Source organism: Heterodontus francisci, chromosome 38, assembly GCF_036365525.1.
Source record: "Heterodontus francisci isolate sHetFra1 chromosome 38, sHetFra1.hap1, whole genome shotgun sequence".
NCBI classification, from domain to species: Eukaryota; Metazoa; Chordata; class Chondrichthyes; order Heterodontiformes; family Heterodontidae; genus Heterodontus; species Heterodontus francisci.
Genome location: NC_090408.1, coordinates 23,727,814 through 24,243,037, shown reverse-complemented (window position 1 = coordinate 24,243,037; position 515,224 = coordinate 23,727,814). Strand labels below are relative to the sequence as shown.

At 42.5% G+C, this 515,224-nt stretch overlaps 6 protein-coding genes and 1 pseudogene across 16 annotated transcripts; 5 read left to right on the top strand and 2 right to left on the bottom strand.

Annotated features, from left to right (window-relative positions):
• The first annotated feature begins 44,453 nt into the window (after positions 1-44,453).
• On the top strand, positions 44,454-183,526 carry LOC137352331 (protogenin-like). The gene is made up of 21 exons (XM_068017618.1): positions 44,454-44,520; positions 47,603-47,905; positions 109,767-109,911; positions 110,895-111,028; positions 111,891-111,893; positions 114,273-114,410; positions 114,728-114,886; positions 117,312-117,474; positions 118,636-118,883; positions 120,037-120,201; positions 121,129-121,434; positions 127,425-127,613; positions 164,444-164,539; positions 165,567-165,753; positions 168,421-168,548; positions 169,713-169,883; positions 174,320-174,511; positions 176,991-177,114; positions 177,454-177,616; positions 182,198-182,308; positions 183,092-183,526. The coding sequence occupies exons 1-21, from the start codon at positions 44,454-44,456 to the stop codon at positions 183,524-183,526; spliced, it is 3,627 nt and encodes a 1,208-aa protein (XP_067873719.1).
• A 41,589-nt stretch (positions 183,527-225,115) lies between these two features.
• Positions 225,116-225,224, bottom strand: LOC137352640 (U2 spliceosomal RNA; annotated as a pseudogene).
• Positions 225,225-236,948: 11,724 nt separating this feature from the next.
• On the top strand, positions 236,949-271,462 carry dnaaf4 (dynein axonemal assembly factor 4). 4 transcript variants are annotated; one of them, XM_068017615.1, is made up of 10 exons: positions 236,949-237,088; positions 240,279-240,426; positions 240,587-240,720; positions 252,033-252,273; positions 253,956-254,098; positions 256,054-256,163; positions 259,555-259,708; positions 260,912-261,017; positions 261,856-261,972; positions 271,218-271,300. In XM_068017615.1, exons 1-9 carry the CDS (start codon positions 236,966-236,968, stop codon positions 261,963-261,965), a joined length of 1,269 nt encoding a protein of 422 aa, XP_067873716.1. In that variant the 5' UTR covers positions 236,949-236,965; the 3' UTR covers positions 261,966-261,972; positions 271,218-271,300. The 4 variants fall into 4 exon arrangements, with proteins under 4 accessions (XP_067873716.1, XP_067873717.1, XP_067873715.1 ...); XM_068017616.1 differs by lacking the exon at positions 261,856-261,972 and having other exon boundaries at positions 271,218-271,462; XM_068017614.1 differs by lacking the exon at positions 271,218-271,300 and having other exon boundaries at positions 261,856-262,556.
• A 4,272-nt stretch (positions 271,463-275,734) lies between these two features.
• pierce2 (piercer of microtubule wall 2) lies at positions 275,735-417,391 on the bottom strand. The gene is made up of 2 exons (XM_068017833.1): positions 416,756-417,391; positions 275,735-280,386 (listed from the first exon to the last, which is right to left on the bottom strand). Exon 2 carries the CDS (start codon positions 279,175-279,177, stop codon positions 278,290-278,292), a length of 888 nt encoding a protein of 295 aa, XP_067873934.1. The 5' UTR covers positions 279,178-280,386; positions 416,756-417,391; the 3' UTR covers positions 275,735-278,289.
• ccpg1 (cell cycle progression 1) lies at positions 279,704-346,268 on the top strand. Of its 4 annotated transcripts, none has more exons than XM_068017830.1 (11): positions 279,704-279,834; positions 285,382-285,457; positions 290,049-290,148; positions 297,143-297,222; positions 301,663-301,873; positions 315,926-316,174; positions 319,969-320,007; positions 324,542-324,642; positions 328,367-328,492; positions 336,070-337,517; positions 342,143-346,268. In XM_068017830.1, exons 2-11 carry the CDS (start codon positions 285,398-285,400, stop codon positions 342,351-342,353), a joined length of 2,625 nt encoding a protein of 874 aa, XP_067873931.1. In that variant the 5' UTR covers positions 279,704-279,834; positions 285,382-285,397; the 3' UTR covers positions 342,354-346,268. The 4 variants fall into 4 exon arrangements, with proteins under 4 accessions (XP_067873931.1, XP_067873930.1, XP_067873933.1 ...); XM_068017829.1 differs by having other exon boundaries at positions 297,140-297,222; XM_068017832.1 differs by lacking the exon at positions 328,367-328,492 and having other exon boundaries at positions 297,140-297,222.
• Positions 348,640-353,513, top strand: LOC137352425 (protein PIGBOS1). The gene has a single exon (XM_068017828.1). It carries the CDS (start codon positions 348,754-348,756, stop codon positions 348,961-348,963), a length of 210 nt encoding a protein of 69 aa, XP_067873929.1. The 5' UTR covers positions 348,640-348,753; the 3' UTR covers positions 348,964-353,513.
• On the top strand, positions 386,255-510,240 carry rab27a (RAB27A, member RAS oncogene family). Of its 5 annotated transcripts, none has more exons than XM_068017835.1 (8): positions 386,255-386,360; positions 401,011-401,061; positions 427,258-427,372; positions 450,541-450,713; positions 483,264-483,349; positions 486,287-486,390; positions 488,986-489,109; positions 508,129-510,240. In XM_068017835.1, the coding sequence occupies exons 4-8, from the start codon at positions 450,561-450,563 to the stop codon at positions 508,328-508,330; spliced, it is 669 nt and encodes a 222-aa protein (XP_067873936.1). In that variant the 5' UTR covers positions 386,255-386,360; positions 401,011-401,061; positions 427,258-427,372; positions 450,541-450,560; the 3' UTR covers positions 508,331-510,240. The 5 variants fall into 5 exon arrangements, with proteins under 5 accessions (XP_067873936.1, XP_067873938.1, XP_067873937.1 ...); XM_068017836.1 differs by having other exon boundaries at positions 386,297-386,349; XM_068017837.1 differs by lacking the exon at positions 427,258-427,372.
• The last annotated feature ends 4,984 nt before the right edge of the window (positions 510,241-515,224 follow it).

The window sequence follows — 515,224 nt, the reverse complement described above, 5'->3', positions numbered from 1 at the left end:
CATTTGGTAAACGCATCTACTATTACTAGAATGTATTTAAACCCTCCTGGAGTGGGGGGGGTAAGGGTCCTACATAGTCTATCTGTAAATTAGTCCAAGGCCCTTCTACTGGTCTAGTATGTCGGAGGGCCCCTTTCTTGACATTCCTATTGGGGTTTTGTTGTGCACAGATCAAACAATTCTTGACGTAGTGTTCTACGTCACCTTTCATTCCAGGCCACCAGCACACCTCCTTTATCCTTTCCAGGGTACTCTCTGTCCCTTTATGTCCCCATAAGTCATGGTACCAGTGGATTATTTGGTTTCGTCCCCCCTCTGGCACTACGAATTTTCCTTCACATAAAACCACTCCATCCTGAATATATATCCCCTTGTACTCTTTGTATGTATCTGACTCTACTCCTTCTATCAGTTTTTTCAATTCTCCATCTTTCTTCTGCTCCTCTTAAATCCATGATCTTAACCTGTTTTCCTTTCTGTTCCCCAATGTCCTCAATCGGTGGCTGCCATTCCTGCCCACTAACAGCACCTTGTTTGGCTAGCTCATCCGCTTTCCTGTTCCCTTCCGGAGTACGGCTTGAATGAGCTTTTACCTTCGTGATCCCATATCCTTTCCCCTGTGCTCCTACAAAGATGTATCTTAATAATGGGGCCGATGGAAGGGGCTTCAATTCCGCTGAGACAAAACCCCTCGCCTCCCACAAGGGCAAATGTTCCGTGAGGCTATTACAGATATACATGCTATCAGAATATATAACCGATCCAGGCGGGAAGTATTCTGGGTGACCAACCACATATGCGACAGCTGCTAATTCTGCCGCCTGCGCACTCATGGTTTTAGGCAATTTTAAGGCTGCGCTAAACTTTTCCTGACCATGTTCGTCTTCTACATATATCCCGCACCCAGTCCTCCTCTCGCCATCCTGTACTGATAAACCATCCACAAAAATTTTTAAGTGGGGTTCTTCTTTTTCCTTTGCATCTTTACTTTCTGTCCCCATTGCTTTCTCCAATCCACTCCTACCCTCTCCTTTTTGTTTTGAGACAAATGGTCCCTTGGGATCATTTGCTATCATGACTTGACACTCATGTTTCTCTCCTTGATACACGAGGTTGTCTGCCAACATAGTGGTAGTTTTTACTCCTTTCATGCTTATGTTTCTTCCCTGCAACAATAGTGTCCACCTAGCAATTCGGTTCTGACTTACTGACCCATCTTTGATCCTACCGTCTAATAGTAACTGTACGGGGGTATGTTCTGTCAATATTGTAAGTGGGTTCAGTCCCACTATGTAAGTAAAATACTGTACTGCCCAAAAAACTGCTAACAAATGTTTCTCGCACGTCGTATATCCCTGCTCTACCGGCGAAAGCATACGCGAGGCATACGCTGCTGGTCTCAATTTCCCATGTGTCTCCTATAACAGAACTGCTGAGAGGGTGGTGTCTGTGGTAGCTACCTCCAATGAAAACGGCTCAGTTGGATTTGGGGTTTTCAGAGCAGGCGCAGCAGCTAGTGCCTGCTTTAAATCTGAAATGGCCTGTGTGTGTTCAGTTTTCCACTCCCACGCTATATTCTTTTTCAATAGTTCCATTAATGGGGCCGCTTTCGTAGCGAATCCATCAATGTGGTCCCTGCAATATCCCACCAAACCCAGGAAAGATCGCAACCCTTTTACATCCCTCGGGACAGGGAGTCTGCCAACTGCTACTACCCTTTGTTGGTCAATTTCTCTCCTTCCCGGTGTTAAGATCATTCCCAAGTAAGTAACCTTCTGTTTCATAACTTGTGCTTTTTTAGGGTTTAATTTTAGTCCCAATTCGTGTAACAATTGTAGTAATTCACTTAGTAACTGATAATGTTCCTGTTCCGTTTCAGTTTGTAGCTGTAAGTCATTTACATACTGCACCAGACATTCAGGCTTTGAGAACCTTTTTAACCCTTCCCTTAAACATTGGTGAAATATAGACGGGGAATTATGAAATCCCTGTGGCAGGGATATTGTTGTCCTTGAAAGGTAAACACAAATTTATACTGGCATTCTTTCTCCAGTGGAATAGACCAAAAACCGTTACTTATGTCTAAAACCGTGAACCACTGTGCGTCCTCATTTTGTTTAACTACCGTCTCTGGGCTAGTTGCTACGGTGGGGGCCGTTAACGGGGTTACCTTATTTAATTCTCGATAGTCTATCGTTAGTCGCCAGCTACCGTCCGGTTTCCTCACCGGCCAAATAGGCGAGTTGTTAGTGGAGGCTACCGGTCTTAATATCCCTTGTAGCAACAAACTCTCTATCACCTTTCCTACCTCCTCTTCTGCCTGTTTCGGAAAACCATACTGCTTCTGTGGTTTGGGGTCTGGGCCCTGTATACACACACTCCCGGTCATTTTCCCACAATCATGTTTATGTCGAGCAAATACTACTGAATTCCGTGTGATAATTTGTTGTACTTCACTATCGCTACTCATTTCTTCTGGTCTTGTCCACAGTTCCCCGAACGTGCATATCCTGTCCTGGTATTCCCCCACCGGGACGGATGTGTGATCTATACTACCCCTGCCCAAGGGCATTTGCCAAATCGCGCAATTAACAGGGTCAAAACAGAGTCCTGCTTTAGTCATGTAATCACACCCTAATATATGTTCTTGTTCTCTGAGTAACTCAATGAGAACCACTGAGTGCTCTATTGCTACGTCCCCCACACTGACTTCCAACGGTACGCTCACATATCCCACTTGTGAATGTCCTGTAAATCCACGTAAAACAAGTTTACTTTGAATTTTCCAATCTACTTGACTAACATTGGTGGTGTTTACGGTGGTTTGGGATCCTCCAGTGTCCCAAAGGAACGTGACAGGGCGGCCTCCAACCCTACCATTCACTAGGGGTCTCCCTGTGTTATCCCGCGTGTCACACACTCATAACGGAGAGGCCTGCAACCGTCATTGTAGTTCAGGGTACAACCCCGAAGACGGTGCTATCTCCAGTATATCACATTGAGGATTTGACCTATTCGGTCCTTCCACGGGTAGGCTCTGGTGTTTGTTCTGGCCTCCTCCCCGACCTACATTTTCTCCTCTCAGATTTGGGCATTCTCTTTCGAAATGTCCCTCCTGTCCACAATTATAGCAGTGGGTCGGCCCACCCGGAATTCTCCCTGTTCCTGAGATGGTTCCTCTCCCGATTCCTCTACCCCTTCCTCCTGTCTGAAAGGCTGGGTGGGGTGCCCCCTGTGTAGTTCCCCTCCCTTCATTTCTCCAGGTTATTGTCTGATCTTTTACAGGCATCGCCTTTCCCCCAGGGGCCTTGGAGAATTTTGTTGTTTCCTTCTCCCATGCTCTAACCATCCTCCTGAGTACCCAAGCCTCTGTGTGCGTGTCATCAGAGGGATAAAATTGATCTAGTGCCCTTCTTGACTCCTCAGTGCCATGTGACACCAGCGTTCTCAGCCATCGATTTCTAATCTCTGCCGTTGGATTGGCTCTATCTAGATTCGCGCCATATACCCCTTGAAACACTGCCCAGATGCGGGCCGCAAACACGACAGGGTGTTCACCTTTTCTTTGATAGCATTTCATTAGCGCCTCCACTGGGTCCCCTCTGTTAGCGCCCATGACATTTCATACTTGTTCTTTTAAATCCTCGTTTGTGCCTCTACCGAGTTTTTGCTCCTCCGGTAGGGCAGAGTGTATGTGTGGGTGTAGGCACATTATAATTAATTTTCTTTCTTCAGCATCATCTAAGCCGTGTATTCCTCTCTGTTGACTGACCGCTTGGAACAGCTCCCTCGGATCATCCCCGGGTGCGCACGTCCCAATATCTTTCGCAATATCCCTCAATTGCTGTCCCCCCATTGGAGTGGAATATGTCATACGCGGGCCAGCTGCCACCTGGCCATCTGCCCCTATCGCTGCCCTAGTGGTCACAAGGGGGGCCATGGGGGCCGATGACTCCTTTGGCTCTGGCTCATATGCTGGCGGAGGATCCTCGGGTAGAGGGTCTCCATCATCATGGCCGTATCTAGCCGCTTCGTCTGCTAACTCATTCCAATCTATGCCCCCTTCACCGTTCTCCTCACTTCCTTCGGGTGCAAAAGCACAGATTATACCTCTCTGCGTGGCTAGCTGCTCTTGCAGTCTCGCTATGTATTTTTGACACTTTGTGTGATCACCTGAATTACTTCTCTTTTTCTGAGCTGCTCTCTGAATCACATTCATGGCAGTTTTTAAATCACTACATTGCTGCTTCCATCCTTCCACCTCAGCTTTAGCTGCTTGGGCTTCTCCCTCTCCCCTACTTTTTTCCATAACTAGTTTTTCACACTGTAACTGATATTGAATCATATGCATCAAATCCGCACTTCTCTGTCCCTGCAAATCAGTTACTTTTTCACTAAGGCGGGCTGCCTCCTCACGGAGTTTTTTATTCTCTTCCTCTAGTCTTTTCCGCTCATTTTTAGCCTGCTGTTGGCATTCTATCCATTCCTCAAGTAAGCAGCCGATAGCTACTGACATCTGTATCTTTTTAAATTTCCTAGCTGACATCTTTGCTTGAGCAATCTTCCAAAGGACTTCCCCTACGGGTTTTCCCTTATCGCTAGTGTGACCGGCATATTCTCCGTATTGTGGCCACTTCGCTATTATGTATTTTTGGAGGAATCCCTTCCAATCAAAACAATCCGAGTCTGCAAGGTTTTGAGATTCCCTTTGTTTCGTCATCTTATGTTAGTAGCTACAAATTAACCCCTAAGTTCCTGTTCTCTCTGTACTTTGCCAATTTATCCTCGAGCCCACCCAGGGACGCCAATTATGTAAACCATGGCGTGGAGTCAACTCCCCCTTGTCCCCTTTATTCCCTGCACCCACTTGATCCTGGCCGTCACGTGGGACTGAAGTCCTCTTAATTCAGGCTCAGGCTGGGTGTTTGGGATATCGGATTTCAAGAGAGCCACCCTTCAGCTTAATCCACAGCAACAGTTAATGGCTTAGTACAAAGAGGAGGAACTCAGTCCTTTCTTTAACTATCAATTTACTTTATTCACGTTGTTGTACAATGTAAGAATAAGGCTTATACACTTAGTTAGACAAAAGCATACAACACCAACTGAGTTATACAGTTAATAACAAAACTAGCTAGAATTCATAAGCACACCCACTAGGTTCCTCTGACCTTTCCCTGACCTAGTCACAGAATACAAAGGATATTACCCGAAAAAGGGAGAGTTAACGCTGGCCAGGCGTTCCGTTCTCTCTCTCTCTTCTACGTCATCGCCGCGTCGCTCACGCAGGGTCTTCTGCTTCCACGATGGTTGATCTCTGGAGTTTTCGCTGGCTCTATGCCCAAAAAGCTCTATTCTTATCCTCACTCTTATCTCTCCAAATCTGAGCTGTGTCTTTCCGGTTGGCTTAAGCTTGATCACCTCGTTCACATCTTCTCTTAATTGGCCCAAGCCCAAAGACCCCGGTATCACACTGTGTCCAAATAAGGCCCTTTTCCTGTGATCGATCCTTTGTCTTGTCTCATAAAGTAATTAGTTCAAACAGGTTTTTACCAGCACAGGCCAGTGTCCGAGCTCCAGGTTACTACAGGTCAAACAATCCCAGCAGTTTGTAACTGATTCTGTATTTCCTACCGCCCCTGGCCTACATACCCATTACAGCAGAAGAGACCAAGGGTACCTGCCTTGAGTCAGTCCAGGAATTATAACAAATGCACCCGGACAGGTTCGATGCCATGGGAGATATCAAAGGCGATGCCGTACTGCACCTCAGAGAGGATGCACTCCATGTGTCCATGTCTGAGATTGAGTCACATTTCTTCCAGGATCTCAGTAGTTCTGGTTTGGAGATTATCAGCCCCTTCTCAGAGATGCCACACCAAGAGAATGAAGATCCAAATTCAGATGGTGAAAGTTCTTTGTCAATAGGCAGTGTTTCTTCATGCTCCAGTGACTTAGAAGAAGAAATTGACTTTGTAACCATTGAGAATCAAAGGCTGGCAGTGGGGAGCATTACCAAGGGGGAAATCTTCAAGGACCAGAACCCGTTCGCAGACTCTGGCCAACATCATATGGTGCTGTCTGGAAACCCAGCAGCAGCACAACTAGGCCGCGCTCTCACCTCTGCTCTCTAGAGAACCGCCAGCACCAAAATGAGCCAGAATGGACAGGTACCTCCACAAGGCCGAGCACCCCTCCCCCAATAAGTCCTCGTCCTTGAGCCCCAGGCTTTCAGACGCAGAGGATGAGGAGAGGCAAAGGACACACATTGTTCTGAAGAGGCAAAGAAGGGATGAGTTGAAGAACTGTCTGTTGGCTCTTCGAGATGAGGTGCCAGAACTCTCCAAGAATGACACAGCCTCAGAAGTAGTCATCCTGAGAAAAGCAACAGAGTATGTTAGCAGGCTGAAGGCAGAGCAACAGAAACTGAATGCAGAGAGAGAGAAAAACCTCAGAAAAAATAACAACAGCTTAGATGCAAATTCTCCGAGATGCAGGAGACACTGCTTGAAAAACGAGGGAGAATGAAGATGGTGCATGACCGACATGCAATGACGGAAAAACAGGACAACAACCAACACATTGACAACATGTCTGCAAACCAAAAATAGCCAAGGGTGAAATCCACATCCCTGAAGGTTATAACATAACGATACCTGGAAGAGTTGTCAAACCACCGAAACGATATATGGACTCTTAAGCTTCTGCACTCGTAAATGTCACAATCCCTATCTTTATACTTGTAAATTTTATAATCTCTATCCCGTATAACTAATTTTAATATTATCAAATTTATGTGTTTTTAGTCGTAGCATACGAGACTTATCTAAAGGGGATATTGTATGATTGCCTTAAGAGTGATGTCCCTTTAAGAACTCAGTATGCTAATGAGCTAAGTACCAGGATGTTGTCATGTGACTAGAAGCCATAGTCACTGCAACTGTAACACCCAAGACAAAGGTTCTGTATATAGTTTGCTCTTTATTGTATATACTAGTTTAACTGTTGATAAACCTTTGAGATCTTCAAGGAACTGGAATCCATGTACCTCATTGTGTTGCTTAAGATAACCCAAAGAACAGATGCCATATATAACAATAATTTAGTGTGTATCAAAACCAGATATACCAATACAAAAAGTGAGTTATTAGATGCTAATATTCAAACTATGGACATGCCCGACTCTGGTTGGCTATATGCCTGGAGCTTTCATCATGTGTGCACCTGACTCCAGCCCAGTCAAACAACTCTTTCCCCCCACCACTCCAATATTTTTGTAATTAATAACTAAAAGTGCTCAAAGAAAAAGGGGAAAAATCACCTTTATTTTAATGTCTCAATGATTTTTTCACAGGTTGCTCACAACAGTGCAGCATCCAGGAGATTAATCTTTAATTCCTGGAGGTTTGGTCTGACTCTGATATACTGCAGCACTGAATGATAAAACTTGGGTTAATGTTCGCCATTCTTTGCAGTGCAGTCTTCTCCAGGCTACTTCGAAGGAGCTAATTCTGTCTTCTCCTCCTCCCCTGGAACTTTGACTGATTTGTGCATAGATTTCAGAATCATCTCCCCATTGTGACATTCCACCCTGCAAATGGGGTCAGAGGTTCTGAGTACTTAACTCCCCATTTGTAATGTGACAGAAGGGAGAGAAGTTCTGCACAAAGTGCTGCATTTTGCAGACTGCTTCTGACCAGTGGCTTAAAGCACAAAATGGGAAACAATTCGAAGAGGTTAAGTACAGCTATGTCTCCATTTATTGTATTTAGAATTATAAGGTATTTCAATAGAATCTACCTCCCTTTTAAATGTTATCTCCTCCTGCCTGGTTGGGCTCTCAAATGTTTCATTCACACGTTGTCCCATTTCAGGTAATTCGACACTCCTTTCGAACCTGTTTGTCTTTTCACAAATAGCCTGATTTATGTGACCGGGGAAGCTTTTCTCTGTGAGAATGTGTGTGTATAGCAGTAAAAAGGCTCCAGGTCAAAAATATTCACTGCATTTTTGTCAGTAACAGAATTTATGTCCCATTAGTTTATAAAAGGGTGATTTTTCTTGTGGTGGGGGTTTGGGGGGAAGGTAGGCGTTAAGTGCGACGATTAATAGCTCTCATAGCACTATGGACTCTAACCCAGAGCACACTGGATGAAAGAGAATCTTCTCTGGGCTGGATTCCTCCTGACAGTTTACAACATTTGGCAGGAAATAAACCCATTAAGTCTTCGGGTTCAGTTCAGTTCTCTCCTGTTTATATTTCCAGTGTTGTCTGTTTACATTTGATGTCCAGCATCTGCAGTATTTTTCTTTTATAAAGTGAAAAAATACATTTTTATATCAATAGAAGTACAGAACTTGAAATTTATTAGCCCTCTGAGTAGAGTGACCAAATGCAGTCCTGCTATAGTTAATATTACAGAGTACAATTGCATAAAATAGCACAATAAAATATACTTTCTGAATGTTATGTGATGAATGAAAGCACAAACATTATGGTACAAGGATTCTTTTTACATCAAAACCAGATTAAATGGGATGTACAGAGTTGAAGTGTCCACCAGATGGCAGTCACTATCTCATTTTTACTTTGGGAAACTTAAGGATCCAAATGGGACTTTTCATCCTTGTTAGAGAGAGCAGCAGAAAATCTTGGATTGACATGAGTACACTTACTTGCATGCAATACGAGAGTTTCAAGCTCAAGAGATCGAACAGGGGAAAAGGAGATTTGTAGGGGGAAGATTATCTACTTTCAATGAATAGGGTGGGGTAGAATCAATGAATGATGTTTGATATGCCTATAATTTTACATCTTGTGTCTTTACACAACGTCTATTAACTTTTTGCACTATAAATTCCTGTGCCCACATTTATAATGAAAACTATGTAAACTTGGCACACTGTAATTGTACAGTCTCTCTTGTGTTCTTTGACACCCTTCAATGTCATACCATTGAGTTTTGTGGAGATTTTCATATTGGAATAGTCACTCTTACTGGAAACATTTCCCTGTCATGGCTGTAGGTGGTGCTCTAATGCTCCTGGTCATGTTGACATGCAGGTCATATTCATAGAATGGCTACAGCACATTAGGAGGCCATTCGGCCTGTCGTGTCCATGCCAGCTCTCTGCAAAAGCAGCTCACCTAGTCCCACTCCCCCCCATTGAGTCAGTTGCAAGCCTTCCATCATTTGTGGCAATATAGCATGTTATCAATTCCCTCTTTTCAAAAGAAAAATTTTTAAGTTTCCTCTTCTTTAAATTTGATTTTTAATATTATGTATGTTTTTTAAAAACATTCTCCAGCCCCGTTGCCCTCCTACTTGGAATTGCCCCACTCCAGATACATCTGCCCGATTGCTTGATGACCACCCACCCCTGTCCCTGCTACCTTCTGTTCTCTGCTCCCCTGGCCCGGCTCCTCCTGTTTCCACAGTGCCTCAACCCTTCCAATGGTTCTCATCGCTGCTCAGGCCACATTTCAAAAGCCAGTTCCCGTCCTTCACCAGAAACTGGCTTTTGAAGTAGGAAAGGATAGTGTTCCCTAAGGGGCCACCCCCACAACACTGGGGAATGGCCCGTTATTTAATATGTTGCTCAAATTTTAAATGAATGATTCTTTATTGTCTACCTTCTACCACCTCCCGCTCTGAGTACCCACTCCGTTGCTCTTTCAATCTTCCTCCGGCCCCTGCCTACATCCCTGCCTGAATGTCGTCCTAACATTCAACTCTACAAAACACAACATATGGGCTGGGTGCCTCCCCCCTCCATGAGCTATGGCTCAAAAAACAACCTACTGGTCCATACCATGCATCAGGCTCCCAGCACAAAATACTGTCTTGCCCACCATCCAACCAAACAGCTACCAGCTAAAAAAATGGCCACACACAACAGCTAAAAAGAGAAAGAGAGAAACTAGGAAATGAGGAGAGCGATCCAGAAAAGAACGAGAGCCAGAAGAGATGAGCATACAATCAGAAGAGAGAGAGAGAGAAAAGCTGTAATAGAGAGATGGCTAATGGTGAGCATTGCCACGGGACGTGCATTGGCCTTATTAGATTTTAAACATTTTCATTGAAAGCTCTCAGAACTTTTAATTATTCTTAATTAGTTTTATTAATTTTCCTTCAGATTATCAGATTTGCCCAATATGGGCAAGGTTTGAAATCCCCCAATCCTGTGCATCTCATGTCATTTGACTCTTTTAACTGCATAGGAAGATGTTACTTAGTATATGTGTGTCTAACTGTAACTTGACCATAACATCATAAAACCATTTAATTAGCAAGAGATTAACTGAAGGGGTGCAGAAAAGCTTTTACTAAGAGTCTTTTTGTAATAATGTTCCCAAGCTATCTGCAAGGTGCAATATCTTCCTGCCACTAAGTTTTCATCTGCATTTTTTTAAAGTAGAAACTTTGCTTTTTTTTTCAAAGTTGAAAACAATGAAACCTAAATACAGTTTTGCTAACTTCTGTTTCGAGTATCCCTATTAATCAGCAGCTTCTGCACCTTGATTAGATGCTGTGGCTTCTGGAGTGAAGTGTTTAATCAGCGTGGGAGCCCCTTTGTACATGGGACAAACAGATGCTAGTTTGGGTAATTGCCAAAACCTGAGCGTTATTTTGAGTAAGTGCGTGCTTCAAATTTGCATATTATGTTAGCTATTGTTTCTCATGTCAACATGTTAAATGCCTTTACTCAGTTATTCTTGTGTTGTGTTAGTGAAAAGCCCTAGAGATATGCATCTGCAGCTGGAGGAAAAATGGATCTGTCACAAATAAATGGACGTTTATTAAGAATGAATAGACTTTTAGTTTAAGTCCAAAAATAGAAGTGGCCAGCAGGAGCCACTCAAAACCAGAAGAAGCCAAGTGAAGTGGTGATCTATAAATAGAAACAAAGGCACTTCTATACTCTGTGAAAACCAGGAATCCATTCAGGTCAGTGGAGAAAAAGCTTTACTTCTACATGGTGAAGGCAGGAATGGGTTATTATAAATGAACAATAAAATTACACTTGAAGCACTGGTTGGCTTATGCGGTCTCGCAGATGGGTTTCTACATTAAAATTAAATAGAAATAGTTGATTTTACCATCACATGTTGACACCTCATCAATCAATGCAAAAGTATATAGGTTAAAAATGAATCTATTTCAGTTAAAGTATGGAAGCAGGGGACAAATTTTCCTTGAAACTGTTTCTTGTAGGAATTCCAGTTTGTACAGAAGACGCAGTTGTTAAATCTAATCAAAATTAGTAGGTAGAGCACGGGACTGAATGAATTGCACAAAAGATTTTAAATCAGTCTGTTGCTTATTTTGAATACATTTAGACTGGCTAAAGTGTACAAGAAGCCTTAACATTATTCAAAAATTCCTTTAACTCACATAACTGGGAATGAGAAAGAATCCCATTAAAAAGTGTTTAATTATCGAGCTTCCCCCATGACTTAGTGGGCAAATACATCACTTAGTGTGACATCAACTTATCCATACCAGGAGGTCCCAGGCTGTGCTGAGTTAGTTGATCTTACCTGGGCAGCGATGGCTACAATGGGCTCCTTGAGTAGGGAAAAGAAAAAGCAACTGGGGTCCCCAGTTCTGCTAGCTATACTGTTACCCCTGTATTTGGGTGTTGTCTGAGGATAGGGGTAGGCTCAGCTTTTATACCCTCCAAAAGTCAAAAAAGCTGGATTGACAACTTGCATTTATATAGCACCTTTTAATGTAATGTCCCAAGGCACTTCACAGGAGAGTTATAAAGCAAAATTTGACACTGAGCCATATAAGGAGATATTACAGCAGGTGGCTGATATCTTCATCAAAAAGGTAACTTTTAAGGAGCGTCTTAAAGGAAGAAAGCAAGGTGGAGAGATTTAGGGAAGAAATACTGAAGCTTAGAGCCTTGGTGGCGGAAGGTACGGCCTCCATATAAAAATGACCTGTTTGAAGAAGTGTCTGCACTTACAGCACCTGGGCAGTTGTATCCTATTAAAAGGGGAACATTTTAAAAGGCAAAAGGTTCATCCAGCAAAAGTAACCTATTGATTGTCGGCATGAAATATTATTTATCTATCAATCTGAAAAAATGTCTTTTGCTTTGAAATAGTTATCATTATGAATCTGTAATACAGTTGCTGCGGAGACACTTAACAATAATGACCACGTTGATTTGACATCTCCATCCCAAACCTTATGAACATCACATGTCCATGGGATCACTTAATTTTCAAGTAGAAAAGTATTACCCATTAATTGATAGAAAACTCTTGCAGGAATGGCCATTGAAGCTACATTAGAAACATCAATGAAAGAAATTTAAAAAACTAATCTGCAATTTTGGTGTGATGTGCAGTTTTGCCCTAGCCACAAAGCCCAAACTTTCAAGGCACAATGGAGTAGCTTGCCAAACACTGCCACTTACGTAACTAGGAAATAAAACTCGCATTCTAGAAAGGGCCAGTCAGTTTGGATAACTGCCTCCTTGAGTGTGAAAGATTTTAAGGTCTTCTCATTTTGTTTCCCATATTTCAAGTAAAAGTTAGCTCATTCATTGGTATTTTGGACTGCAAGAACGGACTATAAGCAAAGCCAGTGCAATGTAATTCCCTAGTCCTTGTTTTGTACTTCTCTAATTGATTTGATCAAAGATTGTGTTGATCAGCTCATGTTCTCTAATACTGTAACCATTCTGTGCACAATTATTCGATCAATGATGGTAAAATCTACCCTACTCACCCTCATGAGTTGGGGTGTAAAGTCTATTAGAAGCCAATTAGAACAATTCAGTAGTCTTGATAATGTTAGGACCATTGTGATTTAATGCCATTCTCAAACCGCCTCCCCGGGAGGTCCACAAAGGCAGGCGAGTCCCGTTGATCTCGGTAAATGCAGAGCAGAATAGACACATGGATGAAGGAGATCATCACAAAGGTTCATCCAATTGTTTCAAGGCTTTGTTCTCAAAGCTCAGAGACATTGTGCCACTGATTATACTGTGAGGTTCCACCAAAGCTAGATCTCAAGCATTAGATGTTTTATTATGTTCAGACTTGGGCATTAAAAAAATGGATTAATTGGTTAAAAACAAGGGATTTTAGACCAATTAGGTATCTCAGAATCTGGCACAAAAACTACAGCCCAATTTTCCAGGTTTAGCAAAAATGGACATAAGCTGAGCACAGGCTTACCTGTACCAGCTGCTCAATGGCAAGACATGGTGAATTTTGGGGTGGGAACCTCTCCTATTAATTTTAATAGATTACTGGCATATGCTAAGTTTGCCCAGGCAACTGGTCTGTTACAACCAGGTAAGGAAGGGGTCTCAGGCTGCCCTCTCACCCCTTCTCTGGTTTGGCCGTAACAGGGTTTATCTTTGAAAACGCAATGATTTTAGCTTACCACCTCAGTGAGCCCGTGCTCACTGCACTCTAATTATAATTGCAAATGAACCAATCAGACAGGTTTTCAAGAAAGATGTAAGTTTATTAACCTTATCACTTCTAAACCGGTTAAAATCACTAAAATACCTGATGCATCCACGCTCATATGCACACAAGAGGCACACACACATACAAATGGATACAGAAAGGAAGAAAGAATTGGGAGGTTGAAGTAGAGTTGGCAATAAATGGAATACGGATACTGTCCTTAATGTCCTTGATGTAACGTCCTTGATTGAAGTTACAGTCTGGGAGTCTTCGCTGGGGCCACGTGCACAATTTCAGGCTTGCTTATCTGGTACCAGAAGGCTAAAGGCAGGTTTCAGCTGTCTTTCCTAGTGGTCGTCTGCAAAGTTCTGCAGTCTTGAAGTTTAAAAACTGCCACCGTGGTTTTCCTGAGACTTTGCTGGAGAGGGAAACAGAGAGAGAGAGAAAGAGAGACGTTTCTTCTGTCAGTCCAGTTGCAATCTTTTGTGCACACTGAGGCACAATTCAAAAAAACCTCAGCCTTACAGCAACAGGTAGGTCATGTGACCAGCTCTTTGTCTGAAACCACAGTTCCTGGGGGGGGTGTTGGAATTTAGAGTCTTTCAGACATACTCGGGGGTGGGGGGGGGGGGGTCGGTCAGGGGGGTAGAGTTTGGGTCTTATAAAGTCAAAGGGGTGTTGATGTCTTTTGATTACCCCTATTGGCAAAAACAATCTTGATAATTGGATCAGGGAGTACTCCCATTGTTTCAGCTAGACTGGTTAATTTCCTTCTGTCTCTCAGCCAGCCCTTGACTTCTCAGAATGCAAATGTACGGCCCTTTTTTTAACTGTTCAGTCTGCTTTTTAAAGTTATTTGCAATGTCCAGTAGAAGTTTTAAGTAATTAATATGTTTCCATTTGGCAGGTGTGGTTTCTGTCACTGGTCCCTCAGCATAGTTGGCTGGGCTGCAGAAAATCTGGTGCAGTACCCGCCCTTAAAGGGCTTATCATTAAAGGGCAGGTATGGTGGTGTTTGAAAAGTTGACTTGTGAAATCATTTGGTAGCAGTGATACTTCTTATGCTGAGTGGTTGAAAGTTCTGATGTAGAAGGCCCACCAAACATGAGTGGCCTTAAGTGGGGCCGAAGGACATTCTGCACTGAAAGCATAGGATGTAGTAGCTGAATGGAGGGAGGTAACTGAGTTAATACAGTCACTCAGGTGCTGTTTGTGGGACCTTGCTCTGTGCAAATTGGCTGCTACATTTCCCACATTGCAACAGTAACTCCACTTCAAGAGTGCTTCATTGATTGTGACGCATTTCGATCGTGAAAGGAGCTATATAAATACACGACTTTCTTTACTCTAAATAAGGAAGAAGCATGCTGCTTTCAGGAAGGTGATGATTATCATAACTCTGTAATTTTGCTCACATTTCTTGCAGGGCCCATAAACTTAATCAGAGGTGTCGGCTTTGGCACTGTTGCTCAGAAAGGAGTCAGAAGGTTGCGGGTTCAAGGCCTATTCCAGACATTTGAGCACAGAATCTAGCCTGACATTTTGGTGCCGTACTCAGGGAACACTACTGTTGGAGGTGCCGTTGTTCGGGTGAATTGTTAAACTGAAACCACGTCTACCCTCTCAAGTGGAAATAAAAGATCCTACTGCACTATTTAAAGAACAGAAACTGGGAGTTCTTCCTGGTGTCCTGACCAATAACTATCCCTCAACTAATATCACTAAAAACAGATTATTTGGTCATTATCTTGCAATGGGTGCTTGCTGTGCACAAATTGGCTGCTATGTTTCCCTATATTACAACAGTCACATTCCATAAGGACTTCAGTGACTGTAAAGCACTTTGGGACGTCCTGAGGTCCCAAAAGGTGCTATATAAATGCAAGTTCTTTCTTAGCTTTCAGTATATTTAAGAAATGTCAATCAGCCTGACTACATATTAACACATACAAAAATGAAAACAATTTACTCAGAAAGGAGGCGAGAAGGCTAATCCACAAACAGTCTTAGTATTTAGCCTGCTTGGCTAAATGTGATCTTAAAGAAGTCACATCCGTACATTTCCTTGAAAGTATTCATAGTAATTCTGATCTTTCTGCTAGTGAAACAATTTCCAGAAACAAGTTATCATTTTTCAACATACAGTGTGAATGGTTGTGATGCAATGGATTGTTAACCTCAACATCGAACTATATCTGCAAATGAAACCCGACCTGAGCCCGACCCGGCCTTTCATTTTTTCCCACGCCCAACACGACCATCAGTTAACCTAGCTTCCGTTTTTCACTTTGTTGCTTATCTGCGCAAGCTTAAAAAAAACTGTAACTAAACAACCTTTCAAGTCCAAAATGTACATTAACATTGGAGCCACTTACTGGAGGTGGTGATAGAGTGTGTCCGCCATGGCCCAACCCGACCCGAGCCCGAATGCTGGACCCAGAAGAGCGACCTGACCCTACCCGAACCCGACACATGTTGGGTCCTGTCAGGTTCAGGTCGGGTCGCTATGCTCTACTTCCCAGTCATACAAATATATATGGAATATTGTGTACAGTTTTGGTCTCCAAAGATATAATTGCATTAGAAGCAGTTCAGAGAAGGTTCACTTGACTGATTCCTGGGAAGAGGGGGTTATCTTATGAGGACAGGTTGGACAGGTTGGGTCTGTATCCATTGGAGTTTAGAAGAATGAGGTGATCTTATTGAAACATATAGGATTCTGAGGGGACTTGACAGGGTGGATGCTGAGAGGATGACTCCCCTTATGAGCGAATTTTAAACTAGGGGACACAGTTTAAAAATAAGGGGACTCATTTAAGACAGAGATGAGGAGAAATTTTTTCTCTCAGAGGGTTGTTAGTCTGTGGAATTCCCTTCCTCAGAAAGCAGTGAAGGCAGGGTCATTGAATATTTTTAAGGCTGAGCTAGATAGATTCTTGATTAACAAGGGAATCAAAGGGTATAGAAGGTAGACAGGAAAATAGAGTTGAGACCACAATCAGATCAGCCATGATCTTATCAAATGGCAGAGCAGGCTCGAGGGGCCGAATGGCCTACTCCTGCTCCTAATTCATATGTTCGTATATATATATATTTCATGATTGCCAAATCCACCTCAGCAGCCTGATCTGAATGAAAAGTTTTTCAGCAACCCCTTACAAGTAAATGTGTTGGCATGGTGCTCATCTGAATGCATCTCAAATAGATGGAGTTGGCAGGAGTCCCAATGTATGAGTCATTAGCTTCATTAACACTTACAACTGATGGCTTCCACAATAACAACTTGCATTTATGTAAAGCCTTTAACACAGAAAAACTTTCCAAAGCACATCACAGTGTCATAATCAGAAATGAACAGTGAGCCATGGAGGATATATTAGGATGGGTGATTAAAAGTTTGGTCAAAGAAGTGGACTTTAAGGAGCTTCTTAAAAGAGGAAAGGTAGGTGGAGGGGCACAGTGGTTTCGAGAGGTAATTCCAGATTGTTGGACCAAGGTGGCTGAAGGCACAGCTGCCAATTCAGGGTGAAGGGGGGAAATGTACAAGAGGTCAGAATTAGAGGAAAGGAGCTTTTGATAGGGGTGGTACAGTTGGAGGACGTTACAGAGACGGGGAGGGATGAGGCCATGAAGCAAAATTAATATGAGGATGACAATTTAAATTTGAGAGGTTAGGAGAGCGGAAGCCAATATAGGTCCATGAGGCCAGGGCTGATGTGTGAGTGGGACTTGGTGTAGGATAGAATACGGCCGGCAGAGTTTTGGATAAACTAAACTTTATGGAGGGTGGAGGATTTGCTGGTCAGGAGAGCATTGGAATAGTCAAGTCCAGAGGGAAAAAAGGCATTGATGGGGTTTTCACCAGCAAATGGGCTGAGTAAGTGCATTGGCGGGAAATGCCATGGAGATGGAAGCAGGAATTCTGGAGAGAACATGGGCTTGGAAGTTCAATTCAGGATTAACTGGGACACTAACTGTTAAGTTCAGTCTGAGACAGTGGCTAGAAAGAGGGATGGAATGAAGGGCAAGGATTTAGAGGTTGTGAAGGTACCAAAGACAATGGCTTTGATCTTCTCAATTTTTATTGGGAAGAAATTGAGGGTAATTGAAGACTAGATCTCTGACAACAGCAAAGCAGTGGAGGGATCAAGAGCAATGGTGGTGAGGTAGAGCTGAGTATTATCAGCATATGTGTGAAAGTTAACCCCATGTATGAAAATGATTCCACCATAAGGAAGCAGGTGGAAGAGAAACTGGGAAGGGGGACCAAGAACAGATCCTTGGGGAACTCTTGGGGTAATGCTGTGCAAGATATATACAAAGGTGTGATGCCTGATGAGCAAAAATGCCAGGCGCAATTCCATTATCCATGGTGCTGCCCATGAAAGTCAGAGGATGACATATTTTACATGGACGTTTAGCATGAAATTTAATTGTAATTAGTAGCATGTTTTAAAGTGCAAGCGTTCTTCCTCTTTCAGGCTGCCTGAGTGAAGGAGTTTCCAGGTGATTACTGTAACAGTCACTCATAAAGTTGTCATATGCTTTGCTTATTAGCAACTAAATCCAAACTTGAAGTTTAAGCAATACCAGTGAGCTGGGCACTTGTTTAGTTGCTATGTATCCAACTATTTCACTGTTAAGCAGGCTAAGAAAGATAAAGTGACAAGTATTTTAAAAACATTGCTGTTTAAAATTGAGTTTCTCTCTCACTATCATTCCTTTTATTCTATTTGTTCACTTCTATATCCCTCTCATACAGTTTCAATCTTTTTCTTTCTATATGTCTTCCATTCATTCATTATGCCTGTATGTCTTATACACTTTCTCTTTGCATCCCTGTTGACTTCCCACCACCATCACCATGCCATCTTACCAGCATCGGGGAAAGTGGAGGACGGCCCTCCCGCCAGAGGCCAATTGAACCCTTAAGTGGTCAATTAAGGGCCTCTTTCCACCTCCACTGGCATTTTACTGGTGGCGGGTCAGCCCTACGTGGGGAAACTGCCAGGTGAATGTTGGCGGCTTCCCAGTGAGCTCAGGCGGGTGGGATTACCCTCCTATTCGAGCACTCTTTGGCCCACAGAGGGGCCCCCTGGCAGCAATGGCCACCACTGTGGCAACCCCCCCTGCCCTCACCAACCCCCATTGCTGAGGCCCACTTGACTGGCCCCAGTGCCCCCAGACCCTACTTACCTGTTTGGGAGGGCAGCGTCCTTCCATGTCATCCTCTTCTTTCAGGCATAGTTCTAGCAGTGGTCACCGCTCCTGGTGGCGCTGCTGAGCTGCTGGCCCTCCGATTGGCCGGCAGCGTCTGGGGGCGGGCAACCGTCCTTTAAAGGGACGGCAGCCCCACCACGAGCATAAAATTCAGCTCGGTTTCTCCCTTTCTTCTTCACTTAAACATTGTGTATCTCTTTTCCTGTCTGTCTTTCCATCTCTGACCTTTCTGTTTGTCTGTCTCTCTTCCTGGCTCTCTATTTCGCTTGCTTCCTCTCCCTGAAAATGTATTTTCTGTCAAAACTTACCTAATAGGTGAGCCGATGTTCATACCTTATCTTGTTTTGAAGTATATATTAAGAATAAACTCATCATTATAGCCTGTCTTTCCTTTGATTTCAGCCTGTACTCCAAAGATTATCTGCAAAGAATCATACAGATATATAATGGGAACATTCTCCACATTGCCCATCTAGACCCAGATTGCAGCACACTGGAAATTGCAGTCACAGGTGCTTGTTTTGAGATATACGTGTTGTCTCTGCATCTGATAGTTTTTTTTTCTCAAAATATACTTTATTCATAAAATCTGTAAGAAAATACATTACAAAACAGTTCAAAGCAGCTCCAAGTTGACATTCCAGAAAGTGCAAAGGAAATCAGTTTTCTTCAATCCAGGAGTGAGTTGCCTCACAACCCTTCCATTCCATTTTACAGTAAAACCATATTTTGGTGCGTACAGCCCGAGGGATTTTACACAAGTTCCAGCCCTCAGTTCACTATGACGGGAAGACCTTACACAGTGGTCTTTCCCCACTGAGCCTTTGCAGTGGCTGCCTCAAGCTTTAGTGTGTCCCTCAGCACGTAGTCCTGGACCTTGGAATGTGCCAGTTTGCAACACTCGGTCGTGGACAACTCTTTGCATTGGAAGACCAGCAAGTTTCGGGAAAGAGCGCCTTTCAACGAATTGATAGTCCTCCAGCAGCAGTTGATGTTTGTCTCGGTGTGCGTCCCTGGGAACAGCCCGTAGAGCACAGACTCCTGTGTTACAGAGCTGTTTGGGATGAACCTCAACAAAAACCACTGCATCTCTTCCCACACCTGCTTTGCAAAGGCACATTCCAGAAGGAGGTGGGCAACAGTCTCATCCCCACCACAGCCACCTCGGGGGCAGCGTGCTGAGACGGTGAGATTCCGGGCATGCAGGAAGGATCTGACAGGGAATGCCCTGCTCACCACCAGCTAAGCTACATCTTGATGCTTGTTTGAAAGTTCTGGTGATGAGGCATTCCGCCAAATGACTTTGGCAGTCTGCTCGGGGAACCATCCGACAGGATCCACCACCTCCTTTTCCCGTAGGGCCTTGAGGACATTCCGTGCAGACCACTGCCCGATGGATTGGTGGTTAAAGTTGTTTTTCCACACAAACTTTTCCACAAAGTACAGGTGGTATGGCACAGTCCAACTGGATGGAGCCTTCCACGGCAATGTGACCAGACCCATCCTTCTCAACATCAGGGACAGATAGAACCTCAGCACGTCGTGACACTTGGTGTTTGTGTACTGGGGCTCTATGGACAGCTTGATACAGCCGCACACGAAGATGGTCATCAGGATGAGGACAACGTGGGGTACGTTTTTTCCGCCTTTATCTAAAAGTTTGAACATCGTGTACCTCCGGACACTATCCATTTTGCATCTCCAGATAAAGCAGAAAATGGCTCGGGTGACCGCCACAGCACAGGAGTGGGGTATGGGCCAGACCTGCGCCACGTACTGCAACAACGTGAGTGCCTCGCATTTGATGACCAGGTTCTTACCCACAATGGAGACAGAACACTGTTCCCACATGCTTAGTTTATGATGTACCATGGCTACTTGCTCCTTCCAGGTTTTGGCGCACACCCCCGCCCTTCTGAACCACATCCCCAGCACCTTCGGGTAGTTTAACCTGATGGTGAAGGGGACAAAGAACATGGCCTCGCTCTTGCCGTGATTTACTTTGGCTCCCGAGGCCGGTTCGAACTGGTCGCAGATGCTCATCAGATCACCGTCCATGTACAGGGAGGCTTTGACCTGAGTGCCTCCGCTGCCTGGGATTGCCACCCCTCTTATGCCTGCATCCTTCCTAATGGACTCAGAAAAAGGTTCGATACAGCAAACAAACAAGACAGGGGAGAGAGGACAGCCCTGTCTGACTCCAGATATGATTGGGAAACTTTCTGATTCCCCTCCCATTGATTGAGACTGCGCTACTGATGTTTGTGTAGAGCAGTTTGATCCCATTGCAGATTCCCTCCCCAAACCCCATTTTGGTGAGCACGTCCATCATGTAGGTGTGCGATATCCTGTCAAAAGCCTTCTCCTGGTCCAAGCTGATGAAGCAGGTGTCGACCCCCCTGTCCCGTACATCGGGGATTATATGCCTGAGTAGCGCGAGGCTATTGGAGATCTTCCTGCCGGGTACAGTACAGGTCTGATCGGGGTGAATCACCAACTCCAGAGCAGACTCGACCCGATTAGTGATGACCTTTGACAGAATCTTGTAGTCTACATTAAGCAGTGAGATGGGCCGCCAATTTCTAAATTCTGCCCTCTCCCCGTTCTGCTAATAAGGTGATAGCTCTCAGAAACCCATACTCAAGCTTTAGGCTTTGCAAAGAGGCACTTATAAAGCTTGAGTTTGCGCATCTTGGAAATATTTAAAACTCATGTTATCATTTAGGTAAGTTCAATCATTTTCTTCTTAAAAATCTAAAATATTTGCTTCACTGACTTTGGGCAGATTCTAACATGAGGTGTGGGAGCAGGAGAAAGGTATACAGCTCCAGTGTATGAATTTAGAAAGAGGTTTGTAAGAGATCTGCCCAACCAGAATGAAGCAAATACTTTTGATTGGTTCCTGGGAAATAAATAAATACCAAAGTAACACAAATAAATTGTTATATATACGAACAATCATTATTGTTGAATGCTCAGCATTAACAAAGGATAGTCAACTTCTTTAATTGTTTAGAATGCATCAAAGAATATAAGTTACTGCAGTTCTACCTAGCACGAAGGAAAAGCTAGACAAACTTGTCTTCATAGTCAAGGGGAGTTATTTTTCAGTTTGGGCTGGTGGCAGAGAATCTCACCCATTGGTAGTGCGCACCAGAAGTTTGTGGTATTTGCTTATGGTTTCCTGGGATGAGTTAATGTTCCGCTTCTGTTGACGGGGCAAAAAATTGAGGTTTTTTTTCTTTCATTCTTTTCCTAATTTTAAAATGATTTTCTGTCCTCTTGTGCAACACACAATTAACTGGTCAGGCAAAGAGACTGACATTTTGCTCTCTCAGTCCATCTTTTTAGGGTTGCTTAGTAGGAGAGAAGTCTTCTGATTTTCCTTCTTCCCCCTGGTAAAATACCTGCTCTTACCACCCTCTCATGAAAGCAGAAGCATCTCCTCTAGGGAAATGAAGGCACCAATCTCTATCCAATTCAATTACCCAGTCAGGCAGCAATAGCATGTACTACTGCACTACTTTATAAAACCGATCAAATGATTTTGTATATGGAAAAGATTTATTTTACACATGATTTGATCTTAAGTAGCATCTACCATAACTATTTCAAATGGATAGCCTGGTGGTTGTACCATATTTATTCCTTGATTCGAAATCAGAAGATTGTGAATTCTGGGTCTGAGCTTTTATTCAAATGGGATACGCCTTATCCCATCCAATTACAATCACACCTAAAGCTGCTAGACTGAACATTTCAAAATACCAGTATCCTCTATTTGGCCGGGGGGAGGGGGGGGGGTGGTGGTGTGGTGGGGGTGGTGCTTGGAAGGAGAGGGGAAAAGGAAAAAATCAAAGGTCAGTCTCACCCTTTAGCTTTCAAATCTATAATCAGTTTTTCAAACCACAATGGGACAAATTTACAAGTAAGGATGAGTAGCTGTTTTGGGGACACAAACTGTAACTTTTCACGATCAGTGAGCTCCATGAAGCCTGGATATCACAATGTTATTGTAATATTAGGTCATTTGTCTTTTGGAAGTTCTCAGACTCACCATTGTAGCCAAAAAGCTAATAAAAAGTAGTTGATATGATCACTTCAGTCATATGGGGTTAGGTTATGATGTATGGCCCCATGAGTGCATGAGAATTTGTCATTTTGAACTGACCCTCCCCAGCTTGTTGCTCTCTGTATTTAGAATAGCAACATGAACAATCCCATCCAGTACACTAAAAATGTTGCAATTCTGTGTCTGTCTGAAGTGAGGGAGAATTTGTGACTTTTAATGTAGGAGTCTGAGAAGAATGGTATGGATGCAGATAGCTAATTGGAAAGAGGCAATTAGAAAAACTGAATGCCAAATAGAAATGCTCCGTGTACAACCTCTCAAAACTAGACAGTTCCTTTAGAAATAGAATCATCACTCTAAACCCAAGCATATCACAGGAGAAATACTTCACTTCATAATCCGATGCTTGGTATGTTTTATAGACTGAATTTATATCGCAAAGTATCCATTCCACAATCGCTTCAATTGTAAGTAATGTTAAAATGTCTTAACCTATTACTAGTGGACAAAGCATTTTAATTACTCCTGTTAAATCTTTCCTGGGGCTCCTCGTCCAACTGCAGCTTCTCTTGCTACCACTGATAACACTGCACATTCTGCAAACGTCCAAGCTACTCAATCATGTGTTAATGTTAAAATTACTTTTGAACCAAGCTTATCTCCTCTCTTTAGGACATGCAAAACTGATGGTGTGGTGTTAACTTAAAGCTATCATTGTCAAATGATGTGAAATAATTAACATTTACTTTCCAGCCCAGCATTAAAAAATCAACACCAAATTTAGCAAGAGCTCTCCACAATGTACCTTACTGTCACTTTGTTTAGATTTGTGTGAAGAAATAAGGTCACCTCAGTTTTAAAAAAAAAATGTATATCACGGGCATAACTGTAAAAGTATTATATTAAATTACACAAATAGGACATAACTGGTTTGGAGTTTAAGTTTGAAAAAAACATTTAGGTTGTTTTTAAAAAAGTTTAAATTGTAAAAATGGCCTGTGTACAAAAATACCATGGGATATTTAATAGACTCTTTTTCAGGAAACACACTCAAAATTGTTTCCATAAAATAAAGATATTACTTGAGATAAGTAATTGAAAATATTCAAATGCTAAGATTTCAGTTCACCTAATTCAGCATCACTGCTGAGGACAGCTGGTTCCACTAACTTTCTCTCTTTCTCTGTTTTAATTCAGTAGTAAACTACATTCTACTCCACTTGAGTGCAGTCAATAAATGTACAATTCTCAAGTGGTGGGGGTGCTAGAACTTATCTAAGATAGAATAACATTTATTCCCCTTCAACCACCTGCCTCTTGAAGGAGCCAGGAAACAGTGGTTGCTTAAGGGGATATGTAAGGTTTCAAAGCTTAGATGGGTTCTCTTAAATCTCGGGAGGTTGTCATCCAGTTGCCGTATGTTTTCATTGTTAGTTGTTATCAAATGTTAATTAAAAATCCTGAAACTTGAGCAAAGTGGTTTCCTATGTTTCCAGTTTAATTGCCTAGTCAACTTTGAAGCAGCTATGCTTGGTTGATTAACTAGTGTGGCAGGCAGAGTGATTATAACCTGCGTCTGTGGAAACATTTGCAATGGAATTTTCCTGTGGGCGGGCGTGAGGGTTTACTGATGAGGAAATTAGTTCTGGTCACCAGGACACTACTTTACTCGTCCAGTAACAAAAGCTTGATTTAAAGAGTTTAATTTTGCTCTGGCAATTCTTTAACTGTTGTTATCTGTAATGCCACCAGGGTTTGTGCCAAAATGGATATCCAATCCAGCAGCAAAGTGATGGCTTGATTTTAAAAGTAGCAATGAATTAATGATGAGTGATACAGTGGGTTAAAACACTGGCCTTTCACCTCTACGATCTCGGTTCAAATCCAGCTCAGACTGATAGTCTGAAAGTCCCCTTCCTCTGCCAACTGTATTTTTTTTTAAAGTTTGTTTATTTTTATTATAGCTTCTGTCTTTCTCCAATGGCAATTATTTATTTGGCTTTCTGAAGTTTTAAATTTAAAGTCAAGGGATCAAGTGCTTTTAACTACCTAGTTTGCTGTGTGTGTATATACTTCAATGTGATTGGCTGCTTACCTGCTTGCTGACATCACTGCTGCTGCGCACCTAAAGACCCCCTTGACTTGGCGCCAGATTTAAACTGCCATTGGGAAAGGGAACGTCTGTGCCACAGCGATCACCGGGTCTTTGTGGGCAGTTTTCTTCAAGTTCAGTCGTGAGCGCTATTACTTCACCGCTAAATGTGAAATCCAGACCATTCTGTCCTTTGGTATGCTACTATGAATTGTCATCATTCTCACAGCAGCGATCCATATGGCCTTTCTGAGTGAGGTTACCAATTTGGTGCTGATTTAAACTTGTTTCAAGGATAACAACAACAATGAAAACACAAAGACCTGATGATCGCTGGTGTAACCTTTTCAAGGATTTTTGCAGAAAGGCTACCACAGTAAGAGTGAAAGTTCTCGCCAGTTCAAAGATTTCCCATTGATTGCAGTCTGGGGGACCTCATCAGTGCACCCGCTGGAGAAGTGTAGAATCACTGACAGCAACTTCTGGATTTCCGCAGTATTCTGTGCATGTGTGGACTCCCGAAGTTGCTATCAGTTTCAGTGGGGTAATAACAGCAAATGATGACAATGTTGCCATCATCACTACTGTAAAATCCGGGCCAATGTTTTCTGATGATAGTCGTGCCACGCCGTGTAACGTGCAATGTAACATCAGGGCCACTGATTTACAGTGACTGAATAAATTGAATTTGAGTTTCAAATGGCAGTGAAAGCACAGGGTGCATCTGAAAAAATATAAAGGCAGTTCCTAGATCATGATAGGGAACTTTATATTCTCTAACCTTTGTCCATTCTTTTGTGAAAACTGTAAATGAGTGGCCTTGGATTCAAATATTATTCTATACTTCTTTAAGCATGCTTCTTTGGACAGGAGTGCTTAGTTCTAAGCATCCACTGGCCAATTCACAATGGCAACTTCACACTCAATACTTAATGAAAAACTGGAATTAAAAGCTAGTCTAATGATGGCCATGAAACCATTGTCGATTGTTGTAAAAACCCATCTGGTTCACTAATGTCCTTTAGGGAAGGAAATCTGCTGTCCTTACCTGGTCTGGCCTACATGTGACTCCAGACCCATAGCAATGTGGTTAACTCTTACATGCCCTCTGAAATGGCCTAGCAAGCCACTCAGTTGTACCTAACCGCTACAAAGTCAATAAAAAGGAATGAAACCGGACGAGCCGCCCGGCATCGACCGAGGCACCGGAAACGACAACAGCAAACCCAGCCCTGTCGACCCTGCAAAGTCCCCCTGACTAACATCTGGGGGCTTGTGCCAAAGTTGGGAGAGCTGTCCCACAGACTAGTCAAGCAACAGCCTGACATAGTCATACTCACGGAATCATACCTTACGGACAATGTCTCAGACGCTGCCATCACCATCCCCGGGTATGTCCTGTCCCACCGGCAGGACAGACCCAGCAGAGGTGGTGGCACAGTGGTATACAGTAGGGAGGGAGTTGCCCTGGGAGTCCTCAACATCGACTCTGGACCCCATGAAGTCTCATGGCATCAGGTCAAACATGGGCAAAGTAACCTCCTACTGATTACCACCTACCGCCCTCCCTCAGCTGATGACTCAGTACTCCTCCATGTTGAACACCACTTGGAGGAAGCACTGAGGGTGGCAAGGGCACAAAATGTACTCTGGGTGGGGGACTTCAATGTCCATCACCAAGAGTGGCTCGGTAGCACCACTACTGACCGAGCTGGCCGAGTTCTAAAGGACATAGCTGCTAGACTGGGTCTGCGGCAGGTGGTGGGGGAATCAACACGAGGGAAGAACTTACTTGACCTCGTCCTCACCAATCTGCCTGCCGCAAATGCATCTGTCCATGACAGTATTGGTATGAGTGACCACCGCACAGTCCTTGTGGAGACGAAGTCCCGCCTTCACATTGAGGATACCCTCCATCGTGTTGTGTGGCACTATCACTGTGCTAAATGGGATAGATTTCGAACAGATCTAGCAATACAAAACTGGGCATCCATGAGGTGCTGTGGGCCATCAGCAGCAGAATTGTACTCAACCACAATCTGTAACCTCATGGCCCGGCATATCCCCCACTCTACCATTACCATCAAGCCAGGAGACCAACCCTGGTTCAATGAAGAGTGCAGGAGGGCATGCCAGGAGCAGCAGCAGGCATACCTCAAAATGAGGTGTCAACCTGCTGAAGCTACAACCCAGGACTACTTGTATGCCAAACTGCATAAGCAGCATGTGATAGACAGCTAAGCGATCCCATAACCAACGGATCAGATCTAAGCTCTGCAGTCCTGCCACATCCAGCCGTGAATGGTGGTGGACAATTAAACAACTAACTGGAGGAGGTGGCTCCGCAAATATCCCCATCCTCAATGATGGGGCAGCCCAGCCCATCAGTGCGAAAGATAAGGCTGAAGCATTCGCAACAATCTTCAGCCAGAACTGTCGAGTTGAAGATCCATCTCGGCCTCCTCCTGAAGTCCCCAGCATCACAGATGCCAGACCTCAGCCAATTCGATTCACTCCGTGTGATATCAAGAAACAACTGAAGGCACTGGATACTGCAAAAGCTATGGGCCCTGACACTATTCCGGCAATAGTACTGAAGACCTATACTCCAGAACTTGCTGCGCCCCTAGCCAAGCTGTTCCAGTACAGCTACAACACTGGCATCTACCCTGCAATGTGGAAAATTGCCCAGGTATGTCCTGTACACAAAAAGCAGGACAAGCCCAACCCGGCCAACTACCGCCCCATCAGCATCCTCTCAATCATCAGTAAAGTGATGGAAGGTGTCATCAACAGTGCCATCAAGCAGCACTTGCTTAGCAATAACCTGCTCAGTGACGCTCAGTTTGGATTCTGCCAGGGCCATTCAGCTCCTGACCTCATTACAGCCTTGGTTCAAACATGGACAAAAGAGCTGAACTCAAGAGGTGAGGTGAGAGTGACTGCCCTTGACATCAAGGCAGCATTTGACTGAGTATAGCATCAAGGTGCCCTAGCAAAACCGAAGTCAATGGGAATCAGGGGGAAAACCCTCCGCTGGCTGGAGTCATACCTAGCACAAAGGAAGATGGTTGTGGTTGTTGGAGGTCAATCATCTGAGCTCCAGGACATCACTGCAGGAGTTCCTCAGGATAGTGTCCTAGGCCCAATCATCTTCAGCTGCTTCATCAATGACCTTCCTTCAATCATAAGGTCAGAAGTGGGGATGTTCGCTGATGATTGCACAATGTTCAGCACCATTCGTGACTCCTCAGATACTGAAGCAGTCCGTGTAGAAATGCAGCAAGACCTGGACAATATCCAGGCTTGGGCTGATAAGTGGCAAGCAATATTTGCGCCACACAAGTGCCAGGCAATGACCGTCTCCAACAAGAGAGAATCTAACCATCTCCCCTTGACATTCAACGGCATTACCATCGCTGAATCCCCCACTATCAACATCCTGGGGCTACCATTGACCAGAAACTGAACTGGAGTAGCCATATAAATACCGTGGCTACAAGAGCAGGTCAGAGGCTAGGAATCCTGAGGTGAGTAACTCACCTCCTGACTCCCCAAAGCCTGTCCACCATCTAAAAGGCACAAGTCAGGAGTGTGATGGAATACTCTCCACTTGCCTGGATGGGTGCAGCTCCAACAACACTCAAGAAGCTCGACACCATCCAGGACAAAGCAGCCCGCTTGATTGGCACCCCATCTACAAACATTTACTCCCTCCACCACCGACGCACAGTGGCAGCAGTGTGTACCATCTACAAGATGCACTGCAGCAATGCACCAAGGCTCCTTCGACAGCACCTTCCAAACCCGCGACCTCTACCAACTAGAAGGACAAGGGCAGCACATACATGGGAACACCACCACCTGCAAGTTCCTCTCCAAGTCACACACCATCCTGACTTGGAACTATATCGCCGTTCCTTCACTGTCGCTGGGTCAAAATCCTGGAACTCCCTTCCTAACAGCACTGTGGGTATACCTACCTCACATGGACTGCAGCGGTTCAAGAAGGCAGCTCACCACTACCTTCTCAAGGGCAATTAGGGATGGGCAATAAATGCTGGCCTGGCCAGCGATGCCCACATCCCATGAATGAATTTAAAAAAACTCAGGTGGCAACTTGGAAATCTATCCCTTCTTTTCATGCTCATCACAGAACTTGTTTTTCAAAAGATAGATGGAAATAAGCTTCATACCACTGGCTGCCCTCTTTTTCATAAATCCAGTCTCATGGATGATAACACCATTACTGCCTATTTAGGTATCCAATGGAAAACTGGCACACTGGCTGGAAGAATAAGCTGGCAATTGGGTGATGCCAAAACTGCCACTGGAAAATTCTACCTCTGATTCTTTACACTGTTGGTCAAGAATTGAGAATTTGGTTTGTATAAAGAGGTTGCTGTCATCAAGAATTTCTGGCATGTAAGTCAGAAATTCCTCAATACAATCAACAATCTGAATGGTGTCAGAGATGGCGACAGATATGTCAGTCCACAATAATTTCAACAATGACATTGATTTTGTTAATTTTCAAAATCTTTTATCCTCACAGGAAAGCAATAAAATGACCATACCTTACAAACTAAAGGGAAGGATAATTATTATATAGACTATTCCAAATGTGGCATCACCAGTGATGAGGAAACTTGCATATCTAGCATCAGTATTGGCTATAAAATCCTATTGTGTACCAATGCTTTTATCTAATGGTTTCAATATTCCTGGTGGTGATGACCCCTTTAATTTTTTTTAGTATTATCTGTGAGGAAATAGTATTAAAATGGTGATTCAGACCAACAGAATTACATTATGGATGGCCTTCGAAATCAAAAATGTAACTTGAAGAAAAATATTAACTCTTGGGGTAGGTACTATGATTGATGAATACATACTCAGAGACAAATGTCATTAATTTATTTTTGTTTCAATGTAATTTTGAACAGAAGTATTAAAAGGCTCAATGCTTAGTATGTCCATTTATTGCAGAGCAGTAATCAACAAATCAAATAGAATAGTGAATCACACAGCCAAGACACTAGAACACAAGTTGGGAGATCATTCTGCCCGACTGCCTGACTCTTTTCTGTGGCTATGATCGTGCCCGACGAAGAAGCATGTGACGTCTGCCAGTATGCTTGAGGCCTTCCGTGACTGGTGAGCATTGGACGGATTGGAGTGCATCATCACCCCCAGGAATGCCATTTAATCAGAACTGATGAAGGGTCACTGACCTGAAATGATAACTCTGCTTCTCACTCCACAGATGCTGCCAGATCTGCTGAGTATTTCCAGCATTTCTTGTTTTTATTAAATCCAGAGGCCTTGTCTGATGCTCCGGAGACACAAGTTCAAATCCCATCATGGCAATTAATTAATAAATCTGGAATAAAATGCTAGTCTCAGTAATGATGGCCATGAAACTATTTGATTGTTGTAAAAACCCATCTGGTTCACTAATGCCCTTTAGGGAAGGATATTTGCTGTCCTTACCCGGTCTGTAATCCAGACACAAAACAATGCGGTTGACTCTTAACAGCCCTCTGAAATGGCCTAGCAAGCCACTCAGTTGTATCAAATCTCTAAAGAAATGTCAAAAGATATAAAACTGGATAGACCATCCGGTATCAACCACGGCACTGGAAATGACAAAGGCACACCTGGCAAAGTCCTCTTCGCTAACATCTGGGGACTTGTGCCAAATTGGGAAAGCTGTCCCACAGACTAGTCAAGCAACAGCCTGACAGTCATATTCACTGTATCATACCTTGCAGCCAGACTCCTCATCACCATCCTTGGGTATGTCCTGTCCCACCAGAGGTGGCAGCACAGTGGTACACAATCGGGAGGAAGTGGTCTTGGGAGCCCTCAATATCGACTCCAGACCCCATGAAGTCTCATGGCATCAGGCCAAAAATGGATGAGGAAACCTCCTGCTGATTAATACCTTCCGCCATCCAACAGCTGATGAATCAGTACTCCTCCATGAACACCACTTGGAATAAGTGAGGGCACAAAATGTACTCTGTGTGGGGGACTTCAATGTCCACCACCAAGACTGGCTTGGTAGCCATTGGAGGACATACCTGCCAGAAAGGGCCTGGGGCAGGTGGTTAGAGAACCAATAAAAGAGAAAAACCTACTTGACATCACCTTCACCAATCTACCCTTTGCAGATGCATCTATCCATGACAGCATTGGTAGGAGTGACCACCACACAGTCCTTGTGGAGACGAAGTTCCAGCTTCACTCTGAGGATAACCTCCACTGTGTTGTGTGGCACCTTCTTCTTTGGCCTCCTTGTCTCGAGAGACAATGGGTAAGTTCCTGGAGGTGGTCAGTGGTTTGTGAAGCAGCGCCTGGAGTGGCTATAAAGGCCAATTCTAGAGTGACAGGCTCTTCCACAGGTGCTACAGATAAAATTGGTTGTCGGGGCTGTTACACAGTTGGCTCTCCCCTTGCGCTTCTGTCTTTTTTCTTGCCAACTGCTAAGTCTCTTCGACTCGCCACTCTTTAGCCCGCCTTTAAGGCTGTCCGCCAGCTCTGGCGATCGCTGGCAACTGACTCCCACGACTTGTGATCAATATAACAGGACTTCATGTCACGTTTGCAGACATCTTTAAAGCGGAGACATGGATGGCCAGTGGGTCTGATACCAGTGACGAGCTCGCTGTACAATGTGTCCTTGGGGATACTGCTCACATGGCCAAGCCATCTCAAGCGCCGCTGGCTCAGTCGGGTGTAGCAGTGGAAGCCTTTCCCATGCGCTTGTTGATTTCTGCAACGAGAGACAGGTTATTGGTGATAGTTGAGCCTAGGTAGGTGAACTCTTGAACCACTTCTAGAGCGTGGTCGCCGATATTGATGGATGGAGCATTTCTGACGTCCTGCCCCATGATGTTCATTTTCTTGAGGCTGATGGTTAGGTCAAATTCGTTGCAGGCAGCCGCAATCCTGTCGATGAGTCTCTGCAGACACTCTTCTGTGCGGGATGTTAAAGCAGCATCGTCAGCACCACCACTGTGCTAAATGGAATAGATTCAGAACAGATCTAGCAGCTCAAAACTGGGCATCCATGAGGCACTGTAGGCCATCAGCAGCAGCAGAACCATATTCAACCACCTCATGGCTCAGCATATCTCCCACTCTACCATTACCATCAAGCGAGGGGATCAATGAGCAGCACAGGTAAGCATGCAGCACCAGTCATACCTAAAAATGAGGTGCTAACCTGGTAAAGCTACAAAACATGATTTCAAGACATGACAACAGAAGCAGCAGGCGATCGAGAGAGTTAAGTGATCCCACAAGTAATGGATCAGATCAAAGCTCTGGAGTTCTCCCACATCTAGTTAAGAATGGTGGTGGAGAATTAAACAATCAACCAGAGAAGGAGTAGGATCAACAAACAATCCCATCCTCAATAATGGGGGAGATCAGCACATCAGTGCAAAAAACAAGGCTGAGGCATTTGCAATCATCTTCAGCCAGAAATGCTGAGTGGATGATCCATCTCAGCCTCCTCTTGAGGTTCGCAGAATCACAGCTATCAGTCTTCAGCCAATTTGATTCACTCCACGCGATTGCAAGTGAAAGGCTGAAGGCACTGGATACATGAAAGGCTATGGGCTCAAAACACTCCGGCTGTAGTTCTGAAGACATGTACTCCAGAATAAGCTACATCCCTAGCCAAGCTGTTCCAGTACAGCTACAACCCTGGCATCTACCTGATAATGTCAAAAAGCAGGACAAATCCAATCTGGCCAATTACTGTCCCATATCAGGCTACTCTCAATCATCAGCAAAGTGATGGAAGGTGTCACTGACAGTGTTATCAGACAGCACTTACCGAGCAATAACCTGCTCACCGATGCTCAGTTTGGGTTCCGCCAAGGGCACTTGGCCCCAGACCTCATTGCTGCCAAACATGGATAAAAGAGCTAAATTCCATCGGTGAGAGTGATTGCCCTTGACATCAAGGCAGTATTTGACCAAGTGTGGCATCAAAGAGCCCTAACAAGATTGATGTAAATGGGAATGAGGGGGAAAACTCTCCACTGGTTGGAGTCATGCCTGGCACAAAGGAAGATGGTTGTGGTTGTTGGAGGCCAAGGATATCAGCCCAGGATATCAGGTTCCTCAGGCTTGTGTCCTAGGCCCAACAATCTTCAGCTACTTCATCAATGCCCTTCCGGATGTTGGCCGATGATTGCACAATATTCAGCACCATTCATGACTCCTCAGATACCAAAGCAGCCTGTGTCCAGATGCAGCAAGACCTGGACAACATCCAGCCTTAAACTGATAAGTGGCAAGTAACATTTGCGCCACTGAAGTGCCAGGCAAAATATACCATCTCCAACAGGAGAGAATCTAACCATCTCCCCTTGACATTTAACAGCATTACCATCGCTGAATCACCCAACATCAACATCCTGCAGGTTATCATTGACCAGAAACTTAACTGGACCAGCTATATAAATATTGAGACTGCAAGAACAAATCAGAGACTGGGAATTCTGTGGAGAATAACTCGCCTCCTGACTCCCCAAAGCCTGTCCACCATCTACAAGGCACAAGCTAGGAGGGTGACAGAATAGTCTCCACTCGCCTGGATGAGTGCGGCTCCAAAAACACTCAGCAAACTCGACACAATCCAGGACAAAGCAGCCCATTTGATTGGCACCCCATCCAACACCTTACACATTCACTCCCTCTGCCACAGGCACACAGTGGCAGCAGAGTGTACCATTTACAAGATGCAGTGCTGCAACTCACCAAGTCTACTTCAAAAGCACCTTCCACACTCACGACCTCTGCCACCTAGAAGGACAAGGGCAGCAGACGCATGGGAACACCACCACCTGCAAGTTCCCCTCCAAGCCACACACCATCCTGACTTGGAACCATATTGCTGTTGCTTCACTGTTGGTGGGTCAAAAACCTGGAACTCTCTCCTTAACACCATTGTGGGTGTATCTATGACCACACGGACCGCAGCAGTTCAAGAAGGCGGCTCACCACCATCTTTTCAAGGGTAATTCAGGATGGGCAACAAATGCTGGCCTTGTTAGTGATGCTCGCATCTCTTGAAAGAATAAAAAGGTTATTCTTCCTTGAAAGGAAGGAACTGAGAGGATATATAAGTTAGTAAATGGTATGTCCAGGTATATAAGATATTAACCGAAATGGAAAATGTCTTCTTATGAAATGGCTTACTATATGTTTAGTTTCATCTAAACATATGTATGTTGCATTAAGAAAAAACTTGCAAAAATAATACAACAATTTGAAGGGTACAACAAAAAATAGAAAACAGATCATATTCAGGAAGATCTCATGTTTATTCTTGGTCTGTGTTGATCTCTGCCTAGGCAGTAGAGGAGGTGACTGAGGAGGAGAAAAATCAGCCAGGATTCCTGATTTTTATCCAGCGACATAGCCTGGAAAATATACATCTCTAAATACTGGGTGCAGACAGCATCAGGTTCACCTGTAATGTCTCCTATGATCAGATAGGGTGCTGATAATTATTATCTAGGTCATAGGTGAAGAATTGTAATTTGGACATGGTATCCTATGCCCTTTAAACTGTACCTCAGTATGAGTCACTATTTTAGGAGTAACGGGAAGAACAGGAGAGAAACTGGGGAAAAAGGAAAAAGCAAATCACACTATAATTGGTTTGTGTGAATAATAAATACCTTCATCTTTGATCAACAAACATTGCTCTCCTGTGATAGCCTTTATTGAGAGTGGAAGGCTCCAAGTAGCTGAGTCAGAAACTGGTGGATTGGCGATTAATCAGGTTCCATCATAGGTTGATTAAAAGCAAAAAACTGGACATGTTGGAAATCCGAAACAAAAACAAAAAACACACGGCAAGTCAATCAGCATCTGTGGAGAAAACAGATAAGAGCAGATGAAGGGATGTATGTCTGAAGCATTAATTTATTTTTTCTCGCCACTGATGTTGGCTGATTTGTGTGTTTCCAGCATTTTGTGTTTTTGTTCCATTATAATCTGTCAACTTTACTTTGTGCTTAGAGACATTACATGAGAGGGGACTGGCACAAATTTATTACAGGTAAGTGTGGTAAAATTGAGAATTATATCTACTTTACTTATCTCAGGAACGTCAGAAGAAATTAGTTTGACTTTACAAGCTGGTAAAACCTGTCTAGCAAAATCTCTTTAATCTTAAAGATTGGATTGTTACTTTGGTTAAAAAAAGTTTGTTTCCTTGATTTGATTAGCAACATTTTTCCTTCGATGGAAAATAACTTTATTTTCACTGCAGTGTTCTGTTCTGTATGCTCAACCCAAATGTGTCAATTGTTCTTATCTCGTGCAAGAAAATTTGGACCGTTATCATTTGTATCCCTGACATCTGGTTTCCTAACTGTTAATTGGATATATATGTATGAGATTTGTCTGGGAGCCTCTACATGAGGGAGCTGGTTTAAACACCTAAGAAGTTGAGGGTTTGAAACAGCAATAGAGTTCAATTGTTAAGAGAGTTTCAATACCTCCCTGTTCGAGGATCGAGCTTGTCCAGGAATTTGAGAGGACTCATCAGGCTGATTTTGCAGTGCTGTAACCTGAACCCTGTTCATTGAATTGACAGAATGCCCACAACTCAAGCAGAATGCATTCTTCCACGGGGCTTTTGACCCATTACAGACTATCTAATTGATGTATGAAGCACCACCGGCAGCTTACAATCTTGCTAGTGATAAGGAAAGGTTACAAAGTTGGGTATACCGGCATTAACACCCAGTGGGCTGCCCACTGCATTCAGCACAAAACTCACTGGTGATCTGCACAAAACTCAGTCGTTTCTTAGTAGGTCCCACTGCAGCCCTGTTGCTCCTCACTCATATAAAATGGGTATGGTACAATTTGGCTAGTTTCCTCTGTAGACTGTATCCAGTTTTTAAAGCCATGCTATAGTTTTGAATGTTGATCAGAAAGTTTAACTTTTTCACTAAAAGCTTAGTTTCGTCTGAATTTTCCTTATAATAGTAATTATTGTTGCTGAGGAGGGGAGATTGTATGCATTGCAAGACTTCTAGTTTAATTCTTTTACCGACAGTACTCTTGCTTGCAGCTGCAAGTTGTGTGTACCAATGTGCAGTGTGTACCATTTACAAGATACACGGCAGCAACTCGCCAAGGCTCATTTGACAGCACCTTCCAAACCTGTGCCCTCTACCACCTAGAAGAACAAGGGCATGGGAACACCACCACCTCCAAGTTCCCCTCCAGGTCACACAGCATCCTGACTTGGAACTATATCACCATTCCCTCACTGTTGCTGGGTCAAACTCCTGGAATTCCCTCCCTAACAGTACTGTGGGAGTACCTTCACTACACAGACTGCAGTAGTTCAAGAAGGCGGCTCACCACCAGCTTCTCAAGGGCAATTAGGCTTGGGCAATAAATGCTGGCCCTGCTAGCAACGCCCATATCCTATGAAAGAATAAGAAAAAAGTTACTTGCAGCAAAGTTCTCAGAATGGAAATTCCTTTGGGAATACACTACTCAGGAAATTAACTTCATGTGGACATACACCAATTCTTTGCCCCAGATAGTCCGACTGGTGCATTTCAGGGACAACCTGTTCTGCTAAAAAGAAAGGGGAAGAATGAACTTGCATTTATATCATGCTTTTCATGACCTCAGGATGTCCCAAAGCGCTTTACAGCCAATGAAGTTTCTTTGAAGTGTAGTTACTGTTGTATTGTAGGAAATGCTACCTCTGCTGTCAGTGATATGCTAACTTTTCCTCAAAACCTGCTTTGGCAACAGGGACAGCTCTTCCTATCGTTGTGAAGGTCACTGCTGCAATAAGGTTTGACGCAATTGAACCTTCCATTTCCAAAACTGTCAATCTGCTGTCCATTGATCAAGCAAGTGACAGATGCCATATTTGCATGGGACTACACCTTCAATAGCTTTCCTGAGGGAAAAAAAAACACATCAATTCAACAGTACCCATAATACCCATATGATCTTCACATTAACCCCATCGTCTGCTTAGGAACATTAGGAATAGCGGAGGGCATTCAGCCCCTTTGAATCTGCTCCCCCATTCAATTAGATCATGGCCGACCTGCATTTCAACTCCACTTCAACTTTGATCAATATTCCATGGTACCCTTAACGAACAAAAAAATCGATCCACGATTCTGATGAAAGGTCACTGACCTGAAACGTTAACTCTGTTTCTCTCTCCACAGATGCTGCCAGACCTGCTGAGTATTTCCAGCATTTTTTGTTTTTATTTCAGATTTCCAGCATCTGCAATATTTTGCTTTTAAAAAACCTATCCATCTGTCTTGAAAGCTTCTATTGTCTTAGCACCCACAGCAATTTGCAGGAGAGAGTTCCAGATTAGTTGGTGTGAAAAATGGAGAGCTTTCATTTCTATGATAGAACAAAGAACAAAGAACAAAGATAATTACAGCACAGGAACAGGCCCTTCGGCCCTCCAAGCCTGCGCCGATCCAGATCCTCTCTCTAAACATGTCGCCTATTTTCTAAGGTTCTGTATCTCTTTTCTTCCTGCCCATTCATGTATCTGTCTAGATACATCTTGAAAGACTCCATCGTGCCCGCATCTACCACCTCCGCTGGCAATGCGTTCCAGGTGCCCACCACCCTCTGCGTAAAGAACTTTCCACGCATATCCCCCCTAAACTTTTCCCCTTTCACTTTGAACTCGTGTCCTCTAGTAATTGAAACCCCCACTCTGGGAAAAAGCCTCTTGCTATCCACCCTGTCTATACCTCTCATGATTTTGTACACCTCAATCAGGTCCCCCCTCAACCTCCGTCTTTCTAATGAAAATAATCCTAATCTGCTCAACCTCTCTTCATAGCTAGCGCCCTCCATACCAGGCAACATCCTGGTGAACCTCCTCTGCACCCTCTCCAAAGCATCCACATCCTTTTGATAATGTGGCGACCAGAACCGTACGCAGTATTCCAAATGTGGCCGAACCAAAGTCCTATACAACTGTAACATGACCTGCCAACTCTTGTACTCAATGCCCCGTCCGATGAAGGAAAGCATGCCGTATGCCTTCTTGACCACTCTATTTACCTGCGTTGCCACCTTCAGGGAACAGTGGACCTGAACACCCAAATCTCTCTGGACATCAATTTTCCCCAGGACTTTTCCATTTACTGTATAGTTCACTCTTGAATTGGATCTTCCAAAATGCATCACCTCGCATTTGCCCTGATTGAACTCCATCTGCCATTTCTCTGCCCAACTCTCCAATCTATCTATATTCTGCTGTATTCTCTGACAGTCCCCTTCACTATCTGCTACTCCACCAATCTTAGTGTCGTCTGCAAATTTGCTAATCAGTCCACCTATACTTTCCTCCAAATCATTAATGTATATCACAAACAACAGTGGTCCCAGCACGGATCCCTGTGGAACACCACTGGTCACACGTCTCCATTTTGAGAAACTCCCTTCTACTGCTACTCTCTGTCTCCTGTTGCCCAGCCAGTTCTTTATCCATCTAGCTAGTACACCTTGGACCCCAAGCGCCTTCACTTTCTCCATCAGCCTGCCATGGGGAACCTTATCAAACGCCTTACTGAAGTCCATGTATATGACATCGACAGCCCTTCCCTCATCAATCAACTTTGTCACTTCCTCAAAGAATTCTATTAAGTTGGTAAGACATGACCTTCCCTGCACAAAACCATGTTGCCTATCACTGATGAGCCCATTTTCTTCCAAATGGGAATAGATCCTATCCCTCAGTATCTTCTCCAGCAGCTTCCCTACCACTGACGTCAGGCTCACCGGTCTATAATTACCTGGATTATCCCTGCTACCCTTCTTAAACAAGGGGACAACATTAGCAATTCTCCAGTCCTCCGGGACCTCACCCGTGTTTAAGGATGCTGCAAAGATATCTGTTAAGGCCCCAGCTATTTCCTCTCTCGCTTCCCTCAGTAACCTGGGATAGATCCCATCCGGACCTGGGGACTTGTCCACCTTAATGCCCTTTAGAATACCCAACACTTCCTCCCTCCTTATGCCGACTTGACCTAGAGTAATCAAACATCTGTTCCTAACCTCAACATCCGTCATGTCCCTCTCCTCGGTGAATACCGATGCAAAGTACTCGTTTAGAATCTCACCCATTTTCTCTGAGTCCAAGCATAACATTCCTCCTTTGTCCTTTAGTGGGCCAATCCTTTCTCTAGTTACCCTCTTTCTCCTTATATATGAATAAAAGGCTTTGGGATTTTCCTTAACCCTGTTTGCTAAAGATATTTCATGACCCCTTTTAGCCCTCTTAATTCCTCGTTTCAGATTGGTCCTACATTCCCGATATTCTTTCAAAGCTTCGTCTTTCATCAGCCGCCTAGACCTTATGTATGCTTCCTTTTTCCTCTTAGCTAGTCTCACAATTTCACCTGTCATCCATGGTTCCCTAATCTTGCCATTTCTATCCCTCATTTTCACAGGAACATGTCTCTCCTGCACGCTAATCAACCTCTCTTTAAAAGCCTCCCACATATCACATGTGGATTTACCTTCAAACAGCTGCTCCCAATCTACATTTCCCAGCTCCTGCCGAATTTTGGTGTAGTTGGCCTTCCCCCAATTTAGCACTCTCCCTTTTGGACCACTCTCGTCTTTGTCCATGAGTATTTTAAAGCTTACGGAATTGTGATCACTATTCCCAAAGTAGTCCCCTACTGAAACTTCAACAACCTGGCCGGGCTCATTCCCCAACACCAGGTCCAGTATGGCCCCTTCCCGAGTTGGACTACTTACATACTGCTCTAGAAAACCCTCCTGGATGCTCCTTACAAATTCTGCTCCATCTGGACCTCTAACACTAAGCGAATCCCAGTCAATGTTGGGAAAATTAAAATCTCCTATCACCACCACCCTGTTGCTCCTACATCTTTCCATAATCTGTTTACATATTTGTACCTCTATCTCACGTTCGCTGTTGGGAGGCCTGTAGTACAGCCCCAACATTGTTACCGCACCCTTCCTATTTCTGAGTTCTGTCCATATTGCCTCACTGCTCGAGTCCTCCATAGTGCCCTCCTTCAGCACAGCTGTGATATCCTCTTTGACCAGTAATGCAACTCCTCCACCCCTTTTACCTCCCTCTCTATCCCGCCTGAAGCATCGATATCCTGGGATATTTAGTTGCCAATCATGCCCTTCCCTCAACCATATCCTGGAGATGTTGGCCCACAGGAATGTCTCTATACAAAACCATGTCTGATATTCTGGAAATTTAAGCCAGCCCGTCCTCCTGGCTTCCTCCCTGATTAGCCTCATCGCACTACCCCAGGAGGCATTCTCCCAGTTTGGGAACCTTTGGCCAAGATAGTGAATGTCAAGACTATTTGGCTGCAGAAGGCATCACAAGAAATCTGATGCTGTCCTCACCTGACATTCACACACATGCACTTTCCAGCAGGAGTCATTGCATAATAATCAAGATTAAGAATCCTGTCCAAGGGCTACCAATGCCAACTGTCGCATGCCCATTGTCATTCTGGCTGGGAAGTTAACTCCATACAGGCTAGGGACCTGGAGCCCTCTTGATTTGAATAGCTCAGTGCTACACTGGGCAGAACATTTATTGCAGGGAAGCAAAATTATTCCTTTGCAATTTTTTTGTTGTTTAGTCTACATTAGTCTACAAAAATCTCCTCGTAGATTGATACAGCACAGAAAGAACCCATCGTGCCTGTGCTGGCTCTTTGGTTGAGCTACCCAATTGATCCTAGTCCCGTGTTCTTTCCCTGTAGCCTTGTAAATTATTCCTCCTTTCTGGAATTTGGCAAGTCATGCTAGGGGACTATTATGCGAGAACTGGCACCTTACCAAGTAACTTATCAAGTGATCACCTTCCATGTGACTGTTGGTGGGCTATTGGAACACTGGGAGCATTACTGAGCCTAATCCTGTCCTCAACATGGGTCATTGGCTAGCGAACAGAAGCCAAAATTCTAGTTGATTTCCCTCCCCAACCCCATCCACCTAGCCCAGGGATGCCGAGTCCATCCAAAATGTCTCATGCCATTCTGCCTTCTTCGTTCACTATGCACAGACTGGGGTCCTTTATGGTCTTCATGGCTCAGTTCTATTTTTAGGTGACCAGTATGTTCCTGGGAAACAAATTGCATCATTTTCTGCAGATGTTTTTAATTTAAATCCATTTAAAGTGTGTCACAATCGGTTAGAATGCTGTCCTTTCACCGCTCAGGTCTGGGTTTAAATCTCGCCTAGATTGATTGATGAAACTTTCCATGTGAACTAAGTCTGGACAGACTCAACCTAGTTCCTACTGGGTGCAGTCCCACAGTACAAAATTGCCTGCAATTTGGCACAAATTGTCACACTCGCTTAGAGAAGCCACAAGGATGGCTGGTGTAGAAAGTGGAAAATGTCACACGTCTGGAGCAAGGAGTGCTTTACTGGAGTTACACCATGCTGTTGAGACAAGGGATGACTGTGCTTGGTATACCCCAGCTGAGAATGCCTTGCTGACACTGGGTATCCCAAAAATGGAATCATTCTCCAACAATGACACCCTTCATCTTGATGATCTCAAAAGTTCACAAAAACTAAATAAAATAGTGCAATTATTTTCACGTTTTTCATGGTGTTTTTACTTTTTATTAAAAAAAAATAATGTTAATGCTACTGCCCTACTATTCCACATTAGTTCTCTGCTAGTTCTCTGTGCTCTAACACCACTCCACCCTTTATACTCTACTTGCTGCAGCCTACTGGTTTCCTGATGTATCAAATTGTGTTTACTGCTTCTCCACTGATTTCATATTTGTGGTCTGTTGCCCCTTTTCCTGCACTATTTTTCCAAACTGGAAAATATCCAGGTAGAGAACAGGATATGGAAGGTGACAGTAATGGGAACAGTGATGCATGAATGACAGTGAGAAAGACTTGAAGAACTTTAGCACGAGGGTAGTAGTGAGTGGTGACAGGCTCTTCAACAGTCAGGGGCATCACAGCTGAGCCCAATCCTGTCCTCACCTGATATCCCCTTATGCACATTTTCTTACAGTAATCACCGGATGTCAATAAGTGGGAACACTGTCTATTTCCTCCCCTCCTTAGAAAGGGCATCAAGATCAATTACACAGTGCCCCACTGCTGGCTGAGAGCAGCTACAGCAGCTAGGAGTTGAATCTGCACCTATTTTATTTGGACCACTAAAGGTAATACTGGGTTTCCTTATTATCACCAACAAGAATCAGCACCATAACTACCCCTTTTAGGGAGCTGCTAATATAAGTAGCCCAATTAAACTAATATGCTTCAAAAAAGTAACCTTACCAATTAAATTAGAATGCTGTGACTGGGATCTATGAGACACTTTCTGCCCTGCGCTGCCCACTGGTCACATAAGAAGGAATTGAACCTGTACCTTCCTGGTCTGTCCCGTTGTCCCAGTACCACACCAAATGTTAAGCACTGAGCATCAGAGTCCAATCTGTTGTACTCCATGTCTTGTGGCTTCCAGGTGAACAGACCTGTTCACTGCTAACCTGATTGGTGTCCTGGTGCCCTCTTACTTTTTTCCATGTGGCTCCTATGCTTCAGCTGCTGTTTTGATTACCTCATGACTTACTCACTTCTTGCACTAGAAATTGCTACCCCTATCCTCCATGCGCTGCTACTTCCATGCTGAAGCCCTCCATGCCCTATCACTGATACCTTAGTGTCCCAATGGTAATGGTCTCCAAGTCTTGCTCAGTCATGTCAATGCATTGTTGGCCAGATTGCTGCTGCCCTCCAATCCCTGTTATTCACTCATGTCCAAGCATTGCTGTCCTCCAGCCCCTGTTATTCACTCAGGTCCATGCATTTCTGCCCTCCAATTCCTGTTAGTCACTCAGGCCCATGCATTGCTGCCCTCCAATTCCTGTTAGTCACTCATGCCCATGCATTTCTGCCCTCCAATTCCTGTTATTCACTCATGCCCATCCATTGCTGCCCTCCAATCCCGGTTATTAACTCATGCCCATACATTTCTGCCCTCCGATCCATTATCACTCATGCCCATGCATTGCTGCCCTCCAATCCCTTTTATTCACTCATGCTCATGCATTTCTGCCCTCCAATCCCTGTTATTCACTCATGCCCATGCATTTCTGTCCTCCAATCCCTTTTATTCACTCATGACCATGCATTGATGCCCTCCAATCCCTGTTACTCACTCATGCCCATGCATTTCTGTCCTCCAATCCGTTATCACTCATGCCCATGCATTGCTGTCCTCCAATCCCTGTTATTCACTCATGCCCATGCATTTCTGCCCTCCAATCCCTGTTATTCACTCATGCCCATACATTTCTGCCCTCCAATCCCTGTTTTTCACTCATGCCCATGCATTTCTGCCCTCCAATCCCTGTTATTCACTCATGCCCATGCATTTCTGCCCTCCAATCCCTGTTATTCACTCATGCCCATGCATTTCTGCCCTCCAATCCCAGTTATTCACTCATGCCCATGCATTTCTGCCCTCCAATCCCTGTTAGTCACTCATGCCCATACATTTCTGCCCTCCAATCCCTGTTATTCACTCATGCCCATACATTTCTGCCCTCCAATCCCTGTTATTTACTCATGCCCATGCATTTCTGCCCTCCAATCCCTGTTATTTACTCATGCCCATGCGTTTCTGCCCTCCAATCCCTGTTATTCACTCATGCCCATGCATTTCTGCCCTCCAATCCCTGTTATTTACTCATGCCCATGCATTTCTGCCCTCCAATCCCTGTTATTTACTCATGCCCATGCATTTCTGCCCTCCAATCCCTGTTATTCACTCATGCCCATACATTTCTGCCCTCCAATCCCTGTTTTTCACTCATGCCTATGCATTTCTGCCCTCCAATCCCTGTTTTGCACTCATGCCCATGCATTTTCTACCCTCTAATCCCTGTTATTCACTCATGCCCATACATTTCTGCCCTCCAATCCCTGTTATTCACTCATGCCCATACATTTTCTGCCCTCCAATCCCTGTTATTCACTCATGCCCATACATTTCTGCCCTCCAATCCCTGTTTTTCACTCATTCCCATGCATTTTCTGCCCTCCAATCCCTGTTATTCACTCATGCCCATACATTTCTGCCCTCCAATCCCTGTTATTCACTCATGCCCATACATTTCTGCCCTCCAATCCCTGTTATTCACTCATGCACATGCATTTTCTGCCCTCCAATCCCTGTTATTCACTCATGCCCATACATTTCTGCCCTCCAATCCCTGTTTTTCACTCATGCCCATGCATCTTCTGCCCTCCAATCCCTGTTATTCACTTATGCCCATGCATTTCCTGCCCTTTAACCCCTGTTTACCTACCTGGACCTTCGGCTTGTGGCAAAAGAAAGTAGAGCGCGCGCCCGGCACTGCTGCGGATGAAGCGGCCGAGTCCAGTGCTGCGGCTGGCCGGAGCACCGCCGCGCATGTGTGTGGGTGTGTACGTGCGCGGCCTGCAAGCAGTCCCGCAGTGAGTGGAGGCAGAGGAGCTGGAGCGGCGGGGGGAAGAGTTTCAGGGTGAGAGGGTCTAGCATGAGAAAGGATACTGTGGATTAAATGGCGACTTTGCAAGGGAGAACTTGTGGGGGGACTGCGCTGGTAGCTTTGCTGCTTCCTATTTCAGGTGAGTGGGGGTTGCGGATTTGTTTTCTTTCTTGGATGAAGAGTTTTGATGTCCGAAGTGACCAGTGTCCTTCCCCCTGTCTCCGGCCCCTCGCTCTCCGGCCCATTGTACCCGGGCTGAGCCTCAGAGCCTCTCCAAGACACCCCGCATACCGAGTGTGGGTTCCTAAGGGAGAAAAGTGGTTGTTGGTGTAAAATGTTGGCGGTTTATGGTGGGGGTGGGGGTTTACTCATCTCTGCAGCCACTTGATGGCCGGCAGTGTCCACACACACCGGCTTTTGTGTTGTCCACCTTCAGGGAGCTTCGTCGTTCTGCTCACATTGTTGCAAAAAAAAAAGTTGCCCAGTCTCGCTACAAAATCTTTCTCGCTGCAACATTGTATCGGCGCCTCTCCTGTCCCCACGTGCATTTATTTATTTCGCTTCCCTTCTTCCCATTCACTTTGATCAGAGTGAATCTCTCTCTTCCCCCCCCCCCCCCCCCCCCGGTGTGGGGCCTCTTGGCCACGCTAAGACTTCTCTTCCTTAGGGCTGTTGTGTTTATTTTTTTGTGGTCCAGTTAAAAGATTTTTTTTTCCAATATCTCCTCAACTGCGAGATGGCTTGATGTACAGCACTGGGCATTTGTAAACATTGGCTTTAAATTGATGCCAAACGTCAGTGAGATGAATCTGTTGCTCACTAAAAGATGGGAAATTTTGTTTTTCAAAAAAAAAAGGATTCGGGCGTCTTAGCGGGTTTTCTTTTGAAATCACGAGGGATTGCGAATAAAAAGCAGGCGAAGTCCCCCCCCCCCCCCCTTTTCAATAGTGTTGGTGCGATCTCCTGTCGTGTTATATTGTCCCGAACGGAAGGATTCATTTGCATCCCAGAACCTGAACTGATTAATTGAAGTCGAGGAGGGGGAGGGAGAGAGAATCTGCTCAGATTTGTATTGATGGAGAGAATTGATCAATTGATGAGAGTACTTCTCGATCACGCAGTGCAAATTCACTCGGGACCTCTAACTGATCCCTACTGCTGTCACCATAATACTGACAAATATCCGACAAATTAAAAATACGTTAATTCTCTGGATTTTTTTTCTCTCCCTGGGACCCCCCCCCCCCCCCCCCATTTGCACATCGATCTCTCTACATAAAGTTACATTGACTATAGACTACAGTTGGAGCCTTGCACTGTCAGCTTCCTCCAAACGGTGTTAACAACTGAACGATCTCGAGTCTCAATACCAAAACCGTTTGAAATAGCCTAAACCCGGTGGACTGTTCAGTGAAAATGAATTGTTTTGCCCGTTCGCAGGCACATTACTCAAATCAGCCAGCACACTTGAGTTGATTGTCAGGCTCAAGAAATATTTGAAAGCCTTTTAAGGCGCATCATCAGCTGGAGAGGCGCACTTTTGTGACTCCTTTTGGCTGTTCTTGGTGAAGCGAGATACCAAGGTCCAACCTAAAAACAGTCTGTTCTCTACACGTGGTTCGTCGAGTTTAGACAAGGAGAAAGAGTTCAAAACTTTAATAAAAAAAAGGAAAGGCGGCGAGAGCTTATTGATACACAAGGACAGCCTGTTGCTAATGATTTCTCGTAAAATCAGACTTTTACGACTTCGCCTGTTCAGGCTCCTTTTTTGACAAGCTTGTAAAATTAGCAAACATCTTGTGAGAAGTCCGCCCTGTATAGCAACCAGTTGCAACTTCAGATTGGAGCAAGTCTTTCTATCGACTTGGTGTTTAGAATCAAAATAATAACTCGCTTTTACAAGAGTGCTCTCCTTTTAATTCGGATCTTAATTGAGTTTTCTGCTCCATATAAAAGCTCAATAAAAGGTTACCACCATTGTAATGCGCCCCTGCAGTGATTTTAACACCGATACTTCGGTGTAGCGGCTACTCGATTTGTCTGAATTAATTAGTACTCTTGGGTTAGTTTTTTTTTCTTGTAGCGGTTGTAGATTTAGAGATTCAGCACATGGTGCTATCCAGCCATGTAATTTTTCCCCCCGCACAGAAGGCGCTGTAAAGTAGTTTTGATTGCTTTCTTATACGTTTACACGTATTGGATGAGAATTGTTCGTTCACTGCTCCTCCCAAATTAAAATAAATTTTACAGAACTTTGATTCCCAAATTTGAAGTTTTAATAAAAAAAAATCCGTTTTTATCTTTTGGTCCTGGTGGCTCTCTGGATCCTGTAAGTTGTCTTAAGAACTGAAGAGTTGTATCGTTGATGGTAGTGAACGATGTTGCAGCATTATAAACAAGTGTCTAAGTTTATAAAACTTATATAGCGACTGTAGGTCAGTTTATTCATAGGACGAAAACAAAAAGGATCCATGTTTCGGTGAGGCAAACATACCTATAAAGTATTCAAATTAATCACAGAAATTACCTTCATTTGTGGATGGGAGAGAAGCTCTGAATACATGTGCCACTTGTATAATGGTTGTAATATAGGCAGCCTTCAAAACTTTTGGGTCTAAATATAGTGAATCCTTGAAATGTTTTGCCAGTATTGTAGTCAATAGGCACATCATTTAGCAACTGAATTTTGGTTGTATGGAGTACAAGGTGCCATTAGGGTAAAGATGGGGATATACGTTTTTCCTTGAGATGAGACTGCAGATTGCAATGAGCTAATGGCCTTTGCTTGCCATTATAGTGGATAAGGCTAAAATCCTGGGCAACATGTTTCGGAACTGGAGGAACTCAGAGATTGAATGCAAGGACAGACCGTAATAGATTATCATCAGGTTTGGAGTGAGGATCCATTGAATAGAAGCTTTCACTCTTGACATTTTAACATCAGAATCCAATTGATGTGAAGCATCATCTAAAGATTCATCTTTAGGCTGACACAAAAGCAAAATTCTAATAATTGTCTTTAGTAATTATACATAATTTAGCACAACACTCCCCAACAATTTGCATTGCTTTTCTTGCTTCTTGCAGTCTTCATGCACCTGTATGATCAATTTGTTACCGGGTATGGAGAATTTGTTTTTTAATCCAAGACTTTGATATTTTTAAAATAAGAATATTCAAGGTTTTGTTAACTTTGAATTGATTTGTGTTGTGTTGTCCAGGTATTTGGTGCTTCACTGAACTTTTTTTCACGAGGGAGCCCCAGGATGTCATTGTTCTGCGGAAAGACCCTGTGGTTCTTGATTGCCAGGCTCGGGGAGAACTTCCAATTACAATTGTGTGGCTGAGAAATGGACTGAAATTGGTGGATAGTGAGCGGACATATGTCTTATCAAATGGATCTCTTTACATCACTGAGGTTGAACATCGTAGAGGAGAACGATCAGACGAAGGCTACTATGAATGTTTGGCTCAAAACAAGTATGGGGCCATTCTGAGTCAGAAATCCCATCTCTCTGTAGCCAGTAAGTACTTCTTTGTTTTGGTATATTTAACCTGGCCACTTTTCCCAAAATAAATGTTGTATTTAACAAACCATAGTTCATCATAGTAGGATTCTAGACTCTCCATTCAGGTAAAACCAAAGGATGTTTTTGGATCTTGGTAATTAAGAACATCCCGATTGAGCTATTGTGAAATCTATTGCATACATTACACTGCACATATCGGTATTTTTAATTTGTAAGTATAGAGGAGTAAATTGTAGAACTTCCACAAACATGGCAGCTTTAATAGGGTTGAGTCTTGTGCATCAGCATTTACAGGCAGTTCCCATTTCATGTTGAAGCAAAAGGTACTGAAAGACTTATAAAGGTGAGAGAGAAATGGTCGCTTGTCAAATGCCCATCACATTTTTATTTCTAATGGAAAATGAATTTAAATTATATTCATACATTTTGAAACATGTATTTTGATGAAAATAAAACTGTAGGGAAAGATTTCTGAGATCTGATGTTTGCCATCACATAGGCAACAGGCACCCTTGGGGGCTGGGTTTCTGCTATCCTGATTTCTGCTAGTCACTATCTCTGGTGAAGTTATAATGTGTGTGTTCAGGATGCATTTACAATTTTGCTATTAATAGTGACCAGTGATATTTTCTTCCCCCTTCCTCAGGTAACCACAAATTTAAAAGTATTGAATCTTAATCCTGTCCAAAATTTTGTTATACATATTGCTTTCTTTCATGTAGATGGCATTCAAGTTTGCCTGCCAATTTTCAAAGCAGTTTCCTATCCTGTCCATATAGCTGCTTCATCTCAAAGTCAAACATTGAATGTCCTTTACTGAAAGATGTATATTTAATTCTAGGAAATAAACCCAAAATGGTAATTTGTAAGCATGCCTCACAACCATTGTTTAGGGTTGTGATGAAGTACTTTGATCTATTGTAAGCAGATTACATTCATTGTTTCCAGTGATGTGGTGTTAAAGCCAACTCCAGTATTCAGTGATACTTGTGTGGTACTCCTGAGAAAATCAAAAGTCTAAAGGCAGAAATTGCTTGGACACAAGTAGAGCAATGTGAACAAGGCCATACAAAGACTTTTGAAGTTGTGTATCTGCCCTGTTCAGTAGAAGTTCATTACAGTGAACATTTTAGTCATGTGATCTTATATCTGTTCATTAGACATGGGTAAAATCATCATTAAAATAACAATTTAATTCCTTTTGAAACTTCAAAAGCATGAAATTCATCTCTAGTACTTGTCAGTTATTTGGGATTTGAGGGTAATTCCTCTGTTGCTGATATAATTAGGTAATTATATTTCTTCATTTAATATACTTATTACAAGATGTGATTACCTGAGTCTAAAGGTAATGATGTCGTTTTGTTTTGGCATTTTTATGATCATACTCCTAAAAGTCCATCAAATTTCAATATCTGTGGTAAAATCACATAGAACAGGAAAACCGCAGGCTTGATCCCTGGTCTAGCTAGGTTAGCTGATCTCAGTGAGGGTACCAACTAGGATGCCCAGAAATCCTGGTCGAGAGGTGAGCACATGATCCCTGTAATAGGTGAATATCCGACTAACTTTGTTAGGCTCTCACTTGAAGTTTGACCACTTCAGGGAGATGCTGCAGGGTTGCTTGCACTTTGAAACCCTATCCCAGCATCATCAACTTCAGGTGAGTATTGGGAGGGGAAAAATAAACTAACAATATGCATTGATCATAATACTACAGGATGCTATTTATATTTCAAATATAACATACTTTCATTGGTTTAGGTATTAGAGTTTAAAAAGACTTTATCATGTTTTTGAAATTTATATATGCTAATTAATCAAGTTTTGATACTATTGTGTTTTATGATTAGTTTGTTAGATGATGAAAAATCAGTACTGTTACAAGATAGTGATGCACCAATATGTAATATCTTTACTTAGACCTGTAATTCCAGGCTTGCTCCTTATTGGTTTAATTAAGGTACTATCTTCAAGTCTGCCAGTTATACACAAAACATTTAGAACAAACAGTGAAATGGTATTTTTAGTTTGAAGAAGAAAATGCATTCTGAGCCAAAGTTGGCAGTGGGGTGCAGGAGTTTTCTTTTAAGTATACTGTTTTTTTTAGGCATTTGTCAGTGAGGTTTGTCCTTTATCACAGATGTGTAACGTCTGGTATAACATTTAAAACTCTGATTTAATCCATTCAAGAAATGTTAGACTTGAGCACACTGGGAGGTGTCACTGATTCCAAAGTTAGAAACTAGAAGCTGATACTTGCACCATGGTCGAGAAATTGATTATTCATGTGCAAATTAAGAATTCTTTGGGTTAAAAGGTTAGACGCTATGCAGGATGAGGTTTAGCCCTGTGATAAAGAGCAGATGACCCTTATTCATTGTCCATAGCTTTCATGTTGTTCCTCCACAAAGTTCGTGATTGCCAGGAATTGTTCTTAAGGAATGCAGGGAATCGTATGCCTTGCCTTTAGTGTTACTGTGGAGCCTTATCACATAAGGACATCACAGCAGGTCTTTAGGGACAGTTTCTAGCTCTGAAACCCTTAAGGCTCTGTCTTCATCCATGCATAAAGGAATTTGGCTAATTTTGCTTTCTTGAATTCCCTGAAAGTAACTTTGAGCGTTGGTGTTTAAGGAAATTATTAGAGATGCAAAGAAAGGGCTGTACATTTAATAGATTTTTTTCTTCTTCTTGAAACTAGGAGACAATAGGAAGTTCTTTTCACTGCTGTTGTGTTCTTTGTGAGGCACCCTGCTGGGGAAAATGCCAACTAAACAATTGAAGCTCCATATGGGTTGCTTCAGGTCTGAGTAAGCTCACAAGTGAAAAGTCCTATGTTACTGATAAGGAATATGCTCAGAGTGAAGAAGGGTTTAATTTTTCCTTTAAATAATTTTGGCCGTGATTTGAGAGGATATGTCTTTGTAGAATAAAAACTTAACACCTTGAAATTGTGGACTTTAAGTTGTCTCAACACTCCATTCTTCAGAATTGTAGCTTTCAAAGAAGGAAAATATTTGGATATAATGTCAAGTGAAGTTTTGATTTGTATAATCAGAAACCTAGTTATCTTTTGTATTTAGCAATCCTCTTAAGAGGTCTTCATTCTCTTTTTAACCAGTCTCTGTTTAATTCAGTTTTCCCTTGTGATCAGATCACTTTGACATGTTCCTATTGAGATAATCTTTTTCATTGATTAAATAAAATTGGTGTCAGGATTAATTAATTACTCTACTTTGGAGATAAACTGTTAGAATACTCTCCAAAGTTTTTCACTGAAAGGTTCAACACATTTTACAATTCACAAAGCAGAAACTACTAACACAAGTGCATTAGTTTGATGATACAGCTTTGTGCATTTTTGCTTTGCTTGCACCAGTTTTGATAACAGTTGCCTGTGTGCTGCATGAGCACTGTTGCAAACTGTGGGTATGGATATTGCCCTATACATCTGTAAATTGACCTCCTTTGCATTAAATGCATGATAAAACTGCCCTAATGAGAATGGTCTTGCCTGCAAAACTGTTTTCTCGGTTTCCTCTACCTCTGGATCTCACGTTGGTTCGTATCAAACTCATTGAGGCATTTAGTTACTCTTCATTCCATTGTAGTCATCACTGAATTCTTCAACATCTACTGTTATATGTTGCTATTATCAGCAGTTATGATATGGTTTTGGCAATCTTTTATGTTCAAACTGTAGGTGATAAAGCTGTTTGTGGCTTTTTATTTTAAGACGCTTGCTTTCCTACTGAAAGCTCTATCCAGAAGCCCATGAAATTTGCACATACCTGAGAAATGGAGAGTGGGCCAAGCAGGTGATGGGGATTGAGCTGTGTCTGCTGACCACATTTTCCTTGTTGTTTAGTATCCTGCCAAAAGTTCCCTGTGTGACTAAGTGTCTAAATTGTAGTGTTTTATTGCAAGGCAACTCGCTGAAGCGCAGGATAGTTCTGGTCCTGCAATTGTTTTACACTCTAATACTCCAAGGGGCCGGTGAAAAGAATTCATTCTCTTCCCTTTGTCTGTTCTGATTATCCTAAATAAAAGGGATCTTTTTTCTTTGGTTCTGTTTGTGCAGGGATTCTAAGGTCTCCATAATTTAACAGCTGGACCTATTGATTATGTGCAGGACAATCAAGGTGATGATTAAAGAGGAACTAGAAAAAAAACCTAGTAGTAGGAATTGGGACACAAATTACCTTTCTAAAGATTTAGGAGAGACAATGTTTGAAGTAACACTCAGTTACTTTACATTTCACATTTTTTTTCTCTTGTAAAAGTTGATTTAAATGACACTGGCATTTACATTGATTCCCCCTGCCTGCACTCACCCCCACCCCCCCCCCACCACCAGCTTAAGTCTGTTTCCCAAATTGCTCAGCCCCTTGAGTGTATAAGAAGGGAATTTTTGACACATCCATGCTATTGTAACATAGGATAAAGAAAGCAGTTACCTAGTTCCCAGTGTGTAGAGGGGATTTTTTAACAGTTTTAGCACAGAAGCATTCAACTCTGGGTAATCCAGGATTCTCCCTGAAGGAGCTGCTTATGCAGTGCATCCTAATGGTCTTTTTGTTTTATCTGCATTCTTGCTGCAGCCCATAACTTCCTGCATTCATTGGTGTAATCAAATTACCTTTTACCATGTTGTGAAAGATGGCCTTTCTAAATTCAATTTGGAGGGGTTAAGAACGATGTAGCAAGCATATGCTCATCATAAAACTTTCTTTTGATTGTTTGTCAGGGTGTTAGAAGGTAAAATAGAATGTAAAGTTCATTTTAAAAAGAGAAATACTTACATTAATGTAGCGCCTTTCGCTACCTCAGAATGTCCCAAAGCGCTTTACAGCCAATGAGGTACTGTTGAAGTGTAATGTAGGAAACACAGCAGCTAATTTGTGCACAGCAAGCTCCCACAAACAGCAATGTGATAATGACCAGATAATCAGTCTTTGTGACAAAAACATAAATATTGACCGGAGCACCAGGGATAACTCCCCTTCTCTTTGAAATAGTGCCATGGGATCTTTTACGCCCACCTGAGAGCACCTCGGTTTAATGGCTCATCCGAAAGACGACACATCCGATAGTGCATCGCTCCTTCAGTACTGCACTGGAGTGCCAGCCAAGATTTTTGTGCTCAGGTCATGGAATGGGAGTTGAACCCACAACCTTCTGACTCAGAGGAAGAGGGTGTTAATAACTGAACCACGGCTGACATGAAAAGAAAATAAATATGATCAAATTTGGGCATATAATTGGATTCCTTGTTGAATTGATATACTAAAGCGTTGCCTTCTATTGCAAAAGCTATGTTTCTATATTTTTCCTCCTCAGCTGATGGTGAGTTCTTGCACTGGGGCACTATTTCATATTTATTTTATTTATTTAGAGATACAGCACTGAAACAGGTTCTTCGGCCCACCGAGTCTGTGCCGACCATCAACCACCCATTTATACTAATCCTGCATTAATCCCATATTCCTACCCCATCCCCACCTTCCCTCAATTTCCCTACCACCTACCTATACTAGGGGCAATTTATAATGGCCAATTTACCTATCAACCTGCAAGTCTTTGGCTGTGGGAGGAAACTGGAGCACCTGGAGGAAACCCACGCAGACACAGGGAGAACTTGCAAACTCCGCACAGGCAGTGCCCAGAACCGAACCCGGGTCGCTGGAGCTGTGAGGCTGCGGTGCTAACCACTGCGCCACTGTGCCGTTGCTGTGCATTACCTCACCCAAGTGGTCATTTTTGTCTGCTGTACTTAAGCAATGAATGCTTGTAGGCTATTTGACTATGGGGCATAAAAGCCTAGCTTGATTCAATCATTGGATTGTGGTCAAGCGCAGGAACCGTGAGCTGATCCTTTTTATTCTTTCCCAACCCATTCTCGAATTCAAGATCCCTGAGGAAGTTATGTCTCTACTGCTGCCGTGCCTGAAATCCACAAACTCAACACAGACCAGGAATGGGATATTTTACATTTACCTAATTAAGCCATTGAGGGAGCGTGTGCTTGGGGTATGAACTGTTCCCTGGATAATATCTTGAACTGAATAAGTAAACGTTAACCAGATGCTGAGGATGAATGTATTCTATTTGGAATATGAGGAGATCCAACTCCCTCAGTGTTTCAGCTGGTTAAGAGAGTGTCCCATATGGACTGAGCAGGACTCTCATTTGACACTCCTTCTGCGCTCAGTGGAGCTCAGTCAGGAGGCAGTAGTCACTGCTATAATTGACTTATCTAGGTTAGGGAAGGAAAAAAAAACAGTCAGGGTTTCCATTCCTGATCAATTTCTAGCAACTCTTGCTGGAATTGTATGTGTGAGTGGCACTGCTTTTAATGTCCCCTGAATCAAATAGCCTGGCATTGTCTAGGGTCACGCATGAAAAATGGCCATGAGGGTGAGATATTAGCAGGCGGCGCAGTGGTTAGCACCGCAGCCTCACAGCTCCAGCGACCCGGGTTCAATTCTGGGTACTGCCTGTGCGGAGTTTGCAAGTTCTCCCTGTGACTGCGTGGGTTTCCTCCAGGTGCTCCAGTTTCCTCCCACAGCCAAAAGACTTGCAGGTTGATAGGTAAATTGGCCATTATAAATTGCCCCTAGTATAGGTAGGTGGTAGGGGAATTGAGGGAAGATGGGGATGTGGTCGGAATATGGGATTAATGTAGGATTAATATAAATGGGTGGTTGATGGTCAGCACAGACTCGGTGGGCCGAAGGGCCTGTTTCAGTGCTGTATCTCTAAAGTGTCCAACAGCTGTGACGCTGTACCCCAGAAAAGATGGACTTCAGAGGAAAATTGGTGGAATGAAGAGGAAGGAGGGAATGTAAGGAAATAAAAAAATGTTATATTCATAATTTTAAATCGAATGTAATATTTTAAAGATTCATTGCTTGCCATAAAGTAGGGATTTACTTTTAAATGCGCTGCTGTACGATGGGTGGCATGGTGTGTTATGGGAAGTGGTTTGGAATAAAACACAGCTTGTTGAGATTAAAGCATGCTATCTGTCAAGCTGTAAGAGTGCATGTGAAATGAGTTTGGGGCAGTTGCAGCCCAGTTCATAGGAACATAGGAGCAGGAGTAGGCCATTCAGCCCATCAAACCTGCCCCACCATTCAATAAGATCATGGCTCATCATCCATTTCAATGCCTTTTTCCCACACTATCCTCATAGCCCTTTATGTCATTGGTATTTAGAAATCTGTTAATCTCTGCTTTAAACATACTCAATGACTGAGCTTCCACAGCCCTCTGGGGAAAAGAATTCACAGATTCACAACCCTCTGAGTAAAGAGATTTCTCCTCATCTCTGTCCTAAGTGGCTTCCCCCTTATTTTGAAATTGTGTCCCCTGGTTCTAGACTCCTCAACCAGGGGAACCATCTTAGCTGCACCTATCCTGTCTATCCCTTTAAGTATTTTGTAGGTTTCAATGAGATCACCTCTCATTCTTCGAAACTCTAGAGAATACAGTTCATCGTGGAGGCTAGCACGCAATACAAAACTCTCCAAATTTTGATGTAACCTGGCAGAAAAATTGATATTTTAATTTAGGGAGACCCTATGGATGGAGGAAATTGAAAAACATTCCGTGGTACATGAGGGTCCAATCTGCCAGCGTTGGTTAAAGTGTACCAATTGAGGCAGAGTAGCTAGAACTATAATCTCGTCGCCATCGGCAATCCCTCGTGTCAATTCTCTGCTCAATATTACTCAGTTGCGAGGTTTGGACTTGTGGGAGGAACAAGTGGCAGAGCACAGAGTCTCTTCAGAGGATTCTGAGGAGGAGGAAGGTGATGAGGGCAATGCTCCAGCAGCGATTCGCATTGCTGCCCGGGGTGCTGGGATTATTGCCAGATTCACTTACGTTCCACCAGTGTGACCATCACGTGCAAAAACTATTTTTGCACCCCCCAGTCCACTCCAGCCACCCAACGGCACTAACCATCATCATCGGCACTCTCCTGTGTCGAGGATGATTCTGCCTTGCGGATGGCTGGGTGGAAATGAGATGCCAGTGTTGGCTGTGGGTTCGCAAATGGCCTATGAGCCGTATCGTAGCCACGCAGACTGCCCTACAGTGAGGACTTGGTTGTCGACCGGTATTGGTGGCGGCAGAGTTTTGGCTGAAGCAGCTGCCCTCTTGTTCCAATTCTCTTGCTGTTCTCTCTGTGGCTGCTGTTGTTGATCGGACGGTCCTGACACCATTTTTGATGATGGATTGCCATTTTGATCACCATTGGGCACCTGCTTCCCATGTGTTGATGTTAATAAAGCAGACCTTCGTGGAGGCTGAGATTGTCTTTGAAGCGTTTTCTTTGGCCGCCATGTGAACAAGCTCCCTGGTGGAGTTCTGAGTTAGAGCACCTGTTTGGACAGTCTTGAGTTGGGCATTCTGATGACATGTTGTGTTCAGCTACACTGATATGAGATTATCATGGCCTCTATACTTAACATGTCCATGTCTTGGAGGACACTCGTGTTTGTTCTTTTGTCCTCCCACTTGATTCACAAGATCCTTCTATGGCAGTGTTGATGTTCTTGATGTGATGTGATGTCCTTGATGTGGCATCTATACGTTGTCTACGCTTCACTGTAGAGAAGCCTGGGGAGAACCACTGCCTGATAGACTTTGAGTTTAGTGTCTGGTCTGATATCATGATTCTTAAACTCGAGTATGCAATTTACCATAGGCTGGATTCGGTGGTGTACCTCTTCATCAGTGTCAGCTTTTTGAGATAGATAGCTTCCAAGATATGGTGATCTCAACTGAAGGCATTGGATTTCATACATTTGGTATGAGTTGGTAGAGGACTTTGAACTTCCTGGTGCTCAGGGCAAGTCCCATGCTCTTGTAGACTTTGGTGAATAAGCCAACTGTCTGTTGTAGCTCTTCTTCAGAGTGGGCCCTAAGTTGTGCGTCAACATACTGTTGATCTATTACAGAAGTGGTTGTTGTCTTGTTTTGGCCTTCAGCTAGTTGAGATCCAAGAGTTTACCATCAGTGTGATAAGTTATTACTGCAACTGGGGAGCCTGTCAGTAATAAGCTGTAGCATTATTGCAAGAAAGAAACATACTGTGCTCTATTCGTATAGCCCTGCAGGTTTATTTCCTTCTGAAATCATTATCTCTGCTTGCACAACTCTCGCAGACATCAAGTTCTAAGACACTACCACTCGCTGTGTAAAAAAAGTTCTTCCTCACATTCGCCCTGCATCTTTTGCCCAAAACCTTAAATTTGCCTCCCCTAGTCCTTGTACCAACTGCTAATGGGAACTGCTTTTCTTTGTCTTTATCTAAATGATTGCACCAACACTATTCACAATGAGGCAGAGTTGCCAGAACTACAGTCTGCACTTGGTTTATAAGTGGAACTACTTTGTATTGACGTTGCTTATCTTGATGGGCACAAAATTCACTTTTTGTTTTTTGCAATGGATTAGATTTCTACCTATTCGTTGTCAAAGGGACTAGAAGTTGGTTGTTATTTCCTATTAAAAGAAAGTAGTATCTTGTTCTTTTGGTAGATTGCAAAAAATGCCTTGTTCAGACGCACTTCTTGAAGTCACTCCACATTCAAGTTGTTTGGGGTTTAGGAACAAAGGAGCAGGAGTAGGCCATTCAGCCCATCAAACCTGCCCCACCATTCAATAAGATCATGGCTTCCCCCTTATTTTGAAATTGTGTCCCCTGGTTCTAGACTCCTCAACCAGGGAAAGCATCTTAGCTGCATCTACCCTGTCTATCCCTTTAAGTATTTTGTAGGTTTCAATGAGATCAACTCTCATTCTTCGAAACTCTAGAGAATACAGGCTCAGTTTCCCCAATCTCTCTTCATAGGACAGTCCCGCCATCCTGGGAACAAGTCTGGTGAACCTTCGTTGCACTCCTTCTATGGCAATAATATCCTTGCTAAGGTAAGGGGACCAAAACTGCACACGGTACTCCAAGTGCGGTCCAACCAAGGTTCTGTACAGTTGAAGCAAGACTTCAGTATTCCTGTACTCACATCATCTTGCGGTAAAGGCTAACAAACCATTAGTCTTCCGAATTGTTTGCTGCACCTGCATGTTAGTTTTCAGTGACTTATGACAAGGACATCCAGGTCCCTTTGTACAGCTACACTTTCCAATCTCTTCTACCATTTAAGAAATATCCTGCACATCTGTTCCTCCTACCAAAATGGATAACCTCACATTTTTCCACATTCTTGCCCACTCGCATTCCCTTGAAGCAACTTTGCATCTTCCTCACAACACACATTCCCACCTAGTTTTGTGTTATCTGCGAACTTGGAAATACTATATTTGGTCCCCACATCCAAATAATTGTTATATATTGTGAACAGTTGGGGCACAAGCACTGCTCCCTGTGGTACCCCACTAGTCATAGCCTGCCAACACGAGAATGACCCATTTATTCCTGCTCTCTTTGGCAACTGTTCAGATGGAAAGAATGCCTAGTAGAAGTGATCTGAAATTGCTTAATGTTGGAGAACCTAGATTGTTGTGGTTTCAAGTGGTGCTAGGTTGGGAACTTGTCTCATTATGATGTCACAACACAAATTGAGGTCTCCTATCTGGTAGCTACTCACAGCTTCCGAGTAAAACTTCCAAATGCTTCCAGTCCTGCTATTGCCCAATTTCCGTCTGAATGGGGAATCCTCAGTTTCAATCATGTTGCATCAGAAACAACCCATATCAGTTCTGACAAAAGGTCATCAACCTGAAACGTTAACTCTGTTTCTCTCCACAGATGCTGCTAGACCTGCTGAGTATTTCCAGCATTTTCTGTTTATTGCAGTTTGACATATGGTTTTGGGAGGGCGGAGAAGAAATTACAAAAAGGCACTTTCTGGCTATGTTTAGTTAAGTACTTTGTTTCATTAAATGATTCTAATTTGTGATCTTTTGTGTGGAATTGAATTTAACTTGTTTGCTCTATCGTGTGACTTGCTCCAGTTGGTGCTGAAGAAGATGCAGTGGCAGAGGGCAGTAAAATGTTGGTTGTTTTGAATCAAATAGTTGACACAAGTTAAATAATTTTAACTCTGAATTGGTTGAAACTGGCAGCACCAAGGTGCTGATTGATTTTTGGACTGTTTTACAAAGCAGAGTAAACAAATTGCCACTGTGTATGTGATGTGTTTTAATTCAAAGCAGCTGTGTGTGTATGTGCTGCAAACCAAATTAGCAGCTGCTGTGTAAATGGGATATTAGATTAAATGTGAAGATGAGCTAGCAGCACCTGCTTGTTGTAATAACAAATCTGATTGATTTCCTTTAGGACAGTCGGGTGCTTATTGTAAGATACAAAACTTTTCCCCCTCCTGTTGGGGAGGAGAGGGGACAGAGCAAAACATGAAAACCCACATTTTCCTGTCAAATTTATTCAGTGATTTGTTGCATTATGTCACCTTGCATGATTAAAATGTTAGGCATAAACACATGAAACCTGTTCAGAGAAAAAGTTGATACTGGTCCCTTTTATAGAATCAACAAAGAACAAAGAAAATTACGGCACAGGAACAGGCCCTTCGGCCCTCCAAGCCTGCGCCGATCCAGATCCTCTATCTAAACCTGTCGCCTATTTTCTAAGGGTCTGTATCTCTTTGCTTCCTGCCCATTCATGTATCTGTCTAGATACATCTTAAAAGACGCTATCGTGCCCGCGTCTACCACCTCTGCTGGCAACGTGTTCCAGGCACCCACCACCCTCTGCGTAAAGAACTTTCCACGCATATCCCCCCTAAACTTTTCCCCTCTCACTTTGAACTCGTGACCCCTAGTAATTGAATCCCCCACTCTGGGGGAAAAAGCTTCTTGCTATCCACCCTGTCTATACTCCTCATGATTTTGTACACCTCAATCAGGTCCCCCCTCAACCTCCGTCTTTCTAATAAAATAATCCTAATCTACTCAATCTCTCTTCATAGCTAGCGCCCTCCATACCAGGCAACATCCTGGTGAACCTCCTCTGCACCCTCTCCAAAGCATCTACATCCCTTTGGTAATGTGGCGACCAGAACTGCACGCAGTATTCCAAATGTGGCCGAACCAAAGTCTTATACAACTGTAACATGACCTGCCAACTCTTGTACTCAATACCCCGTCCGATGAAGGAAAGCATGCCGTATGCCTTCTTGACCACTCTATTGACCTGCGTTGCCACCTTCAGGGAACAATGGACCTGAACACCCAAATCTCTCTGTACATCAATTTTCCCCAGGACTTTTCCATTTATTGTACAGTTCACTCTTGAATTGGATCTTCCAAAATGCATCACCTCGCATTTGCCCGGATTGAACTCCATCTGCCATTTCTCTGCCCAACTCTCCAATCTATCTATATTCTGCTGTATTCTCTGACAGTCCCCTTCACTATCTGCTACTCCACCAATCTTAGTGTCGTCTGCAAACTTGCTAATCAGACCACCTATACTTTCCTCCAAATCATTTATGTATATCACAAACAACAGTGGTCCCAGCACGGATCCCTGTGGAACACCACTGGTCACACGTCTCCATTTTGAGAAACTCCCTTCCACTGCTACCCTCTGTCTCCTGTTGCCCAGCCAGTTCTTTATCCATCTAGCTAGTACACCCTGGACCCCATGCAACTTCACTTTCTCCATCAACCTACCATGGGGAACCTTATCAAACGCCTTACTGAAGTCCATGTATATGACATCTACAGCCCTTCCCTCATCAATCAACTTTGTCACTTCCTCAAAGAATTCTATTAAGTTGGTAAGACATGACCTTCCCTGCACAAAACCATGTTGCCTATCACTGATAAGCCCATTTTCTTCCAAATGGGAATAGATCCTATCCCTCAGTATCTTCTCCAGCAGCTTCCCTACCACTGATATCAGGCTCACCGGTCTATAATTACCTGGATTATCCCTGCTACCCTTCTTAAACAAGGGGACAACATTAGCAATTCTACAGTCCTCCGGGATCTCACCTGTGTTTAAGGATGCTGCAAAGATATCTGTTAAGGCCCCAGCTATTTCCTCTCTCGCTTCCCTCAGTAACCTGGGATAGATCCCATCCGGACCTGGGGACTTGTCCACCTTAACGCCTTTTAGATTACCCAACACCTCCTCCCTCCTTATGCCGACTTGACCTAGAGTAATCAAACATCTATCCCTAACCTCAACATCTGTCATGTCCCTCTCCTCGGTGAATACCGATGCAAAGTACTCGTTTAGAATCTCACCCATTTTCTCTGGCTCCACGCATAATTTTCCTCCTTTGTCCTTGAGTGGCCAATCCTTTCTCTAGTTACCCTCTTGCTCCTTATATATGAATAAAAGGCTTTGGGATTTTCCTTAACCCTGCTTGCTAAAGATATTTCATGACCCCTTTTAGCCCTCTTAATTCCTTGTTTCAGATTGGTCCTACATTCCTGATATTCTTCCAAAGCTTCGTCTTTGTTCAGCCGCCTAGACCTTATGTATGCTTCCTTTTTCCTCTTAGCTAGTTTCACAATTTCACCTGTCATCCATGGTTCCCTAATCTTGCCATTTCTATCCCTCATTTTCACAGGAACATGTCTCCTGCACACTAATCAACCTCTCCTTAAAAGCCTCCCACATATCAAATGTGGATTTATCTTCAAACAGCTGCTCCCAATCTACATTCCCCAGCTCCTGCCGAATTTTGGTATAGTTGGCCTTCCCCCAATTTAGCACTCTTCCTTTAGGACCACTCTCGTCTTTGTCCATGAGTATTCTAAAACTTACAGAATTGTGATCACTATTCCCAAAGTAGTCCCCTACTGAAACTTCAACCACCTGGCCGGGCTCATTCCCCAACACCAGGTCCAGTATGGCCCCTTCCCGAGTTGGACTATTTACATACTGCTCTAGAAAACCCTCCTGGATGCTCCTTACAAATTCTGCTCCATCTAGACCTCTAACACTAAGTGAATCCCAGTCAATGTTGGGAAAATTAAAATCTCCTATCATCACCACCCTGTTGCTCCTACAGCTTTCCATAATCTGTTTACATATTTGTACCTCTATCTCACGCTCGCTGTTGGGAGGCCTGTAGTACAGCCCCAACATTGTTACCGCACCCTTCCTATTTCTGAGTTCTGCCCATATTGCCTCACTGCTCGAGTCCTCCATAGTGCCCTCCTTCAGCACAGCTGTGATATCCTCTTTGACCAGTAATGCAACTCCTCCACCCCTTTTACCTCCCTCTCTATCCCGCCTGAAGCATCGATATCCTGGGATATTTAGTTGCCAATCGTGCCCTTCCCTCAACCAAGTCTCAGTAATAGCAATAACATCATACTCCCAGGTACTAATCCAAGCCCTAAGTTCATCTGCCTTACCTACTACACTTCTTGCATTAAAACAAATGCACCTCAGACCACCAGTCCCTTTGCTTTCTTCATCTGCTCCCTGCCTACTCTTCCCCTTAGTCACGCTGACTTCATTATCTAGTTCCTTACAGGCTTTAGTTACTACCTCCTTACTGTCCACTGACCTCCTCATTTGGTTCCCATCCCCCTGCCACATTAGTTTAAACCCTCCCCAACAGCGTTAGCAAAAGCACCCCCAAGGACATTGGTTCCAGTCTGGCCCAGGTGTAGACCGTCCAATTTGTAATAGTCCCACCTCCCCGAGAACCGGTGCCAATGTCCCAAAAATCTGAACCCCTCCCTCCTGCACCATCTCTCAAGCCACGCATTCATCCTGACTATTCTTTCATTTCTACTCTGACTAGCACGTGGCACTGGTAGCAATCCTGAGATTACTACCTCTGAGGTCCTACTTTTTAACTTGGCTCCTAACTCCCTAAATTCTGCTTGCAGGACCTCATCCCGTTTTTTACCTATATCATTGGTGCCTATGTGCACAACGACAACTGGCTGTTCACCCTCCCCCTTCAGAATGTTCTGCAGCCGATCTGAGACATCCCTGACCCGTGCACCTGGGAGGCAACATACCATTCGGGAGTCTCGTTTTCGATCACAGAACCGCCTATCTACTCCCCTTACAATCGAATCCCCTATGACTATAGCCCTTCCACTCTTTTTCCCGCCCTTCTGAACAGCAGAGCCAGCCACGGTGCCATGAACCTGGCTACTGCTGCCTTCCCCTGGTGAGCCATCTCCCCCTGCAGTATCCAAAACGGTTTACCTGTTTTGGAGGGAGATGACCGCAGGGGACAACTGCTCTGCCTTCCTGCTCTTTCTCTGCCTTTTGGTCATCCATTTCCTTTCTCCCTCAGCAATCCTAATCTGCGGTGTGACCAATTCTCTAAACGTGCTATCCACGACCTCCTCAGCATCGTGGATGCTCCAAAGTGAGTCCATCCGCAGCTCCAGAGCCGTCATGCAGTCTAACAAGAGCTGCAGCTGGACACACTTCCAGCACGTGAAGGAGTCAGGGACATCAGCTGTGTCCCTGAGCTCCCACATTGAGCAAGAGGAGCATAACATGGGTCTGAGATCTCCTGCCATTTTTAATCTTAAGCTTAACTTAGTCTTAACTTAGATAAATGAAAAAGGAACAAAAAGTTTTTACCAATCACACGAGAAAAAAAAAATAGAAAAAGCCTTACCTTATCTACACATCACCGAGTCCTTTTTTTCTGGTTAGAGGAGGAGGGCGGCTGGGAGACACTACAGGTGTAGTGTCTCGGGTTCAGCCGCTGCCCAAATATATAGGATTCACTTACCCAGCTGCCACCTCGCTTTCCCTGTCGCCGTTGCAAAGTACTATGGTTGGGTTAGATTTGCTTATGGCAGTTCTGTGGTTGTACGCTTCTTCTAGCTACGTATGACCTGCTTCCCTCTCGTTCTTTAAATTGCATTTGCAGCTTTCAGGATTTGCAGATATTATGGGGTTTGTAAAGGTGAGCACCTGGACAGGCTTTGCACTGCAACAGGGGGGCACACCTCAGTTTCAGCATTACCTTTCTATTCTGCCTCAATTTTTAAAAAAAGTAGCCTTTACCTGCTATTGTTACATTTTTCATTTTGCTGAGTAGAAATTGGATTGAATATGGGAACATAGGCGCAGGAGTAGGCCATTCAGCCCATCAAACCACCTCCGCCATTCAGCTAGATCATGGCTGATCATCTACCTCAACGCCACTTTCCTGCGTTATCCCCATATCACGATGTCATTAGTATCCAGATATCTATCGATTTCTGTCTTGAACATGCTCAATGATTGAGCTTCCACGAAATTGCTCAATCATTTCTGATTGGACCACCACCCCACAATGTACATAAGTGAGTGGCTCAGCTAATATCTGCTATGGATCCTCGCTAAATGGTACTGAAGTTTCTTGGCTTTCCACCTCTATTTTAGCATTGAGACTCAGAAAAATATTATTTCAGCAGAGCTGTACATTGTCTAGTCCTGTAGTTGCACCGTCATGTTAAAATGGGTGAGGGAGAGGGGTTCAGCTGGGGTGAGTAAGTGGATAAGTTGGCCTTTTTTTTTTATCCTAACCTGGAAGATGGGTTACCGTTTTATATAAAAGATACAACTCCCACCTCCAGAAAGTTTTTGTTTTAAAAAAAAAATTACATTCTTTATAATCACTTGGAGTGCTTAATGTCAAAAGCTTAACATTAAACCTTTTAAACTGGACTTGTTCAGCATAATGACTACTTTTCAGACTAGTTTTGAATCTGAATATTTTGATACCCCCTCCAGAAAAGTTCTCACTTCGCCATCAGGCGCATGGTAAAACAATGCTTGAAGGGAGATTAATATTGACCACTCAAAGCAGTGTCATGTACACATGGGTTTTCACAAATTTTTAAGAAATGTTTAAAAAGAAACCAGGCTTGCACAATATATCTAAAAAGAAAATTAATTCTGGAAAGCCTGAAATATCCAGTTTTAGAAAACAGTTTTAGCCTTGCTGTGTATTTATGGGTAGTCTTAACCTTTTGAGGAAGAAGGATTGTTTATAGAATTTCCTTGTATGTGATATGTGTGTAATGTGGTTAAAATGGTACATTATTCTAGCTTAATTGGGTTTTGTATATAATAGAATCATGCTAAATCAATTATATGAACAGGGACTTGTGCATCACTGAAGCTGTGCTCAGACCAGCTGGTATGAGTTCAACTCCGAAAGTTGTATTCAGCGTGAATAATGCACGTAGAAAACTTCATGAGTGGATGAATGCTGTGCCTGATCACTATAGTCTGTAGTTGTACTAAATTAGATGCTCTTTACTCAGCTGACCATTGCAGTACTGTAGTGGCACTCAACGTCTAGATCTAGGCAGAGGAAAAGTTACATCATGTATCCCCACCGTCACCACCTTCCTCCTCCAACCAAAGAGCAAAATTTGGATGGGTGACAGGAATTGGATGTGTATCTCAAGCCTCCTGATTTTTTTTTTTCCAAAAATATACTTTATTCATAACATTTTTGAAAGTGCATTACATAAGTTCAAATTTAACATCACATAAAGTGCAATACAAATCAGTTTCTTTCAATACAGTGCATGCGGTGCCTCACTACACTTGCCATTACAGGTTATATTTACAATATAATTTACATTCCATGTCAAACCACCTCATGCATATAGCCCGAGGGGCTTTACACAGGTTCCAGCCCCTCTATTTTATGACGGAAGAGCTTTACACAGTGGCCTTTCCCCATTGAGCCTTTGCAGTGGCTGTCCCCAGCTTTAGTGCATCCCTCAGCACGTAGTCCTGGACCTTGGAATGTGCCAGTCTGCAACACTCCGTTGTCGACAGCTCTTTGCACTGGAAGACCAAGTTTCTAGCAGAGCAGAGTGCATCTCTAAAGCCTCCTGATAAATAACGCGTTGACACTTGCTGTATAGGCTGTTACATGAAGGATGACTACTTGGCCAAGGTACCAGAGGGTTGCTGGTACCTGTACAACTATGCTGCTCCACAATTCAATGCTTAAAAGACAGAAGAAGTGAAGATGGAAAAGTCATATTGAGGAGTTGGTTGGCTTTATTTTGGAATCCAGTCTGTACTAAATAGTGAGACAACATATGGGACTTTTCACCTCCTGGGACTTTGATTTGCATCTAACCTAGACTAATGGGATGAAAGTCTCCTGTCTCTGATGACCAGAAATGGTCAGTCAAATACGTTTGGGCAGGGTGAACTCAGCTTATATAGGTGCAGGTCTGTAGCATGTAACTGCCCAGTTTATGCTTGAGTGCGACTGAAGATTTACTGCTGAATTTGCCTCAAAGGCCAAGAAGATGGATAGAATAAGAAATGAAAATTTCAGTGCCTGCAGTAAATATAGTCTAGTTAAGTTGTGTTAGGAAGTTTACCCTGCATCTAAGCCTGCTATATCTGACCTGGGAGTCTTTGATATTAAACCTGCGTTTACAAAAGTGAAAAATACTAATTTTCACCAGTAATGACAACATTCACAAAAAGAATTCAGTTGGTGTTGAACCTGTGGCCATCCCACTAATCTTTGAGGACTGGCAGTAAAATTGATAATCAAGTGATATCTGATACCACCATGTCACTCCCTTTTTCCATCAGTCTGCAGATTTTAACTAAACATTATCAGTGCCCTGCAATGAATTATATAGATAAATTATTCAGACTTTCTCCCCTTGTTGATTTGCTAAAAGGGTAAAAAAAAATCTGATGCATTTTAGTGTGGAGTTTGTCGTATGGCAATCTGTTTCCTGTAGCAGTTTTCATATGAATAGAAAAGGTAGCCAGCAGGATACCCAAGAAGTAAAATTTAGTAGCCTGGCTATCAGGTTACTGTGAATTTCAAACACTGATAGGGTTATTGACATTTAATCAGTGTAACCTTTTGCCCTCACCAGGAAAAATGGCTTCCGTTTAGAATGCTGACATTTTGGCAAAAACATGAGACATTTGAAGATGGGTGAAAGAAGAGTATTAATTATGACAATAACTATATATTTCCTAAACTAGCGTTTATGGTTACATCGCCAACACTTTCGAGAGCTGCATAACATTGACTTAAGAGACAAATAATTTAATGAGTTACTGTACCCATTTTTAAATTGTGGTTTTCGCACAGAAAACCCTCTCCATTGTTGGCCTAATAAGTGTAACATAGCCCCGAGGCTAAAACTTGTGTTATCACTGCCTCACTTCAATAGCAGTCATTCAGTTTATCTACACAATGACAGGCATTCATCATTTTATGTATAAAGCTTGTGTATGTCATTCAGCCATGGGCAAAAACTGGAAACGTCAAGCTTTGTTAAATCATTCATCGGACTATCGAGCTGCTTTTTAGTCAGCTGCTTCCTGCATATTGGAATCTGGCTACTAATGAATTCATAGAAAATATATTAATTAAGTGGTAACTTCTTTGTTTGGTTCTAAACATATACAAAGCATTAAATTACTTCAAAGCACTGATTAAATGCAAAGGCTGTGGTCAGAATGTTTGATGAATGAGAGCAGGAGGACACTGCTAATGAAAGTTACTTACCTCTATTCTGTTTCATAGTGAGTAACAATGAAGCTGGAGTTCCGCCATTATTTAAAGTGACACTCTGTTCCTGATATGGTGGCTACTGTTATTGTGGTCGTTCTATATTAAGGTGCAAGTGGTACAAAAATGTATCTTAAAATTGTTTTGACTGCAATTAGAAACAAATTGTTGGAAATACTCAGCAGGTCGGGCAGCTTCTGTGGAGAGAGAAAGAGTAAATGTTTCAGGTCACACTTAACCACAATTAATGTCAATTGGAATAGAAATGTGGATCTCATGATGTGAATTATTTTGATCAAATACTATAATTGGCTTCCACTTTGGAAATGTAAAAATCCTGTTTCCAGTTTTCTACTCCTTGCTCTTGAAGGCTTGGAACCAGTCCCATGGGCTCTGTCTGTCCTCTGGTGTCTCTCCCAATGGGCATTTTTTATGGTGGTAGCCTATTCAAATGTGACATCTCGTGTGATCCTGATCCCATTCACGTGCAGAGTCCACATATCTGTATTTGCTGCCCAGTGACAAAATCAGGAGAGGTAGATTCTGTTTCTTGTCCCTCTTTTCCCTCACCCAAGGCTATCAGAGACAGGCTGAATTTATGATTCACAAACCTCAGTTCCACATCTGGGGAAGCTGTTTGGGAAAAATACTTTTAAGACTAACTAATGCATGTATTGTTTGCATTTCCCCCTATATATGTGAATAGTAATATAATTTATTTCATTTATACATTTTTTGAAAAAAAGGGGCATCTTCATTTAGTTTTGATATTTTTGTTGAGATTTGCTATTTGTATGTTTGTACAAGAGATGGCACAGGATGATGTGTAAGCTGGAAAATATTGCTGAGAGCAGGATTTCTATTTTGCTAAAGACAATAGTTCTTTCTGTAATTGATCTGGCTATTAAAGATAATTGTAGTCTAAACCTTATAAATCAATCCTTATTGCACCTCTGCAATACTGTAATATTAACTGTATTCCTTTGGTCTGTAAACAACTGCTTCTATACCATAAGAGATGTGAGCGAATAAGTAGGCAAAATCTAAAAGTGCACACTGATAAATGCCTCAACGATCAAAATGAGCTAATTTTAACATTGTGTTTTTGATAAAATAAAAAGTACTTTGTTTGAATGGTACCAGGTTTTTAAAAAAAAAAATGTTTTTTTTTCTGGACAAAAGAGCTGTAGGAAAGTCAGTCCCTTCCCCCTGTGGCAAAGCATTGACATCTTAAAATGATGGTATGGCCAGCACAATAACCTGAAAATTTCAGAACTTCTATAAAGCCTTTGCAGGGGCTACCCAATGACCCCTGGGTTCTGGGACCAGGCTATTCATAGGAGAATTGGCTTTGTTATCTTTTGGCAGTGGTCAGTGAACTCTAGCAGGCTTTGCTAACCACCCTAGCAACAAACGATCGTCTGCATCTATCTCTGATTAATTTAGCTCATTCTCCTAGCACATTCATTCCTTTTAGAACTTTTTTTTTTGAAGGAAACCATTTTTGAAAAACTTTCATTTAAAGTAAGGAAAGGGGATTCTGCTTGATTGGCTTTTTTTTGGCATGCAAATTAAAAAGTTTTTAAATTATCAGCTTATCCTATTATTAACTCACGCCTAACCATAAAGGCATAGATGTTTTGGCAGAATCTGTGTTGGTAGTTAAGGTCAGACAGGGTTTGGACAGAGACGATTAACTAGCGAAAGAAAAGTTCACAAGTTCTGCCTGATCATACATGAGGAGTATGTGCGTTCTCTTCTGCCTGTTTGCCACTCTCCATTTCCCTTGATCACAGCATGCAGTAGGTTTATGGCTATTTGCATATGAAGTGACAAAATGACCCTTTTGAGTCGGCTCTGATTTGTGGAGGATCAGGCTGCGTTCCACTGCAAAATGAACTCAGTTGGAGTCAGAAAAAGGCAGTATCTTGAACTTTTGCAGTGGATGTGCTGGGCTTCAGATTGTGGTGTTCATAAAGAAAGCAGGGTGCCAAGAGTCAGCATTCAGGTCTCTGTCCACTGTGGAATTTGGTCAAATCTGTTTGTAGTGTGAATATGAAAGGGGTGAGTCAAAATAAAATGTTGGACTGCCTCTCTGATAGAAACTATTAGGTTTATCATTTAACCTATTGGAATAAAGGTGTTGGGAGAATGACCATTTAGATGCACTAAAATATACAGGCAAGCATTTGACCATATTATATGAATATTAAAAGGACAGATCTGTATTACCTAACTTTTTGGCAGGGGTTAAGCGCTAAAATCAGAGTCAGTAAATCATTTCTGATGTCCAGCTCTTGTTTAAAGTAATTTGTTGATTTTTTAAAAAAAACTTGCAGTGAAATGTGTATTTCATGGTCCTTGCATTACTTCAACAACAATTTTTCTAATTAGGACTCCAAGTAGCAAAGATGCTCCTTGTGTTTTTACAGCAACCTATGTTTTTAAAATTTTTTAAAAACTAATTTGCCAACTCCTCAATGACATTATGACTGAATATACTATGTGGTATGTTACTGAGTTGTACAAAAAGGTGTTACATTAAACTGTTGGTCTATGTTGACTTCATTGATCTCAGCACAGCTATTTGTGAGGCATTGCAATTGGCCTCAGTCTTGAAGGGGGGATATCTACCAAGTTTTCTGTCCCGATTCAGCAACTTATACTGTTAGAAAGTACAAATTATCTGGTGATTTTTCCAGTTGTTTCTTTTAAAAAAGATTATCATTATAGCCTGTAGTTGATTCTAATCTTTTATGTGGATGTTTTGATCTTTTATGTGGGTGATGCCAGCACTAGGCTCAGTTGTAAGGGCTCCCATAATGAAATTGCCCACTGACACTTGCTGTCTAGGATCACATAAAGAATGGGCACATGGACAAAGTACTGAAGGACTATCTCTGCACATAGAACCATATCCAGATGGAGTTGCCATCTTTAGGGGAGGAGGAACATTATCAAAGCCACATTTTTTTGCAGGGAAAATTGGTAAGATTTCAGAATGAAATGATCAGAGCACCAGTAAAAATTCAGAATGGAAGCAGAATTTGACTTAATCATTATAAACTTATAGACCCTAATTATTAAGGTACATAATCACAGATTGCAGTACTTAACATGGGTAAGAATCTGATCTAATAAAAAAATGGGTTATTTAGTCAACATAAGCCAAATGCACTGAATATATAATTTATAAATTGCTTAAATAAATCTTGTTAGAAAATACTGTAGGTAAACTGTAATTATTCTTTCAGTTAGAAAATCTTTGATTCATGATTATAGCCAGATAATGAAACATTCTTATCTTCTGTGTGGATGTTGGCCAAGTATACACATATATACATGGTCATTACATCGCACTTCACAGTTTTTCTTTAGAAGCTCATGTTGAATGATCACAGATGTGGTTTTGTGTAGCATTGATGAAGTTGATGTTTTGCTTAGTGTCCAAACTAATGCTGATGTATTTTATTGATCTTCACAGATGGTAGATAAGCAAGTATCTTTTTTTTTCCCCTCTTTGTTAAGCCTGAATAAACCTCAATGGCACTAGGCTACTTGTTCACTGGTTTAGAAATGGACAGTTGTCAATGATTAATTTTTCATTTTGCTATAAAGAACTTTCAATTGAATAACACTTGCTGGATGTAACTTGTCTGAGTATTTTTTTAAAAAGTTATTGGGTATTTGCATTGCATGAATCTCATTTTTAAATGCACGCATTCACTGTTGAAGTAAACTACTTATTTTGAGGATCCCATTTCCTGCCACTTGCTTATCCAATTGGTTTCCATTTTCCAGAGGGGCTGACATGTTACTGCTGAGAGCACTGGTTTTGGATTTAAGGAACAATCTATCAGCAGTGTCATTTGTCAGCTCTGAAGTGCTGTGGCAGCAGATAGTTTCTTTCTCTGTGATGTAGGTTTCACTCGAGCAAAACTTATGAGCTGCTGAAGAAAGAGATGCTAGCTTTTTCTTCTAGTGGACCTAATGAGCATTAAAAGGCAGATCCAACCAGTTAACCTTCTGCCTTTGTTTGAGTGAGCACGACAAGCAGCTCGAGATGAAATATGATCTGCAATAAGTTCTTTTCCTGCAACATTTTTCAACAGTGTATTGTTTTATTTGACTTATTTAAGGTGTTCAACAATAATGACTAGAGCTAATTTACAGTGTGGTTCAGAAATTTTTTAAGTTCTGGTCACAGAACAACAGTAAAAGGTCCTATTAGAATATCTTCTGACTTAATTTTGTTAAGTTCTTCTGCCAGTATTTTTCCTTATCCATTTTTCTGGGATATGACTACAGTGATCCTTATTGCTGATTGTTGGCAGGCGTTTGATGCAGGGGGCACAACAGCCATGTCTTCACCCAATATATAAATGCACTTCCCGCAGTAGTTGCTGGATAATGATGTGGAGGGGAACACACAGTTCAGTTTTTCTATCTCTAACCTCCGTAGTCCTTGCCCTACTACTAGCGCTGACTGGGGATTAGATTTTTTTTTTAAACTGCTTTCCAACAAATTGGTTGATGAATAACTATAGATAGTGGAAGTTTTGTTTGTACGTGAGTTAGAGAAAAAGTGAACACAAAGGCTGGGGCTGTGTTCGTCATTGTCACCTAACATTGTACAATAATGAGACAGTGAGCAGTGTGATGCATTTCCTATTTTTGCTTCACTGAGATGTAAGCTACTAGATGAAAGTGATAATTATTAACTACTAAATGGTCTTGAATAAAAAATGCTTTTAAAATAAGCTAGGTTCATTGTGCTGTTCTCATTCAGAGCAAAACTTCAGTTACTGTGTGACATCACTGTTTTTCAATATGCACACACTCAGGATTCAGCAGGCTTACCTCCTGCTGAATGTGCCATGTTCTTTGAAGATTTGATTGAGGTTGCTGACTGGGGCGGTTTGCGTACGAATGATGCAAATCTCCACTTTGTTGGCTACTTAAGTGGTTTTGCCGTTGATAAGGACAATGTTGTGTAATTTAATCTGGCAGTTGATGCATAAAAGTCTGGTCTAATTTATCCAATCTGAACAATTTGAACCTCAAAGTTCTTTCCCATCAGCTCAGAAGTTAACATGAGGAAAAGTTTATGACAGAATCTTAGAGCACAGAATAAAGCCATTCAGCCCATCATGCATATGCTAGTTTAGGATAGCATGATTTGCAAACAAATTATATTGACCAGTATCTATCTTTTTCTTGGATTTGAAGAGCAAATTGTGGATTACGTTTGGCACACAATTAATTTCATCCGAATTTTGGAAAATAACTATCAAAAGAGAATTAGATAAATACTTGTAGGGGAGGCATTTGTAGAGTTATGGGAAAAGGGGAGGGGATTTGGACACATTCGATAGCTCTTTCAAAGAGCCTGCACAGACATGATTGGCCAAATGGTTCAATGAAACTTAAGTTCAAAATTCAGTGACCTCCAGTTCTATGTGTTAATTTATATGCTACCTATTTTTAGTTTGGGCCCACAATTATTTTATAAAGATTTTAACAGTAACCTATTCTGTCCTCCTCAAAAAAAAAGTGGTATAAAAGCATTAATTGTAAATAAAATGATATTTGTTCCCTTCCTCTTTCCTCCCTCCTCTGCTTCTGAAGGCACCGGTTGCATGCTGGTGTGCCATTTCATGAATGCCAAGTACCCTCTCCATTCTGCCCAGTGTCAATAGACTATCTGAATCCAGATAGCATGATGACTAAGGCAAATGTTACCATCACTCATTGTCCAAACATGGATTTCTAACTGGGGTTGCTGGACAGGAGTTTGATGCTGTTGTTGAATTTTCCTACCCAGCTCTGAGGCACTGAATGCAATTGCAGGGTCCTATTTCTGCCATGTGAGCTGCATGGAAGATGGAAGGATCCCCAAGGACGCATTGTACAGCGAGCTCGTCACTGGTATCAGACCCACTGGCCGTCCATGTCTCCGCTTTAAAGACATCTGCAAACGCGACATGAAGTCCTGTGTCATTGACCACAAGTCGTGGGAGTCATTTTCCAGTGATCGCTAGAGCTGGCAGACAGCTATAAAGGCGGGGCTAAAGAGTGGCGAGTCGAAGAAACTTAGCAGTTGGCAGGAAAAAAGACAGCAGTGCAAGGAGAGAGCCAACTGTGTAACAGCCCCGACAACCAATTTAATCTGCAGCCTCTGTGGAAGAGTCTGTCACTCTAGAATTGGCCTTCATAGCCACTTCAGGCGCTGCTCCACAAACCACTGACCACCTCTAGGCGCTTACCCATTGTCTCTCCAGACAAGGAGGCCGAAGAAGAAAGAAGATTTCTGCTTGAGTTGAGATTGTACGAGTGATAAGAAAATTGATGCTGTAACAGAAAGTGGAATGGTCGATGTGGTGACAGTACTTCTTTTGAGCAACTGAAGTTTTTTTCAAATAGTAAAAGAAAAGTTCTTTAAATTTTCTTTTTCCTCACTTTTTAATGACAAGAACTTGTGCTCAAGTGTGATTGCTCAAGTATTGTAAACCTCCAGTACCTTACCCAAGTGACTACTCTTAGTGAGCTGAGACAGTATCAGCAAACTATTTCAACCCTGGAGCCATCATAGCTGAGTCTCACCCAACATCCATACACATTTGCTCTCCAGCAAAGATCACTGGGTAGTGACCAGGTGCAGGGCATCTGATTTACCACTTTTGCCTCCACCCTGCCCCTCCCCAAAGCTCAGGGCACTCTAGTTGAAGTGCTCCTCCTGGCATAAGTTTTCTCAGTGAAGGCTAGGGATCAAACCTGGGACCTTCCTGATCTGAATAGCCTTGTGTTCTGTCACATTTCACCACTTAGCTGTACAGTGAATTGCGTGTTTTACGTTCTCTATTTCATATTTTCAGCTGTGCAAGTCACAATTTATTGTTATACAGATGGAAAAGGGACACTGTATGTTATCATGGACAGAACTGCCTGCTCTAAACTTCACGTAAAATTCATTCATGATTATGAAATTATTTACCCTTTTAAGAATTTTGCATATTGTTTTTACGAATTTTACGTAGGCGCTTTGGGGCGATTTAAGTTGTTATAAACTTTTGACATGTTATTGTTTAGGATGAGATATCCTTTTCTGTCTACTCATAACCTCCATCCAAACAAAGAATCTCACCAATTGTACTTTCTGCATGGTGAGGTTATTCTTGGGCAGTGGAATTCAAGAAATGTGTAGAATCCTAAGAATATTAATTTAAAATGCATCTTAAAATCAACTAGTCAGTTAAAAAATACATTTTGGACGTCATATGGCTAAGCAGGTTAAAAGAAACATTGTTAAAACTGGAAAATAAATTTCAAAATGGGTTGGGTTTCTTGTTTTTTTTGAGATTCTTGTGAATGTTGGATATAAACACCTTAAAATCAAAGGCATTGCTCATGTACTGTATGAACTTTTCCAATAAGGGTCCCGGTAAATAGACCAGGCAGAGTAAAAGCATGTGCATTCTCTTGAATGAATGAACAGCAGCCACACAAGTTGAATTGCTTTGATGCAACCTAATGTGGCTTATTGGGTGTCAGCGTGGCCATTTCCTGCTTTACATGGCATAGGAAAGAGTCAAGAGAATTCTTGATTAATGCATTTGTTTTATTGCCCTCTTCTGTAGCAAGATATTAATGCTTAGTTAATAGATGGGGAAAAGGGGAAAAAACTAAAGAATGAGTCTAAATTTTCATTGTAGGAATTTGTCAAACTGCAAAAACACTGATCTCTCATTCATTGAGAATACTAATTTGCATGAAAAACTGTCTTTACATGGCAAGAGTGATATGAGATCTACCTTATCCAACTACAACTTAAGTTGACTGAGTTTATCCAGTTGCAATGGTAATTTCTAAATTATATTGCCCATTTTTCTTAACACAATTCTGTTAATTTTTACTTTGTCACTAGAAGAGATAAGTGTTTCTTGTGGATGTAGTTAGTTGGCTTTTTTGGGTTCAGGAGACAGTATTTTTCTTCAGGCTATTCCTTTGAGAGCTGCTGAAGCAAGAACCTCCAAGAAATGGGCAGGATGGCATACCACTATTGCAAGAAGAATAATGAGATTGCCTTTGACATCTCTGAGGAAACCTTTGTTCTGGGCTGACCTGGCAACTGACCTCTTGTTTACTCTGTTGCTTTGCTTAGTGTTTCAGCTTCTCGGGTTACAGAACAATTGAGCAAATTAGCAGTACAGTTTCAATGGAGGGAAAAAAACTGCTGTTTTCTGTGTGAAAGTCTTAAGAGATACCTCTTGCTGTTTTCAAAGTGTGCAAGCATGAAAACAATCAAAAAATTTTGTTCATTATAGCATTTAAGGCTTACATAAGTGATTGGATAATTTAGGCAGTAAAGGGCTTTCAGATGATTTTCTGTGAAGAAAAGGAAGGAAAAGCTGTGATATGCACAATGTGTCTTAAGAATCCCAGTGGAGTTGGGCCCCTGCTTGTGATTGATTGGCAGTTAGTTGGGAACGAGGAAGCCTCATGTAATAAGGCCTGCAAAGCAACTCTGCCTTTGGTTTACTAAGCATTGCTTCAGCAAGGATTTGTGGAGGGCAGAGGTGATGGAGCAGGGGCAGCGGAAGGGGCAGATGGTTAAATCCTCTTTCAGTGCACATGGAATTCTCCAAGCGATTACCTCTGAAAGGTTTCTGAAAAACACTTCTGAAAACATTGCACATTTTAGGCTGCTAACTAGCTCTGAAATTAAACAAAGTAAAATGTGAGAGCTAGTCATTACCAATCAAGTCTGCAGTTTAAAGTTATTGCAGTGAGGTCACATAACCCTAATAACCCAAATAGTTTCCTCATCCCCACCCACAGCCCCCTTTCTGTGTTAAAATTTCTAAGTGATGGAAAACACTAGGTTAGAAGGAAACTAAGTGGTGAAATAGATGAGTAATAGTTAACCACAGCACAAGAATGTTTATTGAGGATGGTAATAAGTCTTAACATTTTAAATGCACTTTAGAACTTTAAAAATATATATGTTTGATATTGTAGCAAACAAATGTATAAGCTTACAATGAAATAGAATTTTAAAAACAAAGACAATGTCATAATGAAGTAACTAATTGAATTCACTAAAGAAGAAATTGTATTGTTGCTATTATTAGTTACAAATGGCTGACTTCTGTACAGGAACTTGCCCAAAATAAAATAATTAAGTTGTCCCAGCTTTTAAACAATACAGTCATTACTACAAATGTTGGGTTCTGTGTTTTGCTGTGATATTTGGTGATCATTAAGAGCCCCTCTATCTTTCATTAGTGTGAATTTTCATCCTGTCTTGTATCTGTGAAGTCCTTCTGTAATAACATCCCTGTCTTGCCTCGGGGCCTGTGCTGATTTGATACCTGACTGGTGAGAATCTCTTGTGCAGCAGCAAGGAATTTCCTTTGAAGTTGATTAAAGGTCTCTACCCTGTTCTTTACATGAGGCGGGGGTGGTGAATGGGGAGGGTACTGGACAGGCCTCTGTGTTCTCCCCACAGTTACGATTTCAGGGTGCTGAGAGAAATGTAGGCTTCAAAGATCATGGGACAATTAGATGACGGATGACGTTCAGAAAATCCAAAATGGCAGAAAAGTGACTTAATGCTTGACTGGCAGAAAACAGGCCAAATGTCATCAACCCTGCAGATAGAGTACCTGTCTAATTAAAGAATATCCATGAACTGGAACCATAGCTTTCACCGAGAAGTCATGTCTTTATATTTATCTTTATAACAGAATGACTATTGGTAGCACATTTTTTTAAAAAGTGTAAATGCAAATGTGGATTATATCATCTCACGAGAACCCCTGTGCAGAGGCTTTGTATAACAGCACGTATTGGAGTCAACTGTGTGGCTGACCTCAGTGGTTGGTGGGGGGGGGGAGGGGGGTGGTGCGGCAAGAGAATCACAGAATCACTAATAAAACATTTTAGGATCACTATAACTTCTTGTAGGACAACAGTCTAAACTGCCATAGATCAGTAAGTAGTCTTGGATCCAAGACACAGAGAAACGTTACTTGGTGTGTTGTTAGCAGTTGTACTATTTGTGACTTGTACCGTTGTTGTAGTTCTCTGATGTACATCAGTGGACATGAAGTTTAAAGTAAAAGCTACTTACTCAAAAAACTTCACCCCTAAAAGTTCCATAAACTGACAGCTACCAACATGTTGGAAAATATTTTATCAAAGGTTGTTCATTTTATCAAGCCAGATGATATAACATCGATTGTGCAGCTCATGTCTGCGATCATTTTTGTTTTTTCTCTCCTCCCTCCCCTCCTGAAGGAGTGGCTCCTCACTGTGTAATGGCTCCATAGGTGCTGGTTATCCTCCAGTACTTGACCCATGGTACAAATACATCACAAGAAGTTCTATTCAGCATAGAAAAGGTTAATTAATTGGCACAAAATCATCATAGCTAATAAAATTAGTCATTGCCTCCCACTAGGATTTAATTGGCTCTTAGTGTAGAACTGTCTTCAATCATTTTTGAGATAAATCGAAAGTTAATTCACAGTGAAAGATCAGATAACAATGTATGCACTTAGTACGGAAATCAGTAGGTTATTGAATGATACATTACCTGTAGATGCTATCTGCAATATAACACTCTACCCACTGATATAAACTACTGTTTCTTCCAAGAGACTTCAGCATCAACACTTAAATGTCAATGTCATCCTAAAATCCCATTAAAATTCTCCATCACAAAGGGGAACTATACTTTGCATTCACGGTGCTCGGATATTTGCTGTTAGTACTGTGGCAGAATGGAGCATTTTCCTTCAGCTCTATCCCAACTCTAGACTTGTGGAAACTCTTTGCTTTGATATCAGGTTAGGCCCTGATTGCAGATTCAAGTTGCATTTGCAAGACAACTGCAGCCATCGGTGCAAAGCGGAAAAAAAACTTCTCACTGATGCTACAATTGTGATTTAAATGCACCCTTGAATTACATGTTCTCTAAGCCACAAATTGGCCACGGAGGAGGCAATCCCTCCTCCACCCCCACAAGCTCACAGGGCGGGTGCCTCATTTTACAAGGCGTCCTCCCTGCGTGGCAGAGGCCCCTCCCCCCCCCTGCTGCTGGTAAGATCCTAATGGTGGCAGGAAGAGGCCATTTGATGGGTCATTTAAGAGCCTCAATTTGCCTCTGGGTGGAAACGCTGCTGTCAGCCTATTCACCCCCAGGAAGATTGCTGGGCAATGGGGAGGCAAAGGACTCTCCGCCCTTCCGCCACCAGTCGTGATTCTCAATGCCCCCCCTGCCTCCAGTCCCGCCTTGGGGACCTGTAAAATCCAGCCCTGTATATATGCACTTTGACGGGAGGAAAAGACTTACATTTATATAGCATCTTACACATTCTGTCTCCAAGGCTTCAGTGCCATTGAGCTACTTTTGAAGTTATGTAGGCAAGTGGCCAATTAAAATGTTTTTGATGGTGTCAATTTTGCATCTATCTGCACAGTGGACAGGGGATTGGTTTAACTTCTCAGCAAATGCTGGCACATGCAGCAATGACATACTCCCTCAGTGCTGCACTGAAATGTTGTCTAGATTGTGTTCAAGTCCTAGAGTGGATCTTGAGCTATGAGAGTGTTCCAGCTGAGCCAAGCAAATGTTTAATTTCCAGGTTCTGCTTAGAAAGTTTGCAAAGGAAGAACCAGATGTACACTGTAGGATTTGATAATTTATTGCATAAATGCATGAATTGTGTCTCGAATCTTTCTTGTCTTCCTGGGTTAATGTAGTTGGGGTAAATATTTTCCAATTTTGGTTGACTAGAGAGAGCTAGAATTTTTTTGTGCAGTTTATCATAAGTCCAGAGTATGACCCATCTGTAACTGTAACATAATCAGTCTTTAAAGCAGTAATTAATATTTGTCTTTTTGGAGTAAACATATGCTGAATACTTAAAATATTACACAGATTTCACTTGAAAACATATTTTTGACAACCTGGATTTCATGAGCACTATTTTGTTAGGTTATGGGGGAGAACAGGATCGTTCGCTGCTCAGGTGTGCTTCTGGGGAGGTTAACTGAATAGTGGTATTGGTGGAATTTTTTTAAGTGTTCTTTTCTAGTGTATCCTTCCCTAAGGAAAATAGTGGAGTGTGGGAAGGGCAAGGCGAAGAATGGGACACAAATGAAAAGGTAAAGTAAGCAAACTGTACAGGACTGAAGTTGGTCATTGCTTTGGAGTGTGAAATGGGCTGATAAGGAATTGGCAGCCCCTTTTTACATCATGCCCAACTTTCTTTTCCATTTGAAGTCAAACAGACTGCCAGTTCAGTGTTGGCTTGTCTTGTGCTACTGGCATTGACCAGTTTCACCCCCTACTTTCCTACTTCAATTCTGTAATTAACAGCAGTAAGATACTAACATTTAGGACTTACACATTAGCAAAAGGATGCACAGTTAAATTTTCTTACTGTGGAGAATAAAACTCTTCTGGAGCTTCTGTGCATCCTTGTATTCACTACAAATGTGAAGAAAGCAAGGCTATTATTCTCCGATTTCATTAATGCTGGTCAGCTTTGAGTTAAGCGCAACTTGCCTGGTTGAGAGATTTTTTTAAGATTACAGAATACAGTCTTGCTGCCTTCCTGTTTTTCTGAGCCAAGTGTTGAAAAGGAGGAAAAGCGGAAAAGAAATTTTAAAAGACCAATAGAGAATTAAAGCTATGGGGCAGAAGTTAGAAAGAAGGAAATAGAGAGATGAAATAGGAAAAAATTAAATGGAGGGTACAATTATAAAAAGGCAACAGAAATGGAAGAGAACAGTGTACAATCAATTATATAAAACAGTACAGCATTTAGAAAACAAAAAGTGGCATGTTTAGGGAAAAAAATGAGGTAGAAAAATATAGAAATATCAAGTGTAATAGGTTTTGTGAAAGTTTCAAATACATGCCCCCCCCCCCCCCCAAAAAAAAATTTAGGAATCCTTGTGTAATTATTCTGTTGACAGGAAGTAAGCTCCTGCATTCCTGAGTGCTCTTTAGTCAGGACAGTTACAAAATGTTTTCAGATGCAGAGGGATTTTTTGTCATTTGAATTGAATTGCCACAGCTGAACAATCAGACTAGATAAAATAGAATTAGTGCAAGTTTAATGCATGTGAAATTCAGAAGCTCCTTAATCCCCTTTCTTGCTTGGGTTCTCTTCCTCTCCCTTCCTTCTCCCATTTCACAATATATATCCCATTAGCAGATAAACTTTGGTGGATGGCTTTAAAAGCAAACACTGTTGAATACTTTACATTTTTCACTTAACCTGAGTTAGCACAGATACTGATCGGCTCAGCTGTTGGAACACAGGGTAGAGGATATTTCTGATCTGTTGTGTAGATAATTTCTATGGACCTCTTGACACTGTTGTGTTGGCTTTTTCAATCACCATTTTAAGGCTGCTGAGCCTAGTGCTTGCTAATCCTGACTGGTGCCATTGGATCTTGGGAGCGCCCAGTAGAAAAACTCAAAGCCATTGCTCCTGTTTGAGGATAAAACTTCTTAAAAATGATCAGATGGGCTGAGTAGATGAACAATGTAAGAAGCACAATCTGATCTGTGGGCAGTTCTTTGTGCCCCTGCCATTCATGATGAAGGGTGCACATTTACTTGCTAATATCCACGGTAAGAATTATTAATCTGCTATCTTGTTTTTCAGAAGTGGTTAGATTGCCTGTAGCAACAAGCCTGTATTTGCAATCATATATGAGGGGTAGATTTTGCTCATTGCTATTGAACAGATGCAGGCTACCCTCTGCCCTCTCAATAAACTCCATGGTGTAACATTAGATGAGATTTAGTGATTGAGCCTGTTTTCTAGTTATCCAAACTATATGAGGCAATACAGCTGACTGCCCCCAGCAAAGACACGTGATTTTTAAAAATGCTGTTTTCCATTGGAGTATTTGTGGAAGCGATGTGTCAGTGAAACTACCCATTGAATTGTTGTTTTTGTCAATGTAATTTATTCTGTCTTACATTTGCCGTCTGCCTTAGACGATTATTATGCAGAACTGAAAATTACAGATCAAACTACCTGTGAGAAAGCCCATCTATAATAAAAAAACAAATTTATGTTCAAAGCAGTGAGGGAAGAAATGCACTGTGCGTTAGGGATAGCAAAATTGTGGATGTGTTCTTTATAAATACACTTATGATATTGCTTTGCCAAGTGCGTGAAAGAATTCTCCCACACTAGTACTTTTAAATTATTTGTTTAGTAGTATGGTTTTATAACCATCAATTAATAATAGTGCTTTTAATAAAAGTTCTGTGTGTAATTTTATTGCATGTCAAGGAAAACTCTACAGAGACTCTGGACCTCAAGTAAAACATAAGTTTGGCTGATCCAAATTAATGTTTGACATGAGTAATTATTTTACTTTCTGGGAGGAAATGCCAGTTCAATACTGACTCTGAACTACTTAAACATTGGCTTGCCCACCTGTAGCACAAAACTCATAGAAATTCACACACACTTTTCTTTGTGTGAGGAGGAAGTTTAAGAAAAAGTACAAGAAATTGGATGGCAATTGTGCACTGGATTTGAGCAGGCCAACCTAATGGGATCAAAGCAGTGCAGAAAGCAAAATATTAGAGAGTGGATAATTCTTAATGTTCCTACTTTGGAACAGTTGGTCCTTGCTGCTGTTAATAGGGAGAGAGTACTGTTTGGATGATCACATACTGTAGAGGCTTCCTTCATGAGCATTTGCAATAATATGTTTTATTATAGTTAATGCATCTGTAGTGCACAGCATATCAAAATTGATTCAGTTTGAAATGGGTAAATGTATTACCCAAATGTATGAAATAACGAGGAGTACCAAACAGGGAAATCGTTTTATAGTATTGGAATGACTATTAACAATTCGGCCTTAAAACTACTTTGAGTCCCATCTTAATTTTCTATAGACTGATTTCCTGTTTTTCCATTGTGAAAAAGCTTTCTAGGAGTCACAGTAAGAAATTTAAAACTGGATTGAAACATTTGCCATTGGAAGATGAAAGGTTTAAGAGTTGTATAGAAAACTGCAGTTGTTCAGCTTGGAACACATTAAGAGCACGCAAGTCAAGGTTTTAATCTTTTGCTTTATCAAAAATGTTTTAGTTAAAAAATGGAGATAATTTTTCAAAGCAAAATAATGTGTCATCGCAGTTGATGCTTCTGAGGGCAATTAAGAAATTACCAATTTTTAATTATAGAATCACAAGTATCGGATGCAGGTGAATTATTTGAGATTTTGAGATCTACTTTCTTTTGTTAATGGTTTTCTGGAAACTGATGTCTATTTGTATAAAAGTAGGAGAGCGAAACTGGATCCCCTTTACAGCTACAGGTTTGTCCCCTCTTTTGTACATTATGCAAGACGGTAACTGGGAGAGAATACTGAAAAGAACTAAATAGTATAGTAATAGATTTTGACAGCTGTAGGAAGTAACGACTGTGTTTTAACTGTTTTGATTTGTAAACCACAAAGTGGATTACTGTGTTGATTGAAGGGTTATGTCTTGGAAATGAAATCCATTATAGAGGTTATTACCAGGGGTTTGGGTCATTGAATTTTTTGGCAGCATTCCAAACTGTCACTTGAAGGATTGTGGCTTTGCCAATAGGTTGAACCTTGCTTCGTTTGGTTATTCAAGCTCCTACTTACTTAAAAATAGTATTCTGCCCTAGGGCCTGAATTGCCAAGGAGTCAAAGCAATGCTTTGCTGCAGTTGGAAATTAAATGATGCACTTCAGAGGGCATTGATAGTTATTGATCAACTGAGATATGTATATTTGACGAGTTACCTTATGAAATAAAAACAGAAAGTGCTGGAAATACTGAGCAGGTCAGGCAGCATCTATGGAGAGAGAAGCAGAGTTAACGTTTCAGGTCTGTGACCTTTCATCAGAACTGGAAAAGGTTAGAAAAGAATTAGTTTTTAAGCAAATTCAGTGGGGGTGGAGGGGAAAGAGAACAAAAAGTGTGTGATAGGGCAGAGGACAGGAGGGATTAAATAACAATGCTGTCATGGGACAAAGGCAAAGAGTTTGTCAATGTTTATGGTGAAAGACCTGGCATCAGTTCAGAGAGAGTGTTAATGGCAGAATAATGAGCAGCTCTGTCTACATGAAAAACAGGCACATGGTAAAAAATAAAATAATATAAAAATGCAAAAGGCCAATCATGCTCTGAAATTATTGAACTCAATATTCAGTCTGTAAGGCTGTAGAGTGCCTAATCAAAAGATCAGGTGCTGCTGCTCGAGCTTGCATTGATGTTCACTGGAGCAGGCCAAGGACAAACATGTGGACATGAGAGCAGGGGGGTGTGTGTTGAAATAGAGGCTGGGGGACATGCTTTCTGACTGAGCGGAGGTGTTCCACAAAGCGGTCAACCAATCTGCGTTTGGTCTCTCCATTGTGAGCAGCAAATACAGTATACTAAATTGAAGGAAGTACTAGTAAATCGCTGCTTCACCTGGAAGGCGTGTTTAGGGCCTTGGATGGTGAGGGGAGGTAAAAGGGCAGGTATTACACCTCCTGCGATTGCATGGGAATGTGTTGTGGGAAGGGGACGAGGTATCGAGGGTGATGGAGGTGTGGACCAGGGTGTCACGGAGGGAATGTGCCTTTGGAATGCTGACGGGAGGGGAAGGGAAGGGAAGATGTGTTTGGTGGTGGCATCACGCTGGAGGTGGTGGAAGTGGCAAAGGATGATCCTTTGGATGTGGAGGCTGGTGGGTGGAAAGTGAGGACAAGGAGAACCTTGTCGTGGTTCTGGGAGGGAGGGGAAAGGATGAGAGTAGTTCTGCGGGAAATAGGAAGGGCACCGTTGAGGGCCTTGTCAACCACAGTGGGGGGGAATCCTCGGTTGAGGAAAAAGGAAGATATGTCAGAAGCGCCGTTGTGGAAGGTTGCATCATCAGAACAGATGCATCAGAGACGGAGAAACTGGGAGAATGAGATGGGAGTCCTTACAGGAAGCCGGGTGTGAGGAAGTGTAGTCAAGGTAGCCGTGAGAGTCGGTGGGCTTATAATGAATATTAGTAGACAGCCTATCCCCGGAGATGGAGAAGTCGAGGAAGGAAAGGGGTGTCGGAGATGGACCATGTAAAGATGAGGGAAGGGTGGAAATTGTATTGCCTTTATTTTAGAGTTACCTTATGAATTGATTTCATGATCAAAAGCATTAGAGATACTGCAATATTGACTTTGCACTGCCCAAGCCTCCTGGAAAAGAGAGGTTGATGCATAGTACTATCCAATTGCACAATACTGTTTTAAAATCCTCTGTGTATGTATATGTTATTGCTTTGTATTCTGTGATGTGCCTTCATAGTGTCTAGAATTTGATAAAAGTGTTAAAAAAAAACGCCCACACCTAAAGGAACTTTTGTGTTGTGGCTTCACTTTTTATTCTTATCTTCTGGTTTCTCGTAGTTGTTCTTTGGATGATATGTTAAACTAGGGTGCAATTTACCTGTTCTAGTAGATGTCAAAAGGTTCCATGGTACTATTTGAAGAAATGAAGGAAATACGTCTTGGCCAACATACCTCCCTTAACCAATGCTGACCAATAAAAGGAACATTAATTAGTCCTTGTGGAATATTGATACAGATTGGCTACTATTATTTGCCTACACATAATCGCTCCACTTCAGAAATGTGTCATTGTGATTTTTGGTTGGAGATGAGATATTATCTAAATACGTTTGTTGCATTCCTTGGCAAAATATGCTCCTGTGGGGGGGGGGGGGGGGGGTGAGTGGGTGTGCAGGGTGAAGTATGTGAAAATACTATAGTTTCATTTCCGTCCTAATTTGGAAAAATAAATGCCTCCTGTTTGCCTCATTTTATCTGAATGAATAACCATCCTAGAATTTGAAACTGATCTGGGAAACATGCCTTTAACCTGTGAGGCATATTTGTCCATACCTTCATTTTGGTTAATTGAAAAAAGCTGCTACTTACAAAGGAGAATAATCATCATTAGAGTGGAATGGGAAGGTGTTCAGCAGAAGCACACCAGTCACAGCTCGTATGTATGGCTAATGTGACAATGGACAGCGATGGGTTGAATTTTCTTGGGGATTCTCCTGATTATCTGCCGTAATGCCAGCATTTAAGTCGGTTCACTGAGGCTTCCATCCAAGTTGTGGTGCAGAATTTCAACACTCTACTCCCAGCAGGCAGAATCAACCAATTGTCTTTTCCCCACCTGATTAATTTTTGACTTGACTCTTAAGAGACTGACTGGAAAGACAGACAAGATGGCCCTAAAGACGGCCTTTTAACTGGTGATTGGGCTATCCATGTGCTTTTGAGGAAAAAGTACTGCATCTTGCGAAGATGCTGTACAGTATTGTTACCAATGGTGCTTGGAGGCGATTACATTGACTCTGTGAGCTTATTGTACAAATAAAGTTAACTGCATCGGGTGGGGATATGAATGGGGTAATTTGGTGAAGTTGATTTGGGTTTAGCTGAGTTGGAGATTTCGGGGAGACTTGTCTGCAGAAGGAGGTTGGTTTGTTTCCCCATGTGGGGCTTTTACAGATGGAAAGGAACCCTTGATGGCCTGTGACCACATTTCATGGTGACCCATTCTTATCTTGCTGTAGGGTAGGCTGAGTCTGAGTGAGGAACGGTTGGATAGAGTAGGTTTTCAGGAGCGGACTTCAGGCAGAGTTTGCACATTACACGTATTCAGTCCGATAAAATCAGCCTTCAGAGCTATGTCGTGCATGTTTTTAATTTGTCTCTTTGTTTTCTTTTTTTCCAGATATTACTTAGTGTTTTCAAGTCATACCACAGAACTAAGTTTTAGCAATAATGTGAAATTGATATTTTTGAGGAGGAAGGAATGGATACAGGGGTGCTAACCCATACAAAGAGTTCAGTAAACATTGGGGCATTATCCCAAGATTTGAAGAAGGGGCATAATCCATGCCAAAAAGAATTGTGCTGCAGAGGGGGGAGTATGTGCGATTTATTTTTCTCCCCATCCACTGGTTCAGCTAATGAGAGGTTCACCTTTATATGATGCTTGGAGAAAACCTGTTTGCTGCAATACATACTTTGAATTTGTGGCCAGATGGATTGCAAAAGATTTTCAGAGGGTGAAAGAAAGGTGCAGAAGCTATAGCTGCTTCCACCTCTGCCTGACCTTAGAATGCTCAACTAGCCTGTTACGTGGAATGTCCCAAGAAAAGAATCGCCTCTTCACATGGAAATAAATTCTGATCATTATCAATCTGCAGAAAGATTCTTGTTGCAGTCTGTGTGGAGTGGAGTGTCCTGAAGTGAGAGAAGCAAAATAAATGGAAATTGAAATGATTTGTATAAATACTACCTTGAGTTATTTGTAAAATCTTACAAGCTTTCGCCATGCATTTTATAAGTTTAGTTGACATACTTATAAACCATTCCTTTCATAACTGTTCTTTGCTGTCCTGGATGATTCTAATTTGCCTTGTCAGAGTGAACGAGGTAATGTGTGAACCTTCCTTATTGATGGCTGTAAAGTTCAGTTTATGTAGGCCACTGGGAAGTGCTCCCATAAATAGCAACTTTCTTCGGGAATTTTCTTTACCTTTTGACAAATGAAAGTCCAAAGTGCTCTGTATGTCATGTGACCTACATTTGAGTTTGACTGTGGTGTTTGTCTTGCATGGATAGCTTTGGAGACACTTATTATACTCTTATCGACATCCTGCTTAAAACTACTTGGTTCTATACACATTTAACTATGGATAGCATCCATCATATGGTGTGCACTAAAACTGTCCTCATGGTGGGTTAATAACTCAGCTACAATGCTGCACACAATATGGAGATTTTAAAATTTGAAATGTGGCATTTTACACATTGTGCTTCAAATCCAATGGGTTGCAGAGATTTATTTGCCTTTGTAATGAAGATTGAACTCTACAGTTTTGCTGTTTAATGTTTATCACAAGCTGTGATCCCTGCTTTTTGCCAGTTGTAGAGCCAGAAGTTAAAGTAGAGGAGTGGCAATCACACCGCTAATAAACAGCATTTGTACAATAGTTTTAAACTGTGAAAATTAGAGTGATCGATCATTGTTTGTGCTACAGGACATTTAGGGACATGCTGCTCAGAATGAGCCAGCAGCAATACTGTATTGCCAGAGTGTCAAGCTTATAACATTGATTCTTACTCACAGAATCACAGAATTGTTACAGCGCAGAAGGAGGCCATTCAGCCCATCGTGCCTGTACCGGCTCTCCCAATGAGCATTTCGCCTAGTGCCACTCCCCCTCCTTCTTCCCGTAACACTGCAGATTCTTCCTTTTCATATAACAGTCTAATTCCTTTTGAATGCTTCAATTGAACCTGCCTCCACCACACTCTCAGACAATGCATTCCAGACTTGAACCACTCACTGCGCGAAAATGTTTTTCCTCTTGTCGCTTTTGCTTCTTTTACCATTTACTTTAAATCTGTGCCTTCTCGTTCTCGATCCTTTCATGAGTGGGAACAGTTTCTCCCTATCTACTCTGTCCAGGCCCCTCATGATTTTGAATACCGATATCAAATCTCCCCTTGCCTTCTCTTCAAGAAAAACAATCCCAACTTCTCCAATCTATCTTCATAGCTGAAGTTCCTCATCCCTGGAACCATTCTCATGAATCTTTTCTGCACTCTCTCTAATGCCTTCACATCCTTTCTAAAGTCCAGAACTGGACGTAATACTCCAGCTGAGGCCAAACTAGTGTCCTATACAAGTTCAACATAGCCTCCTTGCTCTTGTACTCTATGCCCCTATTAATAAAGCCCAGGATACTGTATGCTTTATTAGCTGCTCTCTCCACCTGTCCTGTCACCTTCAATGACTTATGCACATATACACCCAGGTCCCTCTGCTCCTGCACCCCCTTTAGAATTGTACCCTTGTCTCTCCATGTTCTTCCAACCAAAATGTAGCACTTCACATTTTTCCATACTGAACTTAATCCGGCACCCCCTTTAGAATTGTACCCTTTATTTTATATTGTCTCTCCACGTTCTTCCTACCAAAATGAGTCACTTCACACTTCTCCATACTGAACTTCATCTGCCACCTGTCCGCCCATTCCACCAACTTGCCTGTGTCCTTTTGAAGTTCTACACTATCCTCTTCACAGTTCACAATGCTTTCAAGTTGCGTATCATCCGCAAACTTTGAAATTGTGCCCTGTACACCAAGGTCTAGGTCATTAATATATATCAGGAAAAGCAAGGATCCCAACACTGGCCCCTGGGTAACTCCACTACAAACCTTCCTCCAGTCTGAAAAGCATCCATTAACCACTACTCTTTGTTTCCTGTCACTCAGCCAATTTCATATCCATGTTGCCACAGTCCCTTTTATTCCATGAGCTGTAACTTTGCTCACAAGTCTGTTATGCGGCACTGTATCAAACACCTTTTGGAAGTCCATGTACACAGCATTGCCCTCATCAACCCTCTCTGTTACCTCTTCAAAAAACTCCAACAAGTTAGTTAAACATGATTTTCCCTTAAGAAAGCCATGCTGGCTTAAGGGAAAATCATGTTTAACTAACTTGCTGGCTTTCTTTAATTAACCTACATTTGTCCATGCGACTATTAATTTTGTTCCGAATTATTCTTTCTAGGAGTTACCCCACCACTGAAGTTAAATTGATTGGCCTGTAGTTGCTGGGTTTATCTTTACAACCTGTTTTGAATAAGGGTGTAATGTTTGCAATTCTCCAGTCCTCTGGCACCACCCCCGAGTCTAAGGAAGACTGAAACATTACAGCCAGTGTCTCCACAATTTCCACTCTCACTTCGCTCAGTATCCTTGGGTGCATCTCATCCGGTCCTGGTGTATTATCTACTTTAAGTACAGATGGCCTATCCCACCACCTTATCAATTTTAAACCCTTCTAGTGTCTGAATTACCTCCTCTTTCACCATTGTGTGGGTTGTTGCATCTTCCTTGGTAAAGACAGATGCAAAGTTTTCATTTAATACCTCAGCTAAGCCTTTTGCCTCCCTTTTATGTTAACTGCCAGTCTCTCTTTCATACTCTCTTTGCTTCTCTTATTTGCTTTTTCACTTCCCCTCTGAAACTTCTATATGCAGCCTGGTTCTCAATAATAATTTCTAACTGGCATCTGTCATAAGCACACTTTTTCTTAACTTAATCTCTATCCCTTTTGACATACAGGGAGCTCTGGATTTGTTTACCCTACCTTTCTGCTTCAAGGGAACATACCTTGACTGTGCCGAAATGATCTCCTCCTTGATGGTAGCCCATTGTTCAGCTATTGTACTTCCTGCCAGCCTTTGACTTCAATTTATTCATCCCAGATCCATTCTTACACCATTGAAGTTGGCTTTCCCCCAGTTAATTACTTTTACTCTGAATTGTTCTTTGTCCCTTTTCAGCCTAATAATCAGCCTAAACTTTATGATACAATGATCACTGTCCCCTAAATCTTCGCCTACTGACATTTGATCCACTTGCCCCACCTCATTCCCAAGAACCAGGTCTAGCAGAGCCTCTGTTCTCATTGGACAGACAACATACTGCTGTAGAAAATTTTCCTGGATATACTCAAACTCTTGCCCCTCACTCCCCTTTACACTACTACTATCCGAGTCTATGTTCGGATATTTCAAGTCCCACATTATAACTGCCCTCTGTGTATTGAGGAACAAATTTGTTCCTCTACATCCTCCCCACTAGCTGGTGGCCTATAGATAACACCGAGCAATGTAACTGCACCTTTTTCGTTCCTTAGCTCTAGCCAAATAGATTCTGTCCTCGACCCCTCTGGGGCATCCTTTTTCTCCAGCACTGCAATGCTTTCCTTAATCAATACCGCCATCCCTCCCCCTTTTTTTCTTTCCTATCTTTCCTGAACACCTTGTATCCAGGAATATTTAACACCCAGTCCTGCGCTTTGAGCCAGGTCTCTGTTATAGCCACAACATCATATTTCCACAGTCAATTTGTGCCTGTAACTCACCAATCTTATTAGCAACACTCCGTGCATTCACATACATGCACATTAACCCTAATTTAGACTTTATTACTTTCTCCCTTACTGTGACCCCACTTAACGTCTGAATATTTTTGTATCTTTCCAGTGTTTTGTCAGTGTGCATGTTGGAGCCGGTACAGGTGGGATGGGGGAATGGGAGAAGAAAGAAAAAAATCCTAATTTGGAGCACAATTTTGAAAGTGCTTCTTTTCATTAAAATGACATGTGGACATTTAGCAATCTTTACAGAATGTTTCTGGAATGATGCGAGCAGCATGTTTATTCTATGACTGCACCAATCATTGTTTATCTCAAATAATTTTCTGGATCAATTGTGATCGAATATTCCCTTAAAGAGTTTGCACACAAGATACCACCACGACAACGCCCACAACCACAATAAAAACTGCAACAACAATAAGCACCTTTACTGTTGCACAACATCCTAAGGAACAAGGAAGCATAATGAGACATAAGTGGATGTCCAGCCAAAGTAGGAGATATTAGGAGGGATGGCCAAAAGCTTGGTCAAAGAAGTGTATTTTAAAGCCGACCGTAAAGGAGGTTAGGGAAGTGGAGATGGGGTAGATTTTAGGGAGGGAGTAGTAGAATGTAGAACCTATACAGCTGAAGCCACTAATGGTGGGGATGAGGCCATGCCTGAGGAGCAAGAGTTCTGGGGGTTATGGTGGTTTCGGAAGGGAGGATGAACAGTACCTGAAGAGAGGAAACCATTTACAATGTTAGCTGGAATGGAGATCAGGTGGGAAATTGGCTGGCCAGCAGTTTAGTGGGAATTGGGTCAAGCAAGCAGCTGGTGAGTCTCATGGACAAGAGGAGTTCAAAGAGGTTGTAAGAGGAGATGGGAGCGAAACTAGAGAAAGATGTGAGTTCCGTGCTAGAGGAGAGGATGCTTTGACTAGGTGGGGAAGTGGAATTGTCGCTGAGGCAGATGAATGGATGGCCTCAAAGTAATGACAAAAATGTCCAAATACCTCGTATTTGTTGAAGGGGCTTAAGGAGCTTGTAGGTAGTGGAGAAAAGAAGTGAGGGTTATCTTTGCTTCTCAGATGACCTTGGTGTGGTGAGCAGTTTTGGCAGAAAAAAATGTAGCCCAGTAGTGCTTGATGTGGTGTAATCAAATTTGGCAATAGATGGCTAGAATAGCTGTGGGCCAGATATGCTCAAGTCTGCATCCCTTAGACTTGATGGGGCGAGGATGGGGGCCATACCAGAGGGAATGGCCAGGGAGGGAGTAAGGATTTTATTGGGGACAAGGATATCAAATTTGCAGGAGAGGGAGCGTTAAGCAGATTGACAGCTGATGAATGGCAGAGCAGGCTCGAGGGGCTGAATTGCCTACTTCTGCTCCTAGTTCTTATGTAACAGTTAAACAGTTGAAAGTTGCGGCTGTAATTGAATTGGGAGAGCATTTATTCCGGGCAGAGGCAGAAGGAAATAAGATTGGAACGGTGTAAGGGGATGTGGTGTGAAATATTTGGAAGTGGTTAGAGATGAGAGAAGGAGGGAGAACATTTTGGTGAGATGGGTGGGGCTTGAGGAGCAGTAGATAAAGGAGGGGATAAAACAAGGTGAGGTGCTTAACGGAGATGCTTAAAAGAGTTCGGCAGAGATATCTGGGCATGATTCAGTCATGAGGATACACCACCACTACCACAGAGATTTACCAGGGCAGGTGGTAGAAAGCATAGTGAGGTGGGAGGCTTCAGCAAAAGACAAGATGTTGCTGTCCATGAGTCAAATTTTCATCAAAGCAAGGATATCATCCACAGTAGGATCGTAGATGGCGAGGGCTTTGCTTTTGAGTGAACGAACATTCTTGGGGAAATGTGGAAACAGGTGGTGGTTGTTGATGCACTGACCAAGGTCTAGCGAATGGTGCTTAGAGTGAGTAGGATGGGAAGGAGTTGGCGTTTATAATACCCATTAATGCGCTGGGTGGGAAGCTTTCTGAGAGAGGTGGATGGGGACAGTTGTAGTTAGCGATGCTTGCTGTGATGGTCTCATTGGAGAGTGCCAAGAGAAGGACTGAGGGTCAGCTGTGGGCTTACCCACTGTGTTGTCATCAAGTTAGAGGTCTAAATGAACCCATGACCAAAACATTGTTTTCTAATTTATTTGTAATAAATTAAAAATAAGCATTAAAATAATCCAGCCCGCTTAAGAATGCCTGGATACTGCAAGGTTCTGTTTAATAAATGAAACATTGATTTGTTATATCATTTTAAATCACTGTGCAAAGTATCAAAATGGAGATAGATAGGAATAGATTGGACCCAATTCTGCAAGTGTTGAAATTTGGCACGCTATTAGGCCATTTATCGGCATGACTACATTTTATAAAATTGGGGAGGGAGCGCTGAAGGTGAATCTGAATTTAGTGTTTTACACTGAATTGGAGAGGTTTTTAATTTTTATCATTGCAGTGCTAGTTAAGCACTCTGGGGCATCCTTTCTTTTGAGACACTCTTGACACTTTTTTCCCAGCAAAAGTGTTCCCCATTCTGTTACATTTGGTGATGTATGCTGGGTTCTGCTGTGTAATACAGAGACTCGAGTGCAGACATGGGGAGCTGGCCATCTAAATTAATTTGATGGAACAGGTAGCCTTATGCTGTTGTGGATTCCTTGCAGGTCTTATTTATGTGTCTACAACTGCAGCCGACAGCAGGAGATCTGTACATCTGCAGGATTGTAACATGAAAGGGCTTTATTTGATTTGTGTAATCCAGATTGGGTGAATTAAAATGGCCATTTGTCATGGTCTTTATTTTCTATCATATAGCATGAATAAGCAAACTTGCTTTAGTTTCTAGATGCCATTGCATGGCCTCATCAGAATTTTGGTATTTCCTTTAGTTTGCTGATAAATATAGATGGTACTGCACTTGTACTCTTGTTATGGATCATTGACAAAAAGATTCATGCTGTAGAGAAACAACCCCACATTGTATAACCACTTTTTAAAGAGAGCCCTTCTCCAAGGCTTTGTTTCTCATTGGAATGCACTAGCTTTTTTTATTAGAATGGTTTATTGAGTTCTTGTGTGGATGAGGATAAGCACTTTACAAAAGTAAAGATGGTTCCAGTGTGAAGGTTTTTATATTGAATTAATTGTACTTGTAAAATCATGATTGCTGACATCAAATAAAAAGGTAAATCCAAAGGGTTAAAAAGTTAAATCAGTTTTGTCTGCAGAGCTTGTTGAAGAACCACTCTGGTGGCATTTCTGTTTTAGGCACACTCCCTCTCAAATAGCATTGATCACAGCATTACTTTACTTTTCTCTAAATGTTCCTTGCAAGTGTTAATGAGGTGTTATGGTCAAGTGAGGAGGGGTTGAAGGGCTTCCCTCTTTTCCCTGTCCTTGTTTCACCACAACAGGTTTAATTCTTTCTTAAAATGGATGTATTGGCCAGTTCAGTAGGTGTTTAATTGTTTCTTATGATCAGAGCAAGTAAGTAATCTGATAGGTTTTCCTGAGTTAACAAAGAAAGAGGTTAACTTTATTGTACCTAAACTGAACTAAAAATAAACAACATGCCAACTTTCACACTCTCACACGCACTCTCGAGGTTTGCACACACACAAATAGGTTACAGAGTGAGGAAAGGTAGATTAGTTGAGTTAGAATCTATAGAAAAAAGTATACTGTCTGTGGAGATTGGTGATTTGGCTGGCTTCCAGCTGAATTCAGTGGTCCTGAGGCTTTTAGTTTGAAGAGGTTAATGACTGGTTTGGTGATTCTCTTGGAGATAGCGATGCGGATGATTTCTGAGTGTAGCCGGATTATGCAAAGGTGATAAGTCAACAAGCAGGATTTGAAAGCTTTCAAACTGGAATGGAGAAAGAGAGAGGGACTCCCACTTAGGGTCTGCTCATGTCAGAGTCAAAAAGCTTCGCCTTTGCTGCAGGGAAGAAAACCAGCTTAAAACCACAGATGGGGCGGGGCTTGTCACATGACGAGCATAGCAGTTAGCAGTATTTCACTGCTTGCTGAGAGAACAGGTTCTTGCTGGGAAATGTAGACATTTCATCTGTCTCTCCTCACAAGCATTGCAGTGTAGGATACGGTGTTGCAAGTTAGGTGATCATCTTAAGCTGATAGCATGACTTTGCAGGAGGAAGCTTGGCTTTTTAAAAATGTTCTTTTAAAATTTCTTCAAAAAAAAATAAAGGCAGGTCTCCAGTTAGTGGACCAAAGAAAATTATCATTCAACAAAAGACATTGGCATATCAGAGGACAAACATTTAAAATGTTGAGAAAACCATATTTAGAGTCATTGATTATTACAGTGCAATACATTCTCCATGAAGGAAGTTTATTAAGAAAATTTAAGATGTTTTCTCACCAAGTGTTGTGAATAAGAACCCTGAGTTTATCTGTACCAATCAAGGTAAAAATTGATTTTGGTATTGGAAAATTATAATTTACGTGGCTTTCCTGTGAATGGTCAATTTAGCCAGCCTGTATTAAAAGGGAGTGTACACTGTTCAGAGCAGGAATGCACTAGTAAATAAAGATGTCTGAGCTGAAATTCTATTTTATTCACTAATTTAAGTTTCTTGTGATGGTAATTACATAATTTTCCTCTTTTCCAACCGACTGTGTTTTTCAGAGATTGTTTAATACATATTGTTTTGGCTGTCCTTTTAAACAATGTTATTATTGGTTTTACTTCTGCCTGTCTTGTTCTAAAAGTGACCATGTGAATTAGTGAAGTGGCTGTACACTGAGAAAGAACGCCCACGGGTGAACAGTACTTTGTTTCTTGTGGAATTCGGAATTGTTAGCATGTTTTGGAAGCTAACTTCATATGGTACATTTCTCTCTAATATAGGCTCCCGTTATGACAAAAAAAAATGTTTACCTACACAATCTAATCATCCAGTGATACATAAACTGAAGCCAGAGAAAGTTAACTTTGTGTGGAATTTGGAGTGAAAACTTCAACCTTGTGTCTTCAGATCATCTGGCATTGTAAAGCAGGCGTCACTCGATACTTAGTGCAATATTCCCAGTGCCGTAAGCTGGTAATTGAAAGCCTACCCACGTATTGGGTAAGTAAATTTGTTCAGCGACTTGTGTCAGAGCTCCATATAAGTAAGGATGCCTTGAATTAAACTCTATTTCCCTGAAACTAAATATAAATAGGGCGCAAGACATTTAGCTGTCATTGACGAGCTTGAGCAATGCAAGGCTTCACTGGCCAATAAAGCAGTGTGTCCTAACTCTGAGCTTCAAGGGTGTGAGGATGCCAGGGTGGATGGGGTGCAACAGAATAGACAGTACATTCTTGTCCTAAGAAACGTAACTTCTGTTCTCCAAATGTGAATCAACCTTGGTTAGAATTCTACACCCAAATGATCTTGCCGTTGGAGACGGAAGCATGGCTGTGGGGAAACTGCATTTTTGCTGTGGAATTGGGGAAAGAGTAGGAGTCATTTTAAAATAACCTTTTCCAACAAATGTGTTGAGGTTGTTCAGGTCTAGTTCTAACAGTATTGCTGGAGGGGAGATCTTTTGATCAGGGTTTATTTGTGTTTGATTATAATTCTGCTAACATTGCAAAACACATATAGACCATCCAGATATTTGAAGTTTAGGGTGCTTTAACATTGAGCTCTTCCTGCCGCAGGCCTATCCTGTAGAAGGAACAGTTAAGTCAGTGTTTGGAAAGGGAACTTCTGTCCCACAGGATCTACTTTCACTGATGAAGCCTAAAAGCATCAACACACCCGAAGAAGAAAATAATTTGATTGCACTCAAAATCTCCAGATATTAGTGCTACAACAATGCAATCTGTTAAAATTATGACTGCTGTTTTTAAAAAAAAAAAATTAAAAATTAATTGAAGGATGTTGTATATAACTGATTCAATTAGCTATGTTTGAAGACTCTGCTCAGAGTTACACAGACAATTGACCTGGGTCAAAAACTTGACTTGCACAACTTTTCCTTGAACTTTTAAAGGCTTTAATACATATGATATGTGCAAATTTTTGATATGACTTTGCACATTTTGCAAACTATACATTGTCTTCACTAGGAATTACAAGAAATGGTTGTGAAATATGCATTTTGAGCACTGCATTGAAAGAGCTCAAAGGATGCAATGATCAATGTGCATGTAAACCTTAGACTGGTGTCTCATTTACCCTTTCTAACCTTAGTAGACTGGAATTGGAGAATTGGACAATGCAGCACATAATGTTCTACAACTGTATTTTTTTTAAATTTGAGAAACTTGGTTTCATAATGAAGAAATTTCCCATTGTCAGTTTTTAAATGTCAAAATGAAGCTTTGCAGCTGGTTATACCAGTCTGATCAAAACCAAGAAGTAAAATGTTCGAACTGAAATGGTTGTGTTGCAGTTTTACGCTTGGAAAGGAAACTAGCTGTTCTCACTATGAACTTAAAAGCTGAATGCTGTTATAGAAAAGTAAATCTCTTACTAAATTTCAAGTTCAAATAGCCAGTTCTAAATGCAGTTAGCTCTTTAATCATTGGCATGTAATGTTAGCCACACTTTTTTGGTGAAGTAAAAATGTCCTAATTGTAGACCATTGGCGTTGGGAGGGATTTTTTCTTGACTAGTGGGAAGCATGGAACTCATTTTTTCATGGTTTTGCCTTTAGAGAATGAAGAAAGTTTTGTGACAATAAAAAGAATTTTCTGGGTCCAGACAGCAATGTCAGCAATATGCCATTGTTATTGAAAGAGGGAACAAATTTAAGGTAATTGTCAAAAGAACCAGAGGCAGCATGAGGAAGAAACACTTACACAGTCAGTTGTTGGGGGGAATCTTATGCTCTTCCCCCGGTGGCGGGTTTGGAGGCAGGGAGAACATATAATTGGGTGGGATCGTGGTGGGGAGGAGAGACACCCCATCATCATCCTGCCACTGTCGAAATTAAGTCCAGGGCGGGAAAGCCTGTCAACAGCCTTCCTGCCCCGTCGCCAATTGAGGCCCTTAACTGGGCAATTAAAGGCCTCGTCCTGGGCACCACCGCAATTAGCCGAGCAGCGGGCTGCCTTGTTGCTGCATGGGAAGCACGGCAGGAAAACTCTGTGGGCTGCTTGCCAACTCGGGGGGGGGGGGGGGGGGGGGGGTGGGGGCAGGGGTGGGGGCGGGGGCGGGTGTGGTCCGCCCGTTAAAAGGCATTTAGTGCCTGAACGAGGGATCTGGCATCAGGAAGGTGGGGGGGGGGGGGGCCGCTGAGAGTCGGCCCCCCCACTACACCCCCCCTCTCCCGCAACCCCACTCTGCGAGACCCCTCCTGCCCTGACCTACCTGTGGCCTAGGTCCAGGGGCGCTCCTGGGCCTCAGGTGGCCTGTTCAGTTAGAGAGCTGCCTGCCAGTTAAGTGCCTAATTGGCACTTGATTTGGCAGGCCTCCTACATAAGATGTTTTTGCGAGACCCCCGCTGCCCAGATAAAATCCCTGCCGTTATCTGGAATGCAATGCCTGAAAGGGTGGAGGAAGCCTATTCAATAATAACTTTCAAAAGGGAATTGGATAAATACATGAAAGGGGAAGATTTGCAAGACTATGGGGAAAGAGTAGGGGAGCAGGACTAATTGGCCAGTTCTTTCAAAGAGCCAGCACAGGCATGATGGGCCAAATGGCCTCCTTCTGTACTGTAGCATTCTATGATTCAATGACATGTGTTGTGTCTAGATGCCATAAATTGCTAAATATGTCTACCTTTATCTTGGTTTATTTTATTGGTAACTAAATTTCAAGTAAGTTTGAAACCAGTTTTTAAATAGGAAGGCTATTTTTTGAGTTAATCTAAGATGACTTATTTTTTAACTCATTCCAGCAGGTCATTCCACCCCCCACCCCAGGTCCTGTCATACCCTCACATGGTACTCTAGCTTTTCTGTGATATCAACTATCGCCGCCTCTTTTGGAGCTCTTTATAGACTTTGCTGCAAAAGAGTCTAATTATCTGACAAAGCCCGACGATGTGGAGATGTATTCCAAGTTCCTCCTCATCCACCAAATATCACTTTGTCCTTTTAGTTTTAGTTTTAGAGATACAGCACTGAAACAGGCCCTTCGGCCCACCGAGTCTGTGCCGACCATCAACCACCCATTTATACTAATCCTACACGAATCCCATATTCCTACCACATCCCCACCTGTCCCTATATTTCCCTACCACCTACCTATACTAGGGGCAATTTATAATGGCCAATTAACCTATCAACCTGCAAGTCTTTGGCATGTGGGAGGAAACCTTTGAATCCTTTGAGGCAGCATTTTCAATTGCACCTTTCTTGCTCTGATGCAGAAAGATATTGAACAGGCTGCAGTTTTTCTTACTATTTAACTTTCTTTCTTTCTCTCTATTTATCAATACACCAACAAATGGCCATTGGGTGTAATGACTATGAGAGTGTGTGCAGAAGTAAAGCAGTCCACTACCAGCAATGTATTTCTAATTTGGTTCTTAGTTTGTACAGTTTCTTTTTCTATTGCTGGGTGTTCTATTTAAGAGACTATTTAATTCCTTTTATTCTGCAGCATTTTCTCCACTGCAGTGAGTGCTATTCGGAATCCATTAATTCACTTTTCCTGTAAACTTGAGTTCGAACACTTTCATACTGCTGTGCCAAACCCGGCCATCTTAAAGGTTGTTTACTTTTCAAATTCAAAAACTGTTTGAGGTGTATCTTCAGAAAGACTTATTTGTGTGAAAAAAGACTTGCATTTATAGAACGCCTTTCATGACCTCGGGACATTCCAAAGCGCTTTACAGCCAATGAAATCGTTTTGAATTGTAGTTACTATTGTAATGCAGGAAACATGGTACTGAGCAGCAAAATCTACACCCTGTGTTCATGGTTAAATGCTCAGTATTGTTTGTCCATTGCTTTTCTTGCATTTCCCCCAGCTATTTAAAAGTCAGGAAACACAGTGTAGTGCTAAGCCAAACAAATTGGGTAGATCTTGGTCTGATCTGAGTTGCTGGTCTTGCAATTTAATTCCATGTTCCTGGGTTAAGGAGAGGGAAAGAAATCAGCCAGAGGTTCCTCTCCTGATTACTGTTTATTGTCTCCTGCAGCAAGTATACATTGATCATGTTAATCTCCAGAAGTGCAGAGCCGATGGGCTATCATTACAGGCACACACATACTTCAGACCTACTTGAGGAACCTTTTAAGGTCTGCCAGTGTCTGTGAAGCCACTTTCAGGAGAACAAGAGAAAGTTGAAGGAGAAATCAATAAAACTGGGGAAGAAGTGAAAGTAGAATAAGCTTGATAGCAAAGAAGGCTACTGTCCGATCTTCTCTCTTCCAGGGAAGCACGGCAAGACATTTTCCCTCCTGGAGGGAGGTGAAAATCCTCCATTCTGCACAGATTGAGCTGGTGCTGATGTGCAAGAGAGATCGCTGAAAATATTATGCACATGTTCATTGCATTCATTGTCTAGAAATGTAAGGGGACTGTATCTAGGATAAGGAAGTTATGACTGCTTTTTGTAGCATTTCTTAAATGATCTGGTACCTTCAGAAGACCAACCTCCAGCTGAACTCCTGACAGGTGCATCAAACAATGTTTTGTCTCCCTACTTTCTTTTAAGAGTGTATTTTGAAAACCCCTGTGCTTGCCCCAGCTGAAAATAGAATCTCCATAACCCCATGGACCTTCCATCTGAGTAAATGTCTTGGGGAATTAAACTACTTTGTCTGACAAGTGGTGTGTGCTGAGTGGCAAACATCTGAATTACATACTTTCAAGACTTGGGCCTCATACATAACCTTACCATTGGATTGATACCTGTGAAAATGGCCCATACCCCACTCCTGCGCCGTGGCGCTCACCCGAACCATTTTCTGCTTTAACTGGTGATGCAAAAGGGACCGGGCCCGGAGAGACACGATGTTCAAACCTCTGGATAAGGGCGGAAACAATGTACCCAATGTCGCCCTCATCCTGATGACTACCTTCGTGTGTGGTTGCATCAAGCTGTGCGTGGAGCCCCAGTATGCAAACACCAGGTGTCACCATGTACTGAGGTTCTATCTATCCCCGGTGTTGAGAAGGTTGGGTCTGGTGACAGTGCCGCGGAATGCTCTATCCATTTGGACCGTGCCGTACCACCTATCCTTTGTGGAAAAGCTTGTGCGGAAAAACACCTTTGACCACCAATCCATCAGACAGTGGTCTGCACGGAATGTCCTCAAGGCCCTATGGGATAAGGAGATGGTGGATCCTGTCGGATGGTTCCCTGAGCAGATTGCCAAAGTCATTTGGCAGAACACCTCAAGACCAGAACTTTCAAACCATCACCAAGACGTAGCTTGGCTGGTGGTGAGAAGGGCCGTCCCCGTCAGATCCTTCCTGCATGCCTGGATTCTCACCACCTCCGCACAATGCCCTTGAGGTGGCTGTGGTGGGGATGAGACTGTTGCCCACCTCCTTCTGGAATGTGCCTTTGCAAAGCAGGTGTGAAAAAAGATGCATTGTTTTTTTGTCGAGTTTCATCCCAAGCAGCTCTGTAACACAGGAGTCTGTGCTCTACGGGCTGTTCCCAGGGACGCACACCGAGATAAACATCAACTGCTGCTGGAGGACCATTAATTCGGTGAAAGACTCTCTTTGGTCTGCCTGAAACTTGGTCTGCCCCAGTGTGCGGAAGCAGTGAGATTCCGGGCGTGCAGGAAGGATCTGACTGGGAGGGCCCTTCTCATCACCAGCCAAGCTAAGTCTTGGTGCTTGTTTGAAAGTTCTGGTGATGAGACATTCTGCCAAATGACTTTGGCAGTCTGCTCGTGGAACCATCTGACAGGATCCACCATCTCCCTTTCCTGTAGGGCCTTGAGGACATTCCGATGGATTGGTGGTCAAAGGTGTTTTTCGGCACAAACTTTTCCACGAAGGATAGGTGGTATGGCACGGTCGAACTGGATGGGGCATTCCGCAGCACTGTGACCAGACCCATCCTTCGCAACACTGGGGACAGATAGAACCTCAGCACGTAATGACACTTGGTGTTTGTGTACTTGGGCTCTACACACAGCTTGATGCAGCCACACACAAAGGTGGCTATCAGGATGAGGGCGACATTGAGTAAGTTTTTTTCCTCCTTTATCTAGAGGTTTGAACATCGTGTCCCTCCGGACCCACTCCGTTTTGCATCTCCAGATAAAGCAGAAAATGGCTTGGGTGACCGCCACGACATAGGAGTGGAGTATTGGCCAGACCTGCGCCACATACTGCAACAACGTGAGCGCCTCGCACTTGATGACCAGGTTCTTACCCACAATGGAGAGAGAACACTGCTCCCACATGCTCAGTTTATGGTGTACCCTGGCTACTAGCTCCTTGCAGGTTTTGGCGCACACCCCAGCCTTCCGAACCATATCCCCAGCACCTTCAGATATGCTGACCAGATGAAGGAGACAAAGGATCGGTCATCCCCGTTCCCAAAGAACATGGCCTCGCTCTTGCCACGATTTCATTTGGCTCCCGAGGCCACTTCGAAATGGTCGCAGATGCTCATCAGTCTGCGAACGGACAGTGGATCCGAGCAGAAGACGGCCACATCATCCATGTACCTCCTGGCTTTGACCTGAGTACCTCCGCTGCCTGGGATTGTCGCCGCTCTTATGCCCACATCCTTCCTAATGCACTCAGCGAAAGGTTCGATACAGCAAACAAACAAGACGGGTGAGCGGACAGCCTTGTCTGACTCCAGATTGGATCGCGAAACTTTCTGATTCCCACCCATTGATTGAGACTGCACTACTGATGTTTGTGTAGAGCAGTTTGGTCCAATTGCGGATTCCCTCCCCAACTCCTTTTTGGAGAGCACATCCATCATGTAGGCGTGCGATCTTCTGTCAAAAGCCTTCTCCTGGTGCAAGCTGATGAGGCAGGTGTCCACCCTCCTGTCCCGTACATAGGCGTTCGTATCCCTGAGTAACGCGAGGCTATCAGAGATCTTCCTGCCGGGTACAGTGCAGGTCTGGTCAGGGTGAATCATCAACTCCAGAGCAGACTTGACCCGACTGGCGACGATTTTGGACAGAATCCTGTAGTCTACATTAAGCAGTGAGATGGGCCGCCAACTTCTGATTTCTGCCCTCGCCCCCTTCCGCTTGTAGATGTGGGTGGCGATACTTTCCTCATGGATTCTGACATGCTGCCGGCCATAAGCATACTCTTGTATACTTCCAGCAGGTCTGGGCCGATCCAGTCGCACAGAGCCGAAGACAACTCACCCGGTAAGCCGTCGCTTCCAGGAGTTTTACTCATTTCGAGGGACCTGACGGCATTTGTCAGCTCATCCAGAGTTAGCGGTTTGCCCAGTCTGTCCCGCATGCTGTCATCTAAGACCTCCGTGATAGATGATAGGAAGGACTGGGAGGCCGTGCTGTCCATGGGCTTCATGTCGTACAGCCCAGCATAAAAGGATTTGCTGATCCTTAGTATGTTGGACTGCGAAGAAGTTACCAAGCCGTCCTCTTCCTTCAGGCTGCTGATCACAGAGCTCTCTGTGTGTACCTTTTGGAAGAAGAAACGCGAGCATGTCTCATCCTGCTCAATGGAGCGGACTCTGGACCAGAAGATGATCTTGGAAGCCTCCGTCGCAAAGAGCGAGGCCTGCTGGCTCCTCACCTCTTGGAGATCTTCCTTGACCTCGACCTCCATCGACTGCAGCTGGAGCAGATTTTTCATTCTTTTCTGGAGTCGAGACATTTCCCTCTCTCTCTCTCTCTCTCTCTCTCTCTCTCTCTCTCTCTCTCTCTCTCTCTCTCTCTCGCCCTCTGAACACCTTTGGAGATGAAGAACCTCTTGATGATCTCCTAGATCACTTCCCACCAGTGAACTGGAGACTCAAAAGAGGGGTTTCACGGTTCTCCAATCTTTGTAATCCCCTTTTGAGTTCCTCAACATTCTCTGGAGTTAGCTGTGTAACATTGAGCTTCCATGTCCCCCTGCCAACCTGCTGGTCATCCTGTAATTGACAGTCAGCCAGTAAGAGGCAGTGGTCAGAGAAGAACATTGGCTTGGCGTCAGTGGATCTCACCATGACAGCACGGGACACAAACAGGAAGTCAATCCTAGAACGGACAGACCTGTCCGATCTTGACCAGGTGTATCTACACTGCACTCTGTTTGCAGGTTTGCCAAAGACATTGTGCAGCTTGGTATCTTTTACTGTTTCCATTAGGAATCTAGACATAGCGTGCAGTTTGCTGTCGTCACTGCCGGATCGTCCAGCTGCATCAATGATGCAGTTGAAGTTACCAGCCTGGATGTCGCCAATTGCAGTGGGAGCTGCTGGAAGACGGTCAGCCGCTCGCTGCATTGAACCGGGGCGTACACGTTGATCAACCCGAGCGGAGCATTGTTATACATTATATCTGCTACGAGGAGGCGACCACCCACCACCACCTTAACTTCGGAGATGGTGAAGTTGCCTCCCCGCAGCAGCATACCCAGGCCGGAGGAACGGGAATCATTTCGCCCTGACCAGATGAATGACCTGTGGAACCACAATCACAACCATTGCCTGTAGGTGCTGAGGTGCGATATTCCACAATCCTGCAGATCTTTGCAAGGTAGTCCAAGGTCGAAACACATCACATAGTGGATTTAACGCTATGCATGTTAATCAAAGCAACCTTTATACCCATTTTAAAGTTGGGTGTTGCTTCCCACACCAGGTGCCCTTGCTAGTCTCACTCCTTGGGTATGTTCCTGCATACCCATAGCTTGTGTACACTATTTCACATTCGTTGGGCGTAGAATCCCCTCCTGGTTACTCATTGTGGGGGGGGGGGGGTTGTTCCACTGGGATGACATCAGGGGGGTCTTGTAGGCAGCAAGGCTTGGGCTGTCCTCTGCTGTTGGTGTCTTTCCCCTCTGTTCCTCCTCTAAGACATCCGGCTTCCCGGAGCTGGAGTGCGCCAGACGCTTCGTTGCTCTCGGTGTCCCGGAGCTGGGGTGGGCTGGGTTCTGCACTTTGGGTTTGGGGCGCACTGGGCCCATCACAGCTTCCAGTGCCCTGGAGCTGGGGGGCTTTATCTTCCAGCTCCTTTGAGTTCTGCTGCTTCTTTTGCAGGTGCCGTTGTTCCGGCCCTTCCTTGTCCAATGAGGAGGAGCTGCCGTAGTCTGTCTCAGACAGTAGACTCCTCTTGCCACTGGTTTGGGTAGTGGCCTGTAACTTTTTTAAAGGTTTCTTCTTTGTGGTTTTCCTTTGTACCACTTGCCACTTACCAGTTTGTCCATCTGCTGCCTCCTCCTCCATTGATTCTGTCTGTAGAGGAGGGGTTTCCGGGCACGGGGTAGAGTCATAGAGAGTTACAGCACTGAAACAGGCCCTTCGGCCCACCGAGTCTGTGCTGACCATCAACCACCCATTTATACTAATCCTACACTAATCCCATATTCCCTACCACATCCCCATCTTCCCATAATTCTCCTACCACCTACCTACACTATGGGCAATTTACCTATCAACCTGCAAGTCTTTGGCTGTGGGAGGAAACCGGAGCACCTGGCGGAAACCCACGCAGTCACAGGGAGAACTTGCAAACTCCACACAGGCAGTACCCAGAACCGAACCCGGGTCGTTAGGGCTGTGAGGCTGCGGTGCTAGCCACTGTGCCGCCCTAGGTGCTGAGGGGTAGGTGCTGAGTCGCTGGTTGCAGCTGTCTCCCCTTCTCCTTCTCAGGTAGACTTTCCTCGCTGCGGAGAGGGTTGTTTGTCTCCTTCCCAACACCAGACACATTCACCGTTCCTTCTCCTGGCCTTTCCTTGGACCTTGCCGCCTGAGCATAACTGAGGCAGCATTTGGGGCAGGTTTTGTAGAGGTGGCTTGCTCCACCACACAGGTTGCAGCACTGTTTACAGTCCTTGGTCTGATGGCTTTCCTTCTTGCAGACGACTGTGCTGCAGTTAGCTGCCACGTGACCAGATTTGCCACACGTGCGACAAACTCTGGGCTGCCCTGCATAGACCAAGAAGCCTCGACTTCCCCCGATAGCGAAGCTGGAGGGAGGGTGGATGATGGCACCGTTGGCATAGACCTTCAAGGTCACCTTGACCTGCCGCTTGCTGGTCCAAATCCCAAATGGGTCCTTAACATCAGTGCTGCTGCCGGCCACCTCGACGTACGTGGCAAGGAAGGTGAGTACATCGACGACAGGAACATGGGGGTTATAGAGGTGGATTGTCACCACCCGGTCGCGTTGCAATGGCAGCGTGAAGAGTGGCTGCACTGTGAGGATCGACAGCGGCGCCTGGTTTCCCTTCTCCTTGAACACTTTCAGGAACTTGATGCCTCCCACCACATTCTTGAACGTCACGTCGAAATATCCACTGCTGGGGAAGTCCTGCAGGCAGAAGATGTCTGCAGCTTGGAATACACAACAGTCGATAAGGATTTTCTTAAGAAGGTACAGTCAACCGGTTTACCTCATTCATTATCCTTCACCACCACCCGAATGGTGTTACGCGCTCCCTGGCCTGACGCTGTAGAATTGGTTACAACCATTTTACTCAAAAACCTCCCCAGAACAGGATCAGAGGCCACTGATCATGGTCTCTCCCCTGCCAGGTTTCTATTTTTTTTAATTTCCAAAATATACTTTATTCATAAAAATCTGTAAAAATTACATTCCCAAACAGTTTAAAACAGCATCAAGTCAAAAAATACAAACAGTGCAAAGATGATCAGTTTCCTTCCATACAATCATGAGTTGCCTCACAACCCTTCCATTTCATTGTCATGCCATATACATTTTTACATTTACAGCACACAAAATTTTCCCGATACAGTTCGAGGGGTTTTCCATGGGTCCAGCCCCTCAGTTCATCTTGGTGGGGGGACCTTACACTGTGGTCTTTCCCCATTGAGCCTTTGCTGCGGCTGCCCCAAGCTTTAGTGCGTCCCTCAGCACGTAGTCCTGGACCTTGGAATGTGCCAGTCTGCAACATTCGGTGGTGGACAACTCTTTGCGCTGGAAGACCAGCAAGTTTCGGGCAGACCAAAGGGCGTCTTTCACCGAATTGATAGTCCTCCAGCAGCAGTTGATGTTTGTCTCGGTGTGCTTCCCTGGGAACAGCCCGTAGAGCACAGACTCCTGTGTTACAGAGCTGCTTGGGATGAACCTCGACAAAAACCACTGCAGCTCTTTCCACATCTGCTTTGCGAAGACGCGTTCCAGGAGGAGGTGGGTAACCGTCTCTGCTCCACCACAGCCACCGCGGGGGCATTGTGCGGAGGGGGCGAGACTTCGGGCGTGCATGAAGGATCTGACTGGGAGGGCCCTCCTCGCCACCAGCCAAGCTACGGTTTCTATGCTGTACATCTCATCCAACATCTGCTCTTCTGGAACATGTGAGTAAGCCCTGTAATGTGTAGAGTCGTTTGAGCAAGCGCCTTTCACGGTGATGGTGTAAAATGCTTTTACATATGGACGACCTTAACTGATTGTAAATTAGATTAGTATTGGCTAGTTCTTGGCTTTCATCTCACAGCAAGCTAATTGTGTTATAGTAAGAGAATCTGACAAGGCACCTTTGTTAGTTAAGCAAGAGTGCATCAGTGTTATTGTACTAAGACAAAGCTGATTGAATTTTACATTCACAGTAAAATCAGGTGCATTCGAAGCTCTTAAAGTGTGAAAAGCTGTTAGGTTCTCAACATATATTGTTAGTTAAAAACTGAAATGAATGTGATTTAAAATCATTTAAAAAAAAAATTGAAGGCGATTTGGTTTTCAACTTTGATTCTGATTTGCTTATGTTACCCTTGAAATTGGGTAGTATGTTCCAGATGTGTGTGAAAGATTTAGATTACACTTCAGACATTGAGAATGGCTCACTAAATCCTCTTTTAGACTTTAATTGTCATTTTGTTGGATTCACCAAGAAACTCTTAAGTGGTATATTGAAATAAGTGGTACTTCTGGAAGTTTTCAAGTTGTGAAGTTTTTTGCCAGTTCTCGTCCCTCTGTGTGCCGTTATAGCTCGCACTAGAGCATGGCTACCTGACCCGAACCCGACTGGACCCGACGACGTGTGTCGGGCTTGGGTCGGTTTGGGCCGGGTTGGACATCGTTACGGCCAGGACGTCAAGGCAGTAAACACTCTGCACTAGTCTGCAGTGAGCGATTCCATCCAAGGTAGAGCACAACCTCTTCAATAAAGTTGATTATGTTCCGGGGGTCGGGTTGGGCACAGGAAAAAATGAAAGGACTCGGGCCGGTTCGGGCTCGGGTTGGATGTGGTTCTGTCGGGCTCGGGTCGGGTTTTATTTGCAGACCCGAGCAGGCCTTTAGCTCGCACTCCATGTTTGGTGTGCAGTTTTGCAGATGTCAGTCAGTCACTTTCAATGACCAAGTGGCCATTGTTCATGAGTTTTCATAGTGAATGACAGTCAGCTGTTCAACCACTGAGGCATCACAGAAGTTGTATCTTTATTGTTTAGAAATACATTTCCAGCAGGGACACTGCATGGTGATTGGGAATGGGAACACTGGTGACTTTTTTTTCTGTCCCAATCCAGGAGAGCTTTGTGCTAATTTTTTGCTAATTTACTAATTGTAGGGCACTTAATTGCTCCTCTCACCAACTCAACACAATCCTTTTGGTCTGTATGGTGTGGCTTCTCACTGAGTAAACTCCTTGAGCTATGGAGGAAACAGTCTCTCAAACTGCTGTAATTATATTTTTGTTGAAGTTGAATTTTATGCAGTGCAGATGGTCTCTTGATGACGCTGAGTGTGAGGTGGGATAGGCTTTTCCATTTCCATTGGTAAATTGTGTGCCTCTTTCACAAAGAAGCATGATTGATCATTTGACATTTATTGGACCCCCTATGGGCTGGTTGATTATTAATTGATTGCAATCTGTATTTTGACCCATTGATTAGTTTTTAGGTTTCTTTAATCTTTAAAGATTTCTATTGATCTACAAACATGTTTTTGTTTATGACGTGAGAATTTAGATTTAATCCCTTTTTACATATTGATGAGTTACAAATTTCCTGAGGTGTGAAATATTTATGAGGAGTAATATTTTTCTAATCGTTATCGACACTTGTGTAGGTTGCACAGTGAGGCTCAGAATGATCACTTATCCTGAGGGAAGCTTAGACATCTGCAAATGTGCAATCCTGAAAGAGTTTGGATTCCTTTCAGATCCTGGAGTGTGAGAAAATACTCTCCTCACCAGGTTCCTTTCAATTACTGCTGGCAAAAACATCTGTGAGATGGGAACCACTTGTATTGAAAAAGGCAATTTCATGTTGATATAGTCCATTATGTTAACTAAATGTTGACGACAGAATTTATTAGGAATTCACAGAAAACATTAGTAAGGATTTTTAGTTGCATAATTACTTGCATGCATTTAATTGCATTAGAAGACTCCATTGCTGAACTGTATCTGGCAGTGCTTTGTAGGAGTAACGTTTTACAAAATGACCACGTTTATACAGAGCAAAAAAAGTGGTAGAAATTTGGTTATCTTTCCATGCCTGACAGTAGCTTCAGGGTCTGTTTTTCCATGTTCTCAAAGGAAATTCACAGGCTGGAAACTCAGTCTGATTCTGATACATTTGCCTGTATATAAATGCATAATCTGAACAAAAATTAGTCAACAAAAATTTAAGCTACTATTTTGATAATGGGAGTGAACTCAATTAGTATGTGCAGGACATGGTTTTGGAATTTCAACTTAATGAGCATTAATGTAAGTAGAAATGACAGAATGCTTCCACTTAAAGTTTAATATTTTATGTAGTATTTTAATGGGACAGCCAAGCCTTAGGCACCATCAATTTTACTAAATATTTCAGGAAAGAATCTCCCTGCTCCCTAAACTGTGTGAAACGTATTCCACAGATCCACATTATCTTTTTATTCTTTCCTGTTGAGAGCCATTCACTAAAATACCTGTTGTGATATAAACAGTTTTGTAGACTGTCCAATCTTCTGACCAACTATACAGCGAGCTTAAAAGGGGCAGGGAAGACGTCAAATAAACAGTTCCTTCAATTTGAAAAGTAATTTGTGGGATCTGTCTATATAACTAAGAAAAGGTTGTATGAATGCTGTTAGCTCAAATAATTCCGAAGGTAAGCCTTTGGTTGTCATTACATTCTGAAGGTTATTGCTGTTCTGCTCTCTGGTACTATTGAATATTCACTTTTTTCAGTTTGAGTTCTATGTATTCATTATTTTGGAGCTTTACCTCAATGAAGGAGTTTACTTTCTGGTTGTGTCGAAGCTATGAGTCTCTGAGTGTCTAACCATAGCATTGTCCCTTCAATTCTCAGGTATGTCTCCATTTGACGTTCAGCCAGCCCATACAATGGTCAATGAAGGCGAAGTAGCAAGGTTTATCTGCAAGATACATGCAAATCCTCCACCAATCATAACCTGGGAATTCAACCGAACAGCATTGCCGCTAGCTACTGATAGGTATATCTGAGAGGAAAATGTGTAGCTTTACACTAGTATGCAAGAGTAGTTTGAATATAATACTGTCTTAATAATACAGACATTGCATTTTATTTCTTTGCACAAAATTGTTGCTAATGTTACTGTGGTATGTTGGCCCGGAATTTGCAGTTGTAATGACAGCAAAACTGTCAGCGCTCGCCGTCATTACCGCGTAAAACTGACAGCAGTTTCTGATCACACATGTGCAGTGAAACTTGGAAATCTGGAAATTAATGTCAGTGACACCTTGCTTCTCCACCAGATGTAATGGTACAGTCTTCGCAGATGCAATCAACAGAATTGGTGAATTGACATGAGCTTCAACTTTTTAGCGCACTATTCTTACTGTAAATACTATTGAAAATGTCAAGCTTTATTGAATGAGGTGTAACTGCATTTTTAATGACTCACTAAGTCATAATTACTGCTGAACAACCTCTGTGGCTCTGAAAGCTAATTTTAAAGATTTAAAAGTTCCATTTTTAAAATAAAAATTGCATGCTATTTCAGTTTCTGCCTTAATCCCAATGTCTGTCCTAATCTTTATTTTGCTTTCTGTACACTGCCCTAAAATATGAATTAAAATCCCTGCTTTTTACTTCCTGCTTTGCTGAATGTGAGAATTCTTCAATTCATTGGCTGATCAGCCTGCCTGCTGCCTGCACTGTTGCTATACATCACAGATGGCACCAGATTCAGAGTCATGTTGGAATAGAGGAAGTTGACACTCTAGAGCCCACTAAATCTTTTGTGGGCAGCTTTTCTCGGTTAGCAATGAGCACCATCCCCTGGTGCTGGCTGCGAGATCCAGGCCAATAATTTATCGCTAGTGTTACTGTGCGCACTGAATTGTCACTGTTGTCCCTGCAGTATACTACATTTTTGCTGAAAATCCACACAATTCAAGCTTTTTTTTTGAAGAAAACAAAATTCTTAAAAGTATTATATTTTTCTCTTCTCAGGATAACTTCTCTGCCAACAGGCGTTCTTCAAATCTATGGTGTTGAAGGACGGCATGCTGGACAGTACCGTTGTGTTGCAACCAATGTTGCAAATAGGCGCAGGAGTGCGGAAGCCATTTTAACAGTTATTCCAGGTACACAATTGAGATGTTTCTCCTCCTGAACAATGTCCAGTTATTGATTCAAAGAGGCTTTGCATTCAATTTCCTAGCTGAAGATACGCATGATTACTACAGCTGATCTTTAAAAAAAGTGCGTGCGCATGCATTCTGTGCCAGGGAAATGACATAACAGATGAAAATGTAAGTTGTGTTTTGTCATGGAAATGCTAAAAATGCAGAGTCGTTGAACTGATCAGACCATCACCTGTTGCAATAAACATGCAGGTATGTTATTGCTGTTCAGTCATATTTTCAAAATATTTAGACAGATGATGTCTATGAAGAAATTGTCTGAATTATGCATTTCCTGCGAGGAACAGATAGCACAAGGAATAGCTGTCTTCACAAGAGCGTCCTTTGGATTTGACTGGATGGTTGGGATCAAGTCAGCAACTAATGTGGCAAATTTTCTGTAGCCATGATCAAGTTGCTGTCAAGGCTGTCCTAATTATGTTTAGGATAAAGTTAATGCTTGAAGTGCCGCTGTATACTGCATGCATTTAACTGTACATTGCTGCTAGTTTTTAAACATATGGGTCTCTCGCCCAATTTAGCCAATGGCTCTGGTTATCCTGGTTTATTTTGAAGGCTGCATTTGCTGACAATGCAACCACTAGGTGGCACTGTACTGGCACATGCACAAATGTAGCCTGTTCCAGTAAAACGTCACATTCTGAGACGTTCAGGGAGCTGCCAGGAATAAAGATGGCACAGCTCAAATAATCACAGCAAGGCAATGTAAACTCATGACAGCACACAATGACCGGAGAGAGCGGGCAGGGTGGGGAGAAGCGGGGAGAGAGTGGCTGGAGGAAGCGGGTGGGATGAGGGGGAGTGGGTGGGGTGCGGGGGTGGGGGGGGGAGAGCGGACGGGGCGGGGGGAAGCAAGCGGCCAGAGAGAGTCGGCGGGGTGGGGGGAAGCTAGTGGCCGGAGAGAAGGTGGGGGGAGCAGGGAGCAAGCGGCCGGAGAGAGGGTGGGCAGGAGCGGGGAGCGAGCAGGCGGGGTGGGGGGGATGAGTGGGCGGGGTGGGAGGAAGCAAGCGGCCGGAGAGAGCAGGTGGGGTGGGGGGGGGAGCAAGGGAGGAGCGAGCGGCCTGCAGTCACTGGGTGGGGGAGGGGGGTGCTGCTCTCTTCCGGCGTCCCCCCACCCCGCGCTCTCCCCGCTTTGTCTCTGCTTCCCTGCGTTACGTGATGACGGCATCTGCGCATGCACCAACTAGGCCTGGCAATGTGGAACGCTGCGCACGCGCAGAGAGCAGCAGCCCATTTCCGTACATGTGCAGCTTGGTGCAGTCTGATGACGTCCACGGCCGGTTGCGTTGTCAGGAATCACTTTGTATTTTGAATTAACGTTCCATGTTTTACTTTATGCACATGAGGCTATTTTGTAAATTCTCCGCACTGAAGTTAAATTCATTCATTCTTTTAGAGGAATTTCTGCATATATTTTCTATTTAATTGCACTAGAGGCTGCTACGCTTGTAACAGTAGCTTTCCCCAAGACTCTGTATGTAAATGTGGCATATTGTTGATATTAAAGGGAAAATGGAAGCACCCATGACATCATTTGTTTTTTTTTATTCATTCATGGGATGTGGGTTTCGCTGGCCAGGCCAGCATTTATTGCCCATCCCTAATTGCCCTTGAGAAGGTGGTGGTGAGCTGCCTTCTTGAACCGCTACAGTCCATTTGGGGTAGGTATACCCACAGTGCTGTTAGGAAGGGAGTTCCAGGATTTTGACCCAGCGAAAGTGAAGGAACGGTGATATAGTTCCAAGTCAGGGTGGTGTGTGACTTGGAGGGGAACTTGCAGGTGGTGATGTTCCCATGCATTTGCTGCTCTTGTCCTTCTAGTTGGTAGAGGTCGCGGGTTTGGAAGCTGCTGTCTAAGGAGCCTTGGTGCATTGCTGCAGCGCATCTTGTAGATGGTACACACTGCTGTCACTGTGCGTCGGTGGTGGAAGGAGTGAATGTTTGTAGATGGGGTGCCAATCAAGCGGGCTGCTTTGTCCTGGATGGTGTTGAGCTTCTTGAGTGTTGTTGGAGCTGCACCCATCCAGGCAAGTGGACAGTATTCCATCACACTCCTGACTTGTGCCTTGTAGATGGTGGACAGGCTTTGGGGAGTCAGGAGGTGAGTTACTCGCCTCTGGATTCCTAGTCTCTGACCTGCTGTTGTAGCCACGGTATTTATATGGCTACTCCAGTTCAGTTTCTGGTCAATGGTAGCCCCTAGGATGTTAATAGTGGGGGATTCAGTGATGGTAATGCCGTTGAATGTCAAGGGGAGATGGTTAGATTCTCTCTTGTTGGAGATGGTCATTGCCTGGCACTTGTGTGGCGCAAATGTTACTTGCCACTTATCAGCCCAAGCCTGGATATTGTCCAGGTCTTGCTGCATTTCTACACTGACTGCTTCAGTATCTGAGGAGTCACGAATGGTGCTGAACATTGTGCAATCATCAGCGAACATCCCCACTTCTGACCTTATGATTGAAGGAAGGTCATTGATGAAGCAGCTGAAGATGGTTGGGCCTAGGACACTACCCTGAGGAACTCCTGCAGTGATGTCCTGGAGCTCAGATGATTGACCTCCAACAACCACAACCATCTTCCTTTGTGCTAGGTATGACTCCAGCTAGCGGAGGGTTTTCCCCCTGATTCCCATTGACTTCAGTTTTGCTAGGGCTCCTTGATGCCATTCTCGGTCAAATGCTGCCTTGATATCAAGGACAGTCACTCTCACCTCACCTCTTGAGTTCAGCTCTTTTGTCCATGTTTGAACCAAGGCTGTAATGAGGTCAGAGCTGAGTGGCCTTGGCGGAACCCAAACTGAATTTGAATTTCTCCTTTCACCAATTGTCGGGGATCTTACTGCTTCTTTCTGATTTTCATGGGTCTGGTAATGGTGCTACTTAAAACAAAGTACATTTATTAGCGTTCATAATTAATAGTTATAGCTGCAATTATGTTTAAGTAACATTTTCTTTTACCCCAAAATGGATACGTGCATCTCTTTATGACCAGTTGAAAACCTAACTGATCTACTTCTGTATTACTTTATTTTGTTAAGATTATTCCTGTACAACAGGCACCATTTTATTTTTATTCATTGGTTTTGCTAGTCAGTTACACTTCATGGGGTACTTGTTTAGGGTTCTACAGTAAATAGTAATGATTTCCATTGACTGTTTTTTCATTAATTTGCTTCTGATAGCTTGGGAGCCAAAAACTTTGCAGAAACCAGTGATTGTAGCTGGTCCCCAAAATCTCACTGTGCCTGTGCATCAAACTGCTATGCTGGAATGTGTCGCCATTGGTTCCCCAAAGCCTCTTGTTTCTTGGAGTCGTTTAGGTAAGTAATCCATTTTTCCTTTTATCCTTTTGCCATTCCTTGCACTATTGATAGAAACCACAAAGCAGCAGTTAAACCAGGAATAGCAGAAAACTTTCAAATACTGTGACTTTTTTCAAATAACAAATATAACTTTGAACCAATGTTTTCAACATATTAAATGATTTGTAAATTTTACTTAGATACTTCATTTTTCCTGTGTTTTAATGTCAATATTTTATGAATGATTGTGTTTAGCGTTTAGTCCATTTAAACGGCTTGAGTTAGTCTCTCTCAATAATGGCTGGTTGATACAAATATCTGCTTTTTCCAAACAGATCACCGATCTATTGATGTTTTCAATACACGGGTTCTGGGGAATGGAAATTTGATGATATCCGATGTGAAGGTGGAGCATGCTGGAATATATGTGTGTCGGGCCACCACACCAGGCACACGCAACTACACTGTAGCCACAGCTATGCTTACTGTGTTGGGTAAGATAAAAAAAAACACGTTTAAGCTAAGGACTCTAGAATTAATCTGCGATCCCAGTAGCTAGTACAATTTTGAAGGTGCATATTGCTGCCCTGGGGAGCCAACAAAACAAGTTAGAACCAGGGACACAGTCTAACTAAGCTTTAGTATTCATGCTGTCCTTACTTGAAATTTTCGGTTGCAAGTAATTTGAAGAAGCAATATTTCATTGTTTTGGTAAATTATTCACGCATGTGGATGTTCTTTTCTTAAAAAAGCTCATTGCATATTATTTAAGTAAAATCAAATTATAACGAACTTGTATTTACATGGCATTGAATATGTCTTTCAGAAATATCTCAAAGTTCTTGACATGCAATGAAATTGTTTGAAATGGAGTCACCATTGTTATTTAGACCCTATCACCCATCACCCCCATGCTTGCGTTGGCTCCCAGTTAAGCAATTTTACAATTCTTATCCTACTTTTGAAATCTCTCCATGGTCTTGCCCCTCTGTATCTCTGTAATCTCCTTCTGCACTCCTCCAATTCTGGCCTTCAGAGCATCCCTGATTTTTAATTGCTCTGCCATTGGTGGCCCTGTTTTCAGCTGCCAAGGCCCTAAGCTCTGGAATTCTCTCCCTAAACCTCTCCGCAGCTCTACCTTTGTTTCCTCTTTAAGAGGCTTCTTAAAACCTACCACTTTGACCAAGCTTTTGGTTGTCTGCCCTAAAATCTCCTGATGTGGCCGAGTGTCAAATTTTGTTAGCGGTCCTGTGAAGCATCTTAGGGCATTTAATTACATTAAAGGTGCTATATAAATAAAAATTGTTGTAGTAGCGTTTGATGATGATGATGAGCACTGCCATATTCTGGTACTGGGTGGCCAGTTAATCTCTGTTTTTTTGGTGCTATTGATTGAGGGAGCAACACTGGCCAGACAAAACTCCCTGCGTCTCTTCGAATGGTGCCATGGACTTTTTAACATCCATTTTTTTAAAAATCTGAAAGATGGTACCTTTGACAATGCAGCACTCTTTTCATAATGCACCGATGTGGCCTAGTTTATGTGCTCAGACCGGCAATTGAAGGCACTGCCAACTCAGCCAAGCCGTCGTAAACAAATGGTATTTTGTTCACAGTTATTTACAGAAAGGGTAAAGCTTTTAAAAGATAATGAGCTAGAACTGTTATCCCTAGAAGAATGTGGATGAACACAGTGAACATTCCATAAGGTACAGGTGAACAGTGAGATGAAGGCTGACAGGAGCACTGATTTATCTTGGTTTATGTAAAAAGCTTAGTGGATAATCAATATAGAAGACAAACATTTTTTTTTCAAAATAAGTACAGAAATGCATAGTTTAAAAAGAGTTTCTCCTGTTTTGAGCACAGTTCTGGTCAGTCGCGGATTCCTTTTCGTCTCCTGTTGTTCCACTAGTGTACCTGGTTTAGATGTGAAATACAAGGTGTAGATAGACAAGTTTAAACATTTTTCAATTTTACTTTCCTAATGAATATTATCAAGGTAAGGAATGATGGTGCTGTAAGAAGAAACATTTACCTAATTTGGGTAAACAGCAGCAGCACTAAGCACTTCCAGGTCTGGTACAACATAGTTAGATGTACAATAAAGTTATCTGCACTTTGCTGCAAAAATGTACATCAGACTCAACTTAAGAGCTCATCTACTGCATTCATGTGAGATTTCCATTTTCTCCACCAGCCTTCCAGTGGCTGGAGTTGAATTGCAAACTATTTCCCCAACCCCCCCAACAATTAAAACCAGTTCTTTGCTGGGGGAAACACGCAACTGGACTGAGACAACCCCCAAACACATTTGACATAGCAGTATTGCAGAGACTGATAGAGTCTCTATTGCTCTGGGCTGGACTTGTTTTCATATCCCAGAGGCAAAAGACAAGTTTTTATATTGTTAGTCCTTTGCTGAATTTATAGAACAAATAATTTTGTTGCCTTTTTTAATTAAAATACTCAGTTTACAGTCACTTGAGAAGTTGTAGTGTTTCCCTGTGTGTGTGTGTGTGTATATAGTGTTCTGAAAACTGCAGGGTATAGCAGCAGCTCATCCATCACGGTACACAAAATCTCTCATGTACTGTGGAGTAAACATTGGTTGCTGACCTCTCACTAAAAGTAGGCATCATATCTGCTTTTAATGAATTGAAAATGTAAATGATCTTACTTTTAGAATTGGTTCAGATATCATTTTTCACCATTATCTATGATTGGGAGATTCTTTCACTAAAGGATGTTGTACTCCCTCAGTTGGGACTTCAACCAATGCCACTAATTGGCTGAAGATGTGCTTAGTTTTGCTGCTGAGTTTTTTATTGTTTAAATTTGACTTGTTGATTTATCAGGCAAGGTGCACTGCCTGATAAGAATATAGCTTTACTAGTGTTTTCCAATGTTGCTTTGTAGCCCCACCTTCTTTTGTTGAGTGGCCTGAGAGTTTGACAAGGCCTCGTGCTGGCACGGCCAGGTTTATGTGTCAGGCAGAAGGTATTCCTACACCTAAAATTAGCTGGCTGAAGAATGGACAAAGGATTCACTCCAATGGACGTATCAAAGTCCAGTATAGCAGGTACACATCAATTTATTTTTAGTTCTGTTTTAAAGCCCTGAATCCTATTTGCAGAACTGAAATATGAAAGGAATTGAGTATGATTAAGTTGTATATGTTTTTCTAAAATACTCTTGATTTTGGTTGTACTGTTAAGTGTAGTTTTTTGTCCAGGAATATTTCTGTCTGAACTTAAGTGAACAATAGTAGTTCACAATGGTTTAGAAGGTCAACAGAGTAACTTTGTTGCATTTATAAATGAATTGATCTTCAAGACCTTAGTGCCTCGTTGGTTCGCACAGGATTGTTAATTCCAAGTTGGGATCATTCAGCATACTTTTCAGTGACTTCTCTTTTCATGCAGTTAAAGATGCATTTTCAAATGTATTTAGTTTAATTGCAAGTCTATGAAAAATAACTAACGTTCAGATTAGAACATCAAGGAGACTCGGTATAGCTGTGTCCAGGGCATAGAGTTTCGACTGAATTCGCAGATGCCTCATTTGGTAAATAAGCTGCATAGTGCAGTGCTAAGCCATGGATATCAGGAAGGGTCCAGGTTCAGTCTTTCAAGTCTGCTGGAGTGGCAGTAGGAGTGGTGCTCCGTGATCTGGGGTAGGAGGGGAGAATCGTCCAGGCTTCCTGCTTTTGTTTTTGGAAGTGTTGTGCTGATGGGCAAGGACAGGATCATGCAGGGAGCTGGGGTTACACTACAGACTTGCATTATTGTGAAGTGGGGGAGAGCAAAGAATGCATGGAGTACTGCTTATTGACCCTGAATCAGACTTTTTTCTTCCAGCAATGAAATTGTCATTGACCAGTCAATTATTTTTTTATTGAGATGTGGTCCCCTGTATTGCCAAAAAAACTTCAAAAAGTTAACTTTTAAAAAGAGGGATTGAATTGAACCAAATTAACTTTGGAATTAATTTAATCATGTAAAATGAAGTTTATATAGTAAGCAGACTTGGAGCAGTTCCTAGTAAATTGGTCACGTTATAACTTCCCTACAGGCATTTTAATTTATTAATACATGAAGTATGGCCCCTTTTTAAGTTTTGCATTTGCCAAATGTAAAATTGTTCCATTAGAGAGCTACACTTATTTATTAATAATAAAGATTAGTACATATGTGCTTGAAAATTCAGATAATCAACCAAATTATTCTTTTTTTTTTAAAAGCAAATTGGTGATAAACCAGATCATTCCCGAAGATGATGCCATTTACCAGTGTGTGGCTGAAAATCAACAAGGATCCGTTCTTTCGGTGGCTAGGCTAATTGTTATTATGTCTGAGGACAGGCCTAGTGCACCTAGAAATATCCAGGCAGAAACTGTGTCGAGTTCAGGGATTCTTCTATCTTGGGAAAGGCCAATGTACAATTCTGATAAAGTAATTGCATACTCTGTCCATTACATGAAAGCAGAAGGTGAGCCATGAATCTTATTCATAACTTCAAGGTTGTGCAGCTGAAACACATTTTCTCATTCAGCCAGTAGATAACTTCCAAGTAAACAATTCTAGCTGTCTGCCAGGTAGTAAAAACATGTTTAATGCAATAAACCTACAAGGTGTATCTTGACTAGAACTTCAGAAGAAGCATCTGTTCAAATGTAAATAAAGTAGCTTGTTTTAAAACTAATCTGCAAGTATCATCCTCTTCACTTTTTTTGTTGTTTGGGCTTGGACATTCTCCATTCCCAATGTCTAATTGGAATGTGAGAAGTTGACCATCTGTTGTTAATATTCTGTTGCTGGACAGAGGTCACAAAGAGAGAATAGCCTCTCTAATGAAATGGGAATAGCAGCCTTCTCTGCACAAACAATGTGATCTGTTGAGATGATTAAAATTGGGTAGAAGGTTTACCTTCTCAAGGGAAAGGTGTTTATTATGAGTTCATAGAACAGAGAGTATAGAAATGCGTGAAGGTATAATTAAAGTGTGTGGTGAAGTGTGTTCAGGCAGCACCACCAGTTTTCTGAAGGCATTAAAGTGTTGGCTATGGAGTGCAGATTGCAGTCGAATGGTTGCTTTGTATTCCATTATAGTTATTTCATTAAGCCCCAGCATGAGTTCTGTTCGAGTATTCAGCAGGGTAACAAGACTCTTTAATTTTCCTTCAAGGATTTTGTTTTCTAGGTCAGAAATCAGGACTTTTGAAATACATTATTAGCTGGTAATTACTGCTTGTGTATGGGCCTCTTAGATTTGCAAATTAAGTGGCTATCAAGCTTATTCATGAATGTGGGAAAATGTAATTGGGAATAATTTTGCTTTTGGCTGTATTTAAAATGCAGTGTTTTGCTGTCAGAAGCAAAGTCCTGGTGAAGTTGATTATGGGAATATCAACTCTTAGCATGAATTATGTGACACCATTATCATAGCGGAGATGGGAGAAAAAGTTTATTTGCTCCAAAATTATATTAAAATTCTTAGAAGTTTGTAATTTTGAGGGATATTTAGATGTCTTGTGTGTTATTTTTCCATCACATGCCATCGTCTAAAGAAATGGTGCTGTAACAGGCTGCCTGAGTTAATTATCCCAGGCTCACATATTGAGAGGAAATTTTTCTTTCCCCAGGTTTAAATAATGAGGAATATCAAGTGGTTATTGGGAATGACACAACTCGTTACATTATTGATGATTTAGAACCAGCCAGCAATTACACATTTTATATTGTAGCGTACATGCCCATGGGAGCCAGTCGAATGTCGGAGCATGTTGTTCAGCACACATTGGAAGACGGTATGAAAAGCTATTCTGTGATAGTGCTTTCAGACATTGGCTTCTGTGTAATACAGAAAATGCATAATGTTAATAAATGGCCCATGGGAGTTCCTACTTGCACAGGGTTTGTTCAAGTTATGCCCATGGTTTATTTCTCCACTGAGCTACTGGCAGAGTTTATTTTTTAAAAATCAGGATTGGTTTATTTTTATCACACTGGAATGTGCCAAAACATCTTAATTATAATTTTATCCCATTCCTACTTTTTAGGGTAATTACAGCTTAATTTATACAACATAAATCACCTCATACCTGTCGTGCTCGAGAGTTGTGTAGGCGGTGTTTATTTTATCTAAGTCGTCAGCTTTTCACACGCATCTACAATTTACCTCCTCCCCAAACTCCACTTGTTAATACTGTTGCATAATATTCATTATTTATTTCCGCCTACTGCCAGAAAAAAACGTAAATTATTTTCCTAATTCTAAATCCGTTTTTGTCAGTTTTTCTGAAACTTGCTGTTAAATATATACACCAGCTGTCTAGTACTTACACAGTGTTTCTAGTCCCAACTTAGTAAATCTCTTCGTCTATCCACTATAATAGAACTGTAAGCTTTTAAAACTCTTCCCATCAGTTGCATTGTATATTATAACTTGAGTTCTGGAGATTGACTTCTTTGTAAAAGATAAATACGTAGACAAAATGGAGAAACAACTTGGAAGCCACACGTTAAACTGAGTGCTATCCTCAGCATTAATTTGTTAAAATAATTTTTTAACCTGCTACTCGGCAGTATTTATGTTTCAGTTCTATGGTATTAGATACACTGTTTCCGCTAAGAAACAATTCTACCCTCTTGTCATTAAATTTGGTGATGCTGAAAAATATCAATTTTACATGGATTAGTTTTAAACACTGTTTCTTAATTCCATCCTTACACAGTCCCTCTGAGAGTGCCAGAAATCAGCTTGACCAGCCGTAGCCCAACCAACATCCTGATTTCATGGCTCCCCATTCCAACCAAGTTCAGGAGAGGGCGTATTATTGCGTACCGCATTTACTACCGTAAAAGCTCAGAGAGTGCTGTCCACCTTGTGGAGCTTCCAGGGACCAAATCCGAACATCTGCTTGAAGATGTAGAGCCTGACAGCACTTACCTTGTACGGATCTCTGCAGCAACCAGAGTGGGGTGGGGAGAATCTTCAATATGGACATCCCACCGAACCCCAAAAGCTACGAGTGTAAAAGGTAATATATTGTCTTGTTAAATAATGATGTTTATACAGTGGAATAATAGATTCAGATCTGAAAAGATTGGTCATTGCCAGGGCTCTCTGATGCCACCATTTATGACCTGTTTTGAGATTGACCGCAGGGTCTCAGATGTGAAGCAGTTATGTAAGTATAGAACTTGGATGCCTACATTCAATGCAGTAAGCATATATTCAGACTTGATAACCAGATTAGTTACCTGGTTAAATTATGACTGTGGAACATTATGCGTGTATCAGTCACCGAGTGTGTCAGATTTAATAGTGCAACAATAAGCAATGTGTCTATCCTATGAATCTTTATTTTTGCATTTGGGAGGTTTAGTTTTATTTTTTATTTTTTTATTTTATTTAGAGATACAGCACTGAAACAGGCCCTTCGGCCCACTGAGTCTGTGCCGACCAAGAACCACCCATTTATACTAACCCTACAGTAATCCCATATTCCCTACCACCTACCTACACTAGGGGCAATTTACATCGGCCAATTTACCTATCACCTGCATGTTTTTGGCGGTGGGAGGAAACCGGAGCACCCGGCGAAAACCCACACGATCACAGGGAGAACTTGCAAACTCCGCACAGGCAGTACCCAGAATTGAACACGGGTCCCTGGAGCTGTGAGGCTGCGGTGCTAACCACTGCGCCACTGTGCCGCCCCTTAGTGGAGAAAGGTTGTGTACTTATTTGCAATCTCAGAATTCACAAAACATTGATACATTTTATTTTTATTATTGTGCCAAACACCAATATTAATTGTATATATATCATCTATTTGTTTAAAAAAAAATGCAACTTTTAAACATAGTAAAATGTCCAAAGCCACTTCACAGAAATATTATCAATGAAAAATTTGCACAGAGCCACGTAGAGGTATTAGGGCAGATGACCAAAAGCTTGCTCAAAGAGGTAGGTTTTAAGGCGCATCTTAAAGGAGAAAAGAGAGACAGGGAGGTTTAGGGAGGGAATTCTGGAGCTTAGGGCCTTGGTAACTAAAGGCACATTCGCCTATGGTGGAGTGATTAAAATCGGGAATGCTCGAGGCCAGAATCGGAAGGGTGCAGATATCTGAGGGTTGTGGGGCTGGAAGAGGTTACAGAGATAGGGATTTGAACACCAGGATTAGAATTTTAAAATCAAGACCATGCTTAATCGAGAGACATTGTAGTCAACGAGCACGAGTGATGGGTGAATGAGACTTGGTGTGAATTAGGACACGGGCAGCAGAGTTTTAGATGACCTCACGTTTTACTGAGGGTTGAATTTGGGAAGCTGGTGAGGTGTGCATTGGAATAGTTAAGTCTAGAGGTAAGAAAGACACGGATGAAGGTTTCAGCAGCAGATGAGCTGAGGCAGGAGTGGAGTTGGGCAATGTTATGGAGGTGGAAATAGGCAGTCTTAATGGTGCAGATATGTGGTTGAGGTCCGATATGACTTCAAATATGCTAACAGTCTGCTTCAGCCTCAGACCATTGCCAGGGCGAGGGATGGAGTCAGTGGGAATGGAAAGACAATGGGTTTGGTCGACTCAATATTTAGTTGGAGAAAATTTCTGCTTATTCATTACTGAATGTCAGACAAGCAGTCTGACGATACAAAGGCGATGGAGGTGTTGGGAGTGGTGATCATAAGATAGAATTGGATGTCATCAGAATACATGTGAAAACTGATGCCGTGTTTTCGGATTTAGGCATTGAGGGACAGTATGTCGATGAGAAATACAGTAAAAGGTTGCCAAGGATAGATCCTTGGGGAACACCAGAGGCAATGCTGCAGGAGTGGAAAGAGTCATTGCAGGTGATTCTTTGGCTGTGACTGGATCGGCAAAAATTGAATGTGGTGAGTGCAGTCCCACCCAGCTGGACCACAGTGAAGAGGCGTTGGAGGAAAATGGTGTGGTCAACCGTGCCAAAGGCTGCAGCTGGGTTAAGAAGGCGGCGCAGTGGTTATCACTGCAGCCTCACAGCTGCAGCGATCCGGGTTCATTTCTGGGTACTGCCTGTGCGGAGTTTGCAAGTTCTCCCTGTGACCGTGTGGGTTTCCGCCGGGTGCTCCGGTTTCCTCCCACAGCTAAAGACTTGCAGGTTGATAGGTAAATTGGCCATTGTAAATTGCCCCTAGTGTAGGTCGGTGGTAGGAGAATGGTGGGGATGTGGTAGGGAATATGGGATTAATGTAGGATTAGTATAAATGGGTGGTTGCTGGTCGGCCCAGACTCGGTGGGCTGAAGGGCTGTATCTCTAAATAAATAAAAATAAAAAAAATAAACAAGGCCAAGGGAGGATGGTTTACTTTTGTTACCATTATGTAGGATGTTATTTGTGACTTTTTGATAGTTCTTTCAGTACTGTGACAGGGCCGGAAACCTGATTGGATGGATTCAAACAGAGTTCTGGAAAAGATGACTGAGAGTTGAGAGGCACCAGCATATTCAAGGACTTTGGAGAGGAAAAGGTTGGAAACGGGGCAGTAGTTTGCAAGGTGGAGGAGTCGAGAGTTTTTTTTTTAAGGGCAGATTTGAGGGAGATGGGGACAGTACCTGAGGAGGGAAAACCATTAACAATATCAGGGAACGTGGGAACTAGGATGGGAAGCTGAGTGGTCAGTTTATTGGGAATACGGTCGAGGGAGCAGGAGGTGGGTCTCATGGATCAGATGACCTCGGAGAGGGCAAAAGGAGAGACAGAAGAGAAGAGTTCAAGGCTAGGCTGATGGGGGAGATGCGTGGGATTGGCAGCTTGAGGAAGCTCGGCCTGGTGCACTGGTGAAGAGGGGGAAGCAGCAGAGGCAGTCGATCAAAGTCGATTCACTCGGGTGGAGGAGACAGGGAGATGTGATTTCCAGTAGAGAAAAGAACACAGTGGTTATCTTTATATTCCAGGATCATCCTGGGATAGTGAGCAGTTTTGATAGACAAGAGCAGGACCCAATAGTGCTTTATGTGGTCCAGCCTGACCTATGCCTCTTTTTATTAGCAATGTGGAGAACAACATAACTATGAATACTCTACAATCCATTCAGTTTTGATTGGTATATGAAGACTTTGTCTGATGGCTCAGTCAGTGATGGTAACATGTAGTTAAGCGATGCACAACAGAAGGCTGCAGGTTCCATTCATGATGTGTGTTGAGTGAACTGATCTCAGCCAAGGTTCCAACAAGGATGCTAAAATTGTCATTCGTAGTCCTGGGCTAAGATGGGGAAAGGTGAGAATTCCTGCTGCTGATTTGTAGCTGATGACACCAGCTGGATTGTGTGCATGCACCTTCTGCAAGGCAATGATCAAGCTGCAGACCTGGACACATGGCTTTACAAAACCACCAAGTGGCAAGTTGCTAGGCAGCACAGTCCAGTTTTTTTCCCCTCTTCACACTACACGTCATTTGTGTTCAGGTAAACTTGCAATTCCAAGTCCCAGTAAAATGTTAACAGCTCATTGCATCCAGTTTGTATCAGCCAGGAGGTGGGTGGCAGGATCATACTTTTCTCCACAATCCATCAGCGTCCATTATGCGATCATTGGACAAAAGCAACTTCGCTTACCTTTATGCAAATGAGTGCTCAGCAACACTGAAGTACTCCTGCATGGCTTTGCTGAGAACTTCCAACTGGATGAAGCAAGTTTAAATGACCTGTACTAAGTCATTCAAACAGGAGTTGGAAGTCAGCTGTGGGAGGCCTGAATTTCATTTTTCCATAACTGCTAAATTAATTCGTTGGGCTGTATGTCTATAATTATTAATACTCCTCTTGAAATTAATATAGTAAAGAAGAATCAGCCCCAAAAATGTCTTATCCTCAAGCACTTATAAGTAAAATGAAGCTCCATATGTAATTGTAAAAAGTTACATTTTGTTACTAAGGCTGCCCTTCCCCCTCCGCCGATTTCCTCCAGACCTATTCTCACCACTTAACTTATTGCCGGGGACTGTTCCCTTGGGTCCCTGGTGGTGGCCTCCTATCTAGTGAAGTAAGCCAGCCATTCTTGCCAGGTCCCAGGCTGGAGTGTTACCTCTTATGTGGTAATGTGGCCTGGGAGTTGTAATAGCCGGAGCCTCACACCAACAACTCATGGGCTTCCTGCCCAAACACGTCCCCGAGTTAAAATCGGAGCATTAAAATTGAAATTGGCTTTTGACAGTTCGATCTAAAGGCATAACTGGCACTGCAGATGCATGTTAACGCTTTTATAATTGCTTTTCCCATAGCCGTAGCTTGGCATACGAATTATCAATGCATTTTTAGATGGAGTGTTGTGACCCGCTGAACATTTTTTAATATATCATTGATTAATGTCTTGCTTTTCATGACAATGTGCTGCATAAAAGTCTTGTAGATTTACAAGATGAGTCATGTGATCATTGATGACGGAACCATTTATGTCTCTTGAAGGGCAATTCTATCAGAGTAATACAGCTAATGGACCCACTAGTACAATCTTTCATTTAAAAATGACACACATTGCGCACTGTGGATTCTGCGATTTCAGCAAAGGATAGGTCTGCAGTGTGCTTCTTCCTTACTAAATTGTGAAATGTAAGAGATTGGAAGTAAATTGATAAGAGCAAGTATTTGAGGCTGTCAGTTCAGGATTAGTTTTGTGCAGTACCTTTTTATAACTGAGATGCAAAATGATGCTCTGTTGTGATTTTGAGGAGGAAAATTAAAACCTCCATCCCGAGGTAGAGCATATGGTGATCTGCCTGTTGTTCATAAGAGATTGTTGCAATAATCATGTTAAGATGTTGCTGCCATTACCCTAGTAACCTTTGCCCTTGTGCCAGTAACATCATGAAGGTTTGCAATAGTCTGCTAGCCCTGGTAGTAAAGATGAACCTGTGTTTAATAGGAATTGATTCTCCAACTGTGGGCGGAGAAAATATTTTGTGTTTACCTTTGATTTTGGTAAATGGTGTCCATCCAAGAATAATTCAGTTTGGGCACAGACAAAGAAATGGTGTGTTTATATTTGCTGATACATCCAAATAAACAGTCAAAGCACCAGTATTTCATTCTGGTGCCTGCTATCTTAAACCATCAATCGTAGAGCTGTCAGGCTTAGAGCAGGACACATCCCTGTGGGGCTCCAAGCCTGTTGTTTTCATCAGATTAGGGGAGTAAGCAGCAGGGTGGACAGCATTCCTTCCCTTAAAAGAAGAAAAGCAAGACTTGAAAAAGCTCATCCCGAGTTCTGCTTACACTTGTGTTTTTTGTCTTCCCTTCTTACCGCCTGCTGTCTGTCATCCCTGCATTTCTTTTTCTGTAGCACCTTTTCTAAAGCTCCTGTGTTTTGAGATTTTCTCAATGCAAATTATGACCTGCTCAGGAACTAAGACCTAAAGCAGTGTTTAACAAAAACTCAAAGATGCAAATATGCATGTATAAAAATACCTTGAAAGTTTGATTGCCAGTTTAGAAAGTCTGCGCAAGGGGCCAGGTTTGGCTCTTGGGAATCCCCAACTGGAAACAATAAGGTACCCCTTGAATTCTTTGCAGAAGTAGCTTTATTGACTTGAGATTTTAAGGCCCAAATTAAGTCTGAACTGAACTTCAATTTTCCAAAGTAGAGGCAATGGAAATGCTTCCTGAATGTGACAGCAATTTGTTTTCAGGCTTCCCTTTAGTTTTGAACCCTGTGAAATGTGCTTTTTGTGTATGGAAATAAACTTTCGATAGTGACAAAAGGTATTGTCAAAAACTTTTAGATCTGCATGTAATGTTCTGAGAACAAATGCAAATGCCATGACGCACTTTGAGGACGAAATTAATCAGGTATTTTTAAACCAAGCGAGGTTATGTTGAGTGTAGGCTGTTGGCTTACTCCAGATAAACAGAGATAACTGAGTATGGTTTCATATATTAAAAAGAGTTAACGAATCACATTTGAACATGCATTCAAGAAACTTGTATTCTAACAGGAACAACTGAAAGGACTTTAATAACGTTTTCCATTTCCTATTTCTATAGTCCCCTTGGCCCCAGAGCTGCGTTTAGAGCCATTGAACTGCACAACTATTACAGTAAGTTGGAAGCAAGCAGAGGAGAACAGTGTACACATCCAGGGATATAGACTCTTTTACAGGGAAGAAAGTCAGCAGGAAACTGGGCCAATTGGACTCGGCATGCACGATTCTCATTACACCATCAGTGGACTAGGTACGTAATGTCCAAACATTTCACTTGGTCTTAACTTGCACTCTCTACTTGTAGCAATTTTAGTGACAGTACTTTTGACTCCTCACATTTAGGTTTCTCCTTTCCTTTTGTCCTTTGCTTGGGGGAAAGCGTGGATTTGTTTAAACATTTTTAATAATAACGAAATCTGTTTGGAGCTCTTTGCTGTGCTTGTGTTTTTTATACTTACTAATGAAGGTTTTTCAACCTTTTTCTCATCGCACACCCCATTACCCTGTTAATAGTACATTTTCCTTCATTGTGTACTTATTCTCGGCTTCAGTTGTGCTGGAAATCCCCGAGGGTGGGGGAGGGGTGAAATTTAATTTTCCCTCTGGATCAGCTCCACAGTAAAGTTTATTAACACCAAACAAGTTGCTTGACACAGGAAACTAAAAGATCTGAGAAAATATCCTAATGTTTTGTTCAGGGGAAACATATCCAGTGTTTCTAATTGGAAAACTTAAAATTACTTTCAACCTGTGGTCAGAAAAATGGCTATTTTTTTCCTAGGCTTCTAAGGAGTTGAAACGCAACGTGCAAGTCACATCTGTGTTCTGAAGGTATAAATGAGCTTTAAAGTGTTTACTCATGTAGTACGGTGACTGCAGCTACAGTATAATTGTAATGAGTAAAAGTTCAAACTTTTGTATGCTAAACCTGCTTTTCACAATAAGTGTAATTGGATTTGCCAATGAGTTTAATTCCTGTCCTCCCTTGGCTCCACTAAAAGTGGGAGATTTGTGTCAGAACATTATCTGTTCGTTCTTCAATCTGGGACAAGAACTTTATAATTTCAGTAACTGAACAAGTGTTCTCCATTCATCTACAAATACCACTGTTGAACACTTCTACCTTCCTGTTAATGCTCCTTCACGTCTCCTTTTCAGTGTTGCTGCAGAAATAAGTTAAAAATATTTTTCTTAATTTAGCACTACAAAAATAGTGTGACTTAGGAAAAAGGTCTTTGTATTGCATAGTATCATTTACATGTCAGCCCTTCCTGAAGAGATTTTTTTTGTATGTTGTGAATTATTTACACAACCTTCTCTGTCAACACAATCCTTCAGCACAGTTGTTCCGCATTTTTGCTTCCAGACCACCTGAAATGGTCTGAAATTTGGTTCCTGCAGTGCCACATAACCATTACAAGCTCTTATCAAATTATGCTAAATCCAGATCTAAGGTTTGTGCCCAATTTGTGCAGAGCCAAATTGCAGTATAGGTGCAAGTCGGTTTCTGTGCATATGCAGTAAAACTTTTCACAGATCACTGTAAAATCCGTATCCTAGACTTGATGTGATAGAGATAAACAGTAGACCTCTTCTAGTTTTACTTTCATGCACACTTACCATTGGATGTTAGGATACAATTCAGGTTGTGTTGAATTCAGATCTTAGTCTATTTATAAGCTTTAGAAAGACTTGAAGTTTCGTTCAGTGCATTCAAATGTAAGAGCTCTAAATATTTTTATCATATTATTGGAACTGCTATTTTTATGGCTTAAGCAATGTAGTTAGGTAGTACAAGTGTGATCCTTCAGCAAAGAAAAGGAACAATAATACTTGAATGTTATTACATTTGAAATCCTTGGTCTGAATGATCTATAAGTGTAAGTCATTGTGGAATTATTAAGTCTGACCTCAGTCACTGTTTGGCTGTGGCCCTTGACTGTTGCTTGGTGATGAGCTTAGATTCACAGATCCCTGTCAAGGGCCTCAATCCCCGTGTGATGTGGGAACAACAGCACATTCTTAACTGCTAACTGGACAACTGACCATCTGTGGCCATTCCAGCCATAGCAGGTGGCTGGCAGCTGACCATTTAACCAGGCAAAAAACTGTTCAGGACAATGAAGGAAGCGAGCAGAACAAAACCTGATCATTGATTGGATTCTGTTCCTTTTCCAGTGTTTTTTATGTTATTTATTCTTCCTGAAGTAGCTGCTATGGCTCTGTTAAAGAGGCAAATTAGACTGATCATAATGTTACAAGTCAAAATAAATGTAACTTTTTGGCGACACTCATTTTGCACATCACACTTCCTCTGCCTTTCCTCTTGGTCCAAATCTTCCTGTGGTTAATGATTAGGCATGTACGATTCAACATTAAATGGATTTTAAAAAAACTTTCTGATAGTTTCCATCTAAGCTTAAACAATATTCCTTTACACCATAACATTAGAAATTCCTTAACTCGGGAAAAAAAGGACAATTAAGAGTTGCACTTCAACTGGACTGGGCTCTCTGCTCATGCTTTGTAAAACATGTTTGTAAAGTTATTAAATGTAAGCTTTTCTGTCAGAGTAAAACATTAATATAAAAACAAAAACTAGGTGGAGATGTGAAGCTTAACTCAGTTATTTACTGTTTCTTTATTAATTGTTTTTGACCTTTGGCATTTTACTGCTCCAAAAATTAATTGGGTTATTTGGCTTTCTCAGGATAAATGATGAGGTTTTATTGAGCACACACCTCTGTTTTCAGTTTGTAAGCTGGTTATGCACCAAGTCAGTTTATTTCTTCAGTCTTGTCACGAAATTCCAACTGGAGGTTAGATGGGAATGGTTTGCTTAAGGCACTTGTCCCAGTCACTGCCTTCTGACCTCCTGGAACCTCAGGATTTTATCTCTTCCCTGTGAACTGAGATAAATTTCTGCCTCTGCTCTGGCAGACAATGCCGATTTATAAATGTGACCTTTTTTGCAGCCCTGGCCCACTTAATGAATGAAGTTTAATCATCAAGATTTGAAGTAGTAATAAGAAAATGAAGTGTTATACTTGAGTTTAATTGCAGGCTTGTCTCGCATTAAGGCCATATCACTAGTGTGTTATAGATCACCAGAGAATGTACACAGTGGATTACAACTAAATCAGAATGCATCAAGTATTATTTAATGGGACCACAGAAAAAAGTGAAACTATTTAAAATACTCCAAAAGATAAATCAGATCTGAAAATAGCTGCAAAGAGAAAATGAAAGCAAAAGACTTTTTATTGGGCAGTTTTTGAACTATAATATTAGCATTATCTTTTTTTTTTAAAATTCAGTAATTTTAAATTGTTTCAAAAAATTTCCTATGGCAACACCTGCTGATAAGAATAGGTAACTACAGGATGAAAACTATAAAAAGTGGAAAAATAAGTCCATTTTTAGTTTTTTAAATACTGTCTTAGTGTTTTCTTTAACATTTCATCACTGTATTATACACTGGGAAAGTGGAACACTTTATCACGGCATCTTAGATGTTTAGATACTTTGATTTGTGGATCAAAGTTTCCTGTGGATTGTTAGATTACCCACCCTGAACTGGAGAGGACAAATTCAGCTCAGTAATGAGTAATGATCTATGAATAATCAATGTTCCCTACTAAACTCTGCTCTTTAAGCACACACATAAGTTAGTGTGCTCATACTTGAAGAGTGGTGAAATTGCTTCATATTGATGAACTGAATTTCAAAATAAATCCCAATTCAAAGGGATGTATTAAGGCTTAAGGTAAACATTCTTCAATACAGATAGTGGTCAATACTAATCATTAAGAAGCTTTACAAAAATCCACTGTTGTTGTAAAGTGATTTTTGATTTCCTTTTTGTAGTGGCTGTGGTTTAATTTTTTCTTCTGCCAAAATTCTTACCGAATTACATTGGTTTTGGTCCTAACTTAACATGTATGTGAAATATTTTTAAAAAGAGAAATTAGGCTCTCCCAAAAGCTCTAAGTATATTGCAAAAGGAGCCTTGCATCAATCAGGGAAAATATTAGCTTGTGCTGAACTAGCTGTTCCTACCGCGCAGTTGGCCTCAGTTGACCCCAAGTTAGGGAAGAGGAAAATCGTTTGTGATTCCCATTCCCTTGTGCTATCTTGTGACCTCTACCTCATGTGTGTGAACGATGTCTGACAACGGCGTAGACTCCGTTGTGTTTCCCCTTGAAGTTGAATATCATGCTGACATTCACTGTCAAAGCTCACAAATAATGGATACCAGGATGATAAAGTAGAAGGTGCCTGTGGAACACTGTCCAAGCAATGTGTTAATGCTGCTGCTGGCAGCACCATGTGTAACATCTGCAACTGAGCAAAATGGCCCACAGTACTTTTTACTTGTTGGTAGGAGAAGGACTCAGACCTTGAATAGCAACTGGAAGAAAATTTAAGACTAAAAATTAGATCAAAAAGGTAAGTTTCAAAGAGGTTGTTGAATGTGGACATAGATATAGCTAGATTGGAGGGTGATGGAAGATAATCTACGGTGTAGGTTTGTGATGGCTCAAGCCTTTGATGGGTGGAGGGATGGAAGGGGCCCACAACAGATTAGAATCAAAGAAACAGAAATTATGAGCTGGGATGTTGGGTTGGAGAAGGTAGCTAAGGTAACAGTGCGATTTGTAAATGAGAATGAGGATATTGAAATCAAAACATGGGAAAATTGAAATACCAGTGCAGATTGGTGAGGATGGGATGGTAGATATGTGTGCCTTTTGTATTGAATAACCTGCGGACAGTAGAGTTCTGGATGCATTGGAAATTTCTGTAGGTTACAGCTTGGAAGACCATTCAGGAGAGCATTGGACAAAAACAGTAGAAAAGGCATAAGGGTATTGCTGGTGATTAATGAGGTAGTGATCACACTAAATAACACCGCACTGGAAGTGGTTAGCAAATTCTGCTACCCTAGATTGTCTGTCACCGTGGACCTGTCATTTGATGCAGAGCTCGATACACACATTGGGAAAGCAGCTACCACCTTTGCCCAACTTGCGAAAGGCACATGGGATAACACCAAGCTGACCCTTAAGACCAAGTTGATAGTTTATAAGGCATGTGTTCCCAGCTACTTGCTGTATGGCAGTGAGACATGGGTGAGTTAAAGCTACCAGGAAAAGCAGCTCAATAATTTCCATCTTTACTGTCTGCAGCACATTATGGGTATATCCTGGCAGGACAAAATCACAAATGCAGCAGTCCTCTTAAAAGCAGAGCTACAAAGTGTGTTGGCACTAATTTAACAGCCGGCTTGTGGATCGGGCACATCCACAGGATGGAAGACGGTCACAAGGACCTCCTGTATGGCGAGGTAAGCAGGTGCCCAGCGGGGCACCCAAAGCTCCACTTCAAGGATGCTTGCAAGCGTGACATGACAGCCCCAAATGTCGACTATGGCACCTGGTAGTCACTAGCTGGCGAAAGAGGGAAATGGCGACACATCCTGTGGACTAGCGTGCACTACCACGATAACCAGTTGCCACAGCAGCTTGGCAACAGGTGCCAACGTCAAAAACAACAGCTCATAGCATCATTTGGCAGCTTCATGTGCAGCACATGTGGCAAAACCTGCCTGTCAAGGATTGGCTTTCACAGCCATCAGCAAAGGTACACCAAGAGAAGACGCCCCATCTAAATGCAATAGAAGAAAAAAGAAAAGCACCAATTGAGATTGAGATCTGTGGCAGTGTGAGTACATTGTCTTCAAACCTAATTATAGATTTTCCCTTTTGGAAATGTTAAGGTGGATTCTTACAGTGGGTTTCAGCATAGTAGGTTCTGTTCATTTTATATTTACATGTTGTTTCACTCTATATTTAAAAATACAAAGATCCCCATTGTGTTAATGTTGATTTTACAATTACAGTTCTTAGGGAAGCAGCAATTTATCTTGTGCATTAACTTGGTGTCTGTTTATGCACTCAGATTATGTTGTGATTTTTTTTTTGGACAAAGATATAACATCAATACACATGAATTTGTTCTGTCTGGTATTATTTTACAAAAAGAGACAGAGAGAAAAATACATAGTTAAGTGTGCTGGGATTTATGGCAGCCTCATTACTTATAGGGAGCACAGCAGCTAAAAGGCACATTCTTTTGAAATGCACATCTCCGAATCCTATTTCATTCTTCAATATGATGTGACTGATATTTTGCATAAGTAAAAATAAATGAACTTGAAAACTGAGAAACAGTTTGTACTAAATCATTTGGAGTAGAGGTGACCACTCTTTTTTGTCTCTATGGCTTGCATAGGTAAGTACCTTAGACCCTGGTGGGAGACGATATTTTAAAAATTAACCTGTTATATTTTTGCTATGTTCTGAGATGGGATTAATTCACCAATTGGGCAACAACGTTAATAACATTTCTAAACCATGATGCTCACAGGCCAAACCATTGAATAAAATATATAGTACAAAAAGGAATGAGGCAACTGCACTTCAAGTAGTGGGTTTCCAGGATTTGAGGGCCCTATCTTGTCCTTAGGATCGCATGCTACATGCCTATTTCTTAAACTAACAACATGGAAAGGGCACTGTAGTTGCTCAGCCTGTGAATGCCCTGCATGGTGAACCATACAGATGAGAAAGTCCCAGGTTTTGATCCCCAGTTGGGCTGTCAGTGGTAGTTTAATTATGTGATGGAATTGGCTGTGGGGCCACAACACTAGGAAGAGGAAAAAGCATCCAGGATTGCCACTCCTGATTGCCTTCCAGCTGAGGTTATTAGATAGCACATATATTTGCAGACTTCAGGTGACGATGGGATTGGGTTCTGCTTTGATGCCCCATGGTTGAATGGCAAAATAAAACCCAGTTTCTAGACTTGTACATGAAGAATGGTCACTTTGAAATAATACATAAGGGCTCCCAGCAATCGTGAAACTACCCCTGTTTGAGCCACTGCTTTTGTGGAGAACTGGAAGGGTACGGAGAGACATTTTTAGAAAAGTGCAATACAGTATTGAGAGTTATATTTTAGTAATTAGCCATTAGTTAAAGGACACTAGATTTGGGTTCAGTTTTGTTTGGTGTAGAGTGATATTTTAGTTTTTGATTTGTTTTGAGTGGGATATGGTAACAGGAATTGAGTACAAGCTGGGGTGGAGCTTATGTTCTTTTTGGTAATTTCAGCCTATGCACTGGGGGCCTGCTTTAATGATGGTCTCCTAGGGTGTAATAAAATTATACAGGCCAGGGTGGGCCTGAAAGACAACACAAATTGGGCTAAGTACTATGAAAAGGGGAGGCAAATTGGTAGGAAATGGAGTCTTTTACTAGCTGTTTGTGTTTAAATAGTTGCTGCGAGTTAACAAGGTGTGAAAATGTAATAAAGTTAAGAACACCTGTATGGAAGCGTGCCATTTTACAATGAGACACAACCCTTTATGGTGACCTTTAGAAGGCTCAATAAGTAGCTCTGTTTTGAGGAGAGTGTTCCCTTCAAGATATGTACTAGATTTTTGAATAGTTTCAACAGAAAGCTAAATAATTTAGTCAAATATAAACTGTATTTTTTTTTATGTAGCTTATTATCACACATGCTTTTAAGTTTTGTAAAAATGTCAAGGAATCCCATTGAAGTGACTGAACAAATGAACTATCTTAAATAAAAATGCAATGCTTTTATTAAGCTGAACTGTTCCATTGCATAAACAATATTAATTAATGCCTTATAGTCCATCAAGTGTCCTATTTGCAAACTTATACAATAAGTGCAATATCATGAGTATGTATTGAGAATATTCTGAGGGAATGCCGCCTATATATACAGGTCAAAATATCAGTTTCTTTAAATTTTAATACACAGCATGACGAGAGGAAGTTGTGATTCATTATCTATTTATTAACATGTTGTTATGGTCAACTGCATGTGTTTTACTTAAACATAACAGCTTGTAAACAAAAGTCTTAAATGTTCCCCCACCTCAAATAAAATCCACTACTTTGTTATATTGTACTTCCTGATGCCTTCTGTCTTTTTGAAATTTATGCTGTACTGTCACCTTATATTTCTCAGTTCAAGTTCTGGAAACTTTCCAAGAACATGGTTACATATTGTATTTGGTAGGGGATGGTGAGAGAGAGGTGGGATTGAGAAAGTTACACACTTAGGACTGGTAACACACTCAAATATAAAACCTCATTGTTACCTAAAATCGCACAGACCATTAGTGAGGAGATGTTTTGACAAACACACATATTGGAGCCCATAAATATTTAACACAAAAGCTAACTACTTTTGAGCCAACAAACCCTCACAACAAAGTCTCTGAACTGTTGGTAGCTGAGTACCATTTGTTGGATTTCCAGCCATGTGGTCCTGAGAGTCCTAAAGTTGCCTGGCACTTCATTTCCCCAGAGCATTTTGTGCAAGTAAAATGCCTACCTCAATGTGAGAAAGAAAACGAACAGATTGACTGCAGATTAACGCTGCTGGACCACGCATGTCGAAGTGAGAAGTCTGAAAAAATAAAAGGTTATAAACTGATGCATGGTGTATCTATTCATGATTTTGTTTGACAGTACCAATGAGCAGGAAAGTCAGTTGTCAATCATTAAAAATTTGGCATTAGAAGGCATGGGACTGTACTAATAATAGGCTTCAAAATTCAAATGGGCCTGTTTACAGAGTGAAGAGCTTTTGTTTTGCATAATTGCTGACTAGGCAGGTACTATTCTGCTTATAGACAAAGAGTGCTATGTTACAGCTGACGAGAAAGCCATTGAGGAATCTTATCTCAGGGGAACACTAAATTTATAATGGAATGACAAGTCTTAAATGCAATGGGTTATCATAGAACCATGAGCTAGAAGGTTAAGGCTAAAGAGGAACAGATAATGACAAACGTATTCTTTTACTGTGAGCTTAATGATATCAGGGTTGGAATGTTTGTAGCTTTTTAAATTTGGATGTAATTCTCCTGTCATTTTGCCTATTACTGATAATTCTCTAAATGATTTATTGCAGTTTAATCTTATTCAAGATGTCTATCCAAAGCTTTAGTTAATTTTACTATGCAATTGGTTACGAAGGTCAAGTATGAATGAAGTAACTGAATCACTGAAGCCATTGTGCTGAGATCTGCCTATGTACTTTATCTTCAAGAGAGTTGGTCACTGTCTGTAAACCTTTGTTGACACTAGATGACACTGTTTAGTTTGTTCTACTTTCAGCTGCTAATGATTTTTCAGCTTGAGCATACTTTAAAGGTAGGGAATGGTCTTTTGAAAAGAAGGCGAAAGCTCTTCTATTTCTATAAGTTTGAGAAGGCATTTAAAAAAAGGATGCAAGGATAAACCCAGCAACTGCAGACCAGTCAGTTTAACCTTGGTGGTGAGAAAGCTTTGAGAAACAATAATTTGGGACAAAATTAACGGTCATTTGGAAAAATGTGGATCAATTAAAGAAAGCCAGCATGGACTTGTTAAAGGCAAATTGTGTTTAACTAAATTGATTGAGTTTTCCTATGAGGCAATAGAGAGAATTGATAAGTGTAATGAGGTCAGATGTAATGTACAAGGACTACCAAATGGCATTTGATAAAGTGCCACATAGCAGGCTTGTCAGCAAAGTTAAAGCCCATGGAATAAAAGGAACAGTGGCAGCTTGGATACGAAGCAGGCTGAGTAACAGGAAACAGAAAGTAATGGTGAACAGTTTTTCAGACTGGAGGAGGGTATGTAGTGGGGTTCCCCATGGATTGGTATTAGGACCACTGCTTTTCTTGATCTGTATTAATGTTGCAGGGCACAATTTTAAAATATGTAAAAGAAACAAACTTCAAGAGGACATAGACGGGCTGGTGGAATGGGTGGACACGTGGTAGATGAAATTTAATGCAAAGAAGTGTGAAGTGATGCATTTTGATGGGAAGAACAAGGAGCGACAATATAAAGTAAAGGGTACAATTCTAAAGATGGTGCAGGAGCAGAAGGACCTGGAGGTATATGTGCACAAGTCATTGAGGATGGCAGGGCAGCTTGAGAAAGTGGTTAAAAAGGCATGCGGGGTCCTAAGCTTTATAAATAGAGGCATGGAATACTTTTTCCCAAATACATACTTTATTCATAAAAATATGTAAAAAAAAAAAAATACATTACAAAACAGTTCCAAGTTGACATTCCAGAAAGTGCAAAAGAAATCCGTTTTCTTCAGTACAGAATGTGAGTTGCCTCACAACTCTTCCATTCCATTTTACATGCAATGTACATTTGCATTGCACAGCAAAACCATATTTTGGTGCACACAGCCCGAGGGGTTTTACACAAGTTCCAACCCCTCGGTTCACTATGGCAGGAAGACTTTACACAGTGGCCTTTCCCCATTGAACCTTTGCGGCGGCTGGCCAAGCTTTAGTGCGTCCCTCAGCACGTAGTCCTGGACCTTGGAATGTACCAGTTTGCAACACTCGGTCATGGACAACTCTTTGCACTAGAAGACCAACAGGCTTTGGGCAGACTGAAGAGCGTCTTTCACCCCATTGATGGTCCTCCAGCAGCAGTTGATGTTTATCTCAGTATATGTCCCTAGGAACAGACTGCAGAGCACGGACTCTTGTGTTACAGAGCTGCATGGGATGAACCTCAACAAAAACCACAGCATCTCTTTCCATACTTGCTTTGCAAAGGCACATTCCCAAGGAGGTGGGCAACAGTCTTTTCCCCACCACAGTCACCTCGAGGGCAGCATGCGGAGGTGGTGAGATTCCGGGCATGCAGGAAGGATCTCACGGGGAGGGCCCTTCTCACCACCAGCCAAGCTATGTCTTGGTGCTTATTTGAAAGTTCTGGTGATGAGGCATTCTGCCAAATGACATTGGCAGTCTGCTCAGGGAACCATCTGACAGGATCCACCTTCTCCTTTTCCCCGTAGGGCCTTGAGGACATTCCGTGCAGACCACTGTCTGATGGATTGGTGGCCAAAGGTGTTTTTCTGCACAGTCTTTTCCATGAAAGATCAGTGGTACGGCACGGTCCAACTGGATGGAGCGTTCTGCGGCAATGTGGCTAGACCCATCCTTCACAACACCAGATAGAACCTCAGCATGTAGTGACACTTGCTGTTTGTGTACTGGGGTTCTACACACAGCTTGATGCAGCCACACACAAAGGTGGCCATCAGGATGAGGGCGACGTTGGGTATGTTTTCTCCCCCTATATCTAGAGGTTTGTACATCATGTCCCTCCGGACACAGTGCATTTTGGATCTCGAGATAAAGCGGAAGTGGCTCAGGTGACTGCCACGGCACAGGAGTGGGGTATGTGCCAGACCTGTACCACGTACAGCAACAACGTGAGCGCCTCGCATCTGATGACCAGGTTCTTGCCCACAATGGAGAGAGGACGTTGCTCCCACATGCTCAGTTTATGGCGTACCCTGGCTACTCGCTCCTCCCAGGTTTTGGCGCACGCTCTGGTCCTTCCGAACCATATCCCCAGCACCTTCAGGAAGTCAGACCTGATGGTGAAGGGGACAAAGGATTGGTCAGTCCAGTTCCCAAAAAACATCGCCTCGCTGTTGCCGCGATTTCATTTGGCTCGAGACCAGTTCGAACTGGTCGCAGATGCTCATCAGCCTGCGAACAGGTGGCGGATCCGAGCAGAAGATAGAGACGTTATCCATGTACCTCCTGGCTTTGACCTGAGTACCTCCGCTGCCTGGGATTGTCACCCCTCTTATGCCCGCATCCTTCCTAATGGACTCAGCAAAGGGTTCGATACAGCAAACAAGACAGGGGAGAAAGGACAGCCCTGTCTGACTCCCAATTTGATCGGGAAACTTTCTGATTCCCTCACATTGATTGAGACTGTGCTACTGATGTTTGTGTAGAGCAGTTTGATCCAATTGCGGATTTCCTCCCCAAACTCCATTTTGGAGAGCACGTCCATCATGTATGTGTGCGATATCCTGTCAAAAGCCTTCTGGTCCAGGCTGATGAGGCAGGTGTCCCATACATAGGCGATCGTGGTCCTGAGTAGCGCGAGGCTATTGGAGATCGTCCTGCCGGGTACCATCTGGGTCTGATCGGGGTGAATCACCAACTCCAGAGCAGACTTGACCCAACTGATGATGACTTTGGACAGAATCTTGTAGTCTACATTAAACAATGAGATGGGCCACCAATTTCTGATTTCCTCCCTCTCCCCCTTCCACTTGTAGATGAGGGTGATGATGCTTTTCCTCATGGATTCTGACATGCTGCCGGCCAGAAGCATACTCTCATACACTTCCAGCAGGTCTGTGCCGATCCAGTCCCAGACAGTCGAATACAACTCAACTAGTAAGCCGTCGCTTCCGGGAGTTTTACTCGTCTCGAAGGACGTAATGGCCTTTGTCAGCTTGTCCAGAGTTAGCGGGTTGTCCTGAATCTCCCGCGTGCTGCCATCTAAGACTCCTGTGATGGATGACAGGAAGGACTGGGCAACTGTGCTGTCCATGGGCTTCATGTCATACAGCCTGGCATAAAAGGATTTGCTGATCCTTAGTATGTCAGACTGTGATGATGTTACCGAGCCGTCCTCTTCCTTCAAGCTGCTGATCACAGAGCTCTGTGTACCTTTTGGAAGAAGAAACGCGAGCATGTCTCATCCTCCTCAACGGAGCAGACTCTGGACCGGAAGATGATCTTGGAAGCCTCCATGGCAAAGAGCGAGGCATGCTGGCTCTTCACCTCTTGGAGATCCTCCTTAATGTTGACCTCCATCGACTGCAGCCAGAACACCTGAGTATTTCCAGCATTTCTTGTTTTTATTTCAGAATTCCAGCATCTGCAGTATTTTGCTTTTATTTTAATGCTCTTAGAGAACTGGCATGGCCACGATGGGCAGAATAGCCTCCTTAGCTGTAACTATTCAATGATTCTATGATTATTGAATAAAAGCACTATTATTACTAATTGGAATGCTTTATTAAGGCACTTTATGATTCATCCTGTGTGTTATTGATCTGATTATAATAAATAAACTGTAGCTTCATTCCTTTGTTTTAATTATATTCAATCTTTTTTTTTTACATGAGTTTAAATTTTAAACTTTTAATGCATAAGATTGTCGATTTTGTCCCACTCTAGAGACTTGAGCACATATTCTAGACCAGGGTTGTCCAATGTTTTCGCGTGGGGGCCACATTACAATTTTTGTTCCACATGGGGGCCCGATGAGACAATTTCTGAAAAATAAAGGCATTAAAATTTATCTTGCTATTAATCAAAACAACAACAAAGGTGCATTTTTGTGAAGAAGCTTTAAATGAGAAGACTAATTTATTGACTTACTTTCTGGTCACTAGGTTGGACACTGATTTAGTGAGATTCATAGCATTTTTTTTTGCTTGCACAAGCAGTCAATGTTTGCCTGCATGCTTGTTGCGATGCAGACTATTCTAGATAGATGTCATTCTGTGAGGAGTGAGCTTGATATCTGTCTCTCTCCCTCTATGCCCCCCTCTCTCTCCCCCATCTCTTTCTCTCTGCCCCCCCTCTCCATCTCGTTGCCCCCCTCTCTCCATCTCTCTCTGTCCCCCTCTTCTCTCTCTCTCTGTCTCTCTCTGACAGTTGCAGAGAGTGGGAATGCTCAGCAGATGATTTTTTAAAAATCTCGTCAGTTTCACAGCTGACAGATCCTTACATCGGGAATAGCAGTTTCTGAACTTCGGATAGATTCAGGGTTTCCAGCGGGCTTTTAAAAAATCCCGAATCTGTCCAAATTTCGGAACGTGCTGTTCCCGATTGTCAGGATCTGTCAGCTGTGAAACTCAACGTGATTTTCTCAAAAGCCGGTCTGCAAGAAGAAGACAAAGGAAAATTTCTCATCTCCAGTCACGGGCCCCTGGGGAGGATGAGGAATGACCCAGGTACAGTTTACATCCATGGGCCGGATGGAAACCTTTGGTGGGCCGTATGTTGGACAACCTTGTTCTAGACTGACACTTCAGTGCAGTACGGAGGGAGTGCTGCACTGTTGGAGGTGCCATTTTTTTCTGATGATTGTTAAACTGAGGCCCCTTCTGCCCCCTCGGGTGCGCGTACAAGATTCAATGCCACTACACGAAGAAGAGCGGGGGAGTTCTTCCTGCTGTCCTGGCTAATACTTATCCCTCAAGCAACATTACTGAATATTTGGTCATTATCTCATTGCTGTTTGTGGGACCTTGCTGTGTGCAAATTGACTGCCACATTTCCTATATTATAGCAAAAGTACAATATTTCATTGGATGCAAAGTGCTTTGGGATATGCTGAGGTCAGGAAAGGTGCTGTATAAATCTAACTTTTTTCTTCTGTCACCTAGAAGGGTAGCTGTGTGTTCAAATTGTAGTAGCTGTTCTAAGAAAATGCGGCCAAGCTGTAGCAAATCCCCTCTATACTGGTTTTGCAAGATCTGGTATCATTGTAGACTGTAGGGTACTTTGTAGCAGAAAATAAATGCAGCATCAAAGCAGCTGCTGTTGCCTTGCTTCGGAAATGAGGTCATATGTTTGTTAGAAATCCAAAGGTCACAATTAGTTGATGAAGGGACATGTTCTAAACATTACATTTAATTTATGGCATTAGGCTTTCACAGAGCATTGAGATCAAAAAGAGGCCTAATTTTATCTGATTAATTATCAGCAAGACTGTAAGATTCTGTTTGAATAAATGAAAGATAAGACCTGTGGATGAGCAAGTAATGATATAAGTAAATATTAGAATGACTTGTAAACACTGTTAATAGCTTGCTGTATTTATCTTTTGTAAATCATTAACGTAATACACTTTTCTTTGGAGTGACCTAAATACCTAATGTATGGTAATGCCCAGCAGTAAGTTCTTTGCCTATCATTAAACCTTTAGTAATGGCCTGCTGCCATATTAATTTTACATGTTACTTTATTGATGAAATCTATACAATGAGTAGATGTATGCATAACCAGAAAGCTGGCAGCAGTAATTCTGGATAGGAAACCAATCCTCTTATCAGCTTTAAAGCACATCCGTGCAAATCCCCATCTGATTCTAGTTGAGCACGGTTTATAGCAAATTCATGCCAGATAATCATAAGAAAAAAAATGTTTACTGCCAAGACAATGAAGTAAATACCTGTAATAAAGACTTACATCTTAAGACCCCATTCTGCTCTTGCATAAACAACACATTACAAGAAAAACGGATTTCTGCTTTGGACATCTTTTGCTTTATTAGACATTGAGTGTTGGATTGTCTAGCCTTATCTGTAATCTGTTGACTTTCTACATTCAAAGTGGAAAGAAAGCTACCTATTGTAGAATTTCTCAAATTAGAAACTTTATTAATATTACAGGAAAATTGCATATCGTTTTTTTAAAGAAATTGTAAGCAACGTTAAAACAAAATGATTTGTTTTCAACCGTTTAAAAAAAAAACAAGAGGTTATCTAAATGTGAAGCTTGAACTGAACTAATTTCTCTTCATTTAATCAAATTGTAAGGCAAGATGTATCTCTTCGTTGATTATTGTCAGAATAATGAGAAGCCCTCATGTGTGAGGTCCTTTAGAGTGTAACTAAGTCAAAGGTGCATAGCTTTGAAAAGATGCTTCAACATACCACATGAAAAGGTTGTGAAGGTTGTTGAGAAATAGAAACTGTTCAACTGGAATGCTAAATTTGAATGCTTTCACAGTCAGGTCAGAATGTTTCCTGTTATGAAATCTGGTATTTAAAAATTAAACCACCATTAACTTGTTTTCATCCTTAAATGCAATACATGTATTGCATAGTGTTATAAAAGTGATTCTATTTTTTAAAAAACATATTTTTTGAGGAATTCATAGCCAAACTGTAGAAATGTTGGACCAGTTTTTATTCCCAAGAAGTGTCAGGGAGGAAGAGACCAGATTCTTGCTGAATGTTTAAAGAGTCAAGCCTGCAGAAGGAGAGAATTCCCAAGGAAAGAGAGAAGACCACAACCCAGCTCAGTTTTCCAGCACCTCTCTAAAATACTGTGAGAAGTCCACTGTGTCAACTCATCTCGACTCCTGTCTTTGAAGAAAAGCCTGCTAAGTTTTGGAACACAACATATCTCATCTGTTTTTTCTTCAAGAATGAGCAAGTATTCAGCCTTTTTTTGTCTTTTTTTTGATAACAGAGCTCTGAACAAAAATCCCTTTAATTTTTTTTTTAGGTTAACCGGTGTATGTGTGTGAGAGTGAGGGGCTAAGGTAAAAAGGGAGCTTAATCTGTGTGTTTATGCTTTACTTAATTATTGGTTAAGACTTGTTTTATAATGAACTGATAATTTGTTGTTTATTAAAGAAACCTGGTTAATGTGTTTTATTCTGGGATAAAAATAGAGTATATGATTGACAGTATCGGTAAGTGGGAAAATGTAAATATATGTTGTGAACTGTGGAGAAGTGGAACTAGAATAATCAGTCCACTCCTCCCGCCTCAGTCGTAACAATAGAAGATTCTTTTAAGCAGTGTTGTCCAATAGGATTTTGATGCTCGCCAAACTTGTGATGATCAGGTCACCATATTTGTCACATGATACAAAATATATGCAATATTCTTAGGACTGAGGTGGGAGGAGTGCTCTGTTAATTCAGTCCCACTTCTCCACAAGTCACAGCACATCAATAAATTTTCCCACTTAGCGAAACAGCCTATTAGATACTCTATTTGTTCCCAGAATAAAGCACACCAAACAGGTTTCTTTAATCACAACAAAATTAACCGTTTATTAGAAACCAAGTCTTAACCAATAATGAAGTAAATCTATATACGAATTGAGATATTAACGCTCCTTATTTTTTCCTCGCCCTCATGCACAAGCACATACATCCAACAACCCATTAACCAGGGAAAAAAAGGAACTTTTGGTTTACGGCTCTTTCATAGGGGAAAAAAAGGAATAATGAAAAAAAACTTAGACTGTAACGATCTGGAAGGAAGTTCTTCGGTTTGGCGAGGTATCCCAAAGTTGAATAGTTGGATGCCACGCAAAGTCTTTCCAGACAAAGTTAATGAATAGTCTATGATGGGTAGGCATTCAAAGAACTTCAACGGTATAGGCTTCACATAGGTGTTCCATCAGGGGTGTAGCAACAGGTGTCAGTTCTCATTCGATGCAAAAGTCCTTTTTTAAAGATGCAAGATTTCTGCAAATTCAGGATTTCTTCGAAAATGCAGGAGGCAACAGTACCACTTCATACAAGCTTTTGCTTTTAAAGAGCAAGGATTCTTTACAGAGAGGTAATACTTTTCTGGTGGTTCTTCTGATCCCCAGGCAGGTCAAAATCAAATTCCAATTGCCTGCTTTAGTCCAAAGCCACTGGTTTTTAAACAATTCAAAATGAAACCAAAACCTTCCAGAAACAAGTCACATGCCAAGTCATAAATTCTCCCTTGTCACACAAAGGGTAGCTCTGAGGTCAAACCCCCCTGCTGGTTTCTTGAAATTACCTGGTTTCCAGTATTTATTTACTGGTCAAAACCAGGAACCTCTCATTAACCCTGCTTTCCTTCCAAAAGCATTTATAAAGTTCAGCTATCTCCAGATGTCTCAATGTCCACTAAAAATCCTCTTCAGTTTTAAAAATGATAGAATCCCAAGTTTTAATACAGAAAAATGGAAATCCTTGTAACAATATTAGTAAAACAAATACGCAATCTTTTGAAAATAGGATTGAGGTTTTAAACTGTCAGCATTCAAGACCAATATACTCACTGCCAGATCCAGGATAAAAGCTTCAAAAGGGTTTTGCAATCCAACTGTTCCGCAAAGCAAGCCTGCTGTATATGCTGTCAAAGGGTGGTGCCAATCTCTTAACTGAAGAGTTCTGTTTCTGATGGTGTGCTCCAGTTTATTTTAAAAAAAACAAATTTCTTCAAGAGTACGCTGTCTCTCTTTTATCAGAATTGATATATTAGGAGACTCGGGGAGGGAAAAGAATCAACAAATCCCTACGTATTGGCTTCTGTGCTCTGACTCTCGCCTGCTATTTCTGAACACAGCATCCAGATACTTAATAGACCTTTGGCACAGGGCCAACCTCCTATCTCTCCTTTTTCACCAGTAGTGCCCTATTCGTTGCAATCACTTGTTTGAACAAATCTATTAAGATGAAAGCTAAACAAGTTTGGATGTTGCTCTACTGCCCCAGCTTGCCAAAATTGCACATTTCAACCATGCACCGTTGTCCGTTGCTCACGCACCTCAACTGTTTGCAAAAGCCACAAGTACCAGCTGAACAAAACCGAGTTCTTCAGTTAGCGTTCTTTGCATCTCTAGATATCCCCAAGAAAATTTCAAGAGCAATCAGACCACTGCCCTTTGAAGGTCAGCCCTGCTTTCACAGCACTTGTCTATCGAGTAGTCCCACAGATCTAAATGTTTGGAGGCACCCAGAGAGAACAGGAAGAGTGGACTGTTTTTCTTGTTTCATTGAGCAAGTGGCCCTTTAGCTTCCAGGTCACTAGAAACCCAACAACATGAATGTTAAACATAGTCATGGTCTGACCGATATGTGACTCCTGTCTAACAGCAACTTAGTTGATTCTTGCTTGATCAATTAGGGACGGACGACAAGGCAGTGACACTTACCCACTGTTGCGACTATAAAACAACTCAGTATTATATGGCTATAAAAATGAAGAGCATCAAGTTGCCACGTCTGTGGCCAATTCGCCACATGCAGCGAGGACTACACTGGTTTAAAACCATTTAATTCACGCTTACACATTGACCAACAGAAGTGTAAAATCATGTACTTTTCAAAAAATGCTGTGTTCAGAAATTGCCTCTAAAAGATATTTCAAGAATTGCATGAATCAATGAAAGAGTTTATTAAACATGGGGGAGAAATTGGGGCTAGCACAACTGTGGGCCACTACCTGCATGATGCACTCCTTCAATGATATCAGTGAAGAAGACTGCGTAGGTAGTGACCCATGGCACCGCCTGCCCCCAGGGAATCGACGCTGCTCCTCAACCTGTACAGCAGAGAAACTCCTTTGCTGCAACTAACTTTACTTCTTTGCTTTCCAAATTGTTCTAAGTTTTTTCAAACTGTTAACTACATAGAATGACAGAATGTATAACTTTAAAAAGGAGATTCTGGTCTAAGTATCCCTCCGCCTCTGACAAATTTTACCCAAAGATCACATTGGACTTCCATTCTCTTTTAACTTTTCAGGATGCATATTGGACACAGCACAGATTTTTATTTGGAAAAAGCTGGGAGTTGCAAGAGGGTGCAATTGTGATGCAAGAAGTTTATATAGGTTTCTTTTGGCAGAGATGTTGAACAAATCTCTGTTCAGGTGAATACAGGGAAAACAAGCTCCATGGCGCTGTTTGAGGAAGAGTAGGGAGTTCTCCTGGTATCCTGGTTAATGTTTATCGCTTAACCAAGAAAGAAAAAAATAATATATACAAAAGCCAAATACTGAGGTGGATGATTGTTTTTATTTCAGGTTTCAAAGTGCTGGTAATACTCAGCAGGTCAGACTGCATGCTGCCTGACCTCCTGAGTATCTCCAGCATTTTCTGTTTAGAAGTTAGTCATTTATCTTATTTGTGGGACCTTGCTGTTCACATATTGGCTGCTATGCTTGCCTCCCTAACACTAGTGACTACATTCCAAAAGTACTTCATTGTCTGTGAAGTGTTTTGGGTTATTTCAAGGACATAAAAGACATTAAAGGTTTTTCTTTTCTAATTAAGGTGTATAACCAATTTTTTTTTAAACCCCTAATGTAACAACAGAGAATGTGGTACTGATGGCAAACCTAGGAAGTATAGGTCTTCAAATTCAGTGGTCCTTTTGGGTTTAGGTAGCATTCGGCGCAGATCATACCCAGGATTCCAAACCAAGGGCAGTTTCGTCAACTGTAATTCCCACGTTCACATCAACCCTGGATCATTAGAAGTGCCTGCTTTGGGCTGTGGTATGAACACGGATATTAGTTTTTGCAGTGACTTTGTTTATTTTTAGTGGAGAGATATGAAGTTCCTTGTTTGCTGTTTGAAGACTTCACATTCAGTAATTATTAGTGCTTGCTATAGAATCTTACACATGTGTGTTGAGACCTTTTGCCCCAAGTTCAAAATACTTCTGAGGAAAATGTCATAAGAGGGAAATGTCATAAGATTTCATGGTCATTTATGGCCCATTGAGTCCATGCCGGCATATTGATAATTCCAACTTCTATTTTTAAATTACAGTTTTAGGAAGCATCGAACCCATATCAGAGAGGTTGGAAGTGCGTGTCACTTTTTTCATGGTCTTCACTTTATCTGACGGATCCCTCCTAAAAGCCTTGAGTGCTAAATGAAAATTGACCATTATCTTGCAGTAAAGCAGCTTTGCTGTGTTAGTTTGACTTGCTCTAATTGGAATCTGAAAAAGTCTTTCTGGACCAATTGTATGAATATTTCCTGCTGCTTTTATCTAAAAGAACTTTAGCAACTCTATAACATAAACAACCGATTTAGTAGGATGTCGTAGGTGGAATTGTGGTTAGATTATATTGATAGGAACTTCTCCCACGTCGTTTCCTTTCCATTGTATTAAAAAGATAGAAAAGTGCCCTCAGTTGTCTTCTCAAAGACTTCAAGACTGGGACATCTTTGAGCAACAGACCAATAGCTATCCCACTGTGCCAAAGTCTTCAAGGGTTAATCTTTCCTCCTTCATGATCTGTGCAAATTCTATAGACCCATACGTTTATACAGTAGAAGAATGTTAGGATATGGTGTTTTTTAAAAAAAAAAGTAGCCGTCGTTTCCAAGTTATATGGATACAAAACAACTGAAGGATTTGAGAATTCTTAATCAGCTGCTTTGTTGTTCTTTGGAAAGTATTTATATCTTTATTTTGAAATCCATAATCTGAACAGTTACCAGTGATCCAAAATACACAAATATATAAAGATGCTCTGCTCCAATTTTATTTTTTGGAAAATCTTTTTAAAAATCAATGAGATGCTGAAAAATGCCACCCTCTTCCCACAAAGTCCCCTCTTAATCCAAATACTTGCAAAGTCAAATCCAAACACAGACTGGCATGTGAATGTCCATAGACCTCAGGAAATATGGATGGCACTTTCCACCCCATAGGCTGCTAGGAAAACAGATGCAGACTAATCACCTCTGACCACTAGAGATTGGAGATACCATGTCACCAGTGCATCAGGGAAACTGATGTGCTTTTACCAATGCCAGTAGTGGCAGTTGGCTCATTTGAACCGACTTCTTCAGCAGACGGAATTAGGCCCAACTGTAACACCAAAGGTAAAAAGACTATTTTACTCATGTTGCTGTTCGAGTACCATGGAGAGGACACTGATGACAACTATTTAAGTCTAAATTAACTTTAATTGAAAGGAAACATTAAAAGTCAATACTAAAAAAAAATTCTTGAGTTTGAATGTTTGAAATCTGTTCAGTTGTGATATAACTTTAATAATTCCTTCTCAGTGAGTTGATTTTATATAAACTACGTTGAATGAAAAACTCATTTCCATTTAACAGATTCTTATTCTGATCCCCAACTAAGTACTGTTAAATCATGCAGTATTGCACTACTGAATGGCTCACAGCTGTGGAGAAATAAAAGTATTGTTGAGAAGAAGGTTATTGCAGCCAGCAAAGTTGTGTAGTTAAGTTTGAATGCTTGTGTCCAGTAGTTCTGTTCTTTGTATCAAGCACAAGGTTGTTGTCTTAATTTAACCAGTTTGATAAATGTAAGTTTTCATTCTATTACAAGGTCACAATGGTAGTTAACCCATGAAAAGCTAATAGAGCCATGTTGATTCTAGAAGAAAATGTATTTCTAGGCCTGAGGGCACATTTTGGACAAAACTGATATCTCCCTTTCTTAACACTATTTACAATGGTATATGTTACTTACTGAAATATCAGCTGGACCTCCATTAATCTGCTTATAATGCAAATTATTCTGTCATTTTGAGACCACCCTTAATGACTTTTTTTCTCTTTTGGTGTTATCTTGCTTAAGATTTTTCACCTCCAAATAACACTGCCCAGTAGAAAAGGAACCACTTATTTTGGAAGATGGGGGTGGGGTGGAGGAGTGAAGGGAGTGTTTGACCCGAAGGCCTTCAAAGGGGGCAGAACAAAGGCTTAAGATAGGCAGGATTGCACAAATAAATCATAAACATCAGGTGACCATGAAGAAGTGGAAGGATTTACAATGGGAGCAGCAATTAAATCTCTCCAACCTGGTTTACACTACAATTGCAGATTTGACTTTGTTGATCCACGGTAAATGTTTTGATGTAGATGGGGAGGAATTATTTATTCCAAGTTTGATTTGGATTATAAACACCCACCTTTGGCTACTGCTGCCAGATTGACATTTGCTGCCATCAGAGAATTATATCTGGCTCACTATGCACATCTCTATCGCCTTTGTATGGCAAATGTAAATTCAGTACTTGTCAAACTGATCATTTTATATTAAATCAAGGCAGCAGTAAAAGTTGGATGAATGGCCCACTTAGTTTGAATCACCTGAATGTGAATGGAATGTGGCTTACTATGGGTGTAAATTTATCCCAGTGTTTATTGTGCTGCAAAATGGGAGAAATGTTTTTATAGCTTTTTGAGTAGATTGGTTGTTACTTGAACTGATAGTCAATACCTAGATATATTTGCACTGATTGCATAAATTAAATGCAGCAAAAACTGTATTCTAGCTGTTTTGAGTAGAGAAACTAACCTTTCAGGAGGTTTCTGTAACATCATACAGCTTACTTTTGGCTTTGTTGTGTCACTACTCCCTTTGCAGTCCCCCAGACTTCAGTCTCTCTTTGCTTCAAAAGCAGGCTTTAGTCAAGGCAGATTCTAAGCGTGTCAAAGGGCATGGCCCAGATGTCACCATCTAACATGGTTGGATTCTTTCCTGCATAATTGCTGCAGCTTTATTGTATTCTGAGAATGGGCTTGGGGCACTGTATTCACCCCAGCAGGCTAGCCCACTGGACGGTTGCAGGACAATATACTGTGAGCTCACTAGGATCTGGACAGCATAGAAGGCAGCAACATTTTGCTTGCAATCAAAACTTTATCCTGGATCACAGGCTAGAATTTTGCATGCCTTACTCTGATAAACCCCATCTTGTATTAAGTACTCAGAGCTGTAAATTTTCTTTGCAGGCATTGTTTTTGTCTTGTCTAGCCAGCCCTTATCTGTTGCTTGGTCCCAGAGGGGACCTTTTTAGAGCTGTGAGGTCTGGTTTTTCAGGGCTCTGCCTTTGTCTTTATCACCACTAAATGAAGGTTTGTGTGGGTGGAATGACCCTTTAGAAAAGCATTTCTCCATGGTTTTGACCCCAGATTCATCTTATTTTTTTTCCTTACTGGTGACCTGCTAGCCTTTTTTTGAAGGACTTTTGAGATTTGCAAATATTTCTAACAGAAGGAGGAATTGCCTTTTTGAAGCAAAGCTATTTACAGCTTGTCATTGGTAATGAATGATTAGCAAACATTTGCCAGCAATGATGCATTTGGCAAGTAGTCCAAAATGATTTACTGACATGTTGGTGCAACTTTTTAAATGAACAATTAAGGTTACCAATCTCTAAGACTCACCAGTGCGATGCTTTGCTGATACCAAAAGTGAAAAGTTGAAGAATGCTGTTTTCATTTACATGGCAACTTAGTACTACTGTTGACACCATTCTCGTTCTTTCATGATTGAGGTGACTGAATAGAAGATTGCTACTAGAAAACAAAAGGAAATTTTTACATATCCAATTGAGACATTGAGAATCGCAGCTGCGTGACATTTCTTCGCATGATGTCAACAGACTAACTGACTTCAGTGTCTCTGGGCTAGGGAAAGGCAAAGTCAGCCAGAGTTCCTGCTCCTGATCACTGCTGTAAAATATATGTGGACATCGGATGTTGGGGCTTTACTGTGATCGGATCCCAACAGTATTCACTGTTGAGGGATGCATTGAATTATAAGCCCTCGGATAAGGTACTGGAGAACTGCTGCTGCCCGTTGTACTGCATCCACACAAGAGCCAACAGCTTCTGGGGAAACTATGGGCATAAAAGGGGAAGACCAAAAAAAAAACCTCAATTGATGATTCGGGCACATCATGGTACAACTGCAAATGTGTTTAATCACATGGGTCACTGGGTGTGAAAACATTTGTGCTCACCGCTATTGCACCATCTTTTCCCTGGCCCTCACCCCCACCCCAGTTTCTGTCCCATCTCTCAACGCCACTGACTCTTGCTGAGATCCAGTTCTATGGGTGCCAGAAAGCCTTTGGTGCTATGTCAAATTAGCCATTCTTCATTTGGCAGCATGGATAGTAAGGTTTGACAGGCCATGGAGGTCAATCTTCTTCTTATCTGACACCAACACATCTGAACTATTGGGCACAAGTAACTAGATGGCTATCAGTAGTGGGCCCTCTGACTAATTTGTGCTTCCTGCGCCCCTAGCTGAGGGGTGCTTGGTCACTTGCAGCATTCCAGCTTCTACCCTGGCTGCTATCAGCAGCTCAGCACCATCAAATGTAGGGCTTTCAGGTCTGTATTGCTTGGGATAAGATAGGGTGGTATCTTACCCACTGGGCCTATGGTGGAACCAAAACTGATTTTTTCCAAATAACCTTTTTTTGCACAGTTGTGGCTATAAGCCTTCTACTCCAGCGGACTGGTGCCAGAACCCATGCACTGTGTCACTGCAGGGCATTGAAGACAGGTAGTAAAATGATGCCATGGGACAGTGCAGAGATCATATGTGACCACACCAGAAATGTATCATGTTTTAACACCAGCAAACATTGCATAAAAGACTTTCTAATAGTGCAGTTTAAGAAAAACTACACCATGTGAAAACTTAAATTTTTTTCAAAAATCCACATATTCTGAGTAAGTTTATTAAGTAAAAGTTGCAATAATGCAGCAAATCCAGTGATTCAGACTTGGATTATTACTAACGGCTCTATACAAATTTTTTCTTTTACCCTATGGAAACAAATACATTGCAGCATTTCCTCCTTATCCAGCTGAGATAAATCAACTCCACACAGGTGAGATTCCTGCATGACCCACTAACATAGCAGTTTTATCCATTGACTTATTGGGGGGGCAATGCAAGCTTCTAATTTAAACATGGGAAGGTGCTAAGAGCAAGCAAGGCACTCCCCAAAAAGGAGGGAATATTGGAGGTATTGCACTCCGTGTTGCATGTCTTGGGTTGTGGGCTAGTTTAGATATGAAAGGTTGGGGAGGAGTAACTCAAAAGTGGACATGGGGCAATGAACTTGCGTGTCTTTGTGTGCTTCTTTAATTCCCAATTTGATGTAGGATAACATCTGGCAATCCCAAAAATAAGCATGGGGAAATCTTAAAATAAAAGTAAAATACTGCAAATGTTGGAAATCTGGAACAGAAAGGTCACAGACCTTAAATGTTAACTTTGCTTCTCTCTCCACAGATGCTGCCAGACCTGCTGAGTATTTCCAGCACTTTTTGTTTTTGCATGGGGAAATCTTATCCTGATTGAGCAAGTTTCATTGATGGATGTTGAGTATGCTCCGGCATGCTGCAGTACCATGTCAGAAGCTATCGAGTAAATGCATTGTGCCACAATATAGAGTCCTGTACCCAGGTGGGAATTGAAGAATCACACAGACTTGCAAATTCAATTTCCATCCTCTAATGACTTGGTTATTTTCAATAAATTCCAACTTTTTCCATTTGACAACAGACAGATAATCAGTTATTTTTATTGAAATTTCATTTCTTTTAAAGCAATATGATATATTTATCTCTCTCGTACAAAATTATTCCTCTCCCATTCAAGAGTGGGCAGCTATGTGGCTAATGTGAAATGGTATATTTTGTGAAAAAGGACAGTATAAATCTTCATAAAGCAGAGGGTTGCGAGATGTAGGGGTACAGATACACTATTTTTAAAAGCAGGAACGCCAAGTAGAAAAGGCTATAAAAAGGATAAATGGGCTTCTCAGCATTAGGTTTTATTATTCATTAATGGGATGTGGGCGTCACTGGCCAGGCCAGCATTTATTGCCCATCCCTAATTGCCCTTGAGAAGGTGGTGGTGAGCTGCCTTCTTGAACCGCTGCAGTCCATTTGGGGTAGGTACACCCACAGTGCTGTTAGGAAGGGAATTCCAGGATTTTGACCCAGCGACAGTGAAGGAACGGCGATATAGTTCCAAGTCAGGATCGTGTGTGGCTTGGAGGGGAACTTGCAGGTGGTGTTGTTCCCATGTATTTGCTGCCCTTGTCCTTCTGGGTGGTAGAGGTCATGGGTTTGGAAGGTACTGTCTAAGGTTTAAAGGCAGTAAATAGAAAAGCAAGGAGAGGATGATGAATTTGTGCAAGAACATTATTTAAACATCAGTTGAGTACAGTGTGCAGTTTGGGGTACCCCATTATGGAAAGGATGTTGGTGCCATGGGAAAGGTGAAGTGTGAAAGAGTGTCGTGATTACTTCCAGGTTCCGACCTGCACTGCACGGCAACGCACTTGTGTTGCAATTTCCAAATGGAAAGTAGCTAATTGGCGTACAGTCAACATTCGCTGCCCAATTAGTGGTGGCACACATTGAGGAGGTGCGACATAGGCAGCAGCAGGCTTGATTTAATGCAGATGGCAGCGATTGCTGAGGTTGCTGTTCGTCCAAAGGATGGCAGAAGGAGCAGAGGGAGTGAGAAGGGAGGCCCCCTGTGCCAGGGCAGCCCCCCCATTTCTCTGACCCCTCACTGTAGGTGCTACTGGAGGTGGCGATTAAGCGCAGAAGCATCCTGTTTCCTCCCAGTGGCAGCAGAAAGCCTGCAAGGCTCACTAAGAGGGCCTGGCTGGAGGTGGCTCAAGAGGTCAGCAGCAGTGAAGTGGTGAGGTGGAACTGGATGCAGTGCTGGAAACTTCTCGGGTCTGGAAAGGTGAGTCCAAATATAGACCCAGATGGCATGTCTCCTGGTCACTGTTCACCAGAGTGCAAAAGCAACAGGTATCCTGAGGGTTGATGTTGGACAGGAGGCTGAATGCACACTGCAACTGTGCAACTGAAAAGCTGAGAGAGATGAGCGAGAGGGGCATTGTCCTAACTTCATCTTTCTTCATCTTGCAGGCCAAGCAGGAGTTGAATGCCAGGGAGCACGAGGGGGCATGCCTGGGCAGTGGCGTGTTATAGCTTAGGTCGTTGGTGTAGTTCGGCCACAGAGTATCAAGTAGGGTGGCCACTGGCGGAGGCCAGGAATACTGGGCACAGGTCCCCCCATCCCCCAAGCCCGCCAACTCCTGCATATTTGCACACGCAAAAATGGTTATATGATTGAGGCCCGCTGATACAATTAATTAAAATGAGCACGAAGACAGATGCGCTGAAATCCCGACTGCCTGGTACAAAACCAGATGAATGGCCACCTTAGCTTCAAGCCACAGGGATGCTGGAGATGAAGAAATGAGGGTCTGCCGTGGATAGGATGGAAACATCGCAACCTCTCCAGGTTCAGGGGATGCTTGGCAATGCTCCCCATGCAACAAGCTGTCAAAGCACAAGCTGTCATCTCATTATTTTAAGCAGCGTAAGCATCTGTTGACTGTCCCAATCTCTCATCACCATCTTACGTCTCCCACAAGGTCAGCTGCAGTGGGGCAGGAGCCCACCCAGCACCAAGATCCCGAGGAGGAAGACACCTGCCTCAGAGCCTGCACTGTCTCATCTTTCTTGCGCACCCTCCACCAGCGCAGGTACGCCTCGGTGGATCTTAGCACGTTGTTAGAGAGGGTGGCACAGGGTAAAGTGCTCATGATATGAGAGCAGGAGGATACAGGGGAGGCAGAGTCGGCTATGGTCAGTCCCCCCCCATAGGATGGAGGTCAGGCGCAGCCCTGCACAGCAGGGAAGAGATGCACAGACTCAGGAGTCATGAAGTAGGCGGTTCTACCTGGACCAACAGCGTGAGTTGTGTGCCCACATGTTGGAGTTAGCTGAGGTACTGTGGAGTTATGGGATGAGAATGGAGGAGTCCATTCATCTCATGTGCTGCACAATGTCTCGGGGCTTTAAGCGCATGAGCTCCTATATTGAAAGAGTGGCCAACCTCATGGAGAGCCATATGCAGAATCACTCAGAGTGGATGCGAGAACAGCATACTGACATGCAGGAAATGTATGCTACAGTCTGTAGCATTGACCGGTCGGTGGCACAAATGGCACAACAAATATTGGAGTGGATGCCAGCTGTGCCCAAGGTGGTTCCCTCCAGTGATCAAGGGTGCCATGAAAGGGCTGAGGTGGCGATAGATGGTGATGAGGGGACCACCCCTCATGGGGCTCTGCCGCCATCATCAACTACCTTGGCCCTTCTGACGGATGAAGCATCTGTAGAGTCATGGCCTGTGACAGAAGTGGCCCCTGCAATGATGCCAATGCAGCAGCCTTTGGAGGTGACCTTCTCCACCCCCCCACCCTGGCACCTCCACGAGTTGGCCGAACGCCAGGGGCATCTCAGGACCAGAGAGACATTAGCAAGCAGTCTGCCTCCACCTCATCCTTAATCACCGGAGGAGCACCTTGTAGGAGTCGCTCTGAGCGCAAGCCACCCCATTGGTAATGTCACTTTGTAAGTCACTTGGCTGTGTCTGTTGTAAATAATATCACACTGTACTTTGATGAAGCATTGGCCATGCTGTTGCACGAAGGCAGACTTGAGCCTTCATTTCACCATGGCGACGACTGCCAAGAACCCTCATGACCCTCAATGAGGGCACACAGGTCAGCATCTATCTGCCTGCACAGGCACACTGACATTCCAACATGTCCAGCTATCTTCTTTGTTGGTGGTAGACCCTCTGCTGAGGATATCACCTTTGTTGCCTTCCTGCCCCTGTTGCTCATGGGTCTAATTCTGCTCCTGGTGAGGCTGCACCTCGTCGCTAGTCAAACCTGTCTCCAAGTAACTTAATTCTATTTCCTTTTATGTCCTTCCTTCCCTTCAATTGGAATCTGCCGTCTTCCTGAGCCCACCTCTCAGGAACCCGTGAGCTGCCCCTGCCAAAGAAAATGCCCTGGTCAACAGTAAGGAAATTTTTTTTATTCATTCATGGTTTGTGGGCATCGCTGGCTAGGACAGCATTTATTGCCCATCCCTAATTGTCCTTGAGAAGGTGGTGGTGAGCCGCCGCCTTGAACCGCTGAAGTCCATGTGGAGTAGGTGCTGTTAGGAAGGGAGTTCCAGGATTTTGACTCAGCAACAGTGAAGGAACAGTGATATAGTTCCAAGTCAGGATGGTGTGTGGTCTTGGAGGGGAACTTGCAGGTGGTGGAGATCCCAAGAATCTGCTCCCCTTGTCCTTCTAGGTGGTAGAAGTTGGTGCTGTCTAAGGAGCCTTGGTGCATTGCTGCAGTGCATCTTGTAGATGGTACACACTGCTGCCACTGTGCATCGGTGGTGAAGGGAGTGAATGTTTGTGGATGGGGTGCCAATCAAGTGGGCTGCTTGGTCCTGGATGGTGTGAAGCTGCTTGAGTGTTGCTGGAGCTGCACCCATCCAGGCAAGTGGAGAGTATTCCATCACACTCCTGACTTGTGCCTTCTAGATGGTGGACAGGCTGTGTGGAGTCAGGAGGTGAGTGACTAGCTGGGATTCCTAGCCTCTGAACTGCTCTTGTAGCTATGGTATTTATATAGCCACTCCAGTTCAGGTAACCCCCAGGATGTTGATAGTGGGGGATTCAGCAATTGTAATGCCATTGAATGTCATGGGGAGATGGTTAGATTCTCTCTTGTTTGAGATAGTCATTGCCTGGCACTTGAGTGGCGTGAATGTTACTTGCCACTTATCGGCCCAAGCCTGGATATTGTCCAGGTCTTGCTGCATTTCTACACGGACTGCTTCAGTATTTGAGGAGTCGCGAATGGTGCTGAACATTGTGCAATCATCAGCAAACATCCCCAATTCTGACCTTATGATTGAAGGAAGGTTATTGATGAAGCAGCTGAAGATGGTTGGGCCTAGGATACTACCCTGAGGAACTCCTGCAGTGATGTCCTGGAGCTGAGATGATTGACCTCCAACAACCACAACCATCTTCCTTTGCGCTAGGTATGACTCCAACCAGCGGAAAGTTTCCCCCCGATTCCCATTGACCTCAGTTTTGCTAGGGCTCCTAATGCCATACTTGGTCAAATGCTGCCTTGATGTATAGGGCAATCACTCTCACCTCACCTCTTGAGTTCAGCTCTTTTGTCCATGTTTGGACCCAGGCTGTAATGAGGTCAGGAGTTGAGTGTCCCTGGCGGAACCCAAACTGAGCATCACAGAATGACACACAATTCTCCTCACTCTGTGGGATTGGCTGCATGTGGATTGAAGGCCTTTTCTCAGCTTTCCCTCTTTGCAGCCTCTTGCTCTTATCCCGCTGTTCTTAATGGCTTCCCATTTTGTTTGTGTCTCCTGCTCCCGGATGTGGTTCAGACCTTGCGTGGATTCTGTGCTTCCGAACGAAAATTCAAAACTGGCCCTTAATGAGCTGACAACAAGCTCGTTAAGTGGCTTAATTGGCCAATTAGCGATATCGGGCAGGCTGTCTCTTCTGGCTCTCAGCAGTGCCTTTTAAACTTGGAGCGTGCTGGTTTCACATCAGGAAATTGGCACGCCGACCTGAGGGTGGGTTTAAGTGACTGCCCGCCCTGATCCCATCCTCTCAATAAAATAATTCCACCCAATATTTCAAATTTTTGGGTGTAGATTTTATTCTAAAAAGGAATTAAAATGGAATAGTTAATGTGATCTGAAGATCTTGTGTGAATCTGTTTAGGTTGTCTTGAAATGTTAGCGGTCCTTAGGGCTTCTCTGACAGAATGGGCAAGCAGTTAATTTTTACCTCTGCTGCATTGATGCTGTAGATTGCATCTGAGTGACTCAATTCATGCAGAAGATTGCGCCTAATGAACTGTGACATGCTTTAAAATATTAAAGACTCTTTTAAAAAAAAAAAAAAAATCCTTTGAAACTCTGTCTCGTTAGTTTGAGAGATTCAGCAGACTCTGTTGAAGTCTCAGAGGAGTGAGGATGCAAGCAACTTTATTCTGCAATTCTAGAACATATCTCCAATGCCAGTTCATTCTGTGTAGACTTGATATTTGCTCTCAGTTCTCAGCATCCATATATCTAGTTGATTTTAAGTTCCAATATTTCTTTTCAAAATGGGTTGTCTGTCCATTTAACCAAGTCTAATATCTAAATGAGTAGGAAGAAACTTTGAACTTTATTTGGAATTCAGTAAGTAGTATTACAGAAGTATAAGTTTAATTATAAACCAAGATCCTCAATTGTCTACTGGATTTAATAGTAAATACTTTGTTTTCATTATATACATAAAATACTCAACTGGTGAGATCTTCTGTGGTATGGTTTGTGCACTATGCACTTAGTGAATATGCAGTTTTATGTTTGTGACTGTTTTGCTCTGATCTAGGATTAAAATGTTTGTACTGGTTGGTAGAAAAGTTCTGTAACTTCTGCAGCTGTTGGAAAGATCAATAGGATCTTCACTGATGGCTTTATCCTGGGTTTTAATGTGCTAATAGCGGGATGCTGAGCCATGCAGAGATTTGTTGCAGCAGACCAGCTGGCTCTGGAATTGACTTGTTTTTTTTAAATCAATGACTTGGGTGTAAACTGTATGATATTCCCTTATCGCAGTGAAGGACAATTTGTGGTTCTCCAGTCTTTTTAACCAGTCTCCTTTATCTATCTGAGGAAATAACAAAGTTATCATTAGTTGAGATGAGCAAGTTACTTTGTTTCTTTGTTAGTTTTCTTGCTGGAATATGCTTTTACTTTCCGAATGACTCAATAGGATGGTGCCGAACAAAATAGGTCAAGTTGATATCGGGATTGATACTGCTCCGTGTTGAGGTGACTGATTTCATCAGTAACTGCAGTGGAGTGCGATAATTAGTTCGTGACAAAATTGAGGAGAAAAATAGTTGTTCCTGAGTTTATGCAGTGACTGCTGCTGGAAGTGTGCCTGGCTATCAAGTGAGGACGGGAGTGGGTTCAATTAGGATGCCCTTGCCGTTGAACAGCATTACAATACTCCATGTTTAGACTCATGTGGAAGAATGACTGTTTGTGTGAGGAATCAAAGGGCTTCCAGCACTTCCAAAACTGTGTCCTAGTATGTATTGCTGCCTTCAGGAACCGAAGGGCAAGGGAAGACTTACAATGGCACAGAATTGTATAATAATTTAAGACTAGTACTTCACTGGATCTTTCACTTGAAGGCATTGCCGCCAACCATCCACCATATCTCCACTCTTAAGGGCTTTCCTTCTCCTTTATAGCTGCACTGATTTGAAGTGGGTCCTACCTCATAACTTTGCCATTCTGTCACCTCCAAAATTCCTGTATCTTATTTTTACTAGACTCTTATCTTAGCATGCCTTTTTTCCCGACCTCCTGTTCCGTTCATATTTGAGCTCTGTTTTCACAGACAACTGCCTGTTTCTTTCCCCTGCAGCTCAGTATTCTTTACACAAGATACTTGGGTCCAGAGAAACACATTCACTGTTGCACCAAGTACTGATTTCGCAACAGAAATTACATCAATATCGCAATGTTGCCACTGCACAAGTTATTTCAATAGACACGACTTCAGTTTAAACTGAAAGTACCAGATAGCATATTGTTAAAAATGCTCTGTGACTTTGTTATGTCCTCTGAAAAATAAATGATATCTGGACTGATTTCACTTGGTTTATTTCTAATGTGCCTTTTGTATAGAAACACAATACAAATTCCACTGGCCTCTTCCAGTGTTTCTTATTTATGTAAATATGTGATGGACCATTTGGAAGTGTTGCAAGAAATTTTCATTCCTTTAAATGTATATTCTGCAGTTTTGAAGTAAAAATAACAAGGGGATAGAGGATCATCTCCAGCAAGAGTTAACAGAAAGATCATCTCAGTAATGCTGGAGACAATAATAGTGCAGCATTAACTCTATAGTCCTTCACTTAAGATGGTGTGTTATCTTAAGGTAAAGATTTCCACTGTTACCACTGTTTGAACTTTTAACAAAGATGTTGTATAATAAATAATGGTCTGCAGTAGATCTCCTGATAAGTGGTGGCTCTCAGGTTTTATGGGGATTATTTGAATGCACTACAAGTGTTCTGCATCTAAGCCCTCCTGTAGGTTATCTGGTTACCAGAAACCATTAAAACAGCAAAAGCTGTGCTTTTGTTTTAGATGATCCATTAACAGCAGCAGAAGTAATGCTGTGTAATGGGAGCTCCGCGTATCCAAGTTAGAGGGGATAATCTATGACTCTGATTATTTATTCACACATTTGTTTACTTTAGCTGATTTATATTGGGTGTTTCACTGTTGCTTTTTTTTGTCGTGCTCAGAAGTCCTTAAAGTAGAAACTTTATTGATGACTAGAATCAAAAACTACTGTGAAAACACTTCTGCTATTCTATTAGGCCCTTTCTAACTGTTACATGTGCACACTGATATATTGCTGGTTTGGTAATTTTATGTTTGTTGATATTTTTCAATGACAATTTAAGTTTGCTATAGTGTGCTTCTCATTCACTTCACATGCCAATAACTATCTTTAAGTAATACAAAAGCTAAGTACAGATACTTTGCATTGTAGAGCCTGTAATTTGTCAATATAATTATTTAATCCTTTCAGTGGAGAGAATTTACACAGGCATGCACCCTCAGGTTTTCCTAACATTTGCCCCCTTAAGACCTTTTGAGTCCCTATGTCAAAAGTGACGGGAGGACTGTCTGCTTCCAGTCTATGGGACCCACAGTCTGTTCATTTATAAGAGCCTTGCAGAGTAAGGAAGTTATGATCTGAAAAGTTTTGCATTTACTTTGGCTGGATTAATTGGTTATTATTACATTAATTAATCCTGCCATTCATTATGATCATGATAATTCAGTATAATTATTAATGGGTACATAACAGACATCAAAACACAGGTTTCTCCTCCAGTAGCTCATGATGTGCAACTGACCCACAGCGGCTGTACTTTTGTTAGCTTATCTTACTAAGAGTGATACAGTTACCTTCATTGCCGCTGGCTAAGGAGGGGAAAAATCAGCCAGGTTCATGCTCCTGATTGCTATCTAGTGACCTCTGCTGGAAGGTGCTCCTGCATGGATATTCTCATGATCAAGTACCCTGTTGACATTTCTTCTCGAGTCTCACTTTGCTGACACTGATGGAACTGTGCTCCAGCATGAGTCACTGACTTCAGAAGGAAAGGGAAAAAATTGGGGTGGGGAAGAAAGAGCGGAATCTTTATCTGTTGTCAGGTCAATTGAGATTTACAAACCATTTTTGGGTTAAAGTTTTAGAGGACAGCTGTATTTAAAATTATCGGTAATCATTATCCATAACACTCGCTAATTAAATGAATTTGAATTCATTTAACAGACTTGAAGCATCTTTAGAAGAACATACGTTGTTTTTTTGTATTAGGTAGCAGTACTTCATAAATGATAGTTGTATTTCAGTTACAGCCTGTTAATAGACTGATGCCGTACCCATTTTGAATTTTCTAAAGAAAGTTGTATTCAAATTGGACATTGTGTAGGCTTCAGTTTGTATAAATTCCACCACGTATAGTGTGTAAAGGTCATCAAAATGATGAATACTGGTGCTTTGCAATCTTGGATAAGAACATCTTAAACTTTATAGAGCTGTGGAGTGATGGATTGGTTGCATTTACAAAGAGAGGCCTCGTGTTAAGATGCATTGTGTAAACCATTGCTGTGAGCAGTATCTCTTTCTGAGGAAGGGCAATTCTGTGTTGACATTAGACCTCCACTTGTCTCCATTTAATGGAACAGTGACCGGGTTCTGGATGACCACTCGGGAGGCCAGCAGACATTTTTAAGCCTTTTGACAGTATGATAAATGGTTAGTGGGGCCATCCTCTGGCATTAAAGAAGTCAGCAGGGGTCCCTTGTAGATAAGTTGTTTTGTATGATTATAGTTACCCTATGATTTTATTTTGTAGTATTTCATATTCTTCAGAACAATGTTTTTATTTCGATACTGAGAATTATGGACAAATATGCAGATGCTAAATACAATTTCTTAGTTTGTTTAGTGTGGTTGTTTGCTGCTGATAGAGTTTGGCTTTCTGGTTTTTTGGCATGAATATTTAAATTAAACTCTCTTGAAAGTTTATGTTTGAAAAAGAGTTATTTGCAGAAATGCTGAATAAAATTTGCTAGGGGTAAACAGACTGGGACCCAAAATTATACCTTTGTTTGTTGCTATAAATCCTTGGGTTTTAAATCAGCAGTGATAAAGGGGACACTGGTGCTGATTTGAACACTCGTTGACGTATGCCAGCTTAAAATGACAATATGGCTTGTGATTAGAATGCCTACTATGTACACATAACTGTGCTGCATGCACACTGTACTTATACATGAACATCTTTTTAAAAAGTTGGGGGAGTTTTTTTTTAAGAGGGATTGCTCACCAGAATAGGTAGTGCAATTCCACTAAATTCGCACATTTGCTGACCCAGGATGTGCTACTGGGTCTCAATATTATATCTATTGAAAACAAACTAAAGCTATTGTGCATAATAAATAGTGGGGTGAATACAAAAGAATTTCAGCAAAATAGGAAGTTGGACTGGTATAATGTAGATAAAAGCACAGTGATGAGACAGAGTAAGGGAATAAGCTGTGGAACTATAAACTAAATGGAATTAGTCGACAGAATTAAGCATAGGAAAGTGACTTCTAATTTGCTCACTGAATCCATTAAAACAATATGTGGCAAACATTTAAAAAAAAAGACAGGATGTTAAGGCATTTAACCAGCAAGATAGAGTATAAAGTTTGATCATGATCTTCTACAAAGCACTGGTTCCAGCATCATACTGTACAGAATTCTAACCTTTGCACTATAAATTTGCTGAGTGCATATAGCAAAGGATGACTAGGGTTGGGCACCCAAAACTAGGAATGTTTTCCCTTGGAAAAAAGAAGGCTCAGGTGTGATCTTACTGAATTGTTCAAAGTTCTGTTGGATCGAGATAAATTCAACAGTTTTATGTTTGACATAATCACAGCCTCTACACTCCAACATAGAGGGAGATTTATACCTAGAGATTGCCTGGAGAGGCAGATAGTGTTGGAAAACCACTGAACAGATATGCTTAGGTTGAGAAAATGATTGATGATTATCAGAGCTTGTGTATGGTTTTTTTTTTAAACTTTGGGACTGGCCAGATGGATTGTAATGGCCTCTACAATGGTTTTATACATCCTGTGTTCCTGTTGAAATGTTCAAAAAGGGTGGTTGTACTCTGGATACAAGAATGCAGGATTTGTGAAGGAGACCTGTTCTACATATAGTGAAAAAATGTCAGAAAATACAAAAGGCAGAAGAAATGGACAAATTGCATTCTAACTGTGTCAACATTAGTAGGGAGTACCTAAAGTTTGAATGGACAAGGGATATTGTACACAACTATTATGGATTCAGTATGAGATATAGTCAAGAGCACAAGCAAACTAAAAAGATGAGGGCAGAAGAGAGTTGAGCTCTCAAAAAGCATAAAGTAGCACATTCTAGATGTGGGAGGACACTATTGAACGTTAGGATCATTGAGTTTTTTTTATAATTTTGCTTATGTTTTTGATTTTTTCCCTAGTCATAGTCCATGTTTAGATATGATTAAAATATAATAAATCCCATGGTATTTGGAATCATTTTTTTTGCAGAAATTATGTTTTCTTAATATTTTAACACTTTTATACTTCCCAAATTAAACATGTATGTAAATTACCAAAAATTGTTCTCCATGATAAATGGTGCTGAGCAGTAGTCATTTTTTTTAAAAATCTGTGACAGCAGGACAAAGCTTTTATGCAAGGAGACTCTTCACAATGCAGATATATAGAGAGCAGACCAAAAAGGGGGAAATACACAACTCTTTTAATAAAGTAATTATGAAATGATACTTTGCGTTTCAAGCATTTTTTGATCACATTTTCTTGGCTGTTTTCAGATCCTAGAAGAAAGTATCATATGCGTTTGCTGGCGTACAATTATATGGGTGAAGGCTACCAGGCAGACCAGACTGTAAGCACCCCAGGATGTGTGTGTAAGTGATTTGCTTTTAATTCTCCATTTAGAATTATGCAGACTATCAGACATTGAATTAGTGATCTTCAGAAAAATCCAGTAACTTTTAGACCTGGAAAGCTTTATATTTTAAGTGAACCGTGCTATAATCTTACCCTCACCTCCAAATCATTAATCCAGATACCTATACGTTAAATGAGAATGCTATCATAAATGTCATTTGCAAACAACGACCTCCTGTCGGTCATGACTAAAGCAGCCAGTTAGTTACTTTAAGAATCACCAGCTCCCATCAATCATTTCTGATGTATAGGAAACTGGGTCCTGTTTTTGTTTTATAGAGAGTGAAGATCTTAATTTTGGCTAAACAAAATTAATTGCAGAAAGTAACATCATTTGTGTGTGGAGAAAAAATAGGTTTGAATTGCGCTTCTTAAGCTGTTGAGAAGTGCAATTTCTTATCACAAAACTCCAAATCCAAATCATCAGCAGTCGAGTACAGAGCAGTACACCGAGGACCCAGTAGTTCAGTAAATTGGAGGCTGTTTCTTTCAGAGTTTAAACCATTCCTGTCTCTGTATGTCTTTCAGTTAAAAGAATGTTTTTACTGTTCAGTAGGTAGGAAAATCTTTAGAATTTTCCTAAATTTGTTCTTTCTAATCACCCTAAAGCATCCTTTTAAATGTGTTGGCTTTGCTGTAGAGCTTGATAATACACCCTTATTGTTCAACATCTTCACTTCATTATCTTTGGGAAGCTGTGATGGATATGTTGACCAAGGTGCATATATTATTCCAATTAAGATGACCAATATGCATACTTTGAAGACCTTTCATGAATTTATTTTGACCATTGCCGAGGGTTTTGATAGCAACTTGTCCCTTGATTTGCTTGCAGCCATTCTCCATAGAAACAGTTTACCCTTTATTCAAATCACACTTGGGATTTAATGAAATACTACAGGTATTTAAAGATGTTTTTAAAGCCCAAAACAGATTAAGAAGCTGTGTGTTCTTACTTGATAGCTGTGTGCTCTTACTTGATAGCTGTTCGGGATCGCATGGTGCCTCCTCCACCCCCACCTCATCACTTGTATGCAAAAGCCAATAGTTCATCTTCCATCTCCTTACAATGGGGGAAGCCAGCCTTTACCGCTGCAGCAGTGATCAACTATACTGTCCGCTGCAATCCTGTGGGGCTGCAGAATGCTTCCCTCGTCATGTACCTTCAGACGTAAGTTGCTAACTTTATTTGCAAATCTATATTGCAAGGTGATGCAATTCTTTTTATAACAGTTTTTGATTCGAGGTTATTAATTGCACAATAGAACTGCATAATTTTTCCAAGTGTTATAGTGTGTTATAAAAACAGAAAATGCTGGAAATACTCAGCAGGTCTGGCAGCATCTGTGGAGAGAGAAACAGAATTAATGTTTCAGGATGATGATTCGATGATTTTTCTTCAGAATTCAGTTCTGATGAAAGGTCATTGACCTGAAATGTTAACTCTGTTTCTCTGTCCACAGATGCTGCCTGACCTGTTGAGTATTTACAGCACTTTTTGTTTTTATTTCAGATTTCCAGCATCTGCAGTATTTTGCTTTTGTAGCAGTATGTTACTGTGAGTTCTTATGTAGGTACAACTGTACTCTTCTGATGTGACTGACAAGCAATAGAACTTCCATAAGAGTTTGTCTTCAATATACTCTTTCTTGTTGCATCAAAACAGTATTTAATTCAGATCTCTTTTTTGGCCTTCTCCCAAATTGTGAAGTTTGCAATTCTGCAGAATACTAATAAAAAGGAGCTCGTTTTCTGCTCATAAAAAATCTGATTCTTTTGGGAGAATACATGCTCCAAATATTATCAGAGGGTAAAGGACCCATTTTTGCTTAACACCCTATATATTAACCATCAACCAGCTAAATTAAGCTACATGCCTGGAGTTGAGACAAAACTCTATCAGAAAGCCATTTAAGATTTACACTGATGTATCTCAGTGCAGCACAACATATGTTATTTCTTTTCAGTGGATGCCTTCAGGCTTTGCAGGCATATTCATTTGTTATGCCTTGCATTTGTCCATGTCTGCCCAGGGTGATTCTAGATAGTTGCTGTTCAGTGTCAATCTCCAATTTTCCAATCTAATCACACAGCAAACAAGAATGCCAGATAGGAAACTTTCTAGGCCCCATACTGGTGTCCCTTGTTGTCTAGCAATTTGAAAGAGATGATTGGGTCCCTCTGGCATGACACCAGCTAGTTGTTTACACTATAAAAGTATGAAAGCTGCAGCCAGGGTGAAGCTTTTAACTAAATTGAGCTTTTATAGACAAGCACCATAAAATTTCACTTGATTTTTTCTAAAGATATGGTGCTAACCATCTTTTGTTTAATAATTCAGAACTTATTTTTATTACAAGGGGCAAGTCACGTTGTAAGCAAGTTTGTTTTTACTGTGTGAACCTTTCCCCTGGCGGGACTTTCCACAGACTTTCCTTTTCTCTTTTTTTTCCTCTCCCCCCTCTCGCATCCTTTTTACTACTATTATTGAAATGGTGGAGTTAGATGACTTTTTTCATGTTGCTATGGTATTGTTAGAGTATTGCCAATGCAACAAGTACAAAATTCTTGAGAATTTTGCCTTATTAATTCTTCAGATCCTGAAAGTTTATATAGTTTTTGTCAAACATTGTTAAAACTGACAAGGATACATGAAAACAAAAATTAATTTATTTGCTGCTTAAACTCATCAAACTGACATCTCCAGCCATTTATAAAGGGTGTCTATGATGTGGGGAAACTTTATTCTTCCTTTTGAAGCATTATATTTTAGTCTGATATACATGGGAAAACAAAAATTGTACTGTCAAGTTCTAGGTACTTTAAAGGAGACTATTGTTAAAATATATATTTTTAGCACAAGCCACAATATATTTCAGACTACGTCACTGAGGGTTTGGGTTGGCATAGTGGAACTTGGGAAATTCAGCAACAACCACAGGTGGACTGACCATATCTCTCCTTTAATATGAATTTTCAGTTGCAAGTGTATTAAGAAATATCGCCACAATCAGTATTCATGAATGGGCTCCTTTGCTTTTATGGGGCATCATGCTGCCAAGGTTATGCACCTGACATACTGACACACAGGCTGCCTGAATGGGAAGAATTCTCATCCCCTGTATCTGTGTTACTCTCCCAGTGTTTTTAATTTTACTCATGCCAGCCATTTAAGATAAATAGAATTACAATACACCAAGCTGCTTCATATTTACTTCCTTTTGATAGAATTCAACTTCTAAGCTTAACACTTAAATAGAAAACCATGCCGTATGTACATTTTGGTTATCCTGTTGTCAATATGCAGCAACACTGAGCTATCAAATTTCACCTGCACACAACAACAAATTGTGAAAGTCACGAGTAAATTATGCCTTACTTTGGCCTAGATTGAATTGTTGAATGAATGATAAAGATATTTATCTGCAGTTTCTGTTGGGTATCTCCATAAAACTTCAATTTTACACTAAGTTCAAAGATACTTATGGGCTGCTTTTATGAATGTGTGCTGTTGGCAAGTAACTTCACTCTCAGTATGGGAATTTGTAAAATTGGCATTTTAGCCTTTAACAGTCCTTGCATATAGGATGAAGGGTCACTGACCTGAAAAGTTAACTCTGCTTCTCTCTCCACAGATGTTGCCAGACCTGCTGAGTATTTCCAGCATTTCTTGTTTTTATTTCAGATTTCCAGCATCTGCAGTTTATCTTGCATATAAGAAGCTTGATTATATTACACATTACTTGGCATTTATACATATGCTCAGAAAAGCACTTCAATAATGGGCTTTTCTGGATTCCTGTATATTAATAGTTCCATTTTATTTTCATTTAAATAGATCTGAAACGCACATGCTTGTTCATGGCCTACAACCATTCACCAAGTATGAGTTTGCTGTGCGTCTTCATGCTGACCAGCTCTCCAGCCCCTGGAGCCCAGTGGTTTATCAGCTTACGTTGTCAGAAGGTAAGGACAGTGTCAAACTACCTGGTCCTCCAGAACCTGAAATAATACAAATGGTGTATTACTTAAAAGCAAATGGTTACCTTGCTTTAAGTTCATTTTCTGTGCAATGGGGAATGTTTTGAGCAATGAATAAAGCAGTAGATCTCCAGTAGCAATGATAAATTATCAGGAAATTTACTGAAAAATAAAATTGTCAAGTTACCAGTGAATTTACCTGATTAACAGAATATATCCTCATCCAAAGAAAGTATTTAACAAGCCTAATCTTCACAGCTCATGAAACCTGTGGATGTTTGAAAATCTGTTAAGTTACGCCAAGCTGGTCATCTGCTTATCTGTCTGTACTCCATGTTTCGTCATTAACATTCCAACCGAATTCATTGTAATGCGAAATGTCATCAATCCTCTGTAGGAACTACCGTTTAATAAATATATTTCTTGCTGCATTTGACAACAGAATGGAAATCAAATAAGATCTGTCAGTTTTGTGACATATTAGTGTATTACAGTGCTGAATGCTCAGTGATGTGGATGGTGATTTTATCATTGCTATGTTTTATTATAATGTCTGTATTTTATGCATCTTCTCAAGAATAGCCACTCCTTGAGCTGGGTGGCATAGTGGGTTAGATACTTGCTTTTCACCTTCAAGAGGCGGGGTCGAATCCAGCCTAAACTAGGATGAAAGTATCCTGGCTGTAAGTATCCTACAGAAAAATAGATTGGCCAGTAAAGTTCCTAAATGACATGGACTGACTGCACAAAACCCAATTCCCAAAGTTATTGCTCATTGCCACCCTTAATTGTGAGCACAGGATGGCTAGTTTTGGAATTGGTAAAAATATCCCGCTGATGTAGTAGGAGATTTAGGGACTGGGGCACATTGTTAGAGAAGAGTAGAGGGAGCTTTACTCTGCACCTGACACACTGGGAGCCTGAATACCAACTTCCCTCATCTTAATAAACACGAAAATTAAGTTAGCAACCTGCCCAACTCTCTTCCCAAAAGTCCTCTAATTATTGCATAAAATCCTAATCTGTACTGTCATTTTTGTTAGAGGATTCCATGGGGATTTTCTCAAAAGTTAAAACAATTCTTTAGAAATATTGACCTGTATTCTGAGTGTTTTTGTATCTCCCTTCATTAACTATTTTCTACCATAGCTCCTGTCAGTCCACCTTCAGGTGTAAAAGCCACTTTAATAGAAGATGGAACTGCTCTAATTTCTTGGAAACCCCCAGAAGATACCAACACTGCCATCACTCGTTATACCATCCTTTACGCTTCCAGAAAGGCCTGGATCGCAGGCGAGTGGCAAGTGCTTCACAGGGAAGGTGAGCTTTACTCGGAACATATGAAATCCTTTGATCTTAAGCAAATCTAAGTCTGGAAACTATAGAATCATCAACTACCTGTGTGAAAAGTACATAGTAAATAACAGCCAGGGTGGCTTTAAGAGGGGAAGATCTTGCTTGCCTACACATTTTTGGGAATTACCATCTCAAGCAGACAGTGGAAAACCATATCACAAGATAATGATGGATGAGGAAGGCAGTCAGACCCAATTTGGTTCTTCCCTCAATACGGCCCTACAATTCCCCCATTGTTGAGATTATAGGACCTTCTAGATGAATGTTTTATTTGAGTTTCTGTCTCAAATCCATTTGCTGATTACCATTTGTGTGAAGAACTTTCTGATATTAGTCCTCAATTTTCGTTTTACTAATTTGAACCTGTATCCCCTAAACTAAAATCTGGATGTTGATATCAAACTGGCTGAGTGAAAGAAAATATTGGGTACTTGTTAGGACAGTGACATCAGACAGGACAGGGTATGTGCTGAGCGGAACAAGGCTCAGTGCCGGAGTCCATACTGTTCTCAATCTATGTTATGGACTTAGATGCAGGAACACATACCATGTGGTATGCACCCATGTCTGTCCCAAGTCAGGTAACCTAGCTTTGGATTTTGCCAACAGTGCTGTTGAGTTGGTTAGTAGGAGGTGAATGATGTTGTCCAGGACTCTCTCTTTCTATGGGCTGCATTTTATGAGCCCTGGCCTGGAAAATTCTTGTGGAATCGGCCTGCCACAACTCACTATGCCAGGAAGGCCTCACTGCATTTTACCAGTGGCGAGGCCTCGGTGTGGCCCGCTTGGCGGCGGGGCCTTAATTTTAATATACAAATTAGATAAAGATGAAAGAATAATTACTAACCTGGTAGCGATGGCCGTCCCACGCCAGTATTTCGGGCACCGGCCAGAATTCCCATGCCATCGGAACTCCGTTCGGAGGGGGGAGTGGAAATTTCAGGGTGGGGCTAGCAGGGGGAACTATTGTAATTGGTTGTGGGGATGGTGGGAAGGGGTTGAGGGTCAACGGGTGTGAAGTTTGGGGGGAAAGTTCATGAAATGAAAAAGTGCTTTTTTGAGGGATATGTCACTGTAATACATGAGGACTCAGTGGGGGGGCTGTGGGAGAGGAGAATCTAAGTTAAAATAAAAGCGTTTGGTGGGTTCTGGTGAAGTGGCACCTTTAATTATTGAAATGAGATTGAAGGGCCTGATGCCCTTTAAAAATGGCACCTGTGTGGTGGCGCTAGACACCATTGCTGGGGATGGAGCGGCCATCCCCTATGATGTAGAGGGGTGGCCTTCACCTCCATTTAAATGAGCCCCCGCATGAAATATCACGGGGGCTCAGTGAAGGCGCATCCGCGTGGGAAGACCGGCGAGATCGGAGCGCGCTGCCACAATTTGTGGTGCACTTATAAATTTCAGCCCTATATGTTTACTTTGTCTGGATGGTCCAGCACATTTTGTATGCCACTGTAATATCTCGTTAACAAACATTACATGGATTACTGCAAAGGTAGATCCATGTAGAATTTCATTGGTGGCTTCTTCTCCCTTCACCTTTTGGAGCCTGGATTTGAATCCAGTCCAGGATGGTGGAGTGAAAGTATTCCATCTCTACCAGCAGGAAAGATTCCAAATAAAGCACATTTGTGAAATCTCAACCCAGGTGCTGGCGATCCTCTGCATAGTGCAGATCTGCCAAAGATTAGGCACAAGTTGTTCAGGGATACCAAAGGATAGATGATTAGCATGAGGAATTACAAAGAATTGGAAGCTGTGTTTATTTGCATATATGTAGATTTATGGCTAGTGATAATTGCAAGAATTTTGTTCTCTTTAGTCACTATTGATAAACCCTGTTGAATTGCTTTTCTAGATTGGTTGTTGATTTATATAATTATTGCTTATAGAAGTAAAGCCTAATTGATTACACAACGTGCAAGGTGAAGCATGTTTAGTTTATATTCTGAGCCACTATTGAGAGAGTCAGATGTTAGGAGAATCACAAGCTCAGTGTGCTCACATCTCCAGCAACAAGCCAAGTATAATTGCTTTTTAGTGCTGCCAGACATATGAAGGCAAGCTAAAGATGTTTGGTACTAAAACTTTACCTTCTGCCTCTTACTGGTGATTAATGCTGTGTTTCATTTAGTCACATTTGGAAATACTACTACTATTGAAACTAAAAATAGTGGCCCTGATTTTGTGGTGGTAATGACAGTATTAGCCATCATTACTTCTACAACTGGTATCAGCTTCTAGGGTCTGCACGTGCTCAGTTAAACGCAGACATCCAGAAATTGCTGTCAGTGATTCTGAGCTTCCCCACAGGGATGTGTGTTGAAGTCCACACAGACTGCAATTGGTTTAGAAATCACTGAACTGGCAAGAACCTCCAATTGTACGCTACTAGTCTCACTGTAAAACTCCTTGAAAAAAATTACACCTTGTTAAATGAGGTGTAATTGGATTTTTAATGGTGTATTAAGTTCATAATTACTGCTGAACAATCTCTCTGGCTCTGAAAAACTAATTTTATATTTGTGGAATGTCAAATTTCTCAATTAAAAAAATTTACATTTTTAGAATTTTTAAAAAATTATATTTTAGCTTCTTTAATCCCATGTGTCTGTCCAAATCTTTATTTAGTTCTCTGTAAAATGATAGTTAAAAAGTGAAGGATAATCAATCCTTTTAATTTCCTTTTAATTCTTCATTGTGATTAGCTGCTTACCCTGCTTGATAACATCATTGTTGCTGGGCACCTTGAGATCCCCTTGACTTGGCACCCATTTCACATTAACACTGGAAAGGTGAAATCCACGCCACAGAGATCACCAAAAACATAAATTCTTGACTACCAAGAGTCAAAGGGTATTGGGGATAGGGGGGAAAGTGGAGTTGAGGGCACAATCAGAGCAGCCATGATCATCTTAAATGGTGGAGCAGGCTTGAAGAGGCTGAATGGCCTACTCCTGCTCTTAATGCAGAATTCATATGTTTCTGGGCAGTTTTCTTCAAGGTCAGTGGTGAGCGCCATCACTTTGCTGCTAACGACAAAATCCAGGCCATTAAGCATGTATGTTGCTGTTCTGTAGGAATGGATCACAACCTGATTGTTTACAGTGTTTCCAAAGTATTATCAGAATCTTGTGGTTAGTCTGTGACACATTCTCTCACATTTGATTTGTGTCATATATGTAAAAGTTATCTTTCAAAAAAACTATTTTGTTTCACCACGTATATCTTTGTGATTGGCGTGTGTTAATGTCATTTCATGTTAATACTATATACACACGTTTATGATCAGTATCAGACAGGGCCATGTTTACTACGATGATAGTATTATTGATATTACTGTTGTGTGATGAAAGGATTTTACCATAGCTCTAATAAATATTGTCCCTTGGTCGAAGAGCTTGAACTGATTTTAAAGTGTGAGGTCTAACAGAATCAACTATTCGTCAGTTATTCTAGCAAAATAAACTTGCTGGAATCTTCATTACTACTATTACTGGGTACATGGTGACCTATTTATTGAGTTGTAGAGTTCAGCTCATTCGAGGAATCCAACCTATCTCCCTTAGATTATTCGATGCTACAGTCTGTCCATTAATAGAAAATAATAGGCTTTATCCATCTTTTCTATGTTATAAATTTCCATATATGTCTCCTAAGGATACATGATATTTAGACGATATAGTTCAGTAAAGTGTACATATAATCAATGGTTCAGATAAAGTATCCTTTTTAATCATGTATAATGTACTCTAGAGTGTAGTAATTTACAAGGAATCAATTATATATTCCATAATAACATTTATTTCGAAATGTACAATACCCAGATCCACACAGTTTTCACTGAAGTTGAGATGCATAGGCTTTCAATTTGTTTAGCAATTCTGCACATATTTCAATTAATCATTATCTTAATTATAAAATAATTGATTTTATGTACTTGAAATGTTTAGTGTAATCTAATTTTGAACTAACCTGTTAGGGAATAGTTTGTTTTCTACTTGGGGAAACAAGACAAATGCAATAACATTTTGCTATGATCCATTTCAATAGGACAGCCACACGCATGGAAATAGTAATCTGCTGTTTGACAATTTAACAAAACACTTGACTTTATTTTTATTTTAAAAAAAGAAGCATTTCATTTTTTCCTATCTGTTTTATTTACGAACAACTTAAATCTGATGATGCTTCACATTATCCTGGTGACCTTGCATACCAGGTACAGAACTGTGCAAATTGATATTTTAATTCCAGTTTGGAAAAGTGGAAGAGTGATGTATGGAGTGCAGAACTAATAGATCATTTGTTGTGTAATAATGCTTAAACTGAGTGATTCTGCCTTCACTGCATTTTTATCATTGATCCATTAATGTCATTTTTGTTATTTTTAGGAACAATTACGATGGCTTTGCTGGAGCACCTCCTTCCAGGAAACGTCTATCTCGTTCAGATATCTGCATCTAACGAAGTAGGAGAAGGGCCCTTTTCAAATGCTGTAGAACTAGCAATCCCTGCTAAGGAAACTGTATACTTTAGCCAGGGGCCTAAGTGGTCTGACTCTCACAGCAGTGGAGATGCCAAAGGTCAGTAAACAGTCAGCTGCTATTAGGCAAGTGTGTAACTAATGTAATCTTTTAGGCCTTTCTGACAAGATCTGTCTAAAAGTAGACTCAGTGGGCATACTTGTCGGTCAAATGCTGTTAATACGAGCTACAAAGAATCTAAACTGGGCAATTCAAAAACAGTAGCTGAAGATGCTTTTAATATCCCACTGGAAATTAACAATTACGCCTAATTATAGTGGCTCAGATAGAACTTTTAGATGTGTAATAGTTTCAGTTGTAATATTTTGTGCTGACTGCATTGAAGTCTTTATCAGAGTAACTGATTTTGAAGGTGCTGTTGTATCACATGATTGCACAGTGGTGGGGTAGGGAAATAAAGCAACATATAGGAATTGTTTGAATGGAACCTGGGACAATGTTGGTAAAATCTAAAGAAAAACCTGGTTCCATTACTTGAAAATGTATGAATCCTGTGTTCTTTACTTCTACAATCATCCTACTGTGTATTCCCTATGGTTTTTATCTCTATCCAAGGTTTTAAATATAAAATTATGTATTGCTGAAAATAAAGACATGTCGAAGCTTTTCGTCTTGCACTCATCAGGATCATCCACAAGAATACCAATGTAAGGGAAACAACAACTTTATACTGTATGAGAAGATAGGGCTGATTGATTGGCAAGTGAACTCTGGTCGAAGTGTTTGGATGGAGAATGCACCAGTTTATGGTGACTGACAGTTAACTGCCAAGCTTTGTTTGAAATTTAAATCAGGCTGCTTAACTCCGATTGGACAAGGCATTGCCCTGAGGAATGAACCAGCGAATGGCTGTCACTTATTGTGTTTAGCTGTAACAGGTGCAATGTTTGTACATGATCTTTCTGTCTGCAAAGAACAGGGCCCCGTGTATTAATATATGTGGCTTCCAGTATGCGCAAATGTGCCACACTGTGCTGTGCGCCCGACTGACCTACTTAGATTGGTTGTCAACATAATTCTTAGCACGCTGAGGATTATTTAAGTGAATGTTGCCCAATCACGGAATCACATCTAATTTGGACACTGTGTTTTGAGTTTTGCAAGCATGGGCTGGTTGGGTACGGCCTGTACCTTGCCCGTTGCGAACAGCAGAAGGGGCATGTTGTTTGATACAATCCACCAGTCTTTGGAACGTATGGCCTATATACCTAGTATCACACTGGCATTTAAATTCATATATCACATTACTCATTTGTGAGATAGGCAGGACATCTTTTTGGCTTGACGGCAGCATCTTGTTAGTGGCAAACACCATAAATGTTGCTATTGCATAGTAGCAGCATGAAATTGCTCAAATTTTTGGAATACGTTACCTTTCCAGGGTAATTTGATGTAGATTGGGCACTTTTCAGGACACAAATGAGTAATATGATATATGAATTTCAATGCCAGTGTGATAGCCGTACATCCCAAAGACTGGCAGATCATATCAAAAACAGGTCCCTTCTGCTGTTCACAATAGGGCAAGGTACAGGCTGTACAACAAGCCCCTACTTGCAAAACTCAAAACATAGTGTCCAACCTTAGATGTGATTCTGTGATTGGACAACGTTTGCTTAAATAATTCTCTGTGCTAAGAGTTACGCTGACAACCAATTTAAGATTGTCAGTCGGACTCGCAGTGTAGTGCATTTGTACGTACTGGAAGCTACATATATTAATACACAGGGCCCTGTTCTTTGCAGACAGAAAGAACATGTACAAACATTGCGCCTGTCTCAGCTAAATAAAATAAGTGACAGCCATTCACTGGTTCATTCCTCAGGGCAATACCTTGTCCAATCACAGTCAAGCTGCCTGGTTTGAATTTCAAACAAAGCTTGGCAGTTAACTGTCAGTCACCGTAAGCTGATGCATTCTCCATGGCACTGCCTCTACAAATCAGAGTTCGCTTGCCAACCACCAGCACTCTCTTTTCATGCACTATAAAGTTGTTGTTTTCCCTTACATTGGTATTCTTGAGGATTGTCCTGATGAGTGCAAGACGAAAAGCTTCAACAACATGTCTCTATTTTCAGAAATACTCAAGTTCTATACTACCAAACGACTATAAAATGATGTATGTTTGTCCACGTACCCTACATGGATTAGTGCTGCTGACAGAAGCTTTTTATGAAAATTATCCATTTCTACTAAATTGTATGATAAGGCATTATTTTTCTAAATATTTAAAATTTTATTTATTTGCTTTGTTTTTATTTATTTGCTTTGTATTTATGAATAACAATATTGGTGTTCCCAGTGACACTTCAGGATCTCTTCTAATATTGCTGATCAAATTCTCAATAATGCCTGGTGGTTACAGTGAGTTATACTGTCACATCTGTATAGTCCCATTTTATTTCCACCACTGAAATCGGTGGTAGAAATGTGCGATAAAGAGACAAATGTGACTGAACATATTTGACCTACTTATTTAATTGTTCTAATGTCTGTTATTGCTCTATTTATACTGTAGCTAACTCGGATATATTTTACCATCTGGACCAGAAATCTATGACTGGAATTATTGTTGGAGTTTGCATAGCCCTAACTTGTATCATCATCTGCATCCTTATCCTTCTTTATAGAAGCAAAGCAAGGTATTGTTTGAAAGTACAACTGGGCAGTGTGCAATGTATAATGATAAAAGGGCAGAGATTATATTAGAATTTATTGCAAATGTATTTAATCTAATTGTGAAGGAAAAAGTTCTGCTAATCAAAATGTTAGCCTTCTACTGCAAATCCTCAGCCCCTTCAGTTTTCAACCGCTATTTTGTTTTAGAAATTGTTCTCTTCTGCAATAGGCTGCATTCACCTATTTTCAGTTGAATCAGTGAATAAACAGTCACCATATCCAGCATTGAATACTTATCAGATATTATTAGATTCATAATTCTTGGCGAGTTACATTTTCATGATGAACTTCTGTTTGTCCAGAAAATCTTCTGCTATCAAGGCTGAACAACAGGGAAATGTACAGTTGGCACATGTGACAAGGCCACTGGTCAATGGGAACCATATTGCAAAGAGTCAGAATGAACAGGAAACTGTGGGTACCTTAATGCCAATGATGCCTGAAAATGGTTTCTTGGATACCAAGGTAATACATTTTACCTTCACTTTTATTCTGACTTTGCCAACCTCCTTTTTGAAAAAAATACTCTTCCTTTTTGTAATAATGAACTATGTTGTTGTGAGCTAAATTAGGAAGTCCTTCAAAAGTTTCAACACCAGTGCCTCTCCCATAGTATTGAAATTGTGGGAATTCCTTTGTCCTGGAATTTCTTCATCTAAATATGAATACATGAAGGAGAATAGGAGGGGAAAATAGAAATGGTGGAATTCCAGTTTGATATACTTTCTTGCCCTTCTCTGGTCTAATATATCCATTGGCTTCTTTTCTTTTAACAAGTTCTCTTGCCATATTTCTCCCCTTCCCATCCTCACTGCAGTGCAGATCCACCTCTGCTTCCTCACACAGGTGACCATATTCATGTGTGAACCTCGACAATACTGGGTTATACAATCACAGGAAGCATTGTGGCCATGCTCATTTTTGTCCTCCTCCAAAAATATGCATACATGCACATTTCCAGCAGGAATTACAGAATAATTATCAGGAGAGAAACCCTGGCTGGGTTTTTCTTTTTGACTTTAAATAATGATTTCCATTTATATTGCTCCATTTACTTTCTCTGGACATCTGAGCAGTTTACATTCAATGAAGTACTTTGGGAGTGTAGTCACCATCGTAGTAGAGTCATAGAAGAAGGCCATTCGGCCCATCGAGTCCATGCTGGCTCTTTGTAGAGGAATCCAATCAGTTCCATTCCCCTACTGTATCCCTGTAGCCCTGCAGGTTTATTTCCCTCAAGTGTCCATCCAGTTTTCTTTTGAAATTATTGATTGTCTCCACCCACTACCCTCGTGTGCAGCGAGTTCCAGGTTATTATTACTCAGTGCAAAAAAAAAGTTCTTCCTCATGTCTCCCCTGTGTCTCTTGCCCAAAGCCTTAAATCTCTGTCCCCTAGCCCTTGTATGATTAGTTAATGGGATCCGTTTTTCTTTGTTCACCTTATCTAAACCTGTCATAATCTTGTACACCTCTATCAGATCTCACCTTAATCTCCTTGCTCCAAGGAGAACAATCCTAGCTTTACCAACTTAACCTTGTCACTAAAATCCCTCATCTTTGGAACCATTCTGGTAAATCTCCTCTGCACCCTCTCAAAGACCTTCACATCCTTCCCAAAGTGTTCTAACCAGAACTGGATGCAATATTCTAGTTGTGGCCTAACCAGAGCTCTAGAAATGTTTAGCATTACATCCCTGCTTTTGTACTAATACCTTTAGAATGAAGCCCAAGATCACATATACTTTGCTAACGAATCTGTCAATCTGTCCTGCCACTTTCAAAAACCAATGCACATGAATCCCCAGGCCCCTCTGTCTCTGTACACGCTTTAGAACTGTGCCATTAAGTCTGTGTTGCCTGTCCCCAACCCTTCTGCCAAAATGCATCACCTCACACTTCTCTATTAAATTCCATCTGCCACTTGTCAGCTCATTCTGCTAGCCTATGTTCTTTTGCAGTCAATTAGTATCATGCTTGCTGTTTGCCACACTTCCAAGTTTGGTATCATAGACAGTGGTGTTCCCCAAAATTTGTCAACCATCCTCCAGTCTAAAAAAGTAACCATTTATCACAACTTGCTGTTTTCTGTCCTTAAGCCAATTTTTATCCAAGCTGACACTGACCCTCCTATTCCATTTGCCTCAATTTTGTTAACCAACCCTCTATGTGGTACTTTATCAAACACTTTCTTAAAATCCACATAAACAACATCCACTGCATTCCCTTCATTAACCTTCTCTGTTACTTCATCAAAAAATTCAATTAGATTAGTCAAGCACAATCTGCCTTTTACAAATCCATGCTGGCTCTCCTTAATTAACTCAAACCTCTCTAAGTGGCTGTTGAACCTTTATTCCCACTGATTATTGTTACTAAAACCTTACCCACCACTGATGTTAAACTGACTGGCTTGTAGTTACTAGGAATGTCCTTACGCCCTCTCTTGATCAAGGATGTCACTTTCCAATCCTCTGGCCTCTCACTCATATCTAAGGAAGATTGGAAGATTATGGCATGCCCTTCCACCACCTCCACTAACACTTCCCATAGCAACCTGGGATGCAAGCCACCTGGACCAGGGGACTTTTCCACTGTCGCATAGCCAGCCTTTCCCGTACATACTGCCTATCAATTTGCACCCCATCCATTACCTCTGCCATCTCCGCTTCTACTGAAATTTTGTCAGCATCATCTTCCTTAGTAAACATCAATACAAAGTACTCATTAAATATTTTGGCCTTGTTCTACGCCTCTAAGTATATATCACCTTCTTTGTCCCCAATACGTGTCACCCTGCCTCTTACTACTCTCTATTTATATGCCAGTAGAAGATTTTTTGGGTTCCCTTTTATTTTGACTGCCATTCTGTTCTCATATTCTCTCTTTGCCAGTCTTATTTTCCTCTTCACTTCCCCTCTCAGCTTATTGTATTTGGCCTGGTTCTCGCTTGAAGAATTCACCTGACATGCATCTTGCACCCTTTTTTTTGTTTCATCATATTCTCTTTCTCCCCCGTCATCCACAGAGTCCTGGCTTTGGTTCTCCTGCCTTTCCTCCTTGTTGGAATGTACCTAGCCTGTACCTAAAAGATCACCCATTGTTTGTGCGCATCCAGGTCAACTAATTCAGCACATACCGGAGATTGAACCTGGAACTTTCTTGGTTTGCAGTTATACCAGTTTCGGGTCAGAGGAGGCTAGAATTGCCTGTAATGTAAACCTCTCAGAACAGGAGCAGGGCAGATCAGATGACTGGTAGGCATATTGCACATAAACAGTGGAGGTGACGAGCAAAATATGGCAAAGGGGAAGAAAAAAGTTGCATTAGAAACTGGGAGGCGGGAAACAACTTGAGAGTAAATAGATTAATTGCAATTCTTAAATTCTAACCTTAGAAGAAAATGTTTTTATGCACAAGAGAAGAACATAAGGGATGGTATGGAATTTGTTAAATTATTCGTTTGGTGCATCTGCACTTTTTATTTGTTCCTGGGATATGGGCGTCTCTGACAAGGCCAGCATTTATTGCCCATTCCTAATTGCCCTTGAGAAAGTGGTGGTGAGCTGCTGCCTTGAACCACTGCAGTCCATGTGGGTTGGTAAACCCACAGTGCTGTTAGGAAGGGAGTTCCAGGATATTGTCCCAGCTACAGTGAAGGGACAGCGATATAGTTCCAAGTCAGGATGGTGTGCGGCTTGGAGGGGAACTTATAGGTGGTGGTGTTCCAATGCAACTGCTGCCCTTGTCCTTCTAGGTGGTAGAGTTTGCGGGTTTGGAAGGTGCTGTCAAAAGAGCCTTGGTGCGTTGCTGCAGTGCAACTTGTAAATGGTACACGCTGCTGCTGCTGTGTGTCAGTGGTGAAGAGAGTGAATGTTTGTGGATGGGGTGCCAATCATGCAGGCTGCTTTGTCCTGGATAGTGTCGAGCTTCTTGAGTGTTGTTGGAGCTGCACCCATCCAGGCAAGTGGAGAGTATTCCATCACACTCCTGACTTGTGCCTTGTAGATAGTGGACAGGCTTTGGGGAGTCAGGAGGTGAGTTATACGTCGGAGGATTCCTAGCCTCTGACCTGCTGTTGTAGCCGCAGTATTTATATGGCTACTCCAGTTCAGTTTTGGTCAATGGTAGCCTCTAGGATGTTGATAGTGCGGGATTCAGTGATGGTAATGCCATTGAATGTCAAGGGGAGATGGTTAGATTCTCTCTTGTTGGAGATGGTCATTGCCTGGCATTTGTGTGGCGTGAATGTTACTTGCCACTTATCAGCTCAAGCCTGGATATTGTCCAGGTCTTGCTGCATTTCTACACTGACTGCTTCAGTATCTGAGGAGTCGCGAATGGTGCTGAACATTGTGCAATCATCAGCGACCATCCCCACTTCTGACCTTATGACTGAAGGAAGGTTGTTGATGAAGCAGCTGAAGAAGGTTGGGCCTAGGACACTACCCTGAGGAACTCCTGCAGTGATGTCCTGGAGCTGAGATGATTGACCTCCAACAACCACAACTATCTTCCTTTGCGCTAGGTATGACTCCAACCAGCGGAGAGTTTTCCCCCTGATTCCCATTGACTCCAGTTTTGCTAGGGCTCCGTGATGCCATACTCGGTCTAATGTTGCCTTGATGTTAGGGCAGTCACTGTCACCTCACCTCTTGAGTTCAGCTCTTGTCCGTCTCTAAACCAAGGCTGTAATGAGGTCAGGAGCTGAGTGGCCCTGGCGGAACCCAAGCTGAGCGTCCCTGAGCAGGTCTTGTGTGTACACAAGAGAAAATGAATGAAAATATCAGGACAGGGCAGAAATGATATACAGAGAAGCTTTGATCAGGATATGGGAGCACTGTTCAGTCAACTCACTGCATGTTCTACTGACATGCTGAAACTGAATGAAATGGGTTGTCTTTGTAGTAGGCAGGTTGAAGGGGCTATCTTTACTGGGACTTGAACCTTCAGTCCAAAGTGTAACTCAAACACCCTGTTGCACTGCAGCAGTAGGCTGTGATAGAGCAAGAAATAAACCATCTGAATGTATTCTATTGTACCCAACAGGGTGGATCTGATATGATTGTTAGCAGCTCAACTCGTACGAACGAAAAGACAAAAAAATGGTCATTTTTTCCCGCAACAAAGAAATCAGTGAAGGCACACAAAGAGAAACAGGTAAGATTTGGAACCAAACACAACATAATTGATGCTTTTAAAGGGAAGTTAGATAATGCACGAGGGAGAAAGGAATAGAAGGATATGTTCATAGTGAGGGATGCAGCAGGGTGGGTGGAGGCTCATGTCGAGCATAAACACTAGTTGGCCTGAATGGCCTGTTTCCCTGTTGTACATTCTGTGTAATCCTATGATTGTCGTGTAGAATTATAGACAAATTTGACAAAACAAATTCTTTAAAAGAAAATAGCTCTACCTTAAATTTCAGCTGATGCTTCATAGAGTTCCTGTGACTGGAGCTGCTGCTGCTGTCTGAATTAGTCTTGGAATTTGCTGGGCTTGACAGTTTACTATCACATTAGAATCAATGTGTTCAGTGAATTTTAGTGAGTATCAGATGCTTGACCTGATTTACTCACCAAGTTTAGCAAATAGCCTGTATTTGTGCTGTTTAAGGGGCAATTACACTCAATCATCTAATGAAGTATTAATTCTTTTAATTGTCATCTAATTGCTTGAAGTTTGTCTCTTGGCATCCCTCTCATCAAAATTCACCTTTGGCCACCAGCATTGCTGTCATCTTGATAACGCCCAGTAAGATGCACCTAGTTTTCTGTTGCAATTATTTAGATTTACAGTACAGTAGTTTGTACAGATTACCCAAACATGCCAATGTTTAGATCAACAATCCTCTAAAAACAGTTTACAGTGTCTACTGTACAAAAGGTGTTGGCTGGAATTTGAAGTGTTTGCTAAATTTAACTGGTATAATTCTTTTGCTAGCAGCCAGTGAGAAGAAATGGTCGAGGCATGAGCTCTTACCAGCTGACGGGGCTGACCTGTGAAGAATCGGGTGGCTCAATACTCATTCCACCTCCATCTCTGCAGGCTGTGTTCAGCACTGCAGGGGACACAGAATACTCTCATAACAGTGATGGAAGCCATGAAACTGGAGATTCAGGCAGATACTCACATGATTCTAGGGAGGAAATGGAAATGGCTCACCTTTCCTCTGTCACATGTACTACACCTGCCTTCTCAGGGCCATTTGTCCAGGCAGAAATGGCCAGCATTCCTGTCACGTCTACCTCAGAGGAAGCTCAACTCCTGTTGATTGGTTCTCCTACTACCTCAAACCTGCTGACACCACCTGAAGTGTGTCAAATGCCTTCTCCAAAAACTGCTCGTGAAAACACCAACAATGAATTTCCAATTTAGGTTACCCGATCCAGTTTGACCATAATTTATCTGTACAATGGACAATGTGCAGTAAGCCAAAGAACATTCTGGAACGAAAACCTGGGTTTTTTTTTAATCACTCCAGGTTCTTACATGCTTTTCTTTTATGAATGTTACATTTTTTTATTTTACCCACCATGAATGTCTGTATGTCAAAAAATGTGAAAAGGACCGTTACATTTCTTTTGATTTTATTTTGAAAGGTATATCACTGGAGCAGAAATAATATTTCAGGCTTTCTGCTGAAAAATCTACCTCAATGTTACCTAATGGTAAACTCCAGTATTTAACAGGTATTTGACTCCATTGCCTAATAGCTGATACTTCCTTACAGAAATATGTCGTTTTGCTAAAAGAAATGTTTGTTGATATTCTGCTGTGATGTGGGGGTTGTAAGGACATTGCCATGAGAGTGTTTAACTAAAGCTCTGTTTACACAAGCAAGTATCATTCTAAAGTGGAGCTGAATGTAGTACCATTGAGCTGAAGTTGTCTTGATTCACTTGTGCTTTAATTTTTCTTCTATAAGGCAAAGGATTCAGTCATATGTTTGAATGAGAGTATTAAAGTCTCAATCCCAATCCCAATGAAACTTAATATCACTTTTCACAGCTGTTATATTTGTGTACAATGCAGGATTACATACGCTGTGTAAAATGTAAACCATATTTGATCAGAGGGAAGAGGAAATGCTTTTGTTTGAATGATTTTTGAAGAGATACTTGTTTGTGCAGTGCAACATCCATGTACTGAGTAAACACATCTATGCTGCTAATTTGAAAGACATCTAAACTGTAACAGTATTGCTGTACAAGCAGGATGACCATCCAATCTGAACCTAAATAATTTTGGGTACATTTCAGTTTCATTGAGTATCAGTTAGGAGGCACAACAGATGAATAGAAGCAGGCCAGGGTTAACTAGAATGATTACCTCAATGTTTCCGGTTCTAGAAACTGGAAAATACAATGCAGGTGCAGAAATTATGAAAAACATGCCTCCTGCAGTGACCCATATTCATAGCCTTATGCTGTCCTAATTGGGTTCTGATTTCATGCATTCTAACAGATATTGCTACAACTGCATGGTTGGTCCATTTCAGCACATGTATGACATCCATTGGGCTGGTTCACATAAATACTCATGCCGACTTTCTGTTCACTTTACCGTTACAGTGGGTTTTTTATGTAAATGTAGGATTTCCTCCTCTTATGATGATTCATTCCTAAACTCGAGAAGGAAACCTAAACTGGATAAAGCATTTCATTGAAGATTAGATGACTTGTAGCAAAAGTTTATTACTCCAAGGGAATTTTCACTGATCTCTTAGTGACATGTTTAAATTAGCTTGTGGGTTTCTGTTTCATTTTTCTGCAACTTTGAAATGGTTGTTTCCCCAAGCTAATGTCCTAAAATTTGTGTATAATCACGACCGGCTTCAGAACTAGAAAAAACCTAAGCTAGAAATATACATCTACCCTAGTAGACTTAATGGAAGGTGAAGCATAAACATTTCCTTTCAATAAATACTTCATTGCCACCAGTTCTACTTATTAACTGAATACTTTATTTTTAACTCCATTTAACCTCAAGCACTCCCTTTCTCTTCCCCCAAATACCAGCCAAATACCTTTTCATATTTATAGCAGAGAACACTTAACCTCTGTTCCCCATGGTGCATGGATTCCCTTATTTCAACAGCCTGCCAAATGCAAAGTAATAACCTTATGAGTCTATTTGTCATTAGGAAAACTTCTATTATACTTAAGTATGCAAGATAAATACACAACCGAATTGATTTAATTAATTAAGATTCCTGATGCATAAAATAAGTTGAATTCTGCAATTTTTTTAGATTTGATTAAATTATTTTAACATTTCTGCTACTGAGTCATATGAATATAAATCCAAAATTAATTTTATTATCCAATTGAATGGGTTACTGAGTTACTTCTGCAAACATGTTAAAATAAGAGTTTTTCAGTTGGATTTGCTGTGGATTAATACTCTGTGTGTGTGTGTGTGTGTGTGTGTGTGTGTGTGGGGCAATATCACCTCTTGAGTGCTCAATGACTGTATCCCTTTTTATTAGCACAACTCTACTACGATTCAGACAAGTAACTTTTCTTCCAATACAAAGCAACTTCAGCTTATGGGTATGAAATTAAATAACTCATTGAGAGTTGCAGTCCAAAGAGTATCATTTGTTGCCTCACTGTATTTGTGTGTTTAGAATTGCTTGCATAAAACAGAGCTTTAAGATACCAAAAATGTTCACAGGGAATAGAAGCTGCTACTCTCATGTGCTCTAGCCTTGCACCTCCTGTTTGATACTACCTCTTTTAAAAACCTATTTTAGTGTTATTCTTTATCTAACCTCAGGGATCAAATAATTGTTACATTTGAACTGCCACACTGAAATGTGTGGTGTACTGACAGGGTATCTTGTTTGAATTTTTGATTTTAAAATAGTTACTGTGTAGCTTTTAAGAGTTAGAACAGATCACTAGAAATATGTGCCAGTAAATGTTTATGCCTACGTGATGCCGATATATCAAAACTATTTTAAAACAAGCTTACCAAAGAAATGTACATAAACTTTTCTTTCTGTAAAATTTTTTGGGCCATTTAATTTTTAACAATTAAATCTCTTAATTTTATGATAGCTACTAATCAATCAGAAGTAGTGACTTATATGTGTTTGAATAGAAATTGATTTTCAAATACAATATTACACTAATGTAATTGGAAAACTGATTTGGGAAACAAACTATATTGATGGGAAAACATCCAAGGGCTATTATAGTTCATCCTTTACTAGAAAAAGCAAATTATATTAAGCAGATAGCCAGTGTTCTGATGTCCAAAATTAGTTACAAGCCAGTTTTTTTTTTGCTCTGTCAAAATCCATAAGGTTTTAATGTTTGATTTCTGTCCTTGTATCGGCTCATTGAAAGATACTTAGTACTATCTACTGAGTACTACTTCTGGTTAGCTGCACTCTGCTCTTTATAGTGTAGATCAAAATTATAGCAATAGTCAGTTTAGCACTTGTCTTTCAGATTAGTGTCGTCCCATAGTATTAGTAGTCAAGGCAGTATACAAAGGTAAATGACGTGTGTCTATATCCAAAGATTTACTTTCCTTGTTGGATTTTTTTTTATATATTGACAGGGCACTGTGTCTGTGCAGTATCTGAATTTCAGACCTAAGAACTGTGTCACTTTTCATGTAACCTACAATAGAGTTGATGAATGGGGAAAAAAAGAGAATTCTCTTTTAGTTCCAAATGTAATTTTGTAAATGTGCATTGCTACTCAATATTGCAATAAGTAATTGTTTAATATCAGTGAGTACAGGAGGATTCTCTTTCTCTGTCTAACTGTGAAGCTTTATTCGATGCTTTAGGCATCAATGATTATTTGGCATTTTAAAGAGACAAATTTTTTTTTCCTGTTGAGCATATATTCTAAATCAAAACTTTTTTTTAAAAAACATTCTTCTGCGCAAACCAAAGTGAAATACTCCAGCTGTCTAACACTCACTTTAGTTTCTTTAAAAATTTAGTTGAATTGCTACCATGTGATTGACTGTGGCCTTCTCCAAAGATGACTGCACATGACTGCAGTCACATTGTGTGTAGTAGTTACTTACAGTTACATACAACACTGACAGTTTGGGAGTATGTGAAAGAAAAGTGTCTTGTAATAGCTTTAAAAAAATGTAACCAGTATTGAGCAATAAGAGGGTTCTGTCTCTTGACTTAGGCAAGTTTCACAGAGTGAAGGAGAGTAAACAAATTTCTTCCTTCTTAATAATCAATAAATTCAGTATTAATATTTTCAAATACAGCTAGATCAGCTGCCCATAAAAACCAAAGATTTATTATCTTTCACCTTTGTGTATCAAAAGTAGGAGTTTAGTTCTTCACTCCTGGAAGAGTAGATTGTTGTCTTCTCTTAAATGATGTTTAAGTGTTTGCTTTTTATATTAATGCAACAACAAATGTCCATGTTTAACATTCTGAATCAAACCTGGCATATTTTCATTATATACAGCAGTCATTTTGAAGTATTTATACACTAAAATCATTGTAGTCCACAGAATAATAATTATGGCCATTGTTAAAATATTTTTTAAACCCTGTTTGTTTCCCTATCCTCTCATTCCCATGAGATATGAGAGCTATGTATGGTTCAACCCATGGATGGTGTCAGTGTCACTCTGCTCAATACTGTAGGCTAGCCGTGTATCGTTTTGGTATTGCTCTGGTTTTAGATTGTGCTGTTGGAAATTTTGAAAATGTAAATTTTTATATCTCATGTGGAGGCATCATTAATCATTTAGAATATCCAATTAATTTTTATCATAGCAAACCTATTGTCCTACTCCTAATGCGCCCTCGTCGTATCTCTATTCAGCTTTGGGCGCAGTAAAAGATGGTAGTCCTATTTCAGGAGGATGCCATCAGGGTGTACCATCCACCCCCCCCCCCCCTACCCACACACCATCCATGGCATGATCCAGGCTAGTAGAGTAGGTCTTCTGGAAAATACCATGCAAATCTTGATCATTATTAGGACTTGCTGTCATGTTTCCAAGTTGAAAGTCTATTTGATTTCATTGAAGCTTCTGTACTACACATGGTCTTTTCAATATAGGTCTAGAAATACCCAGTCAGCAGAAATATACTGCAGAGGTAATACATTCTGAGATGTGATAGAGTACTTCAAAACAGAGAACTGCTGTTAAAAGCTGCCAGCATATTTTCCCACTTTTCAATTGTGTTTGATATTTTGTAGATAGATACTGGATATTGACTGTATGTAATTAAAGGCTATAGGGGCTCTATCAGACAAAACCCTTATAAAATGCATCTCGCCCCAGAAATTCTGTTGTGGGGAAGTTGTGATGCATCAGGCTGCATCTACAGCCATGTTAAATTTTACAAAGTGCTTTAGACTAATTGTATTAATTTGTGCAACTACCGTTTAAATTTATTAGGGGTACCTGCCATTACTGCCCAATAAATCTCATGCTACTGACAACATCAACGCATTAGGAAACGTTAGCACAGTCTTAGGAGATAATCGTGTCCAATTAATTCAGTAAGGCAGAGTCCGTGGAAAATATGCTGGCTCACTGATGAGATTTTGCTGATACTTTGAGGTTCGAGATGTTGATGAAATATAAGTAGAAACTACTGCCTCATTTTGAATTTAAGTATTTGTTGATGCACATTAATCTGGAATTTTGTGTTAAACTGTCTGAAATTGTATTTTCATTTTGATATGTGTTAAACTTGTGTGGCTGGTGTAATGGGTGTCTGTGTGACAATTACTACATCCACTTGAGTTAACCAATGTAATGGTACTGAAGTGTGTCATGTGACCACACATTGCAACAGTCTGGCAGGGCGGGGAAAAAATTGTATTCTGCATTTTTGTTGCTGTTTTTTTTTCCTTTGTGATGAGAACAATAATGATGTGTTAGTTTTTTTATTTCGAGCATACTGTTAAGATGTGAACTAAAGGGAAGAAGTGGAAGGTCCAGTCTAATGATGTATCTCAGGTGTTCTGAACCTTCTATCTTCAATTTGCCAATTGTCTTGTAAAGGCAGTGTTTGTGATCCTGCTACTGGATGGTGGACCTGGATTATATCAAATTTTATTTGCCTCAGGGGATCAGCTTCACTTCATGTCCATTGCTGCAGGAGAATGAACGTTTGCCTTGATTTGTGAATGTACCTCATTTATGTCTTTAACTACTTTTACTGAAAAACTGTGTTTTCCTATTTTATAATAGCATTACGGTGAATGCCGCCTCGAATTCAGGTGCCTGATCTGTAATTTTGCTAAGTCATGCCAAAAATATAACTAGTCTAAAAGCCAAAATGTTTTAAAACTGTTGTAACATAGTCTGAATTTTGAACGATTGCACAGTTTAAATAAAGTTTTTCCATAAAAAAATATATTTTTCTACACATTTAATGGAAAAAATAATCTACAAAATAATTCTTCAAGGTATTTGAACTCATCCACATTTCTTGAGTGTGATTGACTTTTTCCAGGTCTAAATTCCCTGATTTCTAGTTAATAGCAATTCAATTATTTTAAAATATAATGTTCCCTTTCTCTGTAATTTTTCTCCTAGCCTTCCCTCATCTGAAGGACACACTGACACCATGCAAAGTTACTGTTCCACAGGTGCCCTCTGGTATTCCGGTTGAGTGCCTGTTCATGTGTGAGTACACTGCATCAGACTTCGGGCAGCGCTGGCAGCAATCCCATTCACACCTGATATTAGCTTGACCGGTCCAACAAAAGTCACTGGATGGCTTCTTCAATAATCTCGTCGTTAACTAAGAAGCACTGAAGTTAATTATTGCATCACTCCTGCTGAGATCAGCTCAGCTAAATAAGCACAAATCAGGGATCAACCCTTTCTGGTCTGTATGACATAACTAACTCACTCCTTAATCCAGTTGAGCTCTGAGCAGCTTATTGAAACCATTTTTCAAACAGACTAAGTTGTAGAACATTTGATTTGGTTTAATATGCTTTTAATTAGAACCACCCAAAACAATTTTTGCTGTCCAACTTATATTGATAAAACTGAGTCACGGGGACAGTTTGGCTGCAACTGAATGTTGACTTGGTCCCAAGTGAGCATCATCCATGGAATGTGCCTATTCTTGGGAGTCTGATTGAAATGGTGTAGATACCCTAAATTTATGCACAATTGGAAGAATTGCTTAAGTTCATATATAAAAAATTTCAACAGTTTCGACTATCGTCAGTAGATGTTTTTCTTTCCCATCTTAATGCATCCTAATTTTTTTTTTTAGAAATCAGGTTTCTGAATATCTCCACCTCACTCAAAAAAAAAGCTACGTTGATCTAGTCTTAATAGTGCCATATAATTAAATTAATAGCCTGGATTTTGTGCGCGCCGTTTGTTAAACTTACATTTGCTCTCAAACTTTCTGTGGGCTTTTGCACTAGAATTTGCAGTGATTAGAAATCCAAAACACTGTCATGTCATCTACAGGGGATCTGTGACTTGTGTGAACAGGGAAATCAATCGTGTGACTCCTTAACCAGTCAGAATGAAGGATCTTTACTGAGTCATGCAAAGTCTGAACCAGGAAGTGTAAGTTAGAATTTTTAATTCAATGCCACTTCATGTACAGAAAGCAAAATAGGGAGAGAGGGAGATAAGAATTTTAAAAATTAATTACATTTTTTAATTTTTAAAAGCTCCAACAATTATTAAAATCTAAAGGAATGAGACTCCACACTTGTAAAAGTAATTTTTTGTGCCAGAGGTTGTTTGGCAATACAAAACTTATCACGCTGTTCAAAATTCAGACAAGCCCTAACCTATTCTGGTGTGTTTAGTGGGTTTCTATCATGAAAGTACCCCAACGTCACATTCTTCAAATATTTCAATGCCAAGTTGCTCAGCAAATAACGGGAATAGCAAAGCTTCTTGCAAAGCAAAACATGGACAAAAGCTTCCTGATTTCTGTGCTTAATTTTACATGCATGTTAGCTGAAAGTTTCTGTTTGATTTGCTCTTTAAACACTAATAGCCTCACTGTTATTTTTACTGCAAAATCCAGGGCAATAATGTGTTAGAATCTTGAAACAAAAACAAGTCAAATCTGCTTTGAGTTGAAAATTTACATAACTACCTAAACTAGGTTAGCTCACGTATTCGTCATGTCCTTCACTTTTTGTATACCAGTAATTAATCGATTGCCTAAAGGTGAACCTTCCCATAATGTGTGATTCTCTCCAAACCCCCCTCCACTTTGTTTCTATATAGTGATCATAAGTTGCCCTGGATACTGATTATTTAGCTTGGATACTGTTGAAGCAGCTGAAAATATCCCTTAAATGAAGTTCTGTAATACAGATTAAGAAATCTGTTGCTTCCAATACAAAGCCTAGAATCCAGTAGATACCATTCCAGGAAAGGGGAGTCTATGATTTCCTGACTGCAGTTAACATGATGTAATTCACAAAGGACTGAACAACCTTCCAGGACAGGATATACTTCCATTCCTGGATGCACTTAACCTAGGCAACCTCTCACTTCACTTCAACGCTTCAGCAGATCCTTCTAAAAAAGGGTATGGCTGAGTATGTATACTTCAGTGCTCATTCAAGGACTGGATCCATAAATATGACCTGTACCGATACTTGAAATGAACAATAGCCATAGCTTTACAATTTACTGCAGCTGTTCACAATGTTTCATTTTGCCTCCTAGACTTTTGCACAAATTATAAAGAAATGAAAAAATTAGGTGACCCTCTGCAATTTTTGGAATTACATTGTAATCCCATATATGCATTAAAAAACTTGCATGTTACAGGTTTCCATTGCTTATATGCTCATTCATTCACAAATGCTGAACCAATCTCTTTGGGATAATTGTTTCATTCAGTTTTTATCGCCTCCATTCGGATTTACCATATTGGTCAGCAGTAGAAAAAGCAACAGGACACTTCTAAGCCAATCTGCTGTGCAGTTCCCATTTGGAATCATTAACCTTGGTGACTTCATGCCACCAAATTTTATTCAGCACTTCTTGATTCACTATTAACCTGCTGTGTCATCACCACATGTCCCTGCATGAAGTGGCAGGGCAACCCAAAAATCAATGACACATGTTTGCCTTCTACAGAGATGCTATATCATCCCAATTCCTTCACTCTTCACAACTGTTCCTGTGATAGAGTCCTAGTTATACAGCACAGAAACAGGCCCTTGGGACCATCATGTCCATGTCGGCCAGCAAGCACCTATCTATTCTAATCCCATTTTCCAGCACTTGGCCTGTAGCCTTGTATGCTATGGCATTTCAAGTGCTCATCTAAATACTTAAATGTTGTGAGGGTTCCTGCCTCTACCACCTCTTCAGGCAGTGCCAGATTCCAACCACCCTCTGGGTGAAATTTTTTTTCCTCAAATCCCCTCTAAACCTCCCACCCTTTACCTTAAATCTATGCCCCCTGGTTATTGACACCTCTGCTAAGGGAAAAAGTTTCTTCCTATCTATCCTATCAATGCCCCTCATAATTTTGCATACCTCTGTCATATCTCCTCTCAGCCTTCTCTGCTCTAAAGAAAACAACCCTAGCCTTTTCAGTCTCTCTTCATAACTCAAATGCTCCAGCCCAGGTAACATCCTGGTGAATCTCCTCTGCACCCCATCCAGTGCAATCACATCCTTCCTCATGTGTGGTGCCCAGAACTGTACACAGTACTCCAGCTGTGGCCTAACTAGCGTTTTATATAGCTCCATCATAACCTCCCTGCTCTTATATTATGCCTCGGCTAATAAAGGCAAGTATCCCATATGCCTTCCTAACCACCTTATCTACCTGTGCTGCTGCCATCAGTGATCTATGGACAAGTACACCAAGGCCCCTCTGTACTTCCTAGGGTCCTACCATCCATTGTATATTCCCTTGCCTTGTTAGTCCTCCCAAAATGCCTCAGTTATCAGGATTAAATTCCATTTGCCACTGCTCCGCCAATCTTACCAGCCCATCTATATCGTCGTGTAATCTAAGGCTTTTCTCCTCACGACGACACCACCAATTTTCATGTCCTCTGCGAACTTACCATACCTCCTATATTCACGTCTAAATCATTAATGTACACTACAAACAGCAAGGGTCCCAGCACCGATTCCTGTGGTACACCACTGGTCACAGGCTTCCACTCGCAAAAACAACCCTCGACCATTACCCTCTGCCTCCTGCCACTAAGCCAATTTTGGATCCAATTTACCAAATTGCCCTGGATCCCATGGTTTCTTACCACTTTATCCAATCTCCCATGCGGGACCTTATCAAAAGCCTTACAGAAGTCCATTGTAGACTACATCAACTGCTTTACCCTCATCTACACATCTAGTCACTGCCTCGAAAAATTTAATCAAGTTAGTTAGACGCAATCTCCCCCTGACAAAGCCATGCTGACTATCCCTGATTAATCCCTGCCTCTCAAAGTGGAGATTATTTCCTGTCCCTCAGAATTTTTTCCACTTGTTTCCCAACCACTGATGTTCGACTCACCGACCTGTAATTACCTGGTTTATCCCTGCCACCCTTCTTGAATAATGGCACCACATTCACTGTCCTCCAGTCCTCTGGTACCTGTCCTGTGGCCAGAGAGGATTTGAAAATTTGTGTCAGAACCCCTGCTATCTCCTCTCTTGCCTCACATAACAGCCTGGGATACATCTCATCTGGGCCTGGGGATTTATCCACTTTTAAGCCCGCTAAAACAGCTAATACTTCTTCCCTTTCAATGCTAATATGTTCAAGTATATCACAATCCCCCTCCCTGATCTCTACACCTACATCGTCCTTCTCCATAGTGAACATAGATGAAAAGTAATCATTTAAAACCTCACCTATGTCCTCTGGCTCCACACACATTACCACTTTGGTCCTTAATGGGCCCCACTCTTTCCCTGGTTATCCTCTTGCCCTTAATATACTTATAAAATGCCTTAGGATTTTCCTTTATCTTGCTCGCCAGTGTTTTTTCATATCCCCTCTTCACTCTCCTAATTACTTTTTTTAGTACCCCTCTACACTTTCTATACTCCTCTAGTGCCTCCACTGTTTTCAGCACTCCGAATCTGCCATAAGCCTCCTTTTTTTTTTCCAGACCCAATCCTCTATATCCCTTGATATCCAGGGTTTCCTGGACTTGTTGGTCCTACCCTTAACGGGTGCATGTTGGCTTTGAACCCTCACTATTTCCTCTTTGAATGACTCCCACTGATGTGATGTAGACTTTCCTACAAGTAGCTGCTCCCAGTCCACTTTGGCCAGATCCTGTTTTATATTGAAATCAGCCTTCCCCCAATTCAGTACCTTTATTTCCGGCCCATCTTTGTCCTTTTCCATAACTACCTTAAATCTTACAGCGTTATGGTCACTATTCCTGAAGTGCTCCCCCACTGACACTTCTACCACTTGTCCAGCTTCATTCCTTTGGATTAGGTCCAGTACTGCCCCTTCTCTTGTAGGACTTTCACAACCACTTTGACCACTGATAGGACTTTTAAAGCACTACATAGTCCAAAGTTGGTTGTTTATTCTTTGATGCTGACATGAGAAGCATGGTCAATTAAATTATCGCCCATAAGAGAGCTGACATATACTAATTATTTACTTTATTAGCATTATCAGGAACAACAAAGTAATTGGCTTGGGTAAGATCAGGATTGGGCTTAGTTGTGATCTTCTCCAAGGTTAAATTGGCCTCTTAATATTCCCCTGTAAGCCCCTAGTGCAAATTCCAAATTTATGGCACATCCCTACTGATTCATTGATCAAGAAAATTATCTTTCATCATTTATCCTCTCAAATTCTATATCAAACATTAATAATATAGTAGGAGTACTGTGTGCAATTTTGGATTCCACACTCTTGGAAATATGGTGAGACAATAGAAGAGGTTAGAGTGTAAATTTGCGAGGATACTGCTAGGTATGACATAACAATATAAGAAATAGGAGCAGGAGAAGTCCAAGAAGGCCAATGAGCCTGCTCTGCCGTTCAATAAAATCATGGCTGTTCCACATTCCTGCCCTATTCCCATATCCCTTGATTCCCTGAGTGCCCAAAAATCTTATCTATCTCAGTCTTGAATATACTCTGACTGAGTAATCATAGACCTTTGCGGTAGAGAATTCAAAAGATGGTTGCAACCATCTGCGTGAAGAAATTTTTCCTCCCCTCAGCCTCAGGATAAGGAGTCAACCATTTAAGACTATGACCCCTAGTTCTAGATTCTCCAGCTAGCGGTAACATCCTCCCAGCTACTACCCTGTCAAGCCCTGTCAGAATTTTATATTTCAATGAGATCTCTCATTCTTCTAAACTCTGGAGAATATAGGCCCATTCTATTCAATCTCTCATCATAGGACAGCTATCATCCCAGGAGCCAATCCACTGAACTTTCGTTGCACCTCCTCTAAAACAAGTATATACTTCCTTAATGAGACTAAAACTGTACACAGTACTCCAGGTGTTATCTGAGCAAAGCCCTATTTAATTGCAGCAAGACTTCCTTACTCTTATACTCCAACCCATTTGCAATAAAGGCTAACATAGCATTTCTCTCTCTCATTGCTTGCTGTATCTGAATGTTAACTTTCTGCAATTTGTGTACAAAGACCCAAATCCCTTTCAACACCAACATTTACTGGTGTCTCACCTTTTTAAAAATATTCTGCGTTTCCATTCTTCCTACCAAAGTGATATCACAAAATACAAATTAGAAAAACCTGGAAAAATTGGAACTGTTTTTGTAATAATGTGATTTGATAGATGTGTTTAAAATAATGAAGGGTTAGGTCAGAATAACTAGAAACAGAATAGTTCCAATGGTTGAAAGAAAACCCTTCAAAAATCCCACACACAACCCCTCTGTCCTTGCAAACTATTGCCCAATCTCCAACCACCTTCACCCTTCCATGTCCAAAGCACTTGAACGTGTTGTCGCCTCCAAAATCTGTGCCCACCTTTCCTGCAATTTAATGTTTGAACCTTTCCAATCGGGTTTACATTGCTGCCACAGCACTGAAACAGCCTTTATCAATGTCACAAATGACATACTATGTGACTGTGATGGTGATGAACTATCCCTCCTTGTCCTTCTTGACCTGTCTGCAGCCTTTGTCTCAGTTGAGTACATTAGCTTCCTCCAACACCTCCATTTTCCAGCTGGGTGGGACTGCCTCGCCAGGTTCAATTTCTATCTATCCAGTCATAGCCAGAGAATCTCCTGCAATGGCTTCTCCTCCTGCACCCAGTCCCACACCATTACTTCTGGAATCCCAAGGATCTATTCTGACCCCTTCCTATTTCTCATCTATATGCTACCCCTTGGCCACTTCATCAGAAGACACGTAAGATTCCATACGTGCACTGATGTCACCCAGCTCTACCTCACCACCCCCTCTCTCAGCCACTCGACTGCCTCTGATTTGCCGTGGTTATCTGCCATCCAGTATTGGTTGAGGAAAAATTTCCTCCAATTAAATATTTAGAAGACCGAAGGCTTTGGTCCCCACCACAAACTCTGTTCCCTGGCCACTGACTCCACACCTCTCTCTGGCCACTATCTGAGGCTGAATTGAACTGTTTGCAACCATGACATTTTATTTGACCCTGAGCTGAGCTTTCAACTTCATATCCTCTCAATCACCAAGACCAGCTACTTCCACCTCAGCTCATCTCTTGCTGAAATGCTCATCCACGATTCTTTTTCCCCCCGTCCCTGGACACAACTATTCCAATGCTCCCCTGACCATCTTCTACCCTCCATAAGCTTAAGCTCATTCAAAACTCTTGCTCACGTCCCATTGCACCAAGTCCAGTTTACCCATTACCACTGCTTACTGACCTACATTGGCTCCTGGTACTGGACCACCTTGAATTTAAAATTCTCATCTCCTTTTCTATTAGCTCCATGGCCTTGCCTGTCCATTTTTATGTAACATTCTCAGCCCAACAACTCTGGCTGCTTGTCCGTCCTCCACATCCCTCATCCCACAAATAGTGAACGTGCCTTCAGCAGCCTAGGCCTGAAACACTGGGACTTTCTTCCCAAACTTCGCTTCTCCAACTCACTTTCTTCCTTTTAAAACCCTCCTTAAAATGTATCGCTGTGACCACTTGCCCCAATATAATCTATTTTAGCTTGGTGTTAAATTTTGTTTAATTGCACTCCTGTGAAGCACCTTCGGATATTTTACTACATTAAAGTTCCTATATAAAGTTGTTTCCACTTTGAATGTTACCAGTTAAAGTATATTTGCACTCTTAACAAAAAGCAACAATCTGCAGATGCTGGAAACTCTTAGCAGGTCAGTCAGCATCTTTGGAGAGAACAGATAGGTTGATATTTTAGGAATTCCTTTGTCAGAAATGGAAGATGTTACCGTTGAACAGCATTTTTTAAAAAAGGAACAGAATAAAGCAAACGCACGCACACATATAAAGTGCTGAAGTGGAAAACATGATTAAATGGTAGAAATTGTATGAGCATGAGACAATAGAGAAATACTGTGAGATCAAGGAAATTAAAGAGGTATGGGACACAGAACATATAAATAATTGAGGTGTGGGATGAAGCTGGTAACACTAGAATTACATAGGACTAATTTTCCCAAAATCTACTACACTTATCTACCACAGATCTGTCCACCCACCTGACTTGGCTATACAATCTCCCACTGTCTTCCTCATAGCATTTGGTACCAACAGCAAAATTTAGAGTAAGTCCTTCTCTGCTAAATCTCAGTCATTCGTGTACATGGAGAACAAGAAGTCTTTAGATAACACTAGTGACATATCCCAATCAACTCGAGAAGCATCCATTTGCTCTGAATCTCTACTTTCTATCCATCACCATCATCACTTCACCTTTAAGACTGTAGGTCATAAGCTCCTTGTGTGTTACTTCACCACTGCTTTTTGAAAGCACAGGGTGGCGCAGTGGTTAGCACCGCAGCCTCACAGCTCCAGCGACCCGGGTTCAATTCTGGGTACTGCCTGTGTGGAGTTTGCAAGTTCTCCCTGTGTCTGCGTGGGTTTCCTCCAGGTGCTCCGGTTTCCTCCCACATGCCAAAGACTTGTAGGTTGATAGGTTAATTGGCCATTATAAATTGCCCCTAGTATAGGTAGGTGGAGGGAAATATAGGGACAGGTGGGGATGTGGTAAGGATATGGGATTAGTGTAGGATTAGTATAAATGGGTGGTTGATGGTCGGCACAGACTCGGTGGGCCGAAAGGCCTGTTTCAGTGCTGTATCTCTAAACTAAACAAAACATCCACTTCCTACAAAAACTTGATAAAGTTGTCCTCTGTAAATACCTGCTGGCTGTCACTGATTAGCTGATACATTTTAAATATTCACTAATATTCTTCATTGAGGTCTCCAGTAGTTTTGCTACTAATGCAAGGCTAATTCATTCATTCTTTCCTCTTTTTATACAGAGGATCATATTCATCAACCATTGATTCTTTGGTCCAATTTCCATGGGTGCAACCAGTGACAAAGTGATGGTAGTGATTCTGCTGGCCTGTCTGCGCACATACCCACTCACACTAGTTCAATCAAGCTTCTTCAAGCCAATTGACATTCTTGACAAAAAAATGACAAAACCAACCAATTCAGTGATGTTCAAACATTTTTGGCTGGATCCCATCAAAAAATTCAGCCTTGCGCATCCCTCCAGATAAATATACTGGTCATGATGAGTCTGTCTCTCCAGGTTCACCAGGATGTTGCCTGGTATGGAGGGCGCTAGCTATGAAGAGAGGTTGAGTAGATTAGGATTATTTTCATTAGAAAGACGGAGGTTGAGGGGGGACCTGATTGAGGTGTACAAAATCATGAGAGGTATGGACAGGTTGGATAGCAAGAGGCTTTTTCCCAGAGTGGAGGATTCAATTACTAGGGGTCACAAGTTCAAAGTGAGAGGGGAAAAGTTTAGGGGGGATATGCGTGGAAAGATCTTTACGCAGAGGGTGGTAGGTGCCTGGAACGCGTTGCCAGCGGAGGTGGTAGACGCGGGCACGATAGCGTCTTTTAAGATGGATCTAGACAGATACATGTATGGGCAGGAAGCAAAGAGATACAGACCCTTAGAAAATAGGCGAAAAATAGGCTTTCACTTCTGATTTTCACTGTTCTTTCTTTCTTTCTGATTTCACTGTCCTCATCTATTTCCTCTGTCCTCCTCCACATCCACTTCATTCTCCTCCTTCACCTCTGTTTCTCCATCTCTCCTTCACTGTTTTGCTTTCCACTTTTTTTTGCTCTCTTCCTTCACTTTGTGTTTTGCGCTGTCTCACTTTTCTCACCTCCCTCATTTTCATTTCTTGCTCTTTTTTGTCTCTCCTCACTCATTTTCATCTCTCCTCCCTTTTTCCACTTTCCCTTTGTTCTCCTTTCTTACCTCATTCTCCTTACCACTTCAGTTTTTTTTTCTTTTCACCCTACTCCCTACAGCATTGGAACTGCTGTATGGGGATCAGCATGAGGTTGGTGAGGGAGCGGGAGCCACACAGGCCTCAGTCAGGGAAAGGGATTTAAAATAATATGGCAGGCAGGAAATGGACAAGTCTTGCTCCTGCTAACTGTGTATCTTAGGCAGTGAATTTGCCAGTACTTGTTTTGAAAGAATTCTGTAAGGTTATTAGGGCTCTGATGTTTCACCACTAACCTTTCATCGTATTCTGAAGTTGTAGACCATCCATGTCTAGTAGCTCATCAACTTTATGTCCCATTCAGCCTTTCAGTAATATTTCCTTTTAAAAGTTCATTCTATTAATTGTTCCTTCATGCCCTCCTCTGGTACTCCTTTAGTCATTCCTTCAGCCTCTTCTGCTAAATACTGAGGTGAAATATTTGTTAAGCGTCTCTACTGTTCTTTCATTCTCGTCCTTCATCCTTTAGTGGTCCCACCCTTTTTTGATGTGCTTATAAAAGCCTTTTCTATTCCTCTCTGTTGGCTGAAAATCTTTTTTTGATACCCTCTCTTAGCCATTCTAATCTCCCTATTTTGCTTCTCCCCTTTGATTGTGGTATTTCTCCTGACTTTCTTCCGCTAGCCTTAATTTTTTTTTGTATACCTCCTTCTTAGACTTTATTTTTGGGACTAATCTCCTTATTCACCACTGGAACTCTGGTTTTTGCCTACTTAGGATATTTTAGTCCGTACCATTATCATCTCATGCTTTGTCTGTCAACTTTTCCATTAATCTGAGCTAGGTCCCCTTCCCGCACCCCCCATCCCTACCTCACTTCTAAAACCTGCTCTTTTCCAGTTCAGTAGCTTTGGTTTTGACTGAGTTTTTTCTTTATCTATTCTGACAGTAAGACTAATTATGTTATGATTGTTCGTTCTCTGACCGAACAGGCTGGAGCTCTTATTTCTAGAAAAGAGTAGGCTGAGGGGTGACCTATTAGAGGTCTTTAAAATTATGAACATTTGATAAAGTAGACATACAGATGTTTCCACTTGAGGAGGAGACTAAAACTGCAGTTGTAGTTGCAGTTGACATCCTTCCATCTACAAAAGATGATGGACACACAGCAAACAATCCATTTCGGTGGGGTGTCTTTTCTTGGTGCACCTTTGTTGATGGCTGTGAAGGCCAATCCTTGAGAGGCAGGTTCTGCCATAAGTGCTCCACGTGAAGCTGCCAAGTGACACTGTGAGTTGTTGTTTTTGGCATTGGCACCTGTTGCCAAGCCGCTGTAGCACCTGGTCATCATGGTAATGCACACCAGTCCACAGGATGTGTCACCATTTCCCTCTTTCGCCAACTAGTGGCTCCTAGGTGCAATAGTCGGTATTTAGGGCCTTCATGTCACACTTCAAAGCATCCTTGAAGCAAAGTCTGGCCCCGACTACCTCATCATACAGAAGGTCCTTGGGTATTTGACCGTCTTGCATCCTGCGGACATGTCCGATCCACCAAAGCTGCCTCTGTTTGATTAATGCCAACACACTTGGGAGCTCTGCCTTTGCGAGGACTGCCACATTTGTGAGTTTGTCCTGCCAGGATATATCCACAATGCACCGCAGACAGCGAAGATGGAAATTATTGAGCTTCTTTTCCTGGTAACTGTAAGTTGCTCAAAACTAGGGGCTATAAATATAAGATAGTCACTAGTAAATCCAATAAAAAATTCAGGAGAAACTTCATTTGAGGGGAAACTATACAAGGAGAGAGGCATAGAAGGATATTCCAATAGGGTGAGACGAAAAGGGGTAGGAGGAGGATCGTGTGGAGCAAAAATGGTGGCACAGACCAGTTGGGCTGAATGGCCTATTTCTTTGTTGTAGACCCTATGTAAGAGAGTGGTTAGAATGTGGAATTTGCTACCACATGGAGAGATTGCGGTGAATAGCATACACCTTAAGGGATAGCTAGATAAGTAAATGAGGAAATAAAGAGTAGAAGGATATGCAGCTAGGAAGAGATGAAGTAGGGTGGGAGGAGGCTCGTGAGGGGCATTGGCCAGTTGGGCCATTAAACCTGTTTCTACGCTAAAATAATGTGATTTTATGTAATACTGCTTCACGCATTCACGCACAGCCATTTTCCCGTGGCAAAACCAGTCCCAGTTCCCACACACAAAGCTCTCCTTCTTACACCTTGACCTCGATTTTAACTCCACCTGCCTGGCGGAAGTGGGGGGGTGGGGTACGATTGACAGTTACAATAATGTGAGACATTTACTCCTCTGATCTCACTTCCTTCCCACTGTTAACCTGGATTAACCTGCTCTTTGAGCAGGACATTCGAAGGAAGGGAGTCCTTTAAATATGCAGATTGGGTCCAATCATATCGTCAGGACCTGATCAATTTCAAGCTGCTTGAGCGGGGGAGGCAGTGGTGGAGGGGGAGGGGTTCCCCTGTCCCTCCACCCCTCTATATTTTGGGTAGACCCTTGTCTTGGGGGTTAAAATTCCTCCAAGTCTTGATCACGGACGAACCAGTTTATCTCCTAATCACTGTTACCGCCTGCATCTCTCTGCGGCCACTGACCTTCCAGATTGTACCATAGTCCATTGTGCCATTTCAAACATCATTTTTACCAACCTTTTACTCTCATAAATATCCTCTGGAGAAAGTACAAGTTTATTCTTTGAATATCTGTCCCAGGAGTTAAAACCTGCCAATTTTACAGTAAAAGCTGCTAGTGAATGCTGCTTTGGAATTTGACAAAACTGAGTTAAATCTAGGAGGCCATAAATAAATTCTCAACCAACCTAGGAACAGGAATAGGCCATTTAGTCTCTCAGATATGTTCTGCCATGGCTGATCTGTGATCTAATTCCATATACTATCCTTTGACTCATAACCCTTAATATCTTTGGTTAACAATCTATTAATCTCAAATTTAACTGACATAGCATCAATTGCTGCTTGCGGAAGAGAGTTTCAAAATTCTACCTTTGCATGTAGATGTGTTTCCAAAGGCCTGGCTCTGACTTTTGGGCTATGTCCCTGGATTCCCCAACCAGCAGAAATAATTTCTCTCTATCTACCCTATCGATTCCCCTTAATATCTTGAAAACCATGATCAAATCATCCCTTAACCATCTAAATTCCAGGGAATACAACTTTTGTTTGTATGATCTCTCCTTGTAATTTAACTCTTGGAGTCCAGGTATAATTCTGGTAAACCAACACCAAGGCCAATATATCCTTCATAAGGTGTGGTGCCCAGAACTGAATAATACTTCAGGTGTGGTTTAACTAGGGCTTTGTATAGCTATTGCATGACTTCTACGCTCTTGTATTCTAGTCCATTAGAGATACAGGTCAGCATTCCATTAGCCTTTTTGATTAGTTTTTGTACCTGTCCATGATATTTTAATGATCTATCTACATGGACCCCTAAATCTCTTTGGATTTCTATCTTCTATCTTTTCACTATTTAAAAAGTACCTTGTTCTATCCCTTTTTGGTCCAAAAGCGGATGAAATCCATTTGTCACAATCTATTAATATCTCTTTGTAATTTTATTCTTCCATGCTTACAATGCTGCCTATCTTTGCGCCTTCGGCAAACTTGGATATGTGGCTTTCTATCCTGTCATCTAAGTTCTTTAAAAATACAGTGAATAATTGAGGCCTCAGCACAGATTCCTATGGGAGACCAGTAGTCACATCCTGCCAATTTGAGCACCTGCCTATTATCCCGACTCTGTCTCTTGCTGCTAAACATCACTAAGAAAAAAGAGATTATCTGGTCACCGCTTCATTACTGCTTGTGGGAGCTTGCTGTGCGCAAATTGGCTGCTGCGTTTCCTACATTACAATAGAGTCTAACCTTCAGAAGAGATCCTGAAGGGCACTAAATAACATGCAAGTCTTTTTTTTCTTAACCTAATGCTGTGAAATGGCTCCTACAGAATGTTGGAAGTAGGTACAGGGAAATCCTCATGCATTTAAAGTAGAGGCTAATTCTAGAAAGTAAGAAATTAATAAAAGTGAGGAGAAAGAGGGTCATCAGAGTTAAATGAGGGGGATAAAAGGCAAAATGAACTAAGTGGATGGTGCATGTTGTGTGGGATCAAGCATGGAGTCAGCTATTCAATTTTGCACTGCGGAATCCTTCAAGCAATACATGGACAAGACCAGAAGAGGGGCTATACAATTCGGAATACAACAATAAAATAGTAATTTATACAGGATGAGTAACAGAAGTTGAATGTAGACAGAGCAATGGCTTCCTGCACACTAAGCTCTGGAAATTCACAGCATGTGAAGGCTAAATAGCTGTGTCTCTTTAACAGGATGAACATGTAATTTTGTCTAAGCTGATGCCCATTGTCATTATTATTTTTTCAACATCTGGGTTAGAAGTTCATGTCAGTCCTTCACTTGCAGCGATAAATCTTTTGGACAATTAGTATTGCACCTAAATGCAATGTTTTCCGTCACAGAAACCCAACCCCTACCAACTTTTATATGTTTCTGTTTGCTGATGAGTCTAGCAATAATTTTGAACCCACCGTTTACTTTACTCTGTGTGCATTGTGTGTGAGAATAGTGGGAACGTGGCAATTCATTAAAGCTGGGTAATGTTAATTTTCTGATTGGCTAATAGTGATTTCCATAACAACAACCAGAGGTCCTGCTGTGATAGGTTATTTCCATGGAAGCCAATCTGAAAACGCATGAATGCATGCACACGTCTGGTCATCAGCATCTTATTCAGGTCTTTTTCACAGGAGTTTATATTCAATGTAAATGAGTTTGTAATTGTATTTTTGTTTTCTTTTAAATGATTCCTAGATGAAGTGGAATGATTTTTAATTTCCCACAATTTTAAGATTTGCAAGGATTGTTACAACAGTGGCAATATAGAGTGAATCCTGGCTGAATTGTGTTTCAAAAGTGCAACACATTAAGAACCCTGGCTCATTTTTGTCTTCCATTCATTTAACATCAAGCCTTCACCCAAAAGAAAGAAGACTCACATTTCTATAGCGCCTTTCATGACCATAGGATGTTCCAAACCCCTTTACAGCCAATTAAGTACTTTTGAAGTGTAGTCACTTCAGAGTCACAGGCTAGAATTTTATCCGGGCCATGCCGGTCTCGACCTCCAGCAAAAGTGTTGGCAAGAATCCCGCGTCGTCCCTTCTGTGGGAGGCCCGCTGAATCAAGTGTCAATTAGGCACTTAACTGGACAGCAGCGGGCCTTCCATGGATCAAGAACCCCAGTGAAGGAAGTCCCGCCTACTGAGACCTGCCAGCCAATCAGAGGCCGCGTTGGAATAGCTCTCCGATGAATTCCCGTCTCTGGATTGATTTCCCATGGGAGACAGGGAACCGTGTTGGCTGCCTGCTACACACAGGTGGGCAGCCAATTTGTTCAATTAAGGCCCCACGTAGAGGCCATTTTGCACTGGCATTTTACCAACGTCAGAGCAGCCCCCATTGTGTGCAGAAGCCGCCAGCTCAATCGAGGTGGCCTCTCAGCAACAGGTCAAGAAGCCATCAGAGCCATGAGCATGGTTAAGAAATGACTAAAAGCTATAAATAGGAATCCTGGCTGATGATGACTGAATCAAGGTAAATTCTGTCTTTTGTGGATGAAAGCCAAAAGCCATTGCTTTTGGTTATATGGATGAGTAGAGACACAAATGATGGAATATTCCACAGGAAAATATGATTCTAGACTTGCTGAGACCATGGAAACACCATGTGTGAATTCTAACTGGACAGTATAGAATAATGTTGATTTTATTGGATGAACAAGTTTTAGTTTCGGTTTGATTATCTTTAAGGGTAATAGAACAGTTCCACCAAACTTCACCTGCTTGGAAGTTTGACTTGTTTTCAGCCCACTCAGGAGCTTGAATAAATTGGGCAGAGTCTACAATACTGGGTTGAAGGGCAGAATGGCCTTTTCTCATTCCATTCTTGATAAATGTGGGGCAAGAGGTCATATCAATTTTAGATTTTACTTGTTAATCCTAATCCAGGTCATTGCATTGTGCTGTGCCTGCCTTGGTGTGGTAGGACATGGTTCCAGATCAAGGGAAGGCGAGTGATCATGTACTCCTATGCCCTTGTGCTACTTGAAAACCAGCAAAGAAGCTGATCACATAGGCGAGCTCCCTGAATCAAATCCCTGTGTCTCGTCTCTGCTGGACACATCAGGACATGTGTCAGACATTGATTTTGTCACCCGCTGACTTTTGGGGAATCAGAAGGCCGATCACAAACTGGATAGTACGGATTCAGTTCGGATCTCGATAAGATGTAATTCTCCCTCTTAACTGCTAGATTCAGGAATTGAAACTGAAGCTAAAAAAGGCTTTGGTGCAGCAGCTGAGACACTGAATTTTTTCCTCCTCTGACCTACACTCAATTGCATGCCAGCTAAATAGATGAAAGTTTCTTCTACCTGCACCTCTCTGGTTCCCTGTTTCAAACAACAAAATTGCTCCAAAACTGGCAACCTTACAGAACTGTTTATGTAGGAAATGGTAAAAAATATTGTCACACTAGTGTAGCTGTAGGAGAATCTCTTCTGAGGTTGGAGCAGAGCAGAGGAAGCCTCACTGCCTCTAACTATCCCAGTGTTACCCAATTCATTAGGCACTAGCCAGATGTGGCTCATTGAGAATCCAGATGTGGACAATTGTATTTCTGATTAGTAAATGAAAATCTGAGCAATAGACACCAAGGTTGGGAATGTGATTTCAATATATTGAGATATGTGCTGCGGATGCATGTGCACTTTAAATCTTTTGTGTGTTTATTGGTAAAATGGAAAGGTTAAAAGCAGAGTGTTTAATTCCTTGGTTACTGAATGCTGGTGGATGTTAATTGAGTAAATGTACAGGTGAAGTACATTGACCCTATTATGTGCGTCATGACAGCCACACCTGTGAGCAGTCAGCACTTTGTGGGGGACAACACTGAACTGGACTGTATCTGATAGAGGAGGGCAAGATGCTGATTCTGGATTCCTGAAATGGGAAATTCTCCAGAATAAATATTCCTCACTTTAATCAGCAGAGAAACAACTCAATGCCAATGGGTTTGAATTATCTGGAATGTATTGTTGCCTTTAAGAGTGAGGTCCCTTTAAGATCTTAGGATGCTAATGAGCTGAGTACTGGAATGCAGTCATGTGACTACATGCCCATCTCACTCTGTAACTGTAACACACTAGAGGCAAGTCCTTTAAATAGATGGCTCTGCAGTGTATATACTTGTTAGCTGTTAATAAACCTGTTTGAGATTTTCAATCAACTGAACTCCACACATCTCATTTATGTTGCATCAGACAATATATAAAGCTTCTCATTGCATGTACCTGTCAGAATGAGGAAGATCTGTTAATAAAGTAGTGATAATACAGACAAGTTTCAGACATTATTAAGCAGTCACATTAGTCCTGGATCATCCATTGTCCTGGATCATTAGACCAGCAATATACCTGTTTGTATGAAATGCAGACTTTCCATTTCAAAAGCGATTCAACATCCCCATCGAGTGAGAAAACCAACTCCATCGGCAAAGAAAACTCCAGCCAATTTGTGAACAGCAAGATCCCACAAACAGCAACGTGATAATGACCAGATAATCTGTTTTTGTGATGTTCATTGAGGGATTACTATTGGCCAGGACACTGGGGAGAACACTGTTCCTCTTCTTCAAGACTGGCCTCAAAGTCGACAACTTGCTATGTTGGAAAAGCTAAAATATAAATATTATTGAGACCACAGTGCGTTCAACACAATGGAGTTGGTTATCCACAAGCATGATTAAAATAACTGCATAATCACAGCACTGAGAGCAGTACAGTCACGCCCAGGCTCCCCCTAGAGGTCAGGTTTCACCAGTTTGGTTGGAGGAAGTGGAGGAGGGGAGGGGAGTGTCCCTTCTTCCAGTATTTAAATCTGTCCCCGAATAGCTCTACTAAACTGCACCAATGGTATCCATGCAGATTTTACACACTTAGCCATTCTCAAATGAGGAGGAAAATGTGGTCTTGAGCAGCATATAAATTATTCATAAAATCACCTATTACTTCGAAAAATGCTGCTGGTCTAGGACCATAATTTACAGACCCTGTGCACCTTCCGTGCTGCCTCTGTATTCCAGATAGAGAGTAGAATAACAGGCAACTTTCTTATGTGGATAATGTCCTTAAAATTATTATTATGTGTATTTGTGCCCTTAAAACCTAAAGATGCTATATAAATACAAGTTGTTGTATGTCTTATCCTCCAGATTTTGTTGGTGACCAAGACAGTGTACAGTCTCAGTTCACCCACTTGGACATACAGGTCATAGATATCAGTACCAACTAAAACAAAAATGCAGATTAGTATCTGGAATGACCCCAGTGTGATTTGCTTAAGGCTGTCTATTCTGCTCTGCATTACATCTACTCACAGAAGCAGCTCGACTGATAACTAAAGATAGCAGCATCCGCACACCCATTTCAATGTGCAATGAGAAAGTTGCATTTTGGATGTCCAGTGACACTAACTCATTGCACGTTCGCACTCGAGTCAGTCTGCAATATAACATGAAAGGTCCCACCCTCTCTATTGAAGCACCCTATTCAATTGCTATCCATTGACTCTTTTTTTCTAGAATGTTCCAGGCTGGGGCACGGGATACAATACGGCTGTTTTCTTCAGTTGACCAGAAAACCACCAAATCAAATAATTCAAAGTAACTTTATGGTACAAGCCACTAAAAGATCTGAAAATCTGCCTGTGTATTAAATGTTTTGTAGTAAAAATCCAGACGTGGATCAGTAACTGTCTGCCTGCTTCAGGTTAGTGGGTTAGAGATAGCTTTAGTGAATCATTTCAGTCCTGGTTACTCAGAGGAATGGCTCTGGAGCTGATTGCTGCTACAAAACGTGTGTTGAGCATTTTTCAAAGATCTGGAAACGTTTGTAAACTTGACTGGAATGTAGCATAAGACAGAACTGTGTCCTAAGCAACACATGTTCCTTCCCTGTGCTTTTACAGCAGCTGCTTTTCCTTTTATTTTTACCCCATCATAGACCCTTGCCACCTCACAACTCGAAGGCCTGAGCCTATACAAAGGAGCCACTGACTTTGCCCACTGACTGTGGATCAGGTGCCATATTAATGGAGTCAGAGTCAGGTACTGTTTACTCAGCTCTCCCTCGTCCTCTAGACATCCAGCAGACAGTATCACATTACTGCAGTGATACAACACCCACTACTGGCTACAACTTACAGAGTAAAGGGAGAGCGGTGATTTGAATCCATTCTCTCTGGAGCTGTTTAAAAGCCACTGACAGGAGGTGGAAAGTTTTACTCGAAGCTCACATCAGAAGTTAATTTCTCTAATTTACAAGTGGGCATTTTGATTGTAAACAGCTGTGAATTTGGAGCAAATCTGATTTTACAGCTGTGGCTTCAACAAAGCTTTTGACCCTGCTGGTCAGGTTGACCCCTGCGCTCAGCCAGACTGAGCCTGCTTGCTGTGTGATGATAGTGTGGGACTAGACACACAATAGACGGTGGAAATTTCTCCTATTGATTGTGAGTTGTGGGAGCTGGGGGAGGGGTGGGGGAATGTCCAGTCGCAGTTATTTCCTCTTGGGATGGTATGTGTTGCACTCCAGCCATGCCACCCAAGTAGGAGAATCCTTTCAGTGTGTCAGGGACAACCAGTAACTGCAGGCAATTTAAATGTTCATCTCTTCACCAACCCAAACCCGGTGGTGGCTTTTGTTCTTTGCAATTTGTAAAAGCAGGTCCTGATTTACTCTGACACAAAATTTGATGATTGTATATTGTATATTGTAATGTCTGCAATTCCGCATGCTCAGAGCACGAGACAGCAAGCATTGTGTAAATGATCAAATCTGTGTGTTGTGATCTAAGTGAGAAAAGTTCACTTTCCTGGGCAACAAAGTCTCAGGGAACTGTACACAAAGTAATTCACCTCCAGAGGACACAGTTAGCATAGCTGCATGAATCAGGATGTGTTAGTTATTGGGCCGCAAAGTGCCATTGCATTAAAATTGAACTTTATTGGGAAAAGCACTTTCAATATGACTGACAATCCTTTCAGGTGTATGCACCAGAGAGTGTTTGACATGAAATGTAAATGAACATTGTAAATATAACCTGTAATGGCAAGTGTAGTGAGGCACCTCATGTACTGTATTGAAAGAAACTAATCTGTATTGCATTTTATGTAAAGTCAAATTTGAATTGTTATGTAATGTATTTTTACAAATTTAAGTATATTTTTTGGGGGAAAATCTTTCATGTACTTGCACTGAAGTTAAACATGACTCAGGATTCAACTTGATGTCATAGCAGCACAAACAGTCTTTCTCTTTTTGTGAGTTTTAAACCAGGATGAAACTGGTGCAGGTGAAGTGTAAACACAGGTTTGTTCGGACCCTGGCAGCTGCCTTTGCTGTGTACTGCCTCTTTAGATAACCAGGGACGCCAGTGCGGTTATCAGCTATCAGACCACAACCAACCTTTTTAAGTTGCTACATGTCTGTGATACACCCCACAATCTTTAGGAATGAAGGTGATGCTGATCTGGGAACAGTGAGCTGTTCTGGGGTAGTTCTGAGTCCAGCTGTAGATTCAGTTTCTGTGTAAAATATAACTTCCCATCTGTGTACTTTCACTTCACTTCAATTATGACCTCTGAGAAAGATCTTAGAAGACAATCAGACAGTTAATCTCTTAAAAGGAATGTTTCCTTTCTGTGCATCAATAACTTTGTATATCCCTGTTATCTGTTTACTAGAGTGAGCTTTGTATCAACTCAATAATCCTGATAACTAGTATTGAAGCTGTAATCTCTGGAATGCTTGACAATGGAACAAAGTTCCTTTTCATCTACAAAACAGTTAACCGGCTAGACAATCCACACTTCAATATTAATTTATGTTCAAAGCTTTATTAAACTTATTTATTTTATGTAAAAAGGTTTTCCTACGCAGTATTTCAAAGCAGTTCATCACATGCAAAGTGCATTGAGATGTAGAGAAGTGATAAGATGCTGTATAAACCAAAAGCTCTTTTATTCTTTCAAATTAGAACATATAATGGTAACTAAGGGTACAGTTTTTTGCCAATAGTCCATGCATTGAGGTGCCATTCTTAGCTTTGGTATAACAGGGAAGCATTTAATGCCAGGGCAGGAAAGGCAGCCAAAGACTTGCAGGTTGATAGGTAAATTGGCCATTGTAAATTGCCCCTAGTGTAGATAGGTGGTAGGAGAATGGTGGGGATGTGGTAGAGAATATGGGGTTAATGTAGGATTAGTATAAATGGGTGGTTGATGGTCGGCATAGACTTGGTGGGCCGAAGGGCCTGTTTCAGTGCTGTATCTCTAAATAAAAAAAAAGGTATCAGCCTGTTTTATGGCAATGCTGCGAAGGGCTGATAACTGGTTGCTTGCCCTCCTTTTGGACTTAGGGTGGAGTCTGACATAGGGAGACCGAAGCAGGGAAAATTGAAGAAAATGTTTGTCAGACAACAGCAGCTTGTATTTATACAGCACCTTTAATGTAATAAAAATGTTCTGAGGCACTTCACACGAAAAACATAAAGCAAAACTGACACCAAGCTACGTAAGACAATATTAGGGCAAATGACCAAAGGCTTAGTCTAAAAGGTAGGTTTAAAGGAGAGTAGAGAAGTTTAGGGAGGGAATTCCAGTGCTTGGAGCCAAGGCACTAGAAGGCCCAACCACCCATGGTGCTGATTGTGCAGCTAACACAGTACATAAAGTGTCTTGTCTTCTGTTACCTGAAGGGTACAGTGTAAAGCTGTGTTGCACCAGAAAACAATAGACTGGGGTTTGTGTATACAACCCCACACCTGGTGAGGACACAATATCGTAGACAGTACAGAATACTGTATTTGCTGCTCACAATGCGGTCTCCTGTACATTGGGGAGACCAAACGTAGATTGGGTGACCGCTTTGGGGAACATCTCCGCTCTGTCTGAAAGCACGACCCCGAGCTTCCAGTTGTTTGTCATTTCAACACTCCCCCCTGCTCTCATGTCAACATTTCTGTCTTTGGCCTACTCCAGTGTTCAGTGAACATCAATGCAAGCTCGAAGAGCAGCGCCTGATCTTTTGATTAGGCACTCTGCAGCCTTGTATTAGCTATGAGGAGAGGTTGTTTTCACTGGAACGACGGAGGTGGAGGGGCGACATGATAGAGGTTTACAAAGTTATGAGCGGCATGGACAGAGTGGATAGTCAGAAGCTTTTTCCCAGGGTGGAAAAGTCAGTTACTGGGGGACATAGATTTAAGGTGAGAGGGGCAAAGTTTAGAGGGGATGTGCAAGGCAAGTTTTTTACACAGAGGGTGGTGAGTGCCTGGAACTTGCTGCCGGGGGAGGTGGTGGAAGCAGGTAGGATAGCGACGTTTAAGAGGCATCTTGACAAATACATGAATAGGAAGGGAATAGAGGGATAGGGTCCCCGGAAGTGCAGAAGGTTTTAGTTTAGGCAGGCATCAAGATCGGCGCAGGCTTGGAGGGCCGAATGGCCTGTTCCTGTGCTGTCCTGTTCTTTGTTCTTTGTGGACTGAACATTGAGTTTAATAACTTCAGAGCATGACTGGCCCATTTTTAAAATATTTTATTTTTTAACCATGTGCCTGTTTTTCATGTAGTCAGAGCTGCTCATTATTCTGCTATTAACACTCTCTGGACTAATGCTTTGTCTTTCACCATAAACATTAACACACGCTTTGCCTTTGTCCCAGGACAGCTTTGTTATTTAATTTCTCCTGTCCTATCAAACACCTTCCCCTTTGTTCTCTCCCTCACCCCCCTCCCCTTCACTTGCTTAAACGTAATTATGTTCTAACCTTTGCCAGTTCTGATGAAAGATCACAGACCTGAAACGTTAACTTTACTTCTCTCTCCACAGATGCTGCCAGACCTGCTGAGTAAATCCAGCACTTTTTGATTTTATTTCAGACACAATATCAGCTGGGCCATCAAGGATAGGCATCAAATGAAGATGAGCTTTTTTCCACAGGAAGTGAGGGAGGCCCAATCAATGACTTTCAGAATGAAGAATACTGGCTCAGCGAGGAGCACGGTGGTTGGAGAGATGGATGTCCCTACGGTGGGAAAGATGTTCCATCGATGTGCTGGCTGAGAGCTGAGGAAACATCTCACATATGGATAGCAGATTTCCATTCCTGCAACTGCTGGAGTTCAAACTGTGATCACAACAACGACATGCATTCTGTAGCATCATTCACCTGAGAGGACATCTCTGAATGACTTGCAAAGTGAAGCTAGACATTGAACAGGAAAAGCAGGAACTGTTGAAAAGGAAGTCACAGGGGAATGTTCAAAGTACTTTTATACAGGCGGGGGGAAGGGGCGGGGGTTGAATGCAGAGAAGGAGGTAGAAGTGGTTTGGGGATTGATACCCCAAACAGCATTGTGACTCAGTGAACACCCTACACCCCTGAGTGGTAACACAGAAAGGGAGGAAAGCAAGCAGTGAGAAGACCACCCAGGTAAGGCATAGTGAGGCTAGGGAAGGTTTTGAAGAATTTGGAATCAATGTCCCGAGACAATGAGCTACTGGAGTTCCTCAGTATTGGGAACAATGGATGTGCAGGACCAGATTTGAGAGAGGACATGGGCCATAGATTAATTGAAGTTTGTGAAAGTTGAAATTAGGAAGGCTGGCAAAGAGAATGGAGCATCCCAACAGTTTAGAAAGCAGAAGAGTGGGACAGCAAGTGAGAGCCAGACACTTAGAATGCAATTAGTAACTTTGATCAGGGCAGTCTCAACCCTGCTGGTGGATCAGAAACAAGAGTGCAGGGAATCGAACAGGAAGGGTTGACTGCCTGACTGGGTTATAACTATGTGTTCAAAGACACTGGAGAGAAATGGTGGGTTGGAGATAGGGGAGTAGTTAGGCAAAATAGAGGGACTAAGAATGGGAATTTTAGGAAGGGGAATAAGGTTAGTGGCTTTGACAGGAATGGAGAATAGAGAAATTTGTGTTTTTGGCAATTATAAGCAAGTAATCAATTCAACACAAAAGAACGTCATGAGAGGAAGACATTGATTCGATTCCAGATGTTTCGCCACAGGTTCAACAAGAAAATCAGTTTGCTTTACCTGGGTTATTGGCCAACACAAGCAGCAGGTCATCAGCCATCTACCACGGGCAGGGAATGCTATAGGAGAGACATAAAACAGGCATGTATTTTGTTAAAACAAAGGGAACACATAAATATTTTGCCTCCACTTCTGTTACGACATCTGTCATTGTGAATAAACTGAGCACCAAAAAGTGGTGGGAGCAGTGGAAGGGATTCAAAGCGTTAAATTTATAATGACAGAGTAAGGAACTGAGAAGGTCAAATATATTGCTACAGTCATGTTAGTTGTCTAATGACCAATGAACTTCCTTCAAAGGGGGAGGGGACAGGGTTGGGGGGGGGGGTGGTGTGAGGGGTTGAGCTAGCTCCAATGACAATGTCAAATTATAGGACCATAGGAATAGGAGGAGGCCATTCAGCCCCTTGAGTCTGTTCTGCCGTTCAATGTGATCATGGCTGATCTGCGACCTAACTCCATATACTCGCCTTTGTCCCATAATCCCTCAATAACTATGGACAACAAAAATCTATCAATCTCAGATTTAAAATTAACAATTGATCAATTGCTGCTTGCTGGAAAGAGTTCCAAACATCGACCACCCTTTGTGTGTAGAAGTGTTTCCTAACTTCACTCCTGGAGGAACTGGCTCTAACTTTTTAGTCTATGCCCCCAGTCCTAGATTTCCCAGTGAAAATAGTTTTTCTCTAGCTATCCTATCTGTTCCCCTTGATATCTTGAAAACTTTGATCAAATCACCCTTTAACCTTCAAAATTCCAGGGAATACAAACCTAGTCTGTGTAATCTCTCCTCGTAATTTAACTCTTGAAGTCCAGGCATCATTGAAACTGAACTGACTGCCTGTAGCTGACCAGTCAATCAAACTGAGGTCTGCAAGGATTCCTGACATTATCAGCTCTCTGTTCATTACTCTGTCTGTACTCTCCTGTATTCGTGAAATCACTAGCACATTATTTCTCTTGCTGTGTACTAATAAAGATACATTTCCAGCAGTGATTGCCTTTTAGCGTTTAGCAGACTGGTTCCTCAGGATTTCTCTGTATTTGTAGCAAGTCTCCCACAGAGAAGCAGACAGACTTCTTGTACCCCAAACCATGACTGATAATCAACCCACCAATGAGGGCGGCACAGTGGCGCAGTGGTTAGCACCGCAGCCTCCCAGCTTCAGCGGCCCGGGTTCAATTCTGGGTACTGCCTGTGTGGAGTTTGCAAGTTCTCCCTGTGTCTGCGTGGGTTTTCTCCGGGTGCTCCGGTTTCCTCCCACAACCAAAAGACTTGCAGGTTGGTAGGTAAATTGGCCATTATAAATTGCCCCTAGTATAGGTAGGTGGTAGGGAAATATAGGGACAGGTGGAGATGTGGTAGGAATATGGGATTAGTGTAGGATTAGTATAAATGGGTGGTTGATGGTCGGCACAGACTCGGTGGGCTGAAGGGCTTGTTTCAGTGCTGTATCTCTAAATGTATCTCACTGAATGTACCAGGTGAAGGAGACCATGTTGGGAATGGGATTCTTTCTGCTCAGTTCTGGGTATCCATATAAGCAATTGCCTTAAAGAATGATGTTGTTCTAGCAGTGGGAAACTTACCAGTGCACTGTGCTGAGATGTATGGTTTTAGCTGGTTAAACTTCAGTGGTAGCAATACTCACTTGTGAATGCTAAGTCCTATCTCTTGCAATCTGTGCTTAAATTCTCTGGATAGGGGCAAAGGGGAAGCATCCCCATACGGAATGAGTGCGCATGAAGAGCTGGTAAATGGAAACTTTAATTTTTCTGCATTTCTCAAAGAGTTTGGTCTGGGCCATTCCACAAGGGCCAGATACACAGGTTACAGACTAAAAGGACAATACTGACCTCTACTGGCTATCAGTGGAACCACAACAGTCGAGCTTCTAAAAGTGACTGGATGCCATCAGATTCTGAGTGTTCTGTGGGAAAGTGTACTACCGCCTTTTAATGCAACATCGGATTCATATCAGATTCTTCTGCAAATTCCAATAATCTGTGTTTGGGAAGGTAATTAATGTGGGTTTGAACACCCACATCTTTGGAGCCTGAAAAGTGGCCTTTGCCCTGACTGCTCTGGTGTCCTGCAGCTAGCCAACTCAACAATCTTCAGTTTAAATTTAACTGCTACACATAGCTGGTGGGGAATATGGGGGACAGTCTGACCAGGGAGGTATTGAAGTCAAGGGAAGCGATCGAAGGGTATGAGATGGAGCACAGGGTAGTATTCTTTTAACTTTAGGACCTCTACATTCCTATTAACACTTCTATACTGTTAGACTCCGACATGGTTACATTCCTATAGAATAATGCTCCTATAATATTACATTCCCCTACTGTTACCCTCCTATACTGTGTTACATAAGTGCTGCTGTTTTTGTTAAAAATATTTTTTGGAGGATTCCTAGTCAAACTGAAGAAATGTTGGACCAGTTTTTTTTCCAAGAGGGTCATCAAGAGGACGCTGAAAGAACTTGTTTGACTACAACATTTACTGGTTGTCACATGACTCAAGTTAAAAATAGAACAGAAACCTGGTAACTGGGGAAGATGTGTGCAGAGAAGTGACAGATTAGAAGGTGGACTTTCTGTTTCTGGTTTCACTTTTGATTTGTTTGGAGTTGGGAATGAACTGTTTAAAACAGGTTGGTGTTTTAAAGAAGTAAAACCGAAGGACAGAACCCCAGCTCAGCCCAGCCTGTTCCATCTCTTTAAAAAAACCTGCAGAAAAAGAAGAGAAATTTCAAGGAGAGAAGAGAATTCTCAAGGAAGGAGTGAAGACCACAACCCAGCTCAGTTTTCCAGCACCTCTCTAAAAGAGCCTGAGAAGTCCACTGTGTCAACTCATCTCATTTCCTGTCTTTGAAGAAAAGCCTGCTAAATTAATTCTCAACACCGCCTGAAAAGAACTGGTCTAAAGATCCTAGTGACCTGGTGACGTGTACTCTGAGGACAGACTGTATGCCAGTTTTGGAACACAACATATCTCATCTGCTGTTTCTTCAAGAATGAGCAAGTATTCAGCCAAAGTGGGGTTTTTTTTGTCTGTGACTAAGCTCTAAACAAAAATCCCTTTTACTTTTCCAGTTAACTGGTGTATGTGTGTGAGTGTGAGGGGCTAAGGTAAAAAGGGAACTTTAATATTTCAATCTGTGTGTGGATGCTTTACTTCATTACAGGTTAAGACTTGTTTTATAATAAACTGATAATTTTGTTGTTTATTAAAGAAACCTGATTGGTGTGTTTTATTCTGGGAAAAATAGACTATATGATCGACCGTATCAGTAAGTAGGAAAATATAAATATATGTTGTTAACTGTGGACAAGTGGGACTAGAATAAACATTGCACTCCTCCTGCCTCAGCTGTAACAACTGTGACACTGTTACACTGTGATACTGTTACACTGTGACACTGTTACACTGTGACACTGTGATACTGTTACTCTTTTCTGTTACATTACTAGAAGAAATTAATAAAAATGTTATCAATTTTAGACTGAGGATGTTGGCCCCTTGGTCCAAATTGTCAGATTGCTCGTCCTTTATATTCTGTTTCTATAGAAGTGATTTATTTAGACCTGTTGTTTATAGAAATGTTTCATAGTTTTTGATCATTCGGTACAGGAATAGGAAGAGGTAATTGGAGTGGGAGGAGGTTTGCGTGGAATATAAGTACCAGCGCAGACCAGTTGGGTTGAAGGGCTGTAGATTCTGTGTAGAGCACTTAGCAACAAGGTGGGTAGATGTGATTTGATCGTGGTACCCTCTGGTGGTCTAATCTGGTGTAACATTGCCTTGGTGGTTTCAGTCTGATGGGTTGTCCTGGTAAACCAACACTACACAAGACATTGTGACTTTGAGAATATGTTGTGTACTAAACTGCAAAACAGATTAAAGGTAATTCTTGAACTCACCAGGAGTGTTTTACAGGGCTCGTAGTGTGGCACATTTGCGCGTACTGGAAGCTACATATATTAATACACAGGGCCCTGTTCTTTGCAGACAGAAAGAATATGTAAAAACATTGCGCCTGTTTCAGCTGAACAAAATAAGTGACAGCCATTTGCTGTTTCATTCCTCAGGGCAATGCCTTGACCAATCAGAGTCAAGCTACCCGGTTTAAATTTTAAACAAGGCTTGTCAGTCACCGTAAACTGGTGCATTCGCCATGGCAATGCCTCTACCTATCAGAGTTCACTTGCCAATCAATCAGCACTCTCTTCCCATGCAGTATAAGTTGGTTGTTTTCCCTTACATTGGTTATTCTTGCAGATTGTCCTGATGAGCGCAAGACGAAAAGCTTCAACAACATGTCTCTATTTTCAGCAATACTCAAGTTCTGTACTACTAAACGACTAAATGACTAGGTGTTTGGCAAAGGGTTTGCAAATTTGCAAAAAACCCTATTGAAATATATACAATGCTGTATTATCACAAACACTGTGCGCTTTATTGGATTGGAGAAGGAAACACTCTCATGCACAAAAACCTTAACCTGCAACTTAACAGTGTCCCTGATTTTAACCTAGTAATAACCACTGGAGGGGTTTCTTTTTGACGTCATATGACCTCAGTTTTGCTCCAGCTCCTTGCTCCAATAGTCAAATGCTGCCTTGGTTACAAGGGCAGTTACTTTTGCCTCTCCTTTGACAGACTAGGAGAGGCAGGATGGTTTAAAGCAGTTCCTCAACATATAATTATGGCAAAGGAGCAATTTTCTCCGAATTTAGAAATTCAAGTTGCACAGATCATTACAATCACCCCGCTCCTTTCCGGTTGCTGCATAAGAACTTTTGAGAATAGGAATTAGGAAATGCCATTTAGCTCCCCCTGTTGTTAAGGTTCTCTTTTAGGATCCAAGCAAACCACTTATAATTTTCCTCTTCTGTTTCCAGATGCCCTCCCTCCTCATTCTAACTAAGAATATTCACCAAATTATTCTGTAACTTCTGAACTTGATCTAAAATCAGATTTTGTTTCCTGCAAAGAATTTTCCCCAAAGATTTATTGCCAAAAATGGTAAGAGTATGTCAGAATTATGATGAACCTAATAGACAGGAGAATCAAAACAGAAAGTGCTGGAAATAGGCAGCAGGTCTGGCAGCATCTGTGGAGAGAGAAGCAGAGTTAACATTTCAGGTCTGTGACCTTTCATCAGAAATGACAAAGGTTAGAAATGTAATAGGTTTTAAGCAAGTAAAAAGAGGAGGGAGGGAAGAGGAACAAAGGGGAAGGTCTGTTATAGGACGGACGGCAGGAGAGATTAAATGACAAAGATGTCATGGAATAAATGGCAAAGGGAGTGGTAATAACTGTAGCAAAAGACAAAGCATTTGTCCACAGAGAGTGTTAATGGCAGGCAAATTCTTTGTCTTTCTCCTCCTTTAAGACGCTCCTTAAATCTTACCTCTTTGACTAAGTTTTTGCTCACCTGTCCTAATATAGCCTTATGTTGCTCAGTGTGAAAGTTTGTTGGATAATTGCTCCTGTGAAGAGCCTTGGGATGTTTTACAATGTTAAAAGTGCTATATAAATGTGAGTTGTTGTTGTTGTAATTATGTTTTCTTCTTTCCCACCAACTGGGAATTTCTAATAATTTCTTGCTGGGGTTCAGTCCTAAGGATGCTGATAACTATTCAGTTCTTCAAATGGACATGTGAGGCTATTCAGCTGAGGTGAGCATCACGGCAAACCTGCTGTTGTTTCCGCCCGACATCCACAAACACACTCTTTAGGAGGGATTGATGGGAAGTGTTCAGGAGTAGAAATCTTGGCTAATTTTTCTCCTCTCCAGCCCAAGGGCACTGAGGCTAAGTTTTTTTAATTTTTTTTATTTCCAAAATATACTTTATTCATAAAAATTACATTCCCAAACAGTTTCAAACAGCATCAAGTCAAAAAATACAAACAGTGCAAAGGTGATCAGTTTCCTTCTATACAGTTATGAGTTGCCTCACAACCCTTCCATTTCATTGTCATGCCATATACATTTTTACATTTACAGCACACAGAATTTTCCCGATACAGTTCGAGGGGTTTCCCATGAATCCAGCCCCTCAGTTCAGCTTGGTTGGGGGACCTTACACAGTGGTCTTTCCCCATTGAGCCTTTGCTGTGGCTGCCCCAAGCTTTAGTGCGTCCCTCAGCACGTAGTCCTGGACCTTGGAATGTGCCAGTCTGCAACATTCGGTCGTGGACAAGTCTTTGCGCTGGAACACCAGCAAGTTTCGGGCAGACCAAAGGGCGTCCTTCACCGAATTGATAGTCCTCCAGCAGCAGTTGATGTTTGTCTCGGTGTGCGTCCCTGGGAACAGCCCGTAGAGCACACACTCCTGTGTTACAGAGCTGCTTGGGATGAACCTCGACAAAAACCACTGCATCTCTTTCCACACCTGCTTTGCAAAGACACATTCCAGGAGGAGGTGGGCAACCGTCTCTTCCCCACCACAGCCACCTCGGGGGCAGAGGGGGCGAGACTTCGGGCGTGCATGAAGGATCTGACGGGGAGGGCCCTCCTCACCACCAGCCAAGCTACATCTTGGTGCTTGTTTGAAAGTTCTGATGATGAGGCATTCCACCAAATGACTTTGACGGTCTGCTCAGGGAACCATCCGACAGGATCCACTGTCTCCTTTTCCCGTAGGGCCTTGAGGACATTCTGTGCAGACCACTGCCTGATGGACCGGTGGTCAAAGGTGTTTTCCCGCAGAAACTGCTCCACGAAAGATAGGTGGTACGGCACGGTCCAACTGCATGGAGTGTTCCGCAGCAATGTGACCAGGCCCATTCTTCGCAACACCGGGGACAGATAGAACCTCAGCATGGAGTGACACTTGGAGTTTGCGTACTGGAGATCTACACACAGCTTGATGCAGCCGCACACGAAGGTGGTCATCTGGATGAGGGCCACGTTGGGTACATTTTTCCCGCCCTTGTCCAGAGATTTGAAACTCGTGTCCCTCCGGACCCGGTCCATTTTAGATTTAGATATACAGCACTGAAACAGGCCCTTCGGCCCACCGAGTCTGTGCCGACCATCAACCACCCATTTATACTAATCCTACACTAATTCCATATTCCTACCACATCCTCACCTGTCCCTATATTCCCCTACCTATACTAGGGGCAATTTATAATGGCCAATTTACCTATCAACCTGCAAGTCTTTTGGCTGTGGGAGGAAACCGGAGCACCCGGAGGAAACCCACGCAGTCACAGGGAGAACTTGCAAACTCCACACAGGCAGTACCCAGAATTGAACCTGGGTCGCTGGAGCTATGAGGCTGCGGTGCTAACCACTGCGCCATAGTGCTTCATCCCCAGATGAAGCGGAAAATGGCTCGGATGACCGCCACAGCGCAGGAGTGGGGTATGGGCCAGACCTGCGCCACGTACAGCAACAACGTGAGCGCCTCGCACCGGATGACCAGGTTCTTACCCACAATGGAGAGAGATCGCTGCTCCCACATGCTCAACCTTGGCTACTTGCTCCTCCCAGGTTTTAGTGCACGCCCCGGCCCTTCCGAACCATATCCCCAGCACCTTCAGGTAGTCTGACCTGACGGTGAAGGGGACAAAGGATCGGTCAGCCCAGTTCCCAAAGAACATGGCCTCGCTCTTGCCGTGGTTAACTTTGGTTCCCGAGGCCAGTTCGAACTGGTTGCAGATGCTCATCAGTCTGCGCACAGACAGCGGATCCGAGCAGAAGACGGCGACGTCATCCATGTACAGGGAGGTTTTAACCTGAGTGCCTCCACTGCCTGGGATTGTCACCCCTCTTATGCTCGCATCCTTCCTAATAGACTCAGCAAAGGGTTCAATACAGCAAACAAACAAGACTGGGGAGAGAGGACAGCCCTGTCTGACTCCAGATTTGATCAGGAAACTTTCCGATTCCCACCCATTGATTGAGACTGCGCTACTGATGTTTGTGTAGAGCAGTTGGATCCAATTGCAGATTCCCTCCCCAAACCCCATTTTGGAAAGCACGTCCATCATGTAGGTGTGCGATATCCTGTCAAAAGCCTTCTCCTGGTCCAGGCTGATGAGGCAGGTGTCCACCCTCCTGTCCCGTACATAGGCGATCGTATCCCTGAGTAGCGTGAGTCTATCAGAGATCTTCCTGCCGGGTACAGTGCAGGTCTGATCGTAGTGAATCACCAACTCCAGAGCAGATTTGACTCGACTGGCTATGACTTTGGACAGAATCTTGTAGTCAACATTAAGCAGTGAGATGGCTGCCAATTTCTGATTTCTGCCCTCTCCCCCTTCCGCTTGTAGATGAGGGTGATGATGCCTTTCCTCATGGATTCTGACATGCTGCCGGCCAGGAGCATACTCTCGTATACTTCCAGCAGGTCCAGGCCGACCCAGTCCCACAGGGCCGAGTACAACTCGACCGGTAAGCCGTCGCTTCCGGGAGTTTTACTCGTCTCGAAGGACTCGACGGACTTTGTCAGCTCGTCCAGAGTTAGCGGCTTGTCCAGTCTCTGCCTCCTGCTGTCATCTAAGACCTCTGTGATAGATGACAGGAGGAACTGGGAGGCTCTGCTGTCTGTGGGCTTCGCGTTATACAGCCCAGCATAAAAGGATTTGCTGATCCTTAGTATGTCGGACTGCGAAGACGTTGCCGAGCCATCTTCTTCCTTCAGGCTGCTGATAACAGAGTTCTCTCTGTGTACCTTTTGGAAGAAGTAACGCGAGCACGTCTCATCCTGCTCGATGGAGCGGACTCTGGACCGGAAGATGATCTTGGAGGCCTCCTTGGCAAAGAGCGAGGCCTGCTGGCTCTTCACCTCTTGGAGGTCCTCCTTGACCTCGACACCCATTGACTGCAACCGGAGCAGATTTTGCATACTTTTCTGGAGTCGGGACATTTCCCTCTGTCTCTCTCTCGCCCTCTGAACACCTTTGTGGATGAAGAACCTCTTGATGTTCTCCTTAATCGCTTCCCACCAGTGAACTGGAGACTCAAAGAGGGGTTTCATGGTCCTCCAACCTTTGTAATCCCTTTTGAGTTCCTCAACGTTCTCTGGGGTCAGCAGTGAAGCATTGAGCTTCCACGTCCCTCTGCCAACCCGCTGGTCGTCCTGTAAGTGACAGTCGGCCAGTAAGAGGTAGTGGTCAGAGAAGAACACCAGCTTGACGTCGGTGGATCCGACCGTGACAGCACGGGACACAAACAGGAAGTCATTCCTGGAACGGGCAGACCAGTCCGATCTTGACCATGTGTATCTGCGCTGCACTCCGTCTGCAGGTTTGCCAAAGACATCGTGCAGCTTGGTATCTTTTACTGTTTCCATTAGGAATCTGGACGTAGCGTCCAGTTTGCTGTCGTCACTGCCGGATCGTCCAGCCGCATCGATGATGCAGTTGAAGTCACCACCTAGGATGACCGGCCTGGACGTCACCAGCAGCAGTGGGACCAGTTGTACCGGGGCGTACACGTTGATAACCGGAGCAGAGCGTTGTTGTACATTACGTCTGCTACGAGGAGGCGGCCGCCCACCACCTCCTTAACTTCGGAGATGGTGAAGTTACCTCCCCGCAGCAGAATACCCAGGCCGGAGGAACGGCAATCATTCCCCCCCGACCAGATCGATGGCCTGTGGGACCACCATCGCGACCACTGCCTGTAGGTGCTGAGGTGTGGTATTCCACACTCCTGCAGAAACAGTAGGTCGGCTTTGACCTTGGCGAGGTAATCCAAGGTTGAAACACATCGCGTAGTAGATTTAATGCTACGCACATTAATGGAAGCAATCTTTACACCCATTTTTTTAAAGTTAGTTGTTGCTTCCCATACCATTTGGCTTTGCTAGTCCCAGTCCTTCGGGATGTTCCTGCATACCCATAGTGTGAGCAAGCTGTTTCACAATAGTTGGGCTCAGAAACCCCTCCTGGTTTTTCATGCAGGGGTTCTTCCGCTGGGGTGACATCGGGGGGGGGGGGTCTTGTAGGCAGCAAAGATTGGGTTATCCTCTGCTGCTTCCATCTGTTCCTCCTCGAAAACATCACTGCTCCCGGCTTCCCGGAGCTGAGGTGCGGCAGACGATTCTTTGCTCTCGGTGTCCCGGAGCTGAGATGCGTTGGCCACGCCGTTATGTGTGGCGCTTTGGGGTTGGGGCACGCCGGGCCCGTCACAGCTTCCCGTGCCCGGGGGCTGGGGGGCTTTATCTTCCATCTCCTTGGAGTTCTGCCGCCTCTTTTGAAGGGGCTGTCGTTCCAGCATTCCCCCGTCCAGTGAAGAGGAGTTGTTGCAGTCTGTTTCAGAAGATAGCCTCCTCTTGCCACTGGTTTGGGTGGTGGCCTGTTCCGCTTTGGGATGTTTTTTCTTTGTGGTTTTCCTCTGGACCACTTGCCACTGACCTGTTTGTCCATCTGCTGCCTCCTCCTCCATTGATTCTGTCTGTGGAGGAGGGGTTTCCGGGTGCAGGGTAGGTGCTGGGTCGCTGGTTTCAGCTGCCTCCCCTTCCTTCTCCTTCTCAGGTTGAAGTTCCTCACTGCGGAGAAGGTTGCTCGTCTCTTTCGAACACCGGACACCTTCGTCGAACCTTCTCCCGGCCTTTCCTTGGACCTTGCCGCCTGAGCATAACTGAGGCAGCGTTTGGGGCAGGTTTTGTAGAGGTGGCCTGCCGCACCGCACAAGTTGCAACACTTAGTCTGCTTACAGTCCTTGGTCTGATGGCCTTCCTCCTTGCAGTTCTTGCAAATAACCATGCTGCAGTTGGCCACCACGTGACCAGATTTGCCACGGGTGCGGCAAACTCTGGGCTGCCCAGCGTAGACCAAGAAGCCTCGACTTCCCCCGATAGCGAAGCTGGAGGGAGGTTGGATGATGGCTCCACTGGGATCTACCTTCAAGGTCACCTTGACCTGCGGCTTGCTGGTCCAAATCCCAAAGGGGTCCTTGACATCAGTGCTGCTGCCGGCCACCTTGACGTACCTGGCGAGAAAGGTGAGTACATCCACCACAGGAACATGGGGGTTGTAGAGGTGAATCGTCACCACCCGGTCACGTTGTGACGAAAGAGTGAAGAGCGGCTCCGCTGTGAGGATCGACAGTGGCGCCCGGTCCCCTTTCACCTTGAACGCCTTCAGGAACTTGATGCATCCCACCACGTTCCGGAACGTCACGTCGAAGTACCCACTGCTGGGGAAATCCTGCAGGCAGAAGACGTCAGTCGCTTGAAATCCGCAGCAATCGAAGAGAATTTTCTTGATGAAGAAGGTGCGATCGACTGGTGCATCTCCTTCCTTGTCCTTCACGACCACCCGAACGGTGTTGCGCACTCCCTGGCCCGAAGCTCGAAGATTGGTTATAGCCATTTTACTCAAAGCTTCCCCAGGATCAAAAGGCAATGATCATGGTCTCTTCTCAATCAAGTAAGCACTGATAAGAACAGATACTACACTTGATCTTAGCCAAAAGGCTGAGAGGCACTGAGGCTAAGTGTAGCACCCGGAACCCCAATACATTTGAGATCAGTGAATACAGCTGAAATCAGGGAAGGAATCTCAAACCCTCCTGCCCTGTGTGGGTCATACCGGGTGGTCAGTTTATACTGGGAAATGCTGGAGATTCTTGTGGATTGTAGGCCTGGGGCCTGAAGCTGTATTTTAAATGTTCTCATTGTGTTGTTGCTGGCCAGGCATAGCATGATGTAAAGCTGCAATGTGCTGTGTAATTTCTATGCGACACGAATGAAGCAGTTCTTCTGTTTTAGCTCTGTGCGTGTTTATTTAATTCAGTCATTGGTCATAAGGATTTTTAGGAAACTGTAAGAATCATGTCCAAAGATTTATATAAATGCTGCAAGTTTTGTCAACTGTCTGCAAAGCTTGCAGAAGAAGCTAAACTATTTGCAAACAAACGCAGACTATGTGATATCTTCAGCTACATGTGTGAACACTAGTTATTTTTGAATGTGGATGAGTTATTAAGATTCTGGAAGTCACAGTAACTGTGTTCGGGATAGTTAAGGAGTTGTAGCTATCCATTTAGTTCAGACTAGCATTGCACCGGCACTGCTAAGAAATACTAAAAGTATATAATAAAACTTAATTGCAAAGAATAACACAATTAGATTGTGCTGTTTTACAGTTTTCCTTTTGCGGAGTTAGGATTTTTAGTGTAAAAATATATATCTAATGTATTTGTTATGTATTCACTTGCTCATCTTTAGTTAATCAAATTTGATTAATAGTTTAAACTTAAAACAAGTCCTGATGTTCTACTACTTACTGAGGATGGGACAAACAATCGAAGGAGACATTGGATAATTCCAATAGATAAAATAATTAACAGCAAGTTTTTTCTGTTCACTGTACTCAGAACATTACTTACAGTTTACCTGGATATGAAGCTTAGTAAAGATGCTCTGGGAAGCTCAGGGAGTTGGAACTCTTCTAAGGGTGATCTACACAAGGGATTTGAAAAAAAAAGTTATGATTTTTTTTATTTGTTCTTAGGATGTGAGTGTCACTGGCAAGTCCAGCATTTATTGCCTATCCCTAATTGGCCTTGAGAAGGTGATGGTGAGCTGCCTTCGTGAACTGCTGTAGTGGTGTAGGTACACCCACAGTGATGTTTGAGATGGAGTTTCAGGATTTTGACCCAGCGAAGATGAAGGAATGGCGATATAGTTCCAAGTCAAAATGATGTGTGACATGGAGGGAAACTTCAGGTCTGTGAAAATGTTAACTCTGTTTCTCTCTCCACAGATGCTGCCAGACCTACTGAGTATTTCCAGCACTGCCTGTTTTTATTTCAGATTTCCAGCATCTGCAGTATTTTGCTTCTATTTTAAGGAGGTGAGTTACTCACTGCAGAATTCCCAGCCTCAGCCTCTGACCTGATGTTGATTGGAGGAATAAATATTGACCAGGACTCTGGGGATAACTCTCCTACTCTTCTTCAGAATAGTGTCATGGGATCTTAGACATCCACCTGAGGTGGAAGACAGGACCTCAGTTTAATGTCTCATCTAAAAGGCAGCACTTCCAACAGTGCAGCACTCCCTCAGTACTGCACCAAAGTGTCAAACTTTATTTTTGTGCTTATGTCCTGGAGTGGGATTTGAACTTGCAACTTTCTGGACTCAGAAGTATGAGTGCTACCAACTGAGCCACAGCTGACACCAGCTCAATTGACTTTTATTAATGTTTTTTGAACCTATTGAAACAATTGACTTAAAATTGTAATCAGCAACTTACAGTCAGCATTTAAGAGAGAGAGATTGCTCTATAACTACTAGTCAAAGCATCTCTCCCTTCTTTATATATCAGTGAAATCAAAACTTGAAACATCGTCCCCTTCATCGTCCCCATTGCCTACATTTCTTAATATGCTTCAGGTATTTCCAGTGCAATTATCTCCTTATACAGTTGAGATCATTCCATATTCAGCCAACCATTACCTGGTGAGTTATGTGAATTCTGTGGCAATTGCGTTCTTAATCTCTTCCATGTGGAGAGGCTTATCTAACTGTGTCTAGTGTTCTATTCTAATTGGGATAGCTTATTGTGTTAAAGAATGCATTGAGTTCTGCAGGCTCCAGGGAACATTTGAAGGAATGCATGTTTTTATATAGAAGACTACAAATGCATGATTAATATTCACTTTCCTGGTCAGAATTCACAGTCCATCCCCTTTAGTTGTGTATTTGTGACAAAGTTGCATTATGCGTTATCAGTTATTAGTGTGACTTGTTAAAAATTGCACTTAAAATTTTGCCACTGTTTCACATTTACTTTGTGATTTGATCTCAGCGAGGAAGTTGCATTTTTATTCCTCTGTAATTATGGGGACCTGAGAGGAAACTCAAAAAAGCAGAAAAGGACTTAAAGAAGGGAATTCCTGGAATGTCTGTGCTATTATTCGAGTTTGGAGGGACAGTTCTGAACAGATGCAAACCATTTAGCAACGCCAAATACTGTTGTAGAGATATTTGATGAAAAAGAAAATGTGCAGATTAATTTACAATTGTCTGTTTAATGAACTCAATCCTCACTATAAAATTCCACCCATTTACCTGACAGAACAATCTGCTTACTTAGTATTATATTTAGGAGCTTCTGAATTGCTGTGTGCAAATTGGCTGCCCTATTTCGTACATTATATTACAGCAGTCCAAAAGTACGTCATTGGCTCTAAAGCACTTTGGGTCATCCTGAAATTGTGATTGTGCAAGTATCTTTTACCTTAGTATATTTAGTGACTGGAAAAAGTGTATAATCAGCACATTAAATCATTAATTAGATTATTGGTATGAAAAGGTGCCTTCAGCATAAAGCATGAATTACTGCTTTATACTCATTTATTTTTCACTGAAGTAGTTATTGAGGAAAATATATTATCATCTTTATGCAGACCTGGACATTGGTTTTTGTTGGTCTAAGATGGCCAAATTCTAGACAGCCCCAAACTCATCTCAACCCTTAAATAAATCAGTTATGTACATCCAAGTCATGCCAGAAAGGTTACAATGTCTTTCCCAACTGCATTCGTCATTTTATACAACCGTTTTCTCCCCCACTCCCCACCATTGCTTTCCAATTTACCCGTTATTTCTGTATGAGTAAGCACAGTTTCATGTGAAAATAGTAGATGGGAAATCATGCATGGGTCATTTTTTTTGATTACTTGCATTCCCCACCCTTCCTAATTTTACATCAGAGGCATCAGGGTGCTAATGAACCAAAATCAGCTCTGCTGGGCGGGACGTGTCATTCACACGCCTGACACCAGACTCCCGAAGCAGCTGTTCGACTCTGAGCTTGGTCGCGGTAGAGACTTCCGGGAGTACAGAGGAAACGCTTCAGAGAACCCCTGAAGAGATCAAACATCCCCGTCGATTTGTGGGAGTCCCTGGCTCGTGACCGTCCTGGATGGAAGAAGCTCATTCGCGAAGGCATTGCACACCACAAGGCACTTTGTCAGGGACATGTGGAGGCAAAGTCGAGGCATTGGAGGGTGTGCACAAAACTCCAAACTACTCATCTACCTGACCCTACAAGCACCACCTGCCCATCATGTGGCAGAGTCTGCAGACCATGCAATGGACTTAGTAACTTAGTAGCCATCTCAGAATCCATCGAACCAGAGTGGAAGCAAGTCATCATTGATCCCGAGGCACTGCCTAAGAAGAAGAATTTTACTTTAAGATGTATTTGATGGAAAACTATGAAACGCCCTGAATCTGATATGTTTCTATGCAAATTCGGATGAATCCACCTACTTTTATAAATACCATGGATCACTTTCAATCTAATTATGCTGTCTGGTGCTTTATGCTGATCTGACGTGTACGTTTGGCCAATATTTGTTGGGAGTTTCACAGCAATCTGTTCAATATATGATGTCATAGGCAGCATCAACATAAAATCCCAAGCATTATTCTTCTCTTGAAGTTATTTTTTAAAATCGCCCAAGCTTTCAAATACATTTTAAAGTATTAGGGAAATCAAACTTGAATTCTGTAACCAATTACAGAAGACTCTCTTAAAATAGTTATCGTGTGCTATAAATGACTGCCTATTGAGTCCACACTGATTGTACCAATAAAATGGTCGCTGCATCATCAAAGATAACTGGCCAGCCTATCTGCAGACACAAAAGTGAATGTCAAATTCTGATGATTCTACCTACCACAGCCTTGCAGCTTCTCTTGGCGACATCTTGACATGCAGCAATGAAAACTTATATTGTGACAGAGTGATCCAGGATAAGCCAAGTTATTCTGATGTTTGCTTAAAAGCATTTGATGTTCGGTAAAAGTCCCAAGTGACAGATTGATGGCGTCTGTACTTAAAACAGCTTAAATTAAAAACATTTTCCTCAGATTTATTTGAGTGTGGTTACAGTTCGACAGCTACATTGAATGGTTTGTTTGGCAAGAGGGGACTGGCCCAACTTCAATAGCATTATCATTCAATTTACAAATAAAAGATTTTGAACTCTACGATTTGCATAAGGGTGAAATTTGCTGTCAGAATTTAAAAACCACACTTGTGTTCTACATGCACATTATGCTATATCACGCCACTCATTACAGAACAGTGAGGACACAACAGCAGGCAGAATGGGATTTGACGAGTGCAATCAGCAAAGGATTTTAATGCACAAAACAAGCATGCTAACTGTCTTTTGTGTGTCTGCAGTTAATTTTGCATGACAGTTAGTTTTATGCAAAACTTGATGAATTCCTAAATCTTATGCCTTGTTTTGGTGTCCATCTATGATAAATCTGTGAATTACTATGAATGAATAGCCTTGGTCGCTGGTGTAATTAGCTTAAAAATGATAACTCAATAAAATAGGTCATTACAGATCACGGCTAATAGGAAATGCTGATGACTAGTCAGGCTGTTGTTATGAGACAGTGATAGTGATCACATGTAAAATAAACCTGGTAATAACCCGAAATAAGTTTGTTTCACTATTTAGATCTGAAGAGATTTTAAACCTTTATTTATAATGCATCTGGTTCTGATTGACTTTGTGATCGAGTCACCATGAATGTGGAATGTGAAAGTCATTGAATGTGGATTGCCCCATTGAACAGCCTGAATCTTGTGGCATTGCACAGTGCATGTCATGTTTACAAGTGCACCATTGCAACTGCAGAATCAAAGAGGATAACTCAGCCCAGACTATGAACTGAATCTGGGAGCTTTCTGGACAGTGTGGTTCCCTACTATACCATACCACATTTACTTTCTTTATTTGTAGAAACAGGACTTCAGTTACAGCCTGGCTTAGTTAAGTTTTGAAAGCAAAAATGCTGATGAGGCATGAGTGTACAGCAGACCTTATTTTGTGTGCGGGGATATTGGTACTGCGGACAGAGCGGAAGGGAAGTGGAGCATGAGGAATAAAAGTGTCTGCACGTGCACTTCTGGTTCTGGTTCGCAGATCACAACCTGAGGCCCTTAACTACTTTTGGGCTGGAGTGTGATGGAGTTCCAATTAATAATATTGTGTGTTCATGCATTTTGAGTTGGAGAGGAGTTAATAAACAAACCATGGATGATGGAGTGGAAAAGTTCGTAATGTGTGAGAATCCCTCCAGCATCTTAAAAAGTAGATGGAGTTGCCTTAGGTGTGTTTGTGAGTGGGACCCTCAAACAATTCACAAACTGGGATTGTGGTCATAGTCCATAAGGATGGTGAGTACCCTGCCATCAAGGGGTGTTTGTCATTTAGAAAAAAACTCAGTATAACGGAAACAATGCTGATGATGGTTAAAGGAATATTGACGTTATTGGATTGAGGTGGATCCATTGTAGAATGATCCAGTAATGTGATATAGGACGATATAAAAATGAGTTGTTTTGAAATCATAGAGCCAGAATTATAAAGAATTCAAGAGCAAAACATTTATGATAAGCTCACTGGCTCATGAACAGTGTTTTCTGAATAATTATTTTGGAATTTAGCATTTTTACAATCTATTCATTAAATAGTTGTCTTCAGCGCTTTATTTTTTCCATATAGTTCATCACAATCTGACAGCCTGCAACATTGATGGCCTAACCTTGTTTCTTAGCAACCAAGCCAGCCTGACAGAAGGGAATTTTCTGCTTCATGTTTGCTTAAGAAATAGCAAATCTGACAGCATTTAATTTGGTTGGCAGATATTGAAAGGGTGCTTACATTCCTAACCAAAATGCATCTCAAGTGCTGTGTATATATCCGTATACTTACTTTTCCTGTCTCGTAGTATTGTTTATCTGCATATATTAATTAATTAATGAATTGGTTTCAAAAATTACATTAGAAGTATAGAAAATAAAAGACATATTTCCTTTGGCAGTAGATTAACTGTCCGCTATATTTCAACTAGTGTATAGCTTTTCATTTACTCGTCACTCACCATAAAGAACGATTTGCATTTATATAGTGCCTTTCAATACCTCAGGATGACCCAAAGCACTTTCAAGTGTAGTCACTTTTGTAATGTAGGAAATGGGGCAGCCAATGCGCGCACAGCAAGGTCCCACTGTGTAATAATGAAAAGATAATCCTGTTATAACCACACATTCTGTCATTATTTTTATATAACAATAGCTCAATTTTATGTTATCATTTATAGTTAAATAGCAAAATAGCAGTAGAGTTGATTGGAATCTAGGAATGTATCTGCAGTACAGGCCGAGGAGCTGGGAGCTACAAAGCTGAGGTGCCACAGCATCACCAGATGAGGGTACACACATTCAGTTCTAGGAAAGCATAATTATACGATAACAAGTTTACACAGGCAGTTGCCATTGCAAATGTGGACATAGGAATTTATAATGGAAAAAATTGACACAGAAATGTGATAAAAATGTGACAACAGGGAGTAAGGTTCTATAGATGGGAAGCGCACGTAGACATAAAGGCTGGAATTTTACCCCCTTCCCGCAGGAGCAGGCTGGTGGAAGTGGGGGGGGGGGGGGAGGGGGCAGGGTTGGGATCGTAAAATTGAATGGGAGGTGGAGGTTGCCGTTCCCAATGCCTTCCCACCCCTGCTGCAATTTTACAAGGGGTGCCAAGGCGAGAAACGGTCCGCCCCTCCCAAGCCAATTAACTGCCACTTAAGGGTCTCCTCCTGCCTCCACTGGTATTTTACCCTCAGTGGCCAGATGGCTGAGGTCCCCCAGGAGGCCGACAAGTAAAACCTGTGGGCCTCCTTGTGGGCTGGGGGTGGTGGGGGCCGGGGTGGGGGGGGCGACATCCTGATCGGGCACCCTGTGCCCCATAGAGGGCCCCCCTTACAGCCCAAACTCCCCCACTGCACTACACTTCACCCCCTCCCAACCAATACTCCCTTGCCTCACTGGGGCACAGCCGATTGTCCCCAGCGAGGCCCCAGAGACTTAGCTTTTTCCCAGGACGGTGCCCACGATCCTTCTGTGGCTGGGTGCAGTCCCAGCAATGGCCACCGCTCCCAGTGACGCTGCTGGAGCTGAGAGCTGCTGGCCCGCTGATTGGCTGGCAGCTCTATTAGGTGGGACCTCCTGCCTCAGAGGGGCAGAAGTTCTGCCCAATTAAGGGCCTGGGACATGTTAAATTCTGGCATTGCTCCCAGGCCTGGTGGGGGTAGGCTTGCCCTTGACTTTTTGGCCGCCCAATGTAAAATTCCGGCCAAGATGTTTAATATCTTACCATATGGTGTTTCCAATAGGAAGTTAAGACCAAGTGTAACTTAAAGGGTGTGGGATAACTGAACCAGTGCATGCAGACATGTATCAGCTCTCATTTTAATGTCATGCATTCTCACATATCTATTTATCGAGACAATTGGGGAGTTCAACTATGAATCTAAAACAAATTTGGCATAAGTCATTATATTCTTTGATGAACATCTAGAATTGAAATTGAAGTTGCTAAGGAAGAAATACACAAGTATTACAAAATTTGGTTTTGTATGACCACTGGGGATTGTGTATGGAATTACATTTATTCATTGTATGTGCTCTGAATTGGCCAAAGTACATTGCTTGCATGATTTAGATCTCACAGCACTAGGCAGTGTTTTATGTCACTTTATTTTATTAAGAGGCCATTTGTTAGAGAACATTTTCAAACTCGGTTAATTTCATTGAAATCCTGTTTAGAAACACAGCACAGTATAAACACATGAGTGCATTTTGTTTTATTTTTTCTTTGCTGATCAACACAAGGGACATTTCTGATAGGGAATGGAGCTATTTCTGTTTCAGGCATCCAGCTTCAAGAACTGCCAAGTCAGATATAGCACAGCCAATGTAGTGAAACTCACAATCTGCTTCAACAATATACCAACATCACATTTTTTTCCATTTCCCACACCAGCCATCCTGTGTCCTCTGAGTGAGATTGCCAATTAGTGCTAGTGTTGTGTTGGAGGCCACTCAGAACTGATTGCTTTCACCCAAGACCTTTACAATCTGGCCTGGATTTGAACAGAAGTCCCAGAAGTGAAAATCTAATGTCAAACACACTGCGCTGTGTACAAGTATCTTGTTTAGTTTTTGTTGCCCTGCCCATTTGGCATTGTTTATTTTTCATACCTATCCATAGATAATCATCTTCTCCTTTGCAGAGTCACTACATTTCAGATTGCATTCCTTAAATGCTAAAATAGTCCTTCTCCAAAGCTTGGCTGTGCCCCAAGAACTGGACATGTATATAATGGTCTGTTGGAACAATACTGATGAAAAGATGCAAAAGAAAAGATAAAAGAAAAATCATGCACAACTCTTGAAATGGTTGGCATGTGATACATTTTTGTCTCCAAAAAAAGTGGAAAACTTGATCCTTATAGCTTGAATGGTCAGGCGATTGAACCCAATCAGGTATCAGTAACAATAGGCTAGCTTCAACCAAACATGGTTATTTCACTTGGACGTTAATTGATAGCTTGCTCCTGGCTCGAATGCTATGCAAAACCTTCCGATCCAGGAGCATGTGTGGTGGCAAGAGGCTGACAAAACTCGCATAAAGATTTAAGAAAGAATATTTTGGAAAGTTAACTGCTTTGATCAGGTGCCAATGTCCAAGGCAAATGTTAAGATCACAGATGAGATATTGCCATTGCACAAAAACAATGCAGTAATTTTTCAATTTTGAATTTAGTGAAGCAAACTACCAGTATACTTATCCATGTTAAGGTCCCCAATAACGCAACAATTTTTACTTCTTGGAATGTGGCTGATGCTGCCAAGGCTGCATTGCCCATCTCCAGTTGCCCTGAGAAGATGTTTGTGGGCTTTCTCCTTGATCTGCTGCAGACCTTGCACTGATGGTGCTGCCACAATGGTGTTAGGCAGGGAATTCAAGGATGCTGACCCAGCAAAGGAACAGTGATGTGTTCAAGTCAGCATGGTGTGTGTCTTCAAGGGGAACTCAGGGGTGATGCTTTTCCCATGACATTAGTGCTCTAGTCCTTCTTCGTGGTAGAGGTCACAGGAGAAGGTGGTTCTGTTGAAGTAAGCTTGGTGAGTTGCTGCAGTGCATCCTATAGATATACTGCAGTAACAGTATATTGTTGATGGAGGGTGTCATTACAATATGGTTGGAGCAACATAAACAAAAATGGCTGGTAACTTTCAAGTGCTGATTTTAGAGGAAGGCGTTTGTGGACACGGATTTTATTTCTCAGTAAGATAAACTACATTGTGTCGGAGTATCACCTTTCTATTTAAGTAAAGAATTTTTTTTTCAGTTTATGTTATGTGCTATTTTTCTGTGTAGTTCATTTTTTTTAATCAGTTGAATACAGTGTGAAACAGTATTACAAAACTGCTTACATGTGCTAATTTTGGGTAACTGGATTCTTCCACTTGTACCAGGGTGTAAGGATAAACCCAGCAACTACAGGCCAGTGAGTTTAACCTCGGGGATGGGAAACCGTTTAGAAATGATAATCAGGGACAAACTTAATAGTCATTTGGACAAGTGTGGATTAATTAAGGAAAGCCAGCACGGATTTGTTAAAGGCAGATCATGTTTAATTAATACAAAAGGAAAATACTGCAGATGCTGGAAATCTTAAATAAAAACAAAAAATGCAGGAAATACTCAGCAGGTCTAGCAGTACCTGTGGCGAGAAACTGAGTTACTGTTTCAGGTCGATGAAAGATCCTTTCTTCCTCAGCAGGGCTCACTGGATAGAAGCCAGAAACAGTAATCGTAAATATTTATTTTTCCTACTCTGTAGTCCTGAGAAATCAAATTGGTGCTCCCCAAAATGACCCTAGCTGAAAGCAGCTATGCTAGCCCTGGGATTGAATCTTCCTCCTCTCTAAGGCTTAGTAGCATACCGACTGTTGACACATTAATGGAACTCCTGCAATGACATTTCTTCACTGCAGAACATTTAATTACAGTTTAGTCAGAGGTCTATTGCAAAATGACAAATAATTATCTAATAAAGATAAACTACTAGGGCATAAAGAGGTGTAAGCAATTATGTACAAATTTATTTAACAGCTGCAGAGGAATCAGTTGCAGGGTTTGGTGTGGCTCATTTAATGTTGGTGACACTGTTTTGTTTCTTTTGTTGATCCAAATGATAGGAAGTGGCATGATAATGATGTTTGCATCCAAACACTTGCTCAGCAGGTGGATTGGGCAACAGATAGATAGATTTATATAACTTCAAATTGCTAACTGCATTCCTGAAAGCAACAAGGGAACTTGACAACAACCTGATTTAATGTTGTACTGAGATAATCTACATAATCAGAACTTGCCGAAGATATTATACAGATTGTTCTAGAATGCAATTAACTTATACTTATTCAAGGTTTGTACTTACAGATGATTTTACAGAGAATGTACAAATATATAGCACCTTATTACAGCCTCAGGACATGCTGAAAATCTTTACAACAATGGATCATTTTAAACATGTACAAATGAAGTGTAGGCTTGTTAAAATATTCTGTAGAAGTATTATTTTCCTTCATAGTAGCAGCTACTTGGCAGTAACAATCTCAATCACAACCCTCTCAAAACTGATCTGCAAAACTAGAGCGTGGAAGACAAGTGGGGGAACTTTGCACCACATTATATAATTGAGCCCAGAGTTTAATCTTTTTAAACTATGCTGCAAGCAGAGCTTGAGGACTCTTCTTTTGGCTACTGTATGAGCATGGTTGGCACTTGTTTAGTTTTGGACCAAACAGGTTTTGAGAAAGTTTTCCCAGTGCAGTCAATTGAACTAGGGGCTAACCATTTAAATTGAGGAAGCAGGGAGTGAGGTTGGACGTTTGGAAATTTTACTTTTGTCAGAGGGTGAGCAACCTATGGAGAAGGTGCTGGAGGTCATAGTGAGGACTGACTCCTTGCAGTCTTTCAACAAGTCAAGTATGGGCCAAATTGCCATTTCCTATCCTAGGTACATAATATATAAGACATCCAGTCCTTCCCTGTCATGATGTGGTGGAATTAGTTTGAATGAATTTTCATTAGCACCAAATTGTACCTCTAATCTTGGTATAGACTCTATAAACTTTACAGTGTCTTTTTAAAGATCTGAACTTTGATTTGTGTCGGAACAGAATCAGAAGCCACCGTCTGTCTGGGCACTAAGGTGAATGACGTGTTCACAGCAACCTCACTCAAATGCTCACCATTTGTTCCGGAAGTAAAACCAGTGGCACCCGGAAGGGCTAACCCTAGCAACCGCACGCGTGTCCCTTAGCAACGGTAAAGATGCCGTTGCTCGTCAAAGATTACACCTGGGATCAAACCGAGACTCAGGTGTTTATAACGGTACCGCTGAAGGGGGTCAGGACCGGGAAAGCGGACATCTTCTGTGCAGAGGATTATTTAAAGGTGAGGGAGACACATTGGCGGCTAAACTCTGGGCTAGTTCCCTGTCTTTAATTATTTAAAGGGGAGGTGTGGGTGTGGTCTGTACACCTGCAGTGGTCTGTGTCCTTATAACAATCAAGGTCTATGGACCCAGCTTCGTCTATTACTGACCCAATTTTATTTTGTGCATCTAGCTACTTACTAATGTGACAATGCTCCTTCTTCAAAGCCTCAAATGTGGAATCTTATCAAATGATTTCTGGAAGTCCATGTATATTGTATCCACTGGATAACCTTTATTCACTAACTCAGTCAACTTCTTGATAAATACTTGAAGGGGAAAAAATTGCAGGGCTACCCGAAAAGAGCAAGGGGGGTGGATGGGGCAAATTGGATAGCTCATCCCGAGAGCAGGCACAGCCAGGATAGGCCGAATGGCCTCATCTGTGCTGTTTGGTTCTATGATTTCAGGAAAAAACGGCTGCAATGTTGGAATGCATTCCCCAAATTCCTCAGAATCCTCTATAATAATAGTGGAGTTTGACTTAGCATAAACTTCTGTGATGAGAGGCTGAACCAAGGCCCCATCTATCTGTTCAGACGGATGTAAAAGATCACATGGCACTATTCATAGATGAGCGGGGGAGTTCTCCCAGTGTGCTGGCTAACATTAATCCCTCAATCAACAGATTATTTGGCCGTTTTGCTCATTGCTGTTTGTGGGACCTTTCTGTGTGCCAATTGGCTGCCAAGTTTGCCTATATAACAATGACCACACATCAAAAGTCATTCATTGGCTGTGAAGCACTTGGAGATGTCCTGCGGACATGAGAAATGTTACATGAATGCAGGTTTGTTAGTTCACGCATATAATGTTCTCAGTGGTTCTTCAGGCTTAAATGATTTCATTATAATATAGAGACTGGAAAACTGTTGGAAACATCTTGATATTTGTTCTGCAGCTTTGCTGGTGTTTGTTAGATTTGAAACTATCAACTGGAGGTTAAATCATTTCTCTTATAAAAAGGGAAATAAATTCACTGTTTGTCCCCTTCAGTGCCATAAAGAATACCGTACAAATCTCGATCTATTCAGCAACATCTCAGTTTGCATCAGCTGATTCCAGCTTCTGTTAGTGTGTACACACCTTTCAATTGCACTGTTTCATTGCTGTATCTGCAAGTGGAGTTGGCCATAGATAATCCAAGATCCTCTGAGTATTTAGAAGGAATATATAAATATCTGAAAACTTACTGATGTCTTTCAGTCAAACACTTGTTGACATGACTTATTGTCATGTTGAACTATTGCTTGTAGGTAGTTGGAGAACATATATTTTGTATGGCACTGCACTCCCTCTATGTGACATCATGATGTATCACTACAACGACTGGGGAGCAGTGACCTCACTGCACTACATCTATTTATGATCATGCTGTGGTAGACCATCATTATGTTAAGTAAATGAGAGTTCTATATAAAATGTCTGCTCCCACCCTGCATCTTACCACTAGTTTTAAAATAGACACAAGTATGGTATCAAGAATGTACAAATAACAGTGCTGATGCCTCCCTTTATGATATGTAGGCCGATGGAACAAGTCAGTAGAATCCACTTTGTCTTTAAACAGAATTGATGCTAGAAAGAAGTCTCCCCTCCTCTTCAGATGATATACACATATCTCTATTAATGCTGATTTTTAAGCGGGACACTAGGAAGTGCACAAGAACAAATAGAATGAGTCACACTCCTTTGTCGAAGTTCTCAGCCTTTGTTTGAATCTCCTCCTGATTGTACTGCCAAGATAATGAAGCCATGTTTTAGGAACATTTAAACTTGAAACAGTGCTATATATTACTAGTGATGGATCATCAATGTATGTGCCACCTTAAATGTATCCTGAACGTGAGCCTTGTCCTGCTGGCACTGCATTCCTTATGATCCAAAAACTTCCCCTTTATCTGTGGATTTCCTACGTATGATTTTGGCTTTGGAGCTGTGCAAATGTGGCCCTTCTGTAAGATTAGAGTCTGTGTTTGATCTACACAACACACCAGAAGGCAGTTGATACAATGGGTTGAATTTTATAGCCCCCCCGATGTCGGGGGTCATGATGGGGGCAGGGGTAGGGGGGGGCCGGAAAATGCCTCCAGCAGAGGCCCGGGAAGGCCCAGACTGATATTGCCGGTGGTGACGAGGCCTTGTGGTGGCACCCCCCTCACCCCCCTCACCCCCCTCACCCCCCCACCCCCACCGCTTGGTGATGGAAGCAAAATTTACATATTTAAATAAAGGCATTAATTACCTTCTCGCCTCTGCCTTCCGTCCTGCTGCGATATTGGTGCCAGTGGCTGGCAGTCCTGCATCATTTAGTCCCCGTCCAGTGATCCAAGGCGGAACCACTGGTGGGGAGGGGGGGAGCAGGTAGGTTTTTAAGTGCTGGGGGTTGTGGGGGGAGCAGGGTCAAACTAATCTCATTTGCTTAGGGGTGGAGGGAAGGGTTAAAGTTTATAGTTTATGAACTTTGACAGGGGGATGGTCAGGTTGGCAGGGGAAGATTTTTTTTTGGGGGGGTGGGAGAGGGCAAGTAATGCATTGAATAGTTATTGGGAGGGGGGTGGGAGAGGGGCAAATTAAATGTTTTTAAAATTTTTTGCAGCATCTCTCTTTAAAAATTTAAATTAATAGAAGTGTTCGAAGCCCTTTAAAAATGGCATCAGTGCCAGCACAAAGGCTGCTGACGCTATTGCTGGAGATGGACAGCCCGCCCCCTCCATGATTTGGGGAGGATGGTCTGCCCTGGCCATTTAAATGAGCGTGGCGGCTCTGCAATGCGCGGTCCACGCGGGTGGACTGCCATTGTTTACGTTGGCCGCCAAAATGTAAAATGCAGCCCAGTAATACCAGTACTGTGACAATGTCCTTGTGCTGTTAAAAGGCCTAAGATAGCCAACAGTTTGAATATTCATGGCAGATCATACGCCAGCATTTTAGCATCAGAGTCACTTATGTAATAGTATGAATGTGGTAACGGGGGAACCCTTAAACAAATCATTTAATAAAATTGCTGACATATTGGTACTAAAGATACCTTTAATTTAGGTTTCTTAGTTTTTGATAAAACTAGAGAATGAATTCACTTCTTGTTGTTTGGAATTGCAAATCTGTATTTCCCTCCAGATTTTGATACTAAATGGATTATTTTAATAGGTGAACTTTCCTCCATTTCTGTTCGAGGTAGTGCTATATGCTTCTATCGATGAGTCAAAAAGTTCAGCTAAAGTTGGTAATGGTGTTGTCATCTTCACCTTGTTTAAGAAAGAATCAGGAATGTGGGAACAACTTACAACTGTCGAAGGTGAGGAAAGTGGTCGAGATTTTTCCTTTATGTTGATTTCTTTTCGATGAAGATTTTTATGAAATGCATTAGCACTGAAAGCAATTATTTTAAATCTTGTAGTTATGGCATAATTGTTTTGTCTTTGCATTATACAATCATGTCGACTTTTCTTTGATAGTTGTTAAGGAAAAGTTGCAAAAAAAGAGGGAGAGTGCAATACTTGCTGCTCAAGAGAAGGCACAAGAAGCTGCAAAAGAAAAAGCAATTAAAAAACGAGAAAATGAGAAGTACTCATTGGAAAAGATGATGAAGGTAATTATTGTAGCACCTGTTGAATATTTAATTTTCCCTTCTTATGCACAAGACAGGGATAGGCACCAATATAGAGTTATAGAGTTATACAACACGGAAATAGGCCCTTCGACCCATTATGCCTGTGCTGGCCATCTAGCACCCAACTATTCTAATCTCATATTCCAGCACATGGCCCATAGCCTTGTATGCTATGGCGTTTCAAGTGCTCATATAAATACTTCTTAAACGTTGTGAGGGTTCCTGCCTCCACCTCTTCAGGCAGCGTGTTCCAGATTCCAACCACCCTCTGGGTGAAATTTCTTTTCCTGAAATCCCCCCCAAACCTCCTGCCCCTTACCCTAAATCTATGCCCCCTGGTTTCTTCCTATATAACCTATCAATGCCCCTCATAATCTTGTCCACCTCAATCATTTCCCCCCTCAGCCTTCTCTGCTCCAAGGAAAACAACCGTAGCCTATCCAATCTCTCTTTATAGCTGAACTGCTCCAGCCCAGGCAAGATCCTGGTGAATCTCCTCTGCACCCTCTCCAGTGCAATCACATCCTTCCAATAGTGTGGTGACCAGAACTGTACACAGTACTCCAGCTGTGGCCTAACTAGCGTTTTATATAGCTCCATCATAACCTCCCTGTTCTTATATTCCAATCCTCGGCTAATAAAGGCAAGTATCCCCTATGCATTCCTAACTACCTTATCTATGGACAAGTACACCAAGGTCCTTCTGACCTCTGTACTTCTTCGGGTCCTACCATCCATTGTATATTCCCTTGCCTTATGAGTCCTCCCAAAATGCATTACCTCACATTTTTCAGGATTAAATTCCATTTGCCACTGCTCCGCCCATCTTACCAGCCAATCTATATCTCCCTGTAATCTAAGGCTTTCCTCCTCACTATTTACAACACCACCAATTTTCATGTCATCTGCGAACTTACTTATTATACCTCCTATAATCACGTCTAAATCATTAATGTACACTACAAACAGCAAGGGTCCCAGCACCGATCCCTGTGGTACACCACTGGTCACGGGCTTCCACTCGCAAAAACAGCCTTCGACCATTACCCTCTGCCTTCTGCCACTAAGCCAATTTTGGATCCACTTTGCCAAATTGCCCTGGATCCCATGGGTTCTTGCCTTCTTAACCAATCTCCCATGCGGGACCTTATCAAAAGCCTTACAGTAGTCTATGTATACTACATCTACTGCTTTACCCTCATCAACACATCTAGTCACCTCCTCGAAAAATTCAATCAAGTTAGTTAAACGCAATCTCCCCCTGACAAAGCCATGCTGACTATCCCTTATTAATCCCTGCCTCTCCAAGTGGAGATTAATTCTGTCCCTCAGAATTTTTTCCGATATTTTCCCAACCACTGATGTTAGACTTATCGGCCTGTAATTACCTGGTTTATCCCTACTACCCTTCTTGAATAATGGTACCACATTTGCTGTCCTCCAGTCCTCTGGTACCTCTCCTGTGGCCAGAGAGGATTTGAAAATTTTTGTCAAAGCCCCTGCTATCTCGTCCCTTGCCTCACATAACAGCCTGGGATACATCTCATCTGGGCCTGAGGATTTATCTACTTTTAAGCCCACTAAAACAGCTAATATTTCCTCCCTTTCAATGTTAATATGTTCAAGTATATCACAATCCCCCTCCCTGATCTCTACACCTACATCGTCCTTCTCCATAGTGAACACCGATGAAAAGTAATCATTTAAAACCTCACCTATGTCCTCCGGCTCCACACAAAGATTGCTACTTTGGTCCCTAATGGGCCCTACTCTTTCCTTGGTTATCCTCTTGCCCTTAATATACTTATAAAATGTCTTGGGATTTTCTTTATCTTGCCTGCCAGTGTTTTTTCATGTCCCCTCTTTTCTCTCCTAATTACTTTTTTAAGTGCCACCCTACACTTTCTATACTCCTCTAATGCTTCCGCTGTTTTCAGCGCTTGGGATCTGCCGTAAGCCTCCTTTTTTCCCTGATCCAATCCTCTATATCCCTTGACATCCAGGGTTCTCTGGACTTGTTTGTCCTACCCTTCACGTTAACGGGTGCATGTTGGCTCTGAACTCTCACAATTTCCTCTTTGAATGACTCCCACTGATGTGATGTAGACTTTCCTACAAGTAGCTGCTCCCAGTCCACTTTGGCCAGATTCTGTTTTATCATATTGAAATCAGCCTTCCCCCAATTCAGTACCTTTATTTCTGGTCCACCTTTGTCCTTTTCCATAACTACCTTAAATCTTACAGAGTTATGGTCACTGTCCCTCATTGACACTTCTACCACTTGACCAGCTTCATTCCGTAGGATTAGGTCCAGTACTGCCCCTTCTCTTGTAGGACTTTCTACATACTGGCTCAAAAAGCTCTCCCGTATGCATTTTAAGAATTCTGCCCCTTTTAAGCCTTTTGCACTGACTATCCCAGTTAATATTGGGGAAGTTGAAATTCCCTACTATTATTACCCTATTATTTTTACACCTCTCAGAGATTTGCCTACATATCTGCTCCTCCAGCTCTTGCTGACTGTTTGGAGGCCTGTAGTACACACCCAGCCAAGTGATTGCCCCCTTTTTGTTTTTAGGTTCTACCCAAATGGCCTCATTTGAGGAGCCTTCTAAGATGTCATCCCTCCTTACTGCAGTAATTGACTCCTTGATGAACAGTGCAATGCCACCTCCTCTTTTATCCCCTCCCCTGTCACGCCTGAAGATTCTATACCCTGGAATATTGAGCTGCCAGTCCTGTCCCTCCCTCAACCATGACTCTGTGACAGCAATAATATCATAATCCCATGTGCTAATCAACACCCTCAATTCATCTGCCTTACCAGTAAGACTGCTTGCATTGAAATAGATGCAATCCAACCTTGCGTTTTTCCCTTGTGCCTTACCAGGTCTATATTTGCTCTGCCTTCCAGGCAGACTGACTTTCTGTTCTATAATACCCCCTACTGTTCTTTTGGGCCTCCTTATCTCGAGAGACAATGGATACGCGCCTGGAGGTGGTCAGTGGTTTGTGAAGCAGCGCCTGGAGTGGCTATAAAGGCCAATTCTGGAGTGACAGGCTCTTCCACAGGTGCTGCAGAGAAATTTGTTTGTTGGGGCTGTTGCACAGTTGGCTCTCCCCTTGCGCCTCTGTCTTTTTTCCTGCCAACTACTAAATCTCTTCGACTCGCCACAATTTAGCCCTGTCTTTATGGCTGCCCGCCAGCTCTGGCGAATGCTGGCAACTGACTCCCACGACTTGTGATCAATGTCACACGATTTCATGTCGCGTTTGCAGACGTCTTTATAACGGAGACATGGACGGCCGGTGGGTCTGATACCAGTGGCGAGCTCGCTGTACAATGTGTCTTTGGGGATCCTGCCATCTTCCATGCGGCTCACATGGCCAAGCCATCTCAAGCGCCGCTGACTCAGTAGTGTGTATAAGCTGGGGGTGTTGGCCGCTTCAAGGACTTCTGTGTTGGAGATATAGTCCTGCCACCTGATGCCAAGTATTCTCCGAAGGCAGCGAAGATGGAATGAATTGAGACGTCGCTCTTGGCTGGCATACGTTGTCCAGGCCTCGCTGCCGTAGAGCAAGGTACTGAGGACACAGGCCTGAAACACTCGGACTTTTGTGTTCCGTGTCAGTGCGCCATTTTCCCACACTCTCTTGGCCAGTCTGGACATAGCAGTGGAAGCCTTACCCATGCGCTTGTTGATTTCTGCATCTAGAGACAGGTTACTGGTGATAGTTGAGCCTAGGTAGGTGAACTCTTGAACCACTTCCAGAGCGTGGTCGCCAATATTGATGGATGGAGCATTTCTGACATCCTGCCCCATGATGTTCGTTTTCTTGAGGCTGATGGTTAGGCCAAATTCATTGCAGGCAGACGCAAACCTGTCGATGAGACTCTGCAGGCATTCTTCAGTGTGAGATGTTAAAGCAGCATCGTCAGCAAAGAGGAGTTCTCTGATGAGGACTTTCCGTACTTTGGACTTCGCTCTTAGACGGGCAAGGTTGAACAACCTGCCCCCTGATCTTGTGTGGAGGAAAATTCCTTCTTCAGAGGATTTGAACGCATGTGAAAGCAGCAGGGAGAAGAAAATCCCAAAAAGTGTGGGTGCGAGAACACAGCCCTGTTTCACACCACTCAGGATAGGAAAGGGCTCTGATGAGGAGCCACCATGTTGAATTGTGCCTTTCATATTGTCATGGAATGAGGTGATGATACTTAGTAGCTTTGGTGGACATCCGATCTTTTCTAGTAGTCTGAAGAGACCACGTCTGCTGACGAGGTCAAAGGCTTTGGTGAGATCAATGAAAGCAATGTAGAGGGGCATCTGTTGTTCACGGCATTTCTCCTGTATCTGACGAAGGGAGAACAGCATGTCAATAGTCGATCTCTCTGCACGAAAGCCACACTGTGCCTCAGGGTAGACGCGCTCGGCCAGCTTCTGGAGCCTGTTCAGAGCGACTCGAGCAAAGACTTTCCCCACTATGCTGAGCAGGAAGATTCCACGGTAGTTGTTGCAGTCACCGCGGTCACCTTTGTTTTTATAGAGGGTGATGATGTTGGCATCGCGCATGTCCTGGGGTACTGCTCCCTCGTCCCAGCACAGGCATAGCAGTTCATGTAGTGCTGAGAGTATAGCAGGCTTGGCACTCTTGATTATTTCAGGGGTAATGCTGTCCTTCCCAGGGGCTTTTCCGCTGGCTAGGGAATCAATGGCATCACTGAGTTCCGATTTGGTTGGCTGTATGTCCAGCTCATCCATGACTGGTAGAGGCTGGGCTGCATTGAGGGCAGTCTCAGTGACAGCATTCTCCCTGGAGTACAGTTCTAGGTCGTGCTCAACCCAGCGGTCCATCTGTTTGCGTTGGTCAGTGATTATGTCCCCCGATTTAGATTTGAGGGGGGTGATCTTCTTGATGGTTGGCCCAAGAGCTCTCTTCATGCCATCATACATTCCTCTGATGTTTCCAGTGTCTGAGGCCAGCTGAATATGACTGCATAGGTGTTGCCAGTAGTCGTTTGCGCAACGCCTAGCTGTTCTTTGTGCAGTACTTCTGGCTGCTTTAAGTGCTGCGGATGTTAAATCGCTGGGGGCTTTCTTGTAGTTCAAAAGTGCAATGCGCTTAGCGGCTATGACAGGTTCCAGCTCTTCATTATGAGATTGAAACCAGTCTGCATTTCTCTTCGCACTTTTGCCGTAGGTGGTCAAAGCTGACTCATAGATGGCGTCTCTGATGTGGGCCCACTTGGTCTCAGCATCCCCTGTGGGAGTGTTTTGAAGGGCTGTTACAAGTGAATTTAGAAATTTTTGTAACAGCTGTGGGTGAGAAATTCTGCTCGTGTTGATGCGCGGGTGGCCCTTCTGCTTGGAATGATGCAACTTCTTTGGTCTGAGTCTAACCTTGCTGCACACCAGGGAGTGGTCGGTGTCGCAGTCCGCACTGTGGAAGCTGCGTGTGATTTGAACACTGTTTAAGGCGGCTCGCCTTGTGACAATGAGGTCTAGCTGGTGCCAACGACGTGATCTTGGGTGCCTCCATGAAACCTGGTGACAGGGTTTAGTGTGAAAGAACGAGTTGGTGATGCAGAGGTTATGATAGGTACACAACTCAAGCAGTCTCTGCCCGTTCTCATTCATCCTTCCAACGCCATAGCGCCCAAGGCAGGAGGGCCATGAGTCATGGTCGGCCCCAACCCTGGCATTAAAGTCCCCCAGCAGGAATAGGTGTTCGGTGTTGGGGATGCTGCTAATGATGTTATGGAGTTGTTCATAGAACTGGTCTTTAGCTTCAGGTGCGGAGCAGAGTGTTGGAGCATAGATGCTGAGTAGGTGTACTGGACCAGAGGTGGTGAGCAGTCGGATGGACAGTATGCGTTCCGAGCCATTTGAGGGAGGCTCTATCATGCTGAGCAAGGAGTTTCTGATGGCGAAGCCCACTCCATGCTGTCTTGGTTCTTCAGGATCCCTGCCCTGCCAGAAGAAGGTGTAGTCTTGCTCTGCTAGAGAGCCACTCGCGGGGAGGCGAGTCTCCTGAAGTGCTGCAATGTCCACATTGAATCTACTGAGCTCGTTGTTAATGATGGCGGTCTTCCGAGAATCGTTGATTTGTGTAAGGTCTTCCGACAGGCCAGGACACATAGTTCTGACGTTCCAGCTTGCAAAGCGAAGGGCTGGTACCTTCTTTCCTTTTTTCATGTTGTTTGGTGCGGTGTATCAGTCCACCTTTCGGGCAATGACCCTGAGCTCCAAGCACCCATTGAAGCAGGCAGACTGTGGCGGGACAGAACCTTATTGACCGGGGGCTGCCCGGTTTGAGGCGGGCGGTAGCTGTCCAGTGAGGTGCAATGACCTCTCCCACCGACAAAGGCAACCCGTGGCGCCCAGTTTCTACGCCAATTTATCTGGACTTATAACCCGTAACTGCTGCCTTCCGTGTTGTTTTAGTCGCTGTGAGGCAACTATGGAGTGACCTCTCCATGGCGCATGCCTGGGCAAATTTATGGAGGTTGAGAGTTGCCCAGTCGTCAAAACCCCCCTCTCGGCCTTTCTGGTGGGGTCCAAAGGAGTGCAGGACACGACGTTTGGCACCAGTATGGCTGCAGGAACTGCCGGAAACATGCCAAAGGTGACACATGACCGCCTACGGGGTTCCGCTCCGGATTTTCTGTTAGGGTTTACTCCCTTAGCCTTGGTCTCTCCCGAGACGCCCACAAGGCAGTGGGGTTGTTGGGGCCCCTACACAGGTGTAGGATGGTGCCGGTGGGAGGAGGGGATGCAAGGGGGAGGGGTAGAGGGAGGGGGTGGGGGGGGGTGCAGGGGAAGGGGGTGCGGGGTGAAGATGGTGCGAGGGGGGGGCGGGCTGGGACGGGGTTGTGAGGGGGTGAGCTGAGAGGGTGGAGCAGGGAAGGGGACGGGGGTGGGGGGGGTGGAAGGGGGGTAAAGGGGGGGGAGGGGGGGTGGAATCTGGTGCAGGTAATAAGCCATTTCCTCAGTGCCCACCATCGACGTCCGGAAAGCTCATCCACGTCCTTCGGGAGGTGAAGCATCATTTGGCAGACTTAGAGGTGATTACATTTGCTAAGGGTTTTTTTTTCTGCAGTGGTTTAAATAAAGGCATGCAGCATTGCCGACAGTGCGCTGCAGATGCTCTCCGAGCCATCTACCCCCTACTGTACCTCCACTCTATATCCCATCCCCCTGCAAATTAGTTTAAACCCCCCGCAACAGCACTAGCAAACCTCCCAGCAAGTATGCTTGTCCCATTCCGGTTCAGGTGCAACCCGTCCAACTTGTACAGGTCCCACCTTTGCCAGAAACAGACCCAGTGATCCAGGAAACTAAAGCCCTTCCCTCCTGCACCATCTCCTCAGCTGCACATGCATTTGCTCTATCCTCCCATTTCTAAACCCACTAGCAAGTGGCACTGGGAGTAATCCAGAGATTACAACCTTAGAGGTCCTGCTTTTTAATCTGCTTCCTAGCTCCCTAAATTCTTGTTGCAGGATATCATCCCTTTTTCTACCTATGTTGTTGGTACCGATGTGTACCACGACCTCTGGCTGCTCGCCCTCCCCCTTCAGAATGTTCTGCAGCCGCTCCATGACATCCTTGACCCTAGCACCAGGAAGGCAACATACCATCCTGGAGTCATGTTTGCGGCCACAGAAATGCCTATCTGTACCCCTTACAATAGAATCCCCTATCACTATAGCTCTTCCACTCCTTTTTCTCCCCTGCTGTGCAGCAGAACCATCCTTGGTGCCACAGACCTGGCTGTTGCTGCTTTCCCCTGGGAGGCCATCCCCCCACAACAGTATCCAAAGCGGAATATCTGTTTGAGAGGGGGATGGCCACAGGGGACTCCTGTACTACCTGCCTGCGCCTACTACTTCGCCTGGTGGTCACCCATCCCTTTTCTGCCTGTGCTGCCATTACCTGCGGTGTGACCACTTCACTAAACGTGCTATTCACGACGTCCTCAGCATCGCGGATACTCCACAGTGAATCTGGGGCGGCACAGTGGCGCAGTGGTTAGCACCGCAGCCTCACAGCTCCAGCGACCCGGGTTCAATTCTGGGTACTGCCTGTGTGGAGTTTGCAAGTTCTCCCTGTGTCTGCGTGGGTTTCCTCCGGGTGCTCCGGTTTCCTCCCACATGCCAAAGACTTGTAGGTTGATAGGTAAATTGGCCATTAGCAATTGCCCCTAGTATAGGTAGGTGGTAGGGAAATATAGGGACAGGTGGGGATGAGGTAGGGATATGGAATTAGTGTAGGATTAGTATAAATGGGTGGTTGATGGTCAGCACAGACTCGGTGGGCCGAAGGGCCTGTTTCAGTGCTGTATCTCTAAACTAAACTAAACTAATCTACCCACAGCTCTAGCTCCATAATGCCGGTAGTCAGTATCTACAGATGGATACACTTCCTGCACACATGGTTGTCAGGGACACTGGAAGCATCCCTGATTTCCCACATAGCGCAGGAGGAGCATACCATGCGAGCTCTCCTGCCATGACTTACCTGTAAATTAATTTAGTTACTCCCTTTAAATATGTTGCACCACGGACATTTGACAAAATTATTGACAGCCACTGACATGGGTGCAATTAATCTGTATATAAAGTGTATAGCCAACCTAATGCCATCAAAACACAGTATGATTTAAAAGGCATTTCTCCCTATTTAGTGAAATACCTGGCATTGTTTTTGCTTGCACAAGTAGTCAATGTCTGCCCGCACACCTGATGAGTGACTCAGAGAATTTGGACAGATGTCCATCTGTCGGGAGTAATGTTGATCTCTTTCTCTCTCTCTCTCTCCATCCCTCTCTCCTCTACCCCTGTCCTCTCTGTGTCCTCTTCTCTCTGTCCCCTGTGTCCTCCTCTCTCTCCCCTCTGTGTATCTCCCTGTCTCTCCCCCACTCTCCCCCTCCCTCCCTGCCCCCTCCCTCTCCTCCTCCCTGCCCCCTCCCTCTCCCCCCTCTTTGCCCCCAACTCTCCCACTCCCCTATGCACCCCTCCCCCCTCTCTCTCTCCACTTTCTCCCCCCCCCCCGCCCCCCGCGCCTCCACCATGCACCAGGAGTGGAAACACATTACCGCTCAACACCAGCCTCACACTCTGAAAGAAACCAGGGCATTTGGAGAGTTAAGAAAGTGGACAGTCTGCCTAAAAAAAAAAACAGCTTACACTGGCTCAAAGAAGTCTTGCTTTTCCAGTTCTATCATTTGTTCCTGTGCACTATCCTATCTGTTCAGACACGGGCACGGAGCAATTGATTGACGGCTCCAGTCTTCCCAGCGAGTCCTGCTTCTCCCACAGATTGGACGGAGGTCCGCGCACAGACAAACCATCCATGCTTTTGATTGGCAGGCCGGATACAAAACATTGGCGAGCTGTAGGAACTAGCCCGATGCCCCGATCCACTGTAATTACTTTTGCTCCTGATATTATAAATGTCTTGCTGCAAGCCTTTAAAATTGTGTTTTAAAACGCAAGAAAAGGCTTGGAGCAATACATTTAAAGTTACCACAGACCTCAAAATTTTTACCGTGGACATCAGTGTCCATGTACGGACACGTTGCCGACCCCTGGCACAAGATTATCTGTTTAAAACCGAGTAACTGAGAGAGTAATTTGGTATCAAACTACTCAGTTGCTTAACATTGAAACCATTATGTACAACAAAGCTAAGAGTTATTAAAGATTTAAATACACAGCTCAAGATGCTCAGTCGCAAAGCAGTATAGTAATGTAGTAATTTCAGTAAAACGAGGCCATTCTCCTATTTGAAGATCTCATGCACTTTCTGTGATACTCCTTTTTCTGTCCTATGACAATACCATAAGCTATAAACTTAAAACTTTAGGAATGGTAGTGAAAGACAGCATCAATATTCCCAAACTGAGTGATGGTCATGGGAGGCACTAGTTCAAATGACACAATGTCATGAATTAAAAGAATGTAAGACTGTAGAGATAAGCACCATATTCATTATGAGGCTTCCCTCATATTTGTACTGTAAATTTATTGTATTCAGTGACTTTCAGCTTTTTGTCTTTATTGCTGGTGTTAAATAATTCTTTACTAATCAAACGCTATCTATGAGCACAGACTGGAAGCAAATTACATGCAATTAGATGGTTTGGATTCTGTCAAAAATTAACTTCCAGCTTTCATTCTTTAATTCTTGCATCTTCCATTTAAAAACCTATTAAAGATGGAAACTAGATCAATGGTGAGATGGTTCTATTTATGGTTGGTGGGGGGGGGGGGTCTAGTTGCATTGAGGGGAGGGAATTCTGCTAAATTTATCCCTGCATTCACTGCCTCCTCTCTTCATTGATTCTGGATTCTACAGATTAACATTCCTTCCTTCCTCCACAGCAGCTTCCACTGACTACCTGCTTCATATAAAGCTGTCCTTATTCCTCCAGATCGGAGCTATGCTTGACAATGAGACGAATTGCTTACCTACACAGCTGGATTTCCATTTACTTTTTTTTTTGTTGCACCTATTATCTTTTTATTGTTGCAAATGATTAATTACAATATCTATAAAACATTACATGGATGAAACTAATAATTACAATTGTGAACAAAATCAAGGCAAGTTGTGTTCAAGAATGTCAAGTCTCAAATCCTTCCATCTCCTTTATTCCTCAATCTTCCTCCAGGTGTATTATTTAAGCATTTCCTTTTTTATGATGCAGTTTATTCTATTCCTCATTGGACAGCATTCATCCAACTTTTAAGACATTGTGTCAGTTATTCACCACTCCTATCAAATGTATACATTGCCTCATGGCAGACTTTTTAGATGCACATTTCTTATGCCCATCATTTCTGCTTCTCTTTCATTCCTACAATTTATCCAATCGCATGCATCCATGTTAACTGCACCTCGTTCAGATCATCTGCTTACAACCTCCATTCTCCTAATCTCCATGGCCTCCTGCTGCCAACCGCTGTCAGCGCAGCCAAGGAAAGGGATTTCCATTTACTATGCCAGTTACCAACACTCCACAAAGTCTGCACCAATGTAATTTAACCTCTGCCTTTTCCACCAACATTGCAGCGAGCCTCATTACAGCTGTAGTACAATCTTAGAGTGCTCCTAAGCTTCACTGTGAAGCTAAGGTACATTCGGATGTACAAAGTTGTCAGATCAAACTGGAATGAAATTTTGATGAATGTGCGTTTTTAGTCCAAGGGAAGGTTATAATATGTGGAAACTTGGTATAAATGTAACCAACATGGTTAAGAATAATGCACTTGTGCTAAAATTGTACAGTTAGAGGAAGATAACAGAAAACAGATTGAAGAGATGAAGGAGCAAGAGCGAAGAAAAGCTACTGAAGAATTAGAACGGTGGAAGCTGCAGAAGCATGAAGAAGAGGAGCTAAAGAAAAAGGAGGAACTAAAGATTGCAAGGCAGAGGATTGAGGCAGAGAAAAGGAGAAGGATGAAGAAGGAAGAAAATAAAATACAAAATTCTGTCTCACGAACTCCAAACAAGCATTCGGTTAAAGGAGGTAAACCTATTTCAAATTAGTGATTTACTTCCGTTCAATCTCTCATTCCTAATCAGATGTATAAATATGGAGTTTCTCCCTTCAACAAAGAAACAAAATCAGCAGAAATTAATTTAAAATGGGATTCACACAAGTCTTAATAATAACTAAAAATGCAGTATATGACATTAAACCAGATGGGTTTTGGATTTGTCATATTCCTCTCTTTTTAAAGTTATTTTTGTCCCTTCCTTTGGATTCCGCCTCCACCACCCACATGGTCTAACCCACTCTTGGCCAAGAGACATATTAGGATTGCCCCTGCTTTATGGAACAGTGTAACTAGATGGCTGGAATATTCATTAGTAGAGCCAGCATGACTGGTCTGCTGATTTTCTGGTACTGCGAGCTGGTCGGGGGGGAATGGGGTGATCTCTGTTTAGCAGCCTCCCTGCATGGCTGAACATAGAATTGGATGCCTGGGGCCTGCTAATTGTAATTCAGTGAGTAACCAAATCAGTAGTCAATCCCAAGAACATGTTTATGTTCTGACATTACATGCTGGATGTATAAAACAGGTGCTACCAAGGAGGTATTACATTCAGTTAGGTCCTTGTTAAAGATACATTGCTGTTTTTCTCAGCAACTAGCTTCAACAAAGGAAAGAGGATTTGAGAAGATGGGCTCTACCAACATGCCCAGGACAATAGCCACCTTGTGCGAGTGTGTGAACATGCAGTTATAAGGAACCTTGTTGGCATAATACTCGACACTTGACCCATTTATTATCTAACATGGGCAGCACTGTGGTATGACAACAGGGCACAGTGACACAAAAGAAAATGAGCATATCTGTTCATTTATTAAGATAAGCAGTTTGCAAATTTCCATGTTTTCTCCCTTTATGGTGATGGACCAGGTTTACAGTGGACAATAATAAAGAATCTTGGCAATATAATGTATTAACATATCAGCACATTTGCCACTTACCCTGTTGATCTTGTGTAGCCAAAAAAAATTTTCTTCAGCTGCTCAAGTAGCATGTATCACCTCTGTCCATGCCACTCTGGTTGTGTTCCTATTTCACGGTGGTGCCCTCCTCCAACTAGAGACAGCTTTCATTGCAGGATCTTCAAAGCCTGCTCACAGAAAGGGGTCATTCTGTTTAGAACATTTTTTGCATGAAAAATAATTAGTTTTTTCAGGGCACTGAGCAAATCTTTAACTGCTCTAGTGCCAGAAGTGCTATGCCCACAAATGTGTTGCATCCCATCGAGCAGGCATAATATACCAGGAGCGATATCTAAATACAAAAATTGGCTGACCTTGCATTATTGGGATTAGTCAGGGTTGTGACCTACAGGTGTAGCCATTGTTTAGTACACAGCAGTTCCAGTGCCCCTGTGTCATGGCCACATTATCAGCTCCAATATCTTTTGTTTAAGTAAGGTTAGATAAGGTGGATTAGCACTAACTCTCATTTTTCAGCATTCTACTTGATAACAGGTCAGTCCCATACCTTGATGAAGTTCCTTGTTCTGTACCTTTAAGATTTAATCAGCACAGTAGGTAGTTATTTCCTGATACATCAATATAGGTTACTTTTTTCTCATATTGTAGCTCCTGTCTCTGTAAACAAAAGGTATAGTCATTTTCCCAGGATGGTATTTAATGGTTAACTTCTAATCATGGATTATTTGCAGGTACAGCTGGCAATATATTTACTGAAGACTCTAAGGAAAAAATCATACCAGCTCCTCGTTCAGCTGGCAATATTCTGATACACTTCACGCCACGAATTTTTCCGACTGCACTGAGAGAATCTCTTGTTGCTGAGGAAGAAGAAGTAAGGATTTTGTAAAAATGAATACATTTCTTCAAACATATACTGTAATTAACTAAGAGATTGTTTCTATACTTGTGGATTTATTAAAAAAAGTGTTATTTATAAATTGTTAATTCTGTTCATTTGGCAGCTCACATAATTGGTTAAAATATCAATCTGGAAATGAGAAATAAAAACAAAAAGTGCTGGAAATACTCAGCAGGGCTGGCAGCATCTGTGGAGAGAGAAGTAGAGTTAACGTTTCAGGTCTGTGACCTTTGCTGCGGAGTATTTCCAGTACTTTTTGTTTTTATTTCAGATTTCCAGCATCTGCAGTATTTTGCTTTTATTAATCTGGAAATGAGTTTCAAATTGGATACATTGCAAGGAGATTATGGTTGTTTCCTATTGATTTCTGTAAAGTCTGTTGTTTGGAGACTAGGTAGAGGAAAATGAAGCATCTCTGAGTTTTTCTAATTGATTCTTTTACAATTTGGTCACCTTTTTCTCCCCTTTGTAGACGCTCATGCACTTACATACAGTTCCCCATCTGCAGCATGAATAGGCAGGTCGTTTTTGGTCTTCTGCCAGTGCTAGTTTGTTACGGTTTGGAGGAGGTGTGCAGGAGTGCCATGATTAAACTTGCACTCAAAATTTTCTCTGATTCATTTCATGTCTCACTTCTGCTCATCATCTTCTTATTTTATTTATTTAGAGATACAGCACTGAAACAGACCCTTCGGTCCACCGAGTCTGTGCCGACCAACAACCACCCATTTATACTAATCCTATATTAATCCCATATTCCCTTCCACATCCCCACCTTCCCTCAATTCTCCTACCACCACTAGAGGCAATTTACCATGGGCAATTTACCGATCAACCTGCAAGTCTTTGGCTGTGGGAGGAAACCGGAGCACCCGGCGGAAACCCACGCGATCACAGGGAAAACTTGCAAACTCCGCACAGGCAGTACCCGGAACTGAACCCGGGTCGCTGGATCTGCGAGGCTGCGGTGCTAACCACTGCGCCACTGTGCCACCCATAAAGTGCTCCAAGTAAATTCTGGAACTTACTGTGTCAGGAATCCTGGATGTGATTCTCTGTGGTGCCATTGGTTGATGTGCTGGTTGCTGAAGGTTGTTACTTATTCTTTCATGGGATATGGACACTGCTGGCAAGGCTAGCATTTGTTGCCCATCCCTAATTAACCTTTAGAAGATGGTGGTGAGCTGCTGCAGTCCATGTGGTGTAGGTACATCCACTGTGCTGTTAGGGAGGGAATTCCAGGTTTTTGACCAAGCGACAGTGAAGGAATGGCGATATAGTTCCGTGAAGATGGTGTGTGTCTGGAGGGGAAATTGCAGGTGGTGGTGTTCCCATGCATCTGCTGCCCTTGTTCTTCTAAATGGAAGAGGTTGTAGGTTTGGAAGGTACTGTTGAAGGTGACTTGGCGAGTTGCTGCAGTGCATCTTGTAGATGGTACAAATTTCTGCCACTGTGCGCCCGTGGTGAAGGGAGTGAATGTTTAATATGGTGGATGGTGTGCCGATCAAACGGGCTGCTTTGTCCTGAATAATGTCGAGCTTCTTGAGTGTTGTTGGAGCTGCACTCATCCAGGTAAGTGGAGAGTATTCCATCACACTCCTGACTTGTGCCTTGTAGATTGTGGACAAGCTTTGGAGAGTTAGTAGATGAGTTACTCGCTGCAGAATTCCCAGTCTTTGACTTGCTCTTGCCCCCACAGTATTTATATGGCTTTTTGGTTTTTAACCTTGTGCTTTTGTCATGTATAAATTATGACAATAAAAATCCAGGATGCAATAAAACTGTACACTTAAAATACTACTTATAGGTTTGTATTTTTAGAATAAAGGTGTTAAGTTTATAAAGCAGTTCAGTATAGTGATCTTATATCTTAATTTTCCATTTTATGTTACACAGCACATGGACTAATGTTCTTCATCTGTTTACAGTGGTTAAGAAAACAGGCAGAAGCTAGACGAGCTAAAAATGCAAATATTCCTGACCTTAACGATCTGAAAGAAGAGGAAAAAAATCCAGACTGGCTGAAGGACAAAGGGAAGTAAGTAATGACAATATTTTTCAATCATTCATTTTAGTTTTAAAAAACTTCACGCCCTCAATAGCTCACAAGGTTTATCCACAGAGAACCTGAGCCTTACAGACCATAGAGATCTCAGATTTAATCCCCAGGCCATGTTGAATTAGCTGACTGATCTCACCTAGATTGACCAATAGGGAGGTTAGAGAGGGGAAAGCAAGCCTTGCCGGAAGTGCATGCATAAAGATTGGGTAAAGATGCGAATGCGCTCGGTTAGAATGTGGAATTCTCCATCACAAGCTGCTGTTGAAACCAAGCCTATAAACTCATATAAACAAGAATTAAGCTAATTGCTAGAAAAAGAGAGCTATTAAAGGGAATGGGGCATGAGCAGGAGAGTGAGATAGCTCATACAGCTGAGCCAAAATATTTTGATAAAGTGGTGACACTCAATGTCAAAACGCACACTTGAATAAAGGCCACTTAGATGATGTACTTCCGATGGGGAGTTTATAGGCTTAATTTCAACAGCAACTTGTTGCAGAGAATTCCATGTTCTAACCACCTCATTTTTCTAGATTCTGTAATTCTCCAGGAAGGGTTTAGTCAAGGCGAGGAGCAGTGCATGAGAAAGGGGATGAAAATAATCCTGCCCATTATTGCATTCCATTTAAACTTTATTTATGTCACATTGCATTCCTTCAGAGTGTGTTCTTTAAAGTCCAATATTTTTGTGTCATTGGGTAGATATTCAGCTTGTCCAGTAATGCAGAACATCACATCAACAGCCTGTTGTGTGCCCTGCCTCATATTCTGTTCCATTGGCTATTGACTTCCATTGAGCAGATGCTCAAACCCTCTCTATCACAGCACTCGCCCTGCTCTTCGGCATGGCTAACATGTCTGCATGTCAAATCCATTGATGTTCAGCTGAACTCAACGACTAGAATTATCACCGTACATTGTTATCAACCCCAACATCCTAGCTGCCTGTGCTTGCAAACGTTACACCATCACATCTACACCACAAATATGGAGTCTCCAGAGAGTAAACACAGTGACTCCTGACAACGCAGAGCATGCGCAGAGCAATTGCGGACGTCATCAACGCATGCAAGCATTTGCCAGCCTGCCAGTATGAATGCATGCAATTGCGCGCACGACATCACCATGCAATGAAGTCCTCCATTAGCCATTCACCGCTTAGCCGCTCCCTCCCACCATCCCTGCTTCAATCGTCGCTTCACCCCGCTCGATTTCCCCCCCCCACGCTGGTGCCTTCCCTCAGTCGCATGCTCCAGACCTTGCCACCGTTTCCCCCACTCCCCTGGGCCGATCGTTCCCTGCTCCTCGCTTCCCCACATCCCACTCTCTGGCTGCTCGCTCCCTGCTTACCCCCCCAGGCCACTCCTACTTTGCTCCGTCATCCCTCGTGGCCTGCCTTGATTCTTCGGGTGACGGAGAACGATCGAATGTGGGAGTGAGTGGCCGAGAGGAGGGAAGCAGCGTGGCCTGCACCTAGCAGCTGGAGGGGGGCGAGAAGCGGGGAGCAAGTGAGTGGCCAGAGAGCAGAGTTGGGTGGGGGGGAGGGAGGAGCGGGAAACGATCGGTCGAGGGGAGTTGGGGGAGGGGCAGTGGTGAGGTCTGGAGTGAACAGCTGAGGGGGGATGAAAGTGTCGAGGGCGGGAGCGAATCGCTGAGAGAGGGGAAGCTGGGAGGCCTGAGTGAGTGGCCGAGGGGTAGAGCGGCCAGTGTGACGTGAGCAATTGCAGGAGGGACTGTTGGGGGTGGGATGGAGATATCGATGGCAGCCATTGAGGGGATTTTCGGGTTGAATTTGTTTTTTGTTATAAATTGAGCAGCGCCATCTTTAATCCTGGCAGCTACCTGAAATATTGCAGACAGTGATGTTTCAGTAGAAGAGGCTGCATTTGCGCATGTGCTAGTACTATGCCACCTAGTGGTTGCGTTGTCAGCAAACGCAGCTGAGAATAAAAGCGACGTCAGCAAAGATGTACTGATCCAGACCAATATGACCAACCTACCTCAAATCTAGGAGGCCATTTTGGACTGTTGCTGAAGCCCTTCAACAATTTCCCCTCAGCCTTGATGACCGATGGCATAATGCTTGTTAGCACTGTGACATAGAAACAAAGAAACACTTACACTTCCTTTCACAACCTCCGAAGGCACTTCACAGCTAATTAAATATTTTTGAAGTGTAGTCACTGTTGTAATGTAGGAAATGCGGCAGCCAGTTTGCACACAACAAGGTCCCACAAACAACAGTGTGCGAATGATCAGATAATCTGTTTAAATCTCTCGGGGGAGGCGGTGGTGTAGTGGTAATCCAGAGCCCAGGCTAACACTCTGGGGACATGGGTTTGAATCCCACCATGGCAGATGGTGAAATTTGAATTCAATTGATATATCTGGAATTAAAAGCTAGTCTAATGGTGACCCTGAAACCATGTCAATTGTTGTAAAAACCCATCTGGTTCAGCAATGTCCTTTAGGGAAGGAAATCTGCTGTCTTTATGTGGTTTGGCCTACATGTGACTCCAGATCCACAGCAATGTGGTTGACTCTTAAATGCCCTCTGAAATGGCTGAAAGGGCATTTAGAGATGGGCAATAAATGCTGGCCTAGCCAACGACACCCACATCCTACAAACTCCTCTTCAATTAGTGCCATGGAAACTTTTACATTCCCCTGAGAGGCAGATGGGGCCTTGATGTGCTATCCGAAAGATGGCAGCTCCAACAGTCCCCCAATATCGCACTGCCTTGTCAGCCTAGATTTTGTGCTCAAGTCTCTGGACTAGGGCTTGAATCCACAGCCTTCTGACTCAGAAGCGGAAGTGCTACTAACTGGGTAAGGAATCAGTCCTGCACTACTCAAAACACTTACTCTTCTTTAGCTTTTCCTCTGTCATTTACTTAGTCTACTTAATTAAATTCCAGCCTTTTTACTGGTTTCTTTTGTGATCTGCAATAATATTTTCTTTTTCATCTGCTGTCTGGGTGGTTGGAACTTATTTTTCACTCAGAATTTGGATACTACAATTAGCCTGATTTTCCTTGGAAAAGTGTGCATAAGTGGGTGTCAGGTGAAGAAAGATCAGACTCAGCTGTGTAGCCCTCCACAATAAAATAGCTTCACTGTTTGGTCTCCACATAAAGATGTGGCACTTGGGCACCATGCAAAGATTTGCTTATTATGTATATATACTGAAAGACATTCTGGATGCTATCACATGCTGTTGACTATTAAACAATGACTAACTGCAGTGAGATATCACTAATTTATGGCAGTTATCACTTTATAAGCCTGTGAAAGCCTGATTAGCTTCTTTATAATAAACTATAAATCAAGTTGTTATGGTTGTTCAAATACTGTTTTTCTTTTTCAGCAAGCTGTTTGCATCAGGAGATTATCTTGCAGCTATTAATGCCTATAACCTGGGAATACAATTGAATAATAAACTTCCAGTCTTGTATCTGAACCGGGCTGCAAGCCACCTTAAACTAAGAAATTTACATAAAGCCATTGAAGACTCCTCCAAGGTTAGTTCATATCCGGTTTCTGGGAAATTAGTTAACATTAATTAATTAGATAAGGCAAAAATTAACCATAGTTCAGTTTTTCTTTACATTTGGGAATCTTCCTATGTCAACTCAGTTTTTGAATGTGGGTCAATCACAAAAATTAAGGATATCCCTAAACTTTCATCTGTTACTGAACAATATGAAATTGTAAATTTGTTATTAAGGTTGGTACACTTTCCTGTTTGATTATCTTGCCCATTTCTTTTACTTTATTTTCTTTTGTTGTGGAGCACATCACTTCCTGACTCAGAGGATAGAAAGGTGACTGACCCTTTCCCTCACCTCTGCCAGTGCAACTCACTAAATTGCAGGCAGCAAGAGCATCCACCCCCCAAAATGAAATGTACTCTTTAAATATGCAGATTGAGTTCTGATGATGTCACCAGGGCCTGATCTGCTATTTTAACCTATGGTCTGAATTGGTGAACAGTGGTTGCTTCCCCACGAGGTCAGAACTACCGGGAATAGAAGCCAAAGCCATAAGAGGCCTCATAATGTAAGTTTAATTTTTTGGGGGGTTTCCTTGTGGACCAACAGGAACACAAGTGTTTGTCCATGCTCCCCACTAGGCCACCTAGGGTGTCTCTTGCCCTGGGTTTCCCTTCCCAGAGTCCTGCTGACTACTTACCTTGTGCCAGGGACTGTTCCCGTGGGAACCTCTGAATGTACAATTCAAACAGCCAGGCAGCTGCTTCTTGCTAGCTTCCCTGTTCTTCTGCTCGGAAAGTGGCATGCTAATGAGACCTGGCTGTTGTAATGAGCTGAGCATCCCTGCTTCTGCTCATGGTTGGGCACACAGCTTGCTTTGCCATGCTCCCATCCAGGAGTAAAAATTGATTTGTCGGATGCAACAATAGCCTACAAAAAATAATGCTGATAATTTGTGTACTAGGATTAGCAAAACCATAAATGCATTTATGGTTACACTACAAATCTTTCCCCTGCCCAAATGATGTGTTTTACATAGCCATTTTTGTAAGTACTTTTGACATTTCAGTTTAGTTGCATAAAAATGCTAGGCTGGTATATGAAGCTTTACATTAAATCCCACCCCTTAGAAAATTTTTATATTTGATTTTTGAAACCTTAAAGGGGATCTAGTCTCTAACTTATAATATACCTTTCAAATTGTTTAAGTAATATGTTTATTCTTTCCATTAGGCACTTGATTTGTTAACTCCTGCTGTTCCAGACAATGCAAATAACAGACTGAAGGCCCATGTCAGAAGAGGGGCAGCATTTTGTGAACTGGAACTATATGTGGAGGGTAAGAAAACTTTTTAGTAGTTAAACACACAGAAATTATGGTAACATATAATTAGCAAATGTTAGACGTTGGAGCTAAAACTTGGATACATATGTTTTCCCTTTTCCAGCTTTTTCCTGCTTACTACTTCTTTCCTGAAATTAGTACTGTAACTTGTGAAGACCCATGTATGGCACTAGATAATAGAGCTTTTAAGTTATTCCGAACAAACTCCAGGCACGGTAACATACAGAACAAAGTGTGTTTAATAATAAATAGTAACTGCAGTCAGCAACACAACAGCACATAGTCGTTTGCATCTCCGTCTCTCTGTCTATCTCTGTCTCTATCAATTTTTTTCTCTCACTCTCTCACGCTTCCAGGTCATGCCTTATATACTCAATATCCCCCTCTCCCACTCCAAGGAGTGAGAGGAGACAAAGTTCACCTTTTCTCAACCCAGCTTGTCCATCTAAACCTTTACAAATTCGTGTGGAAACATGGATCTATGGGACTTATATGTGTGACCGTCAGTGTTGGTGGCCAATGCAATTTTGGGGCGTGTTATAACCAAGCTTCAACCTGCCATCATTGACGATCAACAGACACACACCCAGCAAGTATACAATATCTGCAACTGCTTGTTGATCGTGATCTGTAACCCTGACAAGTTTTTCTGCTTCCTAGCCTAGGGACACTGAAGCCAATTTGTAGCTCTCCACTGCTACCTCAGCTAAGAACATGCAACCCAGTACATTCTGGGAATTCAAACTGGACCCTTCCTGATCTTTATGGCTCAGTATGACATCCCAACAGTTTTGATTTATTCAGTGAATGCTACAAATTTATGCTCTGATAGGCCTTCAGGATTATGAAGCTGCTCTTAAGATAGACCCAAGCAACAAGACAATACAAGAAGATGCACAGAAGATACGTCAAGTGATTCAAGGAGCACCTCCAGATCCCTAAAAACAAAGTGAGAAATGTCAAAGATTTAATGACAGCATATTTCCACCTTTCATCCTTTAGTTAGGACACAGACATTATGTACAGGGGCAGCATCAAATCCAAAGCAACAATCCAAACTTTTTATTGATTTTCTAAAGAAAACCTGAATTTGGATCAGTTTGAACTGGAAGGTGCCTAGAACCTTTAAATAAGATACTGCTATGCATTAATTGTTGGTGCTATTGCACTTCCCTTTCTTTTCGAGGAGTAAAAGCATTTTCTGGTTCATGATAATCCTGTTGAGAACTGAGTATGTGGCATCACTAACATGGGAGACAGAATTTAATCATGTGTCTGCTTCACTAACCAGATTATAGAGCAGCTAAAACAGTTGTATTAGAGGGTCTTCACCTACTCTAGAAAGTCTCTAATCAAAACTGCAAATGACAGATGTACTCACCCACATGACCTTAGAATGGCTTCATCTCTGCTAAGAAATACTGCTATTTGAAGTTACATATTTGAGTCTCCAGTGGACCTTGTCTCAATATAGTGAAGCTGCATATAAAAACAAGAAATGCTGGAAATACTCAGCAGGTCTGGCAGCATCTGTGGAGAGAGAAGCAGAGTTAACATTTCAGATCAGAACCTGAAACGTTAACTCGGATTCTCTCTCCACAGATGCTGCCAGACCTGTTGAGTTTTTCCAGCATTTCTTGTTTTTATTTCAGATTTCCAGCATCTGCAGTATTTTGCTTTTATTTTAGTGAAGCTGCATACTCAGTTTCCAACTGGACTACCATGACTGTTCAGGAACTCATTCCTAAAAGTATCTGTGTGGAAGATAAAGACAAAATCAAGCTTAGCTGTGATACTTATGATAAAGTAATAGCCACTGACGTAAAGGCTGAACTTTAATGTGTAGGAGTGCCTGGGTTTGGGAGCAGGTATTGTTCAAAACTGTAGAAATGGACAGCGTGTTGGGAAACCGACTCCAACCCAACAACTTCCACATTTCACTGCAGCATGTAAGTCTGCGTGCGGACAACCCCTTGGGAAAGGCTGGTTGTCAATTTCAAAACATTAATCAGTCAATTACAGCAATATTAACATGGCTTTTGCAATTAGCTGTAGGTCTAAGGGTTTCCCAGGCTTCCTGGGACTTGCCAGTGAAAGAAAGGTGAGTACTTAGCAGCAATTGGGGGGCTGAAGACGTGACCGAGAAATAGCTGCTTTCTTGCCTGTTTGTGTCAAAGGCTTTGTTCACAGTACTTGTGCTGAGAGGTAACTTTGGAGGTTTGTAAGTCTGATCTGCACTTTGGAGCTCTGAGCTACTAGATCAGTATGGGTGCTTCTTGTGCTGTGTTACTTTGGACCTCAGATGAGGACCAAGATAACCAACAGCAGCAGGAGCAGAACCAGGGCTAGCTGGAGAAGCAACAGCCTGCTCCTCGGATCTGTAGCTCCACAGGAGAGAGGTGATCAGCAGAAATGTGCAGCTTGCAGGAGGATGTACCCATCACACAGGATCCATAGGCAGAGTTCCAACATACAACAGTATCTCAGGAGGTTGAGAGTCTCGTGTCAGGTGGTGGCAGACATTTCGAGCCTGCTGGAACAAGACCCGCTAAGAGAACCTGGTGGCTATGCTTTATTACTGCCCTCAACTTTTGCCTCTGGATCCTTCCTGAGCTCTGCTGGAGGCATTTGCAGGATCCTGTTGTCATTGATCCATAAATGTGTAAGACAGGTAACTGATGGCTTGTTTGCAGGGCAGGCGATTATGTCAACTTTTGCCTGTGAGGATGCCATTAGATTTATCGGGTCATGTTCAATGTTCTGGCTGACTTCCCACAGGTGCAGGGCATCATCGACTCCACACATGTGGCAGTTAATGCACCACCAGATCACCCAGGAATATTCATCAACTGCAAAGACATTCATTGCATCAATGTGCAGCTGGTGTGCAACCGCAGAAAGATCTTTTTGCAGGAGTGCGCATGACTCTTGGGATCTGTCTTGATGCTTTCGACCTGCAGCAGTTCACCCTCCCTGATCTCTTTGCACCTGAAAGCAGACTTGCTGGCTGCCTGCTGGGAGACATGGAATACCCACTTAAATGTGGCTGATGATACCTGGGAGAAACCCAACCAGTGAGGCCCAGGAGTGATACAATGAAAGCTATACAACAACTAGATGTTTCATTGAGTAAGGCACTGACATGCTGAAGATGCGCTTTAGATGATTGAACAGATCTGGAGGTACCCTTTAGTATGCAACAACCAGGGTCTCCAGAATAGTTGTGGTGTGCTGTGCTTTGCACAACATTGCACAGCAGCGAGATTTGGACCTGGAGGAGAAACATGGTGCAGAGCACAGAGCCTCTTCAGATGATTTTGAGGAGGAGGCTGAACATGATGCAGCCAAAGCACCAGCAGCAACACACATTGCTGCCCGGGATGCCCCCGTTATTGTGAGGTTCACTTAAGTTCCACTAGTCCATCCATCTGAAAACCACATGCAAAGCCACTACCCCACCCAGCCACCCTGCCACCAATTCCCCCAACAAAAGGCAGTCCTACAAACAACCAAGCATCCCTTGCACAGGCCCCTATTGCTCAGTGTCAATTCATGTCTTACTATTCCTCACAAGTGAAAAGATCTCTTGCCAGACAGCAACCAAAAATGGGCAAGATGGGAAAGTGGTGGAAAGAAATAATATTTATGCGGCTCAAAAATAAAACTGAAAGTTACCAATCTAACATTGTGTAACACACCCATGTGCGTACCCTGATGCAATTATAAATTGTTACTCTTCCTCTTCTTAGTTCTTCAACATGGTGCAACCCTTATAGCTTCAGCAGAGGTAGAGGCAGGCTGTTCAAATCACTGCTCTGATTACTGAGATGCTCTCGGCCAGGGGTCTGCAAACTGTGGCTCTGGAGCTGCATGCAGCTCTTTAACATCTCATTTGCACTCCTTACCTTTTCCAGTTAGATTGGATTATCATGAAAAAAGCCTAAAAAAAAATCAAGTCAAGCAAAGTAAGAGCTGTGTTTTATTGTGGGGATAAAAGGCTATTCATTATGTTGCACTTTCTGGTTTCAGATGATTATTTTAGCGAGAAACATCATCATCCTCTAAGTGAACATGTTTGAGTGGTATAGTTACACCATGTTTATAGATAATGCCTTGGGTTTGAGGGACAGGCTTTATGATTACGACCATTATTGTTTTTAACATAGCTGAGATGATAAATTATTCTGAATGTGCTATTGGAAGCTTTATTTTTATCACCAGGACCAATTCTATGCATCTTACGTTAGCGTTTGTTTAGAGATGACTCTACTGACAAAATTATAGTAAAATTCCATTTATCACAAGATTTGTTATAAAAACACAAAGACAAAACGCATTCTTTCAGTTTTATATGTAAGTTTCTTATTACTTTTTTTATTCAAAGTGGAAATGTGCTGTTTTTCTATTAAATTAAAATGGTTCAACATTTGTACATTTTCTTTTCGAACATGCTTATACATAATTCATGCAAATTGACGCATAAAACCTGAACATGCATGTACTGGAGAAACAAAGAAAAAGTTTTTTAAAAAGGTGCAAAAAGCGATAATTCAGAGTTATGTCTATTTTAATGCTATTTTTTTCTATTGATACATAAATTCAATACATGCATTTTACCTATATAACCAAACTATGCATTCTACCGGAGACACTTGGCAATTTGTCATGCGTTTGGTTTAGAAAAGGCAAATTGTCATCTTGTGGCTCCCAATAGATTTTATTTTAGGCATTTTGTTTTTAAAAAGGCTCTTCAGGTTAAAAAAAAAGGTTGCTGACCCTTGCTCTAGGCTGACCTCCTCAAAGTTTTGTAGCCCATGAGGGCTCTGATAAAGACTGCTCCATCTGCACCTGTGGAAGGATGGACTGGGCCATGGGGACATGAGGCAACATGTGGTGTACTCACTGAGGGGGATAGTGGGGGAAATGTGTGAAAAGTGGAAGTGCTTTGAGCCAAGTTCCCACTTCCATGCCCCTTTCACCATCATCCTCATGGCTCACCCACACTTCCCTGCCAGCCAGTTTTATGCATCTTATTTAAGCTGGCATTCATAGGGCTAGATTTTATTCCCAGCCCAATGTTGGGTTCCGTGGGGGGGCTCCCGGAAAATCAGAGCACCGCTCTGTAGCAGCCGCTCCGCCGCTCTGTAGCAGCCGCTCCGCCGCTCTGTGACGGGACCCAACATAGCATATTTAAATAACTCATTTGCATGAATTAAAATATAAATCACAGTGGTCTTACCTTCAGTTCCCAATCCTTAGTGTGACGAGTGGCACTCGGGCGTCTTCACATTCCCATCCAGGGAAAACTGGCGCGTCAGAGGTAGGGAAGGGGTGAACTCTGCACTGTGATGGGTTGGGGGGGGAAGGGGTGAACTCTGCGTTATGGTGTACTGTTTGTAGGGATGATAGCCTTTTAAAATGGCACTAGCACCTGCTCCTTCAACAGGTGACACCATGAACGGCATCGCTAAGGCCACCCCCGCCACATGATTTGGGGTGGGGGGGTGTCGCCGTGAATATTTAAAATGCCAGCCTGCTGCTTAATCATGGCGGAATGACAGTGAAGATTCCGTGAGGGATGGCCGCCATGTTTCGTGCCGGCTGCAACTGCCAGCAGCGGGAATATATAATCCAGCCCATCGTGTGCAAGACGTTGTTTGATACCTCATTTGGTGCTCCATGCAGGTGGCCACTCTTTCCATGGATGAAGCATCACTGCAAAGGTCTGCGATATCTTGCCACTCTTGGTTGAGATGGACTCTTCCAATTTCTCTGCAAGTGTGAACAGTGTGGCTGGAACAGCTGCCAGTACATTGCCCATTCTTTGCTGCTGCTGCAGAAGTATCCTGTTCATGGACAGCCTCCGAAGTACAGGATCTGCATCCAGCCGAGCAGAGCTTGGAGTGTCCTGCTAGTATAAATGGGTGGTTGATGGTCGGCACAGACTCGGTAGGCCGAAGGGCCTGTGTCAGTGCTGTATCTCTCTATGACTCTATGACTCTATCTCCAATGTGGACTTTCCTCTACTGTCCCCGGTCTCTACCAACTGTTGTTACTCACCTGTAATGTGTGAGTCACCAGGTGAAAAACAACTGTCTGCCTTACTGGTCTCATTGAGGTGTGAGTATCTGAGCTGGCGCATGGTCTACAAAGCACACCCATAGAGGGAGTGGCCTCCAAAGCATCGTCTTGGACCACCTCCTGTGGGATGCTTGATGGCCCTGTGGGAGATTGAAGATAGGAATTATAACTGTCAAGGTAAGAAACAAAAACAGAAAATGCTGGAAATACTCAGCAGGTCAGACAGCATCTGACCTGAAATGATAACTCTGTTTCTATCTCCACAGATGCTGCCAGACCTGCTGAGCATTTCCAGCATTTTTGTTTTTGTTTCAGATTTCCAGCAACCTCAGTATTACCATCAGGGTAATAATTTTTTAAGTGATCATTATGCATATGGTCATATTTCACTTACTGCTCACATTAAATCTACATGCATGAGTGTTATATGCCACATGGCCTTGCGATATTTAATTCTGTCACCAGGTAGCTGGGAAGCCCCATCTCTGATGGCCAGGCACATTGAGACTCCACTCATGTTCAGTGCCTCCTCCGCTGCAGCTGGAAGGCCACCACCTGTTCTCTGCCTCTCCCTTGTGTTCTGTGCTCCCTTAGCAAGGAGGGAAAGAAGAGACCTATGAGTGAGAGTAATGGTATGTGTTGAACGAATGGATGGACAGTATTTGTTGAAGGTGACTGAGGGAGAGGCATGACATTACATGAAGCTGAGGTTAAGTGTCAGTGGTGGTTGGACAGATGGGGATGGGAGGAAGCACATAAAGAGGGTTAGGTGTACCTGCAGGGTAATTTGGTGTGAGGAGTGATGTGTTGTTGTAGGCTTGAGAAGGCAGAGTAAGGGGATTGGGTGATGCATGTCAGGATGTAGGTGAAGTGCCACTGTAAACTCTCCTGCCCTGCTTAGGTCATTGAATCCACAAGCATAGCACCTTGCTCCTGCTACTGACCTCATGGGGAAGCCTTCAGCCAAGCTTTCTTTGTTTCATTGGCAGACTTCTTCCTCCCGTCAGTAGCGAAGAGTATCCCCCTGGAGGCCCTTACAGCCTCCAGCATCACATCCAGGGAGGCATCACTAAAACAAGGCACAGCCTTTGAATGTCTGGATTCAATTCTACCAGTTCCTTCTGTTGTGCTCCCAACTCCAAAATTCATTAAATATCATGGTTGGAATGTTCCTTTTAAATATGTGATGTGAAATTGACTCATGCGGGCCATCATCATGCCCGCATATGCTAATTGGACGGAAAACCCAGAAATGGTGTGGTAGTGCAGTAGCTGGGTTTAAAAGCCACTGACAGACATGCTGCACTTCCGCCTTTCCCATGCTTTAATGTCCCCCACCCACTCCTAGCACATTGGGAACACAAGAGCACAAGAAATAGGAGCAGAAGTAGACCATATGGCCCATCGAGCCTGCTCCGCCATTCAGTACAATCATGGCTGATCTTGGGCTTCAATTCCACTTTCTTGCCCGCTCCCCATCTCCCTTGATTCCCTGTGAGACCAAAAATCTATTTATCCCAGCCTTAAATGTATTCAATGATAAAGCATCCACAACCCTCTGGGATAGAGAATTCCAAAGATTCACAACCCTTTGAGTGTAGTAGTTTCTCCTCATCTCAGTCCAGAATGATTAACCCTTTATCCTGTGTCCCCATGTTCTAGATTCCCTGACCAATGGGAACAATCTTTCAGCTTCTACCCTATCAAGTGCTTTCAGAATCTTGCATATCTCAATTAGATCGCCTCTCATTCTTCTAAACTGCAGAGAATATAAGCCCAATTTACTCAGCCTCTCATCATAGGACAACCCCTCATCCCAGGGGTTTAGTAATTTAGTAAATCTTGGCTGCACTGCCTCCAGTGCAAGTATATCCTTTCTTAAATGTGGAGACCAAAACTGCACACAGTATTCCAAGTACAGTCTCACCAAAGCCCTGTACAATTTTAGTAAGACCTCTTAATTCCTGTACTCCAATCCCCTTGCAATAAAGGCCAGCACAACATTTGCCTTCCTAATAGCCTGCTGCACCTGCATGTTAACTTTGTGCATTCCTTGTATGAGTACCCACAGGTCTCTCTGAACATCAACACTTACCAGTTTCACACCTTTTAAAAACTATTCTGCTTTTCTATTTTTATGACCAAAGTGAACAACTTGACACTTCCCTACATTATACTCCATTTGCCATCTTGTTGCCCACTCACTTAACCTGTCTATATCTCTTTGCAGCCTCTCTACATCCTCCCCACAGCTTACCTTTCCACCGAGCTTTGTATCATCAGAACTTAAAATCCAGCCTGAAGTTTCAGAGACCTGCTGAAATGTACCCCAGCAGAAGTTGCCACTTTCAGGATAAGTTAGGGATAGAAAAGGTACCGAGGGAAGGAGGTGTAATTTTAAATCATCATCAAAATAGGACTGCTTCTTACTTTGTCGTCATCAAAAATAAGTTTTTTGAGAATAAGCCAAGATTTTTTTAAAAATTCAATTTCATAGCCTTTCATGGACCCTACATGTTTTGAATATGACTCTTCACTATTGCACAAAGAATGAAGGAGTTATTGTAAGTTGCATTTTAAGCAATCTTACTATGAATACTAGTTCAGCACACTCCATTTAAAATACGTTAGGACCAAACAAGAGTTAAAGTTTTTGTTCCGAAGAAGGGTCACTGACCCGAAACGTTAACTCTGCTTCTCTTTCCACAGATGCTGCCAGACCTGCTGAGTGAATCCAGCATTTCTTGTTTTTGTTAAAGTTTTTGTATTGTCCTGCTACAGCTGCTTAGATACCATAATGCTGCATATGCAATTTCAGACAGACAGTACTACTTTTGTAACTGCTTGCGGACTGAGCGGAGGTTTAGTTTAGTTTAGAGATACAGCACTGAAACAGGCCCTTCGGCCCACCGAGTCTGTGCCGACCATCAACCACCCATTTATACTAATCCTACACTCATCCCATATTCCTACCACAACCTCACCTGTCCCTATATTTCCCTACCACCTACCTATACTAGGGGCAATTTATAATGGCCAATTAACCTATCAACCTGCAAGTCTTTGGCATGTGGGAGGAAACCCACGCAGACACAGGGAGAACTTGCACACTCCACACAGGCAGTGCCCAGAATTGAACCTGGGTCGCTGGAGCTGTGAGGCTGCGGTGCTAACCACTGCGCCACTGTGCCGCCCGAATGTCACAATGTGGTCTCCTCTACATTGGGGAGACCAAGCGCTGACTGGGTGACCGTTTTGCGGAACACCTCCACTCAGTCCGCAAGCAGGACCCTGAGCTTCTGGTTGCTTGCCATTTCAACACTCCCCCCTGCTCTCATGCTCACATCTCTGTCCTGGGATTGCTGCAGTGTTCCAGTAAACATCAACGCAAGCTCGAGGAACAGCATCTCATCTAACGATTAGGCACACTACAGCCTGCCGGACTGAACATTGATTTCATTAATTTCAGAGCATGACAGCCCCCCATTTTACTTTCAATTTTAGTTGTTTTTTCTTTTTTCTTCTTTTTTTCTTTTTTACAACCTTTTTGCATTTATTTCATTTCATCTTTTTTCATGTTTGCACTTGCTGCTGTTCAATATTCAGTCCGTTAACACCTATTCTGTATTAATGCTTTGTCTTTCAACATACCATTAACATATTGTTTGCCTTTGTTCCATGACCTTTTGGTCAGCTATGTGGCCTTGTCCAATCTACACCTTCTCCTTTGTTATCTCTTGCCCCACCCCTGCCCCACTTGCTTATAACCTTTGACATTTTTAATATTTGTCAGTTCCGAAGAAGGGTCACTGACCCGAAACGTTAACTCTGCTTCTCTTTCCACAGATGCTGCCAGACCTGCTGAGTGGTTCCAGCATTTCTTGTTTTTATTTCAGATTTCCAGCATCCGCAATATTTTGCTTTTATTTGGAACTGCCATAGCTGTTCTGTTAAAGATGTTTTTAAACTTGAAGTTTTAATTGAATAGCGGAATTAGACTAGAAGACAGGTGCTAAGGGGATTGTGGGAATATAGAAAGGAGAAAAGTAAAAATATTTAAAGAGGACAGAAAAAAAACGAATCCAACAGTAGCCCATGTTTTCAATATCACAGAAATGCACAACAAAAGAAGAAATCTGGTGACAAGCCAGGAGAGAAAGAGATTCAGGACAAACAGCTGAAGACATAGACAGGAGGTAGAACCAGTACTATAGAAGAAGTCACAACATTGACATAAAACTGCTGCTGGACTAAGGTGATCAGATTGTATTCTGAAAGAATCTAATAAACATTGGCAGGCACTGTATTATGATTAATCATTACCATCTTATTTTTAAAAAACGTCCAAAATATGTAATGTGGTAATTTAAATATAAATTTAATGTATTAAATTGAACTGAATCTAGTAAATGTTACATTTTGGTAATCTTGAACTAAACTGTTGGGCTTTAATTATTAAATTGGCCGATATTATCCTGCTTATTGTAGTTAAATACATAATTGTGTCTGTGAAGTCCCTGATACCTCAGAATAAGTACCTCAAGTAATGATGTACTGTATCGGTAGGTAGCTGAATGGAGCTTGATCTTTTAATTTGAATTGAGTTTATACTGGATGATTCAGAACAAGTTAAGTCAGCATTTTATACAGGAGCTTAGATAAATGTAAATTCTGATACTTCTCTTCCAGTAATATTCAGGCATATCTGAGACAGTTGCTAAATGATAACAATGAACATTCTGACTGCTGGTGAAGGCAGTAGTGTGTGAATTAGTTCTGGAATTTACATTTCATGACTGGATTGTCACACTTTCATTCTGTTGGACAGATATGCTGCCTGAGCAGAAAACCCTTCTCTAGTCTTCTTGTTTATCTTAAATAATGGAATAACTTAAACTCTCTTTACTTAGTAAAATTCAGGCATGATGTACTCTAAAACATCCAGGTTTGACAGATGCAAGATATACGAATTCACAGAAAAATGTTTTTCACATTTATAAGTGTGCGTAATAACTGTTAGATCATCAATCACCTTTCTAGTTGCTTTGCAGTTTGCTAGTATCTGTACAATGCTGCATAAAGTATCCAGGTTGGGCTTCATTTCTCTTTGTAGGCAAAGCTTCTTTCTTTTAAAATTTATTCCATGCAGATCAAGATCCCTGCCCTCATCAGCTGCATTTGGAGGTGACCTCAACCATTGCACACCCACTGAATACAAGTAACCAGACCCATAAATATAGGCAGTTTCAGGTCTGTTTGATTCAAGCACTACTGCGCCTAATGCTCTGCCTGAGTTTTGTGGGAAGGAGAGGGATAGAAACCCGGCCCCTGGTCTCTCATTGTACATGGGAAAACATAATTTATGGACCCCCATACCCAAAGTATACTGGCAAAGATGCACACAAAACTGAAAAAATGTAAGGCTTCTGAGGATGTTTTGCCTCTGCATTTCAAGCAATCTATCTGAAGCTGGAAACCAGAATATTAACCATGTTACAATGGGTTAATGGCTTGTAACTGTCAGATTATCTGACATAGAACAGCCTGTCCATTTGAACACTTGCCAACATTTGGAAATTACATTTTCATTTGATGAACGCTGTTCTTTTAATTCATTCATGGGATGTGGATGTCGCTGTCAAGGCCAGCATTTAATTCCCATCCTTATACAACAGCTTGCTAGGCAATTTCAGAGGGCAGTTAAGAGTCAACCACATTGTTGTGAGTCAGGAGTCACATGTAGGCCAGATTGGGTAAGGACCGCAGAATTCCTTCTGTAAAGGATATTAGCGAACTAGATGGGTCTTTAATGACAGTTCGGTAGTTTCATGGTTGCCATTACTGATACCACCTTTTTATTCCAGGTTTATTTAATTAACTGAATTTAAATTCTCAGCTGCTGTTGTGGTTCATAATTGAGTATATTGTAGTAATTCTAAAGCAAAATTTCAGGTGCTTTTCAGTGTTCTGCATGGTACAGAAAGGCATCCACATGGAGCCAATACAGGAGGAACACTAGACTACCATATCCCCAATTATCCATTAATGCTTTAATCAAACATCTTCTGCCATCATAAAGGGAATCCTTTAACATGTATTTAACATCCCTGTTTGGTACATAGCAATGGAATGTCTCTAGTCCACCATTTTGTATAGAACTTGAAATCAGGTGCAAAAGTACTAAAATTTAAATCAAAGGAATAGTGTAAGTCAAAATAAATGCCATTTTTCAAGCAATGAAATCTCCTGTTTGTAAAAGATGATCTTCAAAGAGATTGCTTTTACATCAATGGGATCCAGTGCTCGGTTAGTTTAGGTTCAATAAGCAGTATAGTTTCAAAAAAGGAAAGTATAGTAATGAACAACTGTAAGGTTGCATACAGGGTATTTGCCATATGTGTTCAGACAGCGTTCTTCATATTGTCTTGGGTAAATCTTGTTCAGATGGAAAGAAGGGGATAAGTGGGATGCCACATGCAGCATTGGGCAATATGGGACTAAATTGAACAGCTCTTTCAAAGAACTGGCACAGGCATGACAGGCCGAATGACCCCCCTCTGTGCTGTAAGATTCAATGATTCTATAATACTGAATAAAATGCAGTTGGGCATTGTATGGGGTGATTGCTAATGCACTGCGGGCCATGGGGTACCTAGTTAAAGATTTGATCTATGAGAAGTCTCTTGTAGCCTGCACAGGTCCTTCTGCAGTCAGTTTTTCTATGTCTTCATGCTGATGGGCCTTCTGGTTATAGTGGGCTTTGATTGTCCTGCATTGGCTCCCTGTGGATTTCTTTCTGTACCATCCAGAACACTGAAAGGCACCTGAAGTGCTGCTTTTGTATTCCTACAGCATACTCACTTATGAACCTTGAGGTAAGGTTAATTGGTATATCAAAGCTGTCTGATTCTTACACCCATATAACCTTTTTCAAATCGATTTGGTTTTGAGAATACACTGACCAACACAGAGGTATTTTATTGAACAGGAAGCTCCATAACAATTACAAAAGCATGTCTATGACCATCTGTAGTTTTTAAAAAATTCATTCATGGGATGTGGGCGTCACTGGCAAGGTCAGTATTTATTGTCCATCCTGAATGGTCCTTCAGATGGTGGTGGTGAGCCAACATCTTGAACGGCTGAAGTCAACATGGTTTAGATATACCCACAGTGATGTTAGGACGAGAGTTCCCAGGATTTTGACCCAGCGACAGTGAAGGAACGGCAATGTATTTCCAAGTCAGGATGGCCTATAAAGACTGGCTGTGGGGACATTTTTGATTACAGAATCACAGAATCATTACAGTGCAGAAGGAGGCCATTCGGCCCATCATGTCCGCACCGGCTTTCTGAAAAAGCAGCTCCCTCAGTTCCATTCCCCTGCCTTCTCCCCATAACCTTGCATATGCTTTCTGTTCATATAACTGTCTAATTCCCTTTTGAATGCTTCAATTGAACCTGCCTCCACCACGTTCTCAGGCAGCGCATTCCAGACCTTAACCACTCACTGCGTGAAAAAGTTTTTTCTCATGTCACTTTTGCTTCTCTTACCAAATACTTTGAATCTGAGCCCTCTTGTTCTCAATCCTTTCACGAGTGGGAACAATTTCTCTCTATCCACTCTGTCCAGACCCCTCATGATTTTGAATACCTCTATCAAATCACCTCTCAGCTTTCTCTTCTCCAAGGAAAACAGTCCTAACTTCTCCAATCTATCTTCATAACTGAAATTCCTCATCCCTAGAACCATTCTTGTGAATGTTTTCTGTACTCTCTTCAATGCCGTCACGTCTTTCTTCAAGTGCGGCACCCAGAATTGGATGCAATACTCCAGCTGAGGCAGAACTAGTGTCTTATACAAGTTCAACATAACTTCCTTGCTCTTGTGCTCTATGCCCCTATTAATAAAGCCCAGGATACTGTATGCTTTATTAACTGCTCTCTCAACCTGTCCCACCACCTTCAATGACTTATGTACATATATACCTAGGTCTCTCTGCTCCTGCACCCACTTTAGAATTGTACCATTTATTGTATTTTGTTTCTCCATGTTCTTCCTACCAAAATGAATCACTTCACATTTCTCTGCATTGAACTTCATCTGCCACCTGTCTGCCCATTCCACCAACTTGTCTATGTCCTTTTGAAGTTCTACACTATCCTCCTCACAGTTCACAATGCTTCCAAGTTTTGTATCATAGAGTCATAGAGTCGTACAGCATAGAAACAGGCCCTTCGGCCCACTGCGTCCATGCTGACCATAATGCCTATCTATACTAATCCCACCTGCCTGCATTAATTTTATATCCCTCTATGCCTTACTCATTCAAGTACCTTTCCAGATGCCTATTAAATGTTGCTACTGTTCCTGCCTCCACCACCTCCTCAGGCAGCTCATTCCAGATACCCACTATTCTTTGTGTGAAAAATTTACCCCTTTGATCCCCTTTAAACCTCCTCCCTTTTGCCTTAAATCTATGCCCTCTAGTTTTAGTCACCCCTACCATGGGAAACAGACTCTGGCTATCTACCCTATCTATGCCTCTCATAATTTTATATACCTCTATCATGTCCCCTCTCAACCTCCTTCGCTACAGGGAAAACAGACCCAGCCTATCCAACCTCTCTTTATAACTCAAGCCCTCCAAACCAGGCAACATCCTTGTGAATCTTTTCTGCACCCTCTCTAGCTTAATCACATCTTTCCTGTAGTGCGGCGACCAGAACTGCACACAGTACTCCAAGTGCAGCCTAACCAACGTTATGTACAACAGTAATATGACGTCCCAACTCTTGTACTCAATGCCTCGGCCGATGAAGGCAAGCATGCCATACGCCTTCTTCACCACCATGTCTACCTGTGTTGCCACTTTCAGGGAACCATGTACTTGCACCCCAAGGTCTCTCTGCTCAACAACACTCCCCAGGGCCCTGCCATTCATCTGAAAACTTTGAAATTGTGCCCTGTATACCAAGGTCTAGGTCATTAATATATATCAGGAAAAGCAAGGGTGCCAACACTGATCCCTGGGGAACTCCACTACAAACCTTCCTCCAGCCCGAAAAACATCCATTAACTACCAATTCAGGAAGTGCATTGTTCAATAGCCTAGCCTATACATATTGCTTCTAACATTTGTGTGTACATGGTGACTATTTATCCCAGGTACGTAGATCTGTTAATAATCAACTGCATTTTAAGAACCTCATGCAGGATGGTAAGAATACTATTCTTTCAGCATCCATTGCAAAAGCCATTTTGAGGGTGTATCTTCTTAAACTAATCTACTTTTAAGCTAAGAAGTGCAGCACAGAGAGAAAAACCACAAAATGCAGATACAAAACCCTGTTTTTGTTGCAACAACCTCCTCGTTCCCTTGAAATAATGCAGTAACAGGAAATAACCTGAGGTTATTGGCCTCAATAGTGAAACTGTCTCTTAGCTTCTATTCTCTAGTTGGCAAGGCAAAGTTTCTTTGTTTCTTGGCAGATCAAGTTATATTGCACTTAAACAATAGCTATCAGTCTCAGAACAGAAGCTGCGATGTTACTTCAAGCCAAGCATACATTGTTTCTGATTTCTGGAACTCCAATTCTACTGCCCCCAAGATAGTTCGGCAAATGCAAGGTTATATCTGTCAGCAGAGCTTCTATCCCAGCAGTTAGAACTTCAAATGTTTAGAGTGCATGTAGCAGGATGCACACTGCCTAAACATTTAAATTAACTCATTGTCACCATGGGCATTTTTGAAAACTGCTGTGACAGCACTGTAGAGTTGTAGTCCGTGCAGCATCAAAGCAAAATGTTGCACACAATTCTGTCTGGAGTACAGTCGGACCCTGAGTCTGGATTTAGACTACACCTTTAGCATTGGTGTGACATTAAAGTTGTAGTATAAACAGTTAGTAATATTTTAATTTAAAAATGGATTTTATACACGTGAGAAGACCTCTGGCTTTGCTCAGTTGAATTATATGTAGATGACTCCTCTAATATAAAACAGCAATGTATGACAGGGAAAGTGTTCCTGAAAATGACACTTACTTGCAGTAAGTGCATTGTATATGCAAGAATTTTAATGTATTACTTAATCAGCAAGAGCAGGGCCAACAAAATGAGAGGAGGGACAGGAAGTCTATAGATAATAGGATGGTGCTGGAAAGTCTTTTAATTGGTGGAGTAGAGCAGTTCTTTAAATTAGTGTATTTGGGAGGTATTTGAAAGTTAAATAATATAAACTATATTGGTATTTCAGAGTGTAAATGATCAGCACAGATTGGAAACAGGGCCTAGACAAATAGCTGGCATAGAACAGTGAGTAGGAGCTAACAACTAAAGTAAGATCTGGAACTAAAATAAAAGCAAAATACTGCGGATGCTGGAAATCTGAAATAAAAACAAGAAATGCTGGAACCACTCAGCAGGTCTGGCAGCATCTGTGGAAAGAGCCGATGAAGGGTCACTGACCCGAAACGTTAACTAAGATCTGGAACTATTTTGTCTAAATTACAAGCATAGGGATATGGGGCAGAGTAGAAATGAAAGGGGGGTGGGGGAGGAATCATAAAGCAGGGCAGAGCAGAGATTAGAACCGGGAGGTATTTTAAATTCTAATATACCCAAAGCAGAAAGAGGAGCATAGCAGAGGCCAGAGACAATTTGCTTAAACAACTAGGAAGGAGGAGTGGGGCCTAAACAGACAACTAGAAATAGAGCCTAAAGCAGGGCAAGGCGATGAAGGGAGGTGGACTGCCACAGAGAAGGGACACCTAAATGGCCGGGAGGGACAGTGGCACGGAGCTGGGAGGCTTTTCAAATGCAAATGTATTAGAGCAGTTCCTTACAGTTAGTGTCCTGCATTGCATCGGCCAGCAGAAGTAGAGCACCAAGGAAATGCAAGTGGAAGCTACAACAGCACTATCGAGTGTAGGGGGTCTGCAAGATTTTATATGTCTTTTTATATGCCTGTCTGTGTACTTATGTAAGTGCTGCCCTATCAAGCATGACTGAAAGAAATTAGGACACAAGAAATAAAGTTGTATACAGAAGTGCATACTGTACAAATTATTTATCACACTTATCTATATAAATATGAACATAAATTCCAGTTAGTTTTGCGCCATTATCCCCAAAAATCTCCCATAAACAAAAAGGAACAATTCTATTCACTGTGCCAACTACTCAATGACCATAGAATGGGAGAAAATCATGCACCCTGTTCTTGTCCACACCAGTATTCAGAGAGCCGTTACGGTACATCCCACTATTTTGTAGCTTTGCGGAGAAGGACTGCGATAATGGTTTGTAGACAGAAGGTGCAATTTCACAAGTTGGTTGGTTCGATCCATATGCCGCGGAGGTGGTTTTGTAGAGTGGGTTTTGAGGTTTAACGAACGGAGCTGGGGAATGTGATGGCGTTGGGATATTTGCCATGCAGGAAAAGATGAGATTTCCAGGATTCACGCAGGGAGACCACAGCTTCTCTTTGTCCTCTCCCTTTGGAGCATCGGCAGGAATGGGAACATCATCACTCGTTTCCTTTTTATGTTCAACTTTTGGAGCAAACATTTGATTTTGCTTATCACTCACTAAGTCTTTACACTCAGCCTCTGGAGCAAGGAATAAACGGGGCTCATCGCACACAGTGTCTATAGATTCTGGCTTCACAGCAAAGGATGGATTGAACTCATCGCGCAATTCATCAGACTGAACCTTCCCAGCAAGGGGTAAATTAAGATCATCACACACTGCGTCTTTCGATTCAACCTTCGGAGCAAAGGATGGATTGAAATCATCACACATTGAGTCTTCAATCTGAATCTTTTGAGCAAGGGCTGAATTAAGATCGTCACACGTTGTATCTTTAGAGTCAGATTTTGAAGCAAAGGTTGGACTGAGATTATCACACACTGAATCTTTAAAGTGAACCTTTCGAGCAAGGTTGATATTATCATACATTGCATCTTTGGCCTCAACCTTTGGAGCAGAGGATGGAGTCAGATCATCATCACAGGTCGAGTCTTTAAACTGAACCTTGCGAGCCGGCGCTGGAGTGGGATAACGGCTCATGGTCCCTTTAAATAGGAAGGTCACGTCTTTCCAGGTTAAACAATGACATTTACAGGGTCACCTTTCTGATGAAAGGTCACAGACCTGACACGTTAACTCTGTTTCTCTCTCCACAGATGCTGCCTGGCCTGCTGAGTATTTCCAGCACTTTCTGTTTTTATTTCACCTTTCTGGGATGTTCATCGATCTCTCTCCTGCTCCCTTTCGCCAATTAGTTTAGTACCAGGTTGGTACTGCAATGCAACAGTGTCCACAGGGAAGATCGTGCTTGTAACCAATGCCTGTCTCGCTCGTTGCCATGGCTCGATTGTTCGGCTCGAGCTGTTTGTTATGGTAGCGGTGCCTTGGTAACGGTGTCTGATTGGACGGTTGAAATTACGTTCGGATTCGGTGGGGTGCGCGATGCCCTCTGGGAGTTGTAGTCCCGGTGACGCGGCGGTCGCCTGCTGGTCTATGGGGGCGGGACAGCAAATCCCACAATGCAGCACGGCACGGGCGCACCGCCTCCTCCAGGGGTAAGGGGTGGGTGGGCTGTGTTTGTGCTTCGCTCGGTCGCGTCACCGCTCGTCAGTCAAAACATCACAAGGGCCGGCGGCTGGATGGTGTTTTTTTTTAAGCGGTTAACAGTGTGAGTTGTTGCCGGGTGAAGGGAGGCAGGTAAGGCTGCTGGAGGACGGCTGGGCCCGGGTTTGTGCGAGTGCGAATAGATCGGCTTGTTCTCCAGGGGTCGGGTCGGGTGAGGTGAGGTGAGGGAGAACGGCCGATGCTTGCGGCGGCCTCCCGGCCCGAGGGCTTTGATCTGAAGCGCCGCGCCTGACAGCACGGAAGCGGCCGGGAGGAGTGAGGGGCTCCGGCCTCCGGCCTCCGGCCTCCGGCCTCGGCTTCTCCATCGCGGGATGGAGCCGGGGATTAAACCTGTGCCGCCCCGGGGGCCGAGTGACCTATTTCTCGCCGTGTTTCCCACCGTCCCGCGGCTCCACTTTCACAGCAGACGTTCTTGGAAATGATGACAAAGTCAGGCACGTTAACTTTTATTTGCACCGAAGGAAGCGACAGATGTGTCAAAGTGACCGCACCAGCTGTTTATTTTGGTTGTCGCAGCGCGTTCACTTCCTTTGGCTTCAGATCAGGCAGCTCGGTGTAGTTACGCAGATTGAAACTGATTGCAAGATCTGTTTGCAGTTACGCAACTTCCCCCTTCCCCATTATCTGTTGAAATAGTAAATAACACACACAAACATTTAATACCACATAGTATATCCAGGAATGATGAAATTAAACTTAAGCTCCACAGTTTTACTTTCTTCAAACCCCTCCTTTGATTGCCATCAGCAGTGATGAGGAAAAGTTGATGCAATTATAAACACTTTCCTTTTGTATGACAATTCACATCATCCATATTTGTATATAAACAAACATCTGCAAATGATCAACATTTTCCACACTTCCCTAATTTCTGTGGAAAGAGAGGTTAAAACTAAACTGTTTTAAGTAAATACTTCTGAAATCTACAACTTTCAGCGACCCCCAAGTGGCTGTTTTATGTTAAGCATTTCCCACCTGTAATTCAACACTAATTATTACAAAAGTGTATAAAAAACACTGCAGTTACAGTGAAGCTTTATGTTTTGCACCAACTCTCAAGACCGGAGAGTTACCCAAAGGTCCTGATTACAGAATGTGCAACTATTGTGATGTAAAAAATCAACCCCTTTGTCATGCATTTTTGATATACACCTAATTCATAAAACAAATAATTCCTAATCTGAAATAAAAACAAGAAATGCTGGAAATACATCAGAACTTTCTGATGAAAGGTCACTGACCTGAAACGTTAACTCTACTTCTCTCTCCACAGATGCTGCCAGACCTGCTGAGTATTTCCAGTATTTCTTGTTTTTATTTCAGATTTCCAGCATCTGCAGTATTTTACTTTTATTCTAATAATCTTAGTTATTCTCTGTTGTTGTTGTTAGCCTGCCATGGATTTGGATAGAAATCTTAAACTTTTATGGAGCAGGCTGTGACTGTCTTGGTGAACAGGCTTATCGTTCCTTCTGAATATCTTTTTTATGTGTGCAGTTATGAAACCTCTTATTAGGTCTATTAGGGTCATCCTCTTTCCTCCCCCACGTGATGCCTGGTATCTTGTCTGGCACTGTCCTCAGCTGCATAACTGAAATTGACAGTTCAGCAGAGCAAAGGATTAATAATGCAAAGACACTCTGGGTTGGGGGTGGGGAGACAATGCATTATCTCTAACTATGTTGGATTTCATTCAGATGTAAGATTTGCTTAGAATTGGAAAAGGCCATTTAGGGGCCTGTTTCATTTTTGTTGGCTTCAATCTGGCTTACTAATTTTATCACCACATACTTGATTTTCTTTTAAACCCATTTTTTTGGTTTCAGAGGCTTTCTCTGGGAACTTATTTCATTGGTTTATTTTTCTTTGGGTAAAAATAGGTTGCCCGACTTCCCTTTTTGCTCCCAACTTCCTAATTTAACTTGTGCCTCCTTTGCAACAGTGAACAATTTGCCTATATCATCTTAGTTAATCCCTTTCATCATTTATGATTAAGATTTAATTCTTAGATTTCTGTCTGGTTTGGAATTAATGGCTAGTATAAATTTTCTTACAGTAATAAAACTACTGGAACATAAGGAAGAGTATTATCATTAAATTGATCTTAAACTGCAATGATTTGAAACACTTTAAATAAAGCATTCACCTCTGTTAAGTACCTTGGGATGTTTTATTATGTTAACAGCCCTATAAGTTGTTCATGTCATCCCATTTTGTTCCTGTTCTGTCTTTCACTTATCATTTTTTGCTCTATATTTTTATTGGTATTTTCCAATGTGTTTGAATTCTTTTTTGCCGTTCATTTGTTTAAAGTTCAATGTACTTAGTTTACCTGTCTTCCTCCTGCTTGCCTGTTTGTTGTTTTTGAAAGTGGGAGCAATGTATTTTTATTTAAACAGCAAGAATATTCATTGGCTGGAAACTAGTATTATTGGGACAGTTCCACCAATGAAAAGCCTAAATTTGCACCGTTGACCTGGTTGCATCAAAGATGTGTAAAATGAAACCAGTGTAGACCAAAAGCAATGAAACCAGAATTCAAAATATAACATTAATTTAAAGGAACTCTTCTGCTTGCAAAATTATCTTTTCTGTACTTTCACTGTAGTGTGGATTCAATTATCCAATTATGATTATCCCCCCCCCTTCCCACTTTTTAACTTCCAATTTCATTTTTAATTGTAATTTTAGATTTTTTAACCTTATCTTTTTTGTATTTAATTTTCCTTTTAAATTGTTGTACTTTTTTTCTTTCTGGTGTCTATGGTCCATTGTGTAGTTGGGAGCAACTTTCAAAATGCACTGGACCCTCAGTCGAAAGTCCAGATTGTTAATGTGTGACATGCGCAAAACAATGAAGATGCTGTGTTGTTTGAGCATATATTGTCAACTATTGGAGCACCTCACCTCACTCATTCTGAGTGTTATGAGCGAATGCTAGCATACTTTTGAGTTTAAATAAATTGGTGATTTAAGCAAAATACTATTTGTGTGTATATTTTTATTTTGAAATTAAGAATTGTTGACAGGACACATTTAACATAGCAGTGTAATGACCTAATTTACAGAACTCTACATGTAATTTTCTCATCCTTCTGTTTGCAATATGATAGTTTAAAAGTCAAGCTTCATAGTAACAAACATTTTAACACTTCTAAATATATGTCCACTACAATTTATAATAATACGAGTGTATTAAGGCAGTTCTTTTGGGAAATTATACAAGTATTAATTCAATTACGATTTCTTTCACTTTTAATTTATAAGAAAAAAATTCAAATAACTAAAATAACCTTTTTTCCAGTGATGTGCATTGTAATTTTAATGTAATCAGGAAAAGAACAGTAACTGAATTAATAAGAGTGTAGCATCACTGCTATGCAAAAAAAGTATATTCTAGTCAAGTCCACACATTGCATGAATACACATTTCAGCAGTTGGAGAATCTAATTATTAAGTTGATGAATGGTATAGCTCCTTGGTTTGCAAAAATAATTCAAATAGTGATATTGAATATCTCGCGTTTGCTAAAATGGTTCAAGATACAATGCTGGTTAGTGGATAGACTCAGAGAAAATTAGATGGCTTTTGAATCATAGGACCCATTCTGAGGTCAGTCATTTGATGAGATCTTTTAAATTTGAACTGCCACTTAAGTTCAGGGACTGTAGTGTGGATTCAATTATCCAATTATGATTATCCATTAGATTACCCTTCATAATGCTGGTTGATCAAAGTTCCGCTGTAATTTAACTGCTGATCTCTTGTATCACCAGCACATTAGTGACTTATTTACAAGGCACACTAAAGACTATCTAGGGACAGAATTCCAATCCTTGTCAATCTTTCCTCTATTTTGATTTCATACCTCCAGTACTGGATTCTTGAAAATTGGATTTGATAGTCTAAATGGATGCTCACCTAAGGTTAACTGTGGCTCAGTTGGTAGCACTCTTGCCTTGAGTTACAAGGTTATGGGTTCAAGTCCCACTCCAGGGCTTGAGCACAAAAATCAAGGTTGATGCTCCAGTGCAGTACTGAGGGAGTGCTGCACTTTTGGAAGTGCTAACTTTTGGATGTTAAACTGAGACTCCATCTGCTTGCTCGGGTGGATGTGAAAGATTCCATCGTATCCTGGCCAATATTTATCCCTCAATCAACATCACAAAAACAGATTCTCTGGTCATTATCACATTGCTGTTTGTGGGAGTTTGCTGTGTGGATGCTGGCTGCCATGTTTCCTGCATTATTAATATGAGTAGACTGCAAAAAAAACTTCATTGGCTGTAAAGTGCTTTGAGATGTCTGGTGGTCATGAAAGGTTCTATATAAATGCAAGTCTTTTTTTCATCCTTGATCCATTGTTTCCATTTGTTAAAGTGGTTTGTAAGCCCATAATCAAAAATCTTCCTTTGACATGCTTATCATCTAATAGTTTTCTAATATAAAACACAGATGTGTGTGCTAAAGTTTTGTTTTATTGCTGTTGATCACTGCTCAGTAATTACTGGGGAAAGGTAAAACACAATGGTGAGGTCCATGTTTTTGCTTTCAGTTTAATTCCATGCAGTAATGATACAATTTTAGAAATATTTTGAGTGCAGAGCAGCATACTATAATTTTGCCACTAAACTTATGTTTTGAAAAGTTTTCAATTCCTATCATATCCCATGATAGTTACTGTTTTCATTTCATGCAAGTTAAGCTTAAAGCTGTAATGCACTATAAATTTTATGACTGAAACTTGCATGTCATGAAAAATTGCAGAAAACAGGGTTAATTACAAATATAATGTTTTAGTGGTGGTTTTGAGAGTTTCAATGCCGTTTTCATTTGGAATAAAAAGTGTAACAATAGAAAAGTTTTTTGAAATGTCAGGCAAATCTGAGTTTCATGCATGGGGTTGGTGGGGGGCGGGATAGTGGGGGCAGGTGGTGAGAAAAGCTGGGTGAACCTTGGAAATATTATGTATGCTTTTTCATCTGGCGTATGATATCTAGTCTATGAAAGCAAACTAAAGTGGGAAGAGGTTGCATTTCGACAAAAAAACACGATGGTTGTCTTGTAGATTTAAATTCAGGTTGATGTTGCTAGAATACTCTTGAATTTTAGATTGTCTTGTAGCTGTTGACTAAAGGCGTCATCATGAGGATATATTTATCAGATATATATATATACATAGTGTTGAAAGCACCACTTTTATTTTAAGTTTGCACACTGTGTGTGCAGCTGCTTCTGTGAATAGGGACCTTGCCTTCTAGATAAGATAGGTCACATGTTTCCTCAAATAAAAACAGTCTGTTATTATAGAACAGTCTGCTATTAATCCAAAGGTTTTTTTACTGAAGTAAATTTTAATTATTCACTGGTATGCATTAAACAATTTTAATAAAAGAGCACAGGAGGTTTTTCCTTTTGCACAAATAAAGAATAAACTGCATATGTTGGCTTTTTATGGGGATTCTGTCTAGTTCAGATAGAGTTGTCTGGGTTCAAAGAATATTGATTAGAAGCGTTATTAACAATAGGCTAAACCAGATAATTGCTGCATAGCAAAGTGTTGGTTATGAGCTAAACTTTGATTTTCTTTTGTTAATTTTGATCTGCTTTGTTTTGCAGTTACCTGGGCGTGAAGATGTCAGAGAGTTCCAGTGATAGTGAATCATCCTGTGGTTGGACCATAATTAACCATGAAGTAAACAATATTTTTCTGTTCTATCTGTAACTACAGAAGTAATATTTAATTCTGCATCTCATCTATGCACTCGAGAGACTGAGTTTTGAAAATTCACAAGATGCAAGAGCTGACTTTGCAATAACCTAATTTTTTTTTAAAAAGGGAAAGATTTTCTGTTCGCACTCTGTTACAGAATAATGTCCCTGGTTTTTATAAGTGCATTTACAATTTTGGTGCACATAAATAGATAGGGGAAATCACCCCGCACTGTTCTTTCAAGCAATACACCAGTTTCCATAGTATATTCAATTTGATATTTGCATGGCTTTATTTGGTGCTGGTCACTTGATTAGCAATTTACTGTGCTTGTATTTTGTACCAAGTGGTTAATAACAGATACACTTATGCATTGTTATATATAGCATTTCAGATATATTGTGGAAAATCCCTGTTATGTACTATTTGGAGCACAGAGTTTCTCAGCTGATGTAGCTGATGCAACATCTTTGTAATTATTCATAATTATAAATCTCACAAAGGAAAATTTATAAAGGGCTTCTGATTTAAGTATATCATAAGGCACAAGGGGAAGCCAAGTGTCATTTTTTTTTTAAGAACTGATAAAGCATTTGTGATGAGCAAAATTGAGTATTATATATTCAATAGCTGTCACAAAAGTTGTTTAAAATAATACTGCAAAGCTGCTTTAAAAAAAAAATGTCAGTAGTGAAGTCCTGGTAATTTAGGCACCTTATACACTTATTTAAAAAAAAAAGTAAATAGATATATCTTGCAGAATAAGGGCATAGTGGTTTCTGCTCTCCATTGTGCTTAGATTGGCTATCTGATATGCCAGAACCATCACAGGATAGATAGTAAATGTGATTATCTGCTGTATTTTTCCATGTACAGGTGTATATGTAAATACATATTTGAAAAAGTACTTGAACAGCAGTAAGAATTAATTGGAATAATACTGGGCACATATTGCGAGATGTGATTTCTAGCTAAATTTATGATCGTTGCTTAGTTTCTAAAGATGCTTGTAAGTTGTCTATCTTAGAGATGGGGAAGTTTGCCATACAAAATAATGTGACTTTCAATTGTACCCAATCTGGGTGAAAATTAGTAGGTATTTAAGCTAGAAAACACAGATAACCTGATGGGATGGTGTTTAGCTGACACTGACACTTCTGGATTTCCTTATTGCTGGCATCAGAACAAGAAATTATGCTCATTTGCAAGTCCCTATTTGGACAGATCTAACGTAGTGGTGTTCTGGAAGAAATCTGAGATAAATAACAACCACAAAGCTAATAGTGGTGACCTTTATTGTCATTGCCCTCACAAGTGATTATCTTTTTATATTCAAAATACTTTCTCCTGCTTCTGCCTTCCCCATTTAATAACTGGAAACCTGGAATTAAAGAAGCTGAAATGGCTGCTTGTTAAGGTTCTGTTGTGTTGGGGATGAAAAAGACCCATTCTAAGAATGATGTGGCTTTATTCCAGCATATCTCTGTGCAGTGTTGACGTATAATATTACTTGTAAATTTTCCTTAGCATAAATATGAAACATCTCCAAGAAATTGTAATTGCATTGAAGCCAAAAAGCTGGATTGGCCAGACATATTTGTAGCAATATTCCTGCAGGAGAAATAGGATGAGGTAAAATGGTACTGTGAACATCATTGACACTGGGTTAGAATTTCATCAATCCAACTTAACGCCGAAATGAACACCGGTTTCCGTGGCAGCTGACACAGAAATTTACTGAGAATCTCATTTGCATACACCAGAGTGTAAAATCTAGCGTAAACAATCAGGGTCAGAGGAAAGCGTGGATCATATGCCATCTGTGTTCTTCAAGTCCCTCTTTATTTAATTGATGTTATGAAATTTAAAGTATGAAGACATCAAACTATTTATTTATGTATAAGCACGGCATGTTTAAGAAAATGCAATTGTGGAAGCTTTTCTCTTTTTAATGTAACAGATGCCATACAAAAACATTTAACGATATCGAAAATACTGATCCTCGTAAAAGCAAATAAAAGATCACTTTAAAAAAAAAAGCTATAATGCCAGAAATAACAGACTTTGGTCTTACTGCTTTTAAATTTTGAATGTAAATTTTTGCCTGTTCAGAATGTGCTTTTGCTTGGAAGCAGAGCTATGTTAATGAGCTAGGTGAGGTTTTCGGTGGATGTAGCTCAGGGGTTGCGCTATTGATTGAGGAAATTTGTGCTTAGTGGTTCTGGCATAAAACACAGATATATTTCCTCAGAAAAACCTAGCACAACACAGTCCTGATGCAGTTGTTACTCTGAATGGTATGAGGAGAAATCCTAGCCAACTATGTTTATTCAGTGGGTGATGTCAAGTTTTAAGATGTTTTGAAATGCTTTGCAGTGAATGAATACTGAATATCATTGTGCCGGCTGTTTGTTTTGATAGCATTCAGTGGATTGTTTCAGCAAGAGGGCATTTTGGGCCAAACAGTGCTATAAACAGCCCATTGTAGATGCCATGTTGTATTCAGCAAAGGTAACTGTTGATACTGACCACTGTGGTTAAATATTGTAATCATTGCCACTGTCGATCGAATGCCATTAATAGACATAGTAAATCACAAGAAAAGCACACTCAATCCATTCAGTTCACTGTTTTGAATTTTATTTAAAAAGATGGATCTACTGGCAATTAAGAATATTTTAAGATTTAGTTTCACTTTTCTGGCCATATAATTGCCCTTGTACTTAACCTCTTCTTTTGTTTGTGCACGTTATTCCTTATTGCCTATTAATGAATTGTTGAAAGTAACCCTTTATAAAAACATATAGCTGCTGCTTAAATGTGCTTTCGCTGTCTTGCTCTGTGACAGCTTAATATCCTATGAAACAAAACTTAACTCATTTGATTGAATGTTTTCAGCAGGTACACGTCTGCTGGTTTTTAAGCAATGGCATTATGTTAGATTGGATCTGAAGGGTCAAATTGTATGTGATGTATACTGTGCCCATGCTGGCTGAATCAGTGATGAGTTCCTAGAAACAGTACATACTGGGTTTCTGTTGGCTGTTTTCTGGCAAGACGTTCCATTGCGACCCAGCTAGCATTTGCATCACCAGGACAAAGTGGAAACACACATTTTTGGGAAATCTTGGTATAAATGATGCATTTGAACCCATTGCACATGGCTTTGGGAATCCAGACAAGTTACCTGGAAGAATATTAGGAACATAGGAACAGGAGTAGGCCATTTAGCTCCTCAAGCCTGCTCCACCGTTCAGAGATCGTGGCTGATCTGCAACCTGACTCCATATAGCTGCCTTTGCCCCGTATCCCTTAATACCTTTGGATAACAAAAATAAAAGGGGAATGTTCATGTTTCATTGAGTGTGACTGATTCCTGCTGAAACAAAATATACTTTTGATATGCTGATGTTGATTGAACGCAGAGGCAGTGAGTTGCACATGTTTTATATTATCTTTGGCTCTCCAATTATCACAAAGATTTCAGACTAAGAGGATAATAACCCATGTGTCTTTTTAAAGCATTATTTGAATGGTTGAGAAAACAGCATGTCATTTTTTTTGTTCTGATGTATCTTCGAAGGATCTTGCAAAAAGTCAGTCAAGATATCAGGCACAGGTTAGGGAATCAGGCCCAGCTTCCTGTCAACAGAGGGCCTGGGCTAGTTTGACTTCATAGTTGCATGGCACAAGAACCAAGCTGCCATTATTTAATTCTGATGAGAGACAGGAGGACATTGTTATCGTTTTGATATATGTACTGTGGAGGTTAGCAAATTTTGTAAATGCACTGCCTTGCGCTGAATATGTTCTGTGTTAAAATAAATTGTCTGATGGTTTATAGCTGGATTGTTGGTCTGAGAGAGCTTATGTATTTTCAATCTGCCTATTGAAGAAAGGGGAATCAATTAGTGGCACATTATATAGTTCAGTGGTAAGGGCTCTCCATTTGATGTCAGAGTTTCTCCATCAATTAAATGGACATTGAGCAGAAGAGGTATGCTCTGGATTATAGGAAGCATGAAGTCCACTTAAGGAATGGTCAGTGATACCAAACCCAGGTAGAGTATCTTGTGTAAAACACAGTAATAATCTGCACACCTTCAAAATGATCTCTGAGAGGAAAGTCACAAACTGTACTCATTGATATCAGTGTTTTTTAAAATTTGTCCTTGGGATGTGATCGATGCTGCCAAGGCCAGGATTTATTGCCGAGCCCTAATTGCCCTTGAGAAGGTGGTGGTGAGCAGTCTTCTTGAACTGCTGCAGTCCATGCGATTTAGGTACACCCACAGTGCATTTTTCTGTAGTGATTTGATGCTAGGCCATTTCAAAGGGCAGTTAAAAGTCAACCACATTGTTGTGGCTCTGGAGTCATATGTAGGCCAGACTGGATAAGGATGGCAAATTTCCTTCCCTGAAGGGCATTAGTGAATCGGATGGGTTTTTATGACAATCCGATAGTTTCATGATCATTATTAATGAGGCGAGCATTTTTATTCCAGGTTCATTCATTAATTGAATTCAAATTGATTAAAGTGGTACTTGTTAACTTATGATCTCCTTTGATTAGGGTTCTGATGTGGAGGTACTCAGTTCAGACAAAGGAGAGGCTGAAGGCATTCCGCAGCCTTTACCAGATCAACAGCTTGACAAACCCTGTGAATTGCAAGGTAAGCAACATAGCCAATGTAAATATGTGGACATGTCCAGATGACTTGCATCCCAGGCTGCTAAAGGAAGTCAGGGTGGAGATAGCAGAAGGGCTTGCCATAATCTTGCAATTTTCCCTGGATACGGGAGAGTGGCAAATGTGACACCCTTATTCAAGAAAGTGTGTAAGGACAGCAACTACAGGCCAGTTAGTTTAACATCAGTGGTGGATAAGGTGTTAGAAACAATAATCAGGGAAACAATCAACAGCCACTTGGAGAAGTTTGAGTTAATTAAGGATAGCCAGCACGTATTTGTAAAAGGCAAATCATGCTTGACTAATCTAATTGAATTTTTTGATGAAGCAACGGAGAAGGTTGATGAAGGGGATGCAGTGAATGTTGTGTATATGGATTTTAAGAAAGTGTTTAAGGTACCACATAAAAGGCTGGTTAACAAAACTGAAGCAGATGGAATAGGAGGGTCAGTGTCCAGTTGGATAAAAAATTGGTTTAAGGACCGAAAACACCAAGTCATAGTAAATGGTTGTTTTACAGACTGAAGAATGGTTGACAGTGGTGATCCCCAAGGGTCTGTGCTGGGACCACTGCATTTTTTTGCTATATATATAAATGACTTGGATCTTGGAATACAGAGTTGAATCTCAAAATTTGCCAATGATGCCAAACTATGAGGTGTGACGAGCAGTGAGGATGATCTGAACTGCCTGCAACAGGACATAGATAGACTAGCAGAATGGCCAGCCAGGTGGCAGATGGAATTTCATACTGACAAGTGTAAGTTGATACATTTGGCAGAAGGAATAAGGAGAGGAAATACATACTTAATGGCACAATTCTGAAGAGTGTGCAGAAACATATGGACTTGGGGTGCAATTGCATTGATCTTTGAAGGTGGCAGGACATTTTGAGAACGTGATTAGTAAAGCATATGGGATCTTGGGCTTTATAAATAGAGGCATTGAGTACAAAAGCTGCGAAGTTATGCTGAACCTTTATAAAGCTCTGGTTAGGCCCCAACTGGAGTATTGCATCCAGTTCTGATCACCACGCTTCAGGAAGGAGGTGAGGGTCCTTGAGAGGGTGCAGAGGAGATTTATCGAAATGGTTCCAAGGATGAGGGATTTTTTTTTTTATTCGTTTGTGGGAGGTGGGTGTGCTGGCTGAGCCAGCATTTATTTTCCATCCCTAGCTGCCCTTGAGAAGGTGGTGGTGAGCTGCCTGCTTGAACCACTGCAGTCCATGTGGGGTAGGTACACCAACAGTACCATTAGGAAGGGAGTTCCAGGATTTTGACCCAGTGACAGTGAAGGAACGGCAATATAGTTCCAAGTGAGGATGGTGTGTGACTTCAGGGGAACTTGCAGGTGGTGTTCCCGTGCATCTGCTGCCCTTGTCCTTCCAGCTGGTATAGGTCTTGGGTTTGGAAGGTGCTGTCTAAGGAGCCTTGGTGAGTTGCTACAGTGCATCTTGTAGATGGTACACACTGCTGCCACAGTGCATCGGTGGTGAAGGGAGTGAATGTTGAAAGTAGTGGATGGTGTGCCCATCAAACGGGCTGCTTTGTCCTGGACGGTGTCGGCTTCTTGAGTGTAGTTGGAGCTGCACCCATCCAGGCAAGTGGAGAGTATTCCATCACAGTCCTGACTTGTGCCTTGTAGATGGTGGACAGGCACTGGGGAGACAGATGAGCTACCGGAGACAGATGAGTTACCTGCTGCAGAATTCCCAGCCTCTGATCTGCTCTTGTCGCCACAGCATTTATGTGGCTGATCCAGTTCAGTTTCTGGTCAATGGTAACCCCAGGATGTTGATAGTGGGAGATTCAGTGATAGCAATGCCATTGAACATCAAGGGGAGATGGTTAGGTTCTGTCTTGTTTGAGATGGTTATTATTGAGATGGACTTGTGTGGCGCGAATGTTACTTGCCACTTATCAGCCCAAGCCTGGATGTTGTCCAGGTCTTGCTGCATCTGGACACATCGGAACATAGGAAGATAGGAACAGGAGTAGGCCATTCAGCTCCTTGAGCCTGTCCCGCCATTCAATGAGATCATGGCTGATTCGCGGCCTAACTCCACCTACCTGCCTTTGGCCCATATCCCTTAACATCTTTAACAGAAATCTATCTATCTCAGATTTAAAATTAACAGCTGTTCTATCTTCAACTGCTATTTGTGGGAGAGAGTACCAAACCTCTACCACCCTTTGTGTGAAGAAGTGCTTCCTAACATCTCTCCTGAATGGTCTGGTCCTAATTTTTAGACTATGCCCCCTAGTTTTAGAATCTCCAGCCAGTAGAAATAGTTTACCTAGCCTGTCTTTTTCTGTTAATATCTTGAAGACTTCAATCAGATCACCCCTTAACCTTCTAAATTTTAGCGAAAACAGGCCTAATTTGTGCAATCTCTCCTCGTAACTTAACCCCTGTAGTCCAGGTATCATTCTTGTAAACCTATGTTGCACTCCCTCCATGGCCAATATATCCTTCCTAAGGTGTGGTGACCAGAACTGCTCACAGTACTCCAAGTGGGGTTTAACCAGGGTTTTGTACAGCTGCAGTATAACCTCTGTGTCTTTATGCTCCAATCCTCTAGATATAAAGGCTAGCATTCCATTAGCCGTTTTGATTATTTTCTGCACTTGCTCGTGGCATTTTAAAGATCTGTGCACCTGAACCCCCAAGTCTCTCTGGACATCCACTGTACTTAACCTCTTCCCATTTAGAAAGTACCCTGCTCTATCCTTTTTTGGTCCAAAATGGATAATCTCACACTTGCCTGCATTGAAATCCATCTGCCATAGTTTTGCCCACTCACCTAGTCTGTCAATATCTCTTGGCAATTTTATGCTATCATCTAGCCTGTCTACAATGCCACCTAACTTTGTATCATCAGCAAATTTGGATATATGACTTACTATGTCATCATCCAAGTCGGTAATGAATAATGTGAATAATTGAGGCCCCAACACAGATCCCTGTGGGACACCACTGTTACACCCTGCCAGTCGGAGTACTTACCCATTATCCCCACTCTCTGCCGCCTACCACTCAACCAACTTTCTAACCATGTCAATAATTTGCCCTCAACTCCATGGGCTTCTACCTTAGTTAACAGTCTCTTATGTGGGACATTATCAAATGTCTTCTGGAAGTCCATATAAATAACATCCATAGACACTCACTCCCCTGTCCACTACCTTAGTCACCTCTTCAAAAAATTCAATGAGATTTGTCAGGCATGACCTTCCCGTCATGAATCCATGCTGGCTGTCCCTGATTAAACTGAAATTTTTCTAGGTGTTCAGTCACCCTATCCTTGAAACGGGCTGTTTCAGTATTTGAGGAGTTGCAAATGGTACTGAACATTGCGCAATCATCAGCGAACGTCCCCACTTCTGACCTTAGGATTGAAGGAAGGTCATTGATGAAATAGCTGAAGATGGGCCTAGGACACTACCATGAGGAGCTCTTGCAGTGATGTCATGGGACTGAGATGATTGACCTCCAACGACCACAACCATCTTCATCTGTGCTGGGTATGACTCCAACCAGTGGACCGTTTTCCCCCGATTCCCATTGACTTCAGTTTTGCTAGGGCTTCTTGATGCCATACTCGATCAAATGCTGCCTTGATGTCAAGGGCAGTCGCTCTCGCCTTACATCTTGAGTTCAACTCTTTTGTCCATTTTTGGACCAAGGCTGTAATAAGGTCAGGAGCCGAGTGGCCCTGGTGGAATCCAAATTGAGCGTCAGTGAGCAGGTTATTGCTGAGCAAGCGCTGCTTGATATCACTGTCGATGATACCTTCCAACACTTTACTGATGATTGAGAGTAGGCTGATAGGGCAGTAATTGGCCGGGTTGGATTTGTCCTGTTTGTGGACAGGCTATACCTGGGCAATTTTCCACACTGCCAGGTAGATGCCAGTGTTGTAGCTGTAAAGCTTGCCTAGGGACATGGCAAGTTCTGGAGCACAAGTCTTCAGTACTGTTGCCGGAATGTTGTCGGGGCCCCTAGCCTTTGCAGTATCCAGTGCCTTCAGCCATCTCTTGATATCACGTGGACTGAATCGGATTGGCTCAAGACTGGCATCTGTGATAATGGGGACCTCGAAGAGGCCGAGATGGATTCTCCACTCGGCACTTCTGGCTGAAGGTGGATGCAAATGCTTCAGCCTTATATTTTGCACTGGTGTGCTGGGCTCCTCCATCATTGAGGATGGGGATATTTGTGGAGCCTCCTCCTCCTGTCAGTTGTTTAATTGTACGCCACCATTCACGACTGGATGTGGCAGGACTGCAGAGCTTAGATCTGATCCGTTGGTTGTGGGATCGCTTAGTCCTCTCTTTTGCATGCTGCTTTAGCTGTTTGGCATGCAAGTAGTCCTGTGTTGTAGCTTCACCATAGAGGTGTGCAAAGGAAACCCGACCCAAGTCCAAATGCTGGACCCGGAAGCCCGACCCGACCCAACCTGAACCCGACACATGCCGTTGGATCCTATCGGGGTCAGGTTGGGTAGCAGGCCTTTACCCATGTACTGATGTCAAGGCCTGCCACCCGACCCAACGGGTCCCGACGATATGTGTCGGGTTCGGGTCGGGTCAGACTTCCGGGTCCGGAATTCGGGCTCGTGTCGGGTTTCCTTTGCACTCCTCTACTTCACCAGGCTGACATCTCATTTTTAGGTATGCCTGGTGCTGCTCCTGGAATGCCTTCCTGCACTCTTCATTGAACCAGGGTTGATCCCCTGGCTTGATGGGAATGTTAGAGTGGGGGATATGCTGGGACATGAGGTTACAAATTGTGGTTGAATACAATTCTGCTGCTGCTGATGGCCCACAGCGCCTCATGGATGCCCAGTTTTGAATTGCTAGATCTGTTCGAAATCTATCCCATTTAGCAGAGTGGTAGTGCCACACAATGGTGGATATCCTCAATGTGAAGACGGGACTTCATCTCCACAAGGACTGTGCGGTGAAACTGTCACAGACCGATGCATCTGTGACAGGTAGATTGGTGAGGATGAGGTCAAGTAAGTTTTTTTTCCTCTTGTTGGTTCCCTCACCACCTTCTGCAGACCCAGTCTAACAGCTATGTGCTTTAGGACTCTGCCAGCTTGGTCAGTAGTGGTGCTACCGAGCTACTCTTGGTGATGGACATTGAAGTCCCCCACCCAGTGTACATTCTGTGCCCTTGCTACCCTTGGTACTTCTTCCAGTTGGTATCAACATGGAGAAACACTGATTCATCAGCTGGGGGTGGGTGGCGGTGGGTGGTAGGTGGTAATCAGCAGGAGGTTTCCTTGTCCATGTTTGACCTGATGCCATGAGACATCATGGGGTTTGGAGTCAATGTTGAGGACTCCCAGGGCAACTCCCTCCTGACTGTATACCACTGTGTCGCCACCTCTGGTGGGTCTGTCCCGCTGGTGGGACAGGACATACCCAGGGATGGTGATGGTGGTGTCTAGGACATTGTCCGTGAGTATGACTATGTCAGGCTGTTGCTTGACTAGTCTGTGGGACAGCTCTCCCAATTTTGGCATAAGCCCCGAGATGTTAGTAAGGAGGACTTTGCAGGGTCAATAGGGCTGGGTTTGCCGTTGTCGTTTCCAGTGCTTTGATTGATGCTGGGTGGTTCGTCTGGTTTCATTCCTTTTCTTAAGCTTTGTAGTGGTTTGATACAACTGTGTGGCTTGCTGGGGCATTTCAGAGTCTGGAGTCACGTGTAGGCCAGACCAGGTAAGATTGACAGATTTCCTCCCCTAAAGGACGTCCACTAGATCCAATGGTACTATTCAAAGAAGAGCAGGGGTGTTCCCCTGGTGTCCTAGCCAATATTTATACATCAGCCAACATTATTAAAACAAAATATTGAATCATTTATCCCAATTCCTGCTGTATATAAATTGGCTGTTGTGTTTTCCTGCATTACAACAGTATCTACACTTTAAAAGTACTTCATTGAACGTGAAGCCCCTTGGTTTATCCTGAGGTCCTGAAAGAGTTATATATAAATGCAAGAAAAACAGTTAACATTTCAGGTCAATAACTTGTTTAACCTGAAACGATAACACTGTTCTCCACAGCTGCTGCCTGATCTGCTGAGTATTTCCAGCATTTTCTGTTTTTATTTCAGATTTCCAGCATCTGCAGTATTTTGCTTTTGTGGAGGGTGCTCCACTATGCTGAGTTCCAAATATTGGGCATGCTAAGCAGAGGCATGGTACCTCTTCATGAGACGGGGGAGTGTCCATTGCTTTGCTTTTGAATGAGTCTCCCACTGGAGCGTACCTTGCTTTCTGAGGGGAGACTGCGAGTTGAAATAATTAAACCTATTTGGAATATGAGAGGCTAAAATTGCTCGAAACTATGATAGATGTAGCAATTTTAATTGCGTAATGTATATTTAATTATAAAGCAAAACATTGAGATTAAGATTTTGGCACATGGAAGTTTTTTGTTATTAATGTAGTTTAGTTAGCAGCATTACTATTGAATAAAATTCTCACAATAAGAATTTTAAAATGATTTAATCTATCAATTAATAAAATTGCCCTATGAATGATTTGAATTCAATCCCTAATACATTTTCTATGATACTGCGTTATAAAGGGATTATAATTAACTTTTACATTTGCTTTTATTATATTTGAGTATTAAATTGTAATTATTAGAATAATTTTAACTTGTATGTTTTACTTAAACTATTCAAATCTGGTTTCTTAATTAAATAGAGTTTTTTTATTAAATGGAAATGCTGCATTGCATTCTTTGGTTTCTGCTATCTAACCCTGCACTGCAGAGCCTTTCTGAGAACTGTGGTCAGCCCTGGCAGTTGGTCCTATTGTAGAGAAGAAATAGATATTTGTCTCCGAGGACATTTACTGTTTCGACTACATAGTTTTCATTTTGAGATAATTTGTTGTACTTTTTAAATTGAATAAAAGCCTAAAATATTTTATTCTCCATAATTTTGTTTTTCAGCAGAAGGAACTGAGCACACGGAGCTGCCAATAGAAACTATCGGCTCCTCAGTTACATTAGAGGGAAAGGAATTACTCTCTGAGGTGAGAGTACAGTCGAACATATAGGCACAGTATTCAATTGGTCAGGTTGTAGCTTTGTATAGATGACAATAAATTTGAAGAACGAAACTGAAGCTCTCCAACAATTTTGCAAGACATTGCCACGAATTTGTTTATAAAAGGATTGCATATATGTAGTAGAATTTGCATGAGCTCTGATTTAAAGCGATTATTTGGATTTGACTAATTAGTATTTAGGAATTTATCACCTTTTCTGTGTCGCACATAACCTTTAACTGTTAAAGTCACAATTACATACAAAGGTTATGCTGTATGTAAGCTATTTCAAGCTGCCTTCCACTCTGTTTTATTGGAATCTGTTACTGGAAATGGCTTTCAAGTCAACTTGTACTGATGTGCAAAAGGGTTTTTAAAAGCTTGATGTAAAAAATATTTTCTCTAGGATTTTGAGTACCTTGCATATATTTGTTAGGATGTGGTCAATTAAGTATTAAACCCATATGTTCAAAAAAAAACATGCAGTCAACCAGTGTCCTGGATAGGGAATAAAGTCAGCTTGGGTTCCTGTTCCTGATTGCTATACAGCGTGTTTAACATGCACCCCATAGGTTAAATCTGACCTACATGTCCCTCTCATCTGGCCCCTGTGGCTTCTAGTATTAAGTGCACAAAGCTGACTTCAAGTATGGTTAGTTTCAGTGGGAATTTTAATTATTTATAGTTGAAATCAGTTTTGTGCACTTAAATTTAGAGGCCGTATGAACAGCTAAGTGGCTGCCCTTTCAACTCCCTAAGTCTGGCTGGTGAATTTATACTGATCTAGATCAGACGTTTAAATAGCTGAAACTTACCAAGCTCTGAGGGAGGGTAAGGATGGGGGAGTGAAGATTTTGGTGGGGGGGGGGGGGGGGGTGGGGGGGGGGGGGTTGGTGGTGAGGATGGGGGCAGAAGGATTGTGGAGTACGAGGCTGGGGGTGAAGATTGGGGAGGAGAAGGTGGTGGGCTTGTCTTAATACAAGATAGTCTTGCTTTTCTATATATTGGGAGGTTTGGAGTTGCATTTTTGTGTATTGGACTCTTGCATTTTTACATATGGGGATCTGGTTTTTATTTGGGGCTGGCTTTTTTTTTAATGTGATGGTGCTTTTTTGCTCATGGGTTTTATTTTTAATATTCTGTGTATTGGATCTTTAATTTCTGTGTTACGTGATGATATTCTCCATCCTTTGGGTTTGATGTGAGTATCCAACTCCCAAATCTGAAATGTTGGACATCTCTGTCCTACTTCATCTGTTCAGTCTCTCCTCCCAGTCCACCTTTCCTTTTCTTTGGAAATGTATTCGTGTTCTTTTATGTTAGAATATTTCTGCTTCTGTCTCATAGACGAGTGAGCTTGGCCAAACTATACAACTATCATTCCTTCAGATACCTCAATGCATAAAGCCTTTATTTCTCTTGAAGTGCATTAGTTAAGGACTAAACCTTGATCATCTCTGTATGGCAATGAAAATCTTGTTCCACTCAATTCTTTAAAATCTTCCTGCTTCTCCAGGTCTCTGAACAGCTACCTTTGGTGGCTCTGTTACAATTTCGGCTTTCTCCAGTTTTCTCGCTGCATAAAGGCAGCTTCCATAACCACATCCGGGTCTCCAGTGAACTGAAACCTGCAAGCTTATCAAGTGATGTGAATGGGATAGTGTGCCACAGGAACTTAATTATCATAGTATTTTGCACTGTGGGCTACATGGGCTGTCAGTAATGTTCTCCCACCTGCTTCATAAAGGAGTACGTGGTAAGCTGTGAAACCAGATTGAGGCTAAAAGCAATAATCAAAATTTATTTACAAATGAGATAGTTTTGCAGAATCAGAAACCTGTAGCAAGAAACTGACAATACAGTATTTGGTTTACTCAGTACATAAACTCTTTCGAAACAATAGAAGTTCCTTTAAATGACTTATGAACCATGTTTGGGATGAATTGTTAAATGGAGTCTTTCTTACCGTCTTGGATGGAAGTGGGCAATATGAAGCAGAGAGCTAAGGCCCACGGGATGTGGGTAGTGGGGGGAGGGAGTGGGGGGAGGGTTGGTGTCCTCAACTCGTACAACTTCTTGAGAAATCCAGAGACTTGTTTTAACACTGAAGGTGAAAAACGATCAAGATAATTCACCATTTGTACAGCTAAAATACATAAGATCTAGCAGCCTCTTGGCTGTCTGCTGAATTGTTTGTTTGTGTCCCCTGATCACTTGGGAAGCCATTTAGTAGGTCTGGGTCTGCAAGCTAACATACATTTAATATTTCAAAGACATGAAGTAATTTCTGTTTAATTAACATTTGAATATATGCAACAACTCACACCCACCAACTAGGCCAGATGACTTTCTTTGAAATGTGGATATCTCTAAGATGGTGTTCATATTGTTTTTCCTTTTCGCATCAAGACAAAAGATGATTAATACAGTGTGATGTATTGCACCAGCTTGTCTACTCTGGCTGAATGCTATTCCGGGCCTGATGTGATGAGCGCAGGGAAACGTTGGGAATCACTTAACCCATTTGGAGGCTACACAGGACCGTTAGTTATAGTAAAAGCAAAATACTGCAGGTGCTGGAAATACTGCAGATGCTTCAGTTATAGATTTGACTGCCATTTACTTTTGATTGTGGCTGCAAATCTAACCAACTTTGACAATCATTTGAATTGCTTCAAAAGGTCAACAGGGAAAACCCTTCAACAGGGTTGAGTGTGAGATTGACACTTTCACCGTTGAGGAAAGGGATTAATCTTCTGTGGAGATTTCAGTGGAAGAGCTGGATATATTCTGGAGAAAAAATTCTAAACTGCCTTGAGAAAGATTGAATTTGAGTAGGAGGTGATGCAATGTCTTGATTTCAATATAGGATCCAAGAAGACGGAGAGTATGTAGGGAAGTGTACTTGGAGCTTAAGTGGAATGAAAGAGAGAGGCGTTTATGCAGCTTTTCTGAATTTCTGCAGCTTTTCTGTGGATGTTACGGCAGACGAACAGGAGAACGTCTAAGGAAATTTACTGCCCCTCCATCCCTGGCCCCCCTCCCCCAGGAGATGAGCTAGTAAAGAATGGAAGAAAGAAAAGAACTGCATTTATCAAAGTTATCTATAAAATAATAGTCAACATTATAGACACTGAGACTTACTATTTTCCTATTGAGAAAAAATTTATAGTATTTCCAGTATAAACTTACATATTCAAATTACATATTTGCTTGTTTAATAAATTTGCTTCATAGTTTAAACAGTTAACTAGGTCTGATGTCTGATATCTGATGGCTTGGCGTCATATTTTGTTTTATTCTACTCCCATAAACTGCCTTGGAATGTTTTATTCTGTTAAAACTGCTATACAAATGTAAGTTGTTGTTGATATGATGTTCTATCACTTTTGAGATCTGCAAAGAGGTCTTGTTGGTGTATAGCATAATTCCAGTAACTTAAAAGTAATAAGTAGACAAGGATCTTCTGTTTATTATGCCAGACAGTTTCTTGAAAATGTATGTAGGTGGCGAGACTGGTTGAAGCATTCTCGAAGGTCACAGGGAGTTGGACTTAGCCATGAGAATGATCTAAGATACAAACGTGTAAAAAAAAAAAATCTAAAGTATGGAAGGGCAGAAAGGAACCAAAAACAGAACACTAACCTTTCATCATCATGTGAGATCAGCTCAGTGAGGCTCAAGAACGCAGATTACTGAAGAGTAGCAATCCTGGAGGCGACTGTGCCAGCACTACATTATATACCCCATGTCTGAACCACAGCTAACTGAAGTAAATTTTTAAACTTCATTGTTCTATCTAATGTGGCTTTAAAATTACATAAAATATATCACCCTTTTGAGTAATGTCGCAGCACTGCTTATGCTAACTGGCTGCATCCTCAATCACAGAGGAGATTTGAGTGGGCCATGGCTTGCGTGCATTTGTCTGTCTGTCTCTCCCTCTCTCTCACTCTTTCGTTCCACTTAAGCTCTAAATACATTGTTCTTCTCACTCCATTTCCTTCCTGAATCCGATACTGAAATTAAGACATTGCATCATCTCCTACTCAAATTCAGTCTTTCCCAAGGCAATGGAACTTATTACATCTATTTGACAATTTATAGGCTTTTATAACTGAAGCTTGCTATCCCCCAATCACTACTGCTTAACTTACTGTATCTTTTTACTTGTTGCTTTAGGAGAGTTGTACGCTCTTGAAAATTTGGGGATAGACAAATAGATCTTTCTTGGAAATTAAAAGTTTTTATTACTGCAATTCCAAGTATTTTGTGTATCAAAATCATTCTGCCAGAAGTGTTCTACCAAATGTAGACTGTAAACACCCGTTCGATGTTGCTTAGCTGATTTAAGGAATAGGTTATTGCTGAAGCTGATTTTTTAAAATAGAAACTTAACAACAGACTCCTATTTGCTTGTCCTAGGCGCCAAAAGAAAAATTGGCTGATGACAGTACTTTTGTTGGTGCAACTAGTGATGATTCAGATATTGTTACCCTTGAGCCACCACCTGTGGATGATCTTCAAGCTGTTCAGGAGGAAACTGAAATTGCAGCAGAAGAGCATACAAATGACGATGAATTGAACCTAGGCTCATCTTCCAGTAGCCAGTATACCTTTGCTCCCCCAGAAACTGGTAAGGACAGGTCATTTAGTGTGTAACTAACTGAGTGCAAGCTAACAATTTCTGACTGCAGTAACTTGATTCTGCATTGAAGATGTTTCAGTAGGTGTGGATTTCACAATTTAGTATCAACTGGTTATTTCTGTTCAGCTGTTGGAATACTACACTTGACTATTGAGGTTAAAAGATAATTGTTTTATTATCCTAATAGAAGATACTTTTGTTTTAATTTGACATTCAAGTGAACGATTGTTCTGTTTGTTTACACCAGACTTTTTTGATGACTAATGACATCATAGTTGCCTTTGTCAGCATTCTACATTGCAAGGTTGTTGAATTTACAACCCTTGTGATATTGATCAAAATTGCAGGTAAACAATAACAAATACTTGGAAATACATTTATCACGCAGTCAAAAATGTTACCTGAACCCCAAAAGTAAATAAGTGTGCACTATATATTTATAATTTTGTATGACAACTGATTGTGTTTTCTAGTTGTATGTGACATCCTTGTCCTGCTTCATCCAGAGAGCTGCACTCAGTGCAGAATTTTGTTTTCTCCTTTTTTGGGGGCCTCCATCCACCACAACACTATTGCCTCTGTTGATCTCCTGTTTAGTTCTTCTAGTTATACCATTGTTGCTCCCACCTAGTCACCTATGGTCTTCCACAAATGTAGTTCCTGTGATAGAGTTCCCAGCTTACATCGAAAGCTCCGAGGGTCACAGATTCAAGTGTACCTGCTGCAGTACTGGCCTAGTTACTCATTGCCAGAAATGATATGAACATCTTAAGCCAAATCTCCCTCCTACTCTAGGACCATCCAAGGACAATCCTAGACTCCTCAAAGACTATCTCATACTTCCTTCCCCCTTTATTATCTCCCACCTTTCGTACTATCAATGCCAAGTGCAAGGAGATTATGGACTTTTTCATCTGTAAAGAAAGCCAGAACAAATTTCGATTGCACCCTTCATGACCGTGGTTTCTCAATGTACACAGTGAAGTAATTTTGGTGTAGTCACCGTGGTAATGTCTCCCTTTCTTCAGCCACCATTTCCTCTTCTCCAGCCTTTCCCTTCCCCATTTTGTAGCTGCTGTCCTATCTTTGCCTCCCCCATAGCCTCATCATGCTCACCATACTATAAGACCCATTTTCCACCCCTTCATTCCCTTCTGCACATACATCATTCCCTCCTCCTTCAGAAGAGGTCAGTTCCCTCCTTGAAAAGACCATTCTTGACAGCTCTGCCCTTTTCAACATACTACTCTATTTCTGAATTCCTGTTCCTCCCTAATGTCTCATACTCCAAACATGGTGAGGGGATGTCTGGTAGCAGGGGAGACATTTTTTTGGGTTCCGTTCTCCCTCAATGTGATCACAATCTGGTTCCCACCTTTTACTACTCCTCATTTTAAAAGAAAAATATTTTAGGTTTAATAGAGCTGTTAACCCAGCATACTTTGCCTTTTTTAGAAGCAACTCCTAAATTTTAGGAGACCAATTTCAAACTAAATAAAGCAAGTTCAGTATCATTGCATTCAGTGCAATCTGCCCTGCAACTTATTAGCAGAACTGCAGAGAGCACAACAGGATATGGGGGTGGAGGATGTGGGTAATATGTTTGTATACACAATAATAGTGAAAAAGTACACATTTCATCTTTGCAAATTTGCAAAGGAGGCACCACGTGCTTTCCTTACTGGAAGGGAAGGATACTGAAACAATTCATTTTTATGCATTTCTTGGTAGTTAGTTACAGGTTGGATGCAAACTTCATGATTGCCCTGCACAGCACTAAAGCAGCCCTAATGAAAGTCAGATTTGGCATCCTCTGTGACCATGATGCTCCTTGTCCTTCTCGACCTATCTGTAATTTTTGACACAAATGCCCACACCATTCTCTTCCAGCACCTCTTCACCGTTTGCAGCTGAGCGGGACAAATTCATTTAATTCCACTCTTGCCTATTCAGTTGAATCTCCTGCAGTTGTTCTCTTCTCACCCCACCAGCGTCACCTCTGGAGTCCTCCAGGTATCTATCCTTGACCCCTTTTCTATTTTCCATTTACATGTTTCTCCTTGCCGACATCACATCAGGATCCAGACATATTCTGATGATGCCCAGCTTTACCTCACCACCATATCTCTCGACGAGCTCGCTGTACAATGTGTCCTTGGGGATCCTGCCATCTTCCATGCGGCTCACATGGCCAAGCCATCTCAAGCGCCACTGGCTCAGTAGGGTGTATATGCTGGGGATGTTGGCCGCCTCGAGGACTTCGTGTTGGAGATATGGTTCTGCCACCTGATGCCAAGGATTCTCCGGAGGCAGCAAAGATGGAATGAATTGAGACATCGCTCTTGGCTGACATATGTTGTCCAGGCCTCGCTGCCGTAGAGTAAGGTACTGAGGACACAGGCTTGAGACACTCGAACTTTTGTGTTCCGTGTCAGTGCGCCATTTTCCCACACTCTCTTGGCCAGTCTGGACATAGCAGTGGAAGCCTTTCCCATGCGCTTGTTGATTTCTGCATCTGGAGACAGGATACTGGTGATAGTTGAGCCTTGGTAGGTGAACTCTTGAACCACCTCCAGAGCGTGGTTGCCGATATTGATGGAGCATTTCTGACGTCCTGTCCCATGATGTCCGTTTTCTTGAGGCTGATGGTTAGGCCAAATTCGTTGCTGGCAGCCGCAATCCTGTCGATGAGTCTCTGCAGACACTCTTCAGTGTGTGATGTTAATGCGGCATCGTCAGCAAAGAGGAGTTCCCTGATGAGGACTTTCCGTACTTTGGTCTTCGCTGTTAGACGGGCAAGGTTGAACAACCTGCCACCTGATCTTGTGTGGAGGAAAATTCCTTCTTCTGAAGACTTGAACGCATGTGAGAGCAGCGGTGAGAAGAAGATCCCAAACAGTGTAGGTGCGAGAACACAGCCCTGTTTCACGCCACTCAGGATAGGAAAGGGGTCTGATGAGGCGCTGCTGTGCTGAATTGTGCCTTTCATATTGTCATGGAATGAGGTGATGATTCTTAGTAGCTTTGGTGGACATCCGATCTTTTCTAGTAGTCTGAAGAGACCATGTCTGCTGACGAGGTCAAAGGCTTTGGTGAGATCAATGAGCCATCCATGTCTTCGCTTTAAAGACGTCTGCAAACGCGACATGAAGTCCTGTGACATTGATCACAAGTCTTGGGAGTCAGTTGCCAGTGATTGCCAGAGCTGGTGGGCAGCCATAAAGGCAGGGCTAAAGTGTGGCGAGTCGAAGAGACTTAGCTGTTGGCAGGAAAAAAGACAGAAGCGCAAGGAGAGAGCCAACTGTGTAACAGCCCCAACAACCAATTTTATCTGCAGCACCTGTGGAAGAGTCTGTCGCTCTAGAATTGGCCTTTATAGCCACTCCAGGCGCTGCTTCACAAACCACTGACCACCTCCAGGCGCTCGAGACAAGGAGGTCAAAGAAATATCCCTCGACTCTTCCACTGTCTCTATGTTGTCAGCCTGCTTGTCTGCTATTCAGTCCTGAATGAGTCACAATTTCCTCCAGTTAAACTTTGGGAAGACTGAAGCCATTGTCCTTGCTCCACCACCACCACACCCCGCCACTTCATTCACAAACTCAACTCCTTTGCCACTGATTCCATCTCCTTCCACGACTACTGTCTCAGGCCAAACAAGACAGGACACCGAATTTGTGAGCAATTTGACCCCAAGCTGAGCTTCTGACCCCATAAAAACTCTGATTAAAACAAAGACTGAAGACTGTCTACTTCCAGATCTGTAATATTGCCCATCTCTGCAAATGGAGCTCATCCAAAACTCTGCTGGCCATGTTCTAACCTGCTCCAAATTCTACTGAACCATCGCCTGTGTCAATTATTATCTGATTAGGCCTCTATCAAGTGCCTTAGGATTTTTCTTGCCTTAATGGTACTAGAGAAATGTGAGAGGTTGTTCGTGACTAAAATGTTTATCAAGCTAGGTAGAATTTTAAATAATCATTTAATTGATTCACTGTGTTCTTCCAACACTGCCCTCTTTTGCATCGCCCACTTTCTTCACTCCACCATTAGTGGCTGTACTTCTAGCTGTCTATGCTCTAAGCTCTAGAAATCCCTCTCCAAATTACTTTGCCTCTCCATCTCTCCCTTCTTTTAAGGCACTGCTTAAAACGTATTTATTTGACCAAGCATTTGGTTACCTGTCCTAATGTGTCCTCCTTTGCCTTGGTTTCAGTTTTTGTCTGATTATGCTGCAGTGAAGCACCTTGCGATGTTTTACTACATTAAAGGCACTATATAAATCATGGGTGTCCAGCCTTTTTGTGTGAGGGGTCACGTTATAATTTTTGTCCTGTGTAGGGGACCGGTGAGCAAATTTCAGAAAGATAAAGGTATTAGTGAGGCACCTCTGCCATGTCAGTAAAGGAGCTGTAGCCATTGTCAGTCACAAAATTTTGGTGGGCCGGAAGAAGCCAATGGTGGATTTCCAGCGGAAATTTCTTATCCTTGGCGGGCTGGATGGAATCCTTTTGGCGGGCCAGATTCTGGCCTGCGGGCCGTATGTTGGACAACCCTGATATAAATGCAAGTTGTTGTTGTACATATTGGTGTGCATTTGATCTTGGAATAACTTGAAATTTTCTTCACCAGAAGTAGTCTGGTATTTACGATGTGAGGATTAGGAAAATTGATCTGTTCCCGATTTCCCCCAGTGCTGCTTTCAGACATCCACTACAGTAAGAGTTGTGTGACAGTGAGAAAACAGGACTGCTGATTTTTTTTGCAAACTTCATTTTCTTCTCTTTATTCTCTGTGGTAAAGTGCCGAACCTCACTGTTCTGTTCTGTCTATCATGAGCCAGTTGGTATTCCTCTAAAATTGGCATGCTTGAGTCATAACTAGTTAGCAGTACAGTAGTACTAGAATTAATGAGGCATGTCATTCATTAGTTGTTGTCTATCAAATTTGGATTTTTCTTTTGTCCTGAGTGCTAAAAACATATATATATATCAGTTTGTCTAAGACCATTTTGTATATTTTCAAAATCCTCTCGCTTTTGCCCCAGTTCCAGAGCTTTTCAGCTAGGACACCTAAGCTCACATTCTAATCTTAACTGATATTTGCACAGGCTTGCCTGGGGCAGGTTTGTTCTCAGTTGAATAGTTGGGAAGGAGAACTGGTAAATAGTAAACCATGTCTACACAATCCCGCTCTCTACTAACAGAAGATTTATTTTGTCTGATTCTGAAAATCCAGAAATGGATGGAGATTTGATTTTAGAAGATGGGTTCAGATGTTGAAAGCTCTTTGGCACATTTGATCTGATCCTTGCAGAATACCAACCGTACCATCTTCCATTGCAGGATCTAGTTTCCTAAATGATTCCACTGTTCTGCCCTCAGCCGTATTTCCTGGCAAACTGTTACTTCATCTTTTGACTGCTGTCTAATATCATGCTTGAGTTGGACTTCTATATTTGTATTATGATCTCTTGGTTACTAAAGTAAACAGAGCTTCGCAATTTTCCCAAATAAGATTCGGCTAATAATCATACTTTTTTAAATATGAAATTAATGTGCGGTCTGTGCTTCAGGAAATGATATATGAAAGTATGCAGGAGTAGCTTTGGAAGATTCTAGAATATGTAACAGAATTGAGTGGCTGAAAGAGCATCTGTCTTGCAATCTGATTTTCCCATGTGGCGTGATCAAACTGAACCAGTAGGCTTTATTTTTGCAAGGTGACTAATAGTGATTCATAGGAATGTTGTTTATGTTTCCTTTTTTAACTGAGCCCAATGCAACTAACTTAGCATTCTAACCTGTAAATTACTTTGGATTTACTTACATAAGAACATATGAATTAAGAGCAGGAGTAGACCACTCGGTCCCTCGAGCCTGCTCGGCCATTCAACAAGATCATGGCTGATCTCATTGTAACCTCAACTCCACATTCTTGCCTATACCTGATAACCTTTCACCCCCTTGCTTATTAAGAATCTATCTACCTCTGCCTTAAAAATATTCAAAGACTCTGCTTCCACCGCCTTTTGAGGAAGAGAGTTCCAAAGACTCACGACCCTCTGAGAGAAAAAAATTCTCCTCCTCCTCTCTGGCTTAAATGGGTGACCCCTTATTTTTAACCAGTGACCCCTAGATTCTTCCACAAGAGCAAACATCCTTTTCAAATCTACCCTGTCAAGACCCCTCAGGATCTTGTATGTTTCAATTAAGTCACCTCTTACTCTTCGAAACACCGACAGATACAAACAAGCCTAGCCTGTCCAACCTTTCTTCATAAGACAACCCGCCCATTCCAGGTACTAGTCTAGTAAACCTTCTCTGAACTACTTCCAATGCATTACATCCTTCCTTAAATAAGGAGACCAGTACTGTACACAGTACTCCAGATGTAGTCTCACCAATGCCCTGTATAACTGAAACAGAAGCTCCCTACTTTTGTATTCAATTCCCCTCGAGATAAATGATAACATTCTATTAGCTTTCCTAATTATTTGTTGTACCTGCATATTAACCTTTTGCGATTCATGCACTGGGACACCCAGATCTCTTTGCATCTCAGTTCTGCAATCTCTCACCATTTAGATAATATGCTTTTTTATTCTTCCTGCCAAAATGGACAATTTCACATTTTCCTGCATTATACTCCATTTGTCAGATCTTTGCTCACTTACTTAACCTATCTATATCCCTTTGTAGTCTCTCCTCTTCACAACTTACACTTACTATTTAAAATTATCTGTGAATGATGAAAAAAAGCATGTTATGCACAGAATTAGATTTTGTGACATCTTGTCTAGAATTGTCTTGGAAACTTGTATGTTTGCAGATTAGAACTTCACGTTCATCAAGGTAGTAAATGTTAGTACTAGAAATGGAAGTTTTTTGCAACCTGTCAACAACAGAACAAGTATAGCACAGTTTGGTTGAAGGGTAAAACTCCTGCACTGGCCCAACAATAGTCTTTTTAGCAATAATTTCAGAAGAGCACTTCCTACTGAAAAACGCAACCATCAGCTTTCTATGTTGGGCATGCTGCAAATTGTCCCAGTCATTGACCATAAGTGCACGCAACAAAATTCCAGTCGGAACTGGCTGAGATAATTTGGAACCTATAAAACAAAGAGGCAAGAGAATTTTATCTCATCAGGATGGATTAAATTCAAATCAAAAACCAAGTGACAAAAAAGTTCCAATCATGTGCACAGCCTATTCTTGGGAATAACATGGATATATTGTTACGACCAGGCGAGAAAGAGGTCCAGGGGTCCCTTTCAGCCTTCACCTGGTCTTACCGTAACAGGGTTTAATTTTAAACAGTGATTTTAGCTCCCCCTTGGTGAATCCTTGTTCACCACTTTCCAATTATAAGGCAAAGAAACCAGCACAAAACAGCCTTACTTAGGCTTAAAGAAGAAAAGTTGAAATTTATTAAACTTAAACTCTAATTCGGTTTGCGCCTATGGATACACGACGCGCCCGTGCTAGCATGCACACGCGATACATGCAGATACAGACAGAAAAGAGCAGAAGAAAATAAAGTGGAAAAGTGTGAGGCAATATCTAAAGAGTTTTTGTTATGGTTCTTTGAGCTCAGTGTAGAGTCCTTGATTGTAGGGTGATCTTGCTTTTCGTTGGGGCCCAGTATTCATCTTAAACCTTGTTCACTGTAGGAGACTTTTCTCTCTTGGGGTTCATGTGTCTTCAGTGGATTCAGAGGATTGTGAGAAAGAGATGGGAGCAGGCAGACAGGAGAGAGATCTTCTCAGTCCAGGAGCAGACACTCTGACTTCCAACTCTCTGTGGCCAGTTCAAAAGAAAATTCTGGAACAGCCAGGTAGTCATGTGATCAGCTAGTCTAACTAGTCCTGGCCCTTGTGGATTGAATCCTCTTTAGCAGACCCTGGAAAGCGCTTCCTCACCTTCGATGTCCGTATGTAAATGATTTTATTCCAGCCGCGGCTGATCTGTTTAACAAGTCATTTCCTCGCTCCAACAACAGTTTAAAAAATCAGTGTCCATGACAAAATTGATGTGCCTCATTCTTGGCCGTTGGGTGCCTAGCGTGACAAATGATAAAGTTACATGCATAATGCTTCACTGGTGTACCTTAATTTCAACCTTTGAGCATCTGTTACTGTTGGTACTCACATTCATTAGGCATTAGCTTATGTAGCTAATTTTGGCTCCCATGCAAAACTTAAAAGAGGAAGTTGCTCCAAAACATGTCTAATGAGATGGAATGATGACAGCAGCAGACCATATGAATGCTTTTCAAATTACTGATTTGCCAGAGCTTTGCAGACATTTATTACAAGGCCATCATTCACTCCAGATTTGTTCAAAAGTAGTCTGTAGGAGACATACAAGTTTTACTTTAAAAGCTGTGTTTTTTAAAAAAACAATGAAGTTAAACAAGGGATTGACCGGGGTTTAATCCTTGAATTTGTGTTCAACTTTCATTTATGTGCTCAACCTAATTAAAACAGTTGCAGATTTTTCAGATTTGTTTTTGTGCCCACCTAGCAGTAATTACACTTCACAATGCAATTCATTGGACATATATAAGAAAAGGAGCAGGAGTAGTCCAGGCATCTGCTCAAGCTTGCTCTGCCATTTAATAAGATCATTGCTGATCCTCGACTTAATTCCTCTTTCCTGCCTGATCCCCATATTCCTTGATTCCCTCAGAGTCTAAAAATCTTATCGATCTCAACCTTGAATATACTCAATGACTGAGCATCTGCAGCTCCCTCGCTAGCAAATTCCAAAAATTCACTCCCTTCTGAGTGAAGAGATTTCTTCTCATCTCAGCCAGAAATAGCTGACGCCCCCGCCTTATCCTTTGTGCTTTGGGACATCCTGGGCTGAATTTTACCAGCCCCTCGACGCCATGTGTTGTGGGGGGCGGGGGCAGTGGTAAAATTCTGCGGGGAGAGGCCCACCTCATCCTGCGATGTCGAGAAGGGCCCACCGCATATTACCAGCGGTGGGGGGACCTGGGTGAAGCCCCCAACCCCACCACCTGGCAGTGGGCCCTTCATCTGCATATTAAAATGAACCTAAATGCGATGCAAATAAACTTACCTGCAGGCGGTGGCAATCCCATGCCGACTTTACGGCCACCATTCGTCCTTCGTATGCCTTCGGAACTCCGTACTGAGGCGAGAACCTGGTGGGGAGGTGGGAGGAATAATATTTTCAGGGCGGGAGGGATGTGGGTGCGTAGAAGACAATTTTAATTGGCTGTGGGGATGGTGGGAAGGGGGTAAGAGGCCAAATGTTAGAAGGTTGGGGGGGAATATTCCGGGGGTAGGAAATAAAGTCAGTTTGTCAATAAGGGCCAATGAAGTGACCATTGTGGGGGTTGGGGAAGGGCCTCCATATCTTTATTATGTGTTAATAAAAAAAATCCTTAATACTGTACCTTTAAAATGTAAAATGACTTCCAAGGGCCCAAAGGCCATTAAAATGGCGCCGGCACCTGCACAGTGGTGCTGGACGCCATTGCCTGGGACATGATGGCTGCCCTCTCTACATCGTCGGGGGTGGCCGCTCTGCCCCTCCATTTAAATGAGCCCCCGCGCGTAATATCCTGGGGCAGCTCGGCGGCACTTCCGTGTTGGTAGGCGCCGAGTTCAAAGCGTACTGTGCTGCAAAGTCAGGCCCCGATGTATATGCTATAAATGCATCCTTCCTTCCTTGCTTCCTGAATATTGTTGTACCATTTCTGTCTACTTTTTGAATCATCCCCACATCCTTTTCAGTCAGTACTTTTTGATTTTGAGTTGTTCACAATTTAAGTTGGTGTATCTATAATTTTTTCATTAAGTTTTACTTATCCTTTTTGTCCGGAACATGAAACATTATCCTCCTTGACTTCTCTGTAACTTTTGATATGTTCAACCATTCCACCTTCCTGTATTACCTCTCCATCCTTATGGCACTTTTTTTTTAAAGTTCCATTCATACCTGTTCGTACATAATGGGCTGAATTTTATGAGTCCTCCAGCGTCTGGGGGCTGGGGGGATGGCCTGGGAAATTCTCCCGGGAGAGGTCTGCCACGACCTCCGATGCCGAGAAGGCCCCGCTGTATTTTACCTACGGCGGCGAGGCCTTCATTTTAATATGCAAATGAGAATAAATGCCTATCTGGTAGCGATGGCAGTCCCACGCTGATATTCCGGCCGCTGGCCGGAACTCCCAAGCCTTCGGAACTCCATTCGGAGTTCTGAGGTGGGACACTGGTGGGGAAGGAGGACAAGGGAATATTTCAGGGTGGGGGAGTGGTGGGAAGAGGGGAGAACTATTGTAATTGGTTTTGGGGATGATGAGAAGGGGTTGAAGGGCAAAGGCAAGGAGGTTCAGGGGAGAAAGGAATTAACTTTATTTTGGATGGGATAGGCCCAAAAACGAACATTGGGGAGCTGGGAGACGGGATTCCAGCTTTTATTTAGTTTTGTGCACACATTTCCAATCAATGACCCTTTAAAATTTCAGTTGTTACTGCAGGGCTTGAAGCCCTTTAAAAATGGCGCCTGCACGGTGGCTCTGGACACCGTTGCCGGGGATGGAGCGGCCAACCCCTCTATGTCATCGTGGATGGCCGCTCTGCCCTCTCCATTTAAATGAGCCCCCGCGCAAAATATCATGGGGGCTCTGCGATGGTGCATCCGCACCTGAAGACCGCTGACAGAGCGCGCTGCTGCGATTTGCAGCGCATTCATAAATTTCAGCCCAGCATATCTCCTGCAATGGCTTTTCCTCCTGACTGAGTGCATGTATATCCAGGGTTCCCAGTGTTACACCTTGGGTCCTTTTCCATTTCTCATTTATATACTGACCCTCTGGTGGTATTATTCATAAGCATCTGGTCAGCTTCTGTATGTGTTCCAGTGACATGCAATTTTATCTCTCCCCATAGACTGCATAACTACTGTCATTTGTCTGAAATCAAGCCATTGAGCCAGAACTTCCTCCAGCTAAACACTTACAAAGCCAAAACCTACCTATTAAGTTTTCGTCACAAACTCCTTCTGACTCCTCCTTCAGGTTGAACCCAACATTGTGTAACCCCAGAGTTCTTCTTGATCCTGAGCCAATCTCAAACTCCCCATCTGGTCCAAAATCAAGACCACTTATTACTGCCTCTGAAACATTACCTGCCTCTATTTCAACCTCCCTCCCACTGCCTTTGGAACTCTTATCCATGACTTCGTGACCTCCAGATCTGGCGTTTCTAATGGGCACCCAAGCTTCCATCCGACACAAAGTCCAACGTATTCAGAACTCAATTGCTACATCTCATCTGATCCATCAACTCGGTCCTCACTAACTTCATAAACTCCTGAACTTTAATGAATGGATTTCAAGATATCGCCCTTGTGTACAAAGCTCTCTGTAACTTTGCCACATCTGCCAGTTCACTGTCTCGGTTTGCAACCTTTGCTTTTATGAATCTTAACTACTGTGCATATTTCCTCCCAGTGGTCCATCTCTGGTGATAGAGGCTTTTGCCATCATTAACACAATCAAACAGAGTCAACATGGTTTTGTGAAAGGGAAATCATGTTTGACAAATTTGCTAGAATTCTTTGAGGATATAACAAGCAGAGTTGATAAAGGGGAACCAGTAGATGCAGTGTATTTGGATTTCCAGAAGGCATTCGATAAGGTGCCACATAAAAGATTATTACACAAGATAGGAGCTCACGGTATTGGGGGTAATGTATTAGCATGGATTGAGGATTGGTTAACTCACAGAAGATAGAGAGTCGGAATTAATGGGTGTTTTTCAGGTTGGAAAGACGTAACTAGTGGAGTGCCGCAAGGATCAGCCCTAGGGCCTCAATTATTTACTATCTATATTAATGACTTGGAGGAGGGGACAGAGTGTAATGTATCCAAATTTGCTGACGATACTAAAATAGGTGGGAGGGCATGTTGTGATGAGGACATAAGGAATTTGCAAGAAGATATAGATAGGTTGAATGAGTGGGCAAAAACTTGGCAGATGGAGTTTAATGTAGGAAAGTGTGAGGTCATGCACTTTGGTAGGAAGAATCAAAAGGCAGACTATTATTTAAATGGAGAGAGACTCCAAAGAAGTGCAGCACAGAGGGATTTGGATGTTCTTGTGCATGAAACACAAAAAGTTAGCATGCAGGCACAGCAAATAATTAAGAAGGCAAATGGAATTTTGGCCTTTATTGCTAATGGGTTGGAGTTTAAAAATAGGGAAGTCTTGTTACAACTGTACAGGGTGTTGGTGAGGCCACACCCGGAGTATTGTGTACAGTTTTAGTCCCCGTATTTACGAAAGGATATACTGGCATTGGAGGCTGTTGAAAAGAGATTCACTAGGCTGATTCCTGGGAGGAAGGGGTTGACTTGTCAGGAACGGCTAAACAGGTTAGGCCTTTATTCGTTAGAGTTTAGAAGAATGAGGGTGAAATGTGCAAGATTCTGAGGGGCCTTGACAGGGTAGATGTTGAGAAGATGTTTTCACTAGTGGGGGAATCTCGAACTAGGGGACATAGTTACAGAATAAGTTGACACTCATTTAAAACTGAGATGCGACGGAATTTCTTCTCTCAGATGGTAGTGAATGTCTGGAATTCTCTACCTCAAAGAGTTGTGGAGCCTAGATCACTGGAAGTATTTAAAGAGAAGGAAGATAGATTTTTGAAATATTGGGGAGTTGAGGGCTATGAGGAGCTGGCACGAAAGAGGAGTTGAGGTCTGGGACAGATCAGCTATGATCTTATTGAATGGTGGGGCAGGCTTGAGGGGCCGAATGGCCTACACCTGCTATTTTTTATGTTCTTATGCCCTGCACTCTAGAGTTCACTCTTTTAATCCTTCCATCTTGTGACATCTCTCTCCACCTTCAAATGCCCCATAAAAACCTACCTGTTGACCATTCCTTTGGTCACTTCCCTTAACCTGCTCAATTTCTATTACCTCAGCCTTTGTGAAGTGCCTTGGGCTAGTTTGCTACTTATAAGGTGTGAGCAATATAAGTTCTTAACTGAACTGAACAGAGTTATGCTTTTTAGCTCTTCAGTATTGTGCAAAAGCTTAGGGAGGAGCAGAGTAATTCACTCGGAGAAGGAAGTTCCTTATTTTGGTTAGCCTGATGCATTGCTTAAAAGATTAATGTGTTGACTTGTTTGTCTGGCTTGAGCAATTTTGAAGTGAGAAGTACAGTGTAAATGTTATTGCTTCTTGTGCATTTGACATTTCAGTGTATGTTTTATGTGTGACTTACTTCAATTTTGAAGCAATTGGATCAGTTGTCCAGTGTTGTAGAATCGTAGAATCATAGAATGGTTACGGCACAAAATGAGGCCATTTGACCTATCATGTCTGTGCCTGCTCTGCAAGAGCAACTCACCTACTTCCGTTCCCCTGCCTTTTCCTGTAGCCCTACAGATTTTTCTCTTCAGATAATTATCCAATTCGCTTTTGAAAGCCTCATTTGAATCTGCTGCCACCACACTCCTAGGCAATACATTCTGGTTCCTAACCACCCACTACGTTCATTAAAAAAAAAAATGTTTCTCCTCATGCCACTGTTGCTTCTTTTGCCTATCACTTTAAATTGGTGTCCTCTTGTTCTCAATCCTTCTGTCGATAGGAACTGTTTATCCCCATCTACTCTGTCCAGACCCTTCATGATTTTGACCACCTCTAACAAATCTGTTCTTAATCCTCTCCTCTAAGGAGAATAGTCCTAACTTCTCCAATCTAGGCTGCTTCCTGAGAGACAGCCTTGTATAAACCCTGCTTGGGTCATTGTGGACAAGGACTAGGGAAACCACATCCAACCTGGTTGCTAGGATCTTGGCTAATATGTCATAGTCAGCATTAACCAGAGATAGGAGTCAACAAGTATAGTTGACTGTGGAATCTATTTTACTTTACAAACCTTAATAAATGATCCTGACACGTGATAAATTAGTAATAACCATAGGCTGACTTAATTGCATTGTTGCCTATTGTACTGTACCTATATAATCATTTTTTTTTCAGTATCCGCAATTGAAGGAAGCAGAGATGAATCAAGTAGTGATGAAACCAGTGGTAGATCCAGCCCTACGCTGCGAAGACGACGTATTCGAAAAAGAACGCTGTCGTCTTCCGAAACCGAGGAAAAACCTGGTGAGGATGTGGTGGATGGGGAACAACAGCAGCAGCAACATCGGTTCAATACCACTCTGAATAAATGCATTTTACTTGCACTGGTTATTGCTTTCAGCATGGGATTCGGACACTTCTATGGTAAGTTTAACAATCAACTTAAATGTATATAACCCCTTTGCCATAGTAAATGTTGCTAGGTGCTCAACAGAAGAGAAAAGGGGAAGAGGAGGTGGACACTTTGATCTTTTCCTCTAATTCTCCTATTGCAGCAAAGATAGAAATTTTGAGAAGGCTTTGAAAGTGGGGAGAGAAGTAGATGCCTGACAGAGGGGTTTAGGGTGAAGATAGCTAAAGATTCTAGCATGGATACTGGAGTTGAGGGAGGGGAGAATGCATAAAAAGACAGCCCAGTGAGGTAACTAAGTTGTGCTGTCACTTTGGATAATGCAGTCTTGTGGTTACACCAGTTTGGTTTTCTTCCTTTTTACTAACATTACCAACTGAAACAGGACAAGTTAGGTTTCTTCAATTCTGCTGCAGTTTGGGCAGTGGTCATCTGCTGATTCTCCATTTTTCTGTCAATCTGGGAGGTATGTGAGCTTTACCAACAAACATCTAGAGGGAAGAAAGGAAATAATCCAACGTTGAGTTTTATAAAGGCCTCTGTGGAGTGCAGTCATTGTTCAGGGTAGGTGGGGAATGGTCTTATTAGCTAGATAGAACTTTTGCTAAATCTTGGTCATTGTTGGATGCCAGAATTTAAATCATGAATAGTTGTAGCTTTATTGGGAATTTCCATCTTGAGGATTTAAAAAAAAGAAATACTGCAAATCAAGCTGCAAAGTTACATGCAGCAGAATTTAGAAATCTTCAGTTTCGGTAGTTGAATACAGTTGATGCTGCTGGGAGCATGGTACTAGGTATTGAGATGTCATACTTTACTGCTCCCAGGTTCTGGAAGCCTTTTATTATTGTTTGCTAAAAAGTAAAGTAAATAGAAGAAGGAATGAGATTCTGCCTTTTTATTAAGAACGTGCAGCACAGTGGCGCAGTGGTTAGCACCGCAGCCTCACAGCTCCAGCGATCCGGGTTCAATTCTGGGTACTGCCTGTGTGGAGTTTGCAAGTTCTCCCTGTGTCTGCGTGGGTTTTCTCCGGGTGCTCCGGTTTCCTCCCACAAGCCAAAAGACTTGCAGGTTGGTAGGTAAATTGGCCATTATAAATTGCCCCTAGTATAGGTAGGTGGTAGGGAAATATAGGAACAGGTGAGGATGTGGTAGGAATATGGGATTAGTGTAGGATTAGTATAAATGGGTGGTTGATGGTCGGCACAGACTCGGTGGGCCGAAGGGCCTGTTTCAGTGCTGTCTCTCTAAACTAAACTAAACTAAACATTCTGGCCATTATTGTAGAACCTACTTTTTTTTATTTAATAAAAAACTTCCAGTCATGAATTGCACAAGGAAAAGTGTTGTCACTTGTTCATTTGTATGATTTTAGGTTACTGAGCTATTGCATCTTCCAGAAACATTATTTTTCTTGTAATGCAGCTAGTTTAAAGGCCATTCTGGTATGTTGTGACATTTGAGTTTATGTATTTCAGTTTATGGTTAGTTTTTTTAATCTATTTTCAGGTGAATTTGAAGGTAAGAAAGGCAGTGAGTACAATAACCAGTCGTAAGAAATGTGTGGAAATATTTTATCAAATTTACATGCAATGCAGTGATAACTAAATTCTTGGAACCTGTCTTGATACTGCAAGTTTTATTACTGTAATGTGCTCCTATTGATTTTCTTTATGTCAAGGCAGATTGTTTTTGTTTAAAAGAAAAGTTAGTGACTTGTTTCAAATGAAATGAACACCAACAATGCCCCAGCTGTTTAAATGTGCACAGTATAGTAGTGCATAACTCCTGTTTTTATTTTTGGATTTTAAGAGTATGTTGCACTTTATATTCTTCATGGGAAAGGTACACCTTTGGCCATTAGGACAGGCATGCTCAAGATTCTCTGTCCCACTTTTGTGATGGTCTCCTAATATGTATGAGATTTTCACCTTGCACCCTGCCCATAGGGACCTGATGGTCTTCTTCCTGACACCTGCACTAGAGCAAGTGAGACTGGTAACTCAACAGAGTGGGGTGGATCAAGCCTACATTCCATCACTTCAGAGCACCACTGTACTGTAAACACTAAGTAGCCTTTTTAAAAAAAAAAGTTATTTACAGCAGTTGAAGAGGTTATCTCAATAGTCATTTGTTGGAGCTAGTGATAATACTTGCAGTAGCCAAGATGAGGTTTTTTTGTACTGGATATTAGGATTTGAGTTGGTGCTTGCTGCATATACTTCAGAATGCTTTCATGTAAAATTTGGTTTAATATTGTTCGGTTCTCCAAATACAGCAGCAAATGCCCCTAACATTTTTTTCAAATTTGTTTGCTTAAAGCATGTACATATTTATTGAGATTAATTGTAACGTATGACGTTTGTAATTTGTTCAGTTTTTTTCCTGTAGCATGCAAGAAAATCAAGTATTTTTATTTTGCAATTTTTATCAATTGGATAAAGAAAATGATCATTTTCTTTGCTTGAACATTTGTGCATGAACTTCCAGTAAAACAAGTGCTGCTGTGAAGATTTGTAAATTTACCCTGCATGGTTTTCTTCAAAAAGTGGATGGAAGAAGCTTGTGAACTCATTTATATAAAAGCAAAATACTGCAGATGCTGGAAATCTGAAATAAAAACCAGAAATGCTGGAAATACTCAGCAGGTCTGGCTGCATCTGTGGAGAGAGAAGCAGAGTTAACGTTTCAGGTCAGTGACCCTTCTTCATGTTCTGAAGAAGGGTCACGGACCTGAAACGTTAACTCTACTTCTCTCTCCACAGATGCTGCCAGACCTGCTGAGTATTTCCAGCATTTCTTGTTTTTATATTGTGAACTCATTTGTTTGGTGTTAATCTTTAACAAAAAGTAAAAACGAAAATTGGAAAATCTAGATACTATGAACATTAGGATGAGCATAATATTGGTATGCAGATCCACTCCAGTTTTGCTTAAATTTATTATATACATTTTTTTTTAAAGTGCCACTATATAACCATATAGTGACAGGTTTTTCAGGTTTTATTTAGATTTTTTCAATTCCTATAAACTGTACACATTCGAAGAAGTTTTACTATTTATATTACAATTGTAAATCAATGCATGCACTAAAAAAAATGGCAAAATAATCTCTAAAGTGACTAAATGGTTTGTAAAAATAATTCTATTTGTAACAGTTGTTTAGATTTTTCTGTTTTAAGGATACTTATTTTGTATCATATGTGTTCTTGAAACTGGTACTGTTACATAGTTCTTCCATTTTTAGTTTGAAGCACTGTTTACTCTTTTCTCGTAGTCTTCTGTAACAGAAATCCAAATACCCACCCAAAAGCCAATTTGAAACCATAATGATTGGTTCTTTTGTGCCCCAAATACAACTAACAGTGAATTATCAAATAGGATTTTACATCTATGACTTGATTATAGAAATCAAAAATAAATGCAATGAAGTAGAATGCTAAGTCAAATCTGCACAAAGCTTTTTAGGGTTTGCAAACTCAGGAATGATAAAAAAGTGACCAATATGCCAGGTTTTACAATGTTGCACCGATCAGAGTTCAGACACTGCAGTGCACATTTGATCATTGCACAGGGATACACTGTGAAGTTGCACTTGTGTTGTGGTAAATGAGATGATGCTGCTACACATTCAGTTTGCTGTCATATTGGACTGAGACAGTATTATGCGTGTGTGCATGCACATTGGTGATTGTAAACTTGCGCTAGTATTTAAATTTTTTTTAATACTTATATCAAGTCTCTGTTGAAATAAATTGCATTTGGGGTTGAGACTAACCTGCGAATTTAATACTTGATCCCCGTTTAGGAGACTTTCAAGATGGCAGCCAGTTGCCTCTGAAGAGGGGTGAGACGAAGCTCATTTGAAATAATGGGGAGTATGAGAGGGCCATCCTTGCTCTTGATAGCCCCCATTAAACTTTTTTTAAAAAATTGCTTTAAAATGTATATTTTAAGTTTATACTTTAATTAGCTTTTCTGGAGTATAGAATACATCTGGGGATTATTTGTCACTTGGAAGTGCTTTATTAAAGCACATTCATATATATAAATATATATGCTCTTGCACTTAATCTCCCTCTCATTTTCTTACACATTTATTTTCTCCTTGGTGATGGGTGCCTTTCTGTAGTGTAGCAGTATTTATTTCCTGCTCGTGCTCTAGCCCAGCAATACGCCTTAACTCTCACACTATTCACTGCAAACCTCATATGAACATTAGTGAGCATTTTTGTAGCTTTCTGTGATGCATACAAAATTCTGGGCACCTTTTGGTATGTGGACCATGGTCACTAGAAACTGGCTTGAGATTGCCTAGTTCGTTATTGTGTAGGACCATTGCAGTGGCAGAGAGAGGAGGCTTCTGTTCCATTAGACCAGGCAGGAGTAAAGCTAATGTGTCACAGTGTACTAACCTATTCTTCCCCCTCTGGCTCACCAGATTTTGTTTTATGGTGCTGTCTAATGTGACTTGTAACAAGCAGAATGATTGTGGTTCCCACTGTTATTGAGCAGTATTATTGAATTTTTTTCCAAATAGAGGCCACTCTTTTTATAAAAAAGCGTTAAAATTATTTAAAAAGTAACATGTATTTCATAACATTATATACTTCACAGTAGTAGCAATTAAAAAAAATTATCAATCTAATGTGACAAATTCATTTATCTGCAATATTCCTAAGTTACGTAGCCATTGTTTACAGCTGCTTTATTGTGTTCATCTTTTTCTCCCATTTTTTCTTCATCCTGCCCGGTAACTGCTGACAGCTATCTGTTACCTCAGCTAAGTAGCCAATTTTAATGGTAGCCTGGATGCTGAGCATTGTCAGTTTTTTCAATGTGTGAGCACCAAGCTAAGCCTGATCCTGTTCTTACCTGATATCCTCACATGTGCCCTTTCCTGCAGAGTTTTCTGGAAAGGAATCAATGGCTAATTTATCTTTACCAGTCTTTGAGCGCTGAGGCCAAATTGAGCATTCCAACCGCTACCCTGAATGAGATTTGCTAACTCCATACACCAGCAACCAGACCAGGGATTTTCTGATCTATATGGCTGAGGATTTCACAGTTGGTGATGAGACCCACTAGGCATTAAGAAACCTGTCATCACAACTTTCTGATCCCCAGTTGCAAGATAGATTATTACCTCACTTGTTACTAGAATTCCTGAGTTATTTGTTTGACTTGTGACAGTCGTAACTCACTGTTGACCATAAGCATATTTCTTAAAGTAAAAGATTTTGTTCCCTAAATCTGAAAGTGGCATCAAAAAACATTGTCGAAAATCAAAACCTAAATCATGAGGACATGACTGAATAAACTTTCATATTCTGTTTTATGCTTTTCTTCAGAGATTAGTTTGGGGTTTAAATCCACACTGTGCATCTCAAATCAATGCCACTTTAAACTAGATTAATTTTGGTCCAGCTTTTCTGATGGTGCCACTAAATGTTGTGTCTCCCCTCCTCATACTTCCTTCCCTCACATCTCCCAGAAATGTGATTTGAGTACACATCCTGTGCTGGATTTAATGGGACCCCGGGGACGGGCTAGAGGTACTGGAGAGGGGTGGAAGGTCCGTTGCTTTCCCGTCACACCGTGATTAAGCTGTAAAGCAGTAAACGAGGTGACCTTCCTGTGGGCCGTGGGGGCCCCTCCTCTGTGGGCAATCTGTGGCCCATGGAGGGCCCCTGGTGGAAAACAACCCATCTCCCTGAACCCCTCCTCCCCCTGCATTCAATGCCCAACCTCCCTCCCCCCATTGCCAGGGCTTGCCGGAATGGCCCCAGTGTCCCTGTCTCACTTAACTATTGTCTGGATCGCCACTCGTGGGCCTGGACCCAAGGCCTCCTGTAGTACCGGCCCTGGCCACCGCTCCAGCTGGCGCTGTGCTGATTGGCCGGCAGCTCTTGGAAGCCAGATCCCTATCCTTAAAAGGATGGGGATTCCGGTGCCGGGCACTTAATTGCCTGGGCACTGTTAAATAGAGCTGGGGGAGTCTCCGAATGGTCGAGGTGGGGTTCCCACCACCTTTTTGGCCCAGCGATAGGAGCCCTTCCGATCCACTAAATCTAACCTCAGAGTGTGCAACAGGTGTAAAACCTTTACTTTTGTGCATGCATCTTGCAATGAGGTGACAGCATAGATGAGATCAGTCCCTGAGGAATATATTTTGAGTGAACAGAGCTGTGCAAGTCAGAGGGAAATGTATCCTCAGCTGTGCAGTATTTGTATGGAGCTGGAGTTCTGCGTGTACATGATATAAAATTGGTTGCTCATTCATTATTAACGAGGTAACTTTTCTGGATACAAAAGCAAAATACTGCAGATGCTGGAAATCTGAAATAAAAGCAGAAAATTCTGGCAACACTCAGCAGTTCTGGCAGCACATGTAAAGGGAGAAACAGAATTAACGTTTCAGGTCAGTGACCTATCATCTGAACTGGGCAAAATTAGAAATGTAATAGGTTTTGAGCAAGTGAAAGGTGGGGGTGAGGGAAGAACAACATCAGAAGGTCAGTGATAGGTTGGAGGGCAGGACAGATTAAAAGATCTAAAAAGTTAGACTGGGTGACTGCTTTGCAGAACAGTTCTGTTCAGTCCGCCAGCATGACCCTGAGCTTCCTGTTGCCTGTCGTTTCAGTTCTGTACCTTGCTCTCATTCTGACCTTCCTATCCTTGGCCTGTTAATGTTCCAATGAAGCTCAGCGTAAGCTTGAGGAACAACACCTCACCTTTCGACTGGGCACTTTACAGCCTTCTGGACTCAACATTGAGTTCACGAATTTCAGATTGTAACCTCTTCCCCCATTTTGTTTGATGTTTCTTTTTACTGGTTCAGTTTTTTTCCTTGTTTCTTTCTTAATCCCTTTACTTTGTGTTCAGATGGCTGCTATCCTGCCATTCAGACCTCATCTAGACACATTCTTTGTTTCTTTACTTGTCCCATCACCATTCACTTTGGTCTTTAGCACAAAACCTTTTGAGTATTTCCAGCATTTTCTGTTTTTATAACTTTTCTGGATGTTAGGGCAATTTGTTCAAGGCTTGGGACAAGTGTTTAAATAAATGTGGGCACTAAGATATGTATTGTAAAAAAAAAAATTGATTACATTTGCATTTTTGATGCCTTATGTTAAAATATTATGGTCCACATAGTGAATTACTTTTGAAACAAAGTGACTATCAGCAAGCACTTAGAAACAGGCCTTTTTTAGCAATACATGAATGTTTAAAACACATACCCTCTTGCTTTAATAAGCATAAAAAAAGGCATGGCAATGCTAAGAACTGCAGTACTAAAGTTCAGTACTTAAAGAATAGGAGGATGGGGGAGTTGTCACCTGGGTATGATCTCATGTCTCATAGTGGCAGTAAAAAGGGGCACTGATGGAGTTCTAGGTATAGCTTGCTCTGGTAGCAGAGATGTAAATCCAGGTGCACTTGAAGAAATAAGGGAATCATTTGCATGAGGAGAACTTACATAAATTAAAAGGAATGTGTTTTAAAAAAAAAATAAAAAATATATTTTTAAGTGTCAGACAAAAGCGGAACACAATCTTTATCTGAATTGTGGCAAAAGAAAGCCAAACTTCATCCTGAGCCATTGAATTGCTAGTTGAGCTAGAATAGAGCAGTTTGTGCTGGAATTCACCTGTGCAGTTTAAGGCATTGTTCATCTTCGTGAAGGATTAACTGAAGTTTATTCTCCAAGTGGAGCCCACTGTTGCAATATAATGCTTTATCTAGCATAAAGAGAGAGAATTAAATAATGCAAATGGGTAATCTCAAACATAATTTAATGTGATATGAGTTTGTAGCTTAATGTCTGCCAGCACATTCTTACTGGGTCATTGTTTTAGTTATTTTGTTCATTTTGTACAATCTGTACAGTATGTAAAAGTGAAGACTCAAAATCCTATAATTCTTGGGAAACCTATCTACATGTTGAATTAATGGAAAGAATTATTTGTTAATATGCAGCATACATAATTTATTCTGTGCAAATTCATGTATTTGAAGATTGGTATTTGTCATTGAGAATTGGAGGGAAGGGGTGAGAGTGAATGCATGCTTAAATACAATTGTATAAAATTGCAGTGACCTGACAAAACAAACTACAGTCAATGAGAAATCAGTCACCAGATTTATATGAAGAAAACTTAGCATAGATTTGTCCCTCAGGTTTATTGTACCAGTTGTGTTACATTACTGCATTTATTTCACAAATCAGCATTATCTCATCATTTGCACGTGCTACTTGTGAATGATGGACCTTTCATATTTATCAATTCGCCAGGCAGTATTGCACTGATAAAGGAAAATCCAAAGGTCTGTCTTTTTGATAGTACCATGGTGTGCTTTCTTTTGGCTGATTGCAGGAACGACCCAAATACTGGAGCAACAGAAAATGGTGAAGAAAATCCATGAAGATGAGTTGAATGATGTTAAGGATGATCTCTTTCAGTGTCAAAAGGATCAAGTAAGTAAATGTCATAAAGGCATTACAGGCCTACCGATATTAAAGCTGCCCTTTGTTTAACCCTCACTCCAACTGAAAAAATGAAATCTTCATTACAATAAAGTCTCAATAAAACAGTAAAATATTGATGCTATGTTTTAGTTGAATGAGTATTTTATGCCTGTACTCCGTATTTCTGGAAGCAGATTGACTGGTGCCACAGTAGTGGTGAATTGAGTGGACAATAGCACTTTGATGCAGTGTAGTTTCTGATATTACTTCAAAATAAAAATACAAAGTGCTTTTCACGGTTATATCGCTTTCACTATTACTCAACTTTCAGAAAGGTGTCAGAATTTTTATGCAGATCAGAAAAATTGTAGCAACAGTTAGATGGATTTTCATTCTATTTTTGCATATGGTAACCTATTGTGCATAGATGTTAGTACTTTCTTTTCCTGTTCCTGACTCTTAAATTATTTTATTAATCCGTTCCCTTCCTACCTAGATCATGTAGCCAATTTTTTCATCTACTCACCCACAGTTCGTGCAAGTACTATACTCCGCCCTCTCTCCACCCAACCCAGTTCATGTTGGCACTCTTCTCATCTCCTCCCACTCCCTCAATATACACTGGCACTCTTCTCCCAGCTCTTATTAATTGATACTGGCATTTCTGTTCTTTTCCCCAGTTCATGCTAGTAACTTTATTTTTCCCCACCTTCTCCCCGCTCCAGCCCCAAAACTATTGAGGTCAGAAGTTCCTGTCCACAATATACAGTATAGATTGAGTTAGGGAGTGTTGCATGACTTTCCTCTGGTACAGCAGGGATGATTTTTGCAAATTCCTGGACTTAAAAACAAAGCTGATGTTTTTCAGTGGCCTTCTTAATGAAATGATACTTCATTTGTTGCCCAATTCGCTTTGGCTCTTATCTATCGAAACAAAGTTTGATCTTCAGGAGGATTTGATTTTAGCAGTTGCCGCAGATTCTTTCTGTCCAGAACAAAGTGTACATTCTGCCACTTGATGTTGTACAATGTTGATCACACTACTTAAAATAACTTTCCCTGTATTTCTAAATGGCTGCCTGTTCCAACCATACCAATAAATTCAGTGGAGTAGCTGATTTAATACTTCACATGACCAGTTGGCCCAACTGCACAAGGTCAAAGTAACATTCCAGTATGTCTGGCAATGATTCCCTGAGTATCAAAATAAAAGCAAAATACTGTGGATGCTGGAAATTTAAAATAAAAAGAGAAAATGCCAGAAGTACTCAGCAGGTCTGGCAGCATCTGTGGGCTGAATTTTACCAGCCCCTCGACACTGCGTGTCGGGGGGGGGAGCGGTAAAATTCTGCGGGGAGAGGTCCACCTCGCCCCCAATGTCAAGAAGGGCCCACCGCATATTACCGGCAGTGGGGGACCGCGGTGCGGCCACCTCGCCGCGCATGGCAGCAGGCCCTTCATCTCAATATGTAAATTAACAATAATGATATGTAAATAAACTTACCTACAGGCGGTGGCCATCCCATGCCGATTTTAAGGTCGCCATTCATCCTTCGGGAACCTTCGGAACTCATACTGAGTTCAGAGGCGGGAACCTGGTGGGGAGGGGGGAGGAATAAAATTTACAGGGCGGGTGAGGGAGTGGGGGTAGCGGGGTAGACAATTTTTATTGGTTGTGTGAATGGTGGGAAGGGGCTGAGGGCAAATGTCAGAAGGGTGGGGGGGGGGGTGGGGGGGGAAGTTCAGTAGGGAATAGAGTGATTTTTGTCAATGAGGGCCAATTAAAAGACCATTTGGGGGGTGTTGGGGAAGGGCCTCCATAACATAATTGTTTATTTAATAAAAATCAGCACTACTGTACCTTTTTACATTTATATCTGTGAAGGGCTTAAAGCCCTTTAAAAATGGCGCCGGCGCCTGCACGGTGGCACCGAATGCCATTCCCAGGGATGCGACGACCGCCCCCTCCACGTCATTGGGGGTGTCCACTCCTCCCCTTCTATTTAAATAAGCCTCTATGCATAATATCGCGGGGCTCTTTGGCGGCACGTTTATGTCGGAAAGCCACCGAGTTCAAAGCATGCCGCCCAAATACAATTCAGCACAACTTTTCAGGTCTGTGACCTTTCATCAGAAGTTCTTTTTTTATTTCTTTCTTTCTGTTTTTATTCCATTAGTACTGTCGGATTTTTTTGATTTTCCCAATATCTGACTCATCAGTCAACTAAAGCTAGTTTGTACCAGTGCAAATTAGACTCACTCCATGAGTGAAGATTGAGCCAATAAGGAGGTAAATCAGTTTTATATGTCCCAGTTCCAAAAGCACTAAAGAACAAAATATCTTTACTATTTCCTCTTTGTGAGGTATATACTAAAACAAAATCTGCTATTTTTGTAAATTGTAAACATGAGTAGTGTTCCACAGATTTTCTAAATATTCCATGTGGATGTTGGTCAGATTTCGCACTGATTTTAATGGAGTCTGGCAATAACTAATATCAGCTCATTTCAAAAAATGTTGGACATGATTTGCAGCAGCAATGAATATAACTACACAATAATTAAAGAATATGATTTCCTGGTGAACAGTCAAATAATCCAGAATGCTCTGGATTATTTATTACTTAGTGCCTCTCACTGCAATGTTGCTCAATGCTAAAGGGTCGGGGATTTATCCTTAATGACCATTAATTAAAAGATCAGCAAAGTTGGATCTTATTGAATTGACTGCCGTAATATTCTATTTCAATGTGAATAGATAGAGTCATCCAGTTGTTTTATTTGTAAAAAGTTTATTCTAATTGAGGTTCAGTTCCATCAGAGTTAGAATGGGCTCCACAGCTTCCCTGATAGATTAAAAAGTGAATAGCTGTGCCATAAAGACCAGAAGGTCTTTGGTTCGCACTCAGGTCTGACCTAAGTGAGCTGATCTGTGATGAGGTAGGGGTAGGTTTCATTCTGCCCACTATCCCATGGTTAAGGAAAGATACAAGATGACCTGCAGCAACTTGCCAAGGCTCCTTCAAGAGCACCTTCCAAACCCATAACCTCTCCTGCCTAGAAGAACAAGGGCAGCAGGCGCATGGAAATACCACCACTTGCAAGTTCCCCTCCAAGTCACACGCTGTCCTGATTTGGAAATATGTCGCTGTTCCTTCACTGTTGCTGTTCAAAATCCTGGAACTGCCTTCCTGACAGCACTGTGGGTGTACCTGCATCACATGGACTGCAGCAGTTCAAGGGAACGGCTCATCACCGTGTTCTCGAGGGCGATTAGGGATGGGCTATAAATGCTGGCTTTACCAGCAATGCCCACATCCCATGAGCGAATTAAAAGAAAAAAAAAGAATTGCCCAGTTTTTCCACTTATTCACTATTCAGCAATCCCTGCTGGAAGTGCATGGTTGTGGATGTTTGATAAAGACTGAATCAGGCTGAGAGCAATGCCGACTGTGATAAATAGTTTGCCGACACTTACTGTCAAGGCTCACTCATAAGTAACGGTCACTTAAAGGATCCAGAAGGTGAGCAGTATCATATAACTATCGCAACAAACAGTCAATACGTTCAGAAGGGAAGGGTGGGTGGTTAAGGTTTGGGTAAATAGCCATCATCTTAATTCAGCTAAAGTACCAATAGTTTTTAATGAACTTGATTTCATTGATACAAAAATATAGAAGGTGGTATGTGCAGCAGTCATATACTCACTGATAGCTGCCATGTTACAAATTAGGCCGGAACTGAGGAGCTTGTGGAAGACATAAAGGAAAAACCGGACATGTTGCTTACACTGACAGAACTTATGGAAAAAATAAGAAAAGAGAACGAGCAGCTTAAAGAAAAGCAAGCTGAGCTTCAGGTAACTCAATTGCTCTTGGATAATTGTGACTATTAATATAGTACAAATGATTTGTGTTCACGTAAGTGTACTTCAAATTAGTGACATATTCAAATATTATGATTCAAATGCCTGATCGGATGGTGTTCTCTTGTTGAGCTCTGAAGTCTTCCAACTATCAAACCAGAACAAATTTAGTTTTCTGCTACTATTGTTCAGATACAGAAACAGTGAATAATTTGAGAGTGTGTGAAATTAACATTATTTTAACCAGCTCATAGGTTTAACTCATTAATTTTACAGGCATGAGTGAATTAGTACTTGCAATTCTTGATTTGTGATATTTGTTTTATTTTCTCTTTAAAATTCTTGATGCTTCTCCTGTGTTTATTTTCTAATATGTACCAATTAGAAAGAAATCAACCCACTAAACCATCCATCTATTCACTTTAAATTGCACACTGTTCAAAATCTGTACTGTATTGCAATGAATGTCTGTACAAGGCATTCTTAATACAGACCATTTTAATGAAATGAGCCAAAGCTTTTTTGGATATGTTGGAATAATTTAACTTTTTCATTTGTATCTGGCACTTTTTAAATTTAAACTTCCTTACCCTCCTCTGTTTTTGTTTTCTTTTTCTTAAAATTGGCCTGATTTCGCAGGTCGTATGTTTCCAGAGGAATTCGAGCCCAGGACACCACCAACAGTTCCAACTGTGGAGTCAGAAAAAAGACTTGGGAACAGAGAGAGAAAGAAATACAACCATGAAGCCACAGCAGTGGAAGAGGAAACTTGGGAGGGGGGACCCACAGTATTTCGAAGTGGGAGTTGTAGGAAGGGAAAAAATTATAAGGAAGAGAGACAATAAGGGCAGGCTTGAATTTTGGCATCTGGGCCCAGGGGAGATCAATCTAGGAAATAGCCAGTTCGCCAAAAACAGAAAACAGCCACGTAACGTCCACTGGAAAATATCCAGAAAGAAACATAGACGTTTTCCTAAAAAGAAAAGAACTCCCAACACCTGTCAAAATAAAAAGAAAAAAGCGCACAGTGTTCGCCAAAAATTCCAAAGAGTCCACAGTATCCACCAAAAAGCCCACAATATCCACCAAAAAAACAGAAAAAAACCTTCAACATTCATCAAAAAAAAGAAAAAGCATCCCAAATATGCCACAAAATCTGGCATCGCTCTTCAAAACCCCAGAAATAATCCCATAAAATAAACCAGCGTCCCACAAAAAAAGAACTCTCAATGTCTTCCAAAATTCCCCTCATAAAAAAAGTCCACAATGCTAATCAAACCTGCAATATCAGCCCAAATCAACGGAAAAAACCCTACAACATGCACCAACAAAAGAGAAGGCAGTCTGTGCCTAACAAAAAAAGCCCTTATTTGCCCAAAGAAACCTGGAGAGGAGCCCATCGTGTTTATCACAAAAAGAAAAAGAACACAATACATAGTGTTTACCACAAAAAACCCAAAACAGAGTCCCCAATATCCAAACAAAAGCAGGGAAAAGCCTGCAACATCCACCAAAAAAGAGAAAGCAGCTCATGACTGCCAAAAAAGCCTATATTTGGCCAAAACCCTGCAGAAAAGAGCCAACAAAGTCTGCTATAAAGACAGGAAAGGGCTCACAGTATTTGTCAAAAATAATAGACAAAGCTTGCATTGTCCACCAAGAAAGAGAAAGCAGTCAACATCCATCGTAAAAAATCCTTAAAAAGTGCCAATAATATCCATCAGAAAGACCTCCATAAAAGAGCTCACAGTCCCCACACAAAATCCGCAACAAAAAGTAAGCAGAAATAGGCAGATGATCTTGGCAAACTGCAGTTACTGTTTCTCTTGTCCGTTTATTTATTTCTCTACCTGCCTCACCTCCCACCCATCAGTCCACCTGGGTGGCTTCTGGAATGTTTTTATTTGCACAATTGCCTCACATTCTCTCACTGCTCCTTAGTGTCTCCGCAGCCCGTTTCAACCTTTTTGGCTTGTATCTGCATGGCATATAGTTTATTTTATCTGCATATGTGTACTAACACATTCACAGATTATTGTTTCCCCTAGCAAAAAGCAGTGCAACAATTTTCACCTACTAGTTTTGATAAGTGCCAGATGTTTGAGGGCTGTACCAATGTGCAATTGCCCAGTAAGTGTATGCATTTTTAAAACACATTGTGTAAATTGAGACCTTATTACCCTAATTAAGTCAATTTTCAATCTCTTTTGTACCAGTAACTAGGGAATTAGCAGATTTAAGCCAAGCATATATTTTAAAAATTGTATTTGCCAGCTTCCTTCTGCAACCTGACTTTTAAATAAAAAATGTCTGGCTACATTTACCTGCATGATTTATCTCTCGAGTAGCATTCTTCATAATCATGAGATTTCCTCTGTGCTTACTTTCAGAATATCTTAGATGAGATTGTCTGGAAGTGCTGGTCTCGGGTTCCAACACTTTTTGGCAATCATAATGGTGTGTATTGACTGCAAACGTCTTGATATGCTATTAAAGAATTCACATGCTTAACTTCAGAGCATGTACAAATGTTGGTGCTTGAAGCCTTAAACAAGGGGAACAATAAAATGCATTCAAAATGGGGTTCAACAAAAAAGATGTTTGAAGCTTAAAAGTAAAAGATTACCATGTATGTTTTGAATGAAATGGAGCAGAGACCTGGACTCCAAGGTTAAATTACAAGGAGAGATTTACACAAACTAGGGTTGTATTCCCTGGAATTTAGACGTTTAAGGGGTGATTACAAACACATTAAACAATTGTGTTTGTTTTTGTTCTTTGCCAGTGAAGAATTTTAAATTAATTCTTCAGTTGCAACTTGCTTTCCTTGGTCCTTATGTTGACTGTAGGGATTTAGAATTAGGCCTTCATTCCAAATGTACCTTGCTCAACAATAAATTGCTAATGTTGCAGCATAGATACCTTCCCACTTGGCTATAATTTCTACCACCTTCCCCTACTACTGTGGTGGTGCTGAGGCTTCTTATCACCAAATAGCATCTTGGTTTCTTCCTCTACTGCTGGTACCTTCTCCTTTGAGCACTCCTCTCGCCTCACATTTAAAATGTTGTTCTCTGCTGCATTCCAAATTTCTTCGCAAGATATTTTCCCTCCTTTCCTCTCTCAACGTCTGCACTGCTAGAGTCCAACTTCAGTGATTTAAGTTTCTATCTCAATTTATCTTGTCACCTCTTCTCATTTCACTGTCCTCCTGTCTTCCCATAACTCCCTCCCTATAAACCCTGGTACTACTATTCTTGACCTGAACCTTGCCATATCTCGTGACCTTTTCTTTTATAGTCTTGATCACAGATGAGGCTATCTCTGACACTTCCTTGTATCTCTCACCACCCACATCCCTTTATATTTTCCAATCCCGCATTCTTCTGCGTTCACCACTGGAAAAAAAAATCTTGCTCCAAGTCATTTACAATTACATTTTCCATTGCTCAGCTGCTGGCCTTTGACCTTCTTTTCGCTACGATACCTCAGCAACTGTTGAATTGCTTAACTGTTCCCTTACCTACATCTTGGATGTCCTTGTCCCAAGTAAAACTTTACTGTTTTTGGTCAACATTATTCCTCTGGTATAGCCAGTCCCCATCTTCCCTCCTTCATGTTTTGCCATCCATCACCAGATCTGGCTGGACCAAATTAAACAGTCAGGTGTCACTCTTGCCCACCAAAACTATAGAGGAAAAAACTCCTCCTTCTTTTCTCCACTACCAACCATGTCTGTAAACCCTCCTTTACTCTCACCCCCAACAAGAAGTACAAGGAATTCATGGACTTATTTTGTAACTAACATTGAGACCATTTTGTTATCTCTTGCCCCACTCCTGCTTTATTTGCTTAAAACCTATTACATTTCTAACCTTTGCCAGTTCTGATGAAAAGTCACTGACCTGAAATGTTAACTCTGCTTCTCTCTCCACAGATGCTGCCAGACCTGCTGAGTAGTTCCAGCATTTCTTGTTTTTATTTCAGATTTCCAGCATCTGCAGTATTTTGCTTTTAATTTATTATATTATCGAGACCATTTGTTCTGCTGCTTCTACTGCTTTTTTCCTTTCCCTTGCCCACTAAGCTGAACCTCTCCCAAGGCTCTGGCCTTGATCATGCATCTTTCTCTTCCTTCCTATCTCCCCTCATGGTCTCTCCAACCTCATTTTGTTGACAAGACCCACTTTCTGCTCCCTTTCTGCCTAAACTGCTGACCACCTAGCTTCCCTTCTTGACCCCCATGCTAGCAAACATTGTAAATGATTCAGTCATTGGGTACTATTCCCCTGCCTTTCAAAAAAGTTGCCCTCAATCTTCTCTTCAAAAGACGCACCCTCAACCCAATTAGCAGATAATCATCTTAGCCTCAACTGCTTTTCCTTTGTGTCTGTTCCATGTATCCATTACTTTGAGGATGAGGGAGTTAGTTATAACCCCATAGTGTTGCTTGCAACTTGTTATTTTTAAACCTCTGTCCTTTGGCTCAGCAGTCAGTATTTAAAAGCCAGTTTACATATGCATCATCTGTGCCTTGCAGAACATTGAGGAGGTGGGGCTTTTTGTTTGACTAGTTAATGAGATGTGGACAATGCTCGCAAGGCCAATACTTATTGCCCCTGAGAAGGTGGCAGTGAGCTGCTCCAAACCTTGTGGTGTAGGTACATCCACAGTGCGGTTAGGGAGTTCCAGGATTTTGAACTAGCAACAGTGAAGGAACGACAATATATTTCCAATTTGGAATGGTGTGTGACTTGGAGGAGACCTTGCAGGTCCATGTCTCAGTTTAGTTCTGACTTGGAGCACTGAATCCTAGAATCGGCCTTCTTCTTCTTCTCTGAATCCTCTTCAACAAATCAACGTCTTTTTTGAAGGTCAGGTGCCCAGAATTGCACATGGCCTCACCATTGATCAATACAAGGTTAAAGTAACCCCTTTTGACTTGTGGTCAAATGTCCTTGAGATGGATCTCTTAGTATTTTGTTTTGCTTTATTAATACAGACTTTGCATTGACTGGAAACATCTTGAATATTGATAATTGTACCATGATCTCTTTTCCCCTAAAGGATACCATTGCAAACACAATCTCTATTTCTATTCAGAATGTATTATATTTACTTAACCTACATTAAAACCCATCTGCAGTTACTTAGTCCATCTGCTTAATTGTTCTAATCTTTTTATATGTTTCCTTTTCTATTTGCTGCCTAGCTATTCAGCTTGTAATCATAAGAAAATGTAATAATATTGCTGGAGGCTCACTTTTCAGTCGCATATGAATGGTGTAAACAGCAAGGGCCTTAGGACAGATCCATGTGGAGTTCCACTGTTAACTGCCATCTAGACAGTTTTTTTTTCATTTATCATTACCTCCTTCATATCCTGTCCAAGCCAGTTTCAACCCAGATAGCTAATTTATCATTTTACTTGAGCCATCACCATTAAAAGTCTCACCTGTGCAATTTTACCAAATGTCTTCCGAAAATTATAATATACTTTGGATAATGGATTTTGCAGAAATAATGACGCCAAAACATTCGCCGTCGTTGCTCCTTTAGAACTGACAGCAACTTCTGGAGTCTGCACATGAACGGTTAAAAGCAGAAATCCGGACATTGCTGTTAGTGATTCTATCCTGCTCCATAAAATATGCTGTTGAAGACCCACTCCCACCCCCACAATCAAGTAGAAATCATTGATCTGACAAGACCTTGCCCTTTTATGGCATTGTCTCACTGTAAAAACCCTTGAAGTTGCATCTTGTTTAATGAGGTACTAAGTTTGTATTTATTGCTGAAAAACTTCTTTGGCTCTGGAAAACTAATTTTATATTTGTAGAGTGTCACATTTCTCCATTATGATGGAAAAAATTCACATTTTTGAAATAATTTTTAAAAGTTTATTTCAGCTTCTGCAGTAATCTTATGTGTATGTTTCAATCATTTATTCCGCTCTCTAAAAATTTATTTAAAATGAAGGATAATCAGTACTTTTATTTCCTGGTTTGCTGTCTGCGAATACTTCAGTATTCACTTTGCTGATGATTAGAAAATCCGGACCATTATTTATGTCATTCGTCATTTGGTTACTTCTAAAGGAATTCTGACAAGCTGCATACACTATTGCTTGTAAATCCATGCTTATTGCTTCTTCTTGACATCTGTGATCTGTAATTTAAGGATAATCCTATATAATGTTCTCAAGCATGTTCTTTACTGCAGTTAGTATGTTAACCAGTCTGTACTCTTCATGTTTTGCTCCTTTTTTCAATAATTAGATAACCTTTGGTATCCTCCTGTCCTCTTAGAGATCCTTTGAATATATACCTGCTTTAGCATTATTTCTTTCCTTAAGTATCCCATTTGTGCCTTCTAGATACTTGCAATTTGTAATTTTTGTTTGTAATGCAGAACTAGACAAGTTTACTGTACAATAGGAGGCCATTTGGCCCCTTTGCTTGTACTTTCAGTGTCTGCTTGTCTTTTAGATCCTTACTGAGCCATACTGAATATAGAATTTGACTTCAGTCTTCATTTGTGAAGACTAGATTTATCACAGTCACTATTTCTTGAACCTCTACAATCTCCATTCAACATTACTCTTTAACAGACCTATCTGGTCTGACATGCTTCTACTACAATATAAAACTGGAATTGCTAGGGTCACTTACATATTATTAAAGTGGTTATTTCTGTAAATGTTTTTGTTTAATACAGGGAATATTATAACTGTAACCAACTATGGTGATATCAGGAGACAAAGTTAGTTTTGGAAAACATGAGGTACAAAGTCCCCTTTCAGAGAATTTGCAAATCGGTTTAATTTACAACAATAAAGTGATTGCATTTCTACAAATGTTACATTGTAAGGTTGTTTGTCCTTACACCATGTACCACTCTGATTGAATGGACACTTGTGCTGTCCATTGTGAAATTCACCAAATCAGATTGTCCTTGTGAACTTTTTCTCTAGAATGTCCCCAAATCCCTCCGGAGAAGTAATTCATTACTGGTTGTTAGACTTTTAACTTGTCTTCTAGTTGACGGACAAGAACCCTTAATGAATGCTTCTCCACATTTGACCAGGGGTGTCACGGAGAGCACTTAATGAGTGACATTGGAATTTCCAGGCAATTTGAAAGTTACATCCTATAACTTGAAGCTGCTGCAGATGAGTTTTGCTGTCTTTATAAAGAAACAGTTACCATAAAACGTAAGGCGTGGCTCCTCATCTGCTTCAAGGATTCACAACACAGTGATTTCCGGCAAATGCTCTGTGCCAAACATCTGGTTAACTACAGAAGGGCTGCTTGCTAAGAGCTTATAATGTTAAATGAGAATATTTTGAAGTGTAGCATATAGTACTCATAAGAAGTAAGTACTTTCTTATGCTGACATTACTGTGCTACTCCATACACTGACATTCTAAATTTTATTATTAATAAACAAAGTTTGGGTCCATGAATTGCCCTATAATATGATTAGTTATTAAACTGTAAATATTTTGTAACATGTTACAGGTTACCTTGATATATGTACATTTAACAATTTTCTTCTTTATGATTACTTAGTCACAAGGAGAAAATTTGGAAATACGTTTAAAACAGACTGTGGATGAGAAGCTTTCTGTTCAGTCACAGCACCAAAACCTTGCTAAAGAAAACCAGCGTATGAAGGAATCTCTGGAACACGAAGAGAAAGCACTGTCCTTGCTGCAGAATGAGCTACGGAAGCTGAGGGAACAAATGAGGACATTAGAAGGGAAGGGGATGGATGCTGAGACAATCATCACTGAAAACCAGAAACTAAAAGATCATCTGAAAGAGGAAAAACAACAGATACAAAGTTTTCTTCAACAGAAGGGGAACCTTGTGACTGAGGCTCAGATGTTAAGAAAGGAATTGGACAAAGAAAGGGAAATTACTAATGCTCTACGGAAAGAACTGGATTCTTTGTCTCATCTTCAGTCCTTAGCTAATACAGCACAAGAAGGTAAAGATACAGAAAGTTTGCAAACTAGACTTGCAGAACTCGAGAAGAAATTGGATTTTGAGCAGCAACGCTCTGACTTGTGGGAGAGACTTTATGTTGATGCTAAGGAAGAAAAGGATGACCCTGAACTTAAGAAAACCCCAAAGAAGCAGGACAGGAAACCAAATCAGGGGTTTTATGGGAATAGGGGTAAAAAAAAACAACCCAAAGAAAGTTTTATAAGATCATTTAAGAATGGTTTTGATGCTGTGAAGAACTCAACTAAGGAGTTTGTGCGCCATCACAAAGAAAAAATTAAGTTGGCAAAAGAAGCTGTAAAAGAGAACCTTAAGAAATTCTCTGATTCTGTTAAATCCACATTCCGACACTTCCAAAACTCTGCAAAAAATTTATTTCACAAAAATAAGAGACGCGAAGAAGCACAAGATACAAAGACCAGACGTCAAGGGTTCCAGCAACATCATTATGAACACCCATGTAGAACAAACCAGCATGGTATTCACAGAGGCAAAGATTCCTGTCAGTATAAACCCAGAGAAACAGCTCATGAACAGTTTCAGTACAGCGATTCAAGGAAGCCCCACAGAATGTACACTAAGGAGTCTCACAATTTTGAAAAGAGTACAAATGAACATGATCACTTTGGAAAACATAACTACTACAGGAGCCCCAAAGGTTGTTCTGGTGTCTTTGAATGTGCCCATCAAGAATCGCTAAGTCTCTTTAATAAAGTCCTTGATCCCATCAAGGTTGAAGACTTCCATAAGCTGCTCCATAATTACCTTCAGCAGGAGGTGGTTGAGTTCCAACGCTGGAGTGAGCTGGAGAAATTTATAAATCGGTTCTTCCATAATGGCCTTTTTATACATGACCAAATGCTATTCTCTGATTTTGTCAATGATGTTGAGGAATACCTTGAAGATATTGCAGAACACCAAGACGACAAAATTGACCCTTTTGATGACCTTGATGAATACATCTATCGGCACTTTTTTGGTGACAATTATTTAAATCGATTTGGAGCAAGGTAAGTTTATGAAATATTAACGAAGCTTGCCATTCTTTCAGTGTAGGATTTATAATTATTTTTCTGGTGTGATTTAAATTACACAATTATTTTCACTTGATGTGAAGAATCCTACCCACACAACAAAGAGGCTAACGCAGAAATTATTCTCAGTCCAATTGTCAATATTACTCCGGCATCGCTTTGTATTTTGTTTCAGGAATTGACTCTTTTCTAACCAACGAGAATGTGAGAAAATTTGATGTTTGTTTAGTAGTTAAATGTCAAGTACCACTAGTTATACATGCTTGATGTACTTGGAAAGAAATTTACTGAAAAGTATTCTTCATTTATGAATTCTGTTAATTCACAGGGCAATTTTCAGCAGTTCAGATAGATTCTTCTAATGTAGAAGTTGGCTGATACTATAAAAATGTCTGATCTGATAAGGACGTGGATCAGGCATGTTTTAAGAAGGTTTGATTTACACTCCTGTGGTTCAGTGAATTTATCTAATGATCAAACCAGCCATACAGATTAGGTGGATCCCAGGTCAATCCCACATTTGTGCTGAGTCAGCTGATCTCAGCAAGGGCAGCTTTAGGAGCACTGTAATTGGTGTTAGCACTCTTTGATGTGTCAACCAGGGTTCCCACTCCTAATGGCTGTCCACAGATCACTGCTGGAGGACCACATGGGCAAATGTTGTGAGGACTGGACAGGTCTTGTGCATTCAGCCCTAAAAGGGATGAATAATCTTTTGTTTGATGTTTACATTTTCTGAGTACATTTTAGTCACTCCTGCTCTTGCAATGTGTCTATGACCTGAAGTATGGGTTTTAACTGTATTTGCTACTGTCCTCTTAGTTTACAAGGCTGTAACTGGGCAAGGCAATAAGTTTGAAGCTCTACGAAAGGAAAATACTGCGCATGCTGGATATCTGAAATAAAAATGGAAAATGCTGGAAAACATATACTAGGTTAGGCAGCGTCTGTGAAGAGAGAAACCAAGTTAACATTTCAGGTTGATTGGTCTTTCATCAAACTGCCATCGACCTGAAAAGTTGATTCAGTTTCTCTCTCAACAGGTCAGGCAGCATCTATGGAGAGAGAAACCAAGTTAATGTTTCAGGTCATCGAACCTGAATCGTTAATCCACTTTGCGGACTGGAGGAAGCTTTGTAGTGGAGTTCCCAGGGGTCAGTGTTGGGGCCCTTGCTGTTCCTAATATATATTAATGACCTAGACCTTGGTGTAGAGGACACAATTTCAAAATTTACAGATGATACAGAACTTGGAAGCATTGTGAACTGTGAGGAGGATAGTGTAGAACTTCAAAAGGACATAGAAAAGTTGATGGAATGGGCGGACGAGTGGCAGATGAAGTTCAATGCGAAGAAATATGAAGTGATTCATTTTGATAGGCAGAACATGGAGAGACAGTATAATATAAAAGGTACAGCTCTAAAGGGGGTCCAGGAGCAGAGGAACCTGGGTGTATATGTGCATAAGTCATTGAAGGTGGCAGGACAAGTTGAGAGAGGTTAATAAAGCATACAGTATCCTAGTCTGTTATTAATAGGGACATTAATAGGGATATAGAGTACAAGAGCAAGGAGATTATGTTGAACTTGTAGAAGACACTAGTTCAGCCTCAGCTGGAGTATTGTGCCTAATTCTGAGCGCCGCACTTTAGGAAGGATGTAAAGCCATTGGAGAGAGTGCAGAAAAGATTCATGAGAATGGTCCCAGGTATGAGGAACTTCAGTTATGAAGATAGATTGGAGAAGTTAGGACTGTTTTCCTTGGAGAAGAGAAGGCTGAGAGGTGATTTGATAGAGGTATTCAAAATCATGAGGGATCTGGACAGAGTAGATAGAGAGAAACTGTTTCCACTCGTGAAGGGATCGAGAATGAGAAGGCACGAATTTAAAGTAATTGGCGAAAGAAGCAAAAGTGGCATGAGGAAAAACTTTTTCACGCAGCGAGTGGTTAAGGTCTGGAATGCACTGCCTGAAAGTGTGGTGCAGGCAGGTTCAATTGAGGCATTCAAAAGGGAATTAAACTATTATCTAAAAAGGAAAAATATTCAGGGTTACAGGGAGAAGGCGGGGGAATGGCAATATGCGAATTGCTCATTTGGGGAGCTGGTGCAGACATGATGGGCTGAATGGCCTCTTTCTGTAATTCTATGATTCTGATCTTGTGATGCCCTAGGCTTCAAGAACTTTCTTCTTCAGTGAATTTTGTTTGCTCAGTGTGCGAATTATTAGCAGTGCGAAACAAAAGCTTTGCAGTTTGGACAACCAATGTCTGTATCAGACACTTGCACAATCAGAATAATGATCCTGTTATTCTGTTCCAACAATGTGTCTTAGACCTTCAGGAATCCACTATGGCTTCAACTTTTTTCCACAAATTCATCTCTCATCTTGACATAGGGCAGGAGAAGGAGAAGAATTAGCCTCATGGGAATGGGAGTACTTTTCTTTGTAAAATCCCCCATATGAGAATCTAGATTAAGAAGCAGATGAGTAAGCCTGGTACGTGGCACTGGATTTGGACATTTTCGACATCAAAGTGCCTAGTATGATGCATGCTGCTCTGTGCAGATCCTTGCACTACACTGAAGGCAGACATCCACTTTAGTCGATGAAGAGCAGCAAAAGAAGAAAAGAGGTGATCAAGATGATATGGGCTGGAGGAAACTTTTCTTTTGAAAGGCTTTTGCGTTCTGAACTATAAAAGAGAACTGTTTGAATGCACTTTTTGTACAGCACAAGCTTAAACTGCATTGGGATTTTGTTGTCATTGAAGAGAGCAGACTGGGGAACTCTTTTGGAAATGCTAGGGAAGTCTATTAAGTGGAGCAAAGGTGGTCATTGAGGAGATTTGAAAACCAGGCTGTTGGAATAATCAGAAGTCAGGGCCCATTTGATGGGTGTCTTGAGGCTGTTCTGTTGATTGTAGTGCAGAGCTGTATGGGAGTTGACAGTGTAGGGCATTCAATCTCTTATTCTTTGTGGGTCGTTGTCTGAAGTTACTAGGAAAGCAGTGACTCGGGTTACAGGTGAGTCTAGTAGTTTAAGGTGTTGGAGCACAATGTGCCTCATAATGTGCCATATGGAGCTTTGGTCGTCTGAGTGGTTAGCGTCGACTGTGATTCAGATTGACATGCTTTTGTGGAATATGTGAATCTGTGTTAGACAGCTTACTTGCTCCCTTTAGACCCTTTAGAGTTTTGCTTTCCTTTTGCAGTCAGATTGGTTGACTTTGGAGCAATGTATGTTGGAAGTTGAAAAGGGAGCATGTGTAAAACTGCAGGAAAGGGTGGAGGAGCAAAGCAAGAAGTCAAGACAAAGTATGGACAAAGTTGGAGACTAGACAAGAGGCAACATGAGTGGTAGTGGAATATTAACCTGGTAAATTGAAGTAACCAAAGCAGAGACGGGTTGAGTGACCTACTTGTAGTGGTCAGTGAAGCATAGCACTAATGAATGAAGAGCCAGTTTGGGACAGGTGCTAAGCACTGGATGTGCCAAGATTAAGACCAAAATCGGCAGGCAACTACTTATTAGCACTAGGGCTTCTGATGCTGAGATCAGAGCCTGTAATGGAAGCTTCAATTCATTCATGCTATTGCGATTGTTGTATGACACTAAAACGTGGACACTTGTTAGAGTCCAACGGCAGCATATCAGCCCTCAACATGTTGCAGCGCTGCCCACTCTCCTTTGGCTGGCATCATTATATCATATCTTGAATGTTGACTGACCTATCATACTAACCCTCAGAAGTTCTGATTAACCAAATCATCTTTGCCAATCTGTGACCACCAGAATGGAATTGTCTGCAAGAATGATTGCTTCCTCACTTGAGTAATTATGGTTCAAGATCATCTAATATACTGATGAGTAATTCTATAAGCCGCCTTTCATAGTGTAGAACGGACTTGCCTGCCATTCTCTTGTTTGAGTCCATTGCCACCATATCAGCTGCTTAGCTGATGTCAGTGCTGAATTATGAAATATTTTTCACTTTTGCCAAACAGTCATTAAGTAATTACATTCCCCATAAAGGTTTAGATGCAGAGTAAGCTCCCTCTCTAGCTCAAAAATTGAACAACAATATCTTTTATCTGCCACACTAACTGCCCTTGTGCCCTCTTTGAGTGCAATGCTCAGTTTGGATCTAAATTATTAGTTTTGTGTTATGGAATGTGTATTCAGTAGAAAATAGATTGATCGTATCAACATTTAGATCCCTTTTGCAGTGAGAGAGAAAATTGAAATAACTCTCATTGGCTTGATTGAAATCTAGGTGGACTATCCATGAAAATTGAGCACAATAATATATATTCCCGGATGACAGGATGTTAGAATGTGATTTCAAATACTGCTGGGTTGTATAGTCATGTTCCCTCTTTGCTTTGCCTCTACTTTTATGCAAAACTGTCAAAAGGATCTTTTGAATATATTCATCTGCTGGTTTTCAATTACAAGATTGTTTTGCTGCTTGGAAAATAGTGAAAGCACTGCAAACATCTATTGCAGAAATGTGAAAACAGAATTGAGCATGTATGTGATTGCAGTAAAATTTGTTATTTTACTGAACAGCAATAATGAATTTTCCTTTTGATCTTGCAGTCGGCTTTATGACGCTGGTAAATACAAACAATTTGGAAAGCAGTCATCTAAAAGTGCAGATGGCTCTGGACACCAGAGACATGAAAAGAAACAGCACCACGCTTATCACCACAGGGAACGTAAATGGAACAAACCAGGCCGTGCCAATGGAAGACACATGGCAAACGTTGAAATTGAGTTGGGCCCAATACCTTTTGATCCAAAATATTAATGGGTGTAAGCTGTATAAGTGTGTGTTTGAAAATGTTCAGACCTATCAGACTGCTATTTGTGATACATGCCTAAGAATGACACTTTTTTCAAACAATATGCATTTCATTTGACTTTGAATAATAAGACTGTAGATGTAGTTATACTAATAATTTTCCATATGTATTTGCAAAGTACTGATCAAAAACTTCCTAACCAGTTGTATTGTGCAAGTATGTTATGCTAAACGTAGTTTGGCGTTGCGTAAGAGACTTAAAGTTGCAGGATCTTTAATGTATTTACTAAGTCTTTGTGTGTATGTGCATGAGATTGCAAATCTCATTTTTCCTTAGCAAGTTTGTAATTTGCTATCATGTGAACATAAATTCCATAAGGTGTAAATTATTAATATTGGTGTGCAGAATTTCTTTTATTTTGAAGATTGTAATTTTATTCTGTGGTGAAAATTAGCCCTTTTTTATTCTTACCTTCCTCCTGTTGTGAATGATTTTGCGCAGATTCTGTTGTGATTTCTGGGGGTAAAGGGATGGGTTATGCTTTTAGTTTGAATTCAGTTACATTGCAGCTACATACCTTTTCCATTTGACAAAGTAAACAATTGTAGGCAAATGACAATATTAAAATCAGTTAATAATAAAGTGATGGCTTAACTCAGTGTTTGTTTAAGAAGCAGCTGTGTGTTGTGAATTTGTATTTGCTTAAGAATCTATCAACCAAGGAATATTTTACATGAATAGAAATCTGGCTTACTGAACAGCTGCAGAGCCAGATATGATTACTGTAAAAAAAAAAATTATGTAGTTTCGAAATAATTTTTTTTTGGTTTTTAACTACTTGGTTTTGAAACATTTTTACAATTGTTGTTTCTTGATCAACCCATTATTAGTAATTTAAAATAAACCTGTCTCCAAAGAGGGAAATATTTTATTGGGACCAAAATATTTAAGGAACTTTTTTTGGGTAGGATTTTGTTTTCACCCTGATTTTCTGCTACATGTTAATAGTAAATAATACAATACTACTGGGCTCATAAGTTATTAATATGCGTAAGCTGTACAAGTGTATGTTTGAATATATTCTGTCCTATCTGACTGCTATTTGTGATACATGCTCCCATGCGTCCCAGCTCTTGAGTACCAATGGTAGAGGCTTACTGCTGAAGCTTAGGAAAGGAACAATGTTGTACCATTGCTAATTCATAACCCTTTTCTTTTGGAGGAGGTTCAGAACTAATTCTGGTGGATTTGAAGTCCGTGAACAGCAAGTATTTTTTCTGCTATAGTAAATACTTATCACTTCCAGACTACATAAAAGTACATTAAAAAATGTTTCTTTTAATTGTATTTTGGACCTGCAGTACATCTTTAGAATATACAGATTTTCTATTAGCCAGTTGTCACACCTGTATAATTTAGTGCCAACGAATGTTCATATAATTTAGCATATTAAACTCTTCATTGCCTCTGCTCTTGATAAGTATCTATCACTGTGCAATTTCAGGGTAACACACAGCTGACATGGAGCCTTGCCCACTGGGAGTGCATATTGGGCAATAAGCTTGTACTGCCCACAATTTCCCAGGGCAGAAAATTGTGGGGAGTCTGTCCTTACTTTCCAAAGTAGTTCTTCCATAATCAATCCCCTCTAATTTAGGATCATAGATGCAAATCAAAAGGGTCTGACATTTAAAAAAAATATCTTCTCAAAATCAGAATTAATGTGTGCTTTTTCAACCTTTTTGATTAGTACATTAATCTTTGTCTTTTGGAGTGAGATCTTAGCTATTCTTTGTTTCCTATGTTAACCATTTGGATTCTTGAACTAATATATTTTGCTTTCTGCAAATGTACATTTTAATATAAACAAATCATTTAGTATTGTACTTATTTTTCTCCAGTAATTTACTAATGCATGTTGCCATTAACTTATATTGAGTATATCATTCAGTTTATAATTTTGAATGGTATTAATTGCAGACTGGTACTGCGTACCTATTTTGATTTCATTCAGATTCTTTCCTCCATATTTCTTGTCATCTCTTGATATCTTGATATTTGATATCTCTTTCCCATTTTCACTTATTGCTGGAGGAGATGTACTGCTAATTCTCATTTTCCTATATATTGTAGAAATAAATGTTTGCTTTCTGCTTATTTCTTCTGTAAACTTTTCAAGAATTTCTTAAACCTCTGCCCTACCTCTGCGTTGTCCCCAAGATTTTGTCAGTAGATATTTGAAAATCTGAAAACAGGGATAGGAAACACTCTTGACAAATTAGACATTGTTGTATCATATAGTTTCAGGATGGCTATGCTATGTAATGCGTAAAAGAGCCGTTTTCAACTAAAAATGTTAAATTGATGGTTCATGAAGTTGGTTCTTGTTCACTAAATTAGTCGAATACTTAGTGCTTCTAGGTGTTATTTATAAATACTGAAAAGTTAGAATATCAGTTTTGATGAAAAGATATACTTGCATGTGGAGAATTATCCTTCAAATATCACACAAAATTGTAGTATTGAATAAGATTTTTCCCAGAAAGTGCCTGATTTGAGAACTGTCAACTATGTTAGGCATGATCCATTATGGAAGCCTGTATTTATGTAGCTTGTTATTGATTGCCTCTGGAGTAAATTCTGCATATCAGTATCTGAGTCAGTCGTGAATACTGAGAGGCATAAAGGGCAACAACATTACTGGCCCAGTGCTGCAGTGTACTGGCTAAAAGTACAAGTGCCTCCTTTTTTCAGTTACAACATTTTCATGATAATTAGAAGCATGTTTTATATTTGTAAGTACTTCTGCCTGTAATCTTTTAAAGGGATAATATGTATGGGGGAAGCCAGACTGAGAAGCAACCTCACTGACTGACTCAGGAGAACGTGGAAGACATGTAAGTAGAAATGGGTTATAGGATTTGGAGAAACAGCGAGGGTAAGGAAACATAATGGAAGAATAAAATAAATCCTGTTTGTTCTTCAAATTGGAGCTGCAAGAAATAACAAACTTGAAATAGTCAAACTTAAGAAATGTTACAGTACTCTGTGAATGGTGCTTATTGAATTTAGCTTTCTGCTTCTTTGCAGTCTTCAACAATTTTTTTAATTATGCAAGGAATAAAAGTTTGCTGTTCACACTCATCAGTTGCTTTAATATCACCATGTGCAAATATTGCTGAACAAATAACAGTAAACATTTCCCATGGGCCAAGGTTAGGGGTGAGACTTATGATTGAAAAGACTGAGAGATTGCAAATCCACCTAAACGTCTGTTTTATTTTTGAATTGTAGTAATATGCAATGAGTGTGGTACCATATAATGTGCAATATAATAGCAAGGAGAGTGTTTATGTCTCAATGGGCTCATTCTGATGGGTGTAAATGGAACGTTCTTCAGGAAAGTTATCTGCTACTAAGGTAGATGTTTTAGCCTGGTTTGGCCCTTAGTCTCCACAGGGTATAGTGGGAACAGAGTAGAATTCTGATGTACATTCTCAACTACTACCTGTGGGGAAATGCTTTGAAAGACATATTCTGAGGTCAGTTAGAAGCTAATTGCAATTATTCAGTGAAGTTTTTCTCTAGATTGGCAACTGCTTATAAATTCCCAGTTCCGTTCCTTGGAGGGACCATGTCATAAAGATCAACAGAAACCCAACAGGAATTCACTGTCTTTTTAAAACAAAAATACATTTTTTCCTTTAGCACGAGATCTCTCCATCAATAGTTATGCTGTTGTCGGAGGTACTATGGTGGGAGAGGGTTTTGAAATCAGCCAAAACAAGTAAATGTTTTGATTGTGAAAAAAATGTTTTCTAGTCTGCATATCTCACAAGAGGAATCAACTCTGTATGGTCCATGTTACTGTTTAGTGTATGGAGTTTGGATTTAAGGAATAAATAGCAACTTGAATCGCACCTTCTTTACCACATATCTCTAATGTTACTTGATATTATTTAAAAACTGCCTAAATTAATATGTGTAGGGCATTGAGCTGGAGGCTTTCCTGCAACAGCAGCCAGTGACGTCAGGGAGCAGAGGTGGGGGCAGCTGCTGCTTGGCAGGAAATTTAAAGCACAAAGATCTGTGTAAGATAGCCATGCCCCATTCCAGGAGGGTTGGCAACACCAATCCTGGGCTAGTGAAATAACTAAGTTTGAAACTACAGACCGAGAGTGGGATTAATGAAACTACTATAATAGAAGTAGAATATGGATAAGGAAGCAAAACAGAGAGTAGTGGTTGAAGGTAGTTAATCAGACTTCCAAAGGGTGGGAAGTGGTGTTTTACAAGGGTTGGTGCTGGGACCTCTGTTCACCATTTACATGAACCATTTGGACTTGGGAATTGAAAATACAAATTCAAAATTTGCAGATAACACCAAATTGGGAGTTTTGGTTAATACAGAGGAGGACTGACAAAATATGGGAAGGCATCATTCAATAACAACTTGCATTTATATATCTCTTTTAATGTAATAAAATGTCCCAAGGTGCTTCACAGGACTGTTTTAAAGCAAAATTTGACACTGAGCCACATAGGGAATATTAGGGCGGATGACAAAAAGCTTGGTCAGAGATAGGTAGGTTCTAAGGAATGTTTTAAAGAAGGAAAACAAGATAGAGACCCTGAGTCGTATAGGGAAGGAATTGCAGTGCTTAGGGCTTTGGCAGCTGAAAGTACAGTTACCAATGGTAGAACAATTAAAATCAGGGATGCTAAAGAATTATGAGTGCAGATATCATGCAGGGTTATGGGGCTGAAGGAGCTTACAGATAGAGGGAGGGGTGAGGTCACAGAGGGCTTTGAGAACAAAGATAAGAATGTTAAAATCAAGGCATTGCTTAATGGGAACCATTGTAAGTTCATGAGCACAGGGTGATGGGGGACTGGGACTGGGTGCAATTTAGGACATGGGCAATAAGTTTTTGATGACCTCAGGTTTACTGAGGATAGAATGTGGGAGGCCTGCCGGGAGTGCATTGGAATCATAGAAATCTAGAAGCGGCAAAGGCATGAATGCAGCAGCAGATGGGCTGAGTGCAGGAGTGGAGTTGGTTCATGTTATGGAGGTGAAAATAGGTGGTCTTTGTAATAGTGTCAGAAACTCATTTCCGGTTCAAATATGACAAGTTTGCGAACAGTCTGCTTCAACCCCAGACCATTGCCAGGGAGTGGGATGGATGTGGTGGCTTGGGAATGGATTTTGTGCTGGGGACAAAAGTCAATGGTTTTGGTCTTCCCAATATTTTTTGGTCTTCCCAATGGTCTTTCCCAATATTTGGGGCGGCACAGTGGCGCAGTGGATAGCACTGCAGCCTCACAGCTCCAGGGACCCAGGTTCGATTCCGGGTACTGCCTGTGTGGAGTTTGCAAGTTCTCCCTGTGTCTGCGTGGGTTTTCTCCGGGTGCTCCGGTTTCCTCCCACAAGCCAAAAGACTTGCAGGTTGATAGGTAATTTGGCCATTATAAATTGTCACTAGTATAGGTAGGTGGTAGGGAAATATAGGGACAGGTGGGGATGTTTGGTGGGAATATGGGATTAGTGTAGGATTAGTCTAAATGGGTGGTTGATGTTCGGCACAGACTCGGTGGGCCGAAGGGCCTGTTTCAGTGCTGTATCTCTAATCTAATCTAAATATTTAGCTGGCTGTCTGACGAGCAGTCTGACAATTTAGAGACAGTGAAGGGATCAAGAGAGGTGGTGGTGTGGTAGAGCTGGGTGTTGTGGAAGTACAAATGGAAACTGACCATGTGCTTTTGGATGCTGTCACTGAGAGGCACATGTAGATGAGAAATAGATTCTTGGGGGACACTAGTGGTAACGATGTGCAAGTAGGAAAAGAAGCCATTGCAGGTGCTTCTCTGCTTATGATCAGATAAGAATGGAACCAGGATTATTCAGTCATACTCGACTGGCTGCTGTTGGAGCATGGTGTGGTCAATCGTGCGAAAGGCTGTAGGTCGAAGAGGGAAGAAGATAGAATGTGATTAGAGACTTTGATAGGTTTGCGTTCCTGCCACATTCACAAAATGGCTAACTGTGAATGCACAAAACATCAAAACAAAATCAAGAGTTGACAATGTGAGTAAATAGAAAGGAACGTAATTCGGCATCTCCAACCAAAATTACTTTGGACGGAACTGGGAGCTTTTAGAACCAACGGTGAGTGGGGTGGGAGTGCAACCTGGGGCCTTTCTGATTGGTGGAAGCTGGAGCTTTTCTGATTGGTGCAACCTGCGGCCTTTCTGATTGGTGGAAGCTGGAGCCTTTCTGATTGGTGCAGATGTGATCACGTGATCATCAGCGCTCCGGCCGAGGCGCATGGTCACTGAGGAGCTGGGTATAGGCGACCTTCCCAATTATTACCGAGTCTGGGTCCGGGAGCGATTCAGCCGCCGATGACCCTGAGCAGGCTGACATTCCCTCAGCTGGCGCTGGCCGTGCTGCTTGGGGTAGCGGGCGGCCTATATGTGTACAAGCCCATCCTCCAGCGGTATAGCCTGGAGCAGAGTCAGGCCCGGGAGGCCGCGCATCGCCAGGGCGGGCAGACGGCAGAGGGCAGCCCGGGCCGCGAGAGCCAGCGTGCCGGTAATGCACCGGAGAGATGAGGCTGGGGGCGCAGGAGGAGGGGGCGGCCCTTCATCACGAAGCTGGAGAGCGGGGAGTGATGGTGAAACTTCTGTGATGCCAGGAATATTTTCAGCAGTTTCTGATTTTAAAACACGATTTAAATTGAAACTTGTAATGCAGCAACTTGCCAGTCTCTTTAAAACAGTAATAACACTCACTTCAGTCAGACTTGAGCGTAACATCAAGGCTGAGGGAGTACTACAGTGTCGGACAAATGAAACATCAAACCAAGGACTCGTGTTGCCTTTCAGGTGGACATAAAACTTATCTAAGAGCAGGGAAGTCCTTCTTGTCTCGGACAATATTTACCTCTCAACCAACACCTACAAAATATTATCTGATCATTATTGTTTTTGGGAGATTTCTGTGTGCAAACCAACGTTACAACAGTGACTACATTTCAAAAGTACTTTATTGGCTGTAAAGAGCTTTGGGACTGTGAAAGGCACTAAATGAATGCAATTATATTAAAATACCTCTAGGTAGTAACAATGGAGCTTGCTAAAGATGGTCCAGGGTTTATCAGAATTGGATTTTTTTACAACTGAATTGTAAGTGTTTTTCTGAAATCTAATTGGGCTCTGGGGAGACTAAACCTTAAGCTTTGGTGATGACATGCACAAAGAATAGTTTCGTTGAGCATAGTCAGGTTGAACTTCAGTGAAAGAGAGGTCTGAATGTACATTGGTTCTCTATCAGCATCTTAAAACTCATCTCCCAACTTATGAAATAAAATCTAAGTAACCAGACAATGATGATGGGGGTCGGGATTGGGAGATGTACCTGGATGGTGGTGGGAGTGATCTCCTGGGCTATAATTTAAGTGCTTCAGAGTTTAAGGGCTGCCTTGATGTCTAAGGAAAGATCTGATATACTGTGCAGAGATTGGGGAGAATTTTATAACCATCAGGGTTAGAGCCTCTAGTCTCTATATGGTTGTGGAAGGGGAAAGGAAAAGAAGAGTGTGAAGTGAGGTACTTCCATTATTAAATCCAGCAAGTTGATGTAAAGTCTCTCCCACTTGCTGTGGAATAAAAAAACTCTAATTGTGAATATCTCATTAAATTTATCTGGTCACCAGAGGCATTGAGAAATCTACTTTTGGTTAAAATTTGTTTGGCGCTTGAAAAATGGTTTTTCTTCAAAAACTAAGCTATCCCCAGCTAAGTTAAGTTGCTGCGCATAAAGAATTTGCATTCGTATGGCCTTTGACAGCATAAAGTAGCTGGTAGCTTGAAGGAATATACGAGTAATGGGGAAATACTGAGAGGTGTAGAGGAAGTGAGGGATCTTGGAGTGAATGTCCACAGATCCCTGAAGGTAGCTGGACAAGTCGATAAGGTGGTTAAGAAGGCATATGGAATCCTTTCCTTTATTAGCCGAGGTATAGAATATAAAAACAGGGCCCTTATGCTGGAACTGTATAACTCATTAGTTAGACCACAACTTGAGTACTGTGTGCAGTTCTGGTCACCTCATTACAGAAAGGATGTAATTGCACGAGAGAGGGTACAGAGAAGATTTACGAGGATGTTGCCAGGACTGGAAAAATGCAGTTATGAAGAAAGATTGGATAGGCTGGGTTGTTCTCCTTGGAACAGAGAAGATTGAGGGGAGATCTGATTGAAATGTACAAAATTTAGAGGGGCCTGGATAAAGTGGAGGTGAAGGGTCTATTCAACTTAGCAGAGGGGTCAGTGACGAGGGGGCATAGATTTAAAGTGATTGGTAGAAAAATTAGAGGGGGGATGAAGGAAAACTTTTTCACCCAGAGGTGGTGGGGGTCTGGAACTCACTGCCTGAAAGGGTAGTTGAGGCAGAAATCCTCAACTCATTCAAAAGGAGTCTGGATATGCACCTCAAGTGCCGTAATCTGCGGGGCTACAGACCAAATGCTGGAATGTGGGATTAGAATAGCGAGGTCGTTTTTTGGCTGCCATAGACACGATGGACCAAGTGGTCTCTCTGCCTTAAACCTTCTGTGATTCTAAGGCTAATATTGTGATTGTGTTGGTGGCTGTGAAATGCATAAATTCTGCAGTTTTTTGGACCGAGATAAATTGTTTTTTGTGGAATGATGTTCTATTGTAATTTTTAGGTTATTTGCTTTTTTTGTTGAACCCTAAGAATGTCCACACTGACCTCTGCTCTGCACTAGTGTGTGATTTATGAAGGGCAGGAATGAAAGTCAGTGCTGTAAGCCAAATCTATGTTCCTGATTTTCCATCACTACTATTAAAATGTAGTCCAATAATTAATTAAGCTTTATTTACACTGTTTTGAAATCTAAACATTTAAATAGACCTTGTACTAGTTCAACGTTTCCATTATACATGAGTGGTGTTACTGTGCAAAATGAGAAAAAGAATCACCCTCCAATGGTTTAAGGGTAAATGTGCAGTGTGTTTGTGGTACTAAACATCCCAGGTTTGATTTGGGGCCTGTGTTAAATTACCTGATCCCTATATGCGTTGAAAACGGCCAGAATTGCTCCTCCTGATCACTATCCAATGATGTCATTTGAGTCATGTTCAAAGATCCAACTTCTTTTCCTTGCTTCTCTTTCCTCCCTAATCCTAGTATCGGGATGATATTTTGATTAGGGAGGAGCTAAATATAACTCCCCTCTTAAAATGTTGCTGGTGACAACTGTAGATTTTTTTTGGGGGGTGGGGTGGGGGTTTCCTTGAGCTTTCTATAAGTCACAATTATATTTTCCCTCATTGTGAAGCAGTAGTGTCTTAGTAGGTAGCACTCTCACCTCTGAGCCAGGAGGTTGTGGGTTCAAGTCCTACACCAGACACTTGAGCACAAAGTCTGGGTTGACACTCTAGTGCAGTACTGAGGGAGTGCTGCACTGTTGGAGGTGCTGTCTATTATATAAGATGTCAAACTGAAATATATGCCCTCCCAGGTGGGCGTAAAAGATTCTGAGAGACCTTGCTGTGTGCAAATTGGCTTTTGCGTTTCCTACATTACAACTATACTTCAAAAAAATACTTAATCAGTTGCAGATTAATTTGGGCTGTCATGAGGTCTTGAATGCCGTTATACAATTCCAAGATCTTTCACGTGTCCCCATTTTATTTTGAGCGAGAAAGCACAGATTGTGATCTGAATGGCTGCCAAAGATGTATCATTTTCTTTTTTGTTCAGTTATGCAACTTAATTATGTTCAGCGAATGCTTCTTACCAATTTTGGATTGGTAGATTTAAAATATAAAATTATTACCGCTCTCAAAACAAAGTCTTGAATGTCAGTTTTCACAGTTTTGCACCTTGATGATGCAATGATTACAGTTTCTCCAATGCTTTTTCTGGTTACTGTATAAGTAAGAGTAACAATGTATTTGGTCAATTCATTATGCTTTTAAAAGTAAAAATTGTACTGGATTGATGGATAGTCATTAAAGTAGGAATACTTGAGAGATCATAATTTTAAATCTAAGATTGATGGATTTTTGGTGAAGGATATTAAAGGGTATGGAGCTGACGATTCGAGTTCTTTTTGCCCTCAGTCTGGTTCAGTAAATATACCGAGTCGGATGAGTAGGTAAAATCAATTACTTTATTTGCGCAGTCGCTGGCGGACTTACTCTGATACAGCGGCACCGACTCCAACGGAGTCTGTCGAGTCCACCAGAGTAAGTGCCCCTCCCGAATACAGATACTACCGTATATACATTACGGTTCTTGCTATACCTCCTTGTTTAACCAATCAGTGAGGTTCGCAGCACATTCCGTTTTTAGTACATACTTGTTATTGAGGTTAACAGTACAGGTTAGCAGCACATTAGCAGCCCATTCCGTTCTTAATATCATTGCACAATCTACCCTCGCCTAGTCTATTCTAAAGCCTATTTCCAATAAGGGCTACGGTTAACTCGGGCGTGACTACACAGATACAGATGCTAAATTCTGCTGATCTAGTTCTTTATCCTATAAAAGCAAGCTTTTATTCCTAACTTGGCTAAATTTCCCATCAAGCATAGTGCCATGCCTTTCTGCTCACTTCCACAGAGCCAAGGCAGGTGGATTTTGTTTAGATGTGGATCAACCATGAATGGTAGAACACGTTTGAGGGGCTACTCCTATGACCAAGGGATTCATTCAACAATATTTGAGTGGGAATAATGTTTTCTGCCATTAGAAACCAATATGTTCAATTTGCCATTTGTTTGGTTTTCTGCTCGGTGCAGGGATTTTCTGAGCTTTCATGAAAGAATCTGAATCATCAGGATTTGCCTGCATAAATGCCCATCTTGTGCCTCAAGTGGCTTACAGCCAATTAACTAGAACAAATAATGGTCAAGGATGTTAAACTGGCTCTGGAGAGCAGCAAACGAGAATTTCTACACATCCACTTCCAGATTTCGAAAGACTGATTTACAGATCCATAGCCTTTTAATCAAAATATTTATAGGTGTAAACAATGTTTGAGTTTTGAAATCTGAAACCGTAGATTATAAATTCTAATTCTTAAAATTATGTATCATCTGCTTGTGTAGTTTGCACTGAAAAATACAATTTCATTTTGCATATGTGTGTCTAATGAATTTACTTAAACATCCAGATCTTAAAATTTGAAAGAGTGAGCAGCCTGTTGCCACTCTTCAACAGTTTAACAGCTCAACTGTTAGATATGCCTCCCAGCCAAATACTATGCAGCTGATTGAAGTGCCACTGAGCCCAGTGCAGTAGAATGCTTGTTTCTAGCATGGTAGTTGGGGGGGATTACTTACTCTCTAGAGTTTTGTTGCTACATTATTGAATTAACTTCCAAGATAATTACAAATGAGGAAGGTCATTTAGCCCATCTTAATTCATGGAGATTGTAGCATTCAGTTGCTTACTCAGTAATTCCAGAGTTTATGCACCCACTACTCCATCTGGAATTGTATTCCACAAGCTGCTCACTGTGAAGAATTTCTCGACTTTGTGCCACTTTAATTTCCCTCAGCATAAACTGTCACATCTATCTCAAAATTAGTTAACAAGGAACAGCAACTGTATTTAAGCCAGTTTCCCTCTGCTTTTTGAACAGCAAATGAAATGAAAAAGTGGAAAATATGGTTTCAACTCATTTTCTGCTTTTTAGTTTTAATATCCCTCTGCCAATTGTCCCTTTATTTTTAAAAATAATCTGCTTTATTAAAGTGGAAATCGCAGAGAAAACAAGAAAAGGTTTACAAATAGTCGTTTGGTAGTACAGAACTTGAGTATTGCTGAAAATAAAGATCTTTTGTCGAAGCTTTTCATCTTGCACTCATCAGGACAATTCGCAAGAATACCAGTGTAAGGGAAGCAACAAATTTATACTGTATGAGAAGAGAGTGCTGATTGGTTTGTAGAGACGTTGCCATGGCGAATGCACCAATTTATGGTGAGTGACAGTTAACTGTCAAGCTGTGTTTGAAATTTAAACCAGGCAGTTTGACTCTGGTCAAGGCATTGCCCTGAGAAATGAACCAACGAATGGCTGTCACTTATTTTGTTTAGCTGAAACAGGCTCAATGTGTGTACATGTTCTTCTGTCTACAAGGAACAGGATCTCTTTACTGCCTCTCATTTCTTATTGTGCTTGTCTGACAAAACAGAAATTTCCTCCAACTAAATCCTGGAAAGAATGAAACTATTATCTTTAGTCCACACCACAAACTCTGTCCACTAGCCACCAATTCCATCTGCCTCCCTGGCTGCTGAACAAGACCATTCAAAACCTTGGCGTCCCATTTGACCTTGAACTGAGCTTGCAACTATATCCTTTCCAAACCTGAGTTCATCCAAAAACCTGTTGCTGTCTCCTAACTTGCACTGAGTTCTGTTCACCCATCAGCCCTGTGCTAGAGCATGGCTACCCGACGGGACCCGATGACGTGTTGGGTTCGGGTCGGGTCGCTCTTCCGGGTCCAGCATTCAGGGTCAAGCCAGGTCGGACACACTCTATCACCACCTTCGGTACGTGGCTCCAACATTAATGTACTTTTTGAACTTGAAAGGTTATTTAGTTACAGTTTTTTTTAAGCTTGGGTAGATAAGCAACAAAGTGAAAAATGGAAGCTAGGTTAACCGATGGTCGGGTCAGGCGCGGGAAAAAAAGGACTCTGGTCGGATGTGGTTCTGTCAGGCTTGGGTCAGGTTTCATTTGCAGACCCGAGCCAGCTTTTACCCTGTTCTCGTTGACCTATATTGGCTCCCAGTCTGCAAACATCTCTATTTTAAAATTCTCATCCTTGTGTTCTAATGTCTTCATGGCCTCACCACTCTCTATCTTTGTAACCTCCTCCAGCCCTGCAACCCTCCAAGATCTCCAGATCTGACTTGCTGTGCATCCCTGATTTTCATAGCTCCACAATCGGCTGCTGTGCCTTTTGCTGCCGCAGCCCTAAGCGCAGGAATTCCCTCCTTGAACCTCTCTGCATCTCTACCTCTCTCCTGCTTTAAGACACTCCTTTTAACCTTCCTAATATGTCCTTAAGTGGCTTGGTGTCAAATTTTGTTTGATACCGCTCCTGTAAAATGCCTTGGGACTTATAGCAACATAAATTCAAGTTTAAAAAATATCTAGTTATTTACGGTGCAGAAGGAGGCCTTTCGAGCCCATCGAGTCCATGCCAGTTCTCCTTGGAGCTATCCAGTCAGTCCCACTCCCCCTGCTCGATCCCTATAGCCTTGCAAGTTTATTTCCCTCAAGTGGCCATCCAATTTTCTCTTGAAGTCATTGTCTCTGCTTCTACCACCCTTGTGAGCAAAGAAGTACAACAAAGAAACTACCATAGTGAGCTGCTAATAGCACCAATTGGTGGTCAGGTCATGTTAAACTGATTCTTATTCTCAGTTACCAAGCTCCACGGGTTTATTGAGCAATATGATCTCCTGTATTCCAATAGGGGCTGAAGAAAATGTGAAATAAGAATGGTTGTTATTGGAAGATGCATTGCAACCTCAGACCCTTGCTACAGGTGTTCCTCTGGACACAAGAACTACAAGGTTCAAGGAGATGGATGACCACTACCTTCTTAGCTAGAGATGGACAATAAGTGTCAGTATCGCCTACACCAAAAGAACAAGTAAAACATTCCAATAAAAGAAATGTCAAGATTTATCATTCTTGTTTTCTTAACTTACATTGTTTAATATTACTGGTCACACTTACCTGAGCATTGCCAAGTCGTTGTGGGGTGAGTATGAGTGAATGAAGATGGAATGTTTAACATTGAGAGGTTTAAAAGAAACACATTCATCTGAAGTCTCATCTGGGATGTTGTATGTGGTGTCAAGCAGGGACAACATGCAGCTACTAGGTAAGTGGGAAGATTGGGTTTGGAGCACATTTAGCAACCCTTTCATCTAGTTATTAGTAAAAATGTTTCATTGACACAGATTTAACTGCTTTTAGTGAAAGTGCCACACATCAGAAGTTGTGGGAAAGTAATTGAACCTGTGGTCTCATATTTTATGTTCATTCATGGGATGTAGGGGCATCACTAGTAAGGCCAGAATTTAGTGCCCTTCCCTATTTTCCCTTGAGAAGGTGGTGTTGAGCCACCTTGAATACAACTGAGTGGCTTGCAAGGCCATTTCAGAGAGAGTCAAGCACATTGCCTCATACAATCAGAGTGGCCGCAAAATGTTGCTACTAACTTGGATTAATTTGATATTGCAGTAATGTTAACTTAACTTTTGTTAAGCAGTGTGGTATGATTCTTAAATAGTAATGTCTTAAAATAACGAATTTAATGCTACAATAGTACCACAGCAACCACTAAACTTTTGAACAAACTAAGCTATACAGTGTTGTCAGTTTTAATATGCTTGTGTGAATTATCTGAGAGACAGTGTTTTATTGGGGTTAGCCAGTCAAAGTCCTCTCCACCACTCTGCAGCCTTTGACATGGTTCTTCATACCATCCTCTTCCAGTGCCTCTCCACTGTCATCCAGCTGGGTGGGACTGCAGTATTTTAATTCTTAGCTAATTGTAGCCAGAGTATCACTTGCAATGACTTCTCTTGCTTCTGCATCATTAACCTTTGGTGTCCTCCAAGGAACTATCCTTGGCCTCCTCCTATTTCTTTGGTGACATCATCGAAAGCACAGTATTGGTTTTCGCATGTACACTGACGGCACCTGGCTCTACCTCACTGCCACCTTTCTGGATGATTCCACTGTTGCTAAATTATCAGACATCTTATCCAACATCCAGCACTGGGTGAGCAAATATTTCCTCCAATTAAATATTGGAAAAACTGAAACTGTTGTTTTCGGTTCCTGTTCCAAACTCCGTTCCATAGATACTGACTTCATCCCTCTCCCTGGCATCTGTCTGAGACTAAACCAGGCTGTTTGCAACCTTAAAATAAAAGCAAAATACTGCGGATGCTGGAAATCTGAAACAAAAACAAGAAATGCTGGATTCACTCAGCAGGTCTGGCAGCATCTGTGGAAAGAGAAGCAGAGTTAACGTTTCGGGTCAGTGACCCTTCTTCGGAACTGACAAATATTAGAAAAGTCACAGATTATAAACAAGTGAGGTGGGGGTTGGGCAAGAGATAACAAAGGAGAAGGTGCAGATTGGACCAGGCCACATAGCTGACCAAAAGGTCACGGAGCAAAGGCAAACAATATGTTAATGGTGTGTTGAAAGACAAAGCATTAGTACAGATTAGGTGTGAATATACTGAATATTGAACAACAGCAAGTGCAAACCTGAAGAAAAACAACCTGAAAAAAACACCCTGAAAAACCTTGATGTCCTATTTAACCATCGAGATGAGTTTCTGACCACATATTCACACCATCACTAAGGCTGTCTATTTCCACCTCCATATGATCACCTGAGTTCGCCCCTGCCTCAGCTAATCGGAAGCCCTCCTTCATGCCTTTGTTATCTCTAGACTTGACCATTCCAACACGCTCCTGGCTGGTCTCCCACATTCTACTCTCTGTAAATTTCAGGTAATCCAAAACTTTGCAGCCTGTGTCTTAACTTGCACCAAGTCCCGTTCCCCTATCACCCCTGTACTCGCTAACGTACATTGGCTCCTGGTCAAGCAACGTCTTGATTTTAAAATTCTCATCCTTGTTTTCAATCCCTCCATGTCCTCACCCCTCCCTATCTCTAATCTCATCCAGCCTCACAACCCTCCAGGATATCTAATTCTCGTCTCTTGAGCATCCCCGATTTTAATCTCTCTACCATTGTTAGGTGTGCCTTCAGTTGCCTAGGTCCTAAGCTCTGGAAGACCCTCCCTACACCTTTCCATCTCTCGATATTGCTTTCCTTCTTTAAGCTACTACTTAAAACCTATCCCTTTGATTAAGTTTTTGGTCATCTGACCTAATGTCTCCTTATGTGGCTCGGTGTCATATTTTGTTTTATAATGCTCCAGTGAAGCCCTTTGGGACATTTTATTATGCTAAAGGTGCTATGTAAATATAAATTGTTGTTGCATGTCAGTGCATATTAATCCCAAGCTTGAGGGAACTGAAAATGCATATGAATTACAGGGATATCAATGGTTCTGCTGAAGGGAATATCTATGCAAAGTATCATTGGCCCAGAATTTGCTGGAGCAGGACAGCTCGCATCATGCCTCGTTTGTTACAATTTTTCCCCTCACTCTTCAGCTCAAATTTTTCACCTTGTATGTTTCAATAAGTGCAAGCTGATAATGGTGCGGTGAGGGTACCGAGGCTCCTGGAACAGGGACAGACAGACTGTCTCTTTAACCAATGAGATTGAAGGATAGAGAGAGAAACAGAAAAGATGGAGAAGCGGGTTGAATTAGAGTCAAAGTACAGATAGAAATGGAGGGAAAGAAAGATTGGATTGAGAGAAAGCGATAGCAAGGAAAAGTAAGGAAAAAATAAATTAACTTTCTTGTAAATCTCTAACAACAATTATGAATGAGACTCTATGGTTCCCTTTCTGGGCTGGAGAGGTTGATTGGCATAACAGGAACATAAATCTTACTAAAAAGGTATTTGCATGGTAATTAACAGCCCTAACTTTTTGTGATGGGTTTAACTGGTAATTATTGCACAAATGCAGCAACTTCATGAAACTCACGGGGAGATTCAGGGTGAGGTAGCATTTTCACACCACTAATGGCGGAGCGGCACAAATTATCGAGCAAATTTTTTTTATTCGTTTCACAGATGTGGGCATTGCTGGCAATGCCAGCTTTTATTTCCCATCCCTAATTGTCCTTGAGAAGGTGGCGGTGGGCTACCTTCTTAAACTGTTGTAGTCCGTCTGGTGTGGGTACACCCACAGTGCTGTTAGGGAGTTGTAGGATTTTAATTCAGCGACAGTGAAGGAACGGCGTTATATTTCCAAGTCAGGATGGTGTGTGGCTGGAGAGGAACTTGCAGGTGGTGGTGTTCCCACATATCTGCTACCCTTGTCCTTCTAGGTGGAAGAGGAAAGAGCTGGGTTTGGAAGGTGCTGTCCAAGAAGGCATGGTGAGTTGCTGCAGTGCATCTTCTATATGGTACACACTGATAGCACTGTGTGTCGGTGGTGGAGGGAGTGAATGATAAAGTTGGTGAATGGGGGTGCCAATCAAGTGGGCTACTTTGTCCTGGATCGTATTGAGCTTCCCAAGCGTTGTTGGAGCCACACTCATCCAGGCAAGTGGAGAGTATTCCATCACACTCCTGACGTGCCTTGTAGATGATGGACAGGCTTTGGGGAGTCAGGAGGTGGGTTAATTGCCACAGAATTCCCAGCTTCTGACCTGCTCTTGTAGCCACAGTACTTATGTGGCTGGTCCAGTTCAGTTTATGGTCAATGGTAACCCCCAGAATGTTGATAGTGGGGGGATTCAGCAATTAATGTCGTGAATGTCAAGGGAGATGGTTAGATTCTCTCTCGTTGGAGATCATTGTTGCCTGGCACTTATGTGGTGCAAATGTTACTTGCCACTTATCAGCCCAAGCCTGAATGTTGTCCAGGCCTTGTTGCATGTGGGCGTGGACTGCTTCAGCATCTGAGGAGTCTCAAATTGTACTGAATACTGCACAGTCATCAGTGAACATCCCCCATTTATGACCTTATGATGGAAGGAAGGTCATTGATGAAGCAGCTGAAGATGGTGAGGCTTAGTACACGACCCTGAGGAACTCCTGCAGTGATGTCCTGGGGCTGAGATGATTGGCCTCCAACAATCACAGCCATCTTCCTTGTGGTAGGTATGACTCCAATTATTGGAGAATTTTCCCCCTAATTCCCTTGACTTCAATTTGGCTGGGGCTCCTTGATGCCTCATTTTGTCAAATGCTGCCTTGATATCAAGGGCAATCATTCTCTCCTCACCTCTTGACTTCAGCTCTTTTGTCCATGTTTGGACCAAGACTGTAATGAAGTGAGGAGCTGAGTAACCCTGGTAGAACCCAAACTGAGCATCAGTGAGCAGGTTGTTGCTGTTTAAGTGGCGCTTGATAGTACTGCTGACAACATCTTCCATCGCTTTACTAATCAAGAATAAACTGATGGGGTGGTAATTGGCCGGATTGGATTTGACCTGCTTTTCACGGGCAGGCCATACCTGAGCAATTTCTCACTTTGTCGGGTAGATGCCAGTGTTGTACCTGTACTGTAACAGCTTGGCTAGGGGCCTGGCTAGTTCTGCAGCACAAGTCTTCAGTACTACCACCAGAATTTTGTCAGGACCCATAGCCTTTGCAGTATCCAGTGTCTTCAGCTGTATCTTGATAACACTTAGAGTGAATCAAGTTGGCTGAAGGCTGGAGACCTCAGGAGGAGGCTGAGATGGTTTATCCATTCGGCACTTCTGTCTGAAGATGGTCACAAATGCTTCAGTCTTTTCTTTTGCACTGATGTGCTGAGCTCCTCCATCATTGAAGATGGGGATATTCATGGAGCCTTCTCTTGTTAGTTGTTTAATTGTCCACCATTCATGACTGGATGTGGCAGGACTGCAGGGCCTTAACCTGATCCATTGGTTGTAGGATCACTTTGCTCTATCTATTGCTGCTTCCACTGTTTGAGTAGTAGTCCTGTGTTGTAGTTTCACCAGGTTGATACCTCATTTTTAGGTATGCCTGGTGCTGCTCCTGGCATGATTTCTTGCACTTTTTATTGAACGAGGGTTGATCCCTTGGCTTGATGGTAATGATAGACAGGTTACAAATTGTGGTTGAATACAGTTCTGCTGTTGATGGCCCAAAGCACCTCATGGATGCCCAATTTTGAGCTGCTAGATCTGTTCTGAATCAATTTCATTTAGCACGGTGGTAGTGCTGCATGACGGGACTTTGTTTTCACAAGGATTGTGCGGTCTTCACTCCTACCTATACTGTCATGAACAGATAAATATGCAATAGGTAGATTGGTGAGGACAAGGTCTAGTAGGTTTTTCCCCCTTGTTGCTTCCCTCATCACCTGCCACAGGCCCAGTCTGGCAGATGTTTTTCAGGACTCGGCCAGCTCGGTCAGTAGTGGTGAAACTGAGCCCCACCCAAAGTACATTCTGTGCCCTTGCCACCTCAGTGCTTCTTCCTAGTGGTGTTCAACATGGAGGAGTACTGATTCATCAGCTAGGGAGGGTGGTAGGTGGTAATCAGGAGGTTTCCTTGCCCACATTTGACCTAATGCCATCAGACGTCATGGGGTCCATAGTCAATGTTGAGGACTCCCAGGAAAACTCCCTCTCTGCTGTATACCACTGTGCTGCCACCTCTGGTCAGTCTGTCCTACCGGTGGGACAGAAATACCCAGGAATGGTGATGGTGGTGTCTGGGACATCATCTGTAAGGTATGTTTCTGAGAGTATGACTATGTTGACCTTGCCAGCGATGCCGGTAATCACCTTATGAATGAATGAATAAATTGTTTAAAATGCTAGATCATTTTCTACAGGCTAAAATCTGTTATAGTTAATATTTTCAATTAGATAACTCACAGAAGCAAAGATGTACAACTCAAGATATATGCAATCGGGATAACTTTATTAGAGGTCGTTGCTTTTTTGACCACTTTAGGTAGACCCTTGGAAATTATAGTTTCTCACTGTAACCCTTAAAGCAAATATTTGCACAATTTTATGTATCTTTGAAAATGTACCGAACTTATTTCAGAAGTGCAAAGTTCCTGTGCTGTGTACTCTTAACTAAATATGAAAACATTTTTTTGAAGAATCTTCGTATTGTGATGATGGGTTAGGCTAAGTATGTTTTCCACCTGCAATTTTCAAGCATTTCAAACAGATTGTTCCAGCACATGACAACCATTGGAAATTAAATTAACAAAGTGATTCCTGACAACGCTGGCCAGCGCCGACGTCATCAGGCTGTGCCGCAGTGCGCACATGCGCAGACGGTCTCCTGCTCTCTGCGCATGCGCTGCGTTCCGGCTTGCCAGGACCAGTTTGCGCATGCGCTGGTGACGTCATCGCGTTACGTCGTCTTCCTTAGGCAACGCGCCAGGTTGGCCTCTGCGCATGCGCTTCATGCAACGCCACTGGATTTTCACGCATGCGTCAATCTTCCGATATTCATGCATGCGTCAAAGCTTCGGCGCGAGTTTTTGAAAGTGGAAGGAGAAGAGGTTTCGTCGGGCATTTTCTCGCATTTTATCTCAATTATTTAGTCGTTTTGGAGATTTGCTCAATTTTTATTAGACAGAGGAGATTGTTCCAAGGTAAGTTGCTCTGAAAACATTTCCATTGTCTGGGGCACTGCATGTGCTCCAGTCCCTGTTGTAAGTTGCTGTGTGCAGGCAGTACATGTGCTGCAGTCCAGCGAACAACCTTCCATCTAAACGGTCACTTTCGTTTTTGTAACGTTTTAATGGAGTGCATTCTGTATTTCTTATCTCATCTCATGTATCCCGTGTGGTCCCTTAATAGCCTTCCTGAACATATGCCTGCCTGTTCAAAGCTCCACTTCCCCCACCTGCGGTACCCTCTCCTTGCTGTTCAGTTACACAGTCACCTGTTCCTGCACCCATCCGAGCAGTGCACATGGACACACAGCCACCTCGTGCCGTGTCCAGTGGTAGCACAAATGTGAATGCTCTTGCTGTGTACACAACTGGTGAGGTGGGAATGCAGCCACACCATTCTCCATCCTCAGTGTTGCTTTAAGGCAAAGGTAGGTAAGAGTGAAAGAAATGGAAGATGATGCTGATAGTAGTAGGCAGGATTAAATGGGAGCGTATGGGAAGGCGCAGGAGTAGCATAACCACTAGCAGGGAACAGCTGGGCTAAATGGCCTGCTTTATGTTCATAGTCCAAAAGAAATGTGCTTTTTCCAGCACCCTCACATCATTCATGTTTTCCCTGAGAGCAGCATTGAACCATCACGAGATAGGGGCAGTTACATCATCCTGACCCCTACAGCTGAGGTGGGTACTAAGTGATTCATTGGCGGTGTTATCAGTACATGCCTATCCTGCAGAGCATAAAGCATGCGCAACAGTAATTTCATTGGAGGGAGGGAAGCTCTGACACTCCTGTTCTTTCCTTATTTCTTTTCATGTAAAACGTGCCCTTGAGAAAACAATCCGTGAGACTTAAGGACGGCATTCAAGCAATGGCGGCAGTGCAGGAGAGGACGCAAGGATGTGCTGATTCCTGCATCTGAGGTGGGTAATAAGTGCTTCATTGGCGACGTTATCAATTGGTGCCTTCACTGCAGAACTTAAAAAGGTGTGCACAACAGTAATTTCAGTGGAAGGAGGGAGGCAAGCTCTGACTCTGATTTGCTTTATTTCTTTTCATGTAAAACATGCCGTCGAGAAAACAATCCTTGAGACTTAAGGTCAGCATTCAAGCAACGAAGGCAACTGGATCATGCTGTGGAGCTTGTCATGATGTGGAAAGGAACATTGCATTTATGGATGACTTGGGAATGCACATTGGGATGCGCTTGGGGGACATTCACCAAGAATAGACTGAGCTCAGACTCTTGTGACTTTGCCTTCTTCACATGGACAATACAGTAGTGGAATAGAGAGCCAAGCATTCATTCACCACAAGGCTCTCCAGGAACAATCTCTTTAGCTGTGCATAGCAGAGACTCGGCCTGTCTGTCTCACGGGAATGCTGGACACAACACTCATGTATCCATACACAGCAGTTCCTCGGATGCTTAATGAACTTAATAAAACTTCTCAATAATTAAAACCAGAATTGTTGAGGTTTTGTTTTGGATGCTATTTCCCCGACTTTGCAACTGCACTTCAGATATTCAACTGTGGTGGAGGTAGGGGGGTAGAGGGAGGGGTGGGTGAAGAGGGGGAGGGAGGGGGAGGTGAAGAGGGAGAGGGGGGAGAGCGGGGAGGGGTGGGGAGAGGGAACATGCAAAAGGCAGGGACCAGACAGTTGCAATGCCTGAAGTACTGTTGAGAGGTAGGGGAGAAAGCAACTGGATTGGGCATCCGCAGCTGGAGGGAATGGCTGAATGGAGAGGGCCGGAAGCGAGAGGCCCTTGGTGTCGCCAGGTGCAGGGACTGGCGGTAAGTCTTTTGCTGTTGTGTTTATGGCGCATGCACAGAAAAAGGCACTCCTCTTCCGCTCCGCCTCTCCCCCACCGCCGCCCTCCCCCCCCACCGCCGCCCTCCCCCCCCCACCGCCGCCCTCCCCTCCCACCACTCCCGCCCTCCCCTCCCACCACTCCCCCCCCCACCACTCCCCCCCCCCCCCCTCCTCAGTCCATTCCCCCCCGCTCTCCAGCCCTCCCCCCCCCCGCTCTCTTCCCCTCTCCCCTACACTCTCCCCAACCCTCTCCCCTTCCTCCCTCTCCCCATCTCCACTCCCCAACCCTCTCCCCTTCCCCCTCTCCCTCCCCCTCTCTTCTCTCCCTCCCCCCTCCATCCTCTCCCCCCACTCTTCCCCCCCACCCCCTCCTCCCCCCTCTCCTCCCCCTTCTCCTCCCCTCTCCTCCCCCACTCCTCCTCCCCTCTCCTCCCCCTCTCCACCTCTTCCCCCCCCCTCTTCCCCCCCACTCCCCCCCCCTCTTCCCCCCCCCTCTTCTTCCCCCCCCACCCCTCCCCCTCCCCCCCCCTCAACCACCCCTCTACCCCCCGCCCCCCCTCATCCCCCCCCCTCAATCCCCCCCCTCTTCACCCCCCCTCTTCCCCCCCCATCCCCCCACATCCCCCCTCTTCCCCTCCCCCCCCCCTTCCCCCCCCCACATCCCCCCTCTACCCCCCTCCTCCCCCCCCACAACCCCCCTCCTCTTCCCCCCCTCCTCTTCCCCCCCTCCTCTTTCCCCCCCTCCCTCTTTCCCCCCCTCCTCTTTCCCCCCTCCTCTTTCCCCCCCTCCACTTTCCCCCCCTCCTCTATCCCCCCCACCTCTTTCCCCCCCTCCTCTTACCCCCCCTCCTCTTTCCCCCCTCCTCTTTCCTCCCCTCCTCTTCCCCCCCCCTCTTTCCCCCCCATCCTCTTTCCCCCCCCTCTTTCCTTCCCCCCCCCTCTTCCCCCCCCTCTTTCCCCCCCTCTTCCCCCCCTCTTTCCTTCCCCCCCCTCTTTCCTTCCCCCCCCCTCTTCCTTCCCCCCCCTTCCTTCCCCCCCCCTCTTTCCCCCCCCCCTCTTTCCCCCCCCTCTTTCCCCCCCGCTTCCCCCCCCTCTTCCCCCCTCTTCCCCCCCCCCTCTTACCCCCCCCCTCTTTCCCCCTCCCCCCTCTTTCCCCTCCCCTCTTTCCCCCCCCCCCTCTTCCCCCCCCCCTCTTACCCCCCCCCCCTCTACACCCCCCCCCCTCTACCCCTCCCCCTCTTTCCCCTCCCCCTCATTCCCCTCCCCCTCTTCCCTCCCCTCTTCCCCCCCCCTCTTCCCCCCCCTCTTCCCCCCCCACTTCCCCCCCCCTCTTCCCCCCCCTTCCCCACCCCCTTCCCCCCCCCCCTTCCCCCCCCTCTTTCCCCCCCCTCTTTCCCCCTTCCTCCCCCCCTTCCTCCCCCCCTTCCTCCCCCCCATCCTCCCCCCCCCTCTTGCTCCCCCACCTCCTCTTTCCCCCCCCTCCTCTCTCCCCCGCCCTCCTCTCTCCCCCCCCTTTCTCCCCCCCCCTTTCTCCCCCCACTCATCCCCCCCCCCTCTTTCCCCCCCCCTCTTTCCCCCCCCCTCTTTCCCCCCCCCCTCATTCCCCCCCCCCTCTTCCCCCCCCCTCTTTCCCCCCCCCTCTTTCCCCCCCCCCTCTTCCCCCCCCCTCTTCCCCCCCCTCTTTCCCCCCCCCTCTTCTTCCCCCCCCCTCTTCTTCCCCCCCCCTCTTCTTCCCCCCCCCTCTTCTTCCCCCCCCCTCTTCTTCCCCCCCTCTTCTTCCCCCCCCCTCTTCCCCCCCCCATCTTCTTCCCCCCCCCTCTTCTTCCCCCCTCTCTTCCCCCCCCTCTTCTTCCCCCCCTCTTCCCCCCCCTCTTCCCCCCCCTCATCCCCCCCCCTCTCCCCCCCCCCCTCTTCCCCCCCCCCCTCTTCTCCCCCCCCCCTCTCTTCTCCCCCCCTCTCATCTCCCCCCCCTCTCTCTCCCCCCTCTCTTCTCCCCCCCCCTCTCTTCTCCCCCCCCTCTCTTCTCCCCCCCTCTCTCCCCCCCCTCTCTTCCCCCCCCCCCTCTCTTCCCCCCCCCCTCTCTTCCCCCCCCCTCTCTTCTCCCCCCCCTATCTCTTCCCCCCCCCCTCTCTTCCCCCCCCCTCTCTTCCCCCCCCCCCTCTCTTCCCCCCCCCCTCTCTTCCCCCCCCCTCTCTTTCCCCCCCCCCTCTCTTTCCCCCCCCCTCTCTTTCCCCCCCCTCTCTTTCCCCCCCCTCTCTTCTCCCCCCCCCTCTTTCCCCCCCCTCTTCTCCCTCTCCCTCCCCCGTCTCCTCCCTCTCCCTCTCCCTCCCCCGACTCCTCCCTCTCCCTCTCCCTCCCCGTCTCCTCCCTCTCCCTCTCCCTCCCCCGTCTCCTCCCTCTCCCTCTCCCTCCCCCGTCTCCTCCCTCTCCCTCTCCCTCCCCGACTCCTCCCTCTCCCTCTCCCTCCCCCGTCTCCTCCCTCTCCTCTCCCTCCCCCGTCTCCTCCCTCTCCCTCTCCCTCCCCCGTCTCCTCCCTCTCCCTCTCCCTCCCCGTCTCCTCCCTCTCCCTCTCCCTCCCCGTCTCCTCCTCTCCCTCTCCCTCCCCCGTCTCCTCCCTCTCCCTCTCCCTCCCCCGTCTCCTCCCTCTCCCTATCCCTCCCTCTATCCCTCCCTCTATCCCTCCCTCTATCCCTCCCTCTATCCCTCCCTCTATCCCTCCCTCTATCCCTCCCTCTATCCCTCCCTCTATCCCTCCCTCTATCCCTCCCTCTATCCCTCCCTCTATCCCTCCCTCTATCCCTCCCTCTATCCCTCCCTCTATCCCTCCCTCTCTCTCTCTCTGGCCATTGTATGCTGCCACGTGTTTGTTAGGTTGCCTCTGTGTGATTGTTTGACCAGTGCCATCTTTAATCCTGGCAGCTGCTACAGTCGCAAGCTGTGACATTTAAGTGGCACATGCTGTATTTGCGCATGTGCCAAAACAGCGCCACCTACCGATAGCGTTGTCAACAAATGCAGTCTTAAATTAAATCCAATGATGCATGCATATACAATATTCCTGCGTCATTAATCTTATCAAAATTCCTAGAAACAAATCGTTTTCTTTGATAGGATATAAAGTTTTATACTTGAGAATAAGTTGTTACTTTTCAAAGAGTTCAAACCAGTTGTGCTGATCTGTTTAGCTCCTTTTTGAATAGAAAAAGACATCAGTTAAATGCTGCCCATTGTTTCTTAAAAATACATAAAAAAATAAACTCCCACAAATTCCTCAATTCATGAGAGGCCATTCTCCCTAATATATGGTGGCAGAGATTTAACAACTGATATAACTTAAAATGGAGATTAACCATTATCCATCTTTTTGTCTTACTTTCAAAAATAATTCAAAGTTACAGTGCCCAAATTAAATCAAATGTAGCCAGGAAAAGAAACAATTTATAGATCACCTTTAATATCCTTGGCATGTATCTCAGTTCTTCACTGCCAATTAATTACTTTTGAAGTGTAGTCACTGTTGTTAGATATATGAGTGTAGCATGTGGCAATTTGTGCACATCAAAATCCCACAAACAAGTAAATGGGATAAATGACCAGATAATCTGTTCTGATTGTGTTGATTGATTAATGCATGAGCACCAAGAAGTACCGTGGGACCTTATATGCCAGTTTAAATAGGCAGAGGGCGCCTCGATTTAATGTGCAATCCAAGGGATGACATTTCTGAATTTTTTTTAACACCTCATCTAACACTGTAGCACTCCTTTAGTGCTAAACTGAAGTGTTAGCCTAAATTATGTTCACAAATCCTGGACGATGAGTCAAACCCACAACCTTTGTTACTGGGATGGGAGTGTTACTACTGAACTGAAAAACTCATCTGGGGTGGGGGGAGGGGGCAATGCTGGGGGGAAAGGGGAGGAAGTGTAAGTTATGCCATTCATTTTAAAAATGTTTAGCTTCTGGTCCTTGGGCTGTGGCTCTGTAATTTGTAAGAATTGCAGAAGTCAACACCAGTAATAAATTTGCATGGAAAGCATTACCATAGTGGTATAACCATGTACTGACATCAATATCTGCTGCAAAAAAAATCAATCATCTATAAAAGATGTTATCCTTTTGTCGATTTGTATTGGGAAATATAGTTTTAAAAAAGGAACAGTTTCAGCATCTTCTATTTCAGGTTTCTTGTCTTCTATATGTAGTGGTCTGCACATGTAGAATTTTAAAGTCTGACATTTAGTGCTGCAGTATCTGTTTTTGTCGCTGTGCGGTGCAACAGACTTCCTAACCGCAATGACTGTAATTCAGAAACTAATTCCTGCCACCTCATGGCACATTGCAGAACTGTCCCCATATTCATTTTTTGCACGGCACAAACGGGCGGTAATGTGTGTCAATCTGGAATGGAGGATTGGCACCACTCTGTGGAGGAATCAAGTAGAACAGGCATTGCTGCTTGTTAGATTTCTTTTCAAATAAAGGGGAAGTTTAAAATCAGAAGGGAAAAACTAATATGTCATTATGACAAAAATAAAGGAAACACAGAAGTGCTTAGATAGCCACAGAAATACTGGTGCTGTCCCTATGAGGATCTTGACTGTGTCTTTGAAGACATTTCAGTGGCTTTCAGTCTAAACCCACAAAAATAAGCAACCAAGGATCTGGGCAAGTGATTTATTCTTAGACTGTTGCTTCTTGAACTAGTGATGAGAAGGTGTTCAAGAGCAGCTCGAGGTGATCATCTGCCAGTTTTCTCCCAAGTCTCTGCCCTGTACCACCTTGATCTATGAAATCAACTTTTCCAGACTCTGTCAACCCAAACAACTTTTCTCATGACTCCCAAATAATGTGCCAGGTTCTATCACAGCCCATGCATCATCAATGGAGGGAAAATCTAGCCTGCCATTTTCTCGTTATTAGCCTCATTGCTCCTCTTTGTTCTACTTTAAGAACCATCGCATTAGCACCATAACCGACATCTCCAGTCTTAGCTCAATGTCCACAGTCAAACTTTTCTATCAGTACAAAGTTGTTGACTGCAAATAACATCAGCTTAATTTTTACAGTTACACTGTAACACCTTCATGTTGTTAAACACCACTTTCGCAAATGCTACCCTCTGGTCAACTTCTTCATTGTTTTGACTATTTGATCTTATTAGACTTCCACTGCCCACACAAATAATTTTATCTCTTTCAACTTCCACTGCCCACACAAATAATTTTATCTCTTTCAACTTCCTTATTATTCACAATGAGATCAAGTAGTCGGGAATCCATTTTCATTGTGATTATGATTGATTTTGCCTTTTTCGCATTTATTTTCATTCTATTTTCCAAACTTGTCTGATTTACCTTCTCAAGTGTCAGCTGTGGTTCAGTGGGTAACATTCATGCCTCCGGGTCACAAGGTTCCTGGTTCAAGTCCCACTCCAGGCCTTAAGCACAAATATCAAGGCTAACACTCCAGTGCAGTTCTGAGGGAGTGCTATACTGTTGGAGGTGCTGTCTTTCTTCTGGATGAGATGTTAAACTGAGGGCCCCATCTGCTTACTTGGGTGGATATAAACTACCCAATGGCCCTATTTTAAAGAAGAGCAGGAGAGTTATCCCTGGTGTCTTGGACAATATTTATCCCTCAATTGACCGTACAAAAGCAGATTATCCACACAATGGAAAGATCAAACAGATCCTACTCCTGATCACTATCCAGGGCTAAGTCCCATTAACTCCTTGTGAGGTACAATTCCTTAATTATTGGTCATCTTCTGGTACCTTTATTCATGTATGACCTCAGATGGTGAATGTCAGCAGCCTATTTGATGACCGACAGCATCACAGTTGTGGTCACAAAGAAGAAGTGCACTTATATAGTGCTTTTCATGACCTTAAAGTCTCAATTGGTAATCAGAAGCTGGCACACTGCCTGATTGTCCCCCTTTAGCCGAGGGCTGCTGAAGTCAATTGTAGCACATTTATCACTGCTTTACCTGATATCAGCCAGCTCTGGACAAATTGGGATTGAACTGGAATTGCCATAGTGTATGTGTTATTATTAACTCATTGGGTTAACTCGTCAAGCCATCACAGGAGGTATAAAGCTTTTTTAGCATTGTTTAACGATATTTTTAGCAGGCTGAAATGATAAAGCTCCACTCTGGTGTGGTTAACTAGTTTCAGTTTTGAAAATCTGACCGTGTATTGCTGAGCACTGTTTAATGCAAATATTTTATTGTATTTCACCAGTACTGCTAATTAAAAATCAATGAACGATGCCAACTGCAAGTTTTTTTTTTTGTCATGACATTATATACTTGCCAACTTTTTTTTTAAGAGAAAAACTTGGCAGAGGAAAAGCAGCAAATGGGTAGGGACAAATCCCTATTCAGGTTCATCAAAATCCCCACCCTCCATCCCCATACAGCTACCAGCTGATCACTCTCTCTGTTACCACTCCATTCCCTGTCTTTTCTATTTGGTGTTCTCAGTTCTTACTACTGAGATTCAGCATTTTCCCCTCTGCCTTTCAAGTTAGGAAATGCAAAACACTGTTATTCAAAGATGGAATATCTCAGCCTCCAGTACTAAAGACACGAAGGTTCCATTGTAGTTGAGATATGAAAAAAGTGTTGTTAACTTCCTGTAATGCTCCCCCTCTGCCCTAGCCCTGAACTCACATATTTCTCTAGTTTCTCTCCTAACTCCCCTCATGCCCTCTTTGAGCTCATCTTGTCTATGAGACTCACCTCATGCTCCCTCGAATCCATTCCCACTAAATTGATGACCACCCAACTCCCCCTCCTGGTCACATGTTAGCCAATATTGTTAGCAGTTCTCTCTCTTCAGATGTTGTCCCTCTGTCCTTTAAATCTGCTGTCATCAACGCACTCCTCAAAAAAAAAACCCTTAACCCCACTGTACTCGCAAACTACTGCCCATCTCTAACCTCCTTTCCCTCTCCAAAGTCCTCAAACGTGTTGTCGCCTCACAAATCCATTCCTATCTTTCCTGGAACTCCATGTTTGAATCACTCCAATCAGGTTTCTGCCTCTGCCACAGTACCAAAACAGCTCTTTTCAAAGTCACAAATGACATATGACGTGACTTCAACAAAGATAAACTTTCCCTCCTCGTCCTTCTTGACCTGTCTGCAGCCTTTGACATGGTTAACCACACCATCCTCCTCCAATGCCTCTTCACTGTCATCCAGCTGGGTGGGACTGCTTTTTTAAAATTCATTCATGGGATATGGACATCACTGGCTATGCCAGCATTTATTGCCCATCCCTAATTGCCCTTGAGAAGGTGATGGTGAGCTGTTTTCTTGAACCGCTGCAGTCCATGTGAGGTAGGTATACCCACAGTGCTGTTAGGAAGGGAATTCCAGGATTTTGACCCAGCGACAGTGAAGGAACGGCGATATAGTTCCAAGTCAGGATGTTGTGTGACTTGGAGGGGAACTTGCAGGTGGTGATGTTCCCATGCATCTGCTGCTCTTGTCCTTCGAGGTGGTAGAGGTCGCGGGTTTGGAAGGTGCTGTCAAAGGAGCCTCGGTGCATTGCTGCAGTGCATCTTGTAGATAGTACACACTGCTGCCACTGTGCATCGGTGGTGGAGGGAGTGAATGTTTGTGGATGGTGTACCAATCAAGCGGGCTGCTTTGTTCTGGGTGGTGTCGAGCTTCGAGTGTTGTTGGAGCTGCACCCATCCAGGCAAGTGGAGAGTATTCCATCACACTCCTGAATTGTGCTTTGTAGATGGTGGACAGGCTTTGGGGAGTCAGGAGGTGAGTTACTCGCCGCAGGATTCCTAGCCTCCGACCTGCTCTTGTAGCCACGGTATTTGTATGGCTACTCCAGTTCAGTTTCTTGTCAATAGTAGCCCCGAGGATGTTGATAGTGGGGGATTCAGCGATGGTAATGTCATTGAATATCAAGGGGAGATGGTCATTGCCTGGCACTTGTGTGGCGCGAATGTTACTTTCCACTTATCAGCCCAAGCCTGGATATTGTCCAGGTCTTGCTGCATTTCTACACGGACTGCTTCAGTATTTGAGGAGTTGCGAATGGTGCGGAACATTGTGCAATCAGCGAACATCCCCACTTCTGACCTTATGATTGAAGGAAGGTTATTGATGAAGCAGCTGAAGGTGGTTGGGCCTAGCTCTCAACTGGTTCCATTCTTATCTGTCTAATTGTAGCCAGAGAGTCACTTGCAATGGCTTCTCTTCCCACTCCCACTCCTTTACCTCTGTGGCTCCCAAGGATCTATCCTTAGCCCCCTCCTATTTCTCATCTACATGCTGCCCCTCAGTGACCTCATATGAAAGCACAGCAAAAGTTTTCACATATACTTTGACAACACCCAGCTGTATCTCACCACCACCTCTCTCGAGTCTCCACTGTCGCTAAACTATCAGCCTGCTTATCTGACATCCAGCACGAGATGAGCAGAAATTTCCTCCAATTGAATGCAGGGAACGCTAAAGCCAATGTTTTCAGTCCCCGCTCCAAACTTCGTTCCTGAGCTACTGACTCCATCCCGCTCCCTGGCAACAGTCTGAGATTAAGCCACTCTGTTCTCAACTTTGGTGCCACATTCGACCCTGAGATGAGATTACGACTGCATATTCGGACCATCACTAAGACCACCTATTCCCTCCTCCGTAATATCACCTGACTTCACCCCGTCTCAGCTTATCTGCTGCTGAAACCCTCATTCATGTCTTCGTTACCACTAGACTTGACTATTCCTATGCACTCCTGACCTCCCAAATTCTACCCTCCACAAATTTGAGGTCATCCAAAACACTGGCGTCTGTGTCTTAACTAGCACCAAGTCCCAATCCCCCATCACCCCTGTGCTTGCTGACCTACATTGGATCCCGATCAAGCAACATCTTGATTTTCAAATTCTCATCCTTGTTTTCAAATCCTTCCATAACCTCACCCCTCCCTATCTCTGTAATCTCCTTCAGCCCCACAATGCTCCAAGATATGTGCACTCCTCTAATTCTGGCTGCTTGTGCATCCCTGATTTTAATCACTATTGATGGCTGTGCCATCAGTTACCTAGGCCTCAAGCTCTGGAATTCCACTCTGACACCTCCCCTCCTCTTTACCTCGCTTTCCTCCTTTAAGACACTCCGTAAATCCTACCTCTTTGACCAAGCTTTTGGTCATCTGATCCAATATCTAGTGTGGCTCAGTGTCGTATTTTGTTTTATAATGCTCCTGTGAAGTGCCTTGGGATTTTTGTGTTCAGGAAAATTTTCTACAGCAGTATGTCGCCAATCCAACGAGAAAGGAGGCACTGCTAGACCTGGTTCTTGGGAATAAGGTGGGCCAAGTGGATCAAGTATCAGTACGAGAACAGTTAGGGGACAGTGATCATTGTATCACATGCTTTAGGCTGACTGTGGAAAAGGATGAAGAATAATCCAGAGTAAGAATAATTAACTGGGGAAAAGCCAACTTCAGTGGGGTAAGAATGGATCTGGGATGAATAAATTGGAACCAAAGATTGGCAGGAAAAACAGTAGCTGAACAATGGGCTATCTTCAAAGAAGAGGTATTTCGGGCACAGTCCAGGTTTATTCCCTCAAAAGGGAAAGATAGGGTAAACAAAGCTAGAGCTCTCTGGATGACAAAAGAGATGGAAATTAAGATCAAGAAGAAAAAGTGTGCTTATGACAGATGTCAGGTAGAAAATACTATTGAGAACCAGGTTGAATATAGAAGATGCAGAGGGAAAGTGAAAAAACAAATAAAGGAAGCAAAGACAGAGTATGAAAAGAGACTGGCAGCTAACATAGAATGGAATCCCAAAGTTTTCTGTAGACATAAATAGTAAAAGGAGGAGTGGGGTCGATTAGGGACTGAAAAGGGGATTTACACATGGAGGCAGAGGGCATAGCTGAGGTATTAAATACTTTGCATTTGTCTTTACCAAGGAAGAAGATGCAACCCAAGCAATGGTGAAAGAGGAGGTAATTCAGACACTAGAAGGGTTTAAAATTGATAAGGTGGTGGTATGGGATAGGCTGTCTGTGCTTAAAGTGGATAAAGCACCAGGACTGGATGAGATGCATCCAAGGATACTGAGGGAAGTGAGAGTGGAAATTGTGGAGACACTGGCCATAATTTTTCAGTCTTCCTTAGACTAGGGGGTGGTGCCAGAGGATTGGAGAATTGCAAACATTACATGCTTGTTCAAAAAAGTGTGTGAAGATAAGCCCAGCAACTACAGGCCAGTCAATTCAACGTTGGTGGTGGGGAAACGTCTAGAACGAATAATTTGGGACAAAATTGATAGTCACATAGACAAATGTGGGTTATTAAAGAAAACCAGCAAGGATTTCTTAAGGGAAAATCATGTTTAACTAACTTGCTGGAGTTTTTTGAAGAGGTAACAGAGAGGGTTGATGAGGGCAATGCAGTTGATGTGGTGTACATGGACTTCCAAAAGGTGTTTAATGCTGTGTCACACAACAGACTTGTGAGCAAAGTTACAGCTCAAGGAATAAAAGGGACGGTAGAAACACGGATATGAAATTGGCTGAGTGACAGGAAACAAAGAGTAGTGGTTAATGGATGTTTTTCGGACTGGAGGAAGCTTTGTAGTGGAGTTTCCCAGGGGTCAGTGTTGGGACCCTTGCTTTTCCTGATATATATTAATGACCTAGACCTTGGTGTACAGGGCACAATTTAAAAAATTGCAGACAATTCAAAACTTGGAAGCATTGTGAACTGTGAGGAGGATAGTGTAGAACTTCAAAGGACATAGACAAGTTGATGGAATGGGTGAACAAGTGGCAAATTAAGTTCAATGTGGAGAAATGTGAAGTGAGTCATTTGGTAGGAGAGACAATATAAAATAAAGGGTACAATTCTAAAGGGTTGCAGGAGCAGAGGGACCTGGTGTATATGCGCGTAAGTCATTGAAGGTGGCAGGGCAGATCGAGAGAGCGGTTAATAAAGTATACAGTATCCTGGGCTTTAATAATAGGGGCATAGAGTACAAGAGCAAGGAGGTTATGTTGAACTTGTACTAGACATGAGTTTGGCCTCAGTTGGAGTATTGCGCCCAGTTCTGAGCGCCGCACTTTAAGAAGGATGTGAAGGCATTGGGAACAGTGCAGAAAAGATTCACGAGAATGGTTCCAGGGATGAGGAACTTCAGTTATGAAGATAGATTGGAGAATAAGGACTGTTTTCCTTGGAGAAGAGAAGGCTGAGAGGTGATTTGATAGAGGTATTCAAAATCTTGAGGGGTCTGGACAGAGAAGATACGGAAAAACTATTCCCACTCATGAAAGGATTGAGGGCATAGATTTAAAGTAATTGATAAAAGAAGGAAAAGCGACATCAGGAAACACTTTCACACAGCGAGTGGTTCAGGTCTGGAATGCACTGCCTGAGAGTGCGGTGGACGCAGGTTCAATTAAAGCATTCAAAAGGGAATTAGGCTGAAAAGGAAGAATGTGCAAGGTTACGATGAGAAGGTGGGGCAATGGCACGAAGTGAATTGCTCATTCGGAGAGCCAGTGCAGACACGATGGACTGAATGACCTCCTTCTGCACTGTAACAATTTTGTGATTGTCTTATTACATTAAAGATGCTATATAAATGTAAGTTTTTGATAACATTATACCTCTGCTTTGGTGAATGAACTAATTCAGCAAACTTTTATATAATAAAGATATTTTATCCACATTTCCTCCTGTTAAGTGGGCCTTCCAGAATCAAAAGGTACTTCAGCCAATGGATCTCTCACACTCTTTACATTACTGACTGTAAGTAGATCTTTCACAGGTCATATTTTTCTTTATCTTTAGGGTGAGGTAGCTAACCAACAAACGTACCCTCAAGTTTACAAAAAGTCCAAGTATAAATGCAAAAACTGGAATCTGAACAAGGGAGTCAGTAAAATTCAGCATGAAGTGTGAAATCTATCACAGTGTAAACATGTAAAAATGCATCATAGACACTGGCATCAAATGGCCAGTGCTTTGGGGGCCACCAGTTTTAAAATGTACTAATACAGTTTTTCTGGGCCAGTTTTATTAAAATTCCATTTATTAAATTCCTACGCTCGGCTGCCCTGATATAAGATGCTGAAATGGTAATTTTTCCCCTTTCGTGGTCCATGATTAACCTGCCCTATATGATGGAATCTTTATATAGGCTTCCAACATTTGTCCACTTTATTGTAGACGGTGCCAAAGCAGACTGGAAAGATCACATTCTGGCTTATGTGATAATACTCTGACCACAGCAGGCAGGATACTGTGATGTAACAAAACTATGCAACCCTCAGTATAATCGACCATTTGGCTGGCTTACTAAAATATTTTGAGTTTCAGTCTTGAAAATGAAAGTGAACTCATGCCAGTGACTTTACAACATGGTGTGGTCTTCACAGTGACACATCAAATGACCTCATTACATCCCTTTTGAAATGTCTTGCAAGTCACTAACCTATTTGTGAATTCAAATGTAGTAAAATGTATTTATTTGTTTTTTTATATCCAAATCAATGGTGTGTATCTGTTTTGGGCAATCATCAACCAATAGTGATGAAGTGACTATTCTGTTGTGTTTTTCTAAAGTAATTTTATTGGCTACTGCTAACCGCATGACTGGTCTGTGTCCAACTGACAGACTCCATACCAATACTGATAAAAGCAGGTCAGGGTGATGGGAGAATTGATTTCTGTTTACGCAGTAACTGCTCATTGATCCCTGGTAAACATATGATTGTTTCCATGGTAACTGCAGCTTAGTGGCTTTTCCCACTGATTATTCTGTGGGAACAATGTGACAGTAAAATTCGATTTGTTGTTGGTCTGTGTTAACCTCTGCTCATTGCTTTCTGGTAACTAAGGACCATGGCGAGCAATGGCATCACAACACTAAAGAGGAAGCACACTGGAGTTTCAACTGATATTACTTGGGTTGCAATCGCGAATTCCTGTCAAATGTGTTTTACCATGTTCATAAGTAAAGCATGAATTGGAATGGGCTGGTTCAATATTCTCTTTCCACTTCTTATCTTATACAATGTATTAAAGGTAGGTAAGTAATGTAATAGCAAGAAATATGTAACTTTATAGTACAATACAAATTTAATTTGATTTAAAAATTGTCAATGAGCGATGCTTCGGGAGGTCAACTAACGCAAAGTTCCAATGTCCCAGTTTAACTTAATTGAGCACTTTTGTGACAGTATTATTATTTCTTGCTGTTTACTGTGAAAGTCTCAGTCTTCCTCTAATATTACCTAAAGAAGCAATGGTATGTGCCTTGCCGATCGATGTAAATCAATAGTTCCAATCATAAAGTGATTAATTTCTCTGCACAATAACTGAACATCCTAATTACTTTTACAAAGTGTTCACTCTGTCTCAGTGATTTTATGGGAAGCAGGCAGCCTCAAGAGCCCAATTTTTTCTTTGGTTAAATGTTCAGTCTGTTTCAAGGTGGGTTTGAAAGCTAATGAAGTGGAGAATAACGCAGCACATTTTGTATAGAATCAAGTCTTTAAATTCATGTCCAGAATGTCTTAAATTGAGATTGAATTGAGTGGTGTTGGCTATAAATGAACATACTTGCATCAACAAACTGTCACTCAATATTATTCAATCCACAGTGGCATACAATGAAACTCCTAATTGGAAAGATATTGCATAAAGTAAAGAAAATTGATTTATCTGGCACATTATCACATCACTCAGAGAAGTCTCAAGGCACTTCACACACAATAAATACTTTGAAAAGCACTTGCTTTAGTTCCAGGCTCAAATGTAGCAATCATTTTGAGCACAGTAAGATCCCACAACCAGCAATGAGGTGAATGACCATTTAATATGTTTTTGGCTCTGCTGGTTGAAGAAGGAACGTTAGCCAGGACACTAGAAGAACTCTTTGCTCTTCTGCAAATTGTACCATGGAATGTGTCATCAGCACAGCCAGATGGCTCATTCACAGTTAGAACGTCTGATTCAAAGCCAATGCAACACTCCCTCGGTGCTGCACTGGCCTGTTGGCCTGAATTCTGTGCTCTGGTCCTGTAGGGTGACTTCAACCCACAACCTTCTGATTGAAAAGTGAGAGTGCTACCAACTGAGCCAAGCTGACAAATGAGTAAAAACGCAAAAACTCTCACTTTAATGAAAAAGAACTTGCATTTAAATAGTGACTTTTACAGCAAGGGACTGTTCCAAAGCACTTCATAGTCAATGAATTCATTTTGTAATGTAGTAATCACTGATGTTTTGTCGGCAACTGCAGCAGGCAATTTGCACACAGCAAGGTCCCAAAAACAGCACTGGGATAAAAGTTAATCTGTGTTTGGTGGAGGGTTAACCACAATTTTGCCGCTCTTCTTCAAATGGTGCCATTGGATCTTTGAAACTCCATCTGAACATGCAGACAGGGCTTTGGATTAACGTCTCTGCTTAAAGACAGCATCTTTGACACTGCAGCACTCCCTCAGTACTGTACTGAAGTGTCAGCCCAGATTTTGTGTACATCACCATCTCACTTAGAGGCATGAGTGCTACCACTGAGCTGAGGTGAGGCAAGGGAATGAAAACTGTCAGGAGAGACACCCTGTCAGAGGGAGAAAGGGATGTACACTCATTCGAAGAGGAAATGGAAAAAAGAGACCTACCTGAAGCAGTACAAATGGAGAGAGAGACCCTGATTTTGGGATAGCGAGAGAACTTGTTGCTGGAGGGGCTTTGCAATTTAATATCATTTCCCTCTTCCGCACCCCCCCCCCCCCGCCACTTCATAGCCAACATGAGAAGAGAGTGATACGACCTGTGTGGTTGGGTACAATTGATACTACTGGGACTAGACATGATGCTGCAGGTCAGTCAGTCTGAGAGATGTATGAGCAGTTGGGCAATACCTACATCAAAATTACTATAGTAATCTTTGCTTGAACTTTATCTTCATAAACACTGTGAGCATAATTACAAGAGTTATCACCCATTACGCTACGGAGAGGGATGACACAGGGGTCATCTCTTGGAAGGAGGATGGGGTGGAAGAGAAAAACAAACTCTTGAACTGAGGAGAGTGGAAAAGGGAGGAGAGACACTGTTGTATGTGGATGAAGAGGAGACACTATTGAGGCAGGAGGAAGAGGTAATATCCTGTTGAGCAAACGGGTGGTGGGAAGTGAGGGGCGAATGTATCTTGCATTTTTATCTATGAGTCTCTATGGATGTCAATCAGCAAGAAGAGTCCAGGGCAATGTTGCACAGCCAGTTGTATCAAGGGATTCAGTGGGTAGGTGCTGGGTATGGGTATCTCTGAGAGGGAGATTTCAATCCCAATGCTAAATAGGTGAGAGATGCCAAGGGTTCAGGCTGGAAACTGTGTGGCCAGGGCAGGGTGCTCACTAGAGGAAGTTCTTCAGCAATGACTACTGCATTCTTACCTATTGAGTACTATATCTTTAGCAACAACTGAATTAGCTCAGAGAAATACAGGGGCAATTAGAGAAAGTGTGTGAAGCACACCATGCATGCTTTAACTAATTAAAAGCACAAAGTCTATTTGTACATAACACTCTTTGTCCAGTGTGATCTAACCTATCCACTAGTGCACTGATTGGTAATGTTATGTGGAGTTGTGTGGTAGGAATTCCAACTTCAGGGGAGGCTTCCCCTCAATGTCTATCAATACACTGGAGTATTGTGGAGCTGCTTGGCTTAGGTATTGGATGACCAAGGATTGATTTGGTTCCAATGTCATATCATTGTGTGCCATCTTTAAGCCTAAGGGAATAGTCATCTGTTGGTCACTGGACAACTGATAATTATGTTTAAGCTCTCACTAGGCAGAAAGCTCCTAGGTAGCATAGAAAGTATCACAACCATAACATATGACCAGTGACATCAGACCAGTGGGAGTCATTCAAAGAGGAAATAGTGAGGGTTCAGAGCCAACATGCACCCGTTAACGTGAAGGGGAGGACAAACAAGTCCAGAGAACCCTGGATGTCAAGGGATATAGAGGAGTGGATCAGGAAAAAAAAGGAGGCTTATGGCAGATTCGGAGCGCTGAAAACAGTGGAGGCCCTAGAGGAGTATAGAAAGTGTAGGGTGGAACTAAAAAAAGTAATTAGGAGAGTGAGGAGGGACATGAAAAAACACTGGCGGGCAAGATAAAGGAAAATCCTAAGGTGTTTTTTAAGTATATTAAGGGCAAGAGGATAACCAGGGAAAGAGTAGGGCCCATTAGGGACCAAAGTGGCAATGTGTGTGTGGAGCCGGAGGACATAGGTGAGGTTTTAAATGATTACTTTTCATCTGTGTTCATTATGGAGAAGGACAATGTAGGCGTAGAGATCAGAAAGGGGGATTGTGATATACTTGAACATATTAACATTGAAAGGGAGGAAGTATCAGCAGTTATAGTGGGCTTAAAAGTGGATAAATCCCCAGGCCCAGATGAGATGTATCCCAGGCAAGGGAGGAGATAGCAGGGGCTCTGACACAAATTTTCAAATCCTCTCTGGCCACAGGAGAGGTACTAGAGGAGTGGAGGACAGTGAATGTGGTACCATTATTCAAGAAGGGTAGCAGGGATAAACCAGGTCAGTGAGTCTAACGTCAGTGGTTGGGAAAATATTGGAAAAAATTCTGAGGGACAGGATTAATCTCTGTTTGGAGAGGCTGGGATTAATTAGGGATAGTCAGCATAGCTTTGTCAGGGGGAGATCGTGTCTAACTAACTTGATTGAATTTTTCGAGGCAGTGACTAGATGTGTAGATGAGGGTAAAGCAGATGATGTAGTCTACACGGACTTCTGTAAGGCTTTTGATAAGGTCCCGCATGGGAGATTGGTTAAGAAGGTAAGAACCCATGGGATCCAGGGCAATTTGGCAAAGTGGATCCAAAATTGGCTTAGTGGCAGGAGACAGAGGGTGATGGTCGAGGGTTGTTTTTGCGAGGGGAAGCCTGTGACCAGTGGTGTACTGTAGGGATCGGTGCTGGGACCCTTGCTGTTTGTAGTGTACATTAATGATTTAGACGTGAATATAGGAGGTATGATAAGTAAGTTCGCAGATGACATGAAAATTGGTGATGTTGTAAATAGTGAGAAGAAAGCCTTAGATTACAGGATGATATAGATGGGCTGGTAAGATGGGTAGAGGAGTGGTAAATGGAATTTAATCCTGAGAAATGTGAGGTGATGCATTTTGGGAGGACTAACAAGGCAAGAGAATATGCAACGGATGGTAGGACCCTAGGAAGTACAGAAGGTCAGAGGGATCTTGGTGTACCTGTCCATAGATCACTGAAGGCAGCAGCACAGGTAGATAAGGTGGTTAGGAAGGCATATGGGATACTTGCCTTTATTAGCCGTGGCATAGAATATAAGAGCAGGGAGGTTATGATGGAGCTGTATAAAACGCTAGTTAGGCCACAGCTGGAGTACTGTGTACAGTTCTGGGCACCACACTATAGGAAGGATGTGATTGCACTGGACAGGATGCAGAGGAGATTCACCAGGATGTTGCCTGGGCTGGAGCATTTCAGCTATGAAGAGAGACTGAAAAGGCTAGGGTTGTTTTCCATTAGAACAGAGAAGGCTGAGAGGGGGACCTGATTGTAGTATACAAAATTATGAGGGGCATTGATAGGTTAGATAGGAAGACAATTTTCCCTTAGTGGAGGGGTCAATAACCAGGGGGTATAGATTTAAGGTAAGGGGCAGAAGGTTTAGAGGGGATTTGAGGACAAACTTTTTCACCCAGAGGGTGGTTGGAATCTGAAACGCACTGCCTGAAGAGGTGGTGGAGGCAGGAACCCTCACAACATTTCAGAAGTATTTGGATGAGCACTTGAAACACCATAGTATACAAGGCAACGGGCCAAGTGCTGGAAAATGGGATTAGAATAGTTAGGTGCTTGATGGCTGGCATGGACCTGATGGACCAAAGGGCCTGTTTCTGTGCTGTATAACTCTGACTATGAGTGCACTGCCACCATCCACCTCACCCAAGCATGGTGGATCTACCAGTTGGTGAAGAATTCAGCAGCAACTGCTTACCTGTCTACAACCCAATCAAGACAGACTTCACACTCCCAAAATATGACCATATCTTTGCCTCCAGGTAATGCCTTTCAGCAACTGTCAACCCATCCTTAGAGTTTCCTATTCAGCTGTGTGATGGACACCTGCCTTCTGTGTAGTGGAAGGAACTTTGCAGGCAGCTGGTAATAGGCTGGTCACTTTGATATTCTAGATGGTATGTACCAGTCCTATTCATCGGCAGCTGTTCAATCCCGAGCCAGGTGTAAGTGACTTTGGCATAAAAATGCACCCACTGAACGATTGAGTCCCTCACCCAGGCTGCCGAGCACAAGGTTAATGTGAAGTAGAGCTTTCCCTGGCTAAAATGTTTCTCTTTTTATTGCAACATGGTCTGAAGGAAGGTCACAGTTAGGAACTTTGAACCTGGAGGAGAACTTTTTAGACACATGTCATAAACTTACTCCACACTGGTATTCTGTGACATTTAAGGCAAGCAAGGCCAGAGCTCCCTCTGTTCCTTCTCAGCACCACCCCAAACAACTGGATAATTTTGGCATCTTTTTTTTATATTCGTTCATGGGATGTGGGCATTGCTGGCTAGGCCAGCATTTATTGCCCATCCCTAATTGCCCTTGAGAAGGTGGTGGCCTTCTTGAACCACTGCAGTCCATCTGGGGTAGGTATGCCCACAGTGTTGCTAGGAAGAGAGTTTCAGGATTTTGACCCAGCAATAGTGAAGGAACGGCGATATAGTTCCAAGTCAGGATGTGACTTGGAACTTGCAGGTGGTGGTGTTCCCATGCATTTTCTGCCCTTGTCCTTCTAGTTGGTAGAGGTCCCGGGTTTGGAAGATGCTGTCTCAGGAGCTTTGGTACATTGCTGCAGTGCATCTTGTAGATGGTACACACTGCTGCCACTGTGCATCGGTGGTGGAGGGAGTGAATGTTAGTGGATGGGGTGCCAATCAAGCGGGCTACTCTGTCTTGGATGGTGTCGAGCTTCGAGTGTTGTTGGAGCTGCACCCATCCAGGCAAGTATTCCATCACACTCCTGACTTGTGCCTTGTAGATGGTGGACAGGCTTTGGGGAGTCAGGAGGTGAGTTACCTGCCACAGGATTCCTAGTCTCAGACCTGCTCTTGTAGCCACAGTATTTATATGGCTACTCCAGTTCAGTTTTTGGTCAATGGTAACCCCTAGGATGTTGATAGTGGGGGATTCAGCGATGGTAATGCCATTGAATGCCAAGGGGAGATGGTTAGATTTTCTCTTGTTGGAGATGGGCATTGCCTGGCACTTGCATGGCGTGAATGTTACGTCACTTATCAGCCCAAGCCTAGATATTGTCCAGGTCTTGCTGCATTTCTACATGGACTGCTTCAGTATTTGAGGAGTTGCGAATGGTGCTGAATATTGTGCCATCATCAGCGAGCATCCCCACTTCTGACCTTATGATTGAAGGAAGGTCATTGATGAAACAGCTGAAGATGGTTGGGCCTAGGACACTATCCTGAGGAACTCCTGCATGATGTCCTGGAGCTGAGAGGATTGACCTCTAATAACCACAGCCATCTTCCTTTGTGCTAGGTATGACTTCAACTAGTGGAGAGTTTTCCCCCTGATTCCCATTGACTTCAGTTTTGCTAGGGCTCCTTGATGCCATACTCGGTCAAATTCTGCTTTGATGTCAAGGGCAGTCACTCTCATCTCACCAACTGAGTTCAGCTGTTTTGTCCATGTTTGGAACCAAGGCTGTAATGAGGTCAGGAGCTGAGTGGCCCTGGCAGAACCCAAACTGAGCGTCACTGAGCAGGTTATTGCTAAGCAAGTGCTGATGATCGCACTGTTGATGACACCTTCCATCACTTTACAGATGATTGAGAGTAGACTGATGGGGCAGTAATTGGCCGGGTTGGACTTGTCCTGTTTTTTGTGTACAGGTCATACCTGGGCAATTTTCCACATTGCCGGGAAGATGCCAGTGTTGTAGCTGTACTGGAACAGTACAAGTTCTGGAGCAGAAGTCTTCAGTACTATTGCTGGAATATTGTCAGGGCCCATAGCCTTTGCAGTATCCAGTGTCTTCAGTTGTTTCTTGATATCACGTGGAGTGAATCAAATTGGCTGAAGTCTGGCATCTGTGATGCTGGGGACTTCAGGAGGAGCCCGAGATAGATCATCAACTCAGCACTTCTGGCTGAAGATTGTTGCAAATGCTTCAGCCTTATCTTTTGCACTGATGTGCTGGGCTCCCCCATCATTGAGGATATTTGTGGAGCCACCTCCTCCAGTTAGTTGTTTAATTGTCCACCACCATTCACGGCTGGATGTGCAGGACTACAGAGCTTAGATCTGATCTGTTGGTTATGGGATTGCTTAGCTCTGTCTATCGCATGCTGCTTATGCAATATGGCATACAAGTAGTCCTGTGTTGTAGCTTCACCAGGTTGACAACTCGTTTTGAGGTATGCCTGGTGCTGCTCCTGGCATGCCCTCCTGCACTCTTCATTGAACCAGGGTTGGTCTACTGGTTTGATGGTAATGGTGGAGTGGGGAATATGTTAGGACATGAGGTTATAGATTGTGTTTGAGTACAATTTTGCTGCTGCTGATGGCCCACAGCGTCTCATGGATGCCCAGTTTTGCATTGCTAGATCTGTTTGAAATTTATCCCATTTAACATGGTGGTAGTGCCACACAACACGATGCAGAATATCCTCAATGTGAAGGCAGGAATTCGTCTCCACAAGGATTGTGTGGTGGTCACTCCTACCAATACTGTCATGGATAGATGCATCTGTGGCAGGCAGACTGGTGAGGGCGAGGTCAAGTATGTTTTTCCCTTTTGTTGGTTCCCTCACCATCTGCCACATACCCAGTCTAGCAGATATGTCCTTTAGCACTCGGCCAGCTCAGTCGGTAGTGGTGTTACTCAGCCATTCTTGGTGGTGGACATTGAAGTCCCCCACCCAGAGTACTTGCCACCCTCAGTGCTTCCTCCAAGTGGTGTTCAACATGGAGGAGTACTGACTCATCAGCTGAGGGAGAGTGGTAGGTGGTAATCAGCAGGACGTTTCCTATTTCTATTGTAGCCTCTTGGCCTGGTTACGAACCTATTATTGGGACAAGTTTCCCTTTGTCCCTTTCAGTGAAGAGGCTCCCTTTTCATCTGTGCCCAGCGGTAATACTGAACTTGGGAGCAGTCATCATCCATTGCTTAGCACATTGTTCGGAAAGATATTAGATCCCCGGCTGAGGCACTGATGGTGCATCATCTGTGAAAAGCAGTTGTGCAAATTTGTCTGGAACAAATTCTCTGAGACTAGCCCTTACTATGTCCTTTTTTTAATGTGTTTTAATATGGTAAACACTATTTCACTCACAATGGGCTGTGATATACTACAAAGAACTGGAAATTTAAATAGCACTGCAATATTTCAGAGGAGAGTGAACACAGAGTGCGAGCTGCTATTGCGCCTGATGAGGCAGCCCTGCAGAGGAAGAACTGAGTTCAGCATCTACCATCCACACAGGCTCACTCATTTCGTGGTTGCTATGGTACAGTCACTCCTCCAGCAGAGAGGAGGAGCCCTGTTACGGGAAGTGATGTTACATTGACGGAGAAGACTGCTTTAACCACCCCCCCCGCCCCCCCCCAAAGAGGAAGGATGTGAGATTAATTGATGTGCATTTAAATGTAAGTTTTCGTAAATTGAGCTGTTTCCGTGTGTAAGCTTGGCTGAGTGTAGACTCAGAGCAGCGAGTCAGCACAGCTCTCTGCGCTTCACAACACGGAAAGGGACAGTAAGTACAAGGTAGTTTGCATCATTATAAACGGTATTTACCAGACTTCTGCAGTATTTAACGTTCTTGAAAGGTTTTAATTCAGTTTATGAAGTTTTTCTTTGTTGCTGCTAATACTGAATGTTTGCAATCTTGCTTTGTTAAAGTTCCCTGCTAACATCTGCATTTAAAACGATGGGAATAACCAGAAGAACACTATATTTGTCATTGACGCGTAACTCACTGAAATGGACAGCTTTGTACTCGCTAAGAATGATGTGGGCTGTGCCCTTCTCTCATTGTGCGGCGTTGCTGTGTTTTTTCGCTGCACTTTTTTTAACTTGCACTCCTGTTCCCTTCCAGTCCCCAAACTCTGGGCAGAGCAGTGTCACACTTTACTTCAGTTCATGTAAGCTGTTCATTGCGCCCTAATGACTTGCTCACTGACTGTACTGGCTTGCAGTCTAACTCCAGTAATCCTGCGCCATATCGCACCAGCAATTTAACAAGGTGAGAAGTAAAGGCACATTTTTGTGTCTTTACCCCACCCCAATTCCAGTTCTTCCACAATCTTTCCAGGGCACTTTCCCATATTTCTGTGCAAGTCGTCACATGCTAAACCTGTTGCACATGTGTCAGGCCAACTCCCCTGCTGACACACTCTGAGTTACTTTAGGAGGAGGGAAAAGTCACATTGGTTCAAAAAATGGGACGCACTCAACATGTTTGCAATATTGGGCTCACCGTCCGTTAGTCTTTTATAGAAGAACCGGTAATCAGGGGGTTTGACATTTTCTCAATACACAGTCTTTCTGTAATTGTCTTTGTTGTGTCCTCTGTAAGGAAGGTGGTTATCTATATAGGAGTTTGGTGTTTGTGACCTGGTTTGATGTGAACTTTATTTTCTTTTTATTTTATTTCTTTGCTGTCCTAAGCCCATGTATGGTATTACTGACGGTCACACAGGAGGGATGTGCCTGATACAGTGCAGGTCTATTACATAGCTGCTTAGGGGATGTAGGGGTTAGAAGTGTCCAGAATACTTCAGCCATTGTAAGTGTGGGGCAGGTTTGATGGGCTGGCTGTTTTTTTCCCCTACTGGTCGTTTTCATATACTTTATTACTGACCGTGTCCCAAAAATCTGAAATAATGCATTCCTGGAACTGGAAACACTTGAACATTGCAAACCGGTGCTCATAAAGCTGTTTAACACGCACACACGTCTGACCTGCCTAAGATGTAGGGTTGGAACGCACCCCCACAGACCACGTGTGCAGCAGCAACACTTTCACAGACTTCACTACTTCACTTTTGTGTACATTCAAAAAGTGTGTGTCTGTAAAACCAACATTAATCAACTTTTGTTCAAGCATGTTTTTCCACTGGTTCTCATGTATAGCGAGTAGCAGCATCATGGAAGCATTCATTAAGATATTTATTGAACTGACTGTGGATCTTTCCGGCTGCAGATGAATAAGCAGTGATGGGAATGAGAACAAATCTGTCAGTGTCACTGATTTCTACAGCAGTGGCTGTGTCACAACAGGTAAGCGGGCTATTATTCCTCATTAACAGCTCGCTTGCCTTGCACCACTCCACATGATGTGCTTTCAATTTTTCATTATCATTACCCTCCCACATTGACACTAACCAGCCCAACCCATAGGTCCCGCCTATGCTGCTCCTTGGGGAAGTTTGAGTACACATTTCAATTAAATCTGGATTAAAATTCATGTTTACTTTTCTTCCTTCCAAAGAGCAGGGAGGTTGCATCAGAGTAGATGGTATAGGAATGATGGACCAAACTGCAGCTTTCTGTACTGTACTTTTGACCTTTCTAATAGTTTTTGGGTTGTGGGAAAGGCTGCATTGACTTGCCCATTGCAAGTTTCCATGAGAATGTGTTCGTGGGCTGATGCCTTGAATTGTGGGTGGAGCTGTTTTAAAATTTCAAAACCAGAATGACTTGTGGGGCCACTTCAGAGAACTTTGAGTCAACTACATAGCGTGGGATGGGGATTGGGGTGTGGGGGGAGGAAGGGGGTCATGTGTAGGCCAGATTGCTTTTCCTGCTCGAAGAACTTTTAGTGAAACAATTTTTTTTTGTGACAATCTGGCAACTTTCTTGGCCATTTTTGTTTTTTTTGGTGTCTGCCAGAATTATTTGCAGTAATTTCACTGTATTGTTGAACTTATTTTCTCAACATAATTTAATTTTGAATTCATTGGGGTTGAAAATGCATCTGGGATTGTCGGGCCTCGCCATTTTTTTTTTAAATATGGGAGCTGGTGTTTATCAGCCCTCCACAAGCAGCTTGTGCATTGAAAATGACTAATGCCTTACCACCACAGACCTGAAAATAAGTCCTGGGAAGAAGGCCAGGGTTGCTGGAGGTGGTGGTGATGATTGAGCAGTTAGGTTAACTCTCCTGTACCTTCTGGCTCCACACAATGGTTTTTAAATTTAAAAACTTCCCTTTCATTGGCCTTAGCAACCGCTGAATAATCCTGAATTGGGTAGGCCGCCATGTTCCATCCACTAACCATTTTCTGTGAGGAGACATAAAATGGGCATTGGCTCCCTTGCTTATGTGAATAAAAGGCCTAGGTGGCCACCAGGGACGCCTGAAAAATGGCCTGACCCTATTTTCGGTCAGGCTTTATTTTTAGGCGTCCTTGGGGTGCAGGTTGTTGAAATTGGGCCTAATTACCTCTGTAAAATGGCTGCAACAATGTGTTTTCTAAGCTAGTTAGTCTCTCTACTTAGTGGATACAGCTCAGTCTTCCCAACAAAGAAGGAGGAGGAGAAAGGATATAAAAAATATCTCCTCTGCCCTATTGCGGCTTTTGTGAATGCAAAAGATAAGCAAGTAGTAGTTCCTGCAGCAGTAGCTGGTTTTAGATCCAGCACTGCACCAACCAGATTCTCCTTTATTCTTTTCTCTACTACTGTGTGTATTTTATTTTTTGAAAGCAGTGCTAGCTGCATTTCACAGCTTGATGCTTCCCACATTGACTCGATGCAGCCTTAAAATGTGGGATAAATATGAATTAAGAATACATCAATAAACATTGTGAAAAATTATAAATGGGGTAAATGAGTGGGAACTCCTTATCTCCGCACACCCCACTCCACCATCCCCAGTAGTTTATTCCAGTTAACCACTGTTCCCTGATAAATGAACAGAATGGCAAATGGTTTAGCTATAATGAAGAATTTGCATTGGAAATAAGTTCCAGTGACGTGTTACTGATTTACTGTGGCTTCAGTAGATACAGTCTGAGGTTGCTCACAGTGGGGAGGTGTTGCTGTGTATTAGCTATAGGAGGCAGCTAGGGAGTTGAGTTGTGTAGTCCATGTGGATAATTTTTCAGGCTGCTAACTGAAAGGAAGTTCGTTACAAAAAAAAAAGGGCGCGTGCTGAGAGCCTGAGAAAACCAATGAGGTGCGAGAGACCAAAAGGAGAGAAGCTGGGGAGGTTGGCGGTTGGGGCTGAGTGGGGGGTGCTTTGCTCTGAATTTGACACTGTTGTATCTGACATCGAGGCATCCTTGATGCTGAGTAACTGAAATGGGGAGAATTCTGTTCCTCTGCACTAATATTCCTTGATAAAAGAATTTCTCTTAAAGAATATTGAGATTTGCTGGTTAGTTTCGTTAGCTGTGGAATGCTCAGGTGCAGAGATTACTTTAATAGTTTATTGTGCAGGAACTGTGAGCAAACTCTTAGCACTTCTCGGGTCACCAACTTTTGCCATAATGACTTGTTGTCATTGGAAACCTCAACTAAGCCACTTCAGAAATCATAGTTTTGTGTGTGTTGACGATGTAGAAACAGCTTTCCATGGAGGCAGGTGTTCAGTTTCCATTTTACAGATTCCTGGGCAGCTCTTCCTGAACTGTGCCGAAAGCTTCAGGTAAAAGCTTGTATAGATCAGAGATTGGAGAAACTGCATTTCAAACCCTGATCAGGCTGAGTGCTCAACTCACTTTTTTTTTCCAAAAATATACTTCATCCATAAAAATCTGTATTAAAAAAAAATTACAAAGAGTTCAAAACAGCTCCAGGTTGACATTACAGAAAGTGCAAAAGAAATCCGTTTTCTTCAATAGAGATCGTGTGTTTCCTCACAACCCTTCCATTCCATTTTGCATGTAATGTACATTTGCATTGCACAGCAAAACCATATTTTGGTGTATACAGCCCGAGGGGTTTTACATGGGTTCCAACCCCTCAGTTCAGCTTGGTGGGGGGACCTTACACAGCGGTCTTTCCCCATTGAGCCTTTGCTGCGGCTGCCCCAAGCTTTAGTGCGTCCCTCAGCACATAGTCCTGGACTTCGGAATGTGCCAGTCTGCAACACTCTGTCATGGACAACTCTTTGCACTGGAAGACTAGCAAGTTTTGGGCAGACCGAAGAGCGTCTTTCACCGAGTTGACTGTCCTCCAGCAGCAGTTAATGTTTATCTCTGTGTACGTCTTAAAGGCCAGCTCAGGTCGGGAAAAAGAACCCGACCCGAACCCGACCCGAACCCGACCGATCCACAGCGAACCCAAGTCTGACCCGGCCCGAGTCCCTCCAATTTCGTCCCGAGCCCAACCCTGACTCAACCCTTTACTTACCTTCCGACTGGGAACCTCCAGGAAGCTGCAGCGCATGCGTGATGATGTCATAGTGATGTCACTTGTTCACTGCGCAGACCCCATTTGGTCCCGGACTCCCAGCTCAGGTCAGTTTTTAAAACATTTTTAATGCTTACCGGCAGAGCACTTACCGTGTGTGTCCTGCCCGACCCGACCCAGACCTGACACATGTCGTCGGGTCCCGTTGGGTTCGGGTCGGGTAGCAGGCCTTTCGTGTGTCTCTGGCAGCAGCCCGTAGAGCACAGACTCCTGTGTTACAGAGCTGCTCGGGATGAACCTCGACAAAAACCACTGCATCTCTTTCCACACCTGCTTTGCAAAGGCACATTCCAGAAGGAGGTGGGCAACAGTCTCTTCCCCACCACAGCCACCTTGAGGGCAGTGTGCGGAGACGATGAGATTCCGGGCGTGCAGTAAGTATCTGAAGTGGGGGGGGGGCCTTTTCACCACCAGCCAAGCTACATCTTGGTGGTTATTTGAAAGTTTTGGTGATGAGGCATTCTGCCAAATCACTTTGGCGGTCTGCTTGGGGAACCATCTGATAGGATCCACCATCTCCTTTTCCCGTAGGGCCTTGAGGACATTCTGTACAGACCACTGCCTGATGTATTGGTGCTCAAAGGTGTTTTTCTGCACAAACATTTCCACGAAGGATAGGGGGTACGGCACGGTCCAACTGGATGGTGCGTTCCATGGCAATGTGACCAGATCCATCCTTCTTAACAACGGGGACAGATAGAACCTCAGCATGTAGCGACGCTTGGTGTTTGTGTACTTGGGCTCTACGCACAGCTTGATGCAGCCACACACAAAGGTGTATCAGGATGAGGGCAATGTTGGGTACGTTTTTTTTCCCCCCTTTATCTAGAGGTTTGAACATACTGTCCCTCCGGACACAGTCCATTGGATCTCCAGATAAAGTGAAAAATGGCTCGGGTGACTGCCACGGCACAGGAGTGGGGTATGGGCCAGACCTGCGCCACGCACAGCAACAACATGAGCGCCTCGCACCTGATGACCAGATTCTTTAGTTGCAATGGAGAGAGAACGCTGCTCCCACATGCTCAGTTTATGGTTGTATCATGGCTACTCGCTCCTTCCAGGTTTTGGCCCATGCCCTGGCCCCTCCGAACCATATCCCCAGCACTTTCAGGTAGTCTGACCTGACAGTGAACGGGACAAAGGATCGGTTAGCCCAGTTCCCAAAGAACATGGCCTCACTCTTGCCGTGATTTACTTTCGCTCCCGAGGCCACTTCGAACTGGTCACAGATGCTCATCAGTCTGTGAACTGACAGTGGATCCGAGCAGAAGACGGCGACGTTGTCCATGTACCTCCTGGCTTTGACTTGAGTGCCTCCGCTGCCTGGGATTGTCGCCGCTCTTATGCCCACATCCTTCCTAATGGACTCAGCAAAAGGCTCGATACAACAAGTAAACAAGACGGGGAGAGAGGATAGCCTTGTCTGATTCCACATTGGATTGGGAAACTTTCTGATTCCCACCCATTGATTGAGACTGCGCTACTGATGTTTGTATAGAGCAGTTGGATCAAATTGCGGATTCCCTCCCCAAACCCCATTTTGGAGAGCACATCCATCATGTAGGTGTGCGATATCCTGTCAAAAGCCTTCTCCTGGTCCAAGCTGATGAGGTAGGTGTCCATCCTCCTGTCTCGTACATAGGCGATAGTCTCGTGCTACTCAGGGATACAGTCCGGGTATAGTGCAGGTCTGATCAGGGTGGATCACCAACTCCAGAGCAGACTTGACCCAACTGGCGATGACTCTAGATAGAATCTTGGAGTCTACATTAAACAGTGAGATGGGCCGCCAATTCCTGATTTCCGCCCTCAATCCTTCTGCTTGTAGATGAGGGTGATGATGCCTTTCCTCATGGATTCTGACATGCTGCCAGCCAGAAGCATACTCTCGTACACTTCCAGCAGGTCTGGGCTGACCCAGTCCCACAGAGTCGAATACAACTCAACTGGTAAGCTGTCACTTCCGGGAGTTTTACTCGTCTCAAAGGCCATCAGGTCCTTGGTCAGCTCGTCCAGAGTTAGCAGTTTGTCCCCCAGACTCTTCCTCATGCTGTCATCTAAGACCTCCGTGATAGATGACAGGAAGGACTGGGAGGCCGTGCTGTCAGTGGGCTTCATGTTGTACAGCCCAGCATAAAAGGATTTGCTGATTCTTAGTGTGTCAGACTGTGATGACGTTACCGAGCCTTCCTCTTCCTTCAGGCTGCTGATCAGAACTCTCTGTGTACCTTTTGGAAGAAGAAACGCGAGCATCTCTCATCCCGCTCAATGGAGTGGACTCTGGACCGGAAGATGATCTTGGAAGCCTCCGTGGCAAAGAGCGAGTCATGCTGGCTCCTCACCTCTTGGAAATCCTCCTTGACCTCGACCTCCATTGACTGCAGCTGGAGCAGATTCTGCATTCTTTTCTGGAGTCAGGGCATTTCCCTCTGTCTCTCTCTCGCCATCTGAGCACCTTTTGAGGATGAAGAACCTCCATGATTGTTCGCCTTGATCGCTTCCCACCAGTGCACTGGAGACTCAGAGGGATTTCACGGTGCTCCAACCTTTTGTAATCCCTTTTGAGTTCCTCCATGTTCTCTGGGGTTAGCAGTGTTACATTCAGCTTCCATGTCCCCCTGCCAACCCGCTGGTCATCCTGTAGATGACAGTCGGCCAGTAGGAGGCAGTGGTCAGAGAAGAACACCAGCTTGACGTCGGTGGATCTGACCATGAAAGCATGGGACACAAACAGGAAGTCAATTCTGGAATGGGCAGACCCGTCCAGTCTTGACCATGTGTATGTATGTTGAAGGCGTCGTGCAGCTTGGCATCTTTTACTGTTTCAATTAGGAATCTTGACATTAGCGTCCAGTTTGCTGTCATCACTGCTGGATCGTCCAGCTGCATCAATGATGCAGTTGAAGTCACCGCCTAGAATGACCAGCCTGGACGTCGCCAGCTGCAGTGGCAGTTGCTGGAGGACTCGCTGTATTGGACCTGGGCGTACACTTTGATTAACTGGAGTGGAGCATTGTTGTACGTTACGTCTGCTACAAGGAGGCGACGGCCCACCACCACCTCTAAACTTCGGAGATGGTGAAGTTACCTCCCTGCAGCAGAATACCCAGGCCGGAGGAACGGGAATCATTTTCCCCCGACCAGATCGATGGTCGTGGGACCACCATCGCGACCATTGCCTGTAAGTGCTGAGGGATGGTATCCCCCACTCCTTCAGAAACAGCAGGTCGGCTTTGACCTTGGCGAGGTAATGCAAGGTCGAAACACGTCGTACGGTGGATTTAACGCTATGCACGTTATTTGAAGAAATCTTTATACCCATTTAAAACTGGATGTTGCTTACCACACCAGGTGTCCTTGCTAGTCCCTGTCCTTGGGTATGTTCCTGCACACAAGCTAAGCTGTTCACGTGCGTTGGGCTCAGAAAACTCTTCTGGTCACTCATGGAGTGGTGGGGGGTGGGGGTTTGTTTTGCTGGGGTGACATCGGGGGGGTGGGGGGGGGGTGGTCTTATAGGCAGCAAGATTTGGACTATCCTCGGTTGGTGGTGTCTTTCCCCTCTGTTCCTCCTCGAGGACGTTTCTGCTTCTGGCTTCTCAGAGCTGGAGTGTGCTGGTCGCTTCGTTGCTGTGGGTCTCCCAGAGCTGGAGTGCACTGGGCATTTTGCTGGGTTCAGCGCCTTGGGGTTGGGACGAACTGGGCCTATCGCTGATTCCAGTGCCATGGAGTTGGGGAGGTGCTTTCTCTTCCAGCCCCTTTTTGCTTTCTGCCGCTTCTTTTGCATGTGCCATTTTCTGGCCCTTCTTCGTCCGATGAGGAGTAGCTGCCGTAGTCCGTCTCAGACGGTAGCCTCCTCTTGCCACTGGTTTGGGTGGTGACCTGTTCTTTCTTTTTTGGGGGGGGGTGGCTTCTTTGTGGTTTTCCTTTTGACCACGCCACTCATCCGATTGTCCCCCTGCAGCCTCATCCTCCTCCATGGATTCTGCATTGAGTTTCCGGGCATGGGGTAGGTGTTGGGTTGCTGGTTGCAGCTGCCTCCCCTTTCCTCTCCTCCTCAGATGGATTTTCCTCGCTGTGGGGAGGGGTGCTGGTCTCCTTTTGCAGCACGAGGCGCGTTCACCGTTCCTTCACCCAGCCTTTCCTGTGACCTTGCCGCCTGTGCATAACAGAGGCAGCGTTTGGGTCTTGTAGAGGTGGCCTGCTCCACCACACAGGTTGCAGCACTTACTCGGCCTACAGTCCTTTTGTGTGATGGCCTTCTGTTTACAGTTCTTGCAGACGACTGTGCTGCAGTTGGCCACCACATGACCAGATCTGCCACAGGTCCGACAAAGTCTGGGCTGCCCCGCGTAGACCAATAAGCCTCGACTTCCCCCGATAGCGAAGCTGGAGGGAGGTTGGATGGTGGCTCCATTGGCTTTGACCTGCCACTTGCTGGTCCAAATCCCAAAGGGGCCCTTGACCTCGGTGCTGCTGCCAGTGAGCTCGATGTACCTGGCAAGGAAGGTGAGCACATCGACCACAGGAACATGGGGGTGGTAGAGGTGGATTGTCACCACCTGGTTCCGTTGCGATGGCAGCGTGAAGATTGGCTCCACTACGAGGATGGACAGCGGCGCCTGGTTTCCTCTATCCTTGAAAACCTTCAGGAACTTGATGCATCCCACCACGTTCTTGAATGTCACGTCAAAATATCCACTGCTGGGGAAGTTCTGCAGGCAGAAGATGTCCGCAGCTAGGAATCCACAGCATTCAATCAGGAATTTCGTAATGAAGAAGGCATGGTCAATGGGTGTACCTCCTTCGCTATCTTTCACTGCCACCCTAATGGCGTTCGCATCCCTGGCCTGGAGTTCTGGTGTTTGGTTGCTGCCATTTTTTTGCTTGAAGCTTTCCTGGGACAGGTACTAAAACCCCAACCAACAGGAAAACAACAGCCACGGTAGATCTCCAATCCCAAAGGGCGAAATGCCGTAAGAACAGCGCTGAAACCCCCCCCCCCCCCCCCCCCCACTAAAAGCACAAAAACAGTGCCTGCAGGATCAAAGGCCACTGAACATGGTCTCTCCCTGCTCTCAGTCAAAGTGCTAATTAGTTCAAACAGTTTATTCAGTTGGGTGGCTGCAGTGCTGGAGGCAGTAATGTTGCCCTGTTCACTTTGCAGTGCTGCTGTTGTTGTGAAGGAGCTAGCAATTATCAGATGAAACAGGCAAGAGAATATTATTCTCTCTGGAACAATAGAGCTGTGTGTATCAATCTTATCTTCCCTAGTGCAGTTCCTTAACACATCCTGGCAAATAGTTCTGTTGGCTAACAATGTAAGTGCAAGAATATCAGGAAACTGTGTTGTCTTTTGCTGAATGATGTACTCCCGAACAAATATTTTTTTCCCACTGGGAAAAGCAAGTACCCACCTGAACCACTGCAGTCACCAGATTACTTGTGAAAATGTTATTTCTGGAACAAGGCAGAGCATTCATGCTATAATAAAAGCAAAATACTGCAGATGCTGGAAATCTGAAATAAAAACAAGAAATGCTGGAAATACTCAGGTCTGGCAGCATCTGTGGAGAGAGAAGCAGTGTTAACGTTTCAGGTCAGAACTGACAAATATTAGAAATGTGAAAGGTTTAAAGCATGTAAAGCAGGGGTGGAGCAAGAGATAACGAAAGAGAAGATGTTGATCGGACAAGATCACAGAGAATAATTGACCAGAAGGTCATGGAACAAAGGCAAGCAGTATGTTAATGGTGTGCTGAAAGACAAAGCGTTAGTACAGAGAGGGTGTGAATAGACTGTAAAATGAACAGCCCTGGCTCCAAGCACAAACATTTTTTAAAAAGTGGGTAGGCACAGTAGAAACAAACTAAAATAAAATAAACAAATAAAGAAAAAAGAAAAAAATAACTAAAAATATAAAGGGGGGGGGGGGGGCCCGTCATACTCTGAAATGATTGAACTCAATGTTCAGTCCGGCAGGCTGTAGTGTGCCTGATCAGTAAATGAGATGCTGTTCCTTGAATTTGCATTGATGTTTGCTGGAACACTGCAGCAACCCAGGACAGAGATGCGAGCACGAGAGCAGTGGGGTGTGCGGGGGGGGTGTTGAAACTCCCAGCAACCGGAAGCTCGGGGTCGTGCTTATGGACTGAGCGGAGGTGTTCCGCAAAGCGGTCACCCAATCTGCGCTTGGTCTCCCCAATGTTGAGGAGACCACATTATGAGCAGTGAATACAGTATACTACATTGAAAGAAGTACAAGTAAATCATTGCTTCACCTGAAAAGAGTGTTTGGGGCCTTGGATAGCGAGGAGAGAGGAGGCAAATGGGCAGGTATTACACCTCCTGCGATTGCAGGGGAAGGGTAATGGAGTGGACCAGGGTGTTGCGGAGGGAGCAATCCCTTCGGAATGCTGACTGGAAGGGAGGGGAAGATGCATTTGGTAGTGTTGTCGTCTGAAGCATGGCAGCGTTCACATTGACTGGGAGGAGCTTGCTATGAGTTGTTAAAAATGGCAACAACTTATCCGTCAAGCTGCATTGTGCTTTGAGTCCAAACGTTTTAATGATGAGGTAGAGGTCAGCAGAGAAGGAAAGATAAGGAAGCAAATCCTGCATTCGAGATCCCACTACCTCGTGGGACATCCTGCCCCATGTGCCCAAAGATCTGCGGGTCGAGAATTGGCCTTCTCAGTCACGTGAAGATCCATGGCAGAAACTCGCAACCCTGAGTAGACGTCAGCTGACCAGGATGATGCGCAGCTACCTAGCATGTTGGCTGCACAGTGTGAGGACCTTACTCCTCTCTGGTTTTTATACTCCTGATCTCCAAGTCTCAAAATGATCATCTGTTATACTTGCCTTCTGCAATTGCTTGGCGATGGGAATCAATGCACAGATGTGGTATTAAATTTATTGAGCTATTTTTGATGCATTGTATACAACAACGAGCTTTCTTGTCCTGTGCATAAGTTGCTACTTGAAACTTTGCCAAAAGATGGTCAGATTTGTATGCAAATAACTTTTCTAAAATACTTATTTTCGTAACACAAACATTCTTCCAATGCTAGCATTTAAAGCAGCTTTGTTGCTGAATGAAACGTAGAGCTGACGTTCTATTTAAATTTTTCAAGCTGCCTCTTGTAGTGGAGCTAAAAGTTTTCATTACGTGACCAACTGAAACTGTAGCATTGCTGTTACGTCCTGGTTGATAACTCTGATCTAGTTGGACAAGGTTGGGGTATCGACACATTGATTTCTGATTCTTAATACAAAAGTCTTAACTTGCAAACCCACTTGTTTATATTCTTAATCATAAAAAAAATGACTTTTTGTGAGTCAATGCTTCAAATATCTTTTCAAGTTCCTGACTTGCCCTCCTACACCAGCCAATTAATTTCCTCTCCAGGTCCTAAAATTTCATACGCCATCCTCTCCTGGTGGGGCTTCTACAAGATTGTGGATTTTTTCCCTCCTTCCCTCTAATGTCGTCCTATCATTGCTAATGTCTTCATGCAGCATAACTTCTCAATTTACATTTTGCAAATGGACCAAGTGAAAGTTTTGCACTTTTTCTCATTTTTCTTTCGCTTTTTGTCAATGTCAAGGGGAAAAAAAAAAATTCCCTATGTTATTAATGTGAGCATGGTGGAGAGTTTTAGATGCAAGTGGCTGTTTGCTTAGTAACATTGAGCCCAATTGTGCACATTTTTGCTGAAAAAAAGGCGGAATATTCATTGGAACCAAGCCACATTTGTTTCGGAATTTATATAGCGACTCTTGTGATTTCTGGATGCTCCAAAGCCCTTCACTGCCAATGAAGTTTTTTTTTGAAGTTCAGTCACTTCTGTAATTTAGGAAATGCAGCAGCCAATTTGTGCACAGCAATTTCTGACAGACAGCATTGAATTGATGCCCAAATAACCAGTTGATGTTGATCGAAGGGTAAATATTGAACAAGACACCGGGGAAACCCTTTTGATCTTCTTTGAAACAGTGCCAAGGGAACTTCTACAGCCAACTGAGAGGGCAGACCTTTCACATCTCGTCCAAAAGATGGCACTTCCGACGGTGCAGTGTCTCTCCGGTACTGCACTGGAATGCCAGCTTAGATGATGGGCTGGATTTTACGTTGGGCGGACGGGAACTGGCCACCGACATAAAAGTCGGTGGCGAACCCACATCCGCCTAGCTCGGGGATCCGTCCCGCATTTTACGGGTCACCGGGCTTTAACTGTTCCGAGGCGGGACTTCCACCCGTTTGGAGGAAGTCTCACCTCGAGGTCTTAGTCCCAGCAGCGCCACCGGGAGTGGTGGCCCTGGTGAAGCAAGGGTGGTCGTTTGGGGGGGGGGGAAGGGGGGCATCTTGGGTCCTAGGGGTGGTTGGGGAAGCAGGGGTGGCTCTCAATCGGGCAGTCTGTGCCCAATTTGTCAGGGCCCTCCCCCGGTGCGCTGAGAGGCTGCCAAGTTTCATTGGGTGGCCTTTCACTTAAGGGCCTTGATTGGCCTGGGGTGGGCGGCATGAACAGGTCGGGAAGGCCTCCCGGAGTCTCCCGCTCAATTTTATGCCACAACACCGCCAGCGTCTGTCTTGCTGGGGTGGCGTAAAATTCTGGCCTATGCCTCTGGAGTGGGACTTAAACAAAGTGCCCAATGCCCCTCCACCTGCACAACACTAACCACATCAATGAGCAACACTCACTAGTAAGGCCTAAGCACAATACTGTCTGTGTGCATCACAGTGTACATAGATTTCCCCACAAAAATATGGTATTGGCTTGAAGTTGCTTTGAGGTAGCAAATAGATGGTTTAATGCTGCACTAGCTGATGTGGTTCTCAGTGTTTCCGCATAATTTAAGATTTGTGTAAATCAGTACTAGTCACAATAGGGTCAGCAGCAGCTACTATGGTAAAGCAGTATGTGCTTAGTGAACTGACCTAGATCCCGAAATGGAGAACATCTGGAAAAAGACTAGATGTGTCCTCCCTCATTTCAAGGAAATGATCAATATCTGCGTCAGGTGTTTGGCAGTCACTGTTTCAGTGAACTCTGTACAGCTAATGCCACTCCTTGCAGTGGATCAAAATAAATGTGGACGAAAAGAAAATTCAGCAGGGAGGAAGAAGGAATTCATAGAACAACCACCTGCACTTATGGTAGCACCTTTTAACAAAGTAAAATGCACCCTAGTGTGTGTGTTCTCCTTTAACCATGTTCAGCCACCTTCATGCTTTTGAAACATAATGCAACATTTGAAAATGCTTTCTCTTTCAAACTGGCCAAGGCCTTCTTTGAACCCTGGGCTACTTTTGCTTTTAGGTGTGAATAAACAAATGACTGTGAGCCTGTGGTAGGCTGCAGTGCTTTCATTTCTGACCATTCTGCCTTTTTGTTTTTCAGCTTTTTTGGATCCTTTACGTATTAGTAGCTTGCACGCAGACCTTGGGATAATGTAATTGTCATGTCTGAAGACTGCTGTTTAGGGTGCCCTTCAGTTTAAAGTTGCCAGCTCTAAGCAATGAGTCATGTTATATCCTGTTAGAATGTTTTCTTTCATAAGAATCAAGCCCTGGACTGAATACAAGCCTTTTATCTTTCATCTCAACTCAGTAATTCTGTAATCTGATTTGGAAGTAATGCTTGCTATGGTAACCAGAGTAGAATCTTGGACAATGTTGTGGATTCGGATGAGCAATTAAAAAAAAAAAAAAATTAATGTTCATTATCTTTTACCTTTTTTGTAGAAAGAACAACTGCCCCTAAAAGGAGCTTCGGGAAGCAATTATTGGTTTGATCTCACAACCAAAAGTAATTCCTGGCTTCCTTTCTGCTTTGAGTTTGCTACCTGGACAAAATGGCTCCATAGCTATGGGGTTTACTTTAATTCCAGTCGTTTTAAGCTTGAGTTATGTGGAGAATTTATTGGGGGAGTGGGGAGGGATGAAGAGAGGAGGCCTCAAAGTATTAACTGCCCTACTGTTTGTTCTTTCCAGATCTTTTATCTCCACGCCCATTCTTCACCAGAGTCTTCCAGCACTGACCAGGTAATTCTGAAATTCACCCTCATATGTACCAATGCTTCCCATTTGCTTCAACCATTGGCTTAGCTAGAATGTACACATTCCACCCGATTCAACAAAACCACTGGGCTGTCTATCTCCAGTTTACTATACAAACTGATTTAACTCTTGGGTTATTGATAGATCAAAATATTCTTTCAATCCTCATGCTCCCTAAACAAAACACTTGCTGCTTTCTGCAGTGTAGCGTGTCAGTGGTATATATTTTAAGCTTGTTTAGGATTTTTTTTAAAGCCAATATATAATGCAAATGGGGTTGCTATCACTTGGACTAACTCTACAATGTAAATCAGCCTGACAAAGATTCCAAGAACTGAGCTAGCTCACTCTCTCTATATCAACCAGTCTGTTAGCTGTCAAACGATAAAACTAGTTTGAGTATTTATAACAATTAGCCACAGCCCGAAAGAGCATTAAACCCTTTAGAAGACTTCTAGTGTGTGGGCACTGTAAGCAACAATGTGAGAGGATTGCAATTATTTAATTTCTGGTTATGATTTTAGCTGCCCACAGGCTTATTTCACCTTAGTAAAAGTACACAGCAATTAATGGTTGGTAGCAGCATGCTGCTTTTTTTTTTCCAGATTTCATCCAACCCTGTAAATCCTGAGTTTACTTAGATGGGTGTTTGGTATTCACCTAGATTAAGTGAATTTCCCTATTTTTATAAAACAACTTTTACAGGGACACTCCTCTTGTAAAATTGCTAATAAAAAAAGATTTTGTCTGCTATTTGTACATAATCTAGCCACTGAGAACGATGCTGATGTGGCTCATTTTGAGGCTGCATTAACAAGTTGTTAAATCAGTGGATGTAGTGCCAAATTGAGATTTTTGTCTTTTACTGTATTCCGATTATTAACTGTATTAACTGGATGCAGCTGATCAGTCAGGTGCCATGCACAAATACTAAATGTTCCTCCTCTTTTGCCTCTTAAGGGGCTTGTGTTTTAACATACAGCAAGTGATGCTGGTACTCCGTCATCTGATCCACTTTTGCCCAATAATGGAGAAAAGCACTGGGTTTAAAAAGTGACAGTGGGGAAATGATATCGAGCTGCTGTTCCAAAACTTAGCACCAAAGAGTTGCACATCCATAGCTTTCAACTGGCTTCACAGGCTGCCTCTGCTTTTCTTGTCCAACCCTTTTGTTACTGAAGCTGATGTCCCTCTTTCACCCACTGATGTATAAAATGGATGGGGAGAGTTGGAAAGAGAGGAGGCTGGTTAACAGTGGTAAATGGTTTTTGATTTTATCACCTACCCACAGGATGTAGAGGCTTCAGTCAATCTTTGAGAGTGCACAATCAATTGTGTATACTGTGATGACAGAACAAACTCTTTTTTTTTCTAGATCTGTTCCTGATGCCAGGGTGGGGGAATGGGGGAGGCTGCATGAGGGGAGAAGAAGAGAAAGACGAATAGGGATTCAGTCATTCAAAAGACTGATAAGTTACCTTGTCGCTAAGACACTCTTCAGTTGTTTCTTGTTGTAATTGACTTTGCCTGTTTACCACAGTGACATTTCTGAATCGAAGTTGAAATATTTACATTTATTTTCTTCAGTGACTGTCTTGTGCCTGCCCATTGGTGATTTATGAAGTGGTAATTGAATTGTTTATCTAGTTGTATTTGTTGCTCATTTAATGTAGGATGGAGTTTTAAATTGGGGAGCTTCTTGGAACAAAACACTTTTATATATCAGATTTCCAACAGCTACAGTTTTTAAAAAAAAAAATCATCCTGGTTTTGTACAAATCTGCCCTTCATCCTTTTTTGTTCTGTAATTTTGTAAGTTGAATCTAGTACCTAAAGCGTTTATTCTGCCAGTGAGAACCAGTCTTGTTGGGTATTTTTAATAACTATACCATACTGTGGATACTGTAGGCACTAAAAGTGCAGATTTTAAGTGATTCTACGTGAGTCTGCCTGCTTCACAGTGATGGTGCTGTGACCTGGTCACAATGGAAGTGTAGCTGCTCTGACGGTTGTATTTGTTTTTAATGTAATACAGGAAGCTATCTTTAGCAGTTTGAAATGGCAATACAGAAAATAGCATTCAGTACATGTGATTTGTGTGCACCTATCCCTGCTTTCCCCTCCCCATCTCATAGTACTGTAAACAGCCGTCTGTGTGTTATATACTGGCACCTCTATAGTCAGGATGTATTACACCTACACAGGTTGAAATATTTTGGTATTCGCCTCCTTCATAACTAATGTAATAACTGGAACTGTTACTTGTATGTCTGTCTTGGAATCCCTCCACATTTTAGCTGAAATAATGTCTTGTGCCTAAGTTTCTTAATCAGCATCTTGTTATTTCAGCTCTGCTTAGTGTAACTGAAGGATTCAAAGCGGAGTTGGTTTTGATAATAGGACATTGGCCTGAAACATTAACCCTGCCTTCCTCGCTCCACAGATTCTACCTGACTTTGAGTGTCCCCAGCATTTTCTGTTTTATTTCATTTGGACTTGTAGGGCAGCTTCTTTGTGCTTTTAGTTGAGGTCAGCTCCTAATGAGAAGTGGAATTTATTTGTGACTTTTCTCATTCTCCTCCACCCCTGGCTGCAAGGAGTTGTCTCAGTACAAGACTCTCTCTGGGCCCTTGTGGTCCCCGGTTCAGCTTGACACTGGGAAGTGCCTTTCACTAGTTGAGCCATTGGGAGTGTAGTTGTTAAATAACTCCAACGTTCCTCCCATTTTCAAAACCACTAATGTCTGGTCTAGTTGACCGACTATTTTTGACCAATATACTGAATAGTCTCCCGGTTCCATCATTTTGTACTGTGTGATATCGCTGTTGCTTTGTCAATGTATGCCTATGGTAGATTAGAATTACAATGTCCTTGCAGCACCCTCTTCCATTGTCCTGATACAGGAGGGGGGTTTCATGATGACATGCCTGTTGCAGTTTGGGCTTTTCCCAATACTCATTATGTTCACAACTAGCAGTTTCAATAAGCAGTCCTTTTTATCACCCAAAAGCTGCACCTTTCTTAATTCACAAATGTGCGTTGTTGTGCCCATGCATTTTAAAAATGGCGACTCTCTAATTGCAGTTAACCATTCATTGAAGAATGCATAGGTTGGCTATTGAATTCTTTTGCCACTTTTGAAGGTGTAAAATGTCAGAGCATTGGGTGCAGGCTAAAATTATTAGATCAAATTGATTTACAGATGGAATATACAGAAGCAAGAGCTGAAATAATGTAGTTGTTGAGAAAGGAGTCCATAAGTGGTTATATATAATGCTTTTCAGAAAGATGTTTGGAATGGGGTGAAGTTCTGACTCCTTGAAGTTCATATAGAGATGCTGAATGTAAACATGTTCTGGTTTACCCACAGAGGTTGTTATTTTCAGAAGTGAAAACTGGAAGCCAGAGATGCAATATTTCATCTTTTGAGGTTTTTTTTGAAGTTAGCAAACAGATGTTTCCAGCTTGGATAGATATTGCAGCTTTCATTTGCACATCTTCCTTAATTTTACTGGAAAAAGTTGGCGTGAACGAATTGGCATTTCCTTTTGCATTGACTTTTCAGTAAAGTTATCAAGAGCTTTCATCACTGATGTAGAAGATATGAACTAGAAAGTGAGCAAATTTGTTTTTCATTATGTCTCCTATATGAAATGATGCAGTCCTCGGGGGATGGTGGGCGTGTGATGTGTCTGAGCTTTGTCCTGCATTTAACTTGTGGGAATTCCCACTTGTAAGTTTCCTGCAGGCTTGTCACTTTTTTCCTCTCTGGCCAACTGCTGTGTGCTAAACTGTAGCAGCTGTGCATTGTCTCGCAGCCCTGGAGCTATTGAAGTTCTGGACCTATTAGTGAGATGCTCTCTGTAGGTTTAAAGTTGTTGTGTTTATAGTTTATTAAAATACCCAAATGAAAATCCCTGATCACTCTTAAACGCCAGTACTGATTCTAGTGAGCAGCAATACAAGTTAGCATTCCATGAAATTTCTACCTTGTTCTGATGGCACATATTTTAAACGGTTTAATTTTTGAAGCCACACCATGTGCTTACAGTTCAGGGCTTTTTTCCAATGTAGGCATTCCATTTTCTACCTTTTATAAAAAAAAATATATATATATAATGTCGAATGATTGAGGAAACTGCAATGTATGCATGAATGTGGAAAGATCTTGAAAACCCAACAGAAAGCTGGTAGTGCAGTTCGCTGGGACTCTTACATGTGGGTAATATTTGTTAAATGTTACTGGAGGAGGGCATTCGAGCTAAGAGTCCAATTGGAGTTAAGGGGAAGTGATGCGCTGAGGAAGCTATCAATGGGGTTGAGCTATTGAAAAGCACCGATCTTTTTATTTCTGGGGTTAACAAATTGTTCCTGCCTCAAATTCTGATTCAGACGTTGATATAATTTCTTCAAGCTGAAAGTTTTGCCTTTTGGCAGCTCGATTTAGTCACTCCATGTGCATGAAGAACTGGGGAGAGTCCGAGGTCAAGCACTTGGCATGCTGTCCAGTTGAGAGAGTGAGAGTCCCCTTTCTAATCAACTCAGTGAATAATGACTTACAAAATTTGAATCTAAGCCTGCATCAGGCTCAATTTGTGTAATTTTGATTCTGGCATTCCTCTGTGCATTATGCTGAAGACTATGCTCTATTCAGTTCTATACTTATGATTAAAATATACCAGCTTTTTAGTTTATATTTGGTCTTGTCTCAATCAAGTTTGCATCAATCTAGCAAGTGAATTGGACATGTGTATAATGCGTGCTGTAAACTCAAGTGGCTTTGCTCTTGCAACCCTTTGCTCATAGTATTGTAAAGCCATAGATATTGGACAATAAGGGCAGACTCCTGATCATAAGGGATGCAGGGCCCACTTATGGGTAGACTGACTGAGGGAATATCTAGAGCAGATCTGAAATTTTTTGTGACATGGGGGACGAGGGAACCATTTTTACTTTTGGCAGATTCTGTTAAAGGAAGGTGCTGAGCACAACCCAGATGCCAGAGTGGATTTTCATTCAATAAACTTGGTAGCGAGCTTTAGCTTGGTAAACAAGGCAGGTGCCAAGACCTGGGAGGATTTTATTCAAGGTGATAACTTTGCCAGATTTACAGGTCAATCCTTTTATCTGTTAAGGGAGTGGTCATAGGTGTGTACAGTGCATGCCTTCGCTCTCTCACTTATGACCTCGTTTTTTTTTTAATGTTCTGAAGTGAATACTAGCTGAGGTCCCTGATAATTTATCCAGTAGCTGAGCCATACAGACTGAGGAAGGTCTCAGTTTCAAAACCAAGCTCCACTGTTTTCTGGGAAAGAGAATTCCACTGACTATCGACCCTCTGAAAGAAAAATATTCTCCTACAGAGGAGATTCACCAGGATGTTGCCTGGGCTGAAGCATTTCAGCAATGAAGAGAGACTGGGTTTGTTTTCCTTAGAGCAGAGAAGGCTGAGGGGAGACTTTTTCCCTTAACAGAGGTGTCAATAACCAGGGGCATAGATTTAAGGTAAGAGGCAGGAGGTTTAGAGGGGATTTGAGGAAAAACGTTTTCACCCAGAGGGTGGTTGGCATGTGGAACACACTGCCTGAAGTGGTGGTAGAGGCTGGAACCCTCGCAACATTTAAGAAGTATTTAAATGAGCACTTGAATTGCCATAGCATATAAGGCTACGGGCCAAGTACTGGAAAATGGGATTAGAATAGGTAGGCTTGATGGCTGGCGCAGACACGGTGGGCCGAAGGGCCTGTTTCTGTGCTGTATAACTCTATGACTCTGATTTTCCCCAGTTTTATGCTGTGTTGATTCAATTGATCATTGATTCTGACAAAAGCAAAAGAAAATTGGCCAGGCTTCTGATTTTACTTTGCACTGGCTCCTGCGCTAGATGCCATTCTGTGGATGTAACTGGAGGATTTAAATGCCCCAAAGTTTGTAAATTACTCATGCTCCTCATCTCTGTTCTGGCATGATGAATGCCACTTGATCAGGGACCGAAGGCCACTGTATCTACTCTGTACTCCAGCAAGGAATCAATACATTCAGGAAGTAAGCTAATTAACAGTGAAGAGAAATGTGTATACTATGCTGCTGAATGCAGTAGTTTAAACTATACTTGGGTGCAGCGTGCAGTTATGTTACATAGCTAAAGGAGGGTTCAAAATACAGCTGCCTTAATTCTGACCATCTTCCTTTTGTAATGAAGCTACTCTCTCCAACTTGCTGTCCATGCCAGATCCTTGTTTTTGTGGCCGGAAATATTCTGACTAATGTGGCATCAATGCCACGCGTTCTGCTGTATTGCAATACAATTGCACTAAAGCCTCACCACCTGCTTCCTGATGCAAAGCACTTTATTATCTACCAATAACAAGATATCTGAATTGGAGATTTTGTGGAGTTTACCTTATTCCTAGCCTACGAAAACCACTTGTTAATGTTTCCTTTTTGCAATACAGTTCTGGAAGTAATAAATGAAGATAAGCTTCTGTTTGCTTATATTGTATCAGATACCAGAAACTACCAAGCCACAATGTTCTGTCGAATGCACTGAATGAATCAGTGAAAAGATAGTTATGAATCAGGAATCTTAACCATGTGCATTGAGTATACATTTTTATTTGAATTGCATGTTTATCAAATGCTTTCTACCATAGTTTATCTGCACTCTGAGAACAGCTCGATGCATAATTTCTACAATTGAATGTATTCACTGTGTTGTGACATATGTTTTAATATCTGGGGAGGAGAGAATATTTTCAATGACATTTTAAATTTCAAGTCTTGCTTAAAAAAAAAAAATCTCAAAAAGGAAGGAAATTGGTGTTGCCCCATTAACTGTCACCCGGAGAGTGAGTGCTGCAATATCAGCCACGTAAGTCAACAGCAAGGAAAGTTACTTCTGCATCTTCACATTGTAAATCCTCTCCTAAGGTAACATTTCCAATATCACTAAAAACAGATGATCTGGTCGTTATCACAGTGCTGTTTGTAGGAGCTTGCTGTGCGCAAATTGCTGCTGTGTTGCCTTTATTACAAGAGTGACTACACTTCAAAAGTACTTAATTCACTGTAAAGTGCTTTGGTATATCCAGAAGTTGTGAAATTTGCAATAAAAATGTGTGTCTGTCTGACTTGGCAAGACACGAGCAGCCATGAACAAATTCAAATTAAGCAATGATCCGTGCTTAAATTTGAACTGAGAATTTGAGCGAAGAGTAGTCTATATCAGTCAAAATCGAACTTATTCAAACACTGCTAAATGCAAGGAATTACTCAGCATCTGAAAATGAAAATGTCATTTATTTTGGATGGCTTCTTTTCGTGTGCATTGTTATGTCAATCTATTGATGCTGTTCACCACCCTGTACCTTCCTGATCTCTGGTGGAACTACCATGATTGAAGTTGTCTATGCAAAGCTCATCATCTTTTCCCTGTCCACTGCCAACAACTCTTAACACTCGCACTAAATCAACCTGTTTTGTGTTGGACTTGAATGGTATTCAACACTTGGCTTGTACTCTGGGGCAGGATGAGAGTAACTTCTCTTACTCCGTGCCTCCTTGTATTTCAGGTTTGGATTTAATCACTGTTATTGTGTTCATTTGAAGGCTTCCTCTCCTCCCAATCATATCTTTCAAGCTTTTCCTCTTCCTGCATTCTCACTGTTCTAAATCCACTCTCAATTGGAAGATTTCTTTTCTAAAATGAAAGGAAAAAGCCCAGCCTGCATTAATCGCTCCTTCCTGCTGCAATCTTTGAGTCCCCCAAGTTGGGCATCAGTGCTGAATTTATCTGGACTTCAAACAATATTCAAAGTATTCGTGCTGCACATGTCCTTGCCCCTTCACCTTGTGTTCTTTTAAGTACGAGGCTGAAAATGCTCCAGTTCTATATATTGAACAAACCTTCAGATATCATGCATTTATTTAAAAACAAAATGGATTGGCACATTGTCCAGTTTAGCTCAAGCTGCCCTAACTTGATTATTCTCCACTCCTTCAGTGTAATTAAGTGAATCATTTGAGGATGTGATGATAAAACATGGTCATGTGACTTGTATACCGTCCAAAATATGCAGCCTGCTGCTGTTCCATGGGAAATTGTGAATTTAGAGTGATTTGTATTGAAAGGATCCCCTTTTTAATACAAATGCTTCCTGAGCTAAGGTTGTTAACCTTCCAGGATTGCCTTGGAGTTTCCAGGAATTAACTAATTTTTTAAAAATTCATTCACGGGATGTGGGCGTCGCTGGCCAGGCCAGCATTTATTGCCCATCCCTAATTGCCCTTGAGAAGGTGGTGGTGAGCTGCTGCCTTGAACTGCTGCTGTCCATGTCCACTAGGTACACCCACAGTGCTGTTAGGAAGGGAGTTCCAGGATTTTGACCCAGCGACAGTGAAGGAACGGCAATATAGTTCCAAATCAGGGTGGTGTGTGACTTGGAGGGGAACTTGCAGGTGGTGGTGTTCCCATGTATTTGCTGCCCTTGTCCTTCTAGTTGGTAGAGGTTGCGGGTTTGGAAGATGCTGTCGAAGGAGCCTTGGTGCATTGCTGCAGTAAATCTTGTAGATGGTACACACTGCTGCCACTGTGCATCAGTGGTGGAGGGAGTGAATGTTTGTAGATGGGGTGCCAATCAAGCGGGCCGCTTTGTCGTGGATGGTGTCGAGCTTCGAGTGTTGTTGGAGCTGCACCCATCCAGGCAAGTGGAGAGTATTCCATCACACTCCTGACTTGTGCCTTGTAGATGGTGGACAGGCTTTGGGGAGTCAGGAGGTGAGTTACTTGCCTCAGGATTCCTAGCCTCTGACCTGCTCTTGTAGCCATGGTATTTATATGGCTACTCCAGTTCAGTTTTCGGTCAATGGTAGCCCCTGGGATGCTGATAGTGGGGGATTCAGCGATGGTAATGCCGTTGAATGTCAAGGGGAGATGGTTAGATTCTCTTTTGTTGAATCTCCAGAATACGGCTGTAAGCCACCCAAAAGAAAATCATAAGGGCAATAAATTTTTTTTTAAAATTCTTTGAACGCTGTTAGTTTTAAAAAAAAAAAAAAATTCCGACATGGTGGGGGGAGGCTGTTTGACAACGAAGGACCCTTCGATTGGATAATGAAGAGTCCAGTCACTTTGCGATTGGCCGTGAAATGATGATGCACCAGGACGATGGTCATGTTGGGCGACCAATGGCAGGAGTGTGAGGCATTTGGAGGCAAAAGGTCAGGTGCTGTCACCTCCAGGAATAGATGCAACCAGAGTTGGCAACCCTGTGCTGAGCGTGTACCTGATGTAAGCTTTCAAATCTGCATGCAAACTTGTCGTCTGGGTTCACTCTCTGGTGTGTGTTTGTCTCGTCTGTTGCTGTATTTTATGCAGGTAATTGGTGAGTTGGAGTGAGCACACTAATGTAAGTGTATGTGAGTTGCATTTTTTTAGTGACCGTATTGAAGATTGGAGCATAATTGTGTACATATTACTATGTGGTTGAATTAGTGCATCTTTGCACCTTTACCATTAATATGAAATTGTTTTTTGGCTTTGCTGAACTTGCAGACTGTAAATCCAATGAGGCCTGATTTTTAACTCCCAGTGGAGTGAGGCTGACTTCTCCAGGGAAACCTGCTCCTCTTTACAGTAAAGTTGGGCCAGACCCTCATTCCAGCTTTGGACTGCATTTGCACTGAGTGTTGATGTGACATCACAACTGTTTCACACCAAATGCCATCATTGGAGCAAATGGTGTATTTATGATATTTATGCAAAGGAAAGTGAGCAGTAGTGTTTTTGTGTACATGTTTTAATATGGTGATACAGGTGTGTTTTGTTTATAGTGAAGCTGCAGCACACAAGAATCAATGCTCTTGTGGCAGCGCCTGTAATGATTTAATTAGCGGGAGCTCTGCAAGTGCCCATGCCGATTGCATTCACAGCCTCTACTCAGTGGATAGAAACACCAGCATTGGCAGAGCTCTGACTTGGCTCAAGGGAATAACAAAAAACACGGGACCAGTAATGTGTAAAGAATTCAAACTCTAATAATTATGCAAGTGTCAAATTTTTATTTTTTGAATTCTTGGTTGGAAAGTACCTCCTAGTTCTCAATTTGCCAGCCATGGGAAAATGGGCTCTTAGCATCTGTTTACTGGTGCTCTGCCCTATCCTTGCACAGTGGGCAGGTATTCTTCTTGATTTCTTGATTGCTGAAATACATGGGAATCTTTGATTGTAGCTATGGAGGGCTTTACTGATTCGAATACATTGCAAGCTGTTGTTTCCCTGTTTTGGGCAGTAATGGGAATTACAATTCCTGTTGCAGATTTTCATGCCTCTGGGATATTGGTGTAATATAATTTAGAATGCTTGAATGGGTGAATGTTGCTTTGATTAAAATTTGGGAAGTTAAACCAGATTGGGGATCAGTGATCCTAATACAATTTTATTACATTTATGCTTGTGTGGAATTGGATGGAATTTGCTTGGATTCACAAGGGTGGCTTGCGATTGAAGAAATATTGACTGAACCAGTAAACTTGACAGCCAGCTGTCTGTGTGGACTGGTGATCACTCCATTTGAGAGTTCCACAAGGTAGAAAATGAGCTGGGTGACCCATAAGAACTGGAAGTTCCTGGCACAATTCAGAGTCTGTGGTGATCATAGAGTAGCATTAGGGACATTTTTAAAAAAATATATAGTTCATATATAATACAACTATATAAATAATTGTAATCTTGGACACAGCCATTATTAATGACCACCTTCAGCAAAGTTGTGGAGGGGGTAATAGAATCTATGGGGATGTATTCCCATCATATTCACTGCGTCCTGGAGAGGAGGGGAGAAGTAGTAGGAAGGAAATAGCCATTAAGGCCCTTGTTACAGATTCCGATCTGCTGGAGATGTCTCTGACCCGAAAAATAGAAATCATTCGTATGAGTAGTTGGAGTGTCTTTGTCTTTTTTGGTATTGACTCACATTTTCCTTATTCCACTCTGATAGTGAGAGTGTAACAATGAAACTGCCATGTGACCTGAACAGCATACATGTTCCTCCAATCTCTCAAAATGGACCATGCTAACACTTGAGATGAGATTTGAATGTTAAGCTGTTTTATTTCCCAGTGGATAAATATACAGAAGAGTTACAGTTGGATTCACTTACTGCCATCAATGCAGCTTTACACAATGAGTATGTAATACTACCTCATTTCATGGGTCTGCCAGCTTAAAGCTAATTTTCTAACTCCTCTTTCCTAACTACTATTCTTCTTGCAGTGTGTCTCACTACGTGTAGGTGATTTGACTTTCAGAAAGAGTGCTTTTGTAAGGGATTTTTTTTTTTAAGTAATGTATAGTGAGCATCATCAATGTGTGAAGTAGTAAGAAAGATGTCGGAAGGTTTGATTTTGTTTTTTTTCTGGTAGGCTGAGCAATGGAGCCCAGAGTACAATGCTTCATCCTCACCTTGGCCTGTTGAAATCAGCAGTGACCATTCCTGAAATGATGTACATGTGATGTGGGTGTAGAAGTGCAGCATTTGTAAACATGGCCATTTTAAGTGGAAAGGAGCCAGCTGCTCAGTTAGCTTTTACAAAGAAGCTGCTGTTTTTTGTTAACAGGAAACTGTGGTGTGGTTGCAGTAACTGGTCACAAAGCCTAACTCTTCTCAGCTGTATCTTTGTCTCCAGGGCTAACGGAATGGCCATTTTTAACCTGAACCCTTTCAATGAAGCTGTGGCATGTACTGACCCAACCACTTCCAGAATTATTGTTACGCTTGAGATAATATGTAGTTGTACCTCCTATATTACAGTTAAGTATGAAATATTGGCTCAGAATTTGCTAGAATGATGTGACCCATTTATTGGAATAATTTCCTGCTTCAGTTCAAAAAAAAAAAAAGTTTTTTTGCGCTGCGAAGTGTGGACTGATTAATGGGGCGTCTAGGACTTTAGTGATTGGGACCAATAGTCTATCTCCTTAACCAGTGATATTTAAGGATTGAGAAAAAAACAGGAATGACTGACTCAATTTTCTTCTCAAGCAGAAGGTAATCGGGTACTGGAAGAGAAATGGAGAGGGGGAAAAGGATTGGATTATGTGGCAGGGGAAGAATAACAAGACGACAGGAAAATGTTTTTAAAATTGCTGAATACGATTTACGGCCTGCTGGAATGAGGCTCCCAGTTTCAATTCTTCCCTTTTCTGAACTCCTGGAGATTGACGATGAGCCGCTCTTTTTTGCAAGGCTAACGGCAGAACGGCACAAATCGTCTCACCAATTTTTGTGGCGATTCACAATTCGAGGGGGTATCTCTTCCTCACTCCCAAATTGCTGCGTTATTTATACGCTAGCTGTGCGCATTAAACTCCGTTATATTGCCAGTAAATTCTAGGCCATTGTATTTTTGAGGGATACATGAAATGGAGTGATACATTTTGGAAAAACTGATTTGGTAACTTGGCTAAATGATTTGAGATTTGACCGTTTTTGTAGTTCTCTCCGAGGACCTGATTTCTTAATGTGAGGACTGGATCAGGTTCTGTTGCAATAAACCCCTGATCTTGCCCTTCCCACACCAATAGACCAGCCTTCTGATACTTGGATTCATCCAGAAATAGATGCGATACCAGAGTGCACTGGAACCGGACTCCAGAAAGGAGCCAATTGCTGCAGGAGTGGAGGGGACAGAGAGGACAAAAGCTTCTTAATGTTTAGCAGCCAGATGCAAAGCTCAGTTGTGCACAAGTTTGTTTTTAAAGAAGCAAATAGAGCTGAGAAGTTTACATTAATCCTGTAAACATTTTTCTTAATGAAAGCTCTCTCCATTTGTGAATGTCCAGTGTAAAAGCTTTCATGTTTAATATACTCAGTTAGTAAATATTGCCGAACATATGCCATCTGCATTGAACTTTGTAAAAATTTAACCTGTTTTAAATCTAAATGTAGGTCCAAATAAGGTGTTGAAGCTATGATCAATCGCTGTCTGTGTTAAAGTTCCAAATTCTATTTTCCCAAGGTGAATCATTCAGTTGTGGGTTATATTGGCCTTAAACTCTTGGCTGTGGTGCTTGGGAATAACTTACTTGTTTCCTTAATATGTCCCTTCTCTTTCCTTCCCTAGATCATGCATTAACTGTGGCACTTGGCTGTGATCCCTCTCAGCCACACTCTGCTTTTGTACACTCACTCATTTGCCATGTCAGTGTGGAGTGGAAAATCAATCTTCCCTCCCACCACTGACCTGGCTTTGAGAGTGGCTCTTCAGAATAATGATGCTTTTATTACTGATGCTAGTAGGAGCTAGCTATTAACTTAAACTCAGTGCTTCTCTTGGCCTTCCACCAATATACAGAAAGAGCTACCCAATCTGGGCACTCTGATTTAGGAAATCTTATTGTGACAAATATCTGATGAAATCAGCATAAATCCTTTGCATGAGGATAATTATTTCTATCTAAAAGACATGTTCAGTTGACAGAATTAGGAAACGTCAAGTGAAACATTATTTTTTTTATAGCCCTATAACTTGATTGGCAGTTTTGAAAAGTCTCCTTTTGGCTTAAATGGGTATGGTGTGAAGGGTTACTTTACACTTCGTATCCGTCTGTAGCCATGAGAGATGGACACTTGTCCACTTTCTCTTATCAGTGGGGTGGAGACAAGTGGAATCTGACTGTTCCCTACCCTGGCACATTTTAGTTGACTTGCTTTATTTTAACAGCTTCAGAGACAGATATCAAGCACTTCCCCAGCATGTGTTGTAATCTGTAGCAGATCAGCACATTACAATGATGTCCCGTAATTGCTGCTACATGTAAAATCGTAGCCTTTTTTCAAAAAAGATTGGAAGCTGTCTTTTGAATATTTGTTCACCATTCACACCCCCCACCATTGATGCACAGTGGCAGCAGTGTGTACCATCTACAAGATGCACTGCAGCAATGCACCAAGGCTCCTTCAACAGCACGTTCCAAACCCGTGACCTCTACCACCTAGAAAGGACAAGGGCAGCTGATGCATGGGAACACCATCACCTGCAAGTTCCCCTCCAAGCCAAACACTATCCTGATGTGGAACTATATCGCCGTTCCTCTGCTGTCGCTGGGTCAAAATCCTGGAACTCCCTAACAGTACTGTGGATGTACCTTCACCCCAAGGACTGCAGCGGTTCAAGAAGGCAGCTCACCATCACCTTCTCGAGGGCAATTAGGGATGAGCAATAAATGCTGGCCTTGCCAGTGATGCCCATATCCCATGAACAAATATATATTTTTAAAAAATTTGGGAACTTCACAATGCTGCCAGAAGATCCCAAGTTCAATTGCTGATCGTAACGAGGGACAGTTGTTGGGGATGCAACAATTGGCCTCCGTACTAGCTTGGGAAGGGGAAAAATGGCCCAAATTTTCTACTCCTGGTTCCTGTTCCATGATTGTGACAAGAGAATATCTTTGTATCGATCTATAGACATTGGGTAAGAATGAGCAAAGGATTGTGCTGCGTTCTCCCATTCCCACCACTACCCTATCTGCAGACATTCCTGACTTCCAGATGAAGGAAGATTCTTGGGGCGAGGTGTTGAGGGAGGTGGGGGCTGCCTCCCGTGAAGATCGAGTTTGAAATTATTTTAACTGCCTGCTTAAAAACACATCAACTAGTTCACTGCTGGATTTAGCTTTTGCAAGAAGTCTATTTCAGGTCAGGCCCCGAGATGCACATAATTTGAGTGAGTGCTCCATCGAAGGATTACAGTGTGAAGATTTCATTTTTTTTTTTTTGCTGCTCAACTGGAATAAATGTTTCTTTCCAAAACAAAATACAATTTTGAAGGAATTCATCTGTCCACAGACTTTCCTTTTATTGAAGGAAGAGATTTTGTTTTCCACTGACCCTGGTGATCTGATTTTTGCCTGATGCCAATTTGAACACCAGACAGCGCGCACGTTAATGACTCAAGATCTTCGTTGAATGGTTCATAGCAAAGCTTCAATGGTTTGCTATCTGAACCCAGAGGGCTTATTTATTTAGCTGAAAGTGGCTACATTGGGTTATTGTAACCGTGTGAAATGTTAAGATCTCTGAGACTGTAACGTTAAAAACAGATATGAACTCTCCAGACTAATTTAAAGAATTACATGACAAAATTTCATGTTTTAAGACTTATTAAACACTAAACTAAAAACTACCAGTAACTAAATAGTACTTTATAAGCAGCTAATACTCCAAATTAGAAAGAGGCATTTTTTTCACTTATTAAAGCACTTGAAAACCTTGCACCACATTTATACATTACACAGTCTTCCTTGAAGCAAAATGTTTGCAGCTATAAGTCCCAAACTTCTCCCAGTTGATCTCCCAGACCTTCTCGAAGTCAATGTTCCTTTTGCTCACTTCAGAGCACTTTTGACCTGGACCTCCGTGAATATGGTGATCCTGCTGATTCCGTTGGTCTCTTCCTTCTCTACAAACCTCAACTTTCTAATCAGGTTCAAGTCCTCATGGCCTTTCACTGTATCGGTGTTTCCCCTCCCCCTCTTCCTCCTGATTAAAGGCCTGCTACCCGACGAGACCCGACGACGTGTGTCGGGTTCGGGTCGGGCCAAGTCCAGTTTGGACACACAAAGTAAGAATTGCATTTTGCTCTGCTAGTAAGTGTTGAAAGTAAAAAAAAAACCTACCTGAGGTGGGAGTACGGGACGCCAAGGAGGGAACCTCCTGAGTCTGCGCAGGGAGTGAGTGTGTGTCTCTATGACGTCATCACGCTCATGCTGCAGCTTCCTGCAGATTCGGAGTCGCAAGGTAGGTAAAGGGAACATTCCGGTGGTTGGGTCGGGCGCAGGAAAAATGCAGAGACTTGGGCCGGGTCAGTTTCTGGTCTGACGTGGTCCAGTCGGGTTCGGTTCGGGTTTTTCTTTCCCCCTGAGCCGAGCAGGCCTTTACTCCTGATGCTACCGCTGCTGGTCTTTTGTCTTCTGGCCTTCCTTACAGCCTGCAGATTTCTTAAAGTCTGTAGAATGTATCCAGAATCAAAAGTCAATAGTCATTTGCTTTTTCAATATGCAGAGGTCACGAGCAGAACCACCCAGGCCTTCCTTTGTTTCCAGGTGTTAGCAATTTCAATTCGTATTTGCATTTTCAGAGCCACTGGCTCCTTGTTTGATCGGAGAGTCTGGGAAAGCACAACCCATTGTCTGTCAGGTGTTATAACCTTGCATTCTCTGCTTTTCAAATGGATCTTTGATCTGGGTTCTTTGTTGTCCTGGTTACCAAATTCCTGTCTTGTTTTTAAGCAGACTTGGTGTGAGGTCACTGTTTTCCTCTGACTCCATCTTGCACTACATTTAAAAATTGCAGTTTTAAATACATAATCATGCTCCAAAGTCCAGCATTCATAAGAGTTGTACAGTTGGGCCAAATGATCAGTTTTCTGTGCTATAGACACTGTGATGTATCTGTCTGGAAGATGGAGATGTGCGATCTGACAGCAATGAAAGCAGGCTTCATTCTGTTGCATGACGGGCTCCCTAATTGCTGAAGGATAAGTGGAGTTTAACTTGTAGTCCATTCCTGGGAGGAGGGCACTGCTCTGTGTTTTGTGTGTGTCCCCAGGGCATCATAGCTCAAGTGATTTGTTACAAACTGTGACTACTTAAATCTTTTTGAGCCATTATTTGGATGCAGTGATTTTGTTACTCTACCAGTTAGAGAGTTACAGATTGCCAAGCAGAAAATCAGCCAACCAAAGATGTATCTTTTTTGCCAAGTTAATGTCGCTGCTATCTTGCTTTTGAACTAACTCAGCTTATTCCAGCATGAAATAAAATATCCTTCAAAACATAATGCCCAAATGGTTGTCAAAATTGGTGAAAGTTGTCTCATTACCTCAAAAGGTCGTCATCCACACTTTTGAAATGCCCTTGAGTTTTTTTTAAAAAAAAGGATTAGGATAGGTTTTTTAAAAGTTAGATTTTCTGTAGAAAGAGGTAAGTGACTTGAAATACAGTCTCAGCATTTCTTGTACAAAAATCTTTACAAAGTTTGAAAATAATACGTGCTGATATGAATAACTTTTGTATGATAACGTGCCTGAATTTAGCCTTTGAAAATTTGAATATCTGCTTGTCATAAAGGCTTCACAACAAAAAAAAAACCTCTCGTCATTGAGAGTGCATGCTGAGAAATTGGGCAAGGTTGAAACCTCACAAACTATTCAGGTTTTCTTAAAAAAAAAAATCCAGTTGTCAATTGTTTGTGAATTGGCAACTAGTCATAGAGTCATAGTCATAGAGAGATACAGCACCGAAACAGGCCCTTCGGCCCATCGAGTCCGCGCTGACCATCAACCACCCATTTATACTAATCCTACACTAATCCCATTTTCCCACTCACATCCCTACCTTCCATCAATTCTCCTACCACCTACCTACACTAGGGGCAATTTTTACAATGGCCAATTTTACCTATCAACCTGCAAGTCTTTGGCATGTGGGAGGAAATTGGAGCACCCGGAGAAACCCACATGGTCACAGGGAGAACTTGCAAACTCCGCACAGGCAGTACCCAGAACCAAACCCGGGTCGCTAGAGCTGTGAGGCTGCGGTGCTAACCACTGTGCCACCCATAGTCAGTAATTCTTGCCCATTTTCTATCTAACTACTCCCTCGCTGATTAATCTTGTGGTGTGGTTGCTGGGTGGAGTTACAGGCGTTGAATTTGTAATCAGTTACTGGGCAGTGGCACTACTTTATATTTCTAAACGTTTGGTGTACTGTTTGCCCCAGGATATCCATCACACAAGTGATTGCCTCAACACGAAAGATTTTAAGCAATCTGAAACCATTGTTTGTAAGCGGTGTGTCGGTAACCAAATAAGCCCAATTTCTGAAGACTGGATGAGTGTTCAAAGTTAAAAGCTCCAATGAACATATTGAAAGGTTTGGTTCAATTTAAAAAAAACATTGTGGAAAAATGTACATTTTTCTATTTTGTTTACAAACTCTCTGGGAATATTGGAGGGGGAGAAAAGACTGGTTGAAATTTATTTCTAAAAGCTTTTGTGATAATTTTTGAACAAATTGACGATGGAATATTTCTGATTTGTCCCTTTTTTTTTAATTAAATGTTTACTTGCAGAATTGTCATGTCACACTTTGACAAGTGTTACAGAAAGTGTTTCCCATACACGTGATTTTTAACATTTTTTCAGAACAAAGTGTACGGGGGGGGGGGAGGAAAAACAGAACTAAGTCCCTATTTTCTTTGACCAAAAGGCAGGAGTCAGTTCTTCATTCCTATATTTGCCTATATGATTAATGTCAAGAGGTCTTTTGCATGCAGAATAACAAAGGGAAGGGACTTCTAGGTAGGTAAGTGGAAACAAAGACCCTAAATTCTCCTGATGCTATGATGTGATAAGTTTTTCTGGATGGATGAATAGTTTTTACCATCCATCACTATTTTGTGATTCTCTTAATTAGCTCTTGAAATCCTATAATCCTTCTGATCGTAAGTTCAACCTCCACTTGTGTACTCTATTAAGATTGTCTCGTGGGAGGCAGTGAACCTTTTTCTTTTCAGTTCATTAGCCAGCTCAGCACTAAAGCTGGAGAGACCTTTTGCACTCGACTCCCACATCATCCTGTGTTGTTTGAGTGCAGCAATATGTTGAACCTGAATGTAGGAAGAGTCCAACAACACGTGAGCCTGATGTGAAGAAATAAAATCTCAAAATTTTATTTGAATGTAACTTTGGTTTATTCCGAAGGAAATTGGTAATTTTTTGAAATCTAACTCTGAAGTGATCTACTCAGAAGTGCTATTTAAAGAATGGGTAAGTTGTTCCTATCCCCTGGCCAATATTTATCCCTAAATCAACATCACTTTAAAAAAAAATATATATATATATATTGCTGTTTGTGAGATCTTGCTGTGTGCTTGCCGGCTGCTGTGTTTCCCTACGTTACACCAGTGATAACACTTCAAAAAATATTTAATGAACTGTAAAATGCTTTGTGATGTCCTGAGCTTGTAACAGGTTTTATATAAATGCAAGTTCTTTTTAAAGCAAAGAATGTTGTATAAATGTCACAGCAGGTAGGAGGAAGTGTTGAAGAAAGTGATTTTTCTGTTGTGTAATTCTGCAAATGGATTAAAATATAAATGTTAACCAGATTTGGTTTTGGATAAATGTTTTTACCATTTTGATTGGAAATCAGTAATGCAGTGTGTGCATCACTAATAACTATCAAAAATGGGTTTAAAAAAGACAGACTTGCATTTTTATGACCGTTTTACAGCTAGTGAAGTACTTTTGAAGTGTGGTCACTGTCGCACTATAGGAAATTCGGCAGCCAATATATGAACAGATAATGGATAATCGCAGAATCATACAGTGCAGAAGAGGCCCTTCGGCCCATCGAGTCTGCACCGATGCATTAAAACACCTGACCTGTCTACCTAATCCCATTTGCCAGCACTTGGCCAATAGCCTTGAATGTTATGGTGTGCCAAGTGCTCATCCAGGTACTTTTTAAAGGATGTGAGGCAACCTGCATCTACCACCCTCCCAGGCAAGGCATTCCAGACAGTCACCACCCTCTGGGTAAAAAAAGTTCTTCCTCAAATCCCCCTTAAACCTCCCGCCCCTCACCTTAAACTTGTGACCCCTCGTAACTGACCCTTCACTAAGGGGAACAGCTGCTCTCTATCCACCCTGTCCATGCCCCTCATAATCTTGTACACCTCGATCAGGTCACCCCTCAGTCTTCTCTGCTCCAGTGAAAACAGCCCAAGCCTATCCAACCTCTCTTCATAGCTTAAATGTTCCATCCCAGGCAACATCCTAGTGAATCGCCTCTGCACCCCCTCCAATGCAATCACATCCTTCCTATCATGTGGCGACCAGAATTGCACACAGTACTCCAGCTGTGGCCTTACCAAAGTTCTGTACAACTCCAACATGACCTCCCTGCTTTTGTAATCTATGCCTCAATTGATAAAGGCAAGTGTCCCATATGCCTTTTTCACTACCCTATTAACCTGCCCTTCTGCCTTCAGAGGTCTATGGACAAACACGCCAAGGTCCCTTTGTTCCTCGGAACTTTCCAGTGTCAGGCCATTCATTGAATACTTCCGTGTCACATTACTCCTTCCAAAGTGTATCACCTCTCACTTTTCAGCGTTGAATTCCATCTGCCACTGTTCTACCCATTTGACCATCCCGTCTATATCTTCCTGTAACCCATGACACTCCACCTCACTGTTAACCACTCGGCCAATCTTTGTGTCATCTGCGAACTTACTGATCCTACACCCGACATAGTTGTTTATGTTTATGTTGTTGTTGACTATGTTGTTTATATAAATGACAAACAATATGGGACCCAGCATAGATCCCTTTGGTACGCCACTGGACACTGGCTTCCAGTCACTAAAACAGCAGTCTGTCATCACTCTCTGTCTCCTACAGAGAAGCCAATTTTGAATCCACTTTATCAAGTTACCCTGTATCCCATGTGCATTTGCTTTCTTGATAAGTCTCCCATGTGGGACCTTGTCAAAGGCTTTGCTGAAATCCACAATAAACTACATCAACTGCACTACCCTCATCTACACACCTGGTCACATGCTCAAAAAATTCAATCAAATTTGTTAGGCATGACCTCCCTCTGACAAAGCCATGCTGACTATTCCTGATCAAATTTTCCTTCCCCAAGTGGAGATAGATTCTCTCCTTCAGAATCTTCTCCAATAGTTTCCCTACCACTGACATGAGACTCACTGGTCTGTAGTTCCCTGGCTTATCTCTGCAACCTTTCTTAAATCGTGGGACCACATTAGCTGTTCTCCAGTCCTCTGGCACCTCCCCCTGTGGCCAGAGAGGAATTAAAAATTAGGGTCAGAGCCCCTGCAATCTCCACCCTCGCCTCCCACAGCATCCTGGGACACAAATTGTCCGGACCTGGAGATTTGTCCACTTTTAAGCCTTCAAAAACCTCCAATACCTTCTCACTCCCTATGACAATTTGCTCAAGAACCTCACAGTCTCTCTCTCAGTTCCATATCTACATCCTCTTTCTCTTGGGTGAAGACAGATGTGAAGTATTCATTCAACACCCTACCAATGTCCTCTGGCTCCACTCTCAAATTTCCCCCTTGATCCCTAATGGGTCCTACTCTTTCCCTGGTTATCCTCTTCCCATTGATATAGAATATCTTGGGATTTTCCCTACTTTTACCAGCCAGAGCTTTCTCATATCCCCTCTTTGTTCTCCTAATTGCTTTCTTAAGCTCCATCCTACACTTTCTGTACTCCACTAATGCTTCCATTGATTTGCTCTCCTTGTATTTGCTAAACGCCTCTCTTTTCCTTCTCATCATACCCTGAATGTTTCTGGTCATCCATGGTTCTCTGGGCTTGTTGCTCCTACCTGTTACCCTGGAGGGAACATGTTGGGACTGTACCCTCCCCATTTCCTTTTTGAATGCCCCCCACTGCTCTTCTGTAGATTTCCATTCTGTAGAATGACCAGATCATCTCTGCTGGTGATGTTGATGAGGGATAAATATTGGCCAGGACACCGGGAATAGCTCACAAGTTTTTCAGAATAGTTCCATGGGATCATTTGTATCCACCTGAGCAGGCAAACAGGTCCTCGGCTTGATTCATTTTGCTGTTGGTCTGCTGACTCTCAAGTTTTGATACCAGCTGTTTCAGATCAAAAGAGAATAGTTCTGGGTCATTGGCAGCTCCAGGTCAGAAGGTTGTGAATTCAAGCTTCCCAGCCAGGATTTGAACACATAATCTTTGCTGATTTAACTGCCATACTAAGATGGATAATGCTCGCCATAAAATACTGAGGTGGAAGCGAAGACTGCAGATTCATCCTTTTGGATGAGATGTTAAACCAAGGTTCAGCTTGCTTCCTCAGGTACATGGTGCAAGCTGGAAAGGGATTGTTCTTTGACAAGACTGGGGTCAAATGGACTGAAGAGGCCTTTCCAAATAAGATTTTGTTCAAGTGATTGAGAATGGACTTGAGTTGAGAAAGGCAGAGAGAGTCTTTGTCTGCAAAGAGTTATGAGTCACTACCACAACAGAACTAGAAAACCAATTCTGGTTTCTTCAGTGAAGCTCTGCTCTGCTCTGTTTCGTTTTCAGTTCTATTTGATGGAATCTTTTGACGCACAAACATGCCGATGTCGTCATTATAGCTATTTTCCCATTTCAGACACAATTGAGAACCTGTGGCACAAGATTCATCCATGTTGTTGCTGTAATCCACACCAATAAAGTATCGATTTGAATATTAGAAATGGTTCTTTTTGAATGGGCTGCAGTTTCCATCCCATAATGCTGGTCATACCAGGCCTGCCTGCTCATGGGAAATAAGTTCTATTCTATACTTCACCATGAGGGTGAAACCAGACCTTGACTCTGAATTATCAGTCTTTTCCATTGAAGTTAGTAGAAAAGAAAAGCAGGCTGCCAATTTCATGAGCAGCTGTTGTTTCATCCCCATATCTCTGAACTGCAGACAGAAACTTCTAACTTTCTAGTACCTACCTGAAGATGTGTGCATTTAACCAGTTTCTTTCCTCTGCTTTCTTTTTCCCCCCTCTCTTGGAAGGTAGCCAGAGTACAGTTCCGTGGCTGTCTTCCGTGGACTCAGCTAAGTGGCCATTCTTCATATCAGTTTAAATGGTGTGTGTATGTTGTTAACCTACTCAACCAAGCAGACAGCATGGCTGCACCTGCACTCAATCCTGCTCCAATGCCACACATGCAGGAGTTGCTGGTTACTGAGTGGGAACTCTGAGTGACTTCTCCTTTTAGTGTCAGTTAGTAGCACTCTCCTGGAGTCACAAGGTTGTGGGTTTAAATCCCACTCCAGGACTTGAACACAAAAATCCAGGCTGATACTCAAGTGCATTACTGAGGGAGTACTGACCTGTCAGAGGTGCCGTCTTTCAGAGGAGACATTAAACCATTAAGCCTGTTTGCCTGCTCAGGTGGATGTAAAAGATGCCGTGGCGCTATTTTGAAGAGCAGGGGAGTTATCTCCAGTGTCCTGGCCAATATTTATCTCTCAAACAACACCATAAACAGATTATCTGGTCATTGTCACATTGTTGTTTGTCAGAGCTTGCTGTGTGTAAATTGGCTGCCGGATTTTGCACATTACAACAGTGATTATACTTCAAAAGTACTTAATCGGCTGTAAAGCACTTTGGGGCGTCCTGTGGTTGTGAAGGGCGCTATACAAACGCAACTTTGTCTTTTCTGTCAAATCCACTAGTGTTGACACTGCATCTTGGCTGATTTTTATTTTTTGATTTGAACTAATTCAGCAAAAACCTGGGAATTGAGCTGGGACTTTATTTTAAAAAGTTGGCTGTGGCTCAATTACATGCTGTCTTTACAAATGGAGGCATCCTACCATTGGTTAGCAACAGTTAAAAGCCTAATCCTGCAGAGCAATGCTTCATTGAAGTGCACTTCTCCCTGAGCTGGGGAATGGGGCCTTGCGTGCCTAATCCAGCCAATTTTAGTGATTCCCACTCGGTCCATAACTGTAGCCACTCTTTCATAAAGGCTGAGCCTGTTGAGCTCGTGACGAAACTGTTTATGCCTGTAACAAATAAATTGGAATAGTATGATATTAGCTGATAAGCCCTTAGAAGTTTTATCCAACCCATTTCAGATCTTTGGGTGTATGAGAGAATACAGTGTGGAAGACGAATAAGTGAGAGAGTTACTCTTGTACTTGTGCTGACTTCGAAAGAGGCCCGAGACTCTGAAGCCTGTCACTTTTTTTCTTGAGCAGGGAACAATGTATGGGACAAAGAAAACCTACAAAAGAGAGGATAAAATGAAGTAAGACAAACAATGTAGGCTGGCATATTAGTTACCTTGATGTATTTTCAACCAGTGTAGAAATTGTATCCTGTCTCTTTCTTCAAGTTTTATTTTTAAAAAAAATATATAAATTCATGTGCTACAGGTGTAACCAATATCAACAGCGATGGGTGTCTTTAAATTGAATGCTTCAGTTTACATGTCACTTTATGACTAAAGGTTGTTTACTTCTAATGGGAATTTTAAATTAAATTGTAGTAGTTCTGCCTCATGGAAGATCAGCACAGGTTGGTGGAACAATAATGTCATGTACCAGGGCGGCGAATGCCTCCCAGTTTTCCGCTTTGGAAGCAGATTGCCTTCTCACCAGGAAATATCCATTAGAACTTTACCAAGCTTTATATTTTCCTCTGGGTTTGTGTTCGTGTTTGACATAAATAGCAGTATTAAAATTCTGGCAGATTGGCCATTTAAGAAAAATATACAAAACCTCAATCAGCAAGTTTTTTTTAATCATTGAGCGACATCTTAATTGGGTCATCTTTTATTCTTTTACTATTCGCCATTAAAGCTTAACCATGATATTAAAATTAGTGACATCACCGCCAGATGTTTACTGGCCAGTGTTGGTAGCTTTAATGCAGTGTAACAAATGTGAACAGCAAAATCTTCTGCAAAATGTAGGCATTTCAGTAGATCACCTCCTTTTGTGGTGGTGCTCATAGTTCAGGATCCTGTCAGGGGCTAGGGCAGTCAGTGAGGAATGGAACACAGGCCCAGAGTGCCTGTGGTTTAAAATCTTGAGTAGATGCCACTTGTACTGTTGCAGAACTCCTTTTGGTTACTGCAGCGTTGACCAAGGCTACATACATCAGTTGGACTTGAACCCACGACCTTCTGACTCGTGACAGTGCTACCAACTGACCCAGTTGGTTTTCGAACTGTAGTATGTTTGTGCTTTGTATATTATAAACAAAATATACCCACAGCAAGGGCTTTTTCTGTCAATTTTATATTGTTTTGGTTGGTGTTAGCCAATGTTTTCTATCATTGGGAGAGAAAGGTGGTTTTATAAACAATGTGCTGTGCCAGTGACCACGTTTTTTTGCTGTCCGTCAAAGAAGATCAACCTATCTGATGTTCTGGCCCTGCTGCAAAATGTCTTCATTAGATTCATAGGAAAGGGAGCCTTTGGCTGCCTAGTTGAGGCTCTTCCGTTGGAAAAATTCTTGTAAGTTCAAAAATCCAGCCTCCAAAGAGGATTGTTTGGAGGGATTTCATAGGCAGCTGAAATGCTTTTTAATCGTTCATGGGATTTGGGCATCGCTGGCTAAGCCAGCATTTATTGCCCATCGCTGATTGCCCTTGAGAAGGTGGTGGTGAGCTGCTGTCTTGAACCGCTGTAGTTCTTGGGGTGTAGGTGCACCGACAGTGCTGTTAGGAAGGGAGTTCCAGGATTTTGACCCAAAAGCTTAACTTGAATATAAAACATTACATGGGTTTTGTTTTTGAAACCTTCTATTTAATATTAGGCCTTTTGAGTTACCGAGCAACCAGGATGGCAGTAGAAACTATTTTCTGATCTAGTATTTTTTTAAACTAGATCTTTACTGACCTTTTTCATAACTTCTTGGTACTTTTGCTAACTATTGATTTGTATGTTCAATAACTATTCAGTTGTGTTTTATGGCTGTTTATGAATGATATTTGAGCCAAAACAATACAGGTATGACAGGTGTGTGGTTGACACACAACTTTCATTTTAAAGTTGAACACAATTTTTAAAAAATCCTTAAGTTTCCTACATCTGCTTTGGATGAATGGTCCTCAACTAACACGGGTAACTGGACTAATTTTTAAAAAATGCATTTTACTCCGTATTGAAGTTTCAAAATATTCAAGGATTTGGTTAGTCTTGAGGAGACATGGTTTCAGTGTTTAATTGGATAATGTGTGCTGAATGAACAGGCCCATGATCAGTCTGTAGGACCACATGATAAGCAGCTGATGCCTATTAGGAAAGGCTGCAATCTTTGTCGTTGGTGACAGCGTCTTGTGTTTATTGGATTTGCTGTGTAAGTTTGTCGCTCTCACTCTCACTCTCACTCTGTCTCTGTCTCTGTCTCTGTCTCTGTCTCTCTCTCTCTCTCTCTCTCGCTCTCGCTCTGTCTGTGTCACACTCTCGCTCTCTGGTTATGCATTCAGCAGTTTTGTGCATTGGGTAAGGCCCCTGTTAGGTGGTCGGAGTGTTCTGGCTTTCTTGAAATCTTTCTCACTCTCACTCACACCCTCTCTCTCCCTCTCTTTCCCTTCCCATCTCAGCATTCTGGATGAAACAGACATTTTGTGATCAAGCCAGGACATTGGAGTTTGCTTCATAGTGGAATTGGACGCTCAAGGTTTGGACACTGGGCTGCATTTTTCACATCGTTCTAAGGTATGAGCAGTTTGCACAATGCTTAACAGGAGAGCTTTTTTTTATATTATGGTTGGTTTTGTTCGTTATCTTCTTTCCTGGGATGTGGGCGTCATTCCTAATTGCCCTTGAACTGAGTGGCTGGCTAGGGCATTTAAGAGTCAACCACATTGCTGTGGGTCTGGAGTCACATGTAGGCCAGACCAGGTAAGGACAGCAGATTTCCTTCCCTAAAGGACTTGGTGAATCAGATGGGTTTTTCTGACAGTCGACCATAATTTCATGGCACCATTACTGAGACTAGCTTTCAATTCCACATTCTTATTTATTAACTGAATTTAAATTCCACCAGCTGCTGTGTTGGGATTTAAACCTGTGTCCCCAGGGTATTAGCCTGGGCCTCTGGATTACTAGTCCAGTGACACGACCACTTCTTCTTTCTTTTGGGCCTCCTTATCTCGAGAGACAATGGATACGCGCCTGGAGGGGGTCAGTGGTTTGTGAAGCAGCGCCTGGAGTGGCTATAAAGGCCAATTCTGGAGTGACAGGCTCTTCCACAGGTGCTGCAGAGAAATTTGTTTGTTGGGGCTGTTGCACAGTTGGCTCTCCCCTTGCGCCTCTGTCTTTTTTCCTGCCAACTACTAAGTCTCTTCGACTCGCCACAATTTAGCCCTGTCTTTATGGCTGCCCGCCAGCTCTGGTGAATGCTGGCAACTGACTCCCACGACTTGTGATCAATGTCACACGATTTCATGTCGCGTTTGCAGACGTCTTTATAACGGAGACATGGACGGCCGGTGGGTCTGATACCAGTGGCGAGCTCGCTGTACAATGTGTCTTTGGGGATCCTGCCATCTTCCATGCAGCTCACATGGCCAAGCCATCTCAAGCGCCGCTGACTCAGTAGTGTGTATAAGCTGGGGGTGTTGGCCGCTTCAAGGACTTCTGTGTTGGAGATATAGTCCTGCCACCTGATGCCAAGTATTCTCCGAAGGCAGCGAAGATGGAATGAATTGAGACGTCGCTCTTGGCTGGCATACGTTGTCCAGGCCTCGCTGCCGTAGAGCAAGGTACTGAGGACACAGGCCTGATACACTCGGACTTTTGACACGACCACTACACCACTGTCTTCCCCACCCATGTCACTCCCCCAAATCCTGAAATGTTATGAAGACTTCAACTTTGATCCACCAACTTTAAAATCAGTGAGGCAGCTTTGGGTTTACTGGTTCTGATTTAATTCAGTGAAATAGCTTTTTATCTTTTAAATAAAAATCCAATTGATTTATAATGTGTGACGGTGAATGAATAAGGACTTCAGTTCTTGAATTCAAAGTGCTGCAAACCGTAGGACTGTGTATCCTGAAGTATGATATTGCTATGTAACTTGGTTTGGGACAAATGGTTTCCTTCATGTTATACAATGCTTGTGCTCTGATGTGAAGAGTTGTTTTATGCCACCTTCGAGTTTATTTTCCAGCATTTGAGCTGATTTAAAATGAATCTGTAGCATCCCACCCCCTGTTCATTTATCATAAAGTTGCTTTACATTTGCAACCTATTGTTAGTGAAGTTGACGGGCTCAATTCTTCCTTTTTTTTTCTCCCCCTTAAGTTCCCGTCATCAGGTGGAGATAGCAAGCCGCGATGACTTATTTTTCCTGAAGGGCGAATTAATTTGCACCCTCCATGCTAGATTCTGACTCAGAGTATTGGCAGTTGCGTCAGAGCTGGGAATAGATCAGATCGACACCACCTCTGTGTTTTTTTAAAAAGAGCTTCACGAAACACTTTTCCAAACAGTTCACTTTTTAGAAGCTGCGATTGCAACTCGACGAGATTCTAATACTCCAGCATTAGGAATGATTTTTTTTTCTCTTCAGCTAATACTGCAAATGAATCTAGAATGTCTGATCGACAATTAGGCTTTTATGATGGTTTGGGTTGACCTGCCCTGCCCTGCTCCAATCTAGTGGTGGATTTCCTGCAGTACAAATAGTTGATTTTAAAGTGCCTGTGTGGCATCATGCATCTATCTTGCAAAATACAATTGGGTGTTAAAAGAAATATTTGATTTTAATGCATCAAAAACACATTTGAATTCAGTGGCATTTGCCAAATTAATGATTCGATGTAAATAATTAAGTCATGAAAAGGAGCAACATAATGGCTGCCATGTATGTGTGTTGTCTTCCTCAGTGGAAAATCACTAAATGTAGCAGTTGCTTCCATCCATAAGTTGAACACCTATAGAACATTGAGTAATCACTGAAAGCTATGTTGGAATTGCCCTTGAAGATATTGAAAAGCAATGTGTATTTATATTTGTATAACCTGTTTTGTTCTTTAAGATGTTCTATTGAAAATACTCATTTGGGAGGAGGGTTGAAATAGTGGAATTCTGCTAACCATTCCCCTTCTATCTGGTAGAGACTCTAGGGGAGTGTCTTGTGGGGTGCTCCCAGTATACTGTGAGGATTCTGGTCAGTATCTGTTCCAGTAGGCCTAGTAAAACCTCCGTTGCCTTGAGAACTGACTTCAAGCCTGTACCGAGGCTTCAAAAGGCCCCAAGACAGCCCAAAACAAAAGCAGTTGAATCCCCAAGGGAATCGGTTTGCTTTTAGTACAATAGTACTTTTCTCCCTTTGGAGCATTCTTAAACAAAACACTTGCCTGTATAATTTACCAGCTTGAACCAGTCAAGGTGCATGTAGTAGTGTGAAACTGCTCCTTGCACTGTGACCACAGCTTCTTATTGGCCAGCACTGCACCTTTTAAAGCAATCCCAACACTTTCTCTGAGCTCTTGTGTGTTCGTAGCAGTGTTGCAGTCACTCTCCAGTGAATATATTAAATCCAGTCGGAATTCCGAAGAGTTCCGAAGAAGGGTCACTGACCCGAAACGTTAACTCTGCTTCTCTTTCCACAGATGCTGCCAGACCTGCTGAATGAATCCAGCATTTCTTGTTTTTGTTTCAGATTTCCAGCATCCGCAGTATTTTGCTTTTATATTAAATCCAGTCTTTGGAGCAACAGTGTAGGTTCTCTTATTTCCACACTGCTTCAGTAGTAAAGATTTCTGTTACAAGTAAAAAGACTTGCATTAAGAAAGTGCTTTCATGACCACTGGACATCTCAAAGTGCTTTCGAGGGAATGAAGTACTTTTTTAAAAAAAAGTGTATTCACACAGTGAACACTCGCAACATTTAAGAAGTATTTAGATGAGCCCTTAAAACGCCAAAGCATACAAGGCTACGGGCCAAGTGCTGGAAAATGGGATTAGAATAGTTAGGTACCTGATGTCAGGCACAGACACGATGGGCCGAAGGGCCTGTTTCGGTGCTGTATAACTCTGACTGACTGTATGTTGTAATGCAGGAAATGCAGCACCCAGTTTGCGCACAGCAAACTCCACAAACAGTGATGTGATAATGACCAGATAATCTGATTTTGTGATGAGTAAAGGGCATAAATTATTGGCCTGGACACAGGGAAACTCCACCCCCCCACCACCGCTCTTTATAGTGCCATTGGATCTTTTGCATCCACCCAAGCAAGCAGATGGGTCCTCCGTTTAACCTGTCGTCTGAAAGATGGCATCTCTGGCAGTGCAGCACTCCGCACTCCCTCCGTACTGCACTGGCGTATCAGCCTTGATTTTTGTGCTCAAGCCCTGGAGTGGGACTTGTGACAGACACGAGTGCTACCAAGTGAGCCACAGCTGACACTAAGTAGATAACAGTAGTAACAGACAGTACTTGGAACGGACAAAGGAGCCACTTCCTGCTCCAATTTAATCCACAATGGACTTTTTATTACCAGTTGTTGAAGCATTCCAGATTAACTGCTAAAATAGCCGAATCCACCAACACTGGTAGTCAGACCAGTTTAGTCACATGACTAATTGACTGTTGGAGTTTTTTGCATTTGAACTGGCCACAGTTTTAAAACTCAAAGCTGTTTTTCTCCTGGACTGAGAACATCTCTCCTCCTGTCTGCGTTCATCTCACTCAACCAGCTTCGGAAACCATTGAAGACATATGAACCCCAAGAGAGAAAAGTCTCCTACAGTGAAAAAGGTTTAAGAAGAATACTGGGCCCCAACAAAAAGCAAGACTAACTACAACCAAGGATCCTACAGCAAGCTTGAAGCACAGTTTAAAAAAAAAAAACCCTCTTCAGAGATTGCCTCAAACCTCGCCACTTTACTTTTCTTCTCTTTTCTGTCCCTATTTGCATGTGTGTATCACGTGTGCATGCTAGCGTGGGCACGGCATGTAACCATAGGTGTTAACCGACTTAGAGTTTAAGTTTAAGGTTTAATAAATTTCACTTTTCTTCTTTAAACCTAAGAAAACCTGGTGTGTTCATTTCTTTTCCTTTTATAATTGGAAAGCAGTGAACAAGGATTCACCAAAGGGGGAGCTCAAAACAGTGTGTTGAAAATTAAACCCTGTTATTATAAGACCAGGTGAAGACAGTAAAAGACCCCTCGACACCTCACCTGGTCGTAACAGTAGGGGACGACCAGTCAACGCCACATAAGGACGCTAAATTCAATTGACACCAAGTTGGGGTTGCGGAGGACCCCAGGCAACATCCAAGAGATTCGCAGAGTTTACATATGGACTCATCCCTGGGATTATGGGAAAGCCACTACGTCTCTCAAATTATGGGGGCCTTTTTATGAGCCTTGTCCGGTTTATGCGGCCTTCCTAATGACAGTTTGCGCAAGAACTGAGTGCAGACAGAGCTATGAGGCCTATATTGCCCATGTAGTAGGCCTCTGTGTGCCTGGAAATAAGAGCTAGTGCCTGTGGAATTTCACACATCAGGTGCTCCAGTGTCACATTATTGGCCTCCCGATGTTATTGGAATATTGAACCATTTTTCAGCCGAGATTGTGAGCACAATTTTCTCCAACTGCTGCCCAAATTTCCACTGTCACACCTCGTCCACAAATGATAACAAAGAACAGTACAGCACAGCAACAGGCCATTCAGCCCTCCAAGCCTGTGCCGATCTTGATGCCTGCCGAAACTAACACCTTCTGCACTTCCGGGGCCCATATCCCTCTATTCCCTTCCTATTCATATATTTGTCAAGATGTCTCTTAAACGTCGCTATCGTATCTGCTTCCACCACCTCCCCTGGCAGCAAGTTCCAGGCACTCACCACCCTCTCTGTTTAAAAAAAAAAACTTGCCTCGCACATCCCCTCTAAACTTTGTCCCTCACACCTTAAACCTATGTCCCCTAGTAACTGACTCTTCCACCCTGGGAAAAAGCTTCTGACTATCCACTCTGTCCATGCCACTCATAACTTTGTAAACCTCTATCATGTCGCCCCTCCACCTCCGTCGTTCCAGTGAAAACAATCCGAGTTTTTCCAACCTCTCCTCATAGCTAATACCCTCCAGACCAGGCAACATCCTGGTAAACCACCTCTGTACCCTCTCCAAAGCCTCCACGTCCTTCTGGTAGTGTGGCGACCAGAATTGCACGCAATATTCTAAGTGTGGCCTAACTAAGCTTCTGTACAGCTGCAACATGACTTGCCAATTTTTATACTCTATGCCCCGACCGATGAAGGCAAGCATGCTGTATGCCTTCTTGACTACCTTATCCACCTGCATTGCCACTTTCAGTGACCTGTGGACCTGTACACCCAGATCTCTCTGCCTGTCAATACTCCTAAGGGTTCTGCCATTTACTGTATACCTCCCACCTGCATTAGACCTTCCAAAATGCATTACCTCACATTTGTCCGGATTAAACTCCATCTGCCATTTCTCCGCCCAAGTCTCCAACCGATCTATATCCTGCTGTATCCTCTGACAATCCTCATCATGATCTGCAACTCCACCAACCTTTGTGTCGTCTGCAAACTTACTAATCAGACCAGCTACATTTTCCTCCAAATCATTTATATATACTACAAACAGCAAAGGTCCCAGCACTGATCCCTGCGGAACACCACTAGTCACATCCCTCCATTCAGAAAAACACCCTTCCACTGCTACCCTCTGTCTTCTGTGACTGAGCCAGTTCTGTATCCATCTTGCCAGCTCACCTCTGATCCCTTGTGACTTCTCCTTTTGCACCAGTCTGCCATGCGGGACCTTGTCAAAGGCTTTACTAAAGTCCATATAGACAATATCCACTGCCCTTCCCTCATCAATCATCTTCGTCACTTCCTCAAAAAACTCAATCAAATTAGTAAGACACGACCTCCCCTTCACAAAACCGTGCTGTCTCTCGCTAATAAGTTCGTTTGTTTCCAAATGGGAGTAAATCCTGTCCCGAAGAATCCTCTCTAATAATTTCCCTACCACTGATGTAAGGCTCAGCGGCCTATAATTTCCTGGATTATCCTCACCACCCTTCTTAAACAAAGGAACAACATTGGCTATTCTCCAGTCCTCTGGGACCTCACCTGTAGCCAATGAGGATGCAAAAATTTCTGTCAAGGCCCCAGCAATTTCTTCCCTTGCCTCCCTCAGTATTCTAGGGCAGATCCCATCAGGCCCTGGGGACTTATCTACCTTAATGCTTTGCAAGACACCCAACACCACCTCCTTTTTGATAATGAGATGACTGAGACTATCTGCACTCCCTCCCCTAGGCTCATCATCCACCAAGTCCTTCTCCTTGGTGAATACTGATGCAAAGTACTCATTTAGCACCTCACCCATTTCCTCTGGCTCCACGCATAGATTCCCATCTCTGTCCTTGAGTGGGTCAACCCTTTCCCCAGTTACCCTCTTGCTCTTTATATATGTCTAAAAAGCCTTGGGATTTTCCTTAATCCTGTTTGCCAATGACTTTTCATGACCCCTTTTAGCCCTCCTAACTCCTTGCTTAAGTTCCTTCCTACTGTCTTTATATTCCTCAAGTGCTTCATCTGTTCCTAGCCTTCCAGCCGTTACAAATGCTTCCTTTTTCTTTTTGACTAGGCTCACAATATCCCGTATTATCCAAGCTTCCCGAAACTTGCCAAACTTGTCTTTCTTCCTCACAGGAACATGCTGGTCCTGGATTCTAATCAGCTGACGTTTGAAAGACTCCCACATGTCAGATGTTAACTTGCCCTCAAACAGCCGCCCCCAATCTAAATTCTTCAGTTCCTGCCTAATATTGTTATAATTAGCCTTCCCCTAATTTAGCACCTTCACCCGAGGACTACTCTTCTCCTTATCCACAAGTACCTTAAAACTTATGGAATTATGGTCACTGCTTCCGAAATGCTTCCCCACTGAAACTTCGACCACCTGGCCGGGCTCATTCCCCGATACCAGGTCCAGAATGGCCCCATCCCTATTTGGACTATCTACATACTGTTTCAAGAAGTCCTCCTGGATGCTTCTCACAAATTCTGCCCCATCCAAGCCCCCTTAGCACTAAGTGAGTCCCAGTCAATATTGGGGAAGTTAAAATCACCCACCACTACAACCCTGTTACCTTTACATCTTTCCAAAATCTGTCTACATATCTACTCCTCTACCTCCCGCTGGCTGTTGGGAGGCCTGTAGTAAACCCCCAACATCGTGACTGCACCCTTCCTATTCCTGAGCTCCACCCATATTGCCTCGCTGCATGACCCCTCTGAGGTGTCCTCCCGCAGTACAGCTGTGATATTCTCCTTAACCAGTAATGCAACTCCCCACCCCTTTTACATCCCCCTCTATCCCGTCTATAACCTTTTGAAACTTGAAATAAATATGCGATTGCGTTTCAAGGATTCTTTTATTTTAACACACCAAGCTGTTTGTGACTTTGGACTCATTTATTCATTTTACTCACTTGCTAAATCCAGGCATTGGCCTCCACTGGTACCTTTTTAAATGCTTAGAAACATGTAATAGTATTTAGGGTGGCGAAGTAACTTAAAACCTGTCACTCACCTTAATTCTCCACTACTACACACACGGTTGCCACGCCTTCATTTCAGGAAGTTCCTGACCGAATACAAACACTGACACGTAAGCTAAAATGCTGTGTGCTTTGCAGGTGGAGCTGTTAAAAGTGCTGCAGCAGGGTGAATCGAGCTATTTTTAACTTGAACAAAATCTTTAAATTCTAGAACTACTGCAGGTAGCAGGTAAGAATGGGTTTGAATGTTGGAAGAGGAGTTACTGAATGCTGTAGGGCGGTGGTTTTAGTGCTGCAGAATTCCAGGCTTCCCCCACCCCCCCCCCCCCCCCCCCCACAACCTTGCTGCTGTTAAGCATTCTACAATGCTTTTTACTTTTAACCTTTCTAAAAGGTTTTGAGATGTTGCTGTCTCCTCCATATGCTTTTTATTTCACGGATGTGAATGCTTGGAGTTTTCAAGGATTTTAACTCCTTAAGTGCCAGTAGTGGTTGGCAGCTGTTCAGCAGAGAAATGACAACTGGGTGTTTAACACATTCTACGTGCCAGAGTAGTAATGCATTTGGACTGTGGCACTAAATTCCTGTTTTTGTACAACTGTCTGTGATTACTTTAAGCCGAGCTGCCTGCCAAAAGATCGCTGTGAAGTAGTTTATTGCACAAAATGTACTCTGGCGTTTTTAAACAAGTTGAAATGAGAAATTTGAAACTGTTTATAGTGACGTTCTTGGAAAAGGGGAATTTGGTGATGGCCTTCTCAGAAGCTATTTTGGGTAAATGTTGCGTCTAAGGTGATTAATATGGTACCATTTGTTTTGAAGTCCTGAATGTTCAGGAATTGGGAAGCAAAACAATACTAAGGTCAGTTTATGATCAACTACACGCAACAACTTTCCAAGTTTTGTTTTCCAGATAGACTGCATTTACTTAGTTTAGTTTAATTTGTTTGCACTTATTTTGAAGGTTGTGTTGTTCCAGCCCCTTTTTGTTAAAATTCTCTGTACCTCATGCGAGTTACTCAATACAATTCCACATGGACGAGTGGCCAGTTCATATCTTGGCCAAGTGAGCATTCTTCAAACTTTTTTTTTCTTTTATAAAAAAAAAAATCATTCATGGGATGTGTGTTGTGGTCAAGGTCAGTATTGATTGCCTTGAAAAAGGTGATGGGGAGCTGCTGCTTTGAACAGTCACATTCTGTTGTGTGAAGGTACAGCCACAATACTGTTAGGGAGGGAGTTCCAGGGTTTTGACCTAGCAGTAATAAAGGAATGGCTATGTATTTCCAAGTCAGGATGGTGTGTGACTTCGAGGGAAACCTCGGGGTGTTGATGTTCCCATGCATTTTCTACCACCTAGAAGGATAAGGGCTGCAGTTGTAGGTTTGATAGATGCTATCAAAGAAGCTACATGAGTTGCTGCACTGCATCTTGTAGATGATGCATGCTGCAGTCCTGGTGCGCTGGTGTTGGAGGGAGTGAATGTTGAAGATGGTGGATGGGGTGCCGATCAAGCAGGCCGCTTTGTCCTGGTTGGTGTTCAGTTTCTTGAGTGTTGTTGGAGCTGCACCCATCCAGGTAAATGGAGAGTGTAAATCACACTAGTGATTTATGCCTTGTGGAATTTGAAAAGACTTTGGGGAGTCGGGAGGTGAATCACTCGCCACAGAATACCCAGCTACTTGTCTGCTCTTGTTATTATCGTGAACTGCCTAAAGGCAGGTCCTCTGCTAATTTCTCCACAACTCGCAGTCTTGTGCTTTCCTCCTCCTATGGTTCATAGTAGCCTCACATTTTCAATTTCAAGTTGTCTAACATAATCATTCTCTTTCTCCCTCTTGGGCTACATTCCGCTAATCTTCCTTCAATCACCTCAGTCAACAAGTTCTCATGCCTTAGAATATGACCAATCCAACCTTTTGTTGCCTTTTTTGATATTCACTAATGATTTAATCTCCTCCACCATCCTGAAACTTCTTCATTGCTCTGATGTTCTCTCTGAGTAACCTGCTCCATCCTTCTCCAGAACCACATTTCACAACTTTCTACTCTTTGGATGTCCACTTTTCTCAAGGTCCACGTTTCAGCCCCGTACAAGAAGACACTCCAAATCACAGCCTTGATAATTCTTTTCTTAAAATCTCTACTCATTCCTATACTGAGAAATCCTTAATGTTTAGAGAATGCATTCTCTGCCATTGTTCTAGTGCTACTCTTTATGGCAGTAACCATCTTCTGACAAGATGCTTCCTAGGTAATTTTAAATTGTGATACCTGTTCCAGCTGTTGACCATTTATCTTCACCTCTGTTTTCCCACCATTATTTCTTGTAATCTTGATAACTTTCATTTTTTTACATTAATTTTCATTCCGTAAGCCTTTATCACTGCAGTCATTCTCTGCATTTGTATCTATTGATCTTCTGCTTTACTAGCCACTAGAGCCTGGTCATCTAATCTCTCCACCTGCACCAATTGACCTCTTGCTTTGACACCTTTCTGTATTTCATCTAGTGCTTCCACATAGATGTTAAATAGCAATGGTGATAGTAGACAGCCTTGTCTCACCCGCACCCAATTACACCAGGTTCAGTTTCACCAAATACTTTCAATTGGGTGAACTGGCAAAAGCTGTTGAAAGTGCTGGAGGCAACAAGAGCTGACTGGAGAAATAAAGGAATGATTGTAGCTCTGTATATGGGACAGATTGCTACAATCAGGACAGTATTTGGTGAAACTGAATCTACTTTTGTAGCGACCATATTTGTGGCTGGTTCAGTTAAGTGTCTGGTCAGTGGTAATCCCTAGGATGTTGGTGAGTGTTCTGACCAGGTGAGAAAAAGAACTAGGGTTCCTTTTCAGCCTTCCCCTGCTGTAACAGGGTTTAAATTTTATACACTTTTTAGCTCCCACTTGGTGAATCCTTGTTCACCGCTTTCCAATTATAAGGCAAAGAAACGAGCACAACCGGGCTTTCTTAGGTTTAAAGAAGAAAGGTGAAATTTTATTAAACTTGAACTCTAATTTGGTTGACGCCTACGGATACATGACACGCCTACGCTAACATGCATACGCGATACACATGCAAATAGAGACAGAAAAGAGCAGAATAAAAATAAAGTGGAAAGGTTTGAGGTAATACCTGAAGAGTTGTTGGGGTTCTTTGAGCTCGCTGTAGAGTCCTTGATTGTAGGTGGATCTTCCTTTTCGTTGGGGTCCAGTATTCTTCTTGAACCTTGTTCATTGTAGGAGACTTTTCTCTCTTGGGGCTCATGCATCTTCAGTCGGTTTTTGGAGTTCCGTGAGAAAGAGATAGGAGCAGACAGGACAGGAGAGGAGGTCTGCTTCAGTCCAGGAGCAAATAGCTTTCTAGTTCAATAACTCTCAGTTCAAACTCTGAAACAGCCAGTTAGGCATGTGACTAACTAATCTGACCACGTCTGTTTGTGGATTGAATTGGAGCGGGCAAAAGCTCCTTTGTCTACAAGTACTGTCTGTTAATATGCAAAAATGTCTTTCCAGCCAGGGGTCTGGCAACCCCTTGTCACCAGCCTTCTCTTCTTCCCAGCAATAATTTGAAATTTAATGTCCATGTGGTGAAGTTAATGTGCCTCATTCTTGGCAGGAGGGAGCCTGCATGACAGTAAGAGATTCAATGATGGTAGTACCTTTTGAACATCAAGGGGAGATTGTTAGATTATCTCTGGTTAGAGATGGTCATTGCCCACCACCTGTGTGGTGCGAATTTTACTTGCCACTTATCATTCCAAGCCTGAATGTTGTCCAGGTCTTGCTGCATGCAGGCACAGACTGCTTCAGTATCTGGGCATTGTGAATGGAACTGAATACTGTGCAATCACTGGTGAGCATCCTCACTCCTGATCTTATGTTGGAGGGAAGGTCATTGATGGAAAGCTGAAGATGGTTGTTTTGGTGGGTAGGTAGGGGATCTGGAAGTGATGGTCCTTCCCTGTACAATGGAGCTGCTTTTAGTAGCACCATTAATATAGAAGGCAGAGCCAAAGAAGCTAACCCAATTGCCCCCAGCTGGTGCCTGCAATCTTCAGTTCAGGATGTCCACCTAGTTGGGTTTGGTAGAGAATCGCTCATAAAATGAATGCTTCTGAGGCACAAATGCACCAACAAGAAGGTACAGGAGCAGTTGAATTACGTAGATGCATTTAAGGCGAAGCTAAATAAGCACATGAAGGAGAAAGAACTAGGATATGCTGATAGGGGTGGGAGAAAGATTGTGTGAGCATTGACCAGTTGGGCCAAATGACCTGTTGCTGTGCTCTAAGTCCTGTGCAATGGAATCACCTCTAATATATGGGGAGTTTTGGTTTGATTTGATTGTGAAGTCCTGTTTTTGGGGGGTAGGTCTTTCGGTTGTTTACCCTTCATTTCCTGCACAACTTGAACAGATACAACATTTGTCATCTCGGACTCTAGTTCACATTGACCTTATCTGCACACACCTTGAATGGGAGAATCTGAATCCTTTGGAACAGCTGTAACTTTTGAATTCCTTGTTTCATTTCGGTATAACTTGTTGACTGGGGCTGCTGGAACAGTGAGTTTGATGGTCCTGGGATTTATTCTGGTTCTCATGGAATATTACTGCTTCCATTGAGGAATTTAGTGATTTGTGTGCTGTTCTGCCTGGCTTATCTTGGTTGTGGCTGGGAAATTTCACATCCTAAAATATCAAATCAAAACAATTTGTTTCTAGCAATTATTTTAAGCCTTTGGGAACCCATTCTTACAAATATTACTGAAAATATTTCATTGTTAGGAGCTTGAGAGGGGTTCCTTTATTCTAATCCGACTGATAATCTAGCAATGGCAGCTGACACTAGACATGTGGAGCCTGCCACCATTATCTCTTGTATATGCCCCCATTTTCTAAAATATCTGCATAAAATGTATTATAAATACATGATGGCCATACCCTGCATTCTCTAAGTCGCTCAGACTTGCTCTCTGCTTTCTTGTGGTCTGTGTTGAAAGGCAGTTGAAATTACCAATAACCAAAAAAGGATTTTTAGGAAATGCTATCTTTACACCAGATAATGGGATGATTCAAGGATCTGAATAAAAGCTACTTATTTTTTCAGGATCAAATACAAGTTGATGGATCGTTTGGACTGTAAAATCTACCAACCTCTGGTTTTGACCAATTTACAGTGGAATGTTTATGGTGGGAGGGACGCTCCATGAGCTCTTTCCCACCCACCTCCCCTCCCCCCCCCCCCCCACCCGGCCTCCCCAACCACGCCCATTGAATCTGACTTGCCTACATTTCCCTGTCCACTTCCAGTCTGAACTTGCATTGGACAGTTTAATTTGAGAGAGAAATTGATTCTATACCCCCCCACTAATTTTTGAAGACCAACATGAATGTATTAAATCATTAATCTTTTGATCTTTGCTGCTTCAGTGCAGTCTGTCAACTGGTGTGCAACTTCTGTGACTTAAACAGTGCAGCAAAAGCCGCAATGTGGCAGTAGTTGTTTACTGCTCCAATGCAACACTTGTTGAAACAATTTGGGCGGCGCAGTGGTTAGCACCGCAGCCTCACAGCTCCAGCGACCCGGGTTCAATTCTGGGTACTGCCTGTGTGGAGTTTGCAAGTTCTCCCTGTGTCTGCGTGGGTTTTCGCCGGGTGCTCCGGTTTCCTCCCACAATCCAAAAGACTTGCAGGTTGATGGGTAAATTGGCGATTATAAATTGCCCCTAGTATAGGTAGGTGGTAGGGGAATTGAGGGAAGGTGGGGATGTGGTAGGAATATGGGATTAGTGTAGGGTTAGTATAAATGGGTGGTTGATGGTCGGCACAGACTCGGTGGGCCAAAGGGCCTGTTTCAGTGCTGTATCCCTAAATAAAAATAAATAAAATACTTCACATGGCTAACGGCTTAAAAATATTAGACTACTGGCGCTGAAAGATACACAGATCTCAATAATGTTGCTTGCTTCTATTTTTAACATCAGTGGGCTGGCAGGCATGGTTTTGGGTCAGATGTCCATTTTGCACATAGCCCATTTTTTTTGTGCTCCATTGAGGTCAGTGGATCATGGGTTAAAATGGGTGTCTGAACTGAACCCACTCTGTTCCTGTTTCATGGGTTAGGTTTTAACATTTTAACTGTCACTCCCCAAAACGCACTTCATTGTTATTCACATTTGCTTTTTTTTTTAAACGTTGCTTTCTGTGGTGAATTATGAAGTATTTGCTCAAGGTCATAAGCTCACTGTCTACTCTAGAGACTTGAGCACATAATCCAGGCTGTCTACTGCAGCACTGAGGGGCATTGCACTGTCAGATGCTTCTTTCAGATGAGATGTTAAACTGTGGTCCCATTTGCCCTCTTGAGTGGACATGAAAGAGGGCGGACTATTTCAAAGAAGAGCAGGGGTGTTTCCTGATAATCCAATGCAATATTTATCCCTCAGCGATCATCATTAAAACAGACATTGGATCATTTTGTTTCATTGTGGGAGCTTGCTGTGTGCAAATAGGCTGCTGTGTTCCCTACATTACATCATTATTAATTTCATTAAATGTAAAATGTATCAGGATATCCTGAGGCCAGGAAAGTCATTTTTTCTTCTTTTGAAGACGTAAGCAGTTTTTTTGTTGTTGTTCCTTTCTTGCCGTTCTTTCCCTCTGCCCCAACTCATGACTATTTGCTGGCTTTACTTTCTCTACCTACCTCCCTTTGCACTGTCGATTTGCCAGAGATGCTGCTATGGGGGCAGTGCTGCACCAGCGAAGTGTGTCCTCCAATGTCCTGATCTGACTTTTCTCAACTGCATTGTCTTGAGTTTAGCACCTGAAACATTACCGCCCAATCCCTAACTCTGTCTCCCTTAGCAACAGAAGGACAACACTTAAACCTTGATTGTTACCTAACGGATTAAATTGATTGCAATGCCTAAGAATATTTCAAAACAGTTTTAAGTTTTTTTTTCAGTCACATAAGTCTCATTGGTTGCTGTGTCATCTGGGTTGTTGGCATTTAGGATGGGTACTGACGTTTTACAGGAAATGGGTGACCACCACAACTTGCACAATTCATCTCAAACTTCAGGAAAGAAAGACCTGTATTTTTTCAGCATTCTTCATGACCACAGGATGTCCCAAAATGTTTGAGCCAATGCTAGAAGGCTAGTCATTGTTGTAATATAGGAAACGCAGCAGCCAATTTGCATTCAGCAAATCCCACAAACAGTAATGTGATAACCAGATGATCTGTTTGTTGATATTGTTGATTGAGGGATGATTATTGCCCGGAACACACAAGATAAGTCCTGAGCTCTTCAGAACAACACCTGCCCAGCGTAAGAATCTTATCCTGTCTATCGTGATGGCCATTGTCACATTGGACTCGGATGTTGTAATCCTACCATACCCATAGTGCATCTGAATTAGTTGTCACTCAGTCTTGTACTCTGGGGCATATTTGTGATTATACACAAACGCACATGCACATTTTTAATGTGTATAAATTTTATGCTGGTTGTCTAGAGGAGCTACAGGACCTGGAAACTGGGAAAAGAGCACACATGTTTTTGGGAGAAGGAGGGTTGAGAGGACACCTGTACAAGGGAAACTGACTTCCAATTGTTAAAATTTTCATTTGTGTTATGGTAAAAATTGAACTTTTTAGGCTTAGGGTCTGAGGGGTGCAATTAAAATATGGCATATCAAAAACCAACAGAAGGGGGAAATGGAGGAGTGCTAGTGAGCAATTTTGGACTGTTGTGAACATGCTGGTTTGTAGTTTAAGTGTTTATTTGGTTACTGGTTGGCTTTTTTTGCCTGTGTTCTTAAGGGACTAATTTTTTTTATGGTGCATATTTGGCCAATCAGCATGGATACCTTAGCAACTCTAAATTTTGCCCCACGCACGTTTTTGAGATGAAACATGAATGTGTTGAACTTCCAATCATTGAATAAAAAGGAGCACTAACTGCAAGTATAGGAAATCTGTGCTGTGGAAAGCTTTATTGTATATTAAATAACCAAAGATTGTGTTTAAATATGTATGTTCATCCACTTCCTGTGCATCCCACACCAGATGTCACAGACTGTGTCTAATGTACATTTCAGTGTATCCTAGAACATTTTTTCGACACAAGATACTGGAACCACATTGGCCACAATGTCTATAGTCTCTCTGACCACTTATGGATTCAACTGGTGTTTACTTTTCACTTAGACTGTGTATCTTCAAAGGAACACACATCGGAGTCAAATAATACATTATGTTTCACATGTTACAATGTTTTGGAAGGATGGGGATATTTTCTGACACATAATTAACATGTAAATGGTAAAATAAAGTCATTATTATCTTCAATGATAACACTAGTTCTTCTTGAGTATCTGAAGCGCTCTCTCTTTTGGAAGTGAGTCCTTGGCCATGTCTATATTTGTGGGGGCACTCTCACACTTGCGCTGGCGTACTTGATTGTCTTTTGGAACAATACCAAACTTCTTATGCAACTTTTTTGTTTCACAATCTGTCAGTCCACTTTCCCCAGTCTGATAACAACGGACAGCTAACCAGTACTTGCTGTGAATGGATTCAGGTCAGCAGAAGGACATGAAGATAAGTCCGTTCCTCCACAAACGTTACCATCTTACTTTGCAGCTGCCATTTATCAAACTATATGTTTATTGAACTATTCAAATTTGGCATTACCTTGAAGCTCAACTGCTAAATAAATCCAAAATAAGCTGATGGTACCCCTCCCACACCTCCCTCCCCAAGCTGTTCCTTGCCAACTTCACTTTCATGTCCACAAACAATGTAGAATCTTCTGGGGTGTGGCGATGGGCTCTGACATCGCCGTTAGTTAAAGAAAGTGGGAGGAAGAATTGACTTTATAAATATGACTGATTTTGGAGTGTTAAAGGGAATAAGTGTATCTGGATTTCTAGAAGGCATTCAATAAAATGTCTGTCTAAAGAGGCTGATTAAAATTCAGGCATATGGTAGAAGAGAACATGCAACAGTCTCGATAGAAAGTTGTTTGACAGACCAGAAACCGACTTGGGAGTAAATTGGTGTTGTTTCGGTTGGAGAAGGATTGGAAATGCGCACTGCTGTGCCGCTGCTGCATTTACCATTTTGTTTCCAGTCTTTTCCATGCACAAATCCAAAGCATCTATAGTGGAATGGGTTGATGGAGGAAAGATGTGAGTTAACGCATATCAGCATAAGGTAATCCATTTTGGGAGAAAACCCCATAAATTGGAGTCCAGGCTAAATTGAAAGATGTGGATGAATAGCAAACCAGGAGCTCAAATACATAATACCCCGATAATGAGTACAGGTAGATAAAGGTAGGCAGAGTTTTGGGTTTTATAAATAGGGATCTGGAGTAGAGACTTCAATGCTAGTAGCAAAAAGGTGTATTGCCTCAGTCTGGTAAAACACCTTTCTCAATCTGATTCAAGGCCTCCACCTAGTGATTTAAGAAACAGGTAATTAGGTTCCTTTCCTGGCAGTTAAATGAATCTCGACTCCTCCCCAAGAAACGTTCTAGTGAAATATTTAAACAGGATTACTAGACCTACACAATACATATTGGGAGGTAATGTAATACCACTTGCCTAAACACTGCAAAGAATGTAATGTCATTCCTCGCCATATACCGCAGCCAGCAAACAGTCGCACTTAAGTTAGTCATAATGGCATAGAGCCATTTTGCCTCTTCAATTCCATGCTGGAGCTTGATGTACAATGCCTTCCAAACATGCACAGTTATGCCAACGGACCCACTCTAGTGGATGCTTCCATGTATCCAGTAAGGAAATAGGTTAAAATCTTGATCAAATCTGTAAGCCTGTCAAATGAAAACTTGAGGTTGTCTATCTTGCAGAGCCAAGTGCCCATAAGTTACGGAGGCACGTTTAAATTGGGACTAGAATGGCACCACCTCGCCATCACAAGTTCCAGGACATAAAATAACATTAATTCACATAGCCAATGACTGATGTGTGGTGGAGAGTCTTCAGTAAATATTTGAACAGGGAAGAGGTCATTAGCCAGCACTGCATGGGAAAATACCTTTTGAGATCTGTGCACTCTAGACCTTTTTTCAGAGTGAAAGGTGTTGCATACTTTTCCTCCAGAATGTTTACGCTAAGTCAATGCGATTATGCTACTAAACAAGGATCTGTATCATGGTGGATCTTCCTGGAACAAAAACAAAATATTGCAGGTGGTGGAAATCTGAAATTCAACCAGAAAATGCTGGAAACATTCAGCAAGTCAGATAGTGTCCATGGAAAGAGAGTGTGTTAATGTTTTGGGTCGATGGCCTGAACTGGAAGAAGTTAAAGACTTAATTTATAAAAGCAAGTACGGAGTCTGGTAAACTGAGTGTGAAGGGAGAAAAAACAAAGGTGACAGTCTGTGATGAGGTGGACGCCCGGAGTCGTTAAATGACCAAAAGGATGATGATGCAAAGCAAAAGGGGGTGCAAATGGACAAGTTAAGATGTGCCCAGAGCCGATGTAGGGCATTTTACAGCTTCTGGCCTCAACATTTGAAGTCACAACTTTAGACTGGAAGAAAGACTTACATTTAAATAGTCTTTCATGACTGCCGGATGTTCCAAAGTGCTCTACAGCCAATTAAGTACTTTTGAACAGTAGTCACTACTGTATGAAATGTGGCAGTCAATTTGCACGCAACAAACTCCCATAAACAGCAATGCGCTAACCAGATAAATTTTTGTCCTAATGTTGACTGAGGGATAAATATTGGCCAGGACACTCTGGATAATTCCCCTGCTGTTCTTTGAAAGAGTGCTTTGAGATCTTTTACATATAGCTGAAAGCGCAGATATGGCCTCAGTTTAATGTCTAGTCCGAAAGATGGCACCTCTGTCAGTACTGTACTGAAGTATTCATATGAACCCACAGACTTCTGATTCAGTGAGAGCCCTACCAACCAAACTATGACTGATGCCTGATCATAAACACTGCTCCTATTTTCTTGGATAGCAGTCGCTAGTCATCCTGCTGTAACCATTTACACCCCTTCTGGCTCCATCTTTCCATTTTCTGTTTTTATTTCAACTATTCCTGGAAGTCTGTCCTCTGTAATTCTTCATTTCAAATGACTGAGTTTGGTTGGACATTGATCCCTGGAGCATCTATAATTGGCCCAGTTGTTTTAACACTTGGGGCTGAATTTTATTAGCGCGCCGTGCTCTGTGAAGATGGTGGCCTTTCGACCTGGGAGCACTGCCGCACAGCCCCTACGATATTATGTGCGGGGGCTCATTTAAATGGAGGGGGCAGAGCAGCTGCCCCCGATTGACGTAGGGGGGCAGCCGTTGTGTCCCCAGCAACGGCATCCAGCGCCACCGTGCAGGCACGGCGCCGTTTTTAAAGGGCTTAAAGCCTTTCAGGAAACATTTGCATTTTTAAAGTGACATGGTTTCAATTTAATTAAAATAAAATGTTCTTAAAACTTCAAATCCCATCTCCCAATGCATAAATAATTAGTTTTATGACCTATCCACACGCTCCCCCCCCCCCCCCCCCCCACAAAGGTGAGTTCTCACTCACGACCTTTTCCCCCTGAACTTTATTTCCTTTGACCCTAAACCCCTTCCCCACCATCCCCACAGCCAGTAAGGATTGTTTTTCCCGCTCTTTCCCCACCCCCCACCCCACCAGTGTGTCGTCTCGGAACTCGGTAGTTCCGAAGGCTCACAAATTGCGGTCAGCGGCCGTAAAACCAGTGTGGGACAGCTGCTAGCAGCTGGTAAGTTCATTTGTGTGCTTATTACCCTCATTTGAATATTGTAATGGGGGGGGGGGGGCCGCACCGAGGCCTCACTGCCGCGGCTAATGTCCGGCGGGGCCTTCTCAGCATTGTGGGCCGCTCCCGCTTGCATTGTACGGGCTTCCCTGCCACGACCCACGGTGTCGGGGCTGGTAAAATCTAGCCCTTGGCTTGTGCCTGTTTTGGATCAACTGATACTATTGTATCTTAAAATGTTGGTCCATTTCAAGTTGGTTTGGCTCCGTCAGATGGCTCCGAGCTTTCATGTCCTGAATTTCACGATACTTTGCAGTCTGCTGCTGCTGCCTTGAACTATTTCACAAAGCGTGAAGCCTGCTCAAGAGTTGCCGTGATGACTCACTCACTGAAAGAATCAGCTACTGCAGGGATGTTCAGCTTGATCTTTGAATCCTGTTACTGGGTAAAAATCCACCTCCAGCCATAGGCTGGGTAAGGCAGGAAGCAGAGACTGGGAGCATTCCAAGAAGGAAGCATTAACCAAATGAGTTGGTGTGGAATGTGCGAGGCTTCTCTGAGCTCGTACAGCTGTATCCACATATCTCAATAGCCCTTGAGTTGCTTTCCAGCACCTGTTCTGGCAAAGTGTGAATGCACAGGAGGTCAACTATTTGCCGCTGAACTGATGGGTGGAGCCCTTCATCCCAATTGGAAAAAGGAAGAGAGTCCCTTTTACAGTGTGAACTAAATCAAAGGGGAAGAATCTGATGTGCTAATCACTGTTGGAGAGGCAGATACTGGCTTAAAAAGCAAAGAAATGAAAAATGCTCAACATTTCAGTCAGGTTGTGGGGGGGTAGCAGTGGTGGAAAAGCATTTGGAAGACAAAAAGTGAGTCTTTATAGCTTAAATGAAAGGGATGGAAGTTTAATGCATACATAAGGGGGAGAATTTTATGCTCTCCGCCATGGTGGGTTTGGAGGTGGGGAGAGAATAAAATCGGATGGGATTGTGGCTGGAGGGGGGGATTCCCGCTCCTTTCTGCCAAAATTAAGTCTGAGGTGGCAAGGCCTGTGAATGGCTTTCCTGCCCCACTGTCAATTGAGGCGCTTAACTGGGCAATTAATGCCCAATTAAGGGCCTCATTCTGCTGCAATTAGCTCAAAAAAGCGTGGATTGCTTCCTGGCTCCGATGGGGGGGGGGGGGGGGTCCCCTCGTTAAAAGGCAGTGTCTGAACGAGGCACCTGGCCACCCCCACCCTGCAAGACCCCTCCTAATCTGATCTACCTGGGTCCAGCAACGCTCCTGGGCCTCGGGTAGGTGATGCTTTGTGAGGGCATGAATTACTTTGTCGGGGTCCTTGATCCCGTGGAAGGCCCACAGCTGTCTAGTTAAGCACCTAATTGGCAGTAGATTCGGCAGGCCTTCCACAGAAAAGGTGATGCAGCGTTCTTGGCGTCGCTTTTTCCAGACCCCTGTCGCCCAAATAAAATCCTGACCAAGCTGTGGGAAAATGGGGAGATATCATGGACTTTGGGAGTGCTGCCAGTGACCTTATATGGATGCTGGTGAGGCCAAGATCAGACTTGACTGTGATGCCTAATAACTCTTTGACCATCATTGCTCATTCTACGTGCAAATGTAAACAATGTATTGTGGGTGGTTGGGGTGGAGGAAAGTTGCTGGTTCCTGTGGAACTTAACCCCATAAGAGTTACCACCTTCAGGAGAGGCAAAGTAAAGGGAAAAGGTATGCCTCGTTGCTAGTTCTAATGACTGTGATGGGTAGACATTGGCAAGTCATGATGTATAAAAAATTGTCACAGAAATGTGCTATGTCGATATGTCTGATGATTTTTAATCCACCAGCTGGAAACCTGAATTGAACTTTATTAAAACATGGATAAAAGGTGACTCGATGCTGGCAGCTAAAGATGCCCCCCCACCCCACCAATTTGCATTGCTGTACTTTCCACATTCCAGTGCATGGAGCTGGAGCTGAAATGTCTGCCCAGACCCATCAAGAACAATGATCTGGGAAACCTGAGTGAGCCACCTATCCTGCTCCCACTAGCAAGCTGTCCAGGCCGTTAGCTGAATATTCAGCTGGTAGAGACGAACCACTCGAACCTAATCACTTTGAACAATGGAACCTTAGCTGTGAGAAGGAAATTCCTTGACATGGACTGATTTAAGTTGCAAGAGGGAAAACAGACTCGTAACCACCATGCTTGAATCACGGGGTGGTGGTCATGTGACAGGCCCACCCTTCGTGTGCTTAAGCTTGTGTTTTCTCTGCAGTAGTGAGACAAGCAGCTAGACGCTGAGAGAGAAGACCCAAGTGGGGGTCCCTCCTTTCTTTTTCTCTAACCCACCTTGCAAGCTCTGAACTCTGCCTGCTGACCGTGACCACCCAGGGACACCCCTACTGCAGACAGGGACTGATTGAAGGACATCAGCTGCTTTACCATCTCCAAATCAGCCATCCATATCTTCAAATCAGAAGCTGCAGGACCACCAAGAGCAAGTCACACGACCACAGTATTCAGCGTGAAGCAAGCCGAGTCACCAACCTCCATAGAAAATGGGGCGATATCGTGGACTTGGGAGTCCTCTCGACCAAACTATCCTTCCCCACTCTAACCTAATTGTGTGTGTGTAAGTCAGAGCGTATTTGCCAAACTCAGTGAATGTTTAACTGCTTACATGCTGTGATCACAAAAAGAACCAATCGAACCTGTTTGAGTTTACCAAAGAGGTTAGCTTTATTGTACTTAAACTGATCTAAGTAAAATAATAAAATACCCTCTGACTTACACACACACACCAACGCAAGCTCGATGAACATCAACGCAAGCTCGAGGAACAGCATCTCATTTACCGATTAGGCACACTACAGCCTGCCGGACTGAACATTGAGTTCAATAATTTCAGAGCATGACTTTTACTTTCATTTTTAGTTTTTTTTTTCTTTTTACATTCTTACAATCTTTTTTTTGCATTTATTTCATTTCATCTTAGTTTGTTCAGTTTGCTTACCCACTGTTTTTTTCAGGTTTGCACTTGCTGCTGTTCAATATTCAGTGTATTTACACTTAATCTGTACTAATGCTTTGTCTTTCAACACACCATTAACATATTGTTTGCCTTTGCTGCGTGACCTTTTGGTCAGCTATGTGGCCTGGTCCAATCTAGACCTCCTTTGTTATCTCTTGCCCCACCCCCACCTCACTTGCTTATAACCTGTGACTTTTCTAATATTTGTCAGTTCCGATGAAGGGTCACTGACCCGAAACGTTAACTCTGCTTCTCTTTCCACAAATAATGAATGCACTTGATTTGCATCATACTTGGGAACGGTGTATCATCTACTAATTGCTATTCTCCACCCTTGGTACTCTTTTGCTTTGGATAATGGGAGTGCTACTGTGTATCTAACGATGGAAAAAAACAATCAGTTATTTTAAAGAGATGGGTGGGTAGAAAGAGAGTCTGGTCACTTATTACTTGATCAGAGCCTCATCAAAATCATTTTCTTCCTTTACTGCAGGTCAGCATTAAGTGTTCACTATGTGTGATGGAGACTACGATTACCTCATCAAATTTCTATCACTTGGTGACTCAGCAGTAGGAAAAACCAGCTTTCTCTATCAATACACAGATGGCAAATTCAACTCCAAGTTCATCACAACAGTTGGCATAGACTTCAGAGAAAAGAGAGTGGTAAGTAAACCAGAAGCAGCAGACTGATGGTTCTTCCGACACTGCCTTTTCCTGATTTTCGTACCTGCCATAAAAATGACATTTGAGTGCGCTCGGGATACAGACCTTTTGTGAGCTTTTATTTTCTCTGGATACTTTTTATTACATTTTGTGTTTAGAGATGTAAATCATATTTTATGTTCCTATTCAGTGGATGAATATTAATTTAATTATCCCCTGACTCCAAGCTAGATTTTTTTTTAAAAATGCATCACTATGATATGAGAGAGCTCCTTAATTCTGTATTTCCTTAATTGTTTGTTTCTCATTACCAATGTGCTGTCCTGAAGGGATTGACATGTTGCTGGCTCAGATACTTCACCTTTATGCATTAGCCTCTGCATTGAGTATTTGCCCATTTCTGATGGAAAGGCATTCTAGTCTAGCCCAATTTCTGTTCTCAGCCAGCATACAGTTCTAGTAGTGGTCTTTGCATAGCGGACAGGACAGCTAGCAGCTTCCTCTCCCTGGATCAGAGGTTCAGCTGTAGCTGCGCAGGTCTACATCAGGTGGTGCCATTTTCTGTTGTGGGTTCTGTCCACGAGTCAAACTGTCATCAGATCATTGATGTTTCAAAAGCACAACTTCTGAGGACTTTGCTTAATCTTTACAGACACTCTGAACATGTAAGCCGGTGCATTGCAGAAATAAAACTTCACATTCACAGGTTTAGAAGCATTTCTCACTTTGATGTTTGCTCTATAATGAAATCACCACAATGATTTTAATATTTTTAGTTTGTCTAATATTTATGCCATTTCAGAGGAGACTTGAATCTGTGCACACTTTTTCAATTCTATCCTGTGCTTTTTAATTTCCTCTAAATTGCAAGTCTTTAGTGATCTTGACAAACTTAACCTTTTCACTATTTGCTCTCAGTGCCCACTTAGATGTTGATGACTCAAATTCCATTAATGCTAATTGTAAGATTAAATTCAACAAATCAGGTAATTAGTGGACTGGCACTAGACAATAACCCTGAATTGATTTTGTTTAAACACACGCAAACGCACGCACACGCACTGCCACCAACACTAGCTGAGAACAGGTAACTCAGCCTGGATCAGGCTTTGAAGCGGAGATCATCCTGCTTTATGTGGCTGAACTCTTTTTTTTTTTGGATAAACTGGATTCTATGCCCACTTAACCTTTATTTTATGATGTCCGTTCTTCCTCTTAATCCGGTCTTTCACATCTTAGCCTGATCCACAAGCTGACAGCTGAGCCCTAAGACTCTGATGTTTTAGTCCAACCTGCAGGTGAGCTTGGTGCGGGTAGGTGTGATGAGAGGGAATGCACTAAAAGAAGCATTGGCTACAAAGTTTTGAATTAAGAGCTTGTGGAGGTGGAAAGGCTGGTGAGGGTGGCAAGGAGGAGGCTGGCGAGGGCATTTGAGACGCGCATTGTCAATGTGATAAAACAGATCAGGGTTTTGGAGCAGATGGAGAGGAGGATGTAAGCAGCCATGTTCCAGAGGTGAAAAAAGTGCATTGTTATTGACTGGATATAAAGCTTGGATGCTGAAGGAGCACTCCCAGTGGTGCGGTGCCAGAGGTCACACCGTGTCTATGAACTCGTGGACATTACTTGATATGCTCTTCCCTGCATAACACATATGACTGCACTGTATGACGTGAGAGATCCTGACCATGCAGTACTGTTTTCCTGCACACACTCATCTATTTCATAAGTATTTGCCTTTGAATAACGGGCACACATCTGCACATTTTGCCACCCTGAGCCATTTTCTTTTTCCATTCTTTATTAGGATGTGGATGTCACTGGCAAGGCCAGCATTTATTTCCCATCCCTAATTGACGCTGGCAACTGAGTGGCTTGCTAGGCCATTTCAGAGGGCAGTTGAGTCAACGACATTTCTGTGGGTCTGGAGACATATGTAGGCCAGACCAGGTAAGGACAGCAGATTTCCTTCTCTAAAGGGAAGATGGGTTTTTACAACAACCAATGATAGTATCAGTCATGGTGCCATGAAACTAGCTTTCAATTTCACACTTCTTTATAAATTAAATTTAAATTCCATCAGCTGCCGTGGTGGGATTTGAACCTGTGTCCACAGGGCGTTATCTTAGGCCTCTGGATTACTAGTCCAGTGCGATTACCACTAAGCCACCGTCTCCCTCTGATCAGGCTGAAGAACTAGGACAAGTTGCTAAAACTTGTAATACAGTAGAATTGTTACAGTGCAGAAGGAAGCCATTTGGCCCATCAAGTTCACTGCTGCTGGATCAAAAGAAGTGGCAACTTCAGAACTGTAATTGATGGTCCAGAATTGTGTTTTCCATTGATGCTGCTGTTAAATGCAAAGTTCCTGTTAATCTTTGCCTCCCCTATTACGATGGAGTGTCCAGATGACAACCCTTTAGAAACTCTTTCAACAAACTTATATGGTGCTTTCTAGATTGGGAAGAACCACAACTTGGTCTCTGCAAGGTCGCGATTTCATGGACAGCGATCCTGAGCTGCTTAACGTCTTTTTAAATTATATTGTACAGCTGAGAATTAATTCTCTGCAAGAGGTCTGGTATCTCGGTTGTGCTCTGAAGTTGATGTTTTTCTCCCACTGGACAGTTTTATGTACATCGTGACTCATTTTACACTGTTCAAAATTATGTTGCAAATATCAATTTTCTAATAAATGGGAAATTGTTTTGTCTTTTATTTTGTCTTTAAGTTATGTGATCTGCAGTTTTATTTTAGGCAGCTGGAGGAGGGAAGGTAATGTGGCATTTTGCTTCAGTGACCTCCCAACCTAAAGGCAGGAAAGGGTTGAACAAAGTTCCCAATTCTTCATTATCCATTGATGCCTGCCAGAAGTGTGTGTTTGGGGGTGAAAATTGGATATGGGGCCTATAATTGAATAGCCCTCAAATGTCCATTCAGACATCCTGTGGTTATGAAAGGCCCTATATAAATGCAAGTCTTTTTTCCTCAATCTAAGCCTGAACCTGGACAGTAAAGGGCTGCTGTTTGGACACAAAGTTGCCATGTAGCTGTGGATTGGAAATGATGCTCTCAGAAACTCTTCAATTTTCCTGCTGACATGGAGTTTCTCGTGGGGTCTCCCTCCTTGCTGGGTTAGTAACAGATGCTCGATACACTTCAGAGTTCCCATTCAAACCTGTTGAGGTGCAACATACAAGATGCAAGGAGTATTTCAGGTTGAACTGGGAACCTGTGCTATGGTCTGTGCAATTAGCCGTTAGGCTTCCTGACATTGGGTCTCAGACTAGCTTGAAGTTGTGTCCTTCCAATTCTGAAAAGCTGCACCAAGAGACATCTGGAACAAATGATATCCAAGTTACCCAGCAGGAAAGGCTCCTGTCCCATGATGGGAGGAAAAAAAAGTCAAAAGAATCCTTTCAAGGAATAGTATTTCCTCCAGATATTCTCTTCCCCTTTTTAAAGCATTGGTTCACACACGTTGAGTAATTCCAGTGGTCACTGATCACCATTACAACTCTTCTTCTTTGATGAAGTTTTTCTATTCCGTACTTCCTTCGGGAGAGCTGAGAGGGCTTGAGCCGGAACTGCGAGAGAGCAGCTAGACCCGGGACAGAATAAATACAGCCCTAGGCTCAGGGCCTGCACTTACCTTCAGGAACTGAGGGGGCTGGAACCGGACCTGTGAGGAAACAGCTCTTCAGGAGTTGGCACATGCTGGCTGAATTTTGAAAAAACAAATTCTAACAGTGACATCGCAGGAAAGCAGTAGGGTGATTGGTGAGTAACTGCTACTAGGGAGTATCTGTAAATAGTTAGGTTAGTACATTACTGTTAGGGTGCGTGTGTAAAAAGCTACAAATTAGAAAAAAAACTTAAAATTAAAATTTATGTAACTAGTTTTATAATTAATTAAGGCAGACAAGCAGAAGGGAAAAGCTGGTCAATCTACTGTTTTGTTTTAAAACAGTAAGGTTTATTACTGAGGTTATTATTACTATTGGTAACATTTTAGTATTGGTAGGGTATATTAATTGTGGCAAGGTAGATTAGGTTTGGTAAGTGTGACATCACGGAAGCAGGTTGGTGATTGGCTGGGTGAGACTTCAGATCTACAAGCAGCGCGGGAAGGGAGAGAGTGGCAAGGGAGCTAGTCATAGAGTATCTGGTGGGCATTTTCTTTCTTGCTTTCTTTTATCTGCTGACTTTTAGTTTTTTTTCTAGCATTTAAGTCTATCTACTAAGTAGAAGCTAAAATACCAGTAGCTGGTAGGTGGTTACATGTTCTATTGATAGCTATTTTATTGTGTTCATTTAACTTCCAATTTTAGTGTAGTAAATAAATAATTCAAGGAATAGCAGGGTTACTGACACCTGTTGAATGCACATCCTGTGCCATGCGGGGACTCCTGGACCCTACCCATGCCCTGGACAACTGCATGTGCAGAAAGTGCCACCAAATGCAAAAACACGAGTGCCGAATCTTGGAACTCGACGAGCAGCTGGTGTCACTGAGGTATATTTGCGAGGATGAGAGATCTGTGGAAAGCACGTTTCAGAAGGGGGTCACCCCACAGCTTTAGAGAGCGCAGTCAGAGAGAGACTGGGTGTCTGCCAGACAGACAAGAAGGACAAAGCAGGTAGTGCAGATGTCCTGGGAGGGCATCTCACTTTCTAACTGGTATTCAGTTCTGAGTCCAGATGGGAGAGAGGGTTCCTTTGGAGAGTGCAGCGAGAGTCATGACCAGAGCACCATGGGTGGCTGAGCTGTGCAGGGAGGGTGGAGAAAAGACAGGAGAGCGATAGTGGTAGGGGATTCTATAGTTAGGGGAACAGGCAGCATTTCTGTGGTCGCAGATGTGATTCCAGGATGGTATGTTGCCTCCCTGGTGTGAGGGTCATAGATATCACTGAGTGGCTGCAGAGAATTCTGGAGGGCAAGGGTGCACAGCCAGAGGTCGTGGACCACATTGGTACCAACGATATAGGTAGAAAAAGGGATGAGGTCCTGCAGGCTGAGGTTAGGAAAGAGATTAGCAAGCAGGACTTCAAAGGTAGTAATCTCTGATTACTCCCAAGGGAACATGTTGTGAGTATAGAAATAGGAGGATGCACCAGATGAATGCGTGGCTGGAGAGATGGTGTAGGAGGGTGGGCTTCAGATATCTCGGGCATTGGGGCTGGTTCTGGGGAAGGTGGGACCTCTACAAGCCGGATAGTCTGCACCTGAACAGGACCGGGACACACATCCTTGTGGGAAAGTTTGCTAGTGCTGTTGGGGATGGTTTAAACTAGATTGGAAAGGGGATGGGGTTCAGTTTCAGATAGGAAAAATTCAGAGCAGGAAACGGGAGGCAGAAAATTAGTGAATGACTCTGAAAGACAGAAGAAGCAAAGGTTAAAAAGTGTGCAGCACAGGAATTTGGTAACGTTAAAGGGTATTTATTTAAATGCAAGGTGTATAACAAATAAAGCCAATGAGCTGAGGGCACAGATAGATGCCTGGCATCATGATACCATTGCCAAAATGGAAACTTGGCTTAAAGAGGGGCAAAAATGGCAGCTCAACATCCCTGGATATTGAGTTTTCAGGCAGGATAGAGAGGGAGATAAAAAGGGAGGGGGTGTGGCATTATTGGTTAAAGAATCAATTACAGCTGTGAGCAAGGATGATATTCTAAATGAATCATCAAAAGAGGCCATATCTGGGTTGAACTCCGAAATAAAAAAGGGGCAGCCATGTAGAGTGTACTCCAGACCCCTAAATAGGGGGAGGGAGATGGAAGAACAAATATGTAGGCAAATTTCTGAGTGCAAAAACAATAGGGCAATAATAGTTGGGGAATTCAATACCCTAATATCAACTGGGATACAAACAATGTGAAGGGCACAGGGGCACAAAATTCTTGAACTGCATTCAAGTGAACCTTTTTTAGCCAGCACGTAACAAGCCCGAGAGGGGCACAATTCTAGTTTTAGTCTTAGGAAATGAAGCTGGATGAAGTAGCAGTGAGTGACCATTTTGGAGATTGTGACCATAGTACAGTTAGATTTAGCATTTTTATGGAAAAGGACAAGGATAGAACAGGAGTAAATGTTCTAAATTGGGGAAAGGCAAATTTTACAAAGCTGAGAAGTGATCTGGTGAAAGTGGACTGGATACAGGGACTTGAAGGAAAATCAGTGGCAAACCAGTGGAAGGCATTCAAAAGTGAGATTTTATGGGCACAGTGTAGGCATGTCCCCACAAAGAAAAAGATTGGTACGGCCAAATCTAGAGCCCCCTGGTTACCTAGAAGAATACAGGGGAAGATAAAGCAGCAAAAGAAAGCTTATGACAGTCACAAAAAACGTAATACTTTAGAAAGCCTAGAGGAGTATAGGAAGTGCAGGGGTGAAGTAAAAAAGGAAATTAGGAAAGCAAAGAGAGGACATGAAAAATATTGGCAGGTAAAATCAAGGAAAACCCAAAGATGTTTTATTAGTACATTAAGAGAAAGAGGATAATGAAGGAATGGGTAGGGCCTATCAGAGATGTACAAGATAACTTGTGCATGGATGCAGACGATGTGGGCAGCGTTCTTAATGAGTAGTTTGTCTCTGTCTTCATAAAGGAGAGGGATAATGCAGACATAGTAGTTACAGAGGAGGCGTGTGAAATATTTGATATGATAAGCGTAATGAGAGAGGAAGTACTAGAGGGTCTGACATCCTTGAAAGTGGATAAATCATCAGGACCGGATAGATTGTATCCCAGGCTGTTAAAGGAAGCCAGGGAGGAAATAGCGGATGCTCTGAGGATCATTTTCAAATCCTCACTAGAAACAGGCGAGATACCAGCGGATTGGAGGCCGCGAATGTTGTACCATCGTTTCAAAAAGGTGCGAAGGATAGGCCAAATAATTATAGGCCGGTCAGTCTGACCTCGGTGGTGGGAAAATTATTAGAATCAATTCTGAGAGATAGGATAAACTGTCATTTAGGAAGTGTCATGCGAGGCCCCCACCTGCCAAGAATGAGGCACATTAATTTTGTCATGAACATTGATTTTAAACTGTTACTGGAGTGAAGAAAGGACTTGTTAAACAGATCAGCCGTGGCTGGAAAAGACATTTGCATATTAACAGACGGTGATTGGAAGGACAAAGGACCATTCCCTAACACATTCAACCCACAATGGACCTTGATCACCAGGTATTGTGTGTAAGAGGAGCATTCCAGAGACTGCTAAGGTGATACAATCCAAGACATGGTCAGATCAGTTAGTCACATGAGGGGGCAGGGTGGTTTGTGGTGGGAGGTCATGTGATTAAACCTCAAGGAATACACCCAACTAGAGTAATCAACCCTACTGAGTCCCTTGCCTCTCCTCTCTTCAAATAATTTGAATTCATTCTCCGGGATATAGATGTCACTGGCACAGCCAGCATTTGTGATGAGTGGTGGGGGGGTGGGGAAAAGCCTTTGAACCTATCAGACATGTTGCATTCTACAAATGTTTTCCCTGTAATTTACTGATCACTCTGGAATTCCGCAGAGATGTAGTGCTGGCCCTGAGAAAACTGTGCTTCAAATCCAAGCACAGCAGGGAGGTAAATATATCCAGTAATAATTCATATTGGTGTGCTCTCCAACAAAGCTGTAGCTGTATTTCTCTTCCCTCTCTCCTCCTCCTCCCCACCCATAATTTAATGTAAATTCGATGCCCCAGCCCTGTCTAGCCTATCAGTTAACATTTAACAGATGTACACCGTTTGGATTAAGTGCTTAATTGAATGGGTTGAGTGCTTGATTGAATTATAAATCCAAAATGAGAAAATTAAGCTCTCAAATGGCACACATTTAAAACTTTGGCTTAATATATAGGGAGAGGCGTAACTTAAATGCAGGTAACAACCTGTAGAAGGACATTTTGCCTGAGAACTTCAAAAAACACTTCCTTGTAGAGCACCTTCTGCATGCTCAGGACGCCCCAAACTACTTTGCACCTAATTAATTAACTTTTTGACAAATGATCATTGGTCATTTGTAGGTAAACACGTCAGCCAGCTTGTGCAGAGCAAGGCCTGACCAGCGCCAATGAGATTAATGACCAATTAGTTTGCTCTCGTGCTATTTGAGGGTTAACAGTTGTCCAGGACACCAGGGAGAACTCCCGTCTCTCTGAATAGTGCTGCAGGAATTGTTATATCCACTCGAGCAGGTAGACGGGGCCTCTGTTTAACCTCTTATCCGAAAGACGGCACCTCTACCAATACAGCATCTCCTCAGTCTTGCACTGAACTACTAGCTTCGGTTATGTGCTCAAGTCCTGGAGTGGGATTTGAATCCATCTTGACAGTGCTGCCACTGAGCCAAGCTAACACCCGCCGGATTTGTGTATCGAGGCTAGTTTCAGACTAATGGGGGATCTTCGGTCCTTTTTCTGGAGAAGCTTTGAAGGTGGTGTGTTTTGGATTTCCTGCTGGTATAGTGAGTGTGAAGGAGAGGCTACTAATTTCTAATGGGATACTGCAGTGAAGAGAAAGGAAGGTGTAGCTTTTTCATAGAATGGTTACAGCACAGAAGGAGGCCGTTCAGCCCATCGAGCAGAGAGCAATTTAGCTAATTCCATTCCTCCGCTCTTTCCCCATAGTCCTCCAAATTGTTTGCCTTCAGGTGCTTATCCAATTCCCTTTTTGAAAGCCACGATTCAATCTACCTCCATCACAATCTCAGGCAGTGCATCCCAGATTGTAGTAACTAATTGTTGAAAAAAAAAGTATTTCCTCATGTCACTGTTGCTATTTTTGCCAGTCACCTGAATTTGGTGTCCTCTGGTTCTCGACCCCTCCACTAATGGGAATAGTTTCTCTCTCTACTCTGTCTAGAGCCCTCATGATTTTGAAGCTTCTATCAAAGCTCCTCTCCACCTTCTCTGCTTTAAGCTTTTTTCAGTCTGTCCACGTAACTGAAGTCTGTCATCCCCGGAACCATTCTCGTAAATCTTTTCTGCGCCCTCTAAAGCTTTCATGTCCTTCCTGAAGCGTGGTGCCCAGAATTGGACACAATACTACAGTTAAGGCTGAATCAATGTTTTATACAGATTCATAACTTCCTTGCTTTTAAAATCTATGCCTCTATTTATAAAGCCCTGGATCCCTTAGGCCTTTTTAACCACCTTCTAAACCTGCCCTCTCTCCTTCAATGCTTTTTGCACAAATACCCACAGGTGTCTCTGTTCCTGCTCCCCCCACCCCCCCAGCCCACACTTTAGAATTGCACCCTTTTTATTTTATATTAAATTTTGTTCAGAAGAACAAGGAGACTTATCACTTCACAAAATTATTAGAGTTCTTTGATGATTTGTCAGATTTATTGGTTATTGGAGTTCTTTGAGGACGGAACAAACCGGCTTGATCAAGGGGGACCAGTAGATGTTGTGTATTTGGATTTCCAAAAGGCATTCAATAAGGTTCCACATAAAAGGTTACAGCACAAGGTAAGAGCTCATAGCGTTGGGTATGATATCTTTTTGGGCCTCCTTATCTCGAGAGACAATGGATACGCGCCTGGAGGTGGTCAGTGGTTTGTGAAGCAGCGCCTGGAGTGGCTATAAAGGCCAATTCTAGAGTGACAGGCTTTTCCACAGGTGCTGCAGAGAAATTTGTTTGTCGGGGCTATTGCACAGTTGGCTCTCCCCTTGCGTCTCTGTCTTTTTTCCTGCCAACTACTAAGTCTCTTCGACTTGCCACATTTTAGCCCCGTCTTTATGGCTGCCCGCCAGCTCTGGCGAACGCTGGCAACTGACTCCCACGACTTGTGATCAATGTCACAGGATTTCATGTCGCGTTTGCAGACGTCTTTATAGCGGAGACATGGACGGCCGGTGGGTCTGATACCAGTGGCGAGCTCGCTGTACAATGTGTCTTTGGGGATCCTGCCATCTTCCATGCGGCTCACATGGCCAAGCCATCTCAAGCGCCGCTGACTCAGTAGTGTGTACAAGCTGGGGATGTTGGCCGCCTCGAGGACTTCTGTGTTGGAGATATAGTCCTGCCACCTGATGCCAAGTATTCTCCGAAGGCAGCGAAGATGGAATGAATTGAGACGTCGCTCTTGGCTGACATACGTTGTCCAGGCCTCGCTGCCATAGAGCAAGGTACTGAGGACACAGGCTTGATACACTCGGACTTTTGTGTTACGTGTCAGTGCACCATTTTCCCACACTCTCTTGGCCAATCTGGACATAGCAGTGGAAGCCTTTCCCATGCGCTTGTTGATTTCTGCATCTAGAGACAGGTTACTGGTGATAGTTGAGCCTAGGTAGGTGAACTCTTGAACCACTTCCAGAGCGTGGTCGCCAATATTGATGGATGGAGCATTTCTGACATCCTGCCCCAAGATGTTTCTTTTCTTGAGGCTGATGGTTAGGCCGAATTCATTGCAGGCAGCCACAATCCTGTCGATGAGTCTCTGCCGACACTCTTCTGTGTGGGATGTTATGCAGCATCGTCAGCAAAGAGGAGTTCCCTGATGAGGACTTTCTGTACTTTGGTCTTCACTCTAAGACGGGCAAGGTTGAACAGCCTGTCACCTGATCTTGTGTGGAGGAAAATTCCTTCTTAAGACTTGAACGCATGTGAGAGCAGCAGGGAGAAGATCCCAAACCGTGTAGGTGTGAGAACACAGCCCTGTTTCACGCCACTCAGGATAGGAAAGGTGTCTGATGAGGCGCCGCTTTGCTGAATTGTGCCTTTCATATTGTCATGGAATGAGGTGATGATACTTGGTAGCTTTGGTGGACATCCGATCTTTGCTAGTAGTCTGAAGAGACCACGTCTGCTGACGAGGTCAAAGGCTTTGGTGAGATCAATGAAAGCAATGTAGAGGGGCATCTGTTGTTCGCGGCATTTCTCCTGTAGCTGGCGAAGGGAGAACAGCATATCAATGGTGGATCTCTCTGCTCGAAAGCCACACTGTGCCTCAGGGTAGACACGCTCAGCCAACTTCTGGAGTCTGTTTAAAGCGACTCGAGCAAAGACTTTCCCCACTATGCTGAGTAGGGAGATTCCACGGTAGTTGTTGCAGTCACCGCGGTCACCCTTGTTCTTATAGAGGGTGATGATATTGGCATTGCGCATGTCCTGTGGTATTGCTCCCTCGTCCCAGCACAGGCAAAGCAGTTCATACAGTGCTGAGAGTATAGCAGGCTTGGAACTCTTGATTATTTCAGGGGTAATGCCGTCGTTCCCAAGGGGCTTTTCCACTGGCTAGAGAATCAATGGCATCACTGAGTTCCGATTTTGTTGGCTGTTCGTCCAGCTCATCCATGACTGGCAGAGGCTGGGCTGCATTGAGGGCGGTCTCAGTGACAACATTTTCACTGGAGTACAGTTCTAGGTAGTGCTCCACCCAGCGGTCCATTTGCTTGCGTTGGTCAGTGATTGTGTCCCCTGATTTAGACTTGAGGGGGGTGATCTTCCTGATGGTTGGCCCAAAAGCTCTCTTAATGCCTTCATACATTCCTCTGATGTTTCCAGTGTCTGAGGCCAGCTGAATATGACTGCATAGGTGTTCCCAGTAATCATTTGCGCAGCACCTGGCTGTTCTTTGAGCAGCACTTCTGGCTGCTTTAAGTGCTACGGACGTTAACTCACTGGGGGCTTTCTTGTAGTTCAACAGTGCAGTGCGCTTAGCAGCTATGACAGGTTCCAGCACTTCAAAGTGAGATTGAAACCAGTCTGCATTCTGCTTCACACGTTTGCCATAGATGGTCATAGCTGAGTCATAGATGGCGTCTCTGATGTGGGCCCACTTGGTCTCTGCATCCCCTGTCGGAGTGTTTTGAAAGGCTTTTTCAAGTGAATTTAGAAACTTATGTAACAGCTGTGGATAAGAATTTCTACTTGTGTTGATGTTCGGGCAGCCTTTCTGCTTGGAATGATGCAGCTTCTTTAGTTTGAGTCTAACCTTGCTGCACACCAGGGAGTGGTCGGTGTCACAGTCTGCACTGTGGAAGCTGCATGTGATTTGAATGCTGTTTAAAGAGGCTCGCCTTGTGACGATGAGGTCCAGTTGGTGCCAACGACGTGATCTTGGGTGCCTCCAACAAACCTGGTGACTGGGTTTAGTGTGAAAGAATGAGTTGGTGATGCAGAGGTTATGATAGGTACACAACTCAAGCAGTCTCTGTCCATTCTCATTCATCCTTCCAATGCCATAGCGCCCAAGGCAGGAGGGCCATGAGTCATGGTCGGCCCCAACCTTCGCATTAAAGTCCCCCAGCAGGAACAGGTGTTCGGTATTGGGGATGCTATTAATGATATTATGGAGTTCCTCGTAGAATTGGTCTTTTAGCTTCAGGTGGGGAGCAGAGTGTTGGAGCATAGATGCTGAGTAGGTGTACTGTACCAGAGACGGTGAACAGTCAGATGGACAGTATGCGTTCTGAGTCATTTGAGGGTGGCTCTATCACACTGAGCAAAGAGTTTCTGATGGCAAAGCCCACTCCATGCTGGCTTGGTTCTTCAGGATCCCTACCCTGCCAGAAGAAGGTGTAGTCTTGCTCTCTTAGAGATCCGCTCGCAGGGAGGCGTGTCTCCTGAAGTGCTGCAATGTCCACATTGAGTCTACTGAGCTCGTTGTTAATGATGGCGGTCTTCCGAGAATAGTTGATTTGTCTAAGGTCTTCCAACAGGCCAGGGCACATAGTTCTGACGTTCCAGCTTGCAAAACGAAGGGATGGTACCTTCTTTCCCTTTTTCTGTCATGCTGTTTGGTGCGGTGTTACAGTCCACTTGTTCCGATGACCCTGAGCTCCAAGCACCCATTGAAGCAGGTGGACTGTGGCAGGACAGAACCTTACTGACCGGGGGCTGCCCGGTTTGAGACGGGCGGTAGCTGTCCAGTGAGATGCGATGACCTCTCCCATCGACAAAGGCAACCCGTGGCGCCCAATCTCTACGCCAAATGAGCTGGACTTATAACCCGTAACTGCTGCCTTCCGTGTTGTTTTGGTCGCTGTGAGGCGACTATGGAGTGACCTCTCCATGGCGCATGCCTGGGCGGATGTATGGAGGTTGTGAGTTGCCCAAGCATCAAAACCCCCCTCTCAGCCTTTCTGGTGGGGTCCAAAGGAGTGCAGAGCACGGCGTTTGGCACCGGTATGGCTGCGGGAAACATGCCAAAGGTGACACATGACCGCCTTTGGGGTTCCGCTCCAAATTTTCTGTTAGGATTTACTCCCTTAGCCTTGGTTTCTCCCGAGATGCCTACAAGGCAGTGGGGTTGTTAGAGCCCCTGCTCAGGGATAGGTGGATGCCAGGGGAAGGGGGTGCGAGGGGTGAGCTGGGAAGGGGGTGAGGGTGTGGGGGAATGGGGTGCAGGTAATAAAACATTTCATCAGCTCCCACACAGTGCGGTCCCCATGTAAAGTTGCAGTTGCCTTGTGTAGTTTCAACCTCGACACAAAGATTTGGTGGTCTATTTTTTTAAAAAAAATTAAAACTACCGTGATTTATTTGCGATATTTTCTTCTAGGGTTCTTGGGATGAAATCGATCCTGCCAGGTCTACTCCTCATTCGCTGCACCAAGAATTTTGGGGAGCAGGGCCTTAATGCCTTTCACTCTCCATGCAGGGGGGTGGGGGTGAGGGGGGATGCTGGGGGGGGGAAGATGGGGAGGCATCCGGCGGGGGTCGCGACCCTGGCGAGCAGGCCAGCCCACAGCCTGCACGGCCTCCTTGATATCAGCATCCTCCAGGCTGACGCTGCGCTTGGTGGTCGCCATCCAGCTGACAGTAGAACTTCTTTCCTGGCTCCCAGCTGTGACGGCGGAAGGACGGCCGAGGCTGGATCGAGGCCCTGAGGCGGTCGTCGAGGTTTCTTCAGGAGCCTGGTCGTCCCATACCTTCCACATACCCGCACGATGAAAAACGGCGTCCACACACCACATAAGCCAACACGATGACAAAGGTCATCTTGAGGTCCTGATTTTGGCCCGGGCGATGATTTTCATGCTGCTGATCCTGGAGAACATCACTCCTCCTTTGGATGCCTTAGCTTCCCTCTGGGTATTCCCTCTGGAGTCTCGATTATTTACAATCTATATTAATGACCTGGATCAAGGAACCCAAGTGTATTGTAGCCAAATTTCTAACTATACATAGGTAACTGGGAAAGCAAATTGTGAGGAGGGTGCAGTCTGCAAAGAGTTATAGATAGATCAAGTGAGTGGGCAAAAATTGGGTAGATGGAATATAATGTAGGAAAATGTAAGGTTATCCGCTTTGGTAGGAAGAGTAAAAAAGGAAAATATTTGCATGGAGAGAGAGACTGCAGAATGCTGCAGTACAGAGGGATCTGGGTGTCCTCGTGCATGAAACACAAAGCATGTAGGTGCAGCAACTAATTAGTAAAGCAAATGGAATGTTGGCCTTTATTGCAAGAGGGGTGGAGCATAAAAGTAAGGAAATCTTGCTACTACAACTGTAGAGGGCGTACAGTTTTAGTCTCCTTATTTACTGCCCTCAGAAAAAAATTCCTCCTCATCTCGGTCTTAAATGGGTGACCCCTTATTCTGAAACTACGCTCCTTAGTTCTCGGTTCTCCCACGAGGGGAAACATCCCCTGCCAAGCCCCCTCAGGATCTTGTATGCTTCAGTAAGATCACCTCTCAATCTCAAGTTCTCCCTGTGTCTGCGTGGGTTTCCTCCGGGTGCTCCGGTTTCCTCCCACAAGCCAAAAGACTTGCAGGTTGATAGGTAAATTGGCCATTATAAATTGTCACTAGTATAGGTAGGTGGTAGGGAAATATAGGGACAAGTGGGGATGTTTGGTGGGAATATGGGATTAGTGTAGGATTAGTCTAAATGGGTGGTTGATGTTCGGCACAGACTCGGTGGGCCGAAGGGCCTGTTTCAGTGCTGTATCTCTAATCTTGACTCTCTGTTTCCTGTTAGTTAGCCAATGCTGTATCCATGCTAACATATTATCCCAACACTGAGCTCTTACCTTGTGTAGTAACCTTTTATGTGGAACATTATCGAGTGCCTCTTGGAAATCCAAATACACAGCATCGACTGGTTCCCCTTTATCCACCCTGTTTGTTACATCCTCAAAGAACTCTAATAATTTTGTGAAGTGATACTTATTCTTGGAAGCAATTCAAAGAAGGTTCACTCGGCTGATTCCTGGGATGAAGGGGTTGTCTTATGAGGAAAGGTTGAGCAGGTTGGGCCAATACTCTGGAGTTTAGAAGATTCAGAGGTGATCTTATTGAAGTATACAAGATTCTGAGGGGGCTTGGCAGGGGATGTTTCCCCTCGTGGAAGAATCTAGAACTATGGGGCGTAGTTTCAGAATAAGGGGTCACCCATTTAAGATCGAGATGAGGAGGAATTATTTCTGAGGGCAGTAAATCTTCTGAATTCTCTACCCCAGAGAGCTGTGAAGGCTGCATCATTGAATATATTCAAGACTGAGATAGACAGATTTTTGAACTATAGGTGTTACGACCTCAATGAGACCGTTAACATTAAAACACTAGATATGAATTCCCCATACCAATTTAAAGAATTACATGACAAGATTTCACATTTTAAGACTTTTATTATAGCAACTAAATTAAAACACATCCCAACTAACTAGACAGTACTTTGTAAGTAGCTGATACCCCAAATTACAAAGAAAGCTATTTTCTTTATTTATTAAAACACTTGAAAACCTCACACCACATTTGTTTATGTTGCACAGTCCTCCTTGATGTTGAAATCTTTGCAGTTAAAAGTCCCAAACTCCTCCCATTTGCAAGGAGTTGGATCTCCCCGACCTTTCACAAAGTCGATGTCCTCTTCGCTCACCTCTCCGAGCACTTTGACCTGGATGTCGTGAATAAGGTGATCCTGGTGATCCTGTTGGTCTTTTGCTTCTCCGCAAACCTCAACTTTCAAAACAGGTTCTCAAGTCTTCGCAGCCTTTTGCTGTATCTGAGAGTATGTGTTCTCTCCTCCCTCTCCCCCTCCACCTCCATCTCTAATCACACCCCTCCCCCTCTCCCCGTCGGCTGCCACTGCTGGTCATCTTCCTTATAGCCTGCTTACCTTCTAAACATCTTTTGAATTTATCCAGAATCAAAATTCAATAGCCAATTGTCTCTTCTACTCATGCAAAGTCCACAAGTCTGGCTACAGCAGAGCCACCCAGGCTTTCCATTGTTTCCAGGTATTCGCAATGACAATTCACAGTTACATTCCCAGAGTCACTGACTCCTTGTTTACGATCTGAAAGTCTGAGAGGGTGAAGCTCATTGCTCTTCAGGTGTTATACCCCTGCAGTCTCTGCTTTTTTAAAAAAGTCTTTGATCTGGGATCTTTTGTTGTCCTGGTAACCAAGATCCCTGTCTTGTTTTTAAACAGTTGATGTGAGGTCACCTGACTTCTCTGATCCCCATCTTACGCTACAATTTTTTAAAATTGTTTTTAAAACATGATCATGTTACAAAGTTCAGCATTCATAACATAGTAGAGTCAAAGGTAATGGGGAGCAGGCAGGAAAGTGCAGGTGAGGCCATGATTGTATTGAATGGTGGAGCAGGCTCGAGGGGCCGTATATTCAACTCCTGCTCCTATTTCATCAGTTCCCAGTTAAATTTTGCCCATTCCACCAGCCTGTCCATGTCCTCTTGAAGTCTATGACTGTCCTCCTCGCAGTTCACAATATGTCCAAATTTTGTGTCCGTAGCAAATTTTGAAATTGTGTCCTGTACACTCAAGCCATTAATATATATCAAGAAACGCAGTGGTCCTTGTCCCGATGTCTGGGACACCCCATTATATACCTTCCTCCAATCTGAAAAACAACCGTTCACCACTTACTCTCTGTTTTCTGTCACTGAGCCAATTTTGTGTACATCTGACCGCTGTCTCCTTTATTCCATTGGCTTCAACTTTACTGACAAGTCTATTATTGGGCACTTTATCAAATGCATTGCCCCTCAGCAAACCTCTCTTATCTCAGCAAAAAATGGTCGTATGTACAGAGTTGTTATTCCATATGTGTGCATGTGTGTAAAATGACAAATCGAAACTACTTCTAAATTAGTTCCATTTTATTCCAAAGGACATAACCTTTCATGAAAGTATAATTTAGATAAAAATCTGAGATCTGCATCTCAACACTAAAAATATATATGCTGTAGTTTTGATCCAAAAGTGAAATTAGTTTTGTGATTTTTTTATTTTTTGTGCTCAGTTTTGCTGTGGATTGTTTGTCCTAACTTGAGTCATCTAGAACTCTGCTTCCCGTATCCTAATTCTCACCAAGTCCTGTTCACCCATTCTCCCTGGGTTTGCTGACCTACATTGGTTTCTGTTCTGGCAATGTCTCAATCTTTTAAATTCTCATCCTCTCTTTCAGACCTCTCCATGGCCTGGCCCCTCCCTATCTCTAACTTGCCCTCTTTTTTTCTCTCTCTCTCTCTCTCTCTCTCTCTCTCTCTCTCTGTTCTCTTCTTTTTTCATGTTTTCTCTTTTCTTTCCCTTTTCCTTTTCCCTCCGTTTCTCTCGCGCTCTCCCCGTCTCTCTCGCGCTCTCCCTCCCTCTTTCCTTCCTGTCTCCTTTTTTTTAAAGACGCTCCTTAAGACCTACCTCTTACACCAAACCTTTGGTTACCGGGCCTAATATGTCCTTTATGTGCCTTGGTGGCAAATTTTATTTAATGCTCCTGTGAAGTGCCAGGGGGCATATTACTACGTTTAAAGGCACTATATAAATGAAAGTAGTAGTAGAAGATGACAAGATTCCACAATATTTACTTAATTAATGGTAGACACAGAGGGGACAGATCTTCCCTTGGCTTAGGACCTACTAGAACTGATCGATGAGGTTTTTGCCTTCAGTCTATTTAATGAACACTGAGGTGCAGAATGGGCTGCTGTGCAGCTCCCTCTGCTGGAATCCTTGTGTTTTAGTGTCGGTTAATCCCAGCATAACATTTGCATTTTTCATATTTCACAAGTTAATGGTTGAGGAATGTAACTGAGATATTCTTGTTGGAACAGCAGTATTCTATTGTGAATTTTAAGGTGGTTTTGGATGGTGCAGTTTCTTGGTTTTATTAAAATTTCTGAGTATAAGTGCGTTGGTAGAAAATGTTGAGAGTGTATCACACTGACAATATTGACCTAGGTTGATGACTGTTACAAGGTGTGTCTTTGTGTTTTTTCTTTATCCAAAATGAATCATAACCACAAGTGATCATGGAAAATATGACAAAGCCTTGTCTGTTTTCTCATTTTGCATCATCCTGAGTCATGTACATGAGACAGTGTAAATCTTCTCCCAGATCTCTGTGCTAACTTGCAACAGGGCGGCACAGTGGCGCAGTGGTTAGCACCACAGCCTCACAGCTCCAGCGACCCGGGTTCAACTCTGGGTACTGCCTGTGCGGAGTTTGCAAGTTCTCCCTGTGACCGCGTGGGTTTCCGCCGGGTGCTCCGGTTTCCTCCTACAGCCAAAAGACTTGAAGGTTGATAGGTAAATTGGCCATTATATAAATTGTCCCTAGTGTAGGTAGGTGGTAGGGGAATATAGGAAAGGTGGGGATGTGGTAGGAATATGGGATTAGTGTAGGATTAATATAAAAATGGATGGTTGATGGTCGGTACAGACTCAGTGGGCCAAAGGGCCCGTTTCAGTGCTGTATCTCTAAATAAATAAATAAAAATAGATTCCTAGCAGTTATTTTACATCGGTCTTCACTATTGAGAATGTAACTTCCTGACTTGCAGCTAATTCTGGGATATGAAAGGGAGCGAGGAACTCAAGAAAATTGCAATCACCAGGGAAGTGGTACAGAACAAATTGTTGGAGCTGCTGGCTGGCAAGTCCCCAGGTCCTGATGGACTTCATCCTAGGGTCTTAAAATAAGTGGCTAGTGAGGTAGTTGATGCATTGGTTTTAATTTTCCCAAATTCTCGAGATTCAGGGAAGGTACCATTAGATTGGAAAATAGTCAATGTAACTTTTTTATTTAAAAAAGGAAGGGAGACATAAAGCAGGAAACTACAGGCCAGTTAGCTTAACATCTGTTATGGGGAAGATGTTAGAAACTATTATTAAAGATGTTGTAGCATGTCACTTAAAGTCCAAGGTAATCAGGCAGAGTAAACATGGTTTTGTGAAAGGGAAATCATGTTTAACCAATTTATTGGAGTTCTTTGAGGAAGTAACATGTGCTGTGGATAAAGGGGAACCGGTGGATGTACTGTGCTTAGATTTCCAGAAGGCCTTTGATAAGGCGCCACATGAAAGCTTATTGCAGAAAATAAAAGCTCATGGTGTAGGGGCAACATTTTGGCATGGATAGAAGATTGGCTAGCTAACAGGAAACAGTGAATAGGCATAAATGGGTCATTTTCTGGTTGGCAAGATGTAACAAGTGGTGTGCCACAGGGATCAGTACTAGAGCCTCAACCTTTTACAATTTATATAAATGACTTGGATGCAAGGACCGAAGGTATAGAGTCATGGTTGCTAAATTTGCTGATAAACAAAGATAGGTAGGAAAGTAAGTTGTGAAGAAGGCATGAGACTACAAAGGGATATAGATAGGTTAAGTGAGTGAGCAGAAATCCGGCAAATGGTGCATAATGTGGGAAAGTGTGAAATTGTCCATTTTGGCAGTAGGAATAAAAAGGAAGCATATTATCTAAATGGTGAGAGGATGCAGAGGGAATTGGGTGTCCTAGTGCATGAATCACAAGGTTAGTATACAGGTACAGCAAGTAATTAGGAAAGCTAATAGAATGTTATTGTTTATTGTGTGTGGGTGTTATATACATCCAACTTTTTAAAATTATTATTTAAGTTGGAGAAAATATCTCTAAAATGATCATGCGTAGTTTTGAGGCTGGATGAAGTGTGGGAGAAATGTTTCAAAAGTGTGTTCTCATTGGACTCTGACTAGTGGTGCAGGAAATGACAACTCAACTGGACTTTCTGGTGAATGGTGACCTGTTGCAGATTTGCTGTACACCCATTTATTATTATTTTAATATAATAAACGACGATAACAAGTTTTTCAGATATGTAATTGCCTGCCCTATTTCTGTATGTTTGTGTATGTACTCAGCAGGCTGGGTTTATAACCAGTGTGCCCTCCCTTGCAATCAAACCCCTGATAGAGGGTTGTGAGAAACTCCTATCTGTGCAATGACTCAACTTCAAATGCTTCTCAAAGCAAATTGTTCAGACTGGCAATTGATCAAAATAAACTGAGTTGTGTACTACCACAGCAGAGATGCAGGCTGCCAGATATCCTCTGTTCAGCTCCATGTGACCTTAAAGGAGAAAGTAAGCATGGTTTAAGCTACAAGTTTAGATTCTTTTTTAAATTGCTTCAGTTTGCAGTAGGGGGTTAAAGTTTATTCCCACAATGAAATTTGGTAGACATGCAGATATATTGGCCATTGTCAGAGGAACTGCAATCTGTATTGAGAACAAGTCCAGCAGATGTTGTATTATCATGCTATAGTGAAGGGTTTTTCACCAGTGCTGAGCTCTTGTGACTTTTTTTGAGGATCTTCTGCAGATTTGGAATTGTGAATGCAAATATGAAGGTATGTGAATAGCGTTTTGTTTTTTGTAACGTATTTATCAACTCTGGTTGTTGTCAGTTGTAGGGAAAATGTTAAATGAATGTTAATCTTCTGACCTGCAAATCCAGAGTAATTTTGAAGATTGAGTAAGGCTCAAAATTGACTGAATTTTTGCCTCAACCCATCCAATGTGTTGATTGGTGCCCATATTAACCCCACCTCCCCTCCCCCATTGGCTGGTTTTGCTCATTCAGATTCTGAACAGTAACGTAACATCATCTGAGAAACCGCCAGAAGTTTCCATCCTCCGGTGTTTTGTCTGTCTTTCCGTTTTCTCCTGTCTTGTTTCTGTTCTCCTTTGTCCACCCTTTTTTCTGCTCCCTTGCTCGCTATCATTTTTTTCCCCTCCTCACTTGCGCTTGTGTTTGGATTAATATTCAAAACCTTTAGGAACCAGCAATAGAGTCTGGACATGAGGGGCCCCCAAACTGCTTTGACCTTTTCTTCCAGCGCCCCCTTCTGCCCATCTGAAATTCTGGCCACATGGGCGGCCATGTTGAGGTGCCATGCAACATATTTTCTAGTTGAGTCTTGCCATTAATGGGTCCAAGGCACACCTTAACAGGAAGCTTTCAGTAATGCATTTAACTTTAACATTTTCAAAAACAAGTACTCAACTTTTCTTTTAATATTGTGCTGTCACAGCTCCATGTCAGCACAGTCCCTCCCTGACCACCTCAAGAAGGTGCCTCAGTTATGCTGACAATAGTTCACTTGCAATATACCATAGCCTGGGATTTGGGGTGGGTCAGGGGCATGTTCATGGAAGTTCTACTGCAAAAGCCCTCTCCTGGAATTTCAGTCCATGTCTCTCTGGATCAACTGTAATTAGGCCACTGACCACTCCCTGCCTCATTTGAATATTTAGATCTTGGAGTTTTTTTAAATAAACTAAGCTTCTGAAAAATTTTAGCTCTTCCATCTTAAGAAACCAACACAAACACATGTAATAAAAGCAAAATACTGCAGATGCTGGAAATCAGAAATAAAACCAAAAAGCACTGGAAATACTCAGCGGGTCTGGCAGCATCTGTGGAGAGAGAAGCAAAGTTAATGTTTTAGATCAGTGACCTTTCATCAGAACTGTGAAAGGTTAGAAATGTAGGAAGTTTTTATTTATTTATTTAGAGATACAGCACTGAAACAGGCCCTTTGGCCCACCGAGTCTGTGCCGACCATCAACCACCCATTTATACTAATCCTACACTAATCCCATATTCCTACCACATCCCCACCTTCCCTATATTCCCCTACCACCTACCTATACTAGGGGCAATTTATAATGGCCAATTTACCTATCAACCTGCAAGTCTTTGACTGTGGGAGGAAACCGGAGCACCCGGTGAAAATCCACACGGTCACAGGGAGAACTTGCAAACTCCACACAGGCAGTACCCAGAATTGAACCCGGGTCGCTGGAGCTGTGAGGCTGCGGTGCTAACCACTGCGCCACTGTGCCGCCCCAAATAAAGCAAATAAAGTGGGGGTGGGGGGAAAGAGAACAAAAGGGAAAGTCAAAGGACAGAGGGTCACAGAGAATAACTGACAAGGAGGTCTTGGGGCAAAGACAAAGAGTGTGTTAATGGTGTGTTGAAAGGCAAAGCATGAGTGCAGAGAGGGTGTTAAATGACAGAATAATGAAAGCCCTAGCCAAAAGCACAAACATGAAAAAACAGTGGTCAGGCACATGGTAAAAAAGTGTAATGATGAAACAAATTAAAATAAAATGAAAAAAAAACAAAGTAAAACTAAAAAAGGTGGGGGTGGGGGCAGCAGAGAAAAGATAGAGTCAAGATAGGAAGAAATAAGTTCAGTGGGGCAGGAACAGGCTGAAACGATGAGTCGGCCAGGCCAGTCCTGTTTGTGGATTTCAGGAAGGGGGTAGAAGCGGGCTGTCCGGGGTTGAGGGGCTGAGGTTGGAAGCTGTAGAGGGAAGGTCTCCAGAGGAGATGAGGTCAGTGACAGTCCTGTAGACAGTAGCTTGATGTTCAGTGGTGAGGTCATGGTCCAGGGGGAGGTAGGAAGAAGTGTCTCAGAGTTGGCGCTGAGCCTCTGCAAGGTAGAGGTCGGTATGCCAGACAACAACCGCACCACCTTTGTCTGCAGGTTTGATCACAATGTTGGGGTTAGACCTGAGAGAATGGAGTGCAGAAAGTTCAGAAGGAGACGATTAGAATGAGTGAGGGGAACGGAGAAATTGAGATGGCCAATGTCACGCTGACAGTTCTCAATGAAAAGATCAAGAGTGGGTAAGAGGCCAGAGGGAGGGGTCCAGGTGGATGGAGAATGCTGGAGGTGGGTGAATGGGTCTGCTGGTCAGGAGGAGGACTCCTGGTCAAAGAAATGAGCATGGAGGCGAAGGCAACGAATGCTCAACGCCATGCCGAGTGCGAAATTCATTGAGGTGGGGGCGTAAGGGGATAAAACTGAGTCCTTTGCTGAGTACAGAGGGGGAGGTCAGAGGGTATTGTGAATACATGGCAAGGGGTCAGATCAGAAGGGGTGGGGGTCAGGGGGAGGTGAAGGGGAAGAAGGATCTGGAGGGGCATTAGTCCCCATCAGCTGCTGGAGCTTGCGTTCCTTAACACCTGAAAGGAAGAAAAAACGTTTTTTGTTAATGTGTCGGATAAGACAAAGGATGAAATGAAACTGCGGAGTACAACAACTTTGAGATAAGGTGAGGTGGTTCTTCTGGAGAGAGAGGTTCAGTGTGTACATGTGGCGGTGCGTGACAGAGAGCGTGGATCTCGGGATGCGGCGAGAACAGCAGTCCAAGGAATGTTGTATTCCTCGGAGATACCGGTAATCCTGGGTGGATTCATAACATGAAGGATGAAACTTCAGTTGGAATCCACGTGGAATAAGTCGGAGCTGGAGACAGTCACTGAGGAAGGAGATGTGGCTGTAAAAACAAGTTTTGGTAGACACTTTATCAAACACCAGGAGGGAAATAGAAAGCAATAAAGGTGAACAAGGTAAAAGAGACAAACGCAAATGCTGTCGGAGAGAAGAGCAGAACTTCTTCAAGGTAGGCATTCCTGGAAAGGGAGTGGCAGTGAATTCAACACTAAAACAAGTAGATGTAACCTTGCAGTAAAATCCAGATCTGGGGTATCATTTCATTGAAATGAGTAATCTGAGCATAAGGAGTAACCTGGAATGGTTTGCAACCACAATCTCAATAGGAAATGCATTTAATTTACCTTCTAGTGTGAGGGATTGATTTTTAAAACTGACCCCTTTGGTAGTTATTTGTGCACTGACTCTGTAGTGCAGAATTTTTTGAAATATTTAAGTATGTAACTTTAGGAAATATATTCAATACTGTTTTCATACCATCCCTTTCTTTGAGTCCCAGCTGACTTTCCAATCTTGAAGCCAAGCAGGAATCAAATAAAAGTAGCGTTGTCAAGCTGCATTTGATGTCCTTTTCCTCATCTATTTATCTTTGTGCCTAACCTTGAGATTTGTAGATATTGGGCAAATATTGCCACTGTTGGCCTTTTGTTAACTTTAAAAAAAAAATACGTTTGAAGTAAATTTGATGAGGATTCTGGGATTTTTAACCAATGTTTCTGTGAATCTCCTACTGCAATGCTGTCCACTTCTTTCTTTTTAAGGCCTCGGATTTGTTAGCCAAATAAGGAAAATACCATTTTTCTTCGATGGGTTGGCTCAGTTCATAGTTCCATCCATTTGTCTGTAAATGTCATTCAATGGCCTTGCCAATAGGATATCAGCCTCTGCTGATCTATCTATATTGCAGAGTGCTGCAGCTGCTCCATTAGGAGTGAAATTTTGTCTCCGTTAGCTGTGGTGTGATCTTGGTATGAATTGGTTTCCGCAGATGGCTCAATCACAAGAGGTTTTCATGTATGAAACTTATAATAGTGTAGTGTACATTTTGATGAATGCTTCAATTAATGTCATGCTACTGTCTTGCCAGCTGCAGTCTTATGACAGTGTGAAATCTGTTCAGACAGAATTTGACTCCATAATAAGTCAAAAGCTCATTTGGTAAAAGCACATTTTTACGCTACAGTTTAAATGCTTTTGAAAGGTTTGTGTTAAATCAGGATGTGTTGACTTTTTTTTTTTTGTTGGCATATCTCTTCTGTCATGCAACCCCTCCCCCCCCCTCCTGCCAAGACTGAGGCACACATTATTTCTCCGCATAAACATTAAAACTTAAAATTGTGGCTGGGAAGAAAAGAGAGCCTATCACAAGGAATTGCCAAGCCCCCGACTGGAAAGACATTTGCATAGTAACAGACAGTACTCGGAACGGACAAAGGGGCCACTCCTTGCTCCAATTTAATCCACAATGGACTTTTGATAACCTGGAATGCTTCAACTTCTGGTAAACGACTAAGATGGCTGAAGACACAAACAGACATGGCCAGACCAGTTTAGTCACATGACTGACTAACTGCTGGAGTTTTTTGAATTTGAACTGGCCACAGGGTTAAAACTGACAAATCTGTTTGCTTCCGGGCTGAGAACATCTCTCTCCTGTCTGCTCTCCTCTCGCTTTCACCAGCTTCAGAAATCATTGAAGACATATGAGCCTTAAGAGAGAAAAGTCTCCTACAGTGAACAAGGTTTAAGAATACTGGGCCCCAACGAAAAGTAAGAGCTGTCTACAATCAAAGACTCTACAGCGAGCTGGAAACACAGAAACAGTATCAAGAAACCCTCCAGAGACTGCCTCAAACCTCTCTATTTTTCTCCTCGTTTCTGTCCCTATTTGCATGTGTGCATGCTAGCATGGGCGCGTTGTATATCCGTAGGCGTTAACTGTATTAGAGTTTAAGTTTAATAAATTTCATTTTTCTTCTCTAAACCTAAGAAAACCTGGTGTGCTCATTTCTTTGCCTTATAATTGGAAAGGTGTGAACAAGGATTCACCAAGAGGATCTCAAAACACAGTGTGTTTAAAAATCAAACCCTGTTAGAATAAGACCAGATGAAGACAGTAAAAGACCCCTAGACACCTTTCTCACTTGGTCGTAACACTTCCCACGGATTTTGGGCTTAAAATATTCCTTTAAACTTTGTTCACATTTATAGCCGATATAGTTCTGCGTGCAGGTTTTTAAAATTCATTCCTGGGATGTGGCCGTCGCTTGTTAGGCCAGCATTTATTGCCCCTCCCTAATTGTCCTCGAGAAGGTGGTGAGCTGCCTTCTTGAACCATTGCAGTCCATGTGGGGTAGGTATACCCACAGTGCTGTTAGGAGGGGAGTTCCAGGATTTTGAACCAGCGACAGTCTGGTCATCACATTACAGGAAGGACGTGATCAGACTACAGAGGATACAGAGGAGAAATGTCAGGATGTTGCCGGGAATGGAGAGTTTCAGCAATGAAAAAAGATTGGATAGGCTGGAGTTGTTTTCTTCGGAACACAGGAGGCTGAGGGGAGATTTAATTGAGGTGTATAAAATTGAGTGTCCAGACAGGATGGGCCTATTTCCCTTGGTCAATAACCAGGGGGCATACATGAAAAGTTATTGGTAGATGAATTAGAGGGGAGTTGGGAATTGTTTCACCAAGGGTGGTGGGGGTCTGGAACACGCTGCCTGAAAGGGTGGTTGAGGCAGAAACCCTCATCGCATTTCAAAAAAATACTTGGATAAGAACATGAAGTGCCATAACCCACAGGGCTATGGGCCAAGAGCTGGAAAGTGGGATTAGGCTGGATCATTGTCTTTCGACCAGCACAGATATGATGGGCCAGATGGCCTCATTCGCCACTGTAAATTTTCTGTTTTTCAGTGAGAGGCAGAATGGAAAAAATAGTTGATGCTGGATGAATCACAGAATTGTTACAGCCCAGAAGTAGGCCATTTGGCCCATTGTGTCTGCACCCGCTCTCCAAATGAGCAATTCACCTAATACCATTCCTCGCCTTCTCCCTGTAACCCTGCACATTCTTCCTTTTCAGATAACAGTTTAATTCCTTTTTGAAAGCCTCGATTGAACCTGCCTCCACCACACTCAGGCAGTGCATTCCAGCCCTTAATCACATGCTGCGTGAAAAAGTTTTTCCTCATTTCACTTTTGCTTCTTTTACCAATTACTTTAAATCTGTGCCCTCTCGATCCTTTCACAAGTGGGAACAGTTTCTCCCCATCCATTCTGTCCAGATACCTCTATCAGATCTCCTCTCCGCCTTCTCTTCTCCAAGGAAAACAGTCCCAACTTTTCCAATCTGTCTTCATAACTGAAGTTCCTCATCCCTGGAACCATTCTCATGAATCTTTACTGTACAGTCTCCAATGTCTTCACGTCTTTCCTTAAGTGCGGCGCCCAGAACTGAACGCAGTATTTCAGCTGAGGCCAAAATAGTGTCTTATACAGTTCAACATAATCATCTTCCGCTTGTACTCAATGCTCCTATTAAGAAAACCCAGGTTACTGTGTGCTTTATTAACCACTCTCTCATACTGCCCTGCCACCTTCAATGACTGATGCACATGTGCACCAGGGTCCCTCTGCTCCTGCACTCCCTTTAAAGTACGAAATAATGTATTGACAGAAATATGCTGAGGTCTTTAGAGTTCAGTTTGATTGTATAAGATGTGTTGCTTCTTTTGGAGTTTCCATCTCTTCAAGGAGAAGGGCAAATCAAATTAAAACAATCAAGGGATCAACAGTAAAGGAAATGTGATGGCAACTTTAGAGCATATGCATTTTTTTTGAGTAGGAAGAGTTAAGAACACACCAATAAAAGTAAAGGGGTAGGATGGTGTAAATAAACCATTTTCTTCCCTCCGCTCCTGAAGTTAATGGCCAGTTTAGTTCCACTAGCATCAGTAACCCTGTGCACTTCATCTAAGTGGTCAGTACTTCATGTGAGAACTTGGGCCATGGTCTTTGGGAATGATGGTCACCATCTGGCCCTGTTCTTAATGGATCTTCATGTTAGTGAACTTTTGAGCAGAGGTCACTGGCATTTCTGGCTGATTCTCCTTTGCCCAATGATAGCACCACCTCCTGTGGAGTTCAGCAAATTCTTCAAATGCCCAGGATTGAACCTAGGTGCTTTTATTGCTATATGTGACTTTGTGCCCTGAACTGGCCCTTGGGTAACCCTCAAACTTGAAATGACAGCTACAACCTTAAGATTTATTCTAGGCAACCTCATCTTCAAAGGTCAGACTATCTGAAATATTGATTTCATTTTCACATTTTCTTTTTCTCCTTTCCATACTGTTAAATATTTGGGCTGTTTTTGTTTTAAAATGAATGTTGATAACATCGGGGAGACAAGATATGATGTGTTGCTAGCGTGTCGGAGCTAAATTAGTAAATGCCTTGGAAATTAAGTCTCTGATCAACTCTTGGTTAATGACTGAATCGACTGATAATTTAGGTTCCTCACACTTGCAGGCTCATTAACTTTTCTCAGCTAAATTTTCCCTTGTTATCATCAGCATTTATCAGAGACGTTCTCCCTCACCCCCCCCCCCCCCCCCCCCCCCCCCCCCAACCCCCGGAGTGTTTAAAGAAAAACTTTAGGGGTGCTCTCAAACATACACCTGCCTTATTGCATATTTTACTTAGTGAGTTCGCAAACTGTCGCCCTGTGTGATGGGACAATTGCAGCCATCAGACTGTCTCGACCACAATGATGAGCTGAAAGCTGACTGAAAATGTCAAAATTGCACAATCACTTCTGTAGCATTTGGAATTGGAAGATTATGTTGATGAATATTTTTGTTCCATTTTTCCCTAGGCATTGCTTTAAGGCAATCATCCTTTCATAATTTTTTAGATTGCTGATCTATTTCCTGCAGTTTTATTTGTGCATTTGAGTTTAAGTTGCACTCTCTTGTGCTCTGTTACACTTCTCTGTCTGCTAGGCATGTCCTTGTACCTATCCCTGTTCACCTATTTGCTCTTCAGCGAATTTTTTCTCTGCTCTCTTTTTTTAATAGCATGATCTTATTAAATGTTGGAGTGGGCTCAAGGAGCCATATGATCTACTCCTACTCCTATTTCTTGTGTTCTTATATTTATATTTAGAGATACAGCACTGAAACAGGTCCTTCGGCCAACCGAGTCTGCCGACCATCAATCAGCCATTTATACTAATCCTACAATAATCCCATATTCCTACCACATCCCCACCTTCCCTCAATTCCCCTACCACCTATCTATACTAGGGGAAATTTACAATGGCCAATTTACCTATCAACCTGCAAGTCTTTGGCTGTGGGAGGAAACCGGAGCACCCGGCGAAAACCCACACAGTCACAGGGAGAACTTGCAAACTCCTCACAGGCAGTACCCAGAATTGAACCCGGGTCGCTGGAGCTGTGAAGCTGCGGTGCTAACCACTGCGTCACTGTGCCACCCTGCGCCACTGGTCAAAACAAACCCCTAAAAAAAGCATCGCTGCAAATTATACTACTTCCCAGTTGAGGGTTGGTGATGCCACAATAACAGCAGTGCGAGCGCTAGTTACTTTGCCGGAAATGCTGAGGCTGTTTGGGTCCGAATGGAAGAGGTTGGTGACATTAGCACAGGTCTTTATTGTGAACTAATGGATGTGGAGTTTTGGATTTGTGTTATTTGAAGAGTGGTGGTTGTTCAAGCTCCAGCTTGCTTTTACTGACATTGGCCCGGAGCCCTTAATGAAATGTCATGTGATTCCTATTGGTCAGTGTGTTGCTGAAAGTGATACCATGGGTCGTAGGGTTCCTATTGGTCAATAAGTTGCCTCAAAAGTACTGATTTATTTTTTAAAATGCCATGATATAAAGGGAAACTAGGATGTGCGGTGGGCTGGTGCATTGGCTTTTCCTGGCTAGGAGCTAGTTTTATTCTGGCTTGCCTGACCTGAAGATCTATCTTTGTCAAGCCAGTTGATGATGAGCTTAGCACCGCAGCACAGAACTGTCCCCAACTTGTCTCAAATGGACAATCTCACTTGGGCCACAAGGATGACTTGTGTAAAAACACAATGGTGGGGGTAGGGCATGGTGGCAGTGCTCCTCTGAGGCAGATGAGTGAAATACCTTGTTGGGGAAAGAGTAGAGTTTACACTGCCTGCACCACTCTGTACTTAACTTGGGGAGGGTGTGGGCAGGGTGGGAGATTGATGCTCAGGGTAGCTGAAATAGAAAATATTCTCATTCCAAAAATGCATTTTTAACTTGGTGCAACCTTGACCTTTGTAATGTTTAGTTTCTTTGAGCAACTGAGGGCAGGAAGGTTGGGTCTTCAGTCTGTACTGTGTTCGTTGATCTGAGCCATGCAGGAGTAAGGGCCTATAATTAGCTCCAGGCCCAGGGAATGGAAAATTGACCAGGATTCTCTGATCTGTCACCTCTCCAGTGGCCCCTGTAGGGATTGCATGAATGTGGGATATGGGTGTAAACTGGATCCTCCTTGGCTGTAAATTCCCATAGATGAATCACAATTCTGAAGTACCAACGGAATCATGACCCAGCAAAGACACCACACTCTCAGGAAAGGAGAAAGTTGTTGAGTGTTTTTTTTAATTGAACATTGCATAGCATCAAACATGACTTTTCAGGACATCAAACCTTAAATGGCGGCTGTAAAGACCTTGAAGCATTGGAAACCCTGTGGGTTTCAACACTCGATTCTGGAACTGGGCTCAATCTGTTCAATCTAATGAGATGTCAGTCTCTGTCCTTTCAAAGGTTTAATGTGAGTGGGGGTGGGAAAGCACCAAACACAAAAAAAAGAATGAATTCTGTAGATTTAAATACATGACCAAAGTTGTTGTTCTAACATTGTGAAGACGTTGGTTTTGTGACTTCACTTCAGGCCCCTCTTGCATGTAATTTGAGTAAGAAATCAATCCCGTGTGCAAAAATTGGGATTGCTGCAATGAGTAGCACGTATGTTGGGGAAAGACTGTGAAGTTGGAAATACTGAATTGCTTCCTTCAGTCAGTTTTTTAAGAAGCCTTTTTCTCTCTGAAAATGGATGACAAAGTGATATTGCCTCTTTCAGTTTGGACTGTATTGGATTTGAACATTTTGGGATTTTTTGGGGACTGTGTGTCTGAACATTCTGTAACTATTTTGATTTGTGAGAGCAATAGTGTGTGATTCAGCTCGTGGCTGAAGTGCTGTCTCTAGTATTTTCTGCTCTGCATTTGAAGTGTTATAATTAAAGCAATTGACGTGCTTTGTGGTTTAATAGTCGTTTGTCTTGATTTCAAGCAGCTAATTATTGTCTGATTATTCTGAGAGCTGTTTTTGCTGACTTGTAACTATTTAATTCTCAGTAGTTAGTTTCTTGTTGAATTGTTTCCAGTATCTTCAGCTTTTTATTGCAGCCGCATGCTCTTTAGCACTTCTTTCAAAATTTGTAACTGTCGAGTGCCTCCAGGGCTGTGTCTGAGCTCCGATTTTCTTCAACATGTTTCATTGACTGACAATGGAGTGGGTGGAGCAGCTGTCAGAAACCACTTTCAGCTGCTGTTGGTCTTCAGTTGTTGGATTTTTGATGAGAAACGCAAGGGTTCAGCAAGGACATAATGAACATGAAGGATTTATGGAACCAAGTGCTGCTTGTTCTGGTCACTGAGATTTTCCTATTAATTACTGGTGGAACTGGATTGCTCAGTAAGATAGCCTACTGAGACTTGGAATTGGGTTTGTTACAAGGCCAGAAAAGTCTTCTCTACCTTGTCTATCTCCATCACACATTCGCAGCCAACCTACTGTCAACTTCCTCTACCTCCCTGGAGCCTCTGTTTCCATCCTGTCTTGTGCTGACCGCATTTTGGTTCCAGCTCCCTTGGACATGGTGTTCGTCCTCTCTTTTCGTTTGCAAACCAGAAGCCCATAACTCGTATGTCTCCAGCACGAAATCACCTGAGTAGCGAGTTTGTTTAAAATCTCTGGACTGTGTCTTGAGAAACCTTAATTTTAACAATGTGCAAACTGAGAGTCAAGGAAAAGGAATAAAATACTACACTATAAACAGAAATACTTCACGTTCGTCATTGCCTGAACTCCTCCTCTTGCTTTACATGCAGTGGACGCTTGTAGAGAAGAATATACAATTTCCAGCACAGAAACAGACCATTTGACCCAACTGCTTGCAGATTATGTTTATTTCATGACCATCTTTGATGGATTTGGGCCCATTGCGCAAAACTGCCCATAAGGATTAATGATGTGGCCTGACATCCGTCACTGATACTATAAGTTTCTACACTTGTCTTTTGAAGTGTATTTCGTTCATGAGTGCCACAAGTCTGCTTCTTATGAAGTCCCAGAGACAGTGCAAATGCCCCTTTCTGGTTGATGAATCACTGGCACTACCCATAATATGGTACAAATTGGCAGTTTCACTCCGGAACCATACTAATGGAATGTTTGGGAAAAGTCATGACCAGCGTTGGAGCAGTGGGAGCTCCTCATGTTTTGGGGAGTGGAAAGAATTTTAATTGGCATTTGATCTATCCTGTACTTTTACCTGCGGGTAATTTTTTGAAGCTGTGGCCAGCTGTGAAGATTGGAAATATCCTGGTCCCCAGCACTAGGGCCTTTCACAGTGATGGGCCAGATGTGGCAATGCGTGTGCTTCCTTCGCTCAATCAGAATGTTGGAAACACTACTTGCCAGCTATATACAACATGCTGTGGAACGCGCACTCACTTCACAATGAAGGTTACAGTCTAAGTGCTGCATGTAAACAAATATTGACCTTTCTGATAATTACTTTAAAACCAGTGTTGCAAGCGCCCTTTATTCTGGCAAAAAGCCCAAGTTAAATCAGCCGGTGCTTGTATAGAAATGCATAAACCTCTGACCTCATCCCCAGCTATTGCTAACTTGCATTACGCTCATACTTGCTGCTCTGCTACCATAACCTAACTTAGTGATTTTTTTTAAAAAAGAAAGTGTTAATCTTTTTATAGGTTTATAAGCCCAGTGGCCCAGATGGTAATGCAGGGAGGGGACAGAGGATACATCTTCAGCTGTGGGACACAGCTGGTCAAGAGAGGTGGGTGATTATCGTTTTCAAGTTTTTTTTTAATGCTGTGTGAGATGAAATCTGTGGAAACTTTGTGATGGTATTTGGTTCTTGTATTTTCAATATACAATATTGAAATACCTCCCTACCTGTGTGCAAGCAGATAGTGCAGTAGGTTGGTTATTCAATAAAGTTGGTCAAAGATTTGGTTCAACCCTGCAACTCAAACTGTAAACGGAACCAAATTCATGTATGCCTGTCGTTATTCTCTACTTTTCCAGATTGGAATATTCCTTGTTAACTGTCATTTAAAAATGTTCTGCTTGTAATTCTTTCACCTGTTAATGTCTTGCATGTTGCAGTAAGGCAGTGAAGTTATGGACCTGGCTGTGATTGCTGATTTTTGTTCTATCAATGATGCACATTTGACTAGACTTGAACCTTAAAGTCTGCTTCATCAAATGTGCTGCTGTTTCCCCAACTCCAATATATTGAGAACTTTAACTGGGCCTCACCATGCATTTTCCCCCAGAAGGGATTTAAAAAAAAAAACTTGCATTCATATAGCCTTTCACTATCTCTGAATGTCCCAAAGTGCTTTGGGGCAATTAAATACTTCTTGAAATGTAGTCATATTTGTAATGTGGGAAATGTGGCAGCCAGATTGCACAGCAAGGTATCGCAAACAGCAACATGACCATGAATAGAGTTTTTTTTTTAGTGGTGTTGGTTAAGGGATAAATATTGACCAAAAAGATTGAAAACTCATTCTGGAATGTTTACCAGATTTTTATTTGCAGTATTTGATGGTGTACATGCATAGTTCACCTACCTGGGCTCAACTATCACCAGTAACCTGTCTCTAGATGCAGAAATCAACAAGCGCATGGGTAAGGCTTCCACTGCTATGTCCAGACTGGCCAAGAGAGTGTGGGAAAATGGCGCACTGACACGGAACACAAAAGTCCGAGTGTATCAGGCCTGTGTCCTCAGTACCTTGCTCTACGGCAGCGAGGCCTGGACACCGTATGCCAGCCAAGAGCGACGTCTCAATTCATTCCATCTTCACTGCCTTCGGAGAATACTTGGCATCAGGTGGCAGGACTATATCTCCAACACAGAAGTCCTTGAAGCGGCCAACACCCCCAGCTTATACACATTACTGAGTCAGCGGCGCTTGAGATGGCTTGGCCATGTGAGCCGCATGGAAGATGGCAGGATCCCCAAAGACACATTGTACAGCGAGCTCGCCACTGGTATCAGACCCACCGGCCGTCCATGTCTCTGCTATAAAGACGTCTGCAAACGCGACATGAAATCGTGTGACATTGATCACAAGTCGTGGGAGTCAGTTGCCAGCATTCGCCAGAGCTGGCGGGCAGCCATAAAGACAGGGCTAAATTGTGGCGAGTCGAAGAGACTTAGTAGTTGGCAGGAAAAAAGACAGGCGCAAGGGGAGAGCCAACTGTGCAACAGCCCCAACAAACAAATTTCTCTGCAGCACCTGTGGAAGAGCCTGTCACTCCAGAATTGGCCTTTATAGCCACTCCAGGCGCTGCTTCACAAACCACTGACCACCTCCAGGCGCATATCCATTGTCTCTCGAGATAAGGAGGCCCAAAAGAAAAGAAACATGCATAGTAAATGCAGTTTTCTGTAGTGCCAAACTAAGCCCGTTTCTTACCCTTTTTTGTTCCCTTCCTTCAAACAACAAAAGAGAAGGGATTGGAGAGCGCAAGCCTCCATGTAATATGTGAGACCTCACGATAGTGTGTGTGTGTGTCTGTGTGGTGAGAATAAGGAAGGCTACTGTCAAATGGCAACCTCAAATATCCAACAGCCAAGGGGCTGCATAAGATAATTTGCAAATTTTTACTACACTCAAAGATTAAGCTTTAGTTTCGGTTCAATACAAGTTGGGAATTGGCAAGATAACGACTACTGGCTGATTTTCTGATCGATTAGTTACCCAGGGATAGAATTTTTCCAATGATGACTGAAGATAATCGGCATCTCGAAAGCAGCAGAGGTTGTACTAATGGCAGTGAACTCTGACCTTACAACACAAAGACTGTGTGCGATTGTTTGCACCTTGGCATTGAGTTTTTGATGTGTTGACGCCATGACGGAAAGATTCATCTCTTTAATTTACCTGATGCCGGTTCTGGGGTAGAGTCTGTATTAGTGAGGGCTGCCTTTTAACTTTTAAAGTTTAAAACATTTTGGTGAAGAAATATTGTAAAATTACATGGGGGTGTCTGAGGCCTCAAGACAGTTTCACCGAATCAGTAGGATGAATGCACAAGGTGACGTTTTTGTCAGGTTCCTAAAAAGGTGTTTCTCCCATTTTGTTTTTGGGCAGGAATTGATTTCTGAGTTTATAATGTAAAGATATATTCCCTGCTCCTTTCTGTCCACCCATGTGTTTCTACAGTCCTGAGATGCAGATGATCAGAAAGGCATCAATTGAGGCCATGTCCCACCAGAGATGGACAATTGTCCTATATTTGGCTTTGTAGCCATTGTCCCTAAAGCTACTTGGATTTTGAAAGTGCTCTTCATGTACAGGAGGGGAAACCTTTGACATAGAGCAGAAGGTTAAAAGGAAAACTTGGGGGAGTGGAGCAGGGGAGAGGTTATGATGAGGGGAGGAGGGGTGGGGCTGAAAGTACAAACATTAAGAAGGTTTGTAAACAAAATGGGGTGAAAAGAAACTAGTGAGTTCCAGATCAGTTACCTTTCGGATACTCTCTAATTCTGTTGAATTCAAGTTGCCAAATATAACTGAAGACAGGAGCTACTATCATATAATCGTAAAAGTTCTTTTAATTTTCTAATTGTGCAAAATAAAAATTAGAAAAATACAAACATAGCCTCTTCTGTTATCGACAATTGTCAGTTACATAAGGTTTTTACTATTTTGAAGCCCTATGATGTATTACAATTGATTTTTTTCTCCTCCTTCAGGTTCCGTAGCCTAACGACGGCTTTCTTCAGAGATGCTATGGGTTTTCTTTTGATATTTGACTTGACAAATGAGCAAAGCTTCCTCAATGTCAGAAACTGGATAAGTAAGTTCAGTTGGGAGAGAGTCTCCCTTTTGTTTTTTTTAAAAGCTGGCTTCTGTTTACTTAAGACCAAAATGTGTGCATGCATTTGCTTTCTTTTTTGCTTTGACATGACTGATGTAAAAAAAAGATTGTGACAGTGCATTGATGCTTGGGTCCCTCTGCAGGGTAGGAGATCTTGACTGGCTCATACTGGGACATCCTTGGAGCTAGGTAAACAATGGCAGTGATGAAGGTCTATTCATTTGCTGACCCACTGAAGTGTATGTGGGAATGGGGAATTAAAAACGGGAGTATATTGATGTGACATGGATGAGAGGATCGTCCTGCATTCATGCAGATACAACAGGTTTTAAACACAATTTCCTACTATGCAGATTGGGTCAATCGGCTATTATATTTTTAGCAAGTCATTTAAGTTTCTTTAAGAATTGGTGAATTTTTAAAAATCTGAAACGGTTTATTGATCCCTCTATGTATGCACGTGTGCAGAGTTATAGGCTGCCTATGTTGCATCTACCTTCTACCTTCTAGGTTTAGCACAAATCTGCCAGTGTTAATGGGGAATTCTCTGGCCTGAGTTGTGTGTGATATTCTGATTCGTCAGTTGACCTTTACACCCGTGAATTCCACTCACATTCACAATCTCTTCCTGTCTGTCATCCACACCTAATACACAGCGTTGCAGCAGCCCTCCAAGAGCTTGTTCTTGCTTCTTTTTGATTCCGCTTCCTCTTGCTTAATTGTTTTACTTCTTCAACACTATGACAATGTCATGAACCATTTTACTCTCTCAAAAATGCCTGGAATTTTAACATCTTTTTACACACTGGCAGGGTTTAGTTTTTGCAAAGGTTGATCTTCTATCTGGTAAATTTCAACACGGCTTCAGAGTAATTTAAAACATTTTCAACTATCCTGCAGACCTTACGAGCTCTTTGGGAGGTTACAGTTTGGCCACATGTAAAAAGGTGTTCACTAGGAATTTAATTTTAAATGGATGGGGAGAATTGCATCATGCTCTGAGCATCTTCCTGTATTTTAATAATTTTTTTGTTTTACTATCTGGCTAAATTTCTTTCATTTCCCCCTAGTGTTTTTTGTAATGGTTTACTCAGCCAAAGTTATAGGCGAGCCAAAAACTTCCAGCAATTTTTAAAATTTGACCATAAGTTATTAATGTGGGAGATGTACTTATAATATCTGATGAATACCTGTGACCTATGCTGTGCAGTACCTTGTGCATCATGTAGCCATTTTTCTCATACCTCCCACGAGCAGTAATTAATGTTCAGGTTCAGTTTTACATTGTTCTTCCCTTGTTTGCAATAAACCGGTGGGATTTTTGCTACACTGACATTTCATGAATAAAATATATTCAGAGCAGAAGAATGAAGAAATCTTAACACAATGAATATGAAACCAAGGCACAATATTGACTTCATACTGAGGTGATGTTGTGGATTAGCTCTTGGCTGGTAGCTCCATTTGTTGTTGAGTAGATGTCTTATAGAAGTGCAGCATTGTGCAGAGAGGATGGGGGTTGCGGTGGGGGGTGGGGGGAGTGGAGATTAGTATTAGATTCATGTCTCTAACCCCCAAAAAAGCACCACCTCTTGGTTGACCACGTCATTAAGGAGTTGGACATGTTTTCAGATTTTTGAATTATTGGCCATGTAAGCAAAGCACTGCTCGATGAAGAGGATAAGAAGTTATAACTTGAGTTAAAGCTTGAATGTAAAATCCTAAAGTGAAGAACAGAAGTGACAGATTTGTAAAGGATTACTCCTGGATAAGATCCCACTGTAGAAGAACCCACATTGCTGAATTATAGTTATATAAAAGCAAAATACTGCGGATGCTGGAAATCTGAAACAAAAACAAGAAATGCTGGAATCACTCAGCAGGTCTGGCAGCATCTGTGGAAAGAGAAGCAGAGTTAACGTTTCAGGTCAGTGACCCTTCTTCGGAACTGACAAATGTTAGAATATTTGTCTAATATTTGTCAGTTCCGAAGAAGGGTCACTGACCCGAAACGTTAACTCTGCTCCTCTTTCCACAGATGCTGCCAGACCTGCTGAGTGATTCCAGCATTTCTTGTTTTTGTTGCTGAATTATAGTTTTTGGTTTGGCCATTGACAAGGTCATCAAAGTACAGAGACGGAAGATCTTATTGCTGTGCCTTGGCTTCACTGCTCATCCCCTTTGGTGAAGTGGAAAGTACTGGGATTTCACAATTTTCACCAACTAGCGTGGGGCATTTAGTGTAAGTAAGGAGACAGATTGCTGTAGGCGAGTTTTTAAATAAAAATCATTTTACTAATCTCTGGTTCAGGTATATATTTTTTTTAATTAAATATGCTTGAAGTGCTGCAGTGCCTTATCCTGGAGTTCCCTCTTCCTTATGGGGGAAAGCAAGGAAAGATGATTTGATGCTCAAATTATCTTGCGTCTGTTGTATTCTCTGTTCTGCTCAATGCCTCACCTGTAATGGGTACTCTGAGAGATTGTGATGTTTCACATTTTAACTGCAGTGTTTTTTTAAAAATAAAATATAGTTGTATGCATCTTTATCTCTCTGATAAATGTTACATCCAGGTCAGCTTCAGATGCACGCGTACTGTGAAAACCCAGACATTGTATTATGCGGCAATAAATGTGATTTAGAGGATCAGAGGGTTGTAAAAGAAGAAGCAGCTAAGGAGTTGGCAGAGAAATATGGGTGAGTGTTCTCCTCCCAAGCAGTAAAATATTTGATGTTTATCTATTGGGAAGTCCCTATGTTTACGAGTGAATTTTATTGAGTCAGACACAGTGGCTGAAAATAGCCCGTAAGACTATCTCAAAGCAGTGTGTTCAGTAAGGTTGCTGGGGAAATATTTACAGATTAGATAGTGGGTATAAAATTGCAATTTCCTTCACAAATGTGATAGCAGCGCAAGCGATTCTTCCTCATCGTATCCGTCAGATGTAAATGCCTTTTAAATTGTGTTTGGTTAAATGTTTTAAACAAATTCTTTAAAGGTGGAACAGGAGAAACTGGATCTAAAAACAATCGCTTTTGGTTGTACAGAAGACATCTAGCCAATCAAGTTGTGAGGCTGGTCATCCGTGAACCCAGCTTGAGTGTTGCTCAGTCCTTGATCTCGCAAGTTGGTTTATTTTTCACTGCACAAGTTAATTGAAATTATAAAATCAAAATACTGCAGATGCTGGTATTCTACACAGCAGGTCTGGCAGAATCCATGCAGAGAGAAACCGAGTTAACACTTCAGCTCTGTAGTGTTGTGATGAAAGGTCACAGACCTGAAACGTTAACTGTGTTTTTTTTTTAAAGAGATACGGCACTGAAACAGGCCCTTCGGCCCACCGAGTCTGTGCCGACCAACAACCACCCATTTATACCAACCCTACAGTAATCCCATATTCCCTACCACCTACCTACACTAGGGGCAATTTACAACAGCCAATTTACCTATCACCTGCAAGTCTTTGGCTGTGGGAGGAAACCGGAGTACCCGGCGAAAACCCACGCGGTCACAGGGAGAACTTGCAAACTCCGCACAGGCAGTACCCAGAATTGAACCCGGGTCCCTGGAGCTGTGAGGCTGCGGTGCTAACCACTGCGCCACTGTGCCGCCCACAGATTTCTCTCCACAGATGCTGCCAGACCTGCTGTGTATTTCCAGCACTTTCACTTTTATTTGAAATTATACCGGCCATTAGTTTATTTGATTTAAAATAGGAATTTTGAAGTGTTGTTGCTTCTAATCCTGAGCGACCCAAGATCACCAAAATCGGGATTCAAACAATTCATTCACATTACACCTGTTTGGGTGACTTTGATCTATGATTAGTAACTCTTGGTGGGATTCAGTGGTCGGCAGCCTGACATCAGCTATCAAATATTTTTCCAGTGTTCAGATTCCTATTGGGTAATTAAGTATATTTTATAGTTGTATCATTTATGAAGCCTTCTGTTGTGGTGAAATGTAAACGGGGAGTAGGATGCATTGTACCTTATTAATAATACATGGTTTGCTGGTTTTACAGTGAAAGAACAGATGACCTGTGCTGCCGGCTAATCAGTGCCTGCTTCATATGCTTGCTGTTGTGATTTATTGACTGTTTCTTGCCAATGTGGGAGGAAAGTAAAGAATAGTGTGATTTGTATTTGAAAGGAAGGTGATGTCTGTCCTGAGCTAGTATTGAATGTGTGATTTTTTTTTTAAAGTAGAATATCTGAAATGTTACTGCAGTGTGAATATTGGAGTGTTTGAAATATCAGTCTCTACTGTCCTGCCCCCTTTCAGATGAAGTGCTTTTTTACAGGCCATTTGGGAGTAGTGGAATAGAATTGACTGCACTGCTTGCATTTTATATTTGGTATTGGGATCTCTGTCTGCATTCTTTGTTTTCTGTTCCTCAATTTATTGGATGTCTGCGTTTATTAGTGTAATTTTGGGAAGCATGCATCCTTCTCTGCTCACCAAAATGTAATATAGCAATGCTTTCGCATATAGGTGCTGTATTTTTTTTCTTATTTGTTCATGGATGTGGGCGTCGCTGGCTAGGCCAGCATTTATTGCCCATCCCAAATTGCCCTTGAGATGGTGGTGGTGCGCTGCCTTCTTGAACCGCTGCAGTCCATGTGGTATAGTTACACCCACAGTGCTGTTTGGAAGGGGGTTCCAGGATTTTAACCCAGCGACAGTGGAGGAGCGGTGATATAGTTCCAAGTCAGGATGGCATGTGGCTTGGAGGGGAACTTTCAGATGGTGATGTTCCCATACATCTGCTGCCCTTGTCCTTCTAGGTGGGAGAAGTGGTGAGTTTGGAAGGTTCTGTCTAAGGAGCCTTGGTGAGTTGCTGGCAGTGCATCTTGTAGATGGGGGACACTTCTGCTACTGTGCGTTGGTGGTGGAGGGAGTGAATGTTGAAGGTGGATGGGGTGTTAGTCAAGTGGGCTGCTTTGTCCTGGATGGTGTCAAGCTGCTTGAGTATTGTTGGAGCTGCATCCATCCAGGCAAGTGGGGAGTATTCCATCACACTCCTGACTTGTGCCTTGTAGATCGTGGACAGGCATTGGGGAGCCAGGGGGCAAGTTACTTGCCACGGAATTCCCAGCCTCTGACCTGCTTGTAGCCACAGTATATATGTTTCAGTTCAGTTATATGATCCAGTTCAGTTTCTGGTTAATAGCAACCCCCTGGATGTTGTTAGTGGGGGATTCAGCGATGGGAATGCCATTGAACATTAAAGGGAGATGGTTAGATTCTCTCTTGTTTGAGATGGTCATTGCATGGCACTTGTGTGGCGTGAATGTTACTTGCCACTTATCAGCCCAAGCCTGGATGTTGTCCAGGTCTTGCTACATCTGGACGGCGGCTGCTTCAGTATCTGAGGAGTCATGAATGGTGCTGAACATTGTGCAATCATTAGCGAACATCCCCACTTCTGAACTTATGATGGAGGGAAGGTCATTGATGAAGCATTGATGAACAGACTTCATGTTGAGGACTCCCAGGGCAACTCGCATCCAACTATATAATCACTGTGTCGCTAGCTCTGGTCTGTCCTGCCAGTGGGACAGGACATACCCAGGGATGGAGATGGTGGTGTCAGGGACATTGTCTGTGAGTATGACTATGTCAGGCTGTCACTTGACTGGTCTGTGGGACAGCTCTTCCAATTTTGGCACAAGCCCCCAGATGTGAGTAAGGAGGACTTTGCAGGGTTGACAGGGCTGGGTTTGCCATTGTCGTTTCCAGTGCCTGGGTCGATGCTGAGTGGTCCATCCAGTTGCATTCCTTTTCTTAGACTTTGTAGAAAATTTGATACAACTGAGGGCTTGCTCGGCCATTTCAGAGGGCATTTAAGAGTCAACCACATTGCTGTGAGTCTGGAGACACATGTCGGGCAGACCAGGTAAGGACAGCAGATTTCCTTCCCTAAAGGGCATTAGTGAACCAAATGGGTTTTTACAACAATTGACAGTGGTTTCATGGTCACCATTAGACTAGTTTTTTAATTCCAGATTTTTTAATTGAATTCAAATTTCACCATCTGGCATGGTGGGATTTGAAACCATGTCCCCAGAGCATTAGCTTAGGCCTCTAGATTACTACCACTACGTCACCACCTCCCTAATTCTGCTTTATATCTAACCAACACAGTTCCTTTTTCTATTTTGACCCTGCATTGTCGTTGGGGAGATGAATGATTACATTTGTTGGAGAGTATCATGTAGGTTGTCCGCTACCTCCACAATAGGTGTTATAATTTTTTTGAGACGATATGTTAACATGCCCCACCCTGCTCACTTTTAAGTGTAGGATGTGGGCAGTATAGTGCAGTAGGGTAGTGAGCTGTTGAGCTACACTGGACTGATGGGACCTGCTGATATGCTGTGCCCTGATTAGGGAGATATTGAGCAGAGTCCCAGCTCTTTGCCCACAAGGAGGGACCACAAATTGCTCAAGGGTTCGATTCTTGTCTTGGGCAGCAATTGTTAAGCGGCCTTTAGATAGATCACTGGAGAGAGAGGAAAAAGACCATGCTTTTTGAAGGGCTCAAAAATTATGTAAAAGTTTTTTTTATAGATGGAGAAAAAATTGGGGGTTGTATGATCTTGTACATCTGAACAATGTCCAGATAACTGACCAATGACTTAAATGCAGGTTAGCCTTAACAGGAATGAGTCTGGAAGCCTCACTCATTGTTTTTAACTCATATTATCTTGAAATTCTTGTCGCCAATCTCTGTTTGAAAAATCTCCCAACATGGGTACTGCTCAATGCCCCAATGTAAAGGTTTCTTTGTAATTGGGTGCTTTTAAAGAAATTCATGCCCATTAACAGTGGAAATCCAGATACTTGAAAATATGTGAAAAACGGAGAAATGCTGTTGAACGTCAAGGGGAGATGGTTAGATTCTCTCTTGTTGGAGATGGTCATTGCCCAGCACTTGTGTGGCATGAATGTTACTTGCCACTTAACAGCCCAAGCCTGAAAGTTGTCTAGATCTTGTTGCATGCAGGCACAGACTGCTTCACTATCTGAGGAATCTTGAATGGTTTTGAACACTCTGCAATCATCAGTGAACATGCCCACTTCTGATCTTATGGAGGAAACGTCATTGATGAAGCAGCTGAAGATGGCTGGGCCTAGGACACTACCCTGATGAACTCCTGCAGTGATGTCCTGAGACTGAGATGATTGACCTTCAACAACCACAACCATCTTCCTTTGTGCTAGCTATGACTCCAACCAGCGGAGAGTTTTCCTCCTGATTCCCATTGATTCCAGTTTTGTTAGGACTCCTTGATGCCATACTTTGTCAAATGCTGCCTTGATGTCAAGGGCAGTCACTCACATCCCCTCTGGAATTCAGCTTTTTTTTTATGTTTGGACCAAGGCTGTAATGAGGTCTGGAGCTGAGCATCATAGTGGAACCATCTATTAATAGGATGTTTATAGCACTTGCCTCCTTGAAACACAGGGCTTGGCTTGAAAGTATTTCCTAATGATGGTGGAGTAGAGTTCCAGTAATGCACAAAAGTAAATATGGAAAATAGCCAGGGAAAAGGGTATTTGTGATAACGTGAAATGGCCTTTATTTCAATGTAAATTCTAAATTTGGAAATGTTGGTTACATCAGGGTGCATCTTGAACCCAAATGCAGTTAACAGCTTCAGATGCTACTCAACAGCCCCCTGAAAAGGAGAGGAAAGTATATCTTGATAAATGCTCAATATTTTCTCTGATAGGAATTATGAATGGATATTTCCAGTGCTCGCACTCATTTTGTAAATTGCAAATTCATGAGAAAAGCAAACTGTGAATGGTATATGAAAGCATAATTTATAAAGTTTTAGCACAATTCAGATTTCTAGGCTTATATTGTAAACACCATCTTTTGTGATTTATTGTTCAATCCAATTTTCCAACTTGTTGAAAATATTCTTCCGTTGCTGCAGAGGGATTTTCGTGAACATTAACACACTTTAACAGCATTAACATTAAAAAAAAAACGTTTATGCTTCTATATGTAATTTACAGTTTGCTTTTCTCATGTAAATCCAAAGTTATTAAAGTTTAAATTTGCACAAGGACTTTCGAAACACCCTGTACTTTGTTTCCATGAGGATTCCATTTTGCTGGATTGATAAAGGCCTACAATTGAACTTTAGAAGACCATTTCTTTTGGATGAAACTGAAATCATTAAGTGACTTTTTTTTTTGGAGATTTCAAGTGACTCAACATTACAGAATTTATTGCAGCATGAGGTTGCTGTCCTATAATAGAACTGTTTACATGTGCAAACCTCTCTCTCTCTGTCTGAATATATTAGTCAAGGTTGGAGTTGCATTTTAAAAACTCAGTTTCAAGGATTCCAGATAAGAATTAGCATGGCTTGAATGTGACCTTGGACCTCTATTTTTGTCTTTCCTACTGCGTTCCTACAGATTCCACCCCCCCTCCCCCCCCTTTACCCCCCTTCCACCCCCCCCACCCCCGTCCCCTTCCCTGCTCCACCCTCTCAGCTCACCCCCTCACAACCCCGTCCCAGCCCGCCCCCCCCTCGCACCATCTTCACCCCGCACCCCCTTCCCCTGCAGCCCCCCCCCCCCACCCCCTCCCTCTACCCCTCCCCCTTGCATCCCCTCCTCCCACCGGCACCATCCTACACCTGTGTAGGGGCCCCAACAACCCCACTGCCTTGTGGGCGTCTCGGGAGAGACCAAGGCTAAGGGAGTAAACCCTAACAGAAAATCCGGAGCGGAACCCCGTAGGCGGTCATGTGTCACCTTTGGCATGTTTCCGGCAGTTCCTGCAGCCATACTGGTGCCAAACGTCGTGTCCTGCACTCCTTTGGACCCCACCAGAAAGGCCGAGAGGGGGGCTTTGACGACTGGGCAACTCTCAACCTCCATAAATTTGCCCAGGCATGCGCCATGGAGAGGTCACTCCATAGTTGCCTCACAGCGACTGAAACAACACGGAAGGCAGCAGTTACGGGTTATAAGTCCAGATAAATTGGCGTAGAAACTGGGCGCCACGGGTTGCCTTTGTCGGTGGGAGAGGTCATTGCACCTCACTGGACAGCTACCGCCCGCCTCAAACCGGGCAGCCCCCGGTCAATAAGGTTCTGTCCCGCCACAGTCTGCCTGCTTCAATGGGTGCTTGGAGCTCAGGGTCATTGCCCGAAAGGTGGACTGATACACCGCACCAAACAACATGAAAAAAGGAAAGAAGGTACCAGCCCTTCGCTTTGCAAGCTGGAACGTCAGAACTATGTGTCCTGGCCTGTCGGAAGACCTTACACAAATCAACGATTCTCGGAAGACCGCCATCATTAACAACGAGCTCAGTAGACTCAATGTGGACATTGCAGCACTTCAGGAGACTCGCCTCCCCGCGAGTGGCTCTCTAGCAGAGCAAGACTACACCTTCTTCTGGCAGGGCAGGGATCCTGAAGAACCATGACAGCATGGAGTGGGCTTCGCCATCAGAAACTCCTTGCTCAGCATGATAGAGCCTCCCTCAAATGGCTCGGAACGCATACTGTCCATCCGACTGCTCACCACCTCTGGTCCAGTACACCTACTCAGCATCTATGCTCCAACACTCTGTTCCGCACCTGAAGCTAAAGACCAGTTCTATGAACAACTCCATAACATCATTAGCAGCATCCCCAACACCGAACACCTATTCCTGCTGGGGGACTTTAATGCCAGGGTTGGGGCCGACCATGACTCATGGCCCTCCTGCCTTGGGCGCTATGGCGTTGGAAGGATGAATGAGAACGGGCAGAGACTGCTTGAGTTGTGTACCTATCATAACCTCTGCATCACCAACTCGTTCTTTCACACTAAACCCTGTCACCAGGTTTCATGGAGGCACCCAAGATCACGTCGTTGGCACCAGCTAGACCTCATTGTCACAAGGCGAGCCGCCTTAAACAGTGTTCAAATCACACGCAGCTTCCACAGTGCGGACTGCGACACCGACCACTCCCTGGTGTGCAGCAAGGTTAGACTCAGACCAAAGAAGTTGCATCATTCCAAGCAGAAGGGCCACCCGCGCATCAACACGAGCAGAATTTCTCACCCACAGCTGTTACAAAAATTTCTAAATTCACTTGTAACAGCCCTTCAAAACACTCCCACAGGGGATGCTGAGACCAAGTGGGCCCACATCAGAGACGCCATCTATGAGTCAGCTTTGACCACCTACGGCAAAAGTACGAAGAGAAATGCAGACTGGTTTCAATCTCATAATGAAGAGCTGGAACCTGTCATAGCCGCTAAGCGCATTGCACTTTTGAACTACAAGAAAGCCCCCAGCGATTTAACATCCGCAGCACTTAAAGCAGCCAGAAGTACTGCACAAAGAACAGCTAGGCGTTGCGCGAACGACTACTGGCAACACCTATGCAGTCATATTCAGCTGGCCTCAGACACCGGAAACATCAGAGGAATGTATGATGGCATGAAGAGAGCTCTTGGGCCAACCATCAAGAAGATCACCCCCCTCAAATCTAAATCGGGGGACATAATCACTGACCAACGCAAACAGATGGACCGCTGGGTTGAGCACTACCTAGAACTGTACTCCAGGGAGAATGCTGTCACTGAGACTGCCCTCAATGCAGCCCAGCCTCTACCAGTCATGGATGAGCTGGACATACAGCCAACCAAATCGGAACTCAGTGATGCCATTGATTCCCTAGCCAGCGGAAAAGCCCCTGGGAAGGACAGCATTACCCCTGAAATAATCAAGAGTGCCAAGCCTGCTATACTCTCAGCACTACATGAACTGCTATGCCTGTGCTGGGACGAGGGAGCAGTACCCCAGGACATGCGCGATGCCAACATCATCACCCTCTATAAAAACAAAGGTGACCGCGGTGACTGCAACAACTACCGTGGAATCTCCCTGCTCAGCATAGTGGGGAAAGTCTTTGCTCGAGTCGCTCTGAACAGGCTCCAGAAGCTGGCCGAGCGCGTCTACCCTGAGGCACAGTGTGGCTTTCGTGCAGAGAGATCGACTATTGACATGCTGTTCTCCCTTCGTCAGATACAGGAGAAATGCCGTGAACAACAGATGCCCCTCTACATTGCTTTCATTGATCTCACCAAAGCCTTTGACCTCGTCAGCAGACGTGGTCTCTTCAGACTACTAGAAAAGATCGGATGTCCACCAAAGCTACTAAGTATCATCACCTCATTCCATGACAATATGAAAGGCACAATTCAACATGGTGGCTCCTCATCAGAGCCCTTTCCTATCCTGAGTGGTGTGAAACAGGGCTGTGTTCTCGCACCCACACTTTTTGGGATTTTCTTCTCCCTGCTGCTTTCACATGCGTTCAAATCCTCTGAAGAAGGAATTTTCCTCCACACAAGATCAGGGGGCAGGTTGTTCAACCTTGCCCGTCTAAGAGCGAAGTCCAAAGTACGGAAAGTCCTCATCAGAGAACTCCTCTTTGCTGACGATGCTGCTTTAACATCTCACACTGAAGAATGCCTGCAGAGTCTCATCGACAGGTTTGCGTCTGCCTGCAATGAATTTGGCCTAACCATCAGCCTCAAGAAAACGAACATCATGGGGCAGGATGTCAGAAATGCTCCATCCATCAATATTGGTGACCACGCTCTGGAAGTGGTTCAAGAGTTCACCTACCTAGGCTCAACTATCACCAGTAACCTGTCTCTAGATGCAGAAATCAACAAGCGCATGGGTAAGGCTTCCACTGCTATGTCCAGACTGGCCAAGAGAGTGTGGGAAAATGGCGCACTGACACGGAACACAAAAGTCCGAGTGTACCAGGCCTGTGTCCTCAGTACCTTGCTCTACGGCAGCGAGGCCTGGACAACGTATGCCAGCCAAGAGCGACGTCTCAATTCATTCCATCTTCGCTGCCTTCGGAGAATACTTGGCATCAGGTGGCAGGACTATATCTCCAACACAGAAGTCCTTGAAGCGGCCAACACCCCCAGCTTATACACACTACTGAGTCAGCGGCGCTTGAGATGGCTTGGCCATGTGAGCCGCATGGAAGATGGCAGGATCCCCAAAGACACATTGTACAGCGAGCTCGCCACTGGTATCAGACCCACCGGCCGTCCATGTCTCCGTTATAAAGACGTCTGCAAACGCGACATGAAATCGTGTGACATTGATCACAAGTCGTGGGAGTCAGTTGCCAGCATTCGCCAGAGCTGGCGGGCAGCCATAAAGACAGGGCTAAATTGTGGCGAGTCGAAGAGACTTAGTAGTTGGCAGGAAAAAAGACAGAGGCGCAAGGGGAGAGCCAACTGTGCAACAGCCCCAACAAACAAATTTCTCTGCAGCACCTGTGGAAGAGCCTGTCACTCCAGAATTGGCCTTTATGGCCACTCCAGGCGCTGCTTCACAAACCACTGACCACCTCCAGGCGCGTATCCATTGTCTCTCGAGATAAGGAGGCCCAAAAGAAAGAAACTGCGTTACCAAAGTGTATTTCATTTTCGTATGTTTTGCCTGAGCAAGGTTGACAAATAATTAAGTGGGGATCAAATCATTTTGTTCGTGCATTCCCATTGTACTAAATTTGGGAAGGTTTATTTAAAAAAAAAGCTCTTATGATAGTGCAGCTTTTCCAAATGAGACCACTTTCAAGAGTCCGTCTTTACTCCGTGACCGGAGTGTTTCTACATGCTTGCAATGGTATAACACTCAGTAATTTCTCACAATGTTACCATGCTGCTCTGCTGCCAGGAAAAGCTGCATTCTGTCTTGTTTTCTATTAATAGATGATTAAACTTGGCTTCCTGATTTGCCATTGGAACTACTGCTTTACAAGCTTGCAGATCTATTGTGGATGTGATCTTCCCCATACACCAGCTACAATGGAAGTGTAGGGAACAGAGTTTACCCCTTTACTTTACTTTCGTAGATCTCACCACTGCATTTGACACTGTCAGCAGAGCAGGGCTCTGCAAAATTTTGGGAATAATTGGCTGTCACTGAAGCTGCTCAGTCTCATCTGCTCCTTCCATGTCGACATGCACTGCACTGTACAGTTTGATGGCTCCACTTCTGACTGTTTTGGACTGAAGAATGAAGTGAAACATTGTTGTGTCCTAGCTCCCACTCTGTTTGGCATCACCACCTCCATGCTCCTGACCTTCGCCTTCCCTGCAGATATGGAAGGTCTCTACTTGCAAACTAGGTCAGGAGACAAGCTCCACAATCTATCAAGGCTGAAAGCGAAGACAAAAACACTTCAGAGAACCCCTCTATGCTGATGATGCTGCACTAGTCGCTCACATGGAAACTCAGCTAAAAAGACTCATGGACTGTCTCTCCCGTGCCTGTAACTTGTTCTCCTTGACTTTAAGCATCAAGAAAACTGTGGTCATGGGACAAGGTGTTGCATCTCCGCCCCTGATCATTCTAAATAACATCCCACTGGAAATAGTTAGCAAATTCTGCTACCTTGGGTTCATGGTGACAGACAATCTGTCCCTTGGTGCAGAGCTCGATACACACATGGGGAAAGCAGCTACCACCTTTGGCCTACTTGCGAAACGCACATGGGATAACATCAAGCTGACCCTTAGGATCAAGCTGATGGTTTATCAGGCCTGTGTTCTCAGCACCTTGCTGCATGCCTGTGAAACATGGGTGACTTACAGTTACTAGGAAAAGAAGCTCAATAATTTCTATCTTCATTGTCTGCTGCGCATTATGGCTATATCCTGGCAGGACAAAATCACAAATGCAGCAGTCCTCTCAAAGGCCGAGCTCCCAAGTGTGTTGGCACTAATCAAACAGAGTTGGCTTCAGTGGATCGGACATGCCCACAGGATGGAAGATGGTTGCATAGCCAAGGACCTTCTGTATGGTGAGATAGCCAGGGCCGGACAACCAGTGGGGAGTCCAAAGCTCCGTTTCAAGGAAGCTTGCAAGCGTGACATGAAGGGCCTAAATATCGACAATCGCACCTAGGAGTCACTAACTGGCGTAAGAGGGAAATGGTGACACAACCCGTGGACTGGTGTGCACTACCACGATGACCAGTTGCAACAGCAGCTTGGCAACAGGCGCCAATGTCAAAAACAACAACTCGCAGCATTGCTTGGCATTTTCACGTGCGGCATTTGTGGCAGAACTTGCTTCTCAAGGATTGGCCTTCACAGTTGTCAGCAAAGGTGCACCAAGAGAAGACACCCCACCGAAATGGATTGCTTGCTGCGTGTCCATCATCTTTCGTCGATGGAGGCATGCCAACCAATAATTGGGCCCCTGAATGGATGTCGGGAGTTACTGCTCATGCCCCATAGTGTCACATTTGCAAAAGAAGAATGCAAGGATATTTGTTCCGTGTTTCACCTACAACAGGTGTAAGGGTTTCTGGCCTTCAGTAGCGATTGTTTGTATGTCATGCTAAGCCTTTATGTATTTACAGCATGATTCCTTTTTGAACTATTAATGCAGTCCAATCTAACAAAGACCATAAGCTGTCCACTCGCTGCAGAAGGGAAGAGACCTTTTTAATTTTAAATCTGAATTTTATAGAGGAAATGTTAACTGTTTGTCACTCACAATAAACCATCATCTTATCATCTGTTCTCTTAAACCCAGAAAACCAAAGGAAAAGGCAGTCTCTCTCTCTTTGCCTCCACCACTACCACCAAATGAATATTCTTATCTACTTGTGTCCCATTCACTGTAAGAATTGTGCTGGTAGACCTGACTGGAAAACAAGTCTGATAGAATATTGAATAAAGAAAGAAAAAGGGAATTGTAATTATATAGTGTTGTTTACATCCCCGGGATGTCCCGAAATGTTTCACCGTACTTGAATTATTTGTGATATGCAAGCTAATCTAGGCAACCATTTTATCTGCAGCAGGGTGCATAAAAATCCATGAGATAAATAGCCAGCATAATCTGCTGTTGTGCTGGTCGCAGAACTATGAACGCCCCTGGTCATGGAAAGTGACATGCAAGTTGGCATGGCCATCTTTGGAGCCAAGGATTTCTCAGCTTTGTGCAAACAGGCTCAACCACCTTGTGTCAAACAAAATACTTCCAGTCATATGGCTCAAATGTGTTAAACTCAGCTGTGTCCCTCCTCTCTGGGCTGATGCTGGGTGCTGTACTGATTGCCAGTTATGTGGGCAGCACAACCTTTGCTTCTGCCAATCAAAGGAATCTACATCTGATCTTTGCACCAGACAGTTGAAAGTTAATGGCAAATCCCTGACCACTGCAATGATCTAGAAACAGGAGAGCAGACCAATTTTTGTGGAGGAAACCATCCCACGATCATTCCTGTCTTGCAGCTGACCGTGACCAGATGGACAGGCCTCACAGGCAAACGTTGATGAATCTCCGCTTCAGTGAGTTCCACTCATTCCTCCCGTTCCCCCTGTTCATAATGCATTCCTGTGAGGTGACCAGCCATACCATTAACATGGAGAATTTGAAAATGTCAGGTGTAAAGATTTTGATACAGAGTTTCATTAAGGATGTGAACTAAGGGACCAAAGTTCCAAGCTAGATATCACTTACCAGTAATTTAGAGATCCATCCAATTGTATTTTTAATTTCACTGGGTGCGTTAATTGCAGGCAGCATGCCCATTTTCGAAGTTTTTCTCTGCAGAGCAGGATGCTTTAGCTAAATCAGAAGATTGCCATCGTACCATTTATTTTTGTCTACTATACTAAAACTAGAATTACCAAGAAATAAGAGCTCAGTGTTTCATTTCAGGGGCATATTCGCGTGTTCTCTGAAAGCTGAGTCTTGCTCTATTCTGTAAAAGTTGTCTTCCAATTTGCCCTCGAGCTATCACTGTCGGACAGGCTGAAAATTAGCAGATTAAAGTTTCAATCAGAAGCCTTAAATTGTTCTGAAGAAAAAGATCCATATTTATTTAATATGGACTTGATGTCCTGATTGGGAGTAATTGACAGTGGAAGGATTTTCTGCCCTGTTATTTGCTGGGTGTTTCATTCATCAATATCTACTGACTTTTTCTTTTCTCGGTCTCCTGTAGCTGTGCCCTCCAGGAAAAATAAAACCTGGCATGACACAAAATACAACCTGACCTTTTACCGGTGAAGGAAAGGAGCTAGAAATCAACGTTCATATGCAGAGTTGTGTAGAAATGGGAATCGTAGGAAGGGAAGGAGGATCGTGTTTAGAGTATTCACGTGCTGCACGAAAGGACTAATGTGCAGAAGTGTGAGGAGGGAGGTGATAAAGGTGGGGAAGTGCCAACATCAGAGCAAATGAGGTGGCAGTGAGAAACCCATTCTGAAACTACACACCAGCAGAAGGATTTGTATCTTCTTTCAAAAGCATCATCTGGATTCTTATGCTTATGTTGGATGAATAGTTTACAGATCAGAATGAGTAACTTTACGTTGCCCACAGTCGACATTTAGTTCTGACTGACCTTAAATTGATGGTTTTGGCAGTTCTGGAGAGATTGCTAAATAACCTTTTCATATCCACTTTTATCAGTTCACCTGGAATCTGATTTGTTGTTATGACAGGCTGAAACATAAATAGTAATGTGAATTCTGAAGATTAAACTTGCCTCTTGTGATTTAAAATTTCCTACTTATCAATGCTGGTTCTGAGGTGCAACTGCATGCTGCATCTCGTGTCTGATGGGCTGTAATATTTTCATTTTAATTCAAATGCACAGGGTGGAATTTTCCCAGGCTGGTGGAGGTGGCTTTGGGGTGCAGAAAATTCCAGAGAATGATGTCAGGCCGGGATCCCAATATAATCCTGTGCCCTCTGGCTTTCCCGGGACAAGTTGCGAGTGCAGTGGCGTTACCCCTGTGGCTGAGGCAGGAAGCCAATTGAAGTACTTAAGGCAATTAGGAGCAATTTTGCACATGGACTCACTCCTGTTCAACAGCACAGGAGTTCCAAGCTGAGTCTGCAACCTGGCAGGTGGAGGAGGTGAGAGCACAGCGAAAGGGACTTGCTCAGTGAAACTGACAAGCTGTGAAGACTTTAATCGGTTACACTGAAGAGCTCCAGCCATGGCCAGGTGAAAGGTTGCTGTGTAAAGCACTCTTTCTGTCAGTGTTTTTACTGCTTGATAGGTGATAGCCAACTGCTTGGAAGGTACTTCACCCACCTTCAGCTGTTCTTCCCCACTGCCAGCCTTCATAGCTGCATGGGAGAAGCTTATGCAGCTTGACCATCTGTCACTGCTGAGGGTCAATGGCAGGGGGCTCACCAGCAGCAGCACCAGTTGCCTTCTCCTCAGCCACATGCCCCTCCACAGGGCAGAGGATATGGACACTTGAAATCCAGCTGAAAGGAGGCGAGACCCCGACAAGGTCTACAGGCAGAGGACCAGCTCTCTTGAGCATGTCTGAGCACTGGTGCCTCAGGCTCTCGTAGCAGGTCGTTGCTGACATCTGCATCTTCGTGGAGCAAAACCTCCTTCCCAGTGGACCAGGTAGGCAGGCATTGCCAGTGGTCGACCAAAGTGCTTGTCACGGGAGGTACTCACCAAACCCCCCCCCACCTCCACCCCCCACAGCTTACCCTCATCCTGCATCTCTGCCTCTCTCCTTATTATGTGCTTTCTTGTACTACAAGGAGGGACAGCAGGTAATGACGTATGCCGAGAAGGGAAGGGCACCACTCGTGGAGGGTGACTGTGAGACATGGGTGCGAGATGGCATTAGGCTGAGGGTGAGTGAGAGTGTTGGCTGCTCAGATGGGGATGGGAGGTACCTGCAGAGAGAGCAGTGAGCGGAGCTGCACTGTTTGTTGACCTAAGGCGTGCTGTGCAGGTCACTGCTGGGTAAGTTAGAGTGTGGGGATTGGTACCTGGAAGTATTGTTCCACTCACCTGTCATGCCCTCCTGAGGTCCTGGATCCTCTTAATGCTCTGAATCCAGGTTGGAGGGAACACGGTCTGGCTGATGGCTTCCTCGACTACTTCCATCCACGTCTGCTTGGTTGGAGAGGCTGTCTTCCTCCTCCCATTCTTGGGAGAACTCGCCTCCACTGTAGCCCCTCAGATCCCTCAGCTGGACCTGCAGCTAAGAGTGAGAGACCCGAGTTGTGGGGCGGGGGAGAGGGGGAGGCGTGGGGGCTGCAGATGGGAGGTCGGATTCATGACCCGAAAGTATTCCCGCCTTTGTGTTAGAAACTAAGGCAGTAAAATTCCACCCACAATGTCATATTGCTGCGCTAGGGATGAATGGAAGATTTCTTTGTGAATAGTTTCTTGCCAGTGATTTTAGAAGGTTTGAAAACCTCTTTCCTCAAATTGACCAGGAGCAAAATTCTCAAAGATGAGATGTGCACATCGAACCCGTCAAAACTCATCCCTCAAATCCGCTAACTCTCATTTCATGGCATCAAGCTGCATTTTAAATGCACTATTTGCTTTTTCTCTGCTATCCTGCAGATTATTCCAGCTATTTATCACCCGAGCATAGACCAGAATTAAACAGTGTCGCAAGCTTTAACAAAACCTTTTGGGCACTTGTACTCCACTGTTCACACTATAAATAAGATGGAAAAGTCCATTCATTCCATTCAGAAAGACCTAGCTTGAGGCATCAACCTGTGGCTTTTCTCTGTACTGGCTCCAGTGTTTGACTCTCTCTCTCCTTCTGTCTCACTGACCAGAACTGGACATAACCAGTGGTCTGACTGGAGCACTAATAGTTTGAGCATGACATCCTTTGACTTGCGCTCCATTGTTTTGGCTGCAATGTATTTGATTTTTAAATTGCTTTGCCAAATTTCCCAGGATAAGATGGCGATAGCAAAAACTGGATGCCTATGAGAAGGTGATTGTTAATTTTGATGGGGATGAATAATCGATCTACAAACAAATGTTACTATTATGGAAAAAGTGGAAGGAAAACAGACCACAATGTACAGATCCTCATCTTTCCATTAATGGATATCTATCGAATGTTTAGTTTCAGACATCAATGTGTCTGGGCTAAAGGTGTATTTGTAGAATTAGTGTATTCATTGAATCTCTTTGGAGGATAGGAATGATGTGAATTTTAATCAAGAATTGGGAAGAGTAAATGGAAAAGGGAATGAAATGGAACATAATGAATGACCGATATTAAATTGTGCCATGTTCATCCAAATAACATAGCTTGCCACAGAATTCAGGAGAGAGAAATTCTGTTACATTCCAGCAATTGCAGCAGCTGGTACATCTCTTGGGAGACTGAGGCGAGGGCTGAATTGAATTGTATTGTACTATTCATGTACCTGATTGCATTAGAAATGTATGGTTTGTATAAAACTAAATGTCAGAGCTGCAATATCTATAATGAGGTGCGGTCTTGTAAATCTCTTGTTACTGAAATTCCTGCTCTCAAAGGAGTCTTCATGTTAGCACATTTTTTTCTAAATTAAAAAGTAGCTGTTAAAAAGACTGGGTTATTTCCCTCTAAAGGAATGAAGAATTTAAAATCGCTGCAGTTCTTGGGAGTAAAATGGGTTTTGTCACTGAATCAGTAAAAGGATCTAATAAATCTTTTCTGATTGAATATCTATTATACTGATTTCCTTCAGTGAAAATGCAGGAGGATATTGAGAACCATTTTGTGACCCATAATTGTACCTCATAGGTTTGTTCTGCAATTGAATGTTTCCACTTGTGTTTAAGGTTCCTTGTCTTTTCATTGTTGGTTTGAGATTATGTATTTTGTCAATCAATGTGGTGCATTAATGAAATGTAATGCATGAATGTCCAGTTGCTGAGAAAACTATTAGGCCCATTACTAAAGAATACTAACTGTTGCAAGCAGCCTGTGATTAACCCAAGAAAGCACACAAACAATTACGAGTAGTTTTGTTCAGACTGTGGAAAATTCAGTCATTTGTCACCTTCAATTATTAAAATGGTTAAAATTCGGGTACCTCTCAAAGCAGTTACTCCTGTTCACTGCAAAAAGGGTCGTTTCTACAAGCAGATGGGGGTCTCTTACGGACTGTAGCTTGCACCCTATTGCGTTGCTGTGAATGAGATACCATGCCCTAGGACTAATAATTCATACTTTTTAAGAACATAATCGGAGCATGAGTAGACCATACGGTCCCTCGAGCCTGCTCCACCATTCAGTAAGATAATCAGCCTCAACTCCACTTTCCCACCCGCTCCCTGTAACCCATGATTCCTTGAGAGATCAAAAATCGGTCTATATCAGCCTTAAATATATTCAATGATGGAACATTCACAGCCCTCTGAGGCAGAGAATTCCAAAGATTCATAGCCCTTTGCATGAAGATGTTTCTCCTCCTTTCAGTCCTAACTGACTGGCCCCCTATCCTGAGACTGTGCCCCCATATTTTTGATTCCCCAGCCAGGGGAATCAACCTCTGTGCTTAGCCTGTCGAGCCCCCTCAGAATCTTCCATATTTCAATGAGATCACCTCTCATTCTTGACTCCAGAGAGTTAGGCCCAGTTTACTCAGCCTCTCATCATAGGACAATCCTCTCATCCTAGGGACCAATCTAATTAACCTTTGTTGTACTGCCTCCAAGACGAGTATATCCTTCCTTTGGTATGGAGACCAAAACTGCACACACTACTACAGGTGTGGTCTCACCAAAGCCCTTTACAATTGTAGCAAGACTTCCTTATTCTTTGTACCCCAGTCCCCTTGAAATTAAGGCCAACATGCCATTTCCCTTCCGAATTGCTTGGTGTACCTGCATGCTAACTTTGTGTTCCTTGTGTGAGTACACTTGAGTCTCTGAATATTTACCCCACCGTATAACATAGTATGTCCACTATGCGGTCCTGGCATAGTTACCTTTGTTGGACTGTAATATCAGGCTAAAATAAATAGATTTACTTAATGAACAAAAGGACACCATTTGGAAAATATAGAAGAGGCACAAGAGTAAAGCAGATAACCAACAGTCTGTGCTTCACTTGGGCAGTATTTGATTTCAGAACAACTTTTAGTTGGAAACTTGGGTGAACAACTACTGAATCTATGGCGCTTGCGTCTCTTTTCCCATCTTGTGCAATAGGTAGTGTGAAGTAGGGTCCTTTGTGCCCCAGGGCTACTACCCAGTTGTGGTACTGTCTTTTTCTTTGAGGGCTAAATAGGCACATTTTGAAGATCAAATGGATTTCAATGCAATGTTAGGCAATCAAGATACTGACCATCTCTGCTACTCAAGTAGGTAAGAGGTAAACAATGTAACCCTGATGGAGGTCAGATGTGAAGTGAAGGTCTACTTTCCCTAGTCTACAAGCTTGCATATATTATTAACTCTTCAAAGAATTGACTCATTATGGGACAGTGAATTGTATACAGGCAATAACATCAAATTCAGGAAACTGACCCTGTTGGAAAAGTAGATATCTCCCTATATATTTGGACACCTTTTCTGCTTTCATCAGTCATTAATGACCTTGAGTCTCATTACTGACCTTTAATTATCTTGAGCTGTTGATGAGTTCAATGTTCTTCAACATCATTGGCAGCGCAAGGATGAATTAATGTTTTGATGCAGTTAAGCAACATTAAAGCTTGACTGGCACTGGTTTTTGTTAGTAATGGGGATCAATTGATGTAGTTGGTTTTATTAAAAAGTCTATGTTTAAAAAGTCAGTGTTACAATATTTGCTATTAATCACTGTCCTACACCCATTACCTTAATATATGTAGTTTCTGTCTTTTCATTTATATCTAGCTGATGGCCTGCTCTTTTCACAGAATACCCTACTTTGAAACAAGTGCAGCAACTACAACCAATGTGAATAAGGCAGTGGAAACTCTGTTGGAACTCATCATGAAGCGCATGGAACGGTGCGTGGACAAATCTTGGATACCTGAAGGGGTTGTAAGGTCCAATGGCCACAGCTCCACTGAAAAACTAAATGCAGAAGACCCGGACAAAAGCAAATGTGCTTGCTAGATTGACCTGTGGGGAAACCCTTTGTTAATAATTGAGCTAAACAGTTTTTTTTTCTTAACCAAATGCATGCTGTTGCCCCCCACCCCCCCCCCCCCCCCCCAAACTAATATTTTGGTATAATGAGAACAACGTGGACTAATTACTTATCTGTGGACTGTCTGAAAGGAAAATGAAAGAGGTTGCTGATGCCTTGTGTGAATTATTATATGTACTCTTCTGTTTCTACAGGAAGTCAGGGCAGGCTGAGTACCAACGGTAGTTTTATTATGGGCTGGTGCAAGATCTTGCACATATGAGCGGCTGACAAGCCATTTTAGGGCGTTGCTCTTCATAAAATTAATGAGTACAATATGGTTCCTGCTGTGGTAAGAATCAACAGCCAAAAACTAATCAAACATCTAATGCACAGTCTTTGCTTACCTACATTTTACATGGGTCTCCATGATACATCATGTGTTTATAGTCTCTTTTTTACTCCCCCTTTTTAAAAAAAAATTGGGGCTTTTTCTGAAAATCCAACTTTCTCGCTTGGTGTCAGATTCATTATTTATGGTTTTAGCGCTAATTCTTGGTTCTTGTGATTTGTGCAAACACACACACACACAAAACTGATGTATTCGGTTTTCTTTTATTCCTGAAGAATTGCTTAACTTCATTACAGATATGTGCCTAAACTGCTACTGGTGGATTGTCAGGTTTTTACACTGGAGTGATGCCAAATTGTTTAAAACCTGCCAAATACTTGATTGAACGATTAGATTCCAGGTGGAGTTTATTTAATGAACTCTTATTTGATGAAAACATTATTTCCCTTTCTAAAATAAGAATAAATTTATTTGCTAAGGTATTTGAGTTGATTTGGTACATGTTGGGTTACTGAAATGAAGGTCAGAGAGCACTTTAGTAATTGAGGCAGAGAAGTCTAAATCAGTGTGACAAATCAATGTGTACTGCAGTTCAGAATTTCAGAAATACTAAATTGTTTCCATTGCATTAAAAGATTCTGGAATGTAGATGTAATTAGATTTGATACAAATTATTGTATTTTTCTCAATGTATCTGTTTACAACGCTGTTTTAAAGAAAAGTCTTGTTCTGAAAATACTGTCAGAATATCCTTTCTAATAAAATAAAATCCCCTTATGGTTCTGTTTGGGTTTGTACATATTTGAAATGGTATTTACATAATGAAGCTGATTGCAGTAGATTTTAACTGAGAGATGGGACTGAGTCCTTTCACTCTGCCTCCTATACTCGACCATAATAAGAGCAAAATGCTGCAGATGCTGGAAATCTGAAATAAAAACAAAGCGCTGAAAATACTCGGCAGGTCTGGCAGCATCTGTGGAGAGAGAAACAGTTACTGTTTCAGGTCAATGACCTTTCAAGGTCCTTTGCCAGTTCTCATGAAAGGTCACAGACTTGAAACGTTAACTCTGTTTCTGTCTCCTCAGATACAGCCAGACCTGCTGAGTATTTCCAGCACTTTGTTTTTATTCCTATACTCTACCATTGTACGTTACAAGGACTGTCTCTTGTTGTTGGTGAACTATAACATTCACAGGACAAGTAGCTATTGTAACCATGTTTTACTTCCAGTCATTTTGTTTTCCTGTTTCAAATCTTGTATAATGATGTGTTAACTGATGTCAAATCATTTGCTTCTTCAGGACAACAAGTTGCATATTTGAGCAACTAATGATTATAATCCTCAATTGGATCATACGGAGAATAGTGTTTGGCTGAATGGAACACCATTTTCAGATACTCTGATTAGTAAAGGTCAAGAACAACTGAGGTTGAATTGCTTTGAATCTTATTGTCAGGGAAAAAATACTTTTTAATGTAATCAGTTTGTGAATACAGTCAATTAAATTACTGGAAATTTTCATTAAAAATTGTTTCTGTTGACCAGTTGTTTTTGAAAATGTTGGAACTTAAAGTGTTCTTGTTATTTTGCGACATAGTGGTACTATAATTCGATACAAATCCCTGTTTTTTATGGTCAGCTCATTTGAAGGATTTAATTAAGAGATGATTCATAATGACTCACCAGTATGATTCGCAAATTATAATGCAGTTTGTCTGGAATGCTTGCTCATTAATACATTCCTCTTTCAACAAGTGAAAATAGTTGTCCAGATCAATGTATGGAGATGCTAATTTTTTGTCATTAGGTATTGGTCTAGAATTTCCTGGAGATTTGTGCAATTACAATGTCACTTTTGTAGTGCAGGGTCAGGTTTGTGATACAAAACCCCCAGCAAACTACGGTGGAAGCAACTTCAACTGTGACTTGCACCACTTCATAATTTTCTGAGACTTTTTGCCTCGTCCTGTTGTTTAAAAACAGTTGAACAACTACTATAGCTCCACTTACTATTACAATTTATTGATAGATCGAGTTTGCTGAATTAAAGCTATCAAAATGTTTTTCATTTGTTCTTGGGAAGTAAGCATTTATTGCCCATCCCTAATTACCCTTGAGAAGATGATGGTAATCTGCCTTCCTGCACTGCTGCAGTCCACGTGGTGTAGGTACACCCACAGTGCATGTTTTCTGTAGCCGTTTGATACAACGGAGTGGCTTGCCATACTATTTCAGAATGCAGTTAACAGTCAACCACATTGCTGTGAATCTGCAGTCACGTATAGGCCAGACAAGGTCAGGATGGTGGATTTCCTTCCTGAAGGACATTAGTGAACTAGATGGGGTTTTTTATGACAATCCAGTGGTTTTATAATCATTAATCAAACTAGAATTTTATTCCAGATTTATTAATTGAATTTAAATTTACCCCAGCTGCTGTGGCAGGATTTGAACTCATCTCCCCAAAGCATTAGTTGAGGCCTCTGGATTACTAGTCCAGTAACATTACCACTATGCTACCATCCCTGATACTGCTGCTACTTAAGTCATTGCAGAGTGGGGCTGGTATGCTGAGTATGTACAAATCATAACAGGGACATCTTTTAAAAGAGCCAATATCACGTCCAGGCATTATACTACAGTTGCTATCTGAATTCTAAATTTTCTTGATCAAAGCAGAGGCCATATCTTTGAAGATTTAATGTAATGTAAATGTTTATACTTTAATTGGGGGGGGAGGGGGGAAAGAGTAACCCTTGAAACTGAAATTGCCTGTTGGGGTGACTTGTTCACTGCGTTGATTCTGAAATCACTTTCTTTATCGGGGTAAATTTCAGCACTCTTCATAACATCCACAGCTTGCAGCCATAGGATTGGGATGGTGATAGTTACAGAAGGGTTGTTACTTTCCTAATAATTGTTCTTAATGCCAATATTAATTCCTGTTTGTCTTTTAGATATAAACATATAAGTTAGGCTGAAATTCCCACTGAACTCAACAAGCAAAATGAAATCTTCACTATCCAATGGCCGTGCTGTTGCTGATCCCTACGCTCGCTATGACATTCTCATTTTTCTAGTACGCTGCGGTATAAATTTGCCACTGGAGGACTGGGGAACACTGCAGTTTAATTAATGGTGTCCCATTGCCAATATAGCCATTACAGTGAATTCCAGGTCATTTTTTCAAAAAACAAATAGCCACAATGTCTTAAGTGCAACATTGTAGCTATATAATAAATGAATTGATTTTTGCTTTTGGTCATTCGTTTCCGTGGAAGCTACATGAATTCACAAGAATTGGTGATAAAGTCAAAATGAAATGGTCTACTGTGTACATTAGCTTTTACTGGGTGATCCCAAACAACATCTTAAAGCTGGGGCAATTTCAACCCAATTGAAATTTCCAGATCATAATTTCTCATTTGCCTATTCAGCTAAATACTAAGTAACCGTGGTTATACAGTAAATCTATATGTCCGAGTCTGATTTGAATTCCTGTGTCCGAACCTTCAATTTGTTCAAGTTAATTAACGTGGCAGATTATACCGATTGTGCTTGTACAACTTTTCTTTTTCATGTAAGCAAACTCAGCAAAGGAATAATGTGCTTGTAGAGGCTGTAATGTCTTTTTTTATAGGTACATTCAGTCAGTTACTGCAGTGTAGCAGCTATTACAACATACAATCCAAAAAAGCTGAAGTTGGTAGCAAAGGTGAAGGTGTCACAATTTTCAAATAGTTTTTACATTCTATTGTCCATTTAAATTTTCATCTTGTAGCCAACTATTTAGTTTAGCTAAATTTTCTGCTGTTGTACTTTTGAAGTCTCCCCGCACCACCCCCCCCCCAATTGACTCTAAAGGGCCTGAAGCAATCATCTTGTTGCAGTTGTTGGTTTGGATCCCATTTAAACCAGTCCTGACATAAGTATTAACCATTCAAATCTTCCAACACATTCTATATTCCCAAATGGTGGGAAAATATGAACACTTTGAACAGCCCAGCAACAATGCAAATATCAATTGTGTATGTTTATGGTTTGTTCCAAGACTAGAATCTACATGCTACAAATGAAGTTTTCCTTCTCAATCAGATAGAATTGAATGATTAATTTTACTTGGTCAGTTTTTAAGAAAATATCTTTTCAGTCCCCCTTGCTCTTAATTATTCATGATGCCCTTCATCGCGACCATTCCAGATTACTCATGTGTTTCCAGCAATCAAAGTGTTGGACTGGCAGAATCCTCAACTGATGAGTGAAAATGGTGGCCTGCTTGCAGGAAAACACCTATTTTGTGATTAAATGAATTTGATCTTGTAAGATGTGCACATTTGCCTCATTCTGGCCATGTTTTGTGCAGAAGATTAAATGCTACTTTCAGGCTTGTTTTATTCAATTGCTCAGAAAGCAAATAGTCTTGTGGTTGAGCAAACCCTAAATACAACCACCCTCACTCTAAGGCTCTGCCTGTTATGACACTATGAGCTGGAGTTACCTTTGCTGTCACCCCCAAAAGAAAAATGGGGTCTGGAGGCCTACTGTCGACTCTCTCTACCCTTAGTTTAAAGTTTCTTACTCCCACCCTAGCATGGATTTTGACTGACTGACATATGGCACTTAAAACCAGCTGTTTTTATGCTCTAGTACGACTGACAGCACAAGTAGCAGTACCGACTAGGGAAGCTGAGAGGGAGATGACTTGTTCCTGGCCAACCTCATTGTCCAAGCCTTTTACACATTTTCTTAAAGTAATGCTCCTGATCTCACCATTCTCCCCATCCCCTCCGCAGTCCCATGCACAATGATGAATTTTCTTATTTGCAGTGCTGTGCTTCCTCTGTCGAGTGTTGACACAGCTAGGGGTTTCCCCTGCATTTCTAACTAACCCCATGGAGAAAAATGGGGCAGTAGGAAGAACCCGCTCCTCAATCCATCTACACTCCCGATATCACCTCAGGAGATAATATGTCCCTGGATCTCTGGTACTAAACCTTAGAGGCCAGATTTTGAATGTTATGTGAATTGGTTTGCTACAAGACAGTTGTTGTAATGTCCTGCAAGTTTTACCAGCATCTCTAGAAAGCTTTTCCACTAATCCTTTTGGCATTGCTGGACCATAGACCTATTGTCTCGTGTTATGAACACCAGACCTTGTAACATGATTACGTTTTTTAAAACTGAGATTTTTAAAAGTTCAAGATGGAGTCTGGAAGGTCAGGTGACCTCGCATTCACTCTGCGAAAGGACAAGACAGAAGCCTTGGTTACCCGGACAACAGAAAACACAAATCAAAGACTTCCTTTTGAAAAACAGAGACTGCAGGGCTAATACCTGAAGAACAATGGATTTCACCTTCCCAGACTTTTGGGTCACAAAACAAGGAGTCAGTAATTTGGAAGATGCAAATGTACCAGGCGGTTGTTAACACTTGGGAACAATGGAAGACCCAAGTGACTCTGTGAAACCAGACTTCTGAACTCTGCATATTGGAACAGCATATAAATTTAACAGACTTTCTGAAGGGAGATAAGCTGTAAGAAGGGAACCCAGTGGTTGTAGCCTCACAGCCGGCTGTAAGAAAGGAAGACGGCCAATAGTGGCTGCTCGACAGAGAGAAAGGGAACACCTGCTCTCAGAAGCCAGGTACAGCAAAAGGCTATGAAGACTTGAACCTGTTTCAAACATTGAAGCTTGTGGAGAAGTAGAAGACTAACAGGATCACCAGGCAACACCTTCTTCATGGACGTCCAGGTTGGAAGTGCTCGGAGAAGTGAGCAAAGAGAACATTGATTTTTGAAAAGGTGTGGGAGATCCAACCGATTGCTACAGGAAGGTGTTTGGGACTTTCAACCGCAAAGCATTTCAACATCAAAAATGACTGTGTAACGTCTAAGTGTGGTCTGTGGTTTTCAAGTATTTTAATAAGTAAAGAAAATACCTTTCTTTGTAAGCTGTGGTATCAGTTATTTACAAAGTACTATTCAGCTATTTGGGGATTACTTTCAGCTTAGTTGCGATATTACAATTCTTAAAATGTGAAATCTTGTGTAGTTCTTGAAATTGGTTTGGGCATTCTTATCTTGTATTTTTCACGTTAAATATCTCACTGAGGTCGTTACACCTTGATTTTAAAATTCTCATCCTTGTGTTCGAATCCCTCCATGACCTTTGATCCTCACTCAGTGTAACCTCCTCCATCCCTACAACCCTCTGTGAACTCTGCGTTCCTCCAATTTTGGCTTCCTGTGTATCCCCAATATTTTTGCCCCTCCATAGGTGGCAGTGCCTTCTTAAACCATTCCATCTTTCAGATGCCTCTTAAAACCTACCTCTTTTGGTCACCTGCCCTTATATGGCTATTAAATTTTGTCTGCTAAGGCTCCTGGAAAGCAACCTGGGATATTTTACTATGTTAAAGATGCTATATAAATGCAGGGTTTGTACTATCTGTTTGTCAAGGAAGTCTGCACTTTTAGATATTTGGATTCAGTTCAGTTTTTTATGGTACTATTGCTATTCAAG

What these genes read in the sequence shown, in the direction of transcription:
- pierce2 (XM_068017833.1), bottom strand. Translation starts at nt 279,177, where the DNA reads ATGAGCCGTTATCCCACTCCAGCGCCGGCTCGCAAGGTTCAGTTTAAA.
- rab27a (XM_068017837.1), top strand. Translation starts at nt 450,561, where the DNA reads ATGTGTGATGGAGACTACGATTACCTCATCAAATTTCTATCACTTGGT. An exon ending in GACACAGCTGGTCAAGAGAG is followed by an intron (nt 483,350 to 486,286) that starts GTGGGTGATTAT and finishes CTCCTCCTTCAG; the next exon opens with GTTCCGTAGCCTAACGACGG. An exon ending in GAGTTGGCAGAGAAATATGG is followed by an intron (nt 489,110 to 508,128) that starts GTGAGTGTTCTC and finishes CTCTTTTCACAG; the next exon opens with AATACCCTACTTTGAAACAA.
- LOC137352425 (XM_068017828.1), top strand. Translation starts at nt 348,754, where the DNA reads ATGACCCTGAGCAGGCTGACATTCCCTCAGCTGGCGCTGGCCGTGCTG.
- LOC137352331 (XM_068017618.1), top strand. Translation starts at nt 44,454, where the DNA reads ATGGCGACTTTGCAAGGGAGAACTTGTGGGGGGACTGCGCTGGTAGCT. An exon ending in TCAGCACACATTGGAAGACG is followed by an intron (nt 120,202 to 121,128) that starts GTATGAAAAGCT and finishes ATCCTTACACAG; the next exon opens with TCCCTCTGAGAGTGCCAGAA. An exon ending in TTACACCATCAGTGGACTAG is followed by an intron (nt 127,614 to 164,443) that starts GTACGTAATGTC and finishes GGCTGTTTTCAG; the next exon opens with ATCCTAGAAGAAAGTATCAT.
- ccpg1 (XM_068017829.1), top strand. Translation starts at nt 285,398, where the DNA reads ATGTCAGAGAGTTCCAGTGATAGTGAATCATCCTGTGGTTGGACCATA. An exon ending in CAAACCCTGTGAATTGCAAG is followed by an intron (nt 290,149 to 297,139) that starts GTAAGCAACATA and finishes TTTGTTTTTCAG; the next exon opens with CAGAAGGAACTGAGCACACG. An exon ending in AAAAGCAAGCTGAGCTTCAG is followed by an intron (nt 328,493 to 336,069) that starts GTAACTCAATTG and finishes ATGATTACTTAG; the next exon opens with TCACAAGGAGAAAATTTGGA.
- dnaaf4 (XM_068017615.1), top strand. Translation starts at nt 236,966, where the DNA reads ATGCCGTTGCTCGTCAAAGATTACACCTGGGATCAAACCGAGACTCAG. An exon ending in CATTGGAAAAGATGATGAAG is followed by an intron (nt 240,721 to 252,032) that starts GTAATTATTGTA and finishes AAAATTGTACAG; the next exon opens with TTAGAGGAAGATAACAGAAA. An exon ending in TGGCTGAAGGACAAAGGGAA is followed by an intron (nt 256,164 to 259,554) that starts GTAAGTAATGAC and finishes TTTCTTTTTCAG; the next exon opens with CAAGCTGTTTGCATCAGGAG.